Genomic DNA, 576,716 nt, shown 5'->3' on the forward strand with positions numbered 1-576,716 from the left:
AGCCAAGATCATGCCACTGCACTCCAGCCTGGGCGACAGAGTGAGCAGAGCGACTTTGTCTAAAAAAAAAAGAAAAAAATAAGAAAGAATGAAAAAGAAAAAGCAAAACTTCAGCTGAATTAAATTGAAAGGAGTTTAATTGAGCAATGAATGATTTGCAAGTTGGGCAGCCTCCAGAATCACAGCAGATTCAGAGAGACTCCAGGGATGCCTTGTGGTCAGAACAAATTTATAGATTTAAAAAACGGAAGCGACATACAGAAATCAGAAGTGGGGCACAGAAACAGCTGAATTGGTTACACGTTGGTGTTTGCCTTATTTGAACACAGTTTGAACACTTAGGAGTCTATGAGTGGTTGAAGTATGGCCACAGGGATTGGCCAAGACTCAGTTATTGTTACAGGTGCATACTCCTAAATTAGATTTTCAATCTTGTCTGCCCATAAAACTAGGTTACAGTTCGTCCACAAGAACTCAAGTATAGAAACACAGAGTCCTTCTCAGGCCATATTTAGTTTGCTTTAACACTGTGTAAGACAGAAATATATGGAAATTGTACATAGGTAGTGAACAATTAGATTCAAGGTTAACTCGAATAACTGAACTCTGTAAAATTGGCCTCGGTAGACGATAAACTGCTATTTATGAAGATCCTAATTCTTTTTAGAACAGGAGAGTTGGAAGTCTTTCCATGATGGAATAAATCAAAATTATATGTTTTGCAGTGGGAGAGAATACCAATGATATCAAGTATTAGGTCACAAATGACCCTGGACATATTATTTAATCTTTCTTGCCTTCAGTTTTCTCATCTGGAAAATGAGTTGTGTGAGGTTTAGAGAGAATGTATGTAATGAAGTTAGAAATAGCACTTATTAGGTGCTCAACAAATGTTAGCAATTACTTCCTGTGAATTAAAAAGAATCGTTGGAAGAATGAATTAAAAGTAGAATTTTCGGAGTATTAATTGTAAATAAAGCATGTCTTAAAAATTCAATGTTTTAATAAGGCAGACAAACTTACCAGTACACCAAATTACTGAGTGACTATAAAAACCCAGGCCAAATTCAGTCCAATCCCAAGGGAAAGCTAGCACTTAATCCTACCCTGCCACCTGCTGGCCCGTGACAGACCAAAAATATCTATCTAGAAGTTCCAATTTCTCACTAAGTGTAAATAGTGGTAGAAATTAAGTTTATCTCAGACAAGTGATTACGGCATGAGTCTTCAAGTATTTTGACTAGTGAACCACAGTATGAGAATCCTTATGTGTGATAACCACAGTAATTTTTATTGACAACATTGATGAATAGAGATGGTTTTGTTAAGCATCTCAGTAATCCTTATGTGTGAGTGCCACAGTAAGTTGTATTGATAACATTGATGAGTAGAGCTGATTTTATTCAGCATCTTATTATTATCTATGGTTCAAATATGAATCAAGGCCAGGCAGGGTGCAGTGGCTCACACCTGTAATCCCAGAACTTTGGGAGGCTGAGGCAGGCAGATCGCCTGAGTCCAGGAGTTCGAGACCAGCCTGGGTACCATGGCAAAACTCTGTCTCTACTAAAAATATAAGAAATTAGCCAGGCATGGTGGCATGTGCCCGTGGTCCCAGCTCCTTGGGGGACTGAGGCGGGAGGATGGCTTGAGCCCAGGAGTTCAAGGCTTCAGTGAGCCCTGATTGTGTCACTGCACTCCTGCCTGGGTGAGGCCCTATCTCCAACAACAACAACAATAACAACAACAACAACAACAACAAATCAAGGGCATGTGGAAACTTTATTTATTACTATTTTCCCTTTGTAGGTTAATTTTCATAGTTTTATTATGGCTTAATATTGGTGGTATTCAACTTGAACTGATTCAAATTATATAATTAATTATAATCAGCTTCAATTCTTATGATTAATTGTAATTTACTAGACTAGAGGTCACTATGAAACAGAATTGCCTGGTTTCTGTTTCGTACTTACAGAATTGGAATATTTTTGGCAAAAGTTCAGGAAGTACTATTTTTTAAAAGCTTTCTATGCTCACAGTGAAGCAGTGAAAAATCACTATTAAAATTTAACAGCTTTTTTTCATTTATAGTGCTTTCAATCTGTATAAATTCTGAGATAAAATACTAAGCTATTATATAATTTCTTACTAGACATCCGAAAAAATTTTTTAAATTAATAGAATCAGAAAACAGAAAAAAGCAAGCCATTATAGAGGAACAAAATAATATTCTTGAGATAATTGAAGTTTTTTTTCAACACAAATGTAGATAATACTGAGAAAAAAAGAGAAAGACACTAGTTTCATTAGAGCATAGAATTGAGAGCAGGATGGGAATTTACTTTTTACCTTCATGTCAACCACAAGAGATTAATTTACATAAAAATTAGAAGAGAAATAAATAGGATATACATTTGTATAACATTTTCTCAGTTTGGGTATATGGCCAGGTAACCTGAATATTAAAACGTGGGTAATTCTTGTTGGAAACTATCACAAGCCAAAAAAAATAAAAATAAAATAAAATAAAAAAATAAAAAAATAAAAAAAATAAAAATCTTTAAAAAGAAGAGCACAGGTGGAAGCTTTTGTAAGCTTTTAAACACAAACTTTTTCAAACAGTAAAAAGTTACTAGATTCTGGTTACTTGATTGTACCTTGAAGGAGTCTGCCTTTATTAGAAACTGTCTGGAGATGAAAAAAATAAACGAAATTATGCAAATGGATGAAAAGACTGGCATATATTACCTCTTCTTAGAAACCATAAGGAAAATGAAAAAGCACATCAGCAAAGTGTTAAGTGTTCAAAGATAAAAGCTGATTTGAAAAGTATAGTATGTGTAGTTATTGGTGCTGTGAAATAGAGTTTATATTTGGAGGATAAAATATAAAACCAAATAGTTAACACTATCATATTGAATAAAATCATTTTATTATTTAAATAAAGCAAGCATTCTAAATATTGTCCAGTTACTTTAGTTACAACATGTATAGATCCCAGATAGAACAAATAACAATTGTGTTAGATTTATAGACTTCTAAAATCCTGTATTTCTATATGTGAATATAGATTTTGCTAGCAGATGACATAACTGTGGAATCATCTGATCTGCATATTTAATAGATTACTTATAAACACAGACTAGAAACCAAAATAATGTGAGGGGAAGGACATCTTTTGATCTGGGACCATGTATTTCTGTTCTTGTAATGTCTTGAAAGCATGTCACCACCATCTTGGTTCAGTTACTTCTCCATAAAAGTAAAAGCAGTAAGAGATTAACCGAAGGCTGAATTCAAAGTAAATGCCAAAAAAGTTTTTTACAGCAGTGTAAAAATTGTTACAGTGAAAAGAAATAACCTGACTGAAGTTTGAAATGCTACAGTTTTGAGGTAAAGGATGTTATGGCAAACTGAAAATAATCTTCCCTTAAAAAAATAAAGTCCCTTCTTGTTCATCGATATCTAGGAAACTGAAATCTGGTTCTGGTAATAATAACAATATAATTACTATTAAAAATGTGAAGGTCAGAGATATGACAGTACCACAATTTATGTACATAAAGAACAACATTGATTTCGACAGGAAGATTTCCAACAAGTATTACAGAGCACTCCATACTCGTTGTGCATTCTTTAAACTTCATGGTAAAAAAAAAAAGGTGAAATTCTTTTTGTAAACTTTCTTTTGAGACAGCATCTCCCTCTGTCACCCAGACTGGAGTGCAGTAGTGCTATCATAGCTCACTATAACCTTGAACTTCTCAGCTCAAGTGATCCTCCCACCTTAGCCTCCTGAGTAGCTAAGACTACAGGTGTGCATCACCACACTTGGCAAATTTTTTTAAATTCTTTTTTGTTTTTGAGATGGAGTTTCGCTCCTGTTGCCCAGCCTGGAATAGAATGACGCAATCACGGCTCACCGCAACCTCCGCCTCCCGAGTTCAAGCTATTCTCCTGCCTCAGCCTCACAAGTAGCTGGGATTACAGGCATGTGCCATCATGCCCAGCTAATTTTGTATTTTTAGTAGAGACGGGGTTTCTCCATGTTGATCAGGCTGGTCTCGAACTCCCGACCTCAGATGATCCACCTGCTTTGGCCTCCCAAACTGCTGGGATTGCCTGGCCTAATTTTTAAATTTTTTTGTAGAGATGGGGTCTGGCTATGTTGCTCAGGCAGCTCTTGGACTCCTGGCCTGAACAATCCTTCTGCCTTAGCCTCCCAAAGTGTTAGGATTACAGGTGTGAGCCTGATGGTTTTTAAACTGTTGAAAATTTTGTATAATCCAAGAATTATACAATTACCTTTTAGGTGTTGTAACATTGTTGAAACATTGAAACGAACATGTACTCAGGTTAATTTTGAAACCCTTGTAAAATACATGATGTAGAAGTCCAGTTGAGGCTATCCTGCTACTAATACTCAATTAGAAGCAGTAAACAATGTTCTTTTATAAATTATTGATATTTTAACAGATAAATTGTCTAGATAATGTGTAAAATGCTAGTCAAAGTTATATTTTTGAAAACATAAATATTTAAATGTATTTGCTCAGTGCCAATTTGGCATGACTTTTTGTTGTAAACATTTTATATTTTAAATCATTTTTATTAAAAAACATAATATGCCTAATGACTTTGGAATGTGATATAGAGTTCTTGTGACTAAAATTTGAATTTTCCACTATTTTATATTAACAATTTGATTTATATAGCAAACAAAATGACTTTTATGAAGAATTTTGTTTTGTTCTCTGAGTATTCCCTGGGCTTACTTCTTGGATATGAGGCCTTATTTTCCTATTATTGGGGGGGAAATATAATTTTTCCTCAAACCTCATAAAATTATAGTTAGAACAGAACCCAGTGACAAAAGACAGATTAAAAACAGCAAAATGAACAAGTTTAGTAATGTGTGCAGTGTACATCACATGAGAGTAACTTTAATGGAAAGTAACTCAAAGCAGTGGCCGAGAACTCTGGCTTATATAGCATCTTCAACAAAGGACAATACACTTGTAGAGAAATGACAGGAAAAAGGAAAACAGTTTTGGGCTTCCAAATGTGGGAAACCGTGGAAGGTAAATGTATGTGAAGAAACTAATGGAGTAAGATTAGTTTGCAGATTCCTCTGGTGCTGTCTCTGGGCTGCTATGACAACTAGAATTGTTTCCAGTAAAGGGCAATTTATATCCTCTGTTTAAGCAAAGCGGGAGGATAGGAAGAGCTCTTCCTGTGTTTGTTGCTTCTTAATTGTCTTTAGCTAAAAAATAATTTTTTATCAAAGAGGCATATTTTGGGGTTACATATTCTGTTTTATTTTTTCCACTATAGAAAGCTACGTAAAACAAGTGTAGAATCTACTGAACTATTATTAGGCATATTTCCTCATACCTATCACCTAGGTCAAGAAATAGAACTGTGCCTTCCATTCCATAATTCTTTGAGCATTTCTTTATTTTCTGGCACTTCAAGATATTCTAGCTTATCTTGTACTTTCTTTGTGTCAGCCCTGGAATTAGCTATTTCTTCAAAGAGCTCTAGATCATTTGATTGGAAAAAAATGGTCTTTACAAACTGAGATCTGGGCAATGATTGTGCTCATCACTACCATTATTATCTTGCTAAATCAGATAATCTTTTAAAAAAGTTTTAAAGTACTGAAAGAATATAATGATCTTTTCAGAGTTTTTGAGACGTGCAATTTGAATAATTTTGATGATAAACTGTTGCAAACTTACAAATAGAAACTAAGTGATGGATAATATTAGATGGGGTATCAATGTATGATGAACTACAAATATTACTTTTTTTTTTTTTTTTTGAGATGGAGTCTCTCTCTTGTCGCCGAGGCTGGAGTGCAATGGCGCGATCTTGGCTCACTGCAACCTCCACTTCTAGGGTTCAAGCGATTCTCCTGCCTCTGCCTCCTGAGTAGCTGGGATTACAGGCACGTGCCATCACACGTGGCTAATTTTTGTATTTTTAGTAGAGACAAGGTTTCACCATGTTGGTCAGGCTGGTGGTCTTGAACTCCTGACCTCAGGTGATCCACCTGTCTTCGCCTCCCCAAGGTGCTGGGATTACAGGGATAACCCACTATGCCTGGCCAAATATTACATTTTCTCCCTAAATTTTAGTATGGACCCTCCCTCCCCTACTGGAGTATTGCCTCTATTTGTATTAATAGCAGTAGTTACCAGGCACATTTCCAAATTTTTTGGAAAAATTTTTTTAAGTTCTTTAGGATCTTTGTGAATATTGGTTGGCAGTGGAGAATATAGAGTCTTAAAACGTGTTAAAACATATTTAATGTCCTCAGGATCACAACTGGAAGCCTATCTAGGGGTCATTTCTACAGAAAACAAGGTATTGGAGCAACTAAGCATAGAAACCGTCATAAAGCTGTCATTTTAAGTGATCAATATATTAACTATTTTCATCACAAATTATTAAATTCTAATGACTTTGGAATGTGATATTGAGTTCTTGTGACTAAAATTTGAATTTTCCACTATTTTATGTTAACAATTTGATTTATGTGACACACAAAATGACTTCTATGAAGAATTTTGTTTTGTTCTCTGAGTATTCCCTGTTCTTATTTCTTGGATATGAGGCTTTATTTTGCTAAGAATATTGATAATGATTTTTTTGAAGGCTTATTTTGCTTTCTGCATTGGTTTACTAGTTTTGGCTTAAAACTTTTAAGTCAAAGGATTTCCTAAAATATTTGTTGGTCTTTGGTTATTCTCCTATATTTAAGAATAAGGCTGATTAGAAATGAGTGAATGGAGGGCTTATTAACTGATAAGTTTCACTAAAGAGCAAGGGGGTGGTTAGTGACTTGCCATTTATTTGGCAGCTGCCAAAATGTCTTTTTTCTTTTTCTCTCTTTTTTTATTTTGAGACAGAGTCTGGCTCTGTCACCCAGGCTGGAGTGCAGTGGCAGTATCAGGACTCACTGCAGCCTTGACTTCCGTAGGCTCAAGTGATCTTCCTGCCTCGGCCCCCTAGTTTCTGGGATTAAGGTGTGTGCCACCGAGCTTGGCTAATTTTTTTGAATTTTGGTACCGACAAGGTCTCACTATGTTGCCCAGGCTGGTCTCGAACTTCCAGGCTCAAGCAATCTTCCCACCTCGGCCTTGGAAAGTGCTGAGATTATAGCTGTGAGCCACCATGCCTGGTCCCTAGATGTTATTATATTGAGATCTTTCTCTTGGGCATTCAGTTTTCCTAGGGTTGAACCTTCCAGTTTCTTGCCTGGGGTGCATACATGCCTGACGCCTACAGTTTTAGGAAAAAAGTGAGTTATAGCTGAGGGCCTTATTGTTCTGTGAATATGCATATGTGGTATACATAATTAGTAAAGTACACATCACATAAAATTTACCACTTTAGCCATTTGTAAGTATACAATTCAGTTGCATTAAATACATTCTCATTGTTGTGCAACCAATTGGCAGAACTCTTTTCATCTTGCCAAACTGGAACTCTGTACTGATTAAACAGTAACCCCCTCATTGGCCCCTCTCTGAGTCCCTGGCAACCACCATTCTACTTTCTCTATCATTTTGACAACTCTAAGTACCTCATGTAAACAGAACCATATATAGTATTTGTCCTTTTGTGACTGGCTTATTTCACTTAGCTTAATATTCTTAAGGTTTATCCACGTTGTGGCATGTGTCAGAAATTCCTTCTTTATGAAGGCTGAATAATAGTCCATTTTATGTATTTATTATGTTTTGTTTACTCATTCATCAGTTGACAGACACTTGGGCTGATTCCACCTTTTAGCTATTGTGAATAGTGCCATGGTGAACACGGTGTGCAAATATCTGAGACCCTGCTTACCCAGAAGTGAAAATGCTGGCTCACGTGGAGTTCTATTTTTAATTTTTTGAGGATGTATATATACTTTTATATAATCACTCCTTATTGAGCTTTACTGTCTACCACATCTAGTGTCCCTGAGTGTGGAAATTCTCTAGTTCACCTCCTGTCCTCACTCCCTTCCGATAAGCCATGCCCTGTTTGGAGGATGGACATAGAGTTGAGAGTAGTGATCTAGATATGTGGGGTTGGAAAGGGAATTTGAGGGCCCAAAATTCTGCCTGTGAACTTTGAACTCAATTATCCAATTTCCTTTGCCACAACTGAGCTCTCCCACCCCATCCTGTGTTTTCCTGGAGGCTGTAGGTAAATGTGTCAAAAAAACTCAATTCATTGAAAGCCAGTTCACTTAAATGGCCAACTTGCAATAACTTTTCTATTACCTCCTTTATGTTTTTTTTGATGGAGTTTCACTCTTTCGCCCAGGCTGTAGTGAAGTGGGGCGATCCCGGCTCACTATAACCTCCGCCCCTGGGGTTCAAGCGATTCTCCTGCCTCAGTCTCCAGAGTAGCTGGGATTATAGGTGTGTGCCACCATGCCTGGCTAATTTTTTTTTTTTTTTTGAGACGGAGTCTCGCTGTGTCTCCCAGGCTGGAGTGCAGTGGCGCGATCTCGGCTCACTGCAAGCTCCGCCTCCCGGGTTCACGCCATTCTCCCGCCTCAGCCACCGAGTAGCTGGGACTACAGGCGCCCGCCACCACGCCCGGCTAGTTTTTTTTGTATTTTTAGTAGGGACGGGGTTTCACCATATTGGCCAGGCTGGTCTCGAACTCCTGACCTCAGGTGATCCACTCATCTCGACCTCCCAAAGTGCTGGAATTACAGGTGTGAGCCACCGTGCTCGGCCTCTATTACTTACTTCTTTACGTTTAGTTATCATTTTGTCTCCATAATAGCATTTTAAGGTAAATTCAGTTTGATTCCGTTCCAGTTTCCTTGCTGTTGCAGCTAGAGTCTGAGGGGTCCAGAGGAAAAGGAAAACCTAGAGGGGCATTAGAAGAATATAGAATATTCATTTTTACTCCTGAGGAAGTACAAAAGCCGTGGATGGAAATCAGAGGTCATTAGCTGTTTACTTTTGGGCAAATCTTTTGACTCGTTGGCCCGAAATGTGCAAAACGATGGTCAAAATTTTCATTCAGTTTGTATGTGGGTACACACACACTCAGGAACGCTTCGCAAAGTTGAACCTGGAGTAAATGTGTGAACACCCCTTAAAGGTTCAGCGTATGACGTCACCATAGTAACAACAACAGTGCGCATGCGTCTTTTTAAAGAGCCGGCGTGCTCCCGGCGTCTCTCAGCCCGCCTCCGTTTCCCCAGACTGCTCCTCCCTGCAGGAGCCAATTCACCAACCACAGCCCTCCTTTTCATTGACGTCGTTGGCACTTGCCCCGGTTTCAAAAGCTCGGGGGCGGGCTTTTGGGTTCGCGCATGCGCCTCTGTGCATTTTCCCCATGCTGTTTCCGCGATCCTGGCCTTAGGTGTCTCGTGTCTGGGGGTGAACCAAGCTGTTGCCGTCGCCGCAATGGGGAAAACTGCCGACTCTTCGGGTTCGGGAGCCCGACCCGACCCGGTGCGGAGCTTCAATCGCTGGAAGAAAAAACACAGCCACAGGCAGAACAAAAAGAAGCAATTGAGGAAGCAACTGAAGAAACCCGAATGGCAAGTCGAGCGCGAGGGTATCAGCCGCCTCATGCAGAACTATGACAAGGTGAGGCCTGCGCTGGGTAGGGGGCTCGGGCCGGCCAGCAGCGGGGCGGCGTGTCACTGCGGCGAGGGGTTGCAGAGTGGAGGCCGCGGATCTGTCACCGGGACCCGGCCGGGAATAGGAGGTCACGCCGGGTGCCACAGCTCAAACCTCTGCACCGTCCTGGCCACTCGTCTGCTTGCCACACTGTTCCTAAAAAAAGATAGAAAATGCTGCAGTACCTAAGGGTAGGGAGACTAATCCTGTAATAGCTACAGTCATATTCATAGTAATAATACTGATGACAATAATGGTAATAATGACACCTGCATTTTAAAGCACTCACCGTGTGCTTACGGTAATTGTTTGACTTGATCTGCGGTATGGGTATTAATAATCCTACTTAATAGGTAGGAGAATTGAGGTTCTAAGAGGAATGAAACTTGTCCGAATCTCTCACGCTTAGTAGGTGGTGTGGAATTGGAAGTTAGATCCATGTCTTTCTAATCCCACAGCCTTTGCTTTTAACCATGAAGCCAGACTGCATGCCTCAACATCATCTATGCGCCTTCCTGTGCCCACCTCATTTCTCCACAGGCTTCATCCAAGAATTGGCCTAGAAAAGCTGGACTGCTGGTCTGTTTCTGTCACATATCATCCTCATATTGTAGCTCTTGTTCCCAGATGAGTATACCTGCAACGATCACTTTGACCTCCTGACTTCTTCCCCAAACTCCAGGCTCCACAGGTCTGTCAGTTCCTTTTTTCCCCTTTCTCTAAATCCCATGTTTGTTGGCCTTCACCCACATCATTCAGCTTCTCAGCCTCCTTCTAGTGCAGTACAATCAGGGATTTAATAGATGGAACGTTCTTGGAATTAAAGTTGCTATTGTAACAAATTACCGCAAACTTGGTGGCTTAAAACAACAGAGATCTTGAGGTCAGGAGTTCCAGACCAGCCTGACCAACATGGTGAAACCCCGTCTCTACTAAAAATACAAAAAAATTAGCCAGGCGTAGTGGCAGGCGCCTGTAATCCTAGCTACTCAGGAGGCTGAGGCTAGAGAATCGCTTGAACCCGAGAAGTGGAGGTTGCAGTGAGCCGAGATCACGCCATTGCACTCCAGCTGGGGTGACATGAGTGAGACTCTGTCTCAAAACAAACAAAAAAACAACAAAACCCAACAACAACAGAGACTTACTGTATCACAGTTCCAGAGGCCACACATCTGAAATCAGTTTTACTGGGCCAAAATCAAGGTGTCAGCAGGGAGATGCCCCCTCCAGAGGTTCTAGGGGAGAGTCTGTTTCTTGCCTCTTGTAGTTTCTGGTGGATGCTGGCATTCCTTGGCTTGTGGCTGCATAATTCCAGTCTCTGCCTTCTCCTGTGTCAGTCTACCTGTGTTCCTCTGTTATAGGGACGCTTGTGATTGCGTTTAGGGCCTACACACATAATCCAGGATAATCACCCCATCTCAAGATCTTTAATCACATCTGAAAAGTCACTTTTGCCATATAAGGTAACATTCATACCTTCCAGAGGTTAATACATGGACATAAATTGGGATCATTTTTAGCCTATCGTATCCTAGCTCCACCATCTCAGCAGACCATCGAGCTAGAAACCTAGGAGCAGTCTTAGGTACTTCCCTCTTACCTACTCTTTTTTTTTTTTTTTTTTTTTTTTTGAGGCGGAGTCTCGCTCTGTCGCCCAGGCTGGAGTGCAGTGGCCGGATCTCAGCTCACTGCAAGCTCCGCCTCCCGGGTTTACGCCATTCTCCTGCCTCAGCCTCCCGAGTAGCTGGGACTACAGGCGCCCGCCACCTCGCCCGGCTAGTTTTTGTATTTTTAGTAGAGACGGGGTTTCACAGTGTTCGCCAGGATGGTCTCGATCTCCTGACCTCGTGATCCGCCCGTCTCGGCCTCCCAAAGTGCTGGGATTACAGGCTTGAGCCACCGCGCCCGGCCCCCTCTTACCTACTCTTGTATCCAGTCCATTACACTGGTGATCTGCTTAAATTTGTCAAATGCTTCTTCATCCCTACTGCATTGTCTTCAGCCCCCATCATCTCTTGTCTGGATTACTATAGTAAATTTTGCTTTCAACAGGGATCAGCAAGCTTTGTCTGTAAATGATAGTGAATGTTTTCAGCTTTGTAGTCATAAGGGTGGAACTACTTACTCAGTTGTGCCCTTGTAATACAAAAGCTGCCATAGAAATACTTAAATGAATGGGTGTTGTTTTTCAGTAAAACTTTAATTAGTGAAACAGGTGGCTGATGGAATTTGGCCCTTTCTAATTTATCCTCTATACTTCTGCTAGAATGATTCTTTCCAAGATGAAGATCTAATCATTTTACTCCTGATTAGAACCCTTCCTTGGTTCACAGTTACTTTTAGAAAAATTGTCAAATTCAGTGTGTCAACAAGAAATAAAACTCTTCAGTCTGCTGAAGAGTAAGTTATTTGTGGTTAGACTGACCTGGTTTAAATCTCACTCTCTTCGGGTATTGGCTAGTCAGGTTTCTTCACCCCTCTAAGTCTCAGTTTCTTCATTCAAAAAAACAGAAGTTATTAGCCACCCAGAGTGTTGTAAGGCCCAAATGAGATAATGTGTATACACCAAGCGGTACATGATAGGCATATATGAAGGAACAGCTTGCAATTTTGTGAGTTGTCCATGCTTCTTGTGCTTCTTATCCTGTTACTTGACGTTTCCACTGCGTGCAGTGAGCGGACGCGTCTGCCCACTCTAAGGAAAGGTACTCTTCCTTCAAGATTTAGTGCAAACCTGTCTTCATCACCTCCCCTGACTGAGTTAGGGCTACTGTGCATCTGAAGCATTTTGTAGAAACCTTTATGACAACATTTATCAACTGTCTGCGATGATTGGTTTCTTTAACTTTTTTTTTTGCCAGATACTTTTTTATTTAAAATATTAATGAAATAAATGATTCATACAAAATACTATGATATACATGTGACACTTAAAGGCTGATAAAACAATTATGTGCCTGCCAAATAGCTGAAGAAATAGACAACTAAATATTACAATGAAACGTTTCTTATCCTAACAAAATGGCAAACCAGCATAGGCAGCTGGATTCCTCCCTCAGCTCTGGGGAAATTTTAGAACTCAAAATAAAATTACAGACAAAATTAATGTAATAGACAAGGGGAGTACATAGGAATATGCCAGAATGCTATAGTATTTGTTAATTAGGCAAAACAATTTAAATGGGTCTTGTCTATTAGCAAATGGAGAAAATATTATATAAACAGAATAAGAACACTAAATTTATGCAATAGAAAGTATAAATGAAGAAAAGAAATGCAAGGAAAGTATAAAAATGAAAAAAATACTTTCAAATGATGGTAATATTAGGTCCTAAAATAATAGAAATTGCAATAAATATAAATGGATAAATCTGGTCAATTAAAGTGAGAGACTCTAAGATTTTATTTAAAATATGTAACAACATATTCTTTGCAAGAGAAAATATGAAGATACAAAAAGAAGAAAGCACATATTAACAACAACTTTGAAGTCCACACTGTGATGCCATTAATTACATCTCCTTCCCCCAGAGGTATTAATTACTCCAAATTTTGTGTCTATTATTTCAGAATTAGTTTACTATCACTATGTAACGAATTATCACAAGCTTAGTGGCTTAAAACAACATACACATATTATCTCACAGTTTATGTGTGTCAGGGATATGGGCATGGTTTAGCTGGTCCTCTGTTCACAGCTTGACAAGGCTGCAATTAAGATTAAGATTGGCTGAGCTGTGTTCTCATCAAAGGCATAACCAGGGAAAGATCTAATTCCAGACACCACAGGTTGTTAGCAGAATTCCTCTTCATGTGGTTATAGGATCTAGGTTTCTGTTTTCTTACTGGTCATTGACTTGGGAACATTTCCAGCTTTTGAGAGTCCTTTGCCACATAGGTTTTGCCATAGACTTACAACATCACAGCATGTCAAGTTACTTCAGGGTTAGTAGGAGAATGTTTCACTTCTGTCTGTGAATATAGAAGAATGACATTGCACCGCCTTTGCAATAACTTCTTTAACTTTTTTTTTTTTTTTTTTTTTTTGAGACAGAGTCTTGCTCTGTCACCCAGGCTGGAGTGCAGTGGCCGGATCTCAGCTCACTGCATGCTCTGCCTCCCGGGTTTACGCCATTCTCCTGCCTCAGCCTCCCGAGTAGCTGGGACTACAGGCGCCCGCCACCTTGCCCGGCTAGTTTTTTGTATTTTTTAGTAGAGACGGGGTTTCACCGTGTTAGCCAGGATGGTCTCGATCTCCTGACCTCGTGATCCACCTGTCTCGGCCTCCCAAAGTGCTGGGATTACAGGCTTGAGCCACCGCGCCCGGCCAACTTCTTTAACTTTTTAAAAAAACTCTCCTACTAGACCATGAACCTTTCAAGGTCAGCAACCAGTGATATGCTCATCTTTGCACTCCCCAGAGTCTGATAGCACAGTGCTTGTCCTTGAGTAGGTGCTCAGTCAGTGTTTAGATGTTGTTTGCTGTAAGACTAGACCTTTCCCAGGCAGCTTTGCTCTGGTTGGCAGCATTGGATTATTGTTTTTTTGTTTCTTGTTTCAGTAGTAATTGTGAACATTCATCAAACTTTTATGTGTGCTGGCTTTCCGTATACTCACCACAAATAACCCTGTGAAATTGTTCCCGTTATACAGGTGAGACAACTTTAAGGCACAGCAAAGTTAAATGATTTGTGTAAGGTTAAACAGCTGGGAAGTGAAAAAGGCGTTCTGACCCAGGTAGTCTGATACCAATGCAGCAAACCACTATGCTTGACTGCGTTGCATTTATTTAAACCACTATGCTTTACTGTGTCCCATTTGTTTCACTGTTGAAGGAGCAGCTTTTCCCCCGCTAAGCATTGTTCTGTTTTACTTCTTTAATTTTAGAAATATTCTCTCAAGATTTGGTTGAGAAATAAATGCAGTGTGAAATCAGTTGTCAAGGTTAGCAATACTAGGATATAATTATTTGAGTAGCAGGCTTATCATTCTCTAGGTAACCAAGGTGCAGGCCTTCACTATGTGGCTCCTCAAGTGGTAGCATTGTACATAAAACTTACTACATCGCCATGGTACACCGGGGGTGCTCAGTAGCCTAACTGGTGAACTACTGAACAATTTGATTCTGAAACCTTTTGAAACAATTTGACAGGCGCTTGTCTAGGCGGGTGTGAGTATCCATGTAAAAAATACATGCCCAAGTCCCTAGGGAACCTGGGCATGTAGGGGTTGATATAGTGTGACACATGTTATATTAGTATGTATAAAATGTTATAATACTTTGTAACATGTACCTCAGTGCTGTGGAGTTAGAGGATGGTGTCATTAGGGGAAGTTGAGTTATCCTATACTGAGCTCCTGCTGGTCAGATGCATTACAAAAAACAGGCTTCCTCTGGGTATGCTACCCTTCTTCCTGGTGGTTGCAACCTCAGGCCTGGCTTGGGGAGCTGATGTGGGCTGGATTTCAACCCCTGCATCTTATTCATAGCAGATTTCATTGTGGAGTGTACAAACTGTCCAGTGGTTTACAGTTGCCAAGAATGGAGCTAAGCTTTTTTTTAAAATCAGAGTTCATCAGATAGAAAAGATTGGCAAGGATGTTCTAGGTGGAGGGAGCATGGGGAAATACAGAGAGGTGAAAATGCATGGCATTCTTTGAGGGAGGAAATGCTCCTTGGAGTGTTGCATGCATTCCTGAGTTGGTTTCAGATGGGTTCGAGAAGGAGGTTGGACTGTGATGACATTGGAGGCTGCAGCAGGCAGTATAATGGCTTCCGAAAGTGTTACATCCTAATACCTGGCACCTGTGAATATGTTAGATGGTAAGGGGTAATTAAGGTTGCTAATCAGCTGACCTTAAAGTAGGGTGATTATCGTGGATTGGGTGGGCCAAATGTAATCACAGGTGTCCTTAGGTGTGGAAGAGGGAGGCAGAAGGGTCAGTGTCAGAGTGACGTGATGTGAGAAAGACTTGGAGTCTGTTGCTGACTTTAAAGACAGAAGAGGGTCACCACCTAGGAATGTGGGCAGCCTCTAGAAGCTGGAAAAGGCGGGGAAATGGACTCTCCCCTAAAGTCATCAGAAAATAAATGCAGCCCTGCTGACACCTTGTTTTTAGCCAAGCGAAACCCATCGTGGACTTTTGACCTCCAGAGCTCTAAGGTAATATATTTGCGTTGGTTTAAGCCACTGTTTGTGGTCATTTATTACAGTAACAGTAGGAACTTAATACAAAGGCCACACTCAAAGACTTTATCTGGAAGCCATGGGAAGTATGTGGCGGGACTCTGTATAGAGAATATATCCGAGCTGTAAAGGTTGGAGGGTAAGAGATCAGGTTGGAGACTATGGAGACTATTGGTAGAGTCTAGGTCTTGGGTCCTTTGAGAGGCAGATGACAAAATGGGATTGGGTGAACTGGAGCTTTAGGGGTTACAGGCGCAGGAGGGGGAATGTCTGTGAAGGCTGAAGGAGAGGGAACAGGAGGAGGGAGGGAAAGGAGAGAAGGATGGAAGGAGGAGCAGGTAGGAAGAGTCTCAGACTGCAGTCCAGTTCCAAGTAAACCTTCAGCCAGTCTGATGGGGAGTCACTGATCCAAAGTTGTCTATCAGAGGAATCCCCGGGCCTATAGTAGCACTGCCGAGCCCCGCCATTGACTAGGAGCAGTCTGGGGGAAGCATGGCTTTTTCCTGGTGAGTCTAGAGGAGGCCCAGCTGGCGATGTCAGTCAACTATACTTCTCACAGCGGGAGGGTGGTGTATTTCTAAGGGGTGGTGTGTGTTGGAGGGACTGCTAGAAAACTAGGGATTGAAGCTCAGAAATGTTGAGCTAGCTGTGTTAGTTCAGCAGCTGTTTTCACTATTGCTGGATGACTCTTTGCACCTGGGATTCATTAGCCTAATCAGCTGTACTGTATAGAAACTGCATTCAAATCCTGATTTTTTTTTTTAATCAAAATTTTGTCTGGTGTAGTTGAGGCAGTTTGCTGTTCTTGACTGCAGTAGGTGGAGCATTCTAGGAAGTTTCAATGCTTTTTTCACCTGGCATTATTCACTTTAGCGAGAAATAGGCATTACTAGAGTTGTGAGAAGTATAAGAGGATGGTCAGATGTCACCCTTTTCTCCTTCTCCCCTTTCCAACTTTTCCGATAGCCGTGGGAAGCCTTTAATAAGGACCATCCCTGAAATATCTCTTCCCTGAATTCAGAAGAATAGTGAGACAGATTTGTAGACTGAGTATGAGTATTATGGAGATGGAAGTGATTTTTTCCCCCCTAAGAAAGAGATAAAGGCAAGGGGAAAATAGTTATTTTTCTGAGGTGGAGTCTCGCTCTGTGGCCCAGGCTGTAGTACACTGGCACTGTCTCTGCTCACTGCAACCTCTGCCTGTTGGGTTCAAGCGATTCTCCTGCTTCAGTCTCCCAAGTATCTGGGATTACAGGTGTGTGCTACTGCACCTGGCTAATTTTTGTAATTTTAGTGGAGACATTTAAAAATTTAGAGATATTTTTAGGGTTTCGCCATGTTGGCCAGGCTGGTCTTGAACTCCTGACCCCAGGTGATCCGCCTGCCTTGGCCTCCCAAAGTGTTGGAATTACAGGTGTGAGCCACCGCACCGGGCTGGGTTATTTTGTTTGTAGGAACCATAGCCATCTCCTGCTGTGGCTGCTCTGTAGTCCTTGGAATGTAACAGAATATCTAGAGCAGGGTCAGCAAACTCTTTTTCTGTAAAGGGCTGGATAGTCTGTGTTAGGCTTTGTGGTCTGTACAGTCTCTGCAACAACTACATAGACAATAAGTAAATGAGTTATTGTAGCTGTGCTCCAATAAAACTTTACTTACTAAAATAGGCAGCAAATTGGATTTGGCCTGTAGGCTGTAGTTTGCTGGACCCTATTTTAGAACATCAGCAGAATCGAAATTTCCTTTTCTTCGTCTTCTTTTAAAGAATATGGCGCCTGAAATCCCAGCGCTTTGGGAGGCCGAGGCGGGCGGATCATGAGGTCAGGAGATCGAGACCATCCTGGCTAACACGGTGAAACCCCGACTGTACTAAAAATACAAAAAAATTAGCCGGGCGTGGTGGCGGGCGCCTGTAGTCCCAGCTACTCTGGAGGCTGAGGCAGGAGAATGGTGTGAACCCGGGAGGCGGAGCTTCCAGTGAGCCAAGTTTGCGCCACTGCACTCCAGCCTGGGCGACAGAGTGAGACTCCGTCTCAAAAAGAAAAAACAACCAACCAACCAAACAAAAAAGTTGTATAGGTTTATATTGTAATGCTTGATGGAAGAGCGCTGGAGAAGTTTCATTCCCTCCAGGAGGTTAACTGACTTTAGGAAGACAGATGTGCTGTACAATGTTTGTTTGTTTGAGGAGCTCATTTTGCCTGTACTGTGTCTCTTGCTGGGGATTGAAGAGTGTGTTGGCAGCCTGCCTCCTTCTGTAGGCATTCCATTCCCTTTGAAAACAGTTTTTTAGCTGACAATACCACGAATGCAAGGGTGGACCACACCTACTTTTAATGCCTTGTTTGGAAGATTATCTTCTAATTGAGGTTCCTTGCTGGGACAGTATGTTATTTGAGTAAACCATTCTTGTAATGCTGTTACACTGATTCTGCCTCCTTTCCAGTGATATCTGAAATGATTTGTAGGGATTAAGACAATGTTTTAATATTTGTATTTTCAGCATTTGAGGGCACATAGTAAACCCTGCTTGGGCTATGTTAAGAATTATAGAAAAGATATGTAGATTGTAAAATGAAATACAACTGTCATCCCTTTACTGCCTAGAGTGCAATTTAAATAAATTAACCATACAAATGCAGCTTTTTCCTTTTGCGAATCATGAATAATTTGGCAGCATATATCCAGAAATGAGCAGTAGTTCCTGCCTTCAGCATCTGTAATGAAATAATTCTCTGGGCAGCCGAAATTCAGAAAATTGGGTTTGTGCTAATAAAGAACGTCAGTATGGCTAACATGGTGAAACCCCGTCTCTACTAAAAAATACAAAAAAATAGCCGGGTGAGGTGGCGGGCGCCTGTAGTCCCGGCTACTCGGGAGGCTGAGGCAGGAGAATGGCGTAAACCCGGGAGGCGGAGCTTGCAGTGAGCTGAGATCCGGCCACTGCACTCCAGCCTGGGCCACAGAGCGAGACTCCGTCTCAAAAAAAAAAAAAAAAAAAAAAGTCAGTAATGAATATTTGAATAATGTAAAGTTAGAAAGCAAAATGTTACTTACTGTGGCTTCAAAGCATTACAGACATTTCCCCCGATTATTTTAAAATAATACTCCTTCAGTAACCTCAAAATGAATAGTTATCAGGTTGGATTTCATAGGCCACTGATTTATGGTTAAAACTTTGAAAGGATTGTGCTAACAAGAAATATTTCTCCAACTTATTTCACTCTTTTTTCCAAATTGTGTGTATAGAACTATTTTCATTGTGATCTGTGGTTTGTAGTAATTTTGTCTTTATTTCTTAAATTGATATCCCTTGAAGGATGATAGGAAGTATATTTTCTTCCTAAAAGTGATGTGGTTGATGCTTTACTATGTTAAACATTTTTGGAGGTTGGATAGTAATATGTGTGCTGTGTGTGCGTCTGTGTGTATTGGGTGACTTTTTTTTCCTTACCAATTGAAATGCTTACAAATTATATTCGATTCAGGGATAGCCTCTTCAGTTCATATTTCCTTTCAGAACTAATGATGGCTTGTAATTAGAAGTGATGATTGAATTCAACCCTGCATTACCAAGGATGAGCTAGGCAGTACAATGTGGAGAAAAAATGGCTGTGTTATGAAACAAATGAATTACCCAGATTCCTTTTTCTTTTTTTTCCAGATAAATGTAAATGAAATTACAAGATTTTCAGATTTTCCCTTGTCCAAAAAAACATTGAAAGGTAGGTATATGGTGATCGTGGGATGTGTTATTGGATTTCTTGGCATTTTTGATACATGGGAGAAGATTTAGAGAGTTTAACCTGAAAAATCTTATTTTGGCAAATTTTGATACCATGAAAACCAATGAAAATAAGCAATTTTCAAGTTTTAACAGTATGTTATTCTCTTTCTTTCTGGACTGATGAAAAGAAAAACAAGATTCCAGCAGCCTCTGAATAAAATGAATCTAATTGTGTTAGTTAAAATAAACAAGGGAACAAACCAAGATGGGACACTCTTTGTATCTGTTTGCTAGGGCTGAGATGACAAAGTATCAGACTGGGTGTCTTGACAGAGACTGATTTTCTCACAGTTCTGGAAGTTGGAAGTTTGGGATCAAGGTGTTGGCAGCATTGGTTTCCTCTTAAGACAAAATAATGGAAGGATTTGTTCCAGGCCTCCTAGGCTTGCGGATGGCTGCCGTCTTGCTGCCTTTTTATTTTTGGATAAATAAAAATTGTATATATTTGGCCAGGTGCGGTGGCTTATGCCTGTAATCCCAGCACTTTGGGAGGCCGAGGCAGGCGGATCACAGGGTCAGGAGTTCGAGACCAACCTGGCCAACATGGTGAAACCCCTCTCTACTAAAAATACAAAAATTAGCTGGGTGTGGTGGCGGGCACCTGTAATCCCAGCTACAGGCTGAGGCAGGGGAATTGCTTGAACCCGGGAGGCGGGTTCGTGCCACTGCACTCCAGCTTGGGCGACAGAGTGAGACTCTGTCTCAAAAAAAAAATTGTATATATTCACAGTGTATGACATGCTTTGAAATATGTATATTTCATATGCCTATGTGGAATGGCTAAATCAAGCTAATTATGTATGTGCTAATATTACCTCATCCTTTTGTGGTTAGAACTCTTAAAATCTACTTAATAAATTTTCTTTTTTCAGTATGTTGTAATTATAGCCACCATGATATATCGTGATCTATAATCTCTCTCTCTCTCTCTTTTTTTTGTTTTTGAAGACAAGGTCTTGTGCTGTCGCCCAGGGTGCAGTGCAGTTGTGTGTTCTTAGCTCACTGCAGCCTCAGCCTTCTGGGCTCAAGTGATCCTCCCACCTCAGCCTCATGAGTAATTGGGACCACAGGCGCGTGCCACCATGCCTGGCTAATATTTAAAAATTTTTTGTAGAGATAGGGTTTTGCCATGTTGCCGAGGCTGGTCTTGAACTCCTGAGCTTTAAGCAATCTGCCTGCCTTGGCCTCCCAAAGTGCTGGGATTATAGACGTGAGCCACCACGCCCAGCCTACTATAGATCTCTTGAACTTCTTCCTCCTAACTGAGATTTTGTATCTTATGATGAACATCTTCCCACTCTCCTTACTTCCCCCAGCTTCTGGTAACTACCATTCTACCCTCTGCTCTTATGAATTTTTCTTTTTCTGATTCTACATATAAGTGAGATTATATGGTATCTTTGTTGCTGTGCCTGGTTTAGTTCAGTTAACATAAGGTCCTCCAGGTTCATCCATGTTGTAAATAACAGGATTTCCTTTTTAAAGGCTGAGTCATACTCCATCTGTGTGTATGTATGTGTGTGTGTATGTATGTAACATATATCACATTTTCTTTACTCATTCATGGACACTTAGGTTGATTTCATATCTTGGCTTCTGTGAATAATGCTGCAATGAACTTGGGAGCACAAATACTTTTCAAAGTACTGGTTATATTAATATATCCTTTAGATTATACCCAGGAATGGAACAGGTGGATCATAGGATAACTTGTCTCCTCTTTGCATGGTTTTCCCTCTGTGCATGTGGACTCTTCATGTCTCTGTTCAAGCTTCTTCCCATAAAGACACTGTTTGTATTGGATCAGAGTCCACCCCATGGGGCTCTAACTTAATCACCTCTTTAAAGGCCTTGTCTCCAAATATAGTCATGTTCTGAGGTATGGGGCATTAGGGCTTCAACATAGGAATTTTGGGGGACACAACTCACTTAGCCTATAACACCATCCTACAGGGATTTTCTAAAGTATAATCCTTCCCTCCATGTTGCCAGGTTTGCAAGAAGCTCAGTACCGTTTGGTAACTGAGATACAGAAACAGACCATTGGATTGGCTTTGCAAGGTAAAGATGTACTTGGAGCAGCCAAAACTGGATCTGGCAAGACTTTGGCTTTCCTTGTTCCAGTAAGTACATTGTCATTGGGTAAGACTGTCTGTTATACAATTTTATAACATTCTGTGCCCAGATGCGAATTATATAAAGAGATTTGTATGTTAGATTTCATAATAGATTGGCTAGAATGCAAGCTTCATCAAACAGGAGCCACGTGTGTCTTGTTCTCACCATTTTCCCCAGGTCCTAGCACAGTGCCTTGCATGTAGCAGGCACTCAATAACTTAATGAATGAACTATTGTGCTTTGACAAGTCATTACATTCTTGATGGAAGTGGGGTGCTCCAGTATGGCAGGTTAGAGTGGTTCTGCGCGGCAGTAGGACTATTGGAAAACAGTTTCTGCTCTCACTGTTGTGAGCCTGCCAGTGGCATTTATACTTGCCACCTTGTTTAGGATAAAGCTAAAGTATGCTCAGTTTAAGGAGCTTTAGGCATTTGTTGAGAATTTTCTGGGACATTGCTATCGGTCTTTTATGGCAGCAAAACAGTAGAGCTTTTTAGGCATTCACTTCCATCTTTGTTATGTTGGTCTCTTAATCTTTCATTCCTATAAAATGACCCAGAAAAATCTCATTTTAGTTTTTGTTCCAAATATTGCAAAAACCACTTTTCTCTTAAACCCTAGTGTGTTTTGTCCCCTTTAAAGAAAAAGTCTCTCTATAGCTAGAGAATTCAGTTACTATATAACTACAGCAGCTGCATGGATGAAAATTTATTTACTTATTTTTATTTTTTTTTTGGGATGAGGTCATGCCGTGTTGCCCAGGTTGGAGTGCAGTGGTGCAATCTTGGCTCACTGCAACCTCTGCCTCCCAGGTTCATGTGATTCTTTCTGCTTCAGCCTCCCAAGTAGCTGGGATTACAGATGCGGACTACCACGCCAAGCTGATTTTTGTATTTTTAGTGGATATGGGGTTTCATCATATTGGTCAGGCTGGTCTTGAACTGACCTCAAGTGATGTACCCACCCCGGCCTCCAAAGTGCTGGGATTATGGGCCTGAGCCACTGCGCCCATCCAAAAGTTTTAGTGTGGTTATTTTGAAAATGATAAATATTATTCTTAGGTGTGTTGTAAAGGTCTATGGGTTGCACATACCTTTCACTGATAGCCAGTTTCCTGATGGCATGGCTCTGGCAGCAGCTGAACTACCATGGGGTTTCTTTTCCCTTTTGTCTGAGTTGGGGGTGGATGGTTCTGATGGAAGATAAAATCATTTACTTTGGACTGGATAAAACTGGAGTGGTATGCCTTCTGCTTGGAAGATCCCTTTGATCTGGAGGGGCAAGGTTGAGATGCAGGTCAAAAAGCTGACTTCTGATGACTTACTGAACATCAATTTGCTGTCTTTTTGAGGTGCTGGAAGCCTTATATCGTCTGCAATGGACCTCAACGGATGGGCTGGGAGTTCTCATAATATCACCTACGAGAGAACTGGCCTATCAGACCTTTGAGGTTCTCCGAAAAGTAGGAAAGAATCATGACTTCTCAGCTGGTCTCATCATTGGTGGAAAGGTTCGTCCTTTTGTCTGTGTCCTTCCTTTCCTTCTGTGACCTATACTGGAGTACTGTGGCTGTTGACAGGGAGGCAGCAGAGACTTCGTCTAAACAGACTGACCTCCTAGACCAGGGCCTCATGGGGTAGTAGCACCTTGGTGTGGTCACTGCTATCTGCGATCTGGTTGCCAATTTTGCAGGCCCAGAAATTCCATTTTTTTGTCAGGGAATCTGAATTGATAAGCCTGTCTAAGACAGATTTACTCTAATCCTGTAAAGTTATTTGTTGATATTCATTGGGAAAGATATTTCCGTATATGAACTGGTACCTTTTAATAAGGTATCTATCTAAGAGGTTGAATAATTCAGAGCATTGCTACATCAGCAGCAGAAGAAAGAAGGTAGATTGTTTGGAGGAATGTTTAAGACCTGCTGCTCACTTTTGTTCTATCTTACAGCACATCTAGAATGCCTGTATCTGCTAGAATCTCCTCTAGACTGTGAGGATAAATACTTGAGTTTTTATGCAAACATGCACAAAAGAAGAAAGAATAGCATCACAAACCCTCATGTACTTGTTGCCCAAGTTTAACAATTAACAACATTCTGTTTTTTCCTCCAGCCTTCAGGACTGTGAGAAGTGGTTCTTGTATCAAGGAGAGAACCTCGGCTTTTTTCAGTTCACAGAGTCCAGTCCTAGAGTGGTGTCAGAGTCTGTTCAATGTCCCTGTGTCCTGAATTAAAGAATGAGAGTAATTCCAGTTCATGTCAGTTCTGATCCAAATAGGAAATCCTGACTTTGGAGTATTCATTTGATTATTTTTTTTTCTTAGCCTCAAAATCCTGGGTATGAATAAGAATTTAGAACTCTGAGCTCCTTACGTCTTCCCGTAAAGACTTTTTATTTAGCCCAGAAATGTGGATATGCTGCAGAAATACAAGGGAAAAGTTAGTTTATTTCCAAGAGTATCTAAAATGCTGTGATGAAATGGCACATGCAGGTGACTTTCATAGCTTTGGTACAGAGGCTGCTGAGAGTGATGTGTCTCTGTAATCAAAATAAATAACTGCTTTCAGGATCTGAAACACGAAGCTGAGAGGATCAACAACATAAATATACTCGTGTGCACACCAGGTCGACTTCTTCAACACATGGATGAAACAGTATCTTTTCATGCTACTGATCTCCAAATGTTAGGTGAGTCAAATGAATTTCTAATTTAAAAAAAAGGCTCAGACTTAGGAGAGAGCCCTTATACTTTTTTTTTTTTTTTTTTGAGATGGAGTCTCGCTCTGTCGCCCAGGCTGGAGTGCAGTGGCCGGATCTCAGCTCACTGCAAACTCCGCCTCCTGGGTTTACGCCATTCTCCTGCCTCAGCCTCCCGAGTAGCTGGGACTGCAGGCGCCCACCACCTCGCCCAGCTAGCTTTTTTTTTTTTTTGTATTTTTTTTTTTTAGTAGAGACGGGGTTTCACCGTGTTAGCCAGGATGGTCTCGAGCTCCTGACCTCGTGATCCGCCCGTCTCGGCCTCCCAAAGTGCTGGGATTACAGGCTTGAGCCACTGCGCCCGGCCTACATTTTAATGATAGAAATTTTATGTTGGATAAATGTTATGATTCAAAACAAACTTAAAAATTACTGAAACATTTTGGCATTTGCGCTCTAAACCCAGAAAGTATAACTAGATTTTAAAAAATCAGAAGAATATATGTACTCCTGTATGTGAAATTAGGCACATTAGTATTAGACCACGCCAAGATTTTTAACACCTGCTTCTAATAACTTGAAAGGTCAAGTTGGCATTTTTTAAAATGAACTTTTTCTTTTTTGCTTGGGAATACTACCTAATGTGTATTTTTAGATCAACTTTATCTTTGAATGTTTTTGATTTATAGGAAAGTTGCAGTGGAGAATTCCTGCATTATCCTTCCCCTGGTTTCCCCTAATGTTTATTTGTTTGTTTGTTTTGAGACAGAGTCTCGCTCTGTCGCCAGGCTGGAGTACAGTGGCACGATCTCGGCTCACGGGTTCAAGTGATTATCCTGCCTCAGCCTCCCGATAGCTGGGACTACAGGTGTGCACCACCACGGCCAACTAATTTTTGTATTTTTAGTAGAGACAGGATTTCACAATGTTGGCCAGGATGGTCTCGATCTCTTGACCTCGTAATCCACCCACCTTGGCCTCCCAAAGTGCTGGGATTACAGGCCTGAGCCACTGTGCCCGGCCTTCCCTTTGTGTTAATGCCTTACATGACGTGGTACTTTGATCAAAACTAAGGTTTATATTGATACATCATATAAATTCCAGACTTTATTTACGTTTTACCAGTTTTTCTGCTAATGTTCTTTTTCTGTTTTAGGATCCAATCCAGGATACCCCATTGCGTTTAGCCTAATGTGTATTTTAAATATGATAGTTCAACTTGCATTTTCCTTTTTCAGTTCTTGACGAAGCAGATAGAATCTTGGATATGGGCTTTGCTGATACCATGAATGCCATTATTGAAAATCTCCCCAAGAAACGTCAGACTTTACTTTTCTCAGCAACACAAACTAAATCTGTAAAGGACCTTGCACGCTTGAGTTTGAAAGACCCTGAGTATGTCTGGGTTCATGAAAAAGCAAAATATAGGTATGTACTCTTTGATTCAATCAAGATAAATGTTTTTTTCTTTTTCAATTTAGGGATTTGATACTTTAAATATCTGTTTTCTGGGAATTAAGACATTCTATGCATTGTTGGTTATGCAAAGCGTAGTAAATATACCAGTTAAAATTACCCACATTCTTGATATATCTTTAAATGTCAGGGTACTCGAATGTAGCATTTCCCAAAATGTGGTCTGGGAGGGGAACAAATGTTTTTCCATAGATGTTAAGAGGTATTTTGCCATTTACCAACACTGCCTCTCCATAAACAGAGAAGGGATGAGATAGCAAATGGTGAGTCAAAGTGAAACAGTTTTGTTTCTATTTCTCAGAACCTTTAATATTTTCATGGACATTGTGATTGTTCAGAGCAGTGGGAGGTGAATGTAGCTTGCTACATTTACCAAAATTATTTGAGTACGGAATCATCCTTTTTAGCAGGATTATGCAGTACTAATGTGTTATGGAACACATTTTATCAAGCGCGTTAGTGTTTAGCAAAATACCTTTCTGTCTAAAATTCTAGCAACTATTGTTTTTGTCTTGGCCTCACTAAAAAATAGAGTGTAAAGTATGTGTGTTACAGTAAAATATGTAAAGTATGTATGTTTGTGATATGCAAGTAGTTGGGGAAATTTTTATTTATCTATTTTTTTGAGACGGGGTCTTGCTCACTCTGTTGCCCAGGCTGGAGTGCAGTTGTTTGATTGTAGCTCACTGTAGCCTTGACCTCCTGGGCTCAAATTATCCTTCTACTTCAGCCTCCTGAGTAGCTGGGACAACTGGGGCATACCACCATGCCTGGCTCATTTTAAAATTTTTTGTAGAGTTGAAGTCTTACTACATTGCCCCGGCTAGTTTCAATTTCTTGAGTTCAAGCAATCATCCCACTTTGTCCTCCCAAAGTGTTGAGATTACACTCAGGCATGAGCCACTGTGCCCAGCTAGAATATGTTTTAAGTCATATTTTTATATGACAATTGGAAGCATATATATTTGGTATGAATCACTGCAGACTTCCAGGAGAAATGTTTTCCAGTGAATATAAGTTGGATTCTTTGTTGAAGATAGCAATGTAAATTCAACTCTACTATTATTTATATCTTAAATTTTTTATTTCTTCTTGCTCTGAAATGTTAGCCTAAAAAGAAATAGGTTTGGAAAATGAATTGTGTTATCTGGAAATTCCTTAAATAGAGAAAATATGAGTATTCAGGCCCATCTTGACCTTGTGTAATAGATGTCTAGGATTTAAAAAGCCTGAGATGAGAGAGGCCAGATTCTTTGCTTCTAGGTTATCTTGGGGAATCTGAGTACTGGTATCTTTAACTTTCAAGAACCTGGGAATGGAATAGTAAGATATGTGAGGTATAGTTTTTTCCCTTGGCTTACTTTCGAGTAGACATTGATCTCTTAAAGTGTTGAGATAGCTATGAAAATTTTTGTGACAATTAACAATTAACTTGAAAATATAAAGACTGCCTGTCTAGGATTTTTCACTTTTCTTTTTTCGCTATTTGCCTCCAGCCTCTTTTTAATGTTCATCAGACAAATTTTTTAATCATTAGATGTCTCTAAGACCTTTCATAATTTATGCAAGTTAATTTGTACCTATTATTTCCTATTGTCAGTTTCTGTATGTAAGAGTTGGTTATTTTCTGTAAATTATAAAGTTTTAGAAAAAAATGACAAAGACTTTGATATTATTTCACAAATGATTTTTGAAACCCAGTCCCATCACTTGTAAAAGTGTGGTAGACAGAATTTTCAGAAAAAATTTTGGAAGGCAGACATGTATTGACATAATTTATAAAACCTCAGATTATATGATAATGGCTGCGGTTTTCTAATATTCCAAATTTATAGGAAACATAAAAAAGCAGATGCTCTTAGGAATTTCATCTAATATCAATGTTAGCTTTTCCCCTTTAGTAGCTTATCAGTGTGGTTCATGCACCATGAGAGATTATATTCAAGAACATTTTAAATTGTTAGAGAGTATCTACTCTCAAATTGTGAAGGACCCAACAACTAAAGAAAAATCAGATCTTTCTGAAGTTGTAAGCCAGAGCATACTTAGAAAAAGTATGCTAGTGTTTTCATTATGTTGTTATATATAGACAACTGGTGTTTCTAATGATCTTATATTTTGAGAGAATATGCCTTTGGGCCATCGCGATTTGCTGTTTTTCAGTGACGAGTTGAATTCTATGGTGGATTATGAAAATCTTCAAATTTGAGATATATCATAAGTTTATGTTATTAGGTATATACAAATTTAGTATTGCATTGTCAGTTTGAAACCTTAATCATTATGAAATGCTTCTTTTTTGTGTGTGTGTGCTTATTTTCTGTGGACAGTGTGTCTTTTTTGGATTTGTTTTTTTGACTTTTTTTTTATTGGCTTGGAGGAGCCCTTTAGATAAATTATTTATTTGTAATACGAGTAGCAAAACACTTTCCTACTCCCAGGGTTTTTTTATTTTATAAAATGTTTCTTTTTATCTTTACTAATTCTTTTTTACCTTTAAGTCTATATTTTTTCTTTTCTTTCTTTCTTTCTTTCTTTTTTTTTTTTTTTTGAGATGGAGTCTCGCTCTGTTGCCCAGGCTGGAATGCAGTAGCATGATCTTGGGTCACTGCAGCCTCTGCCTCTCAGGTTCAAGCAATTTTCCTGCCTTAGCTTCCCAAACAGCTGGGATTACAGGTGCTCACTACCGTGCCCACCTAATTTTTATATTTTGAGTAGAGTCGGGGGTTTCACCATGTTGGCCAGGCTGGTCTCGAACTCCTAACCCCAGGTGATCCACTTGCCTCGGCCTCCCAGCTACTGCGCCTGGCCAACTTTAAGTCTAGTTTGATATTAGTCTATAGCAATTTTCTTTTAGTGAACATTTGCATGGTGAATCCTTTCCCATCCTTTTACTTTCTACATTGTTTACACCCTATGTTTTTAGGTTTGTCTTTGTGATAGCGTATTTTTAATCTGGTATGATTATTGCTTTTGACAGTTAATTTAATTATTATTTAGGTCCCTTTACTTCCTACCTTTGTGTCTTCATTGTTAAGTATTTTAATTTCACATGTATCTTAAGCCCCATAAGCCACTATATATCAGTTTGCAACATCGGTATTTATTTAGACTTACCTGATTCTTCTTGTATTGTCATGCTTCCACCTGAGAATTTTTCTTTTGCTCAGATAATTTCCTTTAGTGCATACTTGTTAGTGAACAGCGTTTTGACCTTTCTGAAAACCTCTTTATTTCATCTTCATTTTTTTTGAAGCCTATCTTGGCATTTTTTTTTTTTTCCCTCTTCAAAGACATCCTGGTTGTACTCCTGGTTCCATTATTTCTGTTAAAGTCATCTGACAGTTCTCTTGTTCTTTTGAAGGTAATTTTTTCTTTTTTTCGGCCAGCAAATGTCTTAAGGTCAGGCTGTCTTGATCTGGTCTAGCCTGGCAATTAGACTCTGGGATTATCCTGTTTCTGGTTTGTCCTGAGACTTGGGGTGTAACCTTCACAGATGGGGAATAGCCTTTCTCAGGGTCTCAACCAAAAGACTGAGGTATCTACGAGGGCCCCTCTGTGTTGGCAAGTCGTGAACCCCATAGCATTGTGACCCTGCCAGAATGTCTGCTCAGTTCTATAGTTTCCCAGTTGGTTGCTTTTTGCTTGTTTTTCCTCATTATGCCTTATGTGCACTCAGTTTAGGGGTTGCCATGCTCCTCAAGGGTAAATTGTATGAAAAATTTTAGATTCAGTTTTCCTTCTCTCAGGGACCTGGGACTGACATGTTTAGGCTTAAGGCTACTACCTTGTTTCTCTCCTATCTTGCAATCAGCAGATGCTTTTGGGGAGAAAAGTGAGGTTGTTAACAGAGGGCTTGGCTCAGGGCATTTCCATTTTCTCCTTTAGCACCTCAAGTCCTACTTGCCTTGGTTGCTCTCAGATGCTGTCAGTCTTTTTGTTTTGTTTTGTATTTATTCATGCTTTTATAGTTGCTATTCTAGAACAAAGGGTTAATCTGATTCAAGCAGCTTCTTAGCCTTGTAAGTTTAGCAGCTGGTAGAAATTATTGCCTAGCTCTGTTATTTCATCAGGGTTTGCAAAATTGTGATATTTTAATTGTATTATTTCTTCATTAGTTTAAATACTTTCATATCAAAGAGCTTTCACATGAACTATGTGATTATCTGAGGTACAATTCTTACAGGAAAGCCAGAATATTAGAATGTATGCTTTACTCCCTTTATCTGCTTTAACACCAATGAGTTGGTTCCCTAGTATTTTCTGAAGCTAAGCAGTGTTTGTTTTTTCGTTGGAGGTGGGGGTTGTATGTACTAAAAATGAACTAAATGTCCTAAAAAAAATTTAGTAATTAATGATGAATTAATGATACTTAACTCATAGATTTAAACATCTTTTTATGTCCTTGAATCAATAAAAATTTTTATATTTAATATTCATCTTGTGTCATCCCAAACTTTGCTAGTAGATGCTTCAAGTTAATATCTCGATTCTTTAGATACATTTTAGTAATCTTTGGTGGACTCCTTGCTTTCTGGTGTTCTAAGTTTATCTTACATATTTCCAGTTCTTATAAAATCCTTCTAGCAGGATCCTGTATATAAAGACCATAGTCTGAGTGCTAAGGGGCATGGTCATTGTGTTAAGCTTTACGGTGGACAGGCCTTTTTAAAAGAGTTCAACCGATAATTACAAATCAAATTTAGGATTACAAGGTTTTTATTAAGCCTCATTTAAAAAATATGTATCTCTTTTCTCTTCTGCCAAACATTAATTCCTGAAGACTTTTGTTTCATCTGTCAGTCAGTATATCTAAAATAGTTTCAGGCTAATACCAATATTATTGCTAACAATATGATTACTTATAAAAGTTTAAGATTCCTTTGCATTTCTCTTTTTTTCCTTAGACATCCCAGAAAAGATGTGGGAATCACATTCCTTCAAAGGCATTTCCTTTGAAATAATTCCTTTGTCATTAAGTCATCAACTTGATATATATTTGGGCTTGTTTCATCTTGCTCTTTTGTATAACTGCATTCTGTTTCCCATAATTCCCTATAGATATGGCCTATTTCTTATTTAAAGACTGTTTTTTTTAGAGCAGTTTTTCAACATTGAGAGGAAGATACAGAGATTTGCCATGTACCTGCTGTTCCCATGCAGCCTCTGCCATTATCAGCACTCTCGCTAGAATGGTGGTGCATTTGCTACGATGGATGAACCTATGTTGATGCATCCTTATCACCCAAAGTCTATTACTTTAGGGTTCACTCTTGGTGTGGTACATCCCATTAATTTGGACAAATTTATAAAAACATGTATCTACTGTTACAGTATTTCACAGTATATTCACTGCCCTGAAAATCCTTGGTGTTCTGCCTATTTATTTATTCATCTCCCCTGACAGCCGCTGATCTTTTTACTGTCTCCATAGTGTCGTCTTTTCAGAATGTCATATAGTTGGAACCATACAGTATGTAGCCTTTTCGTATTGGTTGCTTTCACTTAATATTATGCATTTAAGGTTCCTCCATGTCTTTTCATGGAGTGATAGCTCATTTCATTTTAGCACTGAATAATATTCCATTGTCTGGATGTACCACAGTTTATTTTTCTATTCCTTACTGAAGGACATCTTGACTGCCTTCAGGTTTTGGCAATTATGAATAAAGCTGCAATATACATCCTTTTGCAGATCTTTGTATGGACATATGTTTTCAACTCTTTTCGGTAAATACCAAGAAACATGATTGTTGGGCCAGGTACTAAAAGTATGTTTGGTTTTAAGAGACTGCTATACTGGCTTCCAAAATGGCAGTATCGTTTTGCATTTCCACCAGCAATGAAGGACAGTTCCTGTGGCTCCACATCCTTGCCAGCATTTGGTGTTGTCACTGTTCTGGATTTTGGCCATCTAATAAGTGTGAAGTGAGAAATCATTATTTTAATTAACTTTTCCCTGTTGACATATGATGTGGATCATCTTTAAATTTTTTTTTTTTTTTGGGACAGGGTCTTACTCTGTCACCCAGGCTAGTGTGCAGTGTAGCATGATCATGGCTCCCTGCAGCCTTGAACTCCTGGGCTGAAATGATCCTCCTGCTTCAGCCTCTCAGGTAGCTGGGACTACAGGCACATGCCACCATGCCCAGCTAACTTTTGTATTCTTTTGTAGAGACAGAGTTTTGCCATTTTGCCCAGGTTGGTATGGTATCTTTTCATATGCTTTTTTTTATCTACATATCCTCTTTAGAGAGGTGCCTGTTAAGATCTTTGACCTCCTTCCTCCTTTTAAAATTGGATGTTTCTGTTTTTATTGTTGAATTTTAAGAGTTCTTTGTATATTTTGGAGAACAGTCCTTTATCAGATTTTTTTGCAAATATTTTTCTCCCATTCCATGGCTTATCTTCTGATTCTTTTGATAGTGTGTTTCACAGATCAAAAACATTTAATTTTAATGAAGTCCAGCTTATCAATTCTTCCCTTTATGGATCATAACTTTGTCATATCTAAAACCAATTGACTTGTAGTTTTTGGTTTGTTTGTCCCCCCTCCTTTTTTCTTTCACTGTAAACACACACATGGGTGGGCATGAATATGCATATATAATGTATAGCCCCCGATAAATGATACCAAACTATCTGTACTATTCTGCCACTTGCCTCTTTCCTTAACAGTGTATCCTAGACATCACTCCACAGCAATATATGGATAGTTTCTTTATTCCTTTTTTACAGTTGCATTATAATTAATTTATGTGGCTGTGTAATCGTTCGTACTGCAAGTCCCTACTGATGGACATTTAGGTTGATTTTGATCATTTTTTGCTTTATAAATAATGCCATATGTTTGTGTGTGTGTATATATGTGTGTGTGTTTAAAGCCAGAGTACTTTTGGAATAAAGTAGATATATTAGTTCAAAGAGTAAATGCATGTATATTTTTCCCCAAGATTTTATAATAACATTTCAAACATATGGTAAATTGAAAGACTTTTACAATAAATACCTTATAAGAAACACCTAGATACTACCTAATGATAGCATCCATTTACTTGCTTTCATCCATCCCTTCTAACTCTATATTAACCCATTTTAGTTTTGATGGATTTCAGGGTAAATTGCAGATATCTGTATTCTCTCTAAATACTTCACACGTATTACTAATGAGAGTTTAATATTTGTACAGATTTTTTTTTCTTTTGGTACAAAATTTGTATACAATGAAATATGAAAATTTTAAGTATACCATTGACTTTGATGAATGTGTATATCTCAGTAATCTAAAGCCCTAATGAGATGTGGAATACTAATCAGCCCAGCAATTTCTCTTAAGCCTCTTCTTAGTTAATCCTTGACCCCGCATTTTAGACGTAATCACTGTTCGTGTCGTGCTTTGTTTGACATTGATTTACAAGGGATTTTGAATGTGTTTTAAAGTGATGTGCTGAATTCCTATCCCAAGGGACAATAGAGAAAAATTATTGTTTTTTAGTGTATGTGTGTAGGAAATTTGCTTGAGAGATGTGCCACTATTAAAACTTGTTTCCTTTTTTGGTCTGGATTTCAGTTACCTACATGACATATTTTAATGTCTTTCTTTTCCTTAATTCCACAAGCACCCCTGCCACTTTGGAACAGAACTACATAGTCTGTGAGCTGCAGCAAAAAATAAGTGTGCTGTATTCCTTTTTGAGAAGCCATCTGAAGAAGAAGAGCATTGTATTTTTTTCCAGTTGCAAAGAGGTATTGGCTGTTTATTTTTCTTTCTGAACGTATGTTGAATGTCCCTTTTGAAATGGCAAATCAATTAGACAAATTATTATATTGTGTGAGAAGTACAGTGCTAGGTGTGGTGAGGGATCTTTAGTGTCCTTGTGGTAAAGGAATCTGTGGTTGAGACTTTCAACTCCACAATGGCAGAAACTGTGTCTTTTCTTAGGCATTCTGTTAAGTACTAACAATACTGGAAATGTAGTCCTCAATAAATATTAGTAGAATGAATAATTGTTAGCCAAGCTAAGCAGAGGTCTTTATAATCTGATACCTCCCTTACCCTCCAGGAATATGGGAATGAATATATCATTTATTTCCATGCCTTATATCTTTGTTTATGCTCATCTGTCTGGAATGGCCTCCCTGCATCCCTTCACCTAAATCTGGGGAAATACTTATTTTGAGGCTAAGTTCAAATGTTATACCTGAAAGTGCCTTTCTGACACTTCCTTTTGAAATAATCAGTTGCTCCCTCCCCTAACCTTCTGAAGTGTTTTGTTTATATCTTAGTTAATAAACACTTCTTGCTTGAACACTGGCCCTGTGCTAGGAATAAAGAATGAGGATTTCAGAGATGTCTAAGAGAACTTTGTCTCCTCTCTTAAGGTGAAGGGACCACCATCTTCGTGCATGTGTGCGTGCGTGTGCCACTTCTCCTGTACTATATTTCAGATTCCAGATGACTTATAGGGAATGTAGTAGATCAATTCTAAATTTACAGCTTTTGCAATAATTTTCCATAATAAATATGTAGATGAGTTTCTCTCTAGCTTATGGGAAATTAAGTGGTGATCTGATGCTGTTGTCTACTCAACCTTATTTTAACATGTAAAGGATGACTTTAGCCTTGGTGCAGTGGCTTACGCCTGTAATCCCAGCACTTTAAGAGGCTGAGGTGGGAGGATTGCTTGAGTCTAGAAGTTGAAGACTAGCCTGGGCAAGATGGCAAGACCCTGTCTTTAAAAAAAAAAAAAAAAAAGACTTCAGTTTTTTAAGGGCGTATCTTAGATTTTCAAAGCTTCCCATATCCCGGGAGCATTCCTCAAGGCAACTTGGAAGTGTGTCCTGAGCAGTAGCCAACAACAAAACCATAAACTTCATATCTCCTAAAAAAGACTTAGTTGGTTTTTGTATCTAGATACTAGGAAATGATTCTGAAAGTTCTATTTAAAGTTCTGTTTAAAGTTTCTACTCTTTAGGAAATGGCATCAAAGGTGGCCTTGGCGTAGTTGCCCAAGGTAGCACTGCAGCCCCTGGTCGAGGTATAGCAATTGTCAGTACCCACCATCAGCAGTGGCTTCTTGGGCATGGGGTTGAGATGATGCCAGTGCTTCCTGAGGTGGGGACAAGGCTCACCAGTACAGAGCCACAGAGGTCTGTCACCTTGCAAGGGCTGGTGGGCTTGCTGATTTTGTTCCTCCAGTAACCTCTCGGCACAAGGACAGTGGAGAGCTTGGCCGGGATGATGGCCTCTCAAATGGCAGTGGCTACCTCCTTGGAGCACCTGATACCCATATCAATGTGGCCATTGTAGTCCCCAGTGGCAACATGCCTTGAATCCAGTGCGTTGGCCAGTGTGGGCCGCTTTTGCGCCATGTAATCTTTGAAACCTCATTCTTGAGAGATGCCCCCAGGAAAATATCAATGACCTCAGACTCCTTGATGTGCAGGAGAAGAGAGAGATCTCCTCCAGGGACTTGGTCTTCATGTCCTTGACCAGGCAGCACAGCTTTGTGACTGGCATCCCTTCCTTGGCTTTGCCAGTGGCCTTGGTTGCAGGTGCTGTTGCTGAAGCCTCCGCCGAAGCCTCTGTGGTTTCCCATTCCCGACCCTGTGGACCCTTCTGCTGCACCAGCTTCATCTGCCATTTGATGTCTTCTTGGAGAAGCTGTTTTTACATTTTTACAAAAGGAAGGCCTAAGTCCAGCTATCTCTAATCCTTGCCTGATATTGTCCCAGAATCAGAACCTCCCTGGCAAGTAGCAAATTGCATTTGAGAAAGTGAATAACTAGTGATTGGGTAACAAGTCATTTTGCAATTCACTTGGTTTCCCATTCTTTACTTTCGGCAAAATTGAAGAGAGACTTTATCTTTCCCTTTAACTGACTGAATAGATCACGAAAAATTATTTGGAATAATGCATTATGAGTTTTGGCCTGTTTTATAGGAGCTCAGAATTAAACTTCCTTTGAGTTTTATTTATGTGAACAGAATTTAACCCCCATGTTACAGAAAATAAAATAATGTTGAACTCTTTTCAGTCTAGCAATCCATAGTATCTGTTTATGGGTACATAAAGAGAACCAAAACAATTAACTCTATATAGTCCCACACATTGAGATATATTTACAGTGTTTTTATTTATGTCTCACAGTTTTTTAAATCAAATCCCAGCGTATTTCTTGGTTTGATCAGTTCTGTACTATTGATTATTTTAATAATTGCTGAGTCTGAGAGGAAAGTTCAATCAGCCTATAGCCACAGGAAATTAAAATAAGCTTTTTCTTTTTTGTAGGAAATGAGTTATGATAACATGATCAATAAAAGGCTTTCAAGCTTCAAACTTAAGATGCAATTTTGTGACGTTAGGGAATAGAAATGTGAATTAAAGGAGGGAAGGAAATCAAATTTCTTAAAATTAAAGAAGAGTTCACATTTTTTACTTGGTTGAAATTGGGTATCACATTGCTCTGCTGATGAGAATCTGTGGGATACATTCATAAGAGATAAGTGTTTATTTTAAAACCGCAGTATTTACCAGAAATGTTCTTTGCTATGATTGAAATTTTGAAAGATTTCAGATACCAATACAAAAATATAAGAAGAGCATTTTTTTTGAAAATCAAAGGAAATACGTGAGCAAAAATCTTTGAAGACCACCACTCTAAACTACAGTTCTCTTTCTCTGCTCTATATTTGAACATTTTTTTCATTGGTAAAATTCATACTGCTTAATACATTTTTGCTGTCCGTCTTCTAAGCTTCATTGCTGTCATCTGCCGTAAGCAAACTTATTCTTCTGTTGATGCCCCAGGTCCAATATCTGTACCGAGTGTTTTGCCGGCTACGTCCTGGTATTTCTATCCTTGCCCTCCATGGTCGACAGCAGCAAATGAGAAGAATGGAAGTCTATAATGAGTTTGTCCGTAGGAGAGCTGCGGTTCTCTTTGCTACTGATATTGCAGCCAGGGGGTTGGGTAAGAGAACTTCTTACCATGAAATTTCTGTGATTATGGGAAATGTAATTTGCTCATAAAGTATATTTTGGGAACTCTGATAGACTCAAATACTTGGGTTTCTTTTCTTATTTTGTAAGAGAAAAGTAAGTAGTAAATTGGTAGCAATTGACTAACATTAAGGATGTATCAGTGAAAATTTCCATAGTATTTGTATCTTTTTTACTCTGTTTCATGATAATCACACCATAGAATACTGAGGAACCTACAAAATCAAAGAGAGATTAAAAGTTTAAACATATGAAAACAATTCCCGTTTCTTTGAAAATTGGAAACTTGTTTATAGATACTGAACTCATTCAACAAGAAAAATCAGTGAAATCCGTGTTTTCACCATTCTAATTTTTATCTGATAAATCATTACATTTAATGCATTTAAATTTATTTTCAAAAAGCTGCTTTGTTGATTATACAACTCCTGGCTTTGTGGGAATGGATGGGGATGGATGTAATTAGAGAGGGAAACTAGACATAGGAACAAAGGGTGAGAATAAATAGGTGATAATTTGAATCCTTCAGTCACTTAATTTTATTGTATTGTTAATTATAGCAAATTTGAAGCATACACAAAAGCTGAATATGTTTAATCTACCCTCATATACCCAGCTTTAACAATTATCTTTTTCATAATCCTCCTGTCCCTCTTGGAGTTCTCTAAAGCATATGTCAGATGTCATGTTTGTTAGTTTAGACTGGAGTACAGTAGCATGATCATAGCTCACTGCAACCTTGATCTACCAGGCTCAAGTGGTACTCCCACCTCAGCTTCTCCAGCAGCTGGGACTGCAGGCATGTACCCCCATGCCTGATTAGTTTTTATTTTACTTTATTTTTTATTATACTTTAAGTTCTAGGGTATATGTACAGAACATGCAGGTTTGTTACATAGGTATACATGTGCCATGGTGGTTTGCTGCATCCATCAACCCTTCATCTACATTAGGTATTTCTCCTAATGCTGTCCCTCCCCTAATCTCCTACCTCCCGACAGGCCCTGATGTGTGATGTTCCTCTCCCTGTGTCCATTGTTCATCTCCCACTTATGAGTGAGAACATGCGGTGTTTGGGTTTCTGTTCCTGTTAGTTTGCTGAGAATGATGGTTTTCAGCTTTGTCCATGTCCCCATGAGAAGTGGTGCTTTCAGGTTATTAAATATTAGGGTATTTCACTATTTGTCCGACACAAAGCAATCTGTCACTTCTGTGTCAGATACGAAGTAATCTTCATATTCAAACAGTCATTAATTTTAGTTCATTTTGTCAAAAGAAATGTTTACTATCTCTTGGTTCATGCAATTAATTTTACTTTTAATAGAGTTCATAGATGATATCCATCAGTTTGATGTGATGAAAAGTCGTGGCGAGCAATATTGTAGAATAAAAACAGTGCAGCAGGGCAGATCTTGCAACCATTTTAACTTCACATCCCTTCTCTATAGATTTCCCAGCCGTGAATTGGGTTCTTCAGTTTGATTGTCCTGAGGATGCCAACACATATATTCACAGAGCAGGTAGAACTGCCAGGTAGGTGTACTGACTAATTTCTTTTCTTTTACTGCTATCTAAATAACAAAACTGCTTTCCCAACTGCAGATAAATGAAGAAAGCAATTCAGATAAGTGAGTGCTGATTTGGCATTTCATGGTATGAGTTGATAGCAACTTGACAGTTACTGTAAATCTTTTTTTTTTGAGACGGAGTCTCGCTCTGTCGCCCAGGCTGGAGTGCAGTGGCCGGATCTCGGCTCACTGCAAGCTCCGCCTCCCGGGTTCATGCCGTTCTCCTGCCTCAGCCTCCAGAGCAGCTGGGACTACAGGCGCCCGCCACCTCGCCCGGCTAGTTTTTTGTATTTTTTTAGTAGAGACGGGGTTTCACCGTGTTAGCCAGGATGGTCTCGATCTCCTGACCTCATGATCCACCCGTCTCGGCCTCCCAAAGTGCTGGGATTACAGGCTTGACCCACCACGCCCGGCCAGTTACTGTAAATCTTTATGACTAAGACTTGATTAGTGCTGCAAAAAATCCATAAGAATCTTATTTTAGTTTGTTTTAACTTTCTTGTACTTTACTTTTCAGCAAAACTGCTCACTGAAAGTCATCTCATTGAATCCTAATGACCTGTCAGGTCTAGGACTGCAGTAGTCTTCACTTATCCTCAGGGGTTATGTTCCAAGGTTTCAGTGTATGCCTGAAAACTCAGTACCAAGCCCAATATATGCTATATTTTTTCAGTCTAGTAACTGAGACAGCTGAGTAACTAACAAGCGGGGTCTTGAGCTTGCATATGCTGGACAAAGGGATGATTCACATCGTAGGCAGGACATAGTGGATGGTGTGACATTTTATCAGGCTACTGAGAAGGGTGAGCAATTTAAAACTTATGAATTGTTAATTTCTTGAATTTTCCATTTAATATTTTTTGGGCCTGGTTAACTGTGGGTAACTGAAACCACAGAAAGCGAAACCACAGATACGGGGTGGGGGGGACTACTTACTGTATTATTAAATCCCTATTTTCAGATGAGGAAACTGGATCTTTGAGCAGTTAAACAATTTGTTCAAAGATCCACAGAGCCAGGATTTGAACCCAGGCAGTCTGGCTCATCTAGTCTAGATCTCGTGCTCTTACCTTCGAAAGTATAGGCTAATAAGAGGCTAAGTGATTTGGAATCATAGATAACTCTTTTTCCTTTCTTCCTAGTTCTGGAAATAGGGACATTGCTGAAGACCACCCCCTATCTCTCCTCTTTCCTATACTCTCCAGTTTCCCCCCAAAATATCCTATGTTTGCTCAAGAGGTATGAGGAACTGTCTAGAAAAGAACTTAGTAGGCTGGGCACTGTGGCTCACACCTGTAATCCCAGCCCTTTGGAAGGCCGAGGTGGGCGGATCATGAGGTCAGGAGTTCAAGACTAGCCTGAGAAACATGGTGAAACCCTGTCTCTACTAAAAATGCAAAAAAATCAGCCGGGAGTGGTTGTGCACGCCTGTAGTCCCAGCTACTCGGGAGACTGAGGCAGGAGAATCACTTGAACCCGGGAGGCGGAGGTTGCAGTGAGCTGAGATTGCACCACTGCATTCCAGGCTGGGCGACAGAGTGATGCTCTGTCTCAAAAACAACAAAACGTAGTAAAGTCAGTCATTTGGGATTAAGTGGCATAGAAAGGGATCTGAATGAATCAAAAAGGATTACACAATCTATCATTGCTATTAAACTCTAGCAGCGAAGCTGGGAGGTATATGTTCTTGGTAGAATTGTAAATGGTTAACATTTTTCTAGATAGCATATGGTAATACTTATCAACAACCTTAGAGTTGTTCTTTTTGTCTTAGTAATTCCACATCCAGAAATGGATCTTAAGAAAATAGAGAGATGAGTAAAGCTTCAATATACATTTGTCTTGTTGATGTTTGTAGTGTTTAAGAATTGGAATTTATTACGCTGTTTAGATTATGATTAATTGTGCTTAGCCACGGATGGACTGTTTCTTCAGTTTTACATTTTTGTTCTATTTTCTTATCAAAACTGGATGATTGGGTGTTTATCATATGGATTCCAGGATGGGTCTAACTGGACCAACGGTTGCTTCCAATTTCAAGCCACAAACTCTTCTCAAAACTTTCCCGGGTATGTCAGGATCTTCAGGCCCTAGCACAGACTGTCCTGTCTGGCATGCTTGCTTTACCACCTGCCCTGTGCCCACTTCAGCAAGTGGCCCCAAGTATGAAAGTGTACTCTATCCCTTGTTTACCTAGGAAGTCCCCTTGGAGTTGAGTTCTTTTAGATTTCTATGCATTTATATTTTTTGGGTAGCTTTGAAGAAAAAATTTTTTTGTTTGTTTTTATGTGGTCACGTTTTGTTTCAGCTGAAGTGAAGGTTTTTTGTCTTTTTATAGCCTAGCAAGAAATAGATCTGTTTAAAATTCTATTTAATTTTCATAAGATGTTTGAATGTTTATTTATTTATTTATTTTTGATTGGTTCATGTTTATCCTGTGGGCCATCTTTAAACATGGTTTATAATAAAAATGCACTCAAATTAAATGTGCTGCTTTTCACCAGCATGAAAGAAGGGAGAGAACAGTATAATAGTGAAAGACTATTTAAAAATAGGATTTTTTTTTTTATACTTTAGGTTCTAGGGTACATGTGCACAACGTGCAGGTTTGTTACATATGTATACATGTGCCATGTTGGTGTGCTGTACCCATTAACTCGTCATTTACATTAGGTATATCTCCTAACGCTATCCCTCCCCTGTCCCTGCTCCCCACAACAGGCCCCGGTGTGTGATGCTCCCCTTCCTGTGTCCAAGTGATCTCATTGTTCACTTCCCACCTATGAGTGAGAACATGCGGTGTTTGGTTTTCTGTTCTTGCGATAGTTTGCTGAGAAAAATAAGATTTATGTATTAGCGGGTTCAAAAGTAAGTCTTAATTGGAATTGATGATGTAGTTTTAAACAAGCAATACAGTTAGGATTGGATTTTGTATATGATGTCATTGTACATTTTTTTTTTTTTTTTTTTTGAGACGGAGTCTCGCTCTGTCACCCAGGCTGGAGTGCAGTGGCCAGATCTCAGCTCACTGCAAGCTCCGCCTCCCGGGTTTACGCCATTCTCCTGCCTCAGCCTCCCGAGTAGCCGGGACTACAGGCGCCCGCCACCTCTCGCCCGGCTAATTTTTTTTTATTTTTATTTTTAGTAGAGACGGGGTTTCACCGGGTTAGCCAGAATGGTCTCGATCTCCTGACCTCGTGATCCGCCCGTCTCGGCCTCCCAAAGTGCTGGGATTACAGGCTTGAGCCACCGCGCCCGGCCGTCATTGTACATTTGCACAAACTTGCTTTTAGAATTTTTTTTCTTATTGGAACTAAGTAAAATGGGACATGGATAGAATAGTTGCCTGTTCTCTTCTCCGTTTTTATGAGGGGGTAGTTGGTGCCTCATTGGTCTTTAATGTATTAAGTACATGGTTTTTGTTTTGTTTTTTTGAGACAGAGTCTCGGTCTGTCACCCAGGCTGGAGTGCAGTGGTGCGATCTTAGCTCACTGCAACCTCCGCCTCCGGGGTTCAAGTGATTCTCCTGCCTCAGCCTCCTCCCAGGTAGCTGGGACTATAGGCACCCGCCACCACACCTGCCTAATTTTTGTATTTTTAGTGGAGATGGAGTTTCACCATGTTGGCCAGGTTGGTCTTGAACTCCTGACCTCAAGTGATCTGCCCGCCTCAGCCTCCCAAAGTGTTGGGATTACAGGTGTGAGCCACTGTGCCTGACGAATACATGTTTTGATTGTCATTCATAGTGAGTATTTTGGGAGGTCATCAGTGGTGGTCGGTGGAATGACCTTCTCCACGGTGTAATTCTCCTCAGTAAATGTGTAGTTGTGTAAATTGGTACATGTACCTGTGCACATATCTGCATTCTGTGCTCCTGTGGGCCTCTGGATAGGCAAGGTTGGATATGGTGTCTCACAAGTGCATTGGGCCAGGGGTGTGGGAGCTTTTTATTTTTATTTTTTCTTTTCCTTTTTGATATCTTTAATATAATGTGTTCTTTAATGTGATTATTTTGATATGTATTACATACTTTTTAGATGTCCCACTGGTATTGTTGGGGACAGGGCAGACTGATTCCTAAATAGAATACATTTAGCAGTAAAATTCTCCCTATATGAAGATTATTGGACATGTCAATATAAATCAGGAAAAGATTCTAGAGGGGGGAATATCTCAAGGTTCTTGGTTCCTAGAGAAGTTGTTGAAAATTTTATGTAGTTGAATATGCCGTGGTGAACATTAAATTGGGTCTTAATGACTGTGGAGATGAAGAGGAGTTAGAACAACATCACATTATTGTGTCTGAAGAGAGAGAATAATAATCTGAAAAAAACGTTTTAATGTAATTTTTAATGTGGTCATTAACTTTTAAAGCACAAGCCTATTTGACCTTTTGTAACCAATTAAAAATATTTTTACTTGACTATTTTAGATGTATAGTTAGTGGAAAGGTTTAGCATATATAATGCTTTTTTTTTTTTTTATTTCTGGCAGTTTAAAAGTTGCCAATAATGGGCTTAAAGATAATTAGAAAGTTTTGTGGGCCATGAGACTGAATAATTGAATTGAATAAAGGCTAAATTAAAAATTGAATCTAATTAAAATCCTCTGTATTCGGCTGTAATTAAAACCAAGTTGCCAGATAGTGTTTGCTTTTGGAATTGAACTATTATATATCGACATAGGAAAACAAAATCATTAGCAAAATAGCTAAGATTTGGGGAATCTTTTTTTTTTTTCCTTCTTATTTTAGCTAAAAAAGTGATTTGGGTATTTTTGCCTTGATGTACCTAATTCTGTATTAATTAATTTTACCTTTCTAAATTCCTTTTGATCTGTAGCAGTTGAGAAATTTCCCTGCATTTTCCTTAACCATCACACCCCTTTTAACAAAATGGTCTCCTTTAGAGATAAGTGAACCCAGGTATATGAATATAGTTTTATAATGCTGTATCCTGTGATACATTCTACCACTTTAGAAAGCAGTTCTCTTTAGGGCTTATAGTTTTTTTGGTACAAAACCAAGCTATTCCAGTTTTTATAAAAATGTCCAGTTGAAAGTAGAAAATATTTGGGAATGGAAAATAGACATCAGGTATTCTCAATTTAAAAAAATGTTTTTATTTGGGGAGGGTGGGGAAGAGTTGTGGGTAGAAGATGGGCATTCATATATAACTATTTTTTTTCCCCCAGAATAGTGGAAGATAAAATAATTTCAGCAATATTCTACTTGAGCCTTATTTGCCTGGCTACGTTTTGTGGTGCTCAGAAATTTTGTAACATAAGGAGCAGAATGTGATTCCACTAGGGGACAGCAGAGGCCAAACCTTAGCATTGCACACTCACCGGTAGCAGCTTAGATCTTAGAAAAGAGGAAGATGGACACTAGTTAAAATCTGTAATAACTTGTGAAGAGTTCATGGCTGGTTGTGGGAGAATACTGGTACTTTGTGGAATAGCTAATGACAGTTTTTTAAATAGTGTCTTTAATTGGTTTGTGAATTGAACTAATAAAAGTAAAAAGACAGTTTTCATGAGCATTTACTTTCCAAGGGTTACCACGTGTACCTTAGATATAAGATAGAAGCAATCTTTGTTAGTGAAAATGATTTCTTTCATTCCTTTAGCTTACATTTGTGAAGGTCTACAGTCTGCTCCTTGTAGATAGTGGCTGATGTTTCTTTACATGACCTTCTGCCTTTGTTGGTATCTAAGATTTAAAGGTTGCATAAAAGGTCACAGCAAATTTATTTTGCATCTTGAAGCAGTGAGGAGCTGGTGGAGAATATAGCCAGTATGGCTGTAGGAGTAGATAAGGAGGGCTGATATTTCTTAGGAGTCTGTTTCCCAGGCATCCCTTGGGAATATTTCTTAGGAGTCTATTTCCCAGGTATCCCTTGGGAATAGGGGTGCCCCCACTTTATTCTCCTGTCTAGTCAATACAGCAGGCAGAGTGTTCCTTCTAAAACATAAGTCAGATTATATCACTCCTCTGATGGCATACCATTTCACTCAGAGTGAAAGCCAATGGCCCCCGGGCCTAAACTATTAATCCCTTTCCCTCCAGTTTCCTAGTATTCTCCCCTTGTTCTCTGTGCTCCATACTGGTCTTGCTGTTTCTTGTATGTGCCAGGCATGCTTTTGCCGGTAGGGCCTTTGTACTGGCGCTCTGTCTTTTCTGCTGGAATGCATTTTCCTCAAGTATCCACATCCTGTCTTCCTTACCCTCCCCTACCACTCCTTTTTACCCGGCTCGACATTCCTTTTTCCAAAGTCCTTTATCACCTTCAAATATACTAGAATATTTACTTAGTGTATTTTTACATTGCTTTTCACCTTGACTGTAAGTTCCATAAAGGCAGCAATGTTTGTCTAGTATACTGATATACCCTAAGTGCTTAGAACAGGACCTGACATGTAGTTAGACATTTGAGATAGTGATTCAGACTCATGAATCAGATCTTACCTAATATGTTAATTATCCTAATATGTTAATTTATTGTTGTGTAACAAATTGACCTATGGCTTGGTGGCTTAAAGCAGTAACCATTTATTATCGCAATAACCATTTATTATCTTGCAGCTTCTGTGGGTCAGGAACCCAGCCAGTGTGGTTCATCTGGGTCCTCTGGCTCTCAGTCTATCACGAGGCTGTAATGAAGGTGTCACATGGTCGTTTAAGGTTCAACTAGGGTTGCATTCATTCTCAGATTTATTCACATAGTTGTTTCCAGATTCATTTCTTCCTTGGCTATTGGTCAGAGGCATCTCGCAGTTCCTTTTCATGTGGTCTTCTTCACAGGATAGCCACAACATGGTAACTGACCTCTTCAGAGAGGGCAGATGATAACTGAGGGAGAGGAAGATAAAGCAGTAATGTCTTTCATGACCTAGACTTGGAAGTCGCAGTCCATCTTTCATGTAACATCCTGGTGGTTGCATGTCAGTTTTATTCCTTGTTGGGGAACTACACAAGGGTGTCAATACCAGGAGGTGCAGATTATTGGGAGTTGTTTTATAAGCTGCCTACCACACCAACATTGAATTATACCACTGATTACAAGGATAAAAGCAATCCTGAGGTAGAGGTGAAATAGGAAGAGGTGTGGGATCTCCATTATAGCTCCCTGGTTATTTTCTTGCCAAATTAGGGCAACCTCTGACCCAGGTTAACATAGAAGGCTCTAAATAATGTGTAGCTTAGATGGACACTTGCATAGATGGACTATTTGTATACTTGGTTACAAAGCCCACCAGAGAAGCATACTTTCAAATCCATAAATTGTGAACAGCCGTGGTACATCCTATTAAAAGCCTCTCATAGGTGAGAACTCTCACCTAGCAAATGTTTGTTTCCCTGGAGATCTGTCATTAATGTTTTCTAGGAGATTTGACCATATCACTTTTATTGGGGTGTAGAGAGCGCAGGGCATCCTCTTTCTTACCTCCCACCCCTGTACTACACAGAGAATGAGTAGACTGTGGTTTAGCCTTTTATTTCCCAAACTCAGTAAATATTTGTATGAATGAACTCTAGCTCATCGAACAACTCATGAAAGAGGTTCTCATATTAGGAAACTCTTTCTCAGTGACTTTAAGGTAGATTATGTCTACAATTTCTCAGTTTAGTAAGTACCAGGCCTGGGATTTATGCTTAGGTCTTTCTGACTCTAGAACTCATTCTTGCCAGTTGTGCCCTGATCCAGCTGTTTACATCTAATGGATTACATCTAATGGAGCAGCCCTGCTGCTCCCATGCAGGGCTTCTAGAATGCATGAGAGCCAGTTACTGGGAGAAGAAAGGTAGATGTCTTTAAATTTGTTGACATTTGTGGTCATGAAGACAAACTAAGAGTGTATGCGTTTTCTTTCTTTGGACTATGAGAGATAGACATCCTGTAGTTGTTCCATCACTGCCTTTAGAAAGTCAGGAATCTGAGGTTTGAATTTGACTTTGTCACCTAATGACCATGTACCCTTGGACAAGTCTTTAACTTCTCTAAGCCTCGGCTTGTTCTCTGGTAAAATGGGGTTAATCGTATCTAACTCTGTTATTTCCTGGAAGGATAATTTTAGGTAGTATCAGTACTGCTTTCATTTGAGGTTTCTTTTTATTCTTAATCTGTTACAATTTAGCCTTTTTAAAAAAAAAAAAATTTTTTTTTTCTGGAGACAAAGTTGATAGAATTTAATGATTTCTACCCTTTCTCTGTGAACCCCATAAATCCTTGTTCTTAATCAGTTTGCTAGAAGCTTTCCATGCAATATGTATTAGCCAGCTTGGTTTCTTTCTAATTACTTACAGTGAACTTCATTTGTCACTGTTGGGCCTGACGTGGTATACCTGTGTGTTATTTGAGGTCTTACGGTGTAGGTGACTTTCTTTTCCCCAGAATATTTCCAAACCTGTTCTTTTTTCCTTTTTTAAATCTAGTGTAGAACCTTCAGACATTCTGTAAGTCAGAGATAACATTTTTCCTGGAATAAGCTCTCCTTTGTACCATGTTGTGCAGGAGGAACAGAACAGTTGGACTCAGATCCCTTATGGCTGTCTTTCTGCATGTGCATAACAGACTGCACTGTTCTCCTCCAGTGACATGAAATCTTGGGGATGGTTGTCACAGGTAAGGCTGAGGTACAGGGAGAATAGAAGGAGATACAGGGCAGGAAAAAGAGAGGACTGTGCAATAGTAGAGCGTAACCAACAAATGTCTCCCTTTCTCCACCTCTTGATTGTTGTATTGTGAGCAGTGACTAGCAAATCAGTAGTCAGAGTTGTAGTTTTAGATCCTAAAGGGACATAAATCAGTCAATTGTATAATGTAGAAATAAGAAAATGTAGTAAATAGTGATTTATTTTATCTGAAGTTACACAGCTAATAGTATAACAGGACTAGAACCCAGTTCTTTTGACTAAATCTGGTGTTTTTTTTTTTTTTTTTTTTTTTTTTTTTTTTTTTTTTTGGTGACTGAGTCTTGCTCTATTGCTCAGGCTGAAGTGCAGTGGCGTGATCTTGGCTCACTGCAACCTCCGCCTCCTGGGTTCAAGTGATTCTCTTGTCTCAGCCCCCCAAGTAGCTAGAACTACAGGGTGCGCCACCACACCTGGCTAATTTTTGTACTTTTAGTAGAGATGGGGTTTTACCATGTTGGCCAGGCTGGGCTTCAACTCCTGACCAGTGATCCATCTGCCTGGTATCCCAAAGTGCTGGGGTTACAGGCGTGAGCCACCGTGCCTGGCCAAGTCTAGAGTTTTATCTGCTAATAAAGCTTCTAGTGTTCACTCACAAATATTTGTTGTGCATGTGTTAAGGACACATGACAAATGTATACATGTCCTCAAATTTAATAATCAAGATAAGGAAGATAAGGAAATATACTAATATTAGTAGTACTAGGATGTATGTTAAATGAGGTAGGAGTGAAACAAAAGATGTAGGTCTTAAAAGCATTGTTTTTTAAAAAACTTATTTTTAATAACTTGTATTACGAAAATAATGCTTATTCACTATACAGATTCTAGAGTAGACTATAATGACAAAACAATTAAAGTCACCTAAAATCCACCACTTAGAAATGTTTTTTTCTTGTACATCTGTGTATATTTTTTCTAGTTACAAAAATGGGATTGTTATAAATAAACTTTCTGTAACCTGACTTGTAACATGGAGAACCAGGCTAAGAGAACTGAGGGTGGCTAGGCAGTTGTGAATGGCATATCACAGACCATGGTAGGATGATAGTGGAAAGGATGAATGAGCAAAGTTTAAGGGACAATTAAAGACCCAACTAGAATGGAGTTGATGTGTTGGAGAATCTGAATTTGAGTAGTTAAAGATTATTAGCTCATGGGTAGAAGGCAAATTATTGCCAGAATGGCAGGGCTTTTTCCTGCCTCTGGCTCTAGTTTGTTTGAAGGTTATTTCAGTGGAAGAATTACCTTGTATACCCAAGCCAATGGTCTGGATTCCTGTTTTAACTAGAAATACTAGTGAGCTGCAGGATGTGGAGATAAGCTTCCTGATATCAGCTAGACAATCATGACCAATCTGTTGAGTATTCTTGTTTCTGGAGGGAATCCTGATATAACTGAAAAAGTAGTGGATTTAGAAGTTTAAAGTCTCTGATATTTAGTAAGTAGCTGATTTTAGGCCAACCTCCTGGGCTCTCAGGAATACTATTTTGTATTGTTACTTCCTGCTGGTTGCTTGCTTTTAAGATCTGCAAATTTATATATTAATACAAAAAAATTCTTCATAAGTTTGGAAGAGCTGCATAAATTCAGTATTGATACTGATGGCGAAAATGAAATTTTGTTTCAGATGCTTTTTATCAGGTGGCTAGACTGTCTCTTAAAATAATTCGTCATGGTGACTAGTTAATAATACTGTATTGTATTCTTGAAAAATGCTGACAGTGGATGTTAAATGTTCTCTACACAAAAATGATAACTCTGTGAGGTGATACATATTTTAATTAGCTAGACTTAACTATTCCACAATGTGTATATACTCTAAGACATCATGTTGTACATGATAAATACAATTTATCAATTTGAAATAAATATGTTTTGAAAACAAATATGTCTAAATGTAGTTTTGAAGTGTAGATCTTTTTTTTTTTTTGAGACAGAGTCTCGCTCTGTTTGCAGGCTGGAGTGCAGTGGTGTGATCTCTGCTCACTGCAACGTCTGTCTCCTAGGTGCACATGATTCTCCTGCCTCAGCCTCTCCAGTAGCTGGGACTATAGGCATGTGCCACCATGCGCAGCTAATTTTTGTATTTTTAGTAGAGTTGAGGTTTCACCATGTTGGCCAGGATGGTCTCGATCTCTTGGCCTCGTGATCTACCTGCCTCAGCCGCCCAAAGTGCTGGATTACAGGCGTGAGCCACCGCGCCTGGCCTAAAGTGTAGATCTTATGAAGAACGCTTATTTCTTATGTGTTTAGCCTTGGGCCTTGAATATTGCTTTTGAAATCTAAAAGCTCACTCATGGGTAAATAGACTGTATTCTTGCAAGCATTTTTTTAAAAAGTGAAATGTACTTATGCCTTCTTTTAAAAAGTGCTTTTATTCTAGAATAAAAGCTTACTGGGGAACTTTTGGTATTAGCGTGTGGGAGATTACTTGTGGTTTATGTTGTTTCAGGGAAAAGATGTGTGTAATGTAAAATAGGTAAAATGGCCAATGATCTTTTTAATGGGTACTTGCCTTATGGATTTGACTTTGGGTATTTTCCATTTTCCATTTTCCATTTTCCATTGGGAGTCTTTTTCTTCTAAAATTCCGCTGTTGCTATTTGTCTTAACCTTGTGTAGCCTTCTACATATATTCTGTTAGCTGAGGCTTTAAAAGGTTTGATCATGGGCCCTTTGTGACATTAGTCCTGACTCATCCTCCCAGGTTCTCCCTGGGAATGAGTAGATGAGATGAACAGAGGTGTGACTAGCCTTATTATTCCTTTCTAGGAGTCAGTTGGAACATGAGAGAACATTCATTGAGTGAATGCCTTTTTGATCTCCTAGGTTCTCTTACCTCTTTGCCACAGTTCTTGCCCTATGTAGATTTGTGGGCCTATTTATTTCATCTTGCCATCCCTGAACTTGAATGTAGAGTATTAAAAGGGTTGACTGTTGCGTAGCCCTCAACCCACTGTTCTCCTCCTTCCTAATGGCTCCAGACAGAATAAGCCTTTCTACTTCTGAAGGTAATTCGCTTAACCTCAGGAGTCTGGCTGCCTCAAGGGCATTTTGGAAGTATACTGCTTAGGAGTTAGCATTAACTGATTCCTGTCCTCTTTGGACCTGTAATCTTTCCTTGGTGGAGTCTGGGAGCTTCAGACATAACGTCTCTCCGTTAACTTGTCTGCTCAGTGTGTCACCTCACTGCTTCATGTAGTAGTAAATGCTGCCTTCACACATGGTTTGGTCCCATACTGCTTAGGGGTCTGCTTTAAATTCATAATTTTTTTTAGTGAATGAAGATGAAGTGAGTCATATTATTCTGTGTTAAAATACTATGAGGAAGGTATTTGGTACTAGTCTTTCAGTTCTAAACAGATAATTGGTGAAAGTAGTAAATTGTATGTTCAGCGTCACTCTGTCCCCTCTGTTGACTAGAAAAGCAAGTAGGCATGAAGAAGATGAAAGTATCCAATGGACTCTCGAATGGTGCCTTAGCCCATGGAAAACTCGACTACCCCATCTATATCCCTTCGCCTAATGTCAGATTAATTCCTAATTATTCTTTAGGTCTCAGTTTAGATGTTAGTTTCTCCAGGAGTGCCACCTCTTAGTATGTCAAAACCAGTTTTTCCTTCCAGAATTTGATGATAAAATTCTACTTACCTATTGGTGGTATTCAGTCTCTGTATGCAGAGACATTCTGGGGCCTCTGAAAACAGGCTCTAATGTACCTTTCTAGCAATCTTTCCTGCTGTTTGTTTGTGTACCCTGGCTTCAGTGGAATTTCTCTTTTTCTTGTTCACTCTTTAATACATTTTCTTTGTATTTTCTGGCTTCCACTCCGTTGTTTATACCATTCTCCTCCTTTGTAGTACCTTATTCTCTTCACCACTTTAGATGCTAATGACTTCTGGCTGCATGGATGGTTTAGTCCAGTACTGCCCAGGGGGATAGTTTTAAACTCTTTTCCATCTTCAAGGCCCACCTGAAATTTCATTTCATACTCTGTGACATATTTTTGTTTTTCTCTGGCTAACCCCGAGTGGCCTCTTTTCCTTTCTGAGTTGGTGGTGTTTATTGCCTATGGTTGTTCTTTTGCACCTACTTATTTACTGTTTTGTGACTGTTCTCTTGACTCTTGCCTGTGTGTTTGTTTTTTCTGGTTAACAGGAACATTAGATCACTGGAGACAGGAATTTTCATCTTCTGTTTCTTTATGTTCTTTACAGTTTATGCCCACAACAAAGTTTCTCAGTAAAAGGTTTATTTGCTCCTCACATTTTAAGTATGAATCCTGGTGAGAGTGTTTTGAGATTTTTTTCTTCTTTTTATTTAAAACATTTCTCCAAGTATCCAATTGTGTTCTCTGTTTTACTGCTTGTATGTAATGGCTGACATTAAGGTATTGGGAAAATCTGTATGCAAGTAGCACAAGAAGCTTAGTAACTACAGGATGTTTTGTGGCCCATGTTAGTACAAATTTCTGAAGATGCAGCATGGAATAAGATCTCCCCTCCCCTCCCCTCCCCTCCCTTTCACGGTGTCTTGCTTTGTTGCCCAGGCTGGAGTGCAGTGGCGTCATCTCAGCTCACTGCAACCTGCATCTCCTGGGTTCTAGCAATTCTCCTACCTCAGCCTCACTAGTAGCTGGGATTACAGGCACCCGCCACCACGCCCAGCCAATTTTTGCATTTTTAGTAGACATGGGGTTTCACCACGTTGGCCACGCTGATCTCAAACTCCTGACCTTGGGTTATCTACCTGCTTCGGCTTCCCAAAAGGGCTGGAATTACATGCACGAGCCACCGTGCCTGGCCGAACAGATCTATTTCTTATAACTAATGCTTCAGGACGATTTTACTTCCAAAGTGTAAATAAAACCCCCAGGAAAAGGAATTGATTGTTTTTAAAAGTATATATTGGGTGCCATGTTTATTCAGAGGTTAACTTTATTATGATCCTCTAGTGGCTTGAGTGAGAAATTGTCTCCTTGTTATATGGATAGAGAGCTATTTAAGAAAATCTCTTTAATTGATTTCTTTCTTAGAATTTAGATCATCTTCTGTGGAACAGCCTGAAAGTCACTAGGAATGATAACTAGTGATGAAAATGATATGAGGTGTTCAGAGTCCTAGTTTTCTGTTATTAGAGATTAAAAGCCAGTCTCTGATATTTAATGGTTAGATGAACTGGTTTCCATGTTTACCTATTCATCACACTGTTACAATGTAAAATGCAGATTACATTGATGTGTTAAAGTTTTTGTTTCTTTTTGTTTAGGTACAAAGAGGATGGTGAAGCTTTATTAATTTTGCTTCCCTCAGAAAAAGCTATGGTGCAGCAGCTTCTTCAGAAGAAAGTACCTGTGAAGGAAATCAAGTAAGACCTACTTGTTGTCTTTATGTTTTTAGGAAAATGAGGGCATGAAATTGTTATGCTTAATTATGTGCACCTAATTCCCTCCTCCCCGTAATTTTTTCAACTGCCTGGTTTGACTTTTATCAAAAGGCTCTTTTTAGAACAATTTTAGGTTCACAGGAAAATTGAGAGGAAGATAAGAGTTCTCATATAGCCCATTCCCCGAACATGCACAGCCTCTGCCGTTATCAACATCCCCCACCAGAGTACACCTGCTACAATTGATGAGCCTACGTTGACGTTTTTCACCAAAGTCCATAGTTTACACTAGGGTTCATTCTTGGTCGTGTCCACTCTGTGTGCTTGCACAAATGTGTAATGATGCATATCTACCATTTTAATATCATACGGCATTTTCACTGCTCTAAAAATCCTGTGCTCTACCTGTTTATTCCTCTCCCCTCCCCCTGAACCTCTGACAACTACTGATCTTTTTAGTGTCTCCATAGGTTTCTTTCCAGAATGTCATATATTATAGTTGTAATTATACAGTACCTAGCCTTTTCATATTGGCTTCTTTCACTTAGTAGTATGCATTTAAGGTTGTTTTGTTTTGACCTTGTTTATATAACCAACTGTAGCCTGGTTATAAAAAGGACAGACTTGTATTGATTTTATGCAAATAACCAGATTGCCATAAAAACTAGTAAGTTGTCTGAATTCTGATGGGTCAGGGAGAATAAGGTGCTATATAAAGGATGTCATTTATAGGTTACTAAATACAGGGTTAAAGATAGATCAGGAAGAGAAAAGATCTTTTCATTCCCTTAATAAAAATATGTAAAATCACATCAGTAAAAACCAAAAAGCCACAATTAGATTCTTGTCAGCAGTTCCCTTAATCTTACCTAAGTCTTATAACTAGTGGATATTGGATTAACGTTCAGCTTTCAAAGGTCTGAAGGACATCTTTTTTTTTTTTTTTGAGACGCCCAGACTGGAGTGCAGTGGCATGATCTCGGCTCACTGCAAGCTCCACCGCCCGGGTTCACACCATTCTCCTGCCTCAGCCTCCCGAGTAGCTGGGACTACAGGCGCCCACTACCATACCCGGCTAATTTTTTGTGTTTTTAGTAGAGACGAGGTTTCACCATGTCAGCCAGGATGGTCTCGATCTCCTGACCTCATGATCCACCCTCCTTGGCCTCCCAAAGTGCTGGGATTACAGGTGTGAGCCACCACGCCTGACCCTGAAGGACATCATAATTGCTTCCAAGTTCTGGCAGTTATGAGTAAAGCTGCTATAAACATCCATGTGAAGGTTTGTGTAGACGTAAGTTTTCAACTCCTTTGGATAAATATTACCAAGGAGCATGATTGCTGGGCCAGATGGTAAAAATATGTTTCGTTTTCTAAGAAACTGCCAAACTGTCTTCCAAAGTGGCGACACCATTTTGAATTCCTGCCAGCAATGAATGAGAGTTCCTGTTACTCCACATTCTTGCCAGCATTTGTGGATATTCTTTATCAAGGTGAGGAAATTGTCCTCTATTCCTAGTTTACTGAGTTAAAAAAAAAAAAAAAAAGATCATGAGTGGATATTGGATTTTGTAAAAAAAAAAAAAAAAAATTTTTTTTTTTTTTAGTCTGATGAGATCATGCGATTTTTTTTTTTTCTTCTTTTTTAGCCTAGTGATGTGATGGAGTACATTAAGGTCTTTTTCTTTTTAAATGTTAAACTAGCCTTGCTTTCCTGGGATAAATGTCACTTGGTTATGATGTATAATTATTTCTGTACCTTGTTGGATTTAATTTGCTAATATTTTGTTAGATTTATACCTAAGTGTTTCATTTTTGGGAGTGCTAATCATGTAAATAGTATTGCTTTTAGTTTCAAATTCCACTTATTTATTACTGGTAAATTGGTGTTCATAGTATTCTTTCTTTTCTTTCTTTTTTTTTTTTTTTTAGACAGAGTCTTGCTCTGTTGTTCAGGCTGGAGTGCAGTCTTGCAATCTTGGCTCACTGCAACCTCTACCTCCTGTGTTCAGGCAATTCTCATGCCTCAGCCTCCCAAGAAGCTAGAACTACAGGCATGTGCTACCGTGCCTGGCTAAATTTTGTATTTTTTTTTTTTTTTGAGACGGAGTCTTGCTCTGTCACCCAGGTGGGAGTGCTGTGGCCGGATCTCAGCTCACTGCAAGCTCCGCCTCCTGGGTTCAGGCCATTCTCCTGGGTAGAAGGCTGTAGTCTCAGCCTTCTGTAGCCTTCTGTAGTCTCAGCCTCCCGGGTAGCTGGGACTACAGGCACCACCACCTCGCCCGGCTAGTTTTTTTTTTGTAGTTTTTAGTAGAGACGGGGTTTCACCGTGTTAGCCAGGATGGTCTCGATCTCCTGACCTTGTGATCCGCCCGTCTCGGCCTCCCAAAGTGCTGGGATTACAGGCTTGAGCCACCGCGCCCGGCCAAATTTTGTATTTTTAGTAGAAATGAGGTCTTGCCATGTTGGCTTGAACTCCTGGCCTCAAGCAATCTGCCTGTCTTGGCCTCCAAATTTGTTCATAGTAGTCTTTTTATCCTTTTGATGTCTGTGGGATTTGTAGTGATGTTCCCTTATTCATTTGTGATGAAAACAGGAAAGTAATTAACTTTTGTATATTAATCTTCAATCTTGTAGTCTTGGTATAATTGCTTATTAGTCTAGTAGTTTCTTTGTCCATTCTTTTCTATTTCCTACATAGATGATCATGCATCTGTGAACAAAGCCAGTTTTATTTCTTTCCTAATCAGTATGCCTTTTATTTCGTTTTCTTGTCTTACTGCATTAATTAGGACTTCTAGAATGATGTTGGACAGCAGTGGTGAGAGGGGACATCTTGATCTTAGCAGGAGAGCTTCCAGTTTCTCACCATGAAGTATGATATTAGCCGTAGGTTTTTTTGTATTTGTTGAGGACTTTTGCATCTATCATGAGTGATATTGGTCTGTAGTTTTTTCTCCCCTGTAATGTCTGTGTCTGGTTTTGGTATTAAAGTGATATTGGCCTCATAGAATGAGTTAGGAAGTATTCCCTTTGACTCTGTCTTCTGAAAGAGATTATAGGAAATTGGTATTTCTTTCTTAAATGTTTGGTAGAATTTATGGGTGAGCCCGTCTGGGTTTGGTGATTTCTGTTTTGTAAGGTTATAAATTATTGATTCAATTTCTTTAATAGATAGTAGCCTATTGAGAGTGTTTACTTCTTGTAAGATTTTGTCATTCAAGGAATTGGTCCATTTCATCTAGGTTATCAAATATGTGGGCATAGAGGTGTTCATAATCTTTTTATGCTTTTAATATCCATGGGATTTGTAATGATACTCTTTCTTTCTTTTCCAATAATAACTTGTGTCCTTTTGTTTTCTTAGTATGGTTATAGGCCTATGACTTCTTTTAGTTGTTTATTCTTTTTAAAGGACCAGCTTGTGATTTAATTTTTTCCCCCCTATTGATTTCCTGTTTTCAATTTCAGTCATTTCTACTCTAGTTCTTATTTCTTCTGCTTGCTTTTGATTTAATTTACCCCTTTTCTGTTTCCCAAGTTGGAACTGTAGATGAGTTATTTTTAGGTACTTTCTTTCTAATACAGTCATATGTTGCTTAATTATGGGAATAAGTTTGAGAAAGGGATCATTAATTTTATCCTTGTATAAACATCATAGACTACACTTACACAAACCTAGATGGTATAGCTTACTACATACCTAGGCTATATGGTATAGCCTATTGCATTTAGGCTACAAACCTGTACAGCATTAATACTGTACATGCTGTACACTGAATACTGTGGGCAATTTAACACAATGGTAGGTGTGTATCTAAGCATGTCTAAACATAGAAAAGGCACAGTAAAAATACAGTTTGAAAGATAAAAAGCATACCTGCATAGGGCACTTACCACAGTGCTTGCAGGACTGGAAGTTGCTCTGGGTGTCAGTGAGTGGTGCGTGAATGTGAAGAGTTAGTAGTATACATTACTGTATACAACTGTAGACTTGGTAAACACTGTACACGTAGGCTACACTAAACATTTTTTCTTCAGTAACTAACCTTAGCTTGCTGTAACTTTTTTTATTTTACAAACTCTTAGCTTCTTGATTCTTTTGTAATTACACTTAGCTTAAAGCCCACATTTTACAGCTATACAAAAATATTTTCTTTATATCCTTACTCTACAAGCTTTTTTTTGGTTAAAAATATTTGTTTTCCCTTAAAACTTTTTTGTTAAAAATGGAGACACAAACACATGAGCCTAGGCCTACACAGGGTCAGGATCATTAGTATCACTGTCTTTCATTTTCACATCGCCCCACTGGAAGGCTTTCAGGGGCAGTAACACACATGGGGCTGTCATCATTTACGATAACAATGCCTCCTTCTGCAGTGCTTCCTGAAGGACCTGCCTGAGGGTGTTTTTATAAGTAGAAGGAAAATACTGTAAAATAGTAAAAAGTATAGTGAATAAATCAGTAATAGTTGTTTTATCATTTTCAAGTATTATGTACCATGTGTAATTGTAAGTGCCATACTTTTATATGTCTGGCAGTGCAGTGTGTTTGCCTACACCAGCATCACCATAAACATGTGAATAATGTATTGCCCTATAGTGTTATGATGGCTGCGACATCACTAGGTGATAGAAATTTTTCAGCTTCACTGGCACACTGCAGCCTCAGTCTCCCAGGCTTAAATGAGCCTCCTGAGTAGTCTTTGCCACCATGCCTGGCTAATTTGTTTTATTGTTAGTAGAGACAAGGTCTCCCTATGTTGCTGAGGCAAATCTCCAACTCCTGAGCTCAAGCAGTCTTCCTGCCTTGGCCTCCCAAAGTGCTAGAATTACAGGTGTGAGCCATTGCTCCTGGCCATCATTACAGTCTTATGAGACCACTGGTGTATATGCAGTCCATCACTGACTGACACATCATTATGTGGCCCATGACTGTATATGCATTCAGTGCTATAAATTTCCCTCTTAAGTAATGCTCTTGTTGCGTTCCACAAATTTTGCTAAGTTATTTTCATTTTTGTTTAATTCAAGAGAAATTTTAAAATACTTTGTTTTGACTTGTGTTATTTAGAGGTATGTTTAATCTCCATGTATTTTAGAATTTTCCAGTTACCTTTCTGCTATTTCTATGTTATGTTATGTTATGTTATGTTATGACAGAGTCTTGCTGTGTCACCCAGGCTGGAGTGCAGTGGCACAGTCTTGGCTCACTGCAACCTCCACCTCCTGGGTTCAAGTGGTTCTCCTGCCTCAGCCTCCCATGTAGCTGGGATTACAGACATGGGCCACCACGCCCAGCTAATTTTTGTATTTTTAGTAGAGATGGGGTTTCGCTATGTTGGCCAGGCTGGTTTCGAACTCCTGACCCCAGGTGATCTGCCCACCTCAGCCTCCCAAAGTACTGAGAATACAGGTGTGAGCCATTGCCCCTGGCCTCTCTTATTTCTAGTTTAATTCCATTGTGGTGTGAGAGCAGATATTGTATGATTCATATTCTTTTAATTTTGTTAAGATGTGTGTTATGGCCCAGAATGTGTTTTATTTTGGTGAATGTTCCATGTGAGCTTGAGAAGATGTGTATTATGTTGTTGGATAAAGTAGTCTCTAGATGTCTATTGTGTCCAGTTGATTGATGGTATTGTTGAGTTCAACTGTGTTCTTACTGACACTTTCTGCCTGCTGGATTTGTCTATTCCTGATAGAAGGGTGTTGAAGTCTCTAATTATAATAGTGGATTCATCTTTCTGGTTGTAATTTTATCAGTATTTGTCTCACATAGTTTGATGCTCTATTGTTAGGAGCCTATACATTAAGGATTGTTGCTTTTTTGGAGAATTGACTTCTTTATCATGATGTCATGCCATTTATCCCTGAGAAGTTTCTTCCTTGGAAGTCTGCTCTGACATTAATATAGCTGTTTTTGCTTTCTTTTGATTAGTGTTAGCATGATATATTTTTATCAAACCACTTTTATTAATTTATGTGTCTTTATAGGGAAAGTTGGTTTATTGTAGATGACATATAGTTGGGTCTTGTTTTTTGATCCACTCTGACAACATCTCTTTTAACTGATGCATTTAGGCTATTGATGTTGAAAGTGATTATTGATATAGTTGAATGATAGGCTATTGATGTTGAAAGTGATTATTGATATAGTTGGATGAATATCTAATGTATCTGTTACTGTTTTTTGTTTGTTGCCCTGTTCTTTTTTCGTCTCCTCTCTTTCTGCCTCTTGTGATTCTGAGCATTTTATGATTGCTTTCTCTCCTTAGCATACCAGTTTGTGTTTTTTGTTTTTCACTTTTTTTTAGTGATTGCTCTAACGTTTTTGCAGTATACGTTTACAAGTAATCCAAGCCCATTTTGAAATAATGACATAATGCTACAGCACTTCACAGGTAGTGTGAGTACCTTATAATTCTGATTTATCCCTCCTGTCCCTTGTATCATTGATGTCATTCACTTCACTTATGTAAAGCATACATAAGCGCATACACATAAATATACATAATTAAACACGCTGGGGCTATTAATTTGAAAAAACAGATTAAGAATAAGAAGAATTTTATTTTACCATCATTTATTCCTTTGATGTGCTCTTCCTTTGTTATGAAGATCTGAGTTTCTGACTTATGTTATTTTTTTCTCTCTAAATAACTTTTAAACATATTTTGCAAGGCAATTCTACTGGACATAAATTTTGTCAATTTTTGTTTGTCTGAAAAAGTGTTTCTCTTTCACTTTTGAAGGATAATTTTGTGGGGTACAGAGTTCTAGGCTGGTGGTTTTTCTCTCTCAACACTTTAAATATTTCATTCCACTCTCTCCTTGCTTGCATGGTATCTGAGAAATCAGGTGTAATTCCTGTCTTTGTTCCTCTATAGGTAAGGTGCCCCCCGCCCACTTCTTTCAGGATTAAAAAAATATTTAATTTTCTGTAGTTTGACAATGATATGCCTAGGTATAGTCTCAGTCTCTCTCTTTTTCCCTCTGTCTCTCCCCCTCTCACTTGGGCATTTATCCTGTGTGGAGCTTTCTGGGCTCTTGGATCTGTGGTTTAGTGTCTGACATTAATTTAGGGGGAAATTCTGAGTTATTACTGTTTGAAGCATTGCTTCTGTTTCTCTTCTCTTTCTGATATTCCCATCGTGCATATATTCACTTTTCATAGTTGTTCCGTAGTCATTGAAGTTCTGTTGTGTTGTTTTCAGTCAGGTTTGGAGGTTTTTATCAAGTTCAGAGATTCTTTCCTCAGCTGTGTCCAATCTAGTAATAAACCTATCAAAGGTATTAGTCATTTCTGTTGCAGTTCTTTTTGTTCTCTCGCATTTCCTTTTGGTTCTTTCTTAGGATTTCCATCTCTCTGATTATGTTTCTCATCTGTGCATGCTGCCTGTTTTATCTGTTAGAATCCTTAGCATATGAGTCACTGTTATTTTAAATTACATTTCTGGCCTAATACTTCCAATATCCCTGCCATGTCTGGTTATGATGCTTTACTCTGTCTCTTCAAATTATGTTTTTTGCTTTTAGTATGCCTTGTAATTTTTTTTATGATAGATATGATGTACCAGGTATTATAAAAAGAATTGCTGTCAATAGGCCTTTAGTGCTGTTAGTGCTGTGGTGGTAAGGTGTGTTAGTGCTGTGGTGGTAAGGTGTGTTAGTGCTGTGGTGGTAAGGTGTGGTAGTGCTGTGGTGGTAAGGTGTGTTAGTGCTGTGGTGGTAAGGTGTGGTAGTGCTGTGGTGGTAAGGTGTGGTAGTGCTGTGGTGGTAGTGCTGTGGTGGTAAGGTGTTTAGTGCTGTGGTGGTAAGGTGTGGTAGTGCTGTGGTGGTAAGGTGTGGTAGTGCTGTGGTGGTAAGGTGTGTTAGTGCTGTGGTGGTAAGGTGTGTTAGTGCTGTGGTGGTAAGGTGTGTTAGTGCTGTGGTGGTAAGGTGTGTTAGTGCTGTGGTGGTAAGGTGTGTTAGTGCTGTGGTGGTAAGGTGTGAGGCAGTGGGGGCTGTGGCGGAAGCATTCCTAAGACCTATAGTAGGTCTCAGTCTTTTAGTGAGCCTATGCCTCTGGACTGTGAACTTTACAAATTCTTTTCAGTCTCTGCCTTGCCACCACCCCAACTTAAGTGGGAAAGGATGGCTAGAGTTGGGCATTTCCCTCCCCCAAGGTCAGTTAGGCTCAGATAAAACCCTAGGAAGCTTGGCTCTCATTAACAACGCCCACCCTCAGGAGAAACTAGTTAAGAGCAGAGTGCTCAGGCATATTTCAAAGTGGTTCATTTTCCACTTGTTTTGCTGAAAGCATGAGGGAATTTTTCCGATATTTACCGTGAGAACTTAGTTGAGCTCCTGGGGTAAAACTCGTGTGTGTGGGGCTGCCCTATGAATGGGTCCTCCTGGAGTTTTTACTTCTCAGACTTGTCCACACCGAGGCTCCAGCAGGTTTTATCAATTACAGTTGAGGGTCTCCCACCCAAGCACTGGCTCCCCCTGTTGTTTCTGCTTATGACTCAGCTGAAGTAAGTGGTGACTCCCTGTACTCACCTCTCTCTTTCCTGTGTAGGGGACTGTGGTTTGTCTTGTGTCCTCCATATTTATCATGGATAAAAGAAGAGTTGTTGATTTCTTTTTTTTCCAGTCTGTTCTACTTTTTACTTGTTGTTGTGATGGAGTGATGACTTCCAACCTCCATCCATAGGGTACTGGATATCAGAAGTCTGACTCTTTTTTTTTTTGTTTTTCTAAAGTCTTAAATGGTCTTTTCTGAAGACTATTAGTGGAGAAAATGAGATGGAGAACTTGTTAACTTCAGGAAGCACTGCTGATTGAAAGAATTAAACCTCTTGGATGGAATTACTTTTGGGGTTGTATAGCCATCTCAGAGAGTTGTGCTGTCCTGTCTCTAAGGATGTGTACATTCAGCATCAGTGGAATCCATCAGAATCTTACTTGTACTGGAGCTATTGAAACATCCTGGCTTGATTTGCCTAAAAATAATTTGGAGAGCGGTTAGATTCAGGGAGGAGTGTTGAGGATGTAGAAGAGACAAAATTGACTATGACTTGGTAATTGTTGAAGCTGAGTGAAAGTCTCTACCTTTTCTTTTGTGTATTTTGAAATTTTTTATAATAAAAATAAGTGAAAACAGTCATGGCTGGGCACGGTGGCTCATGCCTGTAATCCCAGCACTTCGGGAGGCTGAGGCGGGTGGATCACGAGGCCAGGAGATCGAGACCATACTGGTGAACACGGTCAAACCTCGTCTCTACTAAAAATACAAAAAAATTAGCCGAGCGTGGTGGCGGGCGCCTGTAGTCCCAGCTACCCGGGAGGCTGGAGAATGGCGTGAACCTAGGAGGCAGAGCTTGCAGTGAGCTGAGATCGCACCACTGCACTCCAGCCGGGCAACAGAGCGAGACTATGTCTCAAAAAACAAAAGAAAACAGACAAACAAAAAAAACACACACAATCTTACCTGCCGCCACCTATCACCATCCTGGCCTGAACAATGTGGTTCAGCCTAAAATCAGGGAAGCAGTGAGGTCTCTTGTGAAGCCTAGACCTCTGTAACATTTTTTTTTTCTTTTCCTGTAGCTTCTCTGGGCAGAGTTAAATATCATCTCTGTTATAGTATGCCTAATTTCTAAATAAGGAAATCACTGCAGTCTTTGGCTACTTGTTTATTACTTGAAATTGATTTTATGATATTTGACTGAAACAAATATTTATAAAAATGACATTAGGGCTAGGCATGGTGGCTCACACCTGTAACTCAGCACTTTGGGAATCCAAGGCAGAAGGATTGCTTGAGGCCAGGAGTTCCAGACCAGCCAGGGCAAAACAGTGAGACCCTGTCTCTACAAAAGAAAAAACAAACAGACTAGCCAGGCATGTTATAGGTGCAAGCCTATAGTCCAGCTACTTGAGAAGCTGAGATGTGGGAGGGTCATTGGAGTCCAGGAGTTCAAGGTTACAGTGAGCTGTGATTTCACCACTACACTCCAGCCTCACTGAGGGAACAGGGTGAGACCTCTTAAAAAAAAATTAAATTTCATTTATTCCATTTCATATAGAATGGATCTCTCGTGGGAGACTACTTTCTGTTAAGTAGCCAATGCTAACGGTGGTGTTAATCCAAGTATCTCACTCAGCATGGGATGTTTAGAGAAACTGTCTGACATGTCATTTCTCCTGTGTTATTCATAGTAGGTAAGAGTGTCAAACTTGTGTGTAGTTTAATTTCCATCTAATCTGATTCATAGATGAGAAATAGTTATACATTTAAAAATACTGAGGAAAATAGGAAAATGCTGCTTACTATTTTTAGTCTCCAACTTTGAGATACCTTATTTTAACCTTCATCTTTTTGTTACAAAGAATCCATCCAGAAAAACTTATAGATGTCTTATTTTAATCTTTATCTTTTTGTTACAAAGAATCAATCCAGAAAAACTTATAGATGTCCAGAAAAAATTGGAATCTTTTCTAGCTCAAGATCGAGATTTAAAAGAAAGAGCTCAAAGGGTAAGTCATTTTTTAATTGGATACTTTCATTGAATGGAAAAACAATAAAGTTTATCATTTTCTGCTACTTCTTGGTTGCAGGTTTGTGCTTCAGATATTCAAGCAGTGTAATTTGCTGATAGATAAGTCTAGCTTATATATATGTATTTTTTTTTTTTTTTTTTTTTTTGAGACGGAGTCTCACTCTGTAGCCCAAGCTGGAGTGCAGTGGCATGATCTCAGCTCACTACAACCTCTGCCTCCTAGGCTCAAGTGATTCTTGTGCCTCAGCCTCTTGAGTAGCTGGGACTACAGGTGTGCGCCACCACCACACCTGGCTACTTTTTTGTATTTTAGTAGAGACAGGGTTTCTCCATGTTGCCCAGAGTGGTCTGGAACTTCTGAACTCAGGTGATCCACCCGCCTCGGCCTTCCAAAGTGCTAGGATTACAGGCATGAGCCACTATGGCCAGTCTAGCTTATTCTTCAGAATTTTGAAAAATATTTTTTATGTATAGATAGGGAACGTCATCTTTAGTTTTGTCAAAGACATATGGAAAATCCTCTCAAATGTGATTTTTTGGATGCACAATGGCCTGATTTCTAATACTTGATAACATTATTAAGTTTTATTTCTTTTGTAAAATTGCTGTAACTCCTGATTGTACTTTCTTGACTGTGAGATTAATATCTTCCTACGTTAGACTGAATTTCTAGAAAGCATAGAACTCGAGCGAAATTATCTTCAGAAATGAGATTTTAACTTATGAATATGACTTAATGTTCCCCAATTACGTCTCTGGACTTAAAGATCTTGGTTAGCAGATACATAAAGAAGTCAATCTTTAGTTTTATTTTTCTTTTTTTGAGACGGAGTCTCGCTCTGTCGCCCAGGCTGGAGTGCAGTGGCCGGATCTCAGCTCACTGCAAGCTCCGCCTCCCGGGTTTATGCCATTCTCCTGTCTCAGCCTCCCGAGTAGCTGGGACTACAGGCGCCCGCCACCTCGCCCGGCTAGATTTTTGTATTTTTTAGTAGAGATGGGGTTTCACCGTGTTAGCCAGGATGGTCTTGATCTCCTGACCTCGTGATCCGCCTGTCTGGGCCTCCCAAAGTGCTGGGATTACAGGCTTGAGCCACCGCGCCCGGCAGTTTTATTTTTCTTAATTGATAAATCATATTTCTGGTATGTAACATATTTTGAAACAAATATACATTATGTAATTGCTAAATGAAGCTAACTAGCGTAGGTATTACCTCACATACTTGTGGTGAGAAATCTATTTTAGTTAAACTTTTTTTTTGTTTTTTTTAAAGTTTTTTAGAATATCCCACAGTAGATTCTTTGGTAAAGGAAGATGTGAAGTTATTTTTCATTGTGCTTTCCAATCTATCTAATCTTTGAATCAAAAGATATTTGAGTCCCTATGATTTTCACCTGTCCTTTACTGCCATTTATTGCATTTACAAGATCTTTGCATCTCCCATAGCATATCAACAATGAGCCAGAGAGTAGGAACTCAGAGGTTGGATTCTATTTCAGCAGATAGATGAGGTGGGAGGAAGAAAATAAAGAAGAGTTACAGAAAGCTCACCCTAAGTTGATGGAGTAGCCTGAGCAGAAAAACATTCAATAGTTAGGCTTTTACGTGATGGTTTTGAAACTGTTACTCCTGGCAAAGAAGTAAACTTGTTTGTTTGTTTGTTTGTTTGTGTTTGATACAGAGTTTTGCTTTTGTTGCCCAGGCTGGAGTGCAATGGCACGATTTCAGCTCACTGCAACCTCCGCCTCCTGGGTTCAAGTGATTCTCCTGCCTCAGCCTCCTGAGTAGCTGGGATTACAGGCACCCGCCACCACGCCGGGCTAAATTTTTGTATTTTTAGTGGAGACGGGGTTTCACCATGTTGGCCAGGCTTGTCTCAAAACTCTTGGTCTCAAGTGATCTGCCTGCCTCGGCCTCCCAAAGTGCTGGTATTACAAGCATGAGCCATTGCGCCCAGCCAGAAGTAAGTTTTATTTAAAGAAGAGATCTTAAATTTTTTGCTAACGTATTTTATATTTTAGCAAATTATCATTGGTGTGCTTAGAATAACATTAATGATGAAGCTAAAATTTGAGTGCTTACTGTGTGTCAGGTACTTAGTTATGACAAAACTGTTTTACATGCATTGTCACCTAATCTTCCCGACAACCAATGAGGTAGGTGGTATTGATTTGACTGTACAGATGGATAAATGCTAGCTTGAAAATTAAAAAATGTCTAGGATGACTGGGTGCGGTGGCTCACGCCTATAATCCCAGCACTTTGGGAGGCTGAGATGGGTGGATCACTTGAGGCCAGGAGTTTGAGACCAGCAAAGCCAACATGGTGAAACCCTGTCTTTACTAAAAACAACAAGAAAATTAGCTGGGTGTGGTGGTGCACGCCTATAATCCCAGCTACTTGGGTGGCTGAGGCATGACAATTGCTTGAACCCTGGAAGCAGAGGTTGTAGTGAGCCGAGATTGTGCCATTGCACTGCAGCCTGGGCTACAGAGTGAGTTTCTGTCTTAAAAAAAAAAAATTGTCTAGGGTAACAGTTATTAAGTGGAAGACCTGAGACCGAAATCCAGGTCTCGTCTAGCTTTCTTGAGACCTACTGTGTTATATCAGGAGAAATTCATTCCAAAATATGAGAGCATCAAATAGTAAGCTATACCAAGTTGGACTTCTATAAGCTTACTTTACCTGAGAACCTTTTCATTAAAGGATCTTCGAACAAATTGTTAATATTCATTTTTCTTAAAAATTTTGGGCATGCAAACGTGTGCATGTTTTTTCTAGGAAACATCCTTCAAACTTGCAGTTAAAATCTTCTAGGAGCTTTGGAAGTAGTACACACATTTAAAATATTAGATTAATTTTGGTATGTCATGACTTACTGCAGGCCTAGGAGGTCATTCAGTTATCTATCAGAAAATATGAAACATTGGAAAGATGTTGTTTCACTGGTTTGTGCATACAATAGATAAGTCTTCCAGAACACTGATTATAGAAAAGCACGTTAAAATAAATGATGTGGTTTATTGGTTGTCACGCATGGTTTAACAGAATGGCTGTGTTGCCAGCAGCAGCAAGCTATCTAGTTTCATAGAAGTGATTTTCTAGGTTTTGATTATAATCTGGATAGAATAAAAGTGATAAGCAACTGAGATGGCTGCTTGTGGATGATTGTAGGGAAAAAATTATTTTTAAACTGGTGTCATTCATTGTTTTTTATGCCCATGGAGATAGAAAATGGTTTGGAGATTAGTTGGGTAGAAAGGATTATTGTAAAGCTAGATAAAATGTGAAGTTTAGGAAGTATGCAAACAGGAACTAAATATACTTTACAAAAGTCAACTTAAAAATAAAAAATTACCTAGTTGTGTTTTGTTACCTGTTTATTTGACCAATTGATAAAGGATCAGGACCCTGTTTATATTCTGGTTTTTGTAACTCTAGTATGAAGATAGTTTTTGTTTGTTTTTTTAAACAGGAACAGAAGAAAATATTCCAAGTTAATGATGAATTACTTGAAATCATAAAAAGGAAAAGCTTTAGCAATAAAGTTTTTCCTGACATGGTTTTATTAAATCTCAATATGTAAAATTTTATTTCATTGAAAAACTTATCTTTTGACACAACAATAAAAAAATTATCACTAACTAGCATTTGTTACTATATTCTAGAAGATATGCTAGGTATCTACGTGCATTTTTCTAATTTTATTCTCATAACACTCTTAAGTAGAAGGTAATGTATCTCTTTTTTGATAGATGAGGATACTGACATGTAGAGAAATAAGAAATTTGCTCAGTAAGAGTTTGAGCTCTGAATAGATTCCATATCTATATTATTCCAAAGCCTATATTTTCCCAATGGTGTACCTTATTGTAATGGAATTATACTGACTTTTAGAGTAGCTTTTTGGAAAGAAGATATTCTGGGTTAGGTTGGCTTTATGAAACCAAATGCAAAGTTTTTTTCTAATATTACAGTTCTAAAAGGTAGGTTTTCATGTGTGTATGGAATGGAGATATACTGAACTGTTTTGTGGTTTTTCAGTACTATTGAATTTATCCCATTGGTTAATTTTCTTATATTTTAGTCTAAACTCATTTTTAATTGCTATTATATTGTACTTTTCAAACTCTTAATTTACAGTGTTTTGTCTCCTATATACGATCGGTATATCTGATGAAGGATAAAGAAGTATTTGATGTGAGCAAGTTACCTATACCTGAATATGCCCTGTAAGTATTCATAATATAGTTGTAATAGTGAATCCTCAAAGTTAGAGGGAGTTAATTAATTAATTAATTTAGAGATGGGATCTTGCTATGTTGCCCAGGCTGGTCTCAAACTCCTGGGCTCAAGCAATCCATCCACTTCAACTTCTTGAAGTACTAGGATTACAGGCGTAAGGCACCACACCCGGCCAGAAGGAATTTGTTTGAAACCTGGTTCTCTGAGATTCTTAGTTTAAACCACTCTGCCTTATGTTAAACGAATCTGTTTGTTAAAGATTCGCAGTGGAAAAGATGAAATCAGCCTGGCAGAAAATTCGTTCAGTGTTCAGTTCTTATTATCAGGGAGCAGTTTGTTATTTGTAGGTATCAATTCCTTAAAGTGACATTGGCTCTTTCCTATAGTTTGATCTCAAAGGAGATGGAGAGCAACCAATAAGCATTCTTTGAAATCTTTGTGTCTTCCGTAGTTCTCTTGTTCTCTGAAACTCTTGCCTGGATTACCATAGACATTTTGTGCTTTGGATGTGAGTCTCTTTTGCTGATTCTTCTTAAGTTAGGTTGTTTTCCTCTATTGCTTACTGCCTGAATATTCCTCCTGTCTTGGTGTTTCTTACAGGTACTAACAGTTACTATGGCAAGATGCCCCTTTTTTGGTAACTGAGGTTACTATTGTATGAAACAGAATGGTTGGTTTCATTTTGGCTTAGTATTTGAGGGATTTTTTGGGGGGATGAGACAAGGTCTTACTCTGTCACCCAGGCCATAGTGCAGTGGTGTGATCATGGCTCACTGCATCCTTGACATCCCAGGCTTGGGTGATCCTCTCATCTCAGCCTCCTGAGTAGCTGGGATTACAGGTGTATACTACCATGTCTGGATAGTCTTTTTGTATTTTTCGTAGAGACAAGGTTTTGCCATGTTGCCCAGGCTGGTTTCAAACTCCTGGGCTCAAGTGATCCCCCGCCTCAGCCTTCCAAAGTGCTGGCATTACAGGTATGAGCCACTGCGCCTGGCCAGGTTTTTTGTTTTAACCTTTTGACCTATAAAGGAGGAATGTTTATTCTTCAGTGGGCTCCTACCTGTGGGAATGGTAAAAACATTGACATAATCTTATGGAAGCACCTTTGAGATAATCATACTTTGAATATCAGCATGAAATTTCACAGACTATGGTGAAATAAGTGATTATAAGGCAAGGTCTGTATGTTTGGCTTGCTCTTAGGAATTTGAGTGCCTTTACCTTTAAATTGAGTCTAACTACAACATATATCTGAGTGAGCTGCTGTTTTCTATTCTTTGTTAGACTGTATGTTTACCATAACAGGTAATATGTCAGTTACTACATTTTTGGACCTTTTAAATTGCTTTATAGCAGTGTAGGGCTGCCAGCTTTCCATTTAAGTGATAGATGGAAAACCACGTGCCATGGATAACATGTTGTTTTTTGCTCATGTTTATATACCAGTTCCTAGTTTTATTATTTCTGAATATGATCCATGGCTTAGGTTATTAGCTGACTTTTGGCTCCCTGTGAATTTTTGTCCTGGTTTTCTGACTTGACCTACCTGGGATATTAGCAGATAGGAAAGGCACAGGTCTTTAATAGTGTAGGCCATATTTAGGGGACCATTTGTTGGAATAGATTCCAGTAAATTTTATCTATTGGTAGTTGATGACTTTTGCTTTTTGTGGTGCTTAGAGAAGGCAGAAAATTAACTTTGAGAACAGATTTTAGTATAGTTGAATTTGGTATTTTAATTTTTGTAGATAGTTAGCTGTGTAGTTTCCTTGAGGTGTGTAATTTCCTTTAGAAGCCTTTGATACCTAAAGCAGTGCCATTTAAGATATGTTAAAGGTTTTAAAGTTTTACTAAAGAAACATGTTTTGAATACCTAATATGTGCAAATCATTGTACTATATGTTAAATTGTAGATGTATAAGATGTACTGCTACCTTCAAGAAACTCAGTTTTAGTAGCTGAGAGAGACATAAAAATGTAAGTGCAATACATTGAGAGAAATTATCTGGATGAGTTCATGATCCTAACCCTAACAGTAGTGATGGTGATGACATCAAGTTCTCAATAGTTGTCTATATGCCAGGCACTAGTTTTAAGTGCATTACATCTGTCAACTAATTTATTCTTAAAACAACCCTGTGAGGCAGGTACTCTTAGCATCCTGTTTTGCAAATGGGAAAGCTCCTGTATGGAAAGATTAAATCATATTCCTGAGATCTCACAGCTAGTAAGTGGAAGCCAGATTTTGAACCTCATCAGTCTTATTTTTGAATTCATGCTTCTCAGCGTTACATCTCTCAGTTTCTTTGAACCATGTCAGATAGGAAAAGAACAGTGGATTCATGTTATGATGTTACTGTTTATTCAGAGCAATCCTTGATAAAATCTAGGATTTTATTTCTCATCGATCAGTGAGAACTTAATGAAAGCTATTAGCTTTGATCCAAGCTGGGAAAGACATGATATTAAATTGAGTATTGATCATTGATGGAGAAAACAAGATTTTTTAATTTCTTTTTTTGGTGTTTGGTTTATAAAATCCATTTTTATAGCAATGATTATGCCATATTCTGTTTCAGGAAGGGAGATGGGGACCACATTCTAGTTCTTTCTCTGTAGAGAATTGTGTTTTGTCCTTTCATGGTCATGTCTTCTCTGGTTTATTTAGTGCTTAACATTTTATGAGGTACTTTCATGTAGTTAGTTAATTGGATCTTTACAGCAAATGTGAGTTAGGCCTGGCAGATACTGTTATCCCCATGTTATAAGGAAGCTGAAGCTGAGAGAGTTGAATTGGAAATTGGCAGGTCTAGTACTTGAACTGTTATCTTTGTTTCTGGTTCAGTGCTCTTTGTCTTGTTCCATGTTACCCTCTTAAAGAAAAAACAGTGTCTAAAATGTTTTCTGACAGGTGTTCAGTGTATTTTGCCTTACTTTTTGCATCAACTAACCTGTTAGTATTGAGTTATATCTTACAGGAACATTTTCTTTAAAAAAACTCTGGAAATCTCTGCTCTTGAGAAACCCTTCTATGACACCTATAAACATATCATCAGTGTTGAGATGACTATTTTCACATTTTTCCATATTTAAGGTCTCTTGGTCTTGCTGTGGCACCACGCATAAGATTTCTTCAGAAAATGCAGAAACAACCCACCAAAGAATTGGTAATGAGCCAAGCCGATAAAGTGATTGAGCCAAGGGCTCCCTCCCTCACCAATGACGAAGTGGAAGAATTTAGAGCCTACTTCAATGAGAAAATGTCCATCCTTCAGAAAGGTGGAAAAAGACTCGAAGGGACAGAGCACAGACTGGATAATGATACTGGTGACGAAGAACAGGACGAAGAGGAAGATGATGAAGAAGAAATGGAAGAGAAGCTGGCAAAAGCAAAAGGATCTCAAGCTCCATCTCTTCCTAACACCAGTGAGGCACAGAAGATCAAGGAAGTTCCTACGCAGTTCCTGGACAGAGATGAGGAGGAGGAAGATGCTGATTTCTTGAAGGTGAAGCGGCACAATGTGTTTGGATTGGACCTTAAAGAGGAGAAAACATTACAAGTAAGTTTACTCCCAATGGAGGGTCTTCTTTACATTGTCTTACTATGTGCTTATTGTTGCCTTTTGGGGACTGAGAGAAAGTGAAAACTAAGAGAAACTTAGGCCGGGTTTCTTTGCAATGAACTCTTCCTCCTTTCCCCCATATTTAAACACAGAGTAAGTGCCAGTGAATTTTCATATTTTTCATAACTTTGGGAGCTCTAAGAGGTTAACAACGTTAATCTTATTTACTGGTTTTCTGATGCTGTGTTTTAAAAGCTGCCAAAGTCCCGATTATGTCTCAAAGGAAGGCAATGAAGTTTCTTGGTTTATGGCATGAGGATCCTTCGTTATAATTCTTAAGATACTACTTTCTGAGTAAATTATAAGGAACAGTTGTAATTATTTAAATCTTTCTAAACATAAGTTTTACTCTTAATGCGACATTTGTTTATGGGAACCAAGCCAGTATCTTAAATAGAAATCGAACAGTTCTTTTTTAAAGGCTAGTTATGAATGTTTATGAAAAGTTTTCATGTAAATCCTTTGTTTCTCTGTAGCCGTCTTCTAGGAGGAACAAAAGAAATAATCCATTTAGATAAAGCACTTGTTTTTTAGGATGCTTTTGTAGGTGCACAGTAAATGTGTTTCCCCTTCTCTCTTATTCCCCTTTCTACTTTCTGTTCTTGATCATCTTTTTAAAAGGGAATTGAGTAAAAAATGAGCTTGATTCTTACTCTTTTTACAATGTTGAATAAAATTTCAAGACTCACAGTAGGAAATACATAATAGATTTTGACTGAAACTTAGAAAAGTGTTTCTTTAAGTAACCAAAAATTAAAAACCTAGAAAATGTACTTATTGAACTCTTTATATGTGTTATGTGTTAGTCATTTTCTAAACATTATCTCATTTGTGCTTGAAATAACTGCAGAGGTCGTTACTACTATCTCATTATACAGGTGATGGAAAAAAAAATAACCGTAGCACAGAAACAATATACTGTAGTGAGGCACACAAGTAGTAAATGGCAAAGCTGGAATTCGAACATAGTTATTTTGACTTTAATACTCATTGCTGTCATCCAATAATCCTGTATTGTCTCATCCTGCTTTAAATTAGATCATTTTAAGTCTGTAGTTAAGTATCAGTGAAGTTAAATACAAGAAGTTAGATTTTTGTTTTAAATAATTTAGCCGCTGTATTAACTATTATGTATACCACTTTCTAAGAATCATGAACATAACCAAAGCATCAAGTTAAGATGAGAAGGAATGATATAATTTTATAATACCATGAGTTCACATAAGTAGGACATGTGTCTAAGTACTAATAGCTCATCTGGCATTTGAAAAATGTATATAGCAAAACAACTTTTTTAACTTTTAAAAAAGTTTTACTGTATATCAGTTATCTAAATTATCCTAACTCTTTAATATTACAGTTTGAGTTTTGGCAAATGTATGGTGTTGTATAATTACCACAATTAAGAATAGAACAGCGTCATCACTCCAAAATATTTCTTATTCCCTTTGCAATTTCTTTACCCTTCACTCAGCCTCTGGCAACCACTGATCTGATTTCTACCCCTGTAGTGTTGCATTTTTCAGAACGATATATAAATAGGATAATACAGTATTTAGCCTTTTGTGTCTGGCTTTTTTCATTTAGCTTAATGTTACTGCATGTATCAGTAGTTTGTTCCTTTTAATTGCTGAGTATTTCATTGTATGGATGTATGATATGTTTTCTTCAGCTTTAAATTGGCATTGATTGTTTCCAGTTTTGGTGATTATGACAAAAATCATTATAAAACAATATTTTTATGTAAATAATTTTCTCATTTCTCGGGGAAACAAGTGGGGTTATTTTCCAGGAATAGGGTTACTGGGAACATATGTTAAGTGTATATTTAACTTTGAGAAACTCCCCAGTTGTTTTCCAAATCGGCTCTTCCAATTTGTGTTCCTGCCAGCAGTGGATAGGAGTTCGAGTTGCCTCCCATCGTGGCAGCACATGGTATTGTCAGTCTTTTAATTTTAGCCATTCTAATAGACATGTAGTGATACCTTACTGCAGTTTTAATTTGCATTTCCCTAATGACTGAACATCTCTACATGTGCTTATTTGCCATTCATATATCTTCTTTGGTGAAATGTCTTCAAGTCTTTCGTCTCTCTTTTGAAATGGTGTTGCCTTAGTAAATTCTAAGAGTTGTCTATATATTCTGAATACATATCCTTAATCAGATATATTTTGCTAATACTTTCTCCCAATCTATAGCTTGTTTTTATTTTAAGTGTCTGGTAAAGAGCAGGTATCTTAAATTTTGAAGTCTGATTTATCACATTTTAGGTAATTTATATAGTGTCATATCTGATAAATCTGTGATTGACCCAAAGTCACAGATTTTCTCCTATGTTTTCATCTAGAGGTTTTACAGTTTTAGCACTTATATTTAAGGCTAGGATCCACTTCGCCTTAATTTTTGTACATAATGCTAAGTAAGGATCAAGGTACACTTCTTTTGCATGTGGGTATCCAATTGATTCAGTACCATTTGTTTGGAAAAAACTATGCTTTTTCTATTGAATTACCTTGACTCTTTGAAAGTCAGTTGACCACATATGTGTGGGTCTCTTTGTGGACTCCTATTCTATATGTCTGTCCTTTGACCAATAACACCAATCTTGATTAGTGTAGTTTTATAGTAAGTCTTACATCTGTGAGTCTGTCAACTGATATATATTTTCTTAAAATTGTTTTGGTTATTTTTGGACTATTGCATTTTCATATAAGTTTTTGGATTAGCTAGTTACCTCATATAAAAAGCTTGCCGATGACTTCACTGAGGTTGCATTGAATCTGTAAATCTAACTGGAGAGAATTGACGTCGTAACAATACTTTTTTATTTAGGCCTTCTTTAGTGTCTTTTTAGCATTGCTTTATAACTTTAAGCACATGTAATGTGCACATATTTTGTTAGAGTCATCTCTTACTATTTGATATTTTTTAATGCTATTATAAATGGTGTTTTTAAAATTTCAATTTCCAATTATTTGTTGCCAGTATATGGAAATAGTTTGTTTTTGTAGACTGATCATTCTAAACTGACCTATTAGTTTCTGTGGCTTTTTGGGAGTTTTTTTGGATTTTTTTCTGTAGCTGATTATGAGATTTGTGAATAAAGATGGTTTCATTTCTTCCCTTTTTTTTTTTTTTTTTTTTTTTTTTTTGAGACGGAGTCTCGCTCTGTCGCCCAGGCTGGAGTGCGGTGGCCGGATCTCAGCTCACTACAAGCTCCGTCTCCCGGGTTCACGCCATTCTCCTGCCTCAGCCTCCGGAGTAGCTGGGACTACAGGCGCCCGCCACCTCGCCCGGCTAGTTTTTTTGTATTTTTTAGTAGAGACGGGGTTTCACCGTGTTAGCCAGGATGGTCTCGATCTCCTGACCTCGTGATCCGCCTGTCTCGGCCTCCCAAAGTGCTGGGATTACAGGCTTGAGCCACCGCGCCTGGCCCCATTTCTTCCTTTATCATCTATGTGCCTTGTATTTCTTATTTCTTTTTCTTTTGCTTGATTATACCTAGTGTAGGATCTGTAGAATAGAAGTGGTAAAAGTAGATATTGCTGTGTTGTTCCTGATCTTACTGAGGGGGAAGCATTCAGTCTTTTACCATTACATCTGGTGTTAGCTGTGGGTTTTTTTGTAAATACCTATGAGGTTGAGAAGCTTCCATCTATTCCTAGCTGGCTTAGTGTTTTTATGATAACATGAATTGTGACTTGTGTCAGGTGCTTTTTTTTGTAAACATTAAGGTGATGACGTGGTGGTTTTTAGCCTGTTGATTATGGTATATTGATTTCCCCTGCTACATGTTGAATCAAATTTAAATTCCTTTGAAAACTCCATTTAAGCAAGATTTCTTTATATTATAGGATTCTATTTGCTAGTATTTTTGTTAAGGATCTTTCTGTTGTTGTGAGGGATACTGGTTTGCAGTTTTCTTTTTTTGTGATGACTGGGAATATGGTATATTTTGAAAGCTTTTTGTATATTTTGCCAGCATAGAGGTCATGTTGATCGTTGTCCTGCTAGTGTCTGTATTGTTTGAATCTCTTTTTGATTCCAATATGAATATGAATAATTTATATTAATATTAACAATTATTTAGAAAGTTATGATTTCTTTCTTAATTTGTGTATATATAGTTTATACATATTTTTCCCTGTTGTGATATTTGTCTGTTTCCTGTTGATTTGTAAGATGTCCTCAAACAGTAAACTTACTGTCTCTGGCTTTTAACTTTCCTTTGTGTCCCCTGTCACACACAGTTGTTCATTTGCCTGCCTTCTCTACTTTGTTCCAAATTCCTTGAAATATTGTCTTTTTTTTTTTTACTTAAGTAAAAATTCTCAGAATTTTATTGCCATATGAATAAATTCAGAATTGTATTCTCACTTTAAACAGGAGGGTTCTTGATTTTATTTTCTATTTTAGAAATCAATTAATAGCTAATTTTAAAATATCCATTACACCCATGATCAAGACAGTAACAATTCATTCTGGTTTCTTTTAAATGTTAACTAAGGTACAGTCTCCTTATCTAACGTCAGTGTCTAAGTTTTCTTGTTTGGACCGTTTTATACTTTCAAATATAGATTCCACATTAAGTCTTTTTAGTCATTCCTAGAAAGGACACATAGAAAATATATGTGAAGAGATCAACTATTTCATCCTTCAACTTTAGCGTTCCTATTTGAACAACTATATTTTCATTTTATGCTGTGACAAGGGCATGGTTAAAGATGAGTGAAAACATGACCCTTATGGGTACATTTTAGTAAATGCAAATTTTATTAAATTGAGGGAAAAAAGTCCTAGAAAAATAAAGAAAAAACAAAAACAACCCAAAAAGCACACACAGCGTATACAAGCCCATTTGAAAAATATTTTTAAATTCAAGAGACATGAAATTACTTTGGCAAATTGCTGTAAAAATTTCAAATGCTCATTCTAAGAAAACAGCAACAACAAGCCCTTTTCCTAACTTAGGTTCCTTTCCTCTCAGTCCTGCTCAGACTTAGTATTTCTCACATCCAGGGCACCAGAGATGATATTCTTCCGAGGCTGAGCGCTCTGTTCTCGAGGGGCAGGGCGGGGGACTCTGCAAGAATGGTTTTGAGAAAAATTTCCTATAAAATACCCTTTTACCCAGATTATAAAATGCTTGCTTTTGGTGAAAAATCTCTAGTAAAACACAGAAAATTACAAATAAAAATAACCTGTAATTTCACCACCTAGAGATAACAACTGTCTTTGCTTTTTTGAGTGTACATATACACATTTGTTCTTTTTTTTTTTTTTTTTTTTTTTTTTAAGAAATAGGGTCTCACTCTGTCACACAGGCTGGAAGGCAGTGGCATGATCGTGGTTCACTGTAGCCCCAAACTCCTGGGCCCAAGCAATCCTTCTGCCCTAGCCTTCTGAGGAGCTGGGACTACAGGTGTATGTTACCATACCTGGCTAATTTTAAACATTTTTTTTTATAGATATGGGATCTTGCTGTGTTGCCCAGGATGGTCTCAAACTCTTGGCCTCAAGTGATCCTCTCACCTTAGCCTCCCAAAGTGTGAGATTACAGGCAGTAAGCCACTATGCCGTGCTCGTATACCCATTTTTAAATAAATGAGATGCTCCTAAGTATATCTATTTCCCCATGTCATTAAAGTGTCTTCACAAATATTTTTAATGGTTGTCTAATATGCCATTAACCTTTATTTAACCATTCCCCTACTGTTGGATACTTAGGTTAATATCCTTTCTTTGAATCTCTGTTTAAAGAGTTCTAATTGACAGGTTTCTTCTCTCCTTCGCTTTCACTACTGTCACAAGCATAACATGGAACTGATTCTACAGTTCAAAAATACAAGATAGGAATCTTCTCCTTATCTCATGTAAACACTTACTTTACAATAATTGTTTCAAAAATTTTACCCCCAAATGATTACCGAGCTTACACATATTAGGACACAAGATGACCTAGGTCTCTTTGGGTTACCGACAAGGTCCTAAGGGGGCCCCAAGGTTCTACGAGGGCCCCAGTGACACTACATAATACCTCCTGATGCCGCTCTCAATGAAGGAGGGTCACAGATTCCTCCAGACCATAATCAGATCTGGTCATCTCCATCCAGAGAGGTTTTACCACATCACAGCTTGCTCCTGGCCTGATAAACTATCAGTCCCTGAGGAGTGATTGAATAACCCACATTTCAGTAACTACCATAAAATATGATTCTGCATCCACCTAGTGCCATTGTCTCACAAGTGGCCTTGATAGAGGGAGCAGTAATCAGTCTCTGCTTGTGACAGTGCAGCTCGACAGAGCAAGTATCCTTTTCTCAGAGTGAAAAAACGAAACAAGGAAGAACAAAAGAAATTGTTGCAGGCCTTTTTTTTTTTTCCTCCATTAAACAGGTAATGCCTGACTGTATTTTCTACTTTGTAATTAAGAATAACTCGTTAATACTGTACATCAGGCCAGGCATAGTGGCTCACACTTGTAATCTCCCTGAGGTAGTAGGACCGCTTGAGCCCAGGAGTCCAGGGCTACAGCAAGTCACGATTGAGTCACAACACTCCAGCCTGAGCAACAGAGAGAGACCCTGTCTCTAAAACAACACAATGCACATCATTAATGTATACCAGAGAGATTTGGTCTGCAAATTCTTTAATGATATCTCTTGTGACCATTAGAATACCTTCCCAACTACTAGTAAGCTGATGAATTATTTTGAACATCTGGAAACATTCTTCTAAAGTCTGTTTCTTTCCCATGTCAATCACAGTTTCCTCTGATAGTGGATTGTAAGATCTGGATTCTGGATCCATTAGTTCTAATACCATGAAGAAGTTCTTCATGGAGAAGAACTTACCATGAAGAACTTCTTCATGGTATTAGAACTAATGGATCAATTCAAGTGGGCATGAAGTTCCACTTTGGCAATTCAGAGTAAAAGGTTGTCTTCCATGGCTGATGCTCTTCTGCCTCCATTATAATTTTACCGGGAAAACAATAGTCCTTCTCCACTCTTATTCTTGGTCTGAACAGTAGGATATATTTCAGTCAGTAAATTCTGTGCTCCTGAATTTCCTTCAGATTGCTTTACTTCTAAACATTTTGATAAGATTAGCTGTATGTGTGGCTCTGGGTTCAGCTTCACATCTTAGAGATTTCTCAACCGGGAGGACCTAGACAGATTTTCCCTTATAACTGAAAGGCTTGTAGAAAAGTGACAACTTGCGCACCCCTAACACACGTCTTAGTGGTAGGGAGCTGTCTTCCTGGGAAAACATAATCCAGGGCAGTCAAACAAAAGGAAAATACTGTCTTACTGATCAGTGTGTGTTCAGGGCCTGGTACAATGACTAGTGCAAATTTCACAAATACTTTGTGAATGAGGGAGTGAATTTACTGAATTTCTTATTCCTTCACTTTGGTTTTATTTGCTGTGACTTATATAGAACTCATAGGTAGGGTTTATTTTTGGAAAACTTGTATTTTGTGAAGTTCACCTCATTGACTTAGAATGGTTCAAAAGGTATTGTTGAACTTTCTATAAATGTGAGCATAAAAAACTTGACTCTAAATGATATACTTATGTAGGCCGAGCTTTATAATTTAATTTAGATAGTAAGTGGTAGTATCTAATTATAGTGTGAAATTCTGTTTACTAAGACTACATTTGCATTATACTGTAAGAAGTTCTATCTTTACGCATGTACTTGCATGTTTTTTTTTATTGTAATAAATTTAAAGTATTATGTGTTGAATATGAGGAACATTTTGGGGCAGTTGATGAGATTTTTGATGCTAAACAAGGAATGTTTTGCTGTTTCTTCCTGTGCATTCCCTAGTACTGTGCACAAACAATAGAGTTGAAGTTTGTGGTTCTCCAGTTGAAATAGAAAGGCTAATTGCCTTTTCTTTCTTTTTTTGAGATGGAGTCTCGCTGTGTCACCCGGGCTGGAGTGCAGTGGCCCTTCTTGGCTCACTGCAAACTCCGCCTCCCAGGCTCAAGTGATTCTCCTGCCTCAGCCTCTGGAGTAGCTGAGATTACAGGTGGCTAATTTTTGTATTTTTAGTAGAGACAGGGTTTCACCATGTTGGCTAGACTGGTCTCAAACTCCTGACCTCAGGTGATCCACCTGTCTCAGCTTCTCAAAATGCTAGGATTACAGGCATCAGCCACCGCACCCAGCCCTTTTTTGAACTACCTCTCCTAGTCTTAACTTCACCTGCTACCTACTTTTGAATTTTAAAAATTAATACTTATTTTCACTCCTATTAATATCTTTTGATTCTTCTCCATGTTTTTAAGCAATTGGTTTTGAATGTGACTCTGCATCCATGATCTCAATTGGGTTTCCTTTTGTTTTTGAGACAGAGTCTCTCTCTGTCACCCAGACTGGAGAGTGCAATGGTGTCATCATGGCTTGCTGCAGCCTCGACCTTATGGGCTCAAGTGATCCTGAATTCCTGGACTCAAACCACCCTCCTGCCCCAGCCTCCCAAAGTTCTGGGATTATAGGTATAAGTCACTGCACCCAGCCTGGCTTTCCATTTTATCTTTTACTTTTGCATTTTATGTTTTAGTGTTGTATGCATCCATCAGTCACTGGAGGCTACTTTTTTCCTTTGTTACCTGTTTTTAAGGATATACCAGATACAGAAAAATCAAACTATACATAAAATGGGAATAATACTATCATTTGCACATATAACTGACTATATTCCCTGTGGGAAGACTAAGCACTTTTCCAGACACTGCTGACTTGTTGAAATTTTTGTTGCTCATGTTTTAGAATTGTCTTTGTAGACACCATACCAGACACAGGAGTGAACTGGCTTTGTTACTTATAACTTATCCTCTTTATCTTGATTATCTTTTTCTTCTTTTCTTATCTTTCTGGGTAAAGGAGATTTGTACAAAAACCACATTGAAACTTGGAGCCAGTAGGAGCCCATTGAATTGTAGATTGTATGGAATATGTCTAATAATCATATCATTATAATTAAAACCATAATTATTTATTTGGCATTTTACCATATACTGAACACTTTCTGCATAAGTTCTCATTTTTCCTCATGACAAGAAAGGTAGCTATTATTTAAAATTTCGGAGGAGGAAAGGAAGGCTTTTAAGTGACTTGTCCAAGGTCACAGTGGTGAAGTTAACAGTGAAACCTATTTGTGATGCCAAGTCACATTTTCTTTCTCTCCCGTCATGCCTACCATTATTTGTGTGTAGTTTGCCTTCTGTAATTGGGTAATGTCAGTGTAATTGACAGTATTGTAAATAATTTTGGGCTGCTCATTGTGTGCACACACTTGGAGTATAAAATGAATGTTTGCCTTTAGACTTTGGTGTGAATGGAGACGAGAGGTATTGAGTGCCAGGTGCAAGCAAGGCCTTCTGGAATGCTGCCTTGTCACAATCCTTTTCTGTTTGATGAGATCAATGCAGTGAAGGATAACAAGATTTTCTTAGCAGCGGAGAGGGTGCCACGAGTGATGAAGCAATAAGACATGTGCAGGAGAGAGTGCAGGTGGAGTGATCAGGCACAAAGGTGGTAAGAGATGGCCGACTGACCTCCCGCCATAGGGAAGAGCCTTGTTTTGGCCGATTGTCTTGTTGTGTGTTAGAAAGTTGACCTCCAGGGAGACAGTGTTAGAGAAGAGCATGAACATATAACTAAAATGATTAAATTAAAATTTATTTTTGGAACATTTATTTCCTTAAATGTGAACATGGAATCTCTAAGCATATGCTTTCTTTTCTTTTTCAATTTAAACCTTTTTAGAAATGAGACTGGGTAGATTCCATTTTAGCTCAACAAATGTCCTTTTAAAGCTTCCTTAACAGTAAACATAGGTCAGTTTTAATTAAGATTTGAATGACACCCATAGATTATTCTTTGTGCCTTAGAGTTGATTCCAGATCCTGTTTACATTGATTTAGTCCTACTTTTTTTTTAAGTAGCTTTTTCTTTTTTTAGTACTATAAGAACTCACTGTTGGTGTTAAAACACAGATTAGCTAACTTTGAAGCTTATAAGTATACTCTTAGAAAAAGATTCCAAGTTCCAAATCAAGATTCTGCTATGTGGGAGCTAGGATTTTTCTGCCTCTTGTCTCTTCACTTTTTCTCTTTTTCCCATTTTTTATTTTTCTCCTTTCAGCAGCAATTACCTAATAGATGCCCGGGACTGTGTTAGGTACTTAGTGACTTTTAGGAGCTTTAGACTATGTATTTGTAAAATAAGTACTGGAAAAAGATTAACATCTGTCAGTTTTTTTATAACTTACCATGCACTTTGACTATCATATCTCATTTATTTAAATTCTTACCACAGCTTTGTGTAGTGTTGTTGTCATTTTACAAGTTCAGACACAGGCTTTGACAGGTTCACTTACTTCCTTGGCTAATGTTCCATAGTTAATGAAGTGCTAGAACTGGAGTCTGTACTTAGGCCCCTCTGACTTGCCTCGGTATAATTGTGCTTGCTTTGATTCCTGTCATTTCTACATTTAGTGGTGGCTTTTAGTGTTCCATTTTCACTTCCTACTTGCACTGCCATTCTGCCCCCAGATTCTTATTACCTCATTCTTGGCTGGGGGTTATAAGCTTCATAATTCGTTCTCAGTGTTCTTCTGAGTCATCTTCCTGTGAACCTTGGTCAAATTAGTATTTTTTCGAGTGGCTTACCTTTCATGCTACCTTTTAGTTCATGCTTGCAGTTGGGTTTTGTAAGCTAGCCCCTATCCTATTGTCCTGTGAGACCATTCTTCCCAGTTTCCACTTAAACAGTGAAGGATTCCTTCCTGGATTATTTTCTTCCCACTCCAGCATTTCATATCTTTCAAGATTCAGTGCTTATCTTGTCGCTTCTTTGAAGCCGTCCTTTACTTCTTCAACCCACTGACCTCTGGATTCCAATTGTCTATTTTGCTAGTATTTTTTTTTTTTTCGTGGCATTTCATAATGTAGCCACATGACTCTTAAATTTCTCTCTCTTCCATACCTGGTGATTTGTGTTCAGGGGCCTTATATAATGTTCAGTTGACTTAAACAGAAGAAAGAACTCTAAAGTCAAGACTACTGTACCCCGAGTTTTTGCTACCATGAAGTGAAACAATGGTAGGATGATCTCAAATGTTGCCAGCAGAAATAGTTTGGTATATATGCTCATTTGTCTTATAGGTGTCTTTTCGGTTTTTTTTGCATCCTGTGCTTAATTCTTTTTTTTGTAATCTAAGCTTTGTTCCAATTCAAAAGGAGTAGTTATTGTGTAACATGAAGCTTAGATGCATATATTGAGTTGCTTTATACATTTTTTTTCCTATTTGAGTTTGGTATGCAGATGACTTCCTGAAGATGTAAATTTTCAGTGGAAAGCTTAAAGCTGGTTTTGGCTTGATGTTTATTCTGTAACATGCTGGATCATTATATCAAATATTGACTTGTTTTCCTTTACCTCCTCCTTTTATACAATACTCAATATTCATAGCATCTGCTGACCCTGAATTTTTGAATCTACTTTTGTGGTTGAAGTTTCAACAGCTACTTTTACAGGACGTATTTATCTTTGTTTTAAGGTAGTCATACAGGTAATGAAAGAAATGTGAAATAGGACACAGGTTGTCCTTGAAGGTCATGTGAATTGCCCTTGAACTTGATTGTTAAATGATTAGAAATAAAAAGTTTTCAAATTCATGAACAATTGCTTGTTTATATGGCTCTCATAAATATAACTGTACAACACTGCTAATATGGCAGATTAGTTTCCAGAAATGCTGTTCATAAGACCACTTTAAAAAAAAAAAAGACCACTTTTTAAGTCTCTAAGCAGTCAGTGTGTGTATCTGTAACTGAACTTGTTAACGGGAGGACTATCTTTGTGATGGCACTGGATTCAACTTTCACGTTTCTTTTCAACATTTTTAAATTGTCAAAGCAAATTTTTGTTTTGACTTTGTTCTTTTTGATGCATATTTTGAAACACAGCTTCAAGTCCAAGGCAACATCTGAGGCTAGTGCCATCTGTTGGTGACAGTTAGAATTAAATCACTTTTGCTTTGATGCGAAGCTTTGTTCTTTACTATAAAAGTGTACATTTTAGGTGAAATGCTGGCTTATTAAGTGAAGGCTTCATGAAGTTTTTCGAAAAATTTATTCAGCAAATATTTGAACACCTGCTGTGTGCTAGGCATTGAGAGCTGTTAGCAAAACAAACAGTATTCCCTGTGCATTAACAGGTGGGATGGGCAGAAAATGAGTATGTGTCCTATGGTAGGGGCAAGATGAAGCAGTGTAAGGGGTATATAGAGATGAGGGAAGGCAGGTGGCATGCTGCAATTTCAAATAGAATGGTCAGAGGTGGTAACCATGGAGGGTGTATGAGGCAGTCTTCCATCATTGCTGGATCATGACCTGTGGAGGTTTTAAGCATTGAAAAGATTATTGTTCCTCCCCCCCATAGGTAATTTGAAATGAAAACAGTATGAAACTTGAAAACAGTAAGAAAGTCCTGAAGTTCTTTTCTCCATGATGGCTACTTCACTGCTTTTGTTGAAATAAATTATTTCAAGAACATTAAGAAAAAGATATTCCAGCTTTACTGGTTCTCTGAGCATATGTGTAAGCTGCCACTTAGTTAACTAAACACTGAGAACTAGGCACTCTAAGGGGAATGTGAAGATAATTCAGACCTTCTTTGAACCTGGTGCTAGCACGTTAATTGGAACAGGGATGTCTGATATTAAGAAATGCCTATTGTTTAGTGAAAGTGAAGTGTAAGTATAAACTTATTTATAAAATAAGTATAAGATTAGCATACAGATTTCATGATCTAAATCTTAAGTCTTTAGGGCAGTGTTTCTCAAGCCATCTTTGCTGAAGGGTTAATGTTTTAATTTTGAAGCAATCAGAGACCTATGACTTTGTAAAATATATTACAGTTAAATTATGAGAATAATGAGAAATGAACCCTTTTGCTTCCCTAGTTGTTGTTGTTGTTGTTGTTGTTCTTCTTCTTCTTCTTCTTCTTCCTCTTCCTCTTCTTTCTCCTTCTTCTCCTTCTCCTTCTTCTTCTTCTCCTTCTTCTTCTTCTCCTTCTTCTTCTCCTTCTCCTTCTTCTCCTTCTCCTTCTTCTCCTTCTCCTCCTTCTCCTTCTTCTTCTTCTTCTTCTTCTCTTTTTTTTTTAACCTTTTTGCTTCTTCCTTTGTCTCCCTCTAGGTTGGATTGTTTTATTTTTATCTTTTAATAATAACACCTCATTCTGTATTCTTTTGTTTGTTTCCTCTGTTTGTATTGCCCTAAAATTATACAGTGTTGTGGGGTGTTTGTGCGTGTATGAGGTGTGTATTTCCCTCTTATCCTCTGCCTTCTGCCATGTGAGGATGCAGCAAGAGGGCTCCTACCAGATGCCAAATGCTGGTGCCCTGGTCTTGGACTTCCCAGCCTCCAGAACTTTGAGAAATCTCTCTTTTTTATAAATTACACTGTTGCAGGTATTTTGTTGTAGCAGCACAAAGCAGACTAAGGCAGGTTCTCTAGTTGAATTGTCCACCCTCTACCCCTAAAGGGAAGGAAGATTAAGAAGAAGAATTAATATACAGGCATCTGTAGACACATTGTCTATATAATGAAGTGTGTAGTAAGATATAATGAAGTGTGTAATGAAGTATGAAGTAAGTAATCTCTTTGAATCAGGTAGCACTTCTTGCTTTTTTCCAGCATTCTCTGCAGCATCTTTCACATGTTAGGCACTTAATGCTTGTTTGTAGCATGGAGTCCTTTTCTTCAGTTGAGCCTCTTCCAAGGCATTCATTGACAGCACTTTCATCCCTAGTATCAAAATAATAAAATGTAGTTCTTCCTCAACACATTATGATCAGAAACATCTATGATTTTTGTTTTAATAAACCAAATTTTTAAAACTTATTTTTCAAGCTAGGAGTGTTTTGCCATAGGACGAAAAAGTATCTCTATTAAGCAGGTAGCAGATCATCAATCTCTGGACATTTTTTCCCCTCCAGAAGGCTGTTGCTGTTTTTGACTTCTTCTTTTAGCTTGCCTGCTGGCTGTTAGAATAGAGGTGACAGACGGTCTTGATATACTGTTGGGCAGAGAATCTGCTCGTTTTTATTTGGCATAACAAATGATTGAAAACAGTGATATTTTGTTACAGTTCTAATAAGGCCAACATGGTGGTGATTCTTATGGTGCATAAATTCTAGGCTCTAGAAACAAGTGCCTTAGTAAACTGGGCACTGTAAATGTACCTGGACTATATAAGAAGAAATTTCTTGGCATTAATGTGCATGAAATAGATATCACTCATTGCAACTTTTGGAAACGTGCGTAAATTAGAATGAAGCTAATATTTTCAGGGATTATCTGTCTTGGTGCCATTTTCCTTCCTGTTGGTCTGTTCTCTCTCTACTTCTCTCATTGCTAGACTGAGTGAATCAGTTTCTCAATGACAACCATAAGGCATGCCTACATCTAATAATTCTCACCCAAGTTTGTTTTTAAAATTAAAATGGCATATTTCCTATTATATCTTTGGGTGATCATGATTAGCATAATTCTTCTACCTGCATGCATTTTCATATGTACTGATTTTTGTCACGGGAAGGAACAAAGCAGAGGAATGTTTTCTTCCTTGCTGTGATACCTAATTTTGGAAGGTACACTAATTTCAAAATGTTTGATGTAGGAAATGGTTGCATATTCCAAAAACACTTAGCATGAACTTACTAAATAATGCTCTCTCCTGTGGTTTGGATCAGCATTGTTTTGTTTTCTTTGCATCTTTTCATCTATCTGAACTGTCTTTTACTTGCTGACATATTCATAAAGCAGAATTTTGCAAGTCGAAGAGTAGGTAAATTACTATTAAAGCGCTGTATTTGTACTCCTCACTCAAATCTTCTGAGACTGAACTCTTTTTTTTTTTTTTTTAAAGGAATCTATGAAAATCTGGCTTTCAGTGAGTCTTACTTTCTTTTTTACTATTTCCTATTAAGGGTTTTTTAGGTTGGCTGAATTTTACTGTACTTACTAATACGTGTTTTAGTAGCTATTGAGCCATTTTATTTAATAGCTTGAATAAACTATTGGTTATTGAATCTTTTTAGAAATACTTATTTCTAATCCTCTCTCTTTCATAAAAAGGAGGGAAGAAGAGGTATTTTATTGTGCAAGACTATGCTATCAATATCCTGGAGCCCACCTATCTAGTTTCCAGTGTGTCTACTAGCACCAGCTTAACTAACCAGACTTATAATGAGTTTGTAATTAATTGATTCGGTATGGCATACCGAGTTACTTCTTTTCCCTGCCTACCTCAAGCCCCATTACCCCTGTTTTATGACAGAAATTTCAGATTTCTTTGGCTTTTCTGATTTATTTGCTGACAAAAGAGATTTTTTCTAGGTTTCAAGAATTATGAAGAGTCTGAGATTCTACCCTACTTGCAGGTTAACATATTAGCCTGCCACACTTTCTTATGTGGCACAGCAGGCAGTATAAGCTTCAAGTTTGTATTGGTTCCCCTGCCCGTCAAGTCCCACAGGGGCCACATGGAGACAGGCGTGGGTTGGTGCTCTCCACAGAGTGGGTTTGTGTTCTAGGTGTACAAGGTCAAGCTCAGGAGACCGCTATTGTTATTAAAAGGCTGCTGGCAAACCTGGACAACTTTTGCCCCTGAGGGAGAAGCTTTCTTTATTCTGGTCAGGAAACAATTCTGCCCACCTCCCCCCGCAGGGAGACACTATTTGTCTCTCCTAAGGCTGTATGCTATCCAGACATCCATAAAATAGTGTGGAAAAGTTGCTGACACAAGATGTACAGAAACATGAGGGGCACATGGATAATGGCTTCCCAAAGGTAGGTAGTAGCAAAACATAGAACTCTTTCCATTTTTCTGTTTTTGTAGGCTTCTCCCAAATGAGAAAAGTTATTTTAGATGATCAACATGAATTCCAGAGAGACACAGATTCCTCCATGTGAAAGTCATTGCTTTTGTTTTATAAGACCCTAAATTAGTGGGCAGTTAACTTTTCTGGGGCTAAGTACTCCAAAGTGTGCTTTCTGAACAATCTGTGCTTGCTGCTGTTAAAGCACTCAGCATACTGCTGTCACACCTGTTTTTCCCACTATACTATATACCTTTATGAAGGTAAGGAATATATATTATTCATTTTTGGGTTATCTGTGAGGTTTGCCTGTCATTATAATACATTCTTAGTAGCTGGCTATTGGGTGTAATGAATGAGTAAATGATTAGAAGTTTTTCAATTCAAATCTGGTTCTTCTTTTATCTTTGCTTATTGAGATTCCTTATCCCAATTTGAGTCTGTACCATCTGGTAGAAAAAGTATCAGGAATATAAAGGATTAGTAAATATTGGTTTTCTGAATGGGTTAAGCTTAGATAGACTCCTGTGTTAGTTTTGAAAAGCTGGTCAGATGCCGAGTAAGTATCTTGTGTGAAATCATTCCTAAACCTAAATTAATCCACCCATCATCCCTTTCTTTTCAGATTGTTTTGATCTCTAGGACCCGTTTTCTTTGTATGGTCCTCTTATGTTATCTTAAATTTTAGGTTTTAGGGTTTTGTTTTGTTTTGTTTTCATGAGTAGTTTTGGCTACCCACCTTCTTTTTTTTGAAAAAATTTGGGTTTAGTGTTATATGTGCAGATTTGTTACATAGGTAAATTGCATGTCATAGGGGTTTGGTTTACAGATTATTTCATCACCAGGTGATAAGCATAGTACCTGATAGGTAGTTTTTTTTTTTTTTTTTTTTTTTTTACCCTCACCCACCTTCCTGTCTCTACCCTCAAGTAGGCCCCTGGGTCTCTTGTTCCCTTCATGGTCATATGTACTCAGTGATGTTTAACTTGCACTTAAAAGTGAGAACATGTGGTATTTGGTTTACTGTTCCTATGTTTGCTTAGGATAATGGCCTTTAGCTCCATCCATGTTGCTACAAGGGACGTGATTTCTTTCTTTTTTTATGGCTGCGTAGTATTCCATTGTGTATATATACCACATGTTCTTTATCCAGTGTACCACTGATGAGCATTTAGGTTGATTCCATGTCTTTGCTGTTGTGAAAAGTGCCACAGTGTATGTATGTATGTATGTGTCTTTAGGCTATAATATTTATATTCCTTTGGGCATATACCCAATGATGGAATTGCTGGGTTGAATGGTAATTCTGCCTTGAGTTCTTTGAGAAATAGCCAAACTGCTTTTCACAGTAGCTGAACTAATTTACCTTCCCACTAGCAGTATATAAGTGCTCCCTTTTCACCACAACTTTGCCAGTGTCTGTTATTTTTTTGACATTTTAATCTCCATTTTGACTGTGTGAGATGCTATCTTATTGTGGTTTTGATTTGCATTTCTCTAATGATTAGGGATGTTGAGCATTTTTTCATATGCTTTTTGGTCACACTATGTCTCTTTGAAAAGTGTCTGGTCATGTCCTTTGCCCACTTTGTAACGGAGTTGGTTTTTGCTTGTTGATTTAAATTCCGAATATTAGACAATTGTTGGATGCATGGCTTGTTAATGTTTTAGTTATCTTCCAGGGTTTTCATAGTTTCAGGTTTTACATTTAAGTCATTAATCTATCTTGAGTTGATTTCTCTTTATGCTGTAAGAAAGGGGGTCCAATTTCAGTCTTTTGCATATGGCTAGCCAGTTATCTCAGTACCATTTATTGAATAGAGAATCCTTTCCCCATTCATTGTTTTTGTCGACTTTGTCAAAGATCAGATGGTTGTAGGTGCGTGGCCTTATTTTTGGGCTCTCTCTTCTGTTCCATGAACGTATGCATCTGTTTTGGTACTAGTACCGTGCTGTTTTGGTCACTGTAGCCTTGTAGTATAGTTTGATGTTAGATGATGCCTCCTACTTTATTCTTTTTGCTTAGGATTACCTTGTCTATTTGGGCTATTTTTTTGGTTCCATATGAATTTTAAAGTAGTTTTTTCTAATTCTGTTAAGAATATTAGTGGTTGTTAGTTAGGAATAGCATTGAATCTGTAAATTGTTTTGGGCAGTCTGGCCATGTTAATGTTCAGTCTTCCTATCTGTGGGGGATAGAATGTTTTTCCGTTTATTTGTGTCCTCTCTGATTTCTTTGACCAGTGTTTTGTTTTTCTCTTTGGGGAGATCTTCCACCTCCCTGGTTAGCTGTATTCCTAGGTATTTTATTTTTGTGGCTATTTCGAACGGGCTTGCATTCTTGATTTGATTCTCAGCGTGGTTGTTGTTGGTGTATAGGAATGCTACTAGTTTTTATAGATTGATTTTTGTATCCCGAAACTTTGCTGAAGTTAATCAGATCAAGGAGCTTTTGGACAAAGACTATGGGATTTTCTAGGTATAGAATCATGTCATCTGCAAACAGGGATAGTTTGACTTCCTGTCTTCCTATTTGGGTACCTTTTATTCTTTCTCTTGACTGATTGCTCTGGCCAGTACTTCAAAGAGCTAGAAAGATATCAAATTAGTAACCGAGTCATCACAACTAGAGGAACAAAACCAAGAGCAAACCAACCCTAAAGCTGGAAGAAGAAGACAAAAAATAAAATTAGAGCAGAACTGAAGGAAATTGAGACACAATAAAACCATACAGGCTGGGTGCAGTGGCTCCTGCCTGTAATCCCAGCAATTTGGGAGGCCAGGGTGGGTGGATCACCTGAGATGAGGAGTTCAAAACTAGGCTGGCCAAAAGTGGTGAAACCCTGTTTCTACTAAAAATACAAAACATTAGCTGGGTGTGGTGGTGTGTGCCTGTAATCTCAGCTACTTGGGAGACTGAGGCAGGAGAATTGCTTGAACCTGGGAGGTGGAGGTTGCAGTGAGCAGAGATTGCGCCACTGCACTGTAGCCTGGGTAGCAAAGTGAGACTCTGTTTCAAAAAAAAAAAAAAAAAAAAAAAGCCAAGCACGGTGACTCACGCCTGTAATCCCAGCACTTTGGGAGGCCAAGACAGGCGGATCATGAGGTCAGGAGTTCGAGACCAGCCTGACCAACATGGTGAAACCCTGTCTCTACTAAAAATACAAAAATTAGCTGGGCGTGGTGATGTGCACCTGTAATCTCAGCTACTCGGGAGGCTGAGGCAGAAGAATCAGTGGAACTTAGGAGGTGGAGGTTAAAGTGAGCTAAGATCGTGCCATTGCACTCCAGCCTGGGCAACAGAGTGAAATTCCGTTTCAGAAAACAACAACAACAAAAGCAAAAGATCAGTAAATCCAGGGGTTGCTTTTTTGAAAGAACTGATTAGATCAATAGACTACTAGTTAGACTAATAAAAAAGAGAGAAGATACAAATAAACACAATCAGCAATGACAGAGAATGTTACCACTGTCCCTACAGAGATTCAAAAAACCCTTAGACTATTATGTACACCTCTGTGCACACAAACTAGAAAACCTAGAAGAAATGGATAAATTCCTGGAAACATACATCCTCCTGGTATTGAACCAGGAAGCAATTCAATCCCTGAGGAGACCAATAATGAGTTCTGAAATTGAATCAATAGTAAAAAGCCTACTAACCAGAAAAAGCCCAGTACCAGATGAATTCACAGCCAAATTCTACTAGATGTATGAAGAAAAGCTGTTACCATTCTTGCTGAAACTATTCCAAAAAATTGAGGAGAAGAGATTTCCTCCTTAATTCATGAGGCCAGTATGATCCTGATACCAAGAGCTGGTTGAGACACAACAAAAAGAAAACTTCAGGTCAATATCCTTGATGAACGTAGATGTAAAAATCCTCAACAATATACTAGCAAACTGAATCCAGTGGCACATCCAAAAGCAAATCTGCCACAATCAAGTAGGCTTTATCCCTGGGATGCAAGGTTGGTTCAACATATGCTAATCAATAAATGTTACCCATCATATAATGAGAACTAAAAGCAAAAACTACATGGTTATCTCAATATATTCAGAAAAGGCTTTCAATAAAATTCAACATCTCTTGATGTTAAAAATCCTCAAACTAGGCATTTAAGGAACATACTTCAAAATAATAAGAGCAAGCTTTGAAGAACCCACAACTGATACCATACTGAATGGACAAAGGCTGGACGCGTTCCCCTTAAACTTGAGTAAGACAAGGATGCTCTCCCTCACCACTCCTATTCAACATACTACTGGAAGTTCCACTTTCTTTTAAATATGCTTGGAAAAATTGACTTCTGTATTGAACTATTAGTAATTTTATTTTAGAGTGAGTTCACTGTAGAGATCATTGAGATCCCAGTGCTGTCCCAAACTTAGGTTTTGGAACTAAGTGTTTATATGGTTTTGCGTAGGGTAAGATAAAGGATGTGCATGCTGATTACCATTGCCAGAAGACTTTGCAAGACCTTTTTCTATGGCTGTGTACTTCTTCAGCTTGAAAATAACCTTGGTAGAGGGAGTGGCAAATGGAAGCAGGTGTCCCATTTTCAGTGCCAGCGCAAGTGCTCCTATACACACACAATGCCACTTGAGCCGTGTTGTCCCCATAAATGAAAATCTTGGAGAAGCAATATAAAAACTGCCAGGTAATATTTGTGTTCCTTTTGAGACATTTAAGTAAATTTAGTAATCAAAATTATATAGTTATTTTTAACCAGAAATGAAAGTAGGCTTTTTGGCAGGCCTATGTGTTCACATCTGTGCTGGGTTTATATATTCTTGCCAAACAGTGTACTTAGTAGTATAACAGAGAAAAATGATTCATAAGCTTTTTCAAATTGAGACCTACAACTCATTTATATTTATATTCCCATTAATATCGTTAATATGAGTGGCTTTATATAGTTTTCTAGGAATCCCTCATTGTAAGTTGAGAGAGAGGGTAGTCTCGTCACAGGAAGCATTTCTTCCATGGTATCCATATATTGAGTTGCATACCTTGTATGAAATGTAAAACCTTAGCAGATGCCTAAAAATGATTATTTAATGAGGCCATTTATGTCCCTGGTTTCTCAGGTTGAAAGATTCTGCTGGACTACTTAGAGCACCAACTGTATTCATAGTCTGTTGAGATCTCTGTTAAAAAACAAAAAACAACAATCCACAGCCACTTCAGGGACTCGTTTATTCTTCCAGTGAAAAGTCCATAGTGTATACACCCAAAAATCTATTGATGAAAGAATTAGAAATACTATTAAGCCTTTATGCAGAGTGGGTTAGCCTGAGCATTTGGGAGTGCTGGTTGACCTTAAATACCCTCTGCCATGTCCCCTCTTAATCCCCAATAGTTAACCAAGCGTTCTTTTACTCATTTATTATGGATATATTACTGTCCCAAATATGAAAAAGTTAGACTTGTCAGCCTTCAATAAACTTACATAGTGACACAGGACATTTATGTGGAAATGTTAAGTGAAATGATATAAGATAGCAGTGTAAGAAAGACAATGTAAACTATTTACCTGCAGTAATAAAATATTTTTAATTTGGCCTAGAACTTTGAACTTTGGGGCTAGAGTCTTGGAAGATCTTTCTGGAGTAGTGGAGATTTAGTAAGTGTCTAAGGCTGTATTAGATGTGATAGGTGAAGAAAGAGGGAAAGAGGATATAAGAGCACAAAGTGTGTTGTGGCCAATTTTGGAAGGGTAGAAGAGCTCTGTAGGAAATAGCAAGGGCTAGTGAAACAAGTGAAGGAAAATTTCTTTTTTCCTTTCCTTTTCTTACCGTTCCCCTTCCCATTCCCCTTCCCATTCCCCTTCCCGTTCCCCTTCCCATTTCCCTTCCCGTTTCCCTTCCCGTTTCCCTTCCCGTTCCCCTTCCTGTTCCCCTTCCCGTTCCCTTCCCTTCCTTTCCCTTCCCTTCCCTTCTTCCTTCCCTTTCCTTCCCTTCCCTTCTTCCTTCCCTTCCCTTCTTCCTTCCCTTCTTCCTTTCCTTCTCTTCCTCCTTCCCTTCTTCCTTTCCTTCTCCCTTCCCTTCCTTTCCCTCCCTTCCTCCCTTGCCTTCCTTTCCTTCCTTTCCTTCCGTCTTACTCTGTCACCCAGGCTGGAGTGCAGTGGCACGATCATGGCTTACTGTAGCCTCGACCTCCTCAGTCTCAGGTGATCCTTCCAAGTAGCTAGGACTATAGGTGCTTGCCACCATGCTCAGCTAATTTTTGTATTTTTTGGCAGAGATGGGATTTCGCCATGTTGCCCAGGCTGGTCTCAAACTCCTAGGCTCAAGCAATTCGCCTTGGCCTTCCAAAGTGTTAAGATTATAGGCATGAGCCACCACGTCTGGCTGGAAAATTTCTATTTTATGTTTTAATATTATCCAGTGTTACTACTGTGACCATTTAGTACCATTTAAATATAAATCTGATCATGACCTTAAGTAAATGAAAGTTAATACAGATTCATCTTAAAGCATGACTTCTAAAAGTGAATCTTCTTTTTTATAATTATCTGAAGTCTTAGATACTAAACATTTTAACTAGCCTTAATAGTTTGAATTTTTATCGGCAAGAAGAAAGTAAATTATTCAGATATTGAAGTCTTCTAGACCTTGAGGACCTGGTATGACATAGGGTTAGATATGTTGAAAATGCATGCATCACGTTACTCCATTTTTTTTCTTTTTGTGTCTCTTGTTCCTTTTGATAATAGCTTTTTTGAGATGTAATTTCTATCATACAATTTAGTCATTTAAGGTATGTAATTTAATAGTTTGTAGTATGTTCACAAACTTGTTCAGCCATTACCATGATCAGTTTTAGAATTTTTTTTATCACTTCCAAAAAGAAACTCTACACCCTTTAAGCTATTACCTCACAACCCTCCATTCCCTTCAGACATAAATAACCGCTATTTTCTGTCTCTATAGATTTACTTATTGTAGACATAAGTAAATAATGAGGGCTAATGAAACAAGTGAAGGAAATTCACTTGTTTTCTTCCATTCCCTTCAGACATAAGTAACCAGTGATCTATTTTCTCTCTATATAGATTTACTTATTCTGGACATTTAATATGGAATGACTTCAAATGGAATCACAATAAGTGTCTTGTGTGACTGGATTCTTTCACTTAGCATTTTTTTTTTTTTAAGTGTCATGTTGTTGCATATATCTGTATTTCATTTCTTTTTTTTTTTTTTTTTGGAGACGGAGTCTCGCTCTGTTCCCCAGGCTGGAGTGCAGTGGCCGGATCTCAGCTCACTGCAAGCTCCGCCTCCTGGGTTTACGCCATTCTCCTGCCTCAGTCTCCCCAGTAGCTGGGACTACAGGCGCCTGCCACCTCGACTAGTTTTTTGTATTTTTTAGTAGAGATGGGGTTTCACCATGTTAGCCAGGATGGTCTCGATCTCCTGACCTCGTGATCCACCCGTCTCGGCCTCCCAAAGTGCTGGGATTACAGGCTTGAGCCACCGTGCCCAGCCTTCATTTCTTTTTATGGCTGAATAATCCATTGTATGGATATATCACTTCTGTTTATCCATTCATCAGTTAATGGACATTTGGATTGTTTCTATCTTTTTGGCAATTTTGAATAATGCTGCTACAAATATTGATATACAAATTCCTCAGTGGACATAATTATTCATTTCTTTTGAGTATATACACCTAGGAGTGCAGTTACTGGGTCAAATGATAAAACTTGAACTGTATGTCTATATTTTGGAAGAATTATCAGACTGTTTTCAAAGGGGCTGCACCGTTCTACGTTTCCCACCAGCAGGGTATGAGTGTTTCAATTCTTCTACATCCTCACTGTCACTCATTATCCATCTCTTTGATTACAGCCATCTCATTAGATAGGAAATAGTATCTTTATGTTTCTGATTTGCCTTTCCCTAATGATCAATAAGGGCCTTATTCTCATGTTGTTTGTGGGTTGGTTGGGTATAGAAAGCATCAGCCTTAAAGATAACAATACTGGCCGGGCGCGGTGGCTCAAGCCTGTAATCCCAGCACTTTGGGAGGCCGAGACGGGTGGATCACGAGGTCAGGAGATCGAGGCCATCCTGGCTAACACGGTGAAACCCCGTCTCTACAAAAAATACAAAAAACTAGCCGGGCGAGGTGGCGGACGCCTGTAGTCCCAGCTACTCCGGAGGCTGAGGCGGGAGAATGGCGTGAACCCGGGAGGCGGAGCTTGCAGTGAGCTGAGATCCGGCCACTGCACTCCAGCCTGGGTGACAGAGCAAGACTCCGTCTCAAAAAAAAAAAAGATAACAATACCTATTAGCTTGGTTTGCTATAGAAATGTTTTGGGGGAAGGTAATGCAAGGGGCTGAGAGGATAAGATTGGAATCTTGAAGAAAAGAACTTAGCCAAGAATTGTAGTTATACAGGCTTTTTAGCAAGGGGATAATGTAAACAAAGAAAGGCTTGCAGATAGAAATGTATACGTCACATTGTAAGGGACTGGGTGGAATTGTGAACATATATGTAAAGGGGTCTGAACATACATATAAGAGAATAGCTGAATTTGAATGTGGGTTGTGCTAGATTAAGAGTCCCAGTATATTAATCTGAGCTTGACAGTACAAGCAGGGATCACTTAAAATTTTTTTGTTTAGTGTGATGATATGTAGAACTATCATCAATATCAATAATATAGAAGTAGAACTTCTATATTATTAAATGAGACATTCAGTTTGGCTCAATTGGCCAGACTGCAGTGATTTTAGCATGGGATGGAAGAGTTTTGACATGATCATTGCTTATTTTCCATTTCTGTAGGGTAGACTGAGGTGATAGCAGTGAATGTAAGAAACATGGAGAGAAGAGTTAATACCTTAATATTTTCAGACTGCAGATTGTGGGAGCAAAATGTGGCTTCTCCCTTGACAGTCCCCTTAATTTCCGTGGAACTTGTTTACTTACCTGTATACTGCTGATTTCTCTGGCCTAATCCCCATTCTTTTATGCCTCCTATTACTTCCTAGTCTGTCCTTTGGATTGTTAAATTAGTGCCCTTACTGATCTTCTTTCTTAAATCCATCCTCCAGCATAGCTACTGAAATCGTCTTATTTAAATAAACATTTAACCACTAGTATTAATGACCTTCCTCTTGCTGGATACATTATGACCCTAAAGTTACCGATTGATGAAATTGTTCTTGTTAGTACCACGTGTATCAAATGTTTTATAGATCCTTGTCTTCCTAGGTACAGTATGTCAGATAGAGACAGACACACACATATACAGTAAGAGTGAAAAAAAAATTGGTCTGTGTAGGGACTTTTGATATGGTAAAATAAGCTAATACACTGATGTGCCTGCAAAAAATAATTACAAACTTTGGACACAATATAAAATCTAAGTACTCTAGAGTATGAGCAAAACTGAGCAGATTTTAGAAGGTACTTGAAACTCACAAGAACAAATTGGCACAGGGAGGATTTTCTGTTTTAGCAACTTGTCCTAAGGATGGGCCACAGTCACAGGGTGGAAAGCTCCTACAGAAAGTATGCAGTCGTTCTGGTATGGGGACCCCAGAGATAGGAAGCTAGGGCAATCATGTCTATCAGAGAATGAGGGGAGACTTCTGAACGAGAGAGAGCGCCAGAGAAGGATAGCTCCAAATTATTATAGGGGACTTTAACTCTCCTTTGTCAGCAAATGATAGAACAATTAGATAAAAAATCAGTAGACATAGAGACATTGGAAATCTGGACAACACTATCAACCATCCTGGCCAAAATGTTATTGTAGAACACCATATCCAACAACTGCAGAATATTCATTCGTTAGTTCACGTGGTATATTCATAATGCACCATATACTGGGTCATGAAATAAGGGTTGAAGACCGAATATACTGATTACAACCGAATTAAAATAGAAATCAGTAAGACATCTAGGGAGACCCCAAGTATTGGGAAATTAGGGTCTGAAGATAGTGTTCTTGCTACTTACCTGTTTTTGGTCAGCTCTTATACTCATTTATTTAATTTTTTTTTTTTAAGAAATGGAGTCTTGTGCTGTCACTTGGACTAGAGTATGGTGGCACAATCATAGCTCACTGCAGCCATGAACTCCTGAGCTCAAGTGATCCCCCTGCCTCAACTTCTCAGGCAGCTGGGACTATAGGTACACACTGTCGTGCCTGCCTAATGTTTTTTTAAATGTTTTTAATTTACTATTTTTAAATTTTAAAACTTTTATTTTTTTAAATCCTGCTTTCTTGCCTCCCAAAGTGCCATGATTACAGGCATGAGCCACCACGCCTGGCCTAAACTCATTTTTAAATACTGGAGCAGTAGAATAGAGAGTGGGTTGGATATGAATTACTGACAGCCATAAATATCTAGACAACCGTGTCTAGATATATATTTTTATATATATATGTATTTTTTCTTTGATGATCTTGATCTCCTGACCTTGTGAGCCACCCACCTTGGCCTCCCAAAGTGCTGAGATTACAGGCGTGAGTCACCATGCCCGGCCGCATGTCTAGATTTTTGAAGGCATCTCTATTTTTGAAGTCTAGAGTGGCAATGGAAATAAAAATTCATCATTATGCTCCATTTGTGAAATAGGGATTTGGTACAGGGTACTATAATTCTCCCAAATAGGTGTTTACACTGTTATTGATGGGAATGTTTTTCAAGGAGTAGGATTAGGAGTACTAACATTTATTTCACTGTTCAAGGTTATTAGCTTACTGACAAGATGGTATGTTTTATCAGTTCTAAATTTAAAGTTCTTTTGATACTTAAAGGTCAAGGAGCTGATCGTTTTTTGTTATGCTTGAAAGAAATCATACAACTTTCCTATTAAACACTTCCTTTAATTGCTTGGCTTTCTCTACTGACACTTCTTAGAGGTGTTATTGCTGTGAGTTTTTCTGTAAATGTCAATAAATATAGCATCTGTAAGACATAAGTTGGATGAATCACATTTAATGTGTAAAATTTGTCAGTGAAGTTGAATAATTTGTCATGAAAGAAGTCATATCAAAATTAAGTATTTAATGATCATTTAAAGAGTGCAGAATTTTAACTAGTTGTTTATTTTGATTTAAGTAGAATTATTTGCAAACATTATTAAAATGGCCATTTATCCTCTTGTTGCAAAGCTTTTTGTTTTGTTATTTAAGAAACTTAGGTAAAACAAGTGTTTAAGAATTGTATTTTACTGAAATTTTACATGTAATTTTTTGGCACTTCTAGTATGATGAGCAATCCTGTAAGTACTCTGTAAAAATGATTTTTGTCTTGGGTTTGTAATTTCCTTTTCTAAGGAAGAAAATGATTGGAATCAAGAAGATCAAAGCTAAAATTAAATTGCAAAATCTGTATAAAGTACAGCTATTGCTTTGAATGTTGTGGTTGTCCTTTGAGCTGGAGCTGCAAGGAACAAAATGAATGTTGTAGTTGATGGAAATAAGAAGCCATATTAAGATTGTGTTATGAAAGATTTCATTTGAGAAACTGGTTGTTGGAGAGTGTCATTGTTTTCTTCTTTGGGAAGCAATCGGGAAAGCTCCCCTCAAAGATTTTTTATTTTAGTATATTTAGCAGTTAGTGATGCTATAGTACCCACTACCAGCTTATTTAGTACTAAATAGGCAGGTGTGATTTAAACAGAAAGACAGTTATATAGTTGACTTAAACTGAAGAGTCACTTGCCAAATGTAATAATAGAAAGATAATGGGAAATGTGAATCTTAAGTTATCTACTAACTAGTTATTAGGTCATTGAACTACTCACACAATTACGCTGTAAATCAGTTTCCCTTTTGTACAGAGGTTCCCCCATCTCTTTTACTCTTACCCTCTTCCTCTTGTCACAGACCCCCTTCAGCAGTCTGATAATGTCTATAGGGCCCTTCTCAGAGTAATGTTTCTGATGTGTAATAGATACATTGGATTAGTTGGTACCACATTTATGAACTTCTCCCACCCAACTCTCGTAATATATTAACTGCAGATTGAGAGCTTTTGCTATGGTAGGAATTGAATTAGATAGACTTTTCTTATATATATGAATTTCATATATATTTCATATGTATATTATATATTTAATTTTTTTCCTTTTTTTGAGACAGGGTCTCACTGTTGCCTAGTCTAGAGTACAGTGGCACAGTTATAGTTCGCTGAAGCCTCAAACTCCTGGGCTCAAGTGGTCCTTCCACTTCAGCCTCCTGAGTAGCTAGAACTATAATACATGTACATCACCACACCTGGTTAATTTTTTTCTCTTTTCTTTTCTTTTTTTTTTTTTTCTTTTGAGATAGGCTTTCACCATGTTGCCCATGCTAGTCTCCAACTGCTGGCCTCAAGTGACCCTCCTGCCTTGGCTTCCCAAAATGCTGGGATTACAGCATGAGCCTCAACTCCTGGCCCCTAATTATGTTTTAAATTTCCATAAAAGAGAGGACTTTTTATTTTGTTGCTTTTTATTCCTAGTATCTCTAGCATTGTATTTTGATCACATAGATGCTCAGAGGAGTTAAACATATTCGTTGCCTGGTATAAATGTCTCAACATTTATAAGTAAATATGTAAGTAAATCTATCACAGGCCATGTACTTTAACATAAAAAATTAAGGGTTTGGGGATAGAGTAGGTATAGGTATCTAAAGAATCACAATAAGTTATAAAGCAAATAATTTTTACTTTATTTACAAGATTTCATTATAATCAAATGAAACTTTCCATGTGTTTGGAATCAAGGACTAAGTAGAAGAGTCCATCTAATTCAGTTCCTTCCATAACAAAGCTCTTAATCTGCAGTTAATATATTATGAAAGTCGAGTGGGAGGGGTCCATAAATGTGGTACCAACTAATCCAATGTATATTTTGTGCATTTGAAGCATTACTCTGAGAAGAGGCCTATAGACATTATCAGACTGCTGAAGGGGGTCTGTGACAAGAGGAAGAGGGTCGGAGTGAAAGATAGTGAGTTAGGGGAAACCTCTGTGCATACAAAAGGGAAATTGATTTACAGCATAATTGTGTGAGTAGTTCAATAACCTAATAACTAGTTAGTAGAAAACTTGAGATGCACATCTCCCATTATCTTTCTGTTACTACATTTGGCAAGTCAATCTTTGGTTTAAGTCAGCTATATAACTGTCTTTCAGTCTAAATCACACCTGCTTATTTAGTACTGAGTAAGCTGGTAGTGGGTGCTACTGGGGCCACTGGAAGGCTTTAAAGAGATTAAGAAACCAGTGAAAATACAGTTTTGGGCCAAGATGGGAATTATCAATATTTTACTCCAAAGCTAGAGTTCTCTCCACCATATCAGCCAGGTCTTAATATACGGTTAAGTTTCCAATAAGTATTATCCATTTTTGGTTCTAGAACTCTCTCTCCATTGGGTAGGTGGAGAAGGAAGATGCCTCAGAATTATATGGATTGTGAAGAATGGGGCGTGTGGTAAGAACAAGGTACTGACGTTGTGAAGTTATGTCTTGAGGATGGTCGTGGTAGTTTGACCATAGATACTGGCTTTTCTGTGGAGGTGTTAGAGCATTTGTGAGGGGTCCTCCAAGTTTAATCTGAGGTTAAACCTACTGGGTTCTTCTTGCTTCTGATGCTTAACACAAGATAGAGAAAACAAATGGTGTCCTAGTGCTTCTGTCAGTGTATGCAGTGTTTTGGGTTGCTACTTTCATTTTTTGGTGTTCTTTTCACTTTCTTTCCTGTGGGGTGAATTGGGTGGAGGTGGCTCACCGAGTAATTCAGGTAGAGCCTTGATTAAATTCACAATTGTCACCTAATAGCAAGAACATGCAGTAGTGTTTTATCTGATAACCAGTGATGCATGTTTTGCATCACTATTATGGATCCATCTTTGTGTACTTATGGATGTCTGTTCTGAGTAGGTAGCTGATGAATGTCATGAATCAGTTGGAACAATTTTGTTGTTCTGGTCTAACAGCCAGATTGGATTACCACATGCCATGTGGTAGTGATTTATTGTGGAATAATCACAGTGGTATTTATTTGAGGTGGTTTGTATTTGTCATATTCATATTATGTATAGCTTTAAAGTTGGATTTTTCCAATAGCAAACCATGAACATAGCCTACCATTTTTGCCACTGTGAACACCTTTGATTTTAACACCTTAGGTGATAAAGGAATATAAAGTGATTCAATTTTATATTCTTGGGAGATTAAATTCCTAGGAGATTTGATGCTAGATTTCGAGCCACTACTAGACAGTGAATGTCATTTGAGCTTCATTTTTCTCCTTTGGAGCCTAGCATGTAATATATGCTAAATAAATATTTGCTGAATTGAATTCTGCTAGCCAAGCTATAATGTTGGAAAATGTACCAGTCTTTATCATAAATTGGAAATGTGCTTTGTATCTATTACTAGTGACTAGTAGGAGTCTTTATTTCAGAAGGGCGAGCTCTATAATGCGTAAAATTTCTGCAAACCAAATGTGTGTTTGTTTTCTACAGATGAACTAACAGCAAGACTGAGTGCTCATTAAAAATTTATGTCTTAATCCTAAGGCGCAAACCTTAGATAATTACTTGAATGCTTATCCTTGGTTGGATTAAAACTACTTTAAAAATAACCACTGTTTTGTGATTTCACATTTGCTTAGCTTTAGATTAAAATAAATAACAGTCCTTCTAAAATACAGGTTGTTTATTAACATAGAGACAAATCTACAGAATGGAGTCATCCATTCCAATGTTGATAAATGTTTATGAAAGGAAGCAACAGCATGGTACATATCATGTACATATGTTGCTTACAAGAATTTATGAAACAAAAAATTTTGATAAGCATTAAAGGTGTACTCCCTAATGACCATTCTCCCTCTGTCCCTCATGTTTTCATGGGTTACACATTTTATGTATCATGAATGGAAAAGATTTCTTTCTTCACGAATTCCTGGTTCAGAACAAAATAGGAAACTAAAGTAAGCATTTATGACATACAGTTCTTGTGGTGTATTTTCATCTGGTAATTGTAAAGCATCATGAAAAATTGCAAGTATTGGACACAATGGTAAATAAGCAAAAGTATTCTGAAATGAATCTAGACATTTTTAGTGAAATTTTGTATTAGATGAGTGAGTTTCATTTTTAATTTGGTGCTACTCTGAGCCACGTGGTACTTGCTTTAGTAGTATTGAGAGGCTTAATCAATTTAAAATTTCTTAGGCTTTTCTTGAGATGCCTTAGGAATGTGAAGTGCTGAATACAGGGTTGGGTGTGTATATATAAAGTAACAAATATTACATTTATTGTTGGCTGTCTTTTCTCTTTAAAAAAGTGAATCCAGGTAATAATTTCCTGATTTATCTTTTGCATTTAGTGTTGACATCACCTCATAATTAAAGAATTTTTCTGACAGTTAGTTTTGATGCTGATTTATGTTGCAATAAAGTAATAGGCTTTCTATAATGGCCTGTTTTCTGTTCAGATTTGATACTGCTGTGTTGTCTGAAGTGAATCGTTTAGCTGAATGATTCATTTAAGTGAATGTTTACTGTTTCTGGTATACAGTGTAGATTCCAAAGGCCTAGCCTTTAATATGAGCTTTGCTTGCCCTCCATCTGGGTTGTCTAAGTAGCGTGAATTATTTCCTCATCAGTGTCCTCATAGTATTTATTCATTAATATGTTTGAGGGCAGCACTTAATTTTTAAGGTTTATGTTGGTAGTGTCACGTTTAGAACCTACTGCCATAATAGAGTTTTCAGGTGGAATGAGTTTAATCCATTGGGTTACAGGAAGAAAATATTAGAACTTGTTTTTATTTAATCCTTCATATTTTTCTGTGTATACTTGATTTTATGTATACTCACATTCATTTATTATAAATAAAAGTATACATTGGGTGCATATTTAAAATGTTCCTACGAAAAGATATAAGTAAAAAGCACTTGGAAATGAAATAGATGGGTAAGGATCAAAATTAGAGTATAGCATTAGGTATATGAGAGGAAGAATGGTAATTCAAGACACACTGCACATTTAGCATCTATGGGTGATAGAAGGAACAAAGATTCTGTTTTCTTGTTCATAACTTTAGTTAGCCTGGGAAATCTGTGAGAACAGAGAGCAAACCTTGTTCACTATTCTATCCTTTGTACTTAACTGGATGGGCAACCAGGAGCATAACAGTTAAAACCAGAAAGTCAGAACATCAGAAAAGGTTGGATTTTCAGACTGTTACATTTACATCTGCTTAATTTGAATATGCTAACTCAAGTGAGCTCTCTTATATTTCCTGCCGTCACTATTTGAGGAAACCTGATTTTGTTGACTGAATGTCATGGCCCCCGACCCTGACACAACAGATGCTGTCAATGGGGAATAAATGTGGGACAGGAATGAATGTAGGCTGTGTAGCAATTATGGTGCAAACTGCTGTGGTTTTGTAAGACCTGTTCTTGGCAGGAGGTGTTGCTTTCCCTGGGGACTTAGAAAAACCTAGAGGTGTCCACGAGAGCCACAAAGAGAGAACGTGCTCTTAACACGAAAGCAATGCATTCTAATAACATAAGCAAAAACACAAATGCTTGCTGCAAATAAAAGCATTTGCCCTGGAGAAAATCCTTGAAGTTACTTTGTATAGCTGCATGATTTTTTCTCTAACTTATGAGAGTCATGAATTTTATTGTGTACTCAAACTTTTAAAATATCTTTTTAGTTATGAGGTGGCCCGGGGTTTGGCAAACTAGGCCCCTGAGACAAATCTGGCCTATTGCCTGTGTTGTAAATAAAGTTTTATTGGAACACAGACATACTCATTTGTTTAGGGTTGCTTTCAAGCTACAACCACAGGATTTAGTAGTTGTGATAGACCATGTGGGCCATAAAGCCTAAAATATTGAACTATCTAGCCCTTTATAGAAAAAGAATTGTGTACCTCTGAGGCTTTTGAGCTTACAGATATTTTATGGATGGTTCTTTCTCTTTTCCCAGTTAGATGCTTTTCAGATGATTACACGGAGAAGCTTACTTTTATGAGACAATATAGTGAAATGGTTCACAACATTGGCTCTGGAGTAAAACTTAGAGTTCAAACCTTGCCTCAGCCATTTGTAAACTGTGTAACTTGGGAAATAATACTTATTACTTTAGTTTTCCTCTTCTGGAAAATAGGGCTAATAACAGTACTTGCCTAAAAAGTTGTTCTGAGAGTTAAAGTGAAGTGTTTAATACATAACAGATGCTCAACCATTAAGTATTGCCTGTTTTCAGTTGAGCCTTTCTCTCTCTCTCTCTCTCTCTCTCTTTCTCTCTTTCTTTTTCTTTTTTTGTAAAGGAAAAGGTAAAAGGAACTATTCCAAAGTCATGTGTCATGTCAGCAGCTGAATCTTTCCTTATGCTTAGCTTTTGGCTATACTGATTTTGTTAGTGCTGCTACAGTTTTCTTTTTAAAAAGATGTTTGTTCAAACCATAGGAACGTTAGTTTGCAGTAAACTTTATCGAATGTGATTTGTGTTGGTATATTTGTATTTATTTTTCATACACTGATTTAGTGAAATTCAACTTGAGGTTGTCATTAGATTGCTTATGGTGTCCTGTATGAGTCTTATATGGAAAAGAATTTACCAGTGCTGCGAGACCACATACATTTGGATGTCAAGCTCACTGAGATCAAATGGCATTCTTGGCTTTACTCAGATTGCAAACATAGTGGAGTTTAAATTTATAGTTGCCTAGAGAATAAGACCACTGAATAGATCAGAGCTAAATTTAAATTGACCCTCTATTTTCACTCAAATTAATTTACTCCACTTAGCTATTTATTTAGCTTTTAGGTTGCTGCATGTAGTTGAATTTGTCTGTTGATTTAAGATATTGTGGACTTTACCTGACCTTTGGTTTATATAGTACTAAGCTAGTTAGTAACTTTGTTTCTGTAATGTCTTTGTGGGTCAGCTGTTAAAGCTGAAAGTGTGCTAGAGCTGTGAATTATTTTCTGCAGATTTTAGGTTGGCTTCTTTCAGAAGTCCTCTTCATTGCAGCCTGACTAAAGCTAATAAGGCAGTATTCTCATGTTTCAGAACATCTGTCTGTGTTCCTTGATGGTTCATGATGCCCATTAGGCTTTTGGCTAGTCCTATGGTGAATACAATACAGTTCTTACGTTTTAGCAAATTACAGTCAATATCAAGTCATGTCTTCTTATCACATCCTTTCGGTTTTTTATTGAAGGCTAATACATTATAAAGTTATTTGGGTAGAATTATTTCTTTTATACTTACTCAGACATCCTGACACACAGTCTCTCCTGACCTGGGAAAGATCTGAAAAATAAATGTGGTAAACTCAGAACAGATGATTGTAGTCTGAGTCTGTGTTAAACTTTTCAGTTTAATAGGTTCTTGCTGTGGAGTGGACAGAGGGGAAAGCTGCTGAGGAAGGTGCTGTATTGGGAAACTGGATGACCTTCTGGAGCCTTTGGTCTGGGGCTTCATTGGGTATCACAGGCACAATTTTAGCAACCCATTCACAGCAGAAGTCTCCCTTCTCTCCCTACAAATAATTCCTCAAACCAAACCATCAACCTATCTGTAATCTTCTTCAGCTTGGTCTTCTTCCTTATTTCCTTCTCTCTACAAGAAACGTTTGTTCTCTTTTCCAAGATTCACATTGTGTTTCAAAATTTCTGACTTATGAAAACTCTGTTGTCAACTTTTGTGTATCTGTCTGTGTAACATAAGCTACACCTGTTGATTTTAATTTTACGTAATTATCCAGTTAAAAATATTTGCTGTTAACCATATTTTTCTAGTTTTGGAGACTACTTATGGGATTTGGAGACAGTTGTGTGCACATGTCACACTTTTATTTATTATAATTTCCATACTTATCAAGGTTCCTAGGCTGCAATAGCTAGAAGCACTGTGGCCAGGAGTGCTCCCGAGGGATTTCCTGTAAAAGCACAGTTAACTTCCTTGGTGTCAGCCTTAAAAATTAAACCACCTTAATAATCAAGCATTTTTCCATAGTCTTGTGATTATGCTTAGATGTGATCAAACCCTTCGACTACTTTTTTCTAAAATACTTGTTGGTTGTCCTCTTGAAAACTTTTGTTCCCTCTGACCCTAATTTCTTAACCTTCTGACCCTTATAATCTGTTATTCTCCCTGTACTTGTTTTCTGGCTTTTTCCTTGACCTTTGGTTCATCATCTTACCATCTGTCAGTCTGAGTTACTGCGTTCTGTTTTTACTGTTGACTCTGTGATCTATCTCTTCAACCTTTTACTTTTTTGTTTTGGTTTTATCATTACCTTTAATGTAATCACATTCTTTTCTTTCCAGTTCATCAACCTGGCAAACTTTAAACCAGAATTAATTTGACTGTCAAACTTCCCAGTGCTGGCCGGGCGCGGTGGCTCAAGCCTGTAATCCCAGCACTTTGGGAGGCCGAGACGGGCGGATCACCAGGTCAGGAGATCGAGACCATCCTGGCTAACATGGTGAAACCCCGTCTCTACTAAAAAATACAAAAAACTAGCCGGGCGAGGTGGTGGGCGCCTGTAGTCCCAGCTACTCGGGAGGCTGAGGAAGGAGAATGGCGTAAACCCGGGAGGCGGAGCTTGCAGTGAGCTGAGATCTGGCCACTGCACTCCAGCCTGGGCGACAGAGCGAGACTCCATCTCAAAAAAAAAAAAAAAAAAACTTCCCTGTGCTTATGCTTGGGCTGCCTGCTGCTCCAGCAACCTCATTGGGGCGCTTCTTCTTTTACGCCGTAGTGGCAGCATTGTCTTCACTGTTCTTAACCTTCCCAACTAATCATTCCCCTGCTCAGCTTTTTCAAATGTCCTCCAAGAGGTGTACAATGTGGAAGAGACTTAGGTTCATGGTGATAAGTGAGGAGTGAAGCTATGGGTTATACTTTTTGTATTCTCATCATCTACAGGTTCATGCTCAGTGGGTATTCAGGATGTTTGACAGATGCTTGTATCATTTATTTTTAGAATTTATACCATCTCAGTCTATACGAGATTTGAAGTAGCTCACAGAAAATACATACCAAATAGTGAAATAAACTTAACAGTGAAACTTCTGGCTTTGGTAAAATGTTAGGACAAGGGATCTCTATCATGGAGAAAATGGAATAATAGAGGGATTGTATTAGTTTTCTGTGGCTGCTGTAATACACTTAGTGGCTTGAAGCAACACAAAGCTATCTTAGAGTTCTGAAAGTTAGTAGTCTCAAATGAATATCTCTGGAGTAAAAGCAAGGGGTAAATAGTGTTCTGTCCCTTTCTTGGCGGCTCTAGGGGTATAACCCTTTCCTTGTCTTTTTCCAGAAACCACCCACATTGGCCTCTTTCTGTATCTTCAAAGCCAACAACAGTGGGTCAAGTGCCAAGTTGTTCTTGCATCACATCACTCTGACCTCCCCTTCTGCCTCCTGTTTCCACTTTTAAGGATCCTTTTGATTTTTGATTCATTGGACTCATCTGGATGATCCAGGACAGTCTCCTTACTTTAAGGTTAGCTGATTAGCTGCCTTAATTCTTTTTTGCCATGTAACCTGACATATTCACAGGATGCCAGGTTAGCATGTGGACATTTTTTGGGGTCACTGTTCTGGCTACCACAGTAACTGATGATAAAGCTCCAGTCAGTTGCTCTAGTTAAGTCATAGTGGTGCCTCTAAGCTGCCTTTATGGTGGCCAAAAGGAAAATGGGAAGTAGTCCTTGTTATATGCTTTTGTGTCTATGCTAATGAATATACCACCTATAGCAGTGCTATTATAGTACAATCCATATGATCGATTATTCTGGGTTCTGCACTAGTAGAGGTTGGCACTAGTATGGCTAATAAGAGAAATTAGAAATGGACAAATGGATAATTTAATAATTAACCCATTTATCTCAGATGCTATTTAATTATTTTTGATTATTTGATTATAACAACATAAAACTCTGCTTAAGTTTCTTTTACTTATAGCTCTCATATACCTATATGACCAAAACAAAATAACAAAGCTAAATACCAATAAACTTCAAATAAATCGCATTTGTTTATGAGATGGATGATACTGTTTTTAGCTGGCCATGTGAGCACTCCACTGGTTTGTGTGACAATTCAGTGTTCCTCCTCTATTTGAACTTTAGCTAATCGTCACACATACAGCTCCAGGGGTGCTGCTTGGTATTAGTGTAGTTTTCAAGACTCCACTGAGCTCAGGTGGTAGATATGGTTGTAAGATAGTCATTTACTTGATCTAGAATGTGCATATGGATTTTAAGATTGTCATAGAAATGCAAAATTAAAAAGTTCTTATAGCCAGCTATTGAGACTTCTTGACACTACATCTATTCCAGGGCTTTTAAAGACTCTGAACTTGACAAATGCTAAAATAGCAGAATTTGGTTTTGTGTCTCATAGTGCTGCATCACTTTTTTTTCATGGCTAATATATCACGACTAGATTTGCTGTGCATTCCTTTAATCCAATAACTCAGAGTAGGATGTGGCAATATATTTTTGTTTTAAGATGCTGTCTCCCCAGGTATATTTTATCAGGAATATTTGGTAGTATTATACAATTACCCGGTAAAGAGGGAATTTTATGGCCATCCATGCTCTGCTAAAGGAGGTATTTTTGTGTAGAATGCGTTTTTCTTACCTACTTCATTGTGTTGAATTTGTGAAAGAAATGGTTTTGATATGTCTTAAGAAATTGCCTGCATTGATCCATGTTAAAAAAAAAGAAGAATCTCAACACTATAAGAGTTAGATATAAATTGTGTTTATTAGTGAAGGGTACTCCTATCAATTCCTCTGTTTCTCATTTTCTTCAAATTTGGAAAATTCACTTACATCTTTTCCTTTTTAGTGTTTTCTGTATGGTGTATGTGAGTTGATTTTCTCCCCCCCCTTAGCATTCAGTATGCTTAAGTGTTATTTTGTATATTGGATTGAATTTTGATGAATGTTATTTGTCTTAACAAAATATATATCTCTACAGAAAATTGGCATAGTTTCCTAGATTCCTTGGTGGGTTAGTGTGTGTGTATGAGGTAGCATGGTTATGGGTGGCCACATGAGGACTAAGGGGGAGGCAGGGAAGGACATGGAACTATTAAATTATTTTCCACTTTTTATATTTTTAAGAATGACCTGTACATCTAATATGTTTACAAAACCCAAACCTGTTCAAACTCATGCATGCTTTCATATTAGTTCATACGGGAACATTCTTAACATTGATCCTTCAGAATTATGTATGGTAATTTTATTTGGGCAACTTAGTAGCTGCCTCATTTGGTAAATAATTTCCTTGCTATTTTGTTTTTAAATATATATGTAAACATGTTTTTATTTGGAAAAATATAAGATGGCCGGGCGCGGTGGCTGAAGCCTGTAATCCCAGCACTTTGGGAGGCCGAGACGGGCGGATCACAAGGTCAGGAGATCGAGACCATCCTGGCTAATACGGTGAAACCCTGTCTCTACTAAAGAATACAAAAAACTAGCCGGGCGACGAGGCGGGCGCCTGTAGTCCCAGCTACTTGGGAGGCGGAGGCAGGAGAATGGCGTGAACCTGGGAGGCGGAGCTTGCAGTGAGCTGAGATCCGGCCATCGCACTCCAGCCTGGGCGACAGAGCCAGACTCCGTCTAAAAAAAAAAAAAAAAAAGGAAAAATATAAGATCATACTGGGATTTAATGTGTTTTTATTCATGTACAACATAACACGTTTCCCCCCCCCCCCCCCCCCCAAATTGGGCTTCAGGGCCTGTATAGGAAAGACAGTTACCTTATCCTGTTTTGTATCTCAGTAACTTAGAGATGAGTGACCTGTTGAAGTAAAAGCCTGGAGTTTAGAAATGGGAAAACTGTTTATGCTGTTCTCAAAAAGGAGTTCTAAGTTTGATGTTAGTCATTACCATGTATTCTTTCTCTGATTGGCAGGGCTATTCACTTAAATCTTCACTGAAGTGATGTAAAAAATTTTCAAAGGTTTCAGAATACTGAATAAATACAGTAATTCAGTCACTAAGCACACCTATTGGAATTCTAGCAGTGTAACGAAATTTAACCTAACATATAATACTTTACAGCCTACATTATAAATATAGTACAAATATAAGGAATAAAATGAAAATAATTTTCAAGTTCTCCTCACTTCTGCTTTTATTATGGAGTGTGTTATAACCTCCAAGGACCTGGTTAGTTTTCTGCCTTTTCTTTTCCTAACGGCAACAGTGCAAGCATCCATTAAAAATGAGAACCAGGGCACGAGCGGATCTTTTTCAACTCAGTTGAGTACTCAAAGCCGGGAAGTTGTACAGGAAGCCTGCCTCTGTTTTAAATGTTATGAAATGTTAGTATTGTGTTTTTCCTTTTGGAGAACAATAGCAGACTAGGGGCAGAGCCTCTCAATTTTTTTTTTTTTTGGTCGTCTATGAGACAGTTCGTTTTGTGTGGCAGTAACTATTTGTGGTCCTCTTTGATTCAGGACTTTCTAAATGGCTTTTAAAGACTTTAAACTTCAAATCTTCTCTACTACAACATTTCTTTGGTTTAGTATGCAGTTGCTTCTGGCCTGGTGAGACGGTTTTCCTATCATTGTGTTGTCCTCAGTGATTACTGATTAGAACTCCTTTGTTAGCTGGGCAGCTCAGAAAAACATGTGGGGATCGCTGTATTACGGACACAAGGATTACATAAAAAGGGTCAGTTATAAATTTGAATTTGTTTTCCTTGTAAGACATTTCAGCATCCCTAATGATGGTGTTTCTACTCCAACTTACATATCTTTTGGCCTCTGCCATTTGGGTCATCAGAGAAAGTATCTTATAAGAAGTAAAACTTACTGGTAGCATGGAGAGCTGTACTGTATACTCAATTTCCTGTAGTGTACATTATGTGGAAGAACATACATTACTGCCATGGGAGATGTACTAAGACTGGAAAATAAGGCATAGTTGTAATAAATCATTAAGTAAATTTATATAATATTTCCTGCACTAATATAAATATGAAAAATCAAAGTTTGAGTTACTGTCCTCATTAAAAATGAGTACAGTTGACATTTATTGTTTAGACCTTGATCAAATTGCTATTTAAGCTTCTAAACTTTTAATTTCTATTTTGATCTGATAGCTGACAGGAGGAGGTTGAACTAGGATCTCTTAACTCCCTTCCTTGCTCTAAAATTCTGATGCCTTGCGGTATTTTTATTCTTTATGGTTTGATATGATTCCTGTGTTATTGAATGAAATGCTCAAATACAGCATTGACAAAACAGGCATCTACTAGTGAGGCAGAAATAGATAAGCCGCCCCTATGTAGGCAACATATTTGAGGAAATAGGCAGTTATTCCTCTTTGAGTTACTTTCCATTTAGGACCAGTGTACTGTCAGGTAAATGGTGTGGCTCATTTGTGTTTTGCTTATGAAAACCAAGTGCACAAACCAGGGATTACAGGATAATAAATAAATCCTTTTCTACTGTTGATATCACTGAAATGATGGTAATTGGGCATTATCAGTACAGATCAGCAACCCAGGTTTAAAAACTAGTCAACAGAGACCAAAAACCTAAGAAGGAGCTCGTGAAAGCCGAACATAACTTACTAGTCAACTAGAAGCTATCTTCTAGATGAAGGGGGAACTTGATATTGAAGGTCCTATGAGACAGAGGTTCTCCAAACATCTTAATTATGTAGGCAAGGCAGATCTCATTGGGGCTAAGTAAATGATCCTGATTAAAGTTAGGGGAAGGCAAAAGTTAAGTCTAGATCATGTTCTCAAAGTTTTTTCATTTATGTAAAAATTATATACATTTTTACCCTCACACTTATAATATTTTTCTTCCACGTCCCCATGGAGAGTGCTTGTCTATTTGGCTGACAGTGAATACTCCTTTCCTTCTTTCCTTTCTTGAACAATGATATTGTTCTGAGCATTTCTTAAAATGTTGCCCATAGGCTGTGCTGGCTTTCCTTCGCTGTATGTAGAACTCTTTGATTCCCTTTAGTCAGAGTGTCTTTGAGTTTCCCTATTTTGCCCTAAAGAAATTGCAGCCACAAAGTGATGATGGAACATATAGATCCTCTTCTCTTGTAACTTGTTGCTACTCCCTGTTCTCATTGATCCTCAAGCAGGCTTCACTACAGCACATACCTCCCCACAGAGGGGAAGCTGGGTGTCCTTGACAGAACAGATGCTCACTTAATAGAGGCAGAGAAGGGTCTGGTGCATTTTCTTCCTCTGGTTTCACTTCCACTGTGGCCAGATCAGACTGCACTGTAGCAGTAATATTGAGAAGTTGATAGCTCCTTTAATGTAGGAGGATCCCATTGCTGTCTTAATTTCATAAGCCTTCCTGAAGGTCATCCTCACTTGGGCTTATTTTTACTGTCTCTCTCCTCTTGGTTTAATAAGAATCCATAGTAACATAAACATTAAAAAGCCCTATCCAAAAGGCATTCTATTACTAGAAACAGTATGCCAATAACAAATAAGTCTAAATAATCCACAGGAGATCTGTGGCCAGAGATGTGGGGGGGATATTAACATTTCAGAATGCATATATATTATTTAATATATCAGCACCGTGCTTTTTCCAGTGTTGAATTTACTGGGCTTCCTTTTAAAATGGGCTAGAAAGCTTTTTATTTCAGGAGCGTTTTATAGTTGTACTGTGATATAACTAAACTCATTTGGTGAAAGAAAAGTGGACTTTCTTAATTGAATCTTTAAATTGAATTGTGACTCATTGGGTAGTAGATGCTATTTTAATCGGGGGTTAAGTTGGAGAGAATTTGATTCTACTCAAAATTTATGTGTAATAAAAAGCAAAGAGTTATTATTCCTAATAAACATTCCGTATCTAGTAATAATGCATTAAATAGTTCAAGCTTAAAATTTTTATGTAAGGATAGCTGATATTCAAAGAGAATAAGCTGTGTTCTAACAGGTTTCAAATTATTTACAGAAAATACAGATTGACAGAGGTTAGCTGTTCCAAATACAGAGCTTTCATTATTTTATTGGCCAAGTGAATAAAATAATGAGAATTGTAGAAATAGGCGATTTGTTTTTTGAGGCAAAACCACTGAAACCTTTGGTGGATTCCTGAATGGAAAATCTTTGTAACTTACTTTTACGGGCAGTATATATTGTGTTAGATAGCAGCAAAATGAAGTTTGCTTCCTTCAATTTTATTTTATTTTTTTAAAAGCTTCCTTGCATGGAGTCATTAAACATTACATAAAAGGAATGTAACATCTTCCAGTGAATTTTGGGTTTAGCCACATAGAGCACATGATGCAGAGTGAAAGAAATGGTGACAGATGTTGTTAGTTAATTTTGATGTTGGGGATAATAACATCTTGAGGTTATTTTTTATAAAATTCTCTCCGAGGCACATCACTTTCACTGTTTGCAACTGGGCATTGTAAATTAGGAGGATCTTTAAAGGATAAACAAAAAAACAAAACTTAAGAACAAAATATCAGGCTGGATGCAGTGACTCTAGCCTATAATCCCAGCACTTTGGGAGGCCGAGGCGGGTGGATCACCTAAGGTCAGGAGTTTGAGATCAGCCTGGCCAACATGGTGAAACCCCGTCTCGGCTAAAAAATACAAAAAATTAGTGGAGTATGGTGGTGGATGCCTGTAATCTCAGCTACTTGGGAGGCTCAGACAGGGGAATTGCTTGAACCCAGGAGGTGGAGGCTGCAGTGAGCTGGGATTGCACCACTGCACTCCAGCCTGGGCAACAAGAGCAGAACTCCTTCTCAAGCGCGGGGGGAAAAAATACCAAAATATCTACCCTGATACTGTGAATATAAGCAATCAGTATAATTTGAGATGGAATGAGGTTTAGCATGGAATGTGTTTCGATTTTGTCTCTTAAAAATCTATAAAGATTTGAAAACTGATCATAAAATAACTATTTGAATAAAACGACTTGAATTGTCATCTGTAGTGATTCTAGAATAAATTACGACATAAAATTAAAACTTTGGAATGAAAAAACCTGTTCTTCAAAAGTACGTTCTCTTATATAAGACTATTAGGTCATGCAAATGAAAACAAATTTACATTGATGGCAATTTAAAATTTATTTCTTTGTTTTAACTAAGATATTAACTTTTGTGCAAGATTTTAATAGACCTTTCTATTAAATAATATACTGAAGAAGCCAAATTTCTTTATAGACTTGAGAGAGAGGCAGAGTAATCTACAGTAACATTATTTTGCCAATTCCCTAAAGCAGGTTTGTACCTTAACTCTGAGGGAACAAATACAACAGTCTATTATTTGCTTAAAATATGATGGAGGTGTCACAGCAGTGTAGTGGGGCTGAATTTAAAAAGTAGGCTCCTTCAGTTTATTCTAAATCCCCATCCTGTCCCTCCCTTGGATTCTTTAACCTATATAAAATTAATCATAGTAGTTGAATAGGGATAAGAAAAAACATTAAAGTTTCACGTACTATAGTAGTTTTGGAAGATTACTTACAGCTCTTTCAGAAACATTACTTGAGACTAGATGACAAGAGACTATTAGTTTTAAGGTAAATTAGGTGCTCTGTCTTTAAATTTGGCCCAAAAAAATATTTGTAGCCCTAGTTTCACTTCAGCTGCCAAAATGCAATAAAATATTTTGACTGCAGTTTGAGAAATTTGACAACCTCATATGAAATTCAAGAGTTAGCCTGTATTTAATATGTGTCACTTTACTTCTGCATTGCAAAAATACGTGGCTAACCATGGTGTTTGACACTTGCTCATGCACTTTTTATCACAGGAGCATCACAAAATGATTTTTTTATCTGCATTGAAATAAATGAGATTTTCTGTTAAGCCAGTGCAGCAATTCAACAATCATTTAGTTCCTCACTGTGTGTTTTGCACATTACTTGGTGAAGTGAGAAAGTATTAAATGAAATAGAAGATTAGGTTAGATGTTGCTGTAAAGAACCTTAAATTGTTGTTGAATTTGGACATGTTTTAAGGAAATTTAAATAGTTTTTCATTTTTTTGAAGTATTGAATCATAGATGCCTACAAAATTGAATGACCAAGGCTATCCACACTTGTGTTCCTAATTTCTACAAAGCCTTATTTAAATGTTATTGATACTGTTTTACTTCTAAAAAAGATTTTGATTTGGGTAGATTTCCCATATTATCTACAGGCTTCTACATATGTAGTTCTAATTATATTTTCCTTTGTTTCTGTTTTTTTTTTTTTCTTTTTTTTTGAGACGGAGTCTCGCTCTGTGACCCAGGTTGGAGTGCTGTGGTGCGATCCCTGCTCACTGCAAGCTCCCCCGCCTCCCGGGTTCACACTGTTCTCCTGCCTCAGCCTCCCGAGAAGCTGGGACTACAGGCAACTGCCACCACGCCCGGCTAATTTTTTTTTGTATTTTTAGTACAGACGGGGTTTCACCGTGTTTGCCAGGATGGTCTCGATCTCCTGACCTCGTGATCCGCCCGCCTTGGCCTCCCAGAGTGTTGGGATTACAGGCGTGAGCCACCACGCCCGGCCTGTTTCTGTTTTTGTATTCTCTCTCCTCCACTGTATGATACCCTAATGAAAGCATAATTTTTTTGTTTGCTTTTATATCCCTCACAGAATCCAGCAGTTTTCGTCAGAAAGAAGTAAATTAACCTGTGGTTATACAATTCATTTTGTGTCATATCCACTGTTAGGTATTCCCAGTTCTTCCTTTGTAATATCTTGTCTATAACTCTGTTTCTGTCTTGTCATCATGAGAATAAGGTAGCAAAGGATTTTTAAAATTCTTTAGGCCAGGCGCGGTGGCTCAAGCCTGTAATCCCAGCACTTTGGGAGGCCGAGACGGGCAGATCACGAGGTTCAGGAGATCGAGACCATCCTGGCTAACACGGTGAAACCCCGTCTCTACTAAAAACTACAAAAAACTAGCCGGGCGAGGTGGCGGCGCCTGTAGTCCCAGCTACTCGGGAGGCTGAGGCAGGAGAATGGCGTGAACCCGGGAGGCGGAGCTTGCAGTGAGCTGAGATCCAGCCACAGCACTCCAGCCTGGGCGACAGAGGGAGACTCTGTCTTAAAAAAAAAAAAAAAAAAAAAAAATTGTTTACTTCACTCAAGCACATGCCTATGTATTTAAACTCTCTGCCCTGGTGACTTTGGAGACGCTTGAAAACCGTTGTAAATGCTGTATTCTTTAGATCTCTTATCTTGATGACTAGTAAACATTTATGGAACACGCATTATGTGACGTGTTTTGTTTTCTCATTGTTACTATTTAGCTTTGGAGTAAACTTGTGATGTAGTGACTTGGGAGTGAGTTTTATTTGTGATTCATGAAATTTTTAACAAAACGATATGGAGGAAATTGTAGTTTAATGAATGTTGTGGTTTTTGAGATTAAGTTGTAATAAGCCGGGAAAGTGCTGTGTCATATTAGGAAGGATCATCATTTCATCACAGTATTTCCTGCACTAGTGCCTGGTACATAGTTAACATGCCTTGAGTATTTGAAGGGCTGACTGAGTGACTGAGTACTGTTACACATGGTTGGTAGAGTAATTAACTGGCTGGACTGGTGTGCAGCCATCAGGACTTTAGGTGGCTTGTTGATTAAAAACTTTCAGGTTGGCTTTAAGAGTATGGAAAACTTAATTATTTTGAGAGCCCTTTTTATTAAGTAATAGATGCTAATTGATGTCTTTTAAGTGGTTGTTGGGGCAAGGGACTCTTCCACTTTTGGGGTACCAGCTTTTTCAGCTCTTATACTGGAGAGTCAAAAGAAAAAGCAGTAGTAGGCACTAAGCGATGTGGGTCTCATCATACATATCGCCAGTTGTCTTTGGCATATTCATATGATTTCAGCTGCCAGTAAACAATTCATCTCTGGACTTACCTTACTGATTATTGTAAGTCAGGTTCGGGGTTACTTGTTTTATATTGAGATGCTTTTGGAGAAAAGGCAGTATAAAAGTGCATCTGTGCTGAGGAAATTCATTTTCTCCAGTGAAGTAGAAGTCAGATTTCATGTTCCTCTGGGACCAAACAATAAAACCCTGTCTCCTTTCCAATTCCAATAAAGGTATTCAGGCATCGGAGACTTAATAACATGCGATGAGTATAAGATGTTGATTACTATAAGGAGAGGAAGGTGGAAAAGATTAGACTGCTTTCACTGAGATCCACTGGCAGCATTAGCACCTACAGTGGAGATAAGGTTGTCTCCTCTTAGTTTTTAGGAGTCAGTCCCAGAGAGATGTACTTTATGCCCTAGCAGTTCACAACTGCAAATTTCAAACTGTTTTTAGTTTTCCTACTTAGACTCTGCTATTTTATCACTTGTCCTTTATTCATGCTGTTACGAATACCCTTTACTTAGCTTTTTCCTTGCTGAATTAACTCATGATTTAGTACATTAAGAATTGTTTTATATGAGGAACTGCCTATACAATCCTGGGCATATACAGTTGACTCTTGAATAACATAGGTTTGAACCGTGAGAGTCCACTTAAATGTGGATTTTTTTTTTTCCAATAAAAGTAACCCCAAGTGTGCCTGCCTCGCCTGCCTCCCCTTCCACCTCCTCCACTTCTTCTGCCTCTCCTACCCTGAGACAGACCTGCTCTTCTTCCTCCTTCTGTTCAGCCTCCTCAGTGTGAAGACAACCAGGATGAAGACCTTTATAATGATCCACTTCCACTTGGTGAATAGTAAGTATATTTTCTCTTCCATATGACTTTCTTAATAACATTTTCTTTTCTCTAGCTTACTTTATGGTAAGAATGTGATATATAATACATGTAACAAAATATGTGTTAATCTGTTTGTTATTGATAAGACTTCCAGTCAACAGTAAGCTATTAGTGGTTAAGTTTCTGGAGAGTCAACATGGATTTTTGACTCCCTGTCCGTGGTGGTGGTCAGTGCGTTGTTCAAGGGTCAGCTGTGTATCTGTGGTTTCCAAAGTGAGGAGCAGGATGTTCCTTTGGGATGAAAGAAAGAATTCGATGTTTCTATCTGTACATTTATCTTGAGAGGAGAAAAGGTTTTCTCTTGTTTATTAGTTGGGTTAACACTGGCACTCTTGTGTCATGTCAAGTGGACACTTGTTGTTATATACAATATGAGAAGTATCCTGAGGAAGAGTGGGAGTTGGTGAAACAGAAGAGTTTGTATTGGTATCCTGACTTATTTGTTGGCTTTCTGCATATTTGCAACTTATTTTGTCTTGTGGCCTGGTTATCTTAAACATCCAAATTTTGTGATTATCTTTGATGTCATAAGAGCATACTTGAGGTCACAAAGTCTAAGATTAAGCAATATTTCTACCTCAAGTACAATTTAAGACACTTGGAACACTGTTCACTTTTCCAACTCAAATGTTACTGCATTCAATATTTTGGTTTCATTTTTCAAAGTACTTCCAACATTATTTGTTATCCTCCTCCTCAGATAGCAATGCTTATAAAATATATATTTTATAAAAATACAGCTATACATTTACTATTTGCTCATCTTTTTTTTGCCCCATTTTAAAAATGACGTTTTGATTTTTAATATGGTATTTTAAAATACCATATTTTAGTAGTAACTTCAGTGAGGGTATGCTTTGTTTTTGTTTTGCTCTGAAATGTTGACTGGGTATGACAGTTATCCTTGTTAATCTGAAGGTATTATCCCATTGTCTTCTGGCATGTGCTGTAGCTTGGACTAGTCTAATTGTCATTCTTCTGAAGTAATTTGAATTTCTGATTGCATTTATAATTTTGTATGCATAGTCACTAATTGGGATTCATATTTCTTGTGTCTGAGGATTCACCTCTTTCATCAGTACTGGAAAATTATCAACTTTTTTTTTTCCCTTCACGACTTGAACTTGGTGTGTTGCCTTTTATTTTGTTGATGTTGTATAATCTCTTTTTCGTATTTTTTATTCCTTTATCTCTCTGCTTTCTTCTGTTTAATTGCTTCGATTCCTCTTCTAGTTCATCTCTGATGTCTTTTTCTGTATCTGATTTATGGTTTTAACCCAACCGTTGGTGTTTAAATTTCAGTGCCGCCCATTTTTCTTGCAGTAAGTTATATTTGATTCTTTTTCTAATCTGCTTTAAAAAAAAAAAGTACTATCTCATTTTTGTGATTTTGATTTATTCTCTTATATGTTTAGTAAATGTTAAACTTGTTTTGTAGTATCTGTCACATAATTCTATTATCTAAATGTCTTGGAAATATAAACTCCTGTGTTTTGTGTATGTTGACTTTCACAATGATGGGTTATTGACATTTTTTTTGTGTAAGTTTAGATTATGAACTCATCCTTAGACTGTTTCCCACTGTGGGAATTTTGTGTGGTCTAGTTTGAAAACATGTCCCTCCAGGTCATGTTTTTCATTTGCTTACACTTTTTAGTCTCAATAACCCTGTAAACTCTCAAATTATTGAGGGATCCCAAAGAGCTTTTGTTTCTGTGTGTTTTACCTATTGATATTTACTATATTAGACATTAGCATTGAGATGTTTAATATTTGTTAATTTAAATAATGAACTCATAACATGCTAGCATAAAACAGTTAATGAAAAATAACTGTCTCAAAAAAATTTAGTGAGAAAGTTACAGCATTAGTTTTGCAAATCTCTTTAACGTCTGGCTGAAGAGTTGAAAACAGCAGGATTCTAATAACAGCTTCAGAGTTCAATCTGTTGCAACATGTTTCTTTGAAAGGTATTAAGAAAATCTGGCCTCACACAGATCTGTGGTGGGAGAAGGAGGAGTGTTTTTATTTATTCATTCATTCATTTGAATTTTTGTGGGTACATAGGTGCATATATTTGTGGGGTACATGAGATGTTTTGATACAGGCATGTAATGTGAAATTGACACATTATGGAGAATGGGCTATCTAGTCCCTGAAGCATTTATCCTTTGAGTTACAGACAATTTGATTACATTCTTTAAGTTATCTAAAAATGTACAATTACTATTGATTATAGTCACCCTATTATGCTATCAAATAGTAGGTCTTACTCATTCTAACTACTTTTTTTTTTGTATTCGTTAACCATCCCATCTCCCACCCCCGCACCAACCCCCGCTACCCTTCCCAACCTCTGGTAACCGTCCTTCTACTCTCTATGTCCATGAGTTCAATTGTTTTGATTTTTAGATCCCACAAATAAGTGAGAACATACAATACTTATCTTTCTGTGCCTGGCTTATTTCACTTAACATAATGATCTTCCAGTTCCATCCATGTTGTGACAAATGACTGGATATCATTCTTTTTTATGTCTCACTAGTACTCCATTGTGCATATGTACCTCATTTCTTTTTAAATCCATTCATCTGTTAATGGGCACTTAGGTTGCTTCCAGATCTTAGCTATCGTAAACAGTATTGCAACAGACATTGGGAGTGCAGATATCTCTTTGATGTATTTCCTTTCCTTGGGGTGTATACCCAACAGTGGGATTGCTGGATCATATGGTAGCTCTGTTTTTAGATTTTTGGGGAGTTTCCAAAGTGTTGTCCATAGTGCTTGTGCTAATTTACATTCCCACCAACTATGTACGAGGGTTCCCTTTTCTCTACATCCTAACCAGCATTTGCTATTGCCTGTTGTTTGGATAAAAGCCATTTTAACTGGGGTGAGATGATAGCTCATTGTAGTTTTGATTAGTATTTCTCTGATGATTAGTGATGTTGAGCACCTTTCCATATGCCTGTTGGCCATTTGCATGTCTTCTTTTGAGAAATGTCTGTTTAACTTTTTTGCTCATATTTTGATCAGATTATTAGATTTTTTTTTTCCTATAGCATTCTTGAGCTCCTTTTATATTCTGGTTATTAATCCCTTGTCAGATGGGCAGTTTGCCGATGTTTACTCCCATTCTGTGGGGTGTCTCTTTATTTATTGTTTCCTTTGCTGTGCAGAAGCTTTTTAACTGGATGGAGGGTTATGAGAAGGAGACTTTGTTCTGGATTAGATGTTATGGAATCAGTGGGATAGTTCTCTTATTGTTTATCTTAATGAGTCTTGTATTTCAGGAGAAAGGAATAAATGGAGGCTATAGCTTTAATTGGTACGGAAGTTGTGGTCGTTATTATTAGCTAGGAAAGGTGGATATTTGGTTATTTTTGTGGTTTGGGCAATGTTGACATGTTTGCTTGTTTTTGTCTTGATCCATCATGGTCAGTAGTCTTATCTGATGTTGATGTTCTTCTAACAGGAGGACGTCAAGTCTTTGCTGTAAGGGTCAGGTCTTAGCAACATCAGGGCTTTGCTAATGGAACTGGTTTTGTAGCTTTTAGGCTGCTTTGTTTTTTTCATTGTAGTTTGTCCATTCTTCTTGCATGTAAAGATGGTGCCCAGCAAAAAGATTGTAGTTGATCTTGTTTTTCCTCAAGTGTTTTTCCTCAAGGTAACTATTGAACTTCACTGTGCAGCAGAAGTGCTTTATGTGTAGTTGCCATGTGGTCACACAGAGTGTTAAAAAGACTAGTAGTGGGTTGAATAATGTCTCCCGCAAAAAATACATCCATGCCCTAATCATCGCGACCTACGAATATTACCTTAATTGGAAAAAGGGTCGTTGCAGACATAATTAAAAATTTTGAGATGAGGAGGTGATTTTGGATTATATTAGGTAGGCTCTAAATCTAATAACAAGTGTCATGATGGGAGAGAGACACATAGGGAAGACACAGAGACAGAAGGGGAGAAGACACAGAACAAGAGGAGGCAGTGCGATCATGGGGTAAGAGATTGAAGTGATGTGGGTACAAACCAAGGAATGTCTGGAGCCACCAAAAGCTGAAAGAGGGAAGGAATTGGTTCTCCCCTAATAGCCTTTGGCAAGGACTGTGGCTTTGCTAGCAATAGTTGGATTTTGGGCTTCTGGGTTCTAGAACTCAAAATAAATGCCGTTGAAAAGCCATGAAGTTTGTGGGAATTTTTCATGGCAGCTTACAGGTCTGTGGCCTGTTAGGAACCAGGCCACACAGCAGGAGGTGAGCGGCAGACGGGTGAGCGAGCATTACTGCCTGAGCTCTGCCTCTTGTCAGATCAGCAGTAGCATTAGATTCTCATAGGCGCTTGATCCCTATTGTGAACTACACATGTGGGGGATCTAGGTTGCATATCCTTATGAGAATCTGACCATCCCCTCTCTGTGGGAAAATTGTCTTCCGTGAAAATAGTCCCTGGTGCCGAAACGGTTGGGGATTGTTGTTAAGGTTTACCAGTAGTTTAACCCACGATTGCTTTTGTATCGTAATTGAAAAAGTATGGTAAAACGTTGGTATTATTGTGAACATAGTTTTGACCATGCAGACTTCTTAAAAGGGCATTTGAAGAACCTGAATAGAAAGTGAACTTTCTTCTTTGAGACTCTTTGAAATACGGGATATAGTAACTACTTTCTCACTGCCAACTCAGATAAAAAATGTAGCAGAGTTCCTTTTGTTAATACATATGATATCTGTTGAATTAGAGCTTGTTACTTATTGTTATGAACTTATGATACTGGCATAAGTGAGGAGTAAGAATGGTTTCTCTCATCATTCAAGTGAAATCTACATGTAAGAGTAGATCTTTTAAGTGACAGAAAGCAAACTCAATCCTAACTTTGTTTTCTGCTTACTTAGACAATTGGCTATTGATTTTAGAGATTTACCTGTCAAGGTAGCTGCACTTACTGTTGATGTGTTGTCTTTTGGTGATGTCTGCCTATCTACCTGTGTTCTTTAACTGCCACGATTCTCTCTTGGGAATAATAATTTTTTTTATTTATTGTTCTATTCTTCTACCAAATGATGTCTAGGAGATCCATGAGCCTTTTTTCTCGCTTTTCTGCTTCCCACTGTGTGTACAGATGTGGGCACATGCAACATACTCAAATGCACCTTTCACTTAGTTATCTAGCTGTCAGCTCTTCCTGGAATCGGATTCTGTCATTGCAGAACTGTATTGATAAATTCTGATTTCCACAGATATTTAAGGGTTGGCATTAGTCTACTTACAGCCAAATTGAGGACAAAATATAGTAAGGGCGTTTAATTTGTATCTTAGAGTTCCCTATAAAAAGGAATGTAAAACTTACTAAAGTTTAAAAAAAAAACTCATTTAATTGCTTTGAAGTGTACCATAGTGCTGAGAAGGGAGACCCAGCCCTTCAACTGCTAGTAGGAAGATGACTATCGGGTCCAGAGAAACATAAAAGATGTCTTGCTTGTATTAGATGAGATAGAAAATACTGGTTCCCAGAGACACACGAAGAATGGTGAGCTAGGGAGTGTGTCATAGCTGCAAGGCTGCATACATGAAATCACTTGGTGACTAGAGCAAAGTGTTCTTAGGACAAACTTCAACAACAAAAGCGAACTATTCCTAAACTAGTACTGTGTAAGCAGTAGACAACCAGAAAGAGAAATCAGGCTTGTTGTCTTACTTTCCAGTAAGGAAACGTGGAATAACTGAATTGTTGCTGTATTCTGTATACAATAAGGAAGTAAGTTTTGCCTTGGTTTATTGTACCTTGGAAAGTGAGAATCGTTTGTTCATTGGCAGTGCGACTAGGCTGACATCTTGTTGGCATTGCCCTTTGCTGGCACTTAGGTTGCAATTTTATTTACACTGCTGAGTTATTTACCATTGTTCATCCTCTTAACACAGTATACCATTTTGTTAACATCTGTTTGCTGTTATCTTTTGGTCCTTGGAGGCTTATACTTAAATTATTTCTTGCATGGTTTAAAATTTATCCCTTGCTGGAGGAAGCAGAGTTGGGTACACTCAGTACACTATTTTTAGCTGGAAATATCTGCCTTGATTTAGCCCTTGGTTTTGAAACATACCTGAGGTATCTTTTTTCTTTCCTTCCAATTCCTGGAACCTGTACTTGAATACTTTAGAGAACATTGTTTGGCATTTCTTTTATCCCCTCCAAACCTGTAACCCTATAGTCTTTCTTATGTTGTATTCTGTGTTTTCCCCAGCCAAGAGGACTTTTCAGCTTTACTTTTTATAGCCTGTATGATGGAGAAATACAGGCTGTTAAATATGCTGTTTCATACCGTTCTCTGGTATGCTTTGAGGATGGATTTGGGCACACATGCAGCCTCTCTCCTCTCCAGCGAAAATCACATACTGCTCATTGTTAAGAAATTCCTATCTCTGCTTTTAATGAGTTTCTAACTTGCTGGAACCGGAAGACATATTAGTTTATATGACTGGGTGGCTGGCAGCATATTGCCCTTTGGTAATTTGTAACAACTTTTCTTACCAGTCTGTGCTTTTGTTGAAAGGAATCACCACCAACTAGGTTTATGAGTGACAGAGGCCGTGGTGAAACATTTTCAAAACCTATTCAGAATTAGACATTTGCTTGTTTAAATGGTTGTTATTGCCAAATGCATCCTATTCTGAAAGAAGTGAAATAAATGTGAAAGCTGTCTTTAGCTCATTAGTGAAATGAAGGAAGCATTGTGAATATCAGGATGGCTTGTCATGGGAAATTAAATGGAATTGAAAAATGTTAATCTCAAATAGATTTTGCTCTGCATACTGACTTTTAAATGTGTCAGGTTTACATTGGCAGAAGGATCTATGAAGACTTTGACCTTCACAAGAAAGCACACAGTTATTTGACAATTGAGTGAATGTATTAAAAAAAAAAAAATGAGTGACATACCCGGCTGTTCAATTCAGGAGCTGGTGACGAGCTACCTGAAAAGAATAGAAAGGAAGAATTTATGCTAAGCCTTGGTATCTGAGTCAAGTTATGGAAACCTAAGTGTCTATTTGATTAATTGCATCATCTCAAAGCAATGCCTAACTATGCTGGTTAGCTCAGGTAGCATGTGAGAACAGGGAATGCGTTGACTTTCTCACTTTCCTTCCTAAATACTATTTAAAATTTAGATATAACTATGATATCAAAAAAAGTGACTTCAGATACGTATTCTCTATTTTTTTTGTTACTTTCTCAGCATAAATCTGCGTATTTTTAGTACAATAAGTTAAATTTTTCTTTTTTACATTTTAAGGCATACTTTACATGCAGCATAGCCACAGATTTTAAGCAAGTCTCTGTGCCCTTTCCAGCCCCATGTCCTCCTTCTCTGTGACTATTATTTCATTTACCATAGCTTAGCTTTGCCTGTTTAATAACTTCTTATAATCATACAGCATGTATTATTTTTATGTGTGGTTTTTTTAGTTCAACATAGTGTTTAAAAAAATCATTATGTTGGATGTATCAGTAGGTACTTCATTTCTGATGCTGTGTTGTATCCTGTTGTTTGAATATACAGCAATATATTTAGCTGTTAACTTGTATATGGACATTTGGGTTATTTCCAGATCTGTTGTGGTTTCACCGTTAGTTTTGAGGAACACTCCTCAGTCTTGGAACCTTTCTGGGATTTCAGTGGAAAATCCAAGGTGCCATCAAAGCTCTTCTAATTTGGTGGAACTCAGACTCCATACTTTGTCTTCCTTTCAGTGAGGGTCAGCTGAAATATCTTTTCTGCTCTTTCTTCCAACTATTATTTCTATCTGAGCTCCTTGTGGTTTTGCCACTTGCATGTGCATTTCAGCTGTCAGCCAAGAATTTGAGGAGGGTTATACAGATATCTGAGCTACCCTTTCTGTGGCTCACTCTGTTTTGAGATTCTTAATTTCTAGATTCTCTGGGCCTGTAGTGCATGTTCTGACTCTTTAGACTAATAGATAGTGACTTTCTGTTTCAGTGCTAGCAGACCAAACCAGGTAGAATGGGAGTGTCCACAGGGAAAAAGTGGATACGGTACATAGAATTCCAAAAATGGCCCCTCAAGATTCCGTATCCTAATCTTTGGCACCAATAAATATAATATTACTCCCATGAGTATGTTAAATAATTAGTTGACTTTAAGATGGGGCATTATTTTCCTGGGCCCAACACACATAAGATCCTTTAAAAAATCTGAGGGTTTTCTGTGGCTGGTGGCAGAAGAGGAGCTCAAATTTGAGGCACAAGGAAGATTTGGCATGTTGTTGCCGGGTTATACATGGAGAATTTGTGAGAAGGTGGTCTAAAGAAACCGAGAGAGGTCCCTGGCTGATAGCCAGCCAGAAAATGGGGACTTCAGTCCTAAAACCAGAAAGGAAGTGAATTCTGCCAACAGCCTGAATGAGCTTGGAAGTCAAGTTGTCTCCAGAGCTTCCAGGTGAGGACTTAGCTCAGCTGACATTTTGATTTCAGACTTGTGATAACCCTGAGCACAGAACTGGGCCATGCTATGCCAGCTTTCTGACTTAGAGAATTGGGAGTGAATAAATGGATATTAAGTGGCTAGGTTTGTGGTAATTTGTTATGCAGCAACAGAAAACTAACACAACAGGGATTTCCTGCAGCATGATTTCCTTCTTTCGTAAGGCTGTCCTTCAGTTTCTGCCTGATTTTGCTTATTCTCTAGTCCTTCAAATAGTAGTTTTATATATTCTTTGTTGGATTTGTAATTGTTGCTATGAGAATGTTTCATATAAATTATCCTGCCATTACTGGAGCTAGAACTCTGTCTCCATGTAATTTGAGGGTTCCTTTTTCTTTTTCCTCTTTTCTTTTTCTTTTTCTTTCTTTCTTTTTTTGATGTGGTCTTGCTCTGTCACCCAGGCTGGAGTACAGTGACACCATCTCAGCTCACTGCAACCTCTGCCTCCCGGATTCAAGCGAATCCCAGCCTCCCGAGTAGCTGGGATTACAGGCATGTGCCACCACATCCAGCTGAGTTCTGTATTTTTAGTGGAGATGGGGTTTCACCATGTTGGCCAAACTGGTCTCGAACTGACTTCAGGTGATCCACCCACCTCGGCCTTCCAAAGTGCTGGGATTACAGGTGTGAGCCACTCATGCCTGGCCAAGGGTTCCTTTTTCACTTAGAAATTATTTACGTGAGCTTCATGTTAGTTGCGTAACATTTTATTGTTTTGGAGTACCATTTTCCTAATCTTAGCTGTTTGGTTGTTTCTGAATTTTGCTGCAAAAATGTTGCAGAGAGATCCTTGAAAGTCTTTTTTTTTTTTTTTTTTTGGCTCTTTTGTTTCATTTACTTGGAGGTAAACTGGAACAAATTCCTGGGTTAAAGGGATTAGAGAAAATTACAAAGCCTTTGGAGTGAGATGTGTTAGTATTTTGCCTTCCGGTATGCTACTTAACTGTCCGTGAGACTGTGGCAAGTTAACCTATTTTAGCCCCATTTTCTCCTTATGGGAAGGGATAAGAAAATCTATCCTTCATGGTTGATCAAGGATTAAACTATACAATTTTTAGAAAGCATTGGCAAAGAAATGGACATTTAATGGTAGATGAGGAGATAAAGATAAGGACCATAGCTATCGATGTGTTTTGCCACCTTGCTTTCCAAAAGTAAAATGCCAATTTATGGTTGGGTTGCTTTCTTTAAATAGATCTTCTGAATAACTAATGAAACGGAGATGACTGCAAATAGAGCACAGGACAGGTTGACTGAAGTTAAAGGGGAAGGAACAGAATTTAATATTTACATGTCAGTTGTTGAGTCAGATCAGAGCTCCAAAAGATTTGTAATTATTCTTTTCTCTCGAGTTTGCACATCTAAAGGAAATCCTTTTGAGATGACTGTAGAGGGGTAGTTTTTGGACTTTTTTTCTTCTCTGTGCTTCCGTACAGGTGTAGTGTCTGTTTAGGCCAGAAAACACCTTTGCCTAGTTTGTTTCCAGTATAGCCGTCATTTGAATAATCCAGAGTTCTAAGAATTCTATACTGGAGATCCTTTTCAAGTGCTAATTGGATTGTAACTTTCCTAGTGTACCACATCCTCTATAAATATACTTGTCTTTGTGTCCTAAAGGATGCTATTTTATAAGAACACATTGAAATAATAGGTTCTTAGTATTCTACTTAAGCACTTTATTAATGTAAATGCTTAGGTTATATTGTTGCAGAATGTTTCTGTTATTGACAACTTGTTCTTTTTATTTGGATGGGGTAGTAAATAAAGGTACTTAATTTACATAAGCCTATTAAATGAAATTCTCAAGAGGAATGAATCTTAAATGCAACTTACAATGTGGTGACAGCTGATTCACTTACAAACAAGCTCGTTTAGTGGAATTGGACTAAATGAAAAAAACTTTATGCAGTAGTTGTTTAAATTTCAGCTTTTATTTTAGATACAGGGGATACACGTATATGATTGCTACATGGATATATTGGACCTTTTAGTGAGCATAGTACCCAAGAGGTGGTTTTTCAGCCCACACCCTTTTCCTTCCTTCCCCTTTCTAGTCGTCTGCAGTGTCTCTTATTCCTGTTTATGTCCATGTGCGCTCAGTGTTTAGCTCCCACTTATAAGTGAGAACATGTGGTATTTGGTTTTTTGTTACTGTGTTATTTCACTTAGGCTTATGGCCTCCAGCTCCATCCATGTTGCTATAAAGGACATGTTTCGTTCTTTTTTATGGTTGTGTCATATTTCATGGTGTATATGTACCATATTTTCTTTATCTGGTACGCCATTGATGGGACCTGGGTTGATTTCATGTCTTCGCTATCATGAATAGCATGGCATTGAATATTTGAATGCATGTGTCTTTTTGGGATAATGATCTATTTTCCTCTGGGTATATACCCAGTAATGGGATTGCTGGGTTGAATGGTAGCTTTTATACAGTAGTTTTATAACGTAATTGTTTGTTATATATGCCAAATAGTATTCATAATACTGAACTATATGAAGGGATTAGCTTCATTCCTATCAACCCCTTCCTTTCTCTCTTCTTACCACAGAAGGTCAAAGAAGAAAGAGGTTATGTTTTGTTTTTCAAAATGGTTCTACCAATTAATAGTTGAAATGTCTTTTTAAAAGAAACTAAAAGGCTGAGCTTTGGTTATCAGAGGTTCTAAAAAGTGTAGTTAAAACTGTAAACCAAAGAATTGCCCTCCCACCCCCATTGTTTCCTTTCTTGAAGGAACGATTTGCAGTTTTGGGTTTGTTTTGTTTTTCTGCTAGAAATAAAATTAGCAAGATAATGAATAGGACAACTGAATTCCTCTATTTTTAATTTCACTTTAGAAGTGTTAAAAAATGCTTCTGTAATATTGTAAGTAAGGACTTTGTTTCCTTTGGCCATTGGGAGTTAAGAGCACAGCTGTTGGAAGAGATTCTTCTGGGATATTCACCTTTCACCTCCACAGAAGTAAATTTTCTCCTTGAGAAGGCTGCTTGCAAATTCAGCTAATGCAGAGCATGGTGTTCATTTGTTTAAAGGCTTGCAGCCCTAGGGCATGGATACAACATATCTGTTCTTCCAATTAATTTCTGACAAGCTCAGGTGATGACTTTGATATGTCAGATTGTATATGCTATAGGCCTTGGTTGCCTTAGAAACCATCTCTTTTCTTAGGTTTCTGCTTAGGAATTGTAGTTCCCATGGGCAATTCTGCAGAGTATTTTCAGAATTGAATTTGGAAATGGAGGACCCTGTATTCTTCAGAGAAAGCACAGCCTCAGTTTCTTCTATCAATTCATTTAGGTATCATCCTTGAATATCTCTGGGTATGGTTAGAATCCCTATGATAGGTTTTCCTCAGCTGCAATTAAATTCTAGACTATTTCTTCATCACTTTAGAATCTGCATTCTCATTTCTCCCAGATCCCTTTCTGCTTGCTTCTGTCACCACATTGTAAGCTGCACTTAAAATACATTTTAGTAATCTGTTGGAATGCACCTTAGACAATACTCATCTACCATATCCTTATAGTGGCTGTTTTTTAATGTTAATTTGTGTAATACTTAGCAATTAGCTTGGCAGATCCTGTGGAGAGAAGTAAATATTTCTTTTTGCTCACAGGTACTATCATTAAAGTTACAAATGAATATGTTCCTTTTTATCTTCCCTTTATAGTGACCATGTTTGCAGTGTCTACCAAATTACTAACCAGTAGTAAGCTTCAGTCAAATCAAGAGTATTTAGAGTGTGAGGAGGATTGGGAGCAAGACTCTTGGGAGTATAAATAGAATCCAATAAGAAAGAAGAGTAGGAGGAAAGTCAGAGACTGAATCAAGAAAGAATAGTCAATCGTATCAAGTTAGGCTTGACAGGTTAACTGCTCTGCAATCCATCCCCTCCCCTCCCCTCAGTGCTCACTGACGTGGTCTGAGTTTGGGCCATTTCTCTATTCTTCACCCACATATGCTTTGTCTGGAATATCTTTTCTTTCTTTGCTTACAATGTTATGCCTTCCTGTTAAACCTGTAAAACTCAGATTATTCATCGCCTCTGTGAAACCATTTCCTAGTGCCCACTCCCTATGATTTCTCTTTGTCATGTATAGGTGTCTGTTTCTGAACTTACCACAATATTAGAATTGTTTCTGTGACTATTTCTCCTATTAGACTGTGAGCTTTTTAAAGATCTGAGACTGTTTTAATCATCTTTATACATCAAGTGCCTAATGTAGAATTTAGCTTTAATGGAATCTTAACAGTAATCAAGAAAGAAATATGAAGACTTAAAATGGGCCATTAGTTTTAGCAATGAGGGAATAATTGGTGATCTTTACCAGAAGGTTTTATTCAAGTGGTAGAGGTGGAGAGCCATATTGAAGAGGGTTGATAAAGGAATAGAAGAGAGGATGAGTGGGCCACACTTCAAGAAGGCTGGCTGTAAAAGGCAGCAGAGTGGATAGTGGAGGCTTGTAGCTGGCAGGACAGGAATACATATATGGTGCAGTCTTATTCTGAATGTAAGAACTGGGAGATATGAACATGTTTATAGCCTAAGGGAAGAAGCCCTTGAAGAGAGTGGGGTTCAGGAGGATGTGGGAGGGGTTAAATCCAGAGTATGGGACAGAGATGAGCTTTTTAATAGCAATCTCAATCATGCTTATTCTTACTTTTTATAATTTCAACTTTTATTACAGATTAAAGGATACATATGCAGGTTTGTTATATGGGTGTATTGCATGACTAAGGCTTGGGGTACAAATGATCCTGTCAGATAGTGAGCATAGTACCCAATAAGTGCTCACCCGTTTTCCTCTCTCCCCCCGTTTAGTAGTCCCCAGTGTCTGTTGTTCTCATCTTTATGTCTATGTGTATTCAACGTTTTCATTCCCATTTAGAAGTAAGAATATGCAGAATTTTGTTTTCTGTTCTTGCATTAATTCACTTAGGATAATGGCCTCCAGCTCTATCCACATTGCAGCAAAGGACATACTTTTTTTTTTTTTTAAGACTGCATTGTATTCTGTAGTGTATATGTTCCACATTTTATTTATCCAGTCCATCATTGAGGGACATCTAGGTTGACTCCATGTTTTTACTATTGTGAATAACATCACAGTGAATATACAAGTACATGTATGTTTTTGATACTGTAAATTATTTTCCTTTCAGTATATACCCAGTAGTAGGATTGCTGGGTTGAGTGGTAGTTCTGTTTTAAGTTCTTTGAGAAATATCCAAACTGCTTTCCGAAGTGGCTGAACTAGTTTGCCATCCTACCAACAGCATTCCCTTTTCTTGAAAGTCTCTACAAGATCTGTTAATTTTTTTTGACTTTTTAGTAACCTCCATTGTGATTGGTGTGAGATGGTATCTCATTGTGGTTTTGATTTACAATTTCTTTGCCCTCCTGAACACCCGCTTGTTTTGAGACAAGGTCTTGCTTTGTTGCCCAGGCTGGAGTGCAGTGGTGTGATCTCAGCTCACTGCAACCTTGACATCCCGGGCTTAAGTGATCCTCCTGCCTTAGTCTCCAGAATAGGTCTTAGCCCATATTTTAATTGTATTGTTTGTTTTTTGCTTGTTGTTTTAAGTTCGTTGCAGATTCTGGATATTAGACTTTTGTCAAATGTCAAAATATTTGCAAATTTTTTTTCTCTGATTCTGTAGGCTGTTTACTCTGTTGGGAATTTCTTTTGGTGTGCAGAAGCTCTTTTGTTTAATTAGGTCCCATTTATCAATTTTTGTTTTTGTTACAATTGCTTTTGGGGACTTAGCCACAAATTCTTTGCCAAAGCCAGTGTCAGGCAGGGTATTTTCTAGGTGATTTCTAGGATTTTTATAGTTTGAGGTCTTACATTTAAATCTGTAATCCATCTTGAGTTAATTTTTGTATACGATGAGGGGTCCAGTTTCATTCTTCTGCATATGGCTAGCCAGTTATTCTGGTACCATTTATTGAATAAGGAGCCCTTTTCCCATTGTTTATTCTTGTCAATTTTGTTCAAAATCAGATGGTTGTAGGTGTGTGGGTTTATTTCTGGGTTCTCGGTTCTGTTCCATTGGTCTGTGTGTCTCTTTTGTACCAGTACCATGCTGTTTTGATTACTGTAGCCTTATAGCATAGTTTGAAGTTGAGTAATGTTATCACAAATGGATGTTGGATTTTATCAAAGAGTTTTTCTACATCTGTTGAAATGATCTTATGGTTTTTGCTTTTGATTCTGTTTACATGGTGAATCACATTTATTGATTTGTGTATGTTGAATCAACCTTACCTCCCAGGAATAAAGCCTATTTTATCGTGGTGAGTGAACTTTTTGATGTGCTGTTAGATTTGGTTTGCTGGTATTTTGTTGAGGATTTTGAGGATTTTTGCTTCTATGTTCATCAGAAATATTGGCCTGAAGCTTTTTAAAAATTTTTATTTTTTATTTTTTATTTTGTTGTTGTTGTATGTCTGCTAGATTTCGGTATCAAGATGGTGCTGGGTTTGTAGAATGAGTTAAGGAGAAGCCCTTCCTCCTTGATTTTCTTAGAATAGATTCAGTAGGACTGATGTCACTTCCCTTTGTACATCTGATAGAATTCGGATGTGAATCCATCTGGTCTGGGGCTTTTTTGGCTTGGTGAGTTTTTAATCAGTGATTCAATTTCTGAACTTGAAAGCTGTACTTTCTTCCTGGTTCAGTCTTGAGGTTTTGTGTTTCCAGAAACTTACCCATTTCCTCTAGATTTCCTAATTTCTCTGTGTATAAAGGTGTTAATAATCGTCTCTGATCTTTTATATTTCTATGGGATAGGTTGTAATACCATCTTTGTCACTTTCGATTGTGCTTATTTGGATCTTTTCTTTTTTGTTAATTGGGTCTCAATTTTATTCAATTCTTATTTGATTTTAGTTATTTCTTCTACCAGCTTTAGAGTTGAATTTTTGTTTTGTTTTGTTTTTTAGTTCCTCTAGTGTGATGTTAGATTCTTGAGATCTTTCCAACCTCTTGATGAAGGCATTTAGTGCTGTAAACTTTCCTCTTAACATCACTTTAGCTGCCTCCCAAAGATTTTCATAAGTTGGGTCTCTGCCTTTGTTAATTGCAAAGAATTTTGATTTCTGTTCTGATTTCTTTGTTCATCTAATGAACAATAGTTAATTCAGAAGCAAGTTGTTTAATTTCTATGTTTTTGTGTTATTTTTGAGAAATTTTCTTGATATTGTTTTCTGTTTTTATTGTACTGTGGTCTGAGAGTATGTTTGGAATTATTTCATTTTTTTTTTTTTTTTTAAATTTACTGAGAGTTGCTTTGAGACTCAGCATGTGGTTGATCTTTGAATATGTTGTGTGTGCACATGAGAGCACCGTATATTCTATGGTGGTTAGGTGAAGTATTCAGTAGATGTCTGTTAGGTTCAGTTGTTCAAATATGAGTTTAAGTCCAGAATTTGTTAGTTTTCTGCTTCAGTGATCTGTCTAATGCCGTCAGTGGGGTGTTGAACTCTCCCACTACTGTTGTGTAATAATGGCGGTGTAAATCTTTTTGTAGGTCAGGAAGGACTTGTTTTATGAATCTGGGTGCTCCAGTGTTGGGTGTGTATATGTTTAGGATAGTTAAGTCTTGTTGAATAGAACCCTTTATCGTTATATAATGCTCTTCTTTGTTCTCCCTGATTGTTGTTGGTTTAAAATCTGTTTTATCTGATACAGGACTAGCTACTCCTGCTCTTTGTTTTCCATTTGCATGGTAGGTCTTTATTTTTACTTTCAGCCTGTTTGTGTCATTACATGTGAGATGCATCTGTTGAAGGCACCAGACAGTTGGGTCTTGCCTTTTTATTCATCTTGCCATTCTGTGCCTTTTAAGTGGGGGTATTTAGAACATTTACATTCAAGATTAGTACAATATATGAGATTTTGATCCTGTCTTTATGTTGTTGGCTGTTTGTTTTGTAGAGTTGGTTGTGCAATTGCTTTATATTGTCTGTGAGCTATGTGCTTGAGTGTGTTTTAGTGGTAGCAGGTTTGAAACTTTTGTTTGAATGTTGAGCACTCCCTTTAGGAACTCTTGTAAGACTGGTGTGGTAATGAATTCCCTTAGTGCTTACCTGTCTGAGAAGCATTTTATTTCGCCTTAACTTAGAAAGCTTAGATTGGTGAGATATGAGGTTCTTGGTTGTAATTTATTTTCTTTAAGAATGCTGAAAATGGGTCTCCAATCTCTTCTGGCTTGTAAGGTTTCTTCTGAGAGGTCTGCTGCTAGCCTGATGGCGTTCCCTCTGCAGGTGACCTGACCTTTCTCTCTAGCTGCCTGTAAGGTTTTTTCTTTTGCATTGACCTTGGAGAATCTGATGACTGTGTGCCTTGGAATGATCATGTTGTATAGTATCTCGCATGGGTTCTCTGTTTTTTTGTGAATTTGTGTGTCTTCCTCTGTAGCAGGATTGGGGAGATTTTCATAGAATATATTCTCAAATATGTTTTCCAAGTTGCTTACACTCTCTCCTTCTCTTTCAAGAATGCCAATGAGCTGTAAGCATGGTCTCTTCACATAATCCCATATTACTCAGAGGTGTTTTTTTTTTTTTTTTTAATTCTTTTTTATGTTTGTCTAAGTTGATTTGAGAAATTGGTCCTAAAGCTCAGATTCTTTCCTCGGCATGTTCTATTCTGCTGTTAATACTTTTGATTGTATTATGAAATTCTTGAAGTAAATTTTACCTTTCCAGAAGTTCAGTTTGGTTCTTAAAATGGCTATTTTGTCTTTCAAGCTTCTGGATTATTTTACTGGATTCCTTGGATTGGGTTTCAACTTTCTCCTGCATCTTGATGAGCTTCCTTGCCATCCAGATTCTGAATTCTGTATCTGTTATTTCATTTATCTCAATGTGGTTAAGAACCATTTTTGGGGGACTAGTGTGTTCATTTGGAGATAAGCGAACACACTGGCTTTTTGAGTTGCCAGAGTTCTTGTGCTGATTCTTGTGTGTGAGGGCTAGTGTTCCTTTAACTGTGATGTAAGTTGGGTGTAGGTAGTTGGCTTTGTTTCTGGGTGTTTACAGAGGGCCATGACCCTGTACAGAATATTTATTTGTAGCTAGATTTTTTTTTTTTTTTTTTTTGAGATGGAGTTTTGCTCTTATTGCCCAGGCTGGAGTGCAGTGGTGCGATCTTGGCTCATTGCAACCTCCACCTCCCAGGTTCAAGCATTTCTCCTGCCTCAGCCTCCTGAGTAGCTGGGATTTCAGGTGTGCGTCACCACGCCTGGCTAATTTTGTATTTTTAGTAGAGGTGGGGTTTCTCCATGTTGGTTAGGCTGGTCTGGAACTCCCGACCTCAGGTGATCCACCCGCCTTGGTCTCCCAAAGTGCTGGGATTACAGATGTGAGCTGTGGCGCCCTGTAGCTAGATTTTTAAAAGTTTTTGCTGATGTATACTGACAAAATGTTTTGGTGGTGTATTTTGGGCTGCAGTCCAGTAGGTGGTGCTTAAGAGTGTTGGTCAGCAGATAGGCTCTTACTTGGCCATACAGCTCTTTTGTATTTTGGTTCTGTTGGCAGTTAGTGTCTGGAGATGGGAGAGAGAGATGACTCCTTCACCTGGTCCACTCCTAGGTCATGGAGGAGTCCTGTCCAATCACTGGCTCCATGCCCGCATTTCCTTTGTTAGATGTTCTGGTCCATGGGGCTCTCTCAGGCAGGGGCAGATAGGCCGTACCCTTTCTGGGCTGGCCCTGTTGAGTGAGACACACCCCACTCCCCTGCCGGTCTGTGAGCCCGGGCATCAGAGGTTAGATTTTGATGTGACAAGCTGTCCTCATTCCTTTGAGACTAAAGGAAGTTCTAAATAATTGACTTAGAATTGAATCTGGGTGCGGAATCCTTTAAATCAGGTACTTCCTGTTCTTGTCACACCGTCAGAGCCAGAGATGAATAGTGTGCCCCGGCAGCAGAGGGTTGGTGGCAGTGGCTTTTACTATGTTTAAGTATAGAATTGATGAGTGAGACAAAGGAGGAGATGTCACCTATTTGTTTCATTTCGGTTTTTGGGAATGTCCTTATTTATTTCAGACTAATCTATCTAGGAAATAGATCTTTAAAAACTTTTGAAAGATGTGCGCATAAGATATTATTGTATATACTCTGCATCATTCAGTTTCAAAGAAAAGTCTGCAGCTATCTTGAGAGGCAATTGAGTAGGTACATGATACCTGCCTGTCTGTCCATATTCAAAATTAGATATACTGTATAAGCTGTGGGAAATTATTTCCATATGCAGTACAGTGACATCATTCTTGGCTGGCTCATGTAAAAGTGGCTTGTCCTTTGTCAGCAGAATGACTCAAATTCTACTTCTTGTTTATAAAGCCAAACTTGTATCCCAAAAATTGTATTGACAGGGATAACATGTAGGATGTTTTTCACTGCAGGTAACAAAAGACAACCATAGGTGGCTTAAAGAACCAGGAAAACTTTATTATTTACATAATGAGAAACCTGGATGAAAGGAAATTCTAGGGCCAATTAACTCAATAACATTGTCAAGATCAAGGTTTTATCCATCTTTCTGCTCTGACAATCTTAGTTCCTCATTGATTTGGCTTTTGTCCTCAGACTTGTCCCCTCATGATTAAAAGACCCTGTAACTCCAAACCAATTAAATCAGAATAGCTGGGGAGGGGGACCAGGCATTAGTCTTTTAAAAGGTCCCAGGTGGTTTTATTGTGCAACTAGCTAGGATTGAGAACACCGAGTTACATCAACTAAGAGCCACTCAGGGAATTATAAAACTAGCCCCCCTAAAGCACATGGTCATTTGGTAACGAAATAAATCAGTTCTTATAGCAAGAAATAAGGGAGAGAAATTCAACCAAAAGTATCTGCCCTACTCCAGATGATGTAAAGTTTTAAAAAATTTCACTTATTCTTTGACTTCGTATATGTTCACTGTTATTACTTAAAAAAGAACTGTGTAAATGGTTTCTACTCCCTCACTTGAGAGGCAAATCTCTGGATAAGTGGTTTTATTAACCCAGTGAACTGCAAAAAGAATATTTTGGCAGGAAGGAAGCAGGGGTATTAAAGCATACTTTTCAGTCACTTTATGTTCAGATAAATGACAATATTTAAGGTAAATATAATCTATATTGCCTTGTCTCAGGTGGATTGTAGCCAACTCTTTATCAAAATTGATTCCGTTCTTCACAAATTATATCAAATATGCTCTCTGTTGTGGCTTTCTCCTCTCTCTTGTTTTCTGTTTTCAGATGCATTCTCCCTTCACTAACATGTGCCAAAAGAATTTATTGTCCCTCTTGAACTTTGTCGTATTTAATGGTATCACCTTGTTCCAGTGGATGTAGGTGTACTCAGATGCATGCATTTGTGGCCAAGACATTTCTCTCATACTTAGAGTCTCTGGCTCTTTTCTCTTCACTTCAGTGCACAGAACTTCTGCCACTTCATGGTCTCTCTTTTAGTTTTTAGTTTTTTTTTTTTTTTTTGACTCTTACAATTTACCTTAAGGTACCTCCCACCCACACACACTTCATATTCATATTCATATGAATACATTTCTCTTTCTGGAGTATATATCCTATTCATTTGATTATCTCTCTATCCTTACGCTGATATTCTCTTGATTACTGTAGCTTTATAATCAATCTTGAAATCAGTGTATGTCCTTCAACTTTTGGTCTTTTTTTTTTTCAAAGTTGTTCTGGTTATTCTAGGTTCTTTTCACTTCCATATACATTTTGTAATAAGCCTTTACTTACTATGAAAAGTGCTAGAATTCTTGGGGAATTACTAATATTGATCAAGTTGCTGACATCTTGAAAATACTGTTTGCTAATCCTATATTTCCATTCATTTGGGTGGTTTTAAAAGTATTTCAAAGCAGTGCTTAGTTGTTTTCATTGTATGTGTCTTGTACAGAGTTTGTTAAATTTAATTGGCAGCCAGTGGGATTCAGTTACTAAAGAAAGCTCAAAAGATCAAAATGACGATGTCTAGAAATTGATGACTTATTATAGGAAAAGGATGCAATACAGCACCAGGATTAGAGCATTAAAGATATGCGTCATAGGCAAAGGCTCTCTAATAGCAAGGGGTCTAGAGGGACTGAGCATGACCTCTAATTATTCTCTTTGTTGGCCATGCAGCCACCGTTTTTCTCTCACGTGACAATCCACTGGTATGTGCACAGAACCTGGAAGTGCAAAATGGAATCAAAGCTGGGACTCATTATACCCTGTTGACCAAATAGGCATTTTCTTTCACTTAATGAGTCCCATTGTACAGCCTCTGGTAGATTTCAATGAGATCAGATGCAAATCAGCAAATCTCACTGTTATCAGTAAACATTGCTGACAAGCTGGTACAAACTGCCCTAAAACTCACCTTGGATATATTAGTACAAAGCAACACTATTAAGGAGTATATTTCATGACTTGACCCCAGGGGTCTGGTGCCAAGTAGGTACACCTTTACTTCACCAAAAACATTTCAGGTAAATTTCAAGTGTGCTGGAATTAACTCATATTTTTCATCCTGTTATAAATGGTGTTCAGGTGCGGTGGCTCATGCCTGTAATCCCAGCACTTTGGGAGGCCAAGGTGGGCAGATCACGAGGTCAGGAGATCGAGACCATCCTAGTTAACACGGTAAAACCCCGTCTCTACTAAAAATACAAAAAATTAGCCCAACGTGGTGGCAGGCGCCTGTAGTCCCAGCTACTTGGGAGGCTGAGGCAGGAGAATGGTGTGAGCCCAGGAGGTGGAGCTTGTAGTAAGCCGAGATCGTGCCACTTTACTCCAGCCTGGGCGACAGAGCGAGACCCTGTCTCAAAAACAAAACAAAACAAAATAAAACAAAATATGTTTCCAACTGTGTATTGCTTCTATATGGAAAATAAAAACACAATTTGTGTATACTGACCTTGTATCTTGTGACCTATTTTGAAATACACGATACATTCTTGGTAACTATAATCACCCTACTCTGCTATCAAACATTAGAACTTATTTATTTTATTTTTTTATTATACTTTATGTTCTAGGGTACATGTGCACAACGTGCAGGTTTGTTACATATGTATACATGTGCCATGTTGGTGTGCTGCACCCATTAGCTCGTCATTTACATTAGGTGTATCTCCTAATGCTATCCCTCCCCCCTCCCCCCACCCCGCAACAGGCCCCGGTGTGTGATGTTCCCTTTCCTGTGTCCAAGTGATCTCATTGTTCAGTTCCCACCTATGAGTGAGAACATGCGGTGTTTGGTTTTCTGTTCTTGCGATAGTTTGCTGAGAATGATGGTTTCCAGCTACATCCATGTCCCTACAAAGGACACGAACCCATCCTTTTTTATGGCTGCATAGTATTCCATGGTGTATATGTGCTACATTTTCTTAATCCAGTCTATCATTGATGGACATTTCGGTTAGTTCCAAGTCTTTGCTATTGTGAATAGTGCTGCAATAAACATATGTGTGCATGTGTCTTTATAGCAGCATGATTTATAATCCTTTGGATATATACCCAGTAATGGGATGGCTGGGTCAGATGGTATTTCTAGTCATTAGAACTTACTTCTTCTAACTATATGTTTATCTTATTCCTTCTATCTAACCATATGTTTGCAACCATTAACCAACCTCTCTTTATCTCCCTCTCTCCTCACAGACACCCTTCCCAGCTGTTTCTGTTAACTATCATTCTATTTTTTACTTCCATGAGATAAATTTTTTTTTACTCTTACGTGAGTGAGAACGTGGGATATTTGTCTTTCTGTGCCTAGTTTATGCCACTTAACATAATGACCTCCAGTTCCATCCATGTTTCTGCAAATGATATGATTTCATTTTCTTAATGACTGGATAGTACTAATAATTCCATTGTGTATACCGCATATTCTTCATCCGTTCATCCTTTGATAGACACATAGATTGAGTCCATATCTTTGCTATTGTGAATAGTGCTTGCTGCAATAAACACTGGAGTGCACATTTCCCTTTGATAAACTGATTCTTTTTCTTTGGATGAATACCTACTAGTGGGATTGCTGGATCATGTAGCAGTTCTATTTTTAGTTTTTTTTGGAGAGATCTCCATACTAGTTTTAGTAGCTTTTTTGTAGGTTTTTTTTTTTTTTTTTTTTAAGGCGGAGTCTCACTCTGTCGCCCAGGCTGGAGTACAGTGGCTGGATCTCAGCTCACTGCAAGCTCCGCCTCCCGGGTTTACGCCATTCTCCTGCCTCAGCCTCCCCAGTAGCTGGGACTACAGGCGCCCGCCATCTCGCCCGGCTAGTTTTTGTATTTTTAGTAGAGACGGGGTTTCACCGTGTTAGCCAGGATGGTCTCGATCTCCTGACCTCGTGATCCGCCCGTCTCGGCCTCCCAAAGTGCTGGGATTACAGGCTTGAGCCACCGCGCCCGGCCTTTTGTAGGTTTTAAAAGAATTTTCAAATTGACAGTTATGTAATCTTTGAATAAGGATAGTTTTTGGTCATCCTTACCAATCTCTATGCCTTTTGTTTCTTTTTCTTGCCCTGTTGCACTAAGACCTCTAATACAATGTTGACTAGAAATGGCAACAGCCTTTTTTCTCATCTTAGAGATAAAGTATTGAGTATCTCAGTGTTACCTAGGATGTTACATCTAGAATTTTGGAGGTGTCCTTTATCAAGTTGAATAAGTTCCATTTCTTTCTGTTCAGTTTTTTAAAAATCACGAATGGGTGTTGAATTTTGTCACATGCCTTTTTTACATTATTTAAGACAATCCTTTATTTTTAATGGGAAGTTTGTTAATGTAGTTAATGGTGTTTTTTGGTTTTTGAATGTTAAACCAACTTTTTTTTCCTGGCATGTACCCCTCTTGACCATGATTCTTTTTATATGTAGCTTGGTTCACTTCACAGATATTTTAAGGACTTCTATACCTGTGTTTGTGAAACCTATTCCTTTATAGTTTTCTCTTTTTTTTTTTTTTTTTTTGAGACAGGGTCTCACTCTGTTGCCCAGGCTGGAGTGCAGTGGTACCATCTCTGCTCACTGTAACCTCTGCCTCCCGGGTTCAAGTGATTATCCTGCCTTAGCCTCCCCAGTAACTGGGATTACAGGCACGTGCCACCATGTCCGACTAATTTTTGTATTTTTAGTAGAGGTGGGATTTCACCATGTTGGTCAGGCTGGTCTTGAACTCCTGGCCTCAAGTGATCCACGCACCTTGGCCTCCCAAAGTGCTAGGATTTATAGGTGTGAGCCACCGCACCTGGCCTAGTTTTCTCTTTTTTTGTAATGACTTTGTCTGGTTTTGTTCTTGGTAATGTTTGACTCATACAATGATTTGGGAGGTGTTCCTGCTTCTGCTTCTATGTTTTACAAAAGTTAGTGTAGTGATATTCTTTTTTTTTTTCCAAATTGTCTGGGACTGGAAATTTTTTTTTTTTTTTTTTGTGGGAGGGTTTTTATTTTTATTTTGGTTTTTTTTAAAAATTATACTTTAAGTTCTAGGGTACATGTGCACAATGTGCAGGTTTGTTACATATGTATACATGTGCCATGTTGGTGTGCTGCACCCATTAACTCATCATTTACATTAGGTATTTCTCTTAATGCTATCCCTCCCCCATCCTCCCACCCCACGACAGGCCCAGTGTGTGATGTTCCCCGCCCTGTGTCCAAGTGTTCTCATTGTTCAGTTCCCACCTGTGAGTGAGAACATACAGGGTTTGGTTTTCTGTCCTTGTGATAGTTTGCTGAGAATGATGGTTTCCAGCTTCATCCATGTCCCTACAAAGGACGTGAACTCATCCTTTTTATGGTTGCATAATATTACATGGCGTATATGTGCCACATTTTCTTAATACAGTCTATCATTGATGGACATTTGGGTTGGTTTCACATCTTTACTATTGTGAATTGTGCTGCAATAAACATACATGTACATGTAACTTTATAGTAGCATGATTTGTAATCCTTTGGGTAAATATACCCAGTAATGGGATGGCTGGGTCAAATGGTATTTCTAGTTCTAGATCCTTGAGGAATTGCCACACTGTCTTCCACAATGATTGAACTAGTTAACACTTGTAGGAGGGTTTTTAAATAACAAATTGATTTTTTTCTAATAAGTATAGAAGTGTTCAGTTTCTTTTTAAACAACATTCAGTAGTTTATACTTTTCAATGAATTTGTTCATTCCATCTAAATCACCAAATTTGTTGATATGAAGCTGTTAATAGTGTTCCTATAATATGCTTTTAATGCCTGTATGATCTGTGGTGATTCTCTCTCTCTCTTTCTCTCTCTCGTGATATTGCTAATTGTCTTTGTTGTCTTTCCTCCTGATTCAGAAGAAAAGACATCAGTTTACTGACATTTCATAGAGCCAATTGTGGGTTCATTGGTCTTTTGTGATGACAGAACTCTTGTGTTCTAATTGACTGTATGCTTGTGTTTTATCCCTTCATCCAGTAGACATATGCTTCCAGCAGACATATGCTTTTGGGGACAAATTTGTTATTCTTTTTCTTCCACTGAGTCTTGAATTAAATTGTACTCAGTAATGGTGGACGAAGGTCTTGGAAACTACCATAAGTTGGTTTATTCTTATGTCTATCCCCTATAGAATTCGATAGCTAAAATGGCACAGAAAGATTTTTATTATCTGGGATGACAAATCTTGCCTTTTTAATCTAAAAGCTGTCTTTATAATGTTGTATAAATATTTGAACTTTATTCACATTCTTAATATACTTGAAATTAATTCTGGTCTTATTTCCTTTGGTATGTAAAGAGAGCATAGCCTTTTTAATGCATGCTATTGTTTGAATGTGTCCTCCAAAGTTCTTGTGTTGGAGACTTGACCCCTTATGTGGAGGGAGGGGTTGGAGGTGGGACCTTTAAGAGGTGTTTCAGTGATGGGAGCACCGCCCGCATGAATGGATTAATGCTACTATTGTGTGAGTGGGTTTCCTGTAAAAGGACAAGTTGACAAGTTTGGCCTCTTCTTGCTTTCTCTTTCACCTGTGTGATGCCTTTCGCCATGTTATAATGCAGCAAGAAGGCCCTTATCAGATGTTGACACCTAAATCTTGTACTTCCCAGTCTCTGGAAGTGTGAGGAAATAAACTTCTGTTGTTGTTGTTGTTGATTGTTGTTGTTGTTGATTGTTGTTGTTGTTCTTCTTCCTCCTCCTCCTCCTCCTCCCCTCCCTTCTTCCTCCTGCCTCTCTTCTTCCTCCTTCTCCTCCTCTTCCACCTCCTCCTCCTCCCCCCTCCTCCTCTTCCACCTCCTCCTCCTCCCCCCTCCTCCTCTTCCACCTCCTCCTCCTCCCCCCTCCTCCTTCTCCTCTTCCTGTTCCGCCTCCTCCTCCTCCTCCTCCTCCTCTTCTTCTTCTTTTTTTTTTCCTTTTTCCTTTTTTAAGTGAGACAGTGTCTCGCCCTGTTGCCAGGTTGGAGTGCAGTGGCACAATCTCAGCTCACTGCAGCCTCCACCTCCCGGGTTCAAGTGATTCTCCTGCCTCAGCCTCCTGAGTAGCTGGGACTACAGGTGCGTTCCAGCATGCCCAGCTAATTTTTGTATTTTTAGTAGACGAGGTTTCACCATTGTTGTCCAGGATGGTCTTGATCTCTTGACCTTGTGATCCGTCTGCCTTGGCCTCCCAAAGTGCTGGGATTACAGGCGTGAACCACCGTGCCCAGCCTCAACTTTTGTTCTTTATACTTTAGTCTGTTGTATTCAATTACGGCAGCATAAAATGGAGTAAGGCAATACTTTCATCTGATTTAGGGCATTCTTTTAGCCTTACTCCAAATCTTTCTCCCAAGCTGCAGTAGAGATGAATGCAAAGGAATCCACCCTAAGATATAAAAAAATAGATTTTTTTTTTTTTTTTGAGACAGAGTCGCTCTGTCACCCAGGCTGGAGTGCAGTGGCGCGATCTCGGCTCACTGCAAGCTCTGCCTCCCGGGTTCACGCCATTCTCCTGCCTCAGCCTCCCGAGTAGCTGGGACTACAGGCGCCCGCCACCACGCCCGGCTAATTTTTTGTACTTTTAGTAGAGACAGGGTTTCACTGTGTTAGCCAGGATGGTCTCGATCTCCTGACCTCGTGATCTGCCCGTCTCGGCCTCCCAGAGTGCTGGGATTACAGGCATGAGCCACTGTGCCCAGCCAATAAATGATTTGTATTACAAAAAGACCCACTCTAGGAGATAGAGCTCTGTCTAGTAAAGAGGGCTTACTTAGTACCTTCAGCATATGACCAGAGTTATAATTTCATTTAAAAATCTTTCAGAATTGTAGCTATCATATAATTTGTAAGGAGAGCCGTGTCTTTATCACAGCAGCTAAATTTCCAGGGAGTGTAAATACTTCTATTGTGCTTGACCAACAGCAGGTAACACAAAAGTGGTTATTTGCTGACCTTTTCAAATCTTTCTCAGATGAGGAAAGGTATAAATAAATAAAACAATTCTTTGATTTCTGACAAATGGCCTGGGGACTGAAGAGCAGTAAGCTGGGCCTCATTCTATACCTTGTACAGTTTGTTATCCCTTTATCTGCTTGTTCAGTCATTCCTCAAAAATGATCCCAAGGGAGCAGAGTGCAGGCTGCATCCTTCCTCTTACCCATGCTAGAAACCACAGTCTCCTCTTTGAACTCAACCCTTTAATTCTCTTATGTTTTTCCATTTTTCTAAAACTGTCACTTAACTCCCTGTCTTCCGCTCTCACTTCCATCTATTTTCATGTATTGCTGTCACAGTAATCTTCCTTAATGAGCATTTTGATTGTATCATTTTGCCCCTAAACGTTCAATGCTTACAGAAGAAAGGACTCTAAACTCCTAGTCTTCAATAAACGTTCTTTTGGTTTTATCTTCTTGGGACATGTGCTCATCCTCAGTTATTCATCATTTCAATTTCAATGAAGTTTTCTGATGTTTTTAAGTTTTGTCAAACACATGTAATGTAAAATTTACCATATTAACCGTCTTTAAGTGTATGGTTCTGTAGGTAAATATATTCATATTGTTGTACAACCAATCTCCAGAAATTTTTCATCTTGCAAAACTGCAACTCTATACCTTTTAAACAGTAACTCTGTAATTCCTGATTTTCTCCTCCTGTCAGTCCTTGGCAGCCACTATTCTGCTTTCTGTTGCTATGAATTTGGCTACTGTAGATACCACATATAAAATGGAATCGTACAGTATTTGTCTTTTTGTGACTGGCTTGTTTCGCTTAGCATCATATTCTCCCTGTTGTAGCATGTATCGGGATTTCTTCCCTTTTTAAGGTTGAATATCACATCTCTTTTTAAGAGCGGTTTTGTTTGTTTGATTTTATTTTTTGTTTTTAAGGGAAGAGGGTTGAGGATGTTAGTGTATTTGGTGTCTGAGAAGGATTACTGCAGGTTGCAGGTAGGGTAGGGGAGAAAAGATTTTGGGGCTTCTTAAGTTTTAACTTTGCATAGTGATTCAATAACTTATTTTTGGAATCATTTTTTTCTTTACAGTCTTTATGATATCTATCTTTTCACTGAAAGCCTGTTAAAACTGTAATGTAAATATTTTTTGAAATCCTGATAAACCAGTCAATGTGAAAAATGTGTATTTTTTTGGAGTTCTGTTAATTATTGATAGAAATGTGAATGACAAAGTTTACTTTGATTATTTAATGAAGCTTTTTTAATGTAATAAAGTCGAGGCTCTAATTTGGATAGAACCCTTATTTTTCTATTTCCTGAGTGGTAGATATGATAGTCTCCTGAAAGGGTTAGGTCTTGGCTTTTGTGATCTGAACCATCCAAAGAAATTTTTTTTTGAGTCGGAGTCTCGCTCTGTAGCCCGGGCTGGAGTGCAGTGGCCAGATCTCAGCTCACTGCAAGCTCCGCCTCCCGGGTTTAGGCCATTCTCCTGCCTAAGCCTCCGGAGTAGCTGGGACTACAGGCGCCCGCCACCTCGCCCGGCTATTTTTTTGTATTTTTTAGTAGAGACGGGGTTTCACCGTGTTAGCCAGGATGGTCTCGATCTCCTGACCTCGTGATCCACCCGCCTCGGCCTCCCAAAGTACTGGGATTACAGGCTTGAGCCACCGCGCCCGGCCCAAAGAAATTCTTTAGAAGAACTCTGATCACTTCACATATACAAAGTATTCTCCTTTTTCCTAAATGTGAATTCCGAAGTCCTTAGCATGTTTTATGATCTGATTGAAAACTAAATTTCTTATTCTCTCTTGCACCAGATTCTAATGGACTCCTCACTCACTTTCACTCCTCCCTGCATCCCCATCAAATGACTGATAATTTTCCAGATGTGGCATGTATATTTTGGCCTTGTCCTAACATAACAAATATTCTCTCTCCCTGGAATACCATGTTCTTGTTTCTTTAAGTGGAATCTCACTAGTTGATTGCAACCTTTGTCTGCCAGGGTTCTTCATCTGAACCTCACTCAGACAATGATTATTTGAGTGACTATTTTCTTAGTTTTCCCAAGGTTGGTACATGAATATTAACGTTCTAGATGTGAAAGAAGTTAATTCATGACCTTCAATGGATGCTTTAGGGCATCAAGTGTTCATTTTCTTGCAGACTCCCCATTGAGAAAGGTCTAGTCTGAGTGTTTCCTTCTTTTGACCTTGCAGATATTTCATCCTCCTCTGGAACATTTGTTTTATTGTAATTATTTGTTTGTAATATCTACTTTTCCATCAGACTGGGCATCTGTAGAACTTTGTCTTATTTATTCTTATATCCCAGGATTCAGTACCATGCCTGAAACAGCGCTGATGTTCAGTAAATATTAGTGGAATAGATTATGCTGACTTCCTAAAACTAGTTCAGCATGACTATAGTTCATTTCCCTTTTTTTGTTGTTGTTTAGAGATGGAGTCTGTCTCTCTCTGTTACCCAGGCTGAAGTGCAGTGGAACCATCATAGCTCACTGCAGCCTCCAAAGCTCACTACAGCCTCCACTTCCTGGGCTCACATGATTCTCCCACTTCAGCCTCCTGAGCAGCTGGGATTACAGGCGTGCGTGCCATTTCTCCCAGCTTCATTTCCTTTCCTTACTTATTTTTACATTATGTTCTTCCTTAAAATGAACATCTTAACATATACTGCCTTCTCCAGTTGGCTATGTATCTGTCACACTCCAGCACTTGTTTCTTGTTACCTGTGTAGGTACTTTACCTTCCTAGAATGGAGTTAAAGCTCCTAATGACAACCTATTGCTATGAACTTTTGGAACCTCCAGTGCCACATTTGTAAGTCAAACTCTTGTTGATTAATTGACAATCAATATGGGAAACTGTGTGAGATGATGCTTTTGCTTAATTTTATTGGGCACACATATTGTTGAACTATTTATTTGAATAATATGTTGTTGCCTTTATAGATATCCATTTCCATTTTCTTAGTGGATGATTTTCACTATATATTATGATTTTCACTTATCCTTTGAGTGTTTGATCTACAAATGATTGCTTGCCTAGGTGATGAAGAATTTTCTCCGTTCTTCTTGTATTCCTATCTTTCCAGCATGTAGAGATGGAAATGCATATTGGTTGTTGTTTGTTATCTGCCATTTTGTTAAGTATTAATATATGCGTAAATTCACAAAGAGGTGACTCTTTAAGTTGGCAGAACCAGACTACTCAGATACAATTTCCTCATTCTCAGACTCGGGAGGATGAGGATAGTGCATCTTGTCTTCGTAGAAGAGGCCCTGTAGTTAGAGTGTGTGCTTTGGAGTGTTAGAATGGGTGTTCCGAATGCAAGAATATGATTGTTTCAGTTTTGTCAAGAAAATATTTAGCTGGACTGTGGTATTCTAACAATATTAGAATACAACAAAAAATTTATCATTATATCTCCTTACCTGCCTAACCTGTGAAGAGAAACAACAGGTTTGATATTTTGTAAACTGCCATAGAATCAGCTAGTAGTTTTCTGTTCTGTTGGCTTGTCTTTCTCACCTCCTTAATGCTTGTGATAGTATCTGTGTACTTTTGAGTGTGTTTTGGAAGCGTGTTTTCAAAGTTCTAAACTTGTGAAATGTTAAACTGCTCCAAGGTTGTAAGTAGCTTGTCGTGTGTAAAGAAAAGTCTGCAAGACGAGAGGTCAGAAGACCTGTGAATCCTGACTACACTATGCGCTATAATCCTGATCATAAGCAAATTTCCTAACCTCGTATCTCCCCAATTCCTTCCTACTTTCTTTTCACCGCTTTATAATGTATCTATCCCCAGAAAGCAGTGACCCCTTCCCCTGTTCTTCATAAAGAATTTGAGAATGGTTTTATGTGCTAGACACTGTGCTAAATAAAAACTAGTATATAGTAAAGTTAGAATTCAAATCTAGGTTTTTTTTTTTTTTTTTAACACCAAAATCTATGCCCTTAATCAAGGTATATACTATCAGCTATTAACTGTCTTTTTTTTTTTTTTTTTGAGACGGAGTCTCGCTCTGTCACCCAGGCTGGAGTGCAGTGGCCGGATCTCAGCTCACTGCAAGCTCCGCCTCCCGGGTTTACGCCATTCTCCTGCCTCAGCCTCCCCTGTAGCTGGGACTACAGGTGCCCGCCACCTCGCCTGGCTAGTTTTTTTTTTTTTTTTGTAGTTTTTAGTAGAGACGGGGGTCTCACCAGATTAGCCAGGATGGTCTCGATCTCCTGACCTGGTGATCCGCCCGTCTCGGCCTCCCGAAGTGCTGGGATTACAGGCTTCAGCCACCGCGCCCAGCCTATTAACTGTCTTTCACCACAATTAATAGAATGATTATCTTGAGTATCTTCTTTAGGGATAACTATTAATTCAAAGGAAGCTCCTTTTTAAAATACAACACTGGAAAAGGAAAAGTATAGAAATTCTCAACATAGCACTGTTCCAGTAAGCCTATTTGTAATTTTTTTTTTTTTTTTTTTTTTTTAAAGGATGAGAAGGGAGAGGAAGAGGGAGGGGGAGAGAAAGTGAGTGGTGTGTGTGTGTGTGTGTGTGTGTGGTGTGTGTGTGTGTGTCTTGTGGCTGATCGGGTGGAACCCATCACTACTTTGTCCAGAAAACTCAGGAGTACGTCTGTTACAGGATGTACAGGTTGATTAAACCTTATCCAATGTGCATGGGACCAGAAGTGCTTTGGGTTTTGGAGTTTTTGATTTTGGAATATTTGCATTATATTTGCCAGTCCACCATCCAGAATCCAAAAATCTGAAATCTGAAATGCACCAATGAGCATTTCCTTCAAGTATCCTGCAGATTTTGGAGACTTTTGGATTTGGGATTTGGGATGCTTAACCTTTAAGAGTGAGTTTATGTAACTTAAAATGTACGAAATCCAACAAAAACTGACTGAAAATATGTCAGGTGGTTGGAATTTTTCTTTGAAGCAATCATTTATGTTTTTATTAGTCTTTCGTTTATGCATAAGAAAGGTGAGGCGTCTGATATCTTTGACAAAATTTATGGTTACAATAGCAGCCTATTATTTTCCCTCAGATATATATCATTTCTCTCTTCTGGTTCTGTCATGTTTATAATAAGTTGCTGTTCTTTTATAATTTTCTGAAACTTTTTCCTCTGAGGCTAAGTTATCTAAAACAAGCAAACCCTCTCAAAACAAAAAAGTTTCCCAGAGTGAGTTGTTTCCATTGCATGGAAAAAGACAGGTATGTATTCTTATTTTTTTTCTATGTGTGCTTTGGTGAAATTCCCCCATCCCTCCTGTTAACATAGTGAATTTTTGAATGAAAATATCCTAACACATGATACCTGTTTCATGAATTTATCTTTGTAGATTTGACCAGAACCAATTTTATATATGGAAAGTAAATTTAATTATACCAGTCCCCCAGACTTGAGTGTAGATAGAACTCTGAAGAACTATCAGTCCAAGCAATCTATAAAGCTAAATGTTTGCAGCCACCATTTTCTAAATCCAATGTAGGAAAAGCGAAAAAGTATAGTTCCCAGAGAAGGTAATTGGAGTTGAATGTATTCTGCAGACCTTATACTCTACGATTACAGATAGATGCTGTCTCCAGCAGGTTTTGTTTTGTTTTGTTTTTTTGGCTGCTTATTTCACAATTTCTTTTTTTCATACTTTTCAAATTAATGATCCTTTGCCAGCAGCGTTCTTTCAATATATCAGACTTTATTCAATATTGCAAGCTTTCTGCTACCTTTGTTACTCAGGGTCATTTCCACCCAGGTGAACAATATTACTTAGCAGCAGTATTTTTTTTAGAACCTTGGAACCTTTAAGAGTCTTTGTTTTTTCAGGCTGGGCGCAGAGGCTCATGCCTGTAACCCGAGCACTTTGGGAGGCCGAGGTGGTTGGATCACCTGTGGTTGAGAGTTTGAGACTAGCCTGACCAACGTGGAGAAACCCCGTCTACTAAAAATACAAAAAATTAGCCGGGCGTGGCCTGTAATCCCAGCTACTTGGGAGGCTGAGGCAGAAGAATTGCTTGAACCCGGGAGGCAGAGTTTGCAGTGAGCCGAGATCGTGCCATTGCACTATAGACTGGGCAACAAGAGCGAAACTCTGTTTAAAAAAAAAAAAAAAAACCTTTGTTCTTCCTGATCATTGCTGTTTTTCTTCATTATATCTCTGAGACATATCTATATAAATTGAATTGAATTAATGTAAAATATACTTAATGTGTAATTTTTGTTCTTTTTTTAGATAAGTCAATTTCTGGCATTTAGCAGAAAGCACTTTTTAATCTATTGTTTATAAAGTAATCTGTAGGTAAAGGAATCTGAAAAATAAAGCAAATGCTCATGTGTTGGAAATGACTACCTTTGGTTGCCTCTGGACTGTTTTCTTTTTGCTGTCCTTTGAGGGTTACATGAAACAATCCCATTTCTTTGACATTTCCTCACTTTTGGGTTCTCTCATCCCTTTTAGAGTAAGGCACTGCCGAAATAGGCCTGTTTCCAGGGCAATTTCTAGTTGTTCTCTTATTTTTAGTTTTGCTTGTTTTGTTATCATAGGTTTAAAATGTAAGTAAGCGGCCAGAAAGACCTGGTTCTTGTAGTTAATTCTATAAGCATTTATTGAGGGCACTGTACATCAGTCCAACAAAGAAATAACAATCAAATCAAACTAGAGAGCAGTTCCAAGTCAACTTACTAATAACCTATTGTGCAAACATTTACCACAAGGCCAGGCATGTTGGCTGGTGCCTGTAATACTAGCACTTTGAGAAGCTGAGGTGGGAGGATTGCTTGAGCATAGGGGTGGTTTGCAGTCGGCCTGGTCAACATATTGAAGCCCATCTGTACAAGACAATAAAAAAAATTAGCCAGGTATGATGGTGTGTGCATGTGTTCCCAGCTACTTTGGGAGGCTGAGATGAGATGATTTCTTGAGCTTGGGAGGTTGAGGCTGCAGTGAGCTGATTGCACCACTGCATTCCAGTCTGGGTGACAGAGTGAGACCCTGTCTCAAAACAGACAAACAAACAAAAAAACCAAAAAAACAAAAGAACCCTCCAAAAAAGGTTACCATAAAAATTTCAACTGAAAACACGTGTTTATTATCATTCTTTGGATCAGAAGTCTGGTCCCAGCTTAGCTGGGACCTCTGCCGAGGGTCTCACAAGGCTGCAATTAAGTGTTGGCCAGTTTGCTTTCTCATCTAGGAGCTTGACTGGAGCAGAATCCGCTTTCAAGCTCATTCATATTATTGGCAGAATGCATTTTTTTTTTTTTTTGACAGCTGTATGACTGATGGCTTCACTTTTTGCTGGCTGTTGGCTGGAGGCCACTTGCTATGGACTGAATGTCCCCCTGCACCAATTCTTATGTTGAAGCCCTAATCTTCAATGTGTTGGAATGTAGAAGAGGAGGTATTATATATTAATCACCTTTCCATATAATGTTACTTAATCGTGGGAGTGACATCCAGTCACCATGACCATATTCTGTTTATTAGAAGATAGTTATAGGTCCTGCCCACATCGAGGGTGAGGGGATTATACAAAGGCATTAGCACAAGGAGACAGGATCCTGGGGGCTGGGCATCACCTCAGGGTCATTCTCCCCTAGGCAAGATGGAAATAAATGGATGGTAAATAAACCTCAAGTGATTACAAATGGTATATTTTGTTGCTTGTATATTGTGTTCATGCGAGGACTAGATTGAACAGTATGTTACAGCATGGCTGCTATTGTGACTGGATTGTGTACATGCCAAGAATGAGGCCTATCTCATGAGACTCAGCAGTTTCTGTGCCCTGCCACTCTGTGAGACAGAACCACATATGTTTAAGCCTCCACAGTGGAAGCCAGAACTTTCTTCACCACTATTCATTAAGATTTTCATAAAATTATTCATATCGTTGCTTTTGTCTAAAGTAGCAAGTGGTACAAAGATAAATTTCTGGTTAGAATAAAAGTCTCAATAAAAGAATATGCATATACAGAAGATAATTATTTTTTCAGATTTATACATTCTTAGCAACATGATATTTTTAAATTTCACAATAAGTTTAACTTGAATTTGTCAAGACTATTTGCTTATTTCCATTGAACATTTTCATTTTTATTTTTTCCCCTACTTAATACTAGGCCTTGTGTTACATTGGTGAGGTGATATCACAAATTTAACAACCTAAAGGAGTGACCTTTAATTTTGGATATAGGTTAAAATCAGAGATATCAAATTTCTTGGGGTCTTGTGTCTACATCCTTGGTTTGTTGATGCCAGTATGAACAACAATTGACAGATGCTTTAATTTTAAAGATTTCTGGGTTAAATTTACTTATATTCCTGAAATAAATGTACTTATTTAATAATGAAAGAAGAAAAACCTTGATACTCAGATCTTTTTCGAATGTTAAGTTTTTATAATAAACCATAATCTTCCTAAAAATTGTTTGCACATTTTAAACTTTTTTTTCCTTTTTTTTTGAGACGGAGTTTCGTTCTTGTTGCCTAGGCTGGAGTGCAGTGGTGTGATCTTGGCTCACTACAACCTCTGCCTGCTGGGTTCAAGCGATTCTCCTGCCTCAGCCTCCCAAGTAGCTGGAATTACAGGCGTCCACCACCACGCCCAGCTAATTTTTTGTATTTTTGGTAGAGACGTGGTTTATCCATGTTGGCCAGGCTGGTCTTGAACTCCTGACCTCAGGTGATCTACCCGCTTTGGCCTCCCAGTGTGCTGGGATTACAGGCGTGAGCTACCGTGCCCAGCCTAAACTTTTCTATTAAGAGCAACAAAAACAACAAAAATTAGGATGCAAGGGACTTTAACAGATATGTCTTTTCCCTTAGAAGTACTTTCGATACTGTGGTAGAGACATGAGAGTGTGGTGTGTATGGTGAACTTTATGGCATTCTGTTTGGTACGTAGGCTATCCATACAATCATTCAGGTAGTGAACAACATTGAGCTTTTATTATGTGCCACACCCTCTGCTATAGAGCCAGAGAATGAAGGTAATCCATACAGTAGTCGTCAAGGCAGCTCCATGTTAGCCGTATACACACGATTAGTAAATAAGTAAGTAAATCAGGTAAATCACAGTACAGTGAGCAGTGTGAAGGAAATAAGCAGAGTGCTGTAACTAAGACAAACTGTGGTGGAGAGGATCCTTTAAATGTGGTGGCCAGCAAAGACCTCTCTCAGAGGGCACATTGGATCTGAGGCCTGAAGACTGGGAAGGAACCAACTGAAGCCTAGGGAGGAGCTAGCCATCTAAGAGGTGGGCAAGAATTCTAAACAGAGGGCAGACTGTGTGAAGGCCTTACAGTGGGAGACAAATTGGTATGATCTAGCAATAGAAAGCCAATGTGAAGAGATTAGAGACAGTGATGAGTATGGAAATAGTACCTTCTGAAATACAAAATACAGGGTTTTTAGTAGGAATAGTATGAAGGAAAAGAAATGGATCCATAGTTACTGGCAAAGTGAAAGGTAAATTAGAAAAGTGTCATGTTCTGAAAACCCCACGGATGAAGCATTGAGGCACAGTGCAAAGCCGTAGATACGTCAGATGAGGTTGGAGAGGTAAGCAGTGGTGAGGCTGTGTGCCTATGGTAAGGAGTTTGTGTTTTACTCTAATTTGGGAAGCCGTTGAAGGATTCTGAACAGGTTAAAGATATGATCTTGGTCTGTTTCCCCTGGCTGCTGTTGGGGATAAGAGAAGCAGATGTCCTAGGTTAGGCAAGCAGTAGCTTGGACTGGGGTACTAGGTACTGGGATGTAACAGAAATATATTTCTGAGATAGAATTGATAGGATTTCCTAATGAATTAAATGATGAGGAAAGAAAAGAATCCAGCATGCCTCCTAAGTTTTGGACCTGAGTCTGAGAATTAAAGATTTATAGAGTATAGTGGAAGTCATTGAAGTGGAAAAGGTAGGCTGGGGTCAAACCTTATGAAGAGTTTGGGTTTTATTGCTTAGTGACAGGCAAACATAAGGAAGGATGTTACGTGTTCAAAGTTATATTTTAAGCTGTGACTGGTAGCAGTGTCAAGCCAGGTGAGAGAGACTTGAGAGGAAGAGGAAACCAGGTTAGAGAGGACTGCAGTACTCTTTTTGTATTGGTTAAGAAGAATTGATTTGAGACTGATATTAGGGGGTGGGTTGTGAGGGGAAGTTTTGAGAGATAAGAAAATGAATTGACTAGATGTGATGACAATGCCTCACATGTGATAGATGTCTAATAAACGTGAATGAAAGCAGACTGTGATGAACAGAAAAATCATATCAAGATATTTATGGAGAAAATAGTGAGTTCCATATTTTAGTAAGGTTGACATGCCTTCTAGGCATCTAGGTGAAAATGCTTGTTAGGCAGCTGGACTTTTCTGGGTCTGGAACACTAGAGAGTTTGGGATTTGAGAGTAATTTGTGTAGGTAATAGGCGAGGTCATATAAAAATATCTTCTACAAAAGTAAAATGTAGGGTGAGAAGGCTGGAAATAGTACCTTCTGAAATACAAAATACAGGGTTTTTAGTAGGAATAGTATGAAGGAAAAGAAATGGATCCATAGTTACTGGCAAAGTGAAAGGTAAATTAGAAAAGTGTCATGTTCTGAAAACCCCACGGATGAAGCATTGAGGCACAGTGCAAAGCCGTAGATACGTCAGATGAGGTTGGAGAGGTAAGCAGTGGTGAGGCTGTGTGCCTATGGTAAGGAGTTTGTGTTTTACTCTAATTTGGGAAGCCGTTGAAGGATTCTGAACAGGTTAAAGATATGATCTTGGTCTGTTTCCCCTGGCTGCTGTTGGGGATAAGAGAAGCAGATGTCCTAGGTTAGGCAAGCAGTAGCTTGGACTGGGGTACTAGGTACTGGGATGTAACAGAAATATATTTCTGAGATAGAATTGATAGGATTTCCTAATGAATTAAATGATGAGGGAAAGAAAAGAATCCAGCATGCCTCCTAAGTTTTGGACCTGAGTCTGAGAATTAAAGATTTATAGAGTATAGTGGAAGTCATTGAAGTGGAAAAGGTAGGCTGGGGTCAAACCTTATGAAGAGTTTGGGTTTTATTGCTTAGTGACAGGCAAACATAAGGAAGGATGTTACGTGTTCAAAGTTATATTTTAAGCTGTGACTGGTAGCAGTGTCAAGCCAGGTGAGAGAGACTTGAGAGGAAGAGGAAACCAGGTTAGAGAGGACTGCAGTACTCTTTTTGTATTGGTTAAGAAGAATTGATTTGAGACTGATATTAGGGGGTGGGTTGTGAGGGGAAGTTTTGAGAGATAAGAAAATGAATTGACTAGATGTGATGACAATGCCTCACATGTGATAGATGTCTAATAAACGTGAATGAAAGCAGACTGTGATGAACAGAAAAATCATATCAAGATATTTATGGAGAAAATAGTGAGTTCCATATTTTAGTAAGGTTGACATGCCTTCTAGGCATCTAGGTGAAAATGCTTGTTAGGCAGCTGGACTTTTCTGGGTCTGGAACACTAGAGAGTTTGGGATTTGAGAGTAATTTGTGTAGGTAATAGGCGAGGTCATATAAAAATATCTTCTACAAAAGTAAAATGTAGGGTGAGAAGGCTGGAAATAGTACCTTCTGAAATACAAAATACAGGGTTTTTAGTAGGAATAGTATGAAGGAAAAGAAATGGATCCATAGTTACTGGCAAGGTGAAAGGTAAATTACAAAAGTGTCACGTTCTGAAAACCCCACAGATGAAGCATTGAGGCACAGTGCGAAGCCGTAGATACGTCAGGTAAGAAAATTTTAGTTACAAATATCCTTCTGATATATCTCATGTATTTGAGTATGGTCAAAGGCTAATTTCATAGAGTGATGAGAAGAAATTTTAATTAGTTTGAGTGAGGGGAGAAGACTATTTTTACAAAAAGCTTAGTTAAAATGGGAAGGAGAAAGCATAGCAAGAGAAATGTTTCAATGATGAGAGTGTGCAGAGTTTCTTAACAAATTTTTCTTCCAGTGACTATTGTTGAAAACCATGTGTTGGGGGATACTTTGAGAATGTAATATGTAGACTACCTGTGTAATTGGACTTCTAAGTCAAAAAATGCTGAACAGGTTAGGATTGATTTGTTTTGGCGGGGGGCAAATATTGGATAATAGTAGCTTTTATACATTTAATTATGGATTTTTTGGTATTAGAATAATACCTACTTTTAGGATGATTAGACATAGTTTGGGCTACCAGATCAGAGCAATTTTAAGTACCATAAAGATGTTGGCCTTTGAGATCCTTTAGCCACATTGTAGAAATAAGGGTGAAATGTCCTGTCATGGGAGTATGTAAATCCAGTTTTGCAAATCAGAAAGTAAGTGATCAGTACTCCTTAAGGTTGTTTCCATCTTCATTTGGTATCCCAGTGATAATGTACTATTTGGCAAAGCAACAAGCTACATTTTGAAAAAGATTTACTCATCTACCCAGCCAGTCATCCTGTCAGCCATGCTCATGTCTCACCAGCAAAGGATTTGAGGTGGCCCACCTTAAAAGAAAAAAAAAAAAAAGAAAAAAAAAAAGTAACAAAATGGCAAAAATGTGAAAAGTGAAAATCTGGTATAGTGAAAATATATTTCATTGAATATGAAGGCAAGGGCAAGAATGTATGCACACACAAAGAACATTCATGTGCTTGCAATTAGGGCATGTATGTAGTTTTTATCATTGAACATAGTATTTAGAAATTTGTCTGTAGTATTCTTGATGTCCAAATTGAAAAGGAAGGCAAAGGTTTTGACTTCATTCTAACTGTAGTAGTGGAAAATAACTTTTTTTTTCCTCAGGAAATGCTAGTTTTTACTAGCACTGATCTTAAAATAATTATTTGGGGCAATTTTGAGTGATATATTAGTCGATCTAGTAAAACAATGGAGAATGCAAGCTCTTATATAACTATTAACACCCAGTTCAAATGTCCTTCATGCATTCACTCAAACATTTAGGGGGCCATTACACTGACTCAGTGGAGTAGTGGGGATCAGAAACCATATCGCACTGGATTGAGAGGTGAATAAGACTCTGCCCTTTCCCTCCTTGTGTGTTGGTTGACTTTTTGAGCATACATATCATGACAGTGAAAACAGGAAACTAAGAGAACAAGCTGTGCTCTCTAAAGCCTTTCTGCAAGTGTGAAACACTCTCAATTTCAGTGGTATTAATAGTCTTCGGATAAGAAAGGGAAGGGAAGGAACAAAATTAAAGGACAGGAGTGATACCAGTAAAGGTGAAGGTAAGAATGTAAGAGTGAGGTGTGGAGGAGCTGTCTCTCAATTTGCTTGATTCGTTCAGAAAATATTGAGCTACCTGCTCATACCAGGCAATGTGTAAGGGCTGGAGACACAGACATGATGAAGTCTGCCTTTATGGAGCTCACATTCTAATGCAGGTATCCTCCACAGTATTATGAGCCCCTGGATAGCAGTTCTTATGTAGCAGTGTCTGGCATGGTGCTTGGCATACATAGTAGTCACCCAAAAAATGAATTAACGAATCTCTTTTGCATCTATTTGTTCTACTCTTTTGGTTTAGTCTTATCTTTGGTATAGCAGGCATGTCAAAAATTGATAGGTTTTTATACACCAATAATGAACTTTGAAGAATACATAAAAAATACATGAAAAATTTTAAAAAAGCTACCATCAACATTATCTGCAACCCTTCTGTTATGTGTGGTTACTTTTAGAAGTTTTTGCAGCTCAGAATACATAGTTTCTTAGGTCATTCATAAATGTTGGAGTGTTCTTCATGTGGAAAGTACTTGTTGGGGAGCATGAGTTAAGTAAGGCTGAATTCCATCTGAATAGATGCACAATTTCACTACAAGATATAATATAATGAGTGTTCAAAGTCGTATGGGCATGGAGAAGGAGATAGTTAATTAGGACTGGCTATTTGTTTTCCTTCCTAATCGATATACATCTGTTGTATTTGTAATGCAGTGGAACTTGCAAATTATATTAGCCTGAACACTGGGCCCCAGGTGGGGTGGGTAAAGATGGTTCGTTTTTACAGTCTTCCTTTTGAACCTATTGTTTTTTTTTTAATTAGGTGTTATTTGATCTTATTATGTTTCATGAGAGCCGTGATGACCATCTGTGTGGAGAAGAATAGGAGATGCTTCACTCAATTGTATTTATAGATTACAAATTTGGTTTGGAGGACTGGGGTCTGTGTGTGAGAGAGAGAGAGAAAGATGAGGGGAAGAGGTTGACAAGTAGTGACAGTGTTGAAAGTGGTGTGAAATTTATTTGCAACCTACTGATTGGGTTCACATCTCTAAAATGAGGATGTTGGATTAAATAGCCAAGCTTTATCCAAAGTATAAATGTTTATGATTCCATGGAACCTGTGGTTTGTTTTGGATTAGTCCCACATGTCAGTGATAAGTGCATGCGTGCGCGCGCGCACACACACACACACACACACACACACAACTAGAAATCCTGGGAATTTTAACTCTCTTTTTCTCCGAAAAACCCAGAAAACTCGTTGAACATAATGTTATTACTTTAGAGAGATTTGTTTAAAAGTGAGCACCCAGCATGTTGCCTTTTTGGTGAGTAGGAAAGAATCTTCCAACCTCACCTCCAACCTGTTTTCCACCTGCCCTAGACACACACCACGCAATCACCATTCTTCTTTACTCTGCTATATACTTACTGTCATAGCACTGAAACATTCTTACCATTTTTCCTTGCCTATCTCCAGTGGAATATAAACCCTCCAAGGGAGATGTTTGTTTTGCTAACCTTCCATAGTGATCCCTTGTAGGAGATCACTAGATTCTGTTGAATCAGTCGTAGCTGACCACTTGATACACGGTGTGAGTATACACTGACCATCATTTTGTACTCAGCAGTGTACCCAGTACAGTGTGTGTGTATATTGGAGATGACAGTATTGACTTTGGCTGTATGTACATTCAGTCGTCACCTTATGGAGATAAATGGTATGTATAAAAATTAGGAAATGTGACAAGACCTGTAAAGTTAAGGGCTAAATTATATGGTAGGAATTGATCCAAGGTCAGCATATTGGAATGGGCAAAAAATGGCTTCATGAAATAGGTGAAACTTGAACTGGACTTGTAAAAGGATATTGGGGTACAAGTAAGGAAGGATACTCCAGGAAAACAGCCTTCATGATACGTCCTCTCTAAACTTTCTCTCATCTTACTCCCATCTCTCAGGATTTATTTTTGAAAAGGAAACAAATTAAAAAGTTATGCACCATCCTCTGCTGTGATGTGGCATATCACACATAATTAAATTTAAATAATATTTTTTAATGTAACCATTTGTATAATATTTTTCTCAAAACAAAACAAAACAAAACAAAAACCAAAAAAAAAAAAAAAACTCCAAAAAAACCCAGAAAATTTGTTGAACATAATGTTATATAACCTTAGAGAGACTTGTTTAAAAGTGATCACCTAACATGCTTGCCTTTTCAGAGAGTAGGAAAGAATCTTTCAAACTCTGACTGTGGCTCTAAGTCCAATTAATATTTTGTCATTAACTGCCTACCAGTTTTCCATTGCTTTATACTCTAGAAATGACAAGTGATTCTACTGAATTTTGGTTAGTTGGGACAAATAGATCAAAGGACGATTATAAAAGGGAAACACAGGAAAGGGGGAATTAATTATAAATATTGGGGGGAAGAGAGCTGAGTAGTTAGGCATGATAGGCATTAATTATTGCTAGACACTTGTTATATTTTTCTTATATGTATTGCAATTATACATATGTAGAAGATCTTGATGTTTTTTGTTAATGTTCACTTGAATTTTTTTTTTTTTTATCCTGGTACTAGTTAGATATAAGCATGTTACTATGTTCCTGATTTTTTCTTCTAGGAAAAGTATTGATCACTTTGCTTTGATAGCCTGCCGCCAGCCTGCTCATTAATTTCCATATAGCTGTTGTTAGAGACTTTGCCCAGCAAACTAAATGCTATTTGTGGAATAGACAACAAAATCAATAACTAAGACATTTTTAGAAAATCTAGTTAACTCCTTGGATTTGTTAAATCATGAATACACTGAATACTATGCCTTTGAAATAAGCTTAATTTTTGCCACACAGCACCAGTGAATCTTGCTACAATTGATATATGTAGTCAGTTAATTAACTGCCTTTGTTTTCAGTTGACTTTTTTCATTCTGTGTATTTTTTATGGTATTATATCTCTCAAAAATGTGCAATCGAAGGAGAGTATTAGTATTTCATAGATTTCTGATCAACCAATTAGACGTGTCACCTCTCTGCCTGCACTGATTTATAAATATATTTAAGCTATAGTAGTAAACACTGAATTGCCATTTTGTAGTTCTTAGATATTATTACTCTTTATCAACTTATATATGTTCTTCCCTAACTGTTGACTAGATTGATTGTAGCATGTGCTAAAAGATGTAAAATGGAGATTTCTGAAATTGTAAAAAAGCAGCCATGAAAAAATGCCATCAGCTGGGTGCAGTGGCTCATGCCTGTAATCCCAGCTCTTTGGGAGGCTGTGGTGGGTGGATCACGTGAAGTCCAGAGTTCAAGACTAGCCTGGCCAACATGGTGAAACCCCATCTTTACTAAAAATACAAGAATTAGCTGGGCGTGGTGACTCATGTCTGTAATCCCAGCTACTCGGGAGGCTGAGGCAGGAGAGTCTCTTGAACCCAGTAGGCGGAGGTTGCAGTGAGCAGAGATCGTGCCACTGCACTCCAGCCTGGATGACAGAGTGACTCCGTCTCAAAAAAAAAAAAAAAAAAAGCCACAAACATTTACTGTTTATGAACAGATTTGTACCAAGTGGCTCCTAAATTGGTACAAAATCATGATGTATGTTTTTGAAAACAGAAACAAATACTATATATACTTTCTTTCTGATGTTGAAAAAAATTAAGAGCACATATTTCTTTAAGAAAAATACCTATAGAATAAATTCCTAGAAGTGAAATGACTAAGTCAAAGGGTATGTAAATTTTGAATGTCGGTGGATACTGTTAGTTGCACTAATTCACATTTCTACTCATAATCTGATGCCACTTTTTCTTCAAACACAGCATCTTTTCAAATACTTTATCTTTTCTGGTTAAGAAGGAATTCTTATCTTAGTGAAGTTTACCTTTGCATGTCTTATTTTATGAGTGAGCTATTTATATTGACTGTTCTGGGAACTGTCCATATCTTTTACCCAATTGGGCTGATGATCTTAATTTTCTTACTCTTTATTTGCTCTCTGTATTGTGAAAATTTATCTTTTGCTTCCAATCTGAGGACATGCAAATAACTTGATTTTGTTTTGTTTTTCAGATTGTTATTTGTTTTGGGTCATATTTTTAAACTTTTTATGTTGGTGAATTTGCCAATTTTGTCTTTTGTGTGTTCTAAATTTCATGTTAAAGTTGAACAGGGCCTTCACTACTCTAATATTATAAAAGAATAAACTCTGGGAGAATTCTAGTATTTTTATGGTTTAATATTTTGCATCTAAGCTTTTGATTCATTTGGAATTCTGTTGCAAGATGTGAAGTGTGGATCCAGCTTTATTTTTTTTTCTATATAACTACCTAATTATTCCAATATTGCTCATTAGTCAATCTTTTCTAGTGATTTAACCTGTCAACTTTATCTGAAAACCTTATGTATTTTGGGTCTGTTTTTGGTCTTTCTGTTTCATTGATCTGTATATGTTTGTTTATAATGTTTAAATATATTAGAGTGTTACTCATACTTATTTCTTGTCAGAGTTTGCTGAAATTCTGAACTTAAACTGTTTTTATGTTTATTTCTTGACTTGGAGACTTCTGGTGGTGTAAATTTGGGCAATCCACTGTAAGGGTTTATTCTGGATGTTTTTTCGTCTCCTTCTCCCTATTCTTTACCTTCCACCCAAAGCTTTATTGGGAAGTATAGAGTAATATGTATTCCAGAAAGGTTACATTTCTCTAGCTACTCAGATGGTATAGACATAGACTAAGAGATGGTAGGTCTTTGTATTGTAAATGAAACATGGCCTTGTCTAGTTTTAGTTTTTTATATAAAGATTATTTGCAGTCTAAAGGGTGAATTTTTCTTCCCCTTTATTAGTCTCTATTTGTAACCATGGCATTTTTCATTTTTAATTAACATGATTTGTGAAATGTTGATTTTTGCTTTAGGTCCTAAATCAAATGTGATTATTATTTTACAGCTTTACAGCATAATAAGCCCCAGGTTTAGGGAATTCACTCTCAGCTCTGATCTCTAGCAGTTTGGATGACAAGCCATCACACCACTATCTGTACCTTTTTTATGCATCATTGATTACCATAGGAGATTGAATGCAATAAAAATGTAAAGTGCATTATATAAAAACTAATATAGCATCAGAGATTTTCTGCTTCATACAATCTTGAGCTTAAAATCTTGAATCTTAGAATAACAAAAAAAATCTGTCAAACTTTTGGAATGACTCTATCTTCAAATGTCACGTTAAAAAGAAAAATGATCCTTTGTAATTAAGTTAATAATCAGTGGGGGAAGATTATAATACATCAATATATTTGTTTTAGGAATAAGTTAAATCAGCTAATATTTATCTGAATATCCACAATTTACCCATGTTTAGTGCCATTGATTAAATAATCTAGTGGATTATAAATCCTAAGAAACCGACAGTTTAATGATATAGTCTCTGGGAGCATAGACGAGGGCTCATTGCCCAGCTTGTTAGAGATGAGGCAGGAAAGTGGAATCAGGAAAGACTTATTTTATTGACATTAGAGCTAATCTAGAAGTATAAGTAGGAATGTTCTTTATTTTTAACATTTTTATCAGCAAATCTTATTATGAATAGTAATTATTGCCATTCATTTACTCTTCTGCTAAAAATTTGAAAAATAAATACAAAGAAAACAAAAATCAAGCATATTCCTCTCATATACTTTGATGTAACATTACCTTTTAGTTTATATACTTCTGGGTCTGTTTTCCCTATGTATACAAACATACATACTCCTTTACCCAACACATTTTAAGTTACAGAGCAGACGATACTATGATTTGTGGCCTTAAAAAAAAAAATTATCAATACTAGGGGAAGCTGTCAAGTGAGTAAATATAGTTATCCCTTGGCATATGCAGGGGGTTGGCTCCAAATCTGTGCACACTCAAGCTCTGCAGTCCAGTCAGCACTGAGAAACTGATGTAAGTGAAAGGATGACCTATATACACAGGTTTCACATCCTGCAAATTCCATATGATTTGGTTAGAAACAATCTGTGTATGAGTGGACCCTCAAAGGTCAAAATCATATTGTTCAAGGGTCAACTGTATAATTCTATAATATCATACTTAAGAGCTTAAATTTAATGCTGTCATGTGTCCCATTGTATGAATGGATATATAACATTTTATTCAGAGAACGCTTATTAAAATGCTTTTGGATTCCTTTTGATTTTTTTCCTAATATACACAGTGATAAGAATTCTTTATAATCCTCAATTTTCTGGAAAATGTAAAAATTGATGACTAGATATTCATTCTAGTATATTAAAGTAACCCATTATATAGCTAAATTTTAGACTCAATAACACTAGATTGAAATCTGGACCCTCATCATGAAAGTCAGAGGATGAGGAAGAGAATTCCTTTAATGAGTAGCTTAAACAGTTTTCACTACCTTACCTTACATTTTCTTTTGAATCTATTCACATCAGGTTTTTGTCCCTGCCAATCTGTTGAAACTTTTCTTGCTATGGTCTGGAACAATTCCCATTTTGCTAAACTCAAGTATCAATTATTAGGACTCATCTTAACATCCTAGCAACATATTTTCTTTTTTTTGGGAATTGCCCTCTTCCCTTAGCTTTTGGCACATCATACTTTTCCTGGATTTGTTCCAGTTTTCACTGGTTGCTCTTTCTTGGTTGTATTTGCTGGTTCCTCCTTCTTTTCCCATCTTTAAATGATGGGGAATATCCCCAAGGCTTTGCCTTATATTCTAATCTCCATCTACATATGCTCCCTAGGCAAATTTAGTAAGACCTTTTCTTTAAAAATCATATGCTAATCCAAGTATATGTCCTAAGTCTGTTCTACTTTTGTAAACTTCTTTTTTTTTTTTTTTTTGAGGCGGAGTCTTGCTCTGTCGCCCAGGCTGGAGTGCAGTGGCCGCATCTCAGCTCACTGCAAGCTCCGCCTCCCGGGTTCCCGCCATTCTCCTGCCTCAGCCTCCCAAGTAACTGGGACTACAGGCGCCCGCCACTCGCCCGGCTAGTTTTTTGTATTTTTAGTAGAGACGGGGTTTCACTGTGTTCGCCAGGATGGTCTCGATCTCCTGACCTTGTGATCCGCCCGTCTCGGCCTCCCAAAGTGTTGGGATTACAGGCTTGAGCCACCGCGCCTGGCCTACTTTTGTAAACTTCTTTTAACTAGTTATTTAATATCTCTTGGATGTTTAACACCATTTATTCATTCACTCAGACTCAGACCAAGAACCCATGAGTTTTCTCTAAGTCTTTTATCTCCCAGATCTACCCCTTTACGGAGTCTAGTGTACTTCAAAATATATCCAGTCTCTACCACATCGTTCACTTACTGCCCTAATTCAAACCCTCTATCTTGTGTGTAGACCAATAAAATAACCAACCAACTAACTAACTTACTTTCTTCCTTCCTTCCTCCCTCCCTCCCTCCCTCCCTCCCTCCCTCCCTTCCTTCCTTCCTTCCTTCCTGTCCATCTTTCTTTCTTTCCTTCTTTCCTTCCTTCCTTCCTTCCTTCCTTCCTTCTTTCTTTCTTTCTTTTCTTTCTTTTTTTTTTCTTTTCTTTCTTTCTTATCTTTCTCTCGCCTTGTCGCCCAGGCTGGAGTACAGTGGCACGATCTTGGCTCACTGCAACCTCTGCCTCCTAGGTTCAAGTGATTGTCGTGCCTTAGCCTCCCAGGTAGCTGAGATTACAGGCGCCCACCACCAGGCCCAGCTAATTTTTGTATTTTTTAGTAGAGACAAGTTTTCACCATGTTGGCCAGGCTGGTCTCGTACTCCTGACCTCAGGTCATCCGCCTGTCTCAGCCTCCTAAAGTGCTGGGATTACAGGCATGAGCCACCAAGTCTGGCCAATAAAATAACCTTCTAATTGGTTTTCTTTTTCACTTTCCTTGGTCCTATTAAATCTTCATAGCAGGCAACCCCCACCTTCCAAAATAAACAAGATTATATCATGTATCTCAGTCAAAATGCACACAGTAAAGTCGTCACTTAACGTCATAAATGGGTTACTGGAAACTCTGACTTTAAGAAAAATGGTATTCTTTATGCCTTAGGAAATGAACTCTGGTTTGTATCAATTAGCCTATGGCAAAATTGGTTTTGTTATATAGTAGTTGTTTCGCTTAAATTTGCAGTTTCCAAGAACTTATCAACATAAACAGTGTTAAGTGAGGACTTGCTGTATTCTTTCTTTCATATTCAGGGTGAAATCTACCTCCTGACTCTGTCCTATGAGGCTTTATATAATACAGAATCTTCCTTTGTGTCTTTTTCTCTTTTCGCCTTCCACCCTGCCCACTCTAGTCCAGTCATCCTGAATTTTTTGTTTCTTGAAAACAACAAACTAATTTCCATTTATGGGCCTTTGCATTACTGTTTTCTCCACCTAGAACTCTTTATCTAGATCATTGCATGAGTTCATGTTTCATTTCTTTTAGATCTTTGCACCTTCTTTAGAAAGGCCTTCCCTGTATTTCTAAAATTGTTACCTTCTGCCCAGTTACTCCCTAGCGCCTTACCGTTGTCTCTAACACTTAAAAACTCCTTGACATATGTGCATATTTGTCTGTCTCCTCACTAGAATGCAAACTCTACTGTACCCCACGTGTCTAGAATGGTACTTAGAGTAGAGTAGATAGCCAGTGTTCGTTGAATAGATGACCGAGCTTCCTTTATTCTTTGTAGTTCGTATTTTATCCCTCCTAATCCTACAAGGAATTTGAAGTAGCTTATAAAGTGCTTTAAAATGTATTAAAATAGAAAACAGCAGGGCATGTAAAGTACAGATAGAATAGGAATGACTGGTGGGAAACTTAATATGCAGCTCATACAAGATTTTACATAGTTCTTAAATGTGGATCAGGCATTTGCCTCTGAAGTCTTGACTGCGAAAACAAAAAGAACATCTTGTCTATAAGGAGACAACATTCTGCTACTTTGGAGAAGCACAGCTTTTCTTATTTCAACAACTGTCCTGTAAAACGCAAAATAGTGAATTTTATACAGCAGTGTTTTAAATACCTGTCTTTAAAGTAAACTGAAGGAGGATGTCACGATGTAGCTCAGGGAAAAGCAACTCTGGAAACTGATTAGATATTCACACACATTCCTGTTTCCTCCTGTCAGTGTCCCCTACCCTCACCAATGGACATGCATGCTTCTGAGTAAGGTCGAGTTTATTTCAATACCATTATCAAGGTGAAGGTCTTTTTCTAGTGACAGAACAGTGAGAGGCAGTTAATTAATTATTCCTAAAATGTGAGGCTCATTCCAAAGCAAGTTGAAAATTAACTATATAGCGTGCTTTAGTCAAATGAGGCTTCCTGGAGGTTCTCAAATAGCTGACCACAGTAACTATTGTGACCAAGCTCTTATTTGGTAGTTTGTGGTCTTTATTAGGAAGTTTTGACATTTAACCTCTTAGGTTTGGAATGAGGCAAATTATGAGTGAGTTTCATAATGTAACTCCAGGAATCTTAATAGAATAGTAGAGTATTAATTGCATTTTAATAGAAAATTTTAATCAACCTGTTTACTTCATTTGATTGAAGTTAAATGTATTCAAAATTAGTTGAGGAAAATTGTTTATTAGGATCATCATTAAGTTATTTAATGTTTCATTTATTAGTGAGTCAACTGAATCCTTTAAATTATTGTATGGTGCAAATAACCAAAGTGCTTGGAGAAGAAACAGTGTAGAATATGCTGTGAACAGTACTGGTTAGGAATAACATACTAACTTGGAAATGACCACACTGAATGCCAAAGATTGATTTTATGTTCCAGTATGCCCCTTTTTGGGGGACTTATCACTTGTAGTTTTGTATCTCAGACATTCTTTTGGTGTACTAGAGAATATATTTGGGAGATGGATGGCAATTATTTTGCGTCTTGTTAGTATCTGTTTAAGAAATTCTCAAAGTTTACCATTGTTGGTGTAATTATTCTATTTTCCCAATTTAAAGTTGATGGTTTTGGGGTTCTGTTGGTGGGGAGAGTGACTTGGCAGTATGGTGCGATGTGTTTGCAACACATGAGAGGAGATTGTTTTCATAGAGTTTTTGCTCTTCCTTGTTCCTTCCTTTCTTGTGACTTTGTTTTCACATTGTCTCTTTTTAATAACTATACCTGTCTTAGCTCTGTACAGCTGTCCTTTTCCATGTCTGTTTTGTTCTATACATGCTATCTTTTGGCCCATAGTTATCACTGAAGCTTGTCACAGAACTCGTATTACTTTTCCTGTTTTTTTCCCCTAGCTTTATTTTACCTCTACTTGTAATTACTATTGTCTTATTTCTAGAGTAACAGAAGAAAATGCAATTTGTCTTTGCTTTCAGTACCAGCATAGCCCTCTTGAGGGTAATATTAGAACTTGAAGAAAACATTTAGATTGGCATTTTGACCAGTATAAATTGCCTGTTTCATTTGGAAATGACACATTTTTTCAAAAAAGTAAAAACAGTAGTTTTCCGTTGATAAAATTATTTTAAAAAATATACAAGAAGAATAGGAATAGGTGTCCCAGTACAACATGTTTTATTTAGTGAATATTCTGTCAAAGGGTTTGTTCAAGTAGAAACTGTACGCCTATTTCTGAGGGAGATTATAGGGTTCAACATTTAGGGAGTAGACTTAATCTTCCTGCAGGCAGTGTTCTAAAGTTTATTTCAATCACTGGAATTGTGGAGGCCTGAGAAGAGTACAGCTTCAAAGCTCAAGAAGATAAATTTTGAAGTTTGCTAAACCTGAGTTTAGAGCATGCTTCTGTCCTTTTTAGCTGAATAATTATTTCATCATCTGTAAAATGCAGGCAGTTCCTCAAAAGGGTGGTTGTGCTGAGTAAATGAAATATAAAACTTCTAGCATGGTGTTTGGCACATGGCATCTGTTATTAACTACTATTCACTAAACTCTGAAAGGTTTAGATTTGTCAGGTAGGTCCCATCTAGATTGGCACTTGTCATCAGAGATCCGGAGAAATTTCACGATGGCATATGGCATGGATTAAGGAATACACTTTGCTGGGAAAAGGGAATGTTTACAAAGCCAGGATCAAGTAGGGGAAGGAGGTGGTTTCCCTGTTTCCCTCTTATTCCACATAGGAGGTTCCCAGAGTTTTGCCAATCTGCTAGACACAGCGTCGATTTTTGTTCCACTTGAGATATCCCTTCCCTTATTGTTCTCCCTTCTTTTAGAATAAGTGGCCTATCAAACGTATCAGTGTATAATCCTACAAACCAGACACTAGAGTTGTGGATGCCTGCAGTCATCTGAGAAATTAAGCTGTCAGGCATGTGGAGACTTTGAGGTTCATGGGAAGTTGGGTCTGCCTTGCTGAGGGAGGAAGCCATGGTCCTGTCAGAAGTCGAGCGTGGTTGCAGCCTCTCTTGCTGGGAAAGAGGATGATGGAATGATTCCAGCTTATGGGCTAGGCTGCCCACAGTGACTCCCGGTGTTTTCAAACTGTTCTGCTTCTCACATCAGACTTCATTGCCTAGAGCCTGTGGATCAGTTTTCTCAACAAATAAATGTCAAGTTAAATGTGAAATATGCTTATTTCTGTGCTATTTAAGCAAACTGATATCAGAATAGGTAACAGTAGAATGCATTTCAGAGTCTTTGAGTGTTATTCTCAAAGAAAATTGATCTTGATTAGCCCAAGCTCAACTTAGTTCCAGAAATAATGATTGATTTGTTTAAGCATGGTGTATGTGCTTGCTCAAGGAATTAAAAGATGAGTATGACAAAGCTCATTCCCTCAGGGAGTTGGGTGTTTCAGAGGGATGAAGTAAAAGAAGCTTTTAAAAACACAAGTAGAGTGTAAGAAATATGCATGAGAAACATCAACAAAGGGCTGAGGATAGAAGGTGATAAGAAGTCTCACATATCTCAAGATACTCAGCGGTGAATCCTCACATAAATTTGCTGTTAGGGGAAGAATTTCAAGCATATTGATAGTCTTAAATTTTCTTTTCTTTTCTTTCTTTTTCTTTTCTTTTTTTTTCCAAGACAGAATTTTGCTCTGTGGCCCAGGCTGCAGTGCAGTGGTGCGATCTCGGCTCACTGCAAGCTCCGCCTCCCAGGTTCACGCCATTCTCCTGCCTCAGCCGCTGGCGTAGCTGAGATTACAGTCACCCACCACCATACTTGGCTATTTTTTTTGTATTTTTAGTAGAGACGGGGTTTTGCCGTATTAGCCAGGATGGTCTCGATCTCTTGAACTCATGATCCGCTCGCCTCGGCCTCCCAGAGTGCTGGGATTACAGGCGTGAGCCACGGTGCCTGGCCGATAGGTCTTAAATTTTCTAGTCTGTCTGGGATGGTAGGAAGGAGAATGATTTTTAAAACATTGATTATGCAGCATGGAGTTTGGGGACTAGTAAAAGTTTTATTAAAATTATTATTTGTGGATTGATATACAGTTGTTTTTATTGGAGGTTGTATTTCTGAAAATACTGCATTTTAGTGTGACGATTTACTAACAAACAAGCAGGGACTCATTCTAAGGTAGGAGATAGGAAAAAAACTAATAAGCAAAAATCTGCTAACAACTGTAAATGGCTGTCAAACTTTTTCAAATGATTAATGGCTAATGGGACAGATGGAAATTGTAAAGTAGTGCAGAGCATTGAGGGATAGAGTATTTTTTTTTCTTTCCGTCATATGTTCTACTTTTGAGAGAGAAGAAATTAGAGGTCAGGTTTAGTCATTCCTATGGTCCTTTTATGAACAAAAGAAAACGCTTTTTAAAAAATGTGAGAAGTGTTAAATTATCTTTATTTGATATTACACATAAACCACACTAAAATGCCTTTCAATATGTAAAAGGAATCATTTCAGATATAAGGAATCTGATTAGATTGGCATAGTTAAAGCCAAAAATATAAAGTAGACATTGCTACCTTATCTTCAACTCTTGGCTTTAAGAGGCAAATGAACATGAAACACAGATGAATCTTGCTTGATTCTGAGACAGTGTGAAGGAATTTCCCCAGTATTTCAATATATTCACATAACCATTATATAAATCTAAATATAAAACCAATCTCTATTAGGTTTTAAGATGGCATTCATCTTTGTGAAAAGTTGAACATTACTAACGAAATCGAATCATATCTTTAGAAGGGGTAGATAGTGTTAGCATTTACTGAATTGGAATTACTATTAAAATTCAAAAAACCAGCATACTCATTTAACCACAAGCCAGTCTTAGTTTTAAATCAGGACTGCCGAACAAAATATTCTGTCATTGATTATCTGAATTCTGGTATGTGAGATCTATTAAATTATGGTACACATAAAGTCATGAGACATTTCTGTTTTGTAATAAATAAGGCAGTGGCCAATTATTACTCATTAGTAGCGTTTTTGAGATTAGTTATCAAGTCTGCCCTTTCTGCCTTCTTCTTAATGCCGGCAGAGATAATTTTTGTTCCCGGGATGTTGTTCTTGGGAGTCTCCAAATAGTGCATCAGTGTATCCTTTCCCCAGGTGATGCCTTTGTTCTTACTGGTGTCTGTGTAAGAGAATCCAACAGCTTCTCCTGTCTTCCACCGGAAGAGACTATGGAGATTAGGCCCAGTCTTGTGCTGGCCTCCCTTTTCCACCGTGTGGCCCTGGGCACACTTCTGAACAAAAATCTTCTTGCCTTTCTCAACATCACCCATATTTAATTCTCTTCCATCACTAACACTATGAAGGTTCTCTCTGTGAAGCGGGATGTCCCGCTGTCTTGAAAATTACACTTTTAAAAATGAATTCCTTCAAGGATTCTTTTCATTTTAAAGAGAACATTTGCTGTCAATCCACTCTTCTTATTTTATGAGGTCTCTCAGTATTGCTTAGGAAAACTGTGATTCACAGAGGAAGGTCTAGCTCTAAGGTGTTTCCATTGGAGATACTGTTATATATTGCTTCTCGGCCATTTGGCTAAGATGAAATATAAGATATTCTTATATACAGTGTCAGGGTAGGAGCACAGACTAGGTTTTTGGAGGGTTTGGGGTTCTAGCCCTGACTTTGCTGATATTGTCTATGTGATCTTGAAATTCTGTCTTGACTTTCCAGGGATTGGGAGTGGGTAGGTGATGTTTCTCTAGGTGATCCTAGAGGGTCCTTTAACCCTTCCAAGTTCTGTAATGATTCCAGTATTTTTTTTTTAGTCACCACTGTGTGGCTTTGCACACCACAGTTTTACAAATGGTATGTGTAAGAATATCCAATTTTGAATAATGTAGGACATCATCCTGGCACTTTTTTGTTGAAACGTAGTACACATAGGCTAGCCTTTGACTTTTCACTTGGTCCTTTCTGCTTAGCTAATATTTGTATACAATACAAGGTAGAACTTGGAAACTTTACTGCACATGGTAGTTGTGAACATAGCTTGGCTGTGGCAGTGATGCTTGTTTCACTTTGTTAACATACAGCCCATGTGTGTATTGGGATTTAATAACATAAGTCGTTATAGAAAAATGTCAGACGTAACAATGATGATCTCCTTTTGGGCGGCCAAGAGGACAGCTTTAACATCTCTTAAATGTCTTAAAATACTGTGTTAAAAATGGTACTAACAAATGGCAACCAGGTACCAAACCCAGATTGAATTTAGCATATATCTTTCTTCCATTATTGTAGTTCTTTTTGAAGGCTTTAAATCATAGAGAGATTCTCTATGATTTGGCTAACAGGGTTATAGATAGTATAGATGCACATGCATGTGTGTGTTTTTGTATACTTGTAAAAATTGGTGGTTCACTGAATAGCTAGTGTTATATGGCATTTGTTTGTTTAGACTTTAATGATGAATGAATTTACAGAAACTCTGCTTTAAGCCACACTAGCCAGACTGTCAAGTAGTATGCTTTTCTTATAGGTGTTGGAGCCAATTGTGGAATTCTCAGTCAAATGTACAGTGAAACATCTTTTTTTTTTTTTTTTTTTTTTTTTTGAGACGGAGTCTCACTCTGTCGCCGGGGCTGGAGTGCAGTGGCCGGATCTCAGCTCACTGCAAGCTCCGCCTCCCGGGTTCACGCCATTCTCCTGCCTCAGCCTCCCGAGTAGCTGGGACTACAGGCGCCCGCCACCTCGCCCGGCTAGTTTTTTGTATTTTTTAGTAGAGACGGGGTTTCACAGTGTTAGCCAGGATGGTCTCGATCTCCTGACCTCGTGATCCGCCCGTCTCGGCCTCCCAAAGTGCTGGGATTACAGGCTTGAGCCACCGCGCCCGGCCAATCAGTGAAACATCTTGAACGTTATTTTGATGCTCTCCCATTTTGTTCAAACAAATTCTAATTAAATTAGCTACTGGCACATTCTTGCTGAGTCTCTGGTATCACTTGGAAGGAAGGTGGTAGAAGTGTAGATAGCTGAGACACTCCCCTAAGAGAAGTATATCATAGTGTCATATTGTTTGAAATAGTTTCATGATTTCTGTCCCAGGACTCTTTTTTGAAACAGCGTCTTGCTCAGTGTCCCAGGCTGGAGTGCAGTGGTGCAACTTGGTTCACTGCAACCTCTGCCTGCCAGGTTCAAGTGATTCTCCTGCCTCAGCCCCCCCAGTAGCTGGGATTGCAGGTGCTCACCACCACACACGGCTAATTTTTGTGTTTTTAGTAGAGATGAGGTTTCACTATGTTGGCCAGGCTGGTCTCGAACTCCTGACCTCAAGTGATCCATCCGCCTTGGCCTTGCAAAGTGCTGGGATTACAGGCATGAGCCACCGCACCTGTCCTGTCCTGGGACTTTTAACTTAGTTCATTATTGCCCTGTTGCCTCCCCTATGTGGTCAGTTTCCTTTAACCCTGTTAGCCAAATGACCATGTGACACAAGTTACCTTTCCTTTTAATGTTACTGCTTTTTATTTTTTATTTTTATTTTTATTTTTATTTTTGAGACAGAGTCTCGCTCTGTCGCCCAGGCTGGAGTGCAGTGGCCAGATCTTGGCTCACTGCAAGCTCTGCCTCCCAGATTCACGCCATTCTCCTGCCTCAGCCTCCCCAGCAGCTGGGACTACAGGCGCCCGCCACCTCCTCGCCTGGCTAGTTTTTTTATATTTTTTAGTAGAGACGGGGTTTCACCAGGTTAGCCAGGATGGTCTCGATCTCCTGACCTCGTGATCCGCCCGTCTTGGCCTCCCAAAGTGCTGGGATTACAGGCTTGAGCCACCGCGCCCGGCCCTTTTAGTTTTATATTTATTTTTTGCTATGTAGCTTATAAAATTTCTGAGTTCTAGAAGAATTCCAAAAGCTGTGAGAGATGAGAAATTTATATAGCCAATTTGGACACAAGTTAAAAATGAAATCAATACTGTCGTTCTAGAAATCTAAAAAGAGAAGGGAAAAATGTATCAGGCACCGTTTCTCTAAATTGCTTCCAGCTGCTTGCTTCCTAATATGGAAATATTTATTAAAAGTGGCAGGTTAAAAATTGGATTCCTACAGCAAAATATGAGTGGTTTCATAATTTTGTTAAACAGCAGGAAATATCTGAGACTTTTGTCACTATAGTGGCTTTGTTTTTTTCCGAGGGTCATGGTGTAGACCAAATATACATATTTCCCAGCCAGCAAAACAACGGTAAATGGCCTGAACAATTTAAACAAACCAAAGAAAATGTCCTAAGGTAGTAAATAGGAAATTATGGGATTTTCCCTTAAATATTGTAACACTATAAATGTTCAAAGAGGTAGAAGGAATCATTTAAGACAATAAATAAATGAACATGATCATAAACCTTGGCTGGGAATGAGACTTAGTTGGGAATGAGGCTTAAGTAAGGAAAATGGCATGAAAGGAAAGTCAGATAGGGCTTGGGTCGAGAACAGAAATTCACATGTTATTTAGACTAATTGCAGGCACAGTGAAAAATTTAAATAATTATTAGGCCAAAATGCTATAAAGAGGTGTTTTAAAATTAAGAAACTTATGTTAATTCTAACAAGAAATTGAGGAAAGGAAGACAGATATGTTGTAGGCATTGGAATGAGGGTTTGGGGGAATGTATATCTGGAAAATGAGAGAAACAGTGGAGGGGAATAGAAACTGTATAGGGGATATATTTGAAAGTTTTTTTCCTTAAGATATTAGTTAAGGAGACAGGTACGCATGCTCGGGAAGAGTTTGTTAGGTTAAAAAGCAGTTTCTGGAAAAGTATTCCAAGTTAAACCTGAAGGAGGCACCAGAAATCCTGAAGGAGGAATGTAGCAATCAAAAAACATTGTATAGAATGTTCATATTGGCAGTATCAATAGAGATTTTGCCTTATGGTCCTCCTTAACCAGAAGGAAGTTTGAACAAAACTGAGATCACTGCATATCTATGTAGTATTGGTCTGGGGTGGGGAGGAAACAAGCAAGATGTAATCATCTGTTCTCATTCATGTTCACCTGTTCAGATCACTTAAAAATGAATCATGGATATTTCGTAGTAAATAGTTGTCATTGTTGCTCAATATATCTTTGTATTCATTAACCATTTTCATCACATTGTGGATTAGAATTGCAATTTATAAACCACAAGGAAAATAGTAGTGCATGACCTTATTAATCATGCAGAAAAAAGATTAACATTTACTGGTAGTTTGTCTTAATATAATCAGAACCAATCAAGCCTTGACAAATGAGTAACTTTGATAGGAAATATAGGCAGTTATCTGTAGGACTTTGTTTGGAGTAAATATGAATTATCTATAGGATATACACATTTGGAAGCATTTCTAAATGATTTTCTAGATATAATTCATGATGTGTCAAGATAAAGAGTCAAGTATTTCATAAAAATTAATTTCATAATAGCTGTGATTCTTATCAGAAGAGAATTAGGGTTGGGGTCTTATAGTTTGAAATAGTATATTTAGTATTTAAAAAGGTTTTTGGATGTGAAAACAATTATTTTTAAAACTAATCAAGCTATGTATAAAGTCTGAAAATCTTTTTTTTAATTGGTACATTTATTAAAAACAGATGAATGGTCCTGTGCTTAAATGTCAGTGTGGTTGTGTGCTGACTTTCATACAGTGTAACTAAGGGACTGTTCACAAATACACTGTAGATAGAAGTATAAGGGTAAACAGACATAGCTGTCATAGAGACATAGTTCCCTTTTAATTAATACTTGCCAGAAAATGGAGCTTGACATTGTTTACTATTATAACTAACATTCACAAAAGGCTGAATATCACAGGCCTAAGGGCATACCAAGACCGTGAGACATCTTTTCGTACTTCCCAAATAGTTTTATGTTTTAGCTATGGACCTCAGTTACGAGAGCCAAACTTGTTCTTAATAAGTAGAATTTTTATGTCCATTCAGTCGAAGAGTCTCTTACACCTTTCTGGGCCTCTATATTTGCAGATAGGAGTAGAAACTGTAACCAAGTTCTTCATATCTGGCAGTCACATGTGATGCCCAATTTTCATATGCTGCCCAATTTCTTTAAGATAAAAGCGATGACTTGCAGCAGGGCCGCACAGATGAGGAAGCTCTGTATGGAGGAGATCACATCCACACACATTCCATTTTGTGTCCTCCGGGTCCAACCTCATTGAGAGGCCCTTGATCCGGAACACTCAAGTTCTAACTCATTGGCTTTCAGCTGCCATGCTCTGCTCTCTGAAAATCTTTCATAGTGGGTCATAGATTTAAAGTTGAAAAAAGCTATGGGAGTTTCTCAAATTAGCAATTCTCAAACATTCTTAAATTGATAGAAATTTGAAAGGCAAATATTGAGTCAAATTATGATGCTACAGTCTTCTAAGGCAGTTTGAACAGAAATGAAACTGCATTGTAGAATATGAACAGAGTCAAATGCTTTGAAGTTATATAACCTTGAACAAATTGCTGAATTAAGCTTTAGTTTTCTAATTAAAAATTTGTAGGAACAAGATTTGACTCACAATTGTTCTGAACAGTAAATGAAGTAGTCCGTATGTAGTTTATTCACTAATTCTTATTTCAATCATTATTGAATATTTCCTATATGCCGGCCTATCTGTGATACATTGGGGATACAAATAGAATAAAAATAGTACTATGTTGAATAGAAATGGTGAAAGTGGACATCCTTATCTTATTCCAATCCTCAGAGGGAATGCTTTCAACTTCCCTTGCTACCTTTTCCTTGCATTGCCCACCCTGCTCCCCATGCTCCAGCCGAAACTTCTTCTCCTTTAGTGTTGTGTAATTTTAGGACTGTTGCTATAGCAGGTATGTTTGTCTTAGCAAATTAATATTTGTGTAGGAATTCTGAAAAGACAAACTTCGTTTCTGTAATAACATTTTAAGTTGCTCTATTTTCATTGGCTCTTAAATTTTAAAATTTCATTTTTATTTGTGGTAGAAGACACATAACATAAAATTTACTATTTTAACCATTTTAAAATGTGCAGTTCAGTTGTGTTAAGTATATTCACATTGATGTACAACCAGTCTCCAGAACTTTTCATTTTTCAGATCCGAAACTCTGTACCTGTTAGGTGGGTCTTAATTTTAAGACGGCAGTTCTTGCAAAAATTTCACAAACATAATACATTTGCTACTTACTGGTGGTGGTATTATTATTATTTGTTTTTAATTTTTTTTTATTTCAATAGGTTTTTGGTGAATAGGTGGTGTTTGTTTACATGAATAGGTTCTTTAGTGGTGCTCTCTGAGAATTTGGTATACCCATCACTGAGCAGTGTACACTGGAACCGATGTGTAGTCTTGTCCCTTGCCACCCCTAACCCTTTCCCCCGAGTCTCCAAAGTCCAATGTATCATTCTTAGGCCTTTGTGTCCTTATAATTTAGCTCCCATATATAAGTGAGAACATTTGATGTTTGGTTTTCCATTATAGAATTACTTTACTTAGAATAACAGTCTCCAATTCCATCCAGGTTGCTGTGAATGCCATTATTTCATTCCTTTTTATGGCTGAATAGTATTGCATTGCTTTATCCATATTTCCTTTTTTTTGTTGTGGTTTTTCGAGACAGAAAAAATGTTTTTCATTTTTCATATCTGAAACTGTGTACCTGTTAGGTGGGTCTTAATTTTAAGACTACAGTTTAATTTTAAGACTATAGCTCCATCACCCAGGCTAGAATGCAGTGGTGTGATCCTGTCTCACTGCAACCTCCGCCTCTGGGTTTAAGCAGTTCTCTTGTCTCAGCCTCCTAAGTAGCTGGGACTACAGGTGCCTGTTACCATGCCTGGCTAATTTTTGTATTTTTAGTAGAGACGAGGTTTCACGTTGTTGGTCAGGCTGGTCTTGAACTCCCGACATCAGATGATCCACCTGCCTTGGCCTCCCAAAGTACTGGGATTACAGGCATGAGCCACTGTGCCTGGCCTATCCACATTTCTTTATCCACTCATTGATTGGTGGGCATTTGGGTTGGTTCCATGTTTTTGCAATTGCAAATTGTGCTGCTATAAGCATGTGTGTGCAAGTATCTTTTTCGTGTAATGACTTCTTTTCCTCTGGGTAGATACCTAGTAGTGGGATTGCTGGATCAAATCATCTGGATAAAAAGTACATCAAATGGATCTACTTTTAGTTCTTTAAGGAATCTCCACACTGTTTTCTGTCGTGGTTGTACTAGTTTACATTCCCACCAGCCCTGTAAAAGTGTTCCCTTTTCACTGCATCCATGCCAACATCTATTATTTTTTATTTTTTGATTATGGCCATTGTTGCAGGAATGAGGTGGTATTGCATTGTGGTTTTGATTTGGATTTCTGTGATAGTTAGTGATGCTGAGCATTTTTCCACATGCTTGTTGGCCATTTGTATATCTTCTTTTGAGAATTAGCTATTGATGTCCTTAACTTTTTGATGGGATTTTTTTTCTCTCTGATTTGTTTGAGTTCTTTGTAGATTCTGGATATTAGTCTTTGTCGGATATATAGATTGTGAAGATTTTCTTCCACTCTGTGGGTTGTCTCTTAACTCTGCTGATTTCTTTTGCTGTGCAGAAGCTTTTTAGTGTAATTAAGTACCACCTATTTATCTTTGTTTTTGTTGCATTTGCTTTTGTTGGTCATAAAGTCTTTGCCTAAGCCAAGTCTAGAAGGGTTTTTCTGATGTTCTAGAATCTTTATGGTTTCAGGTCTTAGGTTTAAGTCTTTGATCCATCTTGAGTTGATTTTTGTATAAGGTGACATATGAGGATTCAGTTTCATTCTCCTACATGTGGCTTGCCAGTTTTACCAGCACCATTTGTCGAATAGGGTGTGCTTTCCTCACTTTATGTTTGTTATCTTTGTAAGTACTTGGCTTTATTTCTGGGTTCTCTATTCTGGTTAATTGGTCTGTGTGCCTGTTTTTATACCAGTGCCATGCTGTTTTGGTGAATATGGCCTTATAGTATAGTTTGAAGTTGAATAATGTGATGCCCCCAGACCTGTTCTTTTTGCTTAGTCTTGCTTTGGCCACACAGGCTCTTTTATGGTTCCATATTAATTTTAGGATTTTTTTTTCTAGCTCCATGAATAATTATTTTGATGGGAATTGCATTGAATTTGTAGATTGTTTTTGACAGTATGGTTGTTTTCAAAATATTGATTCTACCCATTTATGAGCATGGGATATGTTTCCATTTGTTTATGTCATCTGTGATTTCTTTCAGCAGCAGTGTTTTGTAGTTTTCTTTGTGGTTTTTCACATCCTTGGTTAGGTATATTTCTAAGTATTTTATTTTATGTTTTTGCAGCTATTGTGAAAGAGGTTGAGTTCTTGATTTGATTCTCAGCTTGGTCACTGTTGGTGTATAGCAGTGCTACTGATTTGTGGACTTTAATTTTGTATCCTGAAAATTTGCTGAATTCATTTACCAGTTCTGGGAACTTTTTGGATGAGTCTTTAGGATTTTCTAGGTATACAGTTATATCATCGGCAAACAGCAACAGTTTGATTTACTCTTTACTGATTTGAATGCTCTTTATTTCTTTCTCTTATCTCATTGCTCTGGCTAAGACTTCCAGTACTATGTTGAATAGCAGTGGTGAAAGTGGACATCTTTGTCTTGTTCCAGTTCTCAGGGGTAATGCTTTCAAGTTCCTCTGTTTAGTATAATGTTGGCTGTGGATTTGTTATAGATGGCTTTTATTATGTTAAGGTATGTCCCTTCTATGCTGGCTTTGCTGAGGGTTTTAATCATAAAGGGATGATGGATTTTGTCAAATGCTTTTTCTGCATCTATTGACATAATCATGTGATTTTTGTTTTTGATTCTGTTTATAGTTTATTGAGAAAAGATTATGTAGATGGCTTTAAAACAAAATACCAAATAGTATGTTCTTAATTTATACCATAAAGTTAGAGAATATTTGAATTACTGTAATTCATTTGATTTAGGATGACTGAGGCATTATGCTTTGATAGCAGGTGGGCTTGCTTTTTCTTTTTTAAATCATAAACAAGTTCTATTACAGTTGGTTATTTAGCCAATAGAAATGTGTATACTTGGCCGGGCGCGGTGGCTCAAGCCTGTAATCCCAGCACTTTGGGAGGCCGAGATGGGCGGATCACGAGGTCAGGAGATCGAGACCTTCCTGGCTAACACGGTGAAACCCCGTCTCTACTAAAAAAATACAAAAACTAGCCGGGCGAGGTGGCGGGCGCCTGTAGTCCCAGCTACTCCGGAGGCTGAGGCAGGAGAATGGCGTAAACCCGGGAGGCGGAGCTTGCAGTGAGCTGAGATCCGGCCACTGCACTCCAGTCCGGGCGACAGAGCGAGACTCCGCCTCAAAAAAAAAAAAAAAAAAAAGAAATGTGTATACTTAAATATGTTTGGACTTTTGGGAAACAGTGTTTATCAATCTTAAGAAATGCTCTTATCAGGCTGGGCGTGGTGGCTCAGGCCTATAATCCCAGCACTTTGGGATGCCGAGGTGGGCGGATCACAAGGTTAAGAGATTGAGACCATCCTGGCCAACATGGTGAAACCCCATCTCTGCAAAAAATACAAAAATTAGCCGGGTGTGGTGGCGGGCGCCTGTAGTCCCAGCTACTCGTGAGGCTGAGGCAGGAGAATCGCTTGAACCTGGGAAGTGGAGGTTGCAGTGAGCTGAGATAGTGCCACTGCACCCCAGCCTGGCGTCAGAGTGAGACTCTGTCTCAAAAAAAAAAAAAAGAAAAAAAGAAAAAAGAAAAAGAAATGCTCTTATCTTTCATAGGAGTGGCTTCAGCTATAATAGGTAATCTTAAAGGTCTCCTCCAGTGTTGACTGTTCTTTATTTTGTTGGTTTACTTCATTGTTAGATATAATGGTTTTCATTATAAATTATTAGTTGGTCGAAATGGGAGCGACTTTAAGAAAACATAAAAATTTCGTTTCTTTGTACTGTCTTTAATTCTAACTTTTATTTTCCTGTGATTTTTGCTTTTCATTTAAAATACCATTTTTTAACAATAGTTTTATTTTATTTTGTAGGATATGTAGTAGTAATGCTTGTATTAAGGTAGCTTTTTTTCATTGATTATATTTTGAATTTTCTTGTAGCCAGTGTTAGCTAACATGGTCCTTATGATGAGAACCATTATTGGTTTTGTGACTGGTGGTGGTGGCAGCAGTTCTTTTTTCTTCCAGATTATTTCTAGTAACTTTCTACACCTATCACAGGACGTTGAGAGTAACTATCAATTTTGTATTTTATGATACTTTCCTTTTAGCTGTTTAAAGTCTAGCATACATGTTGTAGAAGAGGTGCAAATAGAAATGAAAGTCACATTTTGATGTTTTACATATTGTCAGCTAATGTTTCACTGTACTTCTTTGGGCTGCTATAAATTTCGTTGTTGTACTGATAATACAAAATCTTGTCAAAAAATATAACTCCTACCTAACAGTAGATCTATTTTATATTTTTGTTAATGAATAGAATTATAAAAAGTATTAACACTTTATTTCTTGTCCAAGAGCCATTTTTTAAAATTCTAAAAAAGTAAAATCTGCATTTTAAGAAGTTAAATTTATTTTTAAAAAATTTTCTAGTTGGAAAATTATAAAGTTTAGTACACACCCAGAAAACATTTACTAAAATTGATTATGTAAAAAATTAAAAACTTCACCTTCACAAAAACCAAATCATAGCAAAATAACAAGATTACCTTGTATGGCAAAAGTCTAAATATAAATGATGAGATGTGGAAAACTACTGAAGCATTGTTAACGAATGAAGAGATTTCACAACTTGATAAATTAAATGCCAGGAATTCATGAGAAATACTGGCAGATAATACAAATGGTGCACAGAAAAATAATGTCCTTGAAAAGATGTTCTGTCATACGTAAAATAATACAACTGCAACTTAAAACTTCCCCGAGGTACTCTGTTTCACCTAGTTGACTGGCAACATAAAGCCTAATAATATACTTAGCTGCAGATGTGGTAGATCAATTCCTTATAAATTTTTGGTGGGAATGTAAGTTTGTATAACTTTGGGAGGGTTATTTGGAAATGTATTTCAGAATTTAACTATACATACTCTTTGAGCACTTTCACTTTTAGAAACTTAATCTGGATATATAAAAGCACATGTGTATGAATAGATATAATCAAGGCTTTTAATTGCAGGAGGTAATTTTTTTAGTAACTTCATGTTTTTCCTTTGTACTTGAATGTGTGTGGAATCTCTCTGGAAGGATACAGAAGCTGCTAACAGCACTAGATCCTTAGGAGAGAAACTGAGGTTGCTGAAGAGGACATGAAAAACAACCTTTTAACTTAAGTACAATTTACAGAATACATGTGCATGTATTACCTGCTAAAGTTAATATTAAAAAGAACGCCGTGGAACTAAGACTGTCTTGTCAGCCATGTGTAAAATACACCATCAGTGGACAGCACAGGTGTTTAGCACATCACTGATGTGCTGGCAGTGCCACAGTGTGTTAGTATTTGCCACTCAATTCAAACATCTCTCCCTTGAAAGGAAGTTCCTTGACCTGCTTTAGTCACCCCTGACTACCTAGGGTGGTCATATTGATTTATTCCATATATTTTTTCTAAGCTCTTATATTTGTAATTAATGTTTTGTTCTAGTTGTTTAATATCTTTTTCCATAGATAGAGTTGGGCTCCGTGAAGGCTGGGAGTCCACCCCTGTTGCACTGCTGCACCCTCGCTATGTACTATGATGCTTTGGATGGCGTTGACATTCACAGCATCTTTGAATGAGTCTTCACTCATTCTAGAGTATCAGAGCAAAGCCAGAGCCTAACAGGAAAATATGATAAACAAGCCTCTTCTCACCCATGTGGGCATTTCTGTTCCTTCTTCCAGTGACTTCCCTAAAACAAATTAAAAGTTTCACTTTTTCAAGGGGGCAGGACACAGAACTCTTTCAGAAACCAATGGAAACCATAGAAGGCAGAGATGCAAATGCTTCTACATTTTGTCATGTAATTTTAGTGGTTTCATGGATTTCCCTAAAGCTCTTCAACTTGAACCACCTCACTTAAGGATCCACTCTGCTGGATTGTTTTTTCTGACCTTTATTCCATTGACAGTTTTTGGTAACATTTTTCTGATTTTCCCCCCATTGTTTCTAGACTGGGCTATTGTGTTTTATGAACATTTTCAAATGTACAGAAAAGTTGTAAAAAGTAATACTTTTGGACACCCAAACGCCCAGTGTTCCACCATTCATATTCTGCAGTTAGCCTTTTACCATATTTCTCTCTTTCTTTGCTTTTTTGAAACAGTACTTTGCTCTTTGATCCAAGCTAGATTGCAGTGGGGTGATCACAGCTCACTGTAGTCTTGACCTTCTGGGCTCAAGTGATCCTCCTACCTCAGTGTCTTGAGTAGCTAAGACTACAGGCCTGTGCCACCAACCCTGGCTAATTTTTTTTTTTTTTTTTTTTTTTTTTTTAAATTTTTAGTAGAGACAGATTGCCACCAAGTTGCCCAGACTGGTCCTGAACTCCTGGGCTCAAGAGATTCTCCTGCCTTGGCCTCCCCAAATGCTGGTTACAGACATGAGGCACCTATCTACCATATTTTCTTTATCACATAACTATCCATCTATCCATCCTTTTTTATTTAGGGCATTTGAGTAAGTTGCCAACATCATTACACTTTCCTCCATATACTTCAACTTGTATGGCATTAACTACAGTTCAATATTGTTTACAGGACTCTTTTTTGAGATAGAAATTTATATACAATAAAATGCACAAATCTTTCATGTAACATTTGATGAATTTTGACAAATATATACACTTGTGTAACTCAAACTTATCAAGATCTAGACCATTGCTATCACCCCAGAAAGTTTACTCAGGTTCTTTCCTAGTACTTTTTGTTTACTGGTTTATGTGATTATAATTTACTATGTTACGTTTATATTACAGTGATCCCTCAAGTTTATACTGTTTGATCAGCATTGCCTCTGTCTTTAGATGAGGTCTGATGAGAGATCCAAGGTCCTTAAGAATTGTCCTAGCCCTAAAACAAAGAAGATGCAGTAGGAGTCAGTAACAAAGTCACCAGCCCTGGTGGTTGTGTTGATGGTGGTCTCTAAGCCTTTGTGAGGAAAAGGAGGTGTAGGAATACTGACTAGGCTGACAGAAGTGGGGGTCTTGTTAATCCCTTGCGTTCACAGGGGTCCTACAGGTTATTTTTTAGGTGAACAAGTTTTTACATGTTTTACTACCGCACAACTTAGTTGCTCTCTGAAGTGAGATAAGGAAATGAGGATTATATTAACTGAGAAAGAACAATAGTCATGCATCTTAGAATAAGCATAGTGGTGGAGAGAGGGTAGGCACAGCAATGTAGAGCCTTTTGTCACCAGTTGGTGATACTTGAGTCACAGACCCCTGGGAGGTGGAGGAAGTAGAGAATGTCCAGTGGGAAGAAGAAATCTAAAACTTAATCTGTTTTCATAGAAGTCTTGTGATGTGTATATAGTGATTATATTACCGGAAGGAGGGGCTTGAGTGAGTTGTCCAGGTTCTTGGCATTTTGAACAAATTGGACAAAATGCACAAAATAACAAAGGAATGAAATACAGGAAAGAAGCAGCAAAAGCAGGAATTTATTAAGGTGAGAAAGCACTCCATGGGGTGGAAGTGGGCCCGGGCAAGTGGCTCAAAGTCCTGTTATAAAGTTTTCTGAGTTTTAAGTACTTCTTTTGAGGTTCCTATCAGTTACCCCTTATCTGGATGAAGGATTTGGTCCAAGCCTAATTAAAGGCTGAGGTGAATTGGCACCATGTGCAGATGAAGGGATGGTCCCTGCTTGGCCAATCCAGGGTATTTTCCTTTCCATCTGAGGTGTGATGGGGGTGGGGGGATTGTAGGGAGAGTAGCCTTTGATCCTTTGTTACTCCATGTTGGGAGATAGGGGTTTTCCTTTTGGTTTAGCTTTAGGAAGTTTGTGTTAATTGGCCTTACAGTCCCTGCCCCCAGACCCAGGTGTTTTCCTTTTGATCCAGCTATGGGAAGTAGGAGAACTGGCCTCAGGTTCCCTGCCTCCAGACCTTGGTGTTTTTCTTGATTCAGCAGGAATTAGCCTTAAGTTTCCTGCCTCCAGACCCTATTCTCCTGCCTCAATTATAGCATACGAAGTGTCTCTGATAGAATAAAAGCTACCTCAGAGGCAATTATCTTTTCATTAGCTTTATATAGGTTGGAGATGGTGGTAACTTCTAAAATGATGTAATTTGTGGTCTGAGAAATAAATGTAACTAGATACTATGACTTTCATGTTGAACCGGAAATACAAAGTCAATGTTTTAGTAATACCCACGTAGTAGAACCATCATTGTCAAAACAACTTTCTTGTAGTTAAATCATAATATTTTTGCAGATGCACGAGCAGATTTTCATAACCATGACCATTATCTAAAAATATAATACGTTGATAACTTGGCACAGGTCTTTTATTTTAGTAGATTTGTTATTTTCAATTGCATGGTGTTTTTTTTGCTTATTTATTTATTGAGACAGAGTCTTGTTCTATTGCCTAGGCTGGAGTGCACTGGCACAATCTCGGCTCACTTCAACCTGCACCTCTCAGGTTTAAGCGATTCTCATGCTTCGGCCTCCTGAGTAGCTGGGATTTCAGGGGTGTGCCACCATGCCCAGCTAATTTTTTTGTATTTTTAGTAGACTCGGGGTTTTGCTGTGTTGGCTGGGCTGCTCTTGAACTCCTGACCTCAAGTGATCTGTCCGCCTCTGCCTGCCAAAGTGCTGGGATTGTAGGTGTGATTCACTGCACCTGGCCTTGGTGGTTTATTTTTAAGCATTTATGTATTCATCATTGTTAGTATCTCCTACTAAAAGATTTGCCTTTTTTGTGTGTACTTATTACCATAATGTAGCAGTTGTAACCAATGCACTGCTTCCCAAAACTTCTGGTAATTATAGATAATGTTCTAGATTGGTCCCTCCTCTTTTTTCCTTGTGTGATTCCCTATGGTACAAGTTAAAAATCAATCAACTAGGGAGACTGCAAGTCTGGTATTTTGCAAAGTAAGCCTTTATGCACTTGGCTTGATCTCTCTGTGTAGCACAAAATCAACATATAGAAGTGGTATTTGAGATTTATTGAATACTTTTTCATATGTTTTACATTTACTTTTCAATCCTCCCAGTAACTGTATGAGATAGATGCTATTGTTGTCTTCAACTTACATCTAAACCCAGAGGTTGGGTAATGGTAACTTGCTCTCATATAGCATATTAGTGATAGAGCTTGAGCTCAAATACATTTTCGTTCTTAACTACTGCACCAAAGACTTCTTATTCTGTCTAATGGAAGCTGCATTGGGTTAAGTACCACCAGTAGTAATACTTAGCTCTAATTTGAGGAGGATAATCCAAATCCTTAGACACAGGTTGTGTCTTGTCACTTTCTCATCAAAGCAGGTTATGCTATGACCTCTCCAACCCCTATCTCAGGGGTCTGCTCACCATTCACTTAGCATAAGTAAGCAGTGGCTTTGAATTTTTAGTGTCTTGCTATAGTGGTTTTAGGTTGTAAGCTAGGTCTTAATCAGTATATCCTGTTAAGTGTTTCCTCCATCTCACCTCTGGACACAGCTTTTTTTTTTTTTTTTTGAGACAAAGTCTTGCTCTGTCCCCAGGCTGGAGTGCAATGGCGTGATCTTAGCTCACTGCAGCGTCTGCCTCCCGGGTTCAAGTGATTCCCCTGCCTCAGCCTCCTGAGTAGCTGGGATTACAGGCGCCCGCCACTATGCTCAGCTAATTTTTGTATTTTTAGTAGAGGTGGGGTTTCACCATGTTGGCCAGGCTGGTCTCGAACTCATGACCTCAGGTGATCCACTCGCCTCGACCTCCCAAAATGCTGGGATTACAGGCATGAGCCACCATGCTCAGCCTGGACACGGTTTAATTGTCATCAGATATTTTACTGTGTTCCTATGGTAAATTATTATAATTGGAGGAGGAATGTTGGTTGCAAACAATGTATTGCAATCATTTTGCTTTCCAAGTATACATTTTCCTACTCTAAGAACTTAAGTTTGCAACTTCACGTTTTAAGATATGTATGAACTTTGACTGGAAGATAGCTTTATTTATCTTATGCTCATGTATTACATTATGTAATTTTTAGTCCTTAAATATTATCAAATAGCACAGTTCTAGTAATAGAGAAAATGTAAATGTTATTGGTCTACTAGCCCTCCTATTCGTGTTTAAATTTTTAGGTTTTGGGAGGAGTTCTTAGTTAATAAGCCAAATAATGTTATTCCTGGACAGTGTTTTTAACGCTTCTCATTAGCTAATGAGTAATAAATGCACCCAGTTCTGAAAAGTGTATTGCCAGAGTTGGATTGTTAATGTAAAGCAGTCATTTCCCTAATCATCTGTGTTTTTTGTATGTTCTCACACAGAAGAAAGAACCTTCTAAATCCAGCATCAAGAAAAAAGTGACCAAAGTTGCAGAAGCAAAAAAAGTAATGAAGAGAAATTTTAAAGTGAATAAGAAGATAACATTTACTGATGAAGGGGAGGTAAGATTTTAGAAGTATTTCGTTTCTGAGGTACATTTGGAGTATTAGGAGAGATTGGCTCTCTTGCTTACTTACCATTCATTAATGATAGAGTAAGTGTTTCTCTACAGCATGCTGGGCCGTTCCTTTCACTGTTACTGTAGGCTCTACATCAGCTCTACTGCTGTGAACAAGGATGCCTTACTGGCAATGAACTGAGATACTTCTTGGTAATACTGACACAGAGTTGATTTTGAACTTTCAAATTATGTTTTTATTAAAGATAAGGTTTTCTCTTCATGGTATTGAACATTATGTTCTATGGAACAGACATGAGAATACTAATACAGCTACTTGCTACAGCTTCTTTTGCTTCACTCAGGCCTCTACTTTGCACTTCCTCAATTTTAAGTGCCATACTTGCATATATCTTTCTGGCCTGGCTATGGGAGGGAATTCTCTGCTTTACAAAGTAACCTAAGACACAGAGGTGCCTTGTTTAATCTCAACTTTCCCTAAGCCATATTGTAAATACATACCCATAGTATAGGGAAGGGGTTACCACTCACAGATTACTCATGAAAGTTCATGCTGTTACGTAACTGTTGTCTTCATTTTAAAATGATGAAATAGATCCAGTATGTCAAGTGACTTACCTGAGGAGTGCTTATAGTAGGTAGGGTCTTTCGAATATCATCTCATGGCCTCATTCTCACCAGCCCAGGTTTTCCTGACTATCCTCATGTAGCACAGAGCACCTTACCTCCATCATAACCTCATTTCTCTCACCTTGCCTCACTTTTCTTCACAGCACTTACTTTGTGACTTCAATCTATATTTGACTATTGTCAGTTTCCACTCCATTTCTTCTTGCGAGGAACGTATTTTGTTGATTTTGTTCACTAGTCTATCCCCAGCACCTAGAAAGATACCTAACATAATAAACCCTCAGAAAAATTTATTGATTGAATGAAACATCTATTTCAATAAAAGAACAGCTTTTCATGTTAACTAATATAGCACATTATATACTCATCGTCACTAACATAAAGACTGTTTAAGCAGCCTCTCCCCAGTGGAGTATGTTTCCTTTTAATTTTGAAGTTAAAGTTTTGGATGTTATTTTGGGGTGTATAAAACACACGAAAAGTAACAAAATAGTGTGTCATTCAAAGGTGGTGGAAGTTGAAGAGGAACCTTAGCTAAATGACAGATAATGAGTCTTTATGAAATTACGAAAAAGAGATCAGCACCTGAGAAACAGACTAAACTAGAATAGTCATATGACATCTGATGTTCACTGTAAAATGAGATGAGCGCTGTTGGCGTAATGAGGTTCCTTAGTATGCTACTAAGTTTAACTGCACAAATTATGCCAATTAGCTCCAAAACGAATGTAAATCCTTAACTATAAAATGTTTCAGTGTGTACTTAGTGCTAATAGGAGATGTTTGTGGATGTGAGCCATACTGAAACTTCTGACTTAACGCTCTGAAAGAAATGCCACTATTTTTTTTTTTCTAGCCCATAGAAGGATAAACTTTTTACCCTCTGATTGCAGTGGGGATGAGGAGCCAAGTATCATGATATTCATACTGTTACAACTGATCCCTCGCATTGCCTCTTTAGGGTCAGTGACTGCTAGCATGGCTGCTCAGTGATATTTATCAATCCCATTGGTTGCTAAAGGTTGAGACTCCATAGGAATCTCATCTTAAAGAATGGTTATAGGCCGGGCGCGGTGGCTCAAGCCTGTAATCCTAGCACTTTGGGAGGCCGAGACGGGCGGATCACGAGGTCAGGAGATCGAGACCATCCTGACTAACACGGTGAAACCCCGTCTCTACTAAAAACTACAAAAAACTAGCCGGGCGAGGTGGCGGCGCCTGTAGTCCCAGCTACTCGGGAGGCTGAGGCAGGAGAATGGCGTGAACCCGGGAGGCGGAGCTTGCAGTGAGCTGAGATCCGGCCACAGCACTCCAGCCTGGGTGACAGCGCGAGACTCCGTCTCAAAAAAAAAAAAAAAAAAAAAAAAAGAATGGTTATGGTGGCCACAGAGGAGGGAGGAGACATTAAAACCTGTGATGTGTGTGCTTGCAGTTTCCATTTGCCGGCAGGTTAATTAGCAGTCTTTCAAAACAATGGCAGTTACTTAAATCTTTCTGGCAACTAATTATTAGATAAGAGTTATTTTTGTCTGAATTGTCTATAGAGTTTTGTGGTGTTAGACGTAGAAATTACTGAGTTAAGTAAACCTCTGGTTTTCCGAAAGGGACACAGATATCCGGAGATTAATTTATTTAGCATTACGTAGTAATGAAAAAACCAGGATATTTAGCCAGGTCCCCTCATTCCCAGATCAGTGCCCCATCTTCTAGGTCACCTTGTTTCTTACCCTAAACTGTGTGTGTAAAATCATGTGGATTTGAGCAAGCCTGTGAAACCCAAACTGATTTTCTCCTTTTCAGTTAGTTATTTCAGTCATTATATGTAATGTCAGTTGATATGTGATTCATTGATCCATTTTGAGCACCTGTTTAATAAGTGCCAGACACTATGTTGGGCTCCAAGGATAAATGAACAAGACATACAACTGCCCTCAAGGAGATTAATTCTAATGAGAGAAACAGGATCATAAAACAATGCGGTGCAATGAACTTTGTGTGAGAGTAACACACTGGGTGCCATGGAAGCCCAAAGGAGGTACAGCCTGAGTCCTACTCAGCCCGACTCCTGCTGTGTGCAGATAATTTTGAACTGAGTTGTGTGGAGAATAGGATACTAAGAATGCTGTTAGGGAAGATGCTGGAGCATCACTATTCTGTGACTGTCTTCTCCAAATTATTTGGTGAAATTTTCTTTTAATCCTGTTCTCATTGGGTTTGGCAGTGTTACTTTACTCTGACTAGGGTGGTCTCTTCTGTGGCTTGAAGTTGGTTAAAAGATTTAAGAATACAGATTGTAAGGCAGAAAGTGGGTATCTGCACCTTTTCAGAATAATGAGACAAAAGGAAGTGCTTTTCTGGGTTGTTCCCTACTTCTTATTGACACTGACCTTTTTTCTGCCTGTAGTTGGTTCAGCAGTGGCCACAAATGCAGAAATCTGCCATCAAGGATGCTGAGGAAGATGATGACACCGGTGGTATCAACTTAGATAAAGCAAAGGAAAGACTTCAGGAAGAGGACAAATTTGACAAAGAAGAATATAGGAAGAAAATTAAGGCAAAGCATCGGGTAAGCTTTCCATCTTGAATTCATACTGAGTAAAATTTAATATCCTTAAGTATATCTAAATATTCATTAGCTATTCATTAATACGTATATTATTTTCTTCATTGTTTTCTCTGACACTTCTTTTTCTGTCGCTACTCTCTTCTTTTTCCTGTTCATTTGTTCCTCTGCTGGGGGAGTCTGTATATTGACTGGTTTCTGAGAATGCCACTTAAATCTGTCTTTGGTCTGAGGTGATATAAATAATATTAGTGGATTTGTTGTTATTATTACAGTTTTTATTTTGAGATAATTGTAGTTTCACTTGTAGTTGATAGAGATATCCCAAGCTCTCCATTTCAATAATTCTGTCATTACCAGAATGTTTTATATAAAACTATGTAGTATGTAGCTTTTTGGAATTGGCTTTTTTCACTCAGCATTATTCTATGGAGATACAGCCAAGTTGTGTGCATCAATGCTTTCTTCCTTTTATCACTAAGTAATGTCCCATGGGATGGATGTACTGAGGTTTGTTTCACCATTCAACCATTGGAAAAGATTGATGGTGTTTCCAGATTCAACTTAATAAATTTCTTTCCATATCAATTACTTGATAATATGTTAAATGTATTGTATTAAAACTGGAGACTCTGTAAAACTTCTATAAAAATTAGCATGTGCCCTTGTGGCCTTGAACTTGGCAGTTTTCTGTCGTCCTTGATGTAGTGGTCACACATGATACTGTTATGCTGTTATACTACTTCATTCCATGGAAGTGAACATTTCACTAGATAAAAAAATGAATTAACGAAATAAAGTAGATTTACATTTTTAAAGAACTTTCTTTAGCACCCTTTTGACACAGTGATTTCAGGGTAATGCAATGAGAAACACCCGAGAAACACTGCTGTAATATTAAATTTTGTATTAAGAACGAAATACCTTTGGATGTGGACATTGTTAAGTACATTCTGAGAAGGATTCTTAGAGCTTTTCACTCCTATTTGACCTTTCATGGACCAGTACAAACTTTTTTATAAAAATAGAACAGTTCTCATTTCTTTATTTTAATATTTGATGTAGCTTCAGAGTAGCATTTGATGAAAAAGTAGATATTGGAGTTAGCTTTAGGGATGGAAAATGAATGTTGAGAAAAACATTCCAAAAATATGGAGAACAAATGAACCTGAAATATACTGGTTACAATTGTTGGATATTTATGTTAATGAGAGAACTAAACATTTCTTGCATTGCTACTCTTAGTGCAGTACTTAAATTGAAATTTGACATTAGCAATTCGTTAAAATCTTTACTCTTAAGAGTATCAGGAGCTTGTCATGTTTCAGCTTGCAGTCTACTTATTTATCCAGGGGACAACTGAGCAAGAATGTACTGTATTTCTAAGTTGTAGCCAGCAGTAAAAGAAATATGAAGGATTTGCGTAAAATAAAGTTCACCCCCTTCCCCTTCCTTGCCATCTCTTTTCTCCCATGTGGAAGTTATTACTATACCAGATCATTGAATATTGTCCTGGAAACCTTTAGAAAGTTAATTTCAAATTGGCAGATTGTACTTGTTTTATACAGTGTTTGTTTGCTAGGCTCTGCCATAGGCTGTGAACATAGAATATTTAAAATATCCGGGTGCTGCTGAGTGGGTGCAGTGGTTCACACCTGTAGTTCTGGCTACTTAAGAGGCTGAGGCAGAAGGATAACTTGAGCCCAGGAACTTGAGGCAGTAATGTGCTATAACTGCACCTGTGAATAGCCACTCATTAATAAAAGGCAATATAGCAAGACTCTGTCTCTTTAAAAAAACAAAAACAAGAAAAAACTAACATATGTACATGGGTCCCTCCATCTTCAGGAAGATTATAATTAAGTCTTAGTTAACTATAGATATGCTGTTACTTCACAAAAGCTGCTTACACATCCTTTTTTTTTTTTTTTTTTACATAAAATGTTTTGGAATGAATAATCACATGACTCAATCAAGATAAAAAATTGCACATTGGCTGGGTGTGGTGGTTCACGCCTGTAATCCTAGCACTTTGGGAGGCCAAGGTGGGTGGATCATAAGGTCGGAAGTTCAAGACCAGCCTGACCAAGATAGTGAAATCCCGTCTACTAAAAATACAAAAATTAGCTGGGCATGGTGGCACACACCTGTAATCCCAGCTACTCAGGAGGCTGAGGCAGGAGAATCTCTTGAACCTGGGAGGTGGAGGTTGCAGTGAGCCAAGGTCGTGCCACTGCACTTCAGCCTGGGCAACAGGAGTGAGACTCATCTCCAAAAAAAAAATATATATATACATACACACACACACACACTGAGAATTCATGCTTCTGCCTATGTCTGTGTGTCTTATTCATACCTACACCCTTATAGCTAACTATTAATTTTAAACTTGTCCTTTCACTTTCCTTATGCAAATAGAAATAAGTAGGAATACGTATTTTTTTCTTCTTTTCTTATGTGAAAGGTGTTTCATACACTTTTCCATTTTCAATTAGTTTTGAGCTTGTAAATCATTTTCTTTGCATCATTATTAGAATATAGCATGTGATTTTTTAGACTGTCTCCATGACTATCTCATAGCAAGGTTGAACAGCACAGTTTTGAGCTGACAAAGTTGTGAGAGAAATCACCTGAACTTTATAGCTGGTTTTGAAGTCAGTACTTCTGTGACTACAAGAGTCACAGTATTTTTTTTAAAAAGTGATAACTTGCTATTTTATGTAAAATAGGTGTATTCTGTACAAGACATGCCTTCCAAATAGGATTTTGAAAATCTTACCTGGGAAAAAAGCACAAAGAAATAACTAGAATAGTTCTCTCTATTCAACTTCAGTATAAATGTTACCTGATGCTCACATGATTGATTTTGTGATATTTTCATTGGCAAACACACACATGTATTTGTGTGTATCAAAGTAGAGAAAACTTTGCATTTGTGAGTACTGTAGCATTAGCATGTTTACTGCAATAGCATACATAAGGCACAATATAGGTACTCACATCATTTATGCACCAAGCTGTTATGGAGTACATTTTATTTTCTCTTTAGAACCTCTTGAAACCAATCATTGGAAATAAAAATAGCAAAAGCTGTAACTTTTGCATATGAAACCATTAGTGAACTAGTAAACTGTAAAGACAAAATGCTACTCTCACATGGAAGCAATGTTTTTTTTTTTTTTTAATTTTTTTAATTTTTGAGACAGAGTCTAGCTCTGTCACCCAGGCAGGAGTGCAGTGGCGCGATCTTGGCTCACTGCAAGCTCAGCCTCCCGGGTTCATGCCATTCTCCTGCCTCAGCCTCCCGAGTAGCTAGGCCCGCCACCACGCCTGGCTAATTTTTTGTAGTTTTAGTAGAGACGGGGTTTTACTGTGTTAGCCAGGTTGGTTTCAATCTCCTGACCTCGTGATCTGCCCGACTCGGCCTCTCAAAGTGCTGGGATTACAGGCGTGAGCCACTGCGCCGGCCAATGTGTTTTTTAATAATTCAGTCAGAACTGTTGAAAGATAGGCCATGGATCCTATTTTTGAATGATTTTTACTTTAATGGAGTGAAAATCTGCTCTGTATTGTGTCATCATTCTTAGTTCTGAAAGATGACTTGTAGTTAAGGTGATAATATTTGCCATCACAGCTGAGAATAGAGAGAAACAATTCATTATGAAGCTCTTTCATTCCCTTGAAATTCGAGTGCTTTATCTATATCGGATTATGAATTTAGATAACATAAACATGTCAAGATGTGGCTCTGGACTGCTTCCCGAGATGGTACAGCATTACTCTAGGTTCCATTTACTACCAGCTTGAACGTTAGAAAGTTAAGAAAGTATTAAAGGAAGACTTTAGAAAATCTATCTTGTTTTATTGTTGTTGACACATAATTAAGTTGGCATGGAATCCAGTTGACTTAACCATAAATTTGTGTGATAGTCAAGAAAGAGGGAAACTGTAATCAGGCATCTGAGGAATAGTAGCCGCAAGAATACTAACAGTAACAAGTAACACTTACTTAACTGGACCCTGCAGTAAGTTTACATGTACCATCATATTATATGCTAATAATTAACTTCTGAAATCAGTGAGCTAGCATTTTACAGATTATAAAACTAAGACTTAGAAGGGTCAAGTAATGTGTCCAGAATCCTGCAGCTTGCAAACAGCGGCCCTGGGACTCTTACCAAAGTCTTTGTTACTGTTCAGACTTTATGCTTTTTAACTATTCAGCTGTGTTGCTACCTATGTCAAGCCATCAGACATTCTTTTATAGCACAGTAACTCTGAAGCAATGAGTTAAAAGGTGGATGATCATAAGAGTAGAGGGTATTGAAGAAGAAATGACAAATAATGGAAATTTTTCATGTTTCCAGAACAAGGTCATTGATCTCTAAAAAATTAAAATTAAATTAAGGCTGGGTGCGGTGGCTCACGCCTGTAATCCCAGCACTTTGGGAGGCCGAGGAGGGTGGATCATGAGGTCAGGAGATCGGGACCATCCTGGCTAACAAGGTGAAACCCCGTCTCTACTAAAAACACAAAAATTAGCCGGGCGTGGTGGCGGGCGCCTCTAATCCTAGCTACTCAGGAGGCTGAGGCAGGAGAATGGCGTAAACCCAGGAGGCGGAGCTTGCAGTGAGTCGAGATCCTGCCACTGCACTCCAACCTGGGAAATAGAGCAAGACTCTGTCTCAAAAAAAAAAAAAGAATAAATTAGATTTTGTGGTTAGTAGTATAGTTTAAGACTCCATACTAATACCACTGTTGCCTGAATGTTCATTGTATAGCTGTATGTGTACATACACTAGTGCCAGAATCCATTTTACCATAGCTATGGCCATTTAAGAGTCTAAAGTAAGAGAGCCAGAGACTGGTCTGGCTCACATGGTCCTTATGAAATTTTACTAAGATCAGAAGTGTCATCTTGAGGACAAGGGACTCAGCATCTGGTGCCTAATTCTAAAATGGATGTTGTGAATGAAGCTTATTTATAGAAGAGAATACAAGATCCTTTTCTTTACAACCCTTTTTCCTCCTAGTTTCAGCCCTTCCACTGTCACAACCAGGTTTGTTATTAAAATGGAGGCCCACCTGTTACTACAGAACCTTTGCCTACCATTTGGAGATGTCTGCCTGGGGAGGTTTCTGTTCTTACTCTCACAAGCTTATACCATCTAGTGACATTTAGCTCAATATCTTGGTGTTTGGGCTGTCTTTATATCCAGCATCAAAAATGAGACAAATATTCAGAATTACATAAATCTGATCTATTTCCATGCTTGCTTTGTTTTTTTTTTTTTTTTAACCATGTGATGTTGGAGAGGTGGGTTAGGTATTAGGTTGATGGTGAGTAGTTAGAGATTGGGGTTGAGGAGCAGGGAGCAGTTTGCTTCCAGTGGAATCAGGGAGTCTGATAGGATTAAGTTATAAACTGCAAAGGGCAATGGTCTATATCTGTTTTGCCCATTATATGTATCCAGAGCCTACCATGTGGTTGGGTAAATATTCAAAGGATTTAACTAGTGAATCAGTGTTTCCACATCAATTTGTTTTTCTCATTCTGTCTTCATATCCTTGTTATAGTTGTTACAGATTTATTCATAGAAGTCCACTTTTTAATGTCATTCAAGCAAAACTCTGTAAAATAGGTAACAGATCAGAGAACCTTGTTGTGTTAAGTTCCTGGGAAGGATTTAGGTTTACTGGAATTTTGTTCTTGGAGGGCAGGGGATATCTTTGGGACTTAACAATTCTCATGATCTTTCTTTTGTTCACTTTTGTTAAGCCAGTTTTCTTTTTTGAAAAATAGGTTATTCTAATACTGAAGTAAAGATACATGTCCCCTTCTTCCTTACGTGATAGCTGGGGGCTCAGTTCCTTACCAACTGATACAGTTGCCTGAGAGTCATACAAATGGATTATACTTCCATAACCTCCAAAAATGAGTCTTACTTTCAAATTACAAATTTTCAAGTATCACCCTAGAATGAAAAAGTTTAAATTCGTAGTCCTGACTGCTCATGAAATTCGTATTTCATGGTATTTTCTTTTCTGGAAGCTAAGGACCTATAGTGTGTGAGAATCCAAAAGAAGTATAATATCTATAAAGGGAGTATTTTATACCTTGAAATTTGATTTTCTGTTTTTCTGTCCCTTGTGAATTTGATTTTCATTATTGAATTTCATGCTTCCCTTATACTTAATCATTTTGTAGCATGGCAGAACTAAAGATAACATTTTGCCTTCTTTTTTGTAGCATAAAGTAGTTTTTGGTACCAGGATGTCCTCAAAAACAAAATAGGAAAAATAAAGGATTTAAAGCATTTGAGCCACACCTAATTAGAAGGGGAGGAGGACTTCAGTTACCGAATCTAATGAAATTCACTTATACTTTTCTCCTGAAGTGACTGTACTCCAGCCTTTTATCTTTATGTTTTGTCATATGTCATAAACCGTCTTTAAAATATTTTTTTCTTATCCCCACAAAGAATATATTCATTTTCTAAGTTTTGAATTATGATATATCTACTTTCAGTTTTTTTGCTTCTCTCTCAATGTTTACTCTTGGCTCTTTTCAGACAGAGTACTAATAAAGCTTTTTCAGATAAGAAACATTTTCTAATAATTCACTTCTAATTATTTTCTTTTAGTTTTACTCAGTATTAAAAATTTGTCATTAGTGCATTTGTTTCATGTCTTGGTAACATTCGCTTCATGTTGTAAAAGTCTTTGGATATCTCTTGTCTGTGTGAAAATTTTGGTAGAAAATTTAAAAGGGAAAATTATCTTATCTGCATGTACATATAAATTCTGATAGCCAATTTAAAGCTGAAATTTAAAATATCTTTTAGTGACTATAATGAATTAATATTGGAATTCAGTAAAAGTAGAAAATTGTCCACTTTTTTCTGCTATGATTAAAATGACTGAATGGAAAACCTCAGCATGGTTATGTTTGCTTGAGTAGAAAGGGTTTTTCTGATGTGAATATATTGAATTTATTCTTTGCAACTTTGAAGTGCCATTTTCAGACACTGATGTGTTGAAGGAAGACCAGTTGTTGAATAATTACAACAAAAATTTGTATGGCTTTTAAATGTGATCAGTTACCTGTTTCTTCTGCACAGAAGACTCACAAAAATTAATTAATGTCTATAAAATGCTGTCAGGAAAATAAAAAATGCTATCAGGATGAAAAGACCTGTATGGTAGCAGACTATTTATAATGATAAAGCAAGTGGCAGCATTTGTCTAAAACATACTGATACGGATACAAATACTACGTACGAACCTACAAAGTGAAGTCAGTATTCCAGTGGAGGAGTATGAAGTGTAGTGGTGTGCTAGATTTCAGGGAGTGAGAACTTTGGCTCCCCAGGCCCAGTTTAATCCCAAGTCCATCACTTACTGTGTGTGACATCAGGCAAGTTACTTAGTTACTTTGATCTTCCATTTTTCATCTATAGAATGGGAATAGTAATACCTTATAAGTTCTATTACGTAGGTTTAAAAAGATAAAAAACCAAATTGTTATATGAAATGCCTAGCACATTGTTGATACTTAATAATTCTGAGCTATTTCTGTTGGTAAGAAAATGATGTAGTAATGTGCTAATGGACAAATAAATTTTTATGAAAGTACAATTTTATTCCTCTCTGCAGTTACTTGATATTTTGTATAGCTATAGTCTTAACATTAGTGTAAGCAGCAAAACACTGAAGTCATTGCAGTCTTTGTAGAATAACATGAAATATAGTTATGTTTCATTGTAGTGTCTAACACAGGAAAACCCTGCATGGAGGGTGGGGTGGGAAGAGAAGGGAGATAAAGTTACAAATATGTGTATCCACAAGCTAAAGCCAGCTCAAATGAAGTGTTAATTATGATCAGTTATATCACATTTTTTCTTTAATCTTGTTTTGCTTCTTTCATGTATTTTGTAGTCTGCTAATGCTCAAAGAAAGCCTGTGATTGGTGCCAACTTAATTTAGGAACAAATTGTTTAGAAACTGCCATTGATTAAGTTATTTTTCCCCACAACTTGGGGAAGCATTGAGATTATTCTAATTTAGTGGCAGAACATCTTTTATAATCTCATTAGAGAACCATTTCAGGGATAAAGTTTGATAATCACTATTGCATTAATTGGCTGCTTGCTAAAATAATACTAGTTATTATTTTCTTCTGTTTTTAAAGTCACATCTGTTAATGTTTAACCCCCAAATGTTAACGTTTTTATTTTTATTAGAATGTATTGCAAAAAAGCACTATATTTGGCACATAAAGACCCAGGTTTGAGATAGATCATTTTCTAAAGAAGCTCTTCAATAATAAGCAACTCAAAAGCTTTCTGAGTTTTTCTTTTTTCTCCTTTGCATTTCCTTCCACTGAACTTGGTTTCTAGAACTTCCAAGTAATCACTAGGATGTGTCTCTTGTATAATCATACATTATGTCTTACCTGTCCTGTTAGTGTGTGTTTTATTTGAAAGTCAGTACTAACCATTGGCATACTAACATAGCCAGAGTAAGTGATAGAACTGGGATTTGATTCCAGATCTGTCTGACACATTCTTAATGATTCATGAATACCTGTGCCAATCCCATAGTCAGTAAATATTTGTTGAAAAATGAATATCACATATTAGTTAGCTTTAGGGAATAAAACTGTAATGAATATGTACTCTGTTTTATATCTAATGATATGCTGCTAATTTTTTCCTCTTCCTTGTCTCCAGGAGAAAAGACTGAAAGAAAGGGAAGCCAGAAGAGAAGCCAACAAGAGGCAAGCAAAGGTAAGGGTTTATATACATTTGTTTTTCCAAGCTCAAGGTAGAATTGATAAAAGCATTTTATATTTTGGCAAGAACAATGCTTGTAATGTTAAAATGGAATTTAAATCCTCTTCTTTTCAATATGGATTTTATATGTCATTTGTATATCATGATATTCCAGTTGGATTCAAGCCCATGCGGCCTTCTATTCACTTTCTTGTATTCATCTGTTTCCTCTCTGGTGCAGGCTGAAAAATACCTAAGATAATTTGTTACTGGGTTTGCCTCGTTTACTCCACCACTTTTTCCCATTGTATTTTGTGTCTACTAAATACAAAAGGCAGTTGACTCTGTGGGCCAGGCCTGATAGAATTTTCATCTGTATCATATTCAGGTAGACAGCCCGTGTGAACCCAACCTGATAACAGGTAACTTTGAAAGCATCAGTTCAGCTCTTAGAATCTAGGGGAAAAGCATTCTGTATCTCCCACTTTTACTATAGTCTGTAGCTGATACTTTTCAGCAAATACATATGTACAGTTTTCCTCAAGTATGTATGTATAATTATAAACACCGTCCACGTGCAGCTATGATTTTTATATAATGTGTTTGTCACTGAGAAGTGTTCAGCTTCTGCATTCTGAGGACATTTAGTAGAAATGATTTCCTAGAACTAGGGCCCAATAACGTATGTCATTTCTCATGCTGTATCTCATTGTGCTGTTTCTGACTAGCCATGATTTCCTCTTGACAGTTAGCAAAGCTCCAACTCCCTTGAGGAGGCCCTTAATATTTTTTGTCATTTTTTTTTCTGTGCTGGCCGTAGCACTTAGAGAGCAAGTCAGAGATGATAACTCATGCTATAGTTCTGAAGTGGGAAGCAATTATTCTACAGTGTAAGATGAAAAGACTGCTTATATTCAGTATTAAATATCACTCTGTCTTCAAAGGTGCCCGAAAACGAGAGCTCCAGTGTGTGCAGCCTGACTGCTAAATAAGGTGGTGGCTTCTGCATATGCTTTAAAGTGCAAGCATGAACCACCATGGCAGGGACACTAGATCTCAGAGGCTGTAGTGGGAAGGATTGAAATTTAAGAAGAAAATCTTAAATCTAATAAAAGCATTTGATATTTATGAATATTGCATGTTTAGCATAAAAATAAACCTATTTTATTTCACTAAGAAGCTCTCATTTCTGCATATATAAATGTAAGATGAAAGATGTATAATCTAGAGCCAAAGAAAGCCCTGTTACTGTATTTCTTTTGTTTTTATTCATGCACATTTGTATATATCACTAAATATGGTTTATTTTTTATATTTACTGATGCTGTATGCTCAATTTTTTTTCCCCTGGTGGTTTAAGCTGTAAGAAATTGCTCTCACCCTTGAGCTATCCTCCTGGAAACCTCTTCTTTTATTCCTACATAAATTGATGTGTATATTTGGTTTTAATACTGTGTCTGCTGGGGAAATGAAAAAATGGTAAAGTCGTGAGAATCAGGCATTTTCACTGGGGACTGATATCTGAAGTGAACTCCTTATGCCAGACTCTCCCTTCCATTTCCCACTCCCCTTCCGTGTTTGTCCTGTGTGTTTATTTCCTGACATCTAAAAAAGGAAGAAGATTTTTCTTGTCAAGAGAAGGTCTCATTTCTTTATAACCACTAAGGATGGGACTAAGAACAGAAAGAAGAGCTGACATGGCTTTGCAGCTCAGCCAGGAGCTTTAAATAGACAGAGGCTGTGTTTTATTATTGCTCTGAATAGTTTAGCTAACTCCATTTCACAGCCCTTGTCTGAGTGCTCAGAGATGGCAGCCCTTTTGTAAGAGTGATATTACCAGAGGGATCAGTGGCTGGTTTGCAGCCAGGACTCAAACATTCCTCAAGACACTGAGGACTGCCAGCAGTGACAGGTTCAGGCTGACTGACAGAGCCCAAGGAATGAGCTCAAACCAACCTTTTGCACCTAGCTTCCTTTCAAATGAAAGTGACAGGGGATGAAGGCTCTCATGGCTTTTAAGGTGCCTTTTGGAAGCAGACCCAGAAGATATTATTTGGAAACACTTGGTAAAGGGAGGATGGCACAAATTTCTGTGATATGTAAGGAGAAATATGATGTAAATTATCAGGTTTCTCTCAGTGTGTGTGCTTCAAATGACAGATGTGACTTAGTTTTTGAGTAAACTTTGTCTTCTCGTTGATCCTCTTCTGTAAACCTGATCATTGTGTTACTTAGGTTGTTGCCTTCTGAATCCCTTCAGTCAGATTCCAGCTAGAGCATCCCTTTGATCCCTGAACCTACAAGATATCCAGAAGGTATTTTAATGGTCAAAGAAAGTGGTACTTGCAGACTTAATTTACCAGGAAATGTAGTCATAGCTGTTTATAGCTATTCTAAGCAATCACTGCATAGAAACTGAAAGTGTAAGAAAGGGAGGACTCACATAGCTGTCTTTCTACCTTGTTTTGTGTTTTGTGCAGCAAACATCATTTTATTATACAAGGAAGGATATAAAGGACACAGTATTTTTTTTGGGGGGGGGTTAGTGTTTGAGTGAAGTTTAATGGAATTATCTTTATTTCCCAGAAAAGAGAAAAGTTAATGATAATGTGAATTTTCAATTTTAGAAATGATGATTACTGGTAATCTCTTCTCTGGCATATTGAAAGTATTTCTAAGAAAAATTGCTTTAAAGTGTGAGTAGGATAAACTAAAGTTGGAATGGACCTCTCAGGAATCTGATACGACTTTTTGTTAAAAGATAGATCTAAGTTCTGCCTAGATTATGTTATGTGCAGAATTGGGAATGGAAGATAAATACGGAGCTGAAACTGTTACAAAGATTTGCTGGGTACCTAATAGTGGTTTGGGAAATATAGGTCTTTTGGGTATCAAAACTTTCTTTAGCAGAGAAATATTTGAACTGCACAATAGAATTGTTTTTACTTTAGCTAACAAGATGTCGTATATTCTTATGACCTAGAGATTTTAAACTAAGATCCAGAAAAATACTTGTAGCAGTGATCAATAGACCACATTGCTTTTTGGGTTCAGGGAGGTTACATAATCCTGGAATACAGCTTTATCTCATTATCTAACTAAATTTCCTTTTGTTTTGAGGGTCACAAGTGCCAGTAGGAGTCCTTGGTTGCTGGAATGATTTTGTAGAAATGTAAGGCAAAGGAACAATAGTGCTAAAACTTGGGGAAATAGATCCTCAGAAATATCTCAGTAGTGTGCTACTTTTGAAAAGAAAGTGTGATTTTTATTTATTTATTTATTTTTTAAGTTGGAGTATTGCTCTGTCACCCAGGCTGGAGTGCAGTGGCGTGATCTTGGCTCACCATGCCCAGCTAATTTTTTGTATTTTTAGTAGAGACAGAGTTTCACCGTGTTAGCCAGGATGGTCTTGATCACCTGACCCCGTGATCTGCCCTCCTCGGCCTCCCAAAGTGCTGGGATTATAGACATGAGCCACCGCACCTGGCCAAAAGTGTGATTTATTAAACAAAAGTCTGAGGCTGATGAAATTGAACACTGACTATGAAGGAGCAAAGAGTAGGAAAGAGCTCAAATACTTAAAATAGTTAAAAGTTGCTTTGACTGTATTAAAAATGATGATTAGAGTTCATAGTTTTTAGATGTGGGGAAAATTAATATGATGTCATACATTTCGAGGTTGAAGTTTTATAGACATTGTACATTTTCACTTGTTTTTATTTTCTGGTTTGTATTGTGTTTTTATTTATACTTAACAAATATTAGTTTTAGGTAACAGTTTCTTGAATACCTAAGGTAATCTCTGTACTAACAGAAAAGTAGTGTTGAAGTTAGAGCTCTCAGAATAGGAGGTCTGAAGAAGTAGTAGTTATTTAATTTTAAAACTCTAGGCTGGGCGTGGTGGCTCATGCCTGTAATCCCAGCACTTTGGGAGGCCGAGACGGGTGGATCACCTGAGGTGAGGGGTTCAAGAGCAGCCTGGCCAACATGGCAAAACCCTATCTCTACTAAAAATACAGAGATTAGCCGGGCGTGGTGGTATGCATCTGTAATCCCAGCATACTTGGGAGGCTGAGGCGGGAGAATCACTTTAACCCAGGAGGTGGAGGCTGCAGTGAGCCGAGATTATGCCACTGCAGTCCAGCCTGGGTGACAGAGCGAGACTCTGTCTCAAACAAAACAAAACAAAACAAAACAAAACAAACAGACCAAACAACAACAACAACAACAACAACAACAACAACAAACCTTAAAAAACTCTAGTAGACTTGAGAGATGCCCTGGACTGACTTTCTAATCTACTGGTCTTCAATGACTTTTTCTCTGACCGAACAGTAGTTTCATAAAGCAAAGCTGGCTTTATTCATTTGATATTTTGTTCTTCCTATTTTTTTGGTGTTAAAATATCCTTTCATTTATGAAATAATACTGATAATTTTTAAAAAGTCTTATTATTTGGCAAAGTAAAAACCCATTTCACCCCTTTAAAATCTTTTTTGAGCTTTTTCTGATCCATGAAATTGAAGAGTGAGTGTTGCAGCCACTGATCTACTTCAGTGGTTTTCAGTATTATATCGAGTGACCTATGGACTCTCCTCTCCACCCCCCACCCCCCGCATGAGAGAGTTATTTGGGCAGGGCTCTAGGGTTCAATTTAGTCCTCATCCAGACCAGCTCAACTTTATTTTCCTCTTTACATTTTGAGCTTCCAGGGAAGATTTTGTTTGAAATACTGTTTTCCTTAAACGTATACATACATAGCTAATACTTTAAAAGTACCCAAATAAGTTAGGGCTGAAAGCAAGTGAATGACTTGCCTAATGTCATAGCTTCTTTGGTGGCAGAACTGGTATATGCCCCCAGGTCTCCTGAATCTTCATTCCCTGTTGTTTATTGTCCTATGCTCTTTCTGTATGTTGCTTTTTTTTTCTTTTTCTATACAAAAACAAATGTCATCCATGATCCATGATCTAACAACTAGTCATAGAAAATTACTAATAGCAGATACCTTTAGTAAGGAAAGAACTCTGGGCTGAGGTCTAAAAAGCAGGCTATGTCTCAGAGTTTCTGGGTGGCTGGGGACATGCCATTTATCTTTCTGGGCCTCTTGTCAGCATGTGTAAAAGGTTACCCCTTTCATGAAGGTTTTTCTGACTCTCTCACATCCTACGGGCTCCTGCTTTTGGAACTACTCCCATGGTCCCCTGTCTAGAGCACCTCCAATAATTACAGCGCTGATGTGGTTGCACTTCTCTCTGTCTTTGGCTCTGGCTCTGGCTCTTATTTTCCTTTGTATTCCTATTGCTCATCACAGTGCTTGTCGGCTCTGGGCAGGCTTTCTGGCTCATCGTTGGCCATCTCCTCGTAAACAGTGCTGAGGTCACTCATGTTTTATCTTTTATTTTGTAGATGAGGAAATTGAAGCTTAGGAAATGGAAGTAACTTTCCCAAGAATATTCAGCTAGGAAATGGCAGAGCCAGGATGCAAAGCTGCTTTATATGACTCTGAAGCCTTGACTCTGAAGCATTATTAGGGCCATAGGTCATTTCCGAGGTAGTCAAGAATATTCACATTCGAGAGTATTAAAAGCTGAAGCAGACGTTGCAAGTAAATATTTCTTCTCCTGAAATTGCTCTCCTTATCCACAATTAGTTCTCTTTTACAAGTGGCTACATTAGGAAACAGAACATGAAGAAATAGAACAGAACCGTAGGCAGATACAGATTATTGTGCATCTCCTATTAGTTACTATAAAATCTCACTGGAATCCCAGCAGCTTAATTTTTTCTTATAGATTAAATATTAGGAAACATTTACCATTACTTCCAGCCCGTGAAGACCAGTTAAACATACCATATTCTCGTATCTTCTTGATTTTTAAATTGTATACACATTTTCCCTCTGCCTAGGATGTCTTCTCCTTCATTGCTTTTTCTTCTGAACTGTTTCCGTTTTGAAGCCTTTTCTGCCTCCTTCAGGTCGACTCAGGAAATTCTTCCTTTCTGGACCACCGGACTTCGTGTACATCATTCTGCTGTGTTACTTGGTGATTGTCTCTCATCACTAGACTATAAACTCCTTGAGAGCAGCAGCTGAATTTTTTCATAGTTGACACATAATAAATGCTCTGTAGATATCTGAATCAGTGAAATGCAACTATATTCATTCTTAATATTTTACCTGTTAATGCTATACAGTAAATTCCCATTCTGCCAGACTGGATGTATCTAACACACTCAGCCCTTTCCAAGTTGCTACTTCCCTTCTACCCCATCTTGTGTTAAACAAATCCATGAATTTGTATTAAGATGATAGATTCTTAATATTAAAACAATGTAGTTAACTCTATAGGCAGTCACAATTCCATTGGAATACTTCACACATGTCCTATTTGCAAAGAATTTGATGAATTCTTAAAGGATGAGTTGTCCTAAGATGTGCATATTGATTTTGCCTTTCTTCCTTCCTTTTATCTAACTTCGAGCTCCTCAAGTTGCATGTGGAAAACTGAGTGTATGGTACTCTCTGGGTGGTAAAAGGGATAGTCTAGTGTAATTTGATATGTTGATTTTCACCTTGCCTGTCAACTTTGGAATTGAATGCTCATGGAAGTTGTGACTGCACTCTGTAATGCAATTCCTTGCCCATAAATATTTGTTGATTGACCGAAAAAGTGGATCCTGCTAAAATTTCTTCGTTGACAGTATCATGGTGAATGTTGAATTTGATGCCATTGAACATGAGTAGCCTGAATAATTGTGACCTTATTCAAATGTGGTTAGATTGTAGGAGAGCTAGCACTCAGATCCAGGTCGGATTGCACTCCTTGACTCTGCAGTGGGTGTTAAGGATGATATGTAAACCTGTTCAGGGCAGCCATTAACTCTGAGAATAAGAGGAAATTTTTCAGGAAACAAGTCAAACCTGTTGTTTTTACACTTGGAGTATTATACCAGATTCATTTAAGGCAGAATTTTAATGACTATGTCAGAATGTGTTTATTCTAATACTTCTTAGAGAACTAATGTTTGGTGTTAGAGTCAGAGTACTGTTTCTTTTATTAAACTTGCAAAATGTACTAACCAGATAAAACTTGAGGAAAAAACAGATTCATAATAAATTTGAGTAAGGTGTTAGAAAAAAAGGGCTATGTGTGTATATATCCCTTTGTTTATGTTGTAGAAAGTAGTTGTATTATTAATAGTTTGCTCAGTTGGGTGGTCATTTAGATCCTTTCCAATGAAACGGCCTAAACAGTAAATCAATCCAGGTGATGCCCTTTATACTTCATCATGGTTTATTCAGCTTGTGTCAAGTTAGAGATAATTTGACATTTATATACTTGAGTTAGGGATTTATATGCACATCTAGCAGAACAAATTAACTGTATTTGAATCATGGTGGTCAGTTTCATTATGTGGCTGAGTCTGTTATTCCACTGGTTGCATGCTCTACTATGTAGAGAACTGTGTATGTGGGTATGTGTGGATATGACCATCATGATTGTGGAGACTGATACTTACAATCATTTGCCGATATTTTTGTATGTATTAGCATTCATTAATGGTCTAAATGATGGGAATTCTTTTGACTGTTAGTAGTCATTACTGGCTGTTGTAAGATTATATCATCATAATTTCTGATATAGTACACGAAAGTCTCAAAGTTGGAAAAAACATGTAGATTCTTTCCTCCTTTCTTCTTCTTCCTAATATTTTGCTTCATAACTCAGAATCCTGTTGCTTATGTGAAGAAATAGAGGCAGGGCTAGAGAACTATTATAAGACTTACTTTTAGTAATTCTCAGCCTATGGTACAAGAATCTGTGTGGGTTTTCCTTGTTATTACTAGGAATTTCTAAAATTCTGAGCATTGACTCTACAGTGAATAAGTTATCTATCTATACCATACATATGTATTATCATTCCTTAAAAGTATGTAAAGGCTATATTAAGATTAACAAAATAGGAACTTGTTTGTTTTGCTAAATTAAGAGTACTTTTCTGTCTTTTGTTTTCTTAAATGACATATATCACTGTAGAATTATCATCTTGTAAATAGTTTGATGTTAAACATCTTCCTCTACTGAAAAAGATTGAGAGCACTGCCATATGGTATGTAAGCAGAAACAGCCATACTCTTAACACTTAGTCAAAATTGAAGACAGTCAGTCATAGGGAGGAAGAAAAGAGGGGGAAGATGGGGCGGAGGAGGAGGAGGAGGATGCCACTTTTTTTCTCTTTTTTCTTTTTTTTGTGAGACAGAGTCTCACTTCATCACCCAGGCTGGAGTGCAGTGGCGTGACCTCAGCTTACTGCCACCTCCACTTCCCAGGCTGGAGTGATTCTTGTGCCTTACCCTCCCAAGTAGCTGGGACTACAGGCACATGCCACCTTGCCCAGCTAATTTTTCTATTTTTAGTACAGACAGGGTTTTGCCATGTTGGCCAGGGTGGTCTTGAACTCCTGACCTCAAGTGATCTGCCCACGTTAGCCTATCAGAGTGCCGGGATTGCAGGCATCATCCACTGTGCCCAGCCACCACTATTTCTTAAAAGGAAGGGAAGGCTCCATTTCCTCCATATCTTAACGGAGAAAAAAGTCAGTAGGAAAAGGAAGTAACAGAGATGGAACACAGAAAAAGAACAGACATAAGTTTCCTACTGTGCTAGTTAATACTGCTTGTGAACTTGATTGGATTGACGTATACAAAGTATTGATCCTGGGTGTGTCTGTGAGGGTGTTACCAAGAGAGATTAATGTTTGAGTCAGTGGACTAGGGAAGGCAGATCCACCCTTAATCTCGTGGGCGCAATCTAATCAGCTGCCAGAGAGTATAAAGCAGGCAGAAAAACGTGTAAAGGAGAGACTGGCCTAGCCTCCCAGGCTACATCTTTCTCCCTTGCTGGATGCTTCCTACCCAGATAAATTACCTGTTGTGACTGCCCTGGACATGCCTGCCTACCAGACATCTGATCTCATAAGACCATTATTAAAGTCTCACTTTTGCTGTTCTTTGTGCCTCTAAGTCCATTCTTTGGGTTTGGACCGGTGAGTGTTTCTCACAGCAGCACTAAATATCACTGTCAAAGATTAGAAATAACCTAAATTGTAGGGTAGATAAATTGTGGCATAGTCATATGACGAATTGTTATATAGCTATGAAGGAATTACTGCTACATCCAATAACGGACAAATTTTGGAAACATGGTATTGAGCAAAAGATGCCAGACAGAAGAGTAAATACTATAATACTCTAGTTACATAAAGGTTTTTTTGTAAAAGCAAAACTAATATTTGGGGTTAGAGTTTACCTTTGAGGAAAAGAGGGAGTGATTACTGGGAAGGAGCATGAAGGGGGCTCCTAGAGAACTTGAGAGTGTTCTCATTTCTTAATCTGGGTGGTAGTTTCATGGGGTATATTTACTTTATGAAAATTCATAAGCTATAAGCCTATGGTTTGTGTACTTTTTTTGAGGTATGCCATACTTCAATTAAAGCTCAGGAGTTTGAGACAGCAATCCTCCCGCCTTAGCCTCCTGAGTAGCGAGGACTATAAGAATGTACCACCAAATCTGGCTAATTTTTTATTTTTATTTTTGGTAACAGGATCTCTACGTTGACTAGGCTGGTCATGAACTCCTGACACCAAGTGATCCTCCCACCTTGGCCTCCCAATGTGCTGGAATTATAGGCATGAGCCACTGAGCCTGGCCAAAGATTACTTTTTAAAAATGGTGGGGGAAGATGAGATCTCTTTATATACTTTCAGCCTTGATATTTTAATCTGTAGATTCAGGAAAATAATATATTATGGATAACTCTTGTAATTCTAGAAGCATTAGGAGCCTCAGTCCCTGGAGTCATTCATGTTTTATGAAAGCTATGAAAGACAATTAATAATTCATATTCTTCAAATACACATTTATTTTAAAATCCCCTTGTTCCAAGAAATGTGATGTTTGACCTCCTAAAACTTAAAAAACAATTTCCCCTAAATGAGAAAATGAGCTTTATTTTGACTCTGGTGTAAATTAAAATGAAAAAATTGTATTTTTTAAATAAGGAGGAGCGTAGTCATCATTATGCTGTTCAGAGACATTTAACCGCCTCCCCGTCCCAGTGAGTTTTAGTTTCTGCTCTAAACTTATGAGGTGATGTGGTGGCCTTGGAATGTTGTGGAGATCTCTACTCTTCATGCTGTCTGATAGGAGACTAAGAGCTGTTGAACTGGCATTTATTTAGAATAAAGGAACACAAGGGTGATGAAAGGGACATTGGTCTGAGTGATCATTATATGTGACTACTGTAACTTTATAAATTGAAATAGATGAATAGTAACTGACCATAGAAATTCAGAAACATACAAAGCTTGAAAGATCATCTAATAAAGAAGTGACTATTTTCCCATGAGGAGGCATATTCATTTGACTTACCTCATTCTTACCATAGATTCTGGTTATTTTTTATTTTTCCATGTGCATCTTATATGAATTAGATATTTATTTCTTTCCTTTCACCATCTACAGGCTAAAGGTACTTAGTATCTGTAATGTACCTTATTTATTTTTCCATGTACATCTTATGTGAATTAAATATTTATTTCTTTGCTTTCACCATCTACAGACTAAAGGTACTTACTATCTGTAATGTACCTGGACTCTGTCTGGTCAGGTACTAAGAGTTTATGATATTATTAAGGGGGAAGTAGGCACTTTTTGTTAATGTAGCCTCATTTTTGTCTTTGCTTGAGGGAATAAATCTTTTATAAGATTCCAGATAAAATGTTAAGCTTGGAAAATGCTGCAGAAATGTTATATACATGATCTAAAAGTTCTTTTATCAAGAATTCTATCGCTTATCTGTCTTTGAATTATAAGATGATTACTGCTAGAATTAAGACCAATTGTTTTATTTTACCTATCTTGATTTTCAGCTGTGTACATTAGTTTTCCCCCTTACTACAGATACATTTGATTTTTATTTCATAAAATTATCTCATTTCCTTCAGTTGGAAATTATATATATTCTCAAGCTCATCCATTTATTTATATTAACACAGCTTTCTTTGGAAAGTGTATTACTGGAAGACTTCAGCCTCATTTAATTGCTTTTAACATGAGTCGTACATGTCTGAATTCTTTTTTTTGAGGCGGAGTCTTGCTCTGTCGCCCGGACTGGAGTGCAGTGGCCGGATCTCAGCTCACTGCAAGCTCCGCCTCCCGGGTTTACGCCATTCTCCTGCCTCAGCCTCCCGAGTAGCTGGGACTACAGGTGCCCGCCACCTCGCCCGGCTAGTTTTTTTTTTTGTATTTTTAGTAGAGACGGGGTTTCACCGTGTTAGCCAGATGGTCTCGATCTCCTGACCTCGTGATCCGCCCGTCTCGGCCTCCCAAAGTGCTGGGATTACAGGCTTGAGCCACCGCGCCCGGCCACATGTCTGAATTCTAAACACGACTGCTATTGATCCCAGCCTCCTGGCATCCATCCAACCGTAAGATTTTTGCCCCACTCAGTAGAGCTGGTAGTACATGATGTTTTTGTGTTGGTGCTTTGAGGAGAACAGAAAGTGAGAGAAGAAAAAAAAATATTGTCTTCTCTAAGCAGAAGAGAAAAATGAGAATGAATGGGACTAGAGTCCATATTGTGAGTTCATCAGTAATGCTAGATCAGATTTTGGGCTTCAGTTCATTCAGCCTTTATCATTTACTGCCAGGTTGTTAGAGCTCTCCTAAAAGAGCATTTGGTTTGAAAAATAGGAGGTCCAAATTCAGTTCTTGACAGTAAGGCAGTCATGTTTCCTCCGAGTCTCAGTTTCCTCTTTAGAATAACCGTAGTGGTGTTGCCTGCATTGCCAACCTTCCAGGGTTCTTGTGAAGATAATACATGTGTAAGGACTTTGTGAGCTATGAATCACATTAAAAAATGTGAGCCATGATTGATCAGCATTAGTATATGTTGCCTTTTTAGGCAGGTTCGTTCTCAGATACTTAGGATCTAAACCAGTGGTTCAATCAGGGCTGGAAATCACTGAAAGATGTCTCACAATGCACATATCTAGCTTCCTCTATCCTCACCCTTCTCCCATCAGAATCACTGGGGTAGGGGACTTATTTACATGTGTTCATGCAGTATATATGTATAATTAAGATACTACTACCACTCCATTAAGAACCAGTGATCTATATTCATATATAGAATCAACTTCTATACTTTTTTTTTTGGTGACAGGGTCTTACTCTGTTGCCCAGGCTGGAGTGCAGTGGTGTGATCTCCGCTCACTGCAGCCTTGACTTCTTGGGCTCAAGTGATTCTCCTACCTCAGCCTCCTGAGTAGCTGGAACCACAGATACATGCCACCACACCTGGTTAATTTTGTTTATTTTTTTGTAGAGATGAGATCTGTTTTGCCCAGGCTGGTCTCAAACTCCTGGACTCAAGTAATCCTCTTGCCTCAGCCTTCCAAAGTACTGGGATTACAGGTGTGAGCCACCGTGCCTGGCAACTTGTATACTTCTTACAACCCTGAGGTGCTAGACCTTTTCCATTTTTTTTTGTTTGTTTGTTTTTGTTTTTTTGAGATAGAGTCTCGCTATGTCGCCCAGGCTGGAGTGCAGTGGTGCGATCTCGGCTCACTACAAGCTCCGCCTCCCGGGTTCGTGCCATTCTCCTGCCTCAGCCTCCCGAGTAGCTGGGACTACAGGCTCCCGCCACCTCATCCGGCCAAGTTTTTATATTTTTTTTTCAGTAGAGATGGGGTTTCACTGTGTTAGCCAGGATGGTCTCGATCTCCTGACCTCCTGATCCGCCCGCCTCGGCCTCCCAAAGTGCTGGGATTACAGGCGTGAGCCACCGCGCCCGGCCGACCTTTTCCATTTTTGGTTTGGCTACACTCCCATGGCAGAATGTCTACTAGAAGATATGAGGGTAAATGTAAGCCCAGTCTCTTAAATTATTTACAAACCCAGCATGACCAAGCTCTAGTTGTCCTTCAGTGTACCTGATTGCAGGCAGTCTGGCACCTGTTGTTCTTAGCCTGAACCCATTTCAACACCATCTAAAACCAATGCTGGGATATAAGGGCATCAGAATATGAGAGATACATTGCCAAGAGCCTTGTAAAACACAAGGGGCAGCAGGATTTGGTTTGTCCTTGGTGGGTATACATGTAAATCCTGTTGTGTTTAGCTCGGTGTTGGAAGGAGAGAATGCTACGAGTGACCACACTGGGAGAGAGTGGCCCTGGTGCATTAGGTGGAACCAGTGCTGACATAGAGGGTCTGACAGTCTGGGACTCTGATTTCTAATCCAGGTGGTAGCAGTAGATCACTGTGTGGCCTTAAGAAAAATCTCTTAACTATGCTGCTTGAAGTGTTCAGGACTATATATCCTTTTAGCTCTACAATTCTGATTTCTGTTTTTCAGGAGGTGATGATCTATCATTTTTGTATCCTTTCTAACCTTCCCATGTAATATTTTCGAGGTATGTCACTTATTCTGAATAGTATGTTTACCAGTGATTGAAATACAGCAGGAGACTAACCATTTCAGTAGAAAGGATTTGATTGGTCTCCTTGGGGCTTTTGGAAAGTGTAAGATTGGGGAGGGTCTTAACAGTTTTTTTTTTTTACTGGCACTCAAGAGGAATAACAGGAGCTGGGAGCTGGAGCTGGAGAAATTGGTGAATCATAGAGAATCTTGAACACCAAGTTGAAGATTTGGGCTGACTCAGGAGAGTGTGCGGGATGCATTGAGATTTTGGTGGGGGAGTGCAGCATAAGTGGTAGGATGACCCTAGAAGGATTCGTTTGTTTACTCCACACACATGCACACATTTCTTGAGTACCCTACTATGTGTTACTCCTCATAATGCCACAATAGAATTAGCCTGCTCTAAGGAGCCCACAGTCTAATGGAGGAAATTTGTAAGTAGAGCAATGTAATTAATACTGTGATAGAGAAGTTTTGGGAGTTGTCTACATATGTAATGATTGAATCCAAAGGAAAAAAAAGAATGAAACGTCTATTTGGTGTTTTCCATGTGTTGCGTAGCATTCTGGTTTTTTTTTTTTTTTTTTTTTTTTTGAGGGGGTGGGGGAGACAGAGTCTTGCTCTGTCACCCAGGCTGGAGTGCAGTGGTGCGATCTTGGTTCACTGAAAGCTCTGCCTCCCAGGTTCATGCTATTCTCCTGCCTCAGTCTCCCGAGTAGCTGGGACCGCAGGTGCCCGCCACCATGCTCGGCTAATTTTTTGTATTTTTTAGTAGAGACAGGGTTTCACTGTGTTAGCCAGGATGGTCTCGATCTCCTGACCTTGTGATCCACCCGCGTCGGCCTCCCAAAGTGCAGGGATTACAGGCGTGAGCCACAGCGCCCAGCCTGTGTTGGGTAGTATTCTAAGTGCTAATTTCAGGGGGAGTTTAAGTAATGTATTTTAAGTGTACAAACTTCAGCTCTTGAAGTTATAGGTAATAATGTTATCCCCATTTAACAGAAGAAGAAATTTTACTATAGAAGGTTGTATACCTCTTGTGTGTAGTGGATTCCGATTTCCAGTTTGGTAGTTGGACTCTGGAGAGTGAATGAGAGAAAGAGCCAGGTCACAAATCCTGGGGAATAGCAGCAGTTAAGGAACAGGCAGATGAAAAGCAGCTGGGAAAACTGGTATATTTTTCAGGGAAGCATGAAAAGAGAATTTAAAGGAGGACTTGGACAGGAGTGCCACAAGGAGATGAAGTAGGTTGAGAACTGTAAACAAACATAGGATTTGGCAATGAGAGTATTATTTTTATGTTAATAAGATCAATTTTGTTTGCACTGTGTAGTTTGGTGGGGAGGGCTGGAGCAGCTGGGGAAGTCAGTTCGGAGACCATTTCAGTAGTTGTGATGTTAAGTCCTGGGCAGAACTGTGAATAGGTGGAAAGGGCATTTTGTTCAATAAGTATACCTGTAAAATATCAGTAACTGATTGGAACATGGAGATATTCGGAGAGATGAGCCAAGATCACCCCGAGGTTTCCAAAATTTGGCACTTATCATGTGCTGAATGCTTTAGGAAGAACTAAGATCTGTAACAGAGGACAATTTTTAATAGCTGCCAGTATTGAACTATTGTGTACCATACACTGTGCTAAGGCATGTCATTTAGTCCTCACATGTAGGTATTATCAACACATTTTGACAGATGAGGGACCTGAGGCTTAAGTAAGTTAAATTTACTCAAGGACTGACATTTAGTAAGTGACCAACTTCAAAATCTTAACATTTAGCTTCTGTTCTATAAGGCAGGTCAGCAAAAGATAAAATAATGGACATCATTATAGAAGCACCATAGGTGACTGGTATAGACAGTTCAGACATTGGAGAGATTATTTTTGACTTGTAGGATTCACAAAAGAAAGCATCCCAGGGAGGGCATTTGAGTCAGGCCTTGAAGCATAAAGCAAAATGAGTGTTCGTGAAAGTTCTTTCATAGTAATGAACCATGGAAACATTATGGTAACAATAAGTGGGATCAAATGTGCTAGGTTAACATCAAACAAAAGGAAACATTAAGTCACAAGTTATTACCTGCAGAATTTTACCTGGAAAGTAGAGATTCTTAAAGTGGAGCAGTACAAGTTAAAATAGAGGGCTTTGAATATTAAGAATTATAGTTATAGTAAGTAGTTTGAGGTATATGGAGTAAGCAGTAGTCACTGAAGACTTGAGAGAAGTAGGAATGTATGTTCACGCACATATACATTTATTCAGTAGTTTGAGTAGAAAGTTTGAACTTTGAAGAGCAAGCCAGAACTTCATTTAACACTCTCTACCTTGGGAAATTTTGGTTGTTCAATTTAGGCCAATAATTTTTAAAACTGAGATCTGGTCTCATCCATGATAAAATATCACACTGTTTTTTTTTTGTTTGTTTGTTTGTTTGTTTGAGACGGAGTCTCGCTCTGTCGCCCAGCTGGACTGCAGTGGCCGGATCTCAGCTCACTGCAAGCTCCGCCTCCAGGGTTCACGCCATTCTCCTGCCTCAGCCTCCCGAGTAGCTGGGACTACAGGCGCCAGCCACCTCGCCCGGCTAGCTTTTTGTATTTTTTTAGTAGAGACGGGGTTTCACCGTGTTAGCCAGGATAGTCTCGAACTCCTGACCTCGTGATCCGCCCGTCTCGGCCTCCCAAAGTGCTGGGATTACAGGCTTGAGCCACCGCGCCCGGCCCATATCACACTGTTTTGAAAATTAACTACCATAGTCAAGAACCTGGAAGTGAACAAAATGCCTCTGTCAGTCAACATAGAAGTGATGACACCTGTGTGTATGGAGTACATTCATTCTGCCTCCAGGCAAGGCCCACACCCATACACACGAATTTTCATTTTAGTCAGTCCTAACATACATGGTTTTGTGAGTTGTAACACTGCAGAAGATAAATAGCAAATTAGAACATGTAGTCTGTTAAAGGCCAGTCCCTTATCAGAAAGTGAAACATGATAATGGACAGCAAGAAAAATGTATAGGAAAATTATTAACGAAATAGATATCATGACTTAAAAACACAGTAATAGGGGCACAGAGTCCCCAGAAATCTCTCTGGACCCAGAGTGCACTACTTTGTTATAACACTGATAATTATAATGCTTTTCCTCCTACATCAAGGAAATAATAAGTTAATAATCTGTCTTCAGGCAGCCCTCCTGACTTAAGATCTCTGACTTAAAGATCTCTTTCATTTGAATGGTAGCTTGAGGAAACTCCTAGTTTTCTAGATACTATAGCTTTGCATATACTGAGCCAGATTCATTTTTCTTTTGCCTCCAGTTCTTAAGACTACTGACTATATTTCTTTACCTTGTCATGGAGGTTGGCAGTCAGGAAAGAAGGGGCAGAAAAAATTTTTGGGGGGCACCTCATGTCATATAATACCTAATAACAAAGAACTTTCATAGCAGCATTGTGAAATGCTGTTTGTGTTACCTCCATTTTTCAGATAAGGAAAGGAGATCCAGAAAGTTTAGGTAGAAGGGCATTCTGGGTGCAAGGAACATTATCAGTATGGCTGGACGATTGAAGACCGTGAAGGTATGGCTGTAGAAGAGTCGGGAATTCAGTGTAGGGATTTCCACATTTTGGGGGGGTGGGGAGGGACTACACTTTAGAGTAAGAAATACATTTTTCATCACTTCCTGGTAACATGTACACACAACATTAAAAGAAAAATTTCACAAAATGATAACATACCCTTACTATGTGCCACATGCTCAAAATTTTCTATTTCATTCTATTTTCTTTTTATAAAATGATGGTCACAATCCGCTGATGGCTTCATGATACAATGAGTTGATACTCTAATGAGTTTGATGACGCTGGTCTAATGTTAGTTGAAAGTGGATTATTTTATGGAGAGACAAAGCTAGAGGGGTATGTTGTGGTTATATTCCAAATGTTCTCCGGTGCCAATGTTCTCTGATCTAGGCAACAAAAGTCCTTGAAGAGTTTGTGTCAGGTTGCTAACATAACTACGTCTTTGTGCCAGTACTGTAATGTCAATAATACCCTAGCAGAGCTCCTTAACAGTTTGTGAATAACTTTCACATATGTTACTTAATTCATTACCCATAATAACCTTGAGATGAAGGTAAGAGGAGAGCTATCTATTGCATTTATACAAATGAAAAAACTGAGGGTCAAAGAGGTAAATCCCCAGCCACAATTAAGAATTAAGCTCTTTTTTTTTTTCCTTTTTTTTCCCCCCATGACTGCCTGACAGTGAGTAGGAGAAAAAACTAAGGTAAACTGTCCTCTTCAAAAGCCTGGGCAAGAAATAATGATAAGGATGGACATGGAAGGGGGAGAAGTTAGATGAAGAATTAAAGGAAAACCCAAATAATTGCTTGATGAATTTACTTGTGTATTAAAAGCCATGCACATGCATTCTAAACTCTGGTTCTTTCATTTTTAAACCAGTTTTTTTTTTTTGTTTTGTTGTGTTTTTTAAGTTATCTTGTAAAATTCCAGCCCATTTACCCGGCAAGGCTGGGGCATAAAATTGCCATTATGCTCTGTCATGGCCTATGATCATTTTCATCACTCATCTTCTCTTTGAAAGAAGCTGAATTGAGAAAGCATTTTTCATTGTTTAACGTTGAAATCTAAAAATACTGATATTTGAACTTAAGAAGCATATCATTTGGAATAAGACATGTCAGCAGGTCTTCTGTCAAGTGTCAATTGTTACAAATGTGACTGAGTCTTCCATTTTGATGCAGATTATTCTGCATTTTATTGATAAGTTTTCATTAACATTTTATTTTTGGGGAATTTCTTACCCTTCTAAAATTCATTCAATGAGTAAGTCTTGCTGTAAATTTCAGTCTGAGCAGACTGTGGATTATTCATGTTTACAAGTAAACTTTAAAATCTTATTTTTGTGCTTTTCTGATGTCCTATAATTTTGCCAAAAGAATTTTTGTTTTTTTAACAAGAAAAGTTTGATATGTTCAAACTTTTATTTTATGAGTCAGTATATCGATACTGACTCATTGCTTTCTGCAGTGTGTTCATTTTTAAAGATTTCAGCTGAAATTTTGGCAGTAGAGATTTTTACTTTCATTATAGAAAATTATGGTAAAATGTGAACATGAATTAGGAGAAGGCTGAAATTGAAGACCTTACTTCATTCTTTCGTTTGCTCAGGAGAAACCCTAGAGATAGCCTTCACTTCTTTCATTCTTATACTGCACCACAATTTATTTGTAAATCCTATTTGACTGTATCTTAAAATTAGATGAAAAAATTTGGTGAAGTCCACATAGCATCTAGAGTTTAGTTAATAGTAATATACCAGTGTTGGTTTCTTGGTTGGGAGAAATAGACTATAAAATTACAATAGGAGAAACCTGCCTAAGGGGTATATGGGAATTCTGTACTATCTTTGAAAGTTTCTTGTAAATCTACAGTTATTTAAAAATAAAAACTATTAAAAATAAATCCAGAGTTTAACCACTTTTTAACACTCCTGCTATGCCTATCATCCAAGTCACCATAATCTGTAACATGAATTACTAATGGTAGCAGTCGTCTAACTAGTCTGCTAGTCTTCTTTCTCTTATCCTCCCACTCTCCTATCCCCAGTTTATTCTTAATTATAGTAGCCAGAATGAGCCTTTAAAAGTAAGTCGCATTTTATAATTCTTTCTGCTCAGAACATCCTTTAAGAGTTTCCCTGTCTAATTTGTCACAAAAGCTACAAAGTTCACATACAATCTAGCTTCCAGCTCCTTCTCTGGTCTTATTTCCCACTGTTGTGTCACTAACTTGCGTAACTTCAGACTGTCTAATTACTCCTCAAATGCACCAAGCAGATTCTGGCCTTTGCTCTTGGTGTCACCAGATAGCTTTGTTATTTGTTTCCTTACTGTCTCCAGATTTCTGCTAAAACATAACTTTACTAGAGAAGCGTTCACTGATTTCCTGATGCAAAATAGCAACCTCCTCTTATCCTTTATTCTCTTACCCTGATTTATTTTTCTCCATAGTACTCCTTTCTACCAGGCAATATATAAATACATACTAGTTTGTTGTTGCTTGTTTTTATCATCACTAGAATAGGAAACTCAGGACAGGGACTTTGTTTTGTTCACTGCTGAATCACCAGTGCCTAGCCTGATACGAGCAAACAGTAGGTACTGAGTGTTTATCGAGTGAAAGAAGCAGTAACTCTTTAGTACAGTTTCTTGTTTTCATTGTGACACTTCCAAAATAGTGTCAAAATTGAAGAATTATAGCATACTGTTTATTGCAAGGCATAGTAACTCTAGGGATGTTTCCGAATCCTTTCAGAGGCAGAACAGTAAAACAAAATAAAGAGGGGGAGGGCTAGAAAGTAGTGTTAACTGGACCCAGATAGATATTAGCACACATGGACAATCTCTAATTATACACTTTGTCTCTGAGTTCATATGTAAACTGGAATATTTTTTCCCCCATAGAAAAGATGTTCTATACTGTGGTTGATTTCCATTATCACTTAGGATGCTCATATAAAGTATCATACAAACAGGATACTTTGGTGAGTGAAAGGGGTTGCAGTGACTAATTCTACCAAAACAACTGTCCTGGGCAAACCCAGGTGTGATCACCTTAATTGTAACTCAAAGATGTCTTCAGCTTCTATGGGAAAGGGCATCCTGCCCTCTGCTGGGGGCTTGGAACTCCAGAACACATAAACTCCTGCTGGTAGAAAAATTTGAATTATAATGTAATGCCTCATTGCATTTTATTCATCCCGTTTTCTTTCCAGCATACTCTACTGGTCACCCTAGCACTGAGAAAAAAAAAGTATCTTTTCCTTCCACTGCTCTAGAATTAAAAACAAATTTCAGCTCTGCTTCCTCTATACCCATCCATTTGCCTACACCCCAACTCCATCCTCCTCCTTAACAGTCCCACTAATTTAAAAAATTGAGCTTTGGGCCGGGTGCAGTGGCTCACGCCTCTAATCCCAGCACTTTGGGAGGCCGAGGCGGGTGGATCACCTGAGGTTGGGAGTTTGAGACCAGTCTGACCAACATGGACAAACCCTATCTCTACTAAAAATACAAAACTGGTCAGGCGTGGTGGCACATGCCTGTAATCCCAGCTACTTGGGAGGCTGAGGCAGGAGAATCGCTTGAACCTGGGAGGCGGAGGTTGCGGTGAGCCAAGTTCATGCCATTGCACTCCATTCTGGGCCACCTCAAAAAAATTAAATAAATAAATAAATACGCTTTGATAGGGTAAATGTCTCCCCCTTGTTTATTTATAAAGGAGTTTCAGTGAGGTACTGAGAAATTTAAGTTAACAAATGATTGCTTTGCTAGTAGCAATTTACTAAAAGACATTCATTGTAACATTCTGAATTTGCCCTGAGTTGACGATCTTGCAGTAATCTTGATTCTTACTTTTGTTCTGTATGTTTTTAAACTCATCTTCTCAAATGTTTCTGTGGATACCAAACACTGGTACAATATTATATCAAGATAAATCACAAATGCATAAAAGAGATTGATGACTAATTGTACTCAAAGTCAATTTTATATAATTAATATTCCATTAAGTGGTTATTTGCATTGAATATCCTTTAAGATCATTGTGTTCTATTTTCGTGTCTATAAAGCAAGCATTTTCTTTACTGTGTTTGGCTATTTCAGAGAAAAGCAAATTGATACAAGCATAAAATACTTAAGAAAACAGCCCTCATTCCCTTGAAATTAGCACTTATATAAGTTTGTGCAGGGGATGGAAGGATGCGGGCGTAGTTTATAAAAAGTATTTTAAGTTCCACAAAATCAGGGATACTTTGAGATAATATTCTCCCCAGATTTAGACAGCTTTGGTTTGCAAAACAAACTTGTTTTAACAACAAAAATAGGAGTCCATTTTGGTTCTGTGTGCTAGCTTCTCAACTGACTTCTATTATTTCTGGCACTAGTATCGTTTGTTTTAGAAGAGTTTGTAAGTTAATTGTGGCACCCAGTGGGATGTGTGTGTTTGAATTTGTGGAAATATTTGATAATATTTCTCTATAGCAGTATTTTTTGGGGCAGATACAAATATGTTTTCTTAAAAATACGGATGCCAATTTCCATCCCCCCCCCCCCATTTCCCTTTCTCTTGTGGTCATTCTCCTTCCCTTGCATTCTCTCACTTTCCCACTCCTCCCACCTCTTCTGCTCTCATATTATAAAGACTTCTGAAAACTAGGAATTACCCTCATTAAATATGGGCTGTGTTGTGACTTGAGATCAGGAGCCACTGCTCAGGAGGAGGCCTGGAATAAAATCTGTGAGTATTTATGGAATAAACATCATGGGCATAATTCATATTTAAATCATCCTGAGTGCCCACACAATTCTTTATGACTCTCACATGAATCAGTGCAAGATCAGCAAATTTTGCATTGTCATCTTGTGTTAGGGTAATATGATATTTAAGTATGGACTAAGTGGCCCTTTTATTAGAGTAAAAAATTGAGTCATGGTATATTGTTTTTCCAAGTAGGTAGACAAGGATGTCTTAATTGTCTGAAGGTCAAGTTCGAGAAAAACTTGACACGTTGTCCATGAGTAGCATATTTATCAAAAATGAGTATGTTGCCTCTGTCCCCTTGGGAACAAAAATTATAACATTTTTCTTTCTTCCTTTTCACTGTCAGCTTTAGATCTACAGATGTGTTATGCCTGAGAGTTCAGAGAAAGATGTTTTTGAATGACTAAACTAAACAACCCGTTTATTATAGGAGTAAGCCATTATAGGATTGTTTTCCCCTGATAATCTGTGGTTATCTTTGTCTTATAACATTGTCCTGCCTGTCCCAAGCAAGAAACCTTTTATCCTTCTGAGAACACCTTCGTTTGGACAGATTCTTTTGTGGTCTGCATCTTCTCTTTTTTCCTTGTAAAGAATCTCAAATTTCTTCCATAAAACCTCTTCCCAGAGAGATTGAATGACTGATTGTCCAAGAAGGAGAATTCAGACTTAAGGCCCTCCGACATACATGTACGCTGTCTAGGCATTTTGCTTGAACCAGAACATCCCTCAAATGTTTTATATGCAATACAAAGCTGTTTATGAGAAAGTATAGATGATAGATCATTATAGTTTTATTACAGCACAGACTGTAAATCACTAATCCCAAGTAAATTACTCTATTAATCTTTCATTCTTGTAGGTATTGGACTAAATTGGATCAAACAGTACATGAACTTGTTTCATTCAAATAATTGCAAAGGGTCTATTTCTGTTAGGTGTTGTAGCTAACCAAGTAGCTACCTACTTGACCTAAGGGAAGATGCATTCTATTTAATCTGCAAGATTGCAGACAGTCAGAGGGTATATTGCTTTGTGTGATGTTTTCATAAAAGCAGGAAAAACAATAACTCTACGGTGTTTTATAGCTCAAGATATGCGGTAAAATCAGTGGTTCACCCAAGATGGCTGGACTTATAGGAAAAAAATACTGTATGTGATGAAGATTGAAATTTGCTTAAAATAAATTTTTTTTAAAAAGTTGCTTAGTGGAAAAACTGCATGACAGTTAGAACTGTTGAGAAACAGAATGAGCCCCCCTCATGAGGGAAGTGTGCTGCACACTGTCTGTACTTTAGATGCCATTTTCATTGAAGCAAGGGATTTCTGCCCTTAGTGGGAGTTTGGATGAAACAGATCCCAAGACCTTTTAAGACACGCAGAAGCTCATAATTCTGTTGATTACTCTAAATTGGAAAGTAATCAGAAGCAGAAAATAACATACTATTTAGCAGAGAGCTATCTGTTAGCATGACAGTTGCTTTTTAACCATTTTTATTTTATTTTATTTTTAAGATGGGGGGTCTTGATTTGTTGCCCAGTCTGTTCTTGAACATTTGGCTTTAAACCATCCTCCCACCTCAGTCTCCCAAAATGCTGGGATTACAAGTGACAGTTGCGTTTAGAGTGGGTGCTCTGAGATATTTGAAGGTCCTTGAGAATAGTTTTATCTCTTTAGTAGCTCTAAAACCTTTCTAACCTCCTGACAAATCCAGCCTTACTTGACATCTCAAAAGCTCATTTCAGCCAGACTTGTTTTTTTTTAAACTGTCAATGCCAGAATAACGGGGTTTGAATTAGTGAAATGCTGCAGTACTTCAGCTGAGTTCCTTTACTGGTGAAAAAGAGGCTCTGGAATCAGAATGTCTGGGTTTGAATTCTTGTGCAAGTTATTTAAACCCATTGTGCAATTTCCCCATTTATATAATGAAGGTAAAAATAGTACCTATTTCATAGCACTGTTTGGGGGAATTAAATGAAATAATGCATGTAAAGTTACCACAACTAAAGTTAAACAACCAATAAAATGGGATTATGGAGCCAGGAGGAGGTTTTGCCTATTTGAAGAAATAACCCTAACCCAAGAAACCATAGAACCATAAAGTTTCTATGAAGCCTGCATTACTGTGTATGACATTTTAATTCTGATTTAAAGGAAAAGAGACTGGCTGAGTTTAGTCAATCTATGCTGGTTGTCTGACACACACATTTCCAAAGTCCTAATACACGTATTTTTAAAATTAGACTTGTTGTATCTTAGCCCTTTGTCTACAGTGAGAACGTAATGAGTCATGATTTGAAAGTGCAGATCCTGGTAGAAACCAGGTTTGATGGGTCACAAGCTTGTGAAAAATTGCAGGTACTTCTAATCCCATTTTTAGAACTCCCTGTAGCCTTTTTTCTGTCATTATAGAAGAACAGTTTCAGGGGTTGTAAACTTAGAAGGGTCTCTCAGCAAGAGATGTGTTGTTGCAATTTTTAAGCTCTCATCAGAATGCCTTTTGTGGCTGCTGATGTGTTAAGTGCACAGATGAAGAGTAGTGCCTGTAATGTACTAATATTCATCCATAACAAATGACCAGGTGTCCAGGAGAGCAGTTAGAAAAAGAGAGGATCGGCCGGGCGCGGTGGCTCAAGCCTGTAATCCCAGCACTTTGGGAGGCCGAGACGGGCGGATCACAAGGTCAGGAGATCGAGACCATCCTGGCTAACCCGGTGAAACCCCGTCTCTACTAAAAAATATAAAAAACTAGCCGGGCGAGGTGGCGGGCGCCTGTAGTCCCAGCTACTCCGGAGGCTGAGGCAGGAGAATGGCGTGAACCCGAAAGGCGGAGCTTGCAGTGATCTGAGATCCGGCCACTGCACTCCAGTTTGGGCGACAGAGCGAGACTCCGTCTCAAAAAAAAAAAAAAAAAAAAGAGAGGATCTTTGTTTCCACAGGAAGAATATAAAGCTAACACCCAATATAATAACTAACGTCGGCTTTGGCTTCCCAGTTCATGAAGCACTTTCACGTTTTGCAGTCCTATTGGTTAGCTTCTTACTACTGCCCTTTGCAAGGAGGTGGTTACTGTTGTATTAGCAGGAACTGGAGATAGTCAGTGAGGTTGGAAAGGCCAAATAATGAATCTCCGGGAAGTATCTGTGGGTTTTACTGTTTATTTTCATACAGATGTTGCCTAGCTTATAAGACCGTGGGAACCTAACTTAGAGTGGCTAAGGCCATTATGTACACTAGAGCATGTGATGTTCTTCCAGGTTTGCACGTGAAGAAAATAGAACCTTGGAGAATATTATATATTCTCCGAGAATGTTAGGTTGAATCTTTGAAAAGCAGTAGGTTGAATCTTTAAAAAATATTAGGTTGAATCTTTAAAAAAAAATACTGATAATTGACTTTTGATAAAAACAGTAATATCACATGATAGTTTGAATCTAATAATTATTTGTGTATTTCTGATTTGATGTTGATTTTTGTGGTTTGACTCTTACACAATAGTCTTTTTTTCACTCATTTTTAGGTCCATTGGGAGTACCTTCCTGTTACCATGTTATATCTGACATTTGTTATTTTCTGTCATCAAACGAGGAGCTTGAAGGTCAGACAGGTTAAATGACTCATCTAAAGTTGTACATAAGTTACGTACCAGGAAAAACCTCAGACTTCAAACCTTTTTTCCCTCTATGCCACATCAGCAGACAAAACGGCGAGGGGCCTTTGGAGCCATGAGGTATGAGGAACATACTGGATATAACTATATCCACAGTTACAGAGGAACTATGGATATTTAATTAGTTTTGCTCAGAAGATACTTAGGAAGGGAAAACACTGACTTTTGAGACACACAGACCTGGATTAAAACCCAGTTTATTTACTAGCTGTGTGATCTTGAACAAGTTTCTTAAACTCTCTGAGCCTAAGTTTTTTCCTTTGTAAAGTCGAGCTATATTAGTACCTAAACTCTAAAGTTGCTAAAAAAAAAAAAAAGTAAGTGAGATAACACTTGTGCAGCACCTGTTAGTACACAGCACTTACAGACTTGTCCACAAATTAGTTCCCTGTCTTACCCCACTTTTCTAGAAGAGAGAAATCACATCCTTTTTTTGATTATTGTAGAAGTCATATCGAAGACCAGCATATGGGTGTTAAAATGTGGCAGCTTTCCTTGAAGTTTTTAGAGAGATTTCAGTGTTGTCTTGCCACCACTACTAGCTGTGTCCAAATAAAAGCCGAAAACCTCCCTTATAAAGGAGATTCTTGGTTTGATAGTGGTTAGTCCAGTTGACCTCCTGAACCTTTGCTAGTTCTTGGGTTCTTTGAAGAGATGGCTGTAAACACTGAGAACAGAAGGCCAAAGCTTGGCATATTGTCTTCATTAACAATCAAAAATATTCTGGAAAATTCAAAACTCTGAATATATAGCCCCCATTGTGAAAAGTGTAAATGGATGAAGTCCTGGTTGTCTTGTGGCTGTTTTTATATACTATACTTAACTTTTCAAAATAATGTTTTCAGATTAAATCTTGGTGCAAACTTGAATATAAATTTCTGTGGTTGCTTCATATTTATGATTCTTTGAAAGTTATCAGCACTGTTTTCCATGATCTAGACATTATTCTGGGAAAGTAAAAAGTCTAGTAAGTTGTGTATATTTATAGTTCTTTAAATTTATGTAATACTTTTGGTTATAGACAGCACAAGTGGAATCTCATTTTAATGACCAAATGAGATTCCAGAAGTGTTACATCCAAATCTCAATCACACTTAGAAGCCTATTGTTACAGCACAGTTACTGTAAAGAACTTCATTGAATTTCTAAAATATTTGTACAAATCAAGCTTCTGTTAGAGATTTATTGTGAGGATGGGGGGTGCCTTTTGAAGATAAGTTTGCATTGTTTACATTTGATATGTAAAAGATCTATATTTTCTAGTCTAAACTTGTGGACCTGAGTAGATACAGACTTCACTATGGGAATCCTGTGGAAGACACTTGTATAGCTCCCTGGCTTGGAGAATTTTGTCTTGGTAAGGAGAAGGTAGAAAAGCACAGTTTCCATTTGCTTTGCCATTTGTTGTAGCTTTCTAAATCTGGCAGAGTTTATCTCATCATTTGAAGTGAAACAGTCTAGCCTGAGGAAAATAAGTTTACATCAAGAAGGCTTATTAAGGCACAGCTGGATGCGCCTAGCAAATGTGTCTTTTTCCTTTTATCTTGCTTCTGTTTGTACTTTAGTGATTTCTTTTTCCCTCCCTCCTTCCTTTTCTTTCAGATGAAGGAAGCTTTAAAGGAAAGCTTTTTTTCCATCTACTTATTTGAAAATATTTTCCATGACAAAATACCATATTTGATTGTCATTGAATGTTATACAAAGATAGGCATATTGGATTTGTGTACAGGACAAGATACTTCAGTGTAATGACTTTCCATTTCCAAATATGGAAAGATTTTTAGAAAGAAAAGATAGATTGGACCAAAATTTTTGTTTGTTATTCTGTTTCTCCCTGGAAGAAAAGGCAACGCAGCTGAGATGCACTGAAGCATCCTCTTGCGAAGAACAAGTTGCCTCAGTGAACTGGAGATTACATGTCAAAAGTTTATTTTTGAATATAGATGTGTACCACACCATCACTACAGCAACAGAAAGTTTTCGTGTCTTTTTTCACTCATTTCTTTTGGCCAGCTACTGTTATTTCCACTGAATTATAGTTTTTGTATTGGTTTTCTTTTCTTGTTTTCTTTCCCTAACGTGGCAATTTAATTTTCCTTTTGAAATTAAATTATGATTATTTAAAAACAATTCTCCTTGTTCCTGCCACAATGACCCATCAAGTCTTGTGACAAAGACTTCCTATAATGTTTCACTTGGTTCTTTCCGATGAGGGTCATTATTTGACATGTTATCATGGGATTCTCTATATTAAAGACTTCTTAGATTTATTCCAACATGAACTGCTGTGATAAATACTTGCCTTCCTTTGTCATTTGGTTGTCAAAGCCATATGTTAGTGCAAAGAACCTGTGCATTAGAGATGAACATAGTTTTTCTTTTTTTTTTCATCTCAGTTTGAAAACTTACTATGTATGTGAACTTACAAAAATTATGTAACTGCTAAACTGTAATTTAGTGACCTATGATAGTGAATAGCCAGCCACTAAATGCAACTGAAATACTTTTGCTTTTGTTAACTTCCATAGTGTTCCATGTTCGGCACTAACTAGAATTGAGGATAGAACACTTTTTTTATTGTGGAAATTTTCTAAGTCTCTTTTTTTTTTTTTTTTTTTGGGAGATGAAGTCTTGCTTTGTCGCCAGGCTGGAGTGCAGTGGTGCGATCTCGGCTCACTGCAACCCTTGCCTCCCGGGATCAAAGTGATTCCCCTGCCTCAGCATTCCAGGTAGCTGGGACTACAGGTGCACGCCACCACACCTGGCTAATTTTTTTTGTATGTTAGTAGAGACGGGGTGTCACCATGTTAGCCAGGATGGTCTCAATCTTCTGACCTCGTGATCCACCCACCTTGGCCTCCCAGCATGCTGAGATTACAGGCCTGAGCTGCTGCGTCCAGCCGAAATTTTCTGTCTTCTAAACATTTGGATTCATTACTTGTAGAGAATAAGATTAGTAGTATTCTTACAAAGATAAACAGGTAGCTTCCTATTTATATAAATAGCACATACTATAGTTTAGATCCTTCTTCAAATTTCTGTAGTGGAATTACTATAAGTAGTAATATAATTTTCCTAAAATGGTAATTTCTACATTGCTCCCACTGATAAAATATCATGGGTAAGATTTGTAGCAGATTTGGGAGCACTTAGTAACACATGGTTATAGTATTTGGCTTGGCTATTTTGATACAGGGGCAATGCTGAAGGCCCAAAAAGACAAAGGTCCTTTATTTCACCTGTTGTTATTATCAAGTTACTTCAATAAAGTAAGTAACCTTGGCCCTAATTGGATGACTCTCACCAGCTCTGGATAGGTGACATTAGAAATAGAATAAGAGTATTATCTGTGCACAAAATTTTACTAATAAAAAAATGAATTTTACATTCTAATGGGGTGATTGTGACATGGCTTCTTTAAACAAGCCTTGTCAGAATGTCCCTTATTACAAGGTGGCCATAGCAAAATGTTCTGTTGCTTCTTACACCTATCAAGACCAGGTTTTTATAGATATAATTGCATATTTTTTCAGCTTTAAGACATGATGTTAAAACAAATTTGCTGGTAACTGAAGGCAATTTCCTAACTTTTGGATCCTTGAAGACTAGTTTTGAATAACATTCCACTTGACAAAATACTTTCTTAGCATTTGTATTAGTCCAGGTTGTCATAACAAAATACTTCAGACTGGATGGCTTAAATAACACATTTATTTTCTCACAGTTTTGTAAGCCAGAAGTCCATGTTCAAGGTGCTGTCAAGGTTGGTTTCTGAGGAGGACTCTCTTCCTGGTCACCCTCTTACTGTGTCCTGACATGGCCTTTCCTTTGTGCTTGCAGGGTGAGGGGCAGGAGTGGGGGAGAATGATACTGATCTGGTGTGTCTTCCTCTTCTTCTAAGTGTACTACGCCTATTGGATTAGGGTCCTGCCCTTATAACCTTATTATCTCCTTAAAGGCCCTGTCTCCAAATACAGCCACATTGGGGGTTAGGGCTTCAATAAGTTAATTTGGTGGTGGGAGTGGAGTACTGAAAATTTAATCCATAACAGCATTGCATTATAGTTGAACATGTAAAAATCAATTAGACATCACCTTAATCTCTGAAGGGCCCACTTTCTAGTGCTTAAAGCCCACTCTGTAAACAGATGATCAGAGTATAACCTGGTAAATATGATAGCAGATATATTCAAATGACAGTCTCATTTTAGCTGGGTATTGAAAAAAATTGTAGGAGTTGATGTGAACAAGGAAAACGTAGGCACTTTGGCAAAAGGAAGTAACATCATATACCCCAGGTTGCTCTGTAGTTAACAGGGAACCTCAAGGAGCTTTTAAACAGGAAAGTAACACAATCTGGGTCATCTGGCCCAGACTTTAGACAGATATGGAATTTTCTATTTCCTTAACTATGTAATCAAAGCTATTATTACCAAGTGGTACTTAAAGCTGTATTTCTAGAAAAGCTTTCTTCTGTGCTGTTTTGAAGTCTTTCTGCTATTGACATTGAATTTTTTATTTTCTAGTGTAAGGCATTTTTACGTTGTTCTCCCTTTTGACTGACCTGAAAAAAAGCCTTATTTTTTTATAAGTACCACATATTTATAGACAGACTCTTATGCATATTTTTGCTTTCTCTGAACTAAACATACGTATTGTGTTTAAAACTTCTTAATCGTTTTTAAAATACTCTTTAAACCATTTCTCAATGCTTCACATGCATTGTGAGCACAAAATTTTACAGTATCAAAAGGATTCAGTATTTTATCCTCTAGAAACCTTTGTAAATAGTCAAAAGCTTGTAGCTTAATGGTAACATTCCCCTTCCCCTCCAAGATGGGGAGACTGTTAAATTTTGTGACTGCCCTCCATAGGATGATTGCCTTTGTGCAAGTTCTTCTCATAGATCAACTTAGCGATGTTGAAGTCCTGGATATAAATTAAAGATGCATGAGCACAGTGTGATCATAATGGCAAGCCTGCTATTTGAGGTAAAGCAATCTGGAAAAATAAGCCTTACAAAACAAGATCTCTCTATTTCATAACAGGATTATGGTTTGGGGAGTGTTAATCCTTTTAATTCAGTAGTGTATACATGGTTCCCAACTTAAAAATGGTTAGACTTAGAATTTTCTAACTTTATGATGGTGTGAAAGTGATCCACATTCTGTAGAAGCCATGCTTTGAGTACCCATACAACCCTTCTGTTTTTCACTTTCAGTACAGTATTCAATGAATTACATGAGCTATTCAACACTTTATTATAAAATAGGCTTTATGTTAGATGATTTTGCTCAATGATAGGCTAATGTAAGCATCATTCTACACGTTTAAGGTAGGGTGGGCTAAGTATGATGTTTGGTAGGTCAGGTGTGTTAAATGCATTTTCAACTTATAGTAGGTTTATCAGGATGCAGCCCCTTTGTAAGTCAAGGAGTATGTGTATACAGTAGACCTTTTTGATAATAAGGGACATATTTTAGATAAATAGTCTATATAGGGTTCACAAATGTTATTTAATTAAAAAAAATTTTTTTTGCCACCACTCTGTATGGTGCTGACCAGTGTTGCTTTATCCTATGGTAGAATATCCTTCAAGAGCAAACCAGTAGGAGATTCACTAACAAATAGTTGAATTGTCAAATCTAAATACTTTAGTATTTTTCAACTCTGTTTACTTCCTATTGGAGAAGTGAATAGCATCAGGGTTGCTTCACCATGAGGTAATTATGAACTGTGGGGAAAAAAGAAAATTAGAAAAGCATCCCATCCTCCATAAAATAGATTAAATAATCACTCCAAGTAACTTAATAATTCTCTGAAGTCATTTTCTTGCTTTCCTATACCATAAAACCTACATGAAATGGTGTTTGCTCAAAATATGCCCCCGCTCCTTTACATCTGGGAATAGGCAGAAGCACTCACATTTTCTGGGCTCGTTTGAAAAGATAACTCTCGACGCCAGGGCGTTCCATTCATGTTATGATCCCAGACTGCTTTATTCATGCTTGAATTCCTCATCTGTCTCAGAAATGGTGGCAGTGGTTAGAAAAGATTGAGCACCTCATCAATGAATGTTGGGCTGAAATGAGCTCAGCAGTCTGTTTGACTAAAGAAGACTTGTGTTTAATTCCACGTTGTGAAGAAACATTTTAAAACCCCATAACAATTTCATGGCGACATCTATAATGTAAGCAGTTACTCCTCTATTGTGTAGATAATAAGGTAATTTGAAACATGCTCTTAAGTTGTTGTATGTACATAGAGAGTCAAATTTATTTCTTTTCATTGATGGATGGGAAGTGAGACTTAACAAGTTTCTTGTCTGTGTTAACTTTTGTTTCAATTTCTGTTAGTACTTTAGGAAATTACAGAGAAGTGCTTTTCAGTAATGTGCGAAAATGCTCTTTGAAGAAAGGACATTAAACTATACACCATACTATGCTTTTTTGCTTTTTCTGGGCCAATGATATGACCTTGAGCAAATCATTTAAAATCTCTGGGTCTTCAACATTTCCCTATTTATTCTTAAAATGTTGCTTCCATATCCAAAGTTCTGTTGTTCAATAATGTCTTTGTCCATTTGTTCCTCTTTTTTCGCTCCTACCATTTCAAATAATCATTATCATTAAAATCGTTAAGTGTTGGCTTTAAAGGAGCAGGAAAGGGATATGTTATGGGTTTTTTTTTCCCCCTCCCTTGACATGCTTTCTCTGCTTAAGGACACTGTGTACTAATTTTCACTAAAACTTGAGAGACTTGACTGGTGTTTTTTTTTTTTTTTTTTTTTTGGGACAGAGTCTGGTTCTGTCACCCAGGCTGAGTGCAGTGGCGCGATCTAGGCTCACTGCAACCTCCGCCTCCTGGGTTCAGGTCATTCTCCTGCCTCAGCCTCCCAAGTAGCTGGGACTACAGGTGCCTGTCACCATGCCCGGCTAATTTTTTGTATTTTTTAGTAGAGACGGGGTTTCACCGTGTTAGCCAGGATGGTCTCGATCTCCTGACCTCGTGATCTGCCCACCTCGGCCTCCCAAAGTGCTAGGTGGCAAACTGGCAGAACCAGATCTAGAACCTACTTCTTGGCTTGTCCTATTTTCAGTAGAATTACTACTGAGAAAACAGTAGTAATTCAAGATATTATTTTTTGTTATGTCATATTCTTTCCTGCATCTGTGCCTTTCCATCTGTTACCACGAATGAATCGTCCCAACTCCAATTTAAGGCCAGCCTCTCTACTTGGTTGCTGGATCCCATCCTCTCGTTTCTCCTTGGGGACTTTGTTCCAGGATTATACCGTGTCTTTTCTGTATTTGCAATTTCTCCCTCTTTGCCAGATCTTCTTATTAAAAGGAGGAAGTCTCTTTCTATAGTCTGCATTCATCCTCAGTTGTGTCACATTGATTTACCTTTATAGTCAAATGCCACAGGATTCTGTATGCTGTTATTACCACTTCCTCATCTCTCATCTCTTCAGGCTACATACTCAGCATGTTATACCTCCACTTCACCAAAACCTGTCTTTTCTTTTTTTTTTTTTTTTTTTTTTTTTTTTTTTGAGACGGAGTCTTGCTCTGCCGCCCAGGCTGGAGTGCAGTGGCCGGCTCTCAGCTCACTGCAAGCTCCGCCTCCCGGGTTCACGCCATTCTCCTGCCTCAGCCTCCCGAGTAGCTGGGACTACAGGCACCCACCACCTCGCCCGGCTAGTTTTTTATATTTTTTAGTAGAGACGGGGTTTCACCGTGTTAGCCAGGATGGTCTCGATCTCCTGACCTTGTGATCCGCCCATCTCGGCCTCCCAAAGTGCTGGGATTACAGGCTTGAGCCACCGCGCCCGGCCCAAAACCTGTCTTTTCATAATCAGCAGCAACTTCTGTCTTATCAAATAAAGTGGTCAATTCTGTCTTTATTTTACTGGACCTCTCAGCCTTTGACACAGTTGTCCGTTCTCTCCTTGAAGCCCTTCTTCAGTAAACTTGAGGATATAAAGTTCTCCTGATTTTCCATTTACTTCCCTGGGAACTATTTTTCCATCTTGTTTACTAACTTCTCTTCTACTTCCAGACTCGCAGTTGTTGGAATGCTTCTGAGTTTAGTCCTTGGACTTCTTTTCCTCTCTGTCTTCACTTGCTCCTGGATGATCTCATCCATTTTTAGCCTTTAAATACCTTTCCAGTGTTGATGAACCCTAAATTTATATTTCTAGCTGTGACCTCTCTCCTGAGCCCTGGTTCATTCATTTAACTGCCTACTTAATATTTTCACTTGGGTGTCTATTAGGCATTTCAGATTTTTCACAACTAGACAAATTTTTTATTTACGTATCTTTATCCTGATTTCTGCTAAATCAGTACCTCTCCAAGTCTTCTCCATCATGGTGCATGCCATCATTATTCACCAGGGGTTGATTAGGCACACACCTTCCTTTAACATACCAGGTACATGGCTACCTCTGGGCCTTCACACTTGATGATCCCTATTCTAGAAAGCTTGTTCTCCCCCAGTCTACATATGGACCGTCCTCTCTTCCCGCTTCCCTCCTTGTCCCTCCTTCGCTTCTCGCCTTCTACCTCTTCCCCTCCCCTGATAATTATTGATGGCTACCTACCGATTACCTGCTAATTAATATTTTTCCAGCCTTGATGTAGGTCTCTGTCTTCATTCGTCTCTGCTCTTTCTGCTCTTCTGTAACTCAGAAATCACAGCACTGGATCGTATCTCAGCTTTTATGCTACTCTACATTCTCGTCTTTTTTGGAACTCTTCTTCCTCAGTTTCCCTAACTCTCTATCCCCACCCATTTCAGAATTATTGATCTTATTGGTTCAGTTATCTAATGTTTTGTTTTCTCTTTTGCTGCTTGAGAATTGAATAAAGTTTGCCATCACACTTCTTTACTTCTTATTGTACTTTTAAAACCTTTTCCCCCTTAACTTCAGTTATGATGTCTTCAGACCTGACTTCCAAGTCTTATGAATGCAGCCCCACCTTTCTTTTGAGTGCCTTTCTCAACTTCTGCACAAACATGTTTTGATAAGCTTCACACATTAAACATATTTATAATATGACTCATTTTTCCCTTACAGGTGGTCTTTCCACCATGATTTTGTGAAATTTAATGAAATTACCAAAAACATGGATCAAGCTTTTTTGGGTCTTCCCCTTCCCTCCTTTTTTATGTCCAAATTCCATTTACAGACATTCTAATTTCCACTGCTTTAGTTTAATACTCTTTGTCACATTGTTTTTGTTATTGTTGGTTGCTTCATTTGTTTGTTAATGTGACTAATGACAGTAAGCTTCCAAATGGCCTTCAGTGTATCTTAATGCCCCCGTGTCACTACCAGTTTTTTCTCAAGCTCATATCTAATCTTGTCATTCTCCTGGTACCTCTAGTAGCTCCTCATTGCACAGTAAATACATGTAACCTCACAGTGTGGTATCATAGGCCTTCCATGATTCCATCTCCATCCATTTTCACTTTTTTTTTTTTTTTTTTTTTTTGAGATGGAGTCTTGTGCTCTCACCCAGGCTAGACGGTGGTAGCACAATCTCAACTTAGTGCAACCTCCGCCTCCTGGGTTCAAGCATTTCTCCTGCCTCAGCCTCTCGAGTAGCTGGGATTACAGGTGCCCACCACCATGCCTGGTTAATTTTTGTATTTTTAATAGGGACAGGATTTCACCATGTTGGCCAGGCTGGTCTCAAATTCCTGACCTCGGGTGATCCACCCTCCTCCGCCTCCCAAAGTGGGATTACAGGTGTGAGCCACTACGTCCGGCCCATTTTCACAATTTTAATGGTTCATTAAATTTCCCCTGCCTCTGCCCCCATTTCCCCATACTCTGCTTTGCAGGTAGTAAGATAAAATGCTTTTAAATTGAGTTAAAACTAATAGCATGGAAAAATTTAGGGATGTATATGGTAACAAGTGTAATGCTCCCAAGGGTAACCTCTGGGGCCAAAATTTATGAATAATCAGACATTCAGCTAAGTCACTTTGAGGTAGAAAATCTTCTATTTATTACACATAGAGGTGTAGAGAATTAAGGGAAAAGATTTTATTGGGAAACTGAGACTTGAGCTGATCCATAAAGGAATAATTGGATTTGGACATGTCAAGGGAAGAAGGCAAAATTCAAGTGAAGATACAGCAGTGGGAATAGCTTTCAGTGAACTAAAACTTAATTTACCCATGTGTAATACCAGGTTTTTGGCATTTTATTTTGAGAAGGGGAGGGGATAAGAGGAAGGGTATATGATTCATTCTCCTCTGGTATCTGTGCATACCACTTGTTGGCTTCTGTAGGTGGGAAGTAGCATTTGTTAATTTCTTGTATTTGCCAGGCCCTGTGAAAGATATTTAAGCTTCAAAACTCTAAAAAGCAGGTTGTTAAATCCCCGTTTGTAGATGAGAAGATAGACTCAGAAAGATTAGGTAAAATACTTAAAGAAGTATCAGATCTAGGGTTCAAACTCAGAGCTTTTAGCTCTACAGTCTGTCTTCTTCTTCTGAAAAATTATGTGAAAATGCATTGTTTTTTTATAGGTCATTGTCAGTGGCCTGTGACAATTCATTCTTTATACCAGGTTTTTGGATAATGGAATGTAAAAAGCCTCCTATACCCCCTGGAAATCTGAGTTCTTCTGAAAGACCTTTTGAATTTTGCCGTTGAAAATCCATCCTCATTTGAATGCTGTCTGTAACATTGCTTTACTTATCAGTCAAATTCAGGATATGAGATACCAGAAACAAAGTAGCTTTGATTTATTTGGAATGGAACAAATCAAAACCACTAGGCAGCACATAAGAAAGATGTTTCTTCAAGATAAACAAGCATTTTTCAGTTATTTAACCACCAAGTTAAGTTTGAATCTGTGTTCTTGTGTCGTTTTCCAGCAAACATTATTCCATGAGTCATATAAAACTAATCTCGTTCATGACTGATCTCACCCATTGCTAATCTCATTCAAAACTGGTTTCATCAGGTGAAAATTCATGTGCTATTCTGTACATTTGTAGGTTATCTGTTACTTTTATGACCATTGCTTTAGTGTAATGAAACATTTCTGTATTTTATCTTCTGGGCTGCCTTAGTCACCATCCTTCTCTATTCTTCCACAACTAAATATGTAACTCTTGGAAAATGGCGTATTATATGAAAACACTAGAAATGGAATAATTAGCTCGTTACTTCCATGTTGTAGAGTTTGGAAATACCTACAAATTAGAATATTTTTAATAGAGAAAAGGAAAATTGGGGTGTTTATCTATAACTTCAGTCTTCTGAATGGGAATATTTATTGCCATGTTGTACACAGCCCATTAAAGTATCATATAATATTGTCCTTTATCCAATGTGATAGTCAAGGCTATTAATGAATAATAGAATAGAGATAATTAATTGATATCTAGAAATAAGTACTAATTTCCAAAACAGAAAAGTAAGCATTCTTTTTAAAAAAAATCTTAGAGGTGCATTTTTCTTTTATATTTGTCTGTATGTAGAAAATTAGTTGCTTGGGAAAGTTTTTCCCTTGTTCTAGCTTTGTCATTGATTTTTTTTTTTTCCTTTAAAAAAAAAATGTGGTACAGCAAGTTTGTTAACGCTCTGAGCAGATTGCTATTAATTCTCTTGATGTAAGAATAAACCTGCACTAACCTGAAACTCATAGTCTGCTAAAAAATAAAAAATAAATAAAAATTAAAAAACACCACTAGTTAGAAATACAGCTTTTGGCCAGGTTCAGTGGCTCATTCCTATAATCCCAGCACTTTGGGAGGCTGAGGTGGGTGGTTCACTTGATGACAGGAGTTCCAGATCAGCCTCACCAACACGGTGAAACTTCCTGTCTACTAAAAATACAAAAATTAGCTGGTCGTGGTAGTGGGTGCCTGTAGTCCCAGCTAGTCCTCAGGAAGGCTGAGGCAGGAAAATCACTTTAACCGGCAAGGTAGAGATTGCGGTGAGCCACGATCACACCCGTACACTCCAGCCTGGGTGACAGAGCAAGACTCCATGTCAAAAAAAAAAAAAGCTGCTTTTTTTCCCCCTAACTTTCTAGTTAACTAAATTCCCTTGGTTTTTATAGTGTTTTCAATCAGTGAAAATGGATATTACTTGTCTGAGGTAGTGTTCTTAATGCTTATGAGCCTTATTTTTTAGGTTCGATGACTCACAGATTTTAATAGCCTGCCAGTCACTTCATAGACAAGTCTTCTTAGGAGAGGAATAATGATTTGAATGAAAATAAAGATATCAAACCATTTATATTATTTTTGTGTAGGCCATAAACCGTTAAAAAAAAAAAAAAAACTCTCTGTAGACCAGCTTGGTCAAGATGGTGAAGCCCTGTCTCTACTAAAAATACAAAAAAATTAGCTGGACGTGGTGGCACGTGCCTGTAATCCCAGCTACTCCAGAGGCTGAGGCAGAGAACTGCTTAAACCTGGAGGGACGGAGGTTGCAGTGATCTGAGATCAAGCCACTGCACTCCAACCTGGGCCACAGAGCAAGACTTTGTCTAAAAAAAAAAAAAAAGACAAAAACTCTCTGTATTGAATGTCAAACTAAATTTGAATAAGGAGTGGCAATACTATTCTAACATGAATTTATTGGTAGCATGTCTGCACATACCGTGGGTGGCTCCAATTCTCTTAATGCTTATACTTACTCAATATATATTCCCCCCTTCTATTAGCATTGTAGTTGTGTTGGCCTAAGAGTCCTCTAAACTTCTTTCTTTACTATGCGGAAGCCCAATGATGATCTAAGTAAGTAAAATATACTCTCTTCTGGTTGTAAAGGTCATATGCCATTTGCTTCCTATAGTCAGATATAGTTGTTAATGTTACTTGTCTTGACTATTTCTGTATATTCCCTGCCTAACTTCCCCGCACACACAGACTCCTGAAAGACTACAGCTGTACCTGTATTTTTGACTAGGGATTGATTATGCTGCAGAATTCCTATGTCCTTTCCTAATTTGATGAGGTTGGCTTAAACTAAAGCATTTTACCAAGGATGCTGCGTGGATGTGCTGCTGCACTGGTAGTAGACTAGACGTGGGATATACATTTTGATGTGTCTGACAAGATTTATCAAATTCCATCATTTAAAAAAAAACTTTTTTTGAAAGCTAACCAATAGACCCTGGTGTTCATCTCCATGGTTGAAATCTAGTTTTCTGCGATACAAGGTGGTATGATTTAGTGATAAGAACATAGTTTGTAGCTAGAAGACTTGATTCTAGTTCAGACCTTGCCCATTTACCAACAGCATGGCCAAGGTATTTAGTATCTGAGCCCTAGTTTCCTTTTCTATAAAATAGAAATAAAGGCCCATCAAATAGGTTTGTTTGAGAATTAAGAGTCAATTTAGTAAAAGTGCTTTGTAAACTGTATTGATTATACAGGTGTCAGAATTCTTACTTCAGGATCTTACAGTGTTTCCAGGTTATCTTTTTCAGCTTTTATTATTACATAATTTGTAGATGTCATAATCAGAAGAGAATAAAGCTGAAATCTGTAGTGATTCATAGCACATATTGCTTCTTTCATCTAAAATTTTAATGTCGCCAAATTTTAACTTAATTGAAGATTCCAGTTCATTGTGTTTGAATAATGGAAATTTTATTTTATTTATGAGCTAGAAGTACTGTCACTGTATAAAACTTGAGTGAGGGATTCTCACAATGGATGAAAGATATTATTCTTTTAAACATTATTCTTTTCTGTTGATATTTAAGGTTTTTGAAATTTTTTTTTTTTTTTTTTTTTTTTTTTGAGGCGGAGTCTCGCTCTGCCGCCCAGGCTGGAGTGCTGTGGCCGGATCTCGGCTCACTGCAAGCTCCGCCTCCCGGGTTCACGCCATTCTCCTGCCTCAGCCTCCTGAGTAGCTGGGACTACAGGCGCCCGCAACCGCGCCCGGCTAATTTTTTTGTATTTTTAGTAGAGACGGGGTTTCACCATGGTCTCGATCTCCTGACCTTGTGATCCGCCCGCCTCGGCCTCCCAAAGTGCTGGGATTACAGGCGTGAGCCACCGCGCCCGGCAGGTTTTTGAAATTTTAAATAATAAAACCTTTAAAGGCCAGGTGCCGTGACTCAAACCTGTAATCCCAGCACTTTGGGAGGCTGAGGTGGGCGGATCCCAAGGTCAAGAGATCAAGACCATCCTGGCTAACATGGTGAAACCCCGTCTCTACTAAAAATACAAAAAATTAGCCAGGCGTGGTGGCGGGCACCTGTAATTCCAGCTACTTGGGAGGCTGAGGCAGGAGAATTGCTTGAACCCAGGAGTTAGAGGTTGCAGTGAGCCGAGATCACACCATTGCACTCCATCCAGCCTGAGCAAAAAGAGTGAAACGCCATCTCAAAATAAATAAATAAATAAATAAATAAATAAATAAATAAAACCTTTAAAACTAATTGAAAAGGTACAAAATAAAATTATCATCTGTGTTCCCACTAATATCAAAAGTCAACATTTTGTTTTGCTTCAGATTGCTTTTTATTAAATAAACAAAATATTACTGAAAAAAACTTTTGCCAAGGTACGGATGACCATAACAAATGTCAAATTCTGTAGCTCACATTATAAGTTGAATTACAGCAATATATGGAGAAACCTTAAAAAGGTTATTTAGTCATAGAATAGCCATTTACCTGTGTGCTTTTATGGTTGCTATGAGACAAGTAAACCAGAATTATAAAGCAAACTCACAGTTTTAGAAGACAGAGCCAAGAATGAAAAACAAGCATGAGAATGAGAAAATGTTTTCACTTTGAAGTTTGGCTTGAATAGCCACGTGATAAGTATAAATGATTGATCTGGCACTTTGAAGCGTTATAAAGAAAATGCAATGCATAACATACCAATTCTTTAATAGTTTTCAGTACTCAAACAGGTTAAGGAATTTCATTTCTTTTGTAGCAGAGATTCAAAAAATGTGTGTTGAATATCCTTATAAAGATAAAAAGCATATAGAACTTGATATATGGCCAGATAATACAGAATAAACCAATAGATCTTGGGTATTTGTTATGGTATAGATCCATGGATTGCTTTAGTCAAAGGCTTTCCCTGAGAATTTCACTATTCTGAGTATTGGGTAGTTTTACGGTATCTCCTATAAGGATAAACGTAGTTTCATAGAAATGTCTTAGATATTCATGATTGATTGTAAAAATGAGGAAAAAATATGTAATATGGAGCCCACATTCTGTGCCTAGATGGTAATAGCCTATAAGTAGGCTATTAGTTGAAGAATTCATCTATGATAAACCATGACTCCCAATCGTAGCTGAGAGAAAGACTTCTGCCCCCTAGTAACTTCTTGGGAATAACAAATGGTGCCTGTGTAGTAGGATTTATCAATGGTATGTTGCAGATGCCCTCAGCTATTCTAGAGCTGCTACTTTGCTCTCAAGTCCTCTGAGTGTCACCTGGTTCCTGTAGTGCTACAGCACCCTCTTTTTCCCCCATTGCTTCAACGTGGTGCTTGCTGCTAGAATGAGTTTTTCAAATGCCACTTAAAAAAACAAAAAGCCTCTACCCTGTTTAGGGGTAGGCTCAGAAACCCGTGGAGAGCTCCTCATTCATTAAACTACTTTTTTCAACATAATATGACCTTACCCTACAAATCCTGCCAGAAATTTACTTGTTTATTACACTGAGTTCTATTCCACAGAGAATTGGGGGAGCATGTGAGAACACTTATAATAAAATAATGGGTGAATATATTTAGAAATGAGGGAGGAACCATGGAAATACTGAAATAAAGAGCTGAAGGTTTGAGACTAAGGAAGAAATCCCACCTGTACATGCCATGCCTGCAGCAGCTGAGGTTAAAGTTTAGCTCTAAACTGCTAGATGTGACCTGATTTTCTGCTTCCCCTCCTAGAGTCTCTTGCTCTAGTGCATGCAGCCTTTCTCCCTGCTCTCCCTCTGTGTTTGAGGCCATTTCTCTGTGTGTCTACTGACTATCTTTCCATCTGCCACTTAGTTTTAAAATTTTGTCTCAAATCCATGTCTTGCCTTTTTTTGAAGCCCTTGTGGAACTCCTTTGACCCCTATAGCAGTTGCTGATTGTGCAGCAGTGTGGGGTCTTCATTAAGCATTTTGGTGACAGTCAGGAATTATGTTTTAGGCCAGCATTCTCAAAAAGATTTTAAGCATTTTGAGGAATTTTTACATTTTTAAAAACTAATCTGTTGGTTTTTCCTTCATTCTCATCATCCTGCAATGGTGCCTGTGCTCCCAACTCAATTCCAGGCCCTTGAAAGATCATGTTTCACTGTCCTCCTGAGCCCTTCACAGGCGCTCTGCAGGGCTGAGGTTATAACCTAGCCAATGAAATCATGATTGGCTGGCAGATAAGTAAGTCTGTCTATCCAGTTGACTCTTGCATGTGCAGAAAGCATTATGAATGAACAACACATTCTTTTAATAATTGGAACTTTCCATCATGGACCTTCTCAAATTACATATGACTCTGTGGATAACTTAACCAATATCCAAAGAAAAAGTAGACTTCTCAGAAAAGTGTTCCAATTCTGCACTTTCTTGCCTCAAAGTATAGTTGTAAATCAGTCCCCATCATAATGCCGTTACTCTTAACATTATATTACATACTGTGGTTCAGGAATGAATCTCAGGTAAGCACCAACCCTGTCCTCTAAAGTATGCTACACCTATAAAATTGGCTGTCTGATCACCCATTGTTGTCATAATTTACACTCAGGATTGTGCTACTTGAATTTGTGAGCAGCAGGCATGGAGCCAGAATTCTCCAGAACACTTTGTGGGGAGGGCACCGAGAAGAGAGAAGAGCTAACAGGGTGGTATAAAAATCCCCCTAAAATTAGCAAAGATGAGTTTCTCAGACCTAGCAGCAAATATCCTCAATTTGTTCAAGTATTATCAATAGCTTCTCAATGTCTCCAACCAGAAGGCTGAGAGACCTGGAAAGCCTGCACATGAATCTGGGAATATACTGCATTGTCTTACGCTTTCTGTAGTAGTCAGAACAGATGTTGCTGTAGTTTGGATATTTGACCCCTCAAACCTCATGTTGAAATTTGATCCCCCCAGTGTTGGAAGTGAGGCCTCATGAGAGGTGTTTGGGTCTTGGCAGTGGATCCCTCATGAAAGGCTTGGTGCCATCCTGATGGTAAGTTCTGAGTTCTGAGTTCTTGCTCTATTAGTTGTCAAGAGAGCTGGTGATAAGAGCTGTCACCTCCCTCCTTCTTTCTCTTGCCTCTTCTCTTACCATGTCATCTCTGCACAAGCTTGATCCCCTTCCCCTCTGGAAGCAGTCTGAGGCTCTCACCAGATGCCCAGTCTTCCAGCCAACAGAATTGTGAACCAAAGAAACCATTTTTCTTCAGAAGTTACCCAGTCTGAAATACTCCTTTATAGCATCATAAATGGACTGAGACATGTGATTTCATATTCTTTGCCATTAATATTTTTAACCTCATTTGTTGGTGTTTTTCTTCATTTGCATTATCCTGTAGTAATGTCCATGCAATCAGCATTTTTTAAAGACATACCTCAAATAATTAGCCTACATATATATTATTAATTTGAAAATATGTGAGTACTGTTATTAATAGAACTAGTGAAAACTATAGTTTAAAAAGGGGTTTCTAAATTCATAATAGTTTTGTCACTGTATATGTTCTCAGATAACAGAAGTACAATTATCATTTGGGATGAGATGGGGATTGAGGGATCTATACCATTTTTTTAATGATGAAGGAAGTTCTTCTAAAAGGTTAATAACCTTGGACTCAGAATTTAGTGCAAATTTCCGTAGCACGTGTACAACTGGCCCTTACCACTATTCTCACCTATCCTTCAGCGTTGCTATACTGAACACTCCCTGTTCCTTCCTGCCTCTCCATCTTTCCCTTTGCCCTATAAATTCCAGCTCATCCTTAAGACTGTTTAAAATCATATGTGAAATCTTCACTGTCCTCTTGATTTATTTTGTGCGTATGTGTATGCTAATATAGTAGTTCTATTAACAGGTATTTTACTCTATAGCAAGTCTTTCATCTACTAAACTGACCTAAAGCAGATGTTCAATAAATACTTGTTGAAGAAAGGAAGGAAAAGATGAAGTGCACATGAGAGTTCATTAACATGTATAGTAGCTTCTTAATATAGTGATAGTTTAGGAATGATTTGAAGATTATTCACATCATTGACTTGGTAGTGCAGATTTTGGATGGTAAGGGATATTTGGGTAAATTACCTTTTGTGGAAAGAATTTTGTATTAATTTTATTAAAAAATAATTTTATATTAACACCGAAAGATTTGGGTTCTAGTTCTACTACCATGTTTGTCTACTAATCCTATAATTTTCTTATCTGTAAAATGTGAAATTCTAACACATTTTCATTCATTCATTTTTTCATTCATTAAATATGTGCTAGACATTATTAGTTAATTTTTAAATGTAACCCATAAATAATGATATTGTTCCTTCTCATAATTTTGCACCATGTTTGTGTTTTCCTTTTAGCAGTTTATTTTCCTTGTTTTTTTGGGAGGGAAAAAGTACCTTAAAAAATGCACAAAATAAACTGTCTTTCAAATATGTCATCACCAGAGATTATAGTCTCAACTATTTATTTTTAAATAATTACATATGGATAGGTGATTCAGTCTTAGTCCAGCACCTCAATGATGTATGTAAATTCTTTTTGTCAGTCCCTTACCAGGGAGGCATTGATTGCTAAACAGAATATTAGAGATTGATATGCAAGATTAGGTATTTTTTTCCCCAGGGAAAGTAATAGAAAATAGAAATTTCATGCAAATATATGCGGTGGATAAGTTAGCTATGATTCCCAAGTGTTCATCTCCCCAAAGTATATGTCTCCTGTGCAAACAAAATATTTTCTTTGATTTTTGTCTTGCTGAATGGAAAATTGATTATATTAAATGTTCCCCTATTGAAGTCCACTTATAAATGACTGTGCAGCAAACTGTAAAGAGATGGAATAGAGAATTTCAGCACTTGAAGGTTTTCACTGCACAAGTGAATGTTATGAAAATCTAATGATCAGATGTTAATTATGAACTAGTTAATTGCTTTTCTTAATTTAAAAAGGCGAAAGCATGAGAATAATACACTTGGCATGTTTTAGCAGTGGAGATAGTAGATTGGCACTTAGTTTTCAGATAACAGGAAGACTAAGAGTTAGGAAATAGTGCAGTTGAAATATCTTTATGCATTCTCATTGTGTTTAAGGTGAAGGTGGGTAAAGATGTAGGAAATTGATAGTTACTAAAATGTTCATCCTTTCTAATACACTTGAGATGGAGATTCTTCAGTGGAGTATTAAAAGATGTGTTTATACAATTTAAAGTGTGTTATCAGTCTTCTTCCTGATTATAAGCCATTGCTTGTTATGTCCTACATAGCAGATCATGACTAATTTTAATGTGTAATTTGGATGAATTAAATTTGAAAGTAGAAGCCTAAAGTGAATAATGGAGCAGATTTAAGAAAATTATCATGGCATATCTTAGAGCCATTTCTTTAATTTTTGTAAATACAAACTTAATTCTTCTGTTGCCAAAGTGTCACGGGAAAATAACAAAGTCAATAGAATTCAAAATGCAAAACTTCTTTAAAAATGATATTTTGCTCATATGGGCATACTCTTTTATGCTCTTTTGTAAAACACTTTGTCATAAAAAATTAAAGCCTTCAGTAAAGGACAACTATGTCACTTTTCAATAAGATAGTTATTATGAAATTTTGAGGGCACTCAGGGGCATTTTGTAATTTGTTCTCATTTTTGAAGAGGAAAAGCTTCCTTTACTGCTGGAAAGAATATTACAAGTGATTGCTTTCTTCCTTTTTTTTAAAATGGAAATTTCTCACATAACCTAAGTAGAAACTTTTGTAGAAAATTGGATTTGTAGTTGGCATTTGCTCTGGCCTATATTTTAGATCATAACTACTTTGGACAATTTCAAAATAAAAAGATGGAATTTTAGGTAACTTGTAATTTAAGTTCAGCCAGGTTTGAAATATCTGCTGTGATTTATAGAGACAAGCTTTGACCTGGGTAATTAACAAAAGCGCATACTGGGACCAATCTTACAAATGCTTGGACAGTGAAATTAGCTCGGTTTTAAAAGGTGTAAATGTTCTCTTAAATTCTTTAGGAAACTTTGCCAGAGCATTACATATCATCACTGGATAAGTGATTTCTTTTTTTGCTTGTACTTAAGGTGTGATTTGTTTTTTTTTGAGTTATTAGTTCCCTTGTGTTATATCCAAGTCTCCTTTGGGTATAAACTCAGTCAAAAAAAAAAACTCATTAGTCTCTAATTAAGTGATCTTTCCCTAAAATCTGAGTGTTACTTCCTAGCAGATATTAAGGAGTCACTGGTTTTCCTTTTGTGGCATGCTATATCATGACTAGAGCCCAATTTAGTTTTCAGACTATAAAGGACTTATATTTCTATATTTCAGTAATACATCAGTATTGATTTTAACATCTTATAAAATTAATACCTTCTCTGTATCTTTCCTGGGATTTTAGAAAGATATAACTAATAATACAAGTTTACTTAATAATAATGTTTTAGCACTAGTCTTTAGTAATTGTCACCAAAAATATTTGGGGAATTTTAACCCAAAGTTCAGTAGTTCTGATTAATATAGAGCTAGTAGCAGAAGAAGGATCACAAATCCTATTTTCGTAGCATAGATGCCCAGATACCAGCCACATATGAGGCTTCTGTTCCAATTGTCCTGCTTTCAGAAAATTCAGGAAAGTGTTTTCAGACTAATGAGAAGTTATCAGCCTGCTGCCCAGAATACTGAATTGTTTTCTTCCTTTGTGGTGATAGTTTGTGATTTGAAATAAACCATTTATGCCAAAAAGAAAGTTATATCAACTTCTTCTTTGTGACAATTCGCTATTTACGGAGCAGGACTGGAATGTTTGTATACATCATGCCATCCAAATTTAATCGTTCAGAGGAAGTGACTCAGAACTTTAAGATGCAAATTAATTGAAAGTAACTTTAGTAGGATATTCCACTTTGCCATGACTCTATTATCCATCTGAGATCATAGGCTTAAGAATTGTTACTTACATACAGCTACTGTGAATTGTTATAGAGCAATTCTTGTTAGTTATTTATATATTCTAAAGAGTACTGACAGTGGACACTAGTATATTTAAAAGACGAAACAAATGAACAAGCATGCTTGTGAATCCAGCGTTACAGATCTGTGCAGCCCCTTGATGGTATTTAGAACTGGTGATTTTTTTTTTTAAAGCAGTAGTCCTTCACATACATATTTTTTTTCTTCCTGCCAACGCATGTTTTAACTGTACTCTCTAGGCTTATTGTGGAAGGAATTGGTTTAGGCACATTGTCTGTGGTGTGTTATTATGAGTGATAATAAATGCATATAGTGGTATCTGTTTAGTTGCCAGTCTCCTTTAGCTCAGGATGCTAACCCATACATGTTTTAGAGTTGGAAATTGTCTGATTGGTACTGTAGTAGAAAACAGTCTAGATTTTATTGTTAAAGCAAGAGCATTCCTGGTTTTTACTAGAATATTCACTGAGTTCTGTTTGAAATCATGATCCTTCCATAACTGATACATATTTAGAGGAATTCAAGTCAGTTTGGTGTCATACATCTGTCCTCATATCGTGGTTGCTTCTCTGATAGGAAGGAAAGGTAATCTTTATTGAGTGCCTTCCTTGTGCTGAATGCTTGGTACACATATAATCCTTACATGATAGTGACATTGTCTGACCTTGACTAGAAGATTGAGAAACTAAGTGTTTCAGTTGACTGGGGAAAAAAAAATCCCTGTAGAGAAATAGGATCCAAAAGATAAAAAGTAGAAAGACTTTTTTTTTAAAGAAGAAAAAATGATAATCCAAATATCAGCTTTTAATTAAGCTGACTTTTGACCATAGAGCTCTTTCAAAAACTTTTAAAAAAATTTCTTATTAGACTTTAGCTGAGAGAAACAGCTAACATTCCTGGCTTTTTAACTTATTTAAACTGAAGGTACCGTCCAAGTGACTGAAGACCAAAAACAGTAAGCCTTTTGTGACCTAACCAAGGAAGTGCAAATTATCTCCAAAGAGGCGGAAAGCAGGCCTCACAAGATCCAGGACCACCCCCAAAGACAGTTCAAAGAAAGCAAAGTTTCACTAGCTGCAAGCAGGGGACAGCCCATGTTTCTGCTTGGCAGTATTCTCTAGGGTCTCAGCTTCCCAGCTGATTGTCTACACACAAAGGCCTGACAACTGTGTGACCCATGGATGGAGGATTAAAGGAGACAGTTAGTGAGATAGGAAATCAAAAGCTGTCCATGGAAGGGAAAAGGATCAGTCACAAATGGGCACCCAAAAAGTTGAGTCACACAAATATCAAACCCATTTTAAAAATAAGTGTTTATTTTTTCTTTCCCCTTTTGTGTTAAAGGATTTACATCTCCAAGGGACTGGTTCCTTGGCAGGGAATCAAACTTCTAGGCTGCCAAGGTGAGAGTGTGGAATTTTAACTACTAGACTACAAGGTGGAGTGGCCTTCTTTGCAAATCCCGCAGGGGACCCGAGGCAGGCAGTTTGAACATACAAAGGATTTTAACTTTGTTTTAAATCTGATTTCTGCTTTTTTTTTTTTTTTAAAGAGACAATCTAAGGCTAACCATGACACTAATATATGTCTTTTTTTCAGTTTGATCCTCCCATAAATACAAATAAGGCAACTGCTTAGAATTTGAGTTATCCAAAGTCTTTTTCAAATACAGAAGTCTTTCTAATTCAAAGGAACCATCTTCTAGCCACTGACAATTAGGATTTCCAATAAGTATTATTCTAGTATCGACTCAATCCAATAAGCATCTTCATGGAAAGCCTACGAAGTAATTTTCTAGGTTTAGAATAAAATTTTACCATATAAGCAAAAGCTGTTCCTAGAAAGGGTGTAGAAGAGATAGTTCCCATGATCCTCCAAAAAGTTCACTCCCCGAAATAGGTTAATAAAGAAAAAAACTCTTGTTGCCACAGAAGTCAAGGATAGCATTTGTACATAGAATGCCTCCAGTATCCCACAAATTTGTGAGGGGGCTGCCCATCACAGACCCATTAATCCATGACACTGGGTAGGCCCTCCTGGGATTGGACTTTCCCAGGACGAACCAGACAACAAGAATCAAGATGACAAAAGCCCACTATGGATGGGACTTAAGACAAACTCCCTTGACATCTTGGCACATTCAGAACAAAGACTAGGCTGCTTAATATGTTACATGTCTCAGGGTTCCCAGTCTTTTCAGGCTGGCCACCAGACATGACCCAAAAATCATGTCCCCTAGATGGTGGAAACCAGGAGCAGGTATTCCTGTTTGGTCCCAAAGCAAGCTCTCAAGGATGTAAAATAAGATGAGAGGGACCCTTTATAACAAATGACACAGAAAGACAGAGGCAGCAGAACAAAGGCAATTTCTGGGAGGAAAAGGATCAGACAATATGAATATTCATGTTGAAAATACACCAGAATTTCTACACCTAAGTCAAGTCATACCAATAATTTTCCCCCATTAATCAAAAAAAAAAGGTGAGATTTTTCCCATCCACTCAACCAGATTCCATATACAGAGACTGGGAACCTAACTGGTAAGGAATACTTAACACTCTTGCTAGCTTGTCAGGCTCTAGGTTCCCTTGAATGTGGCTTCCAGAAGAACAGAGGGGCTTTGATATCCTGCTCACGGTACCAAAAGCATAGGGGCAAATAGAGAACTTCCCCTTTGCCTTCTGAAGGTTTGCTGAAAGTCAGCTGATAAAAGGCAGATTACTAGAAGAAACGGCCTGCCAGTTTATTAATGTATACACATTTGCATGGGAGTTATTCAAAATATGAACTGTGTGTATTAATCTCTTCAAGCAAGCCACCAGAAATCCTAGTATTTTTAAATGCGCATTGAACACAAGAAAGTTCAGAATTTCAACTGTGACTTCCTGTCTCTGGGTATCTCTCAATCTCTATTTTATTCTCACTTTCTCACTTTTCGACTGCCTCTAGTTTCTGATCATACAAATGCACTGGTCTCTGTCAATCCCTTTTCTGTGTAGTAGTTCTGGAACTATCTTTGTTGGGTTTTTCTTTTTTCTTACCTCCTTGTCCCCCGTGTTAAGTTATAAATTATTTTGACTTTTCCAAGTGGTATTTCTTAACATTATAATCTTGGGATGAAATTTATGATGCCTGAAGATTTTAAAACCAATTACAGAGATCTCAGGAGTGTGTTGAATATGCTGGTTCCCATACTTTTGCATTTCAAAATAAACAGAAAAAGAGGGAGATATGTGGTGTTGCCACCTGTTTATATTTTCACATTAGGAACACTTAAAAGCATGCACAGCTACCATTTTTTTTTTTTTTTGTAAAAAGAAAATACAATAGAAAAGATAATAGAATACAAGGAAGTCCTTTCTTATGATGTTGGTACCTTTGTATCAACATAAAAGACGTGCACAACACTGTTAGAATTATTTTGTCATCCTAAACTTGCCCTTTACCTGGTGATATAGTTTGAATGTCTGTCCCTACCACATCTCATATTGAATTGTAATCCCCAATGTTGGAGGTGGGGGCTGGTGGGAGGTCTTTGGGTCACAGAGGCAGATCCCTCATGGCTTGGTGCTGTCCTCGCAATAGTGAGTGAGTTCTCATGAGACCTGGCTGTTTAAAAATGTGTGATACCATGACAGGTGCTGTGACTCACGCCTGTAATCCCAGCACTTTGGGAGGCTGAGGTGGGTGGATCACCTGAGGTCAGGAGTTCGAGATGTGAAACTCTCGAGATGGTGAAACCTCATCTCTACTAAATACAAAAAATTAGCTGGGTGTGATGACACATGCCTGTAATCCCAGCTACTTGAGAGGCTGAGACAAGAGAATCGCTTGAACCCCGGAGGCAGAGGTTGCAGTCAGCTGAAGTTGTGGCACTGCTCTCCAGCCTGCACAGCAAGAGCGAAACTCCGTCTCAAAAAAAAAAAAAAAAGTGTGGTACTTCCCTCCTCTGCTTGCTTCTGTTCTTGTGATGTGAGATACTGGCTCTCCCTTTGCCTTCCACTGAGATTGTAAGCTTCCTGAGGCTTCACCAGAAGCTGAGTAGATACCAGTGCGATGCTTCCTGTATAGCCTGCAGAACTGTGAGCCAGTTAAACCTATTTTCTGATAAATTACCCAGTCTCTAGCAGTACAAGAATGGCCTAACACACCTAGCTAAAATAATGGCTCCCTACTACAGATATTTTGAATACTAAGAAATCCAAAGATACATCAGCTCAGAATTCTATGTCCAGTCCACCTTTCTAGAATACTTAAAGTCCTCTGCTTTCCTTCTGCTAACACAAACAGTGGCCACTGCTGTCACTGATTGAGTGCCTGCATTAGCCAAGCTTAGTATAAGACACTTTATATTTATTTTCTCATTAGGCTTTAGAGTCATTAGTTAGTTATTAATATCATTTTATTCCACATAATGAATCTCTGGTACAGTAAGGTTGATTTACCTAAAGTTGCACAACCGGAGTGGTAGACCCAAGATTTAGCAGAAGTAACTACCTCTGCCCTGTATGTTCTTCCCATACACGCCCAGGTTTGCCCCATACGGTCATCAGGTTAGCAGTGGAATTATACCTTGTTGAGAGAGAGTGTGGGGGTTGATATCTTGCTTCCCAAGTTGTGTACTCTGGCAAGGGACTGTCTCTGCTCGAAAGGAGGAGGACTTGGTACCTCTACTAATTGTTTCTAGTATCTGCCTTGTATGTGTCTACACAGTTCATGTCCTGTGTCTTTGTTTATACTGTACCATCACCGAAATGCCCTCCTCGTCACCTCTACATGTTCCCTTCCTCGTTTATCCTGAGCATAACTGAAATGGCATCTCCTTCATGAAGTCTTCCTCAATATCTGCCACCACCACCACCCTGTCCGAGTGCCAGATCTAGCCTTCTGTTGGCCTAGCCTTACTAGCACTGTAATTACGTAGTTTCTCCTGTAATACATGTATCACTCCCTCCCTCATTTTAGAATCATACATGCCCCTGTGTTATTGACTGTGTTTGTCTGGAAGCACTTTCAGAGCATGGAACAGATTTGGTTTTTCTTTGTATTCCCCGAAGTCCCTTACCATGTATACATCATGCATAGTAAGTACTCAGTAAATATTTGTTGCATGAAGTTAATGCACAAGCTAATTGTAGTCCTAGATATCTGAACCAAGTGAGACAATAAGCACATTGTTCTTTCTGAGTTAAAATGTATGTTAAAAGATATTTACATGATTTAAACTTGAGCTTCCATATGTGTAGCTAACTTTTCATTATAGAATTTATTATCAAGACTAAAACTGTAAGCAGTATATATGAGCCTACATATGTCTTCTGAGACGTTTTACCCTGCATCCTAGAGTACAGAATTTTTACTTTGGTGAACATTCTGGGGTTATGTTGGAATGTGTCTACAAATAAAGACTTCAGAAAATATCCCTTTGCCCCAAATAAACTGCAAGCTCATAAACATGCTGTAGCCTTAAATATTTTACTTGCTAATAAGCAACTTCTCTATAAGAAATTTTTCCTCTGTGGCTCTTATCAGAATTATAAACAAGAGGAAAGATAGGCCAGCCAGCACAAATATCTGAAAGGCACAAATATTTCATTAGGAATAACCAAAATATTTTACCACCTATCTTATCTATAGGGATTTTGATATCTAGGGTATTAAAAAAGTCATTATGGAAATGTATTAAATGTCTTAAAATATACTAGGTAATGTTGGATTCTGAAAGAACTAGAGCAAAACTGTCTGTGGGCATTTATGAAATAATAATCTTAAACAGCCAGTAGAACTTGTGGATAACTTCATTAATATTTGACAGAATAATGAAAGGACTATATTGTTCTTTGTGTAGAAAGATGCTACTCAGACATAACATCAGATTTTCTTAGTGTCAGATTTCTTAGTGTGTCCTAATTCTTCTCTTAAGCTCTGTTACTTACATGACCAGTTTTCATGAGACCACCGGCATCAGGAATAGTCTCTAACAAAGAATTTACTGGCGGTTGATTGACACCCAGGGCTCTAACTCATGAAATATTTCTTTTGAGGCTACAGAAGTTTTCTAAACAGCAACATAAATCAGGAGTTCAAGGTGTGCAGTAATGCTTGTGGCGAGAGGCTTAGGGCATAAAACTTCATGCCTACAAGCTATGTTCGAGCCATAACAATAACTGGACCTGGAATCCTGAGCTAACAGATCTTTGGATTTCTCAAGAGTGAAGTTGGTTCTTCATGACCTAATGAGAAGACGGTGGACTTGGGAGTCAAACGTACTGGGATTTCTTTCCCGCTTTATAATCTAAACTATGTCATTGAGAAAGTTATTTGGCCCCTTTAAATCTCAGTTTTCAAATCTGAATTTCTGTAATGGGAATATTAACACTTTCTATGGTTGTAGCCTTTAGTTTTAAGCTAAAAAGTTAAGGATTTTTTTTTTCTCTCATTGAATATTCACTTTTTGAACTCTAAGTAGAGTATAATCTGTTTAAACCTCTCTGGCAACGATGGGATTTGAAATCAGGAAGTGTTCCTGAATGTATTGAGTCTGCTTGAGTTTTTTAGCTGACGGACGTTCAGATGCTATCTCTTCGTCTTCCTTTCCTTTCTAATTTTACTCTTATTGAATAACTGGATTGACCATTTTAGAGAAATTAAAGGGAATTTTTACATTATTAAATAATCATTTCTATTTGTTAAGTAGAATGTAAAAAAAATTTGCACCTTTACATTAAAAATCAAAATAACCTTTAATTTTTTTTGTTTTTAAAATAGTGATAATTTATGTACTATAAAATTAAAGATTGCTTTGGAAAACAGGCAGTCTTCAAAAAGTTAGTCATAGTTACCATACAACCTAGCAACTACAATCCCAGCTATATACCAAGAAAATTGAATACATGTCCACAGAAAAACTTGGCCCTGCAGACCCTTTTGAAGAAATACAATTCTGTGGCTTTTAATATTCATAATGTTGTGCAACCACCATCACCACTATCTAATTTCAGACATTTTGACACCCCCAAAAGGAACCTAGTACCCTTTAGCTCCATTTCATTCTCTTTCCCCCATCCTTGGCAACTACTAAGCTACCTTCTGTCTCCATGATCTGTCTATTCTGGACATTCCATATAAGTGGATTAATGCAATATGTGGTCCTTTGCAATGGGCTTCTTTCACCTAACATAATGGTTTCAAGGTTCATCCATGTTGTAGCATATACCAGGACTTCATTTCTTTCATTGACAGTACAATTGGCTTTCCATATATGTGAGTCCCTCATCCATGGATTCAAACAAACATGAATGAAAAATAGTTGAAAAAAAATTGCATCTGTACTGAACATGCACAGACTTTTTCTTGTCATTATTTCCTAAACAATACAGTATAAGAACTGTTCACATAGCACTTATAATACATTATATTAGGTATTATAAGTAATCTAGAGATGATTTAAAGTGTATGGGAGGATATGCATAGGTTATATGCAAATGGTATATACCATTTCATATCAGGGACTTCAGCACCCATGGATTTTGTTTGATTCTAACCAACCATGGGTACTGAGGAATGACTATAAAGGGTCTTGGAACCAATCCCTCACAGATACCAAGAGACAATTTTATTCCATCATATGGGTAGCCCACATTTTATTTATCCATTTACCATTTATAAGACATTTATATTGTTTCCACTTTCTGACTGTTATAAATACTGTTGCTATGAACATTTATGTGCAAGTTTTTCTGTGAATATATATTAAGTTCTCTTGGGTATATACCTAGGATTGTAGTTGCTGTGTTGTATGAGAACTTTATGATTAACTTTTTGAAGATTTCCTGTTTTCCAAAGCAAAGTACTCTTTAATTAAGTTCCTTGTTTGATTCCACTTTCCTTGAGTCATTGGTATTATAATATTGGGAATTGGAAGGCAGAGAAAAAAATATTTTTTCTCTGATTTTTCTTTTTATAAATGGACATTTTATTTAAAACCAATGAGTTGGAAATTACCCTACTCTATTAGAGCAGGGTGTCAGAGCAGGGTGGTTTCAGCAGAAGTGGCTGAGGCCTCTTTATAAAATGCTAAAGGACAACAATGGTTTTTTGTTGGAAATGTTCATTCCATGACATTTAATTTGGTGGTATCAAGGTGACACCTTTTTGTCAAGATGGTGTGTCATAGTTGGTAATTTTTACATTGGTAGGAATGTTTTCCCCTCTATTTAGTGTTTCTGAATGCACATGGTTAATGGATTTTCACATTCTGCTGGATTCATTCATATGCATTTGTCAAAACCTGAATTCATTCAATTCATTTCTGATTTCAAATTGCTATTTATTTTTCACCAAATATGAGTCAGTTTTAGTAGCTGCAAAGAGTAATTTCTCAATAGCTCACTGAGAGAAATGGACTGGGTTCTGACTTGGAGAAGTGATGATAAATTGATGGAACAAACAATGAAGAATGTAGTAAACCAAACATGCACATGACTGAAAACCCATCTCCTCTGTTTATTTCTCTGAAAATAGATCTCAACTAGCTCCGTCAGGGTTTTTCTTTTCCCCTGAGATACGACAGTTTTGGCCAACGATTGAAAATGTAGCCATGTGCCAGAGAGACACATGAGCCCACTGACTCCATGGCTGTTTTCTGAATTATTGAAATGTTATTAACTCTTGCCCTTAAAAAATGTAGCATTTGTGTTTTTGTTCTGTTTTTCTGCTTCTGAGCAGCCTAAGATTGGCATGTGTCACCAGGCAGCTGAAACCTAAAACATGTTCAAGGTTTTCAGTGACGAATGACCTTTAAAGTTCAGGATAGTCTAATTTGAGACCTATGTTCTTATTAGCAATTCAGCCCCGAGCAGCAGTAACTGGGATTTGTGGGCTGCCCATGAACTCTGAAAGTTATGGCTCTACTCTCCCCACAAAATGTGTTACGTATATTTACTATATATTTTTCATATCGTTTCAGTGGTTTTGTGGCTTCCAGGAACCCCAGGTTAAGAACTCCTAATCTAAAGCTCTCCTGAACCTGTTACAATATATTCTATACCAAGATCTTTTAGAGTTTTAAAACAATTTCATCTCTTTAATTTAAAAAATGTTATTTATTGTAAGGTACTATTAGATTGTTTAAAAGGAGGCGGGGGAAATCCTGTGATCCAGTCCCACCACCTGAAATTTCCTCTATACGTGTTTTTTATAGTACGTTCTTTATATTCTAACCCACTGTGAACACTTAAATGTCATTCAAATATTATTCTATCGGGGAGTCCTTTTTTTTTTTTTAATTCACGTATTATTCTGTGGAGGAGTCTTTTTTTTTTTATTTTACATGCAGTACAATTCACTGTTTGTGGTTCACTTCTATGGGTTTTGACAAATACATAGTGATGTATCTATCATAATCAAAGATGCAATGTAGTTTCATCACCTCAAAAATGCCCTCTTGCTGATCTATTTTCTGTACCAATAAGTGTGCCTTTCTGGAATTTCTTATCAATTGAGTCATCTAACATGTAGCCTTTGGGGTCTGGCTTTTTTGGGTTTAGCAGGGTGCATTTGAGATTCATCCACTATATTAGGCTGTTCTTGCATTACTATAAAGAATTACCTGAGACTGGGTAATTGTCCTATGGTTCTGCAGGCTATACAGGAAGCATAGAGGCATCTGCTTCTGGGGAGGTCTCAAGAAGCTTCCACTCATGGCAGAAGGCATGGAGCAGAAGTAAGAGAAGGGGGGTGGAGTGACACATAACTTCTAAACCACGAGATATTGCAAAGACGACAGAACCAAGGGGATGGTACTAAACCATTCATGAGAAATCTTCCCTGTGATATCCAATTACCTCCCACAGGCTTCACCTCCAGCATCGGGGATTACAATTCAATATGAGATTTGAGTGGGGACACAGACCCAAATCGTATCATCCATGGTTTTGTATATATTCCTTTTTTTAAATGGAGTAGTATTTTAGTCATCAAACTATTTACTATTAATACCTAGTTTAGCATGTATTACTTTTATTTACCTTCCTCAAGAGCTGTAGTTCATTCTGGGCCGGACGCAGTGGCTCATGCCTGTAATCCCAGCACTTTGGGAGGCCGAGGCGGGCAGATCATGAGGTCAGGAGATCAAGACCATCCTGGCTAACACAGTGAAACCCCGTCTCTACCAAAAATACAAAAAAAAAATTAGCCAGGCATGGTGGGGGGTGCATGTAGTCCCAGCTACTCAGGAGGCTGAGGCAGGAGAATGGTGTGAACCCAGGAGGCGGAGCTTGCAGTGAGCCTAGATCTTGCCACTGCACTCCAGCCTGGGCGACAGAAACGAGACTAGACTCCGTCTCAAAACAACAACAACAACAACAACAACAACAACAAAACTGTAGTTCATTCTAACATTGATATTCCTTTGAGCCTTAATCGTTTATTTAGTTTCAATTATATTCTTTTGTGTATAGTATTCTATATTTTTCTAGTATGATACACTGCTTCCTTAGATGATGTAAATATTTCACATTTCTCCTTATGTTTAGAATTTAGAGAAAGCAGGAGGGTCCTTAAGGATATGACTGCCAAACTGCTGGGAAGTCTTTTCCCGGTGCACGCACATGGGTTGATGGTAAATGTTAGTATAGGCATCATCACATGCATTTCTCTTCCAATGCTCATAACAACCTTGAATGGTAGATGTCAGTGTTCAGATTAAACTGATGAGGAAGCAGAAGCTTCCTGAGTTGATGGCCTAAGGACACACAACTAGCCATTAGTAGAGCAGAAGTCAAATTAGTGTCTTGTGACTCATCTCCTATTATAGTGTTTATTATTGTAAGAAAAATAGTGAACTGGACTTGCAGTTTTTCTTTTACTTAATATCTTATTTAGTTTAACATTTCTCAGAAAAGACAAGAAATAAAGATGATCAATAAGATGCACCATTATTTAATAGGGCATTATGAAATTGTAGCATCATCAGTATCCTGTTGGGCTCAGTAGAATATTCATATATTAAGAAAGCAAGCGAGTAAGCAATTTAGGAAGAAGAATGAATTTTGTGCAAAGCAGCCTTAGAAAAAATCTCATTTTGCTAAAAGTCTTAAGGTTAAAATGCTGAATCAGAGTCCTTTACTGGCGTGCTGTGTCTCAGATTACATTCTTTTATACCAATGCTCAGCACCCAGGAAGTGTGCAGTAAACAGTTGTTAAATGAATATTCCAAGTTCCGAAGAGCCTTCCAATTTTGGAATATGCTCTTTAGGGCTTTGCATATTCATGTGCCAGCCCTTTGCCTGCCATTCTTAACTTTATTCACTGCATGCATTATTTATATCACTTCCTCATAGTCCTTCAGTCAAATATTCCCATTGTTTTAGAATGATGAGAAAAAAAAAAAGTATTGAGAGGAAATTGTATAAGTGCTACTTTATTGAAGGGACCAATTCTGTACTGAGGTGGCATTTGTCTGAATTTACCTGCTTGTTCCTCAATATGGCTTTTATCATTCCCCAGCATCCTCCATTGCCTCTTTTTTTTTTTCCCCCTGTTTTTCCTTTTTTGAGACAATGTCTCGCTCTGTCTTCCAGGTTGGAGTACAGTGGCGCAATTTCAGCCCACTGCAACCTCCACCTTTCAGGATCAAGTGATTCTCCTGCCTCAGTCTCCCGAATGGCTGGGATTACAGGCGTCCACTACCATGCCCGGCTAATTTTTGTATTTTTACTAGAGATAGGGTTTCACCATGTTGGCCAGGCTGGTCTCAAATTCCCATTGCCTCTCATCCCCTCAGATTTCTATATGGTTAGGCGGCCAGAGCTGAAATGTGTTGCCTTCCTCTCATTTGCTGTGTCAATTGTATACATTAATGCTGGATGTTAGGAAGGGCAGAGATGTTTCTTAGCAAGATCCTCATAATTGTAGGGGATCAAAGTTGGGATTTTAAAGTACAATTAAGCCAGTATATATTAGAGGTGCACCCAATACATACACATTTGGTCATATACCAAAGATCAAGTATATAAATCAGTGTTACGCTGTAACCCAAATCACCATTGTAGAATAAATTTCTAGGAGGCAGATAAACTAACATTATTGTGAAATATTTTTGTTAGTGTTACAACATTATTATTAAAAGGTAACAGGGCCAGGGTGTTAAAATTTAACATTATGGTGTGGGAACCATATTTCTCAGCACTGTCAGTTGCTGTTATGTTTCCTATTCTGCACATCTGCCTTAGTAAATACATACTCACTTTCAGTGATGCATTTATTTTTATTTTTTTTTTTTTTGAGACGGAGTCTCGCTCTGTCGCCCAGGCTGGAGTGCAGTGGCCGGATCTCAGCTCACTGCAAGCTCCGCCTCCTGGATTTACGCCATTCTCCTGCCTCAGCCTCCCGAGTGGCTGGGACTACAGGCGCCCGCCACCTCGCCCGGCTAGTTTTTTGTATTTTTTTAGTAGAAACGGGGTTTCACCGTGTTCGCCAGGATGGTCTCGATCTCCTGACCTTGTGATCCGCCCGTCTCGGCCTCCCAAAGTGCTGGGATTACAGGCTTGAGCCACCGCGCCCGGCCAAGTGATGCATTTAATAACATCACTAACCTAATAACATCACTAACCTTTTTGTGCTCATAATTCAGAAAGATTTTTAATGTCTTTTGTAAATAATTTAGTGCCTAGGATTTATAGCTTGGGGAAATCTCAAAATCAGTCTCTCTTTAACTACTGAGGATGGTCAGCTATCCCTAGCAATCAATTTTTATCTTAAATTTAAAAACTATGAAGAGTTAATGCATTCTTAGAAAGTTGTTTTGAAGTTTTTTTAGTGGAACAAAATGTGTTTTGATTGCCTCACTTTTCTCTAAAATTTTCTTTTTAATCTTTACATTCCTCGTTGGAATAAAAAATAGTTTATAATACATTTTGGAATTTTTCCTCTTTGTGAAATTTCAAAGTTGACATTTTGTTTTTAATTCATACAATATGGGAAGACTTTAAGTCCTAGATGGAATTAAATAACTAAAATTTAAATTCAGTTCTTAAAGGTTGTTTTGTTTTTATAAATGCTGTATGGCATGTAGGAACGTAATAAAGATAATTCTCTGCATTTAGGCTTTTAATACATTTTCTCACTGATAATCACTGACAGCCTAGCATGACTAGGGCAACAGATTAATTAGGAAATTTGTTTAAAAAATCAGGCAGTGGGTCTGTAATACATTAAATATGTTTTTACTCCTGTGTCCCATTTATATTTGGCGTCAGACAACAGACATTACCATGTACTTTGCTGAGTTCTGGGGGAATGGAAATGAAAAGTGTGTTATTATGTAGCATATTTTAGGGTCTTACTGGGTGCCAGGTACTCTTAAGTGCTTTACCTATGTTGTTTCATTTCACCTGCACAGTCGTCTTATGAAACAGATGCTTTTTACAAGTTTACTGAAGAAGCGATGCTTAGCAATACTTGATGACTTGTGTTATCAGGTATAGTATAAAGAAACATGTTTGGTCTTTGTCCCTGGTTCCTGGCATAGAACACCCTTAAACCCCTGGGCTTTCCTGAGTGACAGGAGTGTCTCTGATTATTCTTAAGAAGTCCCCTTTCAGCACTTGGCATTTATACTAATGAGGTGGCTTAGGGTGGTGTCTCTAGATAGCTTCAGGGTACAGGCTGGTTACCAGAAAGACCAAACAGTTGATTAGAGGTTGGGGCTTTTAGCCCTATTCCCCCAACCTCCCCGGAAGGGAAGGGTGGCTGGAGATTGAATTATAAAAGCCCTTGAACAGTGAGTTCAGAGAGCTTCTGCATGGGCAGACACATTCATGTGCTGGGACGGTGGCCCACCCAGGAAGGGCATGAAGTTCTGTGTCTCACTCCCACCCCTTCCCTTGTCCTGTGCCTCACTTTCTTGTCCTGTGCCTCATTCCCACCCCTTCCCTTGTCCTGTGCCTCATTCCCACCCCTTCCCTTGTCCTGTGCCTCATTCCCACCCCTTCCCTTGTCCTGTGCCTCATTCCCACCCCTTCCCTTGTCCTGTGCCTCACTCTCACCCCTTCCCTTGTCGTGTGCCTCACTCCCACCCCTTCCCTTGTCCTGTGCCTCACTCCCACTCCTTCCGTTGCCCTGTGCCTCTTCCTCTGGCTGTTTCTGAGTTTAGGCCTTCATAATAAATGGGCAATCATTAAGTAAAACACTTTCCTGAGTTCTGTGAAAAGTTGTAGAGAGTTATGGAACCTGAGAGGGGCCTGTGGGAACCCCTGAATTTGTAGTCTACTGGCCACCGTTGTCCGAAGTGTGGACAGTCTTGTGGGACTGAACCTTTGACCTGTGAGATCTGTGTTAAGACACTCTGCATGGTTACTGACAGAATTGAGTTGTATTTTTGGGCACCTGTTGGTACCTGTTGGATTGGTGTGAAGAGGCACCATGCATTTGATGTTAGAAGGCACCACAACAGGCAAAAAGCAGCAGAGGATGTTGCAGGAGAGAAATAGCGTGCACGAAGACTTGAGGTGGAAAGAGGCTGGAATAGTGCCAGGACCTGAAAGTACATGTGTTGTAAACCGGTGTCTTATATTATCACATGTCAGATTTGAGATCTATTTCAAAATTCTAATTACAACACAGAACTGGAGTGATCAGAATTGGGGAAAGAATACTTGCAGGAAGGCCCATTAGGCAGCTGGTGCAATATTCTAGGCAAAACAAAAACCAAAAAGAGGCTTGGGAGCCAAGGATAAGGAAAGTGGAGATTACCACATGTAAGGTATCATAGGAAGCGCCTACATGTTTTACAAAGCTTGTAAAATACGCTTGATACTGAAAAAAAAAAAAAAAAAAAAAAAAACACTGTGCAAGCACATCCAAAGCTTTAATGATGAGATTTGAGATTCAGGGTGATGTAGGAGAAAACCCCTTGTGTATGTCCAGGTTTGTGTGACCTCGGTAAGTAATTTAGTCATCTGAAGCACAGTTTTGTAATTTCAAAAATGGGAACAATAGATCTTTTTGACCTACTTCATAGGCTTTGAAGATCTAGTAATTTATTCTATGTTAAAGCACTTTGTACGTTTGTTGTAGGAGACTGCCACATCTTGTTTGTGTTTCTTGCCATTATCAAAACCAAACCAAAATAACCAGTCAGGTAACATTTCTGTTTTGGGACATTTTCACCTGCCCTACTTATAAATGAGTTTTCCAACTAACTGTTTTAAGAAAAGTCATTCCTATTTTAGGTGAAATAATTTCCTCAGGGGTTCTTAAACTGTGTTTCGGAAACTGCCAGTTATAGAGGTGACACTGATCTCTTCATGTGGATGAAATGCTCCCCCTCTCTCTGCCCAGGGCTTTGAGGAATATGTGTGTCTGTGTATGTCTGTGTCTGAGGATGATAGGGGGTTCTTGTTTTGAGCAAGCTGGAAGGGTGGAGAAAGATGGGAGAACTAGTTGGTGAGGGGGTAGTGGTGGCAACTTTCAACCTGGAAATATGAAGAAAAAGAAGCATGTTGACAGCCAGAATGCATAATCAGTCAGCCACATGTTAGGGGATCCATAAGGTGAAAACTGCTTTCTGTCTGTATCAAATGTTAGACATTTAGCAGGGCTTGTGGAGTTGATTCACTCTTGATTGACTGCTCCCCAGAAATAGCAGAACCTGGTTTTCATTTTCATACTTATGTGAGTAACTGTTCCAGAACAGCCCATTTTGTTACCAGGTCAGGGACATTATTTTCTTCACTGCAGCATCTCCAGAACCTTAAAGTGTGTCTGCTATAGGTAATAGGTGCTTAATAAAGATTTGTTGAATGAAGACATCTCCCTCTTAATCCATTTGTGCAGTTATAACAAAATACCTCAGATTGAGGGTAATTTATAAACAACAGAAATTAACTGCTCACAGTTCTAGAAGGTGGGAAGTCAAAGATCAAGGTGCCAAGAGATTCAGGGTCTGGTAAGGGCTTGTTCTCTGCTTCATAGAGGGACTGAGCAAGGTTCCTCAGACCTCTTATAAGGACACTAATCCCATTCAGATAGGCTCTACTGTTAGGACCTGAGCTCCCCCACCCTCCAACTTTTTTTTTTTTTTTTCTTCCTCCTGAGACAGGGCTAGCTAGCTCTGTCATCCTATCACCCACTGGAGAACAGTGGCATTATCTTGGGTCACTGCAGCCTTTGCCTCTTGGGCTCAAGCTGTTCTCCCATCTCAGCCTCCCAAGTAGCAGGTAACTATAGGAGCGTGCTACCATGCCTGGCTAATTTTTTTGTAGAAGTGGGGTTTCACCATGTTGTCCAGGCTGGTCTAGAACTTCTGAGCTCAAGCAATCCACCTGTTGCGGCCTCCCAAAAAGCTTTGCCTGTTAATACTATTGCCTTGGGGGTTAGGTTTCAACACATGAATTTTTGCGGGGGACACAAACTTCAGACCATAGCATGTTTTGTAAGGTATCCTCTCAGTGTTTATTAAACTGCTGTCTTCTTTGTTTCTGTATTTAACAGAGGTCTGATGTTTACGACTATGCTTCTGTATATATTAATTATCTTAAATATATTATGTACCTGTCTCAGTCACTTTGGGCTGCTGTAACAAATTCCATAGACTAGTAATTTAAGCAACACACATTTCTCAGAGTTCTAGAGGCTGGAAAGTTCAGTATCAAGGTGCCAGCAGATTTAGTATCTCATGAGGTCCTGTTTACTGATTTGTAGATGGCTTCTCACTGTGTCCTCACATGGTGGAAGAGGAGTTGGCTAGCTCTCTAGTTCCTTCTTTTGAGGGTGCTAATTCCATTCATGAGGGCTCCACCCTCATGACCATCGCATTGGGATTAGGGTATGGACATATGAATGAAGAGAGGTGCAAACATTGTCCATTATAATACCCCTGTCATCCATAGAGTCTAGTTGATTCTCCTTCATTAATATCTCTCATACCGATCTTCCACCTTCATCTCCACTGCTACTTCCTTCTTCGTTAATTATTACAGTTTTAAAACTTACATCCTTCCTTCAAATGTTACACCTTCCAACCACCCTTTCTATTGTTGCATTTCTAAGGTACTAATTTAGTTTCCTGCTAAAATACTTAAATGGTTTTCCCTTACTTAGAGCAGTGAGTTTCCAGCCATGGTGTCCTAACACACTGACATGACTGGGAACTGTGTCAGGCAAGCTTGTCTTCTGTTTGATTCTTATATTAGATAGCTACAAAGTTAAAAAAGCTACATACCCTCAACACAGTTTGCCCACAAGGATATTCCTGTGGACAAAGGACAGACAGAACTCAAAGTCATCCCTCTGCTCATGTGAGACAAATGCTTCTCTGAGTGTTTCCTCTGCCCTGTTGTTTCACTGAGCCAGACTAAGGCACAAGCGACTTTTCCTCTACCTCCACCTCACATGTAAATTGTGTATTTAGAAAGAGGCTAATCAGAGACTCAAAAGAATGCAACTGTTTGTCTCTTATCTACCTATGACCTGGAACCCCCCCCCCCCGCTTCGAGTTGTCCCGCTCTTTTGGACAGTTGTGATGTAATAGATATGTCAGAGAATATTTGTCTGACTCATGAAAATAAGTCAAAAGGAGGTAAAAACGAGGATGGTTCTGTCAGTCCAAAATATCTGAGACAAATCTTAACCAATTTAGAAAGTTTATTTTGCCAAGGTTAAAGGACACACCCATGACACAGCCTCAGGAGGTCCTGAGGACATGCGCCCAAGGTGGTAGAGGCACAGCTTGTACATTTTAGGGAGACGTGAGACATCAATTAGTATCTGTAAGATATACATCGGTTCAGTCCAGAAAGGCAGGACAACTCGAAGCAGGGAAGGAACTTCCAGGTCATAGGTAGCTAAGAGATAAACAGTTGCATTCTTTTGAGTCTCTGATTAGCCTCTTACTAAATACACAAATCACATGTGAGGCGGAGGTAGAGGAATCATTCACCCCTTATAGTGAAACAACAGGGCAGAGGAAGCACTCAGAGAAGCATTTGTCTCACATGAGCAGAGCGATGACTTTGAGTTCTGTCTGTCCTTTGTTCACAAAAAATTTCCTTGTGGGCAAATTGCGAGGGAGGTATGTAGCTTTTGTAGCTATCTTATTTAGGAATAAAATGGGAGGCAGGTTTGCCTGACACAGTCCCTAGCTTGACTTCCCTCTGGCTTAGTGACTTTGCTGTCCCTGTTTTCCTTTCACAGTCCCATTTTTGTAAATTATCTCTTAAATGATTCATGAAATCAAAGATAGAGACAGAGCAGCTAAGAATGTCCATTTACTTACCGTGTATGGCTAGAAAGTACATACTTCGAGGCTTTGCTAAAAAGACATTATACTTCAGAATGTTTTCATTATGGTGATATTTTTAACTTAGTGACTTGTGTTGTAAATGATAGTGGTTTTGTTTGTTAATAAATTAAAGGTATTAATTAGTCATATCATGCTTTCCATAATATAGGTATTATACATTTTATTGGTCATTGTCATGAATTGACTGTAATGCAGCACAGACAATACGGTATAGCATCAACATTGCAATCATTTTGTAGGTCAGGAAATAGCAAGGCCTGGATGTTGTCAATTACAAGAGACACATTAAACAAAATCCAAAATAGCATTGTGTCCATTTGAAAGTAAATTTTTATTACTATTGCTATGCTATTCTGCATTGTTATTCAATTTCTGGGAACGAGCATTAATCATTTGAAATCAAAAGAATCAAAGAATCATTGAAGTTTGTATCATTTGGTATGAAGAAGAATTGTAAAGATGGTAACTGAAAGAAACCCTGAAATTTTTTTAGTCCTACTTAAAATTTTCTGTTAAATGCATGTGCCACTGCTAGTTTTAGTTTATCTAGTAGTTGACAAAACCAATCTACCAGAAATAAATGTGTTATGTGATGTTCATAACATAAATGTATAATAAATTTAATTTTGCATTATTTTGTTTTTTGACAAAAATAACGACCAAAAATTAAAAACAAAAAAGCCCCCTTACCTACCTGCTTGCATGAAACTGAAAAGATCTCAACTTCCATACATTCCCTCCCATGCACTATTGCTTTTCCCATTTCTTGGTGTTCCTCCCCTTTTCCCATTGTTCTTAGTGACTTTGCACTTGCATTTGAATTTAGAAGACCCATCACTATAAATACACTTGTACACATCTGATTATTGTTGTTGTTTTGTTTTTAAGAGATGGGATCTCGCTCATCACCCAGGCTGGCGTGCAGTGGTACAATCATGACTCACTCTAGCCTCAGCCATCTGGCACACGAGATCTTCCCACCTCAGCCCCTGGAATAGCTAGGACTACAGACACATGCTACCCTGCCCAGTTAATAGATCTGATAGTTTTTTAAGACTTACACTTTTGTGGTCATAAAATCAGACAAATGTTACTGTACTCTTGCTTCTGGTCTTTTATATTTTCACCTAATATTTTTGGTAGTTTTGAAACTTAGATGTGTGGACAGGAGGACTAAAACAACTTTATATGCTGTTTCTTTGTGTTTATTTTTATTTTATTTTAGAGATGTTGCCCAGGCTTGTGTGCAGTGACTATTCACAGGCGTAATCATTGTGTACTGCCGCCTCAAACTCCTGGGCTCAAGCAAGTCCCTTGCCTCATCCTCCTGAGTAGCTGGGATGACAGGAGCATGCCACAGCACTTGGCTTTTATTTCTTTGATAATTGAGTTGAATTACATGGAAATAATAAAATAGACAATTTTCTTCTGTATTGTATTTAAAGGACTGAGTAGTGATTTGCTTTCTGAATCTTATTTTATTTTATTTTTGAAATGATAAGGATTTTCATTCTCTTTGCAAATGGTTGTGGTTCTGAAAGTCACTTACCTTCACCAGAATAGAAAGCTTCTAATCTGAGGATGTCAATTAGAGGGGTATCCATTTGGGTCTGGAAATAAAACCTGATTATTTATCAACTGACTTCTTCAACTATAATTTCCCTTATTGTTATTTTTTAGGCCAAAGATGAAGAGGAAGCCTTTCTGGATTGGAGTGATGATGATGATGATGGATTTGATCCAAGCACGCTCCCAGATCCAGATAAGTACAGAAGCTCTGAAGATTCAGATAGTGAAGATATGGAAAATAAAATTAGGTATGTTTTTACCATTGGTATGAAATGCATACTCAATACTCACATGAGTCTTCTAATGAATCCAAAAGACATTACTAAGAGTTCTACTCCGAGATGTTTGTTGCTTTTTTTTTTTTTTTTTAAATATACCTTTACTTATATTCTTGGAAATCCTGCTGCTATTTTTTTACTCATTTTGTTGCAGATTGTTCTAGAAATACGCTTTTCTGATCATGTTAGGGCCTTTTTGATCATTTTTATAATCCTTATTAATGGATATGTGTGATAGATGAGTTGTGTTTTTCCTTTTTTTTTTTCCTTATCTTTCTCTGAGTCCTTTATGCCTAAGTATTTGATGCACTAAGATATGTTCTCTGCAAACAGAGTTAGGGTTTTATTTTTTTTCATTGTCAAAGAACGCTATTAAAGATACTGCTAAAAATTGTCCTTGAATTTTAAAAAGGGGACATTATTCTTCCACATTCTTTTATATGGAATTAAATAACAAATAAAATACTGGAGGGGCTGGGCGCCATGGCTCATGCCTGTAATCTCAACACTTTGGGAGGCTGATGCGGGAGGATTGCTTGTAGCCAGCAGTTTGAGACCAGCCTAATCAACAAAGTGAGAACCTGAATCTACCAAAAGAAAATGGTTTTTAATAAATAAAATAATGGAAAACCTGTACAGAAACAACCTTTGACAAATTCCTTCACTTTAAAATCTATTGATTATTTATTTGCTACCATTGCCAGAAACAAATGAAATGTGAAGAATTGAATAGTAGTATGACTTGCTCAGCATTTGTTTTCAGAGTACTATGTATTAGATTACATTAATAGTCTATTGAATTAAAAGTTGAGAACGTTAAACCTCATGCTCGATCTAAACCAATGAGCTTCTTTACGGAAGGGAGGTACTAATGACAGAATTAATATGATTGAAGGAAAGAGGAAGCTTGATGGAACCCTTGAAGTGCTAGCACAGGGAGTTTGGAGTTGGAGAAATAGGCCATAGAGAGTTATAATTTGTTTTAAACAAGAACATTATGAAAAGGTCTTAAAGATTTTCTTAGGTGAAAATGCTGTGGGGAGACAGAGTTACTCTTCATTTGAGTCTCATGCATATTTAAACATGAATTATTTTTTAATAGGGAAAATTCACTTATCCAAATGCAGTCTTCTGAGGTGATGCCAGAAACTTCCATTTGCTGTTGGACAACTAGGTGGTTGAACATATTAGCTTTATATAGCATGTGTAGGCTCTAGGTAGTAGACATGTTTGCTTTACTACCACAAGAGGCACCACAGATGGAAAGAATTTGGTTAGGATTTACAAAAATATATAAATGTTTGTGCCATAAGGATTAAATAATTTAGGCTCTGGGCATATTATCTAATCATTGAAAATTGACCTCTAAGAGTAAATGTACACACTGAGTTCCTTGGTGTATGTGTCTGAGACCTAGATGAACCCCAGTGGGGTCAGGTTTGCTGCCCCTTGGGTTCTTATATAAATGTACCTCTTTGAGAATGGTTTATTGGGTCTGTATTTTGGTAGATGTGATTTAATGTAACATACATGACTTTGAGTCATTATCTTCCAAGTGTTTCCATGTAACTTGATTACCTGGAAGGAACATTAATTGGTTCTTACAGTTCTGCAGCCGTATTTTGCATATATGTCTAATATACCTTTAAAAGATAGAGTCAACCTTTGAAACCTTTGGTAGGATGTCAGCAATCCTTCTGCATTTGACTTATGTGGGTTTTTTCCCTAATATTTTTAATGATAGTTTCTGGGTCATCTTTCATCTGTATACAGCAGGCATTTCATTTCATTCTTCTGTCATTTCTTGCCCTTATAGTGACATTTCCATGCTACCACCTAGTTAATATAACTTATTCTCTAGTAGCTCATGTGTTTCATCCTGTTAATTAACTGTAAATGTTTTTTTTGTTTTGTTTTGTTTTTTGTTTTTTTTTTTGAGACGGGGTTTCGCTGTGTCGCCCAGGCTGAAGTGCAGTGGCGCGATCTCGGCTCACTGCAAGCTCTGCCTCCCGGGTTCCCGCCATTCTCCCGCCTCAGCCTCCGAGTAGCTGGGACTACAGGCGCCTGCCACCTCGCCCGGCTAGTTTTTTGTATTTTTAGTAGAGACGGGGTTTCACCGTGTTAGCCAGGAGGGTTTCGATCTCCTGACCTCATGATCCACCCGCCTCGGCCTCCCAAAGTGCTAGGATTACAGGCTTGAGCCACCGCGCCCGGCCTAACTGTAAATGTTTTGTACCTAGAAATTGTCTTTACTTTTTTTTTTTTTTGTACCAACACTTAACTGCTCTAGCCTCATTTCCCACCCCTAGTATTAATATCATGGCACAGAGAATGCCTTGACATATTTGAATTGATTAATTGATTGATGAAGGAGATTTACAGGGTTGAAAAAGAAATGTAGTTGTAAGAGGCTATATCATTGGTCCTAATATTAATAGGTTGAATGATACAAGAGATGACAGAATATAGATGGAGAGTTGGAAGAAGCCGAGTTCATATAGTGTATTGGTGATGAACAAGAAGGTAGAAGTACCTTGAGAGATGACAAAGCATCTTAACTTAAAGACAAGTGTTCAGATGGAAAGTATTTAAGCATTATATGAAAATTACAGCAGTTTTAATTTCAGGCACAGCTAACAAGTCTGCATTAGTGGAGACTGGGATTGATCAACTTGTTTTAAGCTGACAAAAAATTGTCTTTTGTTGAAGAGGAGGATATCAGCAAGGGCTTGATTACTGATGAGGGATTTTATTCCTGTAGTGTGTATAAGGGCTTCCTAGCAGGTTTTCTGTTTTGGCCTGTGAACACAGACATTGTCTAATCTTACAGCCTCCTTTTAGATGAAAAAAACCAAGGCTTTAAGGGCTAAAATAACTTGTCTGTGGTCACAATAAAAGTTAGGGACAGATCAATGTGATCTTTGTAAATTAAACTGATTCCCTAGTTCTAGAATCTCAGTTAGGTGTATAGAATTACCCTGGTGTTGAGAGAGGTAGCTCAGGATAATGTCATTTGATTAAAGACCTGGTTCCATGGACTAACCATAACATAGACTTCACTAAACCATGGTTTCCCACCCTCAGCATTATTGATATTCTGGCTCAGATAATTTTTTGTTTGGTGAAGGGTATAGGCTATTTAGCATCATCCCTGACAATACCATTTGGCACAACTAAAAATGTCTTTAGACATTGTCAGGTATCTCTGAGGAAGCAAAATTGCCCACAGTTGAGAACTGGACCAGACCCCAGATGGCAGATACATATTACTGGTGCTTAATTTCCCCTGTCCTTCATTCAAGGTAGGCTGTTTCTCTATTCAGTTCCATTTGTCCTGAGCAGTCCTCAGCACAGTCTCTATCAATCAATTGGAACTGATACAGAAGGTAAAACCTATTTGCCATTCCTGTACTAGCAGGCAGGATTTGGAATAAATTGTAAGTAGTAACCTATATCTGTAATTTCTATTTATGCTTTAATTTCCATTTTTCTCCATTTTCTGTGGTTTTTTTTTACCTCAATGGCAATTAATCAAGATGTATGTAAACTAAAACCAAAATTGTTTTGGATAAAGAAAATGTATTTGGAAGATTGTATATACTAGAATTTTGACAGTAGTAATTGCTGTTGTTGTTACTATTTGCATAGTAGCACCAGTACAGTTTTTCTGTATTCTTCTGGTTTGGCTACACCTTCTTTTTCTTTGCTTCTCGTAAGCTGTACGACTGTGTGCTAAGATCTTGTGATGTCAGCTTTAGTGGGTCCTCCTGATAGGTTCACAGGTTTTACTTGCTGTGCAGTCTCTAACCCTCTACTCAGTAATTAAGGCAAGGCTACTACTCTGGCCTCTTACACAGCATCACATCTCTCAGTAGGTTATTCTCTGGCCATACACTTAGCAGTTTCAGAGATGAGTTCGCTCTTATGGAACTAGATAGACCAATTAGAAAGTAGATATTAGTCCCAAATTAAGTAGCATGAGCTAGTTTCTTGGAAAGTTTTCTATGGGTGTTTCTTTTTCCTTCACTTTATTGACACTCATAAATATTCAGCATGAGTAACACTTTTGTTGCTCCACGTGGAAAAGACACTGTCAGTTGGAACTAGGCAACGGAGAGCCAGATTTAGTGAAGAATGACAGAATCTGGGGTCAGTAGTTCCCCCTCAGGGAGGTCTGACAGGGTTTTAAAGAGTTTGTACTTCTGCCTTCTTTCTCAGTTCAGTGCATAGCTGCAATATACTTTAAACTACCTTCGACCCTCTAGGATTATCAGAATTGTTATCTCCAGCACTGAGATTTCGAAAGGGTTCTAATGTGGATTCAACTCAGTTTAGTTAGCATTACCAAAAGAGATCTTGCTTATAATATGGTTTCAGGGACAATGAAAATTATATGACTTTGGGTTTCTTTTAACGAGCTTTAAGAATGCTGCCATGAATAGTTTATTTATCCTCAAAAACAGAACTGTGAAACAGGGGACCAGCTAATTTACCCGTAGTACAGAAGTAGTTGGGGCCAGATGTCCGAACTACATTTAAGGATCTAGGCTTTCGTGTGCTATTTTTGACAACAGGTGTAGAAGCGAGAGCTTGCTTTGATGTTCTCTGGCTTTTTTGCTCATCTTTATCCATCTTATGCATTGGTCTAGACTGCGTTTTACTCTGGCTTTCACCTCTCATTCTTTCTTCGAAAATGTGGAGTTAACACAGGTAGAATTAATAGATGTTAGGATTTGTTGTTGTTGTTGTTGTAGACAAAACAGCTTAGTAGGAAACCCAGCTCTCTGTTTCAGTGGGCTTTGTGACATTCATTGAATTTATTGGTCTGCTGGGAACTGCACAGAATCCTGTGTTCTTACCTCCAGTAAGTTTTGCAAGAGTTTTGTACCTTTTGAGGAACCAAGACCTCAGATACTGTAATTGCCTTTGGGCTTGTGCATGATTTTTCATTTCAAATTGTCCATACGATAAAGTTACATCACGTTCAAAATAAAAATATTTTTAAAAGCTTCTATATGGGGTGCCAAGGAATAGAGTAAGAATCTTCTGCATTATTTAAATCATATTTTACTTAAGAGTTAAGAATACCCACTTGATCTGTTAGTCTCTGGATTATAACATTTCTTCCATCTATTCTTTCAACTAAAAATGTTTTAGTGCCTGTCATGGGCCAGGCATGGATACAGAGGATAAAACATTAAACAGGAAAAATGTCTTTCCTGCTTTCACAAAGCTTTTTGTTCCATGGAGGTTACAGGTAGCTAAATAAGCAATTACACAACAGTGTGATGGATTAGTTTGTGGTTTGTGCACTGGGGGAGGCGGTAGGGAATGGAGTAGGTAGGGAATGAACATGGAGACCACATAAGTGATGGCTCCAATCTAGGCCTGGTGGATCAGAAAGAGCTTCCTGAAGGTAGTGATGTCTACACTAAATCAGACTTAGGTGTAAGTGTTAACTGAGCAGAGGGGAGGGTAAATTGCACTTCTAAAAAGTGTGACCTCTAAAGCGAGATGAGTGTCTTTAATCATATTCCATTTAAAACTCTTCTTTCAATAAAATTGCTTCTTACAGCTGTGCTTCACAGGCTGAGAGACTTGACTCGGAACATATAAGATTAATTTTTATATATCTAGTAGCATTTATCATGTTTGGTTTTTGGCCATCTTCGTGTGAATTGTTAATGATGTGAAAATTTGCAAAGTACTAAATACAATGAAAAAGAAACAGCTGGATGTTCCAGATATTCATTATCCAGTCAAATTAGGGTTTTAATATTTATAATCTTAACCTTTTTCAAACAAAAAAAGGAAAAAGAAAAGGTGGTGACAAGACTCTTGGTACCTTATAACAATCTTTGCTTTGCAGACTACATTCTTTAAGGCAGGTGGCTTTATCAAGAATTCTTACATGGTGTAGGGTATTTGGTAGGTTATTCTAGGTAGCATAAGACCAATTACATCTGTAGTTTGTACTGAGGCCATTGTCGTCATTTAGACATGATAACTTATGTATGGATTGATACCTTTTCCTGTACAGAGTAAACGATTCCACGTCTAAATATAATTAGGTGGTTCTTTTAACCTATTTTTACACACCTCTGAATCAAAAGACTAATCAAGGTTTTCAGTCTGCATGTTTGTTCTTTTATTTGGGTTTTTGTTTTGTTTCTAAAAATCTGTTCCATATTCATTTGTCTATCTTTTGAGTGAACTTGCCTGTCTTTAAAAATGATCTCTTACATGAGGTAGATGAACTACTTTAACCTCTGTGGTTTCTCCTAGTATTGAGTTCTGTGACATCTCTTAAATAAGTTTTGCTCAGTACCTATTCTAAGATTTTACAGTCGGCTTCATAATTTGTGGGAGGCTTTTCACTTGGAAAACAAAGTTCTCAGAAGCCATTTTCATTTCCTTGTTTTTGGCTGGAGCTAAAAGAGCTTTTTCTTAGTCTAGATGATTGTTTAAAAAAATACTATTCACTACAGTTTCCAATTACTTGAACCTCTACTTGATTGAGGCTCATTGTGTGTAGCAGATGTGGAAAGAAGTTGGCTCAGCTTAATTATGTAGTGAATTTATTGTGTGCCTGCCATTCTTTCCTCTTACTCTTTTCAACTTCAGGAGTATGTGCCCCATTCCCACATGCCGAGCAACTTTCAAGAGAAAATCTTAATCATTTCTTACTTGTCAAACATTTGAAAATAAGAACAATATTTGGAGAAACTCCTGAGGCAGATTGTTGGGGCGGGGGTGGGAAAGGCAATATTTGTCTTCGGACTTTTAGAGAAGGGTTGCTACACACTGGGCAAGGAGGATGTTATTTTCTGGGGTGAGGGCTGAGTTAAGATGGGGAAGACATAGTGTGAGAAATTGGGAGTTTAAGAAGCTACTCTTTTACTGTTACTGTTTTTGCCCTGTGCTTTCTACTCAATCATTTAATCAACCATTATATAACTCAGGACAGTTGGGAGCCTGTCATTTTTTCAGAAGCGCCAGGATCTCTAAGAAGGACGAATAGCTCAGGATGGCATGACGCTAAGATGAACCACCCTTGCTAGTAGGGTTCTCTGGCAGCTGCCCTAACTCTGGTGCACTGCAACTTTGTTTTCACTTAAAAAACCTTTGTGAGTGACTTCTTAGGATGTTTCTTTTTGTCATTTCACATTGCATTCACATAGAATGCACTCAATGCCTAATGACTGCAAACTTTCCATCACTTGGTTACACCATAATTTCCTTGCCCATCTCCCTTTTAAAATTTTTAGATTGTATCCATGCTTAGATTTTTGGTTCTTGTTTGATTTTATTTCACCTATGCTTAGGTTTTTGGTTCTTGTTTGGTTTTATTTTGTTATTACAAATAATTTTAATGGGTTTTAATTTTTGTTATTGTAAGTAATTTTTTAAAATTGTTAGTAAATTTTTTAAAGATTGTACTACTCATGCTTAGGTTTTGGGTTCTTGTGTGATATGGTTTTATTTTGTAATTATAAGTAATGTTTTAGTGGGCAGCTTTGTTGAAGACTGGGTTTTTTCTCCTTTGAAGTCACTTGAAGGACTAATGAAGAGTGAGACTAAACTGTAAAACTTGATTTTGCCAGATAGCTGGAACATTAGGGACATGCTTGGGTAGGTGATGATCTTGGATATTGAAAACTAATCAGGGAAAGTAGATTGAGAGAGAAGCAGATGAGATGTGTTTCTGGGGAGCACAAAATGTTCTACATGCGGATTAGCCATGAGAAAAATGCATAGCAGTGACACCGCCCGCTGGGCTCTGTGATGTAGCCGCTTGCGGAGACTGGAAGCAGCCGCAGCGCGCCCGGCCTGCCCTCTTCCGCTGCCGCCGTGGGAATGGAAACATCTGCCCCACGTGCCGGAAGCCGAGTGGTGGCGACAACTGAGCGCCACTCCACGGCCTGCCGCGCAGATCCTCTGCGTGTGTCCTCGCGAGACAAGCTCACCGAAATGGCCGCGTCCACTCAAGGAAACTTTGAGGGAAATTTTGAATCACTGGACCTTGCGGAATTTGCTGAGAAGCAGCCATGGTGGCGTAAGCTATTCGGGCAGGAATCTGGACCTTCAGCAGAAAAGTATAGCTTGGCAACCCAGCTGTTCATTGGAGGTGTCACTGGATGGTGCACGGGTTTCATATTCCAGAAGGTTGGAAAGTTGGCTGCAACAGCTGTGGGAGGTGGATTTTTTCTCCTTCAGCTTGCAAACCATACTGGGTACATCAAAGTTGACTGGCAACGAGTGGAGAAGGACATGAAGAAAGCCAAAGAGCAGCTGAAGATCCGTAAGAGCAATCAGCTACCTACTGAGGTCAGGAGCAAAGCTGAGGAGGTGGTGTCATTTGTGAAGAAGAATGTTCTAGTGACTGGGGGATTTTTCGGAGGCTTTCTGCTTGGCATGGCATCCTAAGGAAGATGACCTCATGTTCATTGTTCCTGTTTTTTTCTAGCTAGCAGCCTCTACACTCCATCATAGGACATTGAGTCCCTCCTCCTCTTCTCCTATGCCTTCCTCCCTGCCATGGCAAATCCGAGTGGCTTCTATAAGCGTCTGCTGGTACAAGTTAATGTGGCATCATGAGCCTGATGGTGGCAGAAGAGACAATAGTCCTTAGCTCTCCTCCCAGTACACCCCCTACTTGGTCAGTCTGTAGGTCAACAAGAAAGTTCCTTTACCCCCATGCAAGACACTTATGAGAACACGTTGCAAGATGACTGACTGTGGAGGATGAGTGGATCCTGAAAGGTTGTCCTAAACTGTTGATTTGGAAAAGAAATAAGCACATAGATAACCTTATTGTGTGCTGCATGGAAAGGAACTGAATACATTTGCCTTTAAGCATGAAAAAAAAGAAAAGAAAAGAAAAGAAAAATGCATAGCATAAACTCAACTTGTATCATGTTTAATTTTTTTTTAATCTGGGAGAAGACACTTAATTGTACCTTCTAAACTGCTGTGGAGCAGGGATTCTTAACCTGGACTCTCTGGATGAGCTTTAGGGAAATCTTGAGATTGCATGCGAAATGATGGCGTGGGCGTGCATGTAGCATAGACACTCCTGTGCAGTTAACTGATGGATTTATGACCGGAAAAATAGAGTGGGGCCAAAAACTTTTTGCCGGTCCTAAATGGCGTCGTAGATATTTTACAGATGGAAACACATATGTGAAGTAGTGGTGTGATGTGCAGTCTTCTGCCTTCTTGTTCTTCCTCACCACCCCCAGCCTTTTCTGATTATTAGAATTCTGATCCAAGAGGACCAGTTTTTTCCTCTCCTTTTGCAGTTATGTTTATAATGAAGTCTGAGCCCATCAATCTTTTCTTAGATGAAATTGTTTTTACAAATTTGTTTTTAGTACTGAGCAGCTAGAAAAGAGACATTAAGGATGTGATACATTTTCACTACCAATTCTAAATGCGGTAGCCTTTGCTGACAGGAGAAAGCTGAGCACATTTTATGGAATGTACTGCGATAATTAATCTTCATTAGGACTGTTGCAGGGACTCATAAATTAAAATTTATGGTAAGGGGAAAAGTCTCTGGCACAACATTTTTGAATACCAAAGTGCCAATACTTTAGGATAGGTATAAAGGTTTCTGAGTATGTTTCAAATGATCACAAGCTCATTTATTAGGTTTAAATTATTTAGGAAAAAAATACAAGCTACATTTATGGATATGAATGCAAGAAGGAGAGTTTTATACAATTAAGTGCCCAAAACTGGGCTCTCGGGCACTAAACTCTTGGCTCTCCCAGTAGCTTTCCACAGCCAGTTTAGCTGCATGTTGTAAAAGGACACCCCAGGGTTTCTGTGTAAGGGCATGTTCACTGTTCTCCACCTCCGAACAACCACCCTCAGCTTCCTTGCAGCTGTATCAGTCTGTGGTTTCACCTGATTTCTTAAGTTTGCATTCCAAAAGAAAGAGAAGAAAAAGCAAGAAGTTGAAAAGCTGCTCAGACAGTCTAATAAAAGGAGTGTGCTTTCTTCTAGCAGCCCCTTGTCCTTGCTTTTGTGACATTTTTGAATAGGCTGTACAGTGATGTCAATCCCCTATTTTGTAATTTAACACATACGAACTTGCGCACCCCTAATTGTACATGAAGAAATGCAGTTGCCACAGAAGTTATGAGCTCTAAAATGAGTCTTATGCCACTTTCTGGCTGCACAGTCTCTTTTCCAGAGGCAGGTTTACAGAATCCCCCGTAATTTCAGTTGCCGTTTTATAGCTTAATTATTGGAACTGTCTGCCCCAGCATCCTTGGAAGTTTAGTGCTCACTCCACTACGTTGGGTTTCTATAAGGCATTGCATCCAGTAGGAGAGAAGTTGACAGATTTTCCCAGAAGATGTTTTTCTTCTGTGTTACCTTCGCCATGGCCTATCAGACAGCACTTGGAACTTTATTATTTTTTTTTCTGATGGAGTCTCCCTCTGTCGCCTAGGCTGGAGTGCAGTGGGCGCGGTCTCAGCTCACTGCAACCTCTGTCTCCTGGGTTGAAGCAGTTCTCCTGCCTCAGCCTCCCGAGTAGCTGGGACTACAGGCACGCACCATCAAGCCCGTCTAATTTTTTTGTATTTTTAGTAGAGAAAGGGTTTCACCATGCTAGCCAGGCTGGTATTGAACTCTTGACCTCAGGCAATCTGCCTGTCTTGGCCTCCCAAAGTGCTGGGATTACAGGCGTGAGCCCCACCTGCACCTGGCCGGAACCTTCTTGAAGTTTGGTGTAGTGGTTCTGATTACTGTGTCCTCGCAGCCCAGGAAGTGTGGTTTCTGGGTTACAAAGGACATTCTGACTTGTTTTCTTTGGATTTAATTCACACATAATTTATTTAAAGTATGCTGTTTTCCAGTGAGTGGTCTTCCTATTCATGGCAGGTACCAATGATTACCTTCCTCTTCTTGTGATAATATGTCATTTGCCCCACTCTTTCCCACACTTGTAAGTTTATTAGCTAAAGTGTCCTAAGAGCCAGAAAAGGAATTTAAAATTCAAGTGGAACAAGCCCTTAGGAGTTCCCGCTACTTGGAATAATATATCAGTGAGTCAGTCTCTCTCCTTATGCCTTTCTCTGTCAATACATAGGAATTTAAACTATGCCTGATCCTGGCAGGGTGTTCTCAGAAGCTTCCGTTTTACAAAAATAGTTGCTGTAGCAGGTGTGAGATATGAATTACATGAGGTTCTGTGAACCGAGAGACTGAATGCCTTGCCCACATGCACCACTGCTTGTAGTTTTGGAATATTGATCTACATGCAGTATTATTATCAACTTTGCGACAGGGAAAGTAGTTTTGTGAAATTAAGACTGTTAGAACAAAGGCAGGCTACTTGGCTTTGTGGGGAAAACTGCGGGTTTGGGGATCAGACAGACCTGAGTTTGAATCTTTCTTTTACAAGTTGTGGACCTTTGACAAGTTACTTAACCTGTGTGACCCAGCTTTTGTCATCAGTCAAAGGAAGATAATTTTTACCTTGCAAAGTTACTGTAAAGATCTAACAAGGGTAAAAGGAAAGCGAAGTATGACATTGAATAGGGTCATTAATATGTAGTAATTATTTTAATTACTAAAAGCGAAACTGGTAGGAGTTAGTACAAGTATATACATTGATAGGAATAAAACTTAATGTTCTCTAGGATATCTACTTTTCACTGTCTTCCTCATTGAAGTCATTTATTAAGTCCCCAGATAGCACTAGGCCCTATATTCAAAACAGTTTGCAAAAATGTCCTACAGCCTGGTTGAAATTAATGATGTAGTGACAATAATGTCATGTAACATAGCCTATTCAAAATGTGGAGAGTCCATGTTACCAAATTGGAGTGTAGGAATGAATGTCCTTACCTGTCTGTTCTCCTTCGACAGTCCCATGATTTAGGCATTTGATAAACTGCTAGTTTACCATGTGACTGGCAGAGAGCAATAAAGAAGAGATACTGGACCCCAGCCCCTCATAGAGCATACACTCCAGCAGGAGAGACGGACTGTAAGGAAGTAAACAAAAACTAGATAAGAGGTGGTGACAAGGCCTTGAAAACAGTAACTGATGAGGGAGGAATTGGGAGAGTTCGCTTTAGCCAAGATGGTTAGGAAGAACCCTTTCTGAGGCGAGACCTGACAAATTATTGAAAGCTACCTCTGGGAAGAAGGAATGGTTCATATTTATCCTAGTGTTCTAATCATGGTTTGCGTAGATGATTTATTATCTAAATATTTACCCTAATAGCATCACCATGACTGTACAATTCTGTGTATTCCTGTTAGGAGATTCCTTGGCTGCTTTTCACCTCATCATCATTCTACCCATGTGTCTATCCTGATTGTGATACTGACTTCATGGAAGGTGATGAGTACAAGAAACAGTTGCTATTCTAGTCCATACAGTGGCAACTCATTAGAAAGGAGTGAGCCAGCGTTGAAATTCTCATAAGAACATAAAAGTGAAATTGAGATGGTCTGAGTACTCTAAATGAGGATGGGAAAGGTAACTCAGGTGATGTATTAAGGGGCATGTAATTCTTTGGGGATAAAAAGAGAAAACTCTAATGTGTTTTTATGCTTAATTTAATTAAGTTATAATGTATTGGGGGGTATACTACCTCTTTTAAACTATACTTTTTTTTATTGACTTTCTTCCTAGCAGTTTTCCCTTACAGTAAACAAGGAGTAAAAAATACAGTTTTCATATTTCCCCTCACCACCTCTGCAGTTTCCCCAATTGGTAACATCTTGTATTAGTGTGGTATATTTGTTACAACGGATGAACTAATAGTGATACATTATTATTAACTAATGTCTGTATTTGAAATTAGAGTTCACTTTTGGTGTTGTGTATTTTATGGGTTTTGACAAATGTATAATGTCATGTGTCCATCATTATAGTATCACACAGAATAGCTCACTGCCCTCAAAATCCCTTGTGCTCCACCTGTTTATCCTTCTCTTTCCGAATCCCTTGCAACCACTGGTCTCTTTATTGTATTCACAGTTTTGCCTTTTCTGAAATGCCATATGGGTGGAATCATATATGCAGCCTTTTCACATTGGCTTCTTTCACTTAGCAATATATTTTTAAGGTTCCGCTATATCTTTTTGTGGCTTGATAGCTCATTTCTTTTTATCACTGAATAATATTCCATTGTATGGATGTATCACAGTTTGTTCATCTATTGAAAGACATCTTGGCTGCTTCCACATTTTGGCAATTATGAATAAAGCTGCTATAAATATTCATGAGCAGGTTTTTGTGTGGTAATAAGTTTTCAGCTCCTTTGGGTAAATATCAAAGGGCACGACAGCTGGATCACATGGTAGGGAGTATATTTAGTTTTATAAGAAACTGCTAAACTCTCTTCCGAAGTGGCTGCATCATTTTGCATTCCTACCAGCAATGAACGAGAGCTCTTTTTGCTCCACAGCCCCACCAGCATCTTGTATTGTCAGTCGTTTGGAATTTAACCATTTCATAATAATTTCTGTAGTTTAAAGAAAGCTGTTTTTAATTTTTAAAATACAGTAGACTGTGATCATAATAGACTTTGTCTTTTCAGATTTTGGTTATATGCTGGATTAAGTACTATTCTGCCAAACATGAAATTCTAGCTTAGTGTAGCCCTTCCTTACGAACACAGCTGCCCTTTGAGGAACTGTCCTCTCAGCCTCTCAGAGTGAAGATTTACCTGACATAAGGCTAATAATAATATACTTAATTTTAATAAACGCATCAAAGACTACTGTTGCTTGCTGAGGGCCTTAACCTAACAGGGACCCAGAACCTCTCTTCCCTCCTAGAATTTGTCCCAGGCCCCTACCCCATTCAGTATCCCTTCCTGAATGTCCCAGCTCCCCAGGAGTTCTTTCATGAGCCATGATAGTGCCACGGTACTCCAGCCTGGGCTAAGCAAGACCCTGTCTCAGGGGGTGGGGGGACATCTCAAGTTAAAAGGCTTTCACCTTACATGGTAAAGACCAATATAATCCAGTTAACATCAACAGAAAAGTAAGATCACGCCTACCATGGGGGAGTTGGAGAAGCCATAGTTAACATTTATAATGCATTTACTGTGCATATATCACTTATTTAATCTCTCCATGAGGTAGATATTAGTCACATTTGCAAACATAAAAATTGGCACTGCGTGACGTTCAGCAGTTTTCCCAAGTTTTAGGCAACTGCTAGGGTTTAAATTGGGTCAGACTGTCTCCAAAGCCATTTTCTTTTCCTCTGTGCCAGAATTTTGGAAATGACGTATTTAATAACAGTACTTGAATCATTGTTAAGTAACTGATTTGTAAAAGCAGTTGTTACAACATTAAACAAGGAAGGGGGAAAAGTAGATATTTTTTACATTATGCCATGTGTATATTTCAGAGAACTTACCTGTAAAGTTAAGGGAAAAAAGGTTCCATGGTCACAGTGTCTTCCAAATATACTGAGTTAAACTTGATAGAGACAGAGTTACAATCAGATCCAGGCACCTTGAACTAGATGTTATAAAATACCTTTAACAATAAACCTTTTAGGAAACTAAAGGTTCTTCTTAATCACCTAGTTACGCTTCCTCCTAATTTTGTCTTCAGATCCTGTGTCTCAATGTTATCCACAAGGTTATTTTGTGTTCTGTGCCTTGCTGAAGCCTAAAAGCATTCATTTTCCTACTTTACCAGTCAAATAACCCTCTCAAAGCAGTAAGGTTAGTCTTATATGAATTGTTTTTAGTGAGCCAACAAAAGCTACTAGAACCAGGGGTCTGGTTTTTGGTTTTGTTTGTTTTGCGCATATGTCATCAGTGTGTAAAATATAAAAAAAGGGATCTACCCTTTTTTCTGTAAAGGGCCAGATAGTAATCATTTTACACTTTGAGGGATACTCACCTCTGCCGGTGCAGTGGTAAAGCAACTGTAGACAATACATAAACAAGTGGGTGAGGCTGCATCATCAGTAAAACTTGATGTATAAAACAGGCACTGTGTGAAATTTGGCCCACAGATATAGTTCGCTGACCAATCCTTTTTAAAGTTGGTAATCCACTTTAAAGTCCTGCTGAAAGCTTTATATACTTTGCAAAATTTACCTTCTCCTTCTCTTTGAAAATGGGAACCAGGCTGAGCATGGTGGATGCGCCTTTAGTCCCAGGGAGGTTGAGGCAGGAGGATTGTGTCAGTTCAATGCTAGCTTGGGCAACATAGCAAGACCCCCATCTCTGAAAAGAAATAATAATAAAATGGGAACCATTTTACCAGTCTCCAGTCTTTGAGGATCCTCTTCCATTCTCCATTGAACCCGATGAACAAGGTGGTTTCCACATTCTCTAAGAACCCAGTATATAGTTCTCAAGAGTCAGGGATGTACTTCATTTAGAGTAGCTAGTGGCTTCATATAATCTTCATCCACTTTGTTTCTTTCCTGGATACCAATGTTTCTTGTTTGTTTTTTTCTAAAGATATTTCTCCTCAAAAGAAAACAAAAGATATGAGTTGAGAATTTGCTTTTTGGTCAGTTTTCCATCAACATTAGGTAGTACTCTTGTGATAAAAATGAAAGCAACTTCAATTTTAACTTTTAATATTTTTGACAAGTGCTGTATTTGCTTATTATACTCTGTTGAAATATTGTATCTGCTGGTGGCAAACCACCCTGAGTCTAACGTCCAGGAAAGTGAGGGGAGATCCCACTGTTATTGCAGGTCTTATGGAACCTGATACCTTTGTCTTGAAGTCATAGTCATTTGTTGACTGTGCTACATGCTGTTAAAGAAAAAAATTCATGACACTTACTAAAGAATGGTAAGTCAAACTTTATTCAAGGGGTAGGGGCCACTGCAATGGAGTTTTTTAGTAGGGGCAAGAGACTGAGCTCAACTGAGAGTACAACTAGGACAAGTGAGAGTTACAAAGATTTACAGGGAGGGGTCATTAATGGAAAGTTATTAAGAAGGAACATCAAGGGTAGGGAGGATTCTGGCTAAACAGATTCCACAGGATTGTTACTAAAGGCAAGCGCAGGGGATGGGAAATTTGACCAGATATTAAGGGTGAGAGATTTTTGTTACGCTGACTCAGAAGGATTCTTGTTAAACTGGACTAAGTTGGCAGACCTGGACTAAAGACAAAGCCCAGTCAGAAAGAGGACTTAGAAGAGCCAGACTCAAGTTTGGTCAAAAGAGAGTATGTTTGTCAGGACTTCATTGAGGGTTAAGATTTTGATGTGATCACACATTTTTAAAAGGATGATAGTTAGATTTTATTGCAAAGAACATCAAAATTACTCATTTTTGTTGAAGTGACATGCCAAGTTTTGATCTTTTTATAATCTTAAAAGTATTGTCTCATTTCTCATTGTCAGTCTGAAGTTATTGGGTGGTACTTTTTTACAGTATAATTTCCCTTCCATCATTAGTGTGTTAATTTTCACTGTGGCTTTGATCTCTTCAATTTCTTTGGAATTAATGATACAGTGTTTAGAGAAAAAATACAATGCAGATTTAAATATCTACTTACATACTGGCTTAAAATGAATCATGTATGCTGCAAAGAAGATAAGAATGTGGTTTTAGTTGGGGGTTATTCTTTCTGACCGTAGATGACATACAGTGGGCCAGTCAGATACTAAGCAGTACAGAAGCTCAGCCCAGGGGGTTTATTCGTTTCTTCAAGAAACATGTATGAAACCCTTGGGTACCAAGGCAGTGTGGCTGCAAAGAACAAGACAAAGTTTTTGTCCTTAGGGAACGTGTAATGTAACAGAAGATACACACATAGACAGTTGCCATAGGGCATTTCAGATGGTGCGATGGAAGTAAGCACAATGTGAGGGTAACCCTAAGAGGGCACTTACTCACGTGGGGGTGGGTCAGGGAAGGCTTCCCAGAGCTGGAAGGAGGGCAACGAGTGAGGATGGTTGCAGAAGCCCTAGAAAACATAGATGGATTTGAAAGAGGATCAATTAAATTAAGGTTATAAAGGAGAAGGTAGCTCAAGGATGACTTCCAGGTTTTTAGTGGGGGAGTAGTCCTTTTCATTTAGAAGGGAAATAAATACAGGAAGAACAGATTTGGGGAAAACATGTGATAGAAGCATGTTTAGTTTGAGGTGCAGGTAGAAACATCCAGGAGCTGGTTGAATATGCTGATCTGGTGGTCTGGAAAAAAACCCTAAGCTAAAGATGCATATTTTTAAGTCATTAGCATTGTGGAAGACGGTGGAAACACTGAACTGCATGAGAATACCCAGAATGAATATGTAAGATGAGGACAGTTGAGGCCCAAGGATGGAACCTGAGGAAATGAACATTTATGTAATGGATAGAGGAAGAGGAAGCTGGGAAGGTACAATCAGGGAGGTTGTAGTCAACCTTTAAGTACTTTAAATTTAGATGATTGCTGATTACATCTCATGGAAGTTGCAGTAGTGGTAAAATTTAAACTGTCCATTGACAGGGCGTTAACTCAGCAGAAGTTGTGTTTGAAAAAACAAGTTACTGGGTTTAGCCATAATTTGGCCACTTATATAATTTTTTAAAACATGCAAAGCCAAAATTTAGAACACCGGAACTTGTGATATTAAAAACGGAGGATTAGTCAGCAGACAGGAGCCTGTGCACCCACAGACTGGATTGAGTGTTCTGGGGGGTGCTCCCACACGTGACACTCTCCTCTGTTAACTCTGCTGGAAGTTGAATTAGAAGCAAAATCCATTGAAATGTTGCCTTTTTTGTTGCAGTGATGGTAATCCTTGGGGCTTTGAACAACCCTAACTGTCATTATTATTACTATTCAGATGAATGGACCTTTATTGAATGAATTCTTTAAGTCATCTTCAGAAATGAAGACAAGGAGCCCGAGACCTCAAAATGCTACCCATTTAGTAGGCAGAAGAAGAAATCTATACCAAATTACAATGCACAGGGTGGAATCCTTGAGGAAGAGGTATCATTTGAACTGGCTTTTGAAGGATAAGGGAAGTTTAGATAGTTAGAAAACAGAAAACGGAATTCCATATCGAGATAAAAGAAACTGAGAAGCTAGGGCATATTCAGAGAATAGAAAGGAGCCCCAAAGAACAGGGGCTCTTTTATATTAAGGGGGACTAATGCAGAACAGGTTACAGAGGCAGGCATATACCAGATCATGAGGCTCCTTAAAGATTGTACTAACAATCTTTCTAGAGAACCACTGAAATTTTTATGAAAAAGACAAGAGCTAAGCTGTGCTTGACAGAGACTACTTCTCTAAGTATGCTTACAATGGGCTCAAAAGAGAAATGTTATACATGAAGGTTTTATAAATGATATTTCAGCAAGAACTTTTATTTAAGATGACTGGTTCTTAATTTTTTTGTATTTTCCTGAGGGGAGAGTGATCATGGAAACCATTATTGAATGGCTTCCTAAGAAGGCTAATATGTAAGACTGAAAAGTAAAATTATCAGGAATTCTCACAGATTTCTCCATATGATCTGTGGAGCACCATTTTCTATCCTGGAATGATGACTCCCAACCTTTTCGTCATCATGAGACAAGCTTTTGTATGACCATTTTCACAAAAATTTCAAAATCATCAAAATAGAATTTCCCTGTCATCATCTGTTTTGTTTTCAACCATAGTGGTCCCGTGTGTTAAAAGATTTTTGTCTCTCAAGAAAGTTAATATTTCGCATTTGTTTCATTAACAAAGATGTAATTTCCAGTTCGTCCAAGTATCTGAAGTATTGAGCATTTACAAAGCCCAGTTAATATAATTCTAGCCAAAAGCAAACAAATCCCACAACTTAGTCTTTGGCACACAATTTCAGATTAAAAAAAAAATTGGCCGGGCGCAGTGGCTCAAGCCTGTAATCCCAGCACTTTGGGAGGCCGAGACGGGCGGATCACGAGGTCAGGAGATCGAGACCATCCTGGCTAACACAGTGAAACCCCGTCTCTACTAAAAATACAAAAAAACTAGCCGGGCGAGGTGGCGGGCGCCTGTAGTCCCAGCTACTCGGGAGGCTGAGGCAGGAGAATGGCGTAAACCCGGGAGGCGGAGCTTGCAGTGAGCTGAGATCCGGCCACTGCACTCCAGTCCGGGCGACAGAGCGAGACTCCGCCTCAAAAAAAAAAAAAAAAAAAAATTGAAAATAACCCATGATTCATATATCTTGACCTAAGCAGTCTCACCTTTTCCCATAGACACAGGAACCCTAAGTTGGAGATCAGGTTATCAATAGGAACAGAGATTATGTAGCATACCTACTCTGTCATCATCTGTTCAGATTACATACTACATGATGATTTTTTCTCTGTTGTATGATACATCCTTTAAATGGCATACCAGACATTACTAATGAAGTCTTTATTATTTGGATTATTGAAAGACTGATATCTCTGAATTCTTTAACTCTACTTTTTATTTTTGTAGCAGTAGTGGGACTTACCTACTCTGTGTGCTTCTGAGCCTTGTGGAATTTAAAAGAATAATTGACGTATATCTAGCTACCCAGAATTTCAAATTTAATTTTTTTCTTTTTTTTATTGCAAAAAGTAATACAGGCTCATTACAGAAAGATGAGAAGACATATATAACAGCAAAAAGAAAATCTAAAAAAACTTCCAAACCTTTTTCTATGCAAACTTACATATAGACTTTTAAAAATACAAATGGACTCTTTTTGTGTTGTTTTTATAACTGTTGTCAGTGTCAAAAGCAATTCCCGAAACATCATTTTTAATAGCTGCATAGTATCTCATTTCTAATTTTAGGACCTATTCAATCCTTTATGTTTGGACTTTGGGATTTCTAACGTTGTGAAATTAAAAGTAGCTATCCCTTGAATATCCTTGTGCCTAAATCTTTGTCTAGATCTCTAATTATTTCCTTCAAATAAAGTCCCAGAAGAAAAATTACCAGGCATATATATTTTAAAGACTTTTGAAGGACACTGCCAGATTGCCCTCAAGAAAGATTGTGCCCATTCACATTTCTACTCACGAGTTTACATTCTAATTGGGAGTTAAGATGCATACAGTTGAAAAAGAAAATCAGTTTAGTATCAGGAAATAGCAATCTTCGGTGCAAAATGACTAATGCAAAATGACTAATAGTTAATTGGCGCTTTTCCAATTCAGACGAAAGAGATCACTTTTAATAGGCAGATTTGTACCTTTCATGGGAGATCAGGAATTGGAGATGGGTCTTGAAGGACAAAGGAAGACCCAGAAGAGGGAGGCACCACATTTGCAGCAAACACCGGTGGAAATGCCCAAGTGTCTGCCGAGCTCGCGAGTGAGGGCTGTGCCTGAGGAGTGAGGGACTGGGAGGAAGGCTGACCTGAACATGCTAACTTCAGGTTTTCTTCCAGCTCTTTTGTTTCTTGTGAAATCAACCCTGTTATTCCAGGGTGATGATGTAAACTACAAGTGTCTAAAAAAATTAAAATGTTGAAAGCAGGAAATCAACCCTATTGAAAAATAAGTTCAATTTCTCCGAGTATTCTGATGTTTGGTCTCAGAAAATTTAGAAATTCAGAAAGTTATATTCCGTTTAAAACTCAATTACAAGTAAAGATTTTAAAATTGAATTCACGTTCCAATGTTGTATTTTGTTTGCTTAATTATTAGCAATGAGTGAGTTGTTTGGCTCAGATGGTTACTTTGGTTATCCAGACAAGCTTTTGTGTATCCATTTTCACAAAAATTTCAAAATTGAATTTCCCTGTCGTCATCTGTTCAGATTACATATTACATGATGATTTTTTCTCTGTTGTATGATACGTCCTTTAAATGGCACACCAGACATTACTAATAAAGTCTTTGTTATTTGGATTATTGAAAGACTGACATCTCTGAATTCTTTAGCTCTACTTTTGATTTTTATAGCAGTAGTGGGGCTTTTGGTGTGCTGAGTTAAGCCATGCTTTGGCTTTTTAAGATGTGCTTTATCCATTATGTTGCACTGTTTTAATGCTGAGCAGTGATAATGTTTGCTTTTGACGCTTGCCTCGAACATTTAAAGAATGTGGCAAGAGTCTAAGTCCCACAGAAGTGCTGACATGAAGATAAAATGCGGAGCTCAGACTTGGACTTGCCCCAGTTTTGCAGGCCACCCCCTCGTCGTCAGTCATCTCAGGGACCTCCTTACCTCCCTCGGCTTAGTGGAGAACACTGATTTCACTCCTTTTTAAACCTCTATTGCATTTTCATTATTTCAGTGGACCTGTTATCTTCAGAATGTTGTACTCTCTGTGTGATACATGGCACCAATGATATGCTGCCACCATGGCTCCTAACAGAACTCATGATAGAAAGATGCAAGAGCCCCTCCCAGAACTTGCAGAAAATATTTAAAAATCAAGATACTAGAATTCTCTATTACATATATTAGATTGTTACCCCATCAGAAAGAAGTCCCTGTCCCCAATTGGATCCAGTGAGCTCCAGGTGAACACTAGCTAGATGGGGTCAGAACCCCACTGTCTACCTGATTCATCAGGATATAAAGGGAGCCTTCTAGTGCCACTCCATTTGGAAGAGGCCTTTTCTGAAGAGACCAGATAGTGGCTATAGTTTGCTTTCTGCTTCCTAATTACTTTCTAGGTTTATTACATTATCCCCCTTTTGGTAATTTATCTGTAGAATACCTATACTGTTGTTTAATAAGTAATTAATTTATTATACAGATTGTTGCTCATTTGCTATAGAAAGTAGTATAAAGGGGCTTTCTAGAATTTGAAGTGATCCACAAAGCAGCAAAGCTGCCTATTGTGAAAATACTTGGCCTACATAAATTTTCCACCTTTTATTATCCAAACCACCTATTTCCTACAGGGCATGTAATGTGCAGGAGCACATTAACAGAGGATGCAATAGACAGCCCACTAATCAGGCCATTTCTGATGAGCTGACCTGAGATGCACTTGACATGTAGGCAGAGCAAAAATCAGTATTCCCTTGAACCAGATTAATCCTGGCACTATAACCCTGTGGGATTGTCACAGGACTGGCCATACGCATAAGATTAGGGCACAATACTTTTTTTTAAGGCCCCTTTTCACTAAGAATTATTTTAATTATTTGCTGACTGAGTTTGTATCACAGGGAACTCTTTCATGTTCATCTCTCCAGGCACTCGTTTAAAATACAATGATTTGTGGCTTTAAATAACCTCATAGTGCCATCTAGTTTGCGTTTCCTCCAATGGTGAAAGAGAATGGCTGAGTCAGAGCATTGGGCACTTCTGGGAGGAAAATAGAGGAATGATTTCCAGGTTTGCATCAAGCTGGTCATAAATGGATATGCTGATTAGGCGCATTCACTTTGATATCCACGCTGTCTTCTTAAAGAGTAACCCAGGCCATTGGAAGTGGAGCAGTTTGTTCTCTTCCAGAACACGTCATGTGCTTGGGATAGAATGTAATATTTCTGTGATTTTTTTTTTTTTTTGGCTGATTAGATACAGTGAATGTGAGAATTTAAAAGGAAGTAGTTTTTAGACAGAAAGTTAACATGTATTGAGCACTACTGTGTGTTCTCATTTATATAAGTTCACTTAATTCTCACAATTTTAAATAAATTACATAATACCTGTCTTTACAAATAAAACTGAGGGTTAGAAGTGTTCATTAAAGGTCTGACTGTGTTGATGCCAAACCAGTGCCCTTTCCACAGTTCTGGTATTTAAATGTTGATTGAGTCAACTCGAATTGCTTTCAAAAGCCTGCCTTTGGAGCTGGATTCAGTATCATTCATACCTGGGTTTGAATCCCATGGGTATAATCTTGGTCCAGTCATTTAACCTCTCTTAACCTCATTGCAGAACAAGACTAATGCACTGTTCACTGAGGGTTACCATGAATATCAGTGACATAATCTATGTAAGGTATGTAGCGCAGTGCCAGACTCTGAGGAAGCCATGTATTCATGGTTGCTACTGCCAATAGAGGGACTTTTTTTTTTTTTTTTTTTGAGATGGAGTCTGGCTCTGTCGCCCAGGCTGGAGTGCGGTGGCCGGATCTCAGCTCACTGCAAGCTCCGCCTCCCAGGTTCACACCATTCTCCTGCCTCCACCTCCCAAGTAGCTGGGACTACAGGCGCCTGCCTCGTCGCCCGGCTAGTTTTTTGTATTCTTTAGTAGAGACGGGGTTTCACCGTATTAGCCAGGATGGTCTCGATCTCCTGACCTTGTGATCCGCCCGTCTCGGCCTCCCAGAGTGCTGGGATTACAGGCTTGAGCCACCGTGCCCGGCCTAGAGGGACTTTTTATTTTGTTTTAATTGTATATCCAATAATTGGGTCATCTTGGAACAGCTAATATCCCAAAATGCTTTAAGGAGAATGTTTTGCTTTTTCTTCTATTTTTAGCATATCAAGTGATTTCCTCTACTTTCAGAAATTAGCTTTGTTTTTATAGTCTATGTCTTGGGTATGTACAAAATACTGCAATAATGTTTGCTTTCTTAAGGCTATATGTGTGTCTTTGATACAGATTTTTAAATGGAGGAAATTTATTTGACGTCTTAAGTAATCTGTAATTTAACATCTCAGGTTCTATTTTATGCATGATCTCTAGATCACAGCTTAGTGCAACAGATATTAGAAGCAGCACCTGTTGTCCAGATAGCTGTTAGCTTGCACACTGTTACCTAAAGATAACCTGACTTTCAGTGGAGGTAATTTGACATGGCAGGACAAGCACACACTGGAGCCAGACATACCTGTGGTGCCTCTCCGTGTCCTCAAATTGTGGATGATACAGCTGTAACTTCCTAGAATGATTGTGAAGATTGGATGACCCAGTGTGAACAAAGTACCTTGCACGTGCCTGGTGCATGGTAGGACCTATCTACTGATGGGAAGGTACTTACTAATTGTACAGATATCTTGATGTTGCCATGGTTTCCTTCGTTCTTGAATAATATCACTTTACCAACTCTCTGTAATTTTGTCCTATTTTAAATGTTTGATTTCATACTGAGTCTAAAGTAAATCTTTGGATTTCTTCTCACCAGTGATACCAAGAAGAAGCAGGGGATGAAGAAGAGGAACAACAGTGAAGTGGAAGACGTGGGACCATCAAGTCGTAACCGAAAGAAGGCCAAGTGGGACACGTTAGAGCCTTTGGATACTGGCCTGTCTTTAGCGGAGGATGAAGAGCTGGTGTTACATCTGCTAAGAAGTCAAAGCTAAATACTTCCTGCGCCTGCCTTCTCCTTGAAACCTTGGTTATGATTGTGTAGGCAAGACGTTGAAACACAGTGGATTTGGGGGCACTTAGGCACCATATGCCCCATTCCCAAAGGGCACATTTCCGGCTAGAAGCGATCGTATCTCCAAGTCCCTCTCACAGGACACGCTTTGTGCCATCACTGAGCATACTCAGATTGAGGGTGGATGATACCATTTTCTGACCCTGGTTTCCAGCATGTGTTCCGTTAGATTTTTATCCATGGGTTCCTATGCCTTGTCATTAGAAATGCTGCCTTTGTTTTACTGGCAAGTTCTGGAGCTCTTGTGTCATTGTTGGAAATTCCTGTCTTGCTTACTGTACAGAAGTTTCTATGTTACTGTTAAAATTGCTCATGATTTCGGTGTATTTAATATTTGCAAAGAGACTGAGTATGATGGACCAGCCCTGAGAAAGAGTGAGTATTTTTGAATTGAGATAATAATAAACATATTTCCTGTAAAATAAAGTATTAATGTTTACATTATGTCCAGTAACGTAAGAGAACTCTCAAAGGAAGGTTCTTAAGGTTAAAGTGCTTGGCCAATTCCTGAAACAGTGAATTTGTCATGTTCTTAAGTTAGCCTTCTCAAGGATATCATTTAACTTTAACACTTGCAGGTTTGCTAGCGATCGTTTATAAAATTAACAGAAGTTCTGAATAAGAAGACTGACTAAAACATGGCCTCTTACTGCGCATGTAGTAGCTGCAGGTCCTCTGCAAGTGCTCCAGTCAGCACTACCACAGAGCCCCACCCAGACCCAGCTCCTGGTAATGAGTACGATGCAAAACAAGGCAGAGCCTCTTTTTTGTTACAGATAACTCAGATTCTTCAAGGGGAAAGAATATGGTAAAGAAATGAGTCTTGACATGAAACTGATCTTATAGATATGCCACCTTCTCATGATTCCGTCCCTTTCCTATTTTCCCACTCCGTGCACAAATATTTTCAGTAACAGGTGCAAATAAAAATACAAGGAAGAGGAGTAATGGCATTACACCTGGATATCTCAAACCTTTTCAACTCAGCCTAAGTCCACGTTTGTCTCAGAAAAGTTTCTTGTCCTTTTTTGTTTGCTATCCTTGTGAGCCAACACCAACATCATTTCACTATCAAAATGAAATCAGGCGACACTTCATCTTCTCCCTCTTCCCACTCTTTGCTTTACTAGTTCTTTTGATGCTTCTTCTGTAACAACTTTCTTTTTGTTGTTGTTGAGACAGAGTTTTGCTCTTGTCGCCCAGGCTGGAGTACAATGGCGTGATCTCAGCTCACTGCAACCTCCATCTCCTGGGTTGAAGCGATTCTCCTGCCTCAGCCTCCTGAGTAGCTGGGATTACAGGCGCCCACTACCATGCCTGGCTAATTTTTTGTATTTTTAGCAGAGACAGGGTTTCACCATGTTGCTCAGGCTGGTCTTGAACTCCTGACCTCAGGTGATCCACCTGCCTCAGCCTCCCAAAGTGCTGGGATCACAGGCGTGAGCCGTCATGCCCGGCCACAACTTTCTTTTTTTTTTTTTTTTTTTTTTTTTTTAAGACGGAGTCTTGCTCTGTCGCCCAGGCTGGAGTGCAGTGGCCGGATCTCAGCTCACTGCAAGCTCCGCCTCCCAGGTTCACGCTATTCTCCTGCCTCAGCCTCCGGAGTAGCTGGGACTACAGGCGCCCGCCACCTCACCCGGCTAGTTTTTTTGTATTTTTTAGTAGAGAAGGGGTTTCACCTTGTTAGCCAGGGTGGTCTCGATCTCCTGACCTGGTGATCCGCCCGTCTCGGCCTCCCAAAGTTCTGGGATTACAGGCTTGAGCCACCGCGCCCGGCCTCACAACTTTCTTATCCATTGTTTCTTCTCTATTCTCACAGCTGCTGCCTTCAGTCAGAGTTCATTCTCCCATCATGTGCTGCTGAGACCCCTGCAACATCTCCTGCCTGGCCACTGTGCCTCTGCTCTCACATTTCTCCCACCCCGCCTTCCCCTGGTGCTCAGAATTCTCTTCACAGCACGTGGATCTCGGCACACTTCTCTCCAGCTGTTCCTTCTATTGCGGTGCCTATCATGCGATGTTACAGACATTTGTTTATATGTCTGTTGCCCCTTTTGTAATGACAAGTTTCTTGAAAGAGCAAAAGGGCCATGTTTTATCTGCAGAGCCAAACACAGCAACTGCCCTCTGGTTGCTTAGTGAATTAATAAGGAGACATTATAAAATCAGCTCAATTTTTAAAGATCTTTTGTAGCACATTCCCCTATCATGTCTCGTAGGAAGGATACAGAATGATAGAAATGAGAACTAGGTGAAATGGCTGTATAGAGAAGAAAGGGGAAAGTAGATGGGAAAGGAATTCAGTGGACAACAACCTGGGTAGATTTTTAAAATTAGTTTCTGGCCGGGCATGGTGTTTCAAGCCTTTGGGATCCCAGCCCTTTGGGAGGCTGAGGCAGGAGGATCGCTTGGGGCCAGGAGTTTGAGACATGCCTGGGCAACTTTGTGAGCTCTTGTCTCTACAAATAATTAACAAATTAGCTGGGTGTCGTGGTGTATACCTGTGGCCTTAGCTAATTGGGAGGCTGTAGTGAGCTGTAAGGATCGCTTGGGCCCAGGAGGTCGAGGCTGCAGTGAGCTGTGATGGCATCACTGTGCTCCAGCCTGGGTGACAGAGTGAGACCCTGTCTCAAAAAAAAAAAAAAAAGTTTCTGATACAGGATCTCTTGGCCTTAAATGTTTTCAAAAGACATAAAGTGCAATAGTATGTAAACTGAAGGTTTACTGTTGAATTTACCCTGTATGGTTTCAGATTGTTTTTCCTGACCCAAGTAAGGAATTAAGGCAGTTTACTCCCTATATTTAAACATTGAATAAACATATTGCAAGGCCTTTGGTTCATAGACTAGTTTGAGTTGTATTCTGTCGCTGGAACTGAATGGATCCTGACAAATGTATACGTTGTAGGGGATTTTAGTGTGCAGATTTTTGAAAACTAATTCTTTTTTTTTTTTTTTTTTGAGACGAAGTCTCGCTGTGTCACCCAGGCTGGAGTGCAGTGGCCAGATCTCGGCTCACTGCAAGCTCCGCCTCCCGGGTTCACGCCATTCTCCTGCCTCAGCCTCCCGAGTAGCTGGGACTACAGGCGCCGCCACCTCGCCCGGCTAGTTTTTTGTATTTTTAGTAGAGACGGGGTTTCACTGTGTTAGCCAGGATGGTCTCGATCTCCTGACCTTGTGATCCGCCCGTCTCGGCCTCCCAAAGTGCTGGGATTACAGGCTTGAGCCACCGCGCCCGGCCTTGAAAACTAATTCTAAAGATCAGAACTAATAGAAAACTTGGGTAACAAATATGTTTGTAAATGGGCTAAATTAGCTACTGTTTTGGCTCCCTGTCATTTGTACCGTGTGTGAATGTTTAGTAATAGACCCTGTTTTCTCTGACATCAGGGGTGGGTACCTGGTTAAAATCTGGCCAGCCATCAGAACGCGTCTCCTAGAGACAGAGATTGGTGCAGCTGTAATACCCAGGTGGGGACAATTAGACTCCTTCCCTGCAAGTGAGAAGAAATTCTGTATACATGGGGAGTTACTATGAAGGAAGGATGTAGACATAAGGCCTCGGGCTGCCCCTGAGAGAGTGGGGAGAGTAAGACCAACACACTGAGGCGAGCAGAGTAACGAGATGAAGAAAAAGCCCTGATGACATTGAGCCCCTAGGCTTCACCCAAATCTGTTTCGTGGACTTCGCGGTTATGTCATGAATAAGTACATTTCTTTTTTGCATAAAATATTTTGGCTTGTATTTCTGTCCCTGGAACTGAATGGATCCTAATATATGTGTCAGAGGGGTTTTTACTTTGCCAATTTTGAAAACTAGTTAAAGCATCAGAATAGCGCTGGTAGAAAACTCATGCAACAATGCATGATGGATTGTATTTTGTGCAGCAGATACTCACTCCAGCTCCCTCCCTCCCTTGGGGAACATATTCTTAACAGCCCACCAGTATTGGGCTTGGTCATGTGACCTGCTTTTAGCCCATAGTACGCAGAAGAAGTGACTGTGGGCTGGTCACACATGGAGCTTTGAAGCTGCATTGATGTTTTCATCAGTCCTGCCTTACACCTTCAGATCGGCATGAACCGGAGAGAAGATGCTCCTCAGTCTGGGCCCAAGGTGAGAAGGCAGGTGAAGCAGATCTACAGCCACCTCTCAAACCTGCAGAACAAGAAATCCGCTGAGACCTGGGGATTTATTACAGTAAAGCCTGACTAATACACGAGGTGGGAGAAACAACCAATGAGTCAGAACAGTCGTTCATTCGACAAATGTTAATAAATTCAGCAACTCCCATCTACCAGGCCCTGTGCTCGTAAGAGATACAGTTCCCTCCCTTGCTGCTGTGTAGTGGGGGGAAAGAGAGAAGCAATTTCATGATTTGAGTGCACCTTGAAAAGAGCAGACGGAAAGAGGAAGATTGTGGTTTGAGTGAGGGAATTCTTGCCGGAATGCAGGAAGGAGGGAGGACATAGGTAGTTGCTTGGTCTAGGACCCAGACAATAATTCTTGGTTGATGCTTAATGAAGGCTAAGGGGCCTTTCATCAGACTCATGTAAAATAATCCCTAAAATTACATAAGCCTCTGATGGATTCTCCCAGCAGCAGAACCCTTTGGAGGGCTGCCATCTCATAAGCTTAACATGGCATTTTAGATTTGTTTGGGGCTGTAGAAAATTGTTAAGTTTAATTAAATGTAATTAATTTTGTTACACAACATTTGAAATACGCTGAACATGAAAAGTCACCTCAACTGCCAGAGGGTGCAGGTGTTGGTAGGAAGTGGGGGGAAGGAGGGAGGATGGGAGACAGTGGTGTAGGTGAAGGGGAAAGAGTCTACAACCCAGATTTCAAACCCTGTTTCATGTCTTTTAAGACCATTTTAACTAGACATGTAATCATAGTGTGATTTTCTTCCACAGCCCCTGCTGAGCCGACGTCCCAGGGCAGACATGTTTTATACCGTATTACCTAGTGCCTGCTGACTCAGAAATTCTAACCCATTAGCCTATGAGGGAGGATGGTGCCAAAAGCTCTGCCCAAACAGGGATGAATTGAGTGAATGACTTTTTTACTCTCAGACACTGAAATTTAGGTAGTGAGCAAAATTGGAAGGTTATGAGACAGACCAGGGAGCATGTGATAGGCAAAAAGAGCTCAAATTAGAAGTTAGTTAAAACTACAGGTGAAAAAGAGCTGGCAAAAAGACAAGAGCAAGTGGTGAGGGACCCAACTGGTCATAGGACCGGAAGCAATGCACAGAGTCGTGAGTCCTGGTCAGGGCCGTCTGGGGAAGACTCCCAGATCCAAGCTGACCCCCTGGTTCTTGTCTCCATGAGGCTTCACCTTTTCATGGGTCTTCTTGGATTCCTGTGTAAGTCTGTCTCCTCTGCCTGAGGCGTGAGACCCCGTTGTCCTGCCTGAGCTAGGCTTAGTGAGTCTTTGGGTGTTTTGTACCTAAAGAGCTTTAGTAACACTCAGAATACTCCAATGCCGTGCTTCTTAGATTTTAATGTGTACAGGAATCACCAAACTTAGCAGGTGTGTTTGTGAAGCATCCTGTGTTGCTGACTTCTCTAGGAAGCACTTCCTTTGGTCTCCAGGCCATTCCCCCACATCGTTGTGATGGGGTTTTCACTGAAGCAAGGCTCATTACTATCTATCTATCTATCTATCTATCTATCTATCTATCTATCTATCTGTCTATCTATCTATGAGATGGAGTCTCCCTCTGTTGCCCAGGCTGGAGTGCAGTGGCACAATCTCGGCTCACTGCAACCTCTGCCTCCCGGGTGTAAGCAATTCTCCTGCCTCAGACTCCTGAGTAGCTGGGATTACAGGCGCCCGCCACCACACCCAGCTAATTTTTTTGTATTTTAGTAGAGAAGGGGTTTCACCATGTTGCCCAGGCTGGTCTCAAACTCCTGAGCTCAGGCAGTCTGCCCGTCTCAGCCTCCCAAAGTGCTGGGATTACAGGTGTGAGCCATCGCGCCCGGCCTCATTACTCTTTTTAAAGTGCATGCACACTCTGATTCGGTACTTCGGGGTGGGGCCTGAGATTGTGCATTTCTAACAAACTCCCAGGAGATGGTGATGCTGCTGGCATATTGGAGTAGCAAGGTTCTAGTGGAATTCAGAGAGTCATTAATGTCATTATTCACAGATACAGATTCTATCTGAGTTCAGGAAACAGATGGCACACAAAAATTAGGATAATTCTAAGGGGGTTTAATAAAATAATTATTTGCATGAGAAGGGCAGGGTAAGGAAACCACAAAGCATTGTCTGCCCTGAAGCTAGGAATAGCAGTGTTGCCATCCCTCGCCCCTGAGGGATATGAGAGAGTGTTTAGCTATCAGAATCCGATGGAGAGAGAACATGAACACCTGCTTCGTGTGACCACAGGGAAGAAACCACAGAATACATACCCTGACCTCGCTTTCCTTCTTTCTAGACTTCTGCCTGGGGTCCGCATTGGCCATACTTGACCCAAAACCAGAGGGCAGGTGGCCTGTAGATGTAATTTGTAGTCTTCCAGGACACAAAGCAAGGTAGAAAAGTATGTGTGGGAGAAGACAGGAGAAACTGGCACAGGAGAGATGTAGGGCATAAATAGGTGAAGTCTTTTGTGGGAGTGGGGTCCCTCATAGACTTCATCCCCTCAGCAACCTGCTGTGCACCGGGCAGACACTGTATAGAGCATTCAGCCAGGGTGCCCACAGAGTAGCCTGCCACCGCTAGACATGATGCTACCTTACCAGGTGTGTTTGTGAGCCATCCGGTGCTGCTGACTTCTCTAGGAAGCACTTCCTTTGGTCTCCAAACCGCACCCCACATCGTTGTGTGGGGCTTTCACTGAAGCAAACCTCATGGCCAGCACCAGCAATCTGTTCTTTCTCAATGTGATTGATGATCTTCATCACTGGAATGCTGAAAGTCTTCAGTGCTCCTCCTTGGAGAGCCCACCTGTGACGTTAGATGTTTTCTCCAGCGCAAAGAGTCCTTGAAGCATTTCTGAGTGTCACACTTCAGGTTGCAGTGGAAAGATGGGTGCTGGCAGCTCTCCCATCTCTTTTAAAGTGTTTTGATTAAATTTTTGTTCCTGTTACTCCACGGAAACAACTCTTATCAACTCACTACCAGCTTTCATCTTGCTATATCCAAAAACAGTTCTTGGGGCTCATCCTAATCAACCTTCCAGTACAAGTGATGTTCCCACCTTCTCGAAATGCTTTTTTGCTTAGCTTTCAGATCTCTCTTTCTCTCTCCCTCCCTCTCTCTCTCTCTCTCTCTCTCTCTCTCTCTCTCTCTCTCTCTCTCTCCTCTCTCTCTCTCTCTCTCTGTGTGTGTGTGTGTGTCCTTACTACTACTTTTCACTCTCCTTTTCTGGTTGCTCCTCATGTTCTTGACTTCTAAACATTAGGGGCCTTCAGGTTGGTGCAGAAGTAATTGTACTTTCAGACCATGAATGTTACATCATTATAACTAGGCTCAAACACGTCTTTATTAATCAAAATAGGAACAATTACAATCAACACATTTTTGCCAGTGAGAAGTAAGTTTGTTTTTTCCTATAGCGTAAAATCCCGTACTAAGGCTTCAATGAACTTTTTGAATGCATTGTCTGCATCCTGCTGGTTGTGAAAAGGTTTTCTCTGCAAAAAGCTGTCGATATGCTTGAAGAAGTGGTAGTTGGTTGGTGAGAGTTCAGGTGAATGTGGCGGATGAGGCAAAACTTTGTAGCCCAATTCGTTCGATTTTTTGAAGCATTGGTTGTGCAATGTGCGGTCCAGTGTTGTCGTGGAGAACTGGGCCCTTTCTGTTGACCAATGCTGGCTGCAAGCATTGCAGTTTTTGGTGTATCTCATCAATTTCTTGAGCATACTTACTTCTCAGATGTAATGATTTTGCCGGGATTCAGAAAGCTATAGTGGATCAGACTGGCAGCAGACCACCAAATGGTGACCAAGACCTTTTTTGGTGCAAGTTTGGCTTTGAGAAGTGCTTGAGAGCTGCTTCTCCATCCAACCACTGAGCTGATTGTTGCCAGTTGTCATATAAAATCCACTTTTTGTCATACGTCACAATCTGATTGAGAAATGGTTTATTGTTTGTGTGTAGAATAAGAGATGTGATTTTTTTTTAACTTAGAATGGTCAATGTTGAGCTTTTAATTGAGAATGATCAGTGAGTTCTTCGACAACTTCTCATGTAAGAGGATCAGCTTTGATGATTGCTCTCAATTTGTCATTGTCAACTTCCAACGGCTGGCCACTATGCTCCTCATCTTCAAGGCTCTCATCTGCTTTGCAAAACTTATTGAACCACCATTACACTGTAGGTTTGTTAGCAGTTCCTGGGCCAAATGTGTTGTTGATGTTGCAAGTTGTCTCCACTCCTTTATGACCCATTTTGAATTCGAATAAGAAAATCACTCGCATTTGCCTTTTGTCCAACATCATTTCCAAAGTCTAAAATAAACATAAACAGCAAGAAATAAGTCCTTAGCAAAAAAAAAAAAGCAAGAAATGTCCATTAAAATGATGTAAAACATAACCACATTTATTTCAGTATCAAATGGCAAATTCCAACAGTGCAGACACCGCAATTCCTTTTGCACCAACCTAATAAATTCCCTCCCTGAATGATCTCATCTAGTCTCATGGCATAAAATTGCATGTATACGCTGATCACTCTCAAATTTCTGTCTGTAGATCAACATCTTTGCTTTCCAGACTCATGTTCAACATCTCTACCTGGATGTTTAGTGGGCGTCTCATACTTACTATGTTGCAAAATGAACTCCTAATTTCACCCCCCAGTCTTCCCCTCCTTTTTCTTTCCCATCTCAGTAAATTTCATCTCCACTGTTTTGGTCTGTCAGTCCAAAAACTTGGAGACATTCTTGACTTGTCTCTTCCATCTTCCATCCAATTTATTAGCAAATCCCACCAGCTCTTCTTTTGAAATACATTCAAAAGCCAACTTTTTAACACCATTTCCCCGGCAGTTTCTACTGTATTCCACGCCATGATTCCCTGGACTTTTGCAATAACCTCTTAACTGGTCTACGTATTTCTACCCTTTCCCTCACACAGCAGTCAAAATGATCCTTTTAAATCATCAACTGGATTGTGTGATGACTCTGCTAAAAACTAATGATTTCCTATCTCACTTCAAATACAGTAGTCCCTCTTTATCTGCAGTTTTGCTTTCCAAGGTTTTGCTTACCTGCAGTTACCTGTGGTCTGAAAATATTAAATGGAAAATTTCGGAAGTAAGAAATTCAGAAGTTTTAAATGTGTACCATTTTGAGTAGTGTGACGAAATCTAGCCCCTTCCTTCCCCATCCTGTCTGTGATGTGAATCATTCCTTGTCTAGCAGATCCACACTTCCTGCACTATTCACCCATTAGTCACCCATCTCGGTTATCAAATCTACTGTCAAGATATCACAGTGCTTGTGTTCGAGTCACCTTATTTTACTGTATAATGGCCTCAGAGCAGAAGAGTTGTGATGCTGGCAATTCAGATATGCCAAAGAGAAGTGAAAAGGTGAAAGCTCTTGGCTTAATAAGGAAGGAGAAAAAAACAGTATGCTAAGTTGGCTAAGATGTACAGTAACAGTGATTCTTCTATTTGTGAAACTGTGAAGAAGGACAAACAAATGTGTGCTAGATTTGATGTTACACTTCAAACTGCACAAGTTACAGCCACAGTGTGTGATATGCGCTTAGTTAAGATGGAAAGGCATTACATTTATGGGTGGAGGACATGAACAGACATGTCTTCCAATTGACAGCAATTGGGTTCGTTACTATCTGTGGTTTCAGGCATCCACTGGGGGTCTTGGAACATATATACCTATGGATATGTGGGGACTATTGTAAAATCGAGTGCCTTTTCCGTAACCTGCAAGGCCATATATTTTGTTCTAACTCTAACCTCATCTACTAATTTTTTACACCATTCTAGTTACACTGGACTCTGCTTTTTTTGTTGTTGTTGTTTGTTTTTTGTTGTTGTTTTTTTCTTTTTTTTTGGAGACAGAGTCCACTCTTGTTGCCCAGGCTGGAGTGCAGTGGCACGATCTTAACCCACTGCAACATTTGCCTCCTGGGTTCAAGCAATTCTTCTGCCTCAGCCTCCCGAGTAGCTGGGATTACAGGCGCCCACCACCATACCCAGCTAATTTTTGTGTTTATTATTATACTTTAAGTTCTGGGGTACATGTGCAGAACATGCAAGTTTGTTACATAGGTATACACGTGCCATGGTGGTTTGCTACACCCATCAACCTATCATCTACATTAGGTATTTCTCTTAATGCTATCCCTCCCCTAGTCCCCCACCCCACAACAGGTCCCAGTGTGTATTGTTCCCCTCCCTGTGTCCATGTGTTCTCATTGTTCAACTCCCACTTATGAGTGAGAACATGCAGTGTTTGGTTTTCTGTTCCTGTGTTAGTTTGCTGAGAATGATGGTTTCCAGCTTCATCCATGTCCCTGCAAAGACATTAACTCATCCTTTTATATGGCTGCATAGTATTCCATGGTGTATATGTGCCACATTTTCTTTATCCAGTCTATCACTGATGGGCATTTGGGTTGGTTCCAAGTCTTTGCTTTTGTGAACAGTGCCACAATAAACATACATGTGCATGTGTCTTTACAGAGAATGGTTTACATTCCTTTGGGTATATACCCAGTAATCGGATTTCTGGGTCAAATGGTATTTCGCCTTCTACATCCTTGAGGAATTGCCACAGTGTCTTCCACAATGGTTGAACTAGTTTACACTTCCACCAACAGTGTAAAAGTGTTCCTATTTCTCCATATCCTCTCCAGCATCTGTTGTTTCCTGACTTTTTAATGATCACCATTCAAACTGGGGTGAGATGGTATCTCATTGGGGTCTTGATTTGCATTTCTCTGATGACCAGTGATGATGAACTTATTTTTTTCTTATGTTTGTTGGCTACATAAATGTCTTCTTTTGAGAAGTGTCTGTTCATATCCTCTGCCCACTTTTTGATGAGATTTTTTTTTTTTCTTGTAAATTTGTTTAAGTTCTTTGTAGATTCTGGATATTAGCCCTTTGTCAGATGGATAAATTACAAAAATTATCTCCTATTCTGTAGGTTGCCTGTTCACTCTGATTATAGTTTATTTTGCTGTGCAGAAGCTCTTTAGTTTAATTAGATCCCATTTGTGTCAGTTTTGGCTTTTGTTGCCATTGCTTTTGATGTTTTAGTCATGAAGTCTTTGCCCATGCCTGTGTCCTGAATGGTATTGCCTAGGTTTTCTTCTAGGGTTTTTATTGTTTTAGGTCTCATGCTTAAGTCTTTAATCCATCTTGAGTTAATTTTTGTATAAGGTGTAAGGAAGGGGTCCAGTTTCAGTTTTCTGCATATGGCTAGCCAGTTTTCCCGACACCATTTATTAAATAGGGAATCCTTTCCCCATTGCTTGTTTTTGTCAGGTTTGTCAAAGATCAGATGGTTGTAGATGTGTGGTGTTATTTCTGAGGCTTCTGTTCTGTTCCATTGGTCTACATCTCTGTTTTGGTACCAGTACCATGCTGTTTTGGTTACTTGTATTTGGCCTTGTATTATAGATTGAAGGCAGGTAGCGTGATGCCTCCAGCTTTGTTCTTTTTGCTTAAGATTGTCTTGGCTATGTGGGCTCTTTTTTGGTTCCATATGAAATTTAAAGTTCTTTTTTTCTAATTCTGTGAAGAAAGTCAATGGTGGCTTCATGGGGATGGCATTGAATCTATAAATTACTTTGGGGAGTATGGCCATTTTCACGATATTGATTCTTCCTATCCATGAGCATGGAATATTTTTCCATTTGTTTGTGTCCTCTTATTTCCTCGAGCAGTGGTTTGTAGTTCTCCTTAAAGAGGTCCTTCACATCCTTTGTAAGTTGTATTCCTAGGTATGTTATTCTCTTGGTAACAATTGTGAATGGGAGTTCACTCATGATTTGGCTGTTTGTCTATTACTGGTGTATTACTGGTGTCACAAGGAATGCTTGTGATGTTTGCACATTGATTCTGTATCCTGAGACTTTGCTCAAGTTGCTTATCAGCTTAAGGAGATTTTGGACTGAGATGATGGGGTTTTCTAAATATACAATCATGTCATCTGCAAACAGAGATAATTTGACTTCCTCTCTTGCTATGTGAATACCTTTATTCCTTTCTCTTGCCTGATTGCCCCAGCCAGAACTTCCAGTACTATGTTGAATAGGAGTGGTAAGAGAGGGCATCCTTGTCTTGTGCCAGTTTTCAAAGGGAATGCTTCCAGTTTTTGCCCATTCAGTATGATATTGGCCGTGGGTTTGTCATAAATAGCTCTTATTATTTTGAGATATGTTCCATCAATACCTAGGTTACTGAGAGTTTTTAGCATAAAGGTTGTTGAATTTTGTCGAAGGCCTTTTCTGCATCTATTGAGACAGTCATGTGGTTTTTGTCATTGGTTCTGTTTAAGTGATGGATTATGTTTATTGATTTACATATGTTGAACCAGCCTTGCATCCCAGAGATGAAGCCAACTTGATTGTGATGGATAAGCTTTTTGTATTTTTAGTAGAGATGGAGTTTCACCATGTTGGCCAGGCTGATCTCAAACTCCTGACCTCAGGTGATCCACCAACCTTGGTCTCCCAAAGTGCTGGGATTACAGGTGTGAGCCACTGCACCCAGCCATCGGACTCTGGCATTTTTTTCTGTCTGAAGTTCTTAACTCTCAGGTGCCTGAATGGCTCAAGTGTCACCTCATGAGATGCCTTCTCTGACCAATCCATGGAAAATAGCACCCTCTAAACCACCCAGGCATACTCCATCCTAATCACGTACTTATCACTTACCATTGTCTGACGTTGTTTTTGTCCATCTCCATGCTACTCTCTTCTCCTACCCCTGCCAAACAAAGTAAGCTCCTTGATTGAGGCCAGAGAGTATCATCTTTGTTCATGGCTGTATCCCAGCTCCTAGAATAGTAAAAGGCACATAGTGAACACACAACAAGCATTGGTTGAATGAACAGATACATCTGACTAATTAACATCCATTTGGGGTTCATGAGTTTTTCTTTTAAAAACCATATATGCCTGGCAGGACTGAGACTTTTAATCATTAACACTAAAGTTTACCCAAGACAGCCATTGCCTAATACTCAGCTAGGGGAAGAAAAATGTTGAGCTTGGAAGGTAAAGCCCTTGGTTGAATGTAGAAAGTGGCAAACGCCCCATTGAGATGGGCTTTGCACAGCCATAGAGCAGCAAGAACCCAACTAATCCTAGGGGATGTGTTGAATTTACTGAGCATGAAGATACCCAGGACATATTTGTCTCTTTGTTTTGGGAGCTGCTCTCTTGCTTGGAAATCAAATTAGTGCTACCCTAAGCCACTGACCAATTGTATATTGGCAGTATTGTTACTCCCGTTGCAATGGGACAGATAGGAATTGGAGCTCCAACTCTATCTGTTACTGCTGGTTAATTGGTGCCTGCCACTTAATTAGCTGTTGAACTTAGGTTTGACATTTGTTGTTTCTGAGCTTCATATTAGTCTACTGTAAAGCATAATAATTATATGCACCTCCAGTCACTTTTTTAAAGATTAAACAAGACAATATAATGATGTGTCTGGGTTATAGTAAGTGCTCAAGAAAAAGTTATTGGTACTAAGACCATTGGCTGCTCTTGAAATTCAGCTAGACTACAGAACCACAGGAGACCATGTGGAGGGAGTGGCTCACCCAGCTACCAGACATTCCAGTCACCCAGCTGAGATGCCAGACAGCCAAACTCTTGGCTGAATGTAGCCATATGCATAACCATGGTCAACACCACGTGGAACAGAAAAACTGCCCAGCTCAATACAACCAAGCCCACAGAATTGTGAGAAAAAACAAATTACTGTGTAAGCCTTGAAATTTTGTTATAGTTTATTATGTAGCAATAGATAACTAAAAGAGAATAATGCTACCACAATTTGTTTTTCATTTTCCTGTTGAAAGGCATTTGCATTGTTTCCAGGTTGGGGCTATTATGAATAAAGCTGCCATATACATTCATGTATGGATGTATGTATTTGTAAACAAACAAACAAGTATATAAATTAACTACTCCCTAAACTCTTGCAAGATACCTTATTCTACATTGCCAATAAATGAATCAATAACTAGAAGCCTTACTTCTACTCCAGTATAGGGGTATGTTACTTTATTCATTTTAACTGGTCTAATAGGTACAATGGAATATCCAGTGTGATTTTTAGCTATAAAATTAATGAAAAGGTTTTATCATTCTTTGCATTAACAAGAACCCTACAGTCATGGACCTTGGAGAAACATCTTTAGAGACCTTCCATCTGAATTCTGCAGGAAACTGGATTATCTCCAGCCCTTCCCAAAAATAATGCAACTTGTATTGGTCTGACTACCTAGGGCCTAGCTTTTCTCTGTAGGTGGGAACTGCTGTGTATGGTCCCTGGCATCTGTGGAAATCAGGAGCATGACTGGTAGAACTGGGGGACCAGCCCTGCACTGCTGTGTCCCAGGCAGCATGATTACTTCATTATGCTTATCTAACCAAGCCACAATAGTTTTTAAAAGTGTGAAAGATTGAGGTTCAATAGATGTTGCTAGCATTTTGCAATTTAAAAAATTTGGAAAGATCTTTTAATTTTGACATTCATATACATTTTGTGTTTTATAATTTAGTACTGTTTTTATTTATTTAGGGAGGGGGGATTATACCATAATCTTCTCAGTGGTAAGAGATGTCAGAGGTCTTAACCCAACTCCCTCAGTGTGCCAGTGACACCCTTTGGGATACATGATGGGCCTCGTGCTGTGGGAGCAAGGCTGGAGTGGAATCTTCCAACTTCAGACTCTGATCCTAACTCTACCAGTAGAACCTCTGTGACTTTGGGTCAGTCACAGGAGCTTCCTAAGCTCATTTTCTTTTCATATTATTAATGAATACATGTATGTTTTAGAAACTTTAAAATTGTAGTTATTCAAAACAAAGAAAATAAGTTACTGATATAGATGGGATCTGTGTCCCCACCCAGATCTCATGTTGAAATGTAATCCCCAATGTTGGAGGCTGGGCCAGTTGGGAGGCGATTAGATCACGGGGGCAGTTTCTCATGAATGGTTTGGCACCAACCTCTTGGTGCTGTCCTCGCAATAGTAAGTGAATTCTCTTGAGATTTGGTTGTTTCAAAGTGTGTGGCACTTTCTCTCTCTCTTGCTCATGCTTTCACTGTGCAATGTGCCTGCTCTCACTTTGCCTTCCATCATGATTGGAAGCTTCCTGAGACCTCTCCAGAAGCAGATGCTGCTATCCTTCCTGTATATCCTGCAGAACCATAAGCCAATAAAACCCCTTTTCTTATAAATTATCCAATCAGGCATTTCTTTTATTATTATTGTTGTTGTTGTTATTTAGAGACAGAGTTTTGCCATGTTGCCCAGGCTGGTCTCAAACTCCTGGGCTCAAGGGATTCTCCAACCTTGGCCTCCCAAAGTGTTGGGATTACAGCCATGAGCCACCACACCTGGCCAGGTATTGCTTTATAGCAATTCAAAACCAGCCTAATACAGTTACCTATCATTGAATGTCTACAGATAACCATTGTTAGTATTTTAGTGTATTTTCTTCTCTATATATGAAATAATTTATGAGATTATACTATTTTATAAATTACATATTTCTCTAAATATTTGGTAGACATTAAGTATCTTTTTATGACACACTTTTCAATGACATACTAAAATTTCATTGAATATAACATAGAAGCAATGAGCACACCTAGTGCCCAGATCTTGGTTTCCAATATCTAATACCATTCTCCAAACAAAGGAAAAAAATTGGAGAAACAGCTGATTCTATAACTGTGGGAAGAAATATACAAGATGAGGCTGGGCATGGTGGCTCATACCTGTAATCCCAGCACTTTGGGAGGCTATGGTGGGAGGATGGTTTGAGGCCAGGAGTTAGAGACCAGCCTGAGTAACCTAATGAAGTCTCATCTCTACAAAAAGTTTTTATAAATTTGCCAGCTGTGGTGGTGCACCCCTGTAGTCCCAGCTACTCAGGAAACGGAGGTGGGAGGATCGCTTGAGCCCAGGAGTTCAAGGTTAACAGTGAGCTATGATCTTGCCACTGCTGCACTCCAACGTGGGCAACAGAGCAAGACGCTCTCTCAAAAAAAAAAAAAAAAAAAAAAAAAGAAAAAGAAATATACAAGATGAGCCTGGAGCATCTTGTAGTGCTAGAAAGTAAGAGAGTGAGAAACACACACAAAACTCACAGTGTGAGAATATGCCAAAGAGTACAGGGGCCAAGTGAAAGAACTCCTAGTGGCCAAAGATGAAAGAATTTGAGCAACAAAATAAACTAGTATTGACTTATAACCGAACATGCAAAATAAGTATTCATGAGTCCATGCTGATATAAATGATTGGATACATAAATAATTGTGGGAGTAGAGACAAGTCTCTCGTGCAGAAGAATTCACAATAATTCATGTAGTTGTCTTGTCCTTAAGGGGCTGAAACATAAACTCCCACTCCTAAAGTGTGGGCTGTGCATAGTGACTTTCCTCCAAAGAGTACAGTATGAAAAGAGCGAAAAAGAGAGTAAATCTACAGTGGAAACACCTGAAAAACAGTAACTCTGCCAAGTGATCAAAGTCAACATCAACAGTGATAAGTCATATTGATAGTGTGTATCTTTGATATGAGGTGATAAGAATGGCACTTTAGGCCAGGCGTGGTGGCTCATGCCTGTAATCCCAGCACTTTGGGAGGCTGAGGCGGACGGATCAAGAGGTCATCGAGACCATCCTGGCTAACAAGGTGAAACCCCATCTCTACTAAAACCACAAAAAATTAGCCGGGTGTGGTGGCGGGCGCCTGTAGTCCCAGCTACTCGGGAGGCTGAGGCAGGAGAATGGTGTGAACCCGGGAAGCAGAGCTTGCAGTGAGCCAAGATCACGCCACAGCACTGCAGCCTGGGGGACAGAGCAAGATTCTGTCTCAGAAAACACAAAAAAAAAACAAAAAAGGAAAAAAAAGAATGACTCTTTACCTCTGTGGTCTTTCTCCCAGAATACATAACCCCAGTTTAATCACAAGAAAAACATCGGACAAATCGAAGTGGAGAGACATTCTACAAAATCCCTGACTGGTACTTTCCCAAACTCTCAAGATCATTGAAAACAAGGAAAATCTGAGAAACGGTTACAGTCAAGAGGAGTTTAGGGGACAAATAAGACATTTGGTAAAAAGTAAGAAAATCTGAATAAAGTATGCATTTTAGTTCATCATAATTTAATCAGTATTGGTTCATTAATTGTGCCAAACATACCATACTAGTGTAAGATGTTAATAATAGGAGAACTGGGTGTGGGTATATGGAAACTCTCTATGCTGGCTTCACAGTGATTCTGTGAATCTAAAGTGGTTCTAAAATAAAAGGTTTATTCAGAAAATGACATGCAACAGATGCATCGTATTTTGTTTAATCTCTTATGATTGAACATTTAGGTGGTTTCTAAATTTTTGCTATTGAATACATTTATGATGAATGTCCTTACAATTAAATCTTTGCACACATCCTTCTTACTTCCTTCAGAATACATTTGTAGAAGGGAAATTGTGGGATAATAAATGTGCATATTATAACAGTATTAAAGATTTTGAGGCAAGATACCTAATGAGGCCCCCTCAGTTAAAGAATAAGTTAACTCTAAATTACAGTCAAGATGAAGGTTTAGAAAAGACTCTTGAATAGTTTTTGCATCCAAGCCGATCACATCAAATGCCACAAGGAATTATTTTCAACACCCTGAGAAAGCCACTTACCAGCATAGAACCTGTGTTCAGGGGTATGTCTTGCATTGGGCGTCCACTGCTCTTACAAGAGATAAATCAGAAGACTTCACTTCCTCATGCTGTGACCATCCCAGTATAAGAAAAAAAAAAAAAACAACAAAAAGGGGAATGTAGATCTCCAAAGACCCAGAAGACATGCACAGAGCCCTCCTGCATTTTATTAGGCAATCAGACCTAGAATACTGTAGATCCGTGGTTCTTGTAGTGTGGGCCTCAGAACCAGCAGTGTCAGTGTCACCTGGAAACTTGTTAGAAATGTGAATTCTTGGGTTCTACCCTAGATACACTGCATCAGAAACTTTGGAGTTAGGGCCCAGAAATGTGTGGGGTTTCTTTTTGAGAAGTGGATACACTTTTTAATACATTTTGGCAGGTTTATTGATATGTAATTCACATATCATACAATGAACTCATTTAAAGTGTACAGCTTAATGGTTTTTTAGTGTATTCAGAGATTCATGAATACACTAAAAAATGATTGTGTTGATACACAATCATTTTAAAACATTTTCATTACCTCATAAGGAAACCCTGTACTCTTTAGGTATCCCCTCCTCTCCCACCATGTGCCCTAGCCCTAGCAGTCACGAATGTACTTTCTGTCTCTGTGGATTTACCTATTCTGGACATTTTGTATAAATAGGAAAATACCTGCACAGCAAAAAATCTATCATCAGAGGGAACAGACAGCCTCCAGAATGGGGAAAATTTTTGCAATCTATCCATCTGACAAAGGTCTAATATCCAGAATCTACAAGGAACTTAAACAAATTTAGACCAAAAAACCAACCCCATCAAAAAGAGGGTGAAGGATATGAACAGATACTTCTCAAAAGAAGACATTTATGCAGCCAACAAATATGAAAAAAAGCTCGTCATCACTTGTCATTAGAGAAATGCAAATCAAAACCACAATGAGATACCATCTCACACCAGTTAGAATGGCGATCATTTAAAAGTCAGGAAACAACAGATGCTGGAGAGGATGTGGAGAAATGGGAACGCTTTTACACTTTTAGTGGGAGTGTAAATTAGTTCAACCATTGTGGAAGACAGTGTGGCAATTCCTCAAGGATCTAGAACCAGAAATACCATTTGACCCAGCCATTCCATTACTAGGTATATACCCAAAGGATTATAAATCATTCTACTAAAGATACATGCACATGTATGTTTATGGCAGCAGTATTTATAATAGCAAAGTCATGGAACCAACCCAAATGCCCATCAATGATAGACTGGATAAAGAAACTGTGACACATATACACCATGGAATACTATGCAGCCATAAAAAAGGATGAGTTCATGTCCTTTGTGGGGATATGGATGAAGCTGGAAACCATCATTCTCAGCAAACCAACACAGGAACAGAAAACCAAGCACTGCATGTTCTCACTCATAAGTGGGAGCTGAACAATGAGAACACATGGACACAGGGAGGGGAACTTCACACACCGGGGCCTGTCGGGGGTTGGGGGGCAAGGGGAGGGATAGCATTAGGACAAATACCTAATGCATGTGGGGCTTAAAACCTAGATGAAGGTTGATAGGTGCAGCAAAATATTTAATAAATAGAGATCATCACCTATCCTTTAGGTCATAAGCCCACGTAGAAAATGAAAAACCTAGGTAACAACTAAGGTTGGGGTTGGGGGGCACATCTGGTGAGAGCCTTCTTGTGCTTAGGGATACTTTGAAGAGTCCTGAGATAGTGCCGGCAAGGGGGCTGAGCACGCTAACTGCTATCTCAGGTCTTCCTTCCTCTTCTTGTAAAGCCACCAGTCTCCCTCCCTGGATAATCTATTATTTCATCAAACCATTAATCCATGAATGGATTAACACATTCATGAAGGCAGGGGCTTTATGATTCAATCACCTCTCACAAGGCCCCACCTCTCAATACTGCCACCTTGAGGATTAAGTTTCAACATGAATTTTGGAGGGCATTCAAACCATAGTAGGAATATTGCTGCTATGAACATTTCTGTGCAATATATATTTTCACAACCCTTCAGGTGATTCTAGTGCATGCTACCGTTTAAGAACCATTATTATAGATGGAGTGGTTATAAGAACAAATAGAAGATAGTTCTTTTAATAAATAGAGATCATCACCTATCCTTTAGGTCATAAGCCCACGTAGAAAATGAAAAACCTAGGTAGTGAAATCTGATGGTGTGTGGTCCAAGCACAAATGTCCTTGTCACTGTGGAGATGCAAGGTAAGGGCCAGGCACGGTGGCTCACGCCTGTAATCCCAACACTTTGGGAGGCCGTGGTGAGTGGATCACCTGAGGTCGGGAGTTCGAGACAAGCCTGACCAACATAGAGAAACCCCGTCTCTACTAAAAAATACAAAAAAACTAGCCGGGCGAGGTGGCGGGCGCCTGTAGTCCCAGCTACTCGGGAGGCTGAGGCAGGAGAATGGCGTGAACCTGGGAGGCGGAGCTTGCAGTGAGCTGAGATCTGGCCACTGCACTCCAGCCTGAGCGACAGAGCGAGACTCCGTCTCAAAAAAAACAAAAAAAAAAAACAAAAATTAGCCAGGCATGGTGGCGCATGCCTGTAATCCCAGCTACTTGGGAGGCTGAGGCAGGAGAATCACTTGAACCCAGGAGGTGGAGGTTGTGGTGAGCCGAGATCACGCCATTGAACTCCAGCCTGGGCAAAAGAGGGAAACTCCGTCTCAAAAAAAAAAAAAAGAGATGCAAGGCAAGGTTGGGTTGAGCTGACCAAAGGAAAGGAAGCTCTGATTATAATGGAAATGCCTGCTTTTTGACCACTACGCTACTCCTATTAATGTACTGGCATGTCATTACATTCTTTTTTTATTTTTAGATGGCGTCTCACTCTGTCACCAGGCTGAAGTGCAATGGCACAATCTCAGCTCACTGCAACCTCTGCCTCCCGGGTTCAAGTGATTCTCCCGCCTCAACCTCCTGAGTAGCTGGGACTAAGGCACGCGCCACCATGCCTGGCTAAATTTTGCATTTTTAGTAGAGATGGGGTTTCACCGTGTTGGCCTGGATGGTCTCAATCTCTTGACCTCGTGATCCACCCGCCTCAGCCTTTCAAAGTGCTGGGATTACAGGCGTGAGCCACCGCACCTGGCACATGTCATTGCATTCTAAAGGTACTGGGGCTCTTAAGTATTGATGCTTCTCTTTAGAGGAAATGACTCACCGGCACCTTCTGTTTCCACAGTTCTTGAAACTGTATAAAGCCTTTTCTATCTGCACTTTCCCTCTACTGTCACACTGTCAATATACTCCGCTACAGCTTAGTCTTCCCATTTAACAGATAAGACCACTGAGGCTTAGCAAGGTTCAATGACCTGCCTGAAGTCATGGAGCAGGGTGTGACAAAACTGGGAAAACTGGAATCAGAATCACTTCACCCACCGCTAACCGTGTTTTCAATTCTAGCTACACATTAAAATCACCGGAGAGGTTTTAAAAATACTGAAACCCAGGCTCTGTACACAATGATTCCATTTAATTGGTCTGAGATGGGGCCTAGGCACTGGTATATGTTTTAAAGGCTTCCTGGGTATTTTTTTTTCCCCAGTTACTTTCTTTAAAATTTTTTTTTAACTTTTCATTTGAAATAATTTCAGACTTCCAAAAAAAGATGTGAAATAGTACAAAGCAGTCCTGTGTATCCTTCCCCCAGTTTTTCCAAATGTTAACATCTTACATAACCACAGTGCAGCTATCAAAGCCAGGATATTAACATTGATACAATACCGTTCACTCATCTACAGACCTTATTCAAATGGTATCAGTTGCACTTGGTGGATCATTCTAAATCATTCTGGAGAATTCATTGTTTTTAGTCATTCCATCTCTTTAGTGTAGTTGAATCTTTCCTAGGTGATCTTAATGTGCAGCCGGGGTTGAGAACTGCTGGGTGGACCGTGGAGCCTGGAGTTAGTATTCTATAAGTAGACTTAATTAGCTTTACGGTGCATTTTTTCTCCCCGTTCTCTGACATGTAAGAGCTATGTCTGAAAATCTAGTGTATTTCTAAGCTATTGTTATGCTGCTGATGACATGAATCATTTGAAGATTTCTGACTATTTTTGTGAAGTGGCAGTTATATCTGCTGGGAGGAGAAATGAGCCCTAGTTATATTCATAGCAAGGTTACTGCCAGCCAGGTGAAAAATGGAAAATGGTCTATTGGGAAGGGAAGAGTTAAAGAGCTTTCAAATATGAACTCAGAAGTCCGTGGGCCAGATCTTCGCAGAACTCAAGGCCATTCTTTGGAGGTGAGTCTGGAATACAATTTAGATTTTAATTAGAGATGTGCTGGACCTTAATGTAAATGTATTTAGATAGGGAAGCCGAAGACACTAAACTGAAAACCTTGCATTTCCTACAGATGGCTTATTAAATTAAAACATGTCTCTTAACCTCTGGTCTTGACCCTGCTGTTGCAAAGATGAGTCATTGAAACATCAGCCTGTCTGTTATCCTGAATGACTGGAATGCCCCAGCTGGAGGTACCACTTGGTAACACTTGAGACTGGGTAGTTCGTGAGGATTTTTACTTTTATTTTCACCTGCAGTCGAACTACCTTTATCCAATGAGAATTTTCATCCTCACCTATTTATTATCTCCTGCTCTGGGTAAAAACAAATCTGAGTGTCTCTGCTATGTACAAATTAGCCTGGCTCTGAGGGCCGCAAGGCTGAACAGAAACTATCCTCGAGTGAGTAAAAATGTTATTAAATTTAAAACCAGAGCCCCATCACCAGCACTGGATTCCTCTAGGCCACAGATGTTCACTGTCAGCAAGTGTTTTCTCTGTGAGGCACTGGCTTTGAAGCATTTGAACCTAATAGCATTATATGTGTGTTTATATCAGAAATCATATGCACAGATACATTGCCGGCCTTCAAATTCACAGAGAAAACAATTGACTCCCGTGGTGTTAGGTAGCAGCCAGGACTGTGGCCTTGTGGGTCCCAGCACAGGAGACTCTCTCATAACCCCCTGGGCTTTGGAACATGTTGCTGCCTCTGCCAAGAACACCCTTTTCTCCCATCACCCCTCTTTTCCTGGCTCACTGCTGCCATCTTCTCTTGGAAGTATTCCTTGATTTCCTCCCCCAACCTGAGTTAGAAGTCTTTTCCATATATTTGCACAACACTCAGTGCTTCTATGTACTTCAGTAAAAGCAACTGTTTATGTGTCTGGTTTCTCCACATTCTAGGACCTAGCCCAGTGCCTGCCACATGGAAAGTGCCTATGATAATGTGTGCGTGTGAATAAATGAATGATAAATGAGAGCTACTGGTTCTGCCTAACTACCAAGCACTATCTGTGTGAAGCCATTTGCACCCGTTATCTCCTTTACTCTAGGTGGAATTTAATCCTTTAATTCTGAAGGGATGGTGTTTTACCCAATTCTACAGGTAAGGAAACAGGCTGAGAGGTAAGTGACTTCCCCGTGTCACAGAGCCAGGATTTGAATCTGGGCTAAGTCCACAGCTTGGCCTCTTCACTACAGCCTCTTCCCTGCACAGCCTCAGCTGAAGGTCTCTGTGGTTGGTGGAGCAGCCGATGGCTGACCGCAGTGAAGGAAGGTCTCTGCTTGGGGCATGGAGCTGTGGGACTCTGAGAGCTACGTTTGCAGGCCTTGGTTCACCTTGGGAGGCGTAATGATGGAAATGCAGGGTTCCCACCCATGGGGAGAGGGTGTGCTCTCCTTGATGATGACACAGACCATCCCCAGTGTGTACTATTTGGTGAAAAAAAAGGATGGCCTGGAAGAGTCCGCAAGGACCAGACAGCCACCTGTGCCTTAAACCTCAGAACTGCCTGCAGCTCAGTGTCACTCCCAGTGTGCTGAGGCATCTAGCAGACAGTCTGGCCACTCGGGAAGGATTTTGAGCCTCAATTGCTGATGATTCCTTAAGCTTTGGAGCCAGCTCGTTGTCCCAGAGCTCCCATAAGTACAAGGGCAAATCAGCTTGGGCCCCACCATTCAGAGGGAGCTGTAAGCTGCTTCTCTGCCAAGAAGGCACCAAAGGGGTGAGGAAGAGGAGGAGGAGGGTTCCCAGTTGCCTCCTCAAGAGCAAGCACTCCATGGGAATGAAAACTGCTGCCTGCACAGACGCCTTGCCACCCAGCTCTTCAGGTGAGTCATGTTCAGCTCTGCCCTCCTCCCAGGCACACACCTCCGGATGTTCTGGAAGACAATGCAGGGACGGGTGAGAGGAGGGATCCCTTTGTGTCTGGAGATTCCCCGTGGGGAGCCTGTGCTTGCTTCCTGGCTTTTCAGTTGAGCAGGCCCTTCAGTGTGTAGATAATCCAGGCGCTGTTAAGGTTTCTGAGACTCAGGGAGGAATCTCTCCCTTGGAGAAGGCTCTTATCTCTTTAAAATGCATCTCCTTCTACCCCTCTTCTTTCATGCACCTCCTACACCTGACAAAGAGGACTCGTGTGGGGTGGATCCGGCTTCAGCATGGGCTGTCTGGGTTATTCAAATTTCTTTTCCTCTCCTCCCTGCTACAATATTAATTCATAGATGGAGCCCTTTCTGGCACCACAAGTATCTTCTAAGTAAGGAGACCCCTCCTACCTCCCTGCCACATGAAAGGTTTGGCCTAATAGGAACCTCTTCTCCCTTATACTTCATGGCCCCAGCTGACCAGAGCACGGTGAGGCTCAGCCTTGAGCCCACAAACTCTGACTTGATATACAAGAGAGCCAAAAATAAACTGGGTCAGTGAGAGTCTCCTGCTCATTGAAATTCAAGGGAGTTTAAATTAGGTACTACAGAGTCACAGCAGCGGAGCTGGGAGTGGTTGTCAGAGCCGGAAGTTTGTGGCGTTGAAGAGACACCAGAGTTGCCGCAGCAGGGCCACATCTAAGCTGGGATTTTGAGGAACCACTAGCGCGCACATGCTAGAGGTAGACAGAAGCCACAGCTCAGTATTGCATTTCACCTAAAGCCTCACACTGTAAGAATCACATGTTCCCTTTCATTTTTTCCCCTTCTAATCTAAAAATATTAGAACTGCTGCCCCCAGTGTAACTTCTATGTTCTCCAGGGCCCATGACGGTCCATGATGATCGAGTCTTAGGTGTGCCCCCAGCGGAATAAAGTAAACACCTTTTGACATTATTGAAGCAACTGTGAAGATCAGCTGGAAATGGCTCTCACTGCAATGCCTGTCTTTGTGATATACCCATGGGCACACAGGGCAGAAGGAGGCCTGGATGCCTTCGATGTACAGGCAAGGAAATGAAGTCGGCCAGGTGAGCATATGTACCATGCTGTCAGTGTACCGCAGCCCTTCCTCTAACCATCTCCCAAATAACAGCCACTGTAAGATCTTAAGCATGGCTTCTGGGGAGGCTAAGGAACTTGGAAGAAATATTAAGAATCTGTGCGTCCATCATTAAAAAGAGGAGTAGGAAAAGAAAGAGGAGAAGATGTCAAGAATAGACTTTACATTCGAAACCCTGATCTCCGGGCTTCAGGATGCTTACGGCTTAGATCATTCAAAGAAAAAGCAAGTGCAGAAAATCTTCACGAAGCTACTCTAAATGAAGAAACCCATTAGTATTTTAAGGCATTGGTAGAGTTGTTTTGATTCGACTTTGTGACTTTGGAGAAAAGGAAAGCCAACAAGGGATATTATCAAGGGGTGCCCCCATGTTTACTTGGACAGACACAGTTGCAGCCCTGCCTCATGTGCGGCAAATGCTTAGGTACACTATGTGGTTAAACTGTTGAAGTACCTTAAGACTTTGCTTCCACTCTGCCATTAAATCTTTGCAGAGATCAGAGAGGAGTCCCCTAAGGAATTTATATTTTGATTTTTTTTTTTTTTCCTGTGGAGAGAGAGGGTTATTGAGGTCTCAGAAAATGGAAATTAGCCCTGTTCGGAGAGTCTCAAGAAGCTGCCCTTAATAAAAATAGCAGAAATTATGTTTTTTTCCTTGCCTTACGTATCTTTTTTGTTTGTTTGCTTGAGACAGAGTCTCGCCCTGTCACCCAGGCTGGAGTGCAATGGCATGATCTCGGCTCACTGCAACCTCCGCTTCCCAGGTTCAAGGATTCGCCTGCCTCAGCCTCTCGAATAGCTGAGATTACAGGCACCCGCCACTATACTCAGTTAACTTTTGTATTTTTAGTAGAGATGGAGATTTCACCATGTTGGCCACTCTGGTGTCAAACTCCTGACCTCGTGATCCACCCACCTCGGCCTCCCAAAGTGCTGGGATTACAGGCGTGAGCCACCGTGCCTGGCCTCCAATCTTTATTCCATATGAGGGACAGCAAGCTGCATTCGCAGAATTGCTGCCTGGGCACCTGGGAGGCAGGAGGCTCAGCACCTGCCCAAGAAGACGGTATGGTCACAAGTGCAAGGGAGGGGCATGTGAGGCTTGAGGGACTTCTTGTTTGTTTTCTGTTTGCCCAAATACACAGTACATAGTATAGCAGTCATTAGAAAACCAGCCTGCCTTAAATTGGTTTGCTCTTTCTCGAGGACAAGCTGGCAGTATACATCAAAAGCTGTGAATTTTGTGTCTCCGTTATACAGCAATTTTACTTTCAGCAATTTATGCTAAGGAAATAATAAAGGATATTGAAGGATCTTCATTTTAGAGTTGTTTAGAATAAAACAAACAAACAAACTGGAAATGACATACATTTCCAACAGTGGGAGAGTGGATGAGTCAATTAGGGTAGACTCAATGGAATACTATGCATCCATTAAAAATTCTGTTGTAAAAAAGGACATAAACAGACACTTCTCAGAAGAAGACATACAAGCAGCCAACAAACATATAAAAAAAAGCTCCACATTACTAATCATCAGAGTAATGCAAATGAAAACCACACTCAGATACCATCTCACAGCGGTCAGAATGGCTATTACTAAAAAGTCAGAAAAGACAGCAGATGCTGGCGAGGCTGCAGAGAAAAGAGAATGCTTATGCACTGTTGCCAGAAAGTAAATTAGTTCAGCTGCCGTGGATAGCAGTTTGGAGATCTCTCAAAGAAGTTAAAACAGAGCTACCATTTGACCCAGCCATGTCATTCTTGGATATGTACCCAAAGAAAAATAAATTATTCTACCAAAAGACACATGCACATGTATGTTCATCATAGTCCTATTCACAATAGCAAGCGCATGGAATCTGTCAGGTATAGTGGCTTACACCTGTAATACCAGCTACTCAGGAGGCTGACACAGGAGAATTGCTTGGACCCACCCAGGAGGTAGAGGTTGCAGTGAACCAAGATCGTGCCACTGTACTCCAGCCTGGGTGACAGAACAAGACCCTATCTCAAAAAAAAAAAAAAAAAAAAGACATGGGATCAACCTAGGTGTCCATCAACAGTGGACTGGATTAAAAAACATGGTACATATACACCACGTAATACTATGCAGCCATGAGAAAGAATGAAAGTATATCCTTTGCAGCAACATGAATACAGCTGGAGGCCATTGTCTTAAGCGAATTAACTCAGGAACAGAAAACCAAATACTGCAAGTCCTCACTTATAAGTGGAAGCTAAACACTGGGTACTTATGGACATAAAGATGGGAATAATAAAAACTGAGGACCACTAGAAAAGGGAGGGAGCCTGAGGAGAGGGCTCAAATGCTAACTACTGAATGCTATGCTCAGTACCTGGGTGATGGGGTCATGTGTACCCTAAACCTCAGCATCACACAGTATATCCAGGTAATGAACCTGCACAGGTGTCCCCTGAACCTAAAATAAAAGTTGAAATTATTTAAAAAGGTAAAAAAATATATAAAGGGAGAAAATAAAGTAAAAATAACAAAAAGATTATTTAAAAGACTTATTTCTATTTTTTTTTCCAGTTTATGGTAAATCAGAAACAAAGCAAATTTACAAATCAAAGGCCAGGATGAAGCATGGGTCTAAGTGAAGGGCAAGATGGCTGGCCTTGGAATGTATTTTAACTCTGGAAAATCCTCTTTGGGACATTCCTTACTTGCCATGACTTGTATCAGGTTTGTTTTACTCAAAATTTTTGTTCATTGTCTCTACTTATCCCAATCCAATAGGACTTCAAAGATTTGAGGGCATTTTTGGTTTTCAATTTTAAAAAGTCACATCTAAAAATAAAAAATTTAAAAATTTAAAAACGAAAAATTCTGTTGTAAAAAGATATTTCTTGATATGAAAAAATGTTCACTGGCCAGACCCGGTGGCTCAGGCCTATAATCCCAGCACTTTCGGAGGCTGAGGCAGGCAGATCATGCGGTCAAGAGATTGAGACCATCTTGACCAACATGGTGAAACCCCGTCTCTGCCAAAGATACAAAAATTAGCTCGGCCTGGGGGTGCATGCCTGTAGTCCCAGCTACTTGGGAGGCTGAGGCAGGAGAATCACTTGACCCCGGGAGGTGGATGTTGCAGTGAGCTGAGATCCTACCACTGCACTCCAACCTGGGCAACAGAGCGAGACTCAGTCTCAAAAAAAACAAAAAACAAAAAACAAAAAAAACACGAAGATGTTTACTATATTCTTACATTAAAAGAGATCACAAATATAATAACACAGAATGAGCCATTAAATAATTGCATATTTTCATGAGATTATGTATCATTTTTCTTGCCTGTCTGCATTTTGTATCTTCCCTCTGGTATCTACAATGTTTTTTTTTTTTTTTTTTTAAAGGGGAGAAAAGAAAACCAAACTGCTTAATGATAATTTGTGAAAAGCAAGAAGTATTGTGTCATTTCCTGGTGCATGTGTGGAAGAACCATGGGATGAATGTGTAGGAAGTGGGGGAGGTGGGGATTTCCTGGGTTAGAAGAGTTGGACAGAAGGGAGGTCAGCACATGAGTGTGAGCTAAGCTGCTCTTACAAAAAGACCCCAAATTTGGTGAGATAAAGAGGAAAGGAGTTTGTCTTGCATGTCTTAGATAAGCATTCCTGGACCATAGGCAGTATTGTCCACTTCCTAGAGGACTAGATTGCTTCCATCTCAAGGCTCTGCCCTTCTCCAGCACTCTGCCATTCACTGCCTGGATGGCCAAGGCTGAGTCACAGCCACATGTGGGAAGAGAGTATGGAGGAGGTCAGGGCACACTGCTGGAGCTGCAGGCTGCAAGTTGTCCTGGTTACGACACATCCCACTGGTAAGAGCTTCATCCACGACCTCACCTAACTGTAACGGAAGCTAAGCTAGCAAATGTAGCGTGGCTGGGCAGCCTCATGACTGACTTTGATTCCACTCCTATGGAAAAAGGGAAGAGTGGATTTTGGTGGACTACCAGCGTCCTCCACTGCTGGTGTTGTAAGAGCCAAGTGGAGACACAGCAAGCAGTGGGACGAGGAAGCAGAGCAGAGAGAGGAGGTGAAGAATGGCAGCCACTCTCAGCAACTTTCAACCAGGATGACCCATTTGATGGATCAGATGATGGTCCCCAATGCATGGGTGGATGATGTGCTGGTGGGCTGAACACTTCTGTTCATACTCCTGATGTGCCGGCATCGCCGCTTTCTCTCCCACTCAGGAAAGAGTGTCAGAATTCAAGTTAATATGATATCATTAGGAGGAGCCTGGATTTTGGCGGCAGCTTCCTAACTCATCACCTCACCACCCCAACCTGTTATCCAGTCCACAGCCAGATGAACCTTCTAAACCAAATGGAAGCAGCTCCCTTCCCTGCTTCCAGCCCTTTAGAGGCTCTCTGTTGTTCTTTGGATAAGGTTGAAGAGCTTTCCCTTGAGTCATGCTGTCCTTTGTAATAGGGCCTCTGCCTCCTTCAGCAGCCCGATGGCTTGCCGTTCTCCAGCCGTGTTAGTTGTCTCAGCTCTTGGGTATAAAGAACCTTTCTCTCCTGCCTCGGGGTCACCTTGAGTAGTCTTCCCGGAGCTCTTCTCCTGGATAACTCCTCCTCATCCTTCAAGATATTTGAGTAAACATCACTTCCACATGGGGACTTCCTGTCTCCCCTCAGACTGGGGAGCACACCTGTGCTATACATTTCCATACCCCTTGCATGTTCATAAGGCCTACAAAACATGCAACTCCTCATGGGATAACACCGTCTTCATTTGACAATAGAGAACTCTGAGAGGTTCCAAATCTGTCTGTCTTGTTAGAGTCTGTGTTGAATGGGTGAAGAAATGAAGCACTGGGTTCTTCAGGCGTGGTGTAATCATTTCAGATGGTGCGCTTTAGAACCAGATGGGAGTTATCCTGGGGAAGGGCTACCAGCCAAAGGAGAGAGGCTCTCCATGAAGAGTGTGAAAAGGTGGGCAAAACCTTCACTGACCTTGAGGGAGACGCCTGAGTTTTAGACGCTGAAGCTAAAATAGGTAGGAATCAGATGTTTCAGAAGGTGAAAAAAACAAGTGTGTCTGACCTTGTCTGCAGAGCACTCCTGACCTCTGGGATATATTTGTATGCAGATGTCATTTCCTATTTATAAATGAACCTGGAGGGGCTGTGGGTCGGGAGGTGGACTGAAGGACAGTGGTGAGTCTGTAAGGGTGAGAGACTAGAGCGGAGAGGCTGAAAAAAATGTCCAATATTCAGCATTTTGTACATCCATTTAATAAACAGCTTTTGACAGCTTACCGATGTGCCTGCCACGGTGCTGGATGCTTTTGGGGACAAGAGGGGCAGGTGATACAGAGAGGGAAGATGGAAAGGTCAGGGTGTGTGGGAGCACAGAGGAGAAAGCAACGATTTGCTCAGGCCAGGTGGGAGAAGGCATCACTGAAAGGGCAAATTTGAACTGGGCTGTAAAACGATAAATTCGAATTTCCAGTGGAAAGAGAGGGAAAAGGGCATTCTAGAAAAGTGAAGAATGGGAGCTTGAAAAATGTCAGTGTTTGGGCAGTAGCCAGGAGCTAATGTGGATCGGGAACCTAGGCTGGAAAGCAATGATGATAATAATGATCGCCAACATTTAGCAGACACTTCTTATGTGCTAGACACTGCTTAAGTGCATTGCCCATATAATCTCAGCTTACAAGTGGCAGAGCCAGGATTTTGAGCCAAGGCAGTCTGACTCCAGAGCTCATGCTTGTAAGCACGGGGCTATTCCACATTGTCACGGAGACTGCATGCCAGGCTGAGCTCCTGGGAGGGGTGAGGGTTTGGGAAAGATTTTAGCCTTTAGAAAATGACGCATTCGGACTGTGCTTTGGAAAGACCATTTTGTGACCTGTGTGAATACAGGCTGTGCAAGCTGTCATGAGAGGCAGAAAACATGGGATACTGCCCTACCAACGGGAAGCGTAGAGTCTCCTTAACAAGCAGACCTCACAAGTGAGCCAGGGTTCTTACCTAAATGCTGGGGTTCTTACCACAGAGAAATACAAACTCTAAAAGAGCTTAGAGACCACAGAGAAAGATAAGTTGGGCAAATGGACCAGCCATTTTAATTTCAGGGAAGGTAGAGTTGAGTCCAAATCAAGATGTCCTTGCCTCTTTGCAGTGGAATGGCCCCATTTGTGTCCCCAAATATACTGGTTTGAATTGTATCCCCCAGAATTTCTCATCCCTGAACCTCAGAGTGTGCCCTTATTTGGAAATAGAATCTTTTGGTAAATTAGTTAAGATGAAGTAATTCTGGAATAGAGCGGGGCCCCAAATCCAATGACTGCTTTCCTTACAGGAGGAGGAAAAGAGAAGCAGAGACATACACAGAGGACACAGACACACAGGGAAGATGGTCCTGTGAAGATGGAAGCCGGGATTGGAGCGATGCCTCTATAAGCTAAGAAAGCCAAAGATTGCTGCCAATCACCAGAAGCTAGCAAGAGGCAAAAAGGAATCCTCCCTTAGAGCCTTCGGAGGGAGCCCGGCTCTGCTGATACTTCGCTTTCGGATGTCTAGCCTCCAGAAACCTGAGGGTGATACGTTTCTTTTATTTTAAGTCACCTCCTCTGTGGCAGTTGATTATGGAAGCCCTAGCAAACCAACACACCAGAGGAGCTGAGAAACCCAGAAGTCGAAGTCCTGCTTCACTCTCCTGATTTTTTTTTTTTTTTTTTTTTTTTTTTGAGACGGAGTCTCGCTCTATCGCCCAGGCTGGAGTGCAGCGGCGCAATCTCAGCTCACTGCAAGCTCCGCCTCCCGGGTTCACGCCATTCTCCTGCCTCAGCCTCCCAAGTAACTGAGACTACAGGCACCCACTAATTTTTTGAAGTTTTTAGTAGAGACAGGGTTTCACCATGTTAGCCAGGATGGTCTCGATCCCCTGACCTCGTGATCCGCCCTCCTTGGCCTCCCAAAGCGCTGGGATTACAGGCATGAGCCACTGCACCCGGCCTTTTTTTTTTTTTTTTGAAACAAAGTCTCACCCTGTTGCCCAGGCTGGGGTGCAGTGGCACGATCTTGGCTCACTGCAACCTCTGCCTCCTGGGTTCAAGCAATTCTCATGCCTCAGCCTCCCAAGTAGCTAGGATTACAGGTGCCCACCACCATGCCTGGCTAATTTTTGTATTTTTAGTAGAAACAGGGTTTCACCATGTTGGCCCAGCTGGTCTCGAACTCCTGACCTCAGGTGATCCACCTGCCTCGGCCTCCCAAAATGTTGGGATTATAGGTGTGAGCCACCATGCCCGGCCTTACTCTCCTGATTTTAAGGACACAGTCCACAGCTATGTTGTTGAGGTTAACCAGGGTAAAGACAGGGTGACTAAGGGCATGGGCTCTGGATTTCAAGAGCCCTCCTTCTCCACCTGCTTTCTAGGTGACCTTGAGCAAATTATTCAATTGCTATGTGCTTGGATTTCTTACCTGTATGATGCAGTTAATGGTCGTCCTACCTCACAGGATTATTTTGGGGGTTAAGTGAGTTTACATACTTAAATATTTAGAGCAGTGGTTGCTGTTACCCTTATTGTTGCTGGTGGCATCATTCACTTGGATTTGGGATGGGAAATAAGATGTCCTAGATCTTCAGCACTGATCCCTGCTGCTTTAATCAGGCATGCCCTTGCCTCTGTGCATTGTTTATTCAACATTCCACATCCATGCTCCCAGAAACATGGCCTTGATGAGGGCTGCAGGGACTCCTTGCCGAGATTAGGCACAAGGCTGATTAAACACGCATGTGCATCTCAGCTTCAGGTTTGCTTGTGCCAGTGCAGGGCTCTGCTGCCTGAGAGCCATCTGTGATTCAGATGGCACAGGGTCCCCAGGGTCAGCACACCAGGTCTGCTGTGAGATTGTTTGCTCCAGAAAAGGTGGTGCAAGTTGCCAAGCAATGCAGAGGCCACAGCTGTTAGATCCCAGGAATTACACCTCCAGGGCCCACAAGGCCCATTTCTAATGGAACGACTGGGGAAGAACTCCAAAAGCATTATTTGTAGTCTTTCATTTCCAGTCCCAGCCTACCCCACAGGTCACAGGATAGCAACTGCTGAGCACACCAAGTCTGAGTTTCATGCTGGCAGCAAAAAAAAGAGGTTAGAAGAAATTGTAAGTATTCTCTGGAGTTCTCACTCTATTAGCCTGCCCTGGTTTCTTAGGATTTTTAGCTTCTCTAAACCCAGGCTATCCTAGGTCTGGGTGGACAGTCACTGCTTTTACTCTCCAGGGTTCTGACTTATAGAAAGTAAACACAAAGAACTGAGTTAAGCAGGGGTCCACAGGGTACCTTTATTTACCAAAGTAAGGGCTCTCCAGAAAACTGTGTAGGCTCAAGGCCAAATAGAGCTTTCTTTATCTTCCCCCACCTCAAAATCAGACCTACCCCTTAGGGTAGATGAAGATAGCTTCATATCCTTTGACCCTCCTCCCATTGCAAGTAGGATCTATGTCCCCCACTCTTGAATCAGGATGGGATCTTTGGCTGCTTTGATCAGTAGTATATGGGTAGAAGTAACATTGTGCCAGTTTCCTAGTGACTTATTTTTCTGTTCTTTTGGAACACTCACTATTAGAACCCGGACGGGCAGGTGAGAAGTCCAACTTCCCTGCTGGGAAACCACACAGTAGCCCTGAGACTCCATGGAGAGGAAGACGCGCCCACCTGAGCCCAGCCTTCCAGCCGTCCCTGCCATGGTGCCAGGCATACGAGTGAAGCTGTCTGACCCACCTCCCCCGCGACCTGACCCAGCCTCTAGCCAAACACCATGAAGTAACACCAGTCAATGTCATGCGGTGCAGAAGAATTGCTCAGTTGAGTTCATCCCAGATTCTTGACCTGCAAAATTATAATATGTTATGAAATAACTGTTCTTGTAAGCTACTAAGCTTTAGCGTAGTTTGTTACTCATGGGTATTGGAACACTCACCCAGTCTCAGATAAAGAAACTGGAACACAGAGTAGAGATTGGCTTGGCATAATAGGCAGGCACTCTCTGGTTCTGCTTAACAAAAAGAGCCTGGGAACCCAAGGAGAGCCCAGGCCTCCAGAGCCCAGGGGCCCATAAGAGTGAGAGGTGAGTGATCGGCCCATAATTTCGTTACAGTACATGGGCCTGCCCACTGTAAATGGGCTCAGTGGGTATCAGCCTTTCACCAGTTTTGCTAATCAGATAAACCTGATTTTCTCTGGGAAAAAGCAAGTAAAAAGGCAAAAAGAAAGTCCCTTCCTGGGACTTCTTGAGTGGTTTGAAGTGTTTGTAGATGTTTCTTCTTCTGTGAAAACCTGAGAGCAGAAGAGTGAATATCATATGCTCAATGTGAAAAAACAAAACAAAACAAAAACACAGAAACAGGTTATTTGGTTTGACTTTGCAAGGAAAAGACATACTTAGAATTGGTAAGATAGAATCTGGCAAAATATTGGATTTCCTCTTCCCAATTTGTCTTCAGTCTGAAGCAGGCCGTGTCCCGTTATATGCTCTTGGCATTTTTATTTCCCCTCTTGGAGCCCTTATCACAATCGTAATTAATTGGTCATAGGGTCGTCTGTCCTTTTCTACCCTGAAAGCCATGACAGTGAGGACTTTGTTCTCTTTTGAATCCCTGGGGCCTAGGTCACAGTAGATGCCCAGTAAGTATTAACTGGGTGGACACTTGAATCAATTAGGTGTGCCTGACGTTCAGCCTATGGAGCCCTGATCTCACCCACTCTTAGGGTCTCATTCTGTGAATCAACACCTCAGCTCTCCTGTTCTTCAGCCTTATGGGGAGGACTTTCAGCAGGGACTTCACACCCCTAGTCTAGTTCTGTCACCTGCCTGAACTCCTAGCCTTACCACGTGACCCACTTGTAGGGTAATTACCCTCTCTTTAGTTTGCAGTTAGTTGAACTATGTCGGCATAAGTTGTAGAAAATGCTAAGACCAACTTCCATTCTAAATCTGCCATGTGACCCTAAGCAAGTCACCTAACAGATTGAGCCTCAGCCTTTTATAAATAAACACAATCTCTTCTCTGCTGGCCTCACATGGTAGTTGTGGGAATCCAATCTGAAAATGAGGTCAAGACATTTCATAAAGCTCTTCTTCAACCATTAGCAATGGAAGTACATTCACAGGAAATCAGACGTCAACCAGCTTTTTTGCCATGGCTCAGAAATTTTGAAAAACAGCTTTATTGAGATATAATTAACATATCATATAATTTACCATTTTAAAGTGTCCTGCCCAGTGGTTTTTAGTATATTCACGGAGTTGTGCAGACATCACCATAATCAATTTTCAAACATTTTCATCATCTTCAAAAGAAATCTCATATCTGTTAGTAGTTACATCCCATTTCTCCTTCAACCTTCCCAGCCTGAGGCAAACACTAGTCTACTTTCTGTCTCTGGGTTTCCATAAATGGAATTATTCAATATGTGGCCTTCTGGGTCTGGTTTCTTTCAGTTAGCAGAAGGTTTTCCAAGTTCATCCATGCTGTAACATGTATCAGTGCTTCATTCCGTTTTATTTCCAAATTATATTCCATTATATGGATATACCACATCCTGTTTATTCGTTTTTCAGTTGATGGGCATTTGACTTGTTTCCACTTTTTGGCTATTATGAATAATGCTGCTATAAACATTCATCTACAAGTTTTTGTGTGGACCTACATTTTCATTTCCCTTGAGTGAAATTGCTGAGTCATATGGTAACTCCATGTTTAACACCATGGCTCAAGAATTTGCTGGCTGGAGAATAGAAAAGTGAGGCTGTTCTGGATGGCAGGGAGAATGTGTGTGTGTGTGTGTGTGTTGTACACAGATGTGTGCAGGAGCAGCGCTGCTGGGGTAGGAGCAGCAACTTTTGACTATCATATTCAAAGTAATTCTTGGCTAGACAAATTCCTGGTGACTCTGAAATTTCTGCCCACCCACTCCTTTGTCTGAATGTTGCCCCATCAGGTGGTGGTTCTCAGACAGCTCTTCAGTCAATTAGAAGACTTTGGCAAAATTGACGAAAGCATTCTGGAAGAATCAGTTATATGAAATGTACAATAGAGAGTATTATAAATGTTATTATTAGTTGTCACTTGTGTGTTTTACACCTTTTATATCTACAACATTTATAATAAATGAATGGACATATACATGTATATACATTTTTACCCCCTAAAGAGCTGTTGTGGACATGTGCCTGCACACACTGGGTCTGCAGTGTCAGAGGAGCAGTGCCACTGGGTCATCTGTCACTGTTCTGAGCAACTGGACTAGGAGCTCTGGTGGAGGTGGGAGCAGAGAAGGAAGGTGAGTGTTTAAATTTACCAGGACAACGCTGGGTAACTGACAAAATATTGACTGTCGTCCTTCCATACCCTCCTCCTGCTCCCCTGTAGCAATCCTTCCAGGGCCTCTGACAAGAGCCCGTTCCTCACTTAGGACACCTCCTTTTAGGACTAGCTTCTTCTGGCCTTGCATTTCCCCAATCACTCTGAATCGCCCCCACTTCATGTTAAGAGGTCCCAGCTGCGTCCACCTGGGACTGAGTTCCAAGACACGATGTTTGTGCTGGTCTTTTTCACTGTTGTCTCCCTGTTGCACAACGTACTCTGCTCATACCCTGCCCTGATTTCCTATCCTGGAGTCCTACATCCTGTGTCCAGCAAGGTGTTCATGACAAACACACATCAGGATGGCCCCGGTGTGCCTCCCTTTTGGTAAAAATGGCCCTTGGCAGGAGAATAATCTCTGGACAGACATCAGAAAGATATTCTTGTGTTTCCATGCTTTGATCGCACATGCTTTCCTTGCATTGCCTTTTATTGCCAGCGCAGATGCGAAGAGCCTGCTGGCATCACTGGGAGTCAGCTGCCGTCTCTGCAGTAGGTGCCTCCTGAGTTGAGGAATGTCAATTCCCAGCTGATGACAGTTTCTGATAATACTTGTAGCTTTTTCCTTCTGAGCCATTTCCCTAGGGCTGACTCGGTACTGCAAGTTTTGGTGGCTTATTGTATTTTTTTTTAAAGGGATGCTTCAGACCTCAGCTCACCTGTTAACTTTTCCTTTAAACCAGTCTGCTCTTGGAAGGACTCTGGGGCAATGGTATTCCGGCCTGTCCTAGCAGGGCCTCAGGCTCTCAGGTGGGATCTCTGTTGCTCTTTTCCTGCCTCCTGCTTCCTGAGGCTCTGGTCATTCAGTCACCTACCAAACTCAGAAGAGAGCTTTATGGCACTAGACCGGGAGACACCAGGGTACCAGAGTGTTGGGGAAAGTGAGGATGGGGGAAGAAAGCCACGTGTTTTCTGTCTGGTCCCAGGCTTGACAGTAAATGCTCGTTCTGCCTCCAGATTTCCACCGCTTTTTTAGCATTGTGTGAGATCATCACACTCCTGGAAGAATAAAGCCTCTGCCTCTTATGCCTGCCACCTGAGACTGGGATTGCTTTGTGTTCATGGTCCTCAGTCCATAGGTGGGCCTGAGTGCTGAAATGCCAAATCTGCAGAGAAAAAAGCCTCACAGCGACAGTTTTGAGAGAGAAAACCCTTTTACTAAGTGTATAAAGGTTTTTGCAGAACGAATACAGTTCACCTAATGATTAATACCGTAAAAAATCGGCATATTGATCCCTTTGTCAATGAAATAAATTGATCAAGTGCTCACATCATGCCAGTGGATCAATTTTACTGCATCTGATGAGCTGAGAGCATTCTTCATTGGATAGTGTGTTAGCACCTTCATTGACATATTTCATAATTTTATTGTGGCTTATAGCCACAGGATTGCTGCTGGGGATAATAATTTATTTTTTTATTGGCAAGATGCTCAGAGCAGAATTTGTGTGGTATTTCTCAAAAGTGGTTAAAACTGAGACTTGTGTAACAACTGGAAAACTCCTCTGGCCTTTGGATCCAAAGGAGACAGTTCCTGATCAGTGATGCTCCTGTGCAGTTCACGTGGGAATGAGCAGCTCCATCCACAAGTTTGGAAAGGCCCAGTCAACACCTTCCAGTAAAGGTGCTGTAATCTCAGCACTTTGGGAGGCTGAGACAGGAGGATTGCTTGAGGCCAGGAGTTCAAGACCAACCTGGGCAACACAGACAGACCTCATCTCTTAAAAAAATTTTTAAAAAATTATCTGGGTGTGGTGCCTGAGCCTATGGTCCTAGCTACTTGGGAGGCTGAGCCTGGAGGATCACTTAAGCCCAGGAGATAGAGGCTGTAGTGAGCTATGATTGTGCCACTGCACTCCAGCCTGGGTGACAGAGCAAGACCCTGTCTCGAAAAAAAAAAAAGACAAAACAACAAACAAGTGAAAACCCACTAGGTGCTCGTAAGTTGTAACTCTGATTGGTTTATTGTAGCTGAGTTGCACTGACTTAGACTCTGTTCCAGTTTCCTAGGCATCAGGACCTACCCAGTGTTGTACCAGCCGCTGAATCACCACTTTCTCTGCCTAATTTGCTTTCCTGGTATCACTGGGGAGACTTGGAGCTTTCCAGGATGCTGGAAATTAGGGCAGACCCACTTCCCCTGGAGGCTGGTTTCTAAATGGTGCTGACAGCCCTCACCAGGCCCTAGCAGGGAAATGTAAGGCTGGCTTCCCTCAACCACTCCTCACCTCTCCATGCCTCTGCTATTCAGACCTTGCCTAAATATTTGCAGGCATGCACAAATCCTGAGCAAATAATTGCCCACAGAGTTAAATTGTTTGTAGTATTTAGTATTCTGTGCTGCTAGTGTCTCTAACACACTCTATGATTTTTTTTTTTCCAGACAGAGTCTCACTCTGTTGCCAAGGCTGGAGTACAGTGGTGCGATCTCTGCTCACTGCAACCTTTGCCTCCTGGGTTCAAGCAATTCTCTACCTCAGCCTCCTGTGTAACTGAGATTACACGTGCCCACCACCATGCCTGGCTAAATTTTTTTTGTATTTTTAGTAGAGACAGGATTTCACCATCTTAGCCAGGCTAGTCTTGAACTCCTGACCTCGTGATCCATCCACTTCAGCCTCCCAAAGTGCTGGGATTACGGGCGTGGGCCACCGTGCCCAGCCCTACTCTATGATTTTTAAATGCCACTGGCAGCAAGCACATTTTGGAGGGTGTCCACAGCACAGAGGCAGAGTGAGTATGTGCAGAACTTCTGGTCCATTCCAGCCCTTTCCCCCAGCCCCTCACTAAGCACCTGATGTGATTATTCTGTGCTAAAAATAGGAGTGTTATCACAGCTCTTCTGCAGGTGGGAAGCTTTGTGGAAAGAGATTTGCCTTTAGGTTTTCTGGCTCCCTTTCCAAGTCCTTGAGTGCCAGATGGACGAATGCAGCTTGATGATCGTGTGTGTACAGGGCGCTCTGGGAGGTGAGCAGGAGTAGCTCACCACTCGTGCGCATGGTCAGAGGCAAGGCCACAGGGAAGGACTTTCCCAGTTCTCTACACAGACGTGCTCATTTCATACCATGGCATCAAAACCAGTCATTTGTAAATATGTAAAAAAATTATCTTGGAAAAATGCTGAATTTTGCTCTTTTACTACCATATTTGGGATAATACTTGATAAAAGGGAGTGATTAGGGAATATTAAATTTAAGTGTGAGGAGAATAAATTCTTTTTCAAATTATATATTTATTTATTTTTATTAATTTTAACTTAGAGATGGGGTTTCGCTCTGTTGCCCAGGCTGGTCTCGAACTCCTGGCCTCAAGTGATCCTCCTGTCTGGGCATCCCAGAGTGCTGGGATTACAGGTGTGAGCCACCGTGCCTGCCCAGTTTTAAAATATTTATTCAGTTCCTACTTTATACAAAACAAGAAAGATTTCCCCACATTTGGTGACACTAAGAGTTTACAGTGTAATCCAGGAGTCAAGATATAAACATAGAAATTTTAATAATATAATAAATACTTTCCAGTAGCACCTTTTTAGCATATAAAGGGTTTTCTTTTATTTCTTCTGGAATACCTCTTAGGAAGTAGCTGGAGTGATTAAGCAATGTATCTGATTAACCCAGTAGCCCCGACCCAGGAGGAATAGATGGGTGGGGGTGAGGTAGGATGAGGAAGGGAAGGACAGGTGGTGGGATTCTCCAGGAAGCCAACAAGGGGGCCTCCACAAAGAGACTCTACCCCTGTACATGATTAAATAAAGGCAGTGAAGAAGGTCTGCAATGGGAAGACATGGAAGTGAGCATTGTCACTGGTGACCTTTTGCCCCAACACCTTGTTAATTTCTCCTACTAGCACCACCATGGGCTTGATTACACCCCTGTACTAGAGAGGATGTGTCTGTCAGAGCCAGGCCCTGAGGGGGCTCACCCTGTGTGACTCAGAGTAGGCTAAGCGGCTCCTCCCCATCAAGTGAGTGAACTCTAGATTAGCTTGTTTCTCACATAACAGTCCAAGGTCTCTCCTCCATGTAGCCACTCAGGGACCCAGACTGATGGCTGACTCTCTTCCAAAGGTGAGTGCCATAGCCTGGCTTTTCCCATTAGAAAGCAAAGTCAAGGGTTTGGTGCAGGGGCTTTAATTAGAGGACTTAATTTTGGGATCCAAGGGACTATGCGAAGCTTGCTGGGAAAATGGAAGCAGGGATCGAAGTGAAGCCATCACAAGCACGGGCTGCCAAGCTGGACCTCATTGTGAGAAACAGAGGAAGCACCTCACTGGGAATTCTGAGGAGTTGTGTATGAGTTTGCTAGGGCTGCTATAACAAAGTACCACAAACTGGGTGACTGAAACAACAGAAATGTATTGTCTCACGGTTCTAAAAATCCCAGAGCAAGGTGTTGGCAAGGTTGGTTCATTCTGAGGGCTGTTACGGAGAATCTCTTCCATGCTACTTGCCTAGCTTCTGGAGGTTTGTTGACCCTCTTTGATGTTCCCTGGCTTGCAGGCACATCACTCTGATTGCTGCCTTCATCTTGACATGATGTTCTCCCTATCTGCAAGTCTATCTTCAAATTTCCGCTTTCTAAAACGACACCAGTCATATTGGAATACGACCCACCTTGATCTTGATCATCTGCAAAGATCCTATTTCCATGTAAGGTCACATTCACAGGTACTAGGAGTTAGGGCTTCAGCATCTTTTTTGGGAACATGATTCAATGTATAACAAGCTGTATAAATGGACCTCAGAACTGTCTGCCTAAGGTACCTCAAAGAAAAGCATTGGCTCCTGCTCTCCATTGTCAGTGCACCAAGGGGTATTGCTCTTCCAGATTGCACCCGCGTGAATAGCCAGTGGCTCCTGCTGGTATCCCAAGTGACTGCAGAGAATCTCCAGGACAGAGAGTGAGAGTCATGTGGAGCAGCTTTCAGGGTACATCCGTGGAAGAGCTGCTGGGGTAAAAGTTAAGCCTAGAGGACGTGAGGTGAGGCCAGGAGGTATCTGATATTGGGGAGTGTGCGAGATGCTCCTTCACCCCATACTCACATTGCCACGAGACTCCTGTTCGTCTGCTTCCCCTATTGGACTAGGAACTCCAAGAAGGCTGGTCTTTTTCATGATTGTATCCCTGTTGCACAGCAGAGTATCTGGTATGTTAAGGCATTTAATTCACGCTGAAAGAATAAAGGGTTGTGTTTTAGTCCCAATGTCTCCATCACTATTGGAAATTTGGGGGACTTGATATAGCTACAGGAAGCTGCTTCAGTGAATTGAGGAAATCAGATTCCCTCCCCTGTCCCTCTTCCATGCATAGGTAAACTATTGGGAAGGTCACAGAGTGTGATCCACCTCCTCCTCTCCTCATCCCAGTGCCTCCCCCTTCTAACTCCTGAAGGATGGAGGTACGGCAGGGCATTTAGTTTTTTAAAAAATTTTGATATATCCCCACTGTCTTTTTGGTGAAACCGCCTTGTAATACATCTTTGAGGTATTTTAATAACCAAATCCCTTTGAAAAGGACCCAGGGTAGAGCCTCAAGAGAACAAATAGTGCTCTAACAAAGTTCCTGCGTATTACCATTGTCATTGTCTTCTTTATTTCAGCATGGCTTGCAGAGAGAGAAGAGAGGTCATCTGTAAAATGCTCATTTAAAAGTAATTTCTAAGCATCTGCCTGCGCTGAGCACTGCATTAGGTATTACGTGGACAGAGCGTGTTCAATTCAGATCGTAACAAGGTCATGCCGAAGCGCTTACCCACGTGGTGCTCGCTGGGAGGACGGGGACACCGTGACCCAACTCTAGGAATCACTTGGTAAGAAAAAGCAGAAAAAGAAATCTGTTTTATTCTGATCGAAAAGCATTCGGCAGGTTTCTTGCACCTGCATTATAGATTTTGGGGCATTTGCTCTGGGGGGATTGGTCCTGAATTTCCTGTGGGTGGAGCTTACACATCCATTCCCCCTCCCCACGTGCACATCTCTGGAGCCTGTCTTACCTCTGGTGGTCTCAGGGATAATCTTTGTAGCCTGGGCTCTCCAGGCTGCCCCAGGGCTTTGTGAAGACCTGGCTGGCTACGAATCAGCCCTTCCCTTCTTCATTCTTTTATAATCAGAAGACATTTACATAAAGCATCCCAAGAGGGTTGCAATGGGGAAAGTAAGGTTCTGCACCCTCTATACCTTCCGTCTCTGAAGTGGTAGATGATTTGCAGCCTAGCCTCTCCTAGCCTAGAGGTGTCTATGGGGAAGATGACCATGTATTTACTCTGCCTCGTGGATATTGAGGGGTCAGGGGGCAAGGATCACCATAATGTGAGGAGAGAGGTTATTTGTGAATATGCAAGGAGGGAGTTGGAAGGGTGTGGCAGCAAATGTCATGTTGCTAGACAACAGCCCCTCTCCGACCCTCTTCCCCACCACGATGAAAAGCATCTGAGGAGAAGCGAAGGGACTGCATCCTGTTTTAGGAGAATCACTCTTTAGGGTCAGTTCTTTCCCATGCTAAATGCAGAGCAAGAACCAGAAGCCCTATCAGAGGTTTTGCAGAGGGCAGATTGTAGCAGCTCCATTCTTGGGCTTTGGAGACTGAATCCCAGTTTTGCCTCTATTTTCTGAAAGGCCTTGGTGAAGTGACTGAACCTTGCCAAGTGTCGGTCCCCTCCTCTATAAACTGGGCATAACAGTAGAACGCACCTCAGAAGGTGATTATGAGAATTACACAGGAAAGCCAGGGTAAAGCTGCGTATGACAGGACCTGAGAACAAAATCCAATTTTGATACATCGGCTATTATTATTATTATTATTTAAGACTTTCTCTTTTACTTTAAGTTCCAGGATACATGTGCAGAGTGTGCAGGTTTGTTACATAGGTATACATGTGCCATGGTGGTTTGCTGCACCCATCAACCCATCATCTAGGTTTTTAAGCCCCACGTGCATTAGGTATTTGTCCTAATGCTCTCCCTCCCCTTGCCCTCCACCACTCAACAGGCCCTGGTGTGTGTTGTTCTCTTCCCTGTGTCCATGTGTTCTCATTGTTCAGCTCCCACTTATGAGTGAGAACATGCAGTGTCTGGTTTTCTGTTCCTCTGTTAGTTTGCTGAGAGTGATGGCTTCCAGCTTCATCCATGTCCCTGCAAAGGACATGAACTCATCCTTTTTATGGCTGCATAGTATTCCATGGTGTATATGTGCCACATTTTCTTTATCCAGGGCATTTGGGTTGGTTCCAAGTCTTTGCTATTGTAAATAGTGCCACAATAAACATACGTGTGCATGTGTCTTTATAGTAGAATGATTTATAATCCTTTGGGTGTATACCCAGTAATGGGATGGCTGGGTCAAATGGTATTTCTGGCTCTAGATCCTTGAGGAATCACCACACTGTCTTTCACAATGGTTGAACTAATTTACACTCCCACCAACAGTGTAAAAGCGTTCCTATTTCTCCACAGTCTCACCAGCATCTATTGTTTCCTGACTTTTTAATAATTGCCATTCTGACTGGCATGAGATACATCAGCTATTATTATTATTATCTACTATATGTGGAGTTCTCCTCAAGGGCTTCTTCCTGAGCTTTCCTTACTACCCTGCATTAGCAATTAGCTGAAAAGACAGTGCTGTTTCAGGATGGGACTGAGAAGCAAGTCAATTGGCCAGTCATGCTGAGATGGCCTATGGGGTAGAGGTTACCTGGTGTTCTCTGGCTGGGAGCTATAAAGGCTTCTCCGTAGCTGTACCTTGGAAACCTTAGACAGACTTCAGCCCTATCTCTTCTCAGACTTCCAGCTTCAAGGCTGTAACCTGGTTGGGTTACTTTGCCTTCCTGGGAATCTTGCTTGGTTGCTAATTTCGACAGTGACCTGACTCGTGTCCCTGTGGCTCAAGTGGTAGGGCCTGGGTGACATCTGACAGGTAAAGTGAACTTGGGTAGTTTAAGAAGGGCCAGACACCACCTGTAGTGACCCTAGGACTTGATGAGCCAATCGCTCCTGAAATCAGTAAACAATCTTAAAAATTAAACAGGTTTCCCAGTCTTTGGGAAAAAACGCACAGGGAATAAATCCTCTGAATGCAGTATTTGCTTTAGGAAAATCTCAGAGACTCATGAGGCTCACCAGTATTTCTGCTGTCTTTTTCTTGCTGGGCTGTGGCTGGACTATATTTTCCAGCCATCATCGCTATTAGGTGAGGAAGTAAGGAGGCACATAACTGAGTTCAGGCCAATACAATATGAGTGGAAGAGGAGATGAGGTATATTTCCAGCCCTGATCCATAAGAACCTATCATTTCTGATCGTCTTTCTCTCCTCCAGTTTACCCGTGGGCTGGAGAGGATTCCAAAGAGGATGGGGTCCTAGGATGCAAGGCGTCTGGGTCTTTGCATGACCATGTGTTCTTGTCTTGTGAAATGATGATCCTGTCTTGTAAGAAACAGAACATAATGGAATGGCACCACTGAGATTTGGGGGTTGTCATTCTAGCAGTTGGCCTTATTTACCCTCATACAGTTTTATATGGCTTGGCTGTGTCCCCACCCAAATCTCATCTTGAATTGAAGCTCCCATAATTCCCATGTGTTATGGGAAGGAGCTGTGGGAGGTAGTTGAATCATGGGAGTTGTTTCCCCCATACTGTTCTCATGGTAGTGAATAAGTCTCACGAGATCTGATGGTTTTATGAGGGGAAACCCTTTCACTTGGTTCTCATTCTCTCTTGCCACCTCCATGTAAGACGAGCCTTTCACCTTCCGCCATGATTGTGAGGCCTCCCCAGCCACGTGGAACTGGGAGTCGATTAAACCTCTTTTTCTTTATAAATTACAGTCTGAGATATGTCTTTATCAGCAGCATGAAAACAGACTAATACATGGTTTATTTAAGATTATACTTTGTTCACATGCCACAAATCAGTGCCGTAGTTCTGGGTAGATTGTATAGGTGAATGTGATAGCATCTTGTATTTGAATATGTACCCTTTTTTCCTTTTGGTCAAGGCCATTGGTGATTGGTTTTGTTGTAATAAGGCTTCAAAAGTCATTCATTTTAAGTACGTTTCTCACCCATTTCTGTTCTCCACTCTCATCCCTCACCCTTCCACATTTTGCTGGCCTTACTGTCATCAAAGTGGCATTGGATTTAGACTGTGTCGTTAAAGGATGAAGAATCTTAGATTTTTAAGCTCTGGGGAAATTCGTAAAATATCGAAAATTAAAACTGAGGATGATGCAACCCTAAAGAATAGTTCTCTTTAGAATATATCTTTTCAGTTTCTTTCTAATAGGCAAACTTACGTACATATACATCCAGTTATTGATAAGAGTATTAGCTAGAATTTATTGAGTGATTGCTGCATGTTGGGCACTTTTAAATATTTTTGATTCTCAGAGTAGCTCTGTAAAATGGACATTGTCATTCTCATTTTCAAATAGGGAAGCTGGGGTTCAGAGAAATGAATTTGTCTATGATGACACAGCAGCAATGCGGCTCAAATCCATACCTGCTCTGACCTGGATCTTGCCTGTTGTCTTATATTACCCTATAATGTGTTTTCTTTATTCTGTGGATAGAAATTTTTGGAGCTTCTGGCTAGAGATCTTGATCCTGGGGTTGGTGACCCTCCCTTTCCATGACTTGTCCAATAAAAACGCACAATACTATCTAGACCAGGAGACTCTACATAGACCTCTCTGAGGGGTCTCAAATCAGGCCCAGAGAATTTTGTACCTGCCTGTCCCATCTATCGCATTGTCCACTTTCAGCATCCATGAGTTCCTGAGTGCATTTTTGTTAGGACCTTGGTCCCAGGCAGATTCCTCTCTTTCAAGGGCACTAGAATGGCTAGGATGGGAAAATAACAGCCTCTTTGGGGCCAGTGATGGTCCAGTAGAGGGGGACAAGAGGAAAGATGATGAGAAGGTGAAATAGAGAGGATGCATTGGTCACTGTGCAGGAGAGGCAAGTTGGGGGAAAGGATGAGTCAGGGGTGTTGCCAGGTTTTTGCCTTGGGCCACCGGGTAGGCGGCATACACAGGAAAGGACCAGCCTTAAGGGCAAATATAAAGGAAGCTGGCATCCATGTGTGCTTCCCATATACCACCCTTTCTTGAGATGTTACACAACTTCCTGTAGCCTTTTCTGGACCACATCATCAGGGAAGAGTTTTCAGTGGCCCTCAGGCCCCTTTACTGAATTTTAACCAATTGTAACGTAAAAACTAAAAGATGGTTTGGTTCATGTTTTTCATCAGACAATGTGTCTGTGCTTCATGAAGCTCATTTATGGCAATGTGTACCTTTGGTGGCTGCTATTGGTGTTTCACTTCTGTGAATATTGTTTCTTTACGTATTTATATTTATCACATTTAATCACACATACAAGGCATTCTCCAAAATAGTTTCTTAAAAGGCAACTTAGCGACATATTTGGAAATGAAATTGGGATGCAATTTTTCTTTTTTTTAGCTTTTGCTTTTTATGTAACGGGACTAATTTTTCTGGAGGCTTGATTGTCTCAGCCACTGGTTCCCATACACAACTGCTCCTCAAGATCACCTGGGAAGCTTTTAATAGACCCAGCTTCTTGCCATGACCCCCTCCCCCAGAGGGTTCTGATTCACTGGGGATGTGGCCTCTGCAATTTAAGTTCGTCAGAAAATTCCGATGAGCAGGCAGGTTTGGGAATCATTCATCCGAGCCACAGTCTCCAGATTTATAACCCTAGCTTTGGATACATCAGCATTTTATTTTCTTTGAAGAATACGTGGGCATTTTAGGGTAGAAGTAAATGGTATTTATTAGCAAAAACTAATATCAAATCACTGCATACTTGCTGTTGGGATAGCTTCTTTTCAAATACTTATCTTACTTAATATTATCCTCACTGATAAGTTATAGAGCATCTTCATATTCCAAAGCCCAGAAAATGGAAACTAAAAGAGGCTGAAGAAATCTTTGAATGACTAGTTCAGGCGATCAAGTGGAGGAATATAGTTAGAACTGAAATGTTTCTGACTCTAAAAGGAAGCCTGTCTCTGAGCCACTACCCTGGATTGCCAGTTTAGATTAGTGATGCTTCCAGAATTTCTCAGTTGCTTTTTGCCCTTTGGAGATAAGATGCCTCCCTCTGTTATTAATACAGGCAAACACATCCTGTAATTGCTGAGCACTCTAGTGAAGAAAAATCTTGTTATTTCCCTGCCAAGCGAACTAGAGAGAAGACCCTTGTTAGGAAAGACAAAAGCAGAGAAGAAAAGTGAAACAAAAAACAATGCTTTCCTTCTAGATACTTGAACCAGTTAAGATCTTTTATTATGTTTTTATCAGAGTCAGGATTGATTTAAGTTTATTAAAGATAAATAACACCTTTTATTGCACAGTTAATATATCCAGTTAAACTACACCCATATGATGCTTCTGTTTACATTGTCATAAATCAATGAGAGATTGTTAATAGTAGCACTGGCTTGATCACTCTGATGCCTCTTGTTGCTAATGGGGATTGTAAAAATAGAGATGTGAAGCAATGTGTTTTCTGAAACTTGTCAGGCTTGAATGGAGCAGAAGCATGGGCCTGGAAAGTAAGACCCGCAAAAGCCTTTGGGATGAGGATGTGACGGTAACAGTTTCCATCACTTTGCTTTTGCATGGCTCTTTATGAAGCATTTTCCTTTAACCTTCCAAGAGTCCTGGAAGGCAGGAGTTTTGGCCTCCACCCTACAGGTGAGGAGACCTAGGCAGACTCCTGGTCCAGAGCTTTCTCCCCACTCTGGGCCCTGAGGGACCTGTGCCATTTATGTTTGTTCTTTGGAGCCCACTGTTGCTTCCCAAAGACTTCTGGAGCCTGCAGTTTTCCAATGGGCTTGATGTGAAGTGAGGTAGGCTGAGAGTCCAGGGCAGCTGCAGGCTGCACAAACATACTTCAAGCATTGGTAAAAAGGAAACAGAGAAGCAGAATGGTCGTTAAGCACCTCAGAAGGGAATTTGCTATCAATTCTCAGCCTTTTCAATAGCTTGGCTTTATTAGGGCATGAGCCAGTGATATTTTTCTTCATTTCCTAACTTAGTGCTCACACAAGGATTATTACTTTGTAATATTTAGTTTTCTTGGCATTGTAGCTGAATTAAATGAAGACCAAGTGAGAGCTGGAAGGAAAGAACTCCTCCCCTCTGATCTACCTTCTCAGCCCAGTTTCCTGTTTTTAATTAACACAGTGGCGAACATAAGAATTGACCCACATGCTGTGGGCCTCCACAGAACCAGGACAGGCCTTGCAGAAATGAAGAAAAATATCATTTAAAGTGTTTCTTAATTTGGATTGCTCCTTTTTTTTTTTTTTATTTTTATTTCTAGCAGGCCTGTGTACCAGGCACCCATGTGATTTTCTTGTTAGAAATAGACTGAGTGGGGAGGAGAGACACGCAGAGTATTTTTTTTTCTTTTTTTTTTTGTGTGTGTTTTATTAACCAGGAAATACATTAATTTCATCACATTCCCAATTCCACATTATCTGCATCTCTGAGACTAACTGGCAGCTGGAGCTGTGAGTGCTGGGACCAGGTGGGGCTGGAGGCTCTGTAGAATTTAGACAGGAATTTTATATCAGAACTAGACACAGATTTAGTAAGAGTGTGGGGACAACCATCAGAGTTCTATGGAAATTGGCAAGCAGTTGATCCTGCAAATGGCTTGGCCCAGAGAGATCTCAGTACTGCAGGAAGAAGGATGACATCAGTCTTGTGGACACTTCTGGTCCTCCTGGTGCCTACGAGGCCAATAAAGAGCTGAGCAGTAGTCCAACCGCCTCTCTCTTTGAGGCTCCTGGGGTGCCGGACACTTTCCTCCTGCAGCCTTGGCAGGACCTGCAACCTGCCTGCTTTTGTGTTACCAGCCCTTGGAGAAAGAGACTCTGTCCTGTTTGTCGTCAACCAGACCTGATCACAGAGAGCCAACAGAGAAAAAGAACATGCATCTGAAAGATCCTACCAGCTGGAGAAAGATGAGTCACAACCAACAGAGCAACAGAGCACAATCTCAGCAAAACAGAGCTGTTGGAGGAAATGAGTAAAAAAGCAGTAAGAAAACCCAAAGAGGCCGGGTGCGGTGGCTCAAGCCTGTAATCCCAGAACTTTGGGAGGCCGAGGCGGGCGGATCACAAGGTCAGGAGATCGAGACCATCCTGGCTAACATGGTGAAACCCCGTCTCTACTAACAAATACAAAAAAACTAGCCGGGTGAGGTGGCGGGCGCCTGTAGTCCCAGCTACTCGGGAGGCTGAGGCAGGAGCATGGCGTGAACCCGGGAGGCGGAGCTTGCAGTGAGCTGAGATCTGGCCAGTGCACTCCAGCTTGGGTGACAGAGCGAGACTCCGTCTCAAAAAACAAAAAAACAAAAAAAAAAAAGAAAGAAAAAGAAAACCCAAAGAAATGTAAATGCACTATGAAAGGACTTTCTAAAGGAAAGAAAAGTCCTCACCAATTTAGTAGATGTAACTGAAGGAGTTAATGGTCACTGTTGAGAGCCACCCATGTTGGTGGCTTAGAGGATCAAAGCACAGAGCAAAATCAGTTGAAAATCATGAGAAAAAAGCAGATAAAATCATGAGAAAAAAGGGGAGAGAGACTGGGAGGATAGAAGCTGTTCCTTTGTATCCTATTGTAAATCCTGTTCATTCCAAGGGGACAACTTGGAATGAATAGGATTTACAATAGGATACAAAGGAACAGCTAAAGAAGAGGTAATAATTAAACATAGAAGAAAAATTTCTGAAGAGACTTGAGCAGTATATTGAAGGGTCTAGCTAAGTTCCAGGTCAGGTTGACGAAAAAAGTGAGACCCGACGTACTCTGCTAAAAATTCCTGAATTCTAAGTATAATGAGAAAATTCTGTAAGTTTTTAGACAGGAAGAAAGATTACTCATAAGGAAATAAGAGGAAGATTAGCATCAGACTTCTCATCTGGAAGCTAGAAGATACTGGAGCAAAATCTACAGAAACTACACAACCTAAGAATCCAATATCCAGCCAAGATATTCTCCCATCAAGGCCAAAAAAAAAAAAAAAAAAAAAGCCCCAAAACAAACAAGCAAAAAAAAACTACCACGATTTGAAGACATGCAATCCTCTAGCGTATATTTCCCTTCCATTCACTATCTCAGCAAAATACTTGAAAAGGACTCAAAACAAATGACAAATGAACTAGACTGGGAAGAAAATGAAGTGGAGAGGAAACAGTATTGAGCAAAGAACTTTGCTCTCTGTAGACCCTGAACCACTGAGCAGTCTACATCCCTGGAGCTGGAAGTGTAGAGAGCAGAGAGGAGACCAACACTTGGTGAAAGAATTTCCAATGAAAATAGGCCACAAAATTAAACGGGTTCTTAACTCAGATTTATCTAATAGTTAAAGAAAGATAGTTGCAATGTTAAATAAACTTTTCTAGATCATGAAAAAATGAAGATGTTAATTCACTTAATAGACTCCATCTTATTTTAATACTCAGCTCTAATAAAGTATAATTGAAAATTTAAAACTATAAATCAATCTAACTTAAGAGTACTGATGCAAAAAATAAAATAAATAGCAGATAGAATCTAGTGGAGTTTTAAAAGAATGCTATCTGTGACCTAATAAGATTTATTTTAGAAATGCAAGAAATGATGGATATAAATATCTGTATCAGTATAGCTCTAATGAACAAATGGAAAGAGATTAAAAGAGCTAACTGAAAGAGAAAAATTACAAAATTACATTAGTAGATTTTGAAAAGGCATTTTATAAAATTCTTAGAAAAGACAGCGAAGTAATATAGGAATAGAAGTAAACAACCTAAATATAATAAAGATCAGTCATGCTACCTACCAGCAAATATTACCTTAAGTGACAAAGCACTACATCTATTTCTGTCAAAATCAGGCACTGAAAAGGAATATTCTCACCATCATTGTACAGCATTGTGTTGGAGTTCTAGTGAATGAAGTAAGTCAAGAAAAGAGGCATGCTTTTTTTTTTTTAACCTTTCAAAGCCTCCAAGACTCTACTTTTAGATATTAAAAAAAGGCTACTCAAGTTAGTAAAATAATTTTGTAAGGTAGCTGGAATAAGATTCATATACAAATACCAAAACTTGTCTTTTTTGGTAAGTAAGCAGTCAGAAACGGAAAAAATTCATTTATAACTTTAAGTTCTAAATGACTATATTAAGAAAGACATAGACTTATTTGAGGAAAATGATACAACCTTATTGAGGGACACACAACAATATCTAACCATTTGGAAAGACTTTCTTTTTCCAAAGGAAAACATTTAGTACAAAAGTAATTTCTTCAAAAATTTATGTACAAACTTTAGGTAATTTCTGTGAATATCCCAACAGAGTTATTATCTTAGGAATTAGACAATCTTACAGTGTAATGTGGAGAAAGCATTTTTTTTTTTTTTTTTTTTTTTTTTTTGAGACGGAGTCTCGCTCTGCCGCCCAGGCTAGAGTGCAGTGGCCAGGTCTCAGCTCACTGCAAGCTCCGCCTCCTGGGTTTACGCCATTCTCCTGCCTCAGCCTCCCAAGCAGCTGGGACTACAGGCGCCCGCCATGTCGCCCGGCTAGTTTTTTGTATTTTTTAGTAGAGACGGGGTTTCACCATGTTAGCCAGGATGGTCTCGATCTCCTGACCTCGTGATCCGCCCGTCTCGGCCTCCCAAGAGAAAGCATTTTTTAAATTTTCAATATTTTAATTGACACATAATTTATACATATTTATCAGGTAGAGTGTGATATTTCCATACATGTATGTATACAATGTGTAATGCTCCAATCAGGGTAATTAGTATATCCATCACCTCAAACATTTGTCATTTGTTTGTGTTGGGAACATTCAAAATGCACTCTTCTAGTTATATGAAAATATATAATAAATTGTTTATTACTCACTCTATAGTGCTACAGAAAGCTGGAACTTACTCCTCCGATCTAGCTGTAATTTTCTATCTGTTTGAAAGAGTGAGTTTTTTTAGATTAACAAAGAGAAATATGCAAAACAAAATTGAAGGGGAGACTTCACTTACCAGATATTATGATCTACTTTTAAGACAATGAGATAATATCAACATGATACTGGCATTGGGAAAAACAAAGAGATTAGTGGAACAGAATAGAAAATCCATAAATAAAGCTTGATTTGTGTGAAAATTTAATGTGTTCCAGTAGGAAAAGGCTGCATTTAATAATATGGTCTTGGGATTCCTGGTTCTCCATCTGGATGAAACCAAAATTGGATTATTTTCTTGAGCATATGGTAATACAAATCTTGAAAACAAATTGGGATTTAACCTGTACAATCTGATGACAGGGGAAGTCATAACCAAAGAAAAGATTTTACCAAACAAAACGAAAGAAAACCAAGTACGTGATAGTCACAGAAAAAAAAAATCAATGAAAAGCAGGATTAATAGCCATACATCTAATAATTTACAAACAACTTTTACAACTGTCAGAAAGGAACAAACCACCCAGTGGAAAAATGGACAAATGGTATGCAGAGACTATTTGCAGAAGAAGAACTCCAGATGGCCAAAGCCTTATGAAAAGATATTAAAAGTCACTTGTGTTCAGGGAATCCAATTTTAAGTAACAGTGAGATATGAAAAAAAAATCAAAGGCCAAAATTTAAGATAGCATTAACTTTCATTGCTGGTGGGAATATGGAGAAGAGTCCTGCTTTTTTCTTTTTTTTCCCTTTATTTCTTCTAAAAAAAACATCAGGGATACATGTGCAGAATGTGCAGGTCTGTTACATACGTATACATGTACCATGGCGGTTTGCTGCACCTATTGACCTGTCCTCTAAGTTCCCTACCCTCACCTCCCACCACCCAACAGGCCCTGGTGTGTGATGTTCCCCTCCCTGTGTCCATGTGTTCTCAATGTTCACCTCCCACTTATGAGTGAGAACATGTAGTATTTGGTTTTCTGTTCCTGTGTTAGTTTGCTGAGGATAATGGCTTCCAGCTTCATCCATGTCCCTGCAAAGGACATGATCTCATTCCTTTTCATGACTACATAGTATTCTGTGGTGTATATGTACCACATTTTCTTTATCCAGTCTATCATTGATGAACATTTGGGTTGGTTCCATGTCTTTGGGGAGAAGAGTCCTCTTCTACAATGCTGCTGGAAATATAAATCGTTTGTCTTTGTGAAAATCAAACTGTCAAACGCTGTTAAAATTAACACTGCACATTCCTTTCTGTTCGCTAATTCCACTGCTGTGACTTTGATATGGTCTGTGTGTTTTGTCATGCCTCCACATTTATATGTTCATACCTATTCATCAATGTGATGGTATTAGAAGGTGAGACCTTTTGGGAGGTGATTAGATCAAGGGGTAAAATCCTCATGAATGGCTTTAGTGCCTCATAAAAAAGGCCCCAGAAAGATGCCTTGCCCCTTCCATCATGTGAGGATACAATGAGAAGGTGCCATTTATGAACCAGATACTGAATCTGCTGGTACCTTGATCTTGGACTTCCCAGTCTCTAGAACTGTGAGAAATAAATTTCTGTTTGTCAGCCATCCAGTTTAAGGTATTTTGTTATAGTAGCCTGAGCTAAACATGACAGACTTTATCCTGTAAGGACAAAAACACTAATACGTGGAGATATTGTGATGAGTAATTTTATGTGTCAATGTGACTGGGCCAAAGGGTGCCCAGACATTTGGTCAAACATTATGCCGAGTGTGTCCGGGAGGGTGTTTCTGGATGAGATTAACATTTCAATCAGTAGAGTGAGTAAAGCAGGCTGCCCTCCACAGTGTGGGTGGGGCTCATCTAATCAATTGAAACCCTGACTAGAACAACAATGCTGACCCTTCCTCCAGTAAGAGGGACCTCCTTCTGCTTGACTTCCCTGAGCTGGGACATTACTCTTTTCTTCTGCCATGAACGGAAACACTGGGTCTTGAGTCTTGAGCCTTCTGGCTTTTGGACTGGAACTTAAGCCATCAGCTCTTCTGGGGCTCCAGCCTGCTGATTGCAGATCTTAGGAATTTTCAGCCTCCAATTTTACATACTAAATATCTCTCTTTCTCTCTCTCTTGATTTTTATATGTGTGTATAAAATATATTCATAAAACACACACACACACATATACACATGGGAAACAAAGTGAATGTTTATCAGGAGGGGAGTGGTTTTGTCAATTATTATATTTTCATCCACACCCTAATGTCTTATGCAGGCATTAAAAAAGCAAAAATCAAAAGCAAAACCAATTGAAAACAAACCTGTAACTCCACTGCTTTACTTGGAGGGACTTCCATGAGCTGGTTTATAGTAAGAAAGGCAAGATGCAAAGTGCTTGAAATATAATCCCATTTTTGTAAAACATTGCCATATCTTGTATATATGTATATTATATATATATATATTTGTATTTATTATTATATGAGCACAAGGAAAAATAAGGAAGGACACATGCTAGGTTGTCACCAGAAGATTCCTCGCTGGGGAACAGGGCCATCACATGAGTGGAGCTTTAAGAATGAATGGGCGCAGGGGAGCAAAACAACACAAAAAACCAAGATGTCTGATATGGTATATATGTACATTTGATTACAAATGTTTATATATGTATAAGGAATTTTAAAAATAAAATTTTAAGAAAGGAAGAAGAAATAGAGAAGAAAAAAAACCAATGAATGGGGCTGCCATTGACTCTGCAGGTCTAGCCTCATTGGAAGACCAAATTGACGTTGGTTAAGATGGTAACTTCATGGTATCTCCTGGCCAACATCATTGAGAAGTTTTGTCCATCATACAAGATAAGCCACTTGACCAAAACCATACGCTATTTTGGGGTCAGCTTTAAAACTAATGATGGAGTTAGATATACCAGATGTGAGTAGGCCAGATTGGCACACAAGAGGACTCTATTACATTTTTAAAATAATCAAGGCACCAATACAGTGATTCTGACAATGTTGTTTATGAAAACTAAAAAGGCCTAGAAAGGTTCCCTCATTCTATGTCCTAGACTGGAGGACACCCTCCTGAGTTGTTCCAGTGCGATTATTAACTTTAAGAGTCTTCGCATTCTTCTACTTATACGATGCCAAGCTTTTCTTGGTGAATTCAGGGGAACCCAGTGTCTCCACTGCACCTTTATAACTTTAGAGTACCAGAGCAGATTTCCATATTCACTTGCAGTAAAAGAATCCATCTCTTTGCCTCTTTTATTCATGCTGTGAATTGTTGCCCAGCAGTGTGAAAATGTTGCCTGAATTAGTCAGGAGGGGAGGCACATCTGCCCTTCCAATAATGACCTGCTTCCTGCCCTGAGCAATTAGAGGAAGGGCAGGTGTTGGGGGGGCTGCTGGGATGGAGGGAAGTCCTGAAGAGAGGTCGAGTAGCTTCTTTTCCATTGTTAGTGAATTGGCCCAGCACTCGACTGCTTGCCAGGAGTCTAGGGTGGGAACATTTGCAGCTGCAAAATGGTCTTTCTGGCCTCTTAAGAGGAGGTAGTGGCATGAAGATGTCTGAATGGCCATCACTTAGACATCTTCCTGCAGGTATTCAGCAGACTCCATCTGTCTGAGGAGGGCACTGGGTTCCCTCAAGGTAGGATTTCTTGCTTGACTTCTGCTGAGGATGATGTCAGCACAGACGGTGGCTGGATTTTCTCCCCACTTGGTCATCTTGTTCCAAGGATGATGTTTTATGAAAACTAAAAGGGTTAAACAAATTCCTTCTGTCCAAGATAAATTGTATCATGCTGTTCTCTCTGTCCCTTCTTTATCTTGCATCCTTGTGTTCCAGCCTCCCCACCCTGTCCTTCCACTGCAGTGTTTGACATTGTCAGCCAGAGCGTTTATTTAAGTCTCCATATGTTTATGTCTATACTAGTAATTGACATCTCAGATGGACCTCTGGAGACAAAATAAATTCTTATTTTTCTGAATGCTTTTGATTACGATTTGAAAGAATCTTTTGACCAAAACCAACTTGAGGTTTGGGGTTTTAAAATTTTATTTGAAGAAATGCCAAGACTGTTTGATTGTTACCAGCCTGGAGAAAAGGAGTGAGAGCAAGAAAGAACTTGTGATGTATAGAGGATAAATTATGGCAGGTCCAGTGGTCAGGATATCCAATTTTCCAGGCTGCAGATTGGGAACATAGCCTGGCAAATATGTTTGTAAACATGGAAGTATTATAATAAGGCAGACTGTTCTATATTTTGGCTATCTCAGAACTTAGAAGAAAGCAATAAGCATTTATCTAGGTATACAGAACAGGGAAACAGAGCAAACCACGTGATTTGAATTCCAAGGGAAACAAAATATTCATTTCATTGCTGCCTCTGAAATCCCATTGGTCCTAAAGGATTTCAGAGGCAGGAGCCCTGTTCCGTTGAATAATTGTTTAGGGGAGTCACATTACGGCATAACGTCTGCCTGCTTCTCAAGACAATGATTAGGAAATTGATTTGGAGTGATTTCTGGCCAGTTTTATGGACCTGGCCTGCAGATTGCTAACGTTTCAAGGAGGCTAGGAAAGAAGTAATTAAGGACATTTGCTGTAGGTTTCTGTGCTGGGTGTTGCTTCTGGGCACATTCTGCACTTGAAGATGAAATTAGAAAGTTAAAACCACAATCAGCATCTCTTCTGCCGTTTTCTAGCTTCTGCCGAAACCCCCGGTGTCTGTCTTTCATGCTCCAGGAAATGAAAATGGACTCCTCGATTATTTGTGGCCCCAAATTGTTGCTCATGTGTCCATTGAGAGGCGTGTTAATTGCTCCTACAGATCAGGAATACAAGCCACCAGGATTTTTCAGCTGAGAGCCAAATTGTTGTCATGTAAGATTTCTCGGAATCACTCATAATAGACTGAACACCATTTATTTTGAATTTGGAATATGTAAAGAAATCGCTTTACTTAATTGAATTTCCATCTTTTCTGACAAACTTTTAAAAAATTGAGTTTGTTTCTTTCAAAAATTGGGGGTAAATTGTGCCACATTTAGGTGTATAGTTCTTGCTTAAAAAAATAACATTATCTTCTTATTATCTCTAATGAGGGAGCATTTTTGAACATCACAGGGTCCTAGAGCTGCAAGGGACCTAGCAGTCATGATATTCATCCCCTTCATTTTATAGGCAACACATATACAAAATGTTCAGAGAGGTTGTATTGGCCCCACAGGTAGTTAAAAGTTCAGCAAGATTGACACCTGGCTTTCCTGACTGCCTGGTGCTCTTTCCACTCGACTATATTGCACTGAAGAACATGTTGGCCAACTGTCTTCCTTACCTTGAAGACCACAGTTTTCAGTACAGCTAGAGGTTGCGATGGCTCTGCCCTGTTGGTGCAGTCTTCTAGTGACTCCATGGCTTGACCTTATAAGCATCACCTCTTTCTCTTTAATTTTTAATTTTTGTGGGCGTGTAATAAGTGTATATATTTATGGGGGTAGATGGGATTTTTATTTTATTTTTTTTTTGAGATGGAGTCTCGCTCTGTCCCCCAGGTTGTAGTGCAGTGCTGCGATCTCGGCTCACTGCAAGCTCTGTCTCCCAGGTTCACACCATTCTCTTGCCTCAGCCTCCTGAGTAGCTGGGACTACAGGTACCCGCCCCCACGCCCAGCTAATTTTTTGTATTTTTAGTAGAGACGGGGTTTGACCATGTTAGCCAGGATGGTCTCGATCTCCTGACTTTGTGATCTGCCCGCTTCGGCCTCCCAAAGTGCTGGGATTAGAGGCGTGAGCCACCGTGCCTGGGATAGGCATAGAGTGCATAATAATCACATCATGTAAAATGAGCTCTCTGTCCCTTCAAACGTTTATCTTTTGTGTTATAAACAATGCAATTATAGTCTTTTAGTTATTTTAAAATGTACAATTAAATTATTGTTGACTATAGTCACCCTGTTGTGCTATCAAATACTAGGTCTTATTCATTCTTTTAAATTATTTTTTGTACCCATTAACCATCCCCATCTCCCCACCCTCCCACTACCCTGTCCAGCCTCTGGTAATCATCCTTCTACTCTCTATCTCTTTTAGTTCAATTGTTTTGATTTTTAGATCCCACAAAACAGTGAGCATATGCGATGTGTGTCTTTCTGTGCCTGGCTTATTTCACTTCAGATAATGACATCCAGTTCCATCCATGTTGTGACAAATGACAGAATCTCATTTTTTTCTTTTATGGCGGAATAGTACCCCATTGTGTGTATGTATCACGTTTTCTTTATCCATTCATCTGTTGATGGACTCTTAGGTTGTTTCCAAATCTTGACTATTGTGAACACTGCTGCAACAAACATGAGAGTGCAGATATCTCTCCGATATACTGTCTTCGTTTCTTTTGGGTATATACCCTGCAGTAGGGTTGCTGAATCATTTGGTAGTTCTATTTTTAGTTTTTTGAGGAACCTCCAAACTGTTCTCCACAGTGGTTGCATTAATTTACATTTCCACCAACAGTGTATGGGGCTTCCCTTTTCTCCACACCCTTGCCAGCATATGTTATTGCCTGTCTTTTGGAAAAAAAGCCATTTTAACTGGGGTAAGGTGACATGTTATTATAGGTTCAATTTGCATTTCTCTGCTGTTCAGTGATGTTGAGCACCTTTTCATATACCTGTTTAGCATTGTATGTCTTCTTTTGAGAGCTGTCTATTCAAATCTTTTGCCAAATTTTTAATTAGATTGTTAGTTTTTTTTCCTATAGAGTTGTTTGAGTACCTTGTATATTCTGGCTATTAATCCTTTGTGAAATAGGTAGTTTACCAATATTTTCCTCCTATTCTGTGGGTTGTCTCTTTACTTTGTTGATTGCTTCCTTTGCTGTGAAGGAACTTTTTTTTTTTTTTGAGACGGAGTCTCGCTGTCTCCCAGGTTGGAGTACAGTGGTGCCATCTTGGCTCACTGCAAGCTCCGCCTCCTGGGTTCAGGCCATTCTCTGTATGGGAACTTTTTAACTTGGTGTGACCCCATTTTTCTATTTTTGCTATGGTTGCCTGTACTTTTGAGGTCTTACTCAAGAAATCTTCGCCTAGACCAATATCCCGAAGTGTTTCCCCAATATTTTCTTCTAGTAGTTTCATAGTTTCAGGTCTTATATTTAAGTTTTTAAGCAACTTTGATTTGATTTTTGTATACTGCAAGGGATAGGGGTCTAGTTTCATTCTTCTGCATATGGATATCCAGTTTTCCCTGCACCATTTGAAGAGACCGTCCTTTCTCCGGTGCATCTTCTTGGCACATTTATCAAAAATGAGTTCATTGTAAATGCATAAATTTGGTTCGGCATTCTCTATTCTGTTCCATTTGTCTTTGTGTCTGTTTTTATGCCAGTACCGTGCTATTTTGGTTACCATAGCTCTGTAGTATAATTTGAAATCAGGTAACATGATGCCTCTAGTTTTGCTTTTTTTGCTTAGGATAGGTTGTGTTTCCATATAACTTTTTGGATTGTTCTTTTCTATTTTTGTAAAGAATATCATTGGTATTTTAACAGAGATTGCATTGAATCCATAGATTGCTTTGAGTGGTATGGACATTTTTTTTTTTTCTTTTTTTGAGATGGAGTCTCACTCTGTTGCCCAGGCTAGAGTGCAGTGGCATGATCTTGGCTTGCTGCAACTTCCACTTTCATGTTTCAAGTGATTTTCCTGCCTCAGCCTACCAAGTAACTGGGACTACAGGTGCGTGCCACCATGCCCAGCTAATTTTTTGTATTTTTAGTAGAGACTGGGTTTCACCGTGTTAGCCAGGATGGTCTCAATCCCCTGACCTCATGATCTGCCCTGACCTTCAGCCTCCCAGAGTGCTGGGATTACAGGTGTGAGCCACTGCACCCAGCCAGTATGGACATTTTAACAATATTGATTATTTCAATCCATGAACATGGAATATCTTTCCACTTTTTTGCATGTCTTCAATTTATTTCATCAGTGTTTTATAGTTTTCATTGTAGAAATATTTCACTTCTTTGGTTAAGTCAGTTCCTAGGTATTTAATTTTACTTGTGGTTGTTGTAAATGATATTACTTTTTAAATTTCTTTTTCAGATTATTACTTGTTGATGCATAGAAATACTACTGATTTTTGTATGTTTATTATTATTATTTTTTTAGATGGAGTTTCACTGTTTTTGCCCAGGCTAGAGTGCAATACCATGATCTCGGCTCACTGCAACCTCCACCTCCTGGGTTCAAGCAATTCTCCTCCCTCAGCCTCCTGAGTAGCTGGGATTAATTACAGGTGCATGCCACCACACCCAACTAATTTTGCATTTTTAGTAGAGACAGGGTTTCACCATGCTGGCCAGGCTGGTCTTGAACTCCTGACCTCCAGTAATCCATCAGCCATGGCTTTCCAAAGTGCTGGGATTAGAGGCATGAGCCACCGTGCCCAGCCAGTATGTTGATTTTTTTATCCTGTGACTTTACTGAACTTGTTTATCAGTTCTAATAGTTTTTTGATGGAGTCTTCACGTTTTTCCAAATATAAGCTCATATCATCTGCAAACAAGGCTAATTTGACTTGTTCCTTTTCAATTTTGATGCTCTTTATTTCTTTGTCTTGTTTGATTTTTCTGGTTAGAACTTCTAGTACTATGTTGAATAACATTGGTGAAAGTGGGCATTCTTGTCCTGTTCTAAATCTTAGAGGAAAGGTTTTTAGATTTTCCCCATTTAGTGTAATACTAGGTGTGGGTCTGTCACATATGACTTTTATTATGTTGAGGTATGTTCCTTCTATATTCAGTTTTTTTTTTTTAAATCATGAAGTGATGTTAAATTTTATCAAATGCTATTTTAGTATCAATTTAAATGATCATGTGGTTTTTGTTCTTCATCTGGTTAATATAATGTATCACATTGATTGATTTGCATATGTTGAATCATCCTTGCATCCCAGGCATAAATCCTGCTTGGCCATGATAAATCACCTTTTTAATGCATTCTTGAAGTCAGTTTGCTAGTATTTTGTTAAGAATTTTGGTATCAATATTCATTAGCAATATTGGCCTGTAGTTTTCCTTTTTGGATGTGTCTTTGGATTTGGTAGCAGGATAATACTGGCCCCATAAAAGAGTTTGGAAATATTCCCTCCTCCTCACCTCTTCAATTTTTTTGGGAATAGTTTGCGTAGAATTTGTATCCTGGGGCCTAGGCTTTTCTTTGCTGTGAGACTTTTTATTATAGCTTTGATCTTGCTACTTGTTAATAGTCTGTTCAGGTTTTGGATTTCTTCTTGGTTCAAACTTGGTGTGTTGTAGGTGTCTAGGAATTTGTCAATTTTTTCTAGATTTTCCAATTTATTGGCATATAGTTGCTCATAGAAACCACTAGTGATCCTTTGAATTTCTGCAGTGTCAGTGTAATGTCTCCTTTTTTTTGAAGTCACTGATTTTATTTATTTGGATCTTCTCTCTCTCTCTCTGTCTCTTAGCTTGTCTGACTAAATATTTGTCAATTTTATCTTTTCAAAAGACCATTTTTTGTTTCATTGATCTTTTATATATTTTTTTCATTTCAATTTCATTTATTTCTGCTCTGCTCTTTGTTATTTCTTTTCTTCTAATTTTGGGTTTGGTTTGCTTTTGCTTTTCTAGTTCTTTAAGATGCATCATTAGGTTGTTTATTTGTTTGAAGTTTTTCTTCTTGTTACATGTAGACACTTACAAAGTTCCTCCTTAGTAGTGCTTTTGCTGTATCCCATAGGTTTTGGTATGCTGTGTTTCCATTATCACTTGTTTAAGATTTTTTTCATAATTTCTCCATTGACTCACTGGTCATTCGGGAGCATATTTTTTAAATGTTCCTGTATTTACATAGTTTCTAAAATTCCTCTTGTTACTGAGTAAGAGTTCTATTCCACTGTGGTCAGAGAAGACACTGGATATTATTTTAATTTTTCTGAATTTTTAAAAGATGTGTTCTGTGACCTAACATGTGGTCTATTCTTGATAATAATCTATGTGCTGAAAAGAATGTGTATTTTGCAACCATTGGGTAAGATGGTCTGTAAATGTCTATTAGGTTTATTTGGTCTATAGTGTAGAGTAAGTCTGATGTTTCTTTGTCATTTTCTGTCTGGAAGATCTACCTAATGCTGAAAGTTGGTTTTGAAAGTCTCCAGCTATTATTGTATTGGGTTCTATCTCTTTAGCTCTAATAATTTTTGCTTTTTATATCTAGGTTCTCTGGTGTTGGGTGCATATATATTTATAATTGTTATATTCTCTCAGTGAATTGACTTCTTTATTGTTCTTTGTTGTTATAAGTTGACCTTCTTTGTCTCTTCTTATAGTTTTTGTCTTAAAATCTATTTTGTCTGCTATAAATGTACCTATCTCTTTAGCTCTTTTGGCTTTCATTGGCATGAAATATCTTTTTTTTTTTTGAGACAGAGTCTCGCTCTGTTGCCCAGGCTGGAGTGCAATGGCACGATCTTGGCTCCCTGCAAACTCTACCTCCTGGGTTCAAGCAATTCTCCTGCCTCAGCCTCCTGAGTAGCTGAGATTACAGGTGCTACCACCATGCCCAGTTAATTTTTGTAATTTTAGTAGAGACGGGATTTCACCATGTTGGCCAGATTGGTCTCCAACTCCTGACCTCATGATCCACCTGCCTCGGCCTCCCAAAGTGCTGGGATTATAGGTGTGAGCCACTGTGCCCAGCCTTTTCATTTCTTTATTTTCAGTCTGTGTGTGTCTTTATAGGTTAAGTGTGTTTCTTGTAAGCAACAGATCCTTGAATCTGGTCTTTTCCCCACCATTGAGCCACTCTGTGTCTTTTGATTGGACAGTTTAGTCCATCCACATTCAATATTATTGTTGACAAATAAAGACTTACCCTGCCGTTTTGTTGCTTGTTTTCTGGTTGTTGTGTGGTCTTCTCTTCCTTCTTTCGTTCTTTCCTGTCTTCCTTTGAGCAAAGGAGTTTTTCTTTGTGATATGATTTAGTTTCTCAGTTTTAATTTTTTGTGTATCTGTTGTATGTTTTTTGATTTGAGGTTACCACGAGGCTTGCAAATACTGTCTTATAATCCAGTATTTAAGCTGATAACAACTTAGCACTGTTTACGTAAGCAAACAAACGAACAAGCAAAAAGAAAACTAATAAAGACTCTATGCCTTAACTTTGTCCCCCTGCTTTTTAACTTTTTTTGTCTCTCTGTCTTGAAAAGTTGTTGTAGTTATGATTTTTGATTGGTTCATCATTTTGTCTTTCCACTTAAAATGAGAGTAGGTTACACATTAGTGTTACAGTGTTATAATATTCTGTGTTTTTTTTTTTTTTTTTTTTTTTTTGGTGTACTTACTATTACCAGTGAGTTTTGTGTCTTCAGATGATTTTATATTGCTCATAAACATCATTTTCTTTCTGATTAAGTACTCCTTTACCATTTCTTGTAGGACAGGTCTGGTGTTGATGAAATCCCTCAGCTTTAGTTTGGGAAAGTCTTTATTTAGCTTTAGTTTGGGAAAGTCTTTATTTCTCCTTCATGTTTGAAGGATACTTTTTCCAGATATACCATTCTAGGGTAGAATTTTTTTTTAGCAGCACTTTAAATATGTCATGCCACTCTTTCCTGGCCTCTAAGGTTTTCACTGAAAAGTCTACTGCCAGACATTTTGGAGCTCCATTGTATGCTGTTTGTTTCTTTTCTCTTGCTGCTTTTAGAAGCCTGTCTTTATCCTTGTTCTTTGGAAGCTTGATTATTAAATGCCTTGAGGTAGTCCTCTTTGGGTTAAATCTGCTTGGTGTTCTATAACCTTCTTGTACTTGGATATTGATATTTTTTTCTAGGTTTGGGAAGTTCTTTGTTACTGTCACTTTGAATAAACTTTCTACCCCTATCTCTTTCTCCACCTCCTCTTTAAGGCCAATAACTCTTAGATTTGCCCTTGTGAAGCCATTTTTAGATCAGTTAGATGTGCTTCATAATTTTTATTCTTTTTTCTTTTGTCTCTTCTGACTGTGTATTTTTAAATAGCCTGTCTTTAGGCTCACCAATTCTTTCTTTTGCATGATCAATTCTGCTATTAAAAGACTCTGATGCATTCTTCAGAATGCCAATTACATTTTTCAGTTTCAGAATTTCTTCTTGATTTTTAAAAATTATTTAAATCTGTTTGTTAAATTTATCTGACAGAATTCTGAATTCTTTGTCTGTGTTATTCTTAATTTATCTGAGTGTCCTTGACACAACTATTTTGAATTATCTGCCTGAAAGGTCATATATCTGTTTCTCTGGGATTGATCCCTTGTGCCTTATTTAGTTAATTTGGTGAGGTAATGTTTTTCTGGATGGTTTTGATGCTGGTAGATGTTCTTTAGTGTCTGGATATTGAAGAATTAGGTATTTATGGTAGTCTTCATTGTCTGGTGATGTTTGTACTTATCCTTCTTAGGAAGGCTTTCTAGATATTCAAAAGGACTTGCGTGTTGTGAACTAAGCTATATTTGCTTTAGAGGGTATCCCAAGCCCAGTAGTGCTGTGGTTCTTGCAGACTCATAGAGGTACTGCCTTGATGGTCTTAAATAAGATCTGCAAGAATTCTCTGAATTACCAGGTAGAGACCCTTGTTTTCTTCCCATACTTTCTCCCAAATGAATGGAGTCTTTTTCCTCTGTTCTGAGCCCCCTGGAGCTGGGAATAATGTGACAAAAGCACCTCTGGGGCCATCACCCCTAGGACTGTGTTGAGTCAGACCTGAAGCCAGCACAGAATTGGGTCTCACCCAAGGCCTGGTGGAACCCTCCCTGGCTATGGCCTATGTTTGCTCAAGACCCTGGGGCTCTACCATCAGCAGGTGGCAGAGCCTGCCAGGCCTACTTCCTTCCCTTCAGGGTGGCACATTCTCCGAGACCCTGTGCATGTCTAGGGGTGCCAACTGAGACCAGAGACTAGAGTCAAAAACCTTAGAAGTCTACCTGGTGTTCTATTGCATAGCAGCTGAGCTGGCACTCAAACCACAAGATGCAGTCCTTTCCTCTCTTTCCATCTTTTTCCAAAGGCAGAAGAGCCTCATCCTGTGGCCATGGCCAACAAAGGTTCATAGAAAGTACTGCCAAACTACCACTGATGTTCCCTTACGTGGGCTCTTCAGTCAGCTTGTGGTGAATGTTGCCTGGCCTGGGACTCACTGTTTAGGACATTGGGCTCCCTTCTGGCCCAGGGCAAGTCCAGAAATGCTGACTAAGGGCCAAGCCCTGGAACTGGGGACCTTAAGAGGCCACTTGGTGCTCTATTCCCTAGTGGCTGAGCTGGTACCTAAGGGGAAAGACAAAGTTCCTTTTGCTTTTCCTTCCACTTTTCTCAAGGGGAGGGCATCTTACCCTTGTAACCACAACAGCCGAGAATATTATGAGTCTCACTTGAAGCCAGCAAGTTTCAGAATCTCACCTAAAGCCTTGACATGGTACATGGGTATCACTGCTGATTATTCAGGGCCCAAGGGCTCTTCGGTTAGTAGATGATAAATCCTGCCAGGACTAGGTCCTTCTGTTCAAGGCAGCAGGTTCCCTTGTGGTCCAGGGTGTGTCTAGAAATGCTATCTGGGAGCTAGAGCTTAGTAAGGGGGCCTTGTGACACTGACTGGTACCTTATCCTGTTGTGGCTCAGCTGGTATCCAAGGTGCAAGCAAAGCCCTCCCCATTCTTCCCTCTCCTCTCCTCAAATGAAGGAATGGGGTCTCTTTTGGAGTTGTGAGCTACACAGCCTGGGGCTAGGGGAGGGGTGATACCAGCACTCAGTCACCTTGGCTGGTGTCTCAGTAGGTCACATGCCCCACCTGTCCATTGTCTTTGGGTCCAATTCAGCAGAAGGACTTGTCTAGAGGTTGCAGTCCTTCTGACCTAGACTGCCTTTAAAATTATTTGGAGCCCCAGAGCACTGTAGCTCTCAGTGGCAAGGCTTGCAGGAACTCAAGTTTGGACCACTGTGATTGGTGATTCCCCTCTGCCTCAGGCTAATTTAAATGCTGCCTCTGTGGACAGGTGTCAGCTGAGTTTGGTTGTGTTTTCTTTTATACCAGGATAGCACTGAGTTCACAAGCATCACTTCTGTTTGTGTTTTCTATTTAGTAAAATATCATTATTTACATATATAAATACCAATAAAATCAGGCACAGACTGAACTAGAACTAAAAGATTGGTTGTTTTTGGTAGGGCCTCAGGGATCACCTTGTTCAACTACTCAGTGTAGTCTCACCATAAGCAGGGTAGCTCCTCTCTTTCCTTCTCAAGGTAGGCTTGCCTGGGGCAGGCATAAGGAGGTATTTTTCCTTCTGGAAAACTGACCCCTGAGCTCAAGTCCCTTGAGTATTTCTAGTGGAGGAAAGGACAAGGAATGACTCAAATGGGAACACAGGCATTTGTCTCCATATTTACTTAAATGGCTTCAAGGAAACAATGAGTCAAGATCTTAGATGGGGGTTTCTTGTAGATGGCCTTCCTTCAGAAGCAGAACTAAGTTTCTTGTGAGAAGATGACCTGAATCTTTTTTATTCTATGCTGATATGGGTTTAGGTACTTGGTTGGTGAGTTTGGAGGGAGAGTTGGTTCTTGGAAACTTCTCACTCACTCCCCTTCTCTGTGGTCTTCCTTTTTGGAGGATCTACACATATAAAGAACAAGGACCATATGTGATATGATTATATTTTTTCTTTCAATTAACCCTTCTCTGTAACCTTTTCAGAAGAGTATTTTCAAGTAGGGGAAGGGGAGAATACATTGCCTTTAGTATAGCATATTTTTCCAGGTGTAATAGATAGGGTAGATCTAATACCCTATTTTTTTTTTTTTTTTTTTTTTTTTGGAGACGGAGTCTTGCTCTGTCGCCCGGGCTGGAGTGCAGTGGCCGGATCTCAGCTCACTGCAAGCTCTGCCTCCTGGGTTCGTGCCATTCTCCTGCCTCAGCCTCCCGAGTAGCTGGGACTACAGGCGCCCGTCACCTCGCCCGGCTAGTTTTTTGTATTTTTTAGTAGAGACGGAGTTTCACCATGTTAGCCAGGATGGTCTCGATCTCCTGACCTCGTGATCCGCCCGTCTCGGCCTCCCAAAGTGCTGGGATTACAGGCTTGAGCCACCGCGCCCGGCCTTAATACCCTATTTTCAGTTCCAAAAGAGAGTAAGCAGTGAATGCTCTTGTAACAGTATAACCTACAGTGCATATAAGAAAATTTTAAGTGCTTTTGAAACACTCAAGACTCTTAGAGACAGCATTAAGAAGCTTCTTCTTGGTACAAGATAATTACTAATAATAAGTTATTAGAAAACTGTTTTTATGAATATAACAAAGATATATTTATAAAACCCCAAATTCATGAGGTTTTACTCTATTCAATATTATCTATTAAACCTCATTTTATACCAATTATGAGTTAAGTTTAAGTTCTTTTGACCAAACTTGAAATCTATCACTGAAGTTTTCACATGAGAAACTTAAATTCTGGGAGGAAATTATGATTTGTCTGTCTATAATTTCTAATTTGTATTGTGCTATTTCAGTGTAAGGATAATGACATGAAATAGAAAGTGTCCTTTAATAGACAGATGAAAGTAATTATAGTGATTATAATAGATGCTGGCAAATATTGCAATAAATGGACTAATTTAGTTCACATTACAGAAACTGTTAAAACTGAAGCATTAAATTATGTGTGCAATATTTATTAAAAATCACAGAGCACAAATTCCTTTGAATTGGTAATTTTATAGAAACCACTTCTCATCTTTAGCAACCCAAATTCATGGTACTTGTTCACAAATCAATACCTTCTAAAAGTTAGAGCCCAGCAGCCTACTCTTCTTTGCACTTTTTTCTGTTCACCTGCTTCCCTCCCTCTCACTGTCTTTCACCCTTCTGTCCTCCCTTCCTCTCTTTCTCCCTTCCCTTTTCTTTCCTTGACACCTGTAAGAGTTTGTCTCTTTCTCCATGGGTATTTACACCTGAGGAGTTATATGTCCAAGCCCTTTGTCTTGACAGGGGTATAGGCATGAAGAAATGGCCACATGATCAGGGAGTAGAGATTGAGAAGGAAGAAAATCTGACATCCTGAAAACATTGTGGTCCACAATTCTTTTCATGTTACTCTGCTTCCTGGAGATATAAGGCATTGGATAGTATCAATGAATAAAAAGACAATATCAGAGCTGAAATCATCCTTTCTACTTTGGTGGTGACTTTTTAACTTGCAGGATTTCCTTCCTACTGGATGTTTCTGGGAAGTTCTCATTTGCAAGGTTGACTTAGTTGGCCCTGGATTCGTCTGGACAGTTTGGCCTGCTTGGCTTTTGTGTCTCTTCCTACTCCCTTCTCAGAATTGATGGTACTTTTCAGCAACCCTTGCAAATGCTTTTTCTAAAAATGTCCTCAGCACAACAAGAATCCTAATAATTATTCCTTCTGAAGCAGATGGCCAAGTGCCACCTGCTCCCCCTCTCTTCTTTTTTTCCAAAATAAATTTTCCTCTTGACCAAATTCTCTTGATTTTGCACTGGCATTTTATAGCATTGTACAAATTATGCAACACTTAAATCACACCTAATTACCATCTCTGCCAGCAGGGATTGCTACCCAGAATGGAAATGGGAGCGACCCAAAAGAAACCAGAGGAGAATTAGCTATTTGAAAGGAGAATCGAGTAATTGCAGTTGACCATTTTCTGTTAGGAAAGTGTAAGAACTCAGACTATCAGTTCTTAACCCACCCACAGCCTAGTGAGTAATTTATAAAGCCTTCTTCTGACTGAGTTGTTGCAGTAATAATACTATGTGCCTCTATCTGACAGAAACAGCTCTCTAGTTCTTTGAAAGGATTCATAGAAATTGAGAATGGTTATGCCTATGGAGGAGGCTTGGGCAAGGAAGGCCACAGCAAAGATCTTGCAAAGCCATCTCTTCCAATGTAGGGAGTTGATGATTTGATTGCAGAGACTGTCCTAATGATCTGGGTTTTTGTATTCCTTTATTTAAACAATTTCCAACTTGTGTTTATTCCCCAATAATTCGGAGCCAAATTTTTCCCCCTTTAATTTGCAGAAAGGTCAGGAGATGTAAAATAATTTTAAATATTGATTGTAGTCAACTATGATTAGATGTTAAGTCTTGTAGAGTAAATTTTAAATCATCTGAAATATAACCTGTGCATCCCCAGTTCTAGCAACCCAACGCCCATAATTAAGGGTTGGTGAATACACTCATAAATTTCTCAAAATTCCTGGTGTGCCAATGGCACCCTTGTTGTTTCCATACTGACATAAATGTCATTTAAATGGGATTTAGGGGCTGTTTAAAAATTAAATACATCTACTTAATATACCATTTAGTAATACTATATTCAGATCCTATGTCTTCACCTATGTTGTCTCCTCTCTTCGGATTGTTTTTTCTCCTTTACCTTTAGAAGCTTTTTCTAATTCACCATCAACGCCCCTCCCCACAACTTGTAGTAAACTTTTCCCATACCTGGGCTACTCATGTTTCTTTAACACTGTTGCACTTCAGTTTACTTGACCTGTCCACATAAGACTGCGAGTTCTTTGCTTGCTTTGTTAGCACATACACTAAAATTGGAATGCTACAGAGAAGATTACATGGCCTCTGTGCAAGGATGCCACACAAGTTTGTGAAGCATTCCATATTTTTTTTAAAAAGAAGGGGAGTCCAATGGAAGAGAATAGACAACTCTAAAATAAGACAACACACCTACAACCGTTCGATCTTTGACAAATCTGACAAAAACAGGCAATGAAGAAAGGATTCCCTATTTAACAAATGGTGCTGGGAGAACTGGCAAGCCATATGCAGAAAATTGAAACTGGACCTCTTCCTTATACCATATACAAAAATCAACTCAAGATGGATTAAGGACTTAAACGTAAAATCCAAAACTATAAATACCCTAGAAGAAAATCTAGGCAATACCATAAAAAATTTAGACACAGGCAAAGATTTCATGACAAAGATGCCAAAGGCAATTGCAACAAAAGCAAAAATTGACAAATTGGATGAATTAAATAAAGTTTCTGATAGCAAAAGAAACTATCATCAGAGTGAATAGATAGCCCACAGAATAGGAGAAAATTTTTGCGATCTATCCATCTGACAAAAGTCTAATATCCAGCATCTACAAGAAACTTAAACAAATTTACAAGAAAAAAACAACCCCAGTAAGAAGTGGGCAAAGGGGGCCGTGTGCAGTGGCTCACGCCTGCAATCTCAGCAGTTTAGAAGGCCGGGCAGGTGGGTCATCTGAGGTCAGGAGTTCAAGACCAGCCTGGCTAACACGATGAAACCCCATTTCTAATAAACATACAAAAAATTAGCCGGGCATGGTGGCGCATGCCTGTAATCCCAGCTACTTGGGAGGCTGAAGCAGGAGAATCGCTTGAACCCGGGAAGCAGAGGTTGCAGTGAGCCAAGACTGCACCATTGCACTCCGGCTTGGGCAACAAGAGCAAAACTCCTTTTCAAAAAATAAAAAGCGGCCGGGCGCGGTGGCTCATGCCTGTAATCCCAGCACTTTGGGAGGCCGAGGCGGGCGGATCACAAGGTCAGGAGATCGAGACCATGGTGAAACCCCGTCTCTACTAAAAATACAAAAAAATTAGCCGGGCGCGGTTGCGGGCGCCTGTAGTCCCAGCTACTCAGGAGGCTGAGGCAGGAGAATGGCGTGAACCCGGGAGGCGGAGCTTGCAGTGAGCCGAGATCCGGCCACAGCACTCCAGCCTGGGCGGCAGAGCGAGACTCCGCCTCAAAAAAAAAAAAAAAAAAATAATAATAATAATAATAATAAAAATAAAAATAAAAAGCGGACAAAGGACATGAACAGGCACTTCTCAAAAGAAGACATAAATGTGGTCAAGAAACATATGGAAAAAACCTCAACATCACCGATCATAAGAGAAAAGCAAATCAAAACCACAATGAGATGGTATCTCACACCAGTCAGAATGGCTATTATTAAAAAGTAAAAAAAGCAACAGATGCTGGCAAGGTTGTGGAGAAAAAGGAACACTTTTACACTGGTGTGTAAGTTAGTTCAACCATTGTGGAAGACAGTGTGGTGATTCTTCAAAGACCTAGAGGCAGAAATACCATTTGACTCAGCAATCCCATTACTGGGTATAGACCCACAGGAATAGAAATCATTCTGTTATAAAGATACATGTACAGGTATGTTCACTGCAGCACTATTCACAATAGTGAAGACATAAAATCAACTTAAATGCCCATCAGTGATAGACTGGATAAGGAAAATATGGTACATATACACCATGGAATACTATGCAGCCATATAAAGAAATGAGATCAAGTCTTTTGCAGGGATGTGAATGGAGCTGGAAGCCATTATCCTCAGTAAACTAATGCAGGAACAGAAAACCAAATACCTTATATTCTCACTTATAAATTGGATCTGAATGATGAGAACACATGGACATGTGGGAACAACACACACTGGGGCCTATTGGAGAGTTGGGGATGGGGGGAGGGAGAGCATCAGGAAGGATGGCTAATAGATGCTGGGCTTAATACCTAGGTGATAGGATGATCTGTGCAGCAAACCACCATGGCACACGTTTACCTATGTAACAAACCTGCACATCCTGCACATGTACCCCTGAACTTAAAAGTTGGAAATTTGAAAAAGTGAAACTTACAGAAAAATGAAGGTGAGTCCCCTGCCATCAGTGGCTGTGTGTTTTTGTTTTAGAGATCACTACATCCTCAGTGCCCATGACAATGCTGGGCACACAGTAGGTACCAAGTAGATGCCACTGAGTTGAGGAGAATAGCAGTGTTGCTCCTTAACTCACCCATGCTACCTTTCATTGCTTTCTTGGAGAAAAGTATTGCCTTGCAACAATATTGCTCTGTTAGGATTCGTGCTTTTAGGTACAAGGTGTTGCTATCTTTAGGGCCACCATGACCACCTGGGCTGGAATGCAAAAACAACCTCTTGAAGATGTTAAATGGATCTGACATAGAAACTGACATCCATTTTCTTATATCTGGGTAAAGGGATTGAGCACATTACCATTATGCTTCAATAAAGCATTCCTTGTTCCCCTTTTGAAAGAATAAAAGTGGTTGTTGAAATATGTGTGAAATGTTATAAGCAAAAGTAAAAAAGTAAAAAGTAAAATGTTATAAAAATTTAAAAAATGAAATGGTTAAAATTGTCACTGAAAAAACATCAAAATCCTGTCTTAAAAATTATAATTATTTTATATTTTGTAATATTTGATACATAAAATATGTAACACATTTGCTATAAAACATAGTAATAAACACCGTAAACCCAACACTCAGCTTATAAAACTAGAACATTAAAAATATAGTTTCATATTGGGAGGCTGAGGCGGGTGGATCACAAGGTCAGGAAATCGAGACCATTCTGGCTAACACGGTGAAACCCCATCTCTACTAAAAATACAAAAACAAAAAATTAGCCAGGCATGGTGGCGGGCTCCTGTAGTCCCAGGTACTCGGGAGGCTGAGGCGGGAGAATGGTGTGAACTTGGGAGGTGGAGCTTGCAGTAAGCCGAGATCTCACCACTGCACTCCAGCCTGGGCAACAGAGTGAGACTCCATCTCAAAAACAAAAAACCTAAACAAAACAAATATATATATGTGTGTATGTGTGTATATATATGTATGTGTATATATATGTGTATATATGTGTGTGTGTGTGTGTGTGTGTGTATATAGTTTCATCTATGTTCTTTTTCTTCATCCCAAGCCTCCATCTCTACCTTGAAGTAACTGTTCTTTTGAATTTTGGGTTTATCACTCCCATTCATTTGGATTTTAAATAATAGGGAGATCCAGCTTAATTGCCACTTGCTGCTCATTGATAGGGTTTTGATACGAGTCTGCCAGCAGTTGATTTATTATGGTCTCTGTGCAGTCAAACCTCTCTGCTAATGTTAATCTGTATTTGCAGCCACTCCTCAGTGCTAGCATCCCTGCCTGGCTCTACCTCAGATCATCAGGCATTAGATTCACAGAAGGAACCCACAACCTAGAGCCCTCACATGCACAGCTGAAAATAGGGCTCACACTCCTATGAGAATCTGATGCTACCACTGATGTGACAGTAGGTGGAGCTTAGGCGGTAGTGCAAGCAGTGGAGAGCAGCTGTAAACACAGATGAAGCTTCTTCGCTTGCCCACTCACTGCTCACCTTCTTCTATGCAGCCTGGTTCCTAGCAGGCTACAGACCAGTACTGGTCCATGGCCCAGGGGTTAAGGACCGCTGGCCTAAAGAATGGGAAAAAATATTTGCAGAGTATTTTACACACACACACATACACACACACACACTCTCTCTCTCTTAAAATCTGGGCATTGGAAGACAGTCCAGAAACTCAGGCAATGACTAATGAAACATTCTTACTTACATCTTGAAGCAAGGAGAGGTAAAATTTCAGTAAGAGAAAATATTATGCTGATGGTTGAATAGGACTTGTCAAGAAGATTCTGATATATCACATACGCATCATGGAATACTACTCAGCCATAAAAACGAACAAAATTTCTTTTGCAGCAACAGGGATGGAACTGGAGGCCATTATCCTCAGTGAAATAACTCAAAACCGGGAAGTCAAATACCACATGTTCACACTTAAAAGTGGGAGTTAAACAATGGGTACCCGTGGATATACAGAATAGAATAATAGACATTGGAGACTACAAAAGGTGGGAGGAAGGTTGAAAAGTTACCTGTTGGATATAATGTTCACTGTTCCGGTAACAGGTACACTCAAAGCTCAGACTTCACCATGATGCAATATATACGTGTAAGAAACCTGCATTTCTACCCCTAAATAAATAAATTAAAATTAAAATTAAAAAAGTCTGTTGATGTAAGTGATGGCACTCCACTTCTGAGATGGAAGTGCGGGATTCCATTGACACTGGTGTAGTGCCTGTAAAGCTGAACGCCTGGCACCCTCAAATGACAAACACCCAGTACATCAAAGTGAAAATGTCACTAGGGTTTATACATTCCTCCTTGTCATGTTTTTGTAGCAGAGCTAGGGTCTGCTTTGACAAACAAGCTGATTAGCTATGGGCAAGACTAAATAGACTAGGAAAAGAAGACTTTTATTTTCCCAGGGTTAGTTTAAGGCTTTCTCTGTAGTCTTCAGTGAAAATTAAAAACAAACAAACAAACAAACATAAAACAAAGGGAGAAATTCATCACCTGTCCGTTCAGCCTATACAAAGGGACTTAGAAGTGGATGCATATTCATTCACTAAAGCAGAAGCCTAAAGTGCTCAGGGACTTAAGTTGAGAGAGTAAGCTGGCTGAGGCTTCTGGAAGGTGGATGGATATTTGCTTCCCAATTTGTGGCTACTAGGTTTTGGCTAGACTCACTATGGGTTCATGGGTAGCCTCAGTTACTGTTCATTGGGGGCATCTTCAACAGTGCTGTGGATGTAGATCCAGCAAATGTCCACCCTGGCTGGGCTAGTAATTAGCTAGGGTGCTTGGTAGCTCAACTGACAAGAAAAGTCACCAATATTTATTAAGCATTTTCTTTGTGTCAGGGGCTGTTCTAAGCCCTTCAAGTGTGGAACCAATTTCCTTGTCACTGCAATCCTATGTCATAGGACTTAGACACTATTATAATCATCCTCATTTTGCATCTGAGAAACCATGGCCCAGAGAGGACAAGTCACTTGCCTAAGGTCTCACAGCTTGTGTCTGGACATGTAGTATTGGTGTCTAGGCCATCCGTCTAGAGCTTGCTCATGTCACAACAGTGCTGGTCTGGTTTCCCAGCAGAGTCAGAGAGGTTTGGAGAAAGTATGCATATTCCCAACTTGTTCCACTGAATGGTTTCATGGACTGAATTGTTTGAACAAATTTATATGTTGAAGTCTTAACCTCCAGATTATCAGAATGTGACAGTATTTGGAGATAGAGTTTTTAAATAGGTAATTACATTGAAATGAGGTCATGAGGCAGGTCCTAATGAGTCCTGTCAGCAAATTCAACTATAAGGGCAGGCACCAACCTTACCCTGGGGTCCTTATAAGAAGAAGAAATTTGGACATGGACATGTACAGAGGAAAGACTATGTGAGGACACAGCAAGAAGGTGTCCATCTACAAGCCAAGGAGAGAGGCTTCCAGAGAAATCCACCCTGCCAGGAACGAGAGCTTGGTCTCAGCCTGCAGAACTGTGAGAAAATAAATTTCTGTTGTTTAAACTACTCGGTCTGGGCCAGGAGCAGTGGCTTATGCCTGTATTCCCAGCACTTTGGGAGGCTGAGGCAGGCGGATCACCTGAGGTTGATAGTTCAAGACCAGCCTGACCAACATGGAGAAACCCCATCTCTACTAAAAATACAAACTTAGCTGGGCGTGGTTGTGCATGCCTGTAATCCCAGCTACTCGGGAGGCTGAGGCAGGAGAATCACTTGAACCCGGGAGGTGGAGGTCGCAGTGAGCCAAGATCGTGCCATTGCACTCCAGCCTGAGCAACAAGAGCAAAACTCCATCTCAAAAACAAAACAAAACACAAAACAAAATAACTCCTCAGCCTTTGGTACTCTTACGGCAGCCCCAGCACTAACAGATAGTCAGAGGTGTTCACTGTTGTGTCCACTTCTGTTTTTCTAGGTGGTATTGCTGACGAGCTGGGCATCTCTGGCCATCTGGTCTGGACTGAGGGGCCAGGCGTTTTGCCTTTTGTTGGGTGGCTATGGTCAACAGAGCCCTCTCCCCTTCTGGACTGCAGCCCACTGACCTCTGGCTGTGACTGGATTTATAGATCCTTATTAAATCATTATCAAATGCAGCATATTAACTACAGTAAGCTCTCTGAGAAAGACATTTTGCTGAAGACTTTTGGGTCATTCTTTTGTAACTTATGGCTCCTTAGAGATGGAAATAAAAGGTGTGAACAGGCACCTCTTGAAGGCTGAAGGCTGGTAGATCACATAGGTGGCTGAGATTCACTTTAAGTCCCTCTTCACCTTCACTCCTCAACACAGGGCAGCCCAAAGAAAAAGCTCTAGGATCCTCTTGATAGAGGCTGTATCCTAAACACTGAAGATTTCCTTCCCCCAAGCTCATGAGAATATACGGAAGATTAGAAAATTCAATTAAAACAAGATCCCAAATGGCATTATCTTAATGTGTCTGAGCTTGATATCAGGTAGGCCTGAGGAGATGGGCTCCAAATTCTATTCTGTTGGCATTCTTATGTGAACATTGCTACTTTATTTCACAGACCAAAATATCTTTTATAGATTTCCAGCATGGAAAACAGTGGACTGTGAAAATGGAGGCAATTTCTAGTTTACCTTCTCTTCACTTTGGCCGTAGAGGAGAAAATGTACACACACACACACACACACACACACACACACACAGAGAGAGAGAGAGAGAGAGAATTGATATCCATGTAAATATCTCTTTAAAACCACACAGATTTCAAAACTCAGCCCTCATCCTTGGTTCTGATTCTGGAGCAGAATTGTTTGTTTGGCTTCATCACTTAAAAGTTAGTTTGGGAGTGTTTATGTCATGTGATTAGCTCATGCTGAAGGGTGACACATCCCGGAGGCAATCAGATAAGTATCCAAAGCCTCCAATGTGCTGTGCAGAGGAAGATATCAAAGAGGCGGGAGGTAAGGTTGGTTCCTGCCCTTACAGTTGAGTTTGCTGACAGGATTCACTGATTGGACATAATGAGAGAGCTGCAGGATGCTACCCGTGTGATCCTAACCTCAACTGAAAGGGCGATGCAGCCAAGAGGGCTGGCAGGGCTGGCAGATGACACCTCTTGAAGAGTCTGCTGCTTGCAGCCACCCCTTGTTCCTAGGAACCACCACCCTCCCTCCACAAGGTCACAAGCTGACCCCACAGGTGCACCTTGGAAGTCATGTGCTGACCCTAGCAGTGACAAAGAGGAATGCCTGAGCAAAATTGAGCCAGTTGGCTTTTTTCCAGCGAGTCTGTGGAACTGATCCTGAGGCTGTGGACTCAGGAGGTGTGGGGGCTGTCTTCTACCATGGAGTAGAGAAACAGAGAGAGCCAATTTATGGAGACACAGGGGAATGAAGCTGGTGTTCAGGAAGAAGCTGCCCATGGCTATTCTCATCCTGTACTTGAGTTCTGTGAGAGATGACCCTTTATCTTCTTAATAAAGTCATTTTGACATATGCTGCTGTATTTGGTTTCTGTAACCTGCAAATCAAGATTTCTAACTAAGGCAACTGGCTCATCTGACAAGAAGGTCCATTAGGACTGGGGAGAGGGGTCTATGGGGAATGACATCAAATGAAAACCCAGTATTTTAGGGCAAGAGAGAATTGTCTAGACTTCTCTGGTGAGAAGGGATCCAGAGTCTAGAGAGTTTTCTAACTGGGTTTGTAAGGAAGGACTGATCTTTTGTGTGACTGGCTTATGGGAAATACTAACAATTATTCTTGGCTTTTGTCTGTCTTAGCACAACAATCACTGACATTGTGAACTTTAGGTAGAAATATTACTTTTATAAGCTCCAAGACACCTTCTTTAGTTTATTCTGTGGAAGCACCTACAGAAATGGTCATTTTTCCCCTTGTCACAACTGGAAAAACAGAAAATTGAAAATATACAGAAAAATCCAAAGAAGAAAAAATCACTGAAATTCCACTATATGGAGACAGCCAGTTTAAATATTTTCTTACTATTAAAAAACTTTTAGCCTGTAGCTGTCTGTCTAGGTAGCTCTTGTGTATCTAAATGTCTAACTAGCTAGACATCTACCTATCTAGCTATCTAGTCAACTCTATTTATATTATATGTTTTCTTTTTTTTTATTATTATACTTTAAGTTCTAGGGTACATGTGCATAACGTGCAGGTTTGCTGCATATGTATACTTGTGCCATGTTGGTGTGCTGCACCCATCAACTCGTCAGCACCCATCAATTCGTCATTTATATCAGGTATAACTCCCAATGCCATCCCTCCCCCCTCCCCCCTCCCCATGATAGGCCCCAGTGTGTGATGTTCCCCTTCCCGAGTCCAAGTGATGTCATTGTTCAGTTCCCACCTATGAGTGAGAACATGCGGTGTTTGGTTTTCTGTTCTTGTGATAGTTTGCTAATATATTACATGTTTTCTTAATAAAAATGCAGTCATATGGTACTTGGCGTTTGGTGATCTAACCTTTCTCCCTTTGCAACATATCATTAACTTTTTTTATATTATAAAGATATTCGACTACAGCATCATTTTAATGAACATATTGTATTTCTTTATAAGAATATACTATTAGATATTCCTCCGGTCTCAAATATAAATAATATTAATTAGGCATCTTTATCAGAGAATCATCATACATGGTGATTTCTAAAGAAAACAATATGCTTAAAAAACTGCATGAGACAATGGTAAACTAAAAAAGCCAAGGACGTTTGCCACATTACCTCTCAAAATGGTTATACTGTTTACCTTTTCCATCAAGTTTATGAAAGTACCTATTTCCCCAAACCCTTGCCAACATCTTGTATAGACTTTTGTGCAAACAAACCCATTTCTATCATTTACTGTAATAGTTGTTAATTTGTCCAAATTTCTTAGCTTCTCTTAGCATTTCTTAGTCTGCTAAGTAAAGAAAAAATAAATCCTCTCTAGGATTATCATAAGGGTCAAAGAAGATAATTTATTCACAACATTTAGCACTGTACCTGGCACATACAAAACATCCAATGATTGTTTAGTCATCTAGAGGAGCTAGAAGAGGGAGTGGCCAAGAACATGGTTTTGGAGTCCAAGTATCTGAATTAAAATTGTGTCTTCAGCACTGACTAGGTGTGTGACGCTGGTAGGTCACTTAACCTCTCTGTACCTCATTCCCCGTAAAATTTAGAGAATAGTGATAGTAACTTCCTCACAGGCTTATTGGGAAGATTAATGAATGAATTCATGTCAAGTTCTTAGAAGAGAATCTGGCTTGTTGCAAAGACTCAATAAAAATTAGCTATTGTTAGAAAATACATAATATTTTAAAATACACTTAATTTTTACATTATTTGATTACTAGTAAGTTTACATAATTTTAGAAATTATGTGTATTAGTTACTTGCATTTTTTTTTATTTTGATAATGATTTTTTATTTCAATAGTTTTTCGGGAACAGGTGCTATTTGGTTACATGGGTAAGTTCTTTGATGGTGATTTTCAGAGATTTTAGTGCACCCATTACCCAAGCAGCATACACTGTACCCAATGAATAATTACAATTATCATTAGCTTATTGACTTAGATGCTTAGTGTCCCACCCAATACTCCATCCAACTTCTTTTTTTTTTTCAAATGAATTCTTTTTTTTTTTTTTTATTATACTTTAAGTTCTAGGGTACATGTGCACAACGTGCAGGTTTGTTACATATGTATACATGTGCCATGTTGGTGTGCTGCACCCATTAACTCATCATTTACATTAGGTGTATCTCCTAATGCTATCCCTCCCCCCTCTTCCCACAATAGGCCCCGGTGTGTGATGTTCCCCTTCCTGTATCCAAGTGATCTCATTGTTCAATTCCCACCTATGAGTGAGAACATGTGGTGTTTGGTTTTCTGTTCTTGCAATAGTTTGCTAAAAATGATGGTTTCCAGCTGCATCTATGTCCCTACAAAGGACACAAACTCATCCTTTTTTATGGCTGTATAACATTCCATGGTGTATATGTGCCACATTTTCTTAATCCAGTCTGTCATTGATGGACATTTGGGTTGATTCCAAGTCTTTGCTATTGTGAATAGTGCCACAATAAACATACGTGTGCATGTGTCTTTACAGCAGCATGATTTATAATCCTTTGGGTATATACCCAGTAATGGGATGGCTGGGTCAAATGGTATTTCTAGTCCTAGATTCTTGAGGAATTGCCACACTGTCTTCTGCAAAGGTTGAACTAGTTTACAGTCCCACCAACAGTATAAAAGTGTTCCTATTTCTCCACATCCTCTCCAGCACCTGTTGTTTCCTGACTTTTTAATGATCACCATTCTAACTGGTGTGAGATGGTATCTCATTGTAGTTTTGATTTGCATTTCTCTGATGGCCAGTGATGATGAGCATTTATTCAATGCCTATTCATGTTCATTGACCATTTTTAAATTGGCATGTTCATTTATTCTCTTTGAGATTTCTAAGAACACTTTATATATAATATACATAAGAACTGTTTTTGTCATATATGCTGTAAATATTTATCTTGATTTACTCTTTTTTCTTTTATTTTTCTTGCCTACTAAGAAATTGAAAAATGGCATGACTCAATAGAAAAAGATTCAGAACTCCTGCATCTGCAGGGTTTCCCTCATAGAAATCACAACTTAGTAAAGAAAATGAGTCATATACAAACGGAAATATAACAAGTAATGAGAGGTAATGGAGTAAATACGAAATAAGTAGTATCAATAGTAATGGCGAGAGTTGTCTACTTTGCAAGAAGCTTGTTCCATTGTTGTGCAGTTCGGGCGAGCTATTTTTGTATCCTAGTGCTAGTGAGTAATATTCAGCATTGAAGTGTCTGTTATGAAGTGATGTTTACCCTTGAAGCAGTGTGCAGTTTGGATTGGAAGATGATTTGAAGCTATGAGACTATCCAGGAGAATGTTGCCATAATCTGGGAATGAGGAGGTGAGGAGCTTGATTAGGATATGACCTCAGAACCTTAATGGCAAGTGAATCTTGAAAATGTGGTTCCCAGTCTTCTCGTCCTTTGACACTGGTAGAGAGCATACTCCCTGTCTTGAGGAGACCTCTTTCAACTGTTGTCCTGATAATCCTGTACTTACTATTTACCTAGAATTGGTACCACTCTTCACGCATCTGTTTCTCCCCTGGAGTGTGAACTTCTTGGGAGTGGAAGTTTCCCCATTTCTCTTTGTCTCATCAGCACCAAACAGAAAGCCTGCTTCATAGTGTTCGGTAATGACTCCTGAATACACAGATGGCCCTGCCAGAATCACTGATTTAGCATGGGGAGATCACATTGTTTATGAACATAGCGCAAGAAGCCAGAGGAAGGAAAGACATCAGGATAGATCGGAGATAGATGAAACAGATAGGAGACAGGCAAGATGGGAATTAGAGGGGGAGAAGGGATGTAGAAGGGAGACATGGGAGATGGTGGGGAGAGTGAGAGATAGAGGGAGAGATATGAGATACGCGGGGGATGTGGGAGATAGATGGGGAGGTGGGAGATAGAGGGGTAGGTGGGTGATAGAGGGGTAGGTGGGAGATAGAGGGGAGAGGTGGGAAATAGAAGGGGAGGTGGGAGATGGGGTAGAGATAGGAGATGGGGGAGAGATGGAAGATAGGGATAGAGATAGGAGATAGAAGGGAGAAATGGGAGATGCGGGGAGGTGAGAGATAGGGGTAGAAATATGAGATAGAAGAGGAGGTGGGAGATACAGGGGGATGTGGGAGATGGGGTAGAGATAGGAGATAGAGGGGAAGATGGGAGATGGGGGGAAGTGGGAGAGGGGGAGGTCAGAGATAGAGGGGAGAGGAGATGGCACTGGGTATAAGAATGAGATGCTGGAGGAGATAAGAGTGAATGGGATCAAGAACAGGTAGAAGTATTAGTCTTGACAGAAAAGCAGGACACTTCTCAGATATGACAGGGAAAGAAATTCTGGAGATATTTTAAAGAGAGGTAGGAAAGCTGAGGGAATTTGCAATAATTGTGTAATCTTCATAGTGAAAGTAAAATTACCTATGGAAAGTGAGGTGGCACATTTGGAATTAAGGCTAAGAAAACAGAGTGGCTGCTATGGGCGGTGCCATTCACAGACAGTGCCAAGGGAACTGAATGAAAGAGTTCTAGCAAGAGGGAGGGCCCTGCTAGGGTTAGTATTTGATCTTAGTAGTTTGTATTTGATCTTACGTTGAAAGGTGCTCAGGGTTATTTTATCATTCTATTTCCACATTTTAAGATACCTAGATTTTCTGGAGGAAGTCTTGGGAAATAGAGGACATTGTTTAGCTGTGGAAGGGTCACATTTGGGTGGCAAATGAGGTTCTAGGATGGCAATAAGTGCATTGTTAAAGCGAGATGTGGGAAAATGGTCCCTGAGAGGGGGTGATGGACTGGGAAGCTAACTCAGGTGGGGAAATGGAGATCACAAGAGGCTAGAGAGGTGGAGTAAAGGTCCAGGAATGGAGACACTGACAGTTTATAGACATGGTGTGATGCTTTGCGGCTGTTTGGATCCATGAAGACACCTATGGAATTCCTGTTACTCTGCAGTTTCCTGTGGCTGAGTAGAGATTGGGGTCACTAGCTTTGCAGAGAAACTCACAGGCTAAGGAATGAAAAGCATTTTAAGGAGGGATGTTGGAAATCTTGGGTATGATGATAGAGGGCATCATAGAGAAAGGGCCGTGATGAAAACCAGAAGGAAGCTGTGGCCCGATGGCCTGCACTTCATCTGTTGAGGGAAAGTGATTAAAGATTAGCTCAGAATGAAGAATGGGCATGAGGAGAAGTCACTTTCACTGCTCAAGGTTAGGAGGAACGTTGAGTCAGAAGATCAATGTGTCATTTAAGAGAGTTCTGAGGATGGGGTGTCAGAGCCAGTGTAACATGGACTCTGACATCAGACTGACCTGGTTTGAATTCAACTCCTCTAAATACAAACTGGAGGTTCAATCTTCTGAGCCTCACTTTGGGAGTACTGGTTATTACCTATGCAACGTCAAAAGGCTACAGTGAGAATTCTATGTGAAAATGTATATAAGTGCATAGTATGTAATAAATATTTAATAGTGATGCTACTAGTAGTTTTCCCAAAGGTAAATTTATAACAGGATGATGGTTCTGAAGAGCTGAAGGCAGAAATCCATGGGTTGATATGAATGGGGTGGAGTCTGACCCATTTGGACACATTTGTGAGCATAGGCAGAGGAAATAGGAGGGAGGGGTACATGGCCTTTGTGGCACGTTGTAGGGGCTAGGAGGCAGGGAAGGGTGACATGTTAGCAAAGGAAGGGCCAGCACATCCTGGCAGCTCTGGAAGGCATTGGGGAGGGAGGTGGTGGGCACCAGGCTGGGTATAGATATAATCCATCTCTGAGAAATCTGTAAACACAACATGGTAGAAGGAGCAGGGGCCTGAGTCCATAAGACCAGGAATTGACTGAGGCCTCCTTCTTCCACCTAAATCAGCTAAGGACTGTGTGCCTTGGGGAAGCCATAAGAGGAGGAATGTGAAAGTGGTCTGTAGCCTGTTAGGTGCTGTGCAGTGTTGGAATGGGGGCCAATGGGGATAGCCCTGGGACTGTCAGACATGAATGCATTCACATAGAGAGCATTACACACTAACACGCGAATGAGTCTGATGATACTGGCTTTGACATAATTTTTTAAAAAATAGGCTTAATTATAAAAAATTAATGAAGTTAATTTTTTTAGAGCTGGTTTAGATTCACAGCAATATTGAGCTAAAAATACAGAGATTTCCCATATAGTCTCTTATATTCCCTGTTCCACATGTGCACAGCCTCCCCCATTACCAGTATCCCCTACCACATTTGTTATAATCAGTGAACCTCCATTGACACATCATTATCACCCAGAATCCATCGTTTACATTAGGGCCCAGTATTGGCATTGTGCATTCTACAGGTTTTGATAAATGTACAATGACAGGTGTCCACCATGATAGTGTACAGAATAGTTTCACTTCTCTAACAATCCTCTGTGTTTCACCTCTTCGTCGTTTCTCCCTGCTAACCCTTGGCAAGTACTGATCTTTTCACTGTCTCCATAGTGTGGCCCTTTCTAGAATGTCACAGAGTTGGAATACTATTAATAGTATGTGGCAGCCTTTTTTAGAATTTGCAGAGGACTCTTATAACTATAGCAACCCTACGAGGCAGGTCTTATTATCCTCATTCAATAGAGTAGGGTGCTGAGGCTCTGAGATTGGAAGTACTTGACTGGAGATCCCACAGCAGGTGAAGTGTGAGAGCATGGCCTTATCTTAGGATATCAGATCCCCTTCCAGCAATGGTGGCCTTCCTTGGGGGGAAGAGGAGGATGCTGTGGTGATTTACTATTTGTCCTGTTTTTGCAAAGCCTTTTTCTGTGGCCCTATATTTTTTCTTCTTTAAGGAGAAAATATATGCTGAATACAAATTTTCTTCTGCTACTGTTTCCGTCAGAGATCTGATTTTCTATTTGCTCTAAAGCTCCGGTTGAAATACTGCTGTCTCCTTTTCTGTCAAATCAGTCCTGAAAGACACTCCTGCCTCATTGTTTCCTCGTGCCTACCCCTGGCCAGTCACTCTCTGTTTCTCCCCATCTCATCTCTGTCAGTGATGGATTCTCATTTCAGCCACGGCACCTTCCTCGGAAAGTGATGTTCTTTGTCCTGTCATTGCTTACGTTTCCTTCTGAATAGCCAGCTCTCAACCCCCAGCGTTCTCATTTTAGATGTGTTATCTTGTGATTCGTTATGTTTAGCCAGGCTGTTTCATAAATGAATTCTACAGAGGGACAGACAGATTCTATAAAATCCTCGATTCTGTTTTGTAACCACATGTGGCTGACAGTGAGGGTCACGGAGGTAGCACCCTCTGAGCTGGGGTTTGGGGCAGAGATCATCCGTGTAGCAAGGCTTCCTGTATGCAAGAGAGAAGTGAGCATGGACTTAGGAGCTGAGCTACTTTTTTGCTCCATTAGCCCTGGGTGGTTAAGGGTCTGGGTCAGCCTTCAGCAAAAAAGAGAGTGGAGGTTTATCTTCCACCCCTGTTGTCTTTCTCTAAGGCTGCCCTCCTGCTTCAAAGGCAAATGACTGCTCAGTGTCCTGGGGAAGGCTTGACCAGACCACCGATGGTCACAGACTTGGCAGAGGCTCCTGTGCCCTTTACATTGCACAGATACAATGATGGCAGTGGCAAACACTGGGTGTTTAAGTGGTTTCCTGTGTGGACAAAGGACCAGAGTTCAAGGGAGCTTCCTTGATGCATTGGTTCTGCAGAAAACCCTGGGATCTTTGCACAACCCCAAGGGATAAGCTCTCCCCACCACCTGTAACAACTGAGATGGAATTTTCTGCCACTATGTTAAAGGGTGCCTCTGCATTGGATTTAAGCTGATTTAAAGTACATGCAGAAATATGGCACTAATATATATCTCAGTTTATAGACTGCAATTCAAGCCTGCTGCATCTTAAACCTGAATACAAAACCCTCCAGGGTCTTGGTCAGTCTCATCACTAGACACACCCTGTTCCAGCTTTACTTTTCAACGTGGCCAAGCAGCTTGTAGTTCCAAGCAGAACTTCTTTTCTATCTTGGTACCTTTGCTTGGGATGCTGGAGAAGATGCTTCTAAAACAAAACCACTTCTATATAGGTTATGGTGTTTCAAACTGTGTGATGTCGCTGCTCTGAGTGTTGATAACTCAACCAGGAGGAATCAAGTGACACAGACACCACTGACCAGCATCCTTGAGGTAGCCTGGCATGAGAGCTCTCTGCTCAGCAGGGCCTCTCTATATGGGATGGACCTTCCCAGTGGATTCCCTCTCTTGGTGAGTTCAAATGCAGTGAACAGAATCAACAGACAGTAGGACGGAAGAAGCCAAGACATACCAGGAAAAGATGGTAGGCAGAAGCTCAGTGGCAATAAATACTATGAATAAACAGAAGTTAGAGGGAATGAGACCCAAAAACAAAGAAAGGATCTTTTACTGGAAACATGGAAATAGCAAAGCAGAGGAGAGAGAGAGGATGAGAGAGACAGACACAGAGAGAGAGAGAATCTAATCACCAATGTGATGGATCACTAGAATCTGGGACAATATACCTACTTCTTGGAGAACCCAGGATAACTGAATGCTAAGAATTGTGTTGAGTCCTGAATATCCCAAAGGAGATCTGACTATTCTGATATAGAGATGGCTTCCTGTCTCTTATTTCCTTGTGTATCTTTATATTAAATTCCTGTTAACCGAACCAACTTTTTAGTCTTTCAATCTGGAAAAATCTCAGACAGTTCCCTCTGTTGAGCTTGCTCTTCTGCCCCTTCTACCCATGGCTAATTCAGAATCTTAACTTTAAAACTCAGTTGAGGTACCCCCTCCTCCTCATTTCTTCTTGTGTTTATCTGCTTGGGCTGCTATAACAAAATACCATAAACTGGGTTGCTTATGAAAAAAACAGAAATTTATTTCTCATGGTTCTGGAGGCGGGGAAGTCCAAGATCAAGGTGCAAACAGATTCAATGTCTGATGACAGCCCACTTTCTCACAGATGGCACCTTCTTGCTGTTGTCCTCACATGGTAGAAGGGGCAAGCTAGCTCTCTGGGGTCTTTTTGTGTATGGGCACTAACCCTTGAACAGTGCCTTCATGACCAAATCATCTCCCAAAGGCCCCACCTGCTAATGCTATAACTTGGGAGTTAGAATTCAACACATGAATTCGGGAGAGACACAAACATTCAGACCATAGCACTTCCCTTTTCTCTCTTCCCCTCAGTCTCCCATCCTCTGTGCTCCCTAAGCCTGTGAATATCTCCATCAGTGCACTTATCTCACTGTGTGTAATCATCTGTTTATCATCCCTGTTAGATGTCTGCCTATTGATGGCAGGGATTATATTTTGTTCATTTTTAAATCCAGCTAGCACATGTTAAAACTTGAAATTGAACTCAGGTCTTGACTACTAGTCTCTTTCTACTGCTTTATCCTATCTCTCAGTAGGTTTTTTCAGCAAGATTTTTTTTTCCCTAGTACCTTTAAACTCACACAAGTTTAGGCCTTGGCATTTTCTGAAACCTGTCTATTCTCAGAATAAGACACAATTATTTGTTATTCTTAGGTTTGCTTGCTAATTTTTTAGCTGAAAAATAAAATACTCAGTGATGTCTTTCTCACTGAAGAGTAGTAAGCCTGAAACATTTATGGTTAAACAAATCTTTAAGATCTATTCCCAGGTGCAAAGCATGTCAAAATATACCAGACACATATGTGGCAAAAAAGGCCCAGAGATTTATAGTGGGCTATGAATGAATTGAAGAAACAATATTCTGGAAGCTTGGCTATAGAAAAGCTAAAACATAGAAGCAGGAATGAGGAACCTACTGACAGGGAGGGGACTAGGGTGCAAAATTAAAGGATGCATCACTCTCTGGTTTCTGCATGGAACTCGTGGGCAAAGATTCCGTAAATTTTGCACCCTAATCTATGGATTGGTTGTTTTATAACCTAAAACAACTTTCTTTTTTTTTAAATGCTGTTGTGACTAGGACATTTAAGAAATGGGATGGTGTCTGTTTTGTTCCCTGACCTATCCCTAGCACTGAGCACAGCTCCTGGCACACTGTCGGCACCCGATGGGTATTGCTAAGTGTTAAATGAGTAACTTAGGAAGATTTGGGGGAACCACGGTAGGTTCAGCAATAAGCAGTGTTATGTCTTTTAGAGCAGACAAGAAATAAACTTACTTTTAGAACAGACGACTTAGATTAGGTAAGAGGACGAGAAACAGATCCTTATATTTCCAAAGCAAGGATGAATTACTTAACTAGTTTCTTCTCTAGTGGGCTTTTAGGAAGAAAAAACTAACATAAAAAAAAAAAAACAGTTTAGGCTAGTGATATGAGATTAGATGAGATGGACTTTGGAAGAAGCTCCACATCTTTATTCTGTTATTTTTCATTAATTTGTTTTTCTAGCAATCATTTATTGAACATCTGCTTGATGTCATAATTGACACAGCTTAATTGCTGTGGCATAACCAAAGGCCTGGATCTAAATATGAGAGCCCTCTTGACCTAGCTGAAGGATTTTGGAGAAGGTGGTAGTGTTATCTGAGGGAGGTCTTCTGCAGCTGGGCAGAATCCAGCACCATACTATACTAAAAGCCCTTTGATTCTACGTGATCAGCACCAGCAGTTGATTGGTTAACTGAAAAAGCTGAGTAAAATGAAGAAGCATAAAACATGATTCATCGGTTCCCTAGACATCTTATTTTAACTCAGTCTGGATAAATGTGCATTTACTTGCTGATCTTTTGACACAAAATCATGGCCTTTGAGTATGGTACGTCATTGTGGAGTTTAGCACTGTATTTCTTGCATAACCATATCCACAGTACACCATCTGCGACTTCCAGTTTCAGTTTCTGTAAAGTAGAATTAGAATTTAACACTAGGAAGCAATCTAAGTGTAGAACACTTCAAGATTTGTATAACACCCTCCTCCCCCAATCTTTTTTATATTTTTAAGTTTTTTGGATGCATTGTTGAGTACATAAATTTGGGGGCACATGAGCTATTTTGATACAGGCATGCAATACATAATAAATTACATTAGGGTAAATGGGGTGTCCATCACCTCAAGCATTATCCTTTGTGTTACAAACAATTCAATTATACTTTTAGTTACAATATATAAATGTACAATTAGATTATTGTTGACTATAGTCAACCTGTTGTGCTATCAAATACTAGGTCTTATTCATTCTTTCTAACTATTTTTTTGTACCTATTAACTATTCTGACTCCCCCACAACAACCACTACCCTTTGCGGCCACTGGTAATCATTCTTTGGCTCTCTGTCTCCATGAGTTAAATTGTTTTAGTTTTTAGATCCCACAAATAAGTGAGAACATGAGATGCTTGTCTTTCTGTGCCTGGCTTATTGCACTTAGCATAATGTCCTCCAGTTCCATCTGTGTTGTGGCAAATGACAGAATGCCATTCTTTTTTAAGGCTGAATAATACTCCATTGTGTCTAAGTACCACATTTTCTTCATCTACTCATCTGCTGATGGACGCTTAGGTTGCTTCCAAATCTTGGCGATTGTGAATAGTGCTGCAATAAATATGGGAGGGCAAATATTTGTTTGATATATTGATTTCCTTTATTTTGGGTATATACCTAGCAGTTGAATTTCTGGATTGTATGGTAGCTCTATTTTTAGTTTTATTGAGGAGCCTCCATACTGTTCTCTATAGTAGTTGTACTAATATACATTACCACCAACAGTGTACTGGGTTTCCTTTTCTCTACATCCTTGCTGGCATTTGTTATTCCCTGTTGTTTGGATATAATCCATATTAACTGGAGTGAGATGATATCTCATTGCAGTTTTAATTTGCATTTCTCTGATGATCATGAAGTTGAGAACCTTTTCATATGCCTGTTTGCCTTTTGTATGACTTCTTTTGAGAAACGCCTATTTAGATCTTTTGATCATTTAACAATCAGATTATTAGATTTTTTTTTTTTTTTTTTCCTGTAAGAGTTGTTTGAGCTCCTCTTATATTCTGGTTATTGATTCCTTGTCAGATGGGTAGTTTGCCAATATTTTCCCCCATTCTGTAGGTTGTCTTTTCACTTTGTTGATTGTTTCCTTTGCTGTGCAGAAGCTTTTTCACTTGATGTGAGTCCATTTGTCCATTTTTGCTTTGATTACTTTGTGGGGTATTGCTCAAGAAATCTTTGCCCACTCCAATGGGCTGGAGAGCTTTCCCAAAGTTTTCTTTTAGCAGATTAATAATTTGAGGTCTTAGATTTAAGTTTTTAGTCCACTTTGATTTAATTTTTGTATATGGCAAGAGATAGGGTTCTAGTTTAATTCTTCTGCATATGGATATCCAGTTTTCCTAGCACCATTTATTGAAGAGCCTGTTCTTTCCCCAGTGTATGTTCCTGGCACCTTTGTTGAAAACGAGTTCACGGTAGATGGATGGATTTGTTTCTGGGTTCTCTATTCTGTTCCATTGGTCTATATGTCTGTTTTTACGACATGCTGTTTTGTTTACTATAGCTCTGTAGTATAATTTGAAGTCTGGTAATGTAATTCCTCCAGTTTTGTTCTTTTTACTCAGAATGGTTGTGTCTCTTCTTCTGGACCTTTTGCAGTTCCATATAAATATTAGGGATGTTTTTTCTATTTCTGTGAAGAATGTCATTGGTATTTTTTTTTTTTGAGACGGTATCTTGCTTTGTCACTCAGACTGCAGTGCAACCTCTGCAACCTCACTGCAACCTCTGCCTCCCAGGTTCAACGATTCTCCTGCCTCAGCCTCCCTAGTAGCTGGGACTACAGGTGCACACCACCAAGCCTGGCTAATTTTTTTTTTTTTTGTATTTTTAGTAGAGATGGGTTTTCACCATGTTGGCCAGGCTGGTCTCAAACTCCTGACCTCAACTGATCTGCCTGCCTAAGTCTCCTAAAGTGCTAGGATTACAGTAATGAGCCACTGTGCCTGGCTTGTCATTGGTATTTTGATAGGGATTGCACTGTAGATTGCTTTGAGTAGTATGGACGTTTTAACAATATTGATTTTTCCAATCTATGAATATGGAATATATTTACTTTTTTTGATGTCCTCTTAAATTTCTTGCATCAATGTTTTATAGTTTTTGTTGTAGATATGTTTTACTTCTTTGATTTAGTAAATTTTATTTGTGGCTATTGTAAATGGGGTTACTTTTAAAATTCCTTTTTCAGATTATTCCCTGTTGGTATATAGAAATGCTACTGATTTTGTACGTTGATTTTTTCGTCCTGTAACTACTAAATTTGTTTATCAGTTCTAAGGGTTTTTTGGTAGCGTCTTTAGGCTTTTCCAAATATAAGATCACATTATCTGCAAACAAGGATGATTTGACTTCTTCCTTTCTGATTTGGATGCCCTTTATTTTGTTGTCTTGTCTGATGGCTGTAGCTAGGATTTTGGGTCCTATATTGGATTTTGGGTCCTATATTGGAGGAAGTGAGCATCCTTATTGTGTTCTGGATCTTAGAGGAAAGGGTTTCAGTTTTTCCCTATTTAGTATGATACTAACTGTGGGTCTGTCTTCTATGGCTTTTATTATGTTGAGGTATGTTTTTTGCATGCCCAGTTTTGTTAGGGTTTTTATGATGAAGAGATGTTAAATTTTACCAAGAGGTTTTCCAGCATCGATTGAAATGATCATCTGGTTTTTTTGTCCTTCATTCTGTTGATGTGATGTATTACATTGATTAATCTGCATATGTTGAACCATCCTTGCATCCCAAGGATAAATCACACTTGGTCATGATAAATAATCTTTTTAAGGTGTTGTTGAATTCAGTTTGCTAGCATTTAGTTGAGGATATTTGCATCAATAGTCATCAGAGATATTGGCCTGTAGTTTTCTATTTTTCATTTGTCTTTGTCTGGTTTTGGTATCCGGTTAATACTGGCCCCATAGAATAAGTTTGGAAGTATTCTCCTCTATTTGTCAGAACAGTTTGAGTAGGATTGCTATTAGTTCTTATTTAAATATTTGGTATGTTTCAGCTGTGAAGACATTGAGTCCCAGGCTTTTCTTTGCCAGGAGACTTGTTATTACAACTTCAATCCTGTGACTTCTTATAGGTCTCTTCAGTCTTTGGGTTTCCTCCTGATTCAATCTTGCCAGATTGTGCATGTTTAGGAATTTATTCATTTCTTCTAGATTTTACAATTTATTTCCATATAGTTGCTCATAGTAGCCACTAATAATCATTTGAATTTCTTTTTCATTTCTCATTTTATTTAATGTATTTTCTCTTTTTTGTTCTTAGTCTGGCTAAATTTTTGTAAATTTTGTTTATCTTTTCAAAAAACCAAGTTTCATTTCATTAATCTTTTGTATTCTTTTCTTTGTTTCAATTTCATTTATTTCTGCTCTAATCTTTATTATTTCTTTTCTTCTACTAATTTTGGGTTTGGTTTGTTTTTGCTTTTCTAGTTATTTAAGAAACATCATTATTATTTGAAGCTTTTCAAATATATTATTTGAAATGTGCCCATTTCAAATAATAATGATGGGCACATCTGATTATTTGAAGTTTTTCTTCTTTTTTTTTTATGTGGGCACTTATAGCTATAAACTTCCTCCTTACTACTGCATTTATTGTGTCTCACGGGTTTGGTATGTTATGTTTCCATTATGATTTGTTTCAATATTTTTTTTCATAATTTCTTCATTAACCCACTGGACATTTAGGAGCATATTTTTTACTTTCCATGTATTTGCATACTTTCTAAAATTTCTCTTGTTATTGATTTCTTGTTTTATTTCATTGTAGTCAGAGAAAATGCTTGGTATTATTTCAGTGTTTTTGAATGTTTCAAGACTTGTTTGGTGACCTAACATATGGTCTATCCTTGAGAATGATCTACGTGCTAAGGAGAAGAATGTGTATTCTGCAGCTGTTGGATGAAATGTTTTGTAAATATCTCACACGTCCATCTGGTCTATAGGGCAGATTAAGTCCAATGTTTCTTTGTCATTTTCTGTCTGAAAGATCTGTCCAATGCTGAAAATGGGGTATTGAAGTCTCCAGCTATTATTTTATTGGGGTCTATCTCTCTAACTCTAATAATTTTGCTTTATATATCTGGGTGCTCCAGTGTTGGGTGCTCCAGTGTTGGGTGCATATATATTTACAATTGTTATATCCTCTTGCTGAATTGACCACTTTATCATTATATGATGGCCTTCTTTGTCTTTTCTCATAGTTTTTTTCTTGAAATCTATTTTGTCTGATATAAGTATAGCTACTCCTGCACTTTTTTGGTTTCCATTGGCATGGAATATCTTTTTTCATCTCTTTATTTTCAGTCTTTGTCTTTACAGGTGAAGTGTGTTTGTTTTAGGCAACAAATAATATTTTGTAAGCAATAAAAATCATATTTTCTTGGAGGTAACAAATTATATTGATAACGAATCAAATCTCTTCATATTTATATTTAATCAGTTTCTAATATACAAGTATACCTACATATTATATAAAGTAATACATATCAGTATATAAATATTTAATTAAATTACATAATTATAATAGGTAAAGAGTTTTTAAAACTGTTTAAATGGCTGGGCACAGTGACTCATGCCTGTAATCCTAGCACTTCAGAAGGCTGAGGTGGGAGGATTACTTGAGACTGGGAGTTCATGACCAGCCTTGGCAACATAGAGAGATGCTGTCTCTAAAGAAAATTAAAAATTAACCCAAGAAGTTGATGGTGCAGTGAGCTATGATCACACCACTGCAATCTAACCTGGGATACAGGGTGAGCCCCTGTCTCAATAAAATAAAATAAACTGTTTAGATTTTAATCATATAGTTCAGCTGGGAGAAATGTATGTTAATAGAGACTGTGATACCAGCTTAACCACAGCATTCAGTGTGCTGTGGCCATCAGTCTGTATGTTTTACGGAGGGCTGGAGCACTGTCAACTCAGTAAATACAGCTTAGTTAAGAGAATATCTATTAAATCTAGATTATATGACCATTTGGTCTTATGTTTTGGATGTCCAGAAGCTCACTCTTGGGTGAGACAAAAGGTAATCAGACTTATGACACTGGCTCAGATTAATGAATACAAATGGCCTAAGATCCATGTCTGTATATCAGCAGTTCATTTATAATGAAAGATACGTCAGAGAGCCCTAGCTCTTGGAAGGCTGAATGATGAGCATGCCTTCTTATTTATTATTCTTTTATAGGGTAACCTGTAATATTTTGTAATTATTTTAATGCCAACTTATCTGGTAATTGGACCTGAGGGTTGAATGAGGATTATATGTGTGGGGTGTGTGTGTGTGTGTGTGTGTGTGTGTGTGTGTGGTGTGTGCTTAGCTTTAAAAGGCTTTTTAGTTTTTTTAGAGTAGTTTTAGGTTCACAGAAAAATGGAGTGGAAAGTACAAAGAGTTCTCATATACTCCCAGCCCTTACATATGCACAGCCTCTCCCATTATCAACATCCCCCACCAGTTACATCAATTACAACTGAGGAACCTACATTGCCACATCATGTGACCCAAAAGCCCATAGTTTATATTAGGGCTCACATTTGGTGTACATTCTGTGGCTTTGCACGAAAGTATAATGACATATATCCACCATTATGGTGTCATATGAAATAGTTTTCACTGCTCCAAAAATCCTTTGCTTCCTGCCTATTCATCTCTCATGTCCCTCTACTCCTGACAATCACTGGTTGTTTTACTGTCTCCATAGTTTTGCCTTTTCCAGAATTTTATGTCATTGCAGTTATACAGCATGTAGCCTTTTCAGATTGACTTCTTTCTCTTAGTAATATGCATTTAGGGTTTCTCTGTGTCTTTTCATGACTTGATAGCTTACTTATTTTTGGCACTGAATAATATTCTATTGTATGGATGCACCACAGTTTATTTAATCATTCATGAGTGACATCCTGGATGCTTCCAAGTTTGGGCAATTATGAATAAAGCTACTACTATAAACATCCATGTGTAGGTTTTGTGTGAATAGAAGTTGTTGTCAACAAAGACAAAATGACAAGTTTGTTGTTGTTGTTTGTACTTTGCACTCAATTTTGCTGTGAGCCTCATTCACCTTGGTATTTACCCAGATATTCCCATTCCAGATGGGAATTCCCATCTGAAATGGGAATATCTGGGTAAATACCAAGGTGAATAAGGATATTTTTGTTGGTTTGTCTTTGTTGTTATTTATTTTTTGTTAATTATAAACGAGACTTGAGGAGGTTGCACACCACTGGGAAGGATCCATCAGAAAAGAAGAAACTGAGGTTTCAAAGATAGATTACAAATAATTAGAAATGCTTATTTTTGGATGGGAGAAAGAATTCTTTATCTGTTATAATTTGAGGGAAAGAAAAAAGAAAATGTGTCTATACAGGAAGGAATGTTGGTATGTTGGCATGAAGTTGAGAGAGTGCTCATCCGTGGCTTATATTTTCTTGGTGAAATAAGAGGTAACGTCTTGAGGGTTAGAAGGGTGGGGAAGTGGTCCTGGAGAAGAGCTTTCTCTCACTAGGGAAATAATCAAGGCTGGCTGTGCTATTTGAGGGGCTGGTTGTGACTAGAGGCCGTGACTGGTGATGGCCCGGATTTCCAATAGCCCCAGAGCTCACAGGTGGACACGAGAAGGTGGAAGTTGAGTTGTTCTTGGGTAGCTTTGCCAGTTGTGAGCAGGGAGCTTGTAATGTGATACAAGGGATAGTTGCTCTGAGGACTTTTTTGTTTACATTTTTGCTCTTTTACTCTGTTTCTTTGTACTGGGGCCTCTGGTGAGGTGAGTGAAGTGTGCCTACTGATAGGCTAACACAAGTCTGAAAGTGCTTAGGGGCAGTTTGTTGGACTCTCCTTATATCGACATGCCCCTAAAATGTTCTCATGCATTTTAGCATTTGGCAGTTCAACAGTTTAGGTGAATTAACACTAACTGAGAGTTTTTGTGGTCAGTGTCACTGCCTAGAAATATAAAAATAAATATGAAGGGGCTCTTGTGTTCCAGGAGTTCACAATCTAGTGGGAGAGACAGGCAAGTAATTATATGAAAAAAATACAATGTGGTAAGTCTAAAGGTAAGGATATTTACCTGGGGTTGCAGGTGCCCCAGGAAGGCTTGGCCCCAACTCAGCTGTTGGCCCACCACGTTGGAATGGCAATGGGTGGAAGAACGCTCAGCTTCTGCCTCTCACTTAAGAAGGGGTGCTGTGTAGGGCACAAGTCTGGATGTGGCTGGAGTGCTGGCTTCCTGCATGGAGGCAGGGACTGAGGTCTCAAAAAGGACAAGCCAGGCTCCCTGTGGGGGCTGTGGAACCAGAGGGGGTGAAGCTTAGCTTGGATGGGCTTTGCCAGGTGCTTCTGCCAGGCTGCGTGAGCACTGCAGTGTGGATTCTCCATGGCAGGGAGCCTAGCAAGAACAATGTTGAGCTTTGTCTGGTTGCATTCTGCATCAGAGCACAGACATTTGCTGTAAAACCTCACTCAGCAAAGGATCGGACAGGACAGTGATGGTCAGAAAGGGGCTCTGAGATGCGGGTCTTATCAAGTGTAAAGCTCTGGACTTATCTTCACATCTGTAAGTCTCAATAGAAGTTTCAGTGCCTGTGTGACATTTTAGAACAGACACTGAGGTAAGGTTGAGAGGTGGCATAGGCAGAGGCTGTCTCTGGGTTTCAGTCCTGTGATCTGACAAGGGAATGGGATTAATAGTAACAACAACAACAACAACAACAAATACTACTATTACTGACATTGATTAAGCATTTGCTTAGTGAGTGACTGGAATATATTGTTCAATGTAACCACTAATTCAGATTATATGGTAAATGTTAGGAGTCTTATTTTATTTTATTATATATATATATATATTTTTTTTTTTTTTTTTTGAGACGGAGTCTCGCTCTGTCGCCCAGGCTGGAGTGCAGTGACCGGATCTCAGCTCACTGCAAGCTCCGCCTCCCGGGTTTACGCCATTCTCTTGCCTCAGCCTCCCGTGTAGCTGGGACAACAGGCGCCCGCCACCTCGCCCGGCTAGTTTTTCTTCGTATTTTTAGTAGAGACGGGGTTTCACCGCATTAGCCAGGATGGTCTCGATCTCCTGACCTCGTGATCTGCCCGTCTCGGCCTCCCAAAGTGCTGGGATTACAGGCTTGAGCCACCGCGCCTGGCCTATATATATATTTTTTATTATACTTTAAGTTCTAGGGTACATGTGCAACGTGCAGTTTTGTTACATATGTATACTTGTGCCATGTTGGTGTGCTGCACCCATCAACTCGTCAGCACCCATCAATTCATCATTTATATCAGGTATAACTCCCAATGCAATCCCTCCCCCCTCCCCCCTCCCCATAATAGGCCCCGGTGTGTGATGTTCCCCTTCCCGAGTCCAAGTGATCTCATTGTTCAGTTCCCATCTATGAGTGAGAACATGCGGTGTTTGGTTTTCTCTTCTTGTGATACTTTGCTAAGAATGATGGTTTCTAGCTGCATCGATGTCCCTACAAAGAACGCAAACTCATCCTTTTTTATGGCTGCATAGTATTCCATGGTGTATATGTGCCACATTTTCTTAATCCAGTCTGTCACAGATGGACATTTGGGTTGATTCCAAGTCTTTGCTATTGTGAATAGTGCCGCAATAAACATACGTGTGCATGTGTCTTTATAGCAGCATGGTTTATAATCCTTTGGGTATATACCCAGTAGTGGGATGGCTGGGTCATATGGTACATCTAGTTCTAGATCCTTGAGGAATCGCCATACTGTTTTCCATAATGGTTGAACTAGTTTACAATCCCACCAACAGTGTAAAAGTGTTCCTATTTCTCCACATCCTCTCCAGCACCTGTTGTTTCCTGACTTTTGAATGATTGCCATTCTAACTGGTGTGAGATGGTATCTCATTGTGGTTTTGATTTGCATTTCTCTGATGGCGAGTGATGATGAGCATTTTTTCATGTGTCTGTTGGCTGTATGAATGTCTTCTTTTGAGAAATGTCTGTTCATATCCTTTGCCCACTTTTTGATGGGGTTGTTTGTTTTTTTCTTGTAAATTTGTTTGAGTTCTTTTTTTTTTTTTTTTTTTGAGACGGAGTCTGGCTCTGTCGCCCAGGCTGGAGTACAGTGGCCAGATCTCAGCTCACTGCAAGCTCCGCCTCCCGGGTTTACGCCATTCTCCCGCCTCAGCCTCCCGAGTAGCTGGGACTACAGGTGCCTGACACCTCGCCCGGCTAGTGTTTTGTATTTTTTAGTAGAGATGGGGTTTCACCGCATTAGCCAGGATGGTCTCAATCTCCTGACCTCGTGATCCGCCCATCTCGGCCTCCCAAAGTGCTGGGATTACAGGCTTGAGCCACCGCACCCGGCCTTGAGTTCTTTGTAGATTCTGGATATTAGCCCTTTGTCAGATGAGTAGATTGCAAAAATTTTCTCCCATTCTGTAGGTTGCCTGTTCACTCTGATGGTAGTTTCTTTTGCTGTGCAGAAGCTCTTTAGTTTAATTAGATCCCATTTGTCAATTTTGGCTTTTGCTGCCGTTGCTTTTGTGTTTTAGATATGAAGTCTTTGCCCATGCCTATGTCCTGAATGGTACTACCTAGGTTTTCTTCTAGGGTTTTTATGGTATTAGGTCTAACATTTAAGTCTCTAATCCATCTTGAATTAATTTTCGTATAAGGAGTAAGGAAAGGATCCAGTTTCAGCTTTCTACTTATGGCTAGCCAATTTTCCCAGCACCATTTATTAAATAGGAAATCCTTTCCCCATTTCTTGTTTCTCTCAGGTTTGTCAAAGATCAGATGGCTGTAGATGTGTGGTATTATTTCTGAGGACTCTGTTCTGTTCCATTGGTCTATAGCTCTGTTTTGGTAACAGTACCATGCTGTTTTGGTTACTGTAGCCTTGTAGTATAGTTTGAAGTCAGGTAGCGTGACGCCTCCAGCTTTGTCCTTTTGACTTAGGATTGTCTTGGCAATGCAGGCTCTTTTTTGGTTCCATATGAACTTTAAAGCCGTTTTTTCCAATTCTGTGAATAAACTCATTGGTAGCTTGATGGGGATGGCATTGAATCTATAAATAACCTTGGGCAGTATGGCCATTTTCACGATATTGATTCTTTCTATCCATGAGTATGGTATGTTCTTCCATTTGTTTGTGTCCTCTTTGATTTCACTGAGCAGTGGTTTGTAGTTCTCCTTGAAGAGGTCCTTGACATCCCTTGTAAGTTGGATTCCTAGGTATTTTATTCTCTTTGAAGCAATTGTGAATGGAAGTTCATTCCTGATTTGGCTCTCTGTTTGTCTGTTACTGGTGTATAAGAATGCTTGTGATTTTTGCACATTAATTTTGTATACTGAGACTTTGCTGAAGTTGCTTATCAGCTAAAGGAGATTTTGGGCTGAGACAATGGGGTTTTCTAAATATACAATCATGTCATCTGCAAACAGGGACAATTTGACTTCTTCTTTTCCTAACTGGATACCCTTGATTTCTTTCTCTTGCCTGATTGCCCTAGCCAAAACTTCCAACACGATGTTGAATAGGAGTGGTGAGAGAGGGCATCCCTCTCTTGTGCCAGTTTTCAAAGGGAATTTTTCCAGTTTTTGCCCATTCAGTATGATATTAGCTGTGGGTTTGTCATAAATAGCTCTTATTATTTTGAGGTACATTCCATCAATACTGAATTTACTGAGCGTTTTTAGCATGAAGGGCTGTTGAATTTTGTCAAAAGCCTTTTCTGCATCTATTGAGATAATCATGTGGTTCTTGTCTTTGGTTCTGTTTATATGCTGGATTACGTTTATTGATTTGCGAATGTTGAACCAGCCTTGCATCCCAGGGATGAAGCCCACTTGATCATGGTGGATAAGCTTTTTGATGTGCTGCTGAATCCGGTTTGCCAGTATTTTATTGAGGATTTTTGCGTCGATGTTCATCAGGGATATTGGTCTAAAATTCTCTTTTTTTGTTTTCTCTCTGCCAGGCTTTGGTATCAGGATGATGTTGGCCTCATAAAATGAGTTAGGGAGGATTCCCTCTTTTTCTATTGATTGGAATAGTTTCAGAAGGAATGGTACCAGCTCCTCCTTGTACCTCTGGTAGAATTCAGCTGTGAATCCATCTGGTCCTGGACTTTTTTTGGTTGGTAGGCTATTAATTATTGCCTCAATTTCAGAGCCTGCTATTGGTCTATTCAGGGATTCAACTTCTTCCTCGTTTAGTCTTGGAAGAGTGTAAGTGTCCAGGAAATTATCCATTTCTTCTAGATTTTCTAGTTGATTTGCGTAGAGGTGTTTATAGTATTCTCTGATGGTAGTTTGTATTTCTGTGGGGTCGGTGGTGATATCCCCTTTATCATTTTTATTGCGTCTATTTGATTCCTCTCTCTTTTCTTCTTTATTAGTCTTGCTAGCGGTCTGTCAATTTTGTTGATCTTTTCAAAAAACCAACTCCTGGATTCATTGATTTTTTGGAGGGTTTTTTGTGTCTCAATCTCCTTCAGTTCTGCTCTGATCTTAGTTATTTCTTGCCTTCTGCTAGCTTTTGAATGTGTTTGCTCTTGCTTCTCTAGTTCTTTTAATTGTGATGTTAGGGTGTCAATTTTAGATCTTTCCTGCTTTCTCTTGTGGGCATTTAGTGCTATAAATTTCCCTCTACACACTGCTTTAAATGTGTCCCAGAGATTCTGGTATGATGTATCTTTGTTCTCATTGGTTTCCAAGAACATCTTTGTTTCTGCTTTCATTTCATTATGTACCCAGTAGTCATTCAGGAGCAGGTTGTTCAGTTTCCATGTAGTTGAGTGGTTTGGATTGAGTTTCTTAGTCCTGAGTTCTAGTTTGATTGCACTGTGGTCTGAGAGACAGTTTGTTATAATTTCTGTTCTTGTACATTTGCTGAGGAGTGCTTTACTTCCAATTATGTGGTCAATTTTGGAATAGGTGCGATGTGGTGCTGAGAAAAATGTATATTCTGTTGATTTGGGGTGGAGAGTTCTATAGATGTCTATTAGGTCCGCTTGGTGCAGAGATGAGTTCAATTCCTGGATATCCTTGTTAACTTTCTGTCTCGTTGATCTGTCTAATGTTGACAGTGGAGTGTTGAAGTCTCCCATTATTATTGTATGGGAGTCTAAGTCTCTTTGTAAGTCTCTAAGGACTTGCTTTATGAATCTGGGTGCTCCTGTATTGGGTGCATATATATTTAGGAGAGTTAGCTCTTCCTGTTGAATTGATCCCTTTACCATTATGTAATGGCCTTTTTTGTCTCTTTTGATCTTTGATGGTTTAAAGTCTGTTTTATCAGAGACTGGTATTGCAACCCCTGCTTTTTTTGGTTCTCCATTTGCTTGGTAGCTCTTCCTCCATCCCTTTATTTTGAGCCTATGTATGTCTCTGCATGTGAGATGGGTCTCCTGAATACAGCACATTGATGGGTCTTGACTCTTTATCCAGTTTGCCAGTCTGTGTCTTTTAATTGGAGCATTTAGTCCATTGACATTTAAGGTTAATATTGTTATGTGTGAACTTGATCCTGCCATTATGATATTAACTGGTTATTTTACTCATTAGTTGATGCAGTTTCTTCCTAGCATCGATGGTCTTTACATTTTGGCATGTTTTTGCAATGGCATGTTTAGGGCTTCCTTCAAGGTCTCTTGTAAGGCAGGCCTGGTGGTGACAAAATCTCTAAGCATTTGCTTATCTGTAAAGGATTTTATTTCTCCTTCACTTATAAAACTTAGTTTGGCTGGATATGAAATTCTGGGTTGAAAATTCTTTTCTTTAAGAATGTTGAATATTGGCCCCCACTCTCTTCTGGCTTGCAGAGTTTCTGCCGAGATATCTGCTGTTAGTCTGATGGGCTTCCCTTTGTGGGTAACCCGACCTTTCTCTCTGGCTGCCCTTAAGATTTTTTCCTTCATTTCAACTTTGGTGAATCTGGCAATTATGTGTCTTGGAGTTGCTCTTCTGGAGGAGTATCTTTGTGGCATTCTCTGTATTTCCTGAATTTGAATGTTGGCCTGCCCTACTAGGTTGGGGAAGTTCTCCTGGATGATATCCTGAAGAGTGTTTTCCAACTTGGTTCCATTTTCCCCCTCACTTTCAGGCACCCCAATCAGACGTAGATTTGGTCTTTTTACATAATCCCATACTTCTTGCAGGCTTTGTTCATTTCTTTTTCTTCTTTTTTCTTTTGGTTTCTCTTCTCGCTTCATTTCATTCATTTGATCCTCAATCGCTGATACTCTTTCTTCCAGTTGATAGAGTCGGTTACTGAAGCTTGTGCGTTTGTCACGTATTTCTCGTGTCATGGTTTTCATCTCTGTCATTTCGTTTATGACCTTCCCTGCATTAATTAGTCTAGCTGTCAATTCTTCCACTCTTTTTTCAAGATTTTTAGTTTCTTTGCGCTGGGTACGTAATTCCTCCTTTAGCTCTGAGAAGTTTGATGGACTGAAGCCTTCTTCTCTCATCAAAGTCCTTCTCTGACCAGCTTTGATCCATTGCTGGCGATGAGCTGCGCTCCTTTGCAGGGGGAGATGTGCTCTTATTTTTTGAATTTCCATCTTTTCTGTCCTGCTTTTTCCCCATCTTTGTGGTTTTATCTGCCTCTGGTCTTTGATGATGGTGACGTACTCATGGGGTTTTGGTATAGGTGTCCTTCCTGTTTGATAGTTTTCCTTGTAATAGTCAGGACCCTCAGCTGTAGGTCTGTTGGAGATTGCTTGAGGTCCACTCCAGACCCTGTTTGCCTGGGTATCAGCATCAGAGGTTGCAGAAGATAGAATATTGCTGAACAGTGAGTGTACCTGTCTGATTCTTACTTTGGAAGCTTCCTCTCAGGGGTGTACTCCACCCTGTGAGGTGTGAGGTGTCAGACTGCCACTAGTGGGGGATGTCTCCCAGTTAGGCTACTCAGGGGTCAGGAACCCACTTGAGCAGGCAGTCTGTCCCTTCTCAGATCTCAACCTTGGTGTTGGGAGATCCACTGCTCTCTTCAAAGCTGTCAGACAGAGTCGTTTGCGTCTGTAGAGGTTTCTGCTGCTTTTGTTGTTGTTGTTGTTAACTGTGCCCTGTCCCCAGAGGTGGAGTCTACAGAGACAGGCAGGTTTCCTTGAGCTGCTGTGAGCTTCACCCAGTTCGAGCTTCCCAGCGGCTTTGTTTACCTACTTAAGCCTCAGCAATGGCGGGCGCCCCTCCCCCAGCCATGCTGCTGCCTTGCGGTTAGATCGCAGACTGCTGTGTTAGCAATGAGGGAGGCTCCGTGGGCGTGGGACCCTCCTGGCCAGGTGTGGGATATATTCTCCTGGTGTGCCCGTTTGCTTAAAGTGCAGTATTGGGGTGGGAGTTACCTGATTTTCCAGGTGTTGTGTGTCTCAGTTCCCCTGGCTAGGAAAAGGGATTCCCTTCCCCTTTGCGCTTCCCAGGTGAGGCGATGCCTCGCCCTGCTTCAGCTCTCGCTGGTCAGGCTGCAGCAGCTGACCAGCACCGATTGTCCGGCACTCCCTAGTGAGATGACCCCAGTACCTCAGTTGAAAATGCAGAAATCACCGGTCTTCTGTGTCACTCGCGCTGGGAGTTGGAGACTGGAGCTGTTTCTATTTGGCCATCTTGCTCTGCCTCAGGAGTCTTATTTTAAAGACAATAAATCGAGATTTGAAAAGACTGAGCACCTTGCTCAAAATCATACAGCTAGGGTGACCAACTAGGGCACAAGCTGAATGTGTCTGACTTCAAAGCTCAACCTTTTACCCACAACTGCACACTGCCCCAGAAACATTATATCTGTTTGCTTTCCAGTATTCAAGCCATCTTCCCCTCCATTAGTTCACTTTAATTTCACAGTGTTCCTGGGAGGCCAGTAGAACAGGTAATAATTGGTCCTATTATGAGGGCAGATGTGGAAACTGAGGCCCCGAGCCAATAGGTGGCAAGCCTAGTTATGCACGCTGGGTTTGTAGCTGAGTTGAGCTTCTAACAAGTGTTCAGTGTCTACTCACTCATACCCTGGCCCTCTTTCTCTGTTCCGCCTAGCTGCACAGTTCAGTCTCCCTTATAGGACTACAAGAAAGATTAGAGCATTCAACATCCTTAGAGGAGATTAAATGCCTTGGAAACAGCCCAAACCAGGTAGGAGGAGGAAGCAGCTCTGAGATGTGGGTATTTCCAATACCTGCAGCTGTTAAGGCAACTACTAGGTGGTCAGATACTTAGTTTGAAGAAGGGCACTGCTTAGGCCAGGAACTGGCGTTAACCCCCGCATAGGGTAGATGGCTAGATACTGAGAAAAATCAACCCAGGAAACGCCTGCCTCAGATTGACTCGTGGAGTCGTGGCTGTTTGCCTTCCATTGTGCCCCTCTGACCCCCAGGTTCTTGTGCCCACTGGACATCCCTCTGCACTTTGCCTATTCCTTATAATTAAGAATTACGTCTCTCACACCTAGCCATCACTCCACTTTTCAAAGGCTTCTTCCTCATATGCTCGTATTGGCCTTCTGTAACAGCTCTGGAGACAGAGGAAGTCAGGGTAGAACATTTTATAAATGACTTTTAGAGGCCTCAAATGACTTTTTCAAGATATACTGGTATTAGGTGGTAGAACAAGGACTCAAGCATAACTCCATAGCTCTAAAGTCTATAGTCTTTTTGCTACCCTAAATAATTTCCCCAAATTCATCTGGTCTGCCTTCCATTTCCTCAAGGCTTAAACGTTCTCTGGCTTATGGATTACTTCTCTCAATTTGTTTCAAGAAGATTCTGGCAACAGAAGTGCTGAAAATCGAGTGGAAACTCCTGAGGATGAGTGAGTTACTTGACATTGAAAACCTTTTTATCAGTGCTCCTCAGATCACATTGCAATAGGCATTTACTCACTTTCCTATTGCCATGGGCCAATCTCCCAAGTATTTCCATTTTATTCTTTTTTGACTTTTATTTTAAGTTCAGGTTTACATGTGCAAGTTTATTATATAGGTAAATTTGTGTCATGGGTGTTTGTTGTACAGATTATTTCATCACCAGGTATTAAGTTTAGTACCTGTTAGTTATTTTTCCTGATTCTCTCCCTTCTCCCACTCTCCATCCTCCGGCAGGCCCCGTTGTGTATTGTTCCTCTATATGCGTCCATGTGTTCTCATCGCTTACCTCCCACTTATAAGTGAGAACATGCAGTATTTGGTTTTCTGTTCCTATGTTAGTTTGCTGAGGATAATGGCCTCCAGCTCCATGCATGTCCATGCAAAGAACATGATCTTGTTCTTTTTTATGGCTGCACAGTATTCCATGGTGTATGTGTACCACATTTTCTTTATCCAGTCTATCATTGGTGGACATTTAGGTTGGTTCCATGTTTTTGCTCTTGCAAATAGTGCTGTGATGAACATACAGGAACTTTCTTTAGACTAGAACAGTAACTGTTCTTTCTTTATAAAGACAGGAACTGTCTTTATAACAGAATGATTTCTGTGCCTTTGGATATTTCCCAGTAATGGGATTGCTGGATCAAATGGTATTTCTGTCTTTAGGTCTTTGAGGAGTCACCACGCTATCTTCCACAGTGGCTGAGCTAATTTACACTACATTAACAGTGTAATAAGCCTTCCTTGTTCTCCACAACCTCACCAGGATCTGCTATTTTTTGACTTTTTAATAATAGTCATTCTGACTGGCGTGAGATGGCATCTCACTGTGGTTTTGATTTGCGTTTTCTAAAGATCAATGACGTTGTCTTAACAATGCACTTGATCACTTGCCAGGTTGGAGATGCTTAGTGTGTATGCTCACTGCTCTGCCAAAGTCATGCTCTGCCAAAATCATACTCTACCACTGGTGAGTCAGAGGCTCCATTTTCTTATAGGGGAAGCAACACAATTGTTATTAATTTATCATTTTGAAGAACAACCTTTGGAAACTGCATTGTTGTACTTGCTGTTCATGAGCAAGCCAGCCAAGGGAAGAGACTTTGATGGTGCTAAGGAGGGACATAAAAATTACCTAATAAATTTTACAGCTAGAAAGAACCCTAGAGACTCCAGTCCGACCCTCGTATTTTATGGATGTATGTGTCAGTTGAAATACTTTGACTGTGAATAACAGAAAACCCACCAACCATGTTTTACATCCTAAGGACATGAGTTATTTACTTAACAAAAAGTCTGGAGGAGGTTATAGTCTAGTTCATTGGCTCAGTGATACCGCCTCAACAATGCAGGTTCTTCCAGTCTTTCTTTTCCGTTGTGTGTGTGTGGCAACGTCCAAGCCTCATTATCTTCCATGAAAAGGTGTAAAGGAGAAATCGAGAGAGTATCTGCGGGTGGTGAGAGAGTAGTTTCCTCTTATGTCACTGTTTTTCAAGGATGATATGCATCTAGAATCCCCCCAGATGACTTGTCCACACATATCACAGAACCCTGGCCTCAAAGATGGCTAGGAAAATGTGAATCAGCATTTGTAGCCTCTGTAGTGGGATATGATCAAAAGGGAAGGACATGCCTGATGGCTGACCAACCACTGATATCTGACCGATGGAGAAACTGAGCTCCAAGGAACAACAGGATTTTTCTGAGATCATGTAGCCTGTTGGAGCTAGGGCTAACATCTAGATTTTCAGTTGAGTATTCAAAATGGGCAACTGAGTATGTGTAGAGGGAGAATTTCTGCACCACAGTATCTTTGTCCTATTAGATCCATGGAGATCATATGGCCTGATTTTCGGCTGATCAAGGTCCCAGAGCTGTAATTCAGAGTCTGATTCTTGACAGAGCAAAATGGCCTTGGTGGCGAAGAGACTGAATTTTTCCTTTTGTATCTTAACTTCCAGGCTAAGTTACCAGGGCAGTTGCTTTGGCCATCAAAAGCAAATGCTAATGTTTCTCTGTCAGAATTCATCTTTTGCCAGGTGTTGGTGATTTTATATTGGTCAAAGAACAAAATAAATATACTTAAGTCTTTAATTCTCTTAAGATAAGCTGTTTTGGAAATCTCCAGAAATGTCAGGTAGGAAAAGATCAATAACTGCTTCCTGAACTCAGAGCAGAAGATGGTTTATTTATGTGCCTGGGATGTTGTTGAGTGCATGCTCGATACCCAAGCCTATGGTCACATGGACACAGATAACATCAAGCAGTGAATTATTAAAACCAAGAGGGACTTACTTCATTCACGTTTCCTCTTGTGTTGATGCAGCAAAAAGCAACTTCTACTCTTGACTTCCTTGAAAAACTTTCCAGTGCTGTGATTTGGAATTACTTTTGCCAAAGATCTTAAGTTCAATATAGGTCAAACCCATCCCATAACAATAATAGAATTCCTGGGAGAGTGTGCGTAAATGCTGTTTGGAAAAAAAATCACATGATATGTTAACTGTGCTGGAGAAGCAGACAAATTAAAGTAACCTTGAAAACCAATCTTTTGAAAGAGAAAACTCATGTTGCAATGCCATTTGTAATGCTAATAAGCTCTACCCTACATACCTGTTTAATATGTGATATGCTAAGTTGGGGTTTCTGGAAGTCCTTGGTAGTCCTTGGTCCACACTGTGGTTCTATAATATGAATGGGTAGAAGGACATTAGGATACTTGTTTTCCTATACTTTGGTGCATGGGATTCTGCCTAATAGCAGATTAAAGGCTGAATATGTATCAGGAGCTATTGTAATGACTTGCAGCATGATTCAGGAGGTACAGAAGAGCATGATGGAAAATTAACATTTGTGTGGAGAATGGAGGAGCGCATATAGGTAAATTCTAATTAGTATTCACAGGGACTTTGTGATCCTATGGTCAGATAATATGGAATGTCTCACACAGGTAGACTTCAAGCATTCGTGGGTCTGTGAACATTGCATCTCACTGTAAGTGAACAAAACCTTGTCCTATTTTAAGTGTGTGAGTCTCTCCTCAGGTCTAATATCCATTCTCTGATCCTGCTGACCCTTTTCAAATTTTAGAACTTCATTAGTCTCCAAAGCCTATGTAGTGCAGGCCCTTGTAAGGTTTTTATTTGTACTCATTTGCTGATGGAACTTGAACACCTTTCTCAGACTTTTTGACTGTGATTCCTAGGCACATTCCAAATGTAGGAATTTTCAGAGAAAGGTGGATATTTCCAGCATGACTGGTCCCTTTTTATTTGAGATTTTCTGGCATCCCAGGACCCATTCCTTTGTCTTGATTAATGGAGAACCAAATTCTTCCCTATTCTTCAAACAACCAAGCCCTTTCAGACCTCAGGGCATTTGTTCATGTTAAGCCTCTGCCTAGAATCCTCTTTACCCCAGATTTCACTGTTGATGCATAAAATGCTTTTGGTTCCAAATATCAAAAAACAAGTAAAGTTGACTTAAATAAAAAAGAGAAACTTTACTGAGAAAATGGGGAGACGCATAAATAACCTAAAAACAGGAATGTAACCTGGTATCAGAAACTAGGACCTGGGAGGCAGTAGAAATTAGTTTGTATTTCCTATCTCTCATTTCTCCTTGGTTCTCATCTCTGCACATCCACTTCATTCTTTGCTCTTTGTAAATTGGCTTCCTTTGCTCCCTGCTTACATGGTAGAAGACATGGACTCCCCACAGCTCCCAGGTTTATCAACTATAGATTCAATGATCCAGAGGCTAAGGTTTTTTTTTTGGGTTCTACTGTCAAATTCTCAAGGCACTCTGGTTTATTTCATGTTGACAGACCGTTTCTGGAGCGGTCAACCATGTTCAGGGGCCAGGTTCAAGCAGAAGAAATGAAACATATTGTTAATACAATGCCTATGGGCAAGATGGGCAGATTCCAGAGAACAGGGGTGGAGCAAGTGAAAGGATGTCTGCTATACCCCTTTTCCATGCCTGTGAAATGAATATCTTTCCCTCCTTCCCTCCCTCCCACCTTCCCTCCTTCCCTCCCACCTTCCCTCCTTCCCTCCTTCCTTCCTGTCTCAGGAAAAGTCCTAGTTGCTAGTAATACAGCTTTAAATAAATAAATAAATAAATAAATAAATAAATAAATAGAGATGGGAGGCCAGGCGTGGTGGCTCATGCCTTGTAATCCCAGCACTTTGGGAGGCCAAGGCGGATATATCACCTGTGGTGAGGCGTTCAGGACCAGCCTGGCCAACATGGTGAAACCCCATCTCTACTAAAAATACAAAAAATTAGCCAGCTTGGTGGCAGATGCCTGTAATCCCAGCTACTCAGGAGGCTGAGGCAGGAGAATAGCTTGAACCCTGGAGGCGGAGGTTGCAGTGAGATGAGATTGTGCCACTGCACTCCAGCCTGGCAGCAAGAGTGAAACTCTGTCTCAAATACATACATACATACATACATACATACATACATATATACATACATAAAATAGAGATAGTGTTTTGCTATGTTGGCCAGGTTGGTCTTGAACTCTTGGCCTGAAACAATTCTCCCACCTCAGCTTCCCAAAGTGCTAGAATTACAGGCTTGAGCTGCTGTGCTCAGCCTAGAAATACAGCTCTGAACAAAACCTGATTCTACCTCAGAGATCTTACAGATGAGCAGGAAACATAAGTATATGGAAAACTCTTACTTACCCTTTACTGCCTAGTTCAAACGTCACTCATTTGATAACCCTTCCCTGACCCTCTTTCTGTCCCCAGTTCTTACAAGTTGTTTGGTGTTACCTTTGTTTTTTTATTTCCTGTGATTCCATGTACCTACCTCTATTATAGCAATCATATTTCATTCCAGTTTTGTTTCCGTGATTCTGTCTCAGTAGTCTGTACATTCCCAGAGAGAAGAGATAGACTCTGAATTCAGAATAATTGGTGCAAGGTAGGTGTTCAGTGAAAGTCTGTTGATTGAAAGAGCTGCTCTTGAGAAAAGAGAGGTCACAGGCCTCTGTTTCTTCCAGGGTGTAAGTCAGATGAGGGGGACCCTACATAGCTACATGTATCAATATAGATGGTTTGACAAGAAGACAGGGCTACCGTGGACACATGACCTCTTCAATATGATCAGAGTTGGAAGGATTAGCCTGCTGCCCACAAGAATGGTAACTGGTATATCCCTCAATAGTTACAGTGGGAAATTCTTCATAGCTCATTTTTATTACACAGAAGATGGATCACACCATTCACCTGGAGGTGTTGTTGAATCTTCAGTTTTCCTCCCTAAAAAGGAGGATTAGGACTGAGGTATCTCCCTTCTGACTACTCCATTATTCTTAATTTTCCTTCCCCATCAAGCCCCTCTCTGTGACAAGCTCCAACTGATAGAATCAAGGTTCTTAGCTTACTGAAGGGGAAAAGAAGTAAAGTAAAATTCACCCAAAGCACTCTTTGAGTGAGTCACAGAACAATTAACCCTACTCGAGTTTGATTTAAATGATAATTTTGTTTTAAATCAGAAAGTTTCTTAAAGTATTTAGTCAGGACTTGTTATGCTTGTCAGAACTGACTCACGGGCCTTTTGGATTTTTGAGTGAATGCCATTGTTAGTGTTCCGTGTTCAACAATGCATAATTGGCGCCCCAAAGCCCCATCTTTTTCCTTTTTCCCCTGATCCAGTTGTGAGCGGTGGGAGGCCGGCCTGTGCTTCTGTTTTCCTGACGTGTCTGGTGCGATGCTGGGTAATTGCGGTTATTGCTGGATTGCTCTCCGAGGTGCTGGCTGCCGAGGGTGTTTGGTAGAGGAAGCTTCTACTACATCTGCTTCGGGCATTCTTCTCCGGGTTTTCTTCTTCTTCCACATTTTGAGGAGAAAATCAGTGGAAATTTTGCTCTGAATAATTCCCTCCTGCCTTCCCTTTTTGCTGGAAGGTTGATTCAAACAGTGACCATGTTAGTTAGCCCAAGATTTCTCTAATCAAGATGTTGTTAAAGGCTGGGGGCGGTGGCTCACACCTGTAATCCCAGCACGTTGGGAGGCCATGGCAGGCAGATCACTTGAGGCTGGGCGTTCGAGACCAGCCTGGCCAACATGGCAAAACCGCATCTCTACTAAAAATACAAAATAATTAGCCAGACGTGGTGGTGCATGCCTGAAATCGCAGCTACTCAGGAGGCTGAGGTGCGAGAATCGCTTGAACCTGGTTTGAACCTGGGAGGCAGAGGTTGTAGTGAGCTGAGCACCACTGCACTCCAACCTAGGCTACAGAGCAAGACTCTGTTTCCAAAAAAAGAAAAAAGAAAAAAAAGAGAGATGCCATTAGTTCCCTTCTCTGTAAAATGAGGATAATAATGAAACATATTTCACTGGGGTGTTGTAAGGAATAAATGACAAAACACATGATGTAAAGCACGCATGCTCCACTGTCTTGACTTAGAGAAAGACAGAGGAGTCAGGATTCATCCTTCTCCACCTGCCAACTCTCCTGCCATGTCCTCCATGGGACTCACAGTCCTGTGAGAAGCTCCCTGCCATGACTGGGGCCACCACTGCTGACCAATCTCCCATGCCCCAGACTCAAGGTGCTCTTATCCCAAATTCAATATCTAAAAAGAAACAGATGACCTTCATATGTATGTGTTTTTTAGTCTATTCCCAATGAGCTTTTGCTTCCATTTATCTCTCACTTGAAGTGAACTTTCGTGTTAAACAGTAAGCAATTGCTGAAAAACAAGAGTTAAGAAATCTGGATTCTAATTAACTTTTTCACTAATTGTTATGTAATGTGAGTCACTATTTTTTGGGTAATTGTTACGTAACTGTGAATCACTATTTTTTGGGTAAACAAGGGTGAGAAGATTAATGAAGGTTGTCAAGACCAGTGGAAGAACAAAACTGAGTTTCCATAATGATACCTTACACATCCAATGTTTTGCTTCCTTTGATTGCATTAAGCCTCGCAAAGGTAGAACAGTTATTTCTGTCTTGCTGTGTGAGATAACTAAGGCACAGAAGAATAGAGTCATTTTCCCATGGCTTGGCTTTGGCATTCCTTCCCCATGCTCAAGTCGTCTGACAGAGTCCTTGCTGTGTAATGTAATCATTGTTTTCTTATGTCTTTCTCCAACCAGAATGAGATCTTCTTGGAGGTAAAATCCCATCTTGTTCATTTTTGTGTTTCTAGTGCCCATTTCAAGGGCACATAGTACATGGCCAATAATGTTCGTAGAATGAATGAATGAACGAGTGGAAAGAGAGCCAAGACCAAAGACTTGATCCTTAAAAGTTCTCAGGCAACTTTTCTTTACTGCTTTTACACTGTTTCCCACCTCACAGCGACCATAATGTTATCAGCTGAAAAGGAGAAATGGCCAGTTTCAAGGATATACATGGGAAGTGCTAAACCAAGAATATAAATTTTGTTCCATTCGGTTTTTTTGAAATGAGAAACATCCAATATGAGATTAATCAGTCACCATAGATGTGCTCTGTGTTGGGCAGTAGTTTAGTGTTGCAGGCTTGCTGTCTGGCTTAGGAGATTGGAAGAATGTGTGTGAACATATTGCTCAGGGTCAACAGTGAGCACTGATGGTTGTAAGATCTAGGGGTGGCCACAGGAGGGAGCCTAGTTGGGGATGACCTCATGGAAGAGGCTGAATTGAACTTGGGCCTCAGAGGGTCAGAGGGAAGTCTCTAGAAAGTGATAAAGCAGGCCAGGTGGTGGCTCACATCTGTAAACCCAGCACTTTGGGAGGCCACGGAAGGCGGATCCCTTGAGGTCAGGAGTTTGAGACAGGCCTGGCCAACATGATGAAATCCCAGCTCTACTAAAAACACAAAAATTAGCTGGGCATGGATGCCTGGACCTGTACTACCAGCTACTGGGAGGCTGAGGCAGGAGAATTGTTTGAATCCGGCAGGCGGAGCTTGCAGTGAGCCGAGATAGTGCCATTGCACTCCAGGCTGGGTGACACAGTGAGACTCTGTCAAAAAAAAAAAAAAAAAAAAAATACAGAGAGGATTCTAAGACAGGGGAGGCATCAGAGAGGGCAGCATAGGGTGTGGTTGGGGACTACTAGGGATGCACACTCTATTGGACTCTCATGGGAAACCTCAGGACCCTTAAGGGGGTGAGAAATTCCCCCAGGTCTTCCACGCCAAGCCAGTCCACTCTCATTCTGTCTAGCAGTCTTAAGATGTGCTTTTTTAATGACTCAAATTACATACCATAGTTGTTCTTTTGTTAAGAGAGTCCATATTAAAGATGTCATGGGCAAGAAAGAAGAAAGTTGTTTCACCAAAGAAAATGAAAACGATAAATTGGACTGTGCCAGATTTCTCTCTGGATATCCCTTGCCCACCCACTTCCCAGCATGGACATTTGAGTCAGATGAGAAAGCCTTAACATTTTTTTTATATCTGTCACTTTCTAGATAAACTTAGCAGTTATTCAACCTCTCTAAGCCTTAGTTTGCTCAGCTATACCACAGAGTAAAGAACGCTGCCTTGCAAAATTGCTGTGAGGATAAAATGCAATGATGTGGGAAAAGTGCTTAGTACAAGTGAGTGCACAGTAGGTGTGCCCAGCACCGTGCTGGATACATTAGGTGCGAACTCAATGCCCACAGGGACTAGGCAAATGATGTGAATAAATAACAGAGACTACGTGTGTAAGATGGGTATCAGGGCCTGATAAGGACTACAGGAAAAGAAAAAAAAAAGAAAGGTTGCAACTGTTCTTCAGAGTCACCTACTTGTTATTTCACTGGAATCTGAGCCCTGTGCTATCAGATCTCTCTCTTTCTTTCTTTTCTTTTCTTTCTTTCCTTCTTTTCTTTCTTTCTTTCTTTCTTTCTTTCTTTTCTTTCTTTCTTTCTCTCTCTTTCTCTCTTTCCTTCTTTTCTTTCTCTCTCTTTCTTTCTTTTCTTTCTTTCTTTTTCTTTCTTTCTTTCTCTCTCTCTTTCCTTCTTTTCTTTCTCTCTCTCTCTTTCTTTCTTTCTTTTTCTTTTCTTTTCTTTTCTTTCTTTCATTTTGCCAGTATTCTAGGATTCCATTTGAAATCCTCTGGTTTCAAATGTGGCTACTGTGGCAGGGATTGCTGTTGCCCAGAACCCACTCTTTCCTTCTTTCTCTTTATAATGGATCCTTCAAGTTTTAGTGAGACACATGCCCTCCCCTTCTCTCTATGCTCCACAGCTAAATATTCAATTTTTCCACTTCCCTTGCAGCAAGATGTGGCCATTGGCCAAGTATTGTTCAATGGAGGATGAAGATGAGAGTTGTGTGCAAGTTCATTGTCACGTCCTTAAAAAGAAGTTCCTTGGATTTCCTTTCTCTTTCTACCCTTCTTACTGGTGGTGAGCCTGTTTCAACCACATGGATAGCCTCATCACTTTCAGGCACAGCTGGTAGCAACAAGGTAAGAGCAGAGTTGCTCACACTCCCAGATTGCCTACCAGTCCAGATCTTTACTGAAAAACAATTAAATATCTATCTCAGTTAAGACACTGTTATTTGGTCTGTAATAAAGGAGAAGGACCAATACCTTAAATAATCAACAACAAATTTCTCATTAAAAAAAAAACAAAGGAACACCTTATATAAAAAAATGTATATTTGACAGGGTGTGGTGGCTCACGCCTGTAATCCCAGCACTTTGGAAGGCCGAGGCGGGTGGATTACAAGGTCAGGAGATCGAGACCATCCTGGCTAACATGGTGAAACCCCGTCTCTACTAAAAATACAAAAAAAATTAGCTGGGCATGGTGGTGGGCACCTGTAGTCCCAGCTACTTGGGAGGCCAAGGCAGGAGAATGACGTGAACCTGGGAGGCAGAGCTTGCAGTGAGCTAAGATCACACCATTGCACTCCAGCCTGGGCAACTCTGTCTCAAAAAAAAAAAAAAAAGTATATTTATGGGTTGAATTTGCTGATAGGATGTTAGTTTTCTTAAGGAATTAAACAGTGTAAGATGCAATCCATGCTTGTTAGAAACATGAGTACCACTGGAAAAAATCAGACTTGTGTACAAAGTGATGAACCCATAATATAAAACAGAGTATACAGACTTTCAGTGGTACAGATTTTGAGTGCTATAAGAATTCTATGAATTAGGTACCAAAGAAAGATTTCCTGCATGCTTTGCTGGGTCACTGGCCATACATTTGCCATGCCAGACTTCTAGTGTGGGTGGTAACTGTCAAGGGGGTACAGGTGGGTCTAAGGACAGGTCCATTCTATTATTTGCTGCTCCTAGTCACCTTTCAGGAGACACAGAGGTAAGAAGATCTGGGCTGGTGGTGCTCCCATTAGTAAGCATCCACACTTTGCATCCATTGAATCATTTAAACCACACTACACCATTGACCGGTGAGAAAGGTGTGGCTGATAGACATTAAATAAGTTGCCTGGAATAATGGATAGAATAGAGATTCAAACCCATGATTATTAGCATAAAGTTCTTGTTTCTTTCTACTGCTGAGTAATACCATCTGCTTCCTCGGTGTGCCACGGCAGGCTGAATGGTCTTGTTCATCATATCGAAAAAGATGAGGAGGAAAAATAACTCTGCGATCTGTATTTGGCATTATTGAAGTTGCTTGAAATAAATTCATGAGTGAGAAGTTCAAAGGGAGAGAGGAAAAGGATGAAGTAGAAGAGGTGCTTTATTATGATTCTTTTTAAAAGTTTAATCACATTGAATAAACCTAGAACTAACAAATGGTGTTTGGAGCATCGTTTGCTTGAGATTCCCACAATGCATTTTGATCTCTAAGAAGAGAGGCTTATTAAACAGGAAGATTATCTGCTTATTTGGAATGACAAATCTATCCTTATAATCATGGCTACAGATACTTGGGAGCCTGATCATAAACACGTTTTCATAATCCTTGCAAAGATTAATGAATGATAATTACTTCATTCAATGGCAAAAGCCTTGGTTTGGAGCATGCGTCATAGTAACAATCTCTGCTATTCACATTCTAAAATGAATCTACATAATGTATTACTTATAAACCCTACTCTTTTATTCCTCCCTTCAGATTCACGAGTAGACTCTCTTCATTATATAGTATAAAGTAATTCAGCTGTTTCATGACTGTCAGTTACTGCTTTCAAAATCACACTTTGGGTTTCAGTTCTCTGGTGAGCTAGGGCCATTACTTATTTGTTGACACCGTGGCTGCAGGAGCCTTTGTTTTCTTCAAGTTAAATGAACTACCATTTCAATATTGAAGCTTTGGGAACACCGAAGAACAGTTCTAAAATTACACAGTTGATGCTTTTAATTGCAACGTAGGGCCTGGAGACCACCACTGAGTTGCAAATTAATAAAATCTTTCTGAAGTGAAAAGGTCATATTCAAAGAGACTGCAAATTTAAGCTGTAAAAACCTGAGAAGGCATCTACATTTGTATGGGAAAAAATTTACCCTGATGCAGCCCTGATTATTACTGAGGAATGAAAATAAGTATTCTGAGCACCCAGAACAAGGTTAGCCACAGGAGAGCCAGGAGGTGGAAGGTGTCCAGCGGAAATGTGGGGGAGGGACCACATGCCACATTTGTCCCATTTCTTTCCTCTTTGCTCCAAAGTGTGTGAGACAGGAGAGCTTCTCTTAGGGAAAGCTGAACAAATTCCTCTAACTTCATTTCTCAGCACAAATGCCACAAAAATGTTTCTACTTCTAGGAAAGCAGAGGCCAGGGGTTTCCTGGTCAACTCCTCAATCCCTTTACAATTCTCTTTTCTCTTAGTCACAAAGTCATATCCTTTCCTGGAAGTAAAACTCACTCCTACAGATTTTTACAAAAGATATTATTCAAGCTATTTGTGCAGAACAGGTTCTTACAGTTCCTTTTCTGCTACTCAATAGCCTCGTTTCACAGCCTGAATTTCAGCTCTCATCTCATTTCAGGTTCTTGGCCCACAGTACCTATACTTTTGCATTTTTTCTTCCTCTTCTTGTTTTTTTCACTTTTCCATGGTGATTTGATTCATCATTTCTGCTCCAGAGAGACTCAGTGCGTTGGGCTCATGAATCTTCATTCTTTCTATTTTCTTTTTACAAGGCCCCAGAAATACTTCCTTTCTAACAACGCTTTGCTTATATGGTCTGTTTCTATGATCTTTAGCCCTCTGACTCCCAAATCTTTCATTTTTGGAAAGTCAGGACTTTTGGATCTCCATGTATCCTTTGGCAAGGGTGGTTATTTCAGCTCTCCACCAGAGACTATGTCTTCATGTCTCAACGTTCCTAAGAAGCAGACAGAATTCTCCAGCCTCTCGACAGACATTTTTGTACCTCAAAAAGCAACAGAGCCTAGGCTTTTAGCATAATCTCTTTTCATCTCGGTTTCTCCATTTTTATTCTAAAACAGACACCAGCCCTTGGCCTCATCAGCGTATTCAGACTCTGTTCCAGCACTTCGTCAACTTTGAGCCAAAATGCATCTTCTTCACTGTCTTCCATAAGAAATTCAAGTATATTTGCTGAATATCTGTAAGGTTACAGGGCAAGGTTCCCTCACACAGCACACAGGATTTCTTTTGGAAAATCTGTTTGTTTTTGTTTGTTTGTTTGTTTGTTTTGAGATGGAGTTTTACTCTTGTTGCTCAGGCTGGAGTGCAATGGCATGATCTCAGCTCACCGAAACCTCCATCTCCCGGGTTCAAGCGATTCTCCTGCCTCAGCCTCCTGAGTAGCTGGGATTACAGGCATATGCCACCATGCCTGGCTAGTTTTGTATTTTTAGTAGAGACAGAGTTTCTCCATGTTGGTCAGGCTGGTCTCAAACTCTCGACCTCAGTTGATTAGCCGTCTTGGCCTCACAAAGTGCTGGGATTACAGGCGTGAGGAAAATCTTTATTAGTCTTGCCTTTTCTTCTGTTTCTTACTCCCCTCCTACACCTTAGCCAGGGGTTCTGTTTTTCTGCTGACATGTCTCCCAGTCTCCCATGCAGAGCTCCATTCTTCCCCATTTTCTTGACAGCCGCTGTTTCCTCTTTATTATGTAAAGCGGCTCTCTTTGCTTCTCTGAAGGAAATCTAGTGCCCAGCCCAGTACCCTGTCATGGAGGCTGATTCTTCTCGATTTGGATGAGTGGGCTTATCCGACAGCTTCCTCTTCACAGAAGAATCCTCTGACAAGCTACTATGAACAAAAAGATAAACGTTTCTCCATATCATTACTCATAAAATGGGGTTATTAATACTTCATAGGGTTGCTGAGAGGATGAAAGGAAATTATGAACGTAGAGGATTTAGCACAGCGTCGTTTATCGTCATCATCTCTGAATGCAATCAGATTGTGCAGTGTTTATCTTTGCTCTCTCTGGATCTCTGTGGTTACCTCCATCACAACACTTAAGGCTGAGTTGTCTGAGGATGCTCCTGGCTTTGAGCTCCCCATGGGCAAGCGCTTTATCTTATTCATCCTGTCTCCAGCACCTGCTACCATATCCAGTGCAGAGTGATGCATGATAAATGTGTGTTGAACAATGGAATCAATTGGCCTGGGGATCTTCTGGTATATTCTGAAAGAGCATTTTATATAGAGGAAAAGGCAGATCTTGGGAGAAATTAAAACAAAGGTCCAGGACCACTGCTGACACCTACTCATATTCAGTTTTTCTTATTACTGAAGAGCAGCCAATGCACTGAAAGTGCTTTGCAGGGAGGTTCAGGGAGGGCCTGTGCTCTCTCATTTTTTTTTCATCTCCAGTATCCAACACTGTGATGGGCACAGCACTGTGATGGGAGGAGGAAGAGTCTCCCTGGCTTCCTGGGATCAGATTTTGTAGGATTCCTTCCCTGTGTACTCTGCTTCTCTCAAGCCCGAGAAGAGCATGTGTGTGGGAAGAGCTGGGTTATAACATGGAAGCATCCCAGGAATACGCTCATAATTTTATATCCTATCAATCTGATGTTCATTAAACATTTGCTCATCAGAGGCTGAAAACCTATCTCATGGGGGAAAGGATGCTGAGTGAAGAGCTCAGGTCTACTTACTGCTCTAAGTAATTCATAATCGCACCCCCCGCCTCGCCCGCCAAAGTTGTATACCTAACTTAGAAGAAAGAAATCTCTGTATTAACACAATCATCCTTCTTAGAAAGCAGCTCATTAATGTACCATCTCATGTTACTTGAATATGTTCCTGGGGCAGGTGAGGGGTTTATTGCAACCCTAAGTGGTGTTTAAAAATTTTTTTCCGGCCCGGCACGGTGGCTCAAGCCTGTAATCCCAGCACTTTGGAAGGCCGAGACAGGCGGATCACAAGGTCAGGAGATCGAGACCATCCTGGCTAACACGGTGAAACCCCGTCTCTACTAAAAAATACAAAAAACCAGCCGGGCGAGGTGGCGGGCGCCTGTAGTCCCAGCTACTCGGGAGGCTGAGGCAGGAGAATGGCGTAAACCCGGGAGGCGGAGCTTGCAGTGAGCTGAGATCCGGCCACTGCACTCCAGCCTGGGCAACAGAGTGAGACTCCATCTCAAAAAAAAAAAAAATTTTTTTTTCCAGCCACATAGAAAAGAACCCTGAAAAGAGTTCTTATGAACGCACGTTTTTCCATTTCATTAAATTTCTAATGATGTCTTTTGCAAAGGCATAAGAATGATACAATGGACTTTGGGGAAGGGTGGGAGAGGGGCAAGGGATAAAAGGCTACAAATAGGGTGCAATGTATAAAGCTCAGGTAATGGGTGCACCCAAATCTCACAAATCACCACTGAAGAACTTACTCATGTAACCAAACACCACCTGTGCTCCAATAACCTATGGAAAAAAAAAATTTCTACTGATGTCTTAATATCCATGATTGATTGACACCCCAACTGGTATCACTTTAATATTACTCTGCATTTAGCTCTATCATTTCACCAATGAATAAACACAAAATTCACTCCTCCTTTCATTCTGTCCTCCTGGTATTTCCATAGGGTGTTGATTGCAAAATAAACTGGCATTATATCAGATCCTGTAGCTTGGGAGATTCTTGAATTCTGGCCTAAAAAAGTATCTTATAAATGTGTAATTCCACTTATTGCATAGGAAGATGTAATGTGAATCTTGATATGATTTATTATTAATTTTGATGGCTACAAGTTATTGGTATGTAGTATTTGTTTTATTATTCTAGCAACTGGTATCTGTTTTATTATTCTAGCAACTGTAATCTATGAGATTCTGAAATGTTCCTCCAGGTTTTATGTCTCTAGTTAGGAGTTTCTAGAATTATATTCTGCCCCATTCTCCACTAAAGTAGTCCTGGTAACTATGGTCTGACTAACTGAATAGATACAGGAATACAGCACTATCTGGTTTATAAAGAAAATCTTTCTTTTGTTTGGGCTGTCATGCCTTGAGCTGCTGCTGAAATGTACATAACTATAAAATGTATAAAATGGGAATAATGGTTTCTACCATGTTTCTTTCTTTGTCTGTTTTTTTTTTTGTTTTTTGTTTTGTTTTTTTTTTGAGACAGAGTTTCGTTCTTGTCACCCAGGCTGGAGTACAATGGAGTGATCTCACTTCACTGTGACCTCCGCCTCCCAGGTTCAAGCGATTCTTCTACCTTAGCCTCTCCAGTAGCTGGGACTACAGGTATGCGCCACTATGCCCAGCTAATTTTTTGTATTTTTGGTAGAGAAGGGGTTTTACCACGTTGTCCAGGGTGGTCTCAAACTCCTGACCTCAGGCGATCCACCCGCCTCAGCCTCCCAAAGTGCTGGGAGTAAGCCACCATGCCTGGCCCCATGTTTTTTTATAGAGTGAAATCACTTAATAACCAATCTCATTCTGGGATGTACAGTTCAAAATTTTGGTCCTGAAAAAGACCTCAGACATCTATTCCAATCACTTCCTTTTACAGATGAAAAACCCGAGGACAGATATTAAAAGACTTGCCTGGGGTTACTGTTCAAAAAGTAAGAATCTATTTTTATTTGCCTGTATGGGCGGCTGTTGCTGTTACTATTGCCACTATCAGCATTTTGTCAGGTTTCCTCCAGTTGCAGCACATCTAAAGACTCCACCCATTTGGTGTAGTTTATGTTACCCCAAGCCTCACGCCAATCTCTGTGTGATTAAGCTTGCCATGGAGGCAAGAAAAGTTAATAAAATCCAATCCCTTGTAGAAAATCAGCAAACTGATGAACTCACCGGCCGTAGGGGTATTCTTATATCCAGATGGACACCTGACAGAGTCACATGAAATTTTCATGGAGGCAATTAGTTCCCTGTACTTAGGACCATTAAATTTTATACTAACAATTAAACTCCAGTCTACAACATTAAAATGCGATTAGTCCTTCACTAATAATGCATAAGAAACATCAAGGTGATCATGAGAGAGGAGTGAGGAGATCTGAAGTGCAAGAAGGTTCATTTTCAGACTGTTTATTCTGCATTACTCTCCACTGGATGAGATGGCAAAATGTCACTGGTTAGACACATTGGCCATATCTTTTGTCGATATGAGTGGGGAGTTACATATCTCATATCTTTGACTTGCATCAAGAAATTTTAAAAAATATGATGTGCTGTTCTGGTTTAGATAGCAGTCAAAAAGGACTTTTCAAACAGTGTTTCAAAAAGTTGAAACAACTAGGATTACTGAGCTTGAAGAAGAGATAGTTGAACGGTATTTGAGAGTTTTCTGTGACATTCTGGTTTTTCTAGTTAAGGCAGTGGTAAGCTATATCCTACCTCTACTGAAGCCAGAACAGATTGAAACTAAAATTTTAATGGGTCTTGGATTTTAAATTAGTTAACATCAATTTGAGGGCAATGTTATCCAGAATTCTTGATTGAAAAGGGGAGAAACCCAACTTAAAATTCATCAAGTGAAAAAAGAATTTATTCTCTTTTTTTGAGATGGATTTTCACTCTTGTCACCCAGGCTGGAGTGCATTGGTGCAATCTTGGCTCACTGCAACCTCTGCCTCCTGGATTCAAGCAATTCTCCTGCCTCAGCCTCCTGAGTAGCTGGGATTACAGGCATGTACCACCACACCTGGCTAATTTTTGTATTTTTAGTAGAGATGGGGTTTCGTCATGTTGGCCAGGCTGGTCTCGAACTCCTGACCTCAGGTGATCCACCTGCCTAGGCCTCCCAAAGTGCTGGAATTACAGGCATGAGCCACTGTGCCCAGCCGGTTTTTTTTTTTCACTGAGAAGATCACCAGTTATCAACTTCAAAGAAAGTTTGATTCAGGTGCTTATAAATATATTCACCACAAGCATCTATATGCACCAGCCATTGTGCTGGATATTTACACATAGATTAATTTAGTCCCTATGATAACTTAAGGGTAGGTATTATACCCCAGATTTAGAGATACTGAAATTGAGCCTTAGAAAAGTTATCATGCTGCGAGTTAAATAATAAGTAAATACTGGGGTCAGAATAGGTTAATTTTTAATATGACACAGTATAGAAAAGAATTTTCAGACAACAAGGAGAATGAAACTTCAGAAAAAGGTTAAAGAAGCTTCCTCCAGGGGACTTTGTATCAGTCAGGCCCATTCAGGAAAATAAACCACACCAGTTATTTTAAGAGAGAATTTAATAAAAGAAATATGTTAAACAGATATTTAAATAGTTAAAGGCAAAGGGGACACAGAAGTCACATAGGTGACTCTGGAGCTGGGAGGACAGAGGTAACGGGTTGAGGTTAATAGAATAAAGAAAATGTGGCACATATACACCATGGTGTACTATACAGTCATAAGAAAGGATGAGTTCGTGTCCTTTGGAGGGACATGGATGACACTGGAAATCATCATTCTCAGCAAACTATCACAAGAACAGAAAACCAGACACCACATGTTCTCACTCATAAGTGGGAGTTGAACAATGAGAACACATGGACACAGCAAGGGGAACATCACACATCGGGGCTTGTCGGTGGTTGGGGGACTAGGGGAGGGTAGCATTAGAGGAAATACCTAATGCAGATGACGGGTTGATGGATGCAGCACACCACCATGGCACTGTATACCTATGTAACAAACCTGCATGTTCTGCACGTGTACCCCAGAACTTAAATTTTGTATATACATAAAAAATCTAGAATTTAGGAGAAGGGGCCCCAGACAGCTGGCTGGTCCTGGTATCTCAGAGGGAGTACAATAAGGCTGGTTCTGGGAGTGTGGGAAACATTTGAAATTGGAACCAAGTACTGCTGCAGGAACAGAAAGTAGGCAGGAAGGAGGCAGAAGGCCCCTTGCAGTCTCCCAGTTTCCTCCTAGCACCTCTGGTTGGCAAAGCAGAGATGTCCTTTGCAGGCTCCCAGTCACATCGCAAAGCAGAGTAGAGCAGGGTGGGTGGGGAGCTGGGAGACAATAGCTTAATTACCAACACTGCCTTTGAAAGTGGGAAGCTCTTAACTTTCAGAGTTCATAGTAAGACTGCTCACATATAAAATTAGCAAGATGGTTAAATGCTTTAATTTAAACAATCCTAGGAGCTTTTTATTCTCTGAATTTAACCTTGCTTTTCTAGGTTTGAGGAATTTGCATAATTAAAGTCAGCCTTCCTATGGGCAGATGATTACCAGGCCTCTCCTCAGTCCTATCCCAGATAACATCAAGCTTGAAATTTTCAGACCCTCTCCAATTCATTTCCATTCTGTAATTCATCCAAGTATTGCTGGGAGTTGATGTGAAAAGATCAAAGGCTATGAAGTCAGAAAGGTGTGGATTCAATCTTACCTCTGCCACTTTGTGGCTTAACCTTGGGTGAGTTAGTCTTAATTTCATCATTGTTTAAATGGACATGAATATTAATATCTATATCATGGGGTTTTTATAAGGCTTACAAGATATAACATATAGAAAGCAACTAGAATACTGTCTGGCACTGCACTGATATTTAAAAACAAATTCTGTCTCCCTTTCATTCAGCCCTTCTACTTGAGATTAAACCATGAGTTTCAGATAGATCATCCTCCTGAATACAGAATCTCACTTGTGCAATGGCAGCAAAGATTGGACAGGCATTAATGTCCCCCTAATTATTTCTTTTTTTTTTTTTTTTTTTTTTGTTGAGACGGAGTCTTGCTCTGTCGCCCAGGCTGGAGTGCAGTGGCCGGATCTCAGCTCACTGCAAGCTCCGCCTCCCGGGTTTACGCCATTCTCTCGCCTCAGCCTCCCGAGTAGCTGGGACTACAGGCGCCCGCCATCTCGCCCGGCTAATTTTTTGTATTTTTTTAGTAGAGACGGGGTTTCACCGTGTTAGCCAGGATGGTCTCGATCTCCTGACCTCGTGATCCGCCTGTCTCGGCCTCCCAAAGTGCTGGGATTACAGGCTTGAGCCACCGCGCCCGGCCAATCCCCCTAATTATTTCTATCAGCTTTCCCTTAAGGCTCCTCTTAAGTAATCAAATGATCTAAGCAGCTGTAATCACAGCTTCAAAACAAGTTTTATACTTTCTTCTTTCAATTAGATTGCCATCCCTGGACTCCCTCCCATGGAGAAAGTCTGGACCCAAAGACTGCATGTTGTCTTCTTCTTACTCTCCTGAACTAATCCAAGATTTATTTATTGAAAATTGGGGTAGGGGGCCAGAGACCCATCATCAAGTATGCAGGGTAGGCTTCGGTGAACTGTGTATTCCAAGCATGCACTTCCAACATTTGGGAGATGCTATTTCTGAACTAACGGAAGCATTCTCTCCTTGGGAAGTATGGGTTGGGGTAATGCTGGTAAAGTATCTTCTGGGCCATTTTATAATGAAATGATAACTGGAAAAATAGTCACAGATGTAGACAAATTGTAGCGCCTGCCTCAAAATATACTCTCCAGGGTGAGAGAGAGAGAGAGAGAGAGAGAGAGAGAGAGAGAGAGAGAGAGAGACATAGATGACTGGTTTATTTTCAGGAGCTAATGTTTTCCTCATCAGAGAGTATAAACTGACTGAGCATCTCCTGTGCCCTACTGTACTAGTCAGGGTTCTCCAGGGAACAGAAGCAACAAGGCATATATAGATATTTAAGAGGGGACTTATGATAGGAATTGGCTCATACTACTATGGAGGCTGAGAAGTTCCGCCATATGCTGTCTGCAAGCTGGAGAACCAGGGAAGCTGGTGGAGTAATTCTTTCTGGGTCAAAAAGCCTGAGAATCAGGGAGCTGATAGATAGTATAGCTCTCAGTCCAAAGCCAAAAGCTTGAGAACAGTGTGGGGAGGGTAAAGGGAGTGAGCCTGGAGCTCTGATGTCCAAGGGCAGAAGACGGATGTCCCAGCTTCAGGAAAGAGAGTGAATTCACCTTTCCTCTGCCTTTTCATTCTATTTGGGTTCTCATCACCTCAATTGATGGAACGCATCCGTATTGGTCAGTCTACCAACTTAAATGCTAATGTCTTTCAGAAACACCTTCATAGACGCACCTAGAAATAATGTTTTACAAGCTCTCTGGGTGTCCCTTAGTTAAGTTGACATCAATGGAACCATCACGTCTGGCTTTTACTAAACCAGGAAAGATTCAATGTATATCCTTCAAGGGTTTTCATGAATATAGTCTGGGATGGGAGAGCACTGTTCCCTGCAGGCCCCCCTGTGGAACAAGGTTTTACCTATGCTACTATCATGCCTTTCCCAACTAGAAAACATCATGGTGCTAAATGCATTTGGCTTTAGTATCTATATAGGCCTTCTTCCCACATAGGAGTTAATAACCTGTGAAAACTCAAATCTAAAAGCAAAATCATCTTTAATTCACACGAAGGCACAAGAGCAGGGCAGCTCTGTAGCTTTCCTCTTTTTTAGACAACATGTTTCCTTTTTCTTTTTTCTGTTTATTTCTCCCCAATTTTTAATCTTTTCTTTGAATCAAACTGCTTCTTGCACTGCAAACTCAGTATGTTGCTTCTCAGCTTCAATTGAATTTTTACAGCAAGTCATAAACCCTTGAAAATAGGATTTATAATGGAAACACTGATACAGCCCTAGCTAGCATGGCCAGATAGGTGTTCTAATAATACTGGATAGTAATATTCTCCAAATCTAATACTCTATAGATTTTTTTCTTGCTGTGATTTATACTGACCCAATTCTTTCTCTAACCTTTTCATTGCCAAAGCCTGTGGTCTGCCATGTTCATAACTGACAAAGTCAAATGCCCTTTGGGCATGTCTGGATCACATTCATCTCTGGCAAAATATGACACAGTTAACTCCTATAGGCACAGACCTGGGTGGGGGAGTCCTGGATGGAGACAAGTTCCCCGGAATGAGACAGGCTTGGGTTGGTGGGGAGGTAGGGGGCATAGCTGCCTATGGGTTCTGGGGCAAGACTAGTCCAGTAGACAGAACCTAGTGGAAGGGAGAGTTTCCAGGTAAGCAGACAGGCTGCCCCCTGACGGTGTGCAGAACACACTGATGGGGAGGCCAGGAAGCATTCACAGACACTAGGCAGGTAGTTCTCTTCAAAGGAGTCTGGTGGCAGGTAACAGAGTTTCAATCCTTAGCTGTGGTTCCTGGAGGGTTATGGTACAATTAAGGATATATAAATTTGGTCTTTGCCTTCAGTTCCTGGCATACAGCTTTAGAAATTAGAATTTCCTAACTGACTGGACTGTCTTTTGTCATTATTATTATTATTATGATTATTTTGAAATGGCTGTTGCCCAAGGTGGAGTGTAGTGGCATGATCTCAGCTCACTGCAACCTGTGCCTCCCTGGTTTAAGCGATTCTCTTGCCTCAGCCTCCTGAGTAGCTGGGATTACAGGTGTGTGCCATCATGCCTGGCTAATTTTTGTATTTTTAGTAGAGACTGGGTTTCACCATGTTGGCCAGGCTGGTCTCGGACTCCTGATCTCAGGTGATCCGCCTGCCTTGGCCTCCCAAAGTGCTGGGACTACAAGTGTGAGCCACAGCACCTGGCCAGTCTTTTGTTATTCTTAAGGAGCCCCTTTTTGCCATATCTGAGTTTATGCTAATGAGAAGTCTCAAGGTGGCACCTCAGGTAGTTTCAAGGGAGGGGCTGGCCACACACTGTAATTAGAGGATTGGAATTTTCAGCCTCACTCCTCAGCCTCTAGGGAGGAAAGGGGGGCTGGAGATTTGAGTTTAATCATCAGTGCCATGGTTCAATCAATCATGTCAGCATAATGAAGGCTTTATAAAAAAACTTTTGAACAACAAGGCTAGGGGGGATCTTCTCGGTTTATCAACACACTGATATGTTGGAGGAGTGGTGCACCTGCCAAGGGTGTGGAAGCTCTGCACGTTCCGTTCATAACCCATGCCTTTCCTTATGTGTCTCTTCCATTTGGTCGTTTCTGAGTTGTAGGTTTTATAAGAAAACTGAAATAATAAGTATAGAGTTTTCCTGAGTTCTCTGAGTCGTTTTAGCAAATCATTGGACCTGAGGACAGGTCATGGGAACCCTGGAACTTGTAATTGACTGGTCTGAGGCAGGTATCTTGGGGACTCCTTTTGCAGCTGGCATCTCGTGGAACTGAGACTTGTGGAGTTTGCACCAACTCTAGATGGTCAGTGTCAGAAATGGCTTGGACATTCATTTAGCTGTCAGAAAATTAGAGAATTGGTTGTTTGGAAAACAATATAAGCGTCAAGGAGAAGAGTGGCAAGAATAAGGCAGGGTCCAAATTTCTTAAAGAGGAAGACCTGGAATTAAATGCTAGATCTGCTGTTTACTAGATGTGGAGTGGCAGGAAATGTATGTTTTCCAGTCTGTAAAATGGATATAACATATTTGTTCATGGGTTGTGTTTTTTCTTTTTCATGATTGGCATGTAATACATAATCAAAAATATTTGTGCAATGAATGAGTTAAGGACTATGTAAGTAATAAATAATTTACAACAGGGACTCTGGCCCAGGAATAAGAAAGGAACTTAGCTGTGTGTTTAGAGCACGTAATCAAGGCTGGAGCCACAAGGAAAGGCATCTTGGTACTATGTGCATATATACAGAGTCATACAAAGAATTCCTTTACTACCTACCCCTGAGATCAAGGTTGGATGTAGATTCTTGGAAGCTCGTAGGCAAACAGTAGGAGACCCCAATCATGGGGAAAGGTTGTTGAAGCCGGGACAGGTCTGGCTTACATAGCGTAGCAGAGAAGTAGAGCATGCAGGCTGCGTCCTCAGACTTCCCGGGTTCTAATTCTGCTATGGTTTGCATGTGTTCCTTCCAAAACTCAGGTGTTGAAACTTAATGGCTGATTGGATGATTTTAACAGGTGGGGCCTTTAAGAGGTAATTAAGAGACACGAGGGCTCCGTCCAGGTGAATGAGATTAAGGCCTCTCTAAAGAGCATTCACGGGCTGTTCAGTTCACTTACTCTTTGCCTTCTGTAAGGACACGGAGTTCCTTCCCTCCAGAGGACACAGCAACAAGGCTCTGTGTTTCAAGCAGACAGCAGCCTTCACCGAACGCCAAACTTGCTGGTGCCTTGATTTTGAGCTTTCCAGCCTCCAGAACTGTAAGAAATACATTTCTGTTCTTTATACATTACCCAGCTTCAGGTATTTTGTTGTGGCAGGCAAAATAGACTAAGACAAATCCTAATTCTGCTTATTAGCTGTGTGAAAGAGGGAGAATTAATTTCTCTGGCTTCTGGTGTTATTTCTGTAAAGTGGAGTTAAGGCAGTACTGACCTGATAGAGTTATTGTGAGAATAACTTGAGAAGGTACCAGGCACGCACCTGAAATACATAGGAATTCATCAATATGTGTTACCTGTTTTTTTTGCTGTTATTCTTTATGACAGAGCTTATTCAATGAATTAGAGTGATGCTGTCACAAAAAAAAGCAGGGATGGGGTGGGAATTTCATGAGCATCCTTAGCAACTCCCAGGAAAACAAGAGCCCAGGAAGGAAGATGGAAAGAGCAGACATCTTCCTGGAGCAGCTCGAATTCATCCCAGGCTGAATGGAAACTTAAAAGGTAGGGCCTGAGACGCTCAAAAGGGCTTCTCATGGTTCATCATGTCTTCTCAGAACCTGAAAGCACAATGTCTTTCTGCTCTGGCTTGGTCCATGTTCCACTTGGCAAGCTGCAGTGGACCCTGCCCCTAGGTTGAAGTGCTGGTGAAGAAGAGTAGACAGAGCTTTGCTAACTCCTGCTTGAACAGGATGGGGGGAGGGGTTGCCACAATGCCTGGTGGGGTGAGGTGAGATAAGACTTCTGCCTTTTGATTGCCTGCCTTTTGAGAGAGGCTCAGAGAGGTCTCACTGTGCACAGAGAAGGGGAACAACAAATTGCTTCGGCTCAAAAGATGCTCACAGATTGATGGACAGTAGATTGATGGACAGTAGATTGGTTTAATTTTATACATGCAGTTTTGTGCCTGATGTTTAATGAAAGACACTGAGGGTGAACTTTACAAAGAAATTCTACGGGAGACTATGTCAGAAGTGGTTGTCTGATTTCCTTCTTATGTTTGCCTTTGCAAAGACTCTTGCCCTCATCAAATAAGAGCAATGGTAAGTTTTGTATAGGCATGGGAAAAATGTGGAAAGAACGATAGAGAATCTTACATAGAATGCAGTGCTAGAGCTGGACTATCTATAGATCGTACCAAGTCTGATCCCCAATTCTTTAGGTAAACAGCCTGAGGCCAGAGAGAAGCGACTTGCGTAAGGTCACCTGGCTAATTAGTGCTAGTTTATAGCACAGTTGGGAAAGTTGACCTGTTGACACAGTTGTCTTTCTATAAACTGCTAATGACAATTTTGCTGCATTGTTTTTGAACACAATGAAAAAGATCACAGATGTTCTTCCATGGACAGAGAATAGTCAATTGGAGGAGTGCAGTAGGACACTCAGGTCCCAGATGGGAGCTCAGTGGCCTCCTGGAGAAGAGGGAGGTGCTGTAGAACTCTCTGGAGGGAGGCTGTCTCAGATACATAGTAGGGTGGGTCAGTTTCCTCTAACTGGGGTCTTCTCCTACTGTAGCCCTTTCTCAGATTCAGTGGAAAAACTTTTTTTTCCCCCTGCTGGTCTTTGGCTCTTATTATTTGATTCTCTTTAAAAGCTTTGGGTAAGCAAGGCCATCAGTTGAAGGCTGGATGTTTTTGTCCTTGTTCAGCCTGAAGGCTGTGTGCAGTTCTGGCACTTAACCTCATAAATTAAGGCTTTTCAAGAAAACCATGCCAGTTTTTGTCCAACTTGGCAATTCTTGTGATTTAATATTTTCTCAGGGAGGCTTCATTTTGTACAGAATGAGAGAGATCGAGACCCAGGAGTACTCAATTTCTCCTCCTCTTAGTGATTTATTTTGGCCTTCAAAGGACAGGGGCTGTTGCATGTGGCTGCCCAGGTTGTGCACTGCACAACTCCAGGGTTATGACCCTCAGATGTGAATGGAGTCTGAGATGCTGCCGTTTTAGCAGCCTCTGAGCCTTACCAGTGTAGAGGATACCACACCTGCCTCTGCTCTTTTTGGAGTTTTGGCTCTAACTCTTCCCTGCTCTCCCCCAGCCTCATGCTGTTTTCTGGCTTCCAGGGGACCCCAAACCTGAGTTCACCTATTCTGGGTAGCACTCATGAGCCATGCTTGCCTTTACTCCTTTGTCCTGTCCAAATGCTCTTGTTCTGGATGTGGCATACCTACTAGGAGGATAGGCCTTGGTAAGGGCATATCTGGAGACCAATGACAACCTGAAAAAAAAATCGTTCACGGTGTTGGGGAGAGAAGCATTTTGGGAACAGAGGGACTTTTGGAGGAAATCCTCAAGCTATCCAAATTAGGATCACCATCCCTGCTCCCTCCCCTTGGTGAGCTTTAGTCCGGAGAAGGATAGTTGCCCAATTAGTCCCCAAACACCGCTTTCTGTTTTTGCATCCTCCCACTTGAGAACAGGGCTTCTCCTTTAGTTATCCTGGACACCACCTAATTCTGGGTTAGGGCCCTGCTTCTTTCTCATGAAACTTAACTTGGATACAAACCTTTTCCCTTCCCTCCAGGACAACTGAGAAAGGATGACTTTTTCAAAACAAACTTTCGTGGTGCTTGTGTTGGTAGGTAATGAAAGACACAGGCACCTTCCAATTTTTCGTTTGTTTTTTTCTTAAAAATTGTATAAGCATGCAAAAGAACAAGAATCCAGGAATAAAGAGGACTAAAAAGTTGGTTAAGAGAAACAGTTATCTAGAAAATATCAGCTAAAAGAAACAACAAAAAGGAACCTCCAGTTACGTATTCAGCTTCTGTGTCCAGAGAGGAGGCACCATGAGTATGTAGCTATAATTGAAGGAGGAAAATTTGTTTGGAAAGAGAGGATTTTTCTATCATTCCAGTGGCAAAAAATACATCTAAGGGGTAGATTTTTGAAAATAATGTGATTTTTTTTTTTCTTAAAATTGTATAAGCATGCAAAGAACAAGAATCCAGGAATAAAGAGGACTAAAAAGTTGGTTAAGAGAAACAGTTATCTAGAAAATATCAGCTAAAAGAAACAACAAAAAGGAACCTCCAGTTACGTATTCAGCTTCTGTGTCCAGAGAGGAGGCACCATGAGTATGTAGCTATAATTGAAGGAGGAAAATTTGTTTGGAAAGAGAGGATTTTTCTATCATTCCAGTGGCAAAAAATACATCTAAGGGGTAGATTTTTGAAAATAATGTGATTTTTTTTTTTCTTTCTGACTTTGACTTTCTCCTCACTCAGCTAAGGATATCCATCTATCTGTAGGTATGCTAGGAATGTCATACAGGAATGCAAAGATGTACAGGAATGTACAGAGTAATGTTCAGCTTCTGAGGTATGAAATAATAGGATGCAGTAAAACTGTAGGCTTGAAAACCAGGCGTTTTAGTTTCAGAAAAGATTTATGAAATTAAGCTAGGTTCTATTTAACAAATCAAGGGCTAAGCCTGTAAGATTCATAGCTTAAAGTTCTCCTCATATGTAAGAGAAAGAGAGCACCCTTATTCAAGAGGATTTAAAGCATAGGGTTTTTTCAAGGTGTAGAAAACATCCCTTTGTTTGCAATGAGTTAGCCACAGGTTGGAGGGGAAGAATGACCTGTGGCACTGCTTCTCAGTGTCGTCCCCAGACCAGCAGTATCAGTATCGCTTGGGAACTTGTTAGAAATGCAAATTCCCCGGTTTCACATTGGACTTACTAAAGCAGAAACCCTGGAGATAGGGCTCAGCAATCTACTATTTTTTTTTTCTTTCTTTTTAACAAGTCCTTTGAGTGATTCTGATGCGCACTGAAATTTGAAAAGCACTAGTGAAAACCTCACCCCTTAAATATGGAAGGATGGGGGAGAGGTAGAGTAGGAAAGGGGTACGATCGCTGTATGTCCCTGAATTTCTCTTCTCTGAGCTTAAGCCAAGAAGGGGATGAGTTTTAGAGGAGTGAGGGCAACCCAGAGGAAGGGGGCTCTTCCACCTGTGTTCCTTAGTTGGAACTCATCCATTCAGCTGGCCTATACCAGCTGAAGATGTCACCAAACCTAAAAAGAATTTGGTGTTGCTTTATGGTCAGGCTGAGAAGCTTTGAATTTTCAGTTTGTCTAAGCCTTCCTTAAGTCCCTTGTAGTATAGACAAGTCTCAGACTTAGCTGAGGGTCCAGCTAGGGAATTTATCCATAGGAGTGACTTTATCAAAGGGAATAGTGGTGTTGAGAAAAGGTTGCCGAGCATATTTTCTGGGTTGAGGCAGATGGGAGGAGCAGTCAGATCTTCAAGGCTTCTCTAGCCTCAGGGAGGGCTGAGGGGTTCTCTACTTAATCAGGTTGGTACAGGGCTCTTGCCAAGCAGAAAGAAGAAGACACCAGCCATAGGGTGGACAAGTGATGTTGCCCCGGTGTCCAGTAGAGCCAGAGGACACTGTCCTCCCCTTAATCAAACACTGCTATGAACCACATACTTTATTCCATGTAATAAAGTGACATTTTATGGGGGAGGAAGAGCTAGTGAACACTTTAATTTTCCCCACAGACAGAGCCTACCTAAAAGAAGTATTTAAATTATCTGTGTGGGCTAAGTTTTAACCAAATGGGACTTACACTTCTCTCCTCATTCATTCTACACTCAGCCCCCTGAAAAGTGACTAGGTACTAGCAAGACTAGACCTGTACCTCAGAGTTAAGATGTGCATTAAATTTATAGCCACACTACACATGAAATTTAATATCCAAAGACTCGGACTCCAAAGTACTGGCTCCACAAGTCACTTAACCTCTCTGTCTTAGCTCCATGTCACCTGTAAAATGGGGTTGTTAGTACCTCTTTCATGCATTGTTTTGATGATTACAGGGAGGGAGAGAGAAAGGGTTTTGTAAATGGCAAGGAGCTCTCTTAATATTATCAAAATTTTTATAATAAAAGAATATAGAACCATGTATCAGAGTGTTCGATAATAGTATTTTGATAAACACCCTTCAAAAAGTTTAAATATTAACTTATAATTCAACTGCTTATTGTATAGTGTCATTTGGGTGATGTATAGGTATCCTATAGTGAATGCCTTCCTCGTTCTCTAAATTCATTTCTCCTACTGGATATAGAACCAGTTCTTAGAGAAAACTTCTTCTTTCCCATGCCAATCACAGCCCTTGACCATGCAGGGTAGGGAATATTAACCCATGCCAGGCAATCCAAGACCTTACCCATGATGTTCTACCAACAGGTTGGTGGAAAAGAGTTATTTTTTGTCTCTGATTGTTCAGCTTTAAATCAGAGCTGCTGTAGCCCATCCCCAGGAGGAGAGAATGAAACCAATGCACAGGCAGAACAAGGGAATAGGCAGAGAAGAGTGGCTCTGAGAGAAGCTCATGTCCCCAGTGCCAGTTATTCCCAAGACCAAGTCACCCCTCTCTTTCCCAGTTACAGTTAATATAGCCCCTTTTAAGTTTGAATGAGGTTTCTGTAACTTGCAATGAAAAATATGTGTAATATATGCATCTCAAACTCATTAGTGCAAAATGAAACTCATCTGTCCCCAATCTGGCCCTGAGCTTGTATTTCATTTGCATTGATGACACCAACACTGATCGCATTTTCCAGGCCAGATGCCTGGGTTTCATCATGGACTCTGTCATATCCCTTGCCCTCTCCCCTGCTCCCTCTTGAATTTGATCACTTTTCTTTACTCTTCCCTGGTTCAGGCCACCATTACCTCTCCCCTGGATTACCGCAATGGCTTCATAACTAGTGTCCTTGTCATTAGTCCTGTCTGCTCTATTCCATTCTCCCCTCTCCAGCAAGAGGGATCTTTCTAAGATGAAATTTATCATGTGACTAATGGGCTTCTGCCCCAGACATTGGGCCTTTATTATGCATTGTGAATTTCTGGGGGACTTTACTAGACATAACATCTTCCTAACGGATTTGACCATAGGGTTTATATTCATGAAATATTTCATGGGGATAATTTTCTGCTGAACACAACTGGGGAAATATTCTAGAAGATTTCAAGGGCAACAGTTTACACTGTTAACTCTACTTTAAAAAAAATTCTGTATTAGAATTCTTGAAGTTCTTTAGAATGTGTCATCTTAATAATAATGTCTGACATTTATTGAATTCTTATTATAGACCAGGCAATGCTAAATATTTCACATGCATTCTGTTATATAACCTCCAAAACCGCCCTAGAAGTTGCTATTACTATCTGCATTTCATAGATGAGGAATGGAAGCTTAGGTTAATTTGCACAAATTCATGCAGGTGATAAATGGGAGAGTTGGGATTTGGAACTAGGATTTCTTGATTCTAAAGCCTGTACTTTTAACTACTAGTCAGTATCTTTCAAATCATATTTTTTATAGCCCTCGGGTTCTGCAGATACACCTCAGAAGTAGCTACTAAGGAAGAAACTGTGGGGAGAAGATGATGAAGGGAGACAGACTCTAAAGTTGAGGGTTCCTCAGGGTCACTTCAACTGGAGTATTCAAACCTTTATCTCTTTTATAATTGAGGGTTATTCAGAAAGTTCTTCTTGCACAAATTGTTGTAACACATTGGGAACTACTGCCTGACTCAATACTGATATTTAAGGGAAATTTTCTGTCAGGAATCCTTTCTTTCCCATTTGTTCTAATTCCCGAGTCTCATTTCCATAAAGACATGGAAGGAATATTTAACTGACCTCCAGAGTGAGCTCGTTCAGCTTGCATCATTTGTAGTCCCTGTTTATGAAACCAAAGGCTGCACAAAGTTTGCTTAGCTGTTTTTTGAAGTATGTGAATTACCGAGGGGTGGGTGTAGTGGAATACTCCATCTAAGCCCACCTGTTTCTTATTTCAGATGTTAGATTTAGGAAATTGAATGTCAGGATAGGATATTGAGTGATTTCAGGAGACTAGATCTTAAAAACATAAAGTGAAATGAAAGGAAATACCAACTGAGTAAAAGAGTTTTCAAAGGGCAGGTTCCTTAAGCATCTCAATAAATTAGTTGAGAATGTGATTCAGCATGAAATCCGTTTCATCTCAGACACTATCCTTGAGCTGCAGACTGGCTGGCATAGATTTCTGCCATCTGGCCTGATTCCTTTTCTTCTTATCCTTGTTCTCCTAACTTAGACACCATCTTGTTTCCTGCCACTCAGGAGCAATCTGCCTAAACATGTATTTATGCACCAGCCCCAGTACTTTCCCGTCCATGATATAAACTTCCTGCGCTGCTGAGGATTTCTATTTTATTTCTGTGTCCTATCTGGGGGCTACGTCTAAGCCAGGACTCTTTTTTTTTTTTTTGTAATCCTGGTGGTTAATACGGTTGTAGTTCAGTGAAGACTCAGCTGTTCCTCATTCAGGTCATCTTAGTGATGACATGAATTCTAAGGGATCTACTCTTAAGCTTTTAAACTATGGCCTGAGGAAGCTATTCTGATTTATTGTTTAAGTGATTGTTAATTAATGCTACTAAGGAATTACCTTTGATTGGAGGAGTTTTGTGCATAAGACCCCTTAATGTGGGGGAACTGTATAATGGATTTGAACCTTAGGAAGAAGATTATATTAGGTGGCCTCCTGGATTGCAACTCTTTCAACATATGCATTTCAAAGCCAAGCAGGAAGGCCACTATTTGGTACCCTTCAATTCATAGATGGCAGGGTAAGGCAGACTTAAACCCAGAATTTCACCTGATCATAGCTATACAGTATGGATGCAAGTAAGAGACTGAGCCAGGTAAGGGGAGATGGTAGGTGGGAGAAATGTTACCAGCTTCCGCCTCCTCACCCCCACCATGTGTTTGTGCATGGAGTTACTTATATTATTGCAAAGTGTTAGCTATTTTGATACGATACAGACATAAAAAGTACTCTCGGTGGGAATTGCTTATTATTGTTTAGATTATTTTATAAAGAAAAGTTTCTCAAAAGACCTGAAGGGACCCCAGGACCAAGAGTGTCTGATGAGTGGTGGTAGCGCCTGTGACTTTGGTGTCTTTCTTGGCTGAAATAAAATTGAAAAATGTCATACACCCAAAAACGTGACTTAAATTTAAATAAACTTAGCACCCTTTTTCCTTAGGGATTTCTAAATCCTAAATTTCAGCCTTTTAAAAGTTACTGCAAAGATCATCAGGGATAAAAATGGTCACTTTTAAACCCATAAAAGAACATTAATTTAAATTATGATAATATGACCTATTAAAGAGATGCACTTTGGTCTCCCACCAGACCAGGCTAAAATAAATCAATTTTTGTTCATCTTCAGTGGAGAAAATAGAAGTTACTTACACTAGTGGTCAAAAATTAAAAATAAGTGAAAATGGCTACAATATATTATCTTCTTCTTTAATGGTGTTTACACAGAGTGGATCATCTCTGCCACTTTTTTCAGGCTTGCTACACTTTTTTAAGCTCTGCATTTGAATGAAAATTGATGAAAAGCATTACAAATTCAGAGAAATATCAAGCAGATTCCTGCTCACATCAGGAGGCGCATAGAGAACATGACACAGGTGTTCATGGCTGTAGAAGGAAGAATACGTACTAGTAGGTAGCATCTGTTCCTGTTGGAGCTAATAATAGAGCAAGACAAATACTTTACATGAAAACTCAGACCTGGCAGGGCATGGTAACTTACACCTGTAATCCCAGCACTTTGGGAGGCCGAGGCAGGTGGATCACAAGATCAGAGTTCAAGACCAGCCTGGCCAACATGGTAGAACCCTGGCTCTACTAAAAATACAAAAATTAGCCAGGCCCAATGGCAGGTGCCCATAATTCCAGTTACTCAGGAGGCTGAGGCAGGAGAATCTCTTGAACTGTCAGTGGCGGAGGTTGCCATGAGCCAAGATCATGTCACTGCACTCCAGCTTGGCAACAGAGTGAGACTCCATCTCAAAAAAAAAAAAAAAAAGAAAAGTTAGCCAGTTGTGGTATATGCCTATAACCCCAGCTACTTGGGAGGCTGAGGAAGGAGAATAGCTTGAACCCAGGAGGCAGAGGTTGTAGTGAGTTGAGATCATGCCACTGCCCTCCAGCCTGGGCGACAGAAAAAGACTGTCTCAAAAAAAAAAACAACAAAAAACAAAAATAAACTCAGACCTGACCAACATCTAAACCACACTCTTATCTGTGCCAGCATTTTCACAGGAAATTGGCCTCCATCCAAACCCCTCCTATCTTGCCTTTGGGTTCAACAAAGTCATGGTGTTCTAAGTAGGGAACTGAAGATCAGGGTTGGACTACCTCTATCATGGTGAACAAAATTTCATGATATCAAACAATTTGAGTAGAATTCAAAGCAAAAAACAAAAAACTTAAAGATTGGGGCGGGGGTAGACGCTGGAGAATGAATAAATGAATGCATTATCCCAAGGTGCTAAGATCACAGAAATGTCTTAGAAATAACGTATGACAACACATGAACCTAACCAGTATGTCCAACAGTCTTGACTAATTGGAATACAAATGCAAAAATGTGTTACCAATCATTATAGCTGAATTCCATTGAACTTAGTTTTTACTCATTCATTCATTCTACATTTAGTGAGAACGTACTGTGATTTAGGTGCTGGGTATACAGTGATAAATAAAATCCTTGTTCTCATGGAGCTTGCACTGTTTTAGATAAGAGTTTTCCTTATAGTCTGATTCTATACTTTTCCAGATACTTTTATTTTGAAGCAATATGATCTAAGGATCTCTTTGTTTTGGGTTATTCTGTATGCGGTACTTAATACTAGGTAGAGTGACAAAGTGTTAGTTATACAGCACTAGGGCAAACAGATACGGAGGTACATTTTTGGCTTGGGAATATAGACAGCAGGACAAGCAACTGGGACAAAGAGCCTGGATGTAAAATCAGTAGGATGAGAAGACCAGATTAAAAGTACAGGATAACAGGATAGTAGATCTGAGGTTCCTGAGCACCAGGAACTAGTAGCTGAAACCAAGTGAGACATCTAGAGTTGGTTGGGTTGTGGGAGAAGGCAGAGGCTTGATACTCAAGTCTTATTAAGAAGTTACTGAGGCAGAATCTGTCAGGGAAGTTGGAAGAAGGAATAAATAATGAATACAATTCAGGTGTGTGAGTCAGCAGCAAGAGCCAGTGAACACCAGGGTCAAGAGCTAGCTCAGGTGTCTTGGGGAAAATAGAGCCAGAGATAAGTGGAAACAGACAAGAGTAAAGCCGATGAGAGGCCCAGGGGCAGCTGCTTGAATGGATCGTATTAGGAGTTGGGAACCAGCGGGTGGGGCAAATGAGATGAGGCTTATAGGAGTCAGCAATAATCACAGGAGGAGGTTGCAGGTATCAAGGTGGGAAAACCTAAGCTGGAACTGGCAGGTGCTTCTGCAAACAGGATGAGCATTGAGACTGAGAAATCTGAAGCAAAGAGGGAAAATTGTGAGCTGGGAAGGAAAGTGGGAATGTGGGTCAGGACCTGATCAGGAAGTTCAAGGGCCTCTTAACAGGAGGAGTAGGGTAGTTTGAGGAGGGTTGGCAGCTGGCTATCTTGGAGTTGGAAAACCTTGGCTGAAAATGGAAGTTGACTTTGAAACACAAATTTTTGGGGGTCTATCTCAGAACACCTAGGTTCCCCTCACTGGGGAACAGTCCTTCTCTTGAAGGACCCCAGTGCATGGAAACGGAAATGGTAGCTGACATTTGTGAGCACGACTGTGCTTCAGACTGTATTAAAGACATTGTGTAGATAAATAATAGTGATAGGTATTTTAATATGTAACTTTACCGCTTCTAATCTTCCTTTTCTTCAGAAAACAGGGAACATTACTGTTTTAAAACATGAGTCAGGATTGGGACTACCAGGGTGGTGATATGGAGGGGCTCAGTGGACCCTTTCCCCAGCAAAAGAACCATGTAACTGATAAAAATTACATATTTCAAAAAGCCACTTAAAATCTCTGGAAATTGTCCTTAGAACATACAATGAATAAAGAAATATTCAAGAAAATCTACCAAATATCAATAAGAACAGTGAGAGTCTGTGATGTTTAAACTAGAACTTATGCCCATCCTCCCCTCTCCCAGCCCCATGTGACAGAAACTCCACTATGGGTGCTCTGCTTTGGGCAGATACAGCCAAGAAGATGGAGGCTTTCTCCCCTCAGCTCCCAGTTTAGGGCCATTGGTGCATTCTTGGGCTGCCAGTGTCTCTTACATGCCTTCCACCCTCCCAGTCCATGTCATATAGCACTATTTTAGACAGGTGCTGCTGAGAGGATTGGTGCTACCATCTCTCACCCAGCTGCCACTTATAGGGCAGGGGCTATGTTCTAGGCAATGTAGGCCAAGAATATGGGGGGCCCAAGTGCCCCCACCCCAGTCTGCTTGTAGGAGGAAGGCTTCGTCCCAGCAGGTGAAAGCCTATAAGATGACGGACTACTCCCCTCCACCCTTCCTCCTCTATGCACCACTCCTAGAGCAATGGTGTCACTCCAGGAGAAGTGAGATACCGTCCTCTCCCCAGCTCCACTAAAGTGGTACAGATGTTCTGCCTAGGAAAAGAGGCAGGATTTAAGGACAGCTAACCCACAACTCTGCTTGAGGGGACTAACTTTATTTGGAGCAAAGTATGGAGAAGTTCACCCATAAAGGTTCTTTGGAAGACAATATCTTGGTAGCGAGCAATTAAGAACGGTTGGTAGTTCTGTGATACTACTAGCAGAGAAGGAGATAACAGAGGAGAACCCTCCTGGGTCATATCCCTGGAGGTCCAAAATATTGTGCACATGTGCCTGTACCCACTCAGGAGCAATCAAAGTGGAATCTGGAGTAAACCTGAAAGCATTACCCAAGCCATACACAGATCCATCAGCAAAATGTGGGAGCCTGACTGGGTTAAGCGATTTAAATATAACCCATGACCAGCAGTGATTACGTAATAAGCTACTCTGAACCAGGGGTGACTCCTAGGAATCTACGCTTCAAAATAAAATTATAGTCTTCCCTGATAGTCTGAAAGACTGTCTGCATACCCAAAGCTGTGACTGCTCCAGGAGGGAATGGTGAAGGAACTGGGCTGCTAGCCCCTGGCTGAACATGGGACAAAACTGTAAACTTGCTGAACTGTGAAAACAGTCTGTCAGCCACATACACTTTTAATGGTAAAGAGCACATATCTAACTTACTAGGGGTGCTTAAGCTAAACTTTTGATGAAAAAGTGGTTTATACTGATCCAAGGGTGACCCCTAAAAATGGGAGAAAGTTGAAAGCAAGGTAAATAATCCAAGCAGGGAGCTTAGAGGCTGCAACTGTGTGTGTTGTGGGGAATGAGCTTCAAGAATTAGTCTGGCCAAGTCACTAAAAAACAAAAAAGAGGCAGTTCCAAGATGGCCAAATAGGAACAGCTCCAGTCTACAGCTGGAGCGACACAGAAGACGGGTGATTTCTGCATTTCCAACTGAGGTACCAGGTTCATCTCACTGGGCTTGTCGGACAGTGGGTGCAGAACAATGGATGTAGCTCACCCAACGTAAGCCAAAGGAGGGCAAGGCAGTGCCTCACCCAGGAAGTGCAAGGGGTCAGGGAATTCCCTTTCCTAGCCAAGGGAAGCTGTGACAGATGGCACCTGGAAAATCGGGTCACTCCCACCCTAATATGGCACTTTTCCAACGGTCTTAGCAAATGGCACACCAGGAGATTATATCCCGAGCCTGGCTGAGAGGGTCCCATGCCCATGGAACCCTGCTCAGCGATAGCACAGCAGTCTGAGATCAAACTGCAAGGTGGCAGTGAGGCTGGGGGAGGGGTGCCTGCCATTATTGAGGCTTGAGTAGGTAAACAAAGCAGCTGGGAAGCTCAAACTGGGTGGAGCCCACCGCAGCTCAAGGAGGCCTACCTGCCTCAGTAGACTACACCTCTGGGGACAGGGCATAGCCAAACAAAAGGCAGCAGAAACCTCTGCAGACTTAAATATCCCTGTCTGACAGCTTTGAAGAGAGTAGTGGTTCTCCCAGCACACAGTTTGAGATCTGAGAACAGAAAGACTGCCTCCTCAAGTGGGTCCCTGACCCCCGAGTAGGCTAACTGGGAGGGCCCCCCCGTAGGGGCAGACTGACACCTCACATGGCCAGGTACCCCTCTGAGATGAAGCTTTCAGAGGAATGATCAGGCAGCAACATTTGCTGTTCAGCAATATTCACTCTTCTGCAGCCTCTGCTGCTAATACCCAGGCAAACAGGGTCTGGAGTGGACCTCCAGCAAACTCCAACAGACCTGCAGCTGAGGGTCCTGACTGTTAGAAGGAAAACTAACTAACAGGACATCCACACCAAAACCTCAACTGTATGTCACCATCATAAAAGACTAAAGGTAGATAAAACCACAAAGATGGGGAAAAAGCAGAGCAGAAAAGCTGAAAATTCTAAAAATCAGAGTGCCTCTCCCCTTCCAAAGGAACGCAGCTCCTTGCCAGCAATGGAACAAAGCTGGACGGAGAATGATGAGTTGAGAGAAGGCTTCAGATGATCAAACTTCTCCGAGCTAAAGGAGGAAGTTTGAACCCATCGCAGAGAAGCTAAAAACCTTGAAAAAAAGATTAGACGAATGACTAACTAGAATAACCAGTGTAAAGAAGACCTTAAATGACCTGATGGAGCTGAAAACCATAACACAAGAACTATGTGACAAATGCACAAGCTTAAGTAGCCGATTTGATCAACTGGAAGAAAGGTTATCAGTGACTGAAGATCAAATGAATGAAATGAAGTGAGAAGAGAAGTTTAGAGAAAAAAGAGTAAAAAGAAATGAACAAAGCCTCCAAGAAGCATGGGACTATGTGAAAAGACCAACTCTACATCTGATTGGTGTATCTTAAAGTGACAGGGAGAATGGAACCAAGTTGGAAAACACTCTGGAGACTATTATCCAGGAGAACTTCCCCAACCTAGCAAGGCAGGCCAACATTCAAATTCAGGAAATACAGAGAACACCACAAAGATACTCCTGGAGAAGAGCAATTCCAAGATATATAATTATCAGATTCACCAAAGTTGAAATGAAGGAAAAAATGTTAAGAGCAGCCAGAGAGAAAAGTCGGGTTACCCACAAAGGGAAGCCCATCAGACTAACAGCGGATCTCTTGGCAGAAACTCTATAAGCCAGAAGAGAGTGGGGGCCAATATTCAACATTCTTAAAGAAAAGAATTTTCAACCCAGAATTTCATATCCAGCCAAACTAAGCTTCATAAGTGAAGGAGAAATAAAATATTTTACAGACAAGCAAATGCTTAGAGATTTTGTCACCACCAGGCCTGTCCTACAAGAGCTCCTGAAGGAAGCACTAAATATGGAAAGAAACAACTGGTACCAGCCACTGCAAAAACATGCCAAATTGTAAAGACCATCGATGCTAGGAAGAAACTGCATCAACTAATGGGCAAAATAACCAGCTAACATCATAATGACAGGATCATATTCACACATAACAATATTAACCTTAAATGTGAATGGGCTAAATGCTCCAATTGAAAGATACAGACTGGCAAATTGGTTAAAGAGTCAAGACCCATCAGTCTGCTGTATTCAGGAGACCCATCTCATGTGCAGACACACACATAGGCTCGAAATAAAGCAATGGAGGAAGATCTACCAAGCAAATGGAAAACAAAAAAAGGCAGGGGTTGCAATCCTAGTCTCTGATAAAACAGACTTTAAACCAACAAAGATTAAAAGAGACAAAGAAGGCCATTACATAATGGTAAGGGGATCAATTCAACAAGAAGAGCTAACTATCCTAAATATATATGCACCCAATACAGGAGCACCCAGATTCATAAAGCAAGTCCTTAGAAACCTACAAAGAGACTTAGACTCCCACACAATAATAATGGGAGGCTTAACACCCAACTGTCAACATTAGACAGATCAATGAGACAAAGTTAAGGATATCCAGGAATTGAACTCATCTCTGCACCAAGCGGACCTAATAGACATCTATAGAACTCTCCACCCCAAATCAACAGAATATACATTCTTCTCAGCACCACATCACACTTATTCCAAAATTGACCACATAGTTGGAAGTAAAGCACTCCTCAGCAAATGTACAAGAACAGAAATTATAACAAACTGTCTCTCAGACCACAGTGCAATCAAACTAGAACTCAGGACTAAGAAACTCAATCAAAACCGCTCAACTACATGGAAACTGAACAACCTGCTCCTGAATGACTACTGGGTACATAACGAAATGAAGGCAGAAATAAAGATGTTCTTTGAAAGCAATGAGAACAAAGATACAACATACCAGAATCTCTGGAACACATTTAAAGCAGTGTGTAGAGGGAAATTTATAGCACTAAATGCCCACAAGAGAAAGCTGGAAAGATCTAAAATTGACACCCTAACATCACAATGAAAAGAACTAGAGAAGCAAGAGCAAACACATTCAAAAGCTAGCAGAAGGCAAGAAATAACTAAGATCAGAGCAGAACTGAAGGAGACAGAGACACAAAAAAGCCTTCAAAAAATCAATAAATCCAGGAGGTGTTTTTTTGCAAGATCAACAAAATGGATAGACTGCTAGCAAGACTAATAAGAAAAGAGAGAAGAATCAAATAGACGCAATAAAAAAGGATAATGGGGATATCACCACCGACCCCACAGAAATACAAACTACCATCAGAGACTACTATAAATACCTCTATGCAAATAAGCTGGAAAATCTAGAAGAAATTAATAAATTCCTGGACACATACACCCTCCCAAGACTAAACCAGGAAGAAGTTGAATCTCTGGATAGACCAATAACAGGCTCTAAAACTGAGGCAATAATTAATAGCCTACCCACCAAAAAAAGTCCAGGACCAGACAGATTCACAGCTGAATTCTACCAGAGGTACAAGGAGGAGCTGGTACCATTCCTTTTGAAACTATTCCAATCAGTAGAAAAAGAGGGAATCCTCCCTAACTCATTTTATGAGGCCAGCATCATCCGAATATCAAAGCCTGGCAGAGACACAACAACAAAAAGAGTTTTAGACCAATATCCCTGATGAACATCGATGCAAAAATCCTCAATAAAATACTGGCAAGCCAAATCCAGCAGCACATCAAAAAGCTTATCTACCATGATCAAGTGGGCTTCATCCCTGGGATGCAAGGCTGCTTCAATATTCTCAAATCAATACATGTAATCTAGCATATAAACAGAACCAAAGACAAGAAAACCACATGATTACCTCAATAGATGCAGAAAAGGCCTTTGACAAAATTCAACAGTCCTTCATGCTAAAAACTCTCAATAAATTAGTTATTGATGGAATGTATCTCAAAATCATAAGAGCTATTTATGACAGACCCACAGCCAATATCATAATGGGCAAAAACTGGAAGCATTTCCTTTGAAAACTGGCACAAGACAGTGATGCCCTCTCTCACCACTCCTATTCAACATAGTGTTGGAAGTTCTGGCCAGGGCAATCAGGCAGGAGAAAGAAAGAAAGAGTATTCAATTAGGAAAAGAAGAAGTCAAATTGTCCCTGTTTGCAGATGACATGATTGTATATTTTGAAAACCCCATCATCTCAGCCCAAAATCTCCTTAAGCTGATAAGCGACTTCAGCAAAGTCTCAGGATACAAAAATCAATGTGCAAAAATCACATGAATTCTTATACACCAATAACAGAGAGCCAAATCATGAATGAACTCCCATTCACAATTTCTTCAAAGAGAATAAAATACCTAGGAATCTAACTTACAAGGGATGTAAAGGACCTCTTCAAGGAGAACTATAAAGCACTTCAAACAAATGGAAGAACATTCCATGCTCATGGATAGGAAGAATCAATATCATGAAAATGGCCATACTGCCCAAGGTAATTTATAGAATCAGTGCCATCCCCATCAGGCTACCAATAACTTTCTTCACGGAATTGGAAAAAACTACTTTAAAGTTCATATGGAATCAAAAATGAGCCTGCATTGCCAAAACAATCCTAAGCCAAAAGAAAAAAGCTGGAGGCATCACGCTACCTGACTTAAAACTATACTACAATGCTACAGCAACCCAAACAGCATTGTACTGGTACCACAACAGAGATATAGACCAATGGAACAGAACAGAGCCCTCAGAAATAATAGCACACATCTACAACCATCTGATCTTTGACAAACCTGACAAAAACAAGAAGTGGGGAAAAGATTCCCTATTTAATAAATGGTGTTGGGAAAACTGGCTAGCCATATGTAGAAAGCTGAACTTGGATCCCTTCCTTACACCTTATACAAAAATTAATTCAAGATGGATTAGAGACTTAAATGTTAGACCTAAAACCATAAAAACCCTAGAAGAAAACCTAGGTAATACCATTCAGGACATAGGCATGGGCAAGGACTTCATGTCTAAAACACCAAAAGCAACAACAACAAAAGCCAAAATTGACAAATGGTATCTAATTAAACTAAAGAACTTCTGCACGGCAAAAGAAACTACCATCAGAGTGAACAGGCAACCTACAAAATGGGAGAAAAATTTTTGCAATGTACTCATCTCACAAAGAGCTAATATCCAGAATCTACAAAGAACTCAAACAGATTTACAACAAAAACCCATCAAAAAGTGGGCAAAGGATATGAACAGATACTTCTCAAAAGAAGACATTTATGCAACCAACAGACACATGAAAAAATGTTCATCATCACTGGTAATCAGAGAAATGCAAATCAAAATCTCAATGAGACACCATCTCACACCAGTTAGAATGGCAATCATTAAAAAGTCAGGAAACAACAGGTGGTGGAGAGGATGTGGAGAAATAGGAACACTTTTACACTGTTGGTGGGACTGTAAACTAGTTCAACCATTGTGGAAGACAGTGTGGCAATTCCTCAAGGATCTAGAGCTAGAATTACCATTTGACCCAGCCATCCCCCATTACTGGGTGTATACCCAAGGGATTATAAATCATGTTGCTGTAAAGACACAGGCACACATATGTTTATTGTGGCGATATTCACAATAGCAAAGACTTGGAACCAACCCAAATGTCCATGAATGATAGACTGGATAAAGAAAATGTGGCACATAAACACCATGGAATACTATGCAGCCATAAAAAAGGATGAGTTCATGTCCTTTGTAGGGACATGGATGAAGCTGGAAACCATCATTCTCAGCAAACTGTTGCAAGGACAAAACAAACACCGCATGTTCTCACTCACATGTGGGAATTGAACAATGAGAACACTTGGACACAGGAAGGGGAACATCACCCACCAGGGCCTCTTGTGGGGTGGGTGGAGTGGGGAGGGATAGCAATAGGAGAAATGCCTAGTGTAAATGATGAATAATGGGTGCAGCACACCAACATGGCACATGTATACATGTGTAACAAACCTGCACATTGTGCACATGTACCTTAAAGTATAATTAAAAAAAAAACAAAAAATGATCAAACAATGACATACCCCAAGGTGGGGGTGGAGATCAGTATCTAGTTACTACAATATATTATCTAAAAGTACAATCTTCAACAGAAAACTAGAGATATGCAAAAAACCCCCCAACAACAATGTAAAAGGAAAGTGTGATGCAGACACAGGAAAAAAAAAAGTTAATAATAGAACTGTCTTTGAAGGGGCCCGGATGATAAACTTAGTCAACAAAGACTTCAAGGAAACCACTATAAAAATGATGAAAGAACTGAAAGAAACTATGTTTAAAGATCTAGAGGAAGGTATGATAACAATGGCTTATCAAGTAGAGGCTATAAAAAACAAATTTTAAAGAATCAAATGTAAATTCTGGAGTTGAAAAGTACAACAATTGAAATAAAATATTTCAGTAAATAAAATAACAAAAATAATTGTTTACTAGAGGGACTCAACACAAGAGCTGAGTGAATGAAGGAACCAAAGAAAGTAGAGATTATGCATTCTGAGAAAGTGAAAAAAAAAGTTTCAGAGAAATACAAAATACCATTTAGTGCACCAATATACATCTAATACTAGGAGAGAAGAGAGAGACAGGAGTAGAAAAATATTCAAAGAAATCATCGTCGAAAACTTTCCAAATTTGATAAACACTAATATATACAACCAAGAAACTGAATGAACTCCAGGCAGGACAAAGGCAAAGAAATCCATACCCAGAGGCATCATAGTTAAAATGTTGAAAACGAAAGATCCAGACAAAAATTTTGAAAGCAGCACAAAAATCTCTGGTAGAAGAAAACCGTAATAACCTTAACAGTGAACATCACATCAGAAACAGTGGAGGTCAAAAGGCAGTGTGACAATGTTTTCAAAGTGCTGAAAGAAAATAACGTCATGAAAAACTATCAATCAAGAATCCTGGGGCGGAGCAAGATGGCCGAATAGGAACAGCTCCAGTCTCCATCTCCCAGCGCGAGCGACACAGAAGACCGGTGATTTCTGCATTTTCAACTGAGGTACTGGGGTCATCTCTCTAGGGAGTGCCGGACAATCGGTGCTGGTCAGCTGCTGCAGCCTGACCAGCGTGAGCTGAAGCAGGGCGAGGCATTGCCTCACCTGGAAGCGCAAGGGGGAAGGGAATCCCTTTTCCTACCCAGGGGAACTGAGACACACAACACCTGGAAAATCGGGTAACTCCCACCCCAATACTGCGCTTTAAGAAACAGGCACACCAGGAGAATATATCCCATACCTGGCCGGGAGGGTCCCACGCCCACGGAGCCTCCCTCACTGCTAACACAGCCGTCTGCGGCGATCTATACGCAAGGCAGCAGCGAGGCTGGGGGAGGGGCGCCCGCCATTGCTGAGGCTTAAGTAGGTAAACAAAGCCGCTGGGAAGCTCGAACTGGGTGGAGCTCACAGCAGCTCAAGGAAGCCTGCCTGTCTTTGTAGACTCTACCTCTGCAGACAGCGCACAGCTGCAGTGCAATAGGGGAAAGAGCGGGGCCGTTGCAGATGCGAATGACTCTGTCTGACAGCTTTGGGGAGAGCCGTGGATCTCCTAACGCGGAGGTTGAGATCTGAGAACGGACAGACTGCCTGCTCAGGTGGGTCCCTGACCCCTGAGTAGCCTAGCTGGGAGACATCTCCCACTAGGGGCAGTCTGACACCCCACACCTCACAGGGTGGAGTCACCCCTGAGAGGAAACTTCCAAAGAAAGAATCAGACAGGTACACTCGCTGTTCAGCAATATTCTATCTTCGGCAACCTCTGCTGCTGACACCCAGGAAAACAGGGTCTGGAGTGGACCTCAAGCAATCTCCAACAGACCAACAGACAGTCCTCTGACTGTCAGAAGGAAAACTATCAAACAGGAAGGACACCTATACCAAAACCCCATCAGTACGTCACCATCATCAAAGACCAGAGACAGATAAAACCACAAAGATGGGGAAGAAGCAGGGCAGAAAAGCTGGAAATCAAAAAATAAGAGCGCATCTCCCCCTGCAAAGGAGCGCAGCCCATCGCCAGCAACGGATCAAAGCTGGTCAGAGAATGACTTTGACAAGATGAGAGAGAGGCTTCAGTCCATCAAACCTCTCAGAGCTAAAGGAGGAATTACGTACTCAGCGCAAATAAACTAAAAATCTTGAAAAAAAAGTGGAAGAATTGACAGCTAGACTAATTAATGCAGAGAAGATCATAAACGAAATGACAGAGATGAAAACCATGACACGAGAAATACGTGACAAATGCACAAGCTTCAGTAACCGACTCGATCAACTGGAAGAAAGAGTATCAGCGATTGAGGATCAAATGAATGAAATGAAGCGAGAAGAGAAACCAAAAGAAAAAAGAAGAAAAAGAAATGAACAAAGCCTGCAAGAAGTATGGGATTATGTAAAAAGACCAAATCTACGTCTGATTGGGGTGCCTGAAAGTGAGGGGGAAAATGGAACCAAGTTGGAAAACACTCTTCAGGATATCATCCAGGAGAACTTCCCCAACCTAGTAGGGCAGGCCAACATTCAAATTCAGGAAAACAGAGAACGCCACAAAGATACTCCTCCAGAAGAGCAACTCCAAGACACATAATTGCCAGATTCACCAAAGTTGAAATGAAGGAAAAAATCTTAAGGGCAGCCAGAGAGAAAGGTCGGGTTACCCACAAAGGGAAGCCCATCAGAATAACAGCAGACCTCTCGCGGAGAAACTCTACAAGCCAGAAGAGAGTGGGGGCCAATATTCAACGTTCTTAAAGAAAAGAATTTTCAACCCAGAATTTCATATCCAGCCAAACTAAGCTTCATCAGTGAAGGAGAAATAAAATCCTTTACAGATAAGCAAATGCTTAGAGATTTTGTCACCACCAGGCCTGCCTTACAAGAGACCCTGAAGGAAGCCCTAAACATGGAAAGGAACAACCGGTACCAGCCATTGCAAAAACATGCCAAAATGTAAAGACCATCGAGGCTAGGAAGAAACTGCATCAACTAACGAGGAAAATAACCAGTTAATACCATAATGACAGGATCAAGTTCACACATAACAATATTAACCTAAATGTCAATGGACTAAATGCTCCAATGAAAAGACACAGACTGGCAAACTGGATCAAGAGTCAAGACCCATCAATGTGCTGTATTCAGGAGACCCATCTCACATGCAGAGACATACATAGGCTCAAAATAAAGGGATGGAGGAAGATCTACCAAGCAAATGGAGAACAAAAAAAAGCAGGGGTTGCAATCCTAGTCTCTGACAAAACAGACTTAAAACCATCAAAGATCAAAAGAGACAAAGAAGGCCATTACATAATGGTAAAGGGATCAATTCAACAGGAAGAGCTAACTCTCTAAATATCTATGCACCCAATACAGGAGCACCCAGATTCATAAAGCAAGTCCTTAGAGACTTACAAAGAGACTTAGACTCCCATATAATAATAATGGGAGACTTCAACACTCCACTGTCAACATTAGACAGATCAACGAGACAGAAAGTTAACAAGGATATCCAGGAATTGAACTCATCTCTGCACCAAGCGGACCTAATAGACATCTATAGAACTCTCCACCCCAAATCAACAGAATATACATTCTTCTCAGCACCACATCGCACTTATTCCAAAATTGACCACATAATTGGAAGTAAAGCACTCCTCAGCAAATGTACAAGAACAGAAATTATAACAAACTGTCTCTCAGACCACAGTGCAATCAAACTAGAACTCAGGTCTAAGAAACTCAATCAAAACCGCTCAACTACATGGAAACTGAACAACCTGCTCCTGAATGACTACTGGGTACATAACGAAATGAAAGCAGAAATAAAGATGTTCTTTGAAACCAATGAGAACAAAGATACAACATACCAGAATCTCTGGGACACATTAAAGCAGTGTGTAGAGGGAAATTTATAGCACTAAATGCCCACAAGAGAAAGCAGGAGAGATCTAAAATTGACACTCTAACATCACAATTAAAAGAACTAGAGAGGCAAGAGCAAACACATTCAAAAGCTAGCAGAAGGCAAGAAATAACTAAGATCAGAGCAGAACTGAAGGAGATAGAGACACAAAAAACCTCCAAAAAATCAATGAATCCAGGAGTTGGTTTTTTGAAAAGATCAACAAAATTGACAGACCGCTAGCAAGACTAATAAAGAAGAAAAGAGAGAGGAATCAAATAGTCGCAATAAAAAATGATAAAGGGGATATCACCACTGACCCCACAGAAATACAAACAACCATCAGAGAATACTATAAATGCCTCTACGCAAATCAACTAGAAAATCTAGAAGAAATGGATAATTTCCTGGACACTTACACTCTCCCAAGACTAAACCAGGAAGAAGTTGAATCCCTGAATAGACCAATAGCAGGCTCTGAAATTGAGGCAACAATTAATAGCCTACCCACCAAAAAAAGTCCAGGACCAGAAGGATTCACAGCTGAATTCTACCAGAGGTACAAGGAGGAGCTGGTACCATTCCTTCTGAAACTATTTCAATCAATAGAAAAAGAGGGAATCCTCCCTAACTCTTTTTATGAGGCCAACATCATCCTGATACCAAAGCCTGGCAGAGACACAACAAAAAAAGAGAATTTTAGACCAATATCCCTGATGAACATCGATGCAAAAATCCTCAATAAAATACTGGCAAACCGGATTCAGCAGCACATCAAAAAGCTTACCCACCATGATCAAGTGGGCTTCATCCCTGGGATGCAAGGCTGGTTCAACATTCGCAAATCAATAAACGTAATCCAGCATATAAACAGAACCAAAGACAAGAACCACATGATTATCTCAATAGATGCAGAAAAGGCTTTTGACAAAATTCAACAGCCCTGTATGCTAAAAACGCTCAATAAATTCGGTATTGATGGAATGTACCTCAAAATAATAAGAGCTATTTATGACAAACCCACAGCTAATATCATACTGAATGGGCAAAAACTGGAAAAATTCCCTTTGAAAACTGGCACAAGACAGGGATGCCCTCTCTCACCACTCCTAGTCAACATCGTGTTGGAAGTTCTGGCTAGGGCAATCAGGCAAGAGAAAGAAATCAAGGGTATCCAGTTAGGAAAAGAAGAAGTCAAATTGTCCCTGTTTGCAGATGACATGATTGTATATTTAGAAAACCCCATCATCTCAGCCCAAAATCTCCTTAAGCTGATAAGCAACTTCAGCAAAGTCTCAGGATACAAAATTAATGTGCAAAAATCACAAGCATTCTTATACACCAGTAACAGACAAGCAGAGAGCCAAATCAGGAATGAACTTCCATTCACAATTGCTTCAAAGAGAATAAAATACCTAGGAATCCAACTTACAAGGGATGTAAAGGACCTCTTCAAGGAGAACTACAAACCACTGCTCAGTGAAATCAAAGAGGACACAAACAAATGGAAGAACATACCATGCTCATGGATAGGAAGAATCAATATCGTGAAAATGGCCATACTGCCTAAGGTTATTTATAGATTCAATGCCATCCCCATCAAGCTACCAATGACTTTCTTCACAGAATTGGAAAAAACGGCTTTAAAGTTCATATGGAACCAAAAAAGAGCCCGCATTGCCAAGACAATCCTAAGTCAAAAGGACAAAGCTGGAGGCGTCACGCTACCTGACTTCAAACTATACTACAAGGCTACAGTAACCAAAACAGCATGGTACTGGTACCAAAACAGAGCTATAGACCAATGGAACAGAACAGAGTCCTCAGAAATAATACCACACATCTACAGCCATCTGATCTTTGACAAACCTGAGAGAAACAAGAAATGGGGAAAGGATTCCCTATTTAATAAATGGTGCTGGGAAAATTGGCTAGCCATAAGTAGAAAGCTGAAACTGGATCCTTTCCTTACCCCTTATACGAAAATTAATTCAAGATGGATCAGAGACTTAAATGTTAGACCTAATACCATAAAAACCTAGAAGAAAATCTAGGTAGTACCATTCAGGACATAGGCATGGGCAAGGACTTCATGTCTAAAACACCAAAAGCAACGGCAGCAAAAGCAAAAATTGACAAATGGGATCTAATTAAACTAAAGAGCTTTTGCACAGCAAAAGAAACTACCATCAGAGTGAACAGGCAACCTACAGAATGGGAGAAAATTTTTGCAACCTACTCATCTGACAAAGGGCTAATATCCAGAATCTACAAAGAACTCAAACAAATATACAAGAAAAAAAACCCCATCAAAAAGTGGGGAAAGGATATGAACAGACATTTCTCAAAAGAAGACATACATACAGCCAACAGACACATGAAAAAATGCTCATCATCACTGGCCATCAGAGAAATGGAAATCAAAACACAATGAGATACCATCTCACACCAGTTAGAATGGCAATCATAAGAAGTCAGGAAACAACAGGTGTTGGAGAGGATGTGGAGAAATAGGAACACTTTTACACTGTGGTGGGGATTGTAAACTAGTTCAACCATTATGGAAAACAGTATGGCGATTCCTCAAGGATCTAGAACTAGATGTACCGTATGACCCAGCCATCCCACTACTGGGTATATACCCAAAGGATTATAAATTACTCTACTACAAAGACACATTACACGGATGTTTATTGCGGCACTATTCACAATAGCAAAGACTTGGAATCAACCCAAATGTCCATCTGTGACAGACTGGATTAAGAAAATGTGGCACATATACACCATGGAATACTATGCAGCCATCAAAAAGGATGAGTTTGCGTCCTTTGTAGGGACATGGATGCAGCTGGAAACCATCATTCTTAGCAAACTATCACAAGAAGAGAAACCAAACACCGCATGTTCTCACTCATAGATGGGAACTGAACAATGAGATCACTTGGACTCGGGAAGGGGAACATCACACCTGGGGCCTATCATGGGGAGGTGGGAGGAGGGAGGGATTGCATTGGGGAGTTATACATGATATAAACGTCATGCACATGTACCCTAGAACTTAAAGTATAATAAAAAAAAAAAAAGAATCCTATGTCCTGCGAAACTGTTTTTTAGAAATGAAGATGAAATAAAGTCTCAGATAAACAGAAATTGAGAGAATTTATTGCTGTCAGAGCAGCTGCCTTATAAGAAATACTAAAGGAAGTTCTTCAGGATGAAAGGAAGTGACACCAGTCATTTGAATCTCCATGAAAAAACAAAGAGCTCTGGTAACAGTAATTCTGTGGGTGATGATAAAAGACAGTGTTATTACAAGTTAATTCTTCTGACTTAAAACGTATCTAAAATTGTATTATTGAAACTATAATATACAGAAATAATATATTTGATAACAACACCACAAAGGAAGGAGTGAGAAGGAAACTAATTGCCATTAGGAAATGACATCAGATGATAATTAAAATCCACAAGAAGTGAACATAACCACAATTGGCAAATAAGAAAGCTCACATATATTTTTAAAAAACTAGAAATATGTTCATGTTCTCATTTCTTCTCTTAGATTTCATAAAATACATACTATGTAAAAAGCAGTAATTACAATGTATTGTTAGGTTTGTGACATCTGTAGCCCTTAATATATTAACAATAATAGCACAAAAAAGGGAGAGGGAATGAAGCAATATAGGAAAAATTTTAATATCTTACTGGAATTAAGTTAGTTTTAATTTGAAGTAGATTCTGATAAGATGTGTATTGTAATGCCCTAGGACACCACTAAGAAAGTAACTAAAAATATATAGCTAAAAATCATTAAAGGAATTTAAATTGTATACTAGGAAATAATCACTTGAGACAAAGGAGATGGTAGAAAAGAAACATAAACAATAGAAACATGTATACAATGTAGCCATGAGGCATGTAGAAAGTATAAACCAAAGTGGTAATTGGCACTCCAATCATATCAATAATATTAAATGTAAATATATTAAACAATCTAATCAAAAGAAAGAGATTATCAGATTTGATAAAAACAAAACATGACCCAGGAGTTACTTTAGATTCAAAGATATAAACAGGTTGAAAATTAAAGAATGGAAAAAGACATGCCATGCAAATATTAACCATAAGAGATATGGAGTGACTGTACTAATATCCGATAAATAGACTATGAGATCGACTATAATTCAGATCACGTCACTTCTCTGATCAGAATCCTCTAGTAGCTTCCCTTTCCTGAGAAGAAAATCCAAACATTTAACCAGCAACTACTCCCCACTCCCTAATCTCATGTCATCATTTTCTGACAATATCTTTCCTCTGTCCTACATTATGATCTTAGGTTGCGTAGGTATAGAATTCTTGGTTGGAAATTAGTTTTCCTCACTTGAAGACACTGCTACATTTTTCCCATTGGAAGCTTTAAGGATGGTTAGAGTATGCTCTTCAGCCCTAGTACTCTGAAATATCATGAAAATGTATCAAAGTTTAGATTACTTTTATTTCGTTGTGCTGAACACTCAATAGAATGGGCCCTTTTGATTTGTAAATGAGCGTGTGTGTGTGTGTGTGTGTGTGATTTCTCTTCCTGTTTGCTCTGTTCTCCCTTTCTGGGATAACTTATTTACTAACTGTTTACTAGGGTGAGTTGCTTTTGCAAATGACCACTACCACCCATTGTGTGTTGAGTTTTAATAGTTTTTGCCTTAGACTATTTTCCTGTCTTATCCCAAAGTGTGGAAGGAACTTACTAGAACCCTAAGTGCTCTAAACTATTCTCTTGATCATAACTTGGCAGACAATTGCACTTAATAAATATTTATCAATTGCCAAATGAGTGTTAGTTACCAGGGACTCAGAGGTGACCACGTGATGACCTGAAACATGACTATTCATATGCCACTGCCCTAGGTGAGTTGGATGGGCCTGCATCTTCTTATCCTGTCCTCACTTTCTTTGTTGGCTTCTGTGCTTCCTGACTCTGATTCCCATAAGTCTGACAGTAGCTTCACTTGTCTCTTGATACCACCTTTAGTCACCATTTCTCCCAAACTGTCTCCAGTCCCTGTTCTCTGTGCATGTAACCTCTTGGTTCTTCTGATCTAAAATCCCTAAGATTAATAACCACCTAAAATATTATTAGTTTACATTTATTGGGCAAAACTAGATATCATAATCCTCACTTTTTATATGAGGCAAGCTGAAGATTGTCTGGATAAAAAGAGTGAGGCTGTCAACCTAGGTCTGACTCTAAAGTCTCATGCTTTTTCAGCCTTGCGTGCTGCCTCTCAGTCCGTACTGTGTTATCAGGAGCAAATGAAGCAAGCAGTGTTGGAATCGGCACAGGTTTTGGTTATGTTCATGGGCATGCAAACTCTCCCTAAAGTTTTCTCACTTTAAAAGCTAATTTCTGCAGCTAGAGTGATAAACACAGAAGAATGGATTTCCGTTGATAAGAATTAAGATGAAGTTACAGTTATGGGGATGGTAGGATCAGGGGAGGTAGGCTGGATTACTGAGGATAGAGAGCCTTTTGGCAGTGCCATTAAAGAACCTCATCCAGGCGCTGCTTGGACAAGCAGAGTTAGGTGATAACAGCAGAGCTTTTGTTGGCATTGCTTCTCCCACAGATGACAAAGCCAAGGACAATGTGTTCCAGCTTCAGGGGGAAGCAAGCTGTGCATTAGGAGGTAAATCTCTGGCATGCAAAAGGTTGAATAAGATGCTTCTTAAAAAAAGCTCACCAATTGGCTAAATTTAGCGTGGTGAGCACCATCCAGGCCAAGAATATTCTTTGGCCTTGGGCCCATAGCATTTTCATTTGACGTGGAATTGGATGCATTTTCATTTCCTCTAAGCTTTTCTCTTAACTCTTAGTACCTTTGCCTTTGGAGGCAGGAGGCTATGTACTGATAGTTGGCTGAGGCCCCGTAGCTGATTCATGTTGGGTTAGGCTGTTCTTACATTGCTATAAAGAAATACCTGGGACTGGGTAATTCATAAAGAAAAGAGCTTTAACTGGCTCACAGTTCTGCAGGCTGTACAGAAAGCATAGCACCAGCATCTGCTTCTGGTGAGGTCTCAGGAAGCTTCCAATCATGGCAGAAGGCAAAGAAAAAGCCAGAATGTCACATGGTGTGAATGGGAGCAAGAGAAAGACCTGGGACTATGTGGGGGAGTCACCACACACTTTTAAACGGCCAAATCTCATGAGAAGAAACTCATTATCACGAGGACAGCACCAAGGGGGTGGTGTTAAACCATTCATGAGAAATCCCGTCACCTCCCACCAGGCCCCACCTCCAACACTGGGGATTACATTTCAACATGAGATTTGGTGGGGACATGTATTCAGACTATATGATATGTCTCTGCTGATAATGACAGTTAAAGATGGTCTTGCTGCACATTTTCAGTGCGAGATTGGGTGTTTACTGTGAGGTTTTCATTTAATTTTTTTCATACGTCATCCATCTGGAGGAGGCTTTCTTGACTCTCCCCTCTCTTCTCATTATCCTTTGCATTCCCTTATCTGAACTTTATTCTTTTCTTTGAAGCTGTTTTCAAAGACAAGAAGATCTTTGGCAATGCAAGCCCTTTGCAGACCATAGTGAATGCCTGTTCATCTGCTCACTGATTCAGTGCCACTACTCCATGTCAAGTGCCACGGCTTCCAGGGTGCCCAGCTTTCTACCTACCATCTCATTGCCCAGAATGTAGAAATGGGCATCCAAATCTGTGGAAAATTCAGAAACAATAAGGTAGAGTAAAATAAAGTGTGAACTCTGGCATCAGCAGGTCCAAGTTCTAATACCAACTTTGCTATTTACTTGACATGTTATTAACCTCTCTGAGCTTGATTTTTCTTGTCTATGAGAAGGTGATAATACCTTGTAAGCTCTTTTCTGGCTTAAAAGGGGGTACCCATAGGTGTTCTTTAAGTGGCGATTTTCTTCTCTTTTCTTACAGGGAGCAGCTGGTTTGGCTTTGTTGCTCTTTCCTCTACCCTCTGATATTGCATATTCAGCAGAACCGATCTCTGGGTCTTGCAGTCACCTAGTTGGCTCATTGTGAACTCTAGGGAGAGTACCTGTTTCTTGCACCTGGGTAGTTCCACTTCCCTTTCACCAGGTTTATTGGTTTGTTCCTGAGTAGACCTGAGTAGTTTTTTATCCCAACCATTAATCTGGTTTAGATTCACTCATTCATTAAACAAATAATTATTGAGCACTTCTACATGCCAACGCTGTGTTAAGTGCTGGAGACATATTCTGTGTCTTCAAGGAGCCCACAGTTGAGTGAAGATAGACAAATCAATGCACAACTGCAATGGTGTCAACTAATGCCAATGTAGGTGAAGACACACATAGAAAGCGTACTGAAACCAACCTGGGGACTCACCAAGGGCTTTGTGAAGGAAGAGACATTTATGTTGACATTCAAGAATGAGTAGGAACTGGCCAGACAGAGACATGGATGGGGTAGAGCAGGTGTGAAGGATGATGAAAGTGAAGGCAGTGCAAATATGTGCAGCATCAAATGGGCTGGGCCTCTGGGGAAATTGAGTCGACTGTGGCACTCTCTGCCTGCCAGCACCTGGGAGACTGCTGGGGTTGGAGTTATTTTAGGGAGAGAGATCATCAAGGATGACTGGCAAGAATTGTCTCTGTGGAGTATTTTACAAAATACTTTTCAGATACTCTTTGGAATAGTTCCAGTATGATATTTCTGTTGATCAATGGGTAGGTATTTGTGTGCATTTATGTGTGGAGAGGTGCAAAGTGTAGGGCAAAGTCAGTTCTCTCTTTTGTGCCATGATGTTAAATATATTTTCTTTGTGGGACATTTATTGAGGTCCAGCCAGTCACTTTGAAGAACAAACTGTGACACCGTCAGCCCAGCTAGGCCCATGTGCCCATGCCTCTGTGAGTTGCTCAAGCACTCTCATTGGTCCTAAATGAGACACTGCTGCTTTAGATAGGGTGTAGGTTGGTTGATGGGGAGGAGAAACATATAACAATTGAATCAGGGTCATGGATCCCTGCCCAGGCATAAGGGGCATAGAAGTGTGTGTGTGTTGCAGGTGAGTGGGAAGCTGCAACTCCAAGGCTGGCTGCCGCTTTTTACCTTCCTTCTCTGATGCTCCTACCCTGCCTATCTACCGCATGTGGGGAACACGTAGGTGCTTCATTACAAAGTCTGATAGATTAGCTAGTTAGAGTCAAAGTGACTCAATACTTTCAAGTCTATCTTGGTTGGAAGAGAGCTTCCACCTGAAATTTGCAGCCATAATCTCAGAGAAGGAGGATTCTCTCTATTCTCCTCTTCTCCTTTCCTTGCTTCCCAGTCGCCTTTGGATATGATACAAAGTAGTCCTGTTTGATCTAGCTTCTTCAGATCCTGAGATGGTCAGAAATTCTAACCCTGTCCAGCAATTCTGGCGGATCCCAAGGCTGATACCTCTGTATAACCCTAGATACAATGACTTCTAGCATCTTCATCTATTCATATCTTTGAATTTGAATTCCCTTATTGCCAGAGGATAATCTCTGAGATTCTTTAGTTTATTTTACATGTGATGGGAAGTGAGGTGACTTCTTCAAGGTTCCAGAGCCAGTTGAGAGCAAGGTCACTAATTCTTATCCCAGTACTCTTCCCACTAAATATCAACAACTTTATCTACATTCCTTATGTACGGCCCTGAAGTGTGGGAGAGAACTGAGGTGCTAAACATCATGCTAAGGGATTTACACTTACTTCCCTCATCGATCCGTCATCCGAGCCCTTGAAATAGCGCCATTGACCCTGTTAGTGAAAGAAGGGAACGGATTCAGAGAGGGAAGCAACTTATTCACAGATGGAGCTGGAGTATGAAGCAAGGTCCAAAGCTTATGTTTTTACTTCCAGGCAACTTGGCTTCAACCTGCTACATGTGAGCCTAAGAACTAAAGGGCTTTGGGTTGGTATAAGGAGTTACTGCCCCTTGCTGTTAACAGTGTGCAGAAATTCAAGCCTGGATCTGACTCTACATTTTCTTCTTTATTCTCTATAGTAAGGCCTTTAGGACTGAATGTCTCCACTTAGACACCTTTTTACTACAATCCCGATTGAGTCTAATGGCTGCCTTTGCTAGCTTCTGGGGAGTGTATTGTTTTCTTATTCAGCCATCTTGATTCTTCCCACAAATGTACAATGTAATATACTTGACTTTGGGTTGGTTAAAGAATATCTGCGGACTGTGGGAAGAATAATTTTAAAATGCAAAGCTTACTGGTGTCAGAGATGGATCTCAAATTATTTCAAGTAGGCTTTCATACCTTGTTGAAAAGACTTCTTGACTTGGAAGCTCGTAGATAACACATTTAATTGCTACTTGGAGTTCCTGCTTATATTACCAGCAGAGGCACTTGGAAAAGGTGGTTGTGACTGAAATCGTGGTTTCTCTTTTTTATATATAAAAACTTCTCTCTCCAGTTTCTGAATTACTATTTGCAGTGATACATTCAATTCTTTTAACATACATTGAGCCCCCACAGGATGCGGATCACTACAGTGAAGACAGTCAATTTGTGCTATCTTGACTTGTTTTTGACCTTGGAAGTTAGAGAATTGAAATGCAGAGTTTAAAGGGGCCAGGATGCAGTTTGCCAGGTTAGGTATTGTCTTAGATTGAAGGTATTTATGTCATGTTCTCCGTCTCTTTGTGAGCTTGATGCGCTTTGTCTGTGGTTGCCAGGGAGTCCCAAAAGGCTTCTACAATGTCTCTGATTTTTCTCAAGTCACCACAGCATTGCAGCAATGTACTCCTTCTTCACATCCAGTCTCAGCTGCCTCCCTCTTTCATGACTGCATTTTAAGGAAATCCCAAGTCTTAGTACCTTGGCTTCTTGGTACATAGGACACATGGCTGGGCAACTCCCCAGGGCGAGGCTCTATCTGGTGTCAGGAGAAGACAGGTGTGTCAGGAGAAGACAGCCCAGTGTCCTTGCTTTCCAGCTCCTGCCCAGGTGTCTCCGGCATTTCCCAGCCAACAGCTCTCTGGCTTTTTACTGAATCACTGACCCACTGTGAGCTCTCACATTATCTCTTCCTCTCAGGCCAACTGCAGATTGATTTTTTTTTTTCAGGAGAGAAGCTCCTAAGATACAGATAGGGCCAGAAGGGCCCTGGGAAAGAGTGCAGCTCATTTGCCCACTTGATTCCTCAGGAGTGGGCCAGAGAAGAGATTTGAGGAGAGGATGGGGCGGAAGGCAACACTGCTCCTGGACACCCTCTTTAGAATGACAACTGTTCCTCAGGCAGCTTTTGAAACTTTTCTGAAACTTTCCAGAATGCAAGGGGACACTGTAAGAGGCTATGGATATTCTAGCAAGAAAAGAGCAAGAGGACTGTTCAGTGAGTAAACTTGCTCTGGTGGAAATCAGCTTGAGACTTTTCTTCATGGAAGTGCCTTTCTAACTCCCTTACTATACACCTTTTGCCTCCTTCCCTCTACGTTGCTGGCTTTATGTAGTACCCCTTCCCGATTTCTGCCTGATTGGATAACTTACCTTAACCTGACACTGGCTGGGTGCTCCCTGCAATGAGTTCTATAGTGATTTGCAGCTATGGGCTTTAGTATGCCTCATAGCGATGCTATTCTCCAGGTTCGTAGGATCTGGGAAGCAGAATTTATCTTGGTCTGGGGGTTAAATTAAACCTTGATGTGTTGCTGCCTTATTTTAAAGTTCACAAATACCCCAAGGTGTGGCGACAGCTGATCCTTTGTGTAGTAATGAGCAATGTTTCGTAGTGTGTAGTTGTAAATGATCCTGTAGGGTTTTAGTTCTTTGTTGTATATAGGCAAACTCTGACCTAGTGCAAAATGCCAGGGCTGGCATTCTGTCTAAATTACTGTGATGAAAAAGCTGGTGGGGCTGGCCAGACCATCTCTCTTTTCAATCTCACTTCTTGCAGCTGCTCAGTAAATGGCAAGCAAGAGGGAAAAATATAGGTCCAGTCTTACTTCTCTGGAATCCATTTATTTAGTAGAAAGGATTCTAGAATTAAGTGGTTTTTCTCCTCTTCATTTTTCCTGACAGATTTTTCTCTCCCTGTCATATTGTAAGATTGATTTCTATCTTTAAACTGTGTTCATGGGGATGAGGGTTTTTCAGGGAGAGCATTACAAATCACCCACAACATCAGGCATGCTGGGAAGAAGCAGAGCTGTTTCTGCAGTGCTCATTTTTCAGAGAGAGCAGTGCCACCTGCCATCTTCCTGTATTTCCAATTTCGCAGTGTCCTTGTCTGTTTGAAGATGGGGTATGTGAATTCCAGATGAGCTTGTGCTGGCTTTTAAAATTCACGTGGTTTGAGGAGAAGGAGCAGTGACAGCTGATTGATGTAGAAATGGCTGAGGAAGCCAGACTGAATCAAAGCCTGATTCCAATGAAATCCCCCTCTCAGCTGAGTGCTGGCTTGTCACCACTGAGACCATATTTCCAAGTGATTTCACAGGTGTTAGTTCATTGACTTCTCCCACCATCCTATGAAAGAGGAAAGATTAAGTCCACAGGACAGAAGAGGAAGCTGAGAGTTTGAGTTTTTTGTGACTTAGACTTGGCCCAGGCAAGTTAGCAGCAAAAATGGCATAAGAACCCAATTCTTTTTTTTTTTTTTTTCTCTCTTTTTTTTTTTTTTATTATACTTTAAGTTCTGGGGTACATGTGCATGACGTTTATATCATGTATAACTCCCCAATGCAATCCCTCCCTCCTCCCCCCCCCCATGATAGGCCCCAGTGTGATGTTCCCTTCCCGAGTCCAAGTGATCTCATTGTTCAGTTCCCACCTATGAGTGAGAACATGCGGTGTTTGGTTTTCTCTTCTTTTTTTTTTTTTTTTTTTGTTGAGACGGAGTCTCGCTCTGTCGCCCAGGCTGGAGTGCAGTGGCCGGATCTCAGCTCACTGCAAGCTCCGCCTCCCGGGTTTACGCCATTCTCTCGCCTCAGCCTCCCAAGTAGCTGGGACTACAGGCGCCCGCCATCTCGCCTGGCTAATTTTTTGTATTTTTTTAGTAGAGACGGGGTTTCACCGTGTTAGCCAGGATGGTCTTGATCTCCTGACCTCGTGATCCGCCCGTCTCGGCCTCCCAAAGTGCTGGGATTACAGGCTTGAGCCACCGCGCCCGGCCGGTTTTCTCTTCTTGTGATAGTTTGCTAAGAATGATGGATTCCAGCTGCATCCATGTCCCTACAAAGGACGCAAACTCATCCTTTTTTATGGCTGCATAGTATTCCATGGTGTATATGTGCCACATTTTCTTAATCCAGTCTGTCACAGATGGACATTTGGGTTGATTCCAAGTCTTTGCTATTGTGAATAGTGCCGCAATAAACATACGTGTGCATGTGTCTTTGTAGTAGAGTAACCCAATTCTTTTCCCGTTGTACCTGGAGGTCTAAGGCCTGGGGAAACATTTTTTTTTTTTTTTTTAAATCTCTAAAAAGCTCCTTAGGTGGTATAGTATCAAGGAACTTGGAAGGGATCAGAAAATTAACCTCAAATTATCTGGATTTTAAAGCATCAATCAATGTACCTTTTCATTAAGTTCCTAGCATTGTATTTGGCCTATAGTAGGTACTTAGAGATGAGAATTTATTCATCATTTCAATAAATATTCACTAAGTCCCAAGTTCTGAGAAAATAGAGCTTTGTGTTAAGTATAGAATATAGAATATACTCTATATATAGTATAGAATATATGTATATATAATATAGGGCTTTTCTATATTCTATACTGGCAATTTTCTTTTTTGTTTTTTGTTTTTAACTTTTTAAAATTATTATACTTTAAGTTATAGGGTACATGTGCACAATGTGCAGGTTTGATAAATAGGTATACATGTGCCATGTTGGTGTGCTGCACCCATCAACTCATCATTTATATTAGGTATTTCTCCTAATGCTATCGCTCCCCCAGCCTCCCACCCCCTGACATGCCCCAATGTGTGATGTTCCCTGCCCTGTGTCCAAGTGATCTCATTGTTCAATTCCTACCTATAAGAACATGAGGTGTTTGGTTTTCTGTCCTTGTGATAGTTTGCTGAGAATGATGGTTTCCAGCTTCATCCATGTCCCTGCAAAGGACATGAACTCAGCCTTTTTTATGGCTGTGTAGTATTCCATGGTATATATGTGCCACATTTTCTTAATACAGTCTATCATTGATGGACATTTGGGTTGGTTCCAAGTCTTTGCTTTATGAATAGTGCTGCAATAAACATACATGTGCATGTGTCTTTATAGTAGCATGATTTATAATCCTTTGGGTATATGCCCAGTAATGGGATGGCTGGGTCAAATGGTAATTCTAGTTCTAGATCCTTGAGGAATCGTCACACTGTCTTCCACAATGGTTGAACTAATTTACATTCCCACAAACAGTGTAAAAGCGTTCCTATTTCTCCACATCTCGCCAGCATCAGTTGTTTCCTGACTTTTTAATGATTGCCATTCTAATTGGTGTGAGATGGTCTCTCATTGAGATTTTGATTTGCATTTCTCTGATGACCAGTGATGATGAACATTTTTTCATGTGTCTGTTGGCTGCATAGATGTCTTCTTTTGAGAAGTGTCTGTTCATATCCTTTGCCCACTTTTTGATGGGGTTGTTTTTTTCTTGTAAATTTGTTTGAGTTCTTTGTAGATTCTGGATATTAGCCCTTTGTCAGTTGGGTAGATAGCAAAAATTTTCTCCCATTCTGTAGGTTGCCCGTTCACTCTGATGGTAGTTTCTATTGCTGTGCAGAAGCTCTTTAGTTTAATTAGATCCCATTTGTCTATTTTGACTTCTGTTGCCATTGCTTCTGGTGTTTTAGACATGAAGTCCTTGCCCATGCCTATGTCCTGAATTGTATTGCCTAGGTTTTCTTCTAGGGTTTTTATGGTTTTAGGTCTAACATTTAAGTCTTTAATCCATCTTGAATCAATGTTTGTATAAGGTGTAAGGAAGGGATCTAGTTTCAGCTTTCTACATATGGCTAGCCCTATACTGACAATTTTCAAGATGAGAAAGCATGAGAAGGCACACCTATAGAGGTTCAGCCCAGAAAGTTTGACAGAGAACTCAGTGGCAATGACAAAAAAAAAAAAAAAAAAAAAAAGCCTGGTGCAAAATGAGGCCGAAGTGCCTGTATCTCAGCCTCAAACCTCTTGTCCTTTTGATCCCATAGGTTTTAACTGACCTTACAGGGATTTTTTTTTTTTTTTTTCATTGTCCATTGAAATTCTGGAAAACGCTATCAGGAAAGAAAACTGACATTTCCCAGCAGACATTTTCCACAACTTTGATTGTGGCCTATGCCAGACGTTGCCTAGACACATATTACTGCAAGCATTGTACAGGAGAAATTGTTGGTACTTGATTTTCTTTTTGATGTCTCTCAACTTTTTTTTCACTTTCTCATAGGCTTTTGACTCATTATTTTCTGACTTGTGATAGACATATTCTAATCCACCATGTGGCTCAGTTAGGACTTCTTGCTTTGGATTTTCTTGATGACCTTATTCTTTGGCCACGATGTCTTCTCGCTGAGTATCTGGATATGCTCTTTGGGCTTTTTGATGCCAGATTGCTTGTTTGGTTTCACACTCCTAGCTCCATTTGCAGCTTTGGCTTCTGGGCCCCTCTGGCCTCTGGCCCTATGACCTGAACCATGTTTTATTTTCAGTTTTGTTATGTTTTCCTGTCTTTTATCTGACAACTGTTACTGACCATTGTTCATGTAGAGGAGAAGTTATTTTGTAAATTTCTAGCAGAAAAAAAACTATCAAAATACTAATTGATGAGGTTAAAACAAATCTTTTTGGTTAAACTTCTCAATTTATTGATGAGAAAACAGGCTCCAAGAGGTTTAGTGAATTGTATCAATTTACAGAGAGAATTCGTGACTGACTCAAATGTAGAAGCGAGGTCTCCTGACTCCTTGCTTAGTGTATTTTTTTTTCATTTTGGGTTAAAAAATTGTTTTTGATTGACAAATACAATTGTATATATTTATCATGTACAATATAATGTTTTGAAATATGTATACATTGTGGTATAGCCAAATTGAGCTAATAAGTTATGCATTACCTCACATACTGGTCATTTTTTTTTGTGGTATGAACACTTAAAATCTACTCTCCTTGCAACTGGCAAGAATATACTACATTGTAATTAACTATAGTCACCATGTCATGCAGGAGTTATTACGCTTACCTAACTGAAATCAGGAATCCTTGAATCAAAATCTCTTGGTGTTTTATTCCCCCACAGTGTCCCCATGGTGTTACCTGTTTTTCTTTTTTTAAATTAGTTTTTTTTTCATTTTTAATTTTTGTGCATGTATAGTAGGTGTCTATGGGGTACTTGAGATATTCTGATACAGGCATACAATGTATAATAATCACATCAGGGTAAATGGGGTATCCATCATCTCAAGCATTTTTCCTTTCTTTGTGTTACAAACAATCCAAGTATCCACTTTTAGTTATTTTAAAATGTACAATAAATTGTCAACTGTAGTCCCTCTATTGTGCTATCAAATATTAGATCTTATTCCATCTAACTATATTTTTCTAGCCATTAACCATCCCCAATCCGCAACCCCCAACCCCCAACCCCCACTATCCTTCCCAGCCTCTGGTAACCATCCTTCTGTTCTCTAGCTCCATGAGTTCAATTGTTTTAATTTTTAGCTCCTATAACAGAGTGAGAACATGCAAGTTTGTCTTTCTTTGCCTGACAAAATGTCCTTTAGTTCCATTAGTGTTGTTGTAAATGACAGAATCTATTTTTTCTGGCTGAATGTGTATATGTACCACATTTTCTTTATTTGTTCATCGGGTGATGGATACTTAGGTTGCTTCCAAATCTTGGCTGTTGTGAATAGTGCTACAATAAACATGGGAAGGTAGATACTGATTTGCTTTCTTTTGGATATATACCTAGCAGTGGGAATGCTGGATCGTGTAGTAGCTCTATTTTTAGTTTTTTGAGGAACCTCCATACTGTTCTCCATAGTGACTGTACTAATTTACATTCTCAGCAACAGTATATGAGGGCTCCCTTTTGTCCACATCCTCACCAGCATGTTATTCCCCATCTTTTGGAAATTATTCATTTTAACTGGGTGAGATGATATCTCATTATAGTTTTGATGTGCATTTCTCTGATGATCAATGATGCTGAGTACCTTTTCAAATACCTGTTTACCATTTGTATGTCTTCTTTTGAGAAATGTCTACTTAAATCTTTTGCCCACTTTTTAATTGAGTTATTAGTTTTTTCTCCTGTTGAATTTTTTGAGCTCCTTATGTATTCTGGTTTTTAATCCGTTGTCAATGACTTTTCTTAAATTTATAAAAATATCTGAGCTCCACCAAGAGAGGAAAAGGGCCAGTAGAAACCTCTTTCCTAATCAAATGAATACACTTTCTTCTCTGTCTCTTGACCTTCTTCATTCATTCTTAAGCTCCTAAAAAAGGAGAGGAAGTTCAAATACAAGTGCTTTGATTGCCTAATACTTGTAGTCTCTCAAGAGCCAGTGCATGGGCCATTAGTAAAAAGCATTATAGTTGGTTTCTACAGAGAAGCATAAGGTGATTCCCATGGTAACCATGACCAGAATGGAAATGGCAGTTTGTATTGCATCTGGGAGCTAATTGTTGGCTATAGAGGACCACAGACCACGGATGTAATGGGCTTTGTGGGACCCATGGTCTCAGAATGGTGATGCTGGATGCCAGCCAAAGTTTGTAAGTGAATGAGCTTGAACAAACTTGATTTGTTAAGCTGTACAGATGAGAATCAGAATTGGAGACATTCAGATTTGAGATTTGGCCAGTATTTTGTCCAGGAGCTAGGCCAGGTTTGGTGTTGTGTATGATGTGTAGGCTTCTTCAGTGGCTAAGGGATAAAGCTGTACCCAGGAGCACCGAGCCTGGGCAGGCTAGATGCTGTTTCCCGCTGTCTGTTCTGTAAGTCACATAGTGCCCTCTTGGGTTCTGTCTTAGAGCAGAGCCCACACTATGACCTCCATGTGACCCTCCAGTCTTGCTGTAGGAACAGCAAAGTCTCAGGCATAACTTGAGGTGAAGGTCACTTCGAGGGGTGATGGTCTTGTGTGGATGCTGCTATGGGCTTTGTTCACCTCAGAAAGTCTCCATTTCTTCCTGGTAACTACTGCAAATCCAGAAATTCCAGGCTAGGGGTAGAGACTGCTGAAAATAAGAGAATCAACAGTGGTTTTGGACAATGTCAGATACGTGACTATGTTGTCTTGGCTGGTTTCTGCTCCAGGTGCTCCTGTGCCATTTCTCTGCCCACCTTCCTGTATTCACCATCCTGTCCCCCCTCCCCGCACTGTTGTGGTTTCTCATCTTCTACTTCCTTTCCTCTCTGTCAGGAAAGGAGGCTGACATTTTCCAGCAGACATTTCCAAAGTTTTAGTGGCTTATGACACACATGGCCTGATTCACACACCATCAGTGTGTTGGAGGAGGAGTTGTAGAAATGGCTGCAATGGTTTAGGGTTATAAAAAAGAAATTCTGGCCCTGGATTACAATGATAAAACACTTTTCTTCAACGTTAAGCACTCAACACACCTCCACTGTGGCTTACAATGAGCCAGGACACAAAGACGAGTGATGGACAGCTTCCCAGAGCAGGTGGTACCTGAGGTAGATCTTAAAGGATGAGTGAGCTGAGGAAAGAGCAGAAGGGAATTCTAGCCAGCAGGGTCAGCAAGAACAGTACTGTGGAGGGAAGAAGGAGGTGGCTGAGCAGGGCTGTCACAAGCATTTGATTTGCTAGAGCATAAAATGAATCAAAGCAGGAGACTGAGGTAGGAGTATAGGAGTCCTTTTTTATCATGCACTAGCTGAACTACGTGTTCTTTTATTATTGCTGTTTGAGGGACGTTAATGAAAGCTATGTTTTGATTATCCATGTTAAGGGAGCTTCAGATAGTACAAAATAATTGATAATTTTCAACTCACTTAAATCTAGCCAGGGAAAGCAGCCAGGAGAGAGCACAGGTAGTAAAGCCTGTTTTCTTCCCCTTTTGTCGGGGGATCCACTTGAAGGACATGAAGCTCTGTCTGTAGCATTTTCTTTACTCTTGTCAAGGTCAGCTCTCCCTCTCTGTTCCTCTGAGGACTCCTTGAGGGCCCCACCTTCCTAACCTGGAGCCCACCCTCCAGCGGCCTATGATGCAGAGTGGGTGGGAAGGCCTTAGGCTGGGAATAGGATCTAGATGTGCCCCTGATTTTGTTGAACGATGTGACCTCAGAGAAGTGACTTCTCTCTGAGCTTCAGTTTCTTCATTTGTAAAATAAAGATATCTATACTTTGTGAAATCCTACTGGGGAACTTTGTTCCATTCTGAATGGCCATAGTTCCGGAGATGGTGTCAGGTAGGACTTTCCTGAATTGTATTTTTATTTCAGGTTTTAAAAATTCAGGGTACTAGTGAAGCTATGTTGTCCTTCCTAGTTCATATTTTAAAGTTGTTTTTAAAGTTTGGATATTTTGTGGTATCATTTCAGGTAAAGAACAAAAATTGCCCCCTTATCCTAACTCCATCCTTCTTTCTTCATAGTACAACCTAATTGGAATCTATATTAACCATGTCTTCTGGTCTGGGTATACAAGGTACAAAAGGGAGATTTTTTACAAGGAAATAGGTTAGTGTAAAATGGAACATTGTCCTGAAGACATTCCCAAGGTCAAGGACACATTATTTCTTAGAGGTTGTGAGGGAGCCATTCAGTGTATTAATAATACAATAGCTACCATTGATCAGACATAGTGTTCAGTTATGTATATTATCTCTAACCTTTATACAAACCTTGCAAGGTAGTTTTTTTTTCCTCATTTTGCAGGTGAGGAAACTGTGGCTCAGAGAGAAATTCAGTAACGTGCCCATAGTTGCAAAGCTAGGGCATGAGAATTTGGAATGTGAACCGTATCTGTCAGGGAAGCTAGTTCTCCTCTCTTGGCTGCCCTGCCCCATCAACTAGAAAAACCTTAGTGTACCTGACATGAACTAGACACCCTCACCTGCCTCTAAATTCTGGGGGGTAACTAAGAAACTGAGGAGTTTTAGAAGCTCCATCTTCATGTGGGAGACAGGGTTGCAATGATTTTTAAATAAGAGTAAAAGACACAATCTCTATGGTCAGGGGCAGGTGATTGTCCTGGTCCTAATAAAATATTGGGCTATTAGCCCAATTATTGCACTTTGTGCAATATGTAGCTCACTCACTTGGGTGGTGGATACTTACTGTTTCTATGCTAAGCATCTGCTTCTTTGGGAAATGGCAGCTTCCAATGGCCATATTCTTTCATGACCTCATCCCTTTGACCTCGGTTCACTAATAGAAGGTTGGACACCTGAGCGTTGCTGGGCCAATCAAAGCAATCTGCCATCTCACCCACAGTTGAGTGGCCCATCTTTGGGAATCTGACTGAGCCTGGGCCACAAATTTTCTTTTCCGTTTTAATTGGGATCAGAGAAAGCAGGTCAGTCTCTGAAGGCTGGAGCTTTAAGATCTACGAGTCTGGGGGTGATGTTGCCCATGTTTTCCTCCACCCTGGTCCACACAGAGAGTGAGGAATGATGCAGGGGCACAGAGACGCAGACACAGGAGAATGGGTGGGATCCTGATTGTGCATGTGTTTGAATTGCTAATGAGGTCCAAACATTCCTGGCTTAAGTTCTATGAGACACCTCAGTATACCGGTTTTTTTTTTTTTTGCCTAAACATTTTGGACTGAAACTTTGTCACTTGTAATCAAAGTAGTGCTCACTAACTCACTTTGTAACTTTATTTTCTGAACCGACCTAATGACTGGGTGAATTGGGCGCCAGACAAGGTGTTGAGGTGTTTAGAGCACTGTGCTGGTGAAATCACGGGTTTGCACCCCAGTGAGATGCTCTGTTCCACCTTGGCTAATTTCACTGTTTCTCAGCTCGCTGTTACGTAAATGGTCAGTTTTGTTTTTCTGACAAATTTCAGCTTTGGGCCTATCCCTTTAAAAGGTAGGGAGGATTTGGTAGCAGCTAGAATGTTTTGTGACCAGAATTCCAAGTCTTCAAGCCATAACATAACAGTGCTCTTCATAAATGTCTGGACTGATAGGAAAAATGCTCTGTGCTTTGTGCTCCGGTTTTGCTTCTTGTGATGGCTTCTGTTTGTTTCCCTATCTGGCTGCATTTGTTTTCTGAATTCCAAGATTGACCTCCACCTGTGGCTCTCAACCAGCTCCATCTACACTATGATTGTAATATATTGGCAGTTTCTGTCACCTTAATTCCTACTTTTTGGTTATGTTTCCCATTCCATTTTCCATTTCTGAGCCTTGGATCAACTGGGGCCTTGTTTGAGTTAGGACTCAGCTATATGTACCTTTGGTAATGCAAGATAAATTATTGAAAAGCATTTAAAAGAATATGATTGGGTCAGTTAAAATTCATTATCACTACTTTTGACCGTAGGTCAGTAACATCATCTTTCTTACAAAGAGCGGCTTCCATATTCATGTTTGACTGAGTTCAACTTGCTACAAAGTCTTCCAGAAAAAAAATAGAGATATCAAGGAAAGATAAGGGCCTTCTTCCCCCCTTAGTTTTCTGGTAATAAGTAGAACTTCCCTTTCAAATCATATTGCACAAAACATGTTTTCATATCTCTGTTCTTATTTTCAAATGTATTAATATTAGATTAAGAGAAAAAGGACAAGAGAAAGTCGTTTTTTAAAAAAGTACAAGTTGGTATTTTGCCAGTGATATTTTTGCATGCTCCTCACACATCACTTTGAACAGCAAACTACTTCTAATGTGGTTAGGAGTATTTTACTCACTATAGTTCACATTTAATTTTAAAAAGCATTAATGCTTGAGTGAACACTGAATGGCTGTTCTGCAAAATGAAAATAAGGAGCAAATCACTTCTGGATCATGTCTAACAACACTTGGCTATGACTGCTGAAAACTATCGTTGGGATGGAGGAGCTACAGTATGATGAGACTGCTTGCATGACTCTAAGAAGACTCTGTTCCTGTTGGCTTGAAATGCTCAATGAATGTTTGCCGAATGAGTGTAGATGGAAAGCACAGCCTTTAATTATTGAGCTTATCCCAAATTAGGTATGTGTGTGAGACTCTTTGCTGAAGGCACATGGCCCCAGGCATACACACATGCCTCCTAGTGTGGGTTCAAGGCTCAGGGGGTTGCTGAATGTGCTGGGCCAATGTGGGCTTTCTCTACCTAGACTATTTATGTTACCCTCATTTTGAAATGGTGCTGTTCATAATAATGCAGTATCAGTTGCTGTTATTTTCAAGTGGTTGGAATAAGAGTAATGCTGGGGAATGAGAGCATGAGTATGAAGGAGGTGGCGGGGAAGGAGTACAGGGCAGGTGACAGGCTCACAGAACAAGGCACTGCTTTAGGATATGAATAACGGGACCTCCTCTCATACGTCTGATATAGCAAGCAATGACCTCTTGGCTCCCTGGCCCCAACCAGTCTCTATCTGGCTTTCTCTCTGGTCTTATGATTTCCCATGGCATATCTTATTTTTCAGTTACATTGTTCTTTGGAGAATGGGGAAACTTCACACCATGGCTCACACTGTTTTTTCATCCTGCTTACATATACTTACTACTCTCTGTATCTTTCTAGAAATTCTCTCTATTGTTCAAAGTCCAGTTCAAAGGTCACCTCCCCTATAACGTATTCCCTGACTCCCACAGACAGAAGTCCTTCCTCAGAACTCCCATGATGCTTTGCATCACTCTCTTATCATTAATTACATCTTGCCATTTATATAGATGGCATTATGCTATATGTGATGTCTGTGACTTGCTTTTCCTCACTATTCTGTTTTTGACATTCATCCACATTCATGTGTGTGGCTGTAATTCATTTCCTTCACTGCTGTAGAGTATTATGTAGTATTCATTTGCTACAATTTATCTCTTTACTTGGTGATGAGCATGTGAGTTGTTTTCATTTTGTTGCTCTTGACACTCAACACTGCTGTGTTTTCCAGTGTACATTTGCAAGTGTATGTTGGATACACATCAGAAAGTGGGATTGTGGTCCATAAAGTCTGCACATTTTCAGACTTGAGAGTAATGTTAAATTATTTTTCAAATAAGTTAAATTCAATTACAGTGTCACCTATCCATGTATGAGGGTTCTCATTGTCCTGTATCCTCACCAAAAATTGGTACTGTCAGAGTTTAATTTTTGTATTTTTATTAATGTAAAATTAGTTTTATTGCAGTTAAAATTGTATTTCTCTGATTACTGATAAGGTTGACAACTTTTTCATGTATCTATGGCCAGTTTGTTCTTGTGTAACATGACAGGACAGTCTATTTTTCAACTGGGCTATGACTTACCCAGTGAGAGGTGGGAGATTATGAGAGATTATTGATACTAATCCTTTGACCATTACATTTGTTGCAATTTCTATTTTCCCTAGTTTGTTGGTTTTTATAAATTTGGGTTTCTAAACAGCATCTTTTGCCTAATATAAATGCCACATTTTGACATTTTACATGTATTGACTGATGCCTAATGTTTCCCTAAAATGTATAAAACCAAGCTGTATCCTGACACTTAGGCACATGTTAACAGGATCTCCCTGAGGGCTATGTCACAGGCCATTGGTCACCCAGATTTGGCTTTGAATAAATCTCTTAAAAAAAAAAAAGTTACATTTTAATATAGTGGAATGTACCAATGGTTTCCTTTGTTATTTTTATGTTTTGCCTGAGTTTGTAGAGATACTCTTCTCTGTTTGCTGCTAAAAATTTAGAAGTTTTGCATTTCACAGTTACCTTTATAATCTACCTAAAACTGAATTTTGAAGAGTCAGATTTAAGTTTTTATATGGACAACCAATTGTGACAATGACAGTGCCAACTTTTAAATTGTTCCTCCTTTCCTACTAACCTGGAAGGCCACCTGTGACATGTTAAGTTGCTAGGTGTGAATGGCCCTGTCTCTGAGCTTTCTGCCCAGTTTGTTGGTCTATTTGTCCATTCTTGCCCCAGTGCCACACTGACTGCATAACTCTGACTTTATAATACATTTTGGTATTTTGTAGGTTGAGATTTCCTCCATGTCCTTTCTCAGGGTTGTATTGAACTTTTTGTTTCTGTATCTGTATGTTTTAAATTCAAGCTTTTCATATTCATAGAACAAAACAAAATGAAACTATGATTAGCATATCAACTGGAATTATATTGAAGCTACAGGTCTATTTGGAAAAATTGATATCTTATGGTATTCAGTTTTCCTGTTTATGCATTTATCTATTAGACTTTTTTCAGTGCTTTTCAATAATGTTTTGTAGTTTTTGTCATAAAGGTTTTACTTATTTTTTGTTTTATTCATTCCTGGGTGACTTTGCTTTTGTTGCTATAATAAGGATTATTTTAAAATTACTTTTTTGATGTATATTGGTTTTATATTAATTTGACTTACTACGGCCTCTTATCAATTCTAATTATTTATAGTTGCTTTTGTGTTTTCTTTGTGGAGAGCATTCATTTGTAAACAATCTATTGATTCTTTCATTCAACAGACATTTATTGAGCATCCACAGTGTGATGGCCATTTTCTAGGCAATATTCCAGGGAGTTAACAAAATTATCTATCCTCAGTAGCTTATGTAGACTTTTTTCCCCCCAATCCCTGGGCGTTTGAGTGGGAAGAGAGGGTTAGCAGCTAGTTTGTAAGCCATCCTCTGTACCCCAGGGATGAGAGGAAAAGAGCCAAAAAGAATGAAATGCTCTGGTCAGGTCTCCTTGTAAACATAATGGAGAGTCCTTACACATGGAATGCTTTAAGTAGGACACACCTGGTCCCTGGAGTCTGCCTATGGTAAGCAAACTTGTTTATAGATTTGTGAGGCATGGCCTACTGGAAAATGTCAGGATCAGTTATATAATTGCTGATGTACACAATGGAGATATTTCATGATAGGGATTGCTCCCCTGTGTGTAAGTGATACCCAGCCTGCCTCATCAGAGAATACCTTAAATCTGGACCCCTGACCTAAGGAGTCCAGAATTAAGGAGCAAAGAAAGAGCTGGGGAGTTGTGACAGCAGTATCAGACTTCTCCATGATTTTCCTGCTTTTTGTGATTTTCTTTATCTTTTGAATTACTAATAAAGTTTTATACTAGGTGAGATCTCTGATTCTTGTGAGACTGATTTGACAAACTGTCACTCTGTCATCACTGTGGCTAACCATATGTATATTGCTCCATGATTTATCTGCTTTTTGTGATTTCCTTTACCTTTTGAATCACTAATAAAGTTTTATACTAGGTGGGATCTCTGATCCTCGTGAGATTGATTTGACAAACTCTCACTCCGTGTCATCACTGGGGCTAGCCACATGTATGTTGCTCTTGCTTTTATATAGACTATGCCTAATGTTTCCTCATTTAGAATGTTTTTCTATGTTTTAGTAGGTTACAAAAATTTCCTTCTATATTTTTACACTTAAGAATGGGTATTAAATTTCTTTATTTTTCTCCATGTATTGAGATAATTAAATGATTTAAAAAACCATATTGATGTGGTGAATTGTATTGTTAGGTGTTAAATCAAACTTATATTCCTCTTTTGTTTTGGAGTCAGGGTCTCCTCTGTCACCCAAGCCAAAGTACAGTGGTCCAATCATGGTTCACTGCAACCTCAAACTCCTGGGCTCAAGTGGTCTTCCTGCCTCAGCCTCCTGAGTAGCTGGGACTTACAGTTGAAGGCAACCATGACTGGCTAAATATATATATTTTTAAATTTTTGTAGAGATAGGGTCTTGCCATGTTGCTCAGGCTGGTCTTAAACTCTAGATAAATATTAAAAAAAAATTTTTTTTTTGTAGAGATAGGGTTTCACCATATTGCCCAGGCTGGTCTTGAATTCCTGGCCTCCAGTGACCCTCATGCCTTGGCCTTCCAAAGTACTGGGATTACAGGAGTGAGCCATGGTGCCCAGACCATTCCTTGAATAGACTCAAACTGGTCATGATGTATATCTTTTATATACATTGTTGGATTTAGTTTGTAGTATTTTAAAAATATGTTTAGGAGGGAGATTGACCTTTTCTTGTAAGTACTTTCCTAATTTTGATACAAGATTACATATTTTTATATACATATTGGTGAGTATTCCTTGTTTTTATTTCCTAGAAGAGTTTTATAAAAATTGAAATTATCTATTTTTTTTCTTTGTGGGAAGATCTTTAGTTACTAATTTAACTTTTTTTAATGATTACAGAACTATTCAGGCTTCTTCCTATGTCTTCATGAGTCACCTATGGTAAATTGCTTTTATTCCCTAGCAATTTGTCAGTTTTATATGTTTTAAAGCTCATTGGCTAAAGTTACCATCTTTTTAATTTTTTGCTCTGTCTGTAACATGATCCCCTTTTCATTTTTGATATTGCATATTTGTGCTTTCACTCTTTTTAAATTGATTAATCTGACCAAATATTTAATACTTTATTAGTGTTCTAAAAAATATCTTTTGGATTTGTGAGTACTCTATACTGAATTTTTGTTTTCTGTATATTTGTTTCTGTTCTTTCATTCTTTTTATTTTCTTTGGAATTTTTCTCCTCTTTTTTTTAAAGACACAGATATTGATCAGAAATAATAGTTTTTTTTTAAAGAACTCAAGTTTCTATGACACTCCAAAGAGATACTTCAGAAATTGCCAGGACATATGCTTATTGGGTACTACAAAGTCTCATCTGGAAAAATTGTACTGTTTAAAAATTTTTTTCCTAAGTTAGCTTTAATTTTTTAGCCTTTCTCTTCCCCCATAAGCATACAGATTGATGAATGTTCTCAAATTACTAATTTAGCATTCCACAAGTTTTAATATGTACAATTATTTAATTCTAAGTACATTTTACTTTTCATAATTCTTTCTTATTTGACTTACATATTATTTAGAAATATTTTAATTTCCCATCGGAGCTTAAATTATTTTGTTACTGAATTCTAATTTAATTGTGATCAGGGAATAGGCTCTATGAGATACTGATAATTTGAAATTTATTGAGACTTATGGCCTAATATTGAGACAATTTTTGTAAATGTTATATGGATCTTGAAGATATTTTGTATTATTGTTGAATGCATGGCTTATAAATATCCATCAAATCAAGCTTCGGTTTTTGTCTGTTTGACTAAAAATTGATAGAAGGATGTTGAAACCTATTATGACAGTAGATTTATAATTTATACATTCCTTGACATTATCAACTTTCATTTTATATCTTTTAGCGTTAAAGATAACCACTAAAGGGTGCCTATTATCCTTGGTTGTTGAAAATCTTTATTATTAAACAACGATTCTCTTTACATATGCTTTATGTCTCAATTTAATTCACCAATATTATTAGTTTTCTTTTGATTTGTATTTGCGCAGTATGTCTTTTTTTATCTTTATATTTTTTCATGTTTCCATGTTTGTATATTTTAGATCTGTCTCTTAGAAATAACATTCATCTGATTTTTAAAAATTTCTGTCTGACAATATCTTTTAATTAATAAGTTAAATGTGCACTTGTTATGATTACTGATCTATTTGCACTTATTTTACTGTATTAAGTTGTACTTTCTGTTTGTTCCTGGTGATCTGTGCTTCTTAATGCCACATTTCTGACCTACTGTTTTCTTGTTCATGTTTCCCCTCCCTATACCTTTTAGGAATATACATACCATTTATCTTCTTTTACAGGTTTTCCTTGTGGACTTAAAATCTAAAATTAATTAGTGTCTGAACTTCTTTTTGAATAATTCAAGAGTTTTATAATTCTTTTGTCTCTGATCATCCTCCTCTGGGCTTACATGCTGTTGGTATTCATAATTTCATTTCTCTCTTTAAGAAAAAAATCTCACAAATTAAGCATTCCTACTATTTTGTACAGTCAGGGTTTTCAGATTTATCTAACCCTTTACTCATTTGCTTTCCATTCTTTATTGTGTCTCAAATCTTTTTGAATTTTTTCTTTCATCTTGAGGTTTATCATTTAGAAGGTAATGTTTTGAGAGCCTGCTAGTGGTAAGCTTTCATAGTTTATGTTTATCTAAAAATGTGTTGATTTTACCCTTCTTCTTGAAAGATAACCTTGCTTAGTATATAATTGTAGGGTTATAGTTATTTTCACTCAATAAGTGGATATCTTTGGGAGGTTTGATGTCTAAGTTTCATTCCTTTTAAAATTATCTCTGCTTTGGTTTTATTGTGGTTGTTTTTGAGATCTTCTTTCAGTCTTTCATATTCGGCAATTTTATTTTGATATTTCTATTTTTATTATTCTGTCTGGAATTCACTGGAGTTCTGAATCTGAAAATGGGTTTATTTCACAAATTCTGAAAATTCCTTAGCCATTTTCTCTTCAAATATAAGATTTCCTCCATTTTTCCTACTAGCTAATTTCTGGACCATCAATAAAACCAATGTTAGGCTCTCTAATTTTATACTCTTTGTCTTAATTTCTTTTTCTTGTTTTTAAAATCTCCTTATTTGTCCTTAATTAGGAATAAATTTTAAAAATATATTTTCCAATGAATAATTTACCTTTTCACCTTACATCTAATTAGAATCAAAATCTAATTTTAGACCTTAAGCCTAATCTGTTTCTATATCCCAGTTATAAAGTTTTAAATTTCAATAGTTACATTTTTATTTCTAAAAGTCCTGGTTTGCTCTACTTACAAGTTGGTTATTTTGTGTAGCCTTCTTCTTGTAAACTTTTAAATTCCACTTTTGATTTCTTTAAACACTTTGCACAGAGTTATTTTGTATTCTGAATCAGATAATGGCAACATCTAAAGTCCTTGGGAAAGTGGTGCTAAAGCAATTTTGTTTGCTTTTTCCTCCTTGGACTCTTGCTCATGGTGTATTATTCCTTCATTTGCTTAACACTTTTTATTTTGAGCTCATTATTTTGTGTGTGTGTGTGTGTGTCTTCCTTAGAAGCTGTGCCTGTTAATCTACTTTAATGTATATGAATTAGAAAAATACCAAATCCCTTGATGCAGTCCATGTTATAAATCCATTTATACCTATGCTTTCCTTTGTCTTATTCTTTCAATCTTCATGCTTATTTTTCACTTAAAAAACTTTGGGGCCTTCCCTTATATTACTAGATGATTTCTGGTAGCTGGAGCCCTTGGGAAATTCATTTGTCCATTCATGCTGTTTGGTTCAATATAACACTCTGAGAGAACTTTATTCTACCAAAGACAATGACTGATTGGACTTTAAAAATAGTAACTTCTATAAATATGGCATAGTAAGAGGCAGCCATGTTTCCAGCTGATCAAATGAACTTTCAGCCCTACAAAAGGCTCATAATTATGAGGTAATAAACATGTAAATTTCCCTTTCTGGCGTAAAAGTAAAGGTCCTATAGGTTCTAAATTAGTCCTGAGTTTTTGTATTCAGACTGCATTAATGCTGTTTATTGGAATTTACTTTCTCAGTCCTAACAAGTCACCATAAAATCCACAGTGTATGGCAGATTCTGAGTGCCCACGTGAAAAGCAAGGACTCAAATGTTAGAGACCTAAATTGAAATCAACACTGAGATAGATGTGAGTCAATTCAACTTAGGAGTTATTGCTGGTCCTATGAGTCCAAGAAAGAGGCCATTTAATGATTCCTCCAAAGAACATTAAGAATTCTAGGATATTCTCTTGAACATCTGGAAACAAACCTGGGTTATTTGATCTGAGCATGACTGAAAATTTGGCAAATTTTTTTCATATTTATCTTAGGTTGGACATATATCTCCAAGATAAGACTGGTATTTGGTAAACTCTCATCTTTCTCATTTATTTCTTTGAAGTTCAGGTTCCTGATGTATTTTCATCACAAGATGTGGTCATGGTTGCACATGGGTTGAGAGCTCACAGGAATTGAGTAACTAAGATGTTGCTCTAATATTGGTCTCTCTTGCAGACATGGAAGATTCAATATGCCATCATCAATGACAGTTCATGGGAAAGTTGACATAATAATGCTTCAATTTTTCCATTTGTAAACAGGCCATTTCACTAATAGAGTAAGGAGGACAACTGAGAAATGTTTGAAAATGTAAGTAGTTTTTGTTTCGGAGAACAACCTTATCTCTCCAACACAGTAATATTTCTTCTTTATGTAGCCAAATCTCTCTAACACGAGGCTCACACACAAGCTATTGAGACTTCACCTAGATGGTCTCAATGGCCTTAGAGACATATGTATTTCCTTTTGTTTTTGCACTTTTTTGTATACTTTATTTTTAAAAATTTATTTTCTTTAATTTTTTTCACTTTTTTATTTCAGTGGGTTTTGGGGGAACAGGTGGTGTTTGGTAACATGAGTAAGTTGTTTACGGGTAAATTCTGAGATTTTGGTGCACCTAACACATGCGCTGTACCCCATGTGTAGTCTTTTATCCCTCGCCACCCCAACCCTTTCCCCTGAGTCCCCAGAGTCCGGTATATAATTCTTAGGCATTTCTGTCCTCATAGCTTAGGTCCCACATAGGGGTGAGAACATATGGTGTTTGGTTTTCCATTCCTGAGTTAGTTTTCCCTTAGAAGAATAGTCTCCAATTCCATTCAGGTTGCAGCAAATGTCATTATTTCCTTCCTTTTTATGGCTGAGTAGTATTCCATGGTGTGTGTGTATGTAAATGTGATATATATATATGTAACATTTTCTTTGTCTACTTGTTGGTTAATGGGCATTTGGGCTAGTTCAGTATTTTTGCCATTGCAAATTGTGCTGCTATAATCATGCATGTACAAGTATCTTTTTTGTATAATGACTCATTTTCCTCTGGGTAGAATCCTAGTAATGGGATTACTGGATCAAATGGTAGATCTGCTTTGAGTTCTTTAAGAAGCCTCCACACTGTTTTCCATAGTGGTTGTACTAGTTTACATTCCCACCAACAGTGTAAAACTGTTACCTTTTCACCATAATCATGCCAACATCTATTATTTTTTGAGTTTTTGATTATGGCCATTCTTGCAGGAATGAGGTGGTATTGCATTGTGGTTTTGATTTGCATTTCCTTAATAGTTAGTGATGCTGAACATTTTTCCATATGTTTGTCGGCCATTTGTATATCCCCTTTTGAGAATTGTCTATTCATGTCCTTAGTCACATTTTTGATGGAATCGTTTATTTTTTCTTGCTGATTTATTTGAGTTCTTTGTAGACTCTGGATATTAGTCTTTTGTTGGATGTATAGATTGTGAAGATGTTCTCCCACTCTCTGGGTTGTCTGTTCACTCTGCTGATGATTTCTTTTGCTGTGCTGAAGCTTTTTAGTTTAATTAAGTCCCATCTATTTATCTTTGTTTTTGTTGCATTTGCTTTTGGGTTCTTGGCCATGAAGTCTTTGTCTAAGCTAATGTCTAGAAGGAATTTCTAACGTTATCTTCTAGAATATTTATGGTTTTACATCTTAGGTTGAAGTCTTTGATCCATCTTGAGTTGATTTTTGTGTAAGGTGAGAAAGGATCCAGTTTTATTCTGCTCCAAGTGGCTTGTCAATTATCCCAGCACAATTTATTGAATAGTGTGTCCTTTCCCCACTTTATGTTTTTGTTTGCTTTGTGGAAGACCAGTTGGCTGTATTTGGCTTTATTTCTGGGTTCTCTCTTCTGTTTCATTGGTCTATGTGCCTATTTTTATACCAGTACCATGCTGTTTTGGTGACTATGGCCTTATAGTATAGTTTGAAGTTGGGTAATGTGATGCCTCCAGATTTGCTCTTTTGACTTAATCTTGCTTTGGTTATGTGGGTTCTTTTTTGGTTCCATATGAATTTTAGGATTTTTTTTTCTAGTTCTGTGAAGAATGGTAGTGATATTTTGATGGGAATCGCATTGAATTTGTAGATTGCTTTTGGCAGTATGGTCATTTTCACAGTACTGATTCTACCCATCTATGAGCATGGGATGTGTTTCCATTTGTTTGTGTCTTCTATGATTTCTTTAAGCAGTGTCTTGTAGTTTTCCTTGTAGCGGTATTTCACCTCTTCGGTTAGGTATATTCCTAAGTTTTTTTTTTTACTGCTATTGTAAAAGGGAGTTGAATTCTTGATTTGATTCTCAGCTTGGTCACTGTTGGTGTATAGCAGAGCTACTGATTTGTGTACATTAATTTTGTATCCTGAAACTTTGTTGAATTCATTTATCAGTTGTAGGAGCTTTTTGGATGTGTCTTCAGGGTTTTCTATGTATATGATCTTATCAGCAAACAGAGACAGTTTGACTTCCACTTTACTGATTTGGATGCCCTGTATTTCTTTCTCTTGTCTCCTAGCTCTGGCTACGACTCCCAGTACTATTTTGAATAGAAGTGGTGCAAGGGGGCACCCTTGTCTTGTTCCAGCTCTCGGGGAGAATGCTTTCAATCTTTCTTCAGTATAATGTTAGCTGTGGGTTTGTTGTAGATGGCTTTTATTACCTTGATACCCTCTATGCTGATTTTGCTGGGAATTTTAATCATAAATGGATATTGGATTTTGTCAAATCCTTTTTCTGTGTCTATAGAGACGATCATATGATTTTTATTTTAAATTCTGTTTATGTGGTGTATCACATTTATTGACTTACATATGTTAAACCATCCCTGCAACCCTGGTATGAAACCTACTTGATCATGGTGTATGATCTTTTTGATATGCTGTTGGATTTGGTTAGCTAGTATTTGGTTGAGAATTTTTGCATGTATGTTCATCAAGGATATTGATCTGTGGTTTTCTTTTTTGTTATGTCCTCCTCTGATTTTGGTATTAGAGTGATAGTGGCTTCATAGAATGATTTACAGAGGATTCCCTCTTTCTCTGTCTTGTGGAATAGTGTCAATAAGATTGGTACTAATTCTTCTTTAAATGTTTGGTAGAATTCAGCTGTGAATCCATCTGGTCCTGGATATTTTTTTGTTGGCTTTTTAAAAATTATTTCAATCTTGCTGCTTGTTATTGGTCTGTTCAGAGATTCTAGTCTTCCTGGTTTAATCTAGGAGGGTTGTATATTTTTGGGAATTTATCCATCTCCTCTAAGTGTTCTAGTTTATGCATATAAAGTTGTTCATTGTAGCCTTGAATAATCCTTTGTATTTCTGTGGTATCAGTAGTAATATCTCCTGTTTCATTTCTAATTGTGCTTATTTGGATCTTCTTTTTTTGGTTAATCTCACTAATGGTCTATCAATTTTATTTGTCTTTTCAGAGAACCAGTTGTTTAATTTATCTTTTGTTTTATTTTTTGTTTATTTTTTGTTTTTTTTTTTTCTTGTTTCAGTTTCACTTAGTTCTGCTCTGATCTTCATTATTTTTCTTCTGCTGAGTTTGGGTTTGGATTGTTCTTGTTTTTCCAGTTCCATGAGGTGTGACCTTAGATTGTCTATTTGTGTGCTTTCAGACTTTTTAATGTAAGCATTTAATGCTATGAACTTTCTTCTTTGCACCACTTTTGCTGTATCCCAGAGGTTTTGATAGGTTGTGTCACTATTATTTTTTAGTTCAAAGAATTTTTTAATTTCCATCTTTATTTTATCGTTGACCCAACAATCATTTAGGAGCAGGTTATTTAATTTGCATACATATGTTTGCATCGTTTTGAGGGTTCCTTTTGAAGTTGATTTCCAGTTCTATTCCACTGTGATATGAGAGAATACTTGATATAATTTTGATTTTCTTAAATTTACTGAGACTTGTGGCCTATCATACGGTCTATCTTGGATAATGTTTGATGTGCTGATGAATAGAATGTATATTTCTGCAATTATTGGATAGAATCTGTAAATATCTGTTAAGTCCATTTGTTGTAGGTTACAGTTTAGGTCCATTGTTTCTCTGTTGACTTTGTCTTGATGACCTGTCTATTGTTGTCAGTAGAATATTGATGTCTCCCACTATTCTATCTTCTTTCTTAGGTTTAGTAGTAATTGTTCTACAAATTTGGAAGCTCCAGTGTTAAGTGCATATATATTTAGAATTGTGACATTTTCCTGTTGGCTTAGTCCTTTTATAATTATATAATGTTCCTTTTTGTCTTTTTTACATGCTGTTGCTTTACAGTTTGTTTTGTCTGATATAAGAATAGCTACTCCTGCTTGCTTTTGGTGTCCATTTGAGTGGAATATCTTTTCCACCCCTTTACCTTAAGTTTCTGTGAGTCCTTATGTGTTAGGTGAGTCTACTGAAGACAGTAGAAACTTGGTGAATTCTTCCATTCTGCTATTCTGTATCTTTTAAGTGGAACATTTAGGCCATTTACATTCAATGTTAGTCTTGAGATGTGAGGTATGATTCTATTTGTTGTGCTATTTGTTGCCTGAATACCATTTTTTTTTTTTCCACTGTGTTATAGTTATTTAGGTCCTGTGCTTTAAGGAAGTTCTATTTCGGTGTATTTTGAGAATTTGTTTCAAGATTTAGAACTCTTTTTAGCAGTTCTTGTAGTGCTGGCTTGGTAGTGGTGAATTCTTTCAGCATTTGTTTGTCTGGAAAAGACTGCATCTTTTTTATTTATGAAGCTTAGTTTCTCTGGATACAAAATTCTTGGCTGATAATTGTTTTGTTTAAGGAGGCTAAAAATAGGTTCCCAGTATCTTCCTGCTTATAGGGTTTCTGCTGAGAAATCTGCTGTTAATCTGACAGATTTTCCTTTATAGGTTACCTGATGCTTTTGCCTCACAGCTTTTAAGATTCTTTCCTTTGTCTTGACTTTAGACAACCTAATGACTATGTGCCTAGGCAATGATCTTTTTGTGATGAATTTCCCAGGTGTTTGTTGAGCTTCTGGTATTTGCATGTATAGATCTCTAGCAAGGCCAGGAAAATATTCCTCGATTTGTCCCTCAAATATGTTTTCCAAACTTTTAGATTTCTCTTCTTCTATAGGAACACCAATTATTTTTAGGTTTGGACGTTTAACATAGTTCCAAGCTTCTTGGAGGCTTTGTTCATTTTTTAAAACTCTTTTTTCTTTTATCTTTGATGGATTGGGTTAATTTGAAAGTCTTGTTTTATAACTCTGAAGTTCGTTCTTCTACTCGTTTCAGTCTATTGCTGAGACTTTCCAGTGCCTTTTGCATTTCTCTAAGTATGCCCTTAATTTCCAGAAGTTGTGATTTTTTTTTTTTTTTTTTTGAGACAGAGTCTCACTCTGTCCTGTCACCCAGGGTGGTGTGGATTGTTTTTTTATTTATGCTACTTCACTGAAGAATTTTCCTTTCATATCCTGTATCATGTTTTTTATTTAAGTTGACCTCACCTTTCTCTGGTGCCTCCTTGATTAGTTTAATAATCTACCTTTTGAATTCTTTTTCTGGCAATTCAGATATTTTGTCTTGGTTTAGATCTATTGCTGGTAAGCTGGTATGATCTTTTGGGGGTGTTAAAGAACCTTGTTTTGTCATACTACCAGAATTGTTTTTCTGATTTCTTCTCATTTAGATAGACTATGTCAGAGGAAAGATCTAGGATTCAAGGACTCCTGTTCAGATTCTTTTGTCCCACATGGTGTTCCTTTTATGTGGTGGTCTCCCCCTTCCCCTGGGAATGGGGCTTTCTGAGAGATGAATTGTAGTGATTGTTTTTGCTCTTCTGTGTCTAGTCACCCAGTGGAGCTACTGGGCCCCAGGTTGGTGTTGGGGAGTGTCTGCAAAGAGTCCTATGATGTGATCTGTCTTAAGGTCTTGCAGCCGTGGATGCCAGCACCTGCTCCAGTTGAAGTAGCAGGGGAATGAAGTGGACTTTGTTGAGGGTCTTTTGTTGGGTTTAGTGCCTGGTTTTGTGTTGATTGGCTTCCATCCAGGAGGTGGCACTTTCAAGAGTACATCAGCTGTGGCCCTATAAGTAGGATGCAAGCTTGCCCTAGGGACACCTGGTTAAATATTCAGGTTTCTCAGGTGGTGGGCAACAACATCGCGCTCCCAAGAAATTATTATCTTTGTCTTCCGCAGTCAGGGCTGTTAGAGAAAGATTAACAGGAGGGGTCAGGAACAGGCATATCTGAGCTCAGCCTCTCCTTGGGCAGGGCTTGCTGCAGCTGCTGTTGGAGATAGTGGTGTGGTTCCTAGGTCAATGGTGTTATATTCCCAGGTGGATTATGGCTGCCTTGGCTGAGTCATACAGGTTTCCTGGGAAGTTGGGGAAAGCCGGCAGTCACAGGCCTCACCCCACTCTCACATAGCCTGCAGTCCTAAAGGCCAACCTTACTCTCACCATGCCCCCTCAACAGCACCGAGTCTATTTCCAGGCAGTCGTGACCATGGCTGAGAACTTGCCCCAGACTATGTGCTTCCCCACTGAGGAAGCAAGCTGACTCACGATGTTTCAGCATCTCAGGTAGTCTGCAGCAGTGATCCCGTTCCTTCAGAGGGTCTGTGGGTTCTCTTGGCTTTCCTGGTATATTCCTAAGGTTGTTCCTGGAACAAAAGTGAGTCTCCGCATCTGCTCTGTCTCTTCAAGTGGGAGCTGCAAGCTAGTCCTGCCTCTTATCTGCCATCTTAATCCCTGTATCCAGCTTATTATTATTATTATTATTTTGAGGTGGAGTTTCACTCTTGTTGCCCAGGCTGGAGTGCAATGGCGCAATCTCAGCTCACTGCAACCTCCCCTTCCTGGGTTCAAGTGATTCTCTTGCCTCATCCTCCCGAATAGCTGGGATTACAGGCATGTGTTACCACACCTGGCTAAGTTTGTATTTTTAGTAGAGACAGGGTTTTTCCATGTTGGTCAGGCAGGTCTTGAACTCCTGACCTCAGCTGATCTGCCAGCCTTGGCCTCCCAAAGTGCTGGGATTACAGGTGTGAGCCACCGCGCCTGACCCAGCTCTTTATTTTTTAAACATAGCGTGTAAGAAGCCTTAGGGCCCTAGTTTTAGATGCTTTTACTCAGAAAGAAATGACATTTGTTTCTGCCACACATCTGAGAGTATTACTAACCAGGAAACATTTTAATTTACTTTCTGGATGGGGAATTCCTCTGACTGTACCCATAAGTGAACCAGACCTATGATAGTGGATCATAAGTTCTTATAAGGTGGCTATCATCAACGGTAATTTTTAAAAATTTTTTTCTTACCACATTGATAGCAGAGATTTCCTTATAAGCTCACATTAGTGGAAGAATTATATATGTTTTTAAATATATATAATATATATATTCTTACATATATATTTTTATATATATTTTTTGACTCTTTTTTTTTTTTTTTTTTTTTTTTGAGACGGAGTCTAGCTCTGTCACCCAGGCTGGAGTGCAGTGGTGCAATCTCAGCTCTCTGCAAGCTCTGCCTCCCAGGTTCACGCCATTCTCCTGCCTCAACCGCCCGAATAGCTGGGACTACAGGCACCCACCACCATGCCTGGCTAATTTTTTGTATTTTTTAGTAGAGACGGGATTTCACCGTGTTAGCCAGGGTGGTCTCGATCTCCTGACCTTGTGATCTGCCCGCCTCTGCCTCCCAAAGTGCTGGGATTGCAGGCGTGAGCCACCGTGTCCGGCTGGCTCATTCTTTCATTAATGCTGAAGTCTGGATTCCTTTGGAAATCCAGTAAGCCTATGCACTTTTCTTAAAATATTTTTGTGTACATAAAACACACAGGATTATAAATTATTATAATTATATTGAAATACAGTCATCAAATACTAAATATTAGTATATATGCTTCTTATTCATACATTAAATAATAAGATCTAGTTACATGCCCAAAACTATTATAATTATAAAAGAGTAATGAGTGTAATCATCATTTCAAGACAGTTTGCAGCACTGTGATGTGATATGAAATAACTGATTTCTTTTGGAGAAAAGGTAGTTACTAGTGAAATTACTGTGCTCTGTTGCTTACCTTTTGTAATTGAAGGCTATTTTAATTAGAGGCATATGAAAATACAGATGTAATTTTTTCCCCATATAAGTTCACAGATTCCTTGAATTCTTGCACAAATATTAATATTTTGAGAGTCCACAGACTCCAGGTCAAAATTTCTGGAAAGGACTAATCTCTTGTTGCCTTTTTCATAATCTGTAAACTCAAAGCTCCTGATCTTAGCATTTGCCTCCCAGTTACCCTGACCTCACAGTTCTCTCTCTCTCTCAGGATTCTGTTACTTTCTTAGCGATCAACACTGTATTTCAAAGTTTGCTTTCGTTGCTTATACTGTAGCTTCTTGTATTGCAGTAAGAAGGCTCTTTTTATTATATAGGCGTGGTATAGGCTGCCACACTGCCTAAAGTAGAGTTGTGTATTTCTTCCCTTATTGTAAGATTGTGGAGGACAGAGACCTTTTCCTTTTGTTGTTGTTAAACCCACAAAAATGGGTTCTGTGTGTCATAGATATTCAGCAAATATTTGTTGAATGGATAAGTAAATAAAGACATGGCTGTGGGACCTAAAGGTGACCTCTGACTTCTCACTTCCCAAGGCCATCTATGTGAACTATCAAAAGAAGCATATAGTTTCAAGGTTTTAAGAAGCAATCCTCCTGTGAACACAGTGTGACTTATGTTCACAGTGAATATTCTATCTGGATCTATATATAGAGCTAATGAGTGAAGCGTAGACCAGGAATGGCTATATATAGATTTATCTAGCTCCAGAGAGCAAGGGAGATTAAAACAGCCTTTACACAACTTTTGAAAGATGGTATCATTTTTCTGCATTTTTAATTACTCTAATAAAATCATTTTGAAAGAGAAACATTTTATAAGACTGTCTCCTAAACACTCCACTTTAAGTACCATCCTTCCATCTGAAGATAGATTAGTTTTCATTTTTGTTTAATATCTTAACCTCAAGGGCAAAATCTGCCAGACTTCTCACTAATGCTGCTTCCTCGTGAGCTGCTGCCAAATGGAAGGTGACTGATTATAAATCAAACTTTGGGACAACGATAGTACAGCTTCCCCAACTGTCATTATTTCAAGCTACTATTAAGAACAAGAAAAAGCACCCAGATGTGTTAGTGGCATCTTTCATTATGAAAGATTAAAATTGGATCCTTGCTATGTTTGGTTTCCACTGTAATTAGTCTTTCCTTTATAAAACATCACTGCTGTATTATTCCTTCTACCATTTGTTAAGAGCAAATTATATATTACTTTTAGCATTTCATTCACCTCTTATCTACCAAAATGTGATGCTGAGTAAGAAAAGGACATTTTATTTAGGATGTGCGATATACTAGAATGCCAAGTCTGTAGAAAGGAGACAAATGTGAACAAAAAGAGAGAAACCACAACAGCACCATTTCAGATTTATCATGCTCAAACGTAACACACTACGCACATACACATCCATTGTAGAGAGGAGAATAGCTCATCCGTCTAGCTAAAAGGTCAGAAAAAGAACCTTTTTCTCTTGTGTCCTGCCAAATATGTAGGTACCTTACTGTTGCAGGAGTTCCCAGGCAATATTCGGGGGGAGGGGGGGAAGATAGAGGAGAGAGATGGCAAGGGTATTTCCTGGCTTTTTAATCTTTTGCCTTTGCCACATTTCCCTGGATTGAGTGTTGGTCGATGAGTAACTAGTCTTTGGTAAGTCATCAGTGGCTGAGATGAAAAGTGAGCAGGGTTAGTGGGTATTTATTGTGGGTTGAATATGTTCCCCCAAAAGATATGTTAAAGTCCTAGCCCCCAGAGCCTGTCAATGTGACCTAATTTGGAGATGTAATCAGTTAATGTGAGGTCATTCCAGATTAGGGCGGACCTTAATCCATTGATTGGTGACCTTTTATGATGAGGAAACTCTGGACACAGAGACACACAGGGGAGGAGGCCATGTGAAGACAGAGGTGGAAGTGGAAGCGATGCAGCTACAAGCCTAGGAACTCCAAGGACTGCCGACCACCAGCAGAAGCTGGGAGATGGATTCTCCCTCAGTACCCCCAAAATAGCAACCACATCTGCAGACACCCTGGTTTCAGACTTCTCATCTCCAGAACTGTGAGAGAATCAATGTTTGTTTTTAAAGTTCCTGGGTCCATGTGCAGAATGTGCAGGTTTGTTATATAGGTAAACATGTGCCACGGTGATTAGCTGCACCTATCAACCCATCACCTGGGTATTAAGCCCGGCATGCACCAGCTATTTTTCCTGATGCTCTCCCCCCTCACCCCAGCCCCCAACAGGCCCCAGTGTGTCATTCCCCTCTCTGTGTCCATGCGTTCTCATTGTTCAGTTCTCGCTTATAAGTGAGAACATGCGGTGTTTCTTCTGTTACTGTGTTAGTTTGCTAAGGATGATGGCTTTCAGCTTCCTCCACATCCTTGCAAAGGACATGATCTTATTCCTTTTTAAGGCTACATAGTATTCCATGGTGTATATGTACCACATTTTTTAAATCCAGCCTATTATTGATGAGCATTTGGGTTGATTCCATGACTTTGCTGTTGTGAATAGTGCTGCAACGAACATATGTGTGCATGTATCTTTGTAACAGAATAATTTGTATTTCTTTAGGTATATATCCAGTTACGGGATTGCTGGGTCAAATGGTATTTCCAGTTGTAAATCACTGAGGAATTCCCATACTGTCTTTCTCAATGGTTGAACTAATTTACATTCCCACCAACGGTGTAAAAACGTTTCCATTTCTCTGCAACCTCGCCAACATCTGTTGTTGCTTGAAATGTCTGTTTTAAGTCAACCAGTTTGTGGGACTTTGTTACAGTAGCCCTAAGAAACTAACACAGAAACTAAACCAGTTTTCTGGTTTCAATTAATTTTTGTAATTCTTTGTGTTATTTACTTTGTTTGGTCCAAAACCAAGAATGCCAGCAGCTCTGCCTCAAAGTCCATGGGGCTTTTTCGGTTGTATCTACATTCACTTTCTTTGTGTCGTTTTCTCCAAAAATTATTATTATTAAAAATAAACTTTAAAAAATAGGGGCCATTATTCTCATCTTGATTAATCCAAATCTTCTGGCCCCTGGCCCCACCTTCCTCTCTTCATTGTCAGTGAATTTTTAAACTCCCCGCACATCTGGCGTACACATGTTGGTAAGGATAATGTATGAACAAAGAAGAAATAGAAAAAGAAAAGCTTGCAGGGTCTCAAATGTTAAATAACAATAGATACACACTGCGAATTTCTGAGAAGCGGTCTTTTGAATCATCCATGTGTTGGCCTGTGGACCGAGGCATGATGTCTTCCTAGAAGCTTCTCCCAGGGCCAGGCCTTTCTGATCCAGAACAGTCAGGGGTTACCCTTTCCAAAGCATCACCCTCTGGTGCCATAGTCATTTCTCTTAGCTACCGCTCTTTCTCTATCTCCGATCTATCTCCTTTGTTAGATTCGAGGGGTCCTAGAGCAGGGTCTCATTTTCATTCCATCTTTGTATCTTTGTTTTCAGCATCCTGCCTGGCAAAGAGCAGTTTCTCAGCCTTGGAATGACAGAGTCTCTGCCCTCCAGGGCCCCATAGTGCAAGCTGGCACCTCTTCTCAAAGCAACATTGACAAATGGCAATGGCTTTCTATTTGAGCCCACATTTGTTAATGCTGCTTTTAACAAGAAGTGCCAGCATGCTACACTGGCACACACAGCACCATGAAAAGAAAATGAAGTCATCTGTACAAAACTAAGATTATCCTGAGATAAGCCCCTACAGCCTGGGAGGGAAGTGCAAGAGAGGGGAGTCAAAATAACATTTTAGATCCAGAAGATATTCTCACGTTTCTGGTTATTTACATTGCTCTATCCAAGTCTCTCTATCAGTGACTTCAGTTAGCTGTGGACACCCTGGTTTTAAATTAGTGACGGTGTTGTTATTGACTTTTGGGAGCAAATCTAAGCTACTCCGTATTTTAGCTGATCTGTCAGGCATTGCCAGCAGCTGCAAATCAATACCATCCCCCTCACCCTACCATACTCGTTGGCCAGGATTTACTGTCTGCAGCTGTTCTGTGTTAACGCAGTTCTTGGAGTGGGCCTGTCCTGGAGGTGATTATTTATTTTCAGAAGGTGGCCTTCTCACAGGAGCCCATCCATCCCATGTCAGCACAGCCTTGTCCACCAGCTGCTGCGGCTGCTGTGGGCATCTTGCCAGCCCAGCACTGCTGGCGGAGAGTGGCTTTCTCTGCTTCCTCTAATCCCCCTTCCCCTTCCCTGCCTTGTGAATTTCCATGATAAATCACCCAAGAAAGATTTCCAATGCATTTTGACAGGATGAAACTGTGTGATTCAGCTTGATCTCGTTAAGAGCCCTATAGCCAAATCCCCCAAAGCACAGCAGGCACGGAAAGCTTGAAAATTGTGGACGGCTTGTCTCTCCAGCTGAGGGAGAGACTTAACTGACACTCCGCTGCCTTTCTGCCCTTGACCTAAAGGAGGGAAGAATATTTGCTGCACATTTTCGTTTGCAAAGTCCCTGTATTCAATGAAGGCATTCTTGTAAGAGCAGAGTACCCAGGCTTCTAAAGAATGTATTTGCCCTCTTTATTCATTCATTCATTCATTCATTAATCCATTCATTCATGCTATAAACGTGTGCACAATAAAAGTAACAGGCACTATGGTAAATTATAAATAAGACACAAATGCATGTTCTCCAGGAACTCACAGTATAGGAATACTAGACACACAAATAGACAATTAAACACCAGTATGTAGACTGCAGTGGTATAAGAAAAAAGCACCAAATAGTACAACAAGAAGGGGCATCAAATTGTGTCTGGAAGGGGTGGTGATGAGGAAGATGAGCTTCCTGAAGTGATGTCTAGACTAGTTTTAAAGGATGAATGGGAGTATTCATTTGGGGATTTGGGGTGCTGGAAGTGGGAGGTCTTAGGGAAGGTCTTAGAAGGAGGTCTTAGGAGGGAAGCCCTGAGTAAAGGCTTCCTTATCAATCTCTATTGCCTTCAATCTCAACTTGCTCATGGATTGTGATTCTCACATTAGCTCCTTTTGTGTGGTTCATCCCCAGATGTGTGTTAAGTGACTGTCTGACTGTAGCTTGCCCTGACTCAGTGTGAATTTCATTGCGTGGAGCAGATTTTAGCATCCTGCTTAAATAATCTTGACCATCTTCAGGTTTTTCCTTGCTTTAGGGTTCGCTAATCTCCTCTTGACATTGCCAGCTTATGGTGATTTTTACTGACTATGCAACCAATTGAAAAATAAAACACATTTCCTTGGAAACAGGATGGCAGCGACCTCTGTCCAGGTTGACAGAAAATTCAAGGCTGGATTTATGTTTCTCTATATTTCTATTTCCAGCCACCTTGCACATAGGAGGGACTCAGTATATATTTGGTAAGAGGATGAACAAATGGGTGGGCCAAATAACAGGCATCTCTCTTCTTCGCTGTCTGTAATTATTCCAAGAGCAGAGAACAAGGATAGCCATGCCATTGTTATAAAAATTCAACTTATCTGCACAGTTAGAAGGAGCATGTAGGATTTGAGGGAGCCTGAAGTGGGATGACCAATGATATGCATGACATGGAAACCATACAGAAAGGAGAGTGCCCAATAAATGCGGCACCTTGAGCATAGGGGCTGCAGCTTGGAAACTCAGAGTGGAAACAATGATGGAGTCAGATTCGTCTTTTGTCTGCAGTCTCCTATTTAAGACTCTGCCTTGGCTAGGCAGGCAGACACTTTTATTCTGCATATGAGAGAGGCGGGAATGCTTTTTCCAGGCAATTAGCTTAAAAAAGAGTGAGGTTCCTTGGCTTTACTGAAATACTGGAAAATATTATGAAGTCTCTAAAGAAAAGAAAAAAGCCAGGGTGGTAAATGACATTTTATTCATTAGGATGGATACTCAAGTATTTTGTGCATCTAAGAATGTTTGGTCCTTTGTACATTGGGGTGGGGCTTCTGGAATACCATTAGCCATAATAACAGCAATGAAACCATCTTACATTTGCATGGTACTTTGCAGTTGAAACATGCTTTTATGAATGTAATTCAAATTATAGAAGAGACTTCTTGTTGGGGCAGGATGGGAGGAGGATGTTTTCAAAGAATGATTGTTCCTGTCTTCTAGGAAATTTAACAATCAAGTCTTTGCTTACAGAGTCTGATTCAGGCTCAGAAACTACAGTTTACACAGTAGGGCTTCATGATTAGGAGGGTGAGCTTTCTTGTCTGTCCCGACCACCCCATGGCCAGTTGCCTAAACCCCACGTTCTCCCTGGAAAAGCCCTCGACTCTTCTTCAGCCAACTGCACTCAGAATGGACATCACTCCTGTAGTCTTGGCTTCTGCTCCTGGTTGTTTAGTTTCTAGAGACTGCAGGCTGAAGAGCGGAGCTTCCTAAGAAGTCTGGTTGGGTGGGTGACTTGTGCTTGCCCCTTAGACAACAGTTGAGATGCCACTGCCGCTGAGTGGTCTTTATCACGGTCCCTCCACAGGGCTGTATTTTGCCTCTTTTTGTTGCCCTTGTCATGGTAGTCATTACTAATTTTGATGTCTGTAATTCTACCTGAGTCTCTCTGTTGTACCCACTGCCAACCACAGCCACCATGGCTACCATTTTACACCCCTTTACCACCTGTGGTATGCAGGCAACTAAACAGCAACTGAGTCCTGTATAGAACTTGCGTTCTGTGGAGTCCTTTGGCGTCTTACTTTCTCAGGACCAAGAAGACAGGATTGCTTGACATAGCTATCCCACTTGATACCAGGTTTGGCTCTTTTGTAGATAAGCATCCTGGCAGAAATGACAAGCAACACTTTACCTTTCCCTCAACCAATGCATGGTTAGTCGAGAAAACAGCTGAGCCCATAGGGCAAATGTTAATTATATACTCTTTCAATATAAGAATGTTTGGTTACACTTCCACTTCCTGAGCCTACCAGCAGGAAGGAGTCATAATCACTGCCTCCAAAGGGCCAGGCAAATAATACGCATTTATTCTGATTCTCACAGCCATCCTGCATGGATATTGCTCCCATATAATAGATTTTTAAAAACCTGAGGCTCAGAGAAGTGAAATAATTTTCCCAATGTCATACCGATGGTAAGGGCCAGAACTGGATTTTATACTCACATCTGTCTGACCTCAAAACCCCATGCTCTTTCCACTCTATGTTGCTGCCTCCTGCCTTACTTTCTGCAGTGGACTCATGCCAGGTCTTAGAGGAGGAGGAGGAGATGCCCAGAACATAAGCAGGTTATCTAAAGCCATCCCATCTTTGAAAAAGTCCTAAGTGATTTTGAGTTGTAGGACTAAATATTCATTATCTTATTTAAGCCTCACAAAACCTCTATGAAGTTGAGAAGGCAGCAATTATTAAAATAGTCATTTGTGAACTGAGGAAACTGGAGCTTAAGAAAGTTAAATGATTTCCCCAAAATTACAAAGCTAAGAGTTGATGGAGAACAGGCTCATTTTTAGGTTTTCTGATTTCAGTATCCTTACATTTTGATGTAACCCCTAATTCTGATTGAAAAAATAAAATATATTTAATGGAAAATGCAAAAACAAAAAACGAAAACCCCACAGAGAATAAAATAAAAATAATGTGTAATTCTGACTTTCAAGGAACCTGTGTTTTCCCATCTGCCTCTCTGTAGGCAGAACAGACTTTTCTATTGTTTCCATGCTTGCAGGAACCACTCTCCACTCTGAGACATGATTATGCCCATCTGTGAGACAATGGGGTTGGGCAAAGCACCAGGTAGGGGAAATATGAATCATCTACCTTTTCCTCTATGTCAGGGGTGTCCAATCTTGGCTTTCCTGGGCCACATTGGAAGAATAACTGTCTTGGGCCACACATAAAATACACTAACACTAACCATAGCTGATGAGCTAAAAAAAGAAACAAAGATCCATACAAAAATCTCATAATGTTTTAAGAAAGTTTATGAATTTGTGTTGGGCTGCATTCAGAGCCATCCTGGGCCACGTGTGGTCCACGGGCCACAAATTGGACAAGCTTGCTCTATGTGACTCTCACAGATTTGAGTCTGCATCCTGACTTCAACAATCTTCTTGCTTGTCTCTGGAGATCTGGGTTCCACTCAGGACTGTCCAGGATTAGTGGCTTTGATCCTTACTCAGCTTGGTAGTTAACAAAGACTTCTCTGGTTTATATTCACACAAGGATATCAGAAGTTGCCTTAGATAGACAAGATCAAAGAAATACACTGGGTCAGCTACCTTAAAATTGTCTGCTGCCCTTAAAACTTAAAAGAGTTAATGATCATGAACTTCTTCAGTAGGTTTTCTCGCTAAGGCAAGTGACATCTTTATCATTAAGTGAGATTGTGAGGAGCCAATTAGAGTGTTAAGTTCTTGCTTACAATTAATTGATCCTTCTACTGGGAGTAGTGCTTTGTGTGTCTTCAGCTCAGACATGAAGGAGTCAGGACTGGGACCCACTCAGGGTCAAAAGGCTAGTGGAGGAGGTGGGAGAGCATCCTGCAGTGGCAAAATGAGGGTGGCCTGAGCAGCCTCCTTAGGATGAAAATAGGATTTCTAGTTTGTTCTGTTCATCGATTTTCTCACAGCTGCCATTTCTTTACTTGCTTTTATTTGGCTTCCTAGAATGCAGTGAAATATTTTGATCCCTGCCTAGAAATCCTAGCTTATCAAATTCACATAAGGACTGAGGAACTCTGAATCAAAGGTGGAGATTTCTCAGATCCAGGATTTGATCAAAAGCAAGTTTTACATTCTCCCTAGCCCCTGCAGCCTTGGTTTCAACTTACTGAAAAGCAGGGTGATTCTCTCTCTTACAAATACTTCTATCTCTGCTTTACTTTCTGTTCTTTTCTTTGCCTTCCTCCCCCATTCACCCACATCTCTCAATCTCAGTCCAAGAAGCAGAGCCATGCTTCTCAAACTTTACTGGGAAAGCTACTCACCCAGGGATGTTGTTAAAATGTGGATTCTGATTCAAAGAGCTTGGGGTGGGGTCTGAGAACTCCAGGTGGTGGTCACCTCTGTAGGGTCATGAGAGTGCTGTGGGGGCTGCAAGCTTGGCTGCAGACTGACCCATGCATATGCTTTGTGGTTTAGGGGACCCACTCTGATGTTGCTGTGGTCTCAGGGTGACCCAAAGTTGTCAACAACAAGGAACAAAACAACTATTTGCCCCACTTTATGTCCCTATAGAGCTCTCTTGTGACTCGACACAGGCCCAGATGTTCCCTGTCCTTCATGAGGCTCACTGTGCCAACAATGCTACCATTATTGCTCCTGAGGTCTTAGCTTGCTGGGCATTCCCATGGCCAAAGGGAGGGCTAATATTAGAAATCCTTTTCTTCCCCCCTCCCTTTTCCTGCTCCCTGGCTTTCTGTAGTGAAAGAGGTACTCTCCTCTAGCATCTAGGGACATGAGGGCAATGTCTACACGATACTTCCAAAACATGCCAGGAGTGGAGAAGAGGTGGAATCCGTGGTGTTGTGACCACTAGATGACTCTTGATAATCAAGTTCCATGTTGACTGACTTGACTGTTTTTCAACAGAGTTGAATCGTTTTGACTAGTTTTTTTTCCTTGTAATTTATTCTTCTTGGTTTCTTACCTGACTGACTGGAAGAGTTTGACTGACGTAACCTTATGGGAGGGCAGCCCTCTGTGATGCAGTTAATGGCTGTGTAAAGGTGGTTTTCACCATATTCTCCTTATGCAGCCAGGCTTCTCTGAGCTTCCTGTTTGGCATGGCCTCCTAGGAGCCAGGACATGGGCTTGCCAGTTTAGAAGAGTCAGTCCTTAAAATGTAATTGCCCTTGAAAAATGTTTGCTGCCATGTGGTTGGGAGTCAAAATAGTTTCCAACCAATTATTTTTCTGTAAATTTAAGTGGACACTGATTCTGTGCTGGAAATTGGAAAGATTCTTGGGTTCGCCAACACATTCTCAATAGGAAGGCATCGAATGTGGTCTGGGTATGGTAGGAGTTTTCGGGAGCAGAGGTAAGATGATTGTGTTGGTTGTCATGAAAGGACCCGACCTAACTCTGTGGTAGCAATTGAGAGGTGGTGGGAGAAGTGAATCCTGAAGTACTAGGAATAACAGGAGAAGGCCTTACCTAGGACTGCTCCACTGGCCATAAGCCCTGAAGGGAGGTGCCAGGGAGAAGGCTAACTTGATATGGTACAGGGACGCTGTTCAGTCGGTACGAGAGTCGGAAGCAAGGGGGTGCAGCATCATGCACCCCGCAGAAGCAAGTCCACACTGAAATCTGCTCTGGACAGCTCTAACTGGTGCCTCTCCCACAGTCCCTGCCTACAGAAATGGTCCTAGATGCTGCAGACTTCAGCCCTTTGCTGCGCTTCCTTGTTTGCCATAGTTCATTGGCTTGGGGTGGACACCCGAGCCCCGGGTGAGAATCCAAAGTCTGACAAGTGGCTTGTGACATGTTCTGCGGTGAAGTTCTGTCCAGAGATGAATGAGATGAACTTGGTTAGGGGCATTCTCTATCTGATGGGTGCAGGTACAAGGCAGTGATGATCTTACTTTCTTACAAATGTAAGAAGTGTAAGCAGAGGAAACTGCTAGGAGGGAGCATTCCTCCTGTTTCCTTTTGGACAGATTACCTAGAGTAGCATTCCCGGCCTCTTTCTGCCCCCTCATCCACTCCTCTTAAGAGAAGAAGTGGCAATTTGGGTGGAATTTAATCTTCCCTCTGCCATGCAGTAAAAGGCAAGCTTAAAGCCTCTGCCCCTGCAATTACTTCAGTTTAATTCCGGGATTACATATTAGAGAATCCCCTTGGTGGTAACCTAAGCCACATTCTGCAAACAGCTTCACCAGTAATCAAGATAATATTTTAATCTCCATCTGCCTAATCGCTACGTCTATCTCTCTTTAGTCGGTTCTGAACTTGACTAAAAAAATGTAATAATTTATTGATTCCCCAAACTCTTAACACTGGTACATGAACTGGGGACCTCGGAAAAGAGATAATGTGTCCAGTTTGGGGATCAAAATAGCGGATACAGCCTAGGCTGGTGACTTTTCACCCTGTCAGTCTGCAGTGACCTGTATTTGGCTGTGTGGCTAGTTTTTGCCACTGTGTAGCTGGCTTCTAGTTGGCCTCACCTTGTAAGAGGCTTAGGCCCTGGGCTTAATTAAGGGAACCACATGGGAAAATGATGTTGGTGGCTCACTGCAGATTATGGTGGCTTTGCCTACAGGCAAAAGGGTATTTTTATACAGGAAAGGGTGGTTTTCTATACAGACAGGGCTGTGTATAAGGGGGCTGCTGCTTGGGCCTTAACAGATGCCCAGCTGAGAGGTCAGAAATAGCTGACCTTGAACAAGGCTGTAGTTATTGTTCAAGTCTTGAACCAAGTCTTGGTATTGCGGGGAAGACTGAGAGAGGGATTTAATCATCAAAAGAGAGTCTTTGAATCTCAGTGAAGGCTTACCTTGAAACTGGTAGAGGCCCAGGAACACTTTTTTTGCTCCTCTTGCTGTGCTTCTACAAAAGTACCTAAATTCCGTGTGGACCTCACTAGTATGTACATGAGGCTTCCAGCTGTGAATTGTTAATGCCAGGCCTAACTCGTCTGCTATTGAACTGGCTGCCTCAGATTCCATTAACTGCACTCAAGGACAAAAGGGAGTGGGGGCAGAGCAATTTCTAGTGTTCTTTGTCTTTTGTAATTTATTTTAAAGGCCATAGCACCTGATATTCCCAGGCAGTCTTCCATCCAAATACTAGACAGGCCCAACCCTGCTTAACATCTGAGATCAGGTGTGTCCAGGGTGGTATGGCCTTAGACACGTGTTCTGTCGTAAGAATGACTCTTGACCAGGCGCGGTGGCTCATGCCTGTAATCCCAGCACTTTGGGAGGCCAAGGCAGGCAGATTGCCTGAGGTCAGGAGTTGAAGACTGGTCTGGTTGACATAGTGAAACCCTGTCTCTACTAAAAGTACAAAAAAATTAGCCACGTGTGGTGGTGTGTGCCATAATCCCAGCTACTCGGGAGGCTGAGGCAGGGGAATTGCTTGAACCTGGGAGGTGGAGGTTGCAGTGAGTCTCTGCTCTCCAGCCTGGGCGACAGAGCAAGACTGTCTCAAAAAAAAAAAAAAAAAAAAAAGGGCCTCTTGTAATGCTGCCCCACTAGGAGGTCTCTAGGCTTGCTCTGTGTCTTAGTTTGCTTTCCTCCAAGAGCTGAGTTGAGACTGGGTGCAGAGAGGGTGTTTTTGTTACCTTTTTGTTTTGCTTTTGAAATGACCCCAGGAAGCTAAAGTGAGAGGATGGGGTAAGTAAGTGAGAAACGGAAGGAGGGAAAGCAAGAAAGGGTATATTATGGAGTTGGTTTTCACCATGGGCAACAAGAGCCCTCTGGGAATTGAGTAGACTACACTAAGGTTGTCTGTGGAGCATGGGAAGCTGGGCTATTTATCTGCTGTGCCCTGTTCCACATGGATTGAGAGCAGGCCCCGTGCTTGTTGGCACAAGGACTGAGTGGCCTTCTCAGGTTTTGGAGGGGGGCTGAAGCAGAGAAGCCTTGGGAAGTGTTTGAGGGGAGATACAGGCAACGTGCCAGAACTGTCCCACTCAGTTATGTTGAAATCAAATGGGCTACAGCGGGGATGTGGAATGAGGACCCCAGAGCTGCTGCTAAAATTTGTTAGGTATACGAACTCTGACCATGACTTTAGATTTCTGAGGCCCACAAAATAGGATCAGGTTTTAGGAATAAACAAATGCCATGAGTCCTTTTTATGCAGAGAATATGCCATCAAAAAGAACTAAAGTAGAAAATTATCTTAATGAAATGATTTCAAATCCAAAGGCTATAAAGGCTTTGGCCTGGAATTCTCAGCTTCTAGAAATCAAATTAACTCAGGATATCAAAGAGGAACAAAAGTAGCTTGAGAAATATATTTCAAACTACTATCAGAATAGAAGGGAGAAAACAAAATAAAATAATGGAAGGAAATATGATTAAATTGTAATAAAGGAAAGATTTTCTTAGGAGATGAGTTGCAATCTAGAAACTAAACTAGAAGATATGAAACAGAAAACTTGATGTTTAAAAGCTCATAGAGGCAGATATGAAAGGGAAAATGAGATACGCCTAGGTGTAATTATTCTTAACAGGGTTTTATACAAGTGAAAAAGATTTTATTTATTTTAGTTTTTTAAAACTTATTTTTATAAACAGTTTTTATTTACTTTTTAAATGGATACCTAATAGTTGTACATATTTATGGGGTACATGCAATATTTTGATATAAGCATATAATATGTTTTTTTTGAGGCGGAGTCTCGCTCTGTCGCCCGGACTGGAGTGCAGTGGCTGGATCTCAGCTCACTGCAAGCTCCGCCTCCCGGGTTTACTCCATTCTCCTGCCTCAGCCTCCCGAGTAGCTGGGACTACAGGCGCCCGCCACCTCGCCCGGCTAGTTTTTGTATTTTTAGTAGAGACGGGGTTTCACCGTGTTAGCCAGGATGGTCTCGATCTCCTGACCTTGTGATCCGCCCGTCTCGGCCTCCCAAAGTGCTGGGATTACAGGCTTGAGCCACCGCGCCCGGCCGGCATATAATATGTTATCAAATTCAGGTAATTGGGATATATCCATCACCTCAAACTTTATTGTTTCTTTGTGTTGAGAAAATTCCCAATCTTCTTTTCTAGCTATTTTGAAATGTACAACAAATTATTGTTAACTATAGTCATTCTTTTGTGCTACTGGGCATTAGATCTTATTGCTTATGTCTAACTGTATTTTTGTGCCCATTAACCAACCTCTCTCTCTCTCTCCTACCCTTCCCAACCTCTGGTAAACATCATTCTGCTCTTTGTTAGATCAAATTTTTTAGCTCCCCCACGTAAGTAAGAACATGTGATGCTTGTCTTTCTGTGCTTGGCTTGTTTCAGTTAACATAATGTTCTACATAATGTTTGTCCATATTGCTGCAAGTGATATTATTTCATTTTTTTATAGCTGAGTAGTATTCCATTGTGTATATATACCACATTTTGTTCATCTAGACATCCACTGATGGACATTTAGGTTGATTCAATATCTTGGCTATTGTGAGTAGCGCTGCAGTAAACATGGGCGTGTAGATATCTCTTTGATATACGTTTACTGATTTCCTTTCTTTTGGATATGTACTCAGCAGTGGATTGCTGGATCATGTGGTAGTTCTAGTTTTAGTTTTCGAGGAACCTCCATAATATTTTTCATGTGGCTGTACTACTTTACGTTCCCACCAACAGTGTATGAGAGTTAAGAGGAAACTATTTTAGATGTTACTAAATCAGAAATAGTGACTGGGGTCCAACAAAAGTAAGACAAGCAATGTCTTAAGGAAAAAGGCTAGAATTACTTCTTGAAAGATGCTGGAAGCCAAGTGTGACTGAAAAACAGTCTCTTAGAGCTTGCAGATTGGGTCAGCTATACCAGGGGATTATGGAACATTTGAGAGAATACTAGGAAGAGGCATGATTTGGAAAGCTCCAGTGTGGCACAGATATCATGTGCACATTGAGGGAACATACCCAAGAAATGTGTGGAATTCATACATAAAGAGAAGGCCCAGGGAAAGTAGGAATATTAAATAGATAATAACAATAATAGCTAAAATAGGTAATAATAGATACAATCCAGGCCTGTGTTGACCTGATGGAGACCCTATCCTGAATGGGATTATCCAACTCCATGAGATTTTAAAGGTGGGAAGGTTGGTGTGTACAGTGGATGACCATGGTAGACCCAGAGTGTTTTGATTAAGAACATGCAAGAGAAAATCTGAAGAATTTTCTGAAATCTTGTCTGAGCCAGAAATTGAAGGGAAAGTAAAATGAAAGAAGATAGGCAGAATCTAGGAATAATTTAGCACTCCCTGTGTTAGAATAGAAAGGAATGCCTTTAAGAAGCAGGTTTAACCGTTGGAAACTCAGTGGAGCCTTCTTGAAAGGAATAGGGGAACAACAGATGGGAATGGAGCAGAAAGGCAGTCCTAGGTATTCTTCACAAATTTCTCCAGATCTTCCGTCCATCTTTCCAGGCCCTGGCCTGTACCTCTGGAGGCGCAGGCTGCTCTCTCATGCAGGCTGCTTTGCTCTCCAGATCTGGTTGAGTATGGCCCAGCAGGGATCCCAGAGTGGGAGGAGGGGAGGCTGAGGTATTCACTCCCTGGCTCCCTCCCTGCCAAGCTGCAGTTTGGCAGTGACTGCATTTTTCTCCTATGTCTATATTTCCTTCCTCTTACAGCTTCAGTGTAAGGCTTGTAATAGCTTCTGAGGTGCTACTCTTATCGGTTACCTTAACCTGCCTACAAATCCTCAAGCATAGGGCTCTAAAGAAAAAGGAAGATTGAGAGGTTTTTAATTATGCAGAGAAGCAAAGAAGCAAAGCACCTCAAATAAGATCTGTGGGCTGATGCTGTCATCACTGCAGATCTCTAAACCTTGCGGCAGCAGAATTATTCCTTGCATGAATATCTCAAATGTCACTCTTTTAAAGAACGTATACAAGGGTAGATTTCCCATTAGGTACAGTAAATAGTGTCAAAATTAACCTGGCAATGGAAGCTTTCTCTCTATTGAGTTGAGGAGCTTGAGGGGCACAGATGGGGTCCTGCTAACCTTGGCAGAGACTGTCTGGTGTCCTGATGAGGCTGAATAGAGAGATCTTTGTCTCTTTCGTGTCTTCCCCTTGTAGCCCTGAGTCTTTGCTGTGGTCTGAGTAACACTGACTACTCAGATCTGGCGATGTAGGAATGAAGGAATTAGCGGCTGTAGGGTCTGTATTTTAGAATTGTGAGACTTGTGCTGTGATAATTTACGTGTCCTGTTAACTCTTTTGATTCCTTTGAAGTGGGACATATGCAAAGCCTGTCATTTAATCTAACTTGGGAGGGTCTGAAAAGACTAAATTCATACAGTGGACAAGAACCCAGGCAGCAGCTACTGAAAAATCCAAAATCTACCCAGGCATTGTATAACGTTCCTACCTGAGACTGAGCAGAATTAAAATCTAGGGAGATTAATTATGGATTTCAAATTCTTTGGATTTTGGATTTTAAAAGGCAAGATAATCTGATTTTGAATTTAAACTTGCAAAAAGATTCATTCTTTAACATTAATTTTTTCTTGGAAAATTCATAATTTCAGATAATTTATATTTAACATCAGGGGCACTTACTGTTGATATCCTATTAATGGTATACAGTATTTGTATGTTGTTATTTAATAGCATTACAGAACCTCTGATGAGCTGTATTAAAATTTCATGGCTGGGCAAATTAGTGATAGGAAATGGAATGGAGACTGAATTTTTCAGCTATAATTGAATTGATGAGCTGCAACCCATTGCTGAGCTTTTAGAGGACAAAGAGCTAGAGTGGCCCCAGAAGAATCTGCAAGCAAGCAAGAAGTGGCACTGGGAGATTGAATTTGTGAAGATGGGACCAATTTCTGATCTCCTGCCACTCATTTTTTCGGACATGGGATGAATGCAGTCGTTCTCAACTATGGCTGCTCACTGGAATCTTCTGGGAAGCTTTAAAAATGCCCATACCCAGGTCACATCTAGACTTATTAAAAAATAACTAATGAGTATTAAATTGTAAGGAATTATTTCCTCATCTTCCCGTTTCCAAGTGAGACAACCATTTCTTTTGCCCCAAATATGGCAATCCTTGTCAGAGGGAGCATGGAAAAAACTACGTTTATCTTCAGCAAGATTAAGACAATAATAATAACCACTCACTGCGTACCTGGTATGTGCCAGAAATGTAAGATATTGTTATCATTTTACAGATGGAAAAATGGGGGTAATCAGTTACCACACTATAGAACACTTGCTAAATGCCAAGCACTCTGCTAAGATATAGAAAGCGGATATATGCATGTACATATACTTGTAGAGTATATGTGTATCCTTTTTAATGACACCATAATCCTAGGAGGTTCCACTGACATATTTTGTTGTATGGTTCTATTTAGTACCTGAATTTGGATAAAAGTAATTTACGTTATTTTATAATAATGAGAGATATTTACACCTTATGTGGAGAAATTGAGGCAGATAGTACATAGCTACTAATAGTAGTACCAGTGATTGGAGGAGGAATATGCCCCCTGTCCTTTTGTTTCCAGATGGGATGACTTTGTAGATTAACAATCCTGGCTATCTTCTTCTCTCACTTAATGACTCCAACAGCAGTAGAACAAAATTATGACTGAGGAGCTGGGAAAAGTAACTAGTCATACATTTGCCTCCTCTTTTCTCTCTTTGGATCCTTCTTCTGAAAGAAGTGTTTGCTCTTTTCTGGCTATGAAGTTAATTCAGTATTAAGAGCATTTTGCTTTTGGGCGAGGCTTATACTATCCAACTTTGCCAGTGTCTGAGTACATAGGATTAATTCAGGACTGAGATATTACAAAGGCCACTTGGCCCAGAATTCAGTTATGTTCTCCAAACTACATTATCAATTAAAAGGAAAAAAAAGTCAATTTTTTTTTACCTTCATTTTCCTGACTTCTGTGTTTTTTTCTCAATTTGTTTTAACCTTAAGAGAAGAAGAGAATAAATCAGGACCTGGGTGAACTGATACATGTGGGTGCCACAGGTGGGCTCATAATTTGGTGATCCTTTAAATCAACGTGTTAAAAATACTAGTTTAACATTTAAAAAGGGAATAGAACAAATATATATGTTTTTATATTTTTTGCTAATAAAATTTCTATGCCTCTTCCTTTATGTCTGAAATTGTTTGTGCTGTGATAATTATAGGTGTCCTATTAACTCTTTTCATGCTTAAAATGTGGGGCATATGCACAGCTTGTCATATGTATTACACCAAATGTAACCTAACATTTTAACTTATTTATTTTATCTTTCGTTTCTCAGTTTTTATATCACTCATGATTGGATAGCTTTAGTCACTCAGACTCACTAAATTTAGAAGTAATTTACATAGAAATACTTGCTAAGTCTTATTCAAAATATTTTGAAAGTTTTGAAAAAATTTTTTTCCCTTCCAATGTGTATAGGCAAGTTATTTCTCATTTCTACTAGAAATGATAGAAATGGTGAACACAGAGAGGTCAGCACCGGTGAGGGATACCTTTTAAAATTTTCACCTGAGTGTATTGCTCACCTCTATGTGAGGTGAACCAATATTCATTTTGCCCATGATGTAGTTGTGTGTGGAAACTGATACCACAATTCCTGCACATATACCCTGATGTGTCTCTTATAGGCTGATCACACAGGACACCTACCTTTCTGGCTCTTCCCTTGATTAGGGGCGGAGCGTGATGCAAGAAGAGAGAGTGCTGGCCAAAATGTCAGAGAGCCCAGGCAATAAAGTTAGTGGTGCTTTGATTAATCCATAGAGTAGCTAGTTTTGATGGTGGTGACTGGGATCAGAAGTGGTGGGTTAGAGCTTGTATGCATGTCTATTTTAACTAAAGATCCCAAGGACTTACCAAGTAGATAAACATGGGGTGAGTATTTATATAAATGTGACAATCTTTGACTTCACAAATAGTGGCAATAATATATTATGTATTAGGATTATATATTAATATATTAATATACATCAATATATTATGTATCTAGGATTCCCAGTGCAGGAGTGAGGTAAAATAAAGTAAAATATTTCCATCACTGAGATTCAGTGTACTGTAAAAGCCTTTAATAAAGTAATTAAACACTATGTGCATGTCCCATTGATACTGTTATATCATTTGTATTATAAATTTATTACAGAAATTTTACATTAATATATAACTGGCTTACTGCTAATAATAAAGTTCCCCTTTTATGTCTAATTTCTTCAGACAAAATCAGAAATTAATATATGTAAGATGATTGTTAAGTGAAGGAACACTGGCTTATTTGGCTCCCTTGGGACCTGAGTTAATCACCCTAGGATCTCTTAGTCTTCATATTGCAATCTATTGCTACTCCTTTAGCCCATCTCTAGTCAGGTACAAAAAGTAACCTCAAAGCACTTTAGAAGTTGGGTTTGCTGGTGGTGTAGGTCAAGTCTCTGTTTGATCTATAATTAACTAGGAGGCCCCTTTTCAATCTAGACCTTTCTTCCTAATGAAGTTGGTACTACTCTTTTCATTGGTGGTACTTTGTGCAACTTATCTCCTTCCTCAATCTTGGGAGACCTGCAAAGGGCCTAAAATTATTACTTTACTTTTAATGGTTCTATCAGGATCTTCACTCAGTATAATAATAAAGGATCATGTCTATTTCATTTCTGCATCCCCAGCATAATTTCTAGCACATACTGTATATTCGATGAATACTTGTTGAATTAAGGAACATATTTCTGGAACTTTTGCCCACTAACATGCTTCATTGAAACACATTAAGAAGCCCAGCAGATACAGTTTATTGAAATCTTAGCAGTAGGTATCTTGTTGTAAAATGCCAAATGACCCATGAATCAAATCAGCAGGATTTTGATATTCTTTAGAAGGTTTCCAAATTTGACGAAAATCTATCATCATTTTTTGAGTGTGGCTTTTGTTTAGATAGACAATGCAAAACAAAAAGTGATTAAATTGGCTGAAGATTTCATTTTGTTCAGCAAATCAGTTTTTTAGTCATTAAGAGTTGACAGTAATGTGATGGTGCATTTGGATAAATGAAAATATACATGGCAGATCTTGCATGGTTTACATGTTAAAACTTTGACAAGTTTAATAAAGAACAATTAAATATGAATTTTTGGAAAAGAAACAAGCATGAATACTTACATTTGTTATGATTAGGATTTTTCCCCCTACTCTGTTCTTCAGACTGAGTTAATTTCTAGGGCTGTGTCTACAAGTTGATTGATATTTTATTTTATTTTATTTTTGAGTTGGAGTCTTGCCCTGTCTCCCAGGCTGGAGTGCAGTGGCATGATCTTGGCTTACTGCAACCTCTGCCTCCTGGGTTCAAGCAATTCTCCTGCCTCAGCCTCCCGAGTAGCTGGGATTACAGGTGCCCACCACCATGCCAGCTAATTTCTCTTTTTGTATTTTTTTAGTAGAGATGGAATTCACCATGTTGGCCAGGCTGGTCTCAAACTCCTGACCTCGTGATCTGCCTGCCTTGGTCTCCCAAAGTGCTGGGATTACAGGCATGAGCCATCGCGCCCAGCCGACTGATCTTTTCTCCTGTTGTTTACAATCTGTTGTTTAGCTCATTGTGTGAATATTTCATTTTAGATATTATAATTTAGAATATTTAAAATTTAGAATATAATTTAGAATATTTTATTCCAGATATGATTTATAATTCAGAATATCTATATTTTAGAATATAATTCAGAATATTTCACTTCTGATGTTGTAATTTAGAATGTTTTATTCATTTTAATAGTTTGCATTTTTTTAAGAATCTCTATTTACTCATTATGACTCTATTTTTAGTGCCCTTGAACGTATTTATAATAACTGTTTTAAATTCATTGTCTGAAAATTCCAACACTTAGGTTTTCTAAGAGTCTGTATTCATTAGTAGATTTTTTCCCCCCTTGAGTAGGGTCCATTTTCCTGCTTCTTTCTATGTCTAGAATTTTTTTATTGTGTGCTAAAAACAACATAATCCAGGCTCTTACAATGATACCTTAGAAAGACAACCTATGTTGTCTTTCTTTAAAAGTTGCTGAGATGGATAATTTTTGGCTGGCTCTTCTTGATCTTCTCTCAGGCATGGTTTTCAGCTTTCTTAGAGTAGGGCTATTCAATAAACCTTTCTTACAATGATAAACGTGTTCTTTGTCTGCTTTCCAATCTGGTTACCATCAGTCACATTTAGATAATAAACATTTGAAATGTGGCTAATGAGACTGAGGAAATGAATTTTAAATTGAAGTTAAATTTGAATTGAAAATACCATATATGTTTACTGCTACTTTATTGGCTAGTATTGTCTGGATTAACCTTTACTATAAGGCATAGTATTGACTCCTCTACTTTTCTGGAGTCTTAGTGAATGTCTGGGATGTTGACAAGTATCTCTGTTCTGACTGGGCCCGAACTCCAATATCCCCCAAAATTACGTCACCTCTAGCACATTTGCCCCATGTTTAAGTCTGTAACCACCATCCTGCTAGGCTTTGTGGGACTTCGCCCAGCACAGCCCTTGGTTGAGGATCTGTGGCTGATCTCCACGCAAAATTATTCCTGATTTATTTTAGTTAGGATTTAGAATTTTTAGTGTATTTCGGTTTTGAGTATTTCATTGTCCTTTTAAGGCCCCTAAAGATGACCATAAAATTGTGATCTTTAGGAATTAAGGCAGATCATGATAGTGGCTTTTTGACTCCCTCTTCCCTGTTCCCAAAGTGCTTTCCTCATCCCCTTAGAGAATCTCTTACCCCATTCCTCTAGGGAGTTATGTATGTATCTGTCTCCCAACCTAGTCTGTGACCTATTTAAGGTTATGGACTGTGTCTTTTTCACTTTTGTGTCTTCAGTGTCTAGAACCTGATGGGTGCACAGTGATCTATTTGTCAAATTATAGAAGAATTGGCAGAAGGCAGGAGAAACTGAACTTTTGACAGGTCACACAAACCAGCATGGCAAAAGCAAATAAGTTGTCTAGTGAGCTGCCCACGGGAAAGAGGCAGTCAGGCAGATACTGGGAGTTGTCTCAGAAGTTCTGCCCCATCACTGCATACTCACAGTCTCTTTAAATAATTTGGGAATTGAAAAAGACTTTGTGATTCCCAACATCAACCCCTATTCCACTGGGGATGTGCAGATGACTTTCTTTTTTTTTCTTTTGAGACAGTGTCTTGCTCTGTCACCCAGGCTTGAGTGCAGTGATGTAATCACGGCTCACTGCAGCCTCAAATCCCTGGGCTCAAGGGAACTTTCTACCCCAGCTCCCCAAGTAGCTGGGACTATCAGTGCACACCACTATGCATGGCAAATTAAAAAAAAAAAAAATTTGTTAGAGTTTTACTATGTTGCTTAGGCTGGTCTTGAACTCCTGGCCTCAAATAATCCTCTTGCTTCAGCCTCTTGAGTGTGCAGACCTTTGGCAGCAAAGTGGGAGAGGCACACTTGCAAATAAGTCTAATGCCCATGGTAATGATAACAGCGGGCATACTTTGAGTAATTGCCACGTGTCAGGCATTCTGTAAGTACTTTATATATATTAACCCCTGAAAAAACTCCCTGAGGTAGGTGTTATTATTTATCTCTGCATAACAGATGAGGTGGTGAAAGTGTAGAGAGGATAAAAACTTGAGAAGCTTACAAAAACTAACAGTTGTCAGAAAAGGGATGCAAATGCAGGCAGTGTGGCTCCAGAGCTCATCATCTTAGTCTCTGTGTGGTATTGCCTCCCATTATTTCTTTTAGATTGTTAGCTTGATGTGAGGAAGAACAATGACTACCTATAGCACTGTTTGTCAGCATTTCCATAATCGCTATTTTCAGAAAATACATCTACTCTATGTAAAGCTCTGCTAGATATCAGGGGTAAAAAGATGTACAATATAGAGTCTCAGTCTAATAAATATGAAGTCTTGTTGGACAAATAAAACACAGAGCTAAAAATTGAACAATGACATAAAACGGCAAATGTGAAAGGCAATGAAAGACACAGCTAGTGTCAAAATTTATTATTCCATAGGATGCTTTGGTAACATGATCACATGATGGATGGTTGGATGGATGTATAGATAGATAGATGGATGGTTAAGGGCTTGGAAACTGAAGTATGTAGAGATTAACTGACTTAAGCCCTTTACCTTCCGTCCGTCCATCCATCCATCCATCCATCCAGGTTCCATATAATTTTTGGTTATGTACTCTTTGTCTTTTTATGTAACAACAATTTTATAATTTATCTATAGGGAATAGAATTTTAATTATTTTTCCCAGTTAACCAAATCCCACTAAACACAAACTAAATGTATCACAGTTCAACTTCCCTTTGGCTAAATCCCTGGAATGATTTACTTTGACTCCAATACTTGAGTGGAAGTTAGACTGGAAAGAGATAGTGATCTTAACTGATTGACGTTAAAGCTTCTTAATTATGCAATACAGTAGAAATATGTTATGGACTGAATTATGTCACTCCAAAATTCATGTGTTGAAGACCTAATCCCTAATTAGGGAACTGTTTGTGGAGATACAGCCTTCAAAGATGTGATTAAGTTAAACTGAGGCTGGTAGGGTGGGACCCTGAAGAGGGAGAGATACCAGGGATATTCATGCACAGAGAAAAGGCCACCTGAGAACGTAGTGAGAAGGTGGTCACCTTCAAGCTACGGAGAGAGAGACCTCGGGAGAAACAAATCTGCCAATAGCACAGTCTTGAAATTGTAGCCACTGGAATTGTGAGAAAATAAATTTCTGTTGTTTTTAGGGCACCCTGTCTGTGGTATTTTGTTATGGGAGTCCTAGCAAACCAGTACAACATTTCACCATATGAACACAGTGTTAGAGCCCTTTCAGGGTCTTAGAAGGGACACATGCAAGCAAAGCGCTCTCAAGCTTCATTTTCATTAGCTTTATGATAAATCTACCCCTTTATGTGGCTCCTAAGGTAGTGCCTGGGACTGTAAAAAAGTCTGGACAAGGAAGGGAGGGAGGGAGGGAGGAAAGGAGGAAGGAAGGAAAAAAGAAAGCAGTGAGCTCAGTGTCACAACAAGCCTTTGAAAGCATCTTGTCATGTTTACATGTGGGCATGGTGATGTCAGGGCAGCTTTTCCAACTGCATCCAGTAGAGAAGCGGAAGCAGAGACATTCAGAGCAGGGAAACAGCATGAGATGAAGCCTGAGTGCTGGGCAGGCTTGAAGAGACATGAATTTGCAGCAGAGGTCAGATTACACAGGAATTTGTAATCTCAGTGTAGCGTTCTTTCCACCACCTCACAGCAGTTGCTTGCTTGTTTTGAAACAGGTATTTGTTCAGCTCTTTAAAGCTTAGGAACTTCTATTAGAAGACACTGTGGTAGCAGATTGTATTTTCCAAAGTGGTCACTGTAGGATCTCTCATCATGCATGCTCTTCTTGTAATATTTTGTTGACACTGCCCATTGAGGGTGACACTGTACAAGGGTGAGGTGGTGGTTGGCTCCCAAAATATTTGTATACAATGATGCTGAACATAGCAAAAAAAAATCTCCTTTATAGACAGGGTTTTTTTTTTTTTTTTTAAGTTTCTGTTTTAGGCATTTGTTTTTATGACATTTTTACGTTAGCACATGTATAGTCATGGATGCAGGCAAGGCCAGCTTTGCTTTTACTTTTTAAAAAATATTTATTAGTGAGAGTGAAAAAGAAAAACAAACTAGAGTAAAAATGTAGAATGTGACAGGAGGGTTTTTTCTAGTAGGATGATTCAAATGGCCTTTTGGAAGAGGAGACATCTGAGTAGAGAACTGAGTAAGAGGGGGTGCTGTGGTTTGAGTGTTTGTGTCCCTTCAACATTCGTGTTGAAAACTGAATCTTCAATGCAACGATGTTAAGAGGTGGGGCCTTGAGGAAGTCATTAGGCTGTGAGGGTTCTGCCTTCATGGATGGGATTAATGCCTTACCAAAACAGCCTCAGGGAACTGGCTAGGTCTTTTTGCCCTTCTGTTTCTTTTGTCATGTGAGGATACAGTGTCTGTCCCCTCTAGAGGAAGCAGTGTTCAAGGTGCCATCTCGGAAGCAGAGACCAGGCCCTCACTAGACATTAAACCTCCCAGTACCTTGATCTTGGATTTCCCAGACTCCAGACTATGAGCAATAAATTTATGCTGTATACAAAATGGCAGGTCTGAGGTATTTTGTTATAGCTACACAAACAGACTAGATGAAAACATGAAATACTTAGGGGAATAGAATTCCAGGCAAAGAGAACAGGTACAAGGACCTGAAAAGGATCGCATGCATTTTTGCTTTCTCCAGGGAACTGCTATATTAAATGCTTTGGAGGAAAGATGCTCCCAGGATTGAATCTGGGTCCAGCTGCTCTGTTATTGTTACTATTAGCCAGCTGAGCCCACTTTGGATTCCAAGAGTAAGGTACAGGGCTGACTATCCTGGGGCAGAGATAAACAAATGGGTCCTGGACCCTAAGCATTTTCGTCATTTGGCTCACACACATATCAGGACCATTGCAGGAAGGACTGTCTTCTCTTCTGGAGAGTCCTTTGCAACACGGTGGACTGTTTTTGTCTCTAAATAAGACACCGGAGTCTCTAGAATCTTACTTTCTAGCAGTTACCTTTTACTTGAAAATATAGGGCTTTACTTTTATGGATTACTGCTCCTAGCAGCAGATAGTCTCTTTTGTGTTTAATTACCTGTTCACTGCATTTATTTGCTAAGATGTCTAGTGGGAGACAGTTTCAGCATTCTGGAAAGAGTATGGGTTCTCTGAGGTCAAAGTCATCCACCACTTAATAGCCATATGGGCTCCGGCAAATGATGTCTCTCTGGGTCTCAGCTTATCCATCTGTGAATGGTTACAGGTCCTTCTTGATGATGGTAAACACTTCTTATTTCCATGTGGCAAATCCTAAATAGCTGTTAATCTTTAACAGTCCTTCAGATGTAACAATTAGGTGTTAAATGACAGTAATTTCCCTGGCAGATAGGGTAAGAGACATTCAAGTTCACGGTGAGCTTGCTCTTTAGATAGCTGGCTTATCTTGCTCTGTTGGCACACACACTAATTTTAATGATCGTTCACTCAGTTTTCCTGTTGGCAGTTAAACGCTAGTTGCTGCCTCTTGAGAGGATCCTCAATCCTGTTATGGGGTACAGAGGTTGGGTGAAGAAACAGTGTTCAAATACTCTAACAAATGGCTCTCAAACACTGACCACTAAGAGATATGATTGAATCAAAGGAACTTGGAAGCTTAGAAACCTGGCGTGGAGGGCATTGTCAGATTTTCTAAAGTTTGGGGCCCAGGGTTTATGGGTGAGGGTCTCAATGAATAACCATGAACAGTTACTGGAAAAGTGTTACCAGGGGATATAAAAAATAAACATAAATACATAATAACCATGACCCACAGACTTGTAGGCTGAACATGAAACAATTTTTCACATCCAATATTTCAATTATTCTTCCTAAAAATTTTGTGAGGAAGGGAGAACAAATATTATTCTTTTCACTCTTTCATTCAGCTGCTGTTTATCAAACACCTATTGTGTCTTAGCAGGAATAGCCTCTTTCTCACATATCCATGATCTCATTGAATCCTCAAGACTACCTTGGAGAGAGTTCTCAGGATTTCCATTTCGCACCTGAGATACTCTTAGGAAGCTAAAGTACTTATTCAGTGTCCCAAGGTTAGGAATTATCAAAGCAGGGATGATATTCAGCAAGTACACACCAATGTGGCTACACTTTTTTTATTTTTAGATTTAATTTTGGTGGGTACATATTAGGTGTATATATTTATGGGGTACCTGAGAAGTTTTGATACAGGCATACAATACGTAATAATCACATCAGGTAAAATGGGACATTCATCCCCTCAAGAATTTATCCTTTGTGTTATTTACAAACAATCCAATTATACTCCTTTAGCTATTTTAAAATTTGAAATTGAATTATCGACTATATTCACCCTATTGTGGTAGCAAATACTAAGCCTTATTTATTCTTTCTAACTATTTTTTAATACCCATTAACCATCCCCACTCCCCCAACCCCACACTACCCTTCCCATCCTCTGGTAACCATCCTTCTACTCTATTTCCATAAGTTCAATTGTTTTGATTTTTAGATCCCACAAATAAGTGAGATCATGCAATGTTTCTCTTTCTGCGCCTGACTTATTTCACTTAATATAACGACCTCCAGTTCCAACCATGTTGTTGCAGATGACAGGATCTCACTTTTTTATGGCTGAATAGTACTCTATTGTGTACATGTACCGCAGTTTCTTTATCCATTCATCTGTTTATGAAAACCTACGTTGCTTCCAAATCTTGGCTATTGTTAGTAGTGCTGCAACAAAACATGGCAGTGCAGATATCTCTTTAATATACTGATTTTCTCTCTTTTCCGTATATACTTGCAGTGGGGTTGCTGAATCATACGGTAACTCTATTGTTCGTTTTTTTGTGGAACTTCCATACTGTTCTCCATAATAGCTGTGATGGTTAATACTGAGTGTCAACTTGACTGGATTGAAGCATATAAAATATTGATCTCGGGTGGGTCTTCGAGGGTGTTGCCAAAGGAGACTAACATTTGAGTCAGTGGGCTAGGAAAGGCAGATCCACCCTTAATCTGGTGGGCACAACCTAATCAGCTGCCAGCAAATACAAAGTAGGCAGAAAAACATGAAAAGGAGAAACTTTCTTTCTCCTGTGCTGGATGATTCCTGCCCTTGAACATCAGACTCCAAGTTCTTCAGTTTTTGGACTCAGACTGGCTCTTCCTGCTCCTCAGCTTTCCGATAGCCTATTGTGGGACCTCGTGATTGTGTAAGTTAAAACTTAGTAAACTCCCCTTTATATGTATATATATAATAAACTCCCCTTTATACATATTACACACACACATATATAAAATAGGATATGTATACATATGATAGGAGATGTATATATAGTGTATCCTATTAGTTCTGTCCCTCTAGAGAATCCTGACTAATACAGTAGCTGTACTAATGTACATTCTCACCACCAGTGTATGTGAGTTCCCTTTTCTCCACATTCTCATTAGCGTTGGTTACTGCCTGTCTTTTGGATATAAGCCATTTTAACTGTGGTGAGATGATATCTCATTGTAGTTTTAAATTGCATTTCTCTGATGATACATGATGTTGAGCACCTTTTCATATGTCTGTTTGCCATTTGTATGTCTTCTTCAGAGAAATGTCTATTCAAATCTTTTGCCCATTTTAAAATTAGATTATTAGATTATTGCCTACAGAATTGTTTGAGCTCCCTATATAGTCTGGTTATTAGTCCCTTGTCAGATGGGTAGTTTGCCAATATTTTCTACCATTCTATGGATTGTCTCTTTACTTTGTTGATAGTTTTCTTTGCTGTACAGGAGCTTTGTAACTTGATTAGATCCCATCTGCCCATTTTCACTTTGGTTGCCTGTGTTTGTGGGGTATTGTTCAATAAATTTTTGCTCAGACCAATCTCTTAGAGAGTTTCCCCAACATTTTCTTTTAGTAGTTCCATAGTTTGAGGTCTTAGATTTAAGTGTGTAATCCATTTTAATTTGATTTTTGTATATGGAGAGAGAGAGAGGTCTAATTTCATTCTTCTGCATAGGGATATCCAGTTTTCCCAGTACCATTTATTGAACAAATTATCTTTTCCCAGGCATGTGGATTTGTTTCTGGTTTCTGTGTTCTGTTCCATTGGTCTATGTGTCTTTTTTTTTTTTTTTTTTTTTTCCAGCAGTACCATGCTGTTTTGGTTACTATAGCTTAGTAGTATAATTTGAAGTTAGGTAATGTGATTCTTCTCGTTTTTGGATCTTTCGTGGTTCTATATAAATTTTAGGATTATTTTTTGTATTTATATGATGAATGTCATTGGTATTCTGATAGGGATTGCATTGAATTTGTAGATTGCTTTGGGTAGTATGGACGTTTTAACAATACTGATTATATTCATAAACATGCAATATCTTTTTATTTTTTGTGTTCCCTTCGATTTATTTTTTCAGTGTTGTATAGTATTCATTATAGAGATCTTCTACTTTCCTTGTTCATTCCTAGCTATTTAATTTTGTGGCTATTTTACGTGGGATTACTTTTTCAGAATTTGTTTTTCCTATTATTCACTTTGGCATATAGAAATGCTACTAATTTTTGTATGTTGATTTTTTATCCTGTAGCTTTACTGAATTTGTTTATCAGTTCTAATAGTTTTTTGGAGGAGTCTTTAGGTTTTTCCAAATATAAGATCATATCATTTGCAAACAAGGATATTTGAATTCTTCATTTCCAATTTGATGCCCTTTATTTATTTCTCTTGTCTGATTGCTCTAGCTAGGACTTCCAATACTATGTTGAATAACAGTGGTGAAAGTGAGCATCCTTGTCATGTTCCAGATCTTAGAATAAAGACTTTCAGTTTTTTCCCATTCAATATGATATTTGCTGTGGATTTGTCATACATAGTTTTTATTATGTTGAGGCATATTTCTATATTCAGGTTTTTGAGAGTTTCTATCATGAAGACAGGTTGAATTTTATCAAATGCTTTTTCAGCATTGATTGAAAGAATCATATGGTTTTGTCCTTCATTCTGTTGATATGATGTATCACATTGATTGCTTTATGTATGTCGAACCATCTTTGCATTCCTGGCATAAATCCTGCTTGGCTATCTTGAATAATTTTTTTTAATGTATTGTTAAATTCATTTTGCTAGTATTCTATTAAGGATTTTTGCATCAATATTTGTCAGAGATACTGAAGTGTTCTTTTTTTCGGTGTCTTTGTTTTTGGTATCAGAGTAATACTTCATAGGATGAGTTTGGAAGAATTTCCTCCTCTTTTATTTCTTGAAATAGTTTGAGTAGGATTGGTGTTAGTTCTTAAAGGCTTGCTAGAATTCATCAGTGAGGCCATCGGGTTCCAGGTTTTTCTTCACTAAGAGACTTTTTATTATGGCCTTAATCACATTACCTGTTATTGTTCTGTTCAGGTTTTGGATTTCTTCCTAGGTCAATCTTGGTAGGTTGTATGTGTCTAGGAATTTGTCTATCTCTTCTAGATTTTCCAATTTTTTGGCAAATAGTTGCTCATAGTAACTACTAATCAGCCTTTGAATTTCTGTGGTATCAGTTGTAATGTGTCCTCTTTCATCTCTGGTTTTATTTCCTTGGATCTTCTCTTTTTTCTTAGTCTCATTAAAGGTTGGTCAATTTTGTTTAATTTTTCAAAAAAAACCTTTTGGTTTCATTGATCTTTTGTATTTTTCATCATTTCCATTTAATTTATTTATGAGATCTTTATTATTTCCTTTCTTCCAATAATTTTGAGTTTGGTTTGCTCTTTCTTTTTTAGTTCTTTAAGATGCATCATGAAGTTGTTTATTTGAACTTTTTCTTCTTTTTTGATGTAGACACTTACAGGTATAAACTTACTCTTTAGTAATGCTTTTTCTGTATCCCATAGGTTTTGGTTTGTTGTATTTCCATTATCATTTGTTTCAAGAATTTTTTCAGTTTTCTTCTTCATTTTTTCATTGACCCACTGGTCATTCAAGAGCATATTGTTTAATTTCCATGTATTCATATAGTTTTCAGAATTCCTCTTGTTATTGATTTCAGTTTTATCCCATTGTGGTCAGAGAAAATGCTTGATATTATTTCAATTCTTTGAATGTTTAAGACTTGTTTTGTAACCTAACATATGGTCTATCCTTGAGAATTATCCATGTGGTGAGGAGAAGAATGTGAGGATGAAAGTTCTGTAAATATTTATGAGATTCATTTGATCAATAGAGCAAATTAAGTATGACGTTTCTTTGTTGATTTCCTGTCTAGGAGATCTGTCCAGTTCTGAAGATGGGGTATTGCAGTCTCTAGCTATTATTGTATTGGTGTTTATCTCTCTCTTTAGCTCTAATAATGTTTGCTTTATATGTCTGGGTGCTCCAGTGTTGGGTGCATATATATTTACAATTGTTATATTCTTTTGCTAAATTGACTTGTCATTATACAGTGACCATCTTTGTCTCTTCTCATAGTTTTTGTCTTGAAATCTATTTTGTCTTATAAAACTATAGTTACTGCTGCTCTTTTGTGGTTTCTATTGGCATGGAATATCTTTTTCTATCCTTTTATTTTCAGTTTATTTGTGTCATTATCAATTAAATGTATTTCTTGTAGGCAACAGGTCATTGGATCTTGTTTGTTTTTTATCCATTTAACCACTCAGCTTTTTGATTGAAGAGTTGAGTTCACTTACATTCAATGTTGTTACTGGTAGGTAAGGACTTACTCCTGCCATTTTGTTAGTTTTCTTTCTTCTTTCTTTCTTCTTTCTTTCTTTTCTTTCTTTCTTTCTTTCTTTCTTTCTTTCTTCTTTCTTTCTTCTTTCTTTCTTTCTTTCCTCTCTTTCTTTCCTCTCTTTCTCTCTCTCTCTTTCTCTCTCTCTTCCTCTGTCTTCCTCTTTTTCTTTCTCTTTTTTTCTCTTTCCCTCCCTCCCTGCCTTCCTTCCCTCCTTCCTTCTCTCCCTTTTTTCCTTCCTTCCTTCCTTCCTTCCTTCCTTCTTCCTTCCTTCCTTCCTTCGTTCCTTCCTTCCTTCCTTCGAAGGTGATTTTCTCTGATAATGTGATTTAATTTCTTGCTTTCTATTTTTTTGTATACATTGTCTGCTTTTTGGTTTGAGGGTACCATGAGACTTGTGAATAGTATCTTATAACCCATTATTTTAAGCTGATAGCAACTTAACACTTTTTTTAATCAATAAAGAACAAGCGAAAATGAAAAAAAAAAAAAAAAAACCCTTAAAAACTAATAAAGACTCTACCTCCCTGTGGCCCAGCTGATACCTGAAGCCAGAAAGTCCCAGAGTTTCAACCAAGACCCTCAACATAGTACCTGGGTATCACTGCTGGTTATTCAAGGGCTCAAGGACTTTTCTGTTACCAGGTAATGAATCTTGCCAGGACTGGGTCCTTTTCTTCAAGGCAGTGGGTTCCCTTCAGGCTCAATGTGTGTCTAGAAATGTCTGGGGGCTAGGAGCTTAGAAAAGGGGCCTCAACACTCTGACTGGGGCACTACCCTGCCATGGCTCAGTTGGTATCCAAGATTCAAGACAAAGTCCTTCCCATTCTTCCCTCTCCTCAAGCAGAGGGAAGAGGCCTCTTGGGGCCATAAGCTGTGTATCCTGGGATTAGAGGAGAGGTGATGCCAGCATTCCTTTAGCCACTCTGGCAGGTATCTCAGTAAGTTGCATGCCCCCACAGTCCACTGGCTCTGAGCCCAGTTTACCAGTAGGACTCGCTTAGAATTTGGAGTCTTTGTGGCCTAGACTACCTTTTGAGTTTATTTAGAAGCTCACAGCACTTTAGCCTTAAGCTGTGAGGCTTGCAGGAAGTTAAGTTCAAATTGCTGGAACTGGCAATTTTCCTCCTGCTAGGTCTGGTTTAAATGCTTCCTCTGTGGGTACGCATCAGCTGAGTTTGGTATGGTTTTGTTTTCTGTTAAAATAAGGCTGCACTGAGTTCAATGCCTCACGATTTCTGTTCTCTCCCTTCCTCAGGACACAGGAATACTCTGAACCACATTGCTGCTGTGGGTGTATGGGGAGGGGTGGTGTTGGTGATTCAAGACTGTTTTTCCTACCTCTTTAGTGTCTCTTTCAGTGATAAGAAGTTAAAACAAGGTACTGTGAGTGCTCACCTGATTTTTGGTTCTTATGGAGATGCTTTTATTTTTGTGTGTAGATAGTTGTTAAATTGATATCCTTGTGGGGAGGATGACTAGTGGAGCTTTCTATGCTACCATTTTGCTCTGACCCCAGCTGTATCTCATATGTTCTATTAAAACATTAAAATATTTTAGAACCTTTGGTAAATGGCCACTGCCTGGAACCCCTCAAGCATTCCCTTTCCTCTTCTCTGGTCCCTTCTCTCTGACCCCCAGGGATCTCCCCAGGATTTAACAACCAACCAGTTAATGTCTGGCATAGCAGGGAGCTACCAGGATCTGCTCCAGCATTATAGCCAGTATTGATCAGTATGATCATTGTAGCCAGTACTGGTTCCAACTGATCAGTACTTCTGCCATACTAGTCAGTATTTGAATATCACCCTTGAAAGGGGGAAATTCAAATACAGAGAGATTAAGGCGATTGTCCATAGTCCCAGTTAGGACTCAAACCCATCTTTTGACTGTTGAGTTTTCTTTGTTTGTTTGTTTCACAATACTACCCTGTCTTTCAGTGAACGGAATTGTAAATAGTGGGTCATTAGATTTTACATTTTCTCTCTAAAGAAAAATTTAAGCTCTATATAGCTTATTTCTCAACAGACAATTTAATATACACACTCAGCTTTAGTAGTTAACACTGGAATGCTTTTATCAGACAGAAGCAAATAGGAAAAGAATCACCTCCAGTTTGATTCTGACATTCTTGGAATTTGTGGGCACATTTATGAGGATGAAAACTAACATACTTGTTATAAGGCATATACTTCTATTCTCATGCATGTCTCATTTGATCCTCTCAACCATCATGTGCACAGAAACTCCAACTGGCAGGAGTGTCTCTGAAATTTCTGAGCATTTGTAGTGGCTTTACTGCTGCCAAGCAGGACCTTTTCTGAATGTAGAATTAGGATTAGAGGAAAGAATTCCAAGTCTAGGCAAAGGAAGTGCCTAAAGACAATGCCTCATAGTTACTAAGTCTCAGAATTAAAAAAGCCTTAAAAAGTTTTTAATTCATTTAGGCAAAATGTTTTACGGGGTAACCATGAACTAGGCTATGGGAGGCTCTGAGGATATAGAGCCCAAAATCAGTTTCTACTCACAATAGATTCAAAAGATAATTGAGAACTAGCCCAGTAAAAGTATGTAACTATACATTCTAGTATAGCCATTTTGGGAACAGAAAGTGAGAACTAACTGTAGAAGAAAAAAGTATTGCCCAGTAGCCCTAAGCACCCTCCTATGGTTGGAATGATCCTTCTGCTTTCCAACACAAAAGTCTAACGCTAGATTGTTCCAGGATAAGAGATTTAGTGGATGGGTACAGTGAGACAATAAAGAGGTCAGATTATACCAAGTATTAGCCAAAGAGTGGTTTAAATGTTGGATAATGATGTCTAAGCTGGCTAGGGAAGGATGTGAAGCTGAGAATTTGGGAGAAAGTGAGAGTTAAATGGCCTGGATGTCTTAGTAAAGTCAAAGGTCAGCTGCAGGAAAAATAAGAAATGTTGATATTCAGGAGTGCAATAGAGGAAAAAGTTCAGGGAGTGGCATGGTAGACAGCTGAGGTGTAGTAGACTATTGAAGCAGCTGTGCTTCTGTGGACAACATAGCCTTCAGCTGAGGAATAATGGAGAGGGAATAGTTTATGAAGAAACTGAGAGTATTGTGGAATACAGGAGAGATTATTAGGAGGAGGGAGACTAGAAGAAGATTGGAATATTATGGTTGCAATTAGAATGAAGGTAGCACAGAGCAGTATGAGAATGAAACAGGAAGACATAAATGATTGGATGGTTGGCAATTTGGGGCAGTAGTCAAGGATGGAAAGGACAGAAAGCTGACCTCAGCTTTCCAAATGAAGCACCCATTGATGTTGCTTAAGTGCTCAAGGGATGGATGGAGTCGGGATGCAGAGTATATGTCAGGGGATGTTTTTGTTTCAGGTTCCAAATGGAATATGGAACAGAGTGCCAATGTATGTCCATATACATTCTTGTCTACCCAGGCGAGAAAGGACTGCTGTGTTCCCAGAATCCTTACCTTGATTTGAAGAACTAGTATTTCTGGGATAAGCTAGCTGAGGCCTATGTAGATTTTTCTCTAGAGGTAATACTACCCCAAGTGTACAGACAGTGAAATTAGTTCACAGCATCTTGCCCTCATGTAGGAAGCATCATCAACCATCAACTTAGCAAGCTCCCCTCCCTGCATTATTATTGAAAGGATGTGGTTTCTGGGACAGTCCAATTATATGCAGATTCATTTTTATTACAATTTACTTCAAAAATCTAAAAGCTGGAAAAATGACTTTTCTGTTAAGAATCCCTGCCTTTGGAGGAGAACATTCTGTTGACTTTAATTTCTATTTTTGTCTATTACTTGCTTGGTAGATGGGGCAGCAGTTCTGTAATACTGCTTTTTTCAATTCGTCCTCCTTTGGCTTTCTTTATGTCCCCGATCCTCATAAAAATGTAGGCTCTAATATCTTACCACTGTGAAGGCTTCTTAACTGGTTATCTTCTTCGAAATATGCCTTCTCAAATCTATCCTGAAGATTATTATATCATAATTTCCCTAAAACATTATGTTTACAATGCCAATATCCTTTGTAAGCTATCATTGGCTCCCCATTTTCTAAGTGAAATGATTTCTAAGTGAAATTATCTAGACTTCAATGGCTTTCAGTGTCTTCCATGATATGACCAAACACTTTCCCAACTCAATCTTATGTTTATCCTTTGTAGGAGACTACTTTTCTAGCCAAATTGATCTGTTGACTGTCTGTTGCTCAGGCCTATTAAGTCACCTTGATTTCGTTTTTATCCCTTTGCATGGAATAGCAACTCATTTTCATCTGATTATTTTCTGCTTTCTGAATCCAGTCTGTACCAAAGAAGTTCTATGGTATTGACTGTAAATGCTTTGGGAGTTCATTTGAGGTGAATGTGGTCATCCAGTCATTTGACCAACATTTGTTGTGCTTATACTGTGTCTTACCCACTGTTTTAGCTACTGTTAAGCAGCAACAATAATCACAGTTAAAACATGTGCTATGCATTCTTCTGTTTTTATAATAATTGCTCATTTAATCCAAATTAATTTAACTCAAATAATACTACTTTAATGTAAATGTGAACCAGGTACAGCCTACTCTCCAAGGCTCTCAGTCTTTTGGGGAAGATAGAAAGTGAAAGGCAATCATGATACAGTTTGGTAACAGGGTTAACCATAAGGTGCTGTGAGAGTATTAACTTTATATTACTGTGTGACAAATTATGACAAATTACCACAAATTTGGTGGCTTAAAACAACACAAATTTATTATCTTTTAGTTTCTATAGGTCTGAAGTCTGGGCTTGGCATCTCTATGTTTTCTGCTCATGGTCTCACAGGGCTGAAATCAACATGTCAGTCAGACTGCATCTCATCTGGGGCTTGAGGTTCTCTTCCAAAGCTCACTGGTTGCTGGCGGAATTTATTTCCTTGAGGTTGTGGTAGAAGTGAAGTATATATTTTCTTGCTGGGTGTTGGGTGTAATTTTCTTTCATCTTCTGGAGGCCTGTGTAAGGTCTTTTCCATGTGTCTCCATGCATCCTCAATCCAGGAATAGTCCATCAAACCTCCTTCATGCTTCAAGTTTTTTACTTTCTCTTCTGCAACCAGGTAGAGAAAACTCTGCTTTTAAAAGGCTCATGTGTTTAGGCCAGGCCCACATATATAGTTTCTCTTCTGTTCACTCAAAATCAACTGATTAGTAACTGTAATTACATTGACAATATCCCTTTTGCCGCATAATATAACATAATCATAATAGTGTTATCCCATTATATTCATAGGGGAGAGAAATATACATGGGAGAGGGTCATTGAGGGTCATCTTAAAATTCTGCCAGTGAACGCATAGGATGAGAACTTTACCTAATTTTGGGATTGAAATGGAGATGGCTAGAGCGGGAGGAAAACATTTCAAAGAAAGTGATCTCCAAACAGAGAACTAAGAGGTTTATAGAAATTAGCCAGGTAAAGAAGGAAATAAGTGAAATGGGGAGGAGAGGGCTCCAGACAAATGTGGGAGGGGTGATATTTGATACAAGCCAATATTCTTTTTGTTCCTGAGCCTTCTTTTTTCTTCACTTAAGTCTTTCATTTATTTTGTGTGCGTGAGTTTTTGTTTCTGATATTTCTCTCTGTACTGTAACGTGTCCATTTGTTTTAGGTGGCAGCTAAAGCAGCCTGGGCTTACAGCTTTAGGGAAGAGATATGGCAATATTCAACTTTTGTGTCCATAGCAGAATTTTAAAACTCGAGGTAGACTGAATAGATAAAACCAAAATTTTTTTTCAATCTCAAAAGTCAAAACCCCAAAGGACTCAGACTTAGAAATTGGAATTGGAAGACTAAGTATCTGTCAGAGCCAGCTTTTCCTAATGAGAAGATACATACTCTTCCTGAGAGAAGACAAGAGAATTGATGAGAACATGCTAGAGTTAGAAACTGGTGTGGGTATCTGACAGGAAGTAATATACCCTGAACTGAGCCCCGTCTGATTGAGGACAATAGAGTCACCAGGTAGATTGCAGAATCTGAGAACAGAAGGGAGCTGGGTCTTGCTTCTCTGTTTGGAGTCTTAGGAAATCATCAATCTTAGCAGAGTTAGAAGACATTAGTGAAGAGATGACTGTGTGGGGTGTCTAGACAAAGAGGCTTGAAATAGCGTCATTCAGTTTTCTACCACCCTAGAGAGATATTTTCCAGCATTCCTGACCAGGCTTAAAGACCAGATGCAAAAGAAGATGCTGGGTTAGTCTTTTTTTTTTTTTTTTTTTGAGACGGAGTCTCGCTCTGTTGCCCCGGCTGGAGTGCAGTGGCCGGATCTCAGCTCACTGCAAGCTCCGCTTCCCGGGTTGACGCCATTCTCCTGCCTCAGCCTCCCGAGTAGCTGGGACTACAGGCGCCGCCACCTCGCCCGGCTAGTTTTTTGTATTTTTTAGTAGAGACGGGGTTTCACCGTGTTAGCCAGGATGGTCTCGATCTCCTGACCTTGTGATCCGCCCGTCTCGGCCTCCCAAAGTGCTGGGATTACAGGGTTGAGCCACCGCGCCCGGCCTGGGTTAGTCTTTAGAACTAGAGACTACATGGACCAAAGCCTCAAAGCAGATGGCAGATGTAGGTGAGGAAAGTTGCTGATGAGTGGTCAGTGGGGGTGTGGCAGTCCATTTTTGCATTGCTATCAAGAAGTACCTGAGACTGGGTCATTTATAAAGAAAAGATGTTTAAATGGCTCACAGTTTTGTAGGCTGTACAGGATATATGATGCTTAGATCTGCTCAGCCTCTGGTAAGGGCCTCAGGGAGCTTTTGCTCATGGCAGAAGGTGAAGCAAGAGCAGGCACATCACATGGCGAGAGTGGGAGCAAGAAAGAGAGAGGAGAGGGGGAGGTCCCAGACTCTTTGTTTAAAACTTGATCTCACGCAAACTAACTGAGCAAGAACTCACTTATCACCCAAGGGATGGTGCTAGGCCATTCATAACGGGTCTGTCCTCGTGATCCAATCACCTCCTACCAGGTCCCACTCCAACACTGGGAATGACATTTGGGAATGACATTTCAACATGACATTTAGAGGGGACAAATATCCAAACCATATCAGGAGGATGCCCATCTCAGCAGGTGTCAGCAGGGAGAGTGGACAGTGCCAAAGTCATACCCAAACCTAAATATGCTCTCAGCTTCCCTGGGATTTAGATGAAATCATTGGAAGAAGAGGAAACTAAAAATCCAGAACTAAAAGAGAAAGCTTTGATCTGAACAAGAAAAATCGAATGTGACTAAGATTAAGTTGCTATCTCTACTTGAAATGGGGGCTTGAGCTAGAAATCACGTTCAATTAAAAAAAAAAAAAAGAAACTGCATTTCTAGACAGCTGAGTTTGTGTCCTGGGAAATTTGTATCTACTGTGTAATTCAGAAAATGGTGAAATTTTTGTGACCAAGGAGCCTGGAGAGGGAGAGACTGGATTTATAGGATTTGTGCCATGGAAAGGAGCAAGTCCAATGTGGATTGGGGGAGTGCATGTAGGACATAAATAAAGGGAGAGAGGTGGCAATGGGGGGCAAAGTGGGGATGAAGCCTAGGTGTAAATTCATGCACAGAATTCATTCAGAAGAGTACATGTGGATAGCCTTGCTGGGCCAGGAAGCGGAGGTGCGGAATAGTTTTGTAAGATTTTAAGCTTAATAGAGAGGGTAAAGTGGTACAACATTTATTGAGTGTTTTCTGAAAGCCAGGCACTTTGCAAAAAATACACCATTTATTTATAATAACCTTCAAGGTATTTATGATCCTCAATTTACAGATGAATATACTGAGGTTCCGAGATGTCAAATTATTTATGTAGATTCAAATAGCTGATGATTGGCAGAGCAGGATTTAAACTCTTGTTCTTGGCTCCAAAGCCAAGGCATTTCCCACCATACACCAGGCTCTCACTGGTAGATTTCTGAACTAGAAAGAGGCCTGAGAAATCAGTATTTTTGAAAGATCGGCCTGGCACAATTGTGAATGATGGACATGGAAAGGGAAGACTCTGGAGAGCAGAAACTGAAACCTTAATTTGGGGAGCAAGCGATACAGGCTGGACTTGGGAAATGCTAACGGAAAAGAGAAAAAGGACATATCCAAAAAATGTTTTGAAGAAAGAACCTGTATTAAATGGATTTGATCATTGAGATAGCTTTTTTTTTTTTAAGTCTAAGTGATTCTTGTCTTCAGTTTCCAATGGTTTCAACGACATTCTCTATAAACCTGCAGACATTAAAAAAATCATAAAACATTTAAAAGGAGTACTAGCCCAAGGCTTTTCACTTTTGGCAGGTCTATTCAAGGACTTCTAGTTCTCATAATTAGTTTCCAGAAGGTGTGAGTTCTACCTACAGTGTTTCAAAGGAATAGTTTAACTTTCTCCAGGTTCTATGATAGGAAAATTCATTTAGCCACTGTTGCAGCTTTCCACACATCCAGAGCTACACAGACTGTTTTTCTATAACATATGGGGAAAGAACAATGAAGGCACAGTCCTCTGAGATGTCTGAAATTTATGCCCACGTTTTCATGGAATTTCTGGTAACAAGACATCTGGAACCTTGCTATCAGCAGTCTGCCACAAGCAACTGGTCCCTATTTCTGAGGTAGGTCTGCATAACAGAGGCTCCGGATGTTTTGTGAGTGGAGTTAATTTTCTTTTCATAAGGCCTTGCTGTCACCTACAGTTACATGAACTAAGACAAAAGTCTACAGATAATACTTCAAGTTCATTAGTTGCAAGCAATAAAAACAGATGCAGGCTAGTTTAAGTCAAAAAAAAAAAAAAAAAAAAAAAGGGAAGATGCCAGGCTATTTTATGAGACTGAAGAAAGCCAAAAAGCCAGTGAAATTGGGCAGCTTTGGGGATCTCAGCAGCAGGACTTGGTGGACCTCTGTAGATTCCTGAAATTGATGTAGTCCAGCTCTGAGGACTGAGATGTAGCCAATTCAAATTCCCAGGAAATAATTTGGTTGGCTCAGTTAGATGTGGTGCTCCCGCTGGGAATGACAGGCCATTTCCAGAATGGGAACTCGGGCAGGAATCCCATGACATGCCTACAATAATGGCCTTGGAGTAGGATAGATCTGGGTTAAATCCCAGCTGTTCTGCATTCATTCATAAATACTTATTGGGGATCTATTGTGTTCTAGCCATGTTTTATACTTACAGGTGTTGAATAAACATGGATTTCCCCTTTCTGAGAGGAGCATAGAATATAGAGACATTCCCGGGTGTATGTGGGTTCTGATAGTCAAGTTCATCAAAAAAGAAATGGTTTATAAACATCCACCCTCACCTTCATCGCTTCTATTAAGAATTAAGGCAATAGTTTGCTGAGAATGATGGTTTCCAGCTGCATCCATGTCCCTAAAAAGGACAGGAACTCATCCTTTTTTATGGTTGCATAGTATTCATATGTAACAAACCTGCACGTTGTGCACATGTACCCTAGAACATAAAGTATATATATAGATATAAAAGAATTAAGGCAAGCTACAGAGGACCCCTGATGGAGAAGGGTTGTTTAGAGCAGTAAATGGCTAGGTGAACTACTGGATAAGACTTCAAAATTGAGTTTCTAAATGTGAATTTGTACAAGTTTTCAGGAGAGTAAATAGTAATACATATCAAAATCTTAAAAATGTATATTTTTTGACCCAGAAATTTTATTTCTAGGCATTTATCCAATGGGAATAATCTGACAAGGATAGAAATAAAATGTTTAAAATTTGGAAATATGAATGTCCAACAAAAAAGGATTGGTTGAGTTTTACCATCATAAAATATATGTAATGGGTAACCTACATTTTATTAATATCATGTAAAAGACTATTGAGAGGTGCTAAGCAATGCAAAGAGCTTGTAAAACTGTGTAATTCTTTTTTGTTGAAAAAGCAAGAAAATGTGTATATATAGATTAATCTATATTATATATAATCTATACAATATTGATTATATAATCTATATAGATATATAAATATCTAGAATCTCTAGATATTTACATGTAAATACAATCTATATTATTATATAATCTATATATTATATATAAATAGAGAAAACTACTGAGTTTTTCATTAGAGATATTATAGGGGTTTACACTTTTTACTTTTTATTGCTTGTTTGTATTTTCAAATTTTTTAATAAAAATCACTATTTTTGTAATTGGGAAATAAAAGTTATTAATATTTAAAAAGATCTCGGTGGTGCCAATCTGCTACTTGGGAAAACTCTGCAGTCAAAGACGTCGTATTGTTTAGCTTCCTATTTTAATTAACCCACCAGAGCCTGCTTCACTTGCTGTGGTCAGAATCTTTAAGGAAAAGCTGATCTTTTCTTTTTCCCTGACCCCTCCTAACAAAAGGAGCATTAAAATAGTTTTTCCTAGGCCGCTATAGAACATCTCCAGTTGAGAAGTGACTTAGGGCCATTAAAAGGAAGTTTTAACAGAAGGCTTGTGAGGGACTTGTAGATAAAAAGTAAACAAGTGACATGGAAGTGCTGGGTCCTGCTGGGGCCACAGGGTTCTTGTCCTCCTGTCCTGCAGTTAGGGCAGCCAGGAGAAGCCTGTGATTTATGTCTCTGCTATTTGCGTCTTTTATATTAAGTGGATTGTGGGGTAGATCATGCCTCTCCTTGAGCCATGAAAGCAGAACAACAATTGTAGTCTGCTTCTTCCCTTGGGCTGTTTTTATCTTATAAAGTTTAAAAGGAAGGAAAAAAATATTCTACCAAGTACTTTTTTTTTTTTTTTTTAAGATAAACTTCATTCTTTGCTGTTTACCTTGAAATTATAATAAAATGCTATTAAGTGTTTCCTAGATATTATGTTGAAAGAAATGATACGACTGTTAATCTCCCCAAGTCCATGCTTAGGCAACTCAAATGCTGATGTCTTTTCTACTGATTAGTTAGCAAGGGCTTTCTTGAATTAAAGGCTTTATGGAGTAAGACCCAGCTGTATGTTTTGAATGTCAATTTCTGACCACTCTGCATCTCTGTATCTTGGTTTACTCATCTGTATGATGTGGGTCATAATACATATCTTAGTATTTTGAAGTTTAGATATCATAAATGTAGTGCACCTAGTATGTTCTCTGGTACATTAAGATGCACTAAAACCTGGTAACAATATCACAAATTAGGACTATACATCACAGTCATGGAAATTCAAATCAAAATGGCTTATGTAATAAGGGAAATTTATTGGCTGACATATCTGAAAAGATCAGGGGTAGGAGTAGCTCCAGGTGAGATCTCCCCTCCCCTCCCCTCCTCTCCCCTTCCCTCTTCTCCCCTCTCTTCTTATTTTTCCATTGGTTATTGGTATACAGGTGGTATTTGGTTACACAAGAAAGTTCTTTAGTGATGCTTTGTGATATTTTGGTGCATCCATCACTCGAACAGTATACACTGTACCCTATTTGTAATCTTTTATCCTTGCCCCTCTCCCACCCTCCCCCCAAGACCCCAAAGTCCATTGTATCATTCTTGTGGCTTTGCGTCCTCATCACTTAGCTCCCACATATCAGTGAGAACATGCAGTGTTTTGTTTTCCATTCCTGAGTTACTTAGAATAATAGTCTCCAATCTCATCCAGATCACTGCAAATGCTGTTCATTCATTCCTTTTTAGGGCTGAGTAGTGTTCCATTGTGTGTATATACCACAGTTTCTTTATCCACTCATTGGTTGATGGGCATTTGGGTTGGTTCCATGATTTCGCAATTGCAAACTGTTCTGCTATAAACATGAGTGTGCAAGTATCTTTTCCATATGATGACTTCTCTTCTTCTGGGTAGATACCCAGTAGTGGGATTGCTGGAACAAATGGTAGTGCTACTTTTAGTTCTTCAGGGAATCTCCACACTGTTTTTCATAGTGGCTGTACTAGTTTATATTCCTACCAGCAGTTCCCTGATCACCTCATTGGTGCCAACATCCATTGTTTTATAATTTTTTGATTATGGCCACTCTTGCAGGAGTGAGGTGGTATTGCATTGTGGTTTTGATTTGCATTGCCTGCAGGTGAGATTTGATCCACCTTTTTTTTTTTTTTTTTTTTTTTTTTTTGAGACAGAGTCTTGCTCTGTCACCCAGGCAGAAGTAGAGTAGCATGATCTCAGCTCACTATAACCTCTGCCTCCCGGGCTCAAGCAACTCTACTGCCTGAGCCTCCCGAGTAGCTGGGACTTCAGGTGCCCGCCACCATGCCCGGCTAATTTTTGTATTTTAGTAGAGACCATGTTGGCCAGGCTGGTCTTGAGCTCCTGACCTCAAGTGATGTGCCTGCCTCGGACTTCCAAAGTGTTGCAATTACTGGCATGAGCCACCGTGCCCGGCCTGATGCACTTAATAGTGGCACCAAGGAAAAGTTTTATTTTATCTTCCATCCCACCTACTTTCCTCATCTGCTCTGCTGTGCTCTGTTCTCTGTTCCTCTTGAAGCTCTAGGATCTTCTCTTTTGATTGTAATAGTTCTAGATGGCAGATTGTTATTTTCTATCATATAGAGGAAAAATGAAAAGTCTCTTCTGGTATTTCTAGTTGCAGAGAGAAGAGATTTTACTTTACCTGAAGCTGCAGCAACGTATTTTCATGTTTCACTGGTTCTGACTGAGTTTCATTTCATACCAAACATTTTAGCCTGGGAAATGAATATGTTAATCAGCTTGGGTCTATCAAATTCCATCCCTAGTGTTGAGGTTGAGTTGGATCCCACCCAAGCTACACAGCTGAGCATGGAGAAAAGGTAGTTTTATAAAGGAAATGTGGTACTCCCAGAAGGACAAAGGATAGATGTTAAACTGCAAACAACAGCTGTTTATCCCTGTGGTTTTAATTTGTGTTTCCCTGACAAATAATGATAGTAATGATAGTGAGCAATTTTCATGTGTTTGTTGACTTTTCTTCTTTTTTCAAGTGACCAATTCTTTTGCTCATTAAAAAAAAAATTCCTTACTGATTTGTAGGAGTTCTGTTTGCATTTGAGATGTGAACACTTTGCCAGTGATATGTGTTGCAAATATCTTCTCTCATCTGGGGCTTGCCTCGTCACTCTCTTAATGGCATCTTCTGATGAGCAGAAGTTTTTAATTTGAATAAAGTCCAGTTTATCAATGTCATCCCTTATGACATATACTTTTAATACCCTGGTTAAAAACCTTTTTTCAACCCCAAACTATCATTGATACTGTTTTTATTGTTTATTTTACCCTTCACATTTAGGTCTGCAATCCATCTGGAATTAAATACAGTGTATGAAACAGGTTGGGCCTGAAAATGTTTTTTTGGAGAGAAAGTTTTAAATTACAAATTCAATAGCTGATAGGTATTCATGTTTTTTGTTCGTTTTAGTTTTGGTAGTTGTTGTGTCTTTCCAAAGATGTGTTTATTTCACCTAAATTGTTAAATTTATCGGCATTAAGTTTTTAGTAGTATCACTAAAGGATAAGGAAATATCCTTAAACATTAAAGCATTATTCTTTTAATGTTTATAGTAGGGCTTAGCAAACCTTTTTCTGTAAAGGGCCAGATAGTACATCTTTTAAGCTTTATGAGCCACACAGTCTCTGTCACAATTATTCGCCTTCTCTGTTGTCATGTGAAAGCTGCTGCAGATAATATGTAAATGAATGAACATGGCTGTGTTCCAATAAAACTTTATTTGTGGATCCTAAAATTTAAATTTCATATAATTTTCATATTTCATACAATATTGTTTTTCTTTTGATATTTTTCTCAGTTATTAAAAAACATAAAAAACATTCTTGGCTTGCAGGATGTACAAAAACAGGTGGAGACTAGATTTGACCTGTGGACCATCATTTGATCCCCATTTTATAGTGTCTAGAGTATTAGCTTCTCTTTCTTTCTCTAATTGAAAATTGATGCTTTCTCTCATTTTTTCTTGATGATTTTTGCTGGAGCTTTTCAATTGTATTAATCTTTTTAAGAAGACATTTTTAGCTTTGCTGCTTTTCTCTACAATTTGCCTATCTTCTATTTTACTAATTTCTGTTCTTATCTTTATTATTTCTTCTACTTACTTTATATTTGATTTTTTTCTTCTTCTTATGGTAAGATCTTAGGTAATCAATTTTAAAATTCCTTTCTTTTTTAAAACAAGAATTTCAACCTATATATTGTTCCCTGTAAGCATTACTTTAAATGTACCTCACACATTTTGTTAGACTATATTGTTATATTAATTCAGTTTACAGTATTTTAAAATTTGCCTTGTGACTTCTTCAAATTAAGGTTTATGTAGAAGTATGTTGCTTAACTTTCATATATTTGATATTTTTGTTATCTTTTTTATTGGTTTCTAATTCTGTTGGGCTCAGAGAATATATTTTATAAGATTTTAATCTTTTGAAATCTGCTGAGACTTCTTTAATAGTATGAAATAAAGCCTATCTTGGTGAACATCCCATGTATACTTGAAAGAATATTTACTTTACACTTATTGGGTTAGATATTAATTTGGTCAAGTTGGTTAATAATTTTGTTCAAATATTTTATATCTTTATTGAATTTTTTCTCACTTATTCTGTCAGTAAATTTCCAACTGAGATTATGGATTTGTTTGTTTTTCTGTTTGGTCCTGTTAAGTGTTTGCTTTATGTGTTTTGAAGCCCTCTTGTTAAGTACATCGTTGCACCTTTTATCATTAAGGATTATTCCTCTTCACTTTTGGGTATATATCCAAAAGAAAGGAAAGCAAGAACTTGAAGAGATACTTGTACACCTGTGGTAGTAGCAGCATTATTCACAATAGCCAAAAGGTGAAAGCAACTCAAGTGTCCACTGACAGATGAATGGAAAAACAGTGTGATATATATATACGGTGGGATATTATTCAGCCTTAGACAGGAAGGACATTCAAATGCATGCTACAACATAGATGAACATTGAGGACATTATGCTAGGTGAAATAAGTCTGTAACAAAAAGACAGATACTGCATGATTTCAGTTATATGAAGTATCATAGAAACAGAAAGAAGCATGGTAGTTTTGAGGGGTTATAGGAAGGGAGAAATGAGGTAGCGTTTACTGGGTACAGAGTTTCAGTTTGGAAAGATGAAAAAAGTACTAGAAATAAATGATGGTGATGACTGTGCAACAATATAAAGATACTTAATGCCATAGAACTGTACACTTAAAAGTAGTTAACATGGTAAATCTTATGTATATTTTACCACAATTATGTAAAAATGCAGGAACCTTACAATGATATATTCTATTTATTTCTATACTGTCTTATTGTTGTCATAGATTTTATTTCTATATATGTTAAAAATTCTGCATAGTACAATGTTATTTTTGCTTTATAAAACCTTAAGAGAAAAAAATGTAATTTTTTATTTACCCATGTATTTGCCATTTCTGGCACTGTTCTGTAGATCTGAGTCATTTGTATTATTTCTCTTTAGTTTGAAGAGAAAGTAGTTTAGTTTGAAGTCTCTAATTTGACTTTAGCATTTCCTGTAGTGTAGATGAATTGGCAACAAATTATTTCAGCTCTTGTTTATCTGAAAATGTATTTATTAACCCTCTTTTTAGAAGGCTATTTTGCCAGATCTAAAACTCTTAATTAACATTTTTCAGTACTTTAAAGAAATCATTCCATTTTCTTTTCGCTCCATTGTATTTGACGAAAGGTAACTTCTTCTTATCATTGTTCCGCTATACATAATGTGCCAGTGTTCTGACTGCTTTGAAGATTTTCTTTTTATTTTTGGGTTTTGACAACTTGGCTATGATGTATCCAGGTAGGGTTTTTTTCATGTTTGTTTTGTTTGAATTTTGCCAAATGTTTTGGATCCGTAGATTGATTTCTGTTACCAGATTTGTGACATTTTCAACTATAATTTGTTCAAATCACTTTTCTACCTCATTTTTTTCTCCTCTTCTTCACAGATTCCACTTTCATGTATGTTAGACTACTTCCTATTTTTCCAAATGTAACGGAAGCTCTGGCAATTAGAAAAAAGTTTTTGTTTCCTCTCTGTTTGTTCTATTCTTTCAATGGAATCAATTTCTATTGATTTACTCTTGAGTTTATTTACTCTTTATTCTGCATAGTGTAATCTGCTTTAAGCTATTTGGTGACATTTTCATTTCAAATAATAAATTTTTGATTTGAGAATTTTTATTTGGTTCTTTTTTAAAAGTAACTTTGGTTTCTTTGTTTAGGTTACCTGTTAGCTCATTATACTTATCTTTTTCTTTAAATCCTTGTACACGTTTCTAATAGCTGTTTTACACTTCTTCTCTGCTAATTCTAATATCTTGGTTATCTTTGATCCCCTTTTTTTTTTAACTTCTAGTCTCTTAATTATGGGTCACTTTACATGTCTAGTATTTTTAATTGTATGTTGTGCATTGTGGATAATATATTGAAAGGAGTCTGGATTATGCCGTCTTCTTTTAAAGGATGTTGAGTTTTGTTCTGGTGGGCAATTAAATTACTGGAGGAACTCCTTGATTCCGTCAGCCTTGGTTTTAGGCTTTGTTAGGGTGAGTTCATTTCTGTGTTGTCCTTAGTCTTAGTGCATAACCCTTATTCTAGGGTGTGGTCTTTACTCCTAAGGAATGGTCCTTCTAGGCTCCCAAATGATGTTCTAGATACTCAGAGAAGTCTCTCTATTCTGACTCACCCCATGTATCCAAGCATTTTTCAACCTTTGGTATCTCCATTCAGAATTCACTCTCTCAAAAGCTTCTCTCTGCTAAGCAGTGTGAATTTCATTCTACACATGCATAGCCTATCTTTTAGCCAAGGACCTGAGGAAAACCTCTATACAGTGTTTAGAGGCCCCTATTTTACAAAGCTTTTACAATTCCAATATCTTGGCCCACAAAATCTGGTCACCTCAACAAGAATGAACTCTGATGTCTGCTTCTGCAATTCAGTGAGACAGCTACTCTCTACTTGGTGCCTATCTCACAATTTTTTTTTGTTATTCTGGAAAGTGCTTCCAGGCAGTAATCCAAGATGAATGTGGGTTTAACCAGAGTTTTGCTTCTCTCAAGGACTTGATCCTGTGCTTCCCATTGTCTAATGAATGAGGACAGTTGTCTTATGTATTCTGTCCAGTTTTACAATTGTTTATAGCTGGAGGATAAATCTAATACCAGTTATTACTTCCTTCCAGTTATTCCTTCTTTCCTGGCCAGAAGCAACTGTTACTACATTATGTAAATAAGTAATAACTTCTCTAGTGTTTTGAATGATTTGTCAGCATCATTTTCTTGTCTTTATGCCCATATACTTGTATTTTTAAAAATACTTATTTATTAGATTTTTAATTTTTTTAGACACAGGGTCTCACTATGTTGCCCAGGCTGGATTGTAGTGGTGTGAGCATTGCTTATTGCAGCCTTGAACTCCTGGGTTCAAGTGATCCTCCCACTTTAGCCTCCCGAGTAACTAAGACTACAGGTGTATGCCACCATGCCTGGCTAATTTTCTAATTTCATTAGAGATGGGGGTCTTGCTGTGTTGCCCAGGCTGGTCTCAAACTCCTGGCCTCAAGTAACTTTCCTACCTTGGCCTCCCGGTGTCCTGGGATTGCAGGTAGGAGCTGCTGTGTCTGGCCCCCATTTTCAGGTAAAGATGAAAGTCATTAGAGTTTTGTTTAAAATTCAGTGGTTCTCAAATATTGGTACGCAAAGGAATCACCTTTTTAAAAAATACATACTCATTTAGATATGAGGTGGGGCCTAAGATTATGCATTTTTACAAAGCACATAAGTAGATTTTTAATACATTTGATCTTAATTCCACACTTCAAAATACCTTCTATTCTGTGCTGTGTAATAACTTATTTGTGTCAGTGAAGTTCCCACCTTAAGCAAATCTGTATCACTGACAAAGAAACTTCATGGAGTTCATACAAGTTATTTCCTCAGAGGAAAGTAATCACTACACAAAGATGGTATAGCCTTTTCCTTAAAAACATCAGCTAGCCTTGGGAACTGGAGTGTAATTAGGATTTTATTTCAGACACTGGCAGATTATTCTCTGCCAGTAGTTGTAGGTATGCTACATGTAATTTAAAACTGATCTTAAAGTACAGACACCCTGGAAGTATTTAATGGAGACATTAGAAGTCAGATTTATTTTTATTTCTTGTGATCAGTACTAAAGTGGTAGGGGTTTGAAAGTCTGCTGCATTTGAAGTTTACATACTGCCCTTCATAAAAAGTATCTTTGCTCTAAGCCATGGTGTGATCCGCTGTAACTCAAAATTCATAAAATTGTTTGATTATTTGTTTCTTGTGTAACTTCTGCAGCAAATTTCTCTTCTGAGATAGAAAATTTTTGTTGGACTTCTGAAGGAAAGTTAATATTTTCCATTATGTACTTAATTTTGGATCTGTCCCATTTGAAACATACAAACACTGAGCTTTGTTTATATGGACCCCGCACAGTGATTATACAGACACATGAACAGATACAGTCCATTATTGCTGTTCCCCAGGACGTTTTCTGATTTTCCTGAATAATCAAAGTCAGGATACCTCAGGGAAACATTAAAGAGGGCTCAGAAAATAATGCAGTCTCTAGGGACTCACATTGCTTGAATTAGTCTTCATATATTTAGCACTTATTTGTTAAACAAATAATTCTGTGGATTTAGTATCTAAGAGATGGTAATAGAAAACAAGATGAAGATAATAGTTTTCCATGGATTTTCTGTATATGGCTAATAAGGACTTGAGCCATACACTGGAGTGATTTCCTTTTTGCCAAAATATGAGTGGACAAAGAAGTTGTAGGTGATCTCCACTGTAGTCACTTCTACTGGTAGTTCTTCCAACATTTACACAAAGAGTATACTATGCGTTTACTGTTTCGGGCATTGTATCAGGAAGTTGAGAGCTGACATGGGGTCTGTTTCCCTCATCGTGTATCTCCACTGAATAGCAAATGCCCAAGAAACATCTTGTGAATGAAAGTACATGTGAAAATTCCCGACCTTGTAAAATCTAGATGGAAAGATAAAATGTAAATGAATTACCTTGATACAATTTGAGATATTTTATAATAGAAAGAGATACAAAGTGCTATGTGATTACACCAGAAGGAACAATGAGATTTGGAAAGGGTACATGGTTTCCTGAATACAGTAATTCCTGTAGGTGAAGCACCACTAATCTAAGAAGGTTCAGTATCCCCTAGAAAACAACAGTATTGGATTACAGCTCAAGAATAAGATAAATATGGTTGGGTGCAGTGGCTTACACTTGTAATCTCAGCACTTTGGGAGGCCAAGGTGGGTGGATCATGAGGTCAGGAGTTCGAGACCAGCCTGGCCAACACAGTGAAACCACGTCTCTACTAAAAAAAAAAAAAAAAAAAAAAAAAAAAAAAACTGCGTGTGGTGGCAGGTGCCTGTAATTCCAGCTGCTTGGGAGGCTGAGGCAGGAGAATTGCTTGAACCTGGGAGGTGGAGGTTGCCATGAGCCGAGATTACGCCACTGCACTCCAGCCTGGGTGACAGAGATAGAGTCCATCTCCAAAAAAAAAAAAGGTCACTAATGATTGAGTAAAAAGTAGAGACAATTATTCTTTACCAAAGAATTTCAGTTAATAGATGAAGAAAGAATGAGGGACATAGAAAATCACTATTAGCACATCATAGTTCTAATAATTGCTGCAATCAGGGTCCAGCGATGCATGCTAAAATCAGTAGAGTAATAAGATGATTGCATTATATTTATTCAGAGCAAAGGAAAAATATTTATTAGTTATCAATAAATTTTCTACCAAAGTGGAAAATCTAGGCACACTCCACTTTAACAAAACAATCAAAGCAAATATCAGCAGTGACAACTCATCTTGGTATCAGTGATGGCTTGGTATCAGGGATGGCATCAGGGATGCCCATCCTCTGTATGGTGTTCCTTCTAAACACAGATAACCACAATCTGATTATCAGAAGCCATCAGACAAAGCTGAGGGATATTCTAAAAACACCTGAACAGAACTGGTACTCTTCAAGAGTGTCAAGGTCATGAGAGACTGAAGAACAGTCACAGAGTGGAAGAGGCTAAGGAGACATGACAACTAAATGCAAAGTGGATCTTGAGTTGGATCCTGGAATGCAAAAAGACTTTAGTGAAATGCTGATGGAATCTGAATAAAGTCTACAATTTAGTTAATAGTATTTGCTGGTGTTACTTTCTTCATTTTAATCATTGGGTGAAGGGTATATTGGAGTTCTCTCCTCTTTTTGCAATTCTTCTGTAAAACTATTTCAAAATAAAGAGGTAAAAATTAGGCTGTTAGAATTAAGCTTGTTTTGTTCTCTTGGGGCAACTCTGAACATTGTACTTATCAAATTGCCCTTTGCTGTTGAAGTGGGAACAAGGCTAAAGTCAGTACCAGCAGGTGGATGACCTGAAGGAAACCTTCATAAAGGTCTAAAGGGTGTTTGAACTTCAGCTATTATTAATGAAGCATGTCTTTTATACCTGAGGTCTCACTCTTTTGTCAAGGCAGAGGGTAGGCTCCTCCAGCCATTGGGCGTCCACTCAAGAAAGAGTAGTTCAACACCTTCAGCAATCTAAATGCTTTCTTAGTCTTCTATGGAGGAACTGATAAACTCCTGGGCACAGGTCAGAGTTGGTTTGTGTTGATTTTCCTACTACACTACTTGGAGATTGGGGGAATCTCTGAGACAGGGAGATCATTAGGTGAGTCAGTCTCTAAACTGAGGGGTTGTTATATAATATTTTGACTACTAAATCTTTAAGAGATTTAGGAATCTCTGAGATAGAGAGATAAGGGGTTGCCATGTAATATTTTGACTATTAAATCTTTTACACTGTTTGTGGGGATGTAAACTAGTTCAACCATTGTGAAAGACAGTGTGGTGATTCCTCAAGGATCTAGAACTAGAAATACCATTTGACCCAGCCATCACATTACTGGGTATATACCCAAAGGATTGTAAATCATGCTTCTAAAAATACAAATGCACATGTATGTTTACTGCGGCCCTATTCACAATAGCAAAGACTTGGAACCAACCCAAATGTCCATCAATGATAGACTGGATTAAGAAAATGTGGCATATATACACCATGGAATACTATGCAACCATAAAAAGGATGAGTTCATGTCCTTTACAGGGACATGGATGAAGCTAGAAACTATCATTCTCAGCAAACTGTCACAAGGACAGGAAACCAAACGCCGTGTGTTCTCAGTCATAGGTGGGAATTGAACAATGAGAACACTTGGACACAAGGTGGGAAACACCACACACCGGGGCCTGTCATGGGGTTGGGTGAGAGGGGAGGGATAGCATTAGGAGATATACCTAATGTAAATGACAAGTTAATGGGTGCAGCACACCAACATAACACATGTATACATATGTAACAAACCTGCACGTTGTGTACATGTACCCTAGAACTTAAAGTATAATAATAAAAAAAGAGATTTAAGTATCTGGGAAGGAACAGAGTCACCAAGATGGAAAGCTTTGTAGCCCCTTCCTTTCTGGGAAGAACAAAGATTTCAAATTAAAAAAAATCATTTTAAGTCAGTAAGTTTTTCCTGAGCCGTTACAAATGACAGGTGTTTATCATGAGCTATCTCATTTAAACATAAGCAAAAAAACGTTGAACTAGATAATAGTGATTCTCATTTAACAAGTCAGGAAACTAATGCTCAGAGAAGTAGGTTGTGCCAAGATGCAAAGTTGGCAGTCTTATTTGGCAGGTAGAGGAGCATTCTGAGAACATCAAGTTCACTCACTCACTGAATTAGATAAAAGGTCCTGTATAATACCTGGGTGTGCACAGAATCAGGAAGCCCAACTTCAAAGTGAAATGGGGTAGCTGAGACAATAACCCAGGCTTGTCTGAATCTAAAACTGATAATCTTTGTGTCACATCAGATTAATTTTGAGGGAGTTTGGATGGAAGAGGTAAAACTTAAACTGGAACTGGCCTAGTGGGTAGTATTTGGATGGGCAAACAAAAGGCGGGAATGTAGACATGTTGGAAGTAGAGTGATTGGGTTCATAATGGTCCTTTGATGATGTGAATAATTTTTACTCATCTTCAACTATTTTTTGAATATGGGTATATCACAACAAAGAACAATAAATGTTTATTGTGATGGATATGGTAATTACCATGATTTGATCATTATACAACATATACATGTATGGAGATACAGTCATTTTTACACACTGAGAAGACATGATAATGCATGAACCTAGCAAATGCTGGCTTGATCACCTCTATTACCTATTTTCTTTGAGCCAGTCTGTGTGATACATCTTTAAATGTGAAATTTCAGAGAATAGAGACATATCTTAACCTGAGCTTGCTTCAAAAGGGAACTCATGAGTATGTTTTAATGATAAGATCAAGAAACAGCATGAAAAATAGTCTGTTAAGTATGGCTGGTGGCAAATTTTTGTTAATAAACTAGCTGCCTTTTTTTTTAGTGCTGGCTCACTGTCATATGTCTGCTCTGCACTCATCATGGAGCTCATGTAGGTTGTATTACATTAAATTAAATTCATCAAACATTTATTGGAGGCCTATTGTGCACAGGCAGATAGTCTGTGGGATACAAAATGGATCTTGAAAACTGACTGCAAGAAGAAAGTATCTTAGTTTCATTCAGATTTTCAGTATTCACAAAGTTAATTCATGGTGTAACAATTCATATACCCAACACCTGAGAAAAATTAGAGAAAATATAGATTTCTTACTATTACATGTAGCTACTTGAAACAAATTATTATCTTAACAGCTGGCATCAGACTTTCTCTTAAGGAGGAAATTGTCTGTTTAGGGAAATACCTTGATAAGATGTTTCGACAAAAAGTGAGACATTGAAGTGATGGTTTAGTGGGGGGTAAAACAACAGAAGACATGACAAGCTTTTCATTAGCTGTGAAGAAAACATTGTTGGAATGGGGAGGCCAAAAAGGAGGCACCATGTGAGAGTGCCCTAGGATGGTTCAGAGCAAAGATGTCTAATTTCAGTGTTAGGTGTTTGTGTTGTGGTGAAATAAACTCTCTTTAAATCCCTCCCACAAACCTTTAGTTAACTCTGCCATACACATAAAGGCTGTGTTTGTGTGTGTGTGGTGGCAGGGGGCGATCGGAGGCGGGGGAGAAAGGGCAGAATTGGGGTAGCGGCAGAGAGAGAGAGCAAGAGCAATAGAAAGAGATGGAAAGGGACTGTATTCCACATCTGCATTGACACAACACGCAGGTTGGGAAGAAAACAGGATCGTTAGGTGAGTCAATCTCTAAACTGAATGAATTCTGCAAAACTGTGGTAGAGGTGACTAAGAGAATGTGGGATACCCACACCGTGGACCTTGAACATAGAGCTATTGCTGAGAAACTGCTGTAGTATGAATCAGTCTTGTCTGTATCCTGAGTGTCCCCATAACCCCAATCATGTCAAAGCTGCGAGATACTGCCTTAAAAAATCTTATTTTATTTGCCCTTTTATTATTTATTTTCTATATTATCTGTCTTCCTCAGCCTCCCCACCTCATCCCTTGAATCTAAGCCTCTCAAGAGTAGGATCTTACCTGTCTTGTTTACTGCTGTAACCCTAAAGCTGGGCACAGTACCTAGTATAACAGTAGGCTCTTGGTATGGTTTGGCTCTGTGTCCTCACCCAAATCTTACATTGGTTTGTAATTCCCAGTGTTGGAGGATGTATTAGTCCATTTTCATGCTGCTGATGAAGACATACCCGAGATGGGATGCTAAAGAGGTTTAACTGGACTTACAGTTCCACATGGCTGGGGAGGCCTCAGAATCATGGTGGGAGGCAAAAGGTACTTCTCACATGGCAGCTGCAAGAAAAAGTGAGGAAAAAGCAAAAGCAGAACCCCCTGATAAACCCATCAGATCTCGTGAGACTTATTCACTATCACGAGAATAGCATGGGAAAGACTGGCCCCCTGATTCAATTATCTTCCCCTGGGTCCCTCTCACAACATGTGGGAATTCTGGGAGATACAACTGAAGTTGAGATTTGGGTGGGAACACAGCCAAACCATATCATTCTACCCCAGCCCCTCCAAATCTCATATCCTCACATTTCAAAACCAATCATGCCTTCCCAACAGTCCCCCAAAGTCTTAACTCATTTTAGCATTAACCCAAAAGTCCACAGTCCAAAGTCTCATCTGAGACAAGGCAAGTCCCTTCTGCCTATGAGCCTGTAAAATTAAAAAAGCTAGTTACTTCCTAGATACAATGAGGGTACAGGTATTGGGTAAATACAGGAGTTCCAAATACAGATGGGAGAAATTGGCCAAAACAAAGGGGTCACAGGGCCCATGCAAGTCCAGAATTCAGTGGGGCAGTCAAATTTTAAAGCTCCAAAATGATCATCTTTGACTCCAGGTCTCACATCTAGGTCACACTGATGCAAGAGGTGGGTCTTGGGGAGCTCTGCCCCTGTGGCTTTGCAGGGTACAGCATCCCTCCTGGCTAATTTCAAAGGCTGGTGTTGCATGTCTGTGGTTTTTCCAGGCCCATGGTGCAAGCTGTTGGTGGATCTACCATTCTGGGGTCTGGAGGATGGTAGCCCTCTTCTCACAGCTCCACTAGGCAGTGCCCCAGTAGGGACTCTGTGTGGGGGCTCTGACCCCACATTTCTCTTCTGCGTTGCCCTAGCAGAGGCTCTCTGTGAGCGCCCACCCCTGCAGCAACTTTTGCCTGGGCATCCAGGCATTTCTATATACCTTCTGAAATCTAGGCAGAGGTTCCCAAACCTCAATTCTTGACTTCTGTGCACCTGCAGGCTCAACACCATAAGGAAGCTGCCAAGGCTTGTAGCTTCCACCCTCTGAAGCCACAGCCTGAGCTATATGTTGGTCCCTTTCAGCCAAGGCTGGAGCAGCTGAGACACAGGTGGGACACAAGGCTGGAGCAGCTGCACCCAGCACAGGAACCCTGGGCCTGGCCCATGAACCCACTTTTTCCTCCTGGGCCTTCAGGCCTGTGATGGGAGGGGCTGCTGTGAAGGTCTCTGACATGGCCTGGAGACATTTTCCCCAAGTTCCTGGGGATTAACATTAGGCTCCTTTCCACTTGTGCAAATTTCTGCAGCTGGCTTGAATTTCTCCCTAGAAAATGGGTTTTTCTTTTCTATTGCATAGTCAGGCTGCAAATTTTCCAAACTTTTATGCTCTGCTTCCCTTATAAAACTGAAAGCCTTTAACAGCACCCAAGTTACCTCTTGAATGATTTGCTTCTTAGAAATTTCTTCCGCCAGATACCCTAAATCATCCCTCTCAAGTTCAAAGTTCCACAAATCTCCAGGACAGGGGCAAAATGCCACCAGTCTCTTTGCTAAACATAACAAGAGTCACCTTTGCTCCAGTTCCCAACAAGTTCCTAATCTCCACCTGAGACCACCTCAGCCTGGATTTCATTGTTCATATCACTATTAGCATTTTGCTGAAAGCCATTCAACAAGTCTCTAGAAGTTCCAAACTTTCTCACATTTTCCTGTCTTCTTCTGAGCCCTCCAAACCATTCCAACCTCTGCCTGTTACCCAGTTCCAAAAGCACTTCCACATTTTTGGGTATCTTTTCAGCAGCACCCCACTCTACTGGTACCAATTTGCTATATTAGTCTCTTTTCATGCTGCTGATAAAGACATACCCAAGACTGGGATGAGAAAGGTTTAAATGGACTTACAGTTCTACATGGGTGGGGAGACCTCAGAATCATGGCAGGAGGTGAAAAGCACTTCTTACATGGTAGCAGCAAGAGAAAATGAGGAAGAAGCAAAAGTGGAAACCCCTGATAAACCTCTAATATCTCATGAGACTTATTCACTATAATTAGAATAGCATGGGAAAGACCGGCCCCCATGATTCAGTTACCTCCCCCTGGGTCCCTCCCATAACATGTGGGAATTGTAGGAGATACAATTCAAGTTGAGATTTGGGTAGGGCCACAGCCAAACTATATCAGAGGAGGAGCTGGTGGGAGGTAACTGAATATTCAAGTTGAGATTTGGGTAGGGACACAGCCAAACTATGTCAGAGGAGGAGCCTGGTGGGAGCTGACTGAATCATGGGGTTGAATTTCCACCTTGCTGTTCTCATGATAGAGCTCTCAAGAGATCTGGTTGTTTGAAAGTGGGTGGTGTGTCCCCCTTCTCTCTCTTTCCTGCCAGCCATGTGAATATGGGCCTGCTTCCCCTTCACCTCCCACCATGATTGTAAGTTTCCCGAAGCATCCCCAGAAGCAGAAGCCTGTACAGCCCACAGAACCTTAAGCACAATTAAACCTCTTTTCCTTATAGATTACCCAGCCTTAGGAAGTTCTTTATAGTAGTGTGAGAATTGACTAATACAGTACTTGACGGATATTTTCTGAATGAAGGGATCCTCAAACTACCTGGATTACATACAGCTCACACTAATGTTGTTCTTTGAAATTTTAGTGTACTTTTGGTCAATACCATACAGTTTTGTCCTTTATTGGACTATATTTCTTTTCAAGTGCATTAGTCCCAGTAATTTAAAAAGTAATTTTGTAGTGAAAAATAAGGTAGCTACTTTCATCTTTATTTATTAGAAAATACTTCATGTACCCCTCTGTATCTCTTAACTCCTCCCTATGTCTATCTTAACATCAGCCTGTCAAATTCTGTTCTCACTAAAATAGTGGGAGGGCTGGAAATAATTTATATAAATAAATAGGAATGTTATCCTAAAAAGAATCAGTAGGTGAGGTAGGGTAGTTGTGGGACTTGGATGTGGGCTCCCATGTCAAGAGAGTGCAGTTCATATATTTTTTCCCTTTTCCTCTTTGTCAAATATGAAAAGATTCTTGGTGGAAATAGTCAAGGGCCCTGCAAAGATCATATCCACATAGTAATGGTATAGTTTACCCTTAGCCATTTTGAATTGGAAGTGAAGGCTCATATTTGAGAATTTCCATGGACATTTTTCTCTCAATGTTGAACATTGTTCTGTTGATGATTAATATTTTCGTATGAAGTTTGATCCCCCAGTTTTTGACATTGAGATGCTGTTCATTGAGCCTACACTTTTGTCTCTCCTCAGCATTATTTGGTATTTCAGGTCTTCCTCAGGGATAGGACTGTTAGATAAAATACAGGACTCTGAATTAAATTTGAATTTCAGATACACAATGAATAATTTTTTTTAGTGGAAGTATATCTTGTAAAATTTGGGACATACACTAAAATTATGTAATATATATCTAAAATTCAAATTTAACTGAGCAAATGAAAAACACTTAATGATTTTATTTGCTAAATTTGGCAACCCTATTTGGGAAGAAAAGTCATTTTTGGGCTGAGCTGTTGAAATTCACATTTTAGGACATCTGTAGGTTATATGACAATATAAACTATCTCATGCTGGGAAGAAAGCATGGAACCACTGCAGTATATTACCCTGGCAAGACCTAAACTGCTTTTCCAGCATTTTTCTTTTCGAAACACGTGCCAAAGTAATTTCCTAGATGGGGTAATAAGCTTCAGATCTTTTAATACCATGTACTGTAATTAGCTGGATAATAATCTCTAATTATTCAGGGAAAGTGAGCCCATGTATAAATTATTAGAGTTATAAACTATGCTCTTTTAGTGGAGGAACTTTTGGCCTTTTCTAATTAGCTGTGGCATTCAGAACCCTCTGATGAGTATTTAGCCCTCTCTGTCAGGCCGTCAGCCTCCTGTCCCCACCATCCTCCTTGGCTTCTCTCACGTTTTTTTGGAAAGGCCTGGCAGATGATGGCACAGAACCCAGACCAGATATACAGAAAGCTGTGTGAGTTCCATGAAGAAGGCCAGGTAGACACTTCTACAATATTTAGGGATACAGATGCTCACAGACAACGTGGCCTGGACACTGGGAACTCGTCAGGTGGAAAGTCGAGGAAGTTGTGTATGAAGGGGTCCTTTGGCACCAATCACCTCCCATGAATATCTCCAGTGAGATATCTCCTTCTACACACAGCACCTGCATCCAGGCACAGCAATCATCAGAACTATGAAGTTAGAAAAGTTTATCATTACGTCTCCCCTTGTTCTTTCTCCCTGAATCTTCTTATCCTGTAATGACCCCGTCTGCTTAATTGCCGATAGCTTGCTCACTTATCATTCTCCAAAGAAACTGTATTTTATTTAATTTTTAATTTTTAAGTTCTGGGGTGCATGTACAAGACACGCAGGTTTGTTACACAGGTAAATGTGTGCCATGGTGATTTGTTGTACCTATCAACCCATCACCTAGGTATTGAGCCCAGCATGCATTAGCTATTTTCCTAATGCTGCCTCTCCCCCAACCTTACCCCCTGACAGGCCTCAGTGTGTGTTGTTCCCCTCCCTGTGTCCATATGTTCTTATTGTTCAGTTCCCACTTATAAGTGAGGACATGCGGTGTTTGGTTTTCAAAGAAACAGTATTTTAAAAAAGGAAGTCTGGAAAGAATTTTTTGTGCCTTTATCTAAGAAGCAAATCTCTAACAGTGAAATTTCACACACTGTGGAGACTATTGGGAAGATATTCTAGGAAGCTGGGACTTTCTGGTGTTCCTTGATTCATGGCACGTGAAAAACTGGTATAAGGCAAGTCATTTCTGGATCTTGATGTTAAATATCTCAGGGGAAATTTGGGGAGGGCTTAATGTAGTGACAAATTTTCCCCACATTTGGCCTTGAGCTGCCAACAGGTAAATTCTTGATCCTCTGAATGAGGGATCAGACACCCAGGAATCTGAGAATCTTTCAAATCTCCTCTGAGTCTAACAGACTTTTTAGGTTTATTGTTAAAGGATCCCGAGAGTCTGCTTTATGCGTTCAACCTGAGAGGGAAAAATCATCACAACAATTTTCCTATTTACTGAGTGCCAAGTATGTGCAGGTAACTTGGCTATTTTTTAAAATCTTCATAATATCGCTAAAAAATATCATTGGACTTACTTACATATTAGCAGACTGAGGCTTCTTGAGATTAATGATTTGCCCAAGTTAGTGAGTGATGGAGCCAGAATTTGAATCCAGATGTGTCTACATCTACTGTGTGGACTCTCATCACTACATTTTTCTGTTAACAGCAGCCCAAGGAGTGATACCTGGCAAAGAACTGGCCTCTGTTTAAATTTGAGCGTGGAGGAAACATAGAGATTATGTAGTCCAAATTCTCATATTTTAAAAGTTAAGAATCTGAGGCCAGGGCTTCTAAATGTCTTGAATAATATCCCTCAAGTGGTTAGGGGAAAAGTTGGAATTAGTGTCCATATTTCCTATAAGTACTTTTTTCACCAACCACTCTATAACTTTGTGCCCTATGTTTCAGTCACAAGGTAGGTTTTGGTTCACATTTGGCTAATTGTCGATTCTCGTAAAGAGCCTTCCGACCAGCATTGCTGTCTGTGTAGCTTCTCAAGGGATCAGGAATCAGGATTGCCTCTTTTTCTTTTTGCATGTCCCAGCCCCACACCAGGAACAATACATAATTTGGCATAGTTGTTGTTATTGTTGATGTCGATGACAATGATAATGGGTGCCACCTTTTGGAAGCTTTGGGTGAAAGAGACATAAATGCAACCTCTAGGTAATATGTACATAAAATAAAGCATAGACAGTAAAAAAAAAAAAAAAAAAAAAAAAAAAAAAAAAAAAAACCATAGTGCCTAATACCTGATGGATCAATTAGTTGGGTAGAAATCAATTCATTTTGAGGACCACATTTTTGATATTTATTAGTTTTTCTTTCCTGCAACCTGATTTATCTTAGGCCCTCGTTTATGTTGATATATATTGACTAGTGATATTTTTCACAAATACCATTTTAACTAGACCCCACAACTGTTAACTAGACCCCACAACTGTTAAGATGAGCAAAACAATTTTTTTTCACAACTGTTAGGATGAGCAAAACAATTTTCAATTTTTTTTTTTTCTTTTAGGGCTCTATCAAGTACTGCTGCTTAGAAGTCAAAGTTCCATTCAGCATTTAAAACCTAACAGGAATACTGAAATAAGATGCATTTTCATTGATTGATGTCTACAAATAGTTACTGTCTTCCTGCTACAGTTTGCGTAGTGAGTAGGACATAGATGTAAAAATGCAGTGCATTCTTGCAAGATATTTATAATATAATTGGCAAACATGTCTGAAAATCTATATAATAAAATGAGGCCATATAAGTCACAATTGAGTGGTTTACATGATCAGAGGGTTTACTTGATGTGGTCTGAGCAGCGGAGACTTTCTGACATAGACAACATAGTGGCTGGAGCTGAAGTTCCTTTAGAATATTAATGTGATACTGAGTCAGCCATTGTGTTCACTGCACTTTGAGGGACAAGTGTGGGACCTAAAATGGCCTCCATGAGTTGTGGCTGAGTGGTTAAGGCAACAAGCTAGAAATTCACTGGTGTCTTACTATGCAGATTTGAATCCTGCTAATTATGAGATGTTTTCCTTGTCAGCGAATTTACTTGCCTCATTGATATATCAGTTTGACAACCTAAAGTTTCCCAGAAAGGAACTCCCTAACCATTTTTTACCACAATGGTGTAGACTTCTTGATGAAGCTTGTCCTGCTCCAGCACTCACTCAAATCTCTATTGCCAAAATGGCCTTGGTGAGTTGGAAAAAAGGTCAGGCATTGACGAACCAAGTTCGAGAAGGCAGTACATACAGAAAGGTGTGGTTCATTGATCCTTGCAACAAAATTTTCTTGAGCACCTACTCTGTGTATAGGATACAGTGGTGAGTAGAAGCAGATAAAACCTGATGGAGATGTTGGGTGCAGCACATGCCTTTCAGGTTCTGTGCTTATCTAAGTCTATTATTTACATTTCAGATAAAGAGGAAACTTTCCTTTCTTAGAGATAAAAAAAAAGGTGGTTGGTGCTTTTGAACAGAGAAAGCGCAAAGGATCAGAGTGAGTGGAGCATCTGACAGTAAATCACAGTGTGGCACTGCATTATTATTATTGTTTTCATTATTGTTTTAAAGGGAATTCTAATATTGGCTTTGCATAAAGCGTGTCTCACTAGGTAAGTGGTCGCGTAATATGAAGGTAAATAATTTTTGTCATTCTCAGAGTCCAGGATTTTGTTCTTCCACGGACTAAGACCACACAAAACAAAACAAAACAAAAGAAAAGATCCAGGGTCTACTTTTTCCTGTCCTTGTCTTATGCCACTTTTCCTTCACTTCCAGCCTCCTCCTCATCCAGGCCTTCTTTAAGAAATAAATGGAAATAGAGAGACCTGTAAGATGCCCTCCACTAAAAGACCTGTACCCATTCAGATTCTCCGCAATTTTTATTCTGCTACAATTTCAAGCTGTCACTTTTTTTCTCCTGAATCTACACACCACAATATCCTCAGTATTAGTGCCTTCCTGACTTCCAGCCAGAGAGCTGGTCTGTTATAAGAGTAATTGCCATTTCTATGCATAAGGGTTGAAGCTGGAACCCACTGTCAATGCAGACAGGGAAACTCACAGAAAAATTTGCTGTGGGAAGTGATTGTTTGCAATTTGGTTAAAAAACAGCTTTGCTGACTTGGGTGCACTGCAGGATAATTTAGCTCTGAAGTACAAGCAATAATAACTGAGTCCTTTCTGAGGACCCTCATAAGTGAAAACCACAGCCGCAGTAGCTGAGCTGACTATATGAGTTCAGAAAATGCCACCGGGAGCAGTTTTTAACCTCTGAGAAGCTGTTACATAAGCCTTGTAAATGTGCTGTTTTCATTTTCACTCTACAGATGCACACAGCCCATCCATCCCTTCCCCTGTGCAGCTTAGGCTTTAGGAGAGATTCTGTCACTCAGCCTACTCCTCTCCTACTTTTATGGCTAACGCATTTTAGGTATAGGGACATGTCTTTGAGTTAATTCATAATAAAGGATGAAAGTCACTAGCAGGCTGAAAAAAGAATCTCTCTAGAACAAGTAATTTTTCCCTTTGATAAATACATCATTTGTCATGGATTATACTTAATTCTTTTAAACAATAAGATATTTTGACCTTTAAAGAATATCTGTCACCTTTTCTCAGAGAGTTTATGCCCTTTAGATGGAGAATTAAGGTACATACGTTCTAATGTCAGCTTTGTCACTGATGACTTTTGTGATCTTGGGCAAGCCTCTTGGTGATGGGATGGGGGTCAGTTTCCTCATCTCTGTGCATCCTTGGCTGCCAGGACCCCAGACCAACCTGTGTTAGGCTTAGCCAAGGGTCACTCAAACCTTGAGCCTAAGCACAGATTGGTCTGGGTTCCTGGCAGCCAAGTCCATCTTCCCTTAGGTCTGTTTTCATGAAATGACATTCATGAGGACCTTTTCCCCCATTTTTCAGGCAAGAGAGAAAGGACATTTCTGTAAAGGTACAAGGTGGGGGACATAAGAAAATCGTAAGATAGTAAAGAGGTAGATAATTTGGATCAATTTTGAGCCCTTATAGCAAGAGAAGTTAGAGTTGGATCAATTTTGAGTCCCTGTAGCAAGAGAAGTTAGAGTCAGAAGCTGAAGAAACAGTTTCTGTGAGAGTCTCAGTGAGCCTCTGAGCATGGGCAAATCTGCTTTAGGGCTCAGTTGGCACAGAACAGCCCAGAAGTGGAAACAGGGCTCTTGGCTGTCATCAATTACATGCAGCAGCTTGGAAGTAAAGAGGATTCAAATTAAAGCCTTTTTCTAGGTTTGGTGGGGGCAACTAGTCTTTAAAGAAGGTGCCAAGAAAGGAGGTCCTGAGAAGTTGATCTTGAGTCCCGTTCTGAGAAGTTGATCTTGAATCCACATAGTTTTGAGCACTGAGAAGCCAAAGAGACAACTCGGTCATCCCTGGCTAGACTCCTTGACCACCAAGTATCATTGCTACAGTTCCAAGTCTTGGCACACCATCAGAGAAGTACATTTTTATAGTGGAGAAAATGGTGAGGAAATTCGATGAGCCTCCCATAGGCCAGAAAATACAGGGTTTCCTGGAGTTCTCTTTTGTTGTCTTAAAGAATTAAACCTTTAAACTTTGGCTGAAACATGCCCTCCTGAGAGGCACACTTTGGAAGGACATACAATAGGGATGTTATGAGATAGTTTCCATGACTTTTCACTGGAATCTGTCCATCTGCTCTGGCAGACGATGCTGGTAGTGCTGTGATGGAGAGCGTGGGTACACTTAACAGTTACCAGAAATATGGCAAACTGTAGGCTGCCAGTTAAGTTTCTCAAGCCTGACACAATGGAAGGGGAATGAACTGTGGCTAACTGTGTGTGCTATTGTTCTTACAGAAAGCCACAGTGCATAGCTTTTCAAACTCTGTTCCACAGAACCCTAACTTTTCCTCAGTGCCTACTTAGAGGACATTTCAGTGAACCTAGTGGGTGGGGAAGGATGGTGAGAGGTGGGAGGCCAAGGAGGCGGGACCTGTGCTTCAAGCAGAGCAGCTCTTCTTTGCATGTTGGGCCACTTCCTATGACTTTGTTTAAATAAAGCACTCCTTACCTAAATCGCAGCCACTGTGATAGAGGCTATGATTAGAAGGAGGTAGGTAGTTCATAAGTGCCTCTAAAACTCATTGCTAGGAAAGCTTTCATACAGGCTCAGGCTGCTGTGATAACAGGAATAGGCTTCTGTTCCCTGGGCTTCATGGGCATAATATGAGGGGGAAAAAAAAGAAGAAGAACTTCAAACTATTTGGAATATTCACTAAGGCCGTGCCAGGGGTGAGGAGACAGTACAGTTGGCTGACTTTACATTTCAGAGCATTGTCTGGGTAGACTGCAAAGGCCACCAAGCTTGGAGGTGGTATCATCCAACCCTCAAGTGTGAGTGTTTCTGAAACAAGGGCCAGGGACTTCTGAAGCAGAAAATCTACCATTTCATTATTGTTGGCAGAGGATGACCACTTCTGGAAGACTGCAAGTTCAGAGAGCCTTTAATCAGTGATAAAGAAACAAACTCTGCTTGGAGCAGAGGAACTATACACCCCACTCCTCCTTTCTATTCAACCTTATCCCAGTTCCCCAAAAGAAAGGTTCAGGTAGGAGAGAATATTCCCTAGTTGTATCTTATGTTTGAGGGCTAAAGAACCTCTTGAAAAAGAGGCATCAGAGGTAACTCCATTCTCTAAGTTGCTCAAGTCAGGAACCTTGGAAGCCTCCTGGACTCTCTCATCTCACATTCATCCATCAGCTACATCTATTGAGTCTTTCCTCAATATGAATTTAGAATCCCACTATCCTCACTACTTCCCTAATACTCTGGTCAGTCTCCTTTTCTCTAATTTGGATTCCTGCAGTTGTTTCTTCACTGTATTCCCACTTCCACAGTCTCGTCTCAGGAAAGAAGCCAGAGTAATTTTATTATAGTGGAAGAAATTCAGTCATTGTGCTTCCCTGCTTAAAACTCACGACACCCCATTTCACTCACAGTAGAAGTCAATATCTTTATCATGGCCTGTGGGATCCATCTACATGATCCGGTTATTATTCTTCTGAACTTACCTCCTACCCTCTCCATTTCTCACTGGGCTCCAGCCATACTGGCTTCTCAATGTTACGTGAATATTCTGGATCACTCCTGTTTTAGGGTCTTTGCATTGTCTGTTCCTTCTGCGTGAAATGGTCTTCCCACAGGGAGTTCTCTGGACACCAGAATGTTAATTTCTTCATCATCTTCAAGCTTCACTTTTCAGAGGTCTTTCCTAACTATGCAATTCAAAATTTTACCTATCACCTATTTACATGCTCGCCACTACTTTTACTGGGTTCTACTTCTTCCCCCCCAAAGTGCTGGCCACTTTCTAGCATACTATACAGTTAATTTATTTATTAAATTTGTTTTGTGCCTTTCCCTGGAAGAACACAAACTCTATTAGAGCAGAGATCCTTGTCTGTTTTCTCTACTACTATATGCAAAATGTCGGCCAGGCGTGATGGCTCACACCTGTAATCCCAGCACTGTGGGAGGCTGAGGTGGGCAAATCACGAGGTCAAGAGATTGAGACCATCCTGGCCAATATGGTGAAACCCCATCTCTACTAAAAGTGCAAAAATTAGCTGGGTGTGGTGGTGCATGCCTGTAATCCCAGCTACTCGGGAGGCTGAGGAAGAAGAATCACTTGAACCTGGGAGGCAGAGGTTGCTGTGAGGCGAGATCATGCCATTACACTCCAGCCTAGGCAACAAGAGCAAAACACTGTCTCAAAAACAAAGCAAAACAAAAATAAAAAACAAAACAAAAAAACAAAAACAAAAAACAAAAAAACCTTTTCTCAACAACTTTTGCTTTCTGTCAGAAAAAAAATTCTAGATTCAGAAAGTTAGATAACTTGTTGTATCTCTTCCCACTCAATAAGGCTCTTGCAATAAGTATTCAGCACTTATTATGTGCTTATAGAATACTGTTAATGCTCCCAGAGTTGTATTTTAATAATAATCCTCAAAGACAAGAAAAGAGTAAAAAACAAACAAACAAAAACAAAAAAATGAGTGATGAGGACTAATTCCATCATCCTAAGGAGAAGAGCTATTTTCGGTATGTGGGGTATATGTAAGGTAGCAGTTGCAGCTAACATGAATGTTCTGGTTGGCGCTGGCTAATATTTCTAGTTGTTAATGAATAAACTGGATAAAATACATTCTAGCATTCAACTCAGTCTCACATGTCCTTTAGTGAATGAGGGTTTCTTGGACCTGAGTGGGATCTGGAACATAGAGACCCAATGTGATTAGGACCTTTTGAGGTCCTGTTCATCTCCTGCTGATACCACCTGACATTGGTGTATCTCCTGTTTCCTAATCTACTGGTTTGAATAAGAACATATGTGTTTCGGAGAGAAGGATGAGTTGTACATATATTAACTGGAACTATTGTTAAGAAAGTTCATTTTTCTATGATTTTAACTTGATACTTAATATTTGCACTTTTTTTTATGGTGCACATGTGATGTTTTGTTACATGCATAGAATGTATAATAATCAAGTCAGGGTATTTAGGGTACCCATTACCTTGAGTGTTTATCATTTCTATGTGTTGGGAACATTTCCAGTCCTCTCTTCTAGCTATTTTGAAATATACAATATATTGTTAACTATAATTACCCAACCCTACTATCGAACATTAGAATTTCTTCCTTCTGTTTAACTTTGTATCTATGGACCAACCTCTCTTGATAAGAAAGTTCTAAATGCACATAAATATGAATTGTTTAAAAACCACATGGTTGTGAAGTTTTGGCCAAGCACAGTGGCTCACGCCTGTAATCCCAGCATTTTGGTAGGCCGAGGCAGGCAGATAACTTGAGGTCAGGAGTTCAAGACCAGCCTGGCCAACATGGTGAAACTCTGTCTCTACTAAAAATACAAAAATTAGTTGGGTGTGGTGGCAGGTGTCTGTAATCCCTGCTACTCTAAAGGCTGAGGTGGGAGAATGGCTTGAACCTGGAAGGCAGAAGTTGCGGTGAACCGAGATTGTGCCACTGTACTCCAGCCTGGGCGACAGAGAAGATTCCTTCTCAAACAAACAACAAAAGAAAACACAAACCACATGGTTGTGAAGTTTCTGTCTGAACCCCATTTTATAGTTCGTACCAACTTGCCACATCTCTACCTTATTGCTCTCCAGAACCTGTTTCACCATCCCCTATCTACCTGTATAGAACATCTTCAAAAAATTAAAATAGAAGTAAGCAAGGAGAGGGGAACATATGGTCTATTCTTTATGTTAATATTTGGAGCAGAGAATTAAATGAGCTTCATAATAACTGAGCTCTTCCTTGAAATTATACCTCACTCAATCAATGTGCAGATAACCATTTTGTTGGCAATCAGCAAACCAGAGGCAGTACACACATGTCAGAAATCAAATGCATAAGACAAGCACTGAAATAACTTCTGGGCATAGTGCAAGGCGAGTTCCCATGGTTGATTTCTATTGCCTCCAAGCTTTCAGACAGGAGAGAGAAGACCAAAATCCCTAAGGCACAGGTTAACCATCCCACCAGGGCCTGGAAAGTTTCTTTTCTCTGTTCGACACACTCTGTGCTCATGGACTGGATCCTGAGAAATTGATTCCATCTCTTCCCCAGCTTCTTGATGATAATGGTCTTTTCATCTGAGCATTGGATGAGTGATTGCCATGACCCAGTTTGTTGTAATAATGTGCATGACTGTATTGTGTGTTTTTACACTGCCTTAGGATATGGTAATGACTATTTGAACACAAGTGCTATTTTCTGAAATCTCTGCTGTGTGATTTGAGAATATTACCATGCTGTGTGTGGACTTGCCTCAAGTACTGCTGTTAAAAAAAAAAAAAAAAAAAAAAAGCTTCCACTAAAATGTAATAACTCCAAAGTGGAATGATCCTTTCTGAATCGGCTCCCTTTCTACTTCTGATCTTGATGCCTTTTACTTATTAATGTGTACCTGTAAGAATTGCTCAGAGGTGCTGAAGATGTAAAATGTACAGAAAGCTGACTTTTACTGAATGCAATCTCCTTAGGTGGATATGAGTCAAATGAATCCTCTTAACCTCATTTGGTCAGATTGAAAAGGCCCTCCTGTCTCCTATTCTGTATCTTAGTGGTTTGATGGCTTATGTGGATAAAATACACAGACTGATATTATCTTGACACAATTTCACGAGTCCTCAGCATACTGGCAAAGACAGTAATGATTTAACACCCCTCAACTGCCGTATGATTAGCAATACTTATTCTGGGCCCCTTCTAAGGTATCCTTTCTCTTTGGGGCCAGGCTCAGATGAGCGATTTGACAGCTGGCTTATTAGTTGCAGGATTTGAGTTGAAAGTTTAAATTCTTTATTGGTGACCTCTGGGTTCAAGTTACCAGCATCTTCACATCTTTCAACAGAGCAATTGTGCCCCCCCAGGCTCTCAATCAGTTGTGGATCTTTCTTTCTTTCTTCCCCCTCTATCTCCCTCACAGTCTATGTGATCTGGGTAAAAACATACCATGAGAAACTTTGGGAGAAACAAAAAGCAAGAAAGTATTTTAGTGTGTTAGGCAAATAGCACACCAAAGGATGCAAATGGTTGCAAATGAGATTTGGGGTTCAAATTCCAAAGCCATGGAGTAGTTGCAATTTATCCCAGAACGTGTTTTTCACCTCTTGTGGCTTTGGTCCAGTGGTATATTCTGTCCTGGGGGCATGAGGAGTACTTCTGGACATTTTAGATATTTCTATTCCTCATTCTTCCTGCCTTCTATCTCCTGGTTTCTGAAGCTGAAGATTTTTTGGATGGTCTTGTCCTTTGGGTCCTGCTGGGTGAAGTGTGGGAACTTGTGATGTCTGGTGGGATTTGCCCAGAGGGAAGTGGAACTTTTCAGGGCAACTATGGGTAGACCATGTGTCTTAGGAGTAGAGCCTGTGTCTAGGCATGTGTCAATGAGGTTACACTGGGGTGTTGGGAGCATGGTGGTCAGGTATATTGGAATTTGGGGAAGAAAGATGGGATTTATATTCTTATACAGTGAAAGTTGAAAGTGGAAATTATCATCTTGGGCTATTGTTCTTGCTGTAAAGAAGCCCGTTGCCATTTGGGCTGACGAAGACCAGAGCAGACTTCCGAACCTGTATCCCAAGGCTGTGTTACTCCTTTGCTCATTCACTTGTTCCCTCATTTGTTTATCCATTCCATCCATTCTATTAATCCATTCATTCTGGGCTTTCACTTTGGCACTTTTGATATAGAGAAAAATGCCATAGTTTTCCCCTGGCCCCACCCTTGTATTTAATGGGAGAGACAGAGGGCACAGATGGGTTGGTGATTCCAGCATGCTGTGATGTTGTGTTAAAGGAAAGCACAGTGCTGCATGGGGACACAGAAGGGGGGTGTTCCACACAACCCTGGAAGTGAGGCCTTACCTGAGTCTTAGTGGATGAGGAAGGATAGCCTGGTAAAGAAGGAAGAAAAGGGCCTTCTGGGCAGTAGGGCTGTGTCCTACAGTCAGGTCAAAGATGCTTTTTCAAAACTTTTTTTCCTCCATCTTCAGAATGACAGGAGGAAGCCTGGTGTTGTCGGGGTAATGTTTCTTGCATGTTCACTGAACTCATCTGACAACTTAGAATCTTTTTTGCTCTGGGTGGTTATTTAATTCTCTAGAAAATACCTGCAGCCCACTGCTCAATTGATTTCAGGGAAGACCGAGATGTGTGTGCTATATGGATGAAGCCTTCTCTATGGATTCTTCTTTTCTCTTTAAAGAACTCATGACAAGCTTTATAATGAAATTCTTCTGGTTAAAAAGAATACCGACTAGCTGATAAAAGCTTGAATAGTCTTTGGGATTTCCTTCTAAGATTTCTATTCGACCGAGAGAACTGAGGTCGGAAGATGACAGTTTACAATGGTGGTTGAAAGGGAATTGTTAAAGACACGTTCTAGCAAAATGGAGTCAAACTCACTAGCCTGGTGCTGTTCTTTGAAGGGAAGACCCAGCTTTGATCCTTTCAGACTGCAAGGCTGCACCAACAGAGATTCACAACATCCAGTGTCTTATCATTTATCTTGCTCCCAAAGTAGACAATTCTTCCTTCTGCTCAGCCACAGCTTGTATTTTCACTTCTGGCTTTCTCTGCATGCCGGAGAGAGTAAGAGGTATTACTCACACCACAAACAACAGATGCTCTTTCTGACCACTGGAAAAATTGCCAGAGGTAAAAGAAGGCTTTTCCAATATCACACTAAGGGATCTGTGTGCTTTTTTCTTCCTTTTTGTGAAACAGAAAAAAGAGAAAAAGAGGCTTGAGGGTTAAATACTGCCAACTCTCAGCAAGCCCAGGATCTCAGCCATGAGAGAGCTGTATTTCTTCTAAACCTGAAACTTGTGTTTTCACGAGGGTTAGTATTAAACACTAAGTGACAAGAGGGGGCAGTTGGGTGACAAGTGCCCAATCGAGGCTTGCTCTGAAAGTCCAGAGGTTCTGATTTTCAGACAGAGATGACTACTTCCTCAGATATCTGATGCATGTTTAGGCATGAGGCAATGGTCCAGATCAGGGAAACCTTTTTAATGAGCTGGGAGTAGCTATGCCCTGGTTGTGGTTTGAACAACAGAATTACATGAACAGATGAGGGAGCTTTAAAAAGAGTACATAGAGAAGATTGGACCTATGACCTTGATCTTATTTTTACCAAACTCATGCAACTTGAAGTTATTAAAAGGTTTATGGTGGGAATGGTAAAGTAGGGACATTAGCAGGAAGCATACCCATTGGTATCAAACAGATTTAGATTTCAGATCCGTGTCTCCCATTTATGACCTGTGTGGTTTTTAGACAAGTTACTTAACTTCTCTGATTGTTCATTTTCTCTTATATAAAATGGAGATCATTAATTTCAAGATGAATATTAAAGACTAACTAATATGAAGATAAAAATAAGGAATGTATAAAAGTGTCTAGTATGGTGCCTGACATTCAACAAAGAACACCTGAAATAATAGAAAAGATGAGCCACAAGGCAAGATGTGTGGGTAAGACAAGACCTGAAGCACAGGCGAGTGTCTTCACTTATGCCTAGGACAATGGAAAACCTTTGTGGGACCCTACAGTTGAGCTCCCTCACTTCAAGGTCAATAACAATAAAATAACAATAACAATAATAATGAATTTGGGTCATAGTAGGATCCTGAGGCTATTAAATGGTATGACCAGTGACCCAGCAACGCAAATGCTGTCCTACATCCATTTCTCTTTTGCCCTGTTTAGGTCCTGAGCTTGAAACCTAATAAGTACTGCCCTTCTTTCAGAACTTGGGGTCTGAAATCTTACTAGAAATATGTAGGAAGTAGAGAAGTAGAACTAGCTAGTTTGTTTGTAGAACAGTCCCTGGACTCAACTCATCTACCCTGCAGAGAGCAGGCAGAGCCAGCTGTCTGGGTAGTGTATTCACCCACCAATGTGCGTGCCAGAGAAGAGAGGTCACAGATCACAGTGATTCTCGCCCATTAGGAAGCCATGACCCAGTATACCTCCCGTAGCAACTTCATCACTGGGAAACAGGGTAAGGGGAGGGGACTGAGAGTTTCTCCTCCCTACAGTAAGAATGGTAGCTAGCGTTTACTGAATACCCACAGGCAGGCCTCTCTGGCTCCAAATCTCACGTTCTTAACTTCTCTGCTCAGAGGCACCAAAAAGGAAGGCAGCACAACTTCTCAGATCTAGAAGACAAGAACATATGGCCAGGCACAGTAGCTCATGCCTGTAATCCCAGCACTTTGGGCGGCTGAGGCAGGTGGATCACTTGAGGTCAGGGGTTCAACACCAGCCTGCCCAACATGGTGAAACCCCGTCTCTACTAAAAACACAAAAACTAGCTGGGCATGGTGGTGCATGCCTGTAATCACAGCTACTTGGGAGGCTGAGGCAGGAGAATCGCTTGAACCTGGGAGGCGGAAGTTGCAGTGAACCGAGATCGCACCACTGTACTCCAGCCTCCAGCCTGGGGGATAAGAATAAAACTCTGTCTCAAAAAAAAAAAAAAAGAACCTGAATCCTTCTTTTTGAAAATTATCCTAGATATACCGTATACCAGTGCCTTCTTTTCTCCTTATCGTTTAAGTTTACAGAGTGTCCTTAATCATACCACATTTAACCTTGGGTGTTCTTGTTCCTGCTCAAGCTTTTACACTTTGTACACCTTGGTAGATAAGTTGCTTTATTTTCATCTTGGAAATCCACACTGAGAAATTTGCATCAGTTATCCTTTTCTTTATTAAAAATTGGCTCATATTGCAAGGTAAGCATTGTGTTCTCAGTGTACAGAATCAATTTCATTTACGTGTTAATAGATTTAGGTCTGGGTGATGTGATAAGATCTCTTTTAAGCAAACACAGGCACCCTGTTAGAATGCACCAGCGTGTCTAGTAAAACAGAATAAATCTAGCTATTTCATTAGATGCTTCTAATTTTATACTCATGATTCTAGAAAACTTTGCCATCCATGTCTTGTCTGAGGAGACACAGGACAAAAAAGCTAACTGGATCACAGTGAATATATCTCTTGAACTGGGACCTCTGATTCTCTTCTGTGTACCTTCAGAAGAAGCCTGATGACTTGATGGAAGAGTTTTATAAACAGGAAAGCCTTACCCTAATATTACTATTATTTCATTGATAGTTCAGTTCTAGTCAGGGTATAGAATAGAACTGTTTTTTTGTTTTTATTTGCCTGGCATATTCTGGATATTTTGGAGAGTTAAAAATAATCACAGGACTTGGTTCTTTCTCTCAAAGAGGTCCTAATTTACTGGGGATATCAGGGATTCATGAAAGAAATAAGCTAGAAAATTTAAGTGGTAATTAAATGTAGAAAATTTTAAAAAATGTGTTTTGGAGAATAAACATATCAGGGGTGCAGTTTTCAACCACAGTATCTTTATACACTTGTGTCACAATAAATGGTGAGATTTGTTGTGAGTAATTTTTTAGTAATAATTGAAGACCTACAATTTGTGAAGTATTTATTTTTGCTATGAATTACAATGAAGTCAGTGTAATTCCTAAAAGTATTACTTGTTTGCATGCTGAAATGCCTTCTTGAAGGAGAGAAAATCAGATAGGTTGGATCTCGCAAGCAGTAATTAGAGTGGCTTCCTGTTTAGGAGCTTGGGCCCTGGAGTCAGATATCCTGAGCTTAAATTTCAGTTCCCTCACTTTAACCTAACATTTTCCGAGACTCCCAGGTTTGTTATGAAGATCCAAGGAGATAAACCTGTGTAGCCATGAATACCTTTCTACATAGCAACCATCAGATGACAGCCAGTGTCATGACTAATTACATACAACACTGTATACATGGCTGTTGTTTTAAGAGGCCAGGAAAGGGAGCAAGCAATGTTATCTAGAGTTTAGAAGGAAGGTCTGAGAACAGGATCGGTGCAGAGAATGGTGCAAGTTTAGGAGTTCAGTTCCACTTTTGGCTGTGTATGCTCAGCTGCTTATTGTGCTAGCCCCCACACTGCCTGACTTCCTATTTTTCCCCACTATTGACAAGCCCATTTAGATTTTCTATTGGTTGTCCTTGGGGTTTGGCTTGATCCACATGTGATCAGATTGTTTGGCTTTGGGAAGGTGTGTAATGGCTTTTCTTTTCCTCTCCACTTCGGAGGAGAAAAACTTGACTCTCAATTCATGCTACTGATGCAGGATAGGTAAACCCTAAATTGGGGGCTTAACCCAAGAGGGTTCTTGGCTTCATCCAGGAAAGAATTCAAAGGTAAGCTGGTGGTGTTAAAACAGTAATCTGCTGAACAGTACTGCTTCTTGCAGAGCAGGACTAACTCATAGGCATATGTGCCCAGAGTAGGCAGCTCTTGGCAACTTTATTTATACTCAGGAACCCACTTTCAATTACATGTAAATTAAGGGGTGGGTCAATGGAAATTGAGGGGTGGGCTATTTAGAACTCTCTAGGAAAGGAAGAGTAACTTCCTGGTTGTTGACATGGAAAGGGGAGGTAACTTCTGGGTCATTGCCATGTCATTTATAAAGTGTCATGGCACTGGTGGGAGTATATTATGCTAATGAGCAATGAGGGCTGCTAGGGATCACTTTCATTGCCATTTCACTTTCATTTCAATCAACAGATGTTGGTTCTTGCTGATTTCTTTGCTTCATCTTGTCTGGACCAGATCCTGTTTTAGTCAGCAGGGTTGTGACCAGGAAACAAGTCCTGCCAGTCTCCTTCCTCACTACTATCTATCATTTCTGTTCCTGCATCAATGCAGGTTGGTCCCACCAAGTCAGGACCCAAACCCAAATGGGAACCTTTGTGTCATCCTCCAAACCTTTAATTTGTTTTTATTTGTTCTTGGTCAACCCAATTCCCATTTTCAACAGCAACTCTTTCAAACCATCACCTCCCTTAAGCCCAGGACTTATTTTTTTTTTTTAATAAAATAATTTTAATTTAAATATTTAGGCAAGATGGCCGAATAGGAACAGCTCCAGTCTCCAACTCCCAGCGCGAGCGACACAGAAGACCGGTGATTTCTGCATTTTCAACTGAGGTACTGGGGTCATCTCTCTAGGGAGTGCCGGACAATCGGTGCTGGTCAGCTGCTGCAGCCTGACCAGCGTGAGCTGAAGCAGGGCGAGGCATCGCCTCACCTGGAAGCGCAAGGGGGAAGGGAATCCCTTTTCCTAGCCAGGGGAACTGAGACACACAACACCTGGAAAATCGGGTAACTCCCACCCCAATACTGCGCTTTAAGGAAACAGGCACACCAGGAGAATATATCCCACACCTGGCCGGGAGGGTCCCACGCCCACGGAGCCTCCCTCACTGCTAACACAGCCGTCTGCGGCGATCTATCCACAAGGCAGCAGCGAGGCTGGGGGAGGGGCGCCCGCCATTGCTGAGGCTTAAGTAGGTAAACAAAGCCGCTGGGAAGCTCGAACTGGGTGGAGCTCACAGCAGCTCAAGGAAGCCTGCCTGTCTCTGTAGACTCTACCTCTGCGGACAGCGCACAGCTGCAGTCCATTAGGGGAAAGAGCGGGGCGGTGCAGAGGCGAACGACTCTGTCTGACAGCTTTGGGGAGAGCCGTGGATCTCCTAACGCGGAGGTTGAGATCTGAGAACGGACAGACTGCCTGCTCAGGTGGGTCCCTGACCCCTGAGTAGCCTAGCTGGGAGACATCCCCCACTAGGGGCAGTCTGACACCCCACACCTCACAGGGTGGCGTCACCCCTGAGAGGAAACTTCCAAAGAAAGAATCAGACAGGTACACTCGCTGTTCAGCAATATTCTATCTTCGGCAACCTCTGCTGCTGATACCCAGGCAAACAGGGTCTGGAGTGGACCTCAAGCAATCTCCAACAGACCAACAGACAGTCCTTCTGACTGTCAGACGGAAAACTATCAAACAGGAAGGACACCTATACCAAAACCCCATCAGTACGTCACCATCATCAAAGTCCAGAGACAGATAAAACCACAAAGATGGGGAAGAAGCAGGGCAGAAAAGCTGGAAATTCAAAAAATAAGAGCGCATCTCCCCCTGCAAAGGAGCGCAGCCCATCGCCAGCAACGGATCAAAGCTGGTCAGAGAATGACTTTGACAAGATGAGAGAAGAAGGCTTCAGTCCATCAAACCTCTCAGAGCTAAAGGAGGAATTACGTACTCAGCGCAAATAAACTAAAAATCTTGAAAAAAAGTGGAAGAATTGACAGCTAGACTAATTAATGCAGAGAAGATCATAAACGAAATGACAGAGATGAAAACCATGACACGAGAAATACGTGACAAATGCACAAGCTTCAGTAACCGACTCGATCAACTGGAAGAAAGAGTATCAGCGATTGAGGATCAAATGAATGAAATGAAGCGAGAAGAGAAACCAAAAGAAAAAAGAAGAAAAAGAAATGAACAAAGCCTGCAAGAAGTATGGGATTATGTAAAAAGACCAAATCTACGTCTGATTGGGGTGCCTGAAAGTGAGGGGGAAAATGGAACCAAGTTGGAAAACACTCTTCAGGATATCATCCAGGAGAACTTCCCCAACCTAGTAGGGCAGGCCAACATTCAAATTCAGGAAATACAGAGAACGCCACAAAGATACTCCTCCAGAAGAGCAACTCCAAGACACATAATTGCCAGATTCACCAAAGTTGAAATGAAGGAAAAAATCTTAAGGGCAGCCAGAGAGAAAGGTCGGGTTACCCACAAAGCGAAGCCCATCAGAATAACAGCAGATCTCTCGGCAGAAACTCTACAAGCCAGAAGAGAGTGGGGGCCAATATTCAACGTTCTTAAAGAAAAGAATTTTCAACCCAGAATTTCATATCCAGCCAAACTAAGCTTCATCAGTGAAGGAGAAATAAAATCCTTTACAGATAAGCAAATGCTTAGAGATTTTGTCACCACCAGGCCTGCCTTACAAGAGACCCTGAAGGAAGCCCTAAACATGGAAAGGAACAACCGGTACCAGCCATTGCAAAAACATGCCAAAATGTAAAGACCATCGAGGCTAGGAAGAAACTGCATCAACTAACGAGCAAAATAACCAGTTAATATCATAATGACAGGATCAAGTTCACACATAACAATATTAACCTTAAATGTCAATGGACTAAATGCTCCAATTAAAAGACACAGACTGGCAAACTGGATAAAGAGTCAAGACCCATCAGTCTGCTGTATTCAGGAGACCCATCTCACATGCAGAGACATACATAGGCTCAAAATAAAGGGATGGAGGAAGATCTACCAAGCAAATGGAGAACAAAAAAAAGCAGGGGTTGCAATCCTAGTCTCTGACAAAACAGACTTAAAACCATCAAAGATCAAAAGAGACAAAGAAGGCCATTACATAATGGTAAAGGGATCAATTCAACAGGAAGAGCTAACTCTCCTAAATATCTATGCACCCAATACAGGAGCACCCAGATTCATAAAGCAAGTCCTTAGAGACCTACAAAGAGACTTAGACTCCCATATAATAATAATGGGAGACTTCAACACTCCACTGTCAACATTAGACAGATCAACGAGACAGAAAGTTAACAAGGATATCCAGGAATTGAACTCATCTCTGCACCAAGCGGACCTAATAGACATCTATAGAACTCTCCACCCCAAATCAACAGAATATACATTCTTCTCAGCACCACATCGCACTTATTCCAAAATTGACCACATAATTGGAAGTAAAGCACTCCTCAGCAAATGTACAAGAACAGAAGTTATAACAAACTGTCTCTCAGACCACAGTGCAATCAAACTAGAACTCAGGACTAAGAAACTCAATCCAAACCGCTCAACTACATGGAAACTGAACAACCTGCTCCTGAATGACTACTGGGTACATAACGAAATGAAAGCAGAAATAAAGATGTTCTTTGAAACCAATGAGAACAAAGATACAACATACCAGAATCTCTGGGACACATTTAAAGCAGTGTGTAGAGGGAAATTTATAGCACTAAATGCCCACAAGAGAAAGCAGGAGAGATCTAAAATTGACACTCTAACATCACAATTAAAAGAACTAGAGAGGCAAGAGCAAACACATTCAAAAGCTAGCAGAAGGCAAGAAATAACTAAGATCAGAGCAGAACTGAAGGAGATAGAGACACAAAAAACCCTCCAAAAAATCAATGAATCCAGGAGTTGGTTTTTTGAAAAGATCAACAAAATTGACAGACCGCTAGCTAGACTAATAAAGAAGAAAAGAGAGAGGAATCAAATAGAAGCAATAAAAAATGATAAAGGGGATATCACCACCGACCCCACAGAAATACAAACAACCATCAGAGAATACTATAAATGCCTCTACGCAAATCAACTAGAAAATCTAGAAGAAATGGATAATTTCCTGGACACTTACACTCTCCCAAGACTAAACCAGGAAGAAGTTGAATCCCTGAATAGACCAATAGCAGGCTCTGAAATTGAGGCAACAATTAATAGCCTACCCACCAAAAAAAGTCCAGGACCAGAAGGATTCACAGCTGAATTCTACCAGAGGTACAAGGAGGAGCTGGTACCATTCCTTCTGAAACTATTTCAATCAATAGAAAAAGAGGGAATCCTCCCTAACTCTTTTTATGAGGCCAACATCATCCTGATACCAAAGCCTGGCAGAGACACAACAAAAAAAGAGAATTTTAGACCAATATCCCTGATGAACATCGATGCAAAAATCCTCAATAAAATACTGGCAAACCGGATTCAGCAGCACATCAAAAAGCTTATCCACCATGATCAAGTGGGCTTCATCCCTGGGATGCAAGGCTGGTTCAACATTCGCAAATCAATAAACGTAATCCAGCATATAAACAGAACCAAAGACAAGAACCACATGATTATCTCAATAGATGCAGAAAAGGCTTTTGACAAAATTCAACAGCCCTTTATGCTAAAAACGCTCAATAAATTTGGTATTGATGGAACGTACCTCAAAATAATAAGAGCTATCTATGACAAACCCACAGCTAATATCATACTGAATGGGCAAAAACTGGAAAAATTCCCTTTGAAAACTGGCACAAGACAGGGATGCCCTCTCTCACCACTCCTATTCAACATAGTGTTGGAAGTTCTGGCTAGGGCAATCAGGCAAGAGAAAGAAATCAAGGGTATCCAGTTAGGAAAAGAAGAAGTCAAATTGTCCCTGTTTGCAGATGACATGATTGTATATTTAGAAAACCCCATTGTCTCAGCCCAAAATCTCCTTAAGCTGATAAGCAACTTCAGCAACGTCTCAGGATACAAAATTAATGTGCAAAAATCACAAGCATTCTTATACACCAGTAACAGACAAGCAGAGATCCAAATCAGGAATGAACTTCCATTCACAATTGCTTCAAAGAGAATAAAATACCTAGGAATCCAGCTTACAAGGGATGTAAAGGACCTCTTCAAGGAGAACTACAAACCACTGCTCAGTGAAATCAAAGAGGACACAAACAAATGGAAGAACATACCATGCTCATGGATAGGAAGAATCAATATCGTGAAAATGGCCATACTGCCCAAGGTTATTTATAGATTCAATGCCATCCCCATCAAGCTACCAATGACTTTCTTCACAGAATTGGGAAAAACTGCTTTAAAGTTCATATGGAACCAAAAAAGAGCCCGCATTGCCAAGACAATCCTAAGTCAAAAGGACAAAGCTGGAGGCGTCACGCTACCTGACTTCAAACTATACTACAAGGCTACAGTAACCAAAACAGCATGGTACTGGTACCACAACAGAGATATAGACCAATGGAACAGAACAGAGTCCTCAGAAATAATACCACACATCTACAGCCATCTGATCTTTGACAAACCTGAGAGAAACAAGAAATGGGGAAAGGATTCCCTATTTAATAAATGGTGCTGGGAAAATTGGCTAGCCATAAGTAGAAAGCTGAAACTGGATCCTTCCTTACCCCTTATACGAAAATTAATTGAAGATGGATTAGAGACTTAAATGTTAGACCTAATACCATAAAAACCCTAGAAGAAAATCTAGGTAGTACCATTCAGGACATAGGCATGGGCAAGGACTTCATGTCTAAAACACCAAAAGCAACGGCAGCAAAAGCAAAAATTGACACATGGGATCTAATTAAACTAAAGAGCTTTTGCACAGCAAAAGAAACTACCATCAGAGTGAACAGGCAACCTACAGAATGGGAAAAATTTTTGCAACCTACTCATCTGACAAGGGCTAATATCCAGAATCTACAAAGAACTCAAACAAATATACAAGAAAAAAACAAACAACCCCATCAAAAAGTGGGGAAAGGATATGAACAGACATTTCTCAAAAGAAGACATCCATACAGCCAACAGACACATGAAAAAATGCTCATCATCACTCGCCATCAGAGAAATGCAAATCAAAACCACAATGAGATACCATCTCACACCAGTTAGAATGGCAATCATTAAGAAGTCAGGAAACAGGTGTTGGAGAGGATGTGGAGAAATAGGAACACTTTTACACTGTTGGTGGGATTGTAAACTAGTTCAACCATTATGGAAAACAGTATGGCGATTCCTCAAGGATCTAGAACTAGATGTACCATATGACCCAGCCATCCCACTACTGGGTATATACCCAAAGGATTATAAATTACTCTACTACAAAGACACATGCACACGTATGTTTATTGCGGCACTATTCACAATAGCAAAGACTTGGAATCAACCCAAATGTCCATCTGTGACAGACTGGATTAAGAAAATGTGGCACATATACACCATGGAATACTATGCAGCCATCAAAAAGGATGAGTTTGCGTCCTTTGTAGGGACATGGATGCAGCTGGAAACCATCATTCTTAGCAAACTATCACAAGAAGAGAAACCAAACACCGCATGTTCTCACTCATAGGTGGGAACTGAACAATGAGATCACTTGGACTCGGAAGGGGAACATCACACCCTGGGGCCTATCATGGGGAGGGGGAAGGAGGGAGGGATTGCATTGGGGAGTTATACATGATATAAACGTCATGCACATGTACCCTAGAACTTAAAGTATAATAAATAAATAAATAAATAAATAAATAAAAAATAAATAAATATTTAAAAAATATGGAAAAGTAGAAAGTAATAATTAACCTCCATAAACTTATATTTATATTCAATTGTTTTGAAGATTTTATCATCTTTGCTCTATTTTTTTCTTTAATGAATTATTGTAGAGCAAATCCCAGATAGCGCATTTCATACCTATATACTTAAAAAAGCATCTCTGAAAATTGCAGACACTTTCTTACATAACCACAATGCTGTTGTTACACTTAACAAAATAAAAAATAGTCTTTTGTATTACTACCTACCCAGTCAGTTATCAAAATTATTTTTATAGTTTGTTTTAAGACCCACACAAGTCTCACAAATTATGTTAAGTTGTAAATGAAATTTCCTTTAAACTAGATTAGTCTCCCTCCCTCCTTTTTAATCAAGCCATTGACTTATTGAAGAGAAGACAACCATTCTTAGGAATGTTCCACATTATGAATTTATCTGTAAATACATATGGATTTAACTTTGATGCTGAGTTTGCATATAAGAGAAAGAAATGGTTTTTCATTTATTTAAGTATATTTTCTTCATCTTCAGTAGTGTTTTAAAATTTCCTTATGTAAGTTTTGCACATTTCTTGCTAACAGTATGCTTAGGTGGTTTATATTTTTAGACTGGGGACTTCTCTCCCTTTGTTTCTCATAATATTTTCATATTTACTTATATGAAGGCTCTTGATTTCCATATGTTAATTTTGTATCCTGTTAATTTACCACATTTGCTGGTTTTTTATAGTAGTTTTTATTGATTTTCTTGAGCTTTACTAATATGCAAACATATTACTTAAAATTAGATCTAATTTTACCTACCAATTGCTTTATCTTATCTAATTCCATTGGCTGATTTTTTCAGTATCATGGTAAATAGTAGCGGTAATAGTAGGCAACTTTGCATTGTTTCTTACAGCAGTGGAAATGCCTTAGTGTTTCCCTATTACATAATGAATAATTAATTGATTTTTATTTTAGTGATGAGTGTGGACGTGTTTATGATCAGAAATACATGTTGAACTTTTTAAAATGCTTTTTTGCCATTTTTGGAGATGGTCATATGAACTTTACCTTTTGATTGACTACTATGATGAATTATTTTAATGGATTTCCTCACACTGAGTCATTTTGCATTTCAAGAATAAACTTTATTTGATCATGACGTAATTTCTTTCAATATGACATTCTATTTTTAATATTTTACTTATACCTTTCATATCTTTTTTATGTGAGAATGATATATAGCTTTTTAAAATATCTTTATGTGGATTTTGTGTCTTTTATATTTTATATTAAAAATTGAATGGTTTTCCTTTCTTTTCTATGATATAGAACAATTTAAGTATCAGTTGGGACATCTGATTTTTAACCATTTGGTAGTATTCAACCATAAAACCATCTGGGTCTGGGGCTGTTGTGAAGAATACATTTCTGAAAACTCTCTTAGCTTCTTGTGTGATAATTAACTTCTTTGAACTTTGTTTCAACTTTTTATTTTGACCAAAGTTATCCATTTCATCAAGGTTTTTAAATACAGTCATGCAATTACATACATCTCCATATGAATTACAGGGATGCATTTTAAGAAATATGTTGTTAGGTTATTTCATTATTGTGCAACATCATACAATGTAATTATACAAACCTGGATGTATAGCCTACCGCACACTAGGCTATATGATATAGCCTATTGCTTCTAGGCTACAGACCTGTATAGCATGTTACTCTACTGAATATTACAGGCAACCATAACAAATGGTAAGTATTTATATATGTAAACATGGAAAAGGTACAATAACATTGGATATTATATTCTTATAGGACCACTGTCATATTTGTGAAACATGTAGCATATGACTGTATTTACATAGAATTGTGCCAATTTAATTACATAGATTAAAAAATATTAATCTTGATGGTTATTTTTTCTTTGTCATATTCATTTTGTATATTTTTACTTTCTACCTACTTACTAAAGAAATAAGTTAACTAGAGGTTTGTCCATTTTGCTAATATTTTTCAAAGGACAAGATTGTTTCTCTCCCTTCCTTCCTTCCCTCTTCTTACCTCCCTCCCTCCCTCCCTCCCTCCCTCCCTCCCTCCCTCCCTCCCTCCTCCTTCCTTCCTTCCTTCCTTCCTTCCTTCCTTCTTTCCTTCTTTCCTTCTTTCCTTCCTTCCCTTTAAGTTCTGGGGTACATGTGCAGAATGTGCAAGTTTGTTACGTAGGTATACACGTGCCCTGGTGGTTTGCTGCTCCCATAAACCCGTCATCTACATTAGGTATTTGTCCTAATGCTACCCCCTCCCCTAGCCCTCCGACAGACTCTGGTGTGTGATGTTCCCCTCCCTGTGTCCATGTGTTCTCATTGTTCAACTTCCACTTATGAGTGAGAACATGAAGCGTTTGGTTTTCTGTTCTTTCTTTCTCTCTCCTTTTCTTTCTTTATCTCTGTCTTTCTCTCCCTTCCCATGTTCCTTCCCTCCCTCCCTTCTTTCTCTCTCCCTCCCTCCCTTCCTCCCTCCCTCCAACCCCCCCCATTCTGTCCCTTTCTTCAGTCTTTCTATCCTTCTTAGTGCTATGTTTTCTTTTTTTTACTATTTTCTCATTAATTTTTGCTTTTATCTTTAGTAATTCTACTTTACTTCAATATTCTTTGTAATTTTCACCACTTTTGGAGCGGGGTGTTTAAGCCCTTTTTCACTTTTATTGATATAAAAAATGAAATTTATAAATTTTTATTTAAGCGTTTACTTTAGCTGTATCCCCTAGATACAATATATTGCATTTTATTTTTTATTGCTTTCAGAAATTCTGCAATTACTTTTCATATTTACTCCTTGACACAAGATTTGAGTGAAGTTTTTTTTTTTTTCAATATCTCCGGGTGGAAGGACTTTTAAAAGATTTTATTAGTAATTTCTAGTTTTATTGCTCTGCAGTCAGAATATACTATTTTTATTTTTTATTTATTGCGTTCTGGTCAGAATATACCATTTGTATTTTTTATTTTTTGGAATTCATTGTTTCTTTTAACTTCTCTGTTGCCTAATGTATTGTTAATTTTATAAATGTTCCATGTGTACTCTTAAAGAAAGTACACTCTCTATTATTGGAAAACAGGGTTTCCAAACATATCAATAAGATCTACATTATTACAGGTAAATCTCATTCTACAATATAGAATATTGTTTAGATATTGTTTATTGTTACTAATCACTTTATCTACCTGATGTATCTGGTTTTGAAAGAAGCCAATATGAGAATAATTTTCTTTTATTAGGTGAGTTAAGTTCACTTGCATTTATTGACATGATAGATGTATTTGATATTGTTTTATGTTGGATTTACTTTAAACTCATGTTTTTTATTAACTTTTTTTGTTTTATTTGAAAGTTTATTTTTTGTTAAAACAGACACCTTTGTACTTTTGCATAATACTATTACCGACCTCTTATTTAGATAAAACCTAATGATGTCCTGCTGTGACCAACACTGAGGTTAAGATTTACTGCTTTTTTTCTCCACTACCTCTCCCTTATAATCCAATTTTATATTGTAGTATTATCTTAATGTTACTTTTTATAGTCTTAACCATACTAACCATTTACTGTTTGATTTGTCAGCTTTAAGACAGACAGACAGACACACACACATATCAGTTAATACCTATATAATAATCAGAAGACTTACTTTCCATTTACCCTTAATTTTCTCATTCAGTTTTACCATTTTTGTTTTTTCACAATCTTAGAGCATATACCATTTCATACTATTGTAATACACATGCCTCTATCCTTTAGTCTTATTTCTATAGATAAATATATTTAATGCTTACTCAAACATTACGCTAAATTTTTTTCAATTGTTTTGTGGCCGTCCGAAGCTTATTCTTAGCACATTCCTCAAAATAGGTTCATGCAAACAGTATTTCCTAAGCCCTACCATGTTTATGACCTCTATATTGAAGGAATTTGGGATGGATGTTCAACCTTAGTTTGCATCTCCATTCTTTGACTATTTTAAATGTGCCACATTGTGTCCTAGCATGAAATATTGCTGTTAAGATGTTTAATCTAATTTGATGATCTTTCCCTATAAATGACTTAGACTTTCCCTACCAATATACTAAAAAGATTGTGTTTTATATTTAAAGGCCAATACTTTCACTAGCAAATGACTTTGTGCTGACAGTTCTGGGTCAATTTACCATGGCAACAGTGTGCGTGTTCAACATATAGATACCAGGTTTCTTTTACTCTAGGGAGAGTTTTTTGAAGTATAGTTTCAAACATTTATCTTTTACACGTTGCTTTTTGTTTTTCTTTTTTCTTCTTGGTGGGGAGGACGGGTTGGTGTCTGCTGGGTCTTCCTTGCTTGTATTCTATGTCACTTTTTCTTGAGCCATTTAAAAAATCTTTGATATTTTGTGACTTATTGTTATTAATTTCTTTATTTTCTTTGGTTCTCTATTTCTCTTAACATACTTTCTTCAATGTTTATTCACTTTTGTATTCCTTTAATTTAATCTTAGGTTCTGATTTTTTTTTCTAATTCTTTTGTGAAATGTCAATTCCTGCTTGATGTATTCCTCTTGTGTAGTCATGTGATACCTGGGCTTTTCCAATTTTTAAATTTGTGCTGTTGTTTCCAAGCTTCAATACTTCTCGAAATTGTGGCTACCTCATTTTGAAACATTTGGATAAAGTTGTCTGCTTCGTGGTCACATTTTAAGATGTATTTCATTATTTGTCAAAGTGTTATAAGGCTCCTTTTCAACTTCTTTTTTCCATGCAATAATTCAGTATGGGGTTATTATTGTGTTGTTGTTATTATACTTGTTTAAATAACTTTAATGTTCTTAGAGTATTATATTAGAAGGAAATACGTATGGAAGAAATGAGCTATGGTAATTTTTTTTTCTGGGCTTACAGTTTAAGCATTCCCTCCTATGTGGTTACTATGAAAAACACAAAATATGTCCTCTCTCTGAGCTGAGTTTGTTTGAGAAAAATGTTCAAGCTCCAGCCTTTGTGCTCTGTTCACCTTGCATTCTCTGGAGGTGTGCTCACGTTTCGAAGCTGCACTCTTGGCTGTTACAGTACTTCCTGGGTTTGGGTCCTTTGGGCCTCCCGTATAAACCTTCTCTCTCTCCTATTCTCAGTCTTTCTGCCATCCTCAGTTTGGTTCCTGTTCTCAGTGGCTTTTCCTCAGAGTAGAATCAGTTTATCTGGAAATATTTGCTGAATCATTCTGAGGTTAGAGAGCCACACACATCTTGTTTTTCCTGTGTCTGGGGGCAAATTTTATGCTCATTTGCAGCCGTAGAGCCTGTACGGATATTCTTTTTGTCACGTTCTTAGATCTGTGTGCTAAGGTTTCTCTCAGTGTAGGGTGCTCTCATTTGCAGGTCAATTTTGGGGGCAATTTTTAAATTTCCACAATTTGGAGGGTCAGTTGGTCATCTCCTTTTATTCCCTGCCTTCCTGACCACACAGCTGAAAATCCCAAGCAGGCTGTTGCTGGTAGTTCGGTAGCACTCACCCAGCTCCTGGGCCTGTGAGGGTTTTCTGTCATGAGGTTTTCTTGATAATACCCTCTCTATATTTTCTCCCTTTGCTATCAAGGTGGATCTATTTAGTTTGTTGGTGGTGTTTTTGGGACACTGAAAAACTACACCATCACCATGATCATGTTGTTCTCCTTTGCCTTCTATTAAATGAACTTGCTTCCTACTCCTACTTTAACAAGAAATTGAAATCATTATATATTTTGTCTCTAAACTAACTTCCTACTTCCCCATATACAAATATATAAAAATGTACCTATATCCAGATCTATCTTTTTTTTTTTTTTTTATTGAGACAGAGTCTCGCTCTTTCGCCTAGGCTGGAGTGCAGCGGTGCGATCTCGGCTCACAGCAAGCTCCGCCTCGCGGGTTCACGCCATTCTCCTGCCTCAGCCTCCCGAGTAGCTGGGACTACATGCACCCCCCAGCATGCCTGGCTAATTTTTTTTTTTTTTTTTTTTTTGTATTTTTACTAGAGATGGGTTTCACCGTGTTAGCCAGGATAGTCTTGATCTCCTGACCTCGTGATCTACCCTCCTCAGCCTCCCAGAGTGCTGGGATTATAGGCGTGAGCCACTGCACCCGGCCCATATCTATCTTTATTATCTTTTCAGACTCAAGAAAATGTTCTAAGTATAACATGTGGGCAGGCCTGACAATGCTATCTGTAGCTTTGATTCTCTCTCTTCTGGCTATTTCTGGGAACTTACTCTGTTGGAAATCCCCTGTTCTCTCCTTCATATTCAGTCTCTCTTGTTCCTAAATTGTACTTCTTAGTCCATAAACATGATCATCTTAAAAAAACCTTTCTCTGACACTGTATCCCTTCAAGATACCATCTAATATCTCTTCTTACTCAGACATTGATGAGTCAGTCTTTATTTCTCACCTCCCAATTACTATAACTCACTGCAAACTGCCTTCCATTCTCTCTATTAAAAAAAAAAAATCAAACTTGTTATAGTCATCAAGAAATTACTACTTGCAGATTTAGTGGACACCTCCAGATTTATCATATTTGACCTCACTGTTATAGAGTGTTATATATTGCCCTCCTGTACTCTCCTGTGTCGCGTGTAAATTCTCTCTGACCATTCCTTCTCATTTCTCTGGTTCCTTGTCTTCTACTCATACCTTAATATTCCTGCTTTTTGGGGCTTCTTTTCTAGCTTGCTTGTTTTGTAATTCTACATTTTCTTCTCATTTACTCTCAAGACTTTAATGACTACTTATAGGGTGGTAACTTCCAAAGTTTTATCTCCTGGACCTCTCTCCTCTAAGCTTCAAATTTATTTATCTATGGGCTAGATACCCGCAAACAAACGTTCCAAAGGCATCTCAAGCTCATTATGCCTCCAAATGAACTCATCTTTCTTCTCTAGGATACCCTGTCTTAGTGATAGCAAGTCATACAAGTTAGAAAACCACGAATTGTTATTGATTATACTTGTCTTTCAGTTATTTCCATTTATTTATTTATTTGGAGACAGAGTCTCACTCTTTCGCCCAGGCTGGAGTACAGTGGCACAATGTTAGCTCACTACAAACTCTGCTTCTCAGGTTCAAGTGATTCTTGTGGCTCAGCTATCTGAGTAGTTGGAATTACAGGTGTGTGCCACCACACTGGGCTAATTTTTCTATTTTTAGTAGAGACAGGGTTTCACCATGTTGGCCAGGCTGGTCTTGAACTCCTGCCCTTAAGTGATCTGCCTGCCTTGGCCTCCACAAGTGCTGGAATTACAGGTGTGAACCGCACCTGGCTCATTTCCATTTATTCATATGCTAAATCCTGTTAAATTTTTCTCCAAAATGTTCTTTAAATTGGTCTTTTAAAAAAATCCCTTGTGTCACTCCATCATATCCCTTATCTGTTTGATAGTAACAGGTCTTCCTGCTTGCAATGTTCTTTCCTCAATTATTAGAGCGATCTACTTGATCATGTCACTGCCCTACTTTAAACTCTTCCACGGGCCCCTATAGCTTTCATAGTGAAGACCAAGTTCTGTGACCTGATGTAAAGACCCCGGATGGTCTGGCCTATGGATTTCTTTTTTTTTTATTATTATACTTTATGTTCTAGGGTACAAGTGCACAATATGCAGGTTTGTGACATATGTATACATGTGCCATGTTGGTGTGCTGCACCCATTAACTCATCATTTACATTAGGTATATCTCCTAATGCTATCCCTCCCCCTTCCCCCCACCCCGCAACAGGCCCCGGTGTGTGATGTTCCCCTTACTGTGTCCAAGTGATCTCATGGTTCAATTTCTACCTATGAGTGAGAACATGCGGTGTTTGGTTTTCTGTTCTTGTGATAGTTTGCTGAGAATGATGGTTTCCAGCTGCATCCATGTCCCTACAAAGGACACGAATTCATCCTTTTTTATGGCTGCATAGTATTCCATGGGGTATATGTGCCACATTTTCTTAATCCAGTCTGTCACAGATGGACATTTGGGTTGATTCCAAGTCTTTGCTATTGTGGATAGTGCTGCAATAAACATACGTGTGCATGTGTCTTTATAGTAACATGATTTATAATCCTCAACCGTTTCTCCTTTTAGTGCTTCTAGATGGTAGCACCCTGTTTCACCAGTATTGAATAGCTGTAGCTCTCTGAATATACCAAAGGCTTTGCTTTTCTATGCCTTTGATTTTGCTGTTCCCTTCACTGCCTCTCCTTTACTTGTGTAACCGCTATTTATTCTTCAAGGTCAAATTCAGATATTAACTTCCTCATGAAGACTCCTCTGACATCTGGCCATCTCTGTCCCCAAACCTAAGCTATATTATCTCTGCTCAGTGTTACTTAGTACCTGTAGCTCACTGATGTCATTTCACTTCACATACTTTGTTACAATAGCCTCCCTGTATGCTTTTTTACCTCCTTCCCCACATCCTTTCTTGGGTCCCCAGAATTTACCATAATATATAATATTTAGAAGTCACTTAATATGCTATTAAAAAGGCCACTCATTTGGATTTTAGCACTATGGGTACAAGTACGAATATGGTTGTTACTTTTTTGTGTTTTTGTACCACATTAGCCAAATTTTTTGAACATAATTGGTGCTTAATAATCACTCTGTAATAGATAAAGTTGCTGGATGTCTCTGCTCTTAAGAAGTACATTGTTTAGTGAAATAGGTTACACGGAAAACCTTCCAGGCTCGAAGTGTGAAGAAATCTGGCTTAGAGGAAAAGGTCCGTGAATGATGTTACGTAGAGACCTGTAGCACTCAGTAGCTACCACCTTGTAGGGTAATATTCCCGAATCTACGAGATGGGATGAGCACCTGTATAAGTGTTATGATCCCTCAAAGCTATAAAATTTTATCCTAAATAATAGTCCAGCTTGTTATTTTCATGAAGCTATTTCAAAGAAGATGGGATAGATGGGGGTTATCCTGGTGCAGTAGAATGACAGCTTAATGAAAACCTGAGACAAAATCATTAGCACCTGGTGAGGCACGGTGGCTCACACCTGTATTCTCAGCACTTTGGGAGGCCCAGGCAGGTGAATCACATAAGGTTGGGAGTTGGAGACCAGCCTGACCAACATGATGAAAACCCTTCACCAAAAATACAAAAATTACCCAGGTGTGGTGGTGCATGCCTGTAATCCCAGCTACTTGAGAGGCTGAGGCATGAGAATCACTTGAACCCGGGAGGCAGGGGTTGCAGTGAGCCGAGATGGCACCACTGCACTCCAGCCTGGGTGACAGAGTGAGACTGTCTTTAAAAAAAAAAAAAAAAAAAAAAAAGCACCAAATATCTTCCCTGTAGACACAGATTCATGAATCCTCACCAGATGCTGTGACCTTTGTCTCATGCCAGCTCTCCTCCACTTTTGAGCCCCCACTCATTCTGTTCCTCTCACCCACAATGTTCTTCCTTCCCCCTCTGCCTACCCATCCTACCCCCTCCCTCCAAGGCCCAGAGCACCTCCTTCTTCCCTATCCATATTTTTCCTTTTTTTTGTACTTCTGTTCACTAGAATTATCATCATTACTACACTCCTGTGTTTTATTGTTCTCATATTTAATGTGGCTTAAATTTATTTTTATGAGGAGATATTTTAAGCTCCTAGAAGGCCAAAGTATAAGATTTAAAAAATCTTAACATCCCACTCAGGGACTACCACTGTGTTGGCCTCATGGTGGGCCATTACTAAGTCCTTGCAGGTTGATTGATCTATAGTGCCAGTGTTAGAAAGGGTGAACACTGATCTGTAGCAGTTGGTGTTGGGGGGAAATCTCCAGCAGAGTTTCCTCTTGGAGAAACTTCAAGTTTTAGACCAAACATAAGGTCTTTGCTGTGAATCTGAAATCTGCTACAGATGCTCTTTGTATAGTTTTTATTTTTAGGTTGCTAGCACTGATGGATGATGATCATGTGCTCAGGCGGGTTGGACAAGCTCAACTTGGGACCTGTGATCCTCCCTTCTTGAAATCACACAGGGCTTATCTTTGATTATTGGCTATAGCGCCTCTTACAAAGCCTTCTACTGTCGGTAAAGCTGTCTCAGCCTCAATTGGACAGATTTCTTTGCTCAAAACTAGCTGCCCCAATTCTAATAGCTTCCAGCTGAGCTGGTCTGACTGCTGCTGCTGTTTCTCAGCAGTCCACAGCTTTACCACACCACTTGATGTTTTGCACCAGTTCATCCTTAAAGCGTTTGCCTGCTCTCCCTTGTGGTCATGGGCAAGCTTGTCTGCATGACATACTCTACATCTACTGGCACCAAAAGCAACCCTTCTGGAGGCCTGCCAGGGAGCTAGGATAAAAAGTTAATGGGCTGCAACGCAGCCAGGTTGGTGCTGAGGATGGCAGATGTGCTGGATCAAGGACCTCTCTGCTGCAGGAGAGGGCAGGCACTATCCTATGGATTTTGACTGCAGGCTCATTCCACTGTCAGGAAAGCCTTGACTTCTCTCATGGGAGTCTGAGTGTGTCTCTGTTCCAAACTTATTTAAGCAGTCACGCCTAGATGCAATGCCATGTTTTCCCAAAGACTCTTTGGCAGAAGATTCTTATCTGTATCTTTCATGAACTCCTTATAGACCGTGGCTCTTACTCCTTTTAGGTGTAGTATCCAATTTTGTTAATTTGAATTTAACAAGCATTTGTTAAGAGCCTGGATTGCTGAGATTACAACTGTGAAGAAGACAGACATACGTATGTTCTCTGAGATTATTGTGACAATTTTTTTCATGTTTTCTGAAACTTTTAAGGTTTAATTTTTATATTGAAATCATTGATTCACTGGAACTTATTTTGGTGTAAGGAGTGACATGGGAATATAATTGTAAATATCTTTAGATAGTGACCCATTTGTTCATTTGTTGAATAAGCCATGTCTGCCCTTCTCCCATGCATAATGCTCCCTTTATAATGGTAGATTTCTTCTCCTTTGTTAGGAGTCAATTTGTTCTAAGTAAAATATTTTTACAGTTACTTCAATGGTAAAAAAACATGCAATTTCCTGTGTCTCAAAAACATCTTACGCTAATACAATCTCAAATTTATACAGCAACTTTAATAATTAATATTTAGTAATCATAACATGACATAAAAATAGGTGTCATTAGTGAATTTCTCTAAAATATGGCTATGTATCTCAGTCATCTCTTTCATAACAATTACATATTGTGCTCTTCAGAAAATAGAATCAAAGCATTTGTATGATTGTCAATGTTTATGAAATGAAATTCTAAGGCAAAAAATTAATGAAATTAATGTAAATTAAAGAGCTTATTACTACTATATACTAGAATATTTTCAGAAGAAAACTTAACAGAGCAAGCACCAACCACACAACTCCAAAGAGGTCTGTGTGTCGGCTATAACTTCATAGCACTCTACTCAGAGAGAATCCTAATTGACCTTCTTACATACAGGTAAAGTCTTACAAGCCAAAGAAGGGGTATTACATGAGATTCTTCATAAGCTGAACTTTTGCCATTTGAATGGCTATATCACAAGATATGGCTTTACTAAATCCAGTATGTATTTGTGTCTACCTTTGGACCTACCATCCTGTTTTATTATCTGTCTCTTTATGCATCAACACTATACTTCTCTAGTTATTGTAATTTAATGTGCTTTAATATCAGACAAAGCTAACCCTCACCATTTATTTCTCATTTTCCAGAATTTTCTGTTTTATTCCTACATGTTTATTTTTCATTTGAATTTTAGGAATAATCTTGTGTAGTTGTTAAAAATATCTACTGAAATTTTATTGGAATTTAATGAGATCTATAATTTCTTTATGGTGAATTGACTTCATTTTGATATTGAGTCTTCCAGGATAAGAACAAACTATGCTCTTACATTTTTTCACATCTTCTTTTTTGTACCTTCACAGAATTTAACAATTTAACATAGTATAATCTTGAACATTTCTTATTTAATTTCTACATTTTAGTACTTTTAGCTGCTATGTAAACAGGGTCTTTGCTAACTGATTTTTTTGTATGCAAGATCATTTATTTTTTATTTTTGTTTATTTATTTTTTTGGAGACAGAGTCTCACGCTGTCCTCCAGACTAGAGTGCAGTAGTGTGACCTCAGCTCACTGCAACATCCGCCTCTCAAGTACAAGCGATTCTTCTGCCTCAGCCTCCCAAGTAGCTGGGACTGCAGGTGTCTGCCACCACACCTGGTTAATTTTTGTATTTTTAGTAGAGACACGGTTTCACCATGTTGGTCAGGCTGGTCTCGAACTACTGCCTTGTCCTGTGATCTGCCTGCCTTGTCCTCCCAAAGTGCTGGGATTATAGGCGTGAGCCTCCACACTTGGCCCATTAATTTCTGTATATTAATTTTGCACCAAATGAGCTGAATTGTGCTATTGTTTTAGAGTTTTTAAAGTTTTCCAGTTATATAATCATATAATTTTAAAATTTATCACATATAGGGATTAACCCAGCAAGGAACTATCTATGTATTAAGAGGTTTTCCTTTTTATCAATAATGAACTTGAGATTGGATCTAATGCCTTCTTAGTCTCCACCAGAGATGATAAAAAGATTTTTTCTCTTTTATTTATTACTATGATGAGTTATAACAAGAGAACTCCACTTATAGATGTGGCTATTCATTCTTTGAATGTGCTGTGTATTCTGTTGACTGATGCTTTATTTAGGATTATTGCATTAAAATTTCATGAGTAACATTGGCTCATGGATGTTTTTGTGTGCTATCTTTTGGGATCAGTATTATAATTATATAATATTACATCCTAAACATAATGTGAAATAGTTTAAACAGTATAATAATTATATATTACATATGTAAAAGATTGATACAATCACTTCTAAAACGTAAATACCTAATGGCTCTCTAATTAAATGCTCCCTGTTCATTTTTTTGTGTTTATTTTCTAATTGACTTAAATTTAGCTTCAAGTAGGTTTTTATTTTAGGAAAAAAATGGCATTTTTAGTTGGTTTTTGCACATTTGTATTTTTATTTTCTACTGCTACTGTATTTACATGAGAGTGTTGTGGCAGAAACTGCTGACTGCTCACCCAAGTCCATTTTTAATTCTCTTTGGGTACACAGTTCACTGTATTTCCCAGTCTGCTTTGAGGTTAGGTGTAGCTATATGGTGAAATTCTAGATAAAGAAATATAAATGGAACTGATGTGTAGCCATTTTAGGCTTAACTTTTAAAACTTTCCATGCACTTACTGTAAACCAGGCACTGTTTTAGGAAATTGGGACAAGGCAGTCAACAAAGACCAACTCCCTGCTCTCTCTTCTCTCTCTCTCTCTCTCTTTTTATTTATTTATTTTATTATACTTTAAGTTCTGGGTTACATGTGCAGAACGTGCAGGTTTGTTACATAGGTATACATGTGCCATGGTGGTTTGCTGCACCCATTAACTCATCATTTACATTAGGTATAGCTCCTAATGCTATCCCTCCGCTAGCCCCCAACACCCCAACAGGGCCCGGTGTGTGATGTTCCCCTCCCTATGTACATGTGTTCTCATTGTTCAACTCCCACTTATGAGTGAGAACATGTGGTGTTTGGTTTTCTGTTCTTGTGTTAGTTTGCTGAGAATGATGGTTTCCAGCTTCATCCATGTCCCTGCAAAGGATGTGAACTCATCCTTTTTTATGGTTGCCTAGTTTTCCATGGTGTATATGTGCCACATTTTCTTTATCCAGCCTATCACTGATGGGCATTTGGGTTGGTTCCATGTCTTTGCTATTGTGAATAGTGCCACAATGAGCGTATGTGTGCATGTGTCTTTATAGTAGAATGATTTATAATCCTTTGGGTATATACCCAGTAATGCGACTGCTGGGTCAAATGGTGTTTCTGTTTCTAGATCCTTGAGGAATCGCCACTCTGTCTTCCACAATGGTAGAACTAATTTACACTCCCACCAACAGTGTAAAAGTGTTCTTATTTCTCCACATGCTCTTCAGCATCTATTGTTTCCTGACTTTTTAATGATTGCCATTTTAACTGGTGTGAGAATGTAAGGCCTGCTTTGAGACTGAAGAAAGATGATATGAAGAGAAGGAAAATTTGGGCAGAAAAAATTGTGTGATAGAAACACAGGAGTATAAACTGTAGGTTATTTAGAAGACAGCAGATAGGTTGGTGAGAACAGAATGTAAATGGTGATGAGGTAGGGATGGTGAGAAATGAGGGTGGTGAGATGAGCAAGGACCAGATTGCACAAAGCCATACTAAAGGGTTTTATGTAACCGGTGAAGTAATATGTTGAGGTGTGTGGTGTCAATCAAGTCATTCCGAAAGTGATCCAGAGAAGTACTCCAGCATTAGATCCAGATAATCTAGTCAAACACTAGACTGGTGCTGGACAAGAAACTGGATAGCCACTAAGATGACAAGTTCAAGTGTGCAGGTAAGAGATGTTGAGAGTGGAGGTGGAGGTAGTTTGAGAGGGAAGAATAATGAGGTGAAAGAAAAGTGGGGCTGAGGGTGAGTCCAGGTCCTTAGTGTGGGTGGACAGTGGTCATTCACTTGGACTGGTGTTTGGGACAGAGAACAGGTGCATTCTAATCTACAGGATTGAAAACATTTAAATTTTGTCTGTATCTATCAGTTAGAAGGCTGCTTATCTAAAATTTAGGGAAAATGTTTAAAGACATCTCTAGTTTGTGCTTGTGTGTTTTCTTCATAAATGGTCAATTTGGACGATTTTTTCGTGTTTTTCTATTGCCCTATATTATAGGCTCAAGTTGTTTATGTATTTATTCAAGTTGTTTTTATATCTTACTTTAATGAGGTATAATGCTTCTGTTCACAAATGTTTCCAATATTTACCTGCAAGTAGAATTGAATAAGCATGATTTCCAAGTGGATAGTTTATTCACAGCTTTCTTTAGAATTTTGAAAAGGTGTCAGAGTTGTCAGTGTAAAGTGTTCCCTCATTTCTCTTATGGTCTTTTCACGCTTTTAATAAATGCTGATATAATTCTTACAGGAAATGAATAGTTATGAATCATAAGTCTAATAACTTAGCAAAATTGTTATTATTATTGCAAAAAGGTGCCTGTTGAAGGTAAATTAGGACATTTGTCCAAATGATATTTTGGTGTTTATGCATTTTTGGTGAAGCAGGTGTTTAAGGTACAAGAAAAGTTGTGAAGTTTCCTTGAAATTGACTCATAGATTAATAATTTGAGATTTTTTTTCTTTATGCTTACTAGGTTCAAAAACATACATACAAGAAAAGTGAATAAGTCATTTGTCATGTATTTTCTATTTTGACTTTTCTTTTTCTATCTTTACAAATTCACATTCACTCAGAATTAATTTTAAAATGTAATTATTAAAAGCAATTTACAAAGTTAAAACTATACCAATATAAAAAATTTCAAAATCTGGATACTTTGATATACTAAGATTTCTATTGTCTGTTTTTAATATTATGTCTGACATTTTAAAATATGTAGAATGCTGTTTTCCATTAGTCTAAAATACATAAATATCTGTTCTACCTATCTTAGAACTACATGAATTTATCAAAAATTTATAATTTCATTTATAATTTTGCACTTTTTAAATTCTTCACAGGCATTGAGTTTAGAGATTTACTGAATTATGTACTAGGTCAGCACTTTGTGCTTTTTTTTTTCTTTGCCAAATGTAGCTATTTTTTTTTTTTTTACTCTTCTTTAAACTAAATGTTTACTTTTCATAGTATAGTTCCCTAATTCCTAGGTAAGCCTTCAAGTGTGCTAGGCAAAATAAATCTTCAATTTCACTAAAACAAAATTCTGATTTTGGTTGGTGACATTCTTTCCCTGCCAGGTTTTTCATATTTAGGTCTATGAATTTTTTTCCATAACACCATCTGCCTACTCTTTGCTTCTTTGAAACTGCCAGCATTCTTAGGCTAATGTGCGGGGAAGCAAGGCATATTCCAGAAAAAGAATGTGTGCTCTAAGATGTTGAAGCCTAACTATGGCTAAGTGTGTCAAAAGCTGATCCTATACTAGAAGTAGGATTCAAGCAGACTCCTATTTCTTCATTTTCAATTTCTTTCCTCCAATTCTATTTTTTTCTGCTTGCATTACTTTAAAAATCTTTCTTATTTTGAGATAATAATACTTACATGCCGTTGTAAGAAATAATACAGACAGATTGAGTATATTTAATCCACATTCTCCCAATTCTAACGTCTTGCATAATTATAGTACAATATCACAACCAGAATATTGACATTAATACAACCCACCAATTTTATTCCTATCTCTTCAGTTGTATATGTATTCATCTGTGTGTGTCTGTGGGTATGTTTTTAGTTCTATACAATTTTATCACAAGTGTAGATTTCTATATTTGCCACCATAGTCAAGATTCGGAACATTTCCATCACTACAAAGATCCTTTGTGTTGCCCTCTTATAAGGACACCTCTCTCTCTCCTACCCTACACCCTGCTACTAACACCTAGCAATTACAAATCTGTTATCATTTCTAAAATTTTGCCATTTCAAAAATGTCATCAGTGGAATCATACAGTAAGTAATATACTTTTTCCACTCAGCCGAATTTCCTAAATATTCATCCAGGTTGTTGCATGTATCAATAGTTCATTCCTTTTTATTACTATTTCAAAGTATGGATATACCACAGATCGTTTAAACCATTTGCCCATTGAAAAACATAAAGGTTGTTTTCAGTTTGGGGCTATTAAAATAAAGCTGCTATGAACTTTTGTACACAGGTTTTTACATCAACATAAATTTCTCTGTCATAAATGCCCAAGAGTGCAATTGCAAGGTTTTATGGTAATTTCGCTGCTTTATAAGAAACTGTCAAACTTTTTGCCAGAGTGGCTGTATTATTTTTCATTGCTACCAGCAATGTATGAATAATCGAGTTTTTCTATATTTTATCAGCATTTGCATTGTTACTATTTTTATCTTAGTCATTTTGACAGGTGTGATTGGTGAGTTGTGTTTATTTTTCTTTGTCAATCTTTTTAAAAATAGCTTTTTAATTTTTTCTGTTTTATTGAGATAATTAACAAATAAAAACATATTTAAGATGTAGAATGTGATATTTTGACATACACATACATGTGAAATGATTAACAACTAAGCTAATTAACATTTCCATCACTTCACATAGTTACCTCTTGGTTGTTGCCATTATGATAATACTTAAGATCTCTTAGCGACTTTCAAATAACAAATACATTATTATAAACTGTGGTCACCATGCTTTTTATTAGGTCTGCAAAGCTTATAATTTAAACTTGTACTCTTTGACCTCCCCATTTCCTCTAACTCTCGGCCACTAGTAACCACCCTTTTACTTTC

General features: G+C 39.3%; 3 protein-coding genes, 1 non-coding gene and 1 pseudogene across 4 annotated transcripts; 3 read left to right on the forward strand and 2 right to left on the reverse strand.

Moving 5' to 3' along the window:
• The first annotated feature begins 9,307 nt into the window (after window positions 1-9,307).
• On the forward strand, window positions 9,308-291,274 carry DDX10 (DEAD-box helicase 10). Its single transcript, XM_033204074.1, has 18 exons — window positions 9,308-9,614; window positions 19,497-19,557; window positions 21,612-21,742; window positions 23,089-23,247; window positions 24,307-24,427; window positions 25,675-25,864; window positions 33,532-33,658; window positions 36,724-36,886; window positions 38,364-38,448; window positions 52,447-52,545; window positions 63,003-63,090; window positions 67,255-67,343; window positions 70,454-70,919; window positions 187,688-187,807; window positions 190,859-191,020; window positions 199,750-199,806; window positions 266,425-266,561; window positions 290,595-291,274. Exons 1-18 carry the CDS (start codon window positions 9,429-9,431, stop codon window positions 290,770-290,772), a joined length of 2,619 nt encoding a protein of 872 aa, XP_033059965.1. The 5' UTR covers window positions 9,308-9,428; the 3' UTR covers window positions 290,773-291,274.
• On the reverse strand, window positions 171,189-171,513 carry LOC117079868 (cytochrome c-like). The gene has a single exon (XM_033204077.1). The coding sequence runs from the start codon at window positions 171,504-171,506 to the stop codon at window positions 171,189-171,191; it is 318 nt and encodes a 105-aa protein (XP_033059968.1). The 5' UTR covers window positions 171,507-171,513.
• LOC117079867 (FUN14 domain-containing protein 2-like) lies at window positions 274,358-275,481 on the forward strand. The gene has a single exon (XM_033204075.1). It carries the CDS (start codon window positions 274,449-274,451, stop codon window positions 275,016-275,018), a length of 570 nt encoding a protein of 189 aa, XP_033059966.1. The 5' UTR covers window positions 274,358-274,448; the 3' UTR covers window positions 275,019-275,481.
• A 69,760-nt stretch (window positions 291,275-361,034) lies between the features above and the next one.
• Window positions 361,035-361,136, forward strand: LOC117081812. Its single transcript, XR_004436296.1, has one exon. It is a non-coding gene; the product is annotated as a U6 spliceosomal RNA (small nuclear RNA).
• Window positions 361,137-490,005: 128,869 nt separating this feature from the next.
• Window positions 490,006-490,114, reverse strand: LOC117081902 (annotated as a pseudogene).
• Between the last annotated feature and the right edge of the window lie 86,602 nt (window positions 490,115-576,716).

This window comes from Trachypithecus francoisi, unplaced genomic scaffold (assembly GCF_009764315.1).
Source record: "Trachypithecus francoisi isolate TF-2019V2 unplaced genomic scaffold, Tfra_2.0 Lachesis_group8, whole genome shotgun sequence".
NCBI classification, from domain to species: domain Eukaryota; kingdom Metazoa; phylum Chordata; class Mammalia; order Primates; family Cercopithecidae; genus Trachypithecus; species Trachypithecus francoisi.

Bases quoted from the DNA above. Each gene is read 5' to 3' on its own strand.
- DDX10 (XM_033204074.1), top strand. From the start codon at position 9,429: ATGGGGAAAACTGCCGACTCTTCGGGTTCGGGAGCCCGACCCGACCCG. The intron at 9,615-19,496 runs GTGAGGCCTGCG...TTTTTTTTCCAG, and splicing joins TCATGCAGAACTATGACAAG to ATAAATGTAAATGAAATTAC. The intron at 33,659-36,723 runs GTATTGGCTGTT...TTGATGCCCCAG, and splicing joins TTTTTTCCAGTTGCAAAGAG to GTCCAATATCTGTACCGAGT.
- LOC117079868 (XM_033204077.1), bottom strand. From the start codon at position 171,506: ATGGGTGATGTTGAGAAAGGCAAGAAGATTTTTGTTCAGAAGTGTGCC.
- LOC117079867 (XM_033204075.1), top strand. From the start codon at position 274,449: ATGGAAACATCTGCCCCACGTGCCGGAAGCCGAGTGGTGGCGACAACT.